The 514,887-nt window shown below is 42.8% G+C and overlaps 4 protein-coding genes across 20 annotated transcripts; 3 read left to right on the top strand and 1 right to left on the bottom strand.

The window, feature by feature from the left end:
* Positions 1 to 40,567: 40,567 nt before the first annotated feature.
* On the top strand, positions 40,568 to 86,524 carry GMPR (guanosine monophosphate reductase). The gene is made up of 9 exons (XM_009564153.2): positions 40,568 to 40,939; positions 47,848 to 47,967; positions 48,657 to 48,740; positions 50,385 to 50,558; positions 57,975 to 58,056; positions 60,449 to 60,555; positions 66,501 to 66,543; positions 72,659 to 72,818; positions 81,389 to 86,524. Exons 1-9 carry the CDS (start codon positions 40,853 to 40,855, stop codon positions 81,567 to 81,569), a joined length of 1,038 nt encoding a protein of 345 aa, XP_009562448.2. The 5' UTR covers positions 40,568 to 40,852; the 3' UTR covers positions 81,570 to 86,524.
* A 353-nt stretch (positions 86,525 to 86,877) lies between these two features.
* ATXN1 (ataxin 1) lies at positions 86,878 to 368,958 on the bottom strand. Of its 16 annotated transcripts, none has more exons than XM_054058377.1 (7): positions 368,859 to 368,958; positions 332,948 to 333,074; positions 309,447 to 309,567; positions 255,946 to 256,071; positions 180,546 to 180,669; positions 101,988 to 104,028; positions 86,878 to 95,551 (listed from the first exon to the last, which is right to left on the bottom strand). In XM_054058377.1, the coding sequence occupies exons 6-7, from the start codon at positions 103,866 to 103,868 to the stop codon at positions 95,021 to 95,023; spliced, it is 2,412 nt and encodes an 803-aa protein (XP_053914352.1). In that variant the 5' UTR covers positions 103,869 to 104,028; positions 180,546 to 180,669; positions 255,946 to 256,071; positions 309,447 to 309,567; positions 332,948 to 333,074; positions 368,859 to 368,958; the 3' UTR covers positions 86,878 to 95,020. The 16 variants fall into 16 exon arrangements, with proteins under 16 accessions (XP_053914352.1, XP_053914350.1, XP_053914359.1 ...); XM_054058375.1 differs by lacking the exons at positions 332,948 to 333,074; positions 368,859 to 368,958 and adding exons at positions 291,065 to 291,136; positions 314,766 to 314,900; XM_054058384.1 differs by lacking the exons at positions 332,948 to 333,074; positions 368,859 to 368,958 and adding exons at positions 236,740 to 236,889; positions 314,766 to 314,900.
* A 72,784-nt stretch (positions 368,959 to 441,742) lies between these two features.
* LOC104062159 (uncharacterized) lies at positions 441,743 to 451,411 on the top strand. The gene is given in 10 exon segments (XM_009564191.1): positions 441,743 to 441,859; positions 442,950 to 443,122; positions 445,684 to 445,781; positions 446,191 to 446,245; positions 446,247 to 446,340; positions 450,579 to 450,684; positions 450,734 to 450,795; positions 451,142 to 451,274; positions 451,277 to 451,373; positions 451,375 to 451,411. Coding segments are annotated over 10 exon segments (972 nt in total).
* Positions 451,412 to 482,782: 31,371 nt separating this feature from the next.
* RBM24 (RNA binding motif protein 24) lies at positions 482,783 to 493,712 on the top strand. 2 transcript variants are annotated; one of them, XM_054058392.1, is made up of 4 exons: positions 482,783 to 483,078; positions 483,587 to 483,710; positions 485,186 to 485,240; positions 491,603 to 493,712. In XM_054058392.1, the coding sequence occupies exons 1-4, from the start codon at positions 482,911 to 482,913 to the stop codon at positions 491,931 to 491,933; spliced, it is 678 nt and encodes a 225-aa protein (XP_053914367.1). In that variant the 5' UTR covers positions 482,783 to 482,910; the 3' UTR covers positions 491,934 to 493,712. The 2 variants fall into 2 exon arrangements, with proteins under 2 accessions (XP_053914367.1, XP_053914368.1); XM_054058393.1 differs by having other exon boundaries at positions 482,807 to 483,055.
* Positions 493,713 to 514,887: the final 21,175 nt, after the last annotated feature.

Genomic DNA, 514,887 nt, shown 5'->3' with positions numbered 1-514,887 from the left:
TCTGAAGAGCTTTCCTGCAGTAAATTGGCCCAAATACACATGGGGTGTGTTCTGGTGAGATGAGTTAAATGAAAAATCACAGCTTGAAAGTAGAGATTTGGAGCTTCAGCAGTCCTGTCTAGGAAAAGTGTTACTTGCAAATGTTTTAGTGTCTTTTCTGACTGAAGCTATTCACATGTACTAACCCTGCTGTCATGTTCTTGAAGAGATGGTGCTTGAGCCCTTCCAGCATGGGGCTCTGTCTTACATCCTTCAGCTTACTCATGGGCTAAGACAGTGCTAGGATCTATGGGTCTCTGCTCTGGTGAGTGTGAACTAAAGTCACCTAACTATAACCTTTTGATGAAAGGTATTGCTATTTAGAACAGGTTATGGCAGAGTCACATGTCCTATTGCCAAGACAAGCCATCAGGGATTGGAGCTTGTAGACATGAACCTTTTCTGTCCACAGAAAAGACACTAAAACATTAGGCTATCTCTGAAAGACTGCTGATCGAGGCCAGGGGAAGCTGGCTGAGGGCTAGGCAACAATTTCTGAGTAGTAGAGCAGTTTGTCTCAATGTTAAGTGCGTTAGGCACAAGATAACTTACACTTTTAAACAGGACAATTTCATGCCTTCATAAGTGGGTCCTACTGAATTCACTTTCAAATATGGCAAGTTCTGAAGGAAAGGTGCATTGTCCCTGTCAGTGATTTACAGAAAGGAGTGAACACACAAGCATGTTCAGAGAAAACTTCAGCTACTGTACCTGTGTAAAAATAGTGCCAACACCAACCCTCCTCTTGCTTCCACAGATTGCTGTGTCCTCTTCTGTCATCCCATGGCAGACATCTGAAATGGATTGTAAATTAATATAAATAGATCTTAATGCAGGCATCTCATTTATAGTGTTCAACAAGATCAAGCTGTTAAAAGCATTAACTCCAGGTCCTTGTAATTAAATTGGCTGTGTAATTAGACATACCTAATAAAAATCATTCTAGTAGTTGGAACTCATCATGGTGAGGTTTAAGAGGTTATGTGCCATAGGGTAGAATACAGGTAAAGTCTATTGTAAACATCACCTGCCTGCTCTTGAGAAACTTGGCATGGGACTGGGCAGAGGTACGGGTCCAGACAAGAGTCGGGTGAGTGCTGGTTGTATCTGAGGCTGCTGGGAGTCTAGTTCTATATTGGCAAAGGGGAGCGTCAAGCACAAGAATGGCTTCTCCTGGTTAGAAAATGAGATCGGTATGCTCCACACCCAGTGTGATTTTAACGGACTGCTATTACCTGCTCTGCGAATTGAGCACCAGGAATCCTGAGTGCTGCGAATCACTAAAAGCCTCACTGCATTTATACACAAGATCTAATAAGATGCAAAGCAATACAAGAATAGCCTTGTTTTGTTCACAGGCAGCTGTCTGCGGAAACATTGTTTGAAATTGAGTTGATCATGCTATGCTAGAAAAGCGTTGCTTAACCACTTGAAACTGCTGGGGTACAAGTTGCTCAATGTTTGCAGTTCCAGTGCACTGTTTCTTATAACAAGTACTGTGAGCTGCCAAGAGCTGTGAAGAGTGTAAAAGAAACAATAGGAAATCTTTATCCCTGCGTGCCACGTAGCCACACTGCAGAAAGAGTCAGGTCTTGTTTGCCAAAGTGCTGTTATTTCTCCTAAGAAGCTTTGTCTCAATGTTGTGATGGATGGCAGTCGGGGGGGGAACAAGATCAAAACAAAAAAACCCCAACAGAACAGTTTGTGGGAACAACTGGAGTTTGTGTCCTTTACATTTCTTCCTCAGGTGTGGGAGGACTGATCACAAAGCTCCATTTGGTGCCTCTCACACCCTACGGTAGGGTATCGGTTCATACCAGCATTTGTAGTGATGTCAGCTCCTATACTGATATTTGCTACCCAAAGCTAGTGTAATTTAGCAAGAAAACTTGGAGAAAAGTCAGTTTTCATTTATCTTCAAAGTTGTAATGCAGCTGTTGTAATCCCGGCAAGTGTGTGCAGTGTCATCTTAAAAGGCTACAGTCCCAGGTTTCTGCAACAAATACTGAAATGGGATAAACTCCCCTTCAGAGGCAGCATGACTTGCTGGGTAAATTCAAGAGCAGGAGCCTTATTGGTTACTTGGACCTCCAGATGGTAGAGCAGCATTCAAAAGCAGCTGTGTGGAGAGTAGGAAAACCATGGGAGAGATGTTCTTACTAAATACTGCTACACTTAAATGGTATAAAAACCAAGATTGAGCTTTAGCAATAACTACACCTGTGCTAGCAGGGCTGGGAACAACCAGCTCTCCACTGACACCAGCCTGGCTTTCATCCTCCCTTCGCTCCATCAAGACCTGTGCTTATGGAGAGCTCAGCCGGTGAGGGAGTAGAAAGGCAGGATGTTGAGATGTTCCAAGTTGCAACAGTTATAGAAGCACAGCTCGATCCTCCAGCATGGAGTCACTCATTTTGAGGTGCAAATGTTAAAATGCTGAAGAACTGTAAAATGAAGGCTTCTGTATTTTGAAATAATTTTGATTCCTTCCCTAAGTGTCATAAAAGCACAAACACAGCAGAGTTCAGATATTTCAAGATTTATATTCTTGCTAAATCAGCACTGTTGAGTTCCTCACGGAATACCCTTGGGGGAAAATTCTCATCCATCAGCCTACGCTATTTCACTTCACAGCAGCACACTGGTGTGTTGATCAAAGACAGGGGAAAATTACAGCTCAGATTTCCCGTTTATGGTTTTTAAACAACAAACTTGCCATGGAGTGTTGAAATTGCGGATTGACAAATCTGAGCTTCAGTAAAGCCTGGCCAAAGATCCCCCAACCCCATTTTCTCCGAGAGGATGCTGTAATGCCAGGTAAGTACTTCCATTGCCTTTGTTTGCATGGATTAGAGCCTGTTAAAACAGCAAGTAGCAACTTATAAATGGGTTTAAAAGTAAGAAATCTCAGTAAAATTGTGGAGGGGTGCAGGGTGGACAACTCTGAAACCAAGGCAGACTGCCAGAAGAGAGGTGGACTTTTCATGGCAGGGCCTGAGCAGAGCTTCGCTGGAGGAAGCCTGGATAGGGAGCTTCTGGGGGGGCTTTGGGTGCGGGGTCTGGGGCTGTGGCTGCCCTTGGGACAGGAGGCCTGGCAGGGAGTGCTGCTGGCCCTCTGTGAGTGCGTTGAAGTGGGAAGCACTACAGGACAAGGCCCAGCAGGAGATGAAATGTATAAGAGCAGGCTAGCCACTGCTGGGCCAATAAGTCCCCAAGGAAACTCCCACCAGAACACACTCTGGGGAGGCCACAGCCAAACCTCCCCATCTGGAAGGAGCTTGTATCAGCACAACTTCCAGGTAAACGGCCAGCTGGAGCCCCTTGGTTCAACACCTGCTTCAACAGTACTGGGTAGTAAAAGCCATCATGGTTTCAGAATCTTCTAGTTCCCTGCAAAGGGTGGCGTGAGCTAGGAAGGCATACCAGGAGTAACGCTGAGGAAGGGCTCACAGAGCCTCAGCTGAAGACATCACTGGCTGGTGCAGCAGTGGCAAAATACAAACTGTGATAACTCAGAAAAAGTCAGTGGAAAGCATGATTCCACTCCATGTGACAGCAAGACGTGAGGGATCCATAAGAGTGAATAGGGCTGGTGCTTCCTTATACTCGCAGATGGCGAGCAAGGTTCAGCGTGACCTCCTTTTCTTGCTGGGACTGGGGACTTGTGGGGGTTGGCCAGCAGCTAGCTGGCCATAGTGCTCATGCTTACACCACATTCCTGGAAGAAAAAGGTCAAGCAAACAAACCATACCAGCTTTCCCAGAGCTTATCAACAGGTCACCTGCTGATTTCTTGCCAATTAAAACACAGAGTTCTTTTCAGCTGCTTGGGGAATGAGGGAGGGTAAGACACGAGGGAGATGGGAATCAATCTGCCTCTGAAAGCTGATGCTTTTCTCTGCCTTCACTTTGGCCCTCTCCTCAGTGACCCGATTTACCCTGTCCGCTATTTGCTGACCCTTCCTTGATTTCTGGGATCCATCACCAGGCTCTGGAGCCAACCTTTCTTCTTCTAGCAGCGGTCCATATAAACACCACTCTGGAAAAGAATCTGAATTTCTACGGTCAACACCACACAAGCTGCCTCCCACCCCCCGACTTCCCTCTTTCTGTGTCTGTGGCAGCAAGAAACAAATCAGTATAAATTAATCTCTCTTCTTACCATGAGGGTGCTTAAACAAAAACGCTTCTCTGTAGCTACCAATGCAGCGTCACTTAGTGGTTACAATGGGGTTAAATAGGTGTGCATATGTGTGAAGGTGTTTGGCATCCTTATTTTTATCCAGTGGTTGGTATCTCACTCTTTGCTCCTTCAAAGCAAACCAATGCAGGTAATGAGCACAGTAACATGGCAACTTTCTACATAAACAGGCTTGCCAGAGCCAGATCTTCCTCTCTCCTGCCAGAAAGCTGTTTGTCTGAGGAATCCATGCATCTGGCACCAAATTCCAATCATAGCACTACAACTGCGGGAATTACAGAGACATTGGCAGCTCATCTGAAGAGACAGTATTTGTTTTCCTTGTTTAGAACTACAAATAGTCAATAGAGGACTCTCATTCAAACAATATTGATGATCGAAGTAATGCAGGCACAGAGACACAGCCAAAAATTGGACTATGCTCCAAAGCAGACCGAACTCTTGCTTCAGATGCTGAAGTTCCAAAGGGTAATGCAGAAAGCACGTGGCTTACAGCAAATTAGCCCTGAAGATACACCAACATGGCACGTGCCCATGTTTGACCTTAAAACTGTTTGCTTATGTCATTGTCTGAACTGGAATTTTTGAAAACACCTTCAGCTCTGCTGTGGTTTGAGCAGCTGAATTCCTCCTCCTCCTCTCACAGATCTGCAAAGTAAAGCAAAACCAAAGCATCCTGAGAACACCCTGTCTGGGCAATGTGCGTTACTCTTGAAGGGCAGTTGCAGGCTCTTTGTATTTAGTACACTGAAAGTGGTGCTTCACTACCTTGTCTCCAGGGCTTTCCTGCACTGGGGGAGACGTGCATTTGAACCTTCTCTTGCAACTAAAGAAGTAAACGAGCACAGTTCTTCTGTTCCCTGGGTCAACAACCCCACTGCTACAACAGGAGCAAAATGATGACTGCCTTTCTTCCCTGATCTTTTTAAAAGGAAGAAAAGAGGGAGAGAGATGATTACTCATTCTTGTCTTCAAGAAAAACTGCCAGACTGGTAGGAATGAGAGGGGTGGAAAAGGTTTCAGAAGGAAAAAAAAAAAAGGCAAATGTCTTGCCACAATGGACACTGTTTCCCAAAAGGCTATGATCTTGGGTAGGTTACTAAGTGCTGGCATTTTGCCCTCAAAACCTGTTCCTACCAGAAGGATTTCCCTCAAAATCAACCGCCAAGTCCTGCAAGCCAAGGCCACTACTGCAAAGAGCATTTACTTTACGTGGCAGGAAGCCCTGTGGTGATGGAAAGGGGCAGAGTAACGCCTGAAACAGAGCGCAGTCTAATGAATATAAATTCAGGAGCATAGCTGTAACTCATACTGAAAATCATGTCCTTGAGCTAGAGAGGAACATGTTCCCGTGGAAAGCAGAACCAACAAGGGTAAGGAACAAGGGACGGGAAGATAAAGGGCAACTCCCCAACAAATACATTGCTGTGGTTTTTAATAACAAATGGTACTATGTCATGTGTTCCTTTTCCCACTCTTGGGTATGCAAACATTAAAATAACAACCCCAGGCTGCCAAAACCTTCTTTACCTAATATCTCTCACAGACACAGAGAAACAACGTTGTTGTTGGTGCTGCAGACACAACCCTGGCAGCTAATCCTCAGCAGAGCGTTGTCTCCCTTGATTTCTTGTGATGAATGAAGTTCTTTACAACTGCACTGGGGTGCATTTTTCCTCAAGCAGTGGAGCCTGTTCTTGCCCAGCCTGTTTGTTGAAGGGATACAGCACTGCCACGTGAAACACCCTGCAGCACCAACACCACGCTACTGGATACCTACCCAGAAGTATCATCCACATGCAAGGTGACATTTCAGTCTCTTAGGACTTTCTCCCCACTCTCCCACACTGTTGCAAACTCCCTTTTCTACCTTCAGTTCAGCCCTATAAAAATACAGATCTCCTAAATAAGGTTAAGTTGCATGTGGAAATTCATTTTGGTAGGGTGTTTTATTGGAGTAAAATGCATGTATTCAAAGCAGAAAAAGCCTGGCATTTAGCGAAAAGATATTTTTCATTTTAGGTCTGGTCAGCTTATGAAAATTGTTGTAGAAATTATGTCTTCAAGTTTTACATATCCTCAAACCAGACTCAATCATTCACACAGGCAAACACAGTTTTTGCTTCAATGCAAACATAAACAGTTTTAGTTGTAGTAAAGGGAATTTTCAGACAGTTGTGTAGGCTGATAAATAAGCAGCTATAAGAGAAACTGTTCTGCAAATTCAGTGATTATTCTATCACCAAACTGCACCTTCACTTCACTGCACCTTCAGTTTCCACATATCACCCAGTGTAAAGCTCTTCTAACCTGAGTTATGGCTGCTGTTATGTGTCTTGTAACCTCTCATACGCTGCACGGCATTGTCTTGATTCTGAAGATGTGATGTTCTCACTTCACATCTGAAAATGTAATGTTCTGGCTTCACCAGGTTCTTCTGCTCTCCATAGCCATTCCTTTCTTTACCTGTAGTCTCCTTGCTCCCTGTTTCCACAAACCCTGCCCTGCTCATCTCTGCTGGCTCAGTGTCATCCTTCAGATTGTTCTTTTCTGCACTCTTGATACCTTGAACCCAGACCCCAGGCGCACAGAATCTCCGTCAACTCTAAATCACCTTCTGTCTGCATGCTGCTATGTTCTTCACTACGTAAGAATATTTTCACTGCTCTTCATTTAAGCCAACCCCCTAAGTCCCTACAGTTACCTATAATCTTTTTCTTCTTCCTAAAAATTGCCTGTTCCTCCTGATCTTTTTTCCTTTTTCACAAAGAAGGTTGTTGCATTTTTTAAAACATGAGAAGCCACAGCGTGGGCACTTGCACCTCTGATGAACTGAGCACCAAAGAAAAAGAGGACAGCTGGCCTTCCAGATGCATAGTCAAAAAACGGTGGTGTTGCTATATGTCTTTCAGGAAAAAGCCAAACAGGGACCTAAACTACTGTCAGTAATTCTGGGATTTTGCTAGTGATGTTCTTGAATCTACAAAAAAAAGAACTCTGAGAGGAAACATGTCTGTAGCTAACTCCTCCTAGACAAGAATTTATAGCAATGTTTCTGGCACATCTTCTAATAAATGAAAGTTGTTAATTGTTTAATCCACTTAAACTTTTGTTTCCCTCTGCTGTAAGTGGCTTAGTCTGCAGCAGACTCCAGTCTAGACTGGAATTTTTGGTTCTTAGCCATCTGCCTGACAGTTTTTTTGTGATACATGTAATTCTTCTTAGTGATCTTCTGATTAGGTATCACTGTTTGCCACAAAAATAGGCACAAACCCAAGGCCAGCATTTGAGCTCCCTATGCATTAGTTCTGGCTCTTATCTGTACGGGATATTGAAGCGAAACCAGATAAATCTCCAGTTTTGGAGTTCAAAGCTGAGATCGCCATCTGGATGAGGATCTCAGATGATCAGGCATGTGGTTCAGGCATGTCTCTTGTTTTTCGTTAAACACCAAGATGTGTTCTTTCCCCACTGACACTCATTCTTTCCCTCTGGTTTGTAGGTTGAAGAATCAGGTAATTACTACCCCAAGGTTTCCATTTTCTGGAAAATGCTGTGCCCTCCTACAAAATATAGGTCTTTCTGTTCAAATAGAAGTGCTCATAGTGGGTGGGTTAGCTTTGCTTCTTGCCTTGTGTTTGTTTCTCTGTAAAACAAACATTTCCTCCAGAGCTCCTCAGGGCTAAGGGAGGTGAGTTATATGTCTTGTTTTACTGTGCAAGTCTTTACACGGACATTAATTAGAATGAGATATCAGTTCTTCTCTGAGCTTCGTTTTTCTTATCCCACCAAAACACACATTGCCATCAATACTGCTATGACCAACTTCCAGTTGGATTCCCAGTTTCTCCAAACTGCTGTTAAACCAGCTTGATTGTGTAAAAGCGGTATGTCTGAGGCCCTGTTTCATGGTGACAGCAGCATAATAGGACCTTCATCTCAAACATAAGGACTGATTCAGTTATGTCTTTGTCTGGACATGGACCCTGCTGGCATTTTCCTTGGCACAAACACAGTGTAATGCCAAACTGGCACAGGGAGGAGCTGGCAGAGACAGAGCATGGCAGCCTCTGCTGCATCACCTGCATAGTCAGGCTTCTTTATCCATACAATGGGATTAGAAAAATAAATGGGTCAGTTTTATGAAAATTAAGCCTCAGGTTGCTCACAGGCTCCTTGCTGGTTGCTAATGTGGCTGACAGTTGGGTAAAATTTGAGTGAGGATCATCATCTCCTCAAGCAGAAAGTCCTGCTTTTCCTCATGACAGGTTTGCAACTGTCAGGAGCACTGGAAACTGCAGGGAAAGGACCTGGAGCCTTTTAGCCAGGGAGAAGCAAAAGCAAAGCAAGGCAGGAAGGCTGGAACTAAATGATCTTTAAGGTCCTTTCCACCCGAACTATTCTATGATTCTATGATTATATGATTCTATGATTTGGAAAAGTCCTACAAGAGACAAGTGCACCAGCTCTGTGCGGGGAATGTGCTGTGGGAGATGTACCATACCATGGTCCCAAGGCTCAGAAAAAAAATTGCCCAGATGAAGAAGTGTTACCTCCCTAAGAAGTTTTAACAGCACATTGGTGAAAGTTGGAGTGATGTGACTACAGAGACTCTGTGTGCACAGGTGCATGTATATATGACTGCTTTGACAGTAATATTTGAGTGGTTTCCTCATCTCTCTTTCCTTTTAACAGCAAATTATTTGAAAATCATAAAATGTATTTGACATCCTTGATTGCATCCCAAATCACCAATATAATGAGTTATGAGTCTGAACAACAGCTTAAGGAAACCAAAGGAAATCTTGTATTAGTTGCAGACAACAAATGCCCAGGAAATGGAATGGGGACTAAGGAATAAGTGAGACGGAAAGAATCTGATCCTCCTCATTAAACTGCTCACCCTTCAACAACAGATGGTGTGTTTGTCATTAAGAAAGTCAGGGCCCTGGATCAAAGAGAAAATATAAGCCACATTTAACCACATGCATATGTCAACTTTTGGAATGATTTCCAGTCAGGTATAATGTCAGTCATCTATATACTGATCCCTTGGTTTTGTTTGCCTGTGCTCTTTCATTTTTTCGCCATTATGTTTGTCCTGTGACCCAACATGACAGCAAAATGTTCAGTATTGTTTTACCATGAAGAATAAACAAGCTCAGACAACTACTTAAAAGAAAGGAGAGCTGCAGCTCGTGGAAGACTTTGTATAGCAGAGACATTTTCATATAGGCAGGAGGGAACAATTATTACGCCTTCTTCTAACTCTATTCAAATAACTACAGCAATTTGCATCACTTAAAATTTATTTTACTCTGTTGCCTGCCTGTTTCAGACTGATGGAAGTTTTTTTAAATCTTAACTAAAATTTTCTAAAGATGATGCTAAGAAAAAATATGTCTGTTTTCCATCATATAAACCCTTGCCTATGCAAATCCCTTGTACGTGTACTATCCAGATTATATAGGCACATGTATTCACAGATAGCTATGTACCTGTGCATGGATATGTATATATACATCACTCACTTGTGGTTATTTTTCTTCCTATCCTGCATTATTCAAATGACTGACTTATTGGGGAGGAAGGAGGAAAACACCTTTATGCTTAAAGCAGCAATTCTCAGCTTTGGAGAGCTGGATTGGAATTCTGCTTTTACATGGAGTTCCCACATGATACCAGCCCTATGATGCAGGATGGTTTTCCCAGCTGGCTGGTAAAACACATTTATGCTGCAGATTGCTGTCCTAAACCTGCAGTGCAACTTCTATACTCTCCTATAGGTACCTGCAGCAGACATCACTGTACTGCCCGGTTCTTCCATCTAGCTACACCCCGAGGTTTTCTTCTGGCCCCAGGTCCTGCTCTGCAGACATGCAGTGCCAAGGAAATTGCCTTTTGTAACTGGATTTTCAGTCAGATCTGACAAAAGACAGTTTATATCTGAATGAGTGCTCTAATCACTGGACTGTTTGATTTAACCACGTATATCAAAATGGATTTTCTCCCTGTTCTGTCGGTACATTTCAACTTATCTTTGCATGACAAATTTCTTCCACATATATTTCTGCTGAGTTCTCTGATTCTGTCTATGCTACAATAGGTTGAAATTGGTCTTGGATGCAAGGAGACATATTCCCCCTTCCACTCCATGCATGCCTTGTACATGTGCCCTCCCCAAAAATGGAGACAACGTGCAAAACAGTTGCTAATTTGCTTCCTCAGGCCCCGCTATGAGCACACAAGTGGCCCCTGTAGCTCCTTTTCCAAGCAAAGCAGCACAGCAGGTTAAAGAGTGTTCCTTCTTCAGAAGTGAGCTGGGACTTTGCTTTGTTGAGCTGGGCTCCCTCTGCCATGCATCACAGCCTGGAACCACCACCAGGGTTAGAGACACTAATGGGCAAATCTGACACACCTGGTTATTTCGATGAGGCCATGCTAATACAATTTACTCTGGAGTTTGGCTCATGTAGCACCTGCAGTCACCATCAAAACACATTCTTTAATGCCATATGGACCTCCAGGGAGGTTATTCTGCCCCTGTACTCAGCACTGGTGAGATCGCACCTCAAATACCGTGTTCAGTTCCGGGCCCCTCGCTACAGGAAGGATGTTGAGGCTCTGGACGGTGTCCAGAGAAGAGCAACAAAACTGGTGAAGGGGCTGGAGAACAAGTCTTATGAGGAGCGACTGAGGGAACTGGGGTTGTTTAGCCTAGACAGAAAGAGGCTGCGGGGAGACCTTATTGTTCTCTACGACTACCTGAAAGGAGGCTGTGGAGAGGAGGGTGCTGGGCTCTTCTCCCAAGTGCCAGTGGACAGGACAAGGGGTAATGGCCTCAAGCTGCACCAGGGGAGGTTCAGACTGGACGTCAGGAAAAAATTTTTCGCAGAAAGGGTCATTGGGCACTGGCAGAGGCTGCCCAGGGGGGTGGTTGAGTCACCATCCCTGTATGTGTTTAAAAGATGGGTAGAGGAGGTGCTCAAGGACATGGTTTAGTGGCAGACAGGAATGGTTGGAGTTGATGATCTAAGAGGTCTTTTTCAACCTAGTGATTCAATGATTCTATAAATCCCAATGGTGTTACTGAAAGAATTAAAAAAACCAGCCATATACTGTCTTTCCTGGAAGCAGTAAAATTATTCCCACTAAAATATAGTATTAACTCTTCTATTCCACTGTGAAACAACAGGAAAATTATCTCATAAGCAGGAATTTTCTAAGATTTTCTGAAACAGCTTGACAGCCTTCCCCCTGTCACTGTTACTGTCAATTTGGCATACTGTATACCTTGAAATGCTGTGCACTGCACAGCCATAAATCCCACATGGATTTATCCAGCAGGCTTAGTGTCAATTAGCCCCTGTTATAGACAGGCTGCAATGCTGAATGAGCACATAACTTGACAGAGGTCATGCAAGGTAGCAAAGATCTCGCAAGAGAGCGCAGGTTTCGTAACAGCCTCTCGTTTTCTGAGCGTTGCTGGGTAAGCAGCCTGGATGCAATGCTCTCTTGCTATCGCTTCCTTTTGCCTCCAACCATTTCTATTGAGAAAGCATCTGCACAACGTTCTGGGAAGCAAAAACATTTATCATCAGGCATTTTGTTATCTGTTTTCTGACCCCCCCCAAAAAGCTACCTGTCATTTTCCAGAGTTATTGCCAAATCTCAGTGTGACTGTTTTTAATATTCATTGCAATAGTGTTAATGTGTTGGCCGAGCGGGCACTCCTAGCCTGTGCTGACCACTTGGAATTCAAAATTAGCACAGTAATTATATTTCACAGCCTACTGGTCGATGGGAAATCTCACCTCACTTGTGAATTTGCATGTTCTGAAATAGGTCAGAGAAGCAGATGGCTTAGAAAAAAAAGAAAAAAAAATAAAAAGAGCTGGGAGTCAGTCTCCTGTTTTGTTTATTAGATTAAGCCCTTTCCAACAGGGTGAGTGCTCACATTCAGTTAGGTGGTTCACTAGCGCTGAGTGAATCATCAAGAGTGTCTTTGGAATTTTTCTGGAGGGTATTTTCTGGGTAGCTTCCAGGAGTATTTATGCACAGTGCATCCGGAAGCACCGGCTTGTTATTCACTGACTCCATCAGGGAGTTGGAAAAGAGCAGCAGATGAGGCTGACATCGAAGAGTCTGAGGGCAGAGGAAAAACAGTTTTCCATTACCATGATGCTGAAGTTGTAATTAAATATAGGTGTTGCCAACTGCAAGATCTGTTAGGTAACTGAGCAAGCACATTTCTGGGGAAGCAACCTTGGCCTGAGGTATTTTTCTCTCTTCTGTGGACACAAGGAAAAGTATCAATATCCCTATTCAAGCCCTTCCTTGATTATCATTTCAATCTCAATAACTAAGGGCAGTCTCAGTAAATTAAAGCCTCTCAAGGAATGCAAACAGGAGCGCACTGTGTTCCTCCAGTGTTTCAGCATGTTGTGAGGCCGATTTTCCCCCATACTATGGCAGGCTCAAAGAGGCATAACACACAACCTACTCCTGTGAATGCTTTCGTCCTCTGTGCTGTATGGATTTGCCTCTCTCTGTCGTTCTGTTTCCTGTTTTACTTGCCTTCCTTCCTGCACACCCAAAAGCATCCAATCTATCTTTAATAACAGCAACAAAAAGAACAGTCGCTTCAATGACCAACAGTATTTTTGCAAGAAGCCACCAGTCACCCATAGCCAACTTGCATGTGGAGTCTCTTGCCCGGTGAAGAGGCAAAACCATATGGAAACCTGTCACTATGCCTCTTTATATTACCTTTTCTCTATGAAATGTATTAAGAACTACCACGTGGCCATGATGTCTGCAAGTAAACCTGCACTGCAAGCCTGGAGACAGCCCGAGGGTTCCTGAGGGAAAGGTGCAAGTCCTTTCTGCATACACTGAAGGAGAAACTCTGCTGACCTTTGGCTGAACACAGGCCATGAGGTGACTGACCATAGAATTCAGATGTACTTAAGGACCAAAATTAAGGTTTTTAGTTTCGTATGTGATGTATTTACGTGGATATGCCATGCTATAATAACGCCCTTTTTCTTTCCTCAAATCCTGCACAAGAAATACACTACATGATTCTTCCCTGATCATTTGCTGTGCTCCTACCTGTATATGACAAACAGAGCTCACCTCAATAACAACATGTATGCAAAGAAGTTCCTGGGAAAAGCCTAATCCAATAACTGAATTTTGTTTGTTAGTCAGAAAACAATCAGTAACACCATCACTTTATTCTCTTAGGAAATAAGCTCCACCACCTAAGTTGACGACCTGAAACAGGTCTGAACGCAATGCTTACAGATCTCTGCCCATCAATAGCACCTCACTCTCACCTAAGTTCAGCCAAAAGCCAGAAGTTTTTGCGTGTGCTGCTTTGTCTGTGGTCTAATTTTATGCTAAGCACTGCAAAAATCAAGAACTGATTATTTATAATTAACGGGTTTATTTTTCCCAACACTAAGCAATGAACTTCTTAATGACATTCAAATCAACTGTACATTGAGATGGAAATGCAGGATTCTTTCCATAAATATATCAATAATCCTTGTTAGTGGCAGCCTAGTGGCTTGCCTTGTCTGCCAGTCTGCTGGCAGTGTATGTTTTCTTGTTTTGTTATTTTGATTCCCATTTGATTTATATATAGAAAATAAAGTGTATTGATGTACAAAGAATGTATCCATGTCAAATGATTAAATCATGAGGTCGATATGAACTGCAGAACAATAGAATGCCTTCAGTAATTCTTCTTATCATCGGCTTTGAAATACAGATAAAAACATCTTACACAATTCACAGCAAAAGTTATCTAGGAAAAATGTGATATAATGCTGTTGGCAAAGCCATGTAAAGAGAAACTAAAAGGAGAGGGGAAAAATGGGAGAAAATAAGCAAAAGTACTTGATGCTGCATCTCAGGTTCTTTTGCCCTCACAATTGTTTGCAATGGACTGTGACTACATTGTTCTTAAACTTTTCAAGGTTCTTTATTCTTCCATACAGCAAAAAGGCAAAGAAGGCTATAACAATTATTTATGCTGTACAATCACTTAACTGTATTTAATGTTGAGGCTAGAACAGATCAGAAAAAAAAAAAAAAAGCTATGATTTTGCCCTTTTCACAGTCTATTTTCATGCATAGCATTCCAGCTCAGTGATTTTTGGAGAGGCCAGGCAGGTTTTGATCTGCCTTCTTACCTACAGAACCAACCTGCAGCAGACAACCCATCACAGCCCCAGCATCACAGGCCCTCGTGGGTGACTGTCATCCCACGAGAACAGAACAAGACTCGAAGTTTTGAAGTCTTATTTACATGCTTGTGAGAACAAACAGAAGAGGTTGAAAATCAGGTTACCCTGAGAGATACCTGGGTGCTTTGGCTGTGTTAAAAATAGATGGGTACCACTGGCAGCCCTTATAAGACATTTCCTTGAGAAAGCAACAAATAGAAGAAGACAGATAATATTAACTTGCAAAAACTTCCTGTTTTAAGGGTTTGTGCAGTCTGGAATGATTACACTCATGGCAGGGTCTGCTGGCAGAGTCACACAGACTTACAGGTTTAGAGGCCTGGCTCAAAACTCATGCTAGTCCCTTATGGACTAGCTACTATGGGTTTCTTTAGGTAGTGAATCAAAAGCAGCTCAACACGGTGCAATCATACCTCTAGCTGTCAGCTGTAGAAACTATCCCACTAGGACATTTTGGCTTGATGTGTCACCAGAGTACAGGATGTGCCTTCTCAGTGTTGTCTTGTTCAGAACAACGATAAGAAGACAGAGTACAGAGAAGCTCTGATGCATGAAGCACAGAGCAATCGTAAAGCATACAAATGCAATTCTTATTGTAAAGAAATCCCCCCCGTCTCCTACGGCAGAGTCAGGGAAACACTGAGCATCTGCAGCATATCCAGCACAACGCTCAACCCATGGGGAGTGTTCTGGCCTCACAAAATATTTGGGGAGTGGAGCACGTGCAAGAGGCAGGACAATAAATATCACTGCTTTTCCAAGAGAAATCCAATGCTTAACACAGGCAAAGTAGCAGCAAATTAGATCTACTCACACTCAACTACTCCCCCAAACTGGAGCTATCCTTACCAAACAAGTTCAGACCACAAAATATTCAAGTGGAGAAATGGCAACGTTAGGGTTTATTGAGGCATGTGAGAAGGCAGGGCCACAATTATGCACCATTGCCTCTACTGGTGAGGCACAGTTGAAGCCACATCAACATCTTCATCACCCAGAGTTCAGCCCAAGAAAGGTTTGTAGTGGTGGTTTTTGAAGGTAAAGGACACAGCTGACCAGGCCTTGTAGACCTACTAGGTTGACCTACTCTTCAGCAGCGTGATTTCTAGAGATCCTAGCCCAGAGTTTACAGGCTTCCCTGCATTTATTTATATAAAATTCTTAATTTATTTATTGGTTTTCAAATGTCACAGGGAAAGAGGGAATCAGTCAGTCAGCAAGACTGACACACAGCAAATATCTCCAGGGAAGACCGTGATCTATACCATTCCTATTGACTTCATTTGTCTGACTTGATTTGAGAGTCTAGGCTGTTTTTTTTCCTGTCTGCATTTTGCACAAGGAACATCTAGAGTTTGAATTAATCTAGTTTCCTGTAGGCTGCCATCTGACCATCCCCAGGCATGTGGTTTGAAGCTCTCTGTTGGTCACAAGTCCCGAGCCTTATAGCCTCATTGAGACCTGGAATATGTTTGTTGCGTATCTGGGGTAGAGCTTTTGGTGCAGTTTCTTTCGAGTCAGCCTAGTTCCCATGTGCCAAGCAATTCTATGTACCAGAAATGGGAATGACCAAGGGTGTCATTTCAACACTACGCTTCTGTGACACATCAAAATGCAAGTCTAGATGCAGACACAGATAAGTCATTTCATATTACTAACTATGCATACTAATTACGTATGTGATCATATTGTTCAACCTTATCTATCTGAAACAAGAGCAAATAAGAAAAAAGGATTCAGATTAAGGACTGTGATCTTTGGAGATATCTTTATTTCTCCATCTGTGACATGGATGATTTGGAAATATTGTGGAGATGCCTGAAGGAATAAATTCTAGAAAAAGCATGGAAATTACCTTGGTAATAAAGCATTCAAGAATCTCTCCAGAGGATCTCGTAATTCATAAATATGAATATAATTTGTGAATTTTATTGAATTTTACAGGCTGAAGCCACTTTGTGAGAAGTCCTTGCTCAGGGAGAAAGAGGCAAGTGAATGGGATATTGCCTTCCTTTGCAAAATCCCTGTCAAGGCATGTCACAGCTGCCTGCTCCCAAACAGCACAGGGGCTTTCCTAAATAGCACGTGGACCTAAGAAGCACATCCAGCCCTGCTTTCTTGAAATAAAGATATTTCTTGCCTCTCACATTACTTCAGAAGAACAAGCAAGTCACCTGCTTGCTTCTGTTTGGGAGAGTCCAGAACCTGTAGGAGCTGATGCACTAAGGAAATGAAAAAGCTTTCAAGGTATTTTTCTGATCAAAGAAGTTGTACAAGGAGGCTCTGAACTGGTTAAAGTAATACTGTACTCTTCAGTAGGTTATCATTCCAAACAGGTCTCATTCAGCAGGTCTAATATCCCATGAATCATTTCTCTAGTTCTTTATTCCCAGGCTGAGGTTTGCAAATAAATATTTCTCCTACTCATCACTCCAAGACAAAAACCCAGGAGCACCTCAGAACTTTCCAGCTACTTCTGCCCACATTTCTGAGAAGTTGTTTCTATGGCAAGGAGCAGTTCTGTTATCCTTTTCTGTTTACTTTTCTCTGTGCTCTCACTACAGCCGGCCATACTCTGAAATGGGTTGGGTTCTGCAGAAATCTTTTTAAAAAAACACAATCCTAGAGATTTCCATGCAGTTTTTCTCTCAAAAAGATTCTCAACCATTTGGTGAAAAGCTGGATAAGAAAAAAAAAAGTAGAAAATAATTTTATCTTCAGGAGGTGAACACAGAATTTCCACTTGACAAATCATTTGCCTTTCAGAGTTTTTACAACCTCTGTACGATATCTGTCAATAATCAGAGTTTTCCTCTTTAAACTGACTTTGCTGGTATTTTAAAAATGTTCATTTGTAATAACACAAATTTTTCTTTTGAATGAGAATGTCGTCTGAGTCTTTCATCACATTTTTACTTGTATCCCATCGCAGAATAGCATTTGGGTGTTACACGATAGATAGTTGGAATCTTATTTATTCTATTCCCCATTGGAATCCAGAAATTCTTGAACACAAAATGTTTGGTTTTTTTGAAGATTGGTTATCAAAATCAAAGTCTTTGCCCAGTCCACTCCTCACTTAAGAGCCCAAGCAGCTGGTTCCTCACCTGAACGTTCACCTGTGCAGCCCACTGGGAAAGAATGGAATCTGCCTGCCTGTAAACAGAGGATACAAGCTTGTATCCAAGATTTTAGTCACGAAAAAGAGGACTCAGATGAGTTTTCAAAATCTCTATCTTTCTCATTGTAGAGAAAATCCTGTTCCTTCTGAGTTGTTTCAGATTCTCCATAAAAATGCCCCCTAATGGCCAACCGATCTGTGAAAAACAACACAATTGATGTTGCAGAGAGACTTTGTCTCTGCTATTTGTGTTAGTTCGGGGTGTCAGTCATGCTATGCCCAAACTCACTGTTAACCATGGTGCCTACCTGCCTGCTTATTGCCTGCATCTAGATTTGAGCGAGCCAGTTGGCTTTCCAGGCAGGAAGATGCATGCAAAAGAGTCTTGCCCATATATTACTGCTGGTCACAAGTGTTGTCCCCCAGGGCTCAAGGCTGGGCCCAGTCCCATTCAGTATCTTTATCCATGACCTGGATGAAGGCATTGAATGCACCCTTGGCAAGTTTGCAGATGACACGAAGCTGGGAGGAAGTGTTGATCTGCTGGAGGGTAGGGAAGCTCTTCAAAGGGATCTGAACAGGCTGGACCGCTGGGCTGAGACCAATGGCATGAGGTTTAACAAGGCCAAATGCCGAGTCCTGCACTTGGGACATAACAACCCTGTGCAGTGCTACAGACTGGGGGAAGAGTGGCTGGAAAGCCGCATGGAGGAAAAGGACCTGGAAGTGCTGGTTGGCAGCCGACTGAACATGAGCCAGCAGTGTGCCCAGGTGGCCAAGAAGGCCAGTGGCTTGTATCAGAAATAGTGTGGTCAGCAGGACCAGGGAAGTGATTGTTCCCCTGTACTTGGCACTGGTGAGGCAGCACCTCGAATACTGTGTTCAGTTTTGGGCCTCTTGCTACAAGAAAGGCATTGAGGTCCTGCAGCGCGTCCAGAGAAGAGTGACAACACTCATGAAGGGCAAGAACAAGACTTATGAGGAGCAGCTGAGGGAACGGGGGTTGTTTAGCCTGGAGAAGAAAGAGGCTGAGGGGAGACCTTATCACTGCCTACAACTACCTGAAAGCAGGTTTTAGAGAGGTAGGTGTTGGTCTCTTCTCCCAAGTGACATGTTGATAGGACAAGGGGTAATGGCCTCAAGCTGCACCAGGGAAGGTTCAGATTGGACATTAGGAAAAGGTTTTTCACAGAAAGGGTTATCAGGCACTGGCAGAGGCTGTCCAGGGGGGTGGTTGAGTCACCATCCCTAGAGGTATTTAAAAGACAGGTAGACTTAAGGATATAGTTTAGTGGCAGATAGGTACGGTTGGACTCAATGATCTCAGAGGTTTTTTCCAACTTAGTGATTCTATGATTCTATGATTCAATGATGCTATTACCTCCTTACAAATCAAGTATTTCCACTAGAAAAAAATAAGCCAGCAATACAGCTGAACAGGCACTATTTGGGGTGAAAGGTCTGAAGGAAATAGGGCAGGCTATGCTGGCACTCAGCAGGAGCTCTGCCACACTACAGCTGCTTATTGAAACGAATGAGAACAGTCAACACTAGCTCATTGCCTTTGATCTGTCTTTGCAGGTAATTTATAAGAGGTTTCCAACTTTTGTGTGCTCTGGAGCATGACACTGCTGGGCAAAGGAGCTCAAGACTGCAGGCTGACATTTTATGTCACAGAAAAGAAAGAAAGCTCTAAAAAAACACGAGGTAAAAACACATGATCCAGCATGTGGAAAACAAGGAAGGATAAATAGCTAAAATCAATGACCTTTAAAACTTATTTGCAATACTCAGCAGTCCCTGCTGTATTTTGTTAAGAATAGATGGTGGCAGGCAGGAGCTTGGGGAGAACTAAGCTCCAGTGAACACCACATTAATCTGTATCCTTGTGCCTCCCCTGGCATGGTCAGGCCCTGGTGCTCATAGCTAGGTCCAGAATCTGCAGACAGCCTCAATTTGATCTCCATTCTTCCACAACAAATTAGTATACTTTCGTAAAATTCTAGAGACCAAAATACCCATTTCAGAACTAAATTCCTGAGTGGTTTTGTCCTCTTTCTTCAGAGGGCCTGACAGGTCACATTGCCTTCCCTTATGAAGGTAATTAGGCTTTGCAAAATGAGTATAAAACACTGGTCCTGATACAGCTGTGGTTCATATCCACTGAGCATCTTTATATGGTTGTTATGGGCATGATGTTGAACATGGAAGTTTTAGCTTTGCCCTAATTTATCCTTTTACTTCAGGGCAATTCCTCCTCTCACCTGGCTTTTTTTCCTTCTTCTTCCATTGTTTATTTGTTTCACCCCATTTGGACTAAAAAGCTTTCAGACAAATGCTGTCTCTTATTATATGGTTTTAAAATGAGGACCTCAGCAGAACTGCTGCCCTTATGAGCTATTAAAGTAGCAATAAGAGTAAAAATCAGAATATTTGCACATCATGGAAACACCGGTAAATCCGGTTCATGAACTCTAGTGCTCCTGATACCTACAGTTCTGTGGTGCTTCTGTTTCATGGAGCTACCTACACCTAGATGGTTTCAGTGTACCCATCCTGGCACAAGCGGTTTTCTTCCAAACTCACTACCCACCAGCTCTTTTCTTGTCAGGACACACCCTACTGGTACTGAGCAACATCTCCAGAGTTGCACTTGACATTGACTGCCTGGGAACTAGCAAAATTGCATCTCCCTGATCCTCAAAGCTTGCTTGAACAGATTTGCTGGCACCGCGCCTGTGCTAGAGGACAGGAACATTTAAAATCACATAATTTTTTTGGCTCATTGAAACCATTCTGTTGCCCTGTTTTTCCATTGCCATTCAGCCTGATTTGCAAGCAATTTTCTCAATGGAGCACTTCACAGAGGTTGGGAGTACACTGTGCTCAATACCGCATTCTAGCCATAAGCCTCATTCTTGTTGGCTTATTTTCTGGCACTGTCATCTTGGAAGTAACGCTTACCTTCCCAGACTTTGGCACAAAATATTTCCTACTTAGTCATCAGATACCCAGTGAAGATTACTTCATTCAGACGGATTCTCTACTTCTTTTTTATAGCTCACTTTCAGGATTCGTTTCTGCTTGTTAATGCAAGCCTCCAAGCATGCTGCTGCTGTGCATTTTTAAACACTTACCCAAATGTCATCTCTATTATTTCCAAACTCTCAGACTCTTTGGGGATAGCTTAGATGCAAATGAGCTGTCAAAGAAAGATTACTTGAACCAACATTCAGAATGACAAAAGGCTTACAGACTGCATGCACAGCACACGGCTTCCAGCTTCCCAATCAGCCACTTTTTGCCAAAATCAAGGGTTTTTTAGACAGTCCAAAAAAACGTTCAGCTTTGTTACAGTAGGGCACAGTTATTCTCCATCAAAAAATTTAAACCTCTTAAATCTAGGAAAATTCTGATTTCCACAGCTTCTAGCTGTTGCTCAGGTATGCGTTCCACTCATGCATTCTTTGTACCTAAAAGTTCACTTTGGAGCCTGCTATCCTCTGCATGGTGGAGTTGTTCCTCCCTCTTACACAATTATTTGGGTTGTTGCACAAGTAGATTAGAAGAATAACTGTACTCCAAACAGTGAGCAAACTTAGACCTCTCTTTCAAAATGAAGGTCCACATGCAAGAGGCTTTCAACATGGTCATTGAAAGCATCATTTTGTGGAGTCCAACTTTCTAACTGCAGATGGCACCCCTGATTCTGCTATGGTGACAGACATTTTGCTGAAGAGATGATTTCTTCAGTTGAGAACAAGAGAGCTCCAGAGGCTGCAGAATTTAAATCAAATCCTGACCTGCTTTAACGCTGTCTCATTGTTACACACAGGCAATACACACACTTACACACTCATTAAAAAGAGCTAGGAAGCCAAATTTGTCTCTTAAAAGATTACTGATGTCAATAGAAGGCCCACTGTGTTTGACCAGCAGTCACAATTTGTTCCCTGAGTAATATCTAGCAAAAATTAAACCTGGATAGAGATAGCTCATATTTTGCAGATATTCTGGTCTTGCAAAGAGCATTGAGCAAGTCCTGGAAAAGCAGGGGTTAGAGGTTGCACAAGATATGCTCTGATTTCCAGTGACCACTGAGAGCTCTTCCCTCCCCACTCTGGCAGAGGTCCAAATGATGACTTTTTCAGCAAGATAGTCAAATACAGTTTTAAAAGTAAATACATACATTGTACTTTTCACCTCAAGAGCTTAAGAAGCACAGCCTGGGCATTGATTAATCAGCACAAAATCCCAGCAAGGTAAAGGAATATTTTTATCCTCTGTGTGGAAACTGAGGCACAAGGAAGTGGAATATCTTATAAAAGGTCAAAAAAAGAAGTTCATCATGAGCAAAAAGATTTTTTTTCTAATTGATGATAACCATGGACTAATAAATACTCATAACTGATGAGGATGTTCTGTGTTTTTCATGGTTAATTCTTGCCAGGAGAAGCTCTTTGCTCACAAACTGCTGCACCAAGACTGAATGTCAATCAGTATGTCATACCCTGTTCGTCCTCAGCCCAAGTCACTGCATTCTGTAACACCTGCCAGTACATTTTTGAGCTTTATGGTGTGAGAGGTTCAGGTTTAAAAACAGCCAAGATTCTGGCACAGTATCTTTAGAGACAACACCAAAGAAATATTGCAGCGTGGTTAAATTTACATGCTATACACTGTTGTCTTGCAGGAAAGTATTATTCAACTGGATAAAAGGAAGTCATGTGTCAAGCGCTGATGCTGTTGTTCACAGCACATGGAAAAGGAAGAGTATTTTTTTCATGTGTGTTACTATTTTTGAATGTGTGTCATGGCAGAACCCTTAGTATTTCCAAGCTTACAGATTCTTTCTCTCATCCTGATACAGGGTTAGGCTGGGGCGCACACCAGTACTGCCCCTCTGCCTGGCGTTTGCTTTGGGATCTGCCTCTCATTTTGAGCAGTGTATTCCCACTGGTTCCTTGTGCTCTTACTCATACACCTCCTGTCTCCTGACTCAGACTGAAATTGCTTTATTCTCTCCTTTTGTTCTGTATTTGTTCAGTGGGATCCCAGGGATGCACTCCTCAGAATCAAAAACATTGTTAGCATTGCTGCCAATAGCAAAGCAGGGGTGTGCAGCACCCTGAGAGGGTGGGTAGAGGATGGGACTGCAGCACCCTGACTACACTGCTCGCCGTGAAAGCACAAATCTCTCCTTGGGCAGTACTAGCTGAGGAAGGGGGAGCGCAGAGTAGTTACAGTCCTCGTAACTTGCCTTGTTAAATTTGCTCCCTTAAGAATGATTCATGCTGACCTAGAAAATGTAGCAGGAATGGATATGTCGGTTACCAGGTTACTGCTGTGCCTTGCAAAATCATGGCAAGCTCTTCATCCTAAGGGATGAACTTTCACTTCCCGCCCCAAGTGATAATGCCCTCTGAACACACAGGGGTATCTGTAGTTTAAGTGGATTTAGTCACAGCACAGCTGAGATTCCCTATAGGGCTGGAAAAGGCAGTAACATCCGTGGAAATAAAAAGACCCTTCTGCATAAAATTCAAAGAAAGATTTCTGCAGGAGCTTAGACTACACCTCTCCAGCTGAGCACTGGAGAAAAGTCACAGTGGGCTCTCAACACCCCTAGAAATATCTGCAGCCACATCGCCAAATTGACAAACAAGGTTTTTATGTGCTGTGTTGAACAGAATAGCATAATTTTATCTCTAAAGAGAGAAGAAATATGTTGGGTCCCATGGTAGTGATTATTACTGACTCTAGTATCAGATTGTCACCAGCGTAGAATGCTCTGCCTGTATTCCCAGGCCATTTAAAACAATAGCAAGGAGGACTGGAAAGCTTGCCCATGTGTTTACAAAGTGGTGCTAACTCTGAGACTCAAAAGGGACACTATGGACCTATAAAAGCTATAATCTGTCGCTTGGTCCACTGCCAGAACTTCTAACCTTTTGTCCTATATCCATCAATTTCTAAGAGGTTGTGTTATTCTGGTTCAAAAGCTCTGCAGCACAGCAGAAATAGAAAATTTGAGAACTAGCAAAAGAGAGAGAAGGATTTTTGATCTCAAATAAGTAGCACTAAAGCTGCAACACTGGAATTATTTTTTTCTTTACACACTTAATTCTAAAGAGAGATTTTCTAACTAATCTGCATTTGTTACAGAACTTGGAGGATTTCTACCATTGTGCTACAGACATAGGAGATCACATGGCAGAATTTAGGCTTCCCTCCCTACAGAGTGTACAAGTTCTCTGTAAAGGATGGTGACAGAAAAAAAGGACAAAAATGCTGAACACAGGCCAGGAAAGGCTATATACTTTGGGGCTGTGGAGAGTCATTTGTGGCATAGGCTTATTTGCCTTTATTCAGCTAAATTGTCAGATCTGCAGGAGGCAGGGTAGCATCCAATTAAGTGACTGACCATACTATTAACTGGACGAAACAAACACTTTTCACCTGAAACAGCATGTATCTCTCCAGTGAGCCTGCAGAGATGGGGAAGAAGAGCTTTAAGGGTTCAACACTTCTGATTTCAGGGTTGATGAGTACAAAAATGACAAAAATCATCTGTGTGTGGGAAACCCAGCAGCAAGGCATTGTACATGTGAGCTCAAAGTCTGGATTGTTATGGGTTTTTTTTCTGGTGTTACTAAAACTAGCATTACACATCCTGAGATCCTAGCCAAAGGGGGAAAACTCTGGAAAAATGTGTACATACAAAACAAAGGGTATTTCACAAAACCGCTGGAAGTTTTTTCTCATAGCTGTTGTTTTGGTTATGACTCAGAAGTTTGACTTGTAAGGCAACTTGGTATTTTGATCACCAGAACACTTCCTAGTGCTTTGGACAATGTCTATACAATGATTTGAGAGCTGATTTAGCAGGAGCAAGTACACCGAGTTCTGCAAACAGCACATTTTCTACCATCACTGGCAGAGTCCCAGCTGCATTCAAAGCATTCACACTGTTGGTAAAAGCCCAAGATATTTTTAAGTATCTTCAAAATATCTTAGGATCATCAGACAGGCAGAATTACACAAGATGGGTCCCAGTCAATGATTATCTTTCATAATTTTTGTAGCTTGGGATTAAAGTTTGTTCAGCTGTATGGTTTTCTACAGATAAGAGAAACTCGGCTTTTGGAAATAATAGTGCAATTTATTAGCATGACTTTTAAATGGGGTATTGGGAACTTAAGTAAATTTAAAAGTTCCAAACCAGCAGTATGTACATATTGAGCCAATAACTAGGAGAAGAATGGGACGAGATTGGGAGAAGTTGACCGATAAGTGAATTTAACAGGTAATTTTTGAGGTGACAACCCCTGAAGACCCCCTTGAAGCATGCACAGAAGGTGTAACAAATGACTTGATGTTTATTATAATTACATGTAAATATGTGATTACATGCATGATGGATAATGTATGGATGTGTGTTACTTCGTGTAGCAATGAAGACACAAACCCCTTGAGGTGTGCTTGATTTGAGGAAAACCTCCCAATCACCCAGGATTTGCGCAAACCTGAATAAAACAACGTCTCTCTCAGTGATGTAGCTATTAGCTTATTGCATCCTGGGTAATGGAGCCAACTTTTGGGGGCAACACCACCATGGTTAAGAAGAGCTGGAATTGGAATATTTGCAAGTGAACTGTCCTGTGACACACATGACCTTGCACATTGCCAGCCTATGCATAGCTCACCCATATGAAGTTGGTCCTGCAAAAGTGATCAGGCTCTTTCATGCAAACAGTATAGTTGAGAGGTAAATCCAGTCATGACCACAGAGTCAGAGTTGCATTTCCTAGCAACACCTACATATTACTTGAAATGTTGTCCTTCGCCAAGAAACAGGTAGTACTCACATTGTCAGTGCTAAAAGACATCTAAGTGATCTCTTCTCTCTTGCAACCACTGATAGGACCTGAGGGAATGGCAGGAAGATGTGCCAGGGAAGGGTTAGGTTGGATATTAGGAGTAGGTTCTGCACCCAGAGGATGGTGAAGCCCTGGAACAGGCTCCCCAGGGACTCAGTCACGGTGCCAAGCCTGACAATATTGAAGAAGCATTTGGCCAATGCCCTCTGAGACACACGGTGTGAATGCTGGTGTTGTCCTATGCAGGGACAGGAGTTGGATTTGATGATCCTTGTTGGGTCCCTTCCAATTCAGGACATTCTATGATTCTATGAAACTCGGGGGTTTGCAGATGCACAGCACATCTGAAAATCAGGCTCTTTATTTTGGTGCTTTTATACAACTGCCTTAGGGGTCTCATTTAAAAAATGTCATTTGCAAATCTAGTTCTAAATATTTTAACATGTCTATTCCCTTCAGAAGGAGCTGCACAGATTAAATACAAAATGCTTGTAGAGTCCTCAGATAAGATGATAAGTCCTCAGATAAATACATTCCTGACACTGAATGTATTGTTAATTCTGACTAATTATTATTATTCTGCTGGCTGACAGGCATCTGACTGATAGATACTTTCTAATCCCTATTCTCTCCCCAGATTTTCTTCCTAATTAGTGTCCTCTGGAACCTTGTAATCACATGCCATGTAAATGAACTGTATGTTATTTAGCCAGATAGATTATAGTCGATTGGGTGACTTCCTCTGTCACAAGCAGGCTAGACAAAAAGAAACAGAAAGAAATTACATGATGTAAACTGTTATTTTCTCTTGTATATTTCTCTCACCGTTCAGAGCAGTGCTGACGACACAAAGCAAGCGCGATGCAAGGGTAAAGCTGCCCTCTGCAGGTCACTGTCACACACAATAAGTCATGTCACTGCATCCGAAGGGAGCAATGAAGTGGTTCAGAGATGCAGGGGCTAAATCGCTTCCTACTATGATGCTAACAGACCATCATTTAACCGGAAAAATAATAATTAAACAACCATCACAGAATCTGACAGATGCTTCATGACTATTTTCCAGTGTGGGAATCTCTCCACACAGTAAAGTGATGGCCAAATGCAGGGCTTGGCTCCTAGCCTGTGTTGCAGGGCGGGTTTCTCTCTCGGACCCCACCGAGCTACACAAACCCTGTGCCCATGAGCAGGGGTCAGCAGGCTGGTGGCAGTGGGCAGACAGCCAGAGCTGCAGGGATCCTCACTGCAAGTGCTCCTTCCCTTCGCATCCCACTGCAAGGTGCCGGATAAGGAGTGTGGAGCCTCCGACACGGAGAGGGCATTTCTCAAATGGCTTGAAAGTGGCTCTTCCCCCTTTCTGGTTTGTGTGTTCCCCAGAATGCTCAGTTGCTCCTGGCTGCAGAAATGATGCTAGTTTTCCCACACCTCAGAAGAGACTGAGCTGTTGCTAATGCCTAAGAGCAATTCGCGTTTCCCCGGCTGAGGGACACACATGTACAGTCCTCTGGCAGTCACCTGTGTAATACCATCTAACTCATCTAGCATTTACAACCACTTCTGAAGCCTTCTGCAATCCCTCTGGCACGCCCATAGTTTCCAGAGATGCTGCCATATGCATTTTGCCAAGGCACTTAGACCTCCACTTGCTTCAGTTCCTGTGTCTTTCTCGCTGAAGCTCTGGCCCCACCATTCGTGTTACCACACATGAAAGCAGGTCATGGGATAAGAAAAACTTCTTTTTGTTGGATTAGCTTTCAAGTTGAGCAGCACTTCTAATGCAGTTATTGGGCAGAGGCACAGGCAGAGGGACTTCTGCAGTGAAAGGGGTCTAGGGAAGCATGGAGGAAGAAGAAGAGATGGAGGTAAAAAGCTGGGGGTATTTAACCTCGTCAGACCAACACTGTAGCCAAACGTGAAACCTGAGCCTGTGAATCACAGACTGCCACAAAGGCATGGAAAAGTAAGGACAGGACTGTTGTGGCCATACTGCATGTAAGCCTGTTCTTACCAACAAGAGCTTCTTACAAGCTCAATGTCACCAGCAACAACATCAACCAGCCAAAATCCCTGAATCCACAGCTGTGGCATCACAGACTTGTTACAAGCTGTGCTGTCCTAGAAGTGGGGATGGCTGCTGTCAATTGTTGCCAGTTTGATGCCCCTACATTATTTTAATGACTCCCATGTGAGCTCTTGGTGAGCTTTCCCTGACGGGTGCTTACTAAATTTCTGTGAAAGGATCAGATGTTCACTCAATATGATAGATTCACAGGTCTTGGTAATGTTTAAAGATCTTTGGTCTTTGTAATGTTTAAAGATCTTTTTCCAGGTCTAGCTTGTCAAGGTATGTAGCCTATTTGCATGCTTACATCACACAGAACGGTTGAGGTTGGCAGCGACCTCTGGAGGTCAATTGGTCCAACTCCCCCTGCTCAAGCGGCATCACCTAGAGCCGTTGTACAAGACCGCGTTCTGATGGCCTTTGAATATCTGAGCCTTCTCTTTGATGCTCCCATACAGCTGCTTAGGCAGTAGAAGCAGTGATATCTCCCTCAAGTTTCCACTTCTCCTGAAGGTCACCTCTTTAGCAACATGTACTACTGTAGCCTGTCAAAAATACGGTATGCACTCCCTCGGCTCTGCTAGTCTTGCTTTACAGAGTCAGCGAGGGCATCTGTCATACCAGCCCCCTGCAGAATGAGGCTGTAAAACTGGGTGACCAAAACAGAATAGCACCAGCTCTGTTAAGTACAAAGACTTCTACCATATTATTTTCATGCTGAACAAATGCTGTCTGACAAATATTTTGTGCGGTAGGAACCAGCTTGTTGTCTGGAATAAAGCATCTCACGTAGCTCCCCTGTCAGGGCAGCTTTGTGTCTCTAGCACCTGAGATTACAGTCCATCACAGGAGAAGAACAGCAGCAGACATCCAAAATGGAATTCAGTTCAACATGTGCATATGCATAAAGAGCTTCCAGTAAAAAATTGAATTTATAAACTATACATAAATAGCTTCCCCAAAGCATTCCATGTGCACAGGTTTTGTAGGAAAGCTACCTAGCTGGCACTCCTGGCACCGAGGTGCAACCTGCTTCATGTAACAAGAGTGGCATGCAGCCATGCACTCCCACCTTTCAAGCCCCCCCCCAGCCCATGCTGAACAAAATACCAGACCTACATCCATCAGAAAGCACATTTTGTACATGCCAGAAACATTGGTTCTGATCACTCAGTCTAGCTGCAAAAATTAGCAAGAATTGAAGAGACGTTTACAAGTAAGAGGCGACAAAATTCTAGACAAGCTATAATTGGCAAACCTGAATGAGAACAAGGAGTGAGCTAAGATCTCCTTCACCTGATTAAGTGATATCTGGCAGCATTTCAACGAAACAGTAGGAATTTCTAAGTACCAGCCATATATACTTGCCAAGATTGCTTCATGACATGCCAAGATTTGTGATTTGCCTGCCACTGAAATAAAGTTTGACTCATTCAAAGGCATAAATTATAAATTGATAAATTATAAATACAAGGTCTATATCCTTCAGAAGAGCTATATCAGCTGAGGTTTAGCCTGTATTTCCCAGGAACAGAAGTCCCACTCTTTGAATACCAAACTATTTCTAATAATTTCCTCAGTCTGTAGGCTTGCCTCAAGAGAACCATTTTGATGTATAGTTTTTCTATGTAGGTACTATGTGCCTATTGTCCTCTAAGACACAAATTTAACCCACATTTCACCAGCACATAAGGGAAGAAGGCTCCATTTGTAGCACAGACAAGTTAGCCAAAGCATTGAATATACTTTGCCTCTGGCCAAGCCCACCACATATCCATCACATCCTCCTATGGTATCATGGGCCACTGCTGGGCAGAAGTCATTATTGGCAAGCCCCTCCCCGGGAAAGGGTTACAGCATGAGATAAAGCAGGGACAGCTGAGCTTTGAGTGTGTCATGGTACCTTCCCCGCCCTCTGGCTTGCACTCCCCATGGTAGCAGCAGCACCGTGCTCCTGTCCAGCATGATAAGTGGAATCTCCATCTTCCCTGCAAAAACATTTGGTACGCAACCCAACATCCCTCCACTACCCTCCTCCTCTGCCACTCAACTCCAAGTCTGACTGATCACCTTGGTTTGATTTTCCTTTTTTCTTTTTTTTTTTTAAACCACATTTAAACCAGCAAATTTAAACTAGGGATTTTTTTCACAATATAGAGTCACCAAGGGGACAAACAAGCTGTGGCCTCCGTATGCCTGTCACTCAAGAGGGAATTAACACTGTAGGCTGTACCTTCCTTCCACCTCACAGCTGTGTGCAGCCCTGCTCAGCTGATTCAGAAAGACACTCCTCTCTATTAAATAAGGAAATTATCATCAACATTTTACCACATTATTTTCTCCAGGCTTCCTGCTAGTAGCCAACTAAAAAAAGAGACAGGGTGGTGTGGAAGGTGTCTTAACAATGCAGAAGTAGAAATCAGCTTTCATAATAACGTCTGGTGACCCAATAATTGATACAATCTCTTCATGCATACACTTGTCATGACAATTACATCTGTAGTCTAAGTGTTTCTGGACTTTTTGCCAGGAAAGAATTGGTAAATTAATGAAGGCAAATTAATTATTTGTCCCCACAGTTTCTAATGTAAGAATACAGCTGTTCTTTATCAGCATAATTCATTATTAACGTCTCCCAAAGCTCAGCTCAATATACGCCCATGTTCTTCACATGCCACATTTCTGTTCTGATTAAATATCAAACGTTTTTTAAAAATCAAAATGGTTCTGCATTTCTGAGATCTGTTCTTAGTTGTGGGAGAAGAAAAACAAGAACTCCTTCACTCTTACACACAAGCATTCTACATGATGACACCATCACTGGCTTCCAGTTTATACCTACGTAACTGAGGGAAGCGAGATTCCATGCTATGAACTGTATCAGTCTGCTACACCACAGCTCAAATGCAGGCTTAGGAAAGTAATTGGGAGAAAAGGAAGACATCTTTTTGCCAAATTGGGGAGCAGACACAGTAATAAAAGTGGGTCATTTTCAAAGATGAGGAAATCAAATATTTGTAGCCATCTATTTATTCCTGTCTTTTCTGCCACATGACAGTGTAGCCCCCATGCACTTCATTTAACAAATTCTACAAAACTTTTTCCCTTGGCTCCAAAGAGACACTGCAGCTCATTGATTTCCCTGACAAGTTCTTGCTCTGGTGACCAATATGTTACCACCTGACAGTCGTGTGACAGGGTGAAAAGGATTAGCCCACAGCTGAATGCAAGAGGGTCCAGAAACATGGGAGCAGAAATAATTGAGCTAAAGTAATGAAGGATGAAAAAGGGAGAATGTGAGGAAATGCCCCGCTATTTTCTGTATTTACCATCTGAACTCTGTAAGGGCCAATTGTGTGGCCCTGGGTGGGTGCCGCAGCAACACATGAGAAGGAGCAGGGAATGTTGATGTGGCCACAGCCAGAAGCAGCTCACCTGCTCAGCTGTATTTACTGTGGGACTGGCTGCAGCTCTAATACAGTGAGGTCAAGTAAGAGAAGCATGAGGCTACTGGCCCCATAGCTTAATGAAGCTAATTATTCCCTTTCCCACAGAGCTGGGCAGAAGGGCTCACAAAAGCAATTGTGTTTTGCCTCTTTCTTTCTGAGAAGAGAATGAGGTGTTGCTTAGGTAGCCTGGAGAAGCTGATTATTGTTTTCCTCACAGTGCTCTGCCTGAAGAGCCTTTGCCATCTAAACACAGTGAAAGGAAGAAAGACAGACACAAGACTCAGAAGTCCAAAGAAATACCCGTAAGGTGTTCCTTTTTGCTTGGGATACAGGATCAGCACAGACTTCACAATGTACTGTAGGTGAACTGACATGGCAAATGGGAAATGGGACCTGAATAAGATCCAGAGGATTAGACGGAGGCAAGGAAACTCAAGGGGAATTGTCAGAGAAGCTACTGAGGACGATAAGAATAAAAAGGCATTTGGTAGTAGAGTCAATTGTGTGCCTGGAGAATAGCCATCCTTTTATAAGGCCAGAGCTAACAGAACAGTGATTATGACTGTGCCTGAAGCAAACCTTCACGGTTATTACTGAGATGTTTGACAATCTAGTCAGGGGAGCTCAAGATGAAAGCAAAACCTATTAGTACTGTGTGTGCTACAGAAAAAAGGGAATGAATGGTATCTTATATTTATATCACACCTTTCATCCTGAAGGATCCCAAAGCTCTCCGCATATGGAAGGGACTTCTGCCTTTACTGAAATCTGGAGGACAGAGGTGAAACATGCCAACCCTTCTAATGTCAGAAACCAGTGCTGATACACAGGAGCTTGGGAAAAAGGAAGAGACAGGTAAGCACAAATCAAAATGCAAACTAATAATTTGCTAGGCAAGGATGAGGAATAACAGACCAAAAATACATCATATTTTTGGAAGTCTTCATTATACTAATGCAAATAGACTGTAATCAGGATCCATGCCTTACTGACTCTGGGTGCTGCATACACACTGCGACAAATAATGTTCTTGCTCCACAGAGCTTCCCAGCAAAGGCACTGCATAGAAGACTAAAATCCAAGTAAAGATGTGATCTTGAATTTAGCCCCTTGGCCCCTTGTTCTCTACCAGAACAAAGTCACTTAAATTGCTTTGAATTTTCTTGACAGAATGCATATATCTAACCACTTCTAAGGACTGTATTTCATTTCAGTTGACCTCTGGATACAGTTTTTTACTGTGTTCACAGGAAGGCGGGAACAGCTAAAGAGGATCCGTTTTCTTCCTAAAAAAGGGAGGAGGGCAATTAATGAGATTTGATCCATCAGTTTCACTTCATATTTGTCCTATTAGATTTCTGAAATATCATGGACACTCAGACTGCATGTTAATATAAGCCAACAGTGACAGATGTGCAGCTACCATGGACTCACATGCTAATAATCTTCAACTTAACAGCCTTGCAAAACTAGTGCATATTTTACAAGCTCAGGCACTAAATTTTCCCTTCCCATTTTTATCATAATGATATATGAGAATATTTAGCAAGGTTTTATTTGCTGTGGGAAAGAAGCAGCATTTTCTAGGTCATTTTAAGAATATCTTTAACTTTAGGCAGTTAAGAATCATGGGTAAAAAAGGCATAGTGGTGACAACTGAGTTGATGTTAATCATAATCCCTATGTAGGTGTCTTTCTGAAAAAAGTGTGACAGCTGATAAATGCAGCAGCTTTTATCTACATCCCATTAAACTCTTAAAAAGCAACAGAAGTCCAAGTTAATCTTGTTTTCTATTTCCCCATGATAAAATGCAAATTAACACAAGTTCTGCTGAAGCAAAACTCCCTGTCCAAAGCATACAAGGTATTTTAAGTTGTGCAAGATGTAATTTTAAACACAAAAGGCATAAAGCCCTCATACTTACTGAGACTAAAACTGGAAAATTCCACTTTCATTTATTAATTGCAATGATTAAAGAAAGCACTTAAAGCAGTTCTAACATTTTGCAATATCACACGGGGGGTTTTTTGCCTGTAGATGGTGCAGTTGGGCAGCAAAGTTATTAAGTTTTTCTTTAAATAAAGATTAAATTGGCTTTGAAAGCTAGTCATTACCAGATGTTCATAGTTTAGAAACATTTCTCCAGTTTAAAATTTGTAGCAAGTTTTCCACCCAACACAAAAATGTCAAGAAAAGCCCAGAGAATAAAGAGAATGCCTTTTGGTTATATAATGTGTTTTTTTTAAAGAATGATGTGCTTTTCATTTCTTTCATACAGCAATGGCAGCATGCTTATTCAAGCAGGCTTTAGGCACCAAACCAAAAAAAACAATTACCAGGGTTAAAAGAGGCAATGTCCTGACCCTTCTCCATAAGCAGGAAATGGACTTTCAGGACCTTTGTCTTACACCCAAGGGACTAAGCAAATCAACAGTGTTAAGCACAAGAGAACTATTTTTTTTTTCTTTTCTTTGTTAACCACCTTGATCCTGAATAACACAAACTCAAGGTTAAACCTACAACTCACTAATTCCACAAGAAATGGGTTAACATGAAGGAAGCAGGATGTTGATGCCGGTACATTAAAAATAAAAATTAGATAATTAAGAGGCAAACAGCAACATTAGTAGTTGTGCTGCCCCAGCAGTGCATTCTATATTGCATTGTGTAAAATTAACTGCTGGTGAGAAAAACACTGGTGTAAAATTGATTCTTGAATCCCATATTATCCTTTCTTTACATGAGTAGGTTGCTTGACAATGGATTCTTGGGAGTTGTTAGGCTAGAAATGATGGGTGAAGTTCAGGTGCAAGCTTGAATCCAAGTTTGACTGCAAACCCTGGGGAAAAGAGGATGCACAGCAAGAACCAGAGGAGTCTGGCTTGTAACATGACAAAATTATCACAACTATCATGACATTAGGTGATCTACTGATAAAAAGTCATTATCTGGAATGCAGGCAACATCATAGGCTCATTTTTGCTGAGTTCTGCTCAGTCCAAAGCATTCTGCAATTTTGCACTACTGCTTTTGTTTATTTATTTGGAAATATAGTTAGTTATCTGCTGAGGCAGTTTTGCTACCTCGCTTGCATTTCTGTTTGGCCCAATACATTTTGGAAAATCTTGGTAAATCAGCTGGTATCTAGTTGAGACAAAAGATCACCAATCCCTCAGTCTGAGATGAAACGGCCAAAGTAGGCAGGGGGTCTAATGATTTTAGAGGCAAAAACATAGGCACACATGAGGCTCCAGGGCCAAAACAAGATTTGGAAGGAGGAAAACACAGAACAGGCCCTAGAAATGCCCACCCCTCCCAAAAGAAATCCAAGGAGCCATGAATGCCACACCAAGGAACTTTGTTTCAGAGATGTAAGGAAAAAGAATAGAGAGTCCGTTGTCAGGGAGCCCCTCCCCTACTGAGCTTTGTGATGTTGTGGATAACCATGCTGGGTGCGGCTAGGAACAGGCTGATGAAGTGACTTTGTGGGCCTGCAGGCAATGTTTATACAACACAGAGATAAAACCTTAAGAGAGCAGAGGAAGAGCTCAAACATAGAGCATGACAAGGAGCTCTGCTGGGCTGACTATAGCCTGGGATGACAGTTGAGAAGTCCTCTTTGGTTTCAGTACGTCCTAAAGACAACCGTGTATGACTTCAGACATGAGGGATTACAACTGAAGGACAAACTTCACCATGCTTTGGTGGTAACAAAACCTAATGATGCTAATTGAGTGAGTCCACTGTACTTGCTGCCTGAAGCAAACTTGCTATAAATGCCAAATCAATGTAGGCTACAGCACTGTGCCACTTCTCTCTGATTAATTTACTCCACAGTCTATTTCTCCTAGTCGTTTTAAGTTGGGACAACTCCACTCAAGTCAGTGTAGTTTTACTGCTATAAAGCTAGTGTGTGATAATAATCAGAGTTCTGATGTGTAGCTTGGATAGGAGTTGGGCAAGCCTCTTGGGTTGCCAGTGGGTACCACCGACTAGAGGCTGGGTCTGTATACAAAGCCCTGTAGCAGCAACAGAATATCTGCTACATCCTGTGAGATGGCTTAAAATATCCACGGAAAGAATCTCACTTTCTTTTACAGTATGTTGGACTTGGATGCAGTTTACAGAAATATCAGTTCACAATGGATAGTATATAACAGGTTTTGTCCCATTTAAATAAAACCTATAGACTTTGTTCATAACAGTAAAGCCTTATAGCAAACCAAACTGGACCAGTGCATGGCTGTAAGCTTTACCACAGTGACCCATAGTCTTTAATTAGTATCACACTCCTTTGGACAACTTGGAGAGCTAGCACTCCACCGGGTAGTCTGAGGACAGTTCCGAGAACAGCATCAGACTGTTTCCACTATGCAGTATGAATGAAACCCCTTGAAGATCACACAGGGCATCTAAACAGATGCTATATGTAAGCCACACTCTGTCTCTTGCCTTGCAGAGACTGTGATTGGGCTGGATTTGTTTTATTTATCAGCACAGACAGACTCTAAATGTATTTCATCAGCCAAGGAAGGTCAGAGTCTCATTAATTATTAACTGCTGTGATTACTTATAATTTGAAACCTGCTGAAATCAAATGAGAATGGATACTGTCACTTACTTATAAGTGAATTGTACCTTGAATGAGAAGTTTCTGCTGAACTCAGTGTGGGCCTGGGAGTCAGCTTATGACTAGTGGTCTAACCTAAGATCTTTGAACTTAATGAAAATACTTAATACCATGTATGTCTCTTCATTTCGTAACAAGTCACCTTCACGCATGTGGCTGAAGTCTGCTTGGCACAGACATGTAAGTCAGGGGTGTCAGTCCCACTCCTCCCATTTTTGGTGGCTATCAAGGCCACCAAAAGCCCTCGTGTAGATGCTGTAATTCTAGTGATAGTTCAGAGAAAGCCCCTTATCTCCACACCAAAAGAAATCTCCCACTTGCATTTGCAGGGGTTGCTGAGTTAGGTCTCTTGATCCATCTACTGGGAAATGCTATTCAGCATAGAAAAGGCCCATATTCAAACAGAATAATAAAAGCGATTTACACTTCTCATTAAAAAAAAAATAAAAAATAAACCCAGGGCTCTTTTCCCAAATGCACTGCTTCTCCTTAACAGTGAAAGATCTTCATCACACATGTCCTGGAGCATGTTGTTCTTTCTAGATATGGGATTTTGCTGGGAAGTTGTGCCACAGTTTGCAGGAGCATTTGCCAGCTGAGCAATGCTTTCACTACTGCTCACCACACTCCTTAAACACGCATGCTAATTATGTTACAGGCTGTCTGTATGGAGCTGTATGAGACTATAGTATTTCCCCAGGAACCACAGCGAAGAACAGCATGTGTGTTCAGTTGTGTCAGCTGTGCATCTGCTGTGACCAGGGTTTCTGTTGATAAATAATGACAACCTCATTACGCATTTACCCTAGAGGTGTTTCTAGTGCTCAGAAGTGCTTGTACTTTAACATTATCAGTGAAGGCCTTTCTCAGTACCAAGGAGCTGGCAAGGAAACCGGTGTTATTTAAATTAGAAGAAAACTGAGCATGGATAAACAGAGGTGGTTTTAACACCATGTACAATTAACACAGTATGCCACCAATGGCTGACCTTGAGCCGGACTTCATGTCGCTGATCACGACGTTTTAAGCCCAGAAGTTTAGTCAAGTTTTCAATACACTTCATTGCCCTTCTAGCTAGTCCGCACTTCATCAGTTTGTTTATGAAGATGTTACCAGAATCTGCTCAAAGCCTCCCCAAAGTCAAAATAAACAACATCCACTGCTCTCCCCTCATCCACCAAACTAGTAATTTCATTGTAGAAAGTAATCAGGTTAGCTGAGCATGATTTTGTCATTGTAAATTCATGCCAACAACTTCCAGTCACCTTCTTGTCCTTCACACGTTTGGAAATGGTTTCCAAGATTATTTGCTCCATTACCTTCCCAGGCATCAAAGTGAGGCTGACTGGCCTGAGGTTCCCCAGATCCTCCCTCCTTCTTGGTCTTCTGAAAGACAGGACTGACATCTGCTTTTTCTAGTCCAAAGGAAGCCTTCCCCACTCCCTCTTTCCCCACCTGATACTGTTGTTCTGTCGGTAAGTCTTCACTGCTCCTGACTTTCCCATGGGTCTCAGAAGCCGGGCATTGCTGAGGCAAACCTCACCAGGGAAGACCAAAGTGAAGATGGCAATAAATACCTTTGACTATTCTGTGTAATTTATCATCAGATACCATTTATGAACTTATTTCTGTTGTGAAATACATTTACAATTACCTTAACAGCATTTACAATTACCTTAACAGGATGAAAATCACAAGGACGACAATAACTCTTAGTAAACCATAGGCTGAAGCCAGGTATTTCTTCTTGAGACATGGTAATAACTGTCTGCATTATTATGACCACTTCTCTCTCTTCTCAAAAACACCAAGTTCAGGAAACTGCCAGAAGACCTACAAAGCTACATTGGCCTTGGTCTTTTCAGCTACAGTGACTTACATGTTCTTTCCTGAGTGCATTGTTCCATCTGTTTTTAAGTATAAATATAAACCAATGAAGAACAGAAAAGAACAGCTCTGAAGGAAAGTAACTGGAATAATTTACATATGCTAATTTCTGAAATCAGTGTTAACTCATTGGCACTTACAGGATAAATACCAAAACTGTATACAGCCTTGCTGAACAGCTCCTTTTTCCATAGCACAAAGGGATAATATGGAATCACTGCAGGTGTAAAGAGGAATAGCAAAGATGCATAATGAGATTATCTTCATTTCTGGCTACAATAGTAATGTGATTACTGATAATACTCTTTCTGGTGTCCATACTTGAGAAAGGACACTGAAAAAGACAGAGGTGGTTCAGCAAGAAAGCACAACTTTAATTACAGAAGATATATCTTGAAGTAAGAAACTGGAGGATTTTGTATATTTTTAAGTCAACCAGAGCTGATCTGAGAGACCTGACTAGTCCATTAGTACATGCACACGAGGAAAATATTGGACATAAGCAGATATGGTAATCTACAGAAACATAGCATGGTGAGATCTGTGAGTGGAAACTAATATTAAAATACTGGAAATGAGAAACAGCAACAGGCAAGGATTTTCTTTGGCTTAAAAGTATCACCGCTAGCCTCCATCTCCTACTCCCCATGACAGTGCTGACCTTTTGAATTCACAGTGCAGTGCAGTGGCTTCTTTCTTTCTTCTCAGAATCACATGCCTGCCATGTGGACAAAGCGAAGGCAAAGTGCCAGGCACAGACAGAAAGCATTTGTTTTTTCTCCATTCTTAATCTTCTGCTCCAGGCGTGCCACTTTCACAGGACCCATTTTCATCACTACTCCCTGCTCCTGAACAAAATGTTAATTTACTTCTGAACAGTAAGCAGTGGAGATGTGGCTATCTGCCTGAAGGATAAATTTTAGTAGTTCTGTTATATTGTTGAATCCAGTGGAGAAACCACCAAGTGAATGGCCTCTGTTATGCAGATGATGCTAATTATAAAAGGTCTTGTTTCACCTGGATATTTCTGTGGGAAACACCCACAGTGGCAAGGCTCTCTTGGAACACCCTACAGAGTCCTGAAGCCTCACGGCCACCTGGGAACCAGATTCAAGGCTTCTCAAATTGGATATTCGAAGCTGCAAGCACTCAAATGCTCTGCCTGTTAGGCCTCACACTTGGTCATATTGAACTATCTGGGACACTTGGGCAAAGAGGTGTAGAAGAGCTCTGCTGGAGGCAGGGTGTTCACCAGACATCTGCAACTTTCAGATAAAAAAAAAAAAAAGAAAAAAGAAAAGCACTACCTCATTCTGCAAAGTGTCTGAAGAATGGAAGCCAACAGTCCTCCCACGCTTCAGTTTCCAGTCACTGGCAAGGTTTAGCTCATGCATCTTCCAAAGAAGTCCAAATCTTGCAACCCACTGACTTCATAATTAAATGGACTTTAAGGCTCAAATCTCCTGCGAAAGTTATCTCGTATGATATCTGGTACCCTTGTACTGATCTCTCCTGTGCCCAGCATCAGTAATACTGTCGCTATGGGGGTTTTGTGACTGTGTGTTAAACAGTGGCTACCCATTGAAAATGGTCACATAAAGTCACAAATCAGGCTCCTCTGTGCTATGGAGGGCCAAAAAAAAGCTCCTTGCTGGTTCTCTATGTGTACTAAAATAGAAAGTTACTGTGCAGAGCAGCTCCAGGTGCTGGTGCTGTGACTGCTCTCCTATGACCAACCAGCTGCACTTTTCTCAACATTTCTAATGCCAAAAACGTGCTAGACCTTTGCTCTGCAGTCAGACAGGGAACCAGATGGAGGATCCCTTTCCTCTGCAGTAGGACAGAGAACCAGCTCAGACGGTCCCTTACCCTGCAGTGGGATGGGGAACCAGTTCGGAGGGTGCCTTTCCTCTGCAGTTGAACAGGGAACTAGCTCGGAGGGTCCCGTTGCTCTGCAGTGGGATGGAGAACCAGCTCAGAGGGTCCCTTTGCTCTGCAGAGGGACAGAGAACCAGCTTGGAGGGTCCCTTTGCTCTGCAGAGGGACAGAGAACCAGCTTGGAGGGTCCCTTTCCTCTGCAGTGGGACGGAGAACCAGCTCGGACAGTTTCTTTGCTCTGCAGTGGGATGCAGAACCAGCTGGGAGGGTCCCTTTCCTCTGCAGCGGGATGTAGAACCAGCGCAGAAGGTCCCTTTGCTCTGCAGTGGGACGGAGAACCAGCTCGAAGGGTCCTTTTCCTCTGCAGAGGATGAGGAACCATCTCAGAGGGTCAGAGGAGCTGCAACATGCTCAGTTTTACAGCAGGATGAGAGGCAGGGAAGGGGCCAGGTGTGGCACCAAGCAGAGCACCCCGGAGAAGCCGTGTTCCCTCCAGAACTGGCCCTTTAAGACAAGCCCAGCTGCAGACGCTCCGATCCTTGCCCGGGAGCGCCCCCAGCTCCCCCCGCCCCCGGCAAGCTCCTCGGCCACAGCCCGGGGCGGCGGAAGGGGAGGGCGGTGAGGGCTTTGCCCGCCCTCCCGGCACCCACAACACCCGGGTGTCACAGTGGGGCGCCATTTCATACAGTCATAGAGCGGTTCAGGCTGGGGGGGGCCCTGAAAGATCATGCAGTTGCACCCCACCCCCTGCCATGGGTAGGGACACCTCCCGCACACCCTGCACAGAGAGTCATAGAGTGGTTTGGGTTGCAAGAGACCCACACACACACCCCGACATGGGAAGGGACACCTTCCACGCATCTTGCATGCTCTGCACAAAGAATGGTTTGGGTTGGAAGGGACTTTAAAGACCATCCAGTTCCCATTCCCCTGCCATGGGCAGGGACACCTCCCACGCATGCTGCACACTCTGCACACAGAATCAGAGTGGTTTGTGTCGCAGGGGACCTTAAAGACCATGCAGTTCCACCTCCCTCACATCGTGCACACGGAATGCGTTTGGGTTGGAAGGGACCTTAAGAATACTCCAGCTCCAATCCCGCTGCCATGGGCAGCGACACTTCCCGCACGCCCTACAAACAGAATGGTTTGGGTTGGAAGGGACCTTAAGGATAATCCGTCTTCAACCACGGGCAGGGACACCTCCCACCAGCTCCAGCCCCATCCACCATCCCTATTCCCTTTGCCCTTGCTCTGCCCTTTAAGCCGAGCGCTCCGCATCCCTCTTCGCCCAGCCCAGCAAGCGAAGCCGGGATAAAGGGCCGGGGCCGGGGCCGGCCGGTTGCTGAGCTGCAAACAGCGCTCTCCTAATAAAGCGATGCCCTATAAATAGGCGGCTCTGCAGGCGGCGGAGCGCAGCGCACCCGGCACAGCCCGCACCCCGGCAAGATGCCCCGCGTCGATGTAGACCTCAAGCTAGACTTTAAAGATGTCCTGCTCAGACCTAAAAGAAGCAGCCTCAAAAGCAGATCAGAGGTGGGGTCATTCAAACCTAGCATGTTTTTGTTTTTTTTTTTTTTTCTCCTCTTCGCGCCCCCCCTCCGTCCTCAGCGCCTTAACTTCCCTTTTAACCCTCCCCCCACTTTATTTTTATTCCCAGGACTAACGTAGCTGTTCTTCCCCCCCACCTCCGATCCAAGCGTCCTATGTGTGGCTGTGGGGGTGGGATGCGGCTTCTGCAGGGAAGAAGGGGTTGGGGAGGAGAGGGGGAGCCCTATTGGAGCTGCCCTCGCCGCTCCCCTGCAGCAAATAGAAGGCGGGGGGGGGGGGGGGTTGGTGGTGGTATTTGCTCCTAACAGGTGCTTCTGTGGGTTATTGTGGCGCTGAGCGAGCGCGGGGTGACCTCCCGTGTCCGAGGGGGTGGGGTGGGGGGCGGCTGCCCGCAACAGGGACGGTGGTGACACGGGAGCCCTTGTAGCCGCGTGTGTGTGTCCGGTTGGGTTCTCTTACAAATAGGGACAAGGGGGTGTCCATTTGGGAGCCCTGTAGCTCTGTGCGTGTTCTCTTGGGCTCCCCTGCAGTTTGGGGGGGCCAAGAGGGTGTCTGGTTAGGAGCCCTGTATTTGTGTGTGTCCTTTTGGGCTCCCCTGCAGCTGGGGGGGGGGGGGGGGCAAGGGGGTGTCAGGTTAGGAGCCCTGTAGCTCTGTTTGTGTATGTGTTGTTGGGCTGCCCTGCAGCTGGGGGGCAAGGGAGTGTCCATATGGGAGACCTGTAGCTCTGTGTTTGTGTGTCCTCTGTTGGGCTCCCCCATAGCTGGGGGAGGGGTGTAGGGGTACCCCTTTGGTCTCTCCCTGCAGCCTGGGGAAGGGGAGGGTTGGTGGAGTGCCCCCTTGGTCTCCCCCTGCAGCCTGTGGGAGGGTGATGGGGTTTCAGGTTGGGTGCCCCACAGCTGAATGTGTGTATATGTGTCCAGTTGTGTGCCCTGTGGCCGGGGAGGGGTTGGGGAGTGTTGGGTAGGGTGCCCCACAGCCATAGGTGCGGTGTCAGTGTCCACTCGGTCTCCCCTGCAGCCAGGGAGGGGGGGCTCCAGTTGGGTGCCCTGCAGCTGGTGAGTGGGTGGGTGGGTGTCCTGTTTGGCTCCCCCGCAGCTAGGGGCAAGGGGATGTCTGCTTGGGAGCCCTGTAGCCATGTGTCTCCATGTCCTGTGGGGCTCCCCTGCAGCTGGGGGAGGGATGGTGGGGTGCCCCCTTGGTCTCCCCCTGCAGCCCAGAGAAGGGTGGTGGTGTTTCAGGTTGGGTGTCCCAAAGCTGATTGAGTGTGTCCGTCCAGTTGGGTGCCCCGCCTCTTGAGGGGGCTGTGTTAGGTTGGGTGCCCTACAGCCATAGGGGGGTGTCCGTGTCAGCTTGGTCTCCCCCTGCAGGTGGGGAGGGGGTGTTCGGCTGGTAGCCCCACAGGCACATGTGTGTGTGCCCAGTTGGGTTCCATCATGGTGGGGTGTATGGTTGGGCTCCTCCCAACAGCCGTGTGTGTGTTCAGTTGGGCAGTCTGCAGACAAGTGAGAGGAATGGGAGTTGTCCATTTGGGTGCCCCGCAGCTGAGTGCGTGTATGCGTCTGTGTCCAGCTGGGCTCCCCTGCAACCATGGAGGGAGCCCCACAAGTGTGTGTGTGTCCCCACTTGGATGCTCCACAGCCAGGAGAATTTGAGGGGTGCCTGGTTGGGCTCCCCTGCAGCCAGGGAGGAGGGGGGGTGTGTGTCTGGTTAGGCTTCCCTGCAGCTGGAGGCAAAGGAGGCGTCTAGTTGCATGCCCCAAAGCTGGGGGGATGTGGGTCCCCAGTTGGATGCTCTGCAGATGGGGAGGGGCGTGCGTGTGTCCGGTTAGTTGCCCTACGGCTTGGGGGGGTGAGGGGTGTATGGTTGGGCACCCTGCAGCCATAGAATCGCAGAATGGTTTGGGTTGGAAGGGACCTTAAAGATCATCCAGTTCCACACACCCTGCCTTGAGCAGGGACACCTCCCACCAGACCAGGCTGCCCAAGGCCCCATCCAACCTGGCCTGGAACACCTCCAGGGATGGGGCATCCACAGCTTCCCTGGGCAACCTGTTCAGTGCCTCACCACTCATTGTGACAAATTTCTTCGTAATGTCTAGTCTAAATCTTCCCCCTTCCAATTTAAAGCCATTAAATTGGGGGGATGCGTTTCACCTTCATGACTGTGTACCCCCAGGACCTGCTGCTGTGTGACCTTTGGGTGTCAAGTTGGGCACTCTGCAGCTGGTGTCCGTGTGCCCATGTCCAGTTGGGCACCCTACAGCTGAGGGGGTGGTGGGGGTGGTGTGTCTGTCTGTCTGGTTGGACACCCCACAGCTAGGGCCTGTAGGCATCTGTCCTCTCTGCCTCGGGGGTCAAGGGCAGTGCTGTTAGCAAAGAGCTGACGTGTCTTTTTTAAAAAATAGTGAAGGTCATAGAATCACTAGGTTGGAAAAGACCTCTTAGGTCGAGTCCAACTGTTCTTATCTGCCACTAAACCATATCTCTGGGCACCTTGTCTACCATCTTTTAAATACCTCTAGGGATGGTGACTCAACCACCCCCCCGGGCATCTTCTGCCAGTGCCTGATGACCCTTTCTGTGAAAATTTTTCTCCTCATGTCCAGTCTGAACCTCCCTTGGTGCAGCTTGAGGCCAATCCCCCTTGTCCTCTGTCACTTGGGAAAAAAGCCCAGCACCCACCTCTTTGCAACCTCCTTTCATGTAGTTGTAGAGAGCAATGAGGTCTCCCCTCAGCCTCTTCTCCAGGCTAAACAACCCTAGTTTCCTCAGCCGCTCCTTGTTAGACTTGTTCTCCAGCCCCCTCACCAGCTTTGTTGCTCTCCTCTGGACATGCTTCAGAGCCTCAACATCCTTCTTGTATTGAGGGGCCCAGAACTGAATGCAGTATTCGAGGTGCAGAGATGCTGGGGAGTGCTTCCCATGGGTGCCCTGGGCTGGGATTCCATCAGCTGGAAGCCCAGGGTGCATGGGGTTTCACCCGCACAACTGTAAACCCCCAGGACCTGCTGCTGTGTGACCTTTGCAGGCAGAGCCCAGCCCTACCCACGCTGCCTGGGCTCTGCGTCCCTGCTGGCCCAGGGCCACTGTTAGCCAAGATACTGCTGTAATTACTTCTCAGGAGGGATCAGGGGAGACCCTAGGGAATCCCCTGAGGATTGCTTTTAACAAGGAGATGGCTGCCTCAAGGATTGAAGGTGCCTTCTTTTTTACCTTGCATAACCCCAAGGTTAGCAAAGGATTTAGCTTGACTAATGAAGGAATTACATTGTATTGCGGGATGGAAAGAGGATTAAGCCTTTCTCTGGGGAAGGTGGAGTTGTGAGAGAGATGGGGACAAATCCTGTGAGGTAGCAAGACAAGACTGGAAAGGAGAGTGGAGTGACCGTGTTTATTGCAACCCCATGGCCAGGGCTTTCAAGGACAACACCCACACAACTTTTTTGCTGTTGTGACCATGTAAGATTGGAGAGGCCCCATCAGTAGAAAGATAATCTCGAGTGTGTCATTTTGTTTTATAAGGAACAGTGTCCTGGCTGAGTAACTCCCCATCATGTGCGGTTGCTGCTTGGGGACCTGTGGTCCCTTTCTGAAATTTACTCTGCTGGTCTGGCAAACAGGTGGAGCTGTGCTCCATCCAGCCACACATGGCTGCTTCAAGTGCTCTCTTTTGCATATTTAGCTGTGTGCAGGCTGCGGAGAGAAGGGCTGCTGGGAAAGGAAAACGATAGGAGGAACATGAGCTGATAGAGCAGGGTTGTAGCTGGTGGCATTGATGACCTGCTAAAGACATGTCACATGAGAAAAAGTGCGTGTCGCGGGGGAGGGGGGGGAAGGGGGGTGTCAGTGAAAACCGATGAAGGTTAAGAAATTGGACACCATCACTGAGGCTGTAGCAACAGGAATAAACAGTGTTTGTGGGAGCCAGATCTGAAATGGACAGCCCCAGTCTGCTTCAAAACAAGAATATAAATAAATAGATCTGGCAGAGGAACAGAGGCAGCATAGTACAGTGCCTGTTACCCAGCAAGCGGCTGCTTTGAAGCTTATATCAGCAAGTATCTGCTTCTCTGGTGTGAATGCCTCATTTTGCACAAGGAGAGCTTTTAATGCAGTAACCAGGATTAAGGCAGCTTCTTAGAGTGGTGTTCGCAGCTCCTCTTGTAGCCTGCTGTGTTGGTGCTTGTTTTTGATTCCTTGCGGTGTCTTCATTTTCCATGGTTGCTTTCTCGTTTTGAGAAGATACCAGAAAATTTGAAACCTGAGTTCACGTGTCAAAATTGGTTAAAGCAGTGATCGGAGTGGGAGCAGCATTATCTGTCTGTGAGGTCTTGGTGCTTATGTAGCCTGCTGTTCTTGCCTTTGCTGGACTTGCCTGTGCAGGCTGTCCTTTTAAGTCCACCAGAGGAGTGCCCCATAGGAAGTTTTGTCATTAATTTAAACTTGTAAGTTCAAATAAGTTCAGGGAGCTTTAACACAACAGCCAATGCTCTTCTGCTTTCATATGTTGAAGGTCTAGGTTGGAGTTATATGTTTCATAATTTTCTTTCTAAAGAAATTCTTATTGTTGTAAGCTGTAAGTTAGCTCTTACCACTCAGGAAGGAGACAAATAGATGGTCACGAGTGCTACTAAGGAAAACCAGTTAGATTTGTGATGCTCCTCTGTGTGTTCATTTTGAGCACACGGTTCTGGTGATCTCTTCACAAGAATGGCATAACGTGTTAAAATATGTACAGAAGATAGCAGTCAGGGTGATCAGCAGTATTGACTGGTTTCCACATGAAGAAAAAAAATAAACATACTAGGACCGTAGAGTATGAGAAGCAGCAGCTGTGGAGGATATGCTAAAAGTCTATGAAGTGAGAAGTGAAATGGAAAAGGTGAAACTGAGAAGTGGCTGTTGATTGTCTCTCCCAAAGCAACAAGTAGGAAGCACTGAATGCAATTATCAGGCAAAGGTCATTTTTATGCAACTTATAATTCATCTTTGGAATTTATTGCTATAGGATATTGGAGAGGCCTCAGGTGTGAAGTATTAAAAAAATTACAAGTTCTTTATGAGTGGCTGTTTAGCACAGTGGCTTGGAGAGACCCATGAAGGTCTCTGAACATCAGCTTCTTGGGACCTGGGAAGGTAAGCTAGGGAGAGTCTTTCAAAAACTTGCCTCATTCTTATGTTCCCTTCCCAGACATCTGGTACTGGCTGTTTGGAGAATTGGGGCATCACGTAAACATCTCCAACCCAGTGTGCCATTTCTCCTCTTTTAATAGAAAAAAAGTTTCATTAGGGGAAGCCCAGCAGTTATCCCTTATAAATGCCTGCTGTTACAGTATTATCAGTTGTGTGGATAATTGCATGAGACCCATCTGGCTGGCTGGCTAGAGGAAGTCACGTGTGAGACATTACAGTAAGTGGAGGTGAGAATCCTTGAGAGTCATGGATTTGTGTTCCCTGCATAGCTTTGCATTTTGCCTCAGTCTTTTCTTAAACATGCTCCTTTTATCTGCTTCTTTCTTAAGTTAAGTTAATTTCCCATTGTAAAACTGTAAGGCTGTTCTGGTACTATTGCCTGTGTAGAACTGGTTGTGTGATACACTCTTTTTCTTGGTTTTGGTTAATAAATTGCATTGGCAGGGAGTAAAATGCCTTCAGCTTTCACACTTATTTCTTGCCTATCTTCATGCTATTTTTGTGTGCTAGCTGCAGCTGTAATTCCTGTCATCGGTGATAGGTGGAGAGCTGGACCTCTCTGTTAGTAAATAAGAAGAATGAGTCTCCAGTAAGATGTATTGTAGCTTGTTCACTAAACTGATCCTTCTTTTATGAACTTAGACAAAATAAGAACCTGTTTTCCAGTATATCACTGAGGAAATAAGTTCTTTCTCTTAGACAAATCAGTAATGAACCCCTCACCACATTAACCAATCAGAGTGTAGCCTGCAATATGACAGTGCTCAAAATATGTTGTAAATAAATAATCAGAGTCTTATATTTTTTATATTGCTTCCTTTCTGGTGGTGGATTTCAATTCAGTTCAGGTCTCTGAATGTCCCTGGATTAAAGTAGAAGTGATAAGTAATGAAAATGACGAAAGAGCCTTCATTCTCATTGATACTACGACTAGCCTAATATCTTACAGTTGTGTATTTCTTAAAGGGTTTTTTTATCCCTTTTGCAAGATGCTAAGTAGACCGCTGGGAACTGATCTAAATGTGATATTACCCCTTGCAAATGTAAGGAACAAAATGCCTGGTGTTACCATAATTATTTGAGGATGCTAAAGAAATAACTTTGAAGGTGAAGAATGAGGCAGTTCTAAGAAATTAACTTAGAAACTATCAACATTGTGGCTTCATAAGCCAGATTATGATTGTTCATATTGTATGGTGAGACCGCTGGTAACTATAGCCAAAAGTAAGAGCTTGCTTTATTGTATTGTCATTTACAGTAAAGACTGGAACAAAGTCCTCTAAGCCCTGGAGACAGAGGGATTTCCAGTTCTGACTTCTGTGGAGTTAGGACTTCAACTGAGGTTTCTCAGGCAGCCAGACGAAAAGCTGAGGTTACATGTAAAATATTCCACAGTCCTCACTGTCCTTTCTTTCCTTTCCAACTTGTTCTGACTTGTTTCTTTTTAGATTTTTGTTATCATTTTCTTCAGCAAGAACTCTCTAACAGATAAAGCATTATTTTATATTCTTTCTTATTTAGAATACAGAGTTGTAACAAAATAAATGAAGTGAGATAATAGTAGAATGAAAGGAGGGAGAACAGGAGACATGAGGAAAATTAAGCAGAAGTGTCCAAAACTGCTGTACCTGAAGTAAGTGGCAAAGCTCTTGTTACATCGCAGTCAATTATTTAAAAGAATTTGTGTCTATTCATTGCAGGTCGACCTCACGCGCACCTTCACTTTCCGCAACTCCAAGCAGACGTACACAGGAATTCCCATTATAGTGGCTAACATGGACACTGTGGGGACATTTGAGATGGCCATGGTTATGGCAAAAGTAGGTCTCGTTTCTCATTTCTGCAACAATGGGGAAGCCACTGGGTGACAGTGAGCAGGCTTTGTTAATTTTTAGCTATGTTTGTTGGAGAACAGGGGGACATGAGTTTAAAAAATCCAGAACAAGGGAGCATGTGTTAAATCCATAACAAGGTGTCGTTTTGTTGCAAAGCAGTTGTGCTTTTACAGCAATACATTTACCAGAAACGGGGCTCCAGATGAAAAAGATTTTCAGTAGAGATGCTCCCTGGGAAGCTTCCATTTTGGGTGGAACTTCTAGAGCTTAGTTTTTGAGGTCTATGTTGTGCTCCTCCCCAGAAAGAAATTATTAGCTAATGATGGTTTTGAAAGTGTAGGTTACTGGATAAAGCTGCAGCAGTCAAGGATCACCAGTTAATTAGCCTCTGGCCTCAGGACTTACCTTAATTTCTTGGAGTGGTTAAGCACATTCAAAGTATTGACCATACCTTCATGGAACACATCAGAAGCCTGATCCTGAAAGGCTGACTAACTATGCTGTTACCTTTGAAGAACAATTTGGAGTTGCCTGGTCTGTTGTTCACTGTTAGCGTTTATTTCAAGTGGGATGAGATTATACTTAAAGTGGGAATTTCTGATATCTTGTTATTCCACAACTGAGGGGAAGATGACTAACTTGGACATTAATATCTGTTTTCTTATTTTTTCTAGCATTCAATGTTCACTGCAATTCACAAGCATTATTCTCTGGAAGAATGGAAACTGTTTGCTGCCAATCACCCAGAATGCCTTGAGGTACAGTTTTTGTACTGTAAATTATTATAGTTTATTGCTTTGTTCTGAACTAACATACACTGGAGTCTCTTGGGAATGCTGTTGTCAGGCAAGGTTTTGGGGAATGAAGATATTTGCTGTTCTTAAATGCATCAAGGGAAGTGGCTTCTCCTGGTTGAAAAAGAATATCGAGTCCATTATGAAAGTGCTTATGTTAAGATGCAAAAAAAAGCCAAGTATGCCTGGAATGGAAATAGAGAAGTATCCTGAACAAAGAAGGAGGAAATGCTGGGGGGAAAGTATTCCTGTGCTGTATATGCTCTGCTTCTGTTGCTGTTGGGAGCTGCGGTAGTGTGGGTGAGGAAGAAGCCTATTGACCACAAATGCAAGTAGTCTTGAGTAAACCAAGCATTAGCTGGCTCTGCATACCCTCACACCCTCGTGCTAGGCAGAGACTTTGCTGTCAGGTGTGCAAGTGGACCCAGAGTCTTCAAGCTGGTGGAGCCTGGGTGCTGGGCCCAAGCAGGGGTGAGCATTGAAAGTTGTCAGAGCATGCATCGTCCATTTAACTCCCTGCACCAGAGCTCATGCTGTGCTGCTGCTAGCTGTGCTTCCCCCTTGTTCACAAGGTCCTAGCCTGAGCCATTACAGTGAAACACCATTTAGTAAATTTAAGCCTTAACTTAACCTCTGGCTTTTTCATATCCAGGTTTCTGTCTTCTTCTGGCAGGCTCCTGTGCCAGGAGAGGCAGTATAAGAGCTTGCCTCACTGTCTTCCCTCCTCCTCAGATTTCAGTGCAGTTTTGAAACTTTTCTGTGTAGCAAAGAATACCACACAGCTGTCACATCTTTACTTGTGGCACATTTTAGAATCATAGTATAAAGACTATTGATTACAGGGTTGTCTGAAAGCAAGCCTATCACTTAATGTTTGTCAGGGTTGCTTATATGTCGCTATAGGATAGAAAGTGGTCCCAGGAATATCCTTTGAACATTTTTGAACTTAGCTCATTTGTGGTTCATAACCACAGAAGGATCTCCTAGTGATTAACTACTGACTTGCTCTGTGACCTTGGATCTCTGCTGAAGTTTTGTGGGCCAACAGCTGTGGAAACTATTTTTCTATTGGAAAGAACTTGCAGGAAGACAAAGGAGGAAGCAATCTGTTTTCAATGGTAGCTGACCCTGCCTGAGCAAGGCGGGTAGATCTCCAAAGCACCCTTCCAAACGCAACTGTTTGTGATTCTGTAGATTGAGGGAGTGTTTGGTGGACTTAGACCCAGATTCCACTCTCTGACAGTGCTTCAGATTTTGCCACTTTGCCTTTCTGGAAGTACAGCAAGTCACATTTTCTTCTGTGTTTGTGTTAATATGGATATGGCTGAGTGTTCATCCATCTGAGGTCATTGTATTTGCCTATGAGGATCCACTTGTGAATTAAGAGCTGGTGAAATGCTAAATTTGCTTTGTTTTAAAGCCTTCAAAAAAACCAGAAACAACACACTGGTGTTCTCAAAGGTATTTATTTCATATTATATAGTATGATTTTTCACTAGTTTCCAGCCCAAGTCTTTTCAAGACTATGCGGAAAAAGACAAGCAAAGTGGAGTGTGTATCCCAGTTTTTAAAAACTACTACTTCGTTTTTTTCTCCCTGTCTTTCTAGCATGTAGCAGCAAGCTCAGGTAGTGGAAAAGCTGATTTCGACAAGTTAACAAGTATTCTAGAGGCCATTCCACCAATCAGATATATCTGCCTAGACGTGGCAAATGGCTATTCAGAGCACTTTGTGGAGTTTGTGAAGTCTGTCCGTGCAAAGTTTCCACATCACACCATTATGGTAAGTGTGTAGGGTATGGAGGAGGGGATGTGTGGGAATTCTATCCAGGAACAGAGCCCAGAGTATGGTTGGTAGGCATTGGAACCTGTGTGGTAGCTCCATCAATTTCTAAGTCCTCATTTAAAAAAAGACAAAGAAAGAAAGGAGGAAAGAGAAGAAAAGAGGTCTAACTCTAACCTCTTGTCTTCCATACAAATACCCTTACGAGAACATAGAGGGCAGCTCTATTCATACACCCTTTCAGTTCAGCAAGATGTTTACTCTGAGCCAAATGATGGCTGTTTAATAACATGTTGACATTGTCAGTCTTCCCTAGCTGATAATTTCTGTGGGAATGTTCAATGTGTGGTTTGATACAGCAGTTTGATGTTGGCACGATAGGCTAGCTTGATCAAGTTTTTGCTACCTGCATCCTTCTCCTTCCCACACCAGATGTGACCTCTAATAAAGTGTATAGGCTTATTTTGGTGATTCTGAGCTGAGATTTGCTGTGGGAATGTGCCAACATTTGTGGCAAATTGAGGCCACTGGCTGTTTTCATCTATTAGATCAGTATGAAGACAGCTGAATGTAGGCTATTCCTTGCCTATGATAAGAATCATAAGTGCTGTGCCATTGTGAATGGGGTCATTGGGGAGCAAACCAGTAAATGCTGGAGGTTTTCAGGCTCTTTCTGTGATGTTACTATCCTTTCTCATAGCACTAATGCCATGCTTCCTCCACCCCTTTTGCACTGAGTAGAGTGTTGGCATCAACCATGGGACTTCTTGCAGCAGAACCCTACTGCTCCCGCTTGTTTCCCAGGGCCCTTGAAGAAATGTCTGAGCTTTTTTCTGTGAGAATAGCAGAAATAAGGCTACCAGCCTTTCTTCAAGCCAGTGCAGCAAAAAATCATGTGTTCAGGCAACACTTCCTCACATTTTTATGCCAGATACAAAGCTACACAGATGTGAAGTCAATGTGAAGTAAAAATGATTGTAAAGGCCCCCTCTGACTTGGTTCAATAGGGAACTGCACACTCAAGCAGCTCAGGAGAGAATACATTCCATCTTCCCATGTCAGATGACGGCAGTGTTCTTATCTCTGAATGATAGTGACATTGAAAATGAAAGTGGGCTGGAATGCCTGTAGGGTACTGGATTGCCATAAACTAATGAATAGGCATCTTTCAACAGGTGCCAGCAGACATAGGAACCTTTTTGTTGTGGTGATATTTTCTATAGCTTTGGGGAGAGCTGTTGGAAATATGAAATGATGGATGTGGGCTTCCCAAGCTTCCTGCTCCTTGTACACTGCAGTAAGGGAAGGAGTTGTTTCCTTGCTTTGGATCTGAGGTATTGTTCCTGGTGACATCATTACTCCAGTGTCTTTGGCTTGATAAGTTGTGGGAGGGAGCTTTAACCACATAGTTAAAAATAAAATCTTCCCTGTCAGGAGAGAAAAGAAAACTGGGTGTCATCCCCTCCTCCACCTCTCCACAGACTGCTGACTTGGCTGACTGAGGAGGGAACTCAACTAAGATTAATTACTCAGAAGGCACAGAAGGTCAATGTCAAAGTTGGGTATCAAGCCCAGGGTTTAGTCCAAGGTCCTTAAGCCAGTCTCATCCACCTCCTGTATCTGTTAAGATACCTGCTTAGTTTCTCTGCTTCTGTCACTAAGGTGGTTGTTACTTCAAGCCTCCTTGTCCTCAGAGCACCACCTGCTTGAGCACATACACACCCCTGACCTGTTCAGTTGCCTTCTCTGGTTGTAGCTCCTTTCTCTGAGCGTGGTTTAGTATGGCTCATGTTTTACATCTCCTGCACAGGGATAGTTTTCATTCCTAAAAGCATGATAACAAACTTGGGATATTCAAAACCCTTCTGTTTTCCATAACCTTTAGAGTGTGTGCAGTCCCTGAAAGTCTGATTCAGCTAGGGACACACACCTCGGGGTAGGTGCTTTGCTTCCAAATGATTTGAGTTTACACTCTGTGACTAAATGGGCTTTTGAAGCTGTTCCTGGCTGAAATACAGGAGCTCCTTTTTATGATATCCTAGAAGACATCTCCTGCTGCTACCTGTTCTGTCTGCTTTGATGTCTCTATACTATACTTGCAATATGCTCTGCTATTGTGGCTTTCAAGCAAAAAAGGTTAGCAGTTAAACAGAATGTATAAAAATAAAGAAGCTTTCTCATAGCTGAAAGTGATCTCCAGGACCTTGCAGGCTGTCTTGTTTGCTTTCCTCAGCTATGACAATCCATTCCATGGTCAGCTGCAGCACAGTACGTAAGAGTAACCCAACCCTGGCTCTCGGAGAATGTGTGTTTGCAGGGACCGTGTAGCAAGTTCAGCTCTGAGGCCAAAAGATGATATGCAAAGTGACTGTGGTTAACGGAGTACTCTGTGGCTGATACTCCAGTGCAGGTGAAGGATGTCTCCTGTGTAACAATCTTACAAATGGATGAGTTTGCCTTTTTAAATACTCGCTTTTATAATCACATTACTTTACTTTCTTTTGATCTGACACAAGCTCTTTTCACAGATGCCTTTCGTTTTAATTTAAAAAGAACGTCAGTTTCTCTGTGGAACACAAAGGGTGGGGAAGACAAACTGGGGTACAAAGATTTGACCTGACTTGCTTTAAATCACTCTTGAGATTGCAGATGGAGGAAGAAAGAGTATTGAAGTCTCCAGAGTATCTCTCAAATGCAGCACTGACCCCCAGAAGCAAGAGTAGAGATCCAGTGGGGTGTTTGGTGGTAGCACAGTGTCATGTGCTTGGGTTGTGCCTACTTGCTGAAGTCTAAAAGCAGAACTTCAGTTGACCTTCATGTTGGAAGGTCAGAGCCTTTATATTACAGTAAGCTTAGTCTTTTATTTATTAGCGTAATTGTAGACATTAGGGTTCTTCTGTTTCACTGGAAGTCTGTTTAGCGAGCTAAGATATCTTTGCCAGCAAGCTCTGCCAAGTTTTTAGCCTGAATTTTTCTTTTTGTAGTGTTCTCTCTTCTTTATATGGAAGAAACCCTGGGGAGGGGAGCAGGGACTGTGGCAGGAAGGAAGAGGCTGGGACAGAAGCATAGCTGGAGATGCAGTAGCACCCACGAGATGTGGACCAGATAGGGAAGCAAGCAGGATTGCAAAGGCGGAATAGAGGGGGAAACAGCAGGGCCCAGAAACTGTTGCTCCGCTTGGAGTAAGTAGCAGAACTTCTCAGGGCCTTCGTGGAGGCAGAATTCAGTCTGAGAAAGCTATGCAGACCGCTTGCAGTTTCTCTGGAATGAGCAGCAGAGTCAATCCAGTTTTGGCATGTCCACCAGCGCTGGGGTCTCAGAGTGGGACCAGCTGGGGTCCCAGGGCAGCAGACAGTGATGCTGCTGAGGGGCTCTTGAGTCAGTCCCAATGCTGAGTGCAAACACTCACCTGCTATGGCTCAGCCTCACAAAGAGCACCATCTCTCCACCTTATGGTAAAGTACCCTTGTTTTAGTGGGTGGCAAATGTCCTTTGGCAGAGTTCCTGATAGCATGGAGGCATAGGCTGTGCTTTCCCTCTAGGATACAAGAAGAAAGTTTGAGAGCTGTTGTCACAGACACTTCTCCCCAGCTTGATCCATTGCCATTTGCCAGCAGCTTTCAATCAATGCAGCAGTGTTCCTGTCTTAGTCAGTGTGAGTCGATATTTATAGCAGGCTATCATGAGGCACGGTATCGAATGCCGGACTGAAATTCAGAGGCACTGCCCTACTGTGTACACTAATTTTGTATCTGTCAGAGAAGCTGTAGCCTTTATAATCCTGTTAGGTGAAGTCTTGATCCCATTAAAGTCAGTAGTGAAACTCCCATTCACTTCTCTGAGGCCAAGATTTCCTTGAGGACTGACCCACAGTTCAGTCATCCTGGGTAGTGCTCAATGAGCCCGGGTGACACTTGAAACCTCTGTGTTGGGTGATGTTGCAGCTCAATGTCGCCCCGAGTGTGTGAGGCCAGGCCTACAGCCAGGGTAATTTGTTCTGGTCCCTAATAACTGATCATACTGAAAACATGGTGGTTTACCTGGCTTTCAGTTGTTAGTGGTGCTGTTATTTTACTGCTGGGTTAGCAAAGTTGAATTAACAGTAAGGTAATTACTTAACCATTTCTCTTTCAAAAAAAGCCAGTTCTGCAGCAGATTAGAAATGTATTTCTAATTCGTTTACATGAGCTTATCATTAAGATGAGCACAGTTTTCACTGCTACAGTATTTCCACTAATTGTGTTCCCTGACTGCTTGCCCAAATACACTGCAAAATGTGTTGCCTGTAGCAGCTTCTTTGTACAATTCCAATTACTTTACTTGCTTCATATTCTTAGTTCATTTTAAGAGGGTTTCATCTCCGTAGTCTCAGTCTTTCTATATGTTCCAGGTTGTTTTTTCAGTTGAAGTATTCTGGCTTTACCTCACAGGTGGAGCTTTCAAAAGCTCTTTTGCTTCAATTTAGTTGTCATTCTGGCATCAATGGTAAAGCAAGCATTGGTTTCAGTGGAAGCAGAGTTCAGCTGGATGTGAGAAAACAGCTTTCTCCACCCTTCAACTGTGATACTAGGGTCTCTTCGTGTACAGAGAGATGTGCCTCTTTTGTAGTGGCTTTTTGTGCTCTGAGGTCTGCAAAAGGTAGAAGGCAAGCCTGTCGTTGGCAAGTTGAAGTCTGCTATGTAGAGCTCCACATCCTCCCTGGAAATTTAAGGATACGCAGATTCAGAAAGGTGGAAAGCACTGATGTGTGTACGTGCATTCCAGGGGGAAAAAAAAAAAAGGAGGCTGGGGAAGTAAGTGCTTTTTCTTGCTACAATGAGCATTTTGAATCAACGTAAGCAGTTCCAAGGTTCTCTAGCAGTATTTTAACATTAAACATCTGGTTAGCATCTCTTAAGAGGCAGTTTGACAACCCAATATGCTCTGTTAATGAGGACGTACCGCTATTTGAGTTAAATATGTATTTGATCCCAAATCTCATAGAGCCACTGACTTTACCCTTTTATTCCTGTTTATGTATCTGTTGCGTGCCCTCCAGCATTTCACCAAGTTGTGATGTGCTGCATGTCATACTGCACAGGTAGCCTCCTGCCTTCCAGGTGTAAACTGCTTCCTTCATGCTGTGAGCAGCATGCTCTTTGTCACCCCACCTTGGAGCGTACAGCACTTAGTGTATCAAAACGCCTTACTGAGCAGAAAGGAAGCAGCACTTAACTAGAAACATGGTACCTATTATATATTCTTTATTTCCTGACTGTTCTATTTTAATTTTAATCAATATTGTGCATTTTTGAGCAAAGTTAAGTGGTCTTGCATCAACGGCTGGAAATTGCTGCCTAACAGTGTCATTGTCTTTGTAAATGCCTCAGGTGATGCCTTGTCAGCTATTTCAGGCTAATAAAGGGGGGAAGTAAAATTCATTAAAAATAAATAAATAAATGGTGAAATAAGAGCCAAAAATCAGTAAGTTGAAAATAGGCCTTGCCCAGCATTTGCTCGGCAGCTCCTGTTGACTTTAGCAGGGGTTTTGTTTCAATAAAAACTAAGAAAACATTAAGTAAGGATTTTGGGATTTCCCTCCTGCTTTGCCTGTATTGGTGCTCCTATAAACACTGGAGTGTCATTACATAAGGGGTTTTATGAACATTTCTAGATCCTAAATTCATATCTCCACAAACAAATAGCCCATCTCAGGACAGGCACAAAACAGGTGATGTGTGCAACTGGACTAGTGTTTCACGCAGGTTTATTTGGTAATAAACTTCCTCTCGTTTCCTCACAAATGTGCTGTGGAAGTTTAACCCTATGGTTTAAGTGTATTTTGTATCCTGGATAAAGATGGCCGATTGATGCGTTAAATAGAGGAGCTGTGCAGCTTGGTTTCAGCAGTAAAAGGGAGTGTGATGGTGACAGTAGCAGTGGGCTATTTTTACAGTTTGAAAGAATTATTTGCCTTGCTGTGCTTTGGGCACAGATTCAAATGTTCTAGGTCTGAAAAATGACCAACTTTTCCATCACACCAGTGTAACCTTTGCTCATTTGTTTTTCAAAGCCTGTGTTATTTCCATGGCAGTCTGTTGGCACCATACATCTCAACCTATGGCTCTGGTTACACTTCAGCTTTCCTCCAGGCTGCATCTGCTCAGAGCACCCCCTGTGAGCCTGCAGAAGAGGATTTGTGTCCAACCAGATTGTGGTTTCCCAGATGTATGAACTCATAGCCCTTAGCTCTGGCATAGAGAGGGAATGGCTAACAGGTGCTTACTGCGTTGTTTTTTGTCTTGGCCTCACAAAAGAGTAACAGCACAAGGTTTGTCCTTGGGACTTGAGTGGCAGAGGATGCATCAGGGATGCTCAGCTGCTGTGCCTAGTGCACAGCTGCCAAGGCGTGGCTGGGACAAGGTTCCTTGCCTCCCTGGGCACAGGGACTGCCTTGGGGCCAGCACCTCAAAGGCCTTCCTCTGAAGGATGCTAGGTAAAGGGGTGTTAAGTGAGCAGGGCTGTGCAGGTGGGGGCCCTGTCGCCCCCATGGCACAGTGCCACCACCCTGAAGTGCAGCAGGCACAATGCCCTAGGGCAGGACAAAAGAGCAAGACAAAGGCTGAGAGGGCTGCCATCACTTTCAAAAAAGGTATCAAGGATGTAGTCTAAAGGAGGAGAGGAGTTCTTGAAGCGCAAGGAAAAATGATGGTAAAGAACACAAAACAATTCAGGACTTCTTTCAGAGAAGATGTCACCACAAACAGCAAGCTCTCTACATCTCTGCAAAGTTCATGCAGAGGGAACCAAACCCCTCTCTTTCACCTGTGGCATCACCACAAATGAATGTATATGGTATAGATGCCCTTATTTACAGTCTAAATGTACATACCAGTTTTGGTACCAACATACAAAATAACAAAAGTAGTACCTTCCTTACTCTTTCAATACTCAGAATTCTAAACCCTAAAGGAAAATGGGGTTTGCTGGGGTTTTAAATAAGTTTTGAATGTCTTCCTATAAAGGCAGATGGGATGGAGGCCTAGAGCCTGTTGAGGTGCAGGAGAGGTAGAATTGTGCTATATGTAAGGGAGAAATTGGACTGTATAGCCCTTACAGTTAGGGGTGATGTGGTTGAAAACTGCTAGCTGAGGATTAGTGGGATGAAACACAAAGCAGATATTCTTATGGGGGGGCGTTGTAAGGATCAGGGTTTACTGGACCAACCGAGAAATTTGTTTGACTTGAGAATGTACCTGTGTGATTTGTTTAATCTCTGTGGTGTGCACCACAGTGAACTATATGGTAAACTGTATTCTTCCTGCCTCTGTGTAGTTCAACTCGGAAAGCTCTGGATAAAACTACATTATCGTCATTAGTCTTTACTGCAGTAGTCTTGAAACCTCCCATATATGTGATATTGTTCCTTCTGTCTAGGCAGGCAATGTGGTGACAGGAGAGATGGTAGAAGAACTTATTCTTTCCGGAGCAGATATTATTAAAGTGGGTATTGGACCAGGTAAGTCAAATCCAGTCAAATAAGGGTGACTTATGGTAATGTTGGTGGAGGAGTTGGCCAGATGGAACCTGGACTTGAGGACGTTGCTGTTTGCTTGCCTGTTAGGATGCCTAGACCCACTCAGGTCAGTAGAGTAACAGTGCCCTTACACATAGTATATTTAAGAAATACATTGACAGGACGCTAGTGTGTCGTATAGTGTTCTTACACATTGCATCTTCTGGCGCTGAAGGTGCCTATTATTGGAAGCACTGAATTGCCCTAGTTGCTTACATTATCACTGGTAGTGTGTTGTGTTTAGGAGCACTTTTTCTAGTCTGTTGGAAAGAGGCTGAATCATCCCAGCTAAAACTCAAAGGCTACTGTGTTCAGGTATCTACTTCTATCAGGGAAAGGGAGGTTCCTAAATAGCTTTGATTTGTGTTCTCTTAAGCTGAGGTTGCCCATCTTGTCAGTGTCTTCAAAGGTGAAATGGCATTCATTGTGATCTCTGGATAGCAGTGCCTTTGCCTGTTACTATTGCCTGGGAGCCAAAACTTACATTAATGCGCTTATGTTACCTATCACTGTAACATTCCCATGGATAAATGGGAGAACCCTCAACTTCTAACATTGTTTTTCCTACCTTCCCTTATGGTGTTGTCTGGCAAATACTGCTGTATTGTCTTCTCTTTTTTAGTTCCCCTTCCTTGTGTGTTTCTTCATGTACTCTGTCCTCTTGAGATTTTCTTCTTGGACTGCAGCTGGGGTCACTGTACATGGACTAAATATTAAACTGTCTTTAACACAAGTGCCACTGACAGTATAGCTGTGATCAGTCAGTGTAGTGCAAGCAAATTGTTTCCTCTGCAATGCAAAATAGTTATGGTCCATTCATGGATAATTTGAGCAGAGCAAATGGTATAATAAAATTTGCAGTTGTGCCTAGGAAAACAGCAAACAGCAATAAATATTGCAAAATATATGAAGAATAACAACTGAGATGTTGTGGTGCAATTGTCACAGGCAAATTCAGATACAAAAGAAAGGTTATTATGTTGGTAGCTTCAAACGGTGAAGATAGTTAGGAGTAAATGCTTCACGACCCTCCCTGGACATCTTCCTGAATGGATCCGTACAGACTGAACACCCAATACCACAAGTAACAAATGTTCCTCACAGAAGATCTGATCTTGAGGCTCTTCTCCAGATAGTGGTTCATCCTGTGGAAAATGGCAGTGTTTCATTATAAAGTGTTACGTACATAAGTACATACTCTGTGAAGAGTGTTTTAAAACTGATTTTTTTTTTTCTTCCTCCTTTGCAGAAGTACTTCTCAGTGCTATCATCTTGTCTTTTCTTTGAAAGATGTTTGGAAACTTTTACTTTACTGGTAGCTTGAGTATACTTGAATATCAGCTGAGTGAATGGATCCAGATTTCACTGTATATGGTTTAGAATCTGTTTTGAAATTCTTGTTATCGTGCAGACCTTTGTGGTCTGTGTCCTAAATTATAAGTCTTGGATTGGCAAAATACGTTTTGATTTCTAATTTGAGGGGAAAAATAGAGCAGGCATTCCAAAAGATCTATAGCCATGTTACCTGGTTGAACTATAATTGAAGTGAGTTTTTCATATATATGTATGTACCTTTATTTTTATGTATACATAGATAGATGTACCATGCATGTGTATAAATTATATAGTTTAATAATCAGATGTAATTGGTATATTTTCCTGTAATATTACACTATACAGCTTTCTGGTGATTACCTATCTTGCTTTTTAAATGATGTGTGTTGATTTTCCTATTTTCCAAACTATTGTGATCAATGAAATATTCCTGCTTGAGGAGTTAGGCAAGAGATGATGGATTTCTCTTCCTTGTGGAAAAATGCCACCAAAAAAAAAAAAAGAAAATTAAACCACAGATTTTCCCTGAGAATTATATTTAAAGCATATGTAGAAAAGAGGTAGAACTATTTATTGGAGGAAATATTGAGCTATTAAATCCTGCTGCTGAGTCTCAGGGGCTGTGACTCTGGTCCTTTTGTCCCCCTTCCCTTCAGGCTTTTCAGTCAGATTTGCTTTCTTGTGATGCAGTGATCGTTCACCAGGAAGCATTACTGATGAGACCTAAACTGGGAATTGTGGCCCTGGAGAAGAAAGGGGGGGTATTAGTCACGTCAATTAGAGCTCCCATGAAGTGATGTGATAGCATTTCAAAACTCAAGTTCTTATGTATTCCTTTCATCCATGAGAAGCCAACATTGGCAACAGGGAACGTTGACTTCCTGAGGGGAAAAATGCTACAGATAGAGACGTGTTTTTTTTCCCCAAGAAAAATAAAATGAGTAGTGTCTTTTCTGTTCATGTAATGGGCTATGTTTTTTTCTCCGATTTGCTTTTGTAGGTTCTGTGTGTACCACTCGGATCAAGACAGGGGTGGGCTATCCACAGCTAAGTGCTGTTATTGAGTGTGCCGACTCAGCACATGGCTTGAAAGGACATATCATCTCTGTAAGTAAATATCATCTGCTCTTAGATTCCCACTGTGCAAATCATTGTGGAATAGGAGAATCAAACAGTCCAGTACTCTGCATGTTAAAGGCTATCTTTCTGTCATCTCCGGTTGACACCTACACTAGCCCCTTAGGGTAGTCAGTGAAATTTAAATGTAAAGAAACCAACTCCCTCTAATGTTTGAAAAGGCTCGGGCACCTCACTCGGGTTGATGCCTTTGGAAAGCTGCTCCTTAATGGAGTAAGCTGCTATGTAAACAGAATAGGAAGCTTGATAGCATTTTGGCATTGAAGCGAACAGTTATTCCTATGAAAGATTTCTGAAAAATGAGTGAAATGTAAACATGGCTTTCCCCGGGGAGTGGGACTGAGGGACAGTTAAGGCAGGAGAGGGATGTACGAGGTAAAATTATATGAACCCATCTGTGCCCTAGTAGCTGGATTGATTCAGATAGCATCCTCCCAGAGCAATCTGTGCAGGGTCAAGAGTGTTTCAGAGGTGGCTCTGTTAAGCTCAGCTGGCATGTAAGCCAAGTATGTTGGAAAGGGAAAGCTCTGGGGAAATAATGAGCCTGTGGAGAAAAAAGGGCATGTATCTGTATTGCCTTCTAATGGCAGCTTCCACTTTACTAGAAAGACTAGATTGATTTCACATAGAAATATTAAATCTGTAAGCATGGCCTCAAACTGAGCTGCTCTGCAGCCGATGGCACCTGAAGGTCCTGCATGCTTAGACAGGCCCAGCCAGGCAGCGTGCCCTTGGCTGTGTCAGGCTTGCACAGACTCTGCAGACTGGCTGGGCTAACCAGTGGGCTGTGCTCACCAGTACCCTTGCAGCCAGCAGTCTCCTTCTGAAGCCCTAGGAGAGACCACATGCAGAAGTTTGATCTACTGCCAGGTGAAACTGCTGGAAGACCCTGAGTCATTTGACCCAGTTGTGGCCACTATCCATATGAGGAAAGGGATGTGTTGCCTTTTTGAGGAAGGAGGGGAGAGAAGAACAAACTGACTGGACTGGCAGAAGGCTTGACTGTATTTCTTGGAGCTGTGGGTATAATGGAGCAGAAGAACAAGTATTTGTTACAGTCAGATCTCTCTTGCTCTCTGTTGTTCATGCATATGCAGTCTCTTTTTGTCTCCCTTATATGAGTTTTGCAAGGAAAAAAGCGGTCTGTGATTTTATGACTTGGATGGTATTACACATGTTTATGTCTATAGTAGACAGCAGAACATATGTGCAATAGAGCATGAAAGACATGACTCTTCACCATGAAGAATGGATAACTATAGGCATCATCCTAGCAGTGGTGCGCAGAGACCCATCCTAGTTTTGCAATCATCATTTTCTGCCAGCAACCCTCAGAAGAACATTATTAGCCTGATTTTTACAAGAAAACACAGGGAGTGTGTTCTATGTGACTGTTGAAAAATGAAATGGTTCTGTACTATTCCATCTCCTTTCCTGCTCTGAGGATGAATCGGTTCCCGACCAGCATAGGTCATGTTGGTTTTAGTGAGCCCACACTATCAACCCCCTAGCCATTACAGGGGGAGTGCAATTTAGTGCCTGTCTGCCACAACATCTGGGCCAGGAGAATTAGGCTGTAGCTGAGGTGTGTAACACCACTGCTGCTTAACTCTGTCACCCAAGCTAAGGAGACTAAAGCAAGGGTGAAGATATTATGCCTGAATTCTGCAGCATTCAGGTAGGTATTGGTGTGTTTATTAGGGAAAGAGAAAGCTGGACTGCATGGTCACTTCCAGAGCTCTGACAAGAGTATCACAAAAGAGAGGTATCCTCCTGAGGGAAAAACACTGTATGGGTGCAATCCTAGGTATGTAATTGGGTCTAGTGGCAACAAGTAAGAAAAAGAAAAAAAAGTCTTAATGAGGAGCAGCTGAGGGAACTGGGGTTGTTTAGCCTGGAGAAGAGGAGGCCGAGGAGTGACCTTATTGCTCTCTACAACTACCTAAAAGGGGGTTGTAGTGAAGTGAATGCTGGTCTCTTCTCCCAAGTAACAAGTAATAGGATGAGAGGAAATGGCCTTAAGTTGCACCAGGGGAGGTTTAGGTTGGATATTAGGAAAAAACTCTTTACTGAGTGATGAAGTGTTGGCGCAGACTGCCCAGGGAAGTTGTGGAGTGAATCACCATCCCTGGAGGTGTTCAAAAACCGTGTAGATGTGGTGCATCAGGACATGGTTTAGTAGGTGTGGTAGTGTTGGACTTAATGATCTTAGAGGTCTTCTCCAGCCTTGATGATTCTTTAAGTATACATGGCATCCCTCATGTCATTAGGTAGAGTCAGGAAGGGATGCACCCTGCCTGAGCTAAAGGAGACCTCTACAGGTGGAGCGTTACCACATATCTGTCAATTGGGCAGGTGAAAACATGTCCAGCATTTTTTTTGTTATATTGATATGGAAGTTGCAGGAAGGATGTGAAGAGATCCCCTATCTTCACATAGGTTATAGCTGATGGTGTGATATGGTTTAGTCTCTTAGGGTGCTTCCTTGCATCTACTTCTGACTTGTCTGGTACTGTCATTGAATTGCTCCTCTTGTTCCGTTGGCTCAACTTATGTATGAAAGGAAAGAAGTCTCACTCATGAATGAGAAGGTGGTGGTGCTGAGCACAGTAGATGCACTGCAAGGAACACAGCACACTTGAAACCCATTCTGCAGTAGCTCTGCTAGGACAGCAGCACAGGCTGGGATTTTAAACACTTGTGTTACTAAAGTGATCATGTATGATTTTTGGAGGTGATACATTGCCAAGGAAGTTGACAATTTTTAGGCAAACGCAATAGTCCAAGCGAACACCTGGTGTCTCTCTACAGTCACTTATGCAGAGGAGGGGAAGGTGAAGTTGCACCAGTTACTTTCCTCATGCTAAATTGTCTTTAAGACTCAGACCTCACCTCAGAAATGAATCTTTTATGACTCTCCGAAAGAAGAGAGGAAACCCTGCGTAAGATACAGGGACTGTTTCTGTCCCGTGCTATTTGTCTGGGAGCCAATAGTCTCAGCTTTCATTCTTGCTAATCAAGAATGAAAGGACAGCAGTGAGTTATAGTGGAGGGGCTCTTTAGCAGGAGACCTCCTTCAGAAATGCCCCACTTGGGATAAAGTTTCTGTTTCTTGTAGGTCAGAGGAATCCCCTGCTGGATAGAGAGGCAGCCACATATTCTAGGAAGCCAGCAATGTGCAGAATGGAAAGCGGCTTTGCTTGTATCCCCTCTCATTTGCTAGAGATCTGTATTTTGCCTTTACCCTGCCTGAGTGAAGGGCCACCAGCATTCAGTGAAAAGGATGACTGAGGGGTTCTTCACCCAGCTACTGCCGTACCATCCCTTCCTCCACGCAGAACACTTTCCATGTAGAAATATGCCCAGCATATGTAGTTCAGAATAAAGCACTATATGTATTGTTTCTACTGATGTGTATGCCACATACTTTATATATCTTCTGTATAATAAACATCTGTTTGCTGATATTGTAGGAAGCGCTGGTTATATAGTTTATTATAAAGGTGTCTTGAAGTGTACAAAGAGTAGTTAAAAACTTATTACAAAATAATATTGAATAAATAACCAGTCCATACTTGTTTTCCATACTGTATTTCTTTTCCTTAGGTTAAATTTTATTGTTATGAAATGGTTCACCTGTTCAGAGAACAAGACTGGGAAAAATAACATTATTTTAGCCATGTTAAAATAACATTCGAAAACTGTTTTACTCTCTTCTTCGGCCTAGCACCCAGTTGTCATGCCCTCTGCATCCCTGTGGCCACTCTTTCCAGTAGGCTTACTTCAGAATAATGTGTATTCTCCTGAATTCACAGGAGGATTTGTACAGATATGTTTTCCCAGGGCTCTGAGGTAGAGGCTGAGCCTGCAACAAGTTATGTGACTGAAGCCCAGCAGTTCTACAAGTCATTTTGAGTCCAGAGCCAGGCTTCTTTTGGGATGAGCTGAACTGCAAGGGGAAGAAGCTTCCCAGGCAATGCAGCAGAAGCACAGTTTTATTTTCCAAATGCAGCACTTGATTTTTGAAGTGGTTTAATGCGTATAGCTTTATTATATTGTATCTTCTTACATAACCACTTAGTGTGTCCCCTTTTTTCTTTCCCTTTCTGTAAATCATAACATTTACCTGCTTATGTGACCTAAGTGGAGACATCTACGGATAAAGAAGTCCTGTGAATCATCATCATTGATTCCTTTTATCTTTAATGGTAACTCATGAGCTTTCGAGAAAGTCTCTTAATCTGCTCAGCATTTTGTAATTTGGTGACATTCAAAGTAATAGTTCTTTTAAGCTAGCGATTGATGATTACATACTAAGGTGCCCATCCCCACGGTACTTCTGAAAGCATAAAGCCTCCATCGCTGCCACTACTGGGTTAATTATGTAAGTCAGACACTGAGCCACTCAGCTGAGCCAGACTGAAGCCCATCTACTAGAGAGTGTTCATAGCCAGCCTGTCTCAGCCAGACAGTGAGAGTCAGACAAATTCCTGACACTGCTCTTTGAAGATTATTAGACCCCTCTTTCTATCTCGGCTCTTCCTCCCCTGACGCGTGCATACACACTCACACTCTCCTCCCGGCTCTGACAGATTTGTCAGAGGGAAAGAATTGCACAAGCAGAGCCCTTAACAGGAGAGAAAAATTCAGCTGTCAGCCCAGCACTTCCTTCTAGAGCTGACAATGGGTGTCTAGCTCAACAAAAGGCATAATGTGCTAGAGGTTATCAGCAAATAGAATAAAAGCCTTTAAAGTTTTACCAGGCACTATTTGCAGTGGGGTACCCTTTGAAAAGCCTCTCACTTTCAGATCCACCTGCTCAGTTTGTGTCTGAATCCTTTTTCTGCACGCAGAGAGGTTGTAACACTCGGCCCCACTGTCAGGTCAGCCAGCAAAAGCCAGCTCTAAAATGGGTGATAGTGGGGACGTCTGGCTGTGCTCAGCAGCAGGTCATACACAGGCATGCCTATCTGCCAACAGGGAGGTGAAACAAAATTAAGTAACCATACAGGCTGAGGAGTAGCTTCAAAAGCAGGAAAGCTGTCAGCAGTCTGCAGCGGACCCTGGCCATGAAAGGATGGGGGAGCCCTATTGGTACGGTGACTCTATAGAGTTGAAGGATTTTTCATCTGATGCTTGGACCTTTACAAAGCCTAAAGAACCATAGCACATGATGAACTCTGCTATGTGCCATTCCTTTTTTTTTTACAGCCCTGTCACACATGCATAATCCCTCCCTGAAACCCCAGCTGAAACCTCCTCATCAGCCACTTCTTTGCTCTGCACTGAAACCGAAACACACAGGTCTAAAATGCTAAAGATCACAAAGTTCTATTTCTTCACCAAACCTATAGCAAACAGCGAGGAGTATTATGAAAGATTCATTTTTTTACTTACCAAAGATTAGATTACCCGGTTTGCTTAGAGATTATCAGATCAAAATACAACATAGCTGATGGTGTATTTCCTCAGCCCTCCCATTGTGACCTTTTAATGTATTGTAAATTGCTGAGAAAGTTATTTTAAATGTCATTGGTGGTTTAAGGTAGAGGTTTGTGATGTCTCTGCATCACATAGCCTTTCATTAAAATGGCAAGGAATGCTTCAGATCGTCAGAGCAGGTTTACTTTTTTTTCACGGTTTCTGGGATTTAGGAAATTGCAGCCTGGAATTTGCGTTGCTGCTGTTAGTATTGTCAGTAGACTGTAGAGTAAATGAGCTTAAAGAAGGAAAACAATCAAAAGGGTAGTATGGATTCCCGAAAAACTCAGGTAGAATGATGTATACCCATGGTGCACAATCATCTCTTGAGCAGGGGCCGTTCTGCTGCAGGGCACAGAGTAGCAGCGCTTGCTGGGTCTGAGTGAGCTCACAGTGTGCTCACTGCTTCTTCCTGTTGTCTTTTCTTTGTGCAGGATGGAGGATGCAGCTGTCCAGGAGATGTCGCCAAAGCGTTTGGTAAGGACAATGTGAAGTGCACCCATTATACCTCGTGTATGGTCAGCACCATCAGCAGTGATGCAGGATTCAATTTGACCCTGAATGTAATGTAATCAGTAGTAGGTTACATTCATCCCTGTGGGTGACTACAGTGAAACTGATGCACCAGACATGAATGTGCTTTTTCGATCAGACTGTCCGAGTTCTGCAGTGCAAAACATACAGTGACCAAAGTCCTATTTAGAAACTGTCCACCAGGTGTGTGTAGGATACAGCTGCCTGTAACGTTGCCAGATCTGGCTGACCTGGGCCTTGAATGGATGAAGAGATAGTAGAATGTGTTGGACAGAAGAGCAAAACAAAAAGGCAGGCCAGATCCCTGGAGATGTTCTTGGGTTCAGCTGTCTGCTTGAGAAGATGAGATTTTATTTATACTGTATTCTCTAGAGCTGAGCAGATGTCTAAAACATCTAAGTTAATAGTTAACAGATTTTACTTTCATGACAATAGCTTCAGCGAATTTCACGGCTCTTACGAATAGAATAGAGAATTTAATCTGTGCTTTCTGTTGGGCAGGAAAGTTACAGTGAGGGGTAAATAAATGGTCAATGTCGGGACTATGCTTACCCGTAACCTTGTTGCAGCAGTGTGTGTGAACCAGGGGCTAAAAACATCCTGGGCTGACAGGACCTTTAAAGACCTTCCTCCACCCCCTGGAATGCCAGACTCTTTGGAGATGTCACAATAGAGCAATACCCGGAATACAGTGGGACAGCGCATTCTCTCATTGGGATTTCAGGGTAGAATGGTACAAAAGAGCACATTACAATACAGCGTATCTGCTTGGCAAGAAGCTTTGCAAGCATGGAAAGCAGAGGCAGGACTAAACTCAGATTACAGACCTGCCAAGAAAAACTCTGGGCTTCCTGGAAAGGTTGAAACCAAAATATGTCTTCCAAGTTTGCAGACAGCTCCTGTTTTTAGACAGGTCAGATGACAAGGAAGACTTAATTAGAGAATTTTAAGCACAGCAAGGAATCTGTTCAGTCACAGGATTTCACATCACCCTTGTGTTTACCCAGTGGGTGATGTGACGTAGGGAATAGGTACTCCCAGTTGGGTGATTCTGACATAGCTGAACAGTGGCATCCACCCTCTTCAACAAGAAGCCTGTATTAAAAACCCTCAGCCCAGCCCACTCTGACATCATGCCGCCTGCAGTGAAGCCTTTGTTCTGCCTGACTTTCTCTGGCTTCGCATCTTGCCCAATTTTTGCTGGTGGTGTTGTCATTGGGAGCTTGTGAACTGAGATTGTGACCTCACTGCATTCCCAGCTGCCTACACAGAAACCTGGTCCATGGAAAAAGTCCTTCTTCAAACAAGAGCGTTTCCAGAAGTTAGTGCTTAGGATGTTTCCCTTAGCAATGTGTATAGCAAGTCTGAAGGGTCCTTGCAGTCTTTCTGCGCTAACTGAGCAGAAATTTGGTTGAAACCTGTGAAAGGGCAGATTCTGGCTTTGCTGATTGTCAGGAGGTGCTGGGATTCACAGTGGTACATGTTTGAAGGCTACCATGGGTTGTCCCTGGGACAAAGGAGCATCAGAAAGCTGAGATTATACAGGCAGTAGTTCTACTCTGACAGTAGGCCAGGCAGATTAGTCTGACCTGTGTGTCACAGGTCTGGGGCTGGAACTGATAGAGATCACCCTGAGGCAATAAACTTACCGTATCTGCTTATTTATAATTGAGGTAGATGCATTGTGGACATCTGACTAGCTGGAACCAGGTGTACATTTGGCAAAGGTGGATGGCCAAATCATTTTCTAGATAGTATTATTACAATTGGTGTTTACTGATTGCTGTTGAGGTGATTGGCCATGTGAGCTGTGTAGAAAGTAGCTTCCATGCCCAGCATTTACAAGCCAGTGCCCTGGTACTGATACTGAATTGTCTTATCACAGACCTTTGTGCTTGCTCAGATCCTCTTAGAGGGGAGGCGTTACATAAATACATTGGATAGCAGAGACTGAATGATAAAACAATTTCAATGATAATTTCAATGATAAATGTACAATTTCATCTGGGGATGGAGACCTGGACAAAGCATGGACATGAGACCCAAAGAGGGCTTTTGGTTAAAGTGATTATACGGCCTTTATTTGGTGGATCATTGTGAAGTGTTCATGAAAGGGATGTTGAGGTGTCTGTTGTAAAGCAGTGACAAAGCAGCTGTTTGAATGAGAAAAAGTGTGAGGAAGTCTCAGATGTGAAGACTAGCATTGACAAATGGCTAAAGATGTGACTGGAGAAGGCAAGCTCATTGAAACAGGAGGAGTAGAGTGGATTGAGTGCAAGTGAAGAACTGTGAAGCACCATGAAGAAGATGCTGAGAAGCTTACAAGTGGAAGTTGACACCATTGACTGGTGTCAGGAGTCAGAGGCAAACTGGGTATTTTCATAGAGGGGGAGGCAAGGTAGAAGGCTATTTAAAGAGGTGAGGAACAGAGAAGCACTGAAGGTGGGGGACAAAAATGGCAGGAGTGACAGCTACTTTGGGAGGGACTGCTGGAATACTGAATCTGCTGGATAGGAACCTCATATGGAAAAGATGTAGGTTGATCAGGAAGAAAAGAGGTGTTCTGATGCAGGAATGAAAGAAAACATGAAAGAACTTTGTGTTGGGCTCTCATATGGTTCACATAACTGAATCCTTGGAAAGGCTGATAACATGAACACATTTCTCAGAATGCCCCAGGGAGGCACTACTGCCTCCTTTTCTAAAGACGAGAAGTCAAAGCACAGAAATACAAAGTTCACTTGCCTGAGGTCACATATTTTTTTGTGACACAGCCAGGAACAGAATGTGCCTCTTTAATCCTATGCCAGCATCTTTAACACAATACTGCTGTTCCTTAGAGCAGTGGTGAGAAGAGATACAGAAGCAGGAAAGGAAAAGGAAGGAAAAATCACATGGAAAAGTCAAGTGGGTACACATATACTGGTTCCAAAATATACCTGACAGATCATACTGGCTTGTTTTCCTGTTTCCAATAGCTGTATGTATATTACCTAACTGTTGCAAAGGCTTGCTGTCTCAGCTGGAGCACAGGTGAATGTTGATTCCAGGGCCATCTGTGGTCTAGGCAAACTCATGCTGCATCTGCCTGGAGCGCTGCCCAGGCTACAAATCCAGGCTGACTCCAGCTGAATTTGTGCAGAGCCAATCTGGTTATCAGTCACTTGTATTATCGGGCATGCAAAAGACATCTGAGGGACTCCATCCAGATCCAGCAGAAGAACTGTGTGAGTGCTGCACGATTGGGCTGGCATCAGCACGCGTGTTCTGTAATGGCTTGAAGGAGAAGGCACTGTGAAATGTGAATGAGCAAAATCAGCCCAGATGCAGCGTAGGCCTCAAGGGGGAAGTGAGTGCATTGAAGCGGCATCGTGTAGAAAAAGAACGAGTCTAGCAAACTCTTGAGTGGGCTACTGAGATGCTTGCGTGCAACATACCTATCACATCCTCTATTATCTAGGGCTTTGTTGCCAGGTGTTCCCAGTCCCTGCAACCTAAAATAATGGCATGCTGTCTATCTGTACTTGAAAATGAAAGACTGCAGCTGGGTGTTGCAAACATCCAGTGCTTCTGGTCATACAAAAAAACCATGCAGAAGTAAAGGAAGGCCATGCTAAAAACTACAGCCCTGTATTTGGACGTTAACTGATACAAAAGTAGTGGAACAGACTTGAAACTTTCAAACATGTTGCAACACTGAAGCAGGCTGGAAAGTTCTGGAGAGCTTTGGGAAAGTATATTTAATTTGGGCTTGTCATTCCTGGCGCTGCAGGGCAGTAAGCATGTGTCATTCCACTGTTTAGACGTGCTGCATCTGCTGTAACATAGCTCCTCTTTTCTGGAAGAGCTTGATGAATTATGTTGTAGTTTGCAAAAGTTACTCACGTTGGATGAGTTTCAATCCTGTAATTCAAACATACTTGCTTTCCTCCTAAAATATGCAGTAAAAAGAAAAGGAATAGACACTTAAGTATCTATGAATCTGAAGTGTAGATTTCATGTGACTGGCTTGCATTAATAATTTGGAGGCTGTGAGACCCACAACCAGAAACAGATCTAGAATTGGAGATCAGAGGATGCTATTGACAAGGCAGAGAGTCCAGACAGACCTTTGGCTTGTTTAGATGCCCTCTTTGAAACCTTGAGCCCAAATCTGTCCCTCCTTCCTGATGTTATTTTCTTTCACCCATGAAGCAGACATGAACTAGATAGATTTCCTAGGGTATTTGTTTTTTTGCAAAGGTGGAGCAAAAGTGTGCCAGGTGACAACAGGAGCTCCCCATCAGTAACTGGGAATGTCTTAAAGGATAAGCATTCTCTTTGGTTTGGGCAGGTTAGTAGTAGCATCGGATGTGAGTGCAACTGAGACTTAAAACTCAGCCATCTGAAACAAGAGAGTTCAGGGAAAAATCTGACTGGTAGCTGGCATAATAGGGCACCTGAATGGGTGCCTGTCTAGAAATATTGCTTGTGATGTGCTCAGCAGTTTTACACAAGCCTTATTTTTAATATCGCTTTTCCATGGACATACTGTTCTTTTCAAGCAACAACCAGACAAAGGGAGGCGAGGTCAGCAGAGCAGTCCAGTGCTCTGCTCCCAGGCATTGGGGCTAGGTCTGCTTTTTGGCACGTGTTGAGGGAGGGAACTGGCATTTATAAATCAGTGCACGCTCCACAGTTGTCATGTACTCTACGATCAAAATATTCCCAAATTCATGTTTGTCTACTGAGCTTTAAAACAGATGGCAGAAGCTGAGCAAATTTGATAACGATTGCACTTACTCTTCAGATCTCAAGGTCCAATCCTATTGTTTGGATAGGAGAGAGAGATCAGAGCAAATTCCTAATGCCAGACTCACCTAGCTGGGGATCTCCCTAGATTTCAGACATGTTCATAACGCGGTGGGGTTAGTTCAGGCTCATCTGCTTTCTATGAAGTGAGGTTTGTAACCTGTTCTTTTGCCAGTTCTGGGAAGAAGCTGGGCAGAGGGGGGGCCTGTTCTGACACAAACGCGTTGAAGAAACGGCGTCTGAACAGGAAAATGCTTTGTTTCAGGGATGGGTCACCACAGGCTCATAAAAAGAGTAAAAGCCAAACTTTTCCAAGCAAAAGTAGATATGCCAAAATATCACAGGAGGAGCTGCTGGTGGAATAGTTCCAGCCCAGCTGGAAATGCTGGAAATCACAGTAGAAAATCAAGAGTGATTCCAAAAACCTTCTTCCTGATCTTACTCCCAGTGGAACTGATTTCATGATTCGCAAAGCCAGGGAAGATGGGACAGACTGAACAGGCATGATTGAGTATTCAGTGTTGTTGTTCAGTATCTGGAACATATTTAGGAGTTGCAGCTATGAGTTAGACCTCCTTTGAGGTGCCTCTTGAGAACCACGAAGCCCAGGGGCAGTGGTCTTTGGCCTAGAGTTTTTAAACAACAGGAACCAACTAGGATCTCTTTGGCAGGGGATCACCCAGACCTACACTGAACACATGGGGCTGGTGGACTTGAAAAATCCATCACTGCGTTTAAAAAAAATGGTTCTTTTATCTCAGTGTTGGGAGGAGTGCATTACGTTCATGGATATGCCTTCCTTCAGGATACATTCCCACTCACAGCTTGCAGCTTAGAAAGGTCTTGAAGTAGGAGCTGTACTCTCCTCTCTACGGCATTGAGCTCAAGAGGTCCCAGCCGGGTGATTAGGGCTTTGGAGTACTGCAGTCACCATAGTAGTAAATAAGAAACTGTGCTCATATACTATTATGAAGTAAAGGGTTAAAACTGAATTTGAAGCTAAAGAGTGTAGAGGGGAGTAAATAACCTGTATCTTTGTCATCACAACAGAAAAGGTTTCTTTCAATTTAAAATACCCGAGAGATACAATGCAGTGTGTGTCACTTCTTCAGTAAAGCATTGCTTCAAAGTTGGCTGCGTGCATTACAGGAGGGGACTCTCTGTACCAAACTATTTAGGGCTATTGTTTCTGGAGGGCACTGTGTTCTTGCTTTGTCTTTCACCCTTTTCTCCCATGTTTTCTTACATGTTGCTTTGCTGATCACAGGAGCTGGTGCTGATTTTGTCATGCTTGGAGGAATGTTTGCAGGCCATGACCAGTGTGCTGGAGAGATTATGGAAAAGAATGGCAAGAAGGTGAAACTCTTCTATGGAATGAGCTCTGATACAGCTATGAAGAAGCACGCAGGAGGGGTTGCTGAATACAGGTATGAATACTACACAGGAGCGATTACAGTGAGCCATCCATCCAGTAATTTTTGGAGTGGACTTGTGCAAAAGGCATTTGTTGGAAACAAGCCCATGCCTCTGCTCCCATTTAGGAAGCTGTTACCAACACTTTGGCAGCAGATCTGAGTGAGGGATGTCATCAAGGAGGAGATGGGGAGAAGGACCTAGGGGTAGTTAGCTGAGAGCAACCACATTCACTTGACTGCAGCCAGTGCGGTGTGCTGTCACTGCAGCTCTAGCTACGTGGTCTGGGAAGTCATTAGGCACTGTAGTGACTTATGGGTCTCTCCAGATATTAAGAGCTGGGACGTGGCATACTAGGCTGCAGTGTCTGGCCTTCTGCTTGTCCTGGTTGGGTGTTCTGTTAGTGTATGGATTCTCAGCTGGCGCACATGCTCCCTTCTGTTTGCAAAAAGTGGGTGCCTAGTGAATCAGCAAAGCCCAGCAGCGTGGAGTTGAGTCACAGGTGTAACACTGATGAGGCCTTAGGACCTCCAAAGCACTCTCAGTCACAGGTGGAACCCCCAGGACTTCCTCCTGCATTTGTTGGGCAGACTCCTCAGGCAGCAGAATCCTGCTGTACAGCTGTCCTACCCCTTTTTCGGTAGCAGAGCACCAGAGTAGCCCTACATCATGCAGCATGCAGGAGCTTGGATTTTGAGCTAAAATCTTGAAGGGAGAGGAAAGGAAGACAGGCTTTGCAAAGGAATCTCTTGTCCATTTTTATTTTATTCCAGAAAGTGCTGAGAATTTTGAACTTTTGAAACAGCAGATGATTCCAGAAAACCTCTGTATCTTCTCTCTTATGAGTGGCAGGTATAGTCACTGCCCTTAGACAACATGGTTCTTGCATACTTTGTTAGAGAATGTTTCCTGTCTTCTAGTATATACTTAAGGAACATCAGTTGAACATAGGGATGAGAGATAACAGTAAAGAGTTTTCCAAAGGTAAAAAAGCTTGTGCTGCATTTCAGCAAGTTCCAAGGGCATTTGTTTTTTTCAGGAAAAAAAAAAGGTATTTCTTAGCAAGGAAAAATATGCAGTGAGTACTGTAGTTTGAGGAGAACATACATATCCTGGCAGATTTGTAAAGCCAGGATTTTTCTGCATTAGTAGATGAGAAGAGGACAGGGATAGCTTTACTTTCTGCCTAAGGAGGACATATGTGTCTTTCTTGAGTGGGGTGTACCCTTCCTACTTTACCTGAGCCCCTGTGCCTCTTTCTGGGGCTAAGATTGGAAGTTAGTGAGCAATGTGCAATAGATTTTGGGGGTTTTAGTCTCACATGGGGCTGCATCTGTACCAGTTAAAAGCTCCGGCATCGGCAGCTCATCTGGCTACCCTGACCTCAGCTTGCAGATTGCTCAGAGTACTCTCTGACTGGCTTTCCACCTGGCTGGCCTGCAAGGCTCTTCTGGCACTCCAGGTTCAATGTGCTTTTGCTTTCAAGCACAACTGCTGATCTGCAGAAGAAAGAGCTGGACAAGAGTCCATCTGCATCTGAGACAAGCTGAAATGATACACCAGAAAGATGTGCTGCTTACTTTGCTCTGAACTTTGATTCATTCTGGGTTCCTATCCTAGTTCCCAGAAGCAGTGTACGGTTTTGAAGCTTTTTCAGTCCTCCACCAAATCTGCTTGTCTTCAAAGCCGCTGAACAAATGGTGTGAGTGGACAGCACTAGTAATTGTCTCATAATTCAAAAGTGGCAGCTGCCAGTTAGACAGAGGTGCTGGCAACCTTTTATCTGAACTATGGTAACTTCCTCTCCTTTGCTGCCCTGTGCTTGTGTCAGTGGGAGTGTGGGGAAGGCCCGATGTAGTTAATGGCAGTTCCCTGAGATATCACAGAGCAGCTGCATGGATCTTCACAGTCGGACTTGATGATCTCAAAGGTCTTTTCCAACCTATTGAGTCTATGATTTAGTGCAGCATAATCATTTAGGTCCTGGCCACCACAGGGCTTGTGGAAGTTGCGGGAGAAGTTTGAGAAAGCTTGCTGTACTAGCAGGCCAAAGGACTGAGACAGCTGCTAAATTTTGCTCCTCCTAGTTAGGTGTGCATGTTATCTGGCAACAGAATTACTTGACGCTGATCCCCCCTAAAAATGAGATAAATTGCAAGTTTTGTGTCTTGTAGGAGTAAAGGATGTACAGAAATGCGCTGTGTTTTATCCAGTCTAGATAGCTTTGGTCTTGGTCTTGCTTGGCCTATCCCAGCATGAGCATCACTGTGATTTAAAAAGAGCAACTGTGAGTAACACAGCACTGCAAATGTGCTGGGCATTGAAGGGACGACTGGAAGCAGAGCAAGGCTTTGCTTTGAATTACTCTTACAGGAGAAATTGCAGGAAGTTTAGTCACTTACTAGCTTACTAGTTTGGCTTATGGCAAGCTTGAACCAAAAGGGTTCTAAGTCAGCATTTTAAATGCTGGGTACCCCAAACAGGTCAAGTTGGTGGGGTTTCTTTATACACATTTTAAAAAGCTCAGCAATAAGTCTGTATCAGTGGCCCCAATGAGCTGGTTTTGTCTTTAAAAGAGCCTGAGCACTCACAGTGTTTTATTCAAGCAGTGGGAAGCTCAGTGTGCTGAGTAGTGCTGATCCCTGCAGGATCAGACTACTTGTCTTGTAACTTCATCTTCTCGAAATTACACATTTTGGCTGGAGAACCTGAGCCTCCAGCAAACAGTTAAATTAAAATTGACAGGTAAGATGAGATGGCTGTAGCAGGGAATAAAGTCATAGGAGTGATTGGTTTTGTAATGAATATGTCAAGTTGATCTCATATAATTTTGTATGAAATCCATGTGCCCGCTTTCATTATTTTTATGTCATTTATATATAGGTTTATTTTTATATTTTTACCTCCTTCCACGGGGAACATGGATCCAAGATGGGAATTTCTGAGAGGCGATTATTAAGTTTCTTTTAGGGGAGAAAAGAAATAGACAAGCAGGAACAAAGACCACACACAGTATTGTTCAGTTAGAGCCAATTTGCTTTTGTTAACCCTCTTGAGATTTCACAGGTTTTATGTGAGCGCTGCAGTCCTGTGGTCACTTAGCAATTCACAGCTGCTCCTAAGATGGATTTTGGCACTTTATTCTAACTGTAAGGTAGAATTTGGGCCACAGAGACAGAATAGCACCAGTAGCTGACTGCTACTTATTGTCGTAGAATCACAGAATAATAGAATGTCCTGAGTTGGAAGTGATCCACGAGGATCAATGACTCCAACTCCCATCCCTGTACAGGACAACCCCAACATCCATACCATGTGTCTGAGGGTGTTGTCCAAATGCTTCTTGAATATTGGCAGATTCAGCACCGTGACTGCTTCCCTGGGAAGCTGTTCCAGTGCTCCACCACTCTCTGAGTGAAGAACCTTTTCCTAATATCCAACCCAAACCTCCCCTGGCACATCTTCCTGCCATTCCTTCAAGTCTTATTGTTGGTCACCAGAGAGAAGAGCTCAGCACCTCCTTCTGCCCTTGTGAGGAAGCAGTGAACTGTGATGAGGTCTCCCCTCAGTCTCCTCCCACACAAGTCACACTGGCTGCCCTTGCTACCCAAACTCTACCGTATTTGCCCAATACAGCACCCATGTGTGAAACAGTTAGGTCCTTGTGTTAATTAACTGGGTGCCTGTGCATTAACAAATTGGGTGCTCGTGTATACACTAACAGGGTGCTTAGGCATAAATTATTTGGGCATGCATGCATGAACTAATTGGATATGTATGCAAAAATTACTTGGACATTCATGCAGAAATTTATTGGGCACTCATGCATTAATTTATTCAGTGCTCATGCATGAACTAATTTGGCACTTGCACAAGAATGCAGGAAGCCCAGCAAATTACAGCCTGTATGGCACTCCTCACCTTTGCAAGGCACATATCAGAGAACTCTGTGGATGTTAATCCATTATGAACCCTTTCAGCATCATCACAATCTTAAGGTACATCAGCTATAAACTCCGCTCTTCCTCCCTTCGGACTGGAGGGATTAATGTTGTAACTGTACGCTTAGTAAAATGTCACTCCTCCATCCTGAGCACATGTTAAAGGGTTAACAACGCAGTTCAGCATTAAATGACCTGTGCATAGGCTTACTAAAATCCCACCCACTCTCCCTTGGGAACCAGATGACAGGACTCACCAGCACAGCCTGGGAAAATGTTATCTCTTACAAACTCTACCTCTTTCGCATAGGGACTGGAGTATTTGGGTTAATATTAATGCAGCCTGAATATCTACTCATCACAATTGTCACCCCCTCACCCCTGTGGGCAAGCCGGAGGTTTATATTAGAGCAATCTGAGTACATCCTTATTACAAACTTCACTCTTTATTTCTGCAGAACACATAACCCAGAAAGCCCCAGCAGTTTGAATATATACCCATTACAAACTCCAGCCTTGCCCCTAGGAATCCCTATCAGGGTTAACAGGATGGGGGACAAAGTGACTGAGAGTGATTTTCCCTGTGGAAAAGGACTTGGGGGTGCTGGTTGGTGAGAAGCTCAATGTGAGCCAACAGTATGTGTTTGCAGACCAGAAAGCCAACCATGTCCTGAGCTGCATCAAAAGAAGGTGGTTCTCCCCCTCTACTCCGCTCTTGTGAGACCCCACTTGGAATGTTGTGTCCAGTTCTGGAATCCCTAACATAAGAATGATATGGAACTGTTGGAATGGGTCCAGAGGAGGCCATGAAGATGATCAGAGGACTAGAGCACCTCTGCTATGAGGACAGGCTGAGAGCTGGGGTTGTTCAGCCTGGAGAAGAGAAGGATCTGGGGAGACCTTAGAGCAGCCTTCCAGTATCTGAAGGGGCTACAGGAAAGCTGGGGAGGGATTTTTACAAGGGAATGGAGCGATAGGATGAGGGTGAGTGGCTTTGAATTGGAAGGGGGAAGATTTAGGTTAGACATTAGGAAGAAATTCTTCACAATGAAGGTGGTGAGGCACCGGCACAGGTTGCCCAGGGAAGTTGTGGCTGCCCCATCCCTGGAGATGTTCAAGACCAGCTTAGATGGGGCCTTGGGCAGCCTGGTCGAGTGGGAGGTGCCCCTGCCCATGGCAAGGGGGTTGGAACTGGATGGGCTTTAAGGTCCCTTCCAACCCAAACCATTCTGATTCTAGGATCGTAATTTGAATACTTGCTATAAATTTTAAGACTTGTCCCTTTAAAAGCAACAACCAAGAACATAACAGCAGTTCAAGTTATTCACTGTGCTTTAGCATAATAGATTGTACAGGCAAAAGCTGACACCACTGCTGAAGGTACCACTAGGTTAATGAGTCCAGCAGGGCTTCATTTACATCCAAAATGGGGTGGGAGGGGTGAACAATGTTCCCATGCAGCAGTGTGGGCATTTCCCCATTTGAGGAGTAAGCAGACACACCAAAAAGCTCTGCTGTCATGGGACTTGCTCCGCAGCCGTTAACAACATTAATTGAGCTCTGACCTTTTTGCTGTGCATACAGTTGCTTAACTTACAGCTCTAGATTTCTGTCCTGCTTCCATCCTTTAGTCCTCCTTTTCCTTTTGGAACAGCATGTGGGGTGGGAGCATGGAGGATTTTCAGTACTTTTTGACACTTATTTCCAAGTATAACCATAAGACTAAGACTCCCAGCATTCTCTGTGGAGCTGATTTCCCTTACAGCATGCTTCTCCCAGTATGGTATCTAGGTAACTACATGTTACTCCTTGATAAAAAGAGCATCCCACCAGCTCATCAGCTGATAGAGGAACAATAGCAACAGTAGCTGGTGAACACGCTGGAGAACATGACTTATGAGAGGTGGCTGAGGGAACTGGGGTTGTTAACCATAGAGAAAAAGGAGGCTGAGGGGAGACCTTATCACTTTCTACAACTACCTGAAAGGAGGTTGTAGCGAGGTGGGTGTTGGTCTCTTCTCCCAGGTGATAGGATGAGAGGGAATGGCCTCAAGCTGCACGAGGGGAAGTTTAGATTGGACATTAGGAAAAATTTCTCCACAGAAGGGGTCATCAGGCACTGGGACGGACTACTCAGGGAGGTGGTTGAGTCACCATCCCTGGAGGTATTTAAAACATGGGTAGATGAGTTGCTCAGGGAGATAGTTTAGTAATGGACAGGTATGGTTGGACTTGATGATCTCAAAGGTCTTTTCCAACCAAACAAAACAAGACAATTCTAACAAGTCCAGCCAAAGCTGAGCCTTGTCTCTCTGAAAGAACAACATCCAGAGTTTATACTCCCAAGCCCCCTTTTCAAAACATGGTTTCTCTCAGCAGCTGACATAGCCATCTGGGGCCTGGGCTAAAACCCCCATGTGCCATCATGTAGCCAACAGAAAGTCCGTGAGACGGATTATTTCTGGATGCTGCTTCCCCCACTGCAGCCAAACTGTTAATCTGTCTTGCTGTCAGAGCTTTGAGGCTGTGACATTAGGCACTACTCTCCAAAGCTAAAATGCATCCCAGAAGCTCCAGCTTCCTAACACTACCATAGCCACTGCAGGGGCATCTCCCAGGGGCAGCAGCTGTAAATGTCCCACATTTCTCTAATTCTGCACTGAGAAAAGGACCGCCAAGCACTGAACCTCTCACGAGCTGTATTCCCTCCTCTGCCGGTCTGTTGAACCACTTTAACTGGGGTTGTGTTTGTTTGCAGTCAGCTTTCTGCTATTGAGCCCCTGCAGCTTACGCCCTACATGATGATCAGGCGTGAATTAGCAGGGCAGTCAGGTTTGAACTAATGGGGCATTCATGTATAAATTAATTGAACTCATGTGTGAGCTGAATGGACAGTCATGCATGAATGCAGTAAACCTTGCACTTCTTGCCCAGTGCAGCATGCGAAGCTCATCAGATGGCAGAATCTGGTACGTAAAATTCGTGCTGGTTTCCCAAAATCACAGACATGCTCTGTCTCTCAAAATCTTTGTGGGAAGCTCCCTAGTGACCTACCTAAACCTCCTGACTTTGACTGGAGGAGGTGTGCATGGCTGCAAAGGAAGCTGCAGAATGGTAACACGACTACTTTTGTGTCATTTTATGGGCCAGGCCTTTTTTTTTTCCTGCTGGCACTGAACCTGAAAATAAAAGCCTTTGGACTCCCAGCCTTACACACCCCTGACCCCCATGCAGAATCTCAATGGCGGCAGGACATACATTTTCCATCGACCACTAACTACAGTGTTTACTTGAGAGTTTCAAGAAAGAGTCAATTACACATCAGATGCAGGGAGATTAATCATGGTTCCTTATTCACATGGCATATTAACCGTTCTCCTTTATTGTCTCCCTAGGGCTTTGACCTCACATTTAAACTAACAGCATGAAATATAGCCAGGCTCACACTGAAGTACCTCCATATAGCCGCTGTTGCTGTTGTTAATGATTTGCAAATGGAGCCTCCAAAGAGGCATGCCCTTTCTTTCTTGCACTATCCCCTAGACAACTGGTTTACGGAGCAGTAAATAAAGCCACATTTACAACAATGACAGAGCCCTGCCGTGATTTCTGGCTCCATTTTGTAGGGGAGAAGGAGAGCAATCCCCTCTCCCCTCAGTATTTCTCTCAGACCCCCATTCCCAAGGCTTACCTTGCCAAAGGAGCTAGTGTGCCCTGCAGAACTGTAAAGGCCACTGAGGTCAGCTGGTGACTGGGGAACTCTGCTGCAGGAAGAATTGCCAAGCATGAGGCTGGAGAAAGAAAGCTGAAGGGGAAGGAGTGAAAGCTACTTGCCTGGATTCTTCCGTGGTGTAACTCTTCAGATGTGTTTTGGGAACAGTGCAGTCTGTGCTGGCATGTGCGCGTACTTGACAGTATTCACAGCTCTGCTGTTTTTTCTGGCCTTTTTTTTGCCTGAACTGTGCTAGCTCAGCATTTAGCTTCAGGGGACAGCTCTGCAGCAGGTTTCCATAACAGGTTTCCCACTCCACCTCTGTGGGCTCTGGAGGATTAGGCTGGTAGGAGACAGTGCGAGCATTTCCATCTGTGTCTGGTCAGTGACATGGGACAGAGCCCAGGGGCAGTGAAGCCTGTGCAGAGCTGTGTTGAGTGGTGTCTGCTGAGAACCAGCTCCACCATTTCTTTAAGTTACCTGAGCTTGGCGATTCCTTATACCTCAAAGCTTGCAGCTCTCAAGGACAAATTTACCTTTCAATAAATCTGGAAGCTTTACTTGCTTGTATGTAGATGGTAAAGGGGAGGAAAAGGGCAGATCTGTAAATACACTCATAGAACCATAGAATGAGTTGGGTTGGAAGGGACCTTAGAGATCATTCAGTTCCAACCCCCGTGCCATGGGTGGTCTTTCATGGGATATTGGGGCATCTACAAGACTTATCTGCTTCTAGTCCCCAGCGTTGGTCATGACTGGAGTTGAGGCATGTCAGCACTCAAGAGCGCCAAGCAGCAACAAGCAATGGAGAAGTAAAGCTGGAGGTCTTTTCTGAACTGCAGCACACAGTATTAAGCTCCATATTGCTTCGGTAAGCACACTATTATGTTTTGCATGTAGACATAAATGCAGTAACTGATCTCTTCCCCAGGGCTTCGGAGGGCAGAACTGTGGAGGTACCGTACAGAGGGGACGTAGAACTCACCATCTTGGACATCCTCGGAGGGCTGCGCTCCACCTGCACCTACGTGGGAGCCGCCAAACTCAAGGAACTGAGCAGGAGAACAACATTCATCCGGGTCACCCAGCAGCACAGCCAGGTCTTCTCTTAGCCCAGGACTAGGGGGATGGAGAGAGTGGGATAGGGGAGAGGAGCAGGAAGGGCTTCTGTTCTGTTTTGCTTTCTCCTCCATGTTGTGTTAGTAGCAAACTCTCCTCTCTCTTAGAAAGGCAGTGTCATAGCCATTGGAGGGGCTATGGCTGGGATTTGGAAGGGGAAGGTCATGCTAGTAACACAGTGCCATTGGTTCAAAATGAAATAGCCTCATCTTTTATTGTTGTGCCTTTTTTAGTTTTTAATCAACATTTCTTCACCTGTTTCCCCCTCCACTCAGATAAATAGCTGCTGAAACCTCAGTTAACAAGGATTTGGCTCATACAGACATGGCTCTTAGGCCTGCACACATATACATATTCCCTTTTTCAAGACTGACCTGTCAGCTACCACCACTTCTGGCAGTGCACCTTCCAGAAACTACAGGCTGTGAGAGGAAAAGATGCAAGGAATTGCATGGGGAAATAAAAAAAAAAAAAAAACCAAATTATCTTAATCTTTGTTCTGGTAAAAGAATGGATGTTTGTGGCTAGGCTGCCGGCCTGTGGAATGTCAGGGGTGGATGAGGCCTGGCTAGCGGTGACTTCTTACTGTGATGATAAAAATGCCAGATCTCTTTCACTCTCGTTCACAGGGCTCTGGCACTGCCATTCTTACTTAGAGCTCCCCATTCAATAGACTTGCTTCTTCAGAGAAGCTGGCCCTGAATGTAGCAAACTCATGCTATCCCCCTACCCCCATCTGTGGAGATCATTCTGGAGAAATTGTCTCAGAGCTTGCCTGCTTTTTCGTGCATGCCATTAGTGAATTACCTGGGTTCCTGGTTTTACCTGCTGGCTGTGAACAGATTTTTAAGGCATTCAGTAACCCCACCGAGGAGGGAGAGGGGCGGTTCTCTGCAGTGCTCCCTATTCCCCTGCTTGCTCATATCCATTTAGCAAAGATGTAAAAATGCTGTGCTTTGCGTTTGTGGCCAGGTGAATGAAGCCAGGGGGATCAAACTCACATTTGGTTATTTGGTGCCACTCCTTGTGCAGTCGTTGACACCATGAAAAGCAAAAGAGAGCTTTCAACAGAACAGCTGGATTGCAAGACACTGGTGGGCTGAGATGGAGTTAAGGCATTTGCTCTAAAATGAGTAATGAATGTTTAAGACTCTGGGTAACACTTTATTAAAGTGTAATGGCCCGCTAGCTAGTTGATAAATCACAATGAAACTTCTTTGGAAATACACATTGCATCCCCATGAATAGCACAGTAGCTCGTTAGGATAAATGATGTAAAAGTGAGCACCAATGAATTAATAATACTTGGCCACTTACTTTAAAGTGCTGCTGAGATTGTAATACAGCTGCTGTTACTTCAGAGTCATACTTCCCCCTCCTGTAGATGCCTGTGGAAAGAGACAGGCTTCCTTTGAAAAGTGAAAGAGTGATCTGCAGGAAGAGGAATAGCAAAGAGAAACTCCAGAATTAAACTCACAGAATTAAGTTTAATTAATCCACACACAAGGATTGGTACAATTTGCCATGCTGAGAAACAAATTGAGGCCACAATCTGATCCCTGGTGGTTTTGACATGTGTTGTGCGCATTAGAAAAAACACAGAATATCTTCTAAATAGCCTGATACTTTAAATGTCTTCCATGTAACATCTAGGACATAATTCTTAATTGTAGTACCACCCCTTCCTCTGCTTTGGAGGTAAATAAGGGCCTTAAGGTGAGCACGGGTTATGCTCGTGCTGGCTTTAAGGACCATTTGTCCTGTCCACGTGTCATAAAGGAACCAGAATGCAGAAGAGAAGCAGGCCCTGCGAGTAGAGGACCTGATCTCTGTTCCCTCCAGCCTGAAAGCATCACATGAAGAAGATGCTGGGCTGTGTCACCACAGACCTTCCCGTGCTTTTACCTGCACTGAGCCCAGAGGACAGGCAGCGTTCCTGCTCTGCATCAGCACGGCTGTAGGTCACTGTTCCTTTATTTACGTGATGTGAAGGGTAGGGGTGCAAAGGCAAATCAACACCTCTGCCAGCAGCGGGGTTGGTCTGTCCCAGCACCAGCCTGACCACAGGGGTGTCTCCACACTCGTGCCTTCATACATGGGAAGGGCAGCAGCCCGCTGGGCTCATGCCTACGCTCGCTAGTGCTTTTCTACTTTTTTTTAGCTACATTTCTAAATGGAATTTAAGAATTACATATACATACCAAAATATATGTATATATATATTTGTAAATTTTTTTTTTTTTTAAAAGATCATACGCACAGTGAACAGAGCAGCTCCGTGACATGAACAGAGCAGCTCCGTGACATGAACAGAGCAGCTTCAGGACATGTCTTCAGAACAGTTTCTTTTCCAAAGAGCAGGTGCTGGGGTCAAAGGAGGGGCTGCCTCTCCACAGGGGTGGCAAGCGTGGCACCTCCTCCCGGGGCAGGCTGTACACTTAGACAGCCAGCCTGGCCTGGGGCAACCTTAAACCTGTGTTCCTTCCCCTTCCGCACATACCTCTGACTGGCCAATAATAGGAAAGGATGGGGATGGGCTAATCTTAAGTTGCTCCCTGAGTTCTCCAGGCTGTGAATGACATTTGCGCTAAGAGTAGTTACTGATAAAGCTTTGATTTGAGGTGTTTGGTTTTTCTCAATAGCAGCTCACCGTCAATTTGGTAAGCAGTGTGTTTTCCTCCTTTAGATTTCGTTTTCTCCTTCTCTCTCTAAAGTGAGCAGGAGAGAGAATGGCTGCAGAAAAGCTGAACCGGTGGCATTTCTGTACCTCACCCAAAGTTATATGAGGGTTTTATTCAGGGATAACCCTCAATTATGTGAGTGCTCACCATCAACGCTGTGCAAGTCCAGCTCTCAGATGGGCTGGAAAATGCAAACAAAGATGAGCTTAAGCTCTCCTTTAACACCAGTCCTGTGCTGTAGGAGTTGTCCTCATCTTTACTTAGCCCCAGGTCCTGTGCCCTGCTCAAGCCTGCTGCCATGCTCATAAGGAACTGGGGCAGAGAGGGAGCTGAGGACACGCTATGCCTGGCAGGATGGTTCAAACAGAGACCACAAGCACTGACAAATGCTGTGTGCCATTTGTGGATCTACCTCACCTGCACATTTAACCAGCTTCTCTGTTCCTTGGTGTTCTTCTGTGGGAAATGATATTTGTAAAAGCTTAGTGTTGAGTGATGCTGCATAAACAGAGCATCTTTAAACCCGCCACCCTAGCCCCGTCCTGTCTAAAGGACCGCTGTGAGCATGATAACCATTGTAGGACAAGGTCACGTATGCTTCCCCCAGCCAGGCAATTGCTGAACACCAGCAGCAGCGCTGAGGTTTGGCCAAGTGGCTCTGCAGACATTTAGTTTAAGGCACCAAAGCCGTACAAGCAAGAATGCTGCAAAATGGCAGCATTACATCATTAAAGTAATCCCTGCTGCATGTGTCCATCTCTGACTTCTTGAAGCATATGGACACACAAGCCACCCCTCCTACCTGCGCAGCCTCTGGCTCACCCAAACTCCCCCTGGGCGAGGGGTCTTGGCACAGCAGCAGCCTTCCTCATGACTGTATGACCATGGGGGGTTTGTGGGGAGAGCCCATGCAGAGCTTCTCATAGGTGAGGAGTGGGCCTTGCACCAGCATCCTGCCGGATGCAAACCAAGTCATGCAGGTCTCCCTTCTCTGAAAGAAACAAGTGCAGACACGCAGGGAGCGTACTCTGCCCCCTGTGCTTGTTGGCACAGCTGGCTCTCCCCCTTTGGCCACTTTCACTGGGCTCTCCTGTGCAGCTCTCTTCTCACCTTAAGGCACTACAGGGTTCAGTGTAGGAAGGGGCCACCCTGTAAATATGAAAAGTGGGAAGTGAGGGCAGGAGGAGCTTCTGCTTACATTTGGAGCTGCTTTCCCCAGGGAATATGTGCCTCCGTCTTCCTTTCACCTAGTTAATAGTGTAGGGGGAGAAAGGGTGGTGGTGGGCAAGAAACTTAGCAGCAATAAGCCAGGCCCTGCACTGTTGGGACAGGGGCTGGTGGTCTTCAGTTACAGATCTGATGAGAGTTGGAAGCCTTTTCCAAAGCAAGTGCTCCCTAGTTTACACCCGCTGAGCTCCCCTCTCTTGAACAGATCTGCTGCTACAGCTTGCTGCCAGTGTACATCCAGTGTCTGTCCATCACTGCCTCCCACCCTTCCACCCCAAGGATGTTGCTTTTTAGTCATCGGTATCAGTTTTTTACCAGAAGTTTCTTTGCTGGAGCCAGGAGGGCTTTTGCAACCAGTGCCAGCTTTGGCCTTGCTTGTGTAGGAGAGAAAAAAATACCTAAAAACCTAAAGAACAGCGGTTTGCCTTCTGCAGCCAGAGCCGGCAGGGACAGGGTGGGAGCTGCTGGGGGTGGAGGGGCTGTAGCACAACTCGGTTAGGGGCTGGCACAGCTCTGCACCCCGGAGCACAGCATGGACCAGCCCCCTGCCACCTTTGCTTGGCTTGGTTTATGGGCACTCAGCTGTTTAAGCTTCCCCAGCATTTACTTGACACAGTGTTTACTGGTTGAAGTTTTCATACGTAAATAAATAATTCAGAGTCCAAAACTCCTTGGTGTTGCCTGCGGTAACTGTGAAGCGCTTCTGCCTCATCAGCCAAAAAAAGCTGATGAGCGTGCGATTTATTCCTGCCCTGCTTGGCTCTCCTGAGGTGGCGATGACAAACGCTGCCTCCTGTCATGCGCAGCAACTGCGAGTGCGCAACGCCTCTGGCGCACGTGGCACAATCATTTCCAGTGTTCAAAAGTTGTAAATGGAAAGTCTTTGTTATGCAATAAAGACCTTCACTCTGAACGTGTCTGGAGAGGGTTTTATGGCCATGGGTGGGCACGCACATGTTTCTGCGTCATCATGAAGAAAAGCAAACACTCTAATACGTGTTGACAGCAAGGTGGGGAGAAATTAAGTCAAATTACGCCCCTAGGAAACCTCTCTTGCCCTAACTTTTTGCATGGGCATGTAGTGACAGGATGAGGGGGAGATGGCTTTAAATTGGAGGGGGGGAAGATTTAGACTAGACATTAGGAAGAAATTCTTCATGATGAGAGTGGTGAGGCACTGGCACAGGTTGCCCAAAGAAGCTGTGGTTGCCCCATTCCTGGAGGTGTTCAAGGCCAGGTTGGATGGGGCCTTGGGCAGCCTGATCTAGTGGGAGGTGTCCCTGCCCATGGCAGGGGGTTGGAACTAGAGGATCTTTAAGGTCCCTTCCAACCCAAACCATTCTATGATTCCACAATTCTAAGATTCTACGAACTCAGAAAGACCAAGCACGCATTTGCAATTGGCACTGTTATTTTATTAGTACGAGTATACTGAAACAATAAACTTGTACTGGTATACAGACAATTTCTTTAAAACAATTTTGTTCAAATTTTGAATCAAACATTGTTTTATTATAATAATGAAATAATTTCTACCTAGAAAACCTGCAAGCACCATCAAAGAAAGGGACCATAAAATTCAATAAACAGACGCGAGTGTATCCTACAAATAGACACACCACCATTAGAAAATAGAATATGAATTCTTCCATTTTTTTTTAATATTTGTTTTAAAAAAGCTAGTGCAAGTACAATATTTTACACTGGAATTACAGAGAGTATGCACGCATATGGAAAAAAGTTCTCCTGTCACAATAAAAGCTCTTAACTATGTCTGTATGCACTTAAAATCTTCTCCTCTTTTCAATAAGGTGCAAAACGTTATTCCCTCCCTATTTCTCCTTTGTACTGGCCATGTCAGCTCGATTCCCCCCCAACACAAAGCTGCGATATCCCTTTTACTGGACCTACACTAAGGAATTACACTGGAAGTGCGATTTGCAACAACCCTCATTAGTAATACCAGATGATTTAAAATAAAATAATTGAAATAAGACCTTAGAAACGGCTGCTGTAGAATGGCTGAACCTCATCCCAGCCCAGCCCCGCCGCCGGCTGCCGGAGCGGTGACATAGCTAGTACAAAATGGTTTTCAGTAGCTCATCCGAACTGAAAAAGGTTGGGAAATACCCCCTTCCCCCCTCCCCCGTTTTGTAACACTGCGAAAAGAACAGTGTTCAACAAGTATTAATATATTATTCCAACAATAATTAAAAAAAAAAAAAAGAGCAAATACATACATTAGTGAGTTTCAACATTAGCTGATGGTCGGGAAGAGTCGTATCTACGCCTTAACACATTAGTAACTCCGCTGCGAGGCCAGCCCGATGGCCAGGCAGAAGACACGGACTCAGCCACCCACAGCTGCCCCAGGCCCGTTTTTGCTCTCAGGTACACAGATCCAAACCCGACTGACCTGGACAGGAGTTCTGCAGAGCGTGTTCAAAGGGAGGGTACGTGGGTCCTGGGTTTTTAAAGCAAATGCCAGGGCAGGAGCCCCTCGCTGGCTGGTTGGGAAGGGGCAGGGCAGCGCTGCCCAGGGAGCCAGAGGTCCCACACCGGCTCCACACCAGCCGAGGGTCTGGACCCTGCAGTTTCTGCTCCTCAGCAATCCCATAGTACAGCCACGACAGCTTCAACGAGTGCCTAACGCTTGCTGCAAACAACACTTCCAAAGCAAACCTACCGTGTGGTCAAGGGAAAGGGCACAGGAGCTTTGACCGCTTAAAACAGAAACAAATAAAAAAGAAACAACCTTGGATGAAGCCTCCATAAAATCCTCAGTGGAAGACTTGAGTCCTTTCAGCTAACGACAAGAAAGAAAAAAACAACTACAGAAACCTTAGAGACTGTTATTGTATAAACACTACCTGTTGGCTGAATGCACTTCGTTACAACACAACCGGGGCTGGTTTTCTGAGAGCCCAGGGGTCACTTGGGCAGGGCGAGTATTTCTGTCCTATGAGCCTGCGGGAGCCGAAGCTTGGGTTACCTTCGGGGAGGGGGACGGGAGCAGCCTGAAACTTCACCCTTATCACCCAGCCGTCAGCTCCCAGCTGCCCAGCTCAAACTTTGGGCAGGAAAAGGACCCTATCCTCAGGACCTTCTTCAGGATCCTCTCCTTTTGGCTTCTAAAATACATCGGCCTCACCATTGGTCAAGACCATCACTGGAAACGTGTTCTGTGTGACTCGCTGCTCTCCGGTGGCTCTGAGAGCAGCGGTGCAGGAGAGGGGGCAGCGACAGGGGCTGGGAGTCTGGGTCGCCTTGGCTATTGCTCTGCTGCTCGCGCTGGGCTAGGATCCCTTGTGCCGAGCACTCATTGCTCAAGGCTGTACTCTTTGGGTTTCATCTGGAACAGGAAATGCTGACAAAATGTGGAACAGCATCCCAGAGAGAGGGGGAAAAAAACGGGACTGAAAGGCTTCAGGCAGGAACTAAGCAGCTTGCGCTCAGCTGGCAGCGGCTCGCAACCTGAGGGGCACGGCCGAGGCCACCCTCAAAACCAGGGGCTCCCTCGGCACAGGCAGGAGAGACTTAAAGCCAAAAGAAAGCTGGAGAGTGAAAGTCTAGTTTTGCACAGTAGACACCCTTTGAAGCGCCCGGTAGCTGCACTCGAGAATTGCTGCTCCAAGGTGTATTTTCAGCACAGGAATAAACAGTGTGAAGCATGATTCCATTCCCCAAAAACGGGACCCATGTAATACGAACAGAAAATTAAGCACAGTTGTTCTTTAAGAGCCTTTTAAGTAATAATTCTTCCTGGCCAAAGCCAATACAAATCAGATCATCTAGACATGACATTTTCTATATACAAAAAACACGTAACTTTCAACCTTTCTCTGCTTTGTATTTAAAAACTTATTTTTTTTTTTACAAACAAGGTATGAAACTCACTGTTCAAACAGAGCCATCTCTTTTTCAAACACTGAATGAATCATTCCAACATTCATTTTTCTGTTGTGCAATTTTTTTTTTTAAAACATTACCTGTACTCCTCAATGTGAGTGCTTCAAAAAAAGTTTCTATTTTTAATAAGCTTCTCAAATTAGGTTTACATCAAAAAATATTCCCACAAGGTATAGTGCTACAAGAAAAGATCCTATCAGTAAAGGTAACACATCTGAAGCGAGGTCGTCTATGTAAAAGAAATTGAACTCTGGAGTAGAGGTGTGCAACGCGTTTGGAATTTCCCTATGGAGACAAAGCAAGGCTGTGCTCAGGACAGGGAATCGAGTGGACACGTAGGCATACGCGTTAAAAAAAAATTCACACATATTTATTCGTGTGCAAACAGACACTTGTGCCTGGGTGTGTGGGGGTGTGTGCACGTATGCGCATCTGCATCAACGGATTCTCATGTCGGGATTTTGGGGAGGTGGGAGAGTTGGGTAAACCAGAGGAAAGGAAATCACTGCCTGCACTCTGGTGGTGCGTTCGATCCCCTTGCTTTTCACATCAGCACTTGCCAGAGCCCAGAGCAGACTCTGCTTTTATCTGTGATGATGGAGAGGGAAGAAATGGAAACTATTTGTATGACTGCATGTCCCAATTTGCCACTTTTCCAGGTTCCTAGGAGAGCAGAAGTGTTTCAATGGGCCAAATCCCCCCTGCCTGCCCACGGCTTCCACCCTGGTGAACCTGGACAAACTGCAAGATTTTTCCAGCTGCCTGATTAAGGTCAGGATCTGGCCCTGACTGAACCAAGCTTCAATTTCACAAAGATCTATACATGTGCGCCACAGTGAGCTCCTGAGCAGCCTTCGGCAGCCAGCCTGGACCTCCCGTAAGCATGTGTAGAACTGGGTCCCAGGACACGCGGAGCACTGCGCCAGGAGCCACCCTCTTTGCAATAACACTATTAGTGTTTAAAAATATTGAGGATTAGCCCTCCTTGATCCAGGCTGGCTTTGTTTGGTTGTTTTTTTCTTTTAGCAGTTGCAAGTATTAACAGAATTTCACCATCTCCTTTTTAGTATTGGCAACACACTTCAAAAGTAAAAATAAATCTCTGCAGAGAGTGAATTTTCATGGTAACCAACAGCTACAGTTCGCACTGAGCCTGCTGCTTTTGTATTGCAATCTAAGTGAGATCTACAGAATTTTAACCATGAGATGCAGGAAATCCAAACTTCGTCTGTAACATTGTACATCCCTACTCCGGAGCAGTAAAAGTGCTGCTTCTGGTCACATCAGTGTACCACACATACGCCAGCCCCATCCCTGAGTAAAAGGTGTGAAAGGTTTCTAAATGTTCCTTGATTTAAGGGAAACGAGAGTAGTGATGTCACTTCCCCATGCCGAGAAAATGACGGGAACGACAGGTCAAATGAAGTGACAGCGGGATGAAGGCATTAAAGGAATATAAAAAAAAAGGAACGCGTGTCCCCCCCACCCCTCCTCCCGAGGTTTGCGTCTTCAAGGGAAAGCGAGCCCAAGGGCAGTGTCCGAAATGGTAAAACAGGTTAACAGCGACTCCGATTTGGGTCTCAACCAGAGGACTCGAGGTAAGTGACATCAAACTCAAATTCCCCATGATGTGGCCCAGACAAACTGAAACAATGCCTAAGTTAAACACTATAAGGAACAGTCATTTTATATATATAGATATATAGATAGATTAGATAGATAGATAGACAGATAGATAGATAGGTTTTTTTTTTTTCTTTAGAAATCCCTATAAAGAGGTTCTTGTTTTATTTTTCTTTGCCCTGACTAATTTCGTGGTGATTGTATGCGTTTCATTGTAAACTAAACAGGTCTGCTACAAAAAGAAAGAAAGAAAACAAAAAGTCAAAAAGAAGAAAACTACTGTCAGTCACTATTGCAAAGCAGATGCTGCGCAGCAGCAGCGGCTAAACCTCCCCCTTCGGCCTCGCCTCGGCACCTCTGTGCCTGCGAGTGGTACTTTTGTGTGGCCCTGGGGACTGATGGCACTTTCCCAGGTACAGGGACTCGCTGCAAGGGATGCTCGGTGCCAGCGGGGAGAGGCAAAGCCCTCCCCTGCCCCCTCTCCTTGCAAAGGACTTGGTCCCAGAGAGGATTTTTCTCTCCCCAGTGGAGCCAGGTCTCACCCATGTGCCATTCAGGAGGAGGGTGGCCACACGGTCAAGTGTCACCCTCTGCCTGGACCGCATGCAGACATGAATACATCTTTTTTTTTTTTTTCCTTTTTTTTTTTTTTTCTTCCTGGATCTTTTTTTAACATCAAATACAAAAGGAGTTGGTATTTCCCAGGCCAAAGGATGCTTGACCCTTACTATGATTTTATTTCAGGGGGGAGGGAGGTGGGTGGGAGGATGGAGAGGGGATTATTAACAGGGAGAAAAAAAGGTAGAAAGAACGAAACAAAGAAGAAAACCAGGGAAAATCAGAAGTGGGTATGAGATCTAGCTAACACCACACGGGTGAGCCTAAGTTGGCACGTAAAGTATTGCACATCCTACAAAAGCCAAAGCATGGAAAGGGACAATGTTTGGAAAGAACCAGTTATTTCAGAATTCCTCAGTCTGAAATACAAGCACAGAACTAATACATTCCTATTGCTCCAAACGTATTTTTATTATTATTATTATTTTTTATTTTTTTTTAGTGTTAGTTGAATAGATCCAGTCAGTTTAACAGCCCCTGCTTCCTTAATTAACCACAAATGCGTATGGTTTAAATTGAGATTCTTTTTTCTTTCCCGAGTATGCGTGAAGTACGGAAATAGTGGTACGACTGTGAACTAAAATCTGTAATTCTTTCTATTCCTTTACCATCAAAGCTTAAAAAAAACAAAACAGGAAACAAAACAAAACAATAAATTGCAAGTGCCCTGAGCAGAGTATATGGAAGATTAAGCGACTTCTCTGAGCAGAAATATTAACAAATAAGCACTAACTAAGCAGTGTGACTGTGAGAAGAAACCCACTCAGCTATTTGGTAGCCCGCCGAGAGGTTAATAAAATTCAAGGAAATTCAAGAAAAGTTTCAAGCTATTTTAAATGTCTTTCAACTTTTTGGTGCACCCCAGAATATGGTATAAAAACAATTAGTTCTGGTGTGAGCTAAATTTCAAGTAACAGATAACAGAGTCAAAGCTGGGGTTTGGGGTTAACATTTCTTCTCTTAAATAAAAACACTGGATTTTGGGGGAGAGGGAAAACAAGATTTTAAATAGATTTGTTCACTTTAGGTTACTGCATTTCTAATGACGGACTTTCATTGCCTTTTCTCCCTATTGGTACAGCTTCTTCAAAACTACCTGAAGGATGTGAACTCATCAACCAAAAACAACGACAGGAACGCTTGCTCGCATAGGGCCCAAGCGCAATCCCACCGAAATCAACGGGATCTTTCTAGTGGCAGCAACAGGCTTTAGCGCTCAGCCCCGAAGTACTTCATCCTTGTGCCTCCCCGAGGCTTGTGCAGGAGGCTGGGTGCCCAGCACCTCAAAGGATCCGGCCCTACCTGGGGAAAGAAAAGACTGAACGGCGTGAATCCCTTCTCCCGTCAGTCCTACTTGGTTTGTACCAAACTCTTGAAATCTCGCCTTTCCAATGGAAAAGGATGCGATTAAAATAACAAAAAATAATAATAATAAAATAACAATAGGTTTGTTTTCAAAACAAACAAACACCTTGCTTACGTATAGAAATGTTTCTTGTGGAAAACTGTCTCAGTAAGTCTGAAGAAAAAATTCTCAGAGCTGTCCCGGTAGGACCTGGTTCTGTGTGGCAGATAGGGTAGAAAGACCAAAAAAATGAACTCTGAAAGGAACGCAACCCTATGAAACGGCCTAGAGCGTAGGCAGGTTAGTGAGTAATTGCTACATTTGTTTATGCTCTTTCAGATCCCCCCCCAACCCACAACATTATTAGGTAAAACTGCAGGAATACCACACAAATGATAAACTCAAGATGTGCAAATTGCAAGATTCTTTAAAGTCCATCTTTTTCAAAAACACTGGACAACGATTTTTTTTTCTCTTTCCTTTTTCCTTTCTCTTATTTTTTTTTCTTATTATCTGTCAGCTCGCATATGCCTTTAACTCTTTCTCAAGCATTAAAGTTTAAAAAGTGCCTCCTATTAAGTAGTCCTTTGTGGACAATGACTGTCACATACTAGTTCAATAATTCACATTCATCCCTTTGAAACCACATTAAAACTTTCAGCATCTTGCTTGTGAGAAAACTTTACATAGTTGCATGTAGTTACAGTGTTGAAGAGATTTGTTTGTTGGTTGGTTGTTGTTGTTGTTGCTTTCCAAGCAGATTAAAGTGAGATACAGTACATACTGAGTGTTAGACCAGGATGCTCAGCATTAAAGTGTGAACAGCATTTTAAGTGCTTAAAGACATTCTAGGTTCATCTTCAACAGCGGATTCCTGTGTCACACCAAAATTTGAAAAAAAGTGGCACCAGTTGTCCATAATCATGAACTAAAAACAGTACTAGAGTTAATGACAAAAGATTTGCAACCTAACTGCAAACAATGGATGCCTGTGATCTCAAAGGGGCAGTATGCGTCTACCTTGTGGAAGCAAATGTCAATGGCATAATCCAGTCGATTTGTCTAACACTGCACAGAAAGAGGAGTGAGCCTAAGCCAGGCGCATCCACGGAGCCAGAGGCCTCCTCGCGCACACCCACGCACACCCACACCACACGCATGCACCCACCTACCCACCCCACCGCCGTGAAGGGAAACCTTGCAGAGCAACTGGTGCAAGAGTCCATACAGCCTCTCCATCTGCTGACTCCGGGCAATGGAACTGCACTAGCAAGCGGAAAGGAAATGTTGGTGTGGCAGTTGCTTCAGGAATAAAAATCAGTGCAGTCAGACCCCATGGGGGAAAAATATATATATATACATATACACACACACAAATATATATATATATATATACTGTAGAGCCTTGAGTAAAAGTTGGCTTGTTGTTGAAAACGTCAGAGACGGTCTGATCCTTTCCAATGACACCCATGGGTTGTGTCCTCAGCATCCAACTGGGGTGAGGAAACTTCTTCAGCAACTCGTCACCAAGCCACAGTCCCTCCTCGGGACTGGCGTACACACACTCTCCCCCCGCACGCACCCCTGCACGCATGCACCCCACGCGTGACATACACCTCTGCTACAGCTCCTTTCTCCTCACCTCCCCCCACAATAACTAGAACAGGAACCAAAACAACAAAACAAAAAGAAAAGAAAACAAACAAACAAAAAAAAAGAAAAAAAAAATCACAGCTGGACCCTGTCCTACACAAGGTTTAGAAAACAGGAGCCATGACAACACATTCATTTCCACTAAGGGTGTGTGAAGCAGATACTGCCCCTTCCGAAGCTTTTGATAAACCTAGTCACTGACAAACACTTGTGGAAAAACATATGCACCAGTCTCCTGCATAATACCAGCTGCAACTATAACAACAAGGTTATAACATAAACCTAAAATAAGATGATAACATGTAAATACTGGGTTATTTAGTCTACAGTACAGTAATCTGGATAAAAATGACAAGGGGTAGCCTAATTTCCTTTCCCCGAACAACTTTTACTTTCCTACGTTGGATCGACCTTCAATGCAAATCTTAACCTCCTGAGGAATAAAAGAAGGCTTGGGAAGAGTCAAAGGTGGTTCCTCTTCTGATTTCTCTAGTTTTCGTGTTTCAGGGGCTGACCACCTCCTCTTCCTTGTTGCCGGGGGCTTGCTGGGTTCTGTTTTGGTGAGCAAAGGTGCTGCAGGCAATCCTATTTTGTCCGGAAACTTCAGTTCACCGTTCTCAGCTAACATCTGAGCACTTCCCTGATTAATCCCATTTTCTTGCTCCACATACCTGTGTTTACTTCCAGCTAGACTGTCATTCTTTGAATGCTTCAGCAAGATACTAGCTGAGTCCATGGGCTGGCCCTTTTTAATAGAGCCGTTCTTCAGGTTCTTGAGCGTTAGCGATATGCAGACGTCCCCCACCGAGAGTTTGGAGCATGGCAAATCAAAGAGCTGGCTGGTTCTCTCGGGGCAGCAGGATGACCAGCCTTGTCCAAATACAAAAAAAGGGTATTCTACCAAGACTTCCACGCTGACCTGCAGAAAGAGAGGGGACAACAGAAAGAGACAGAGGGAGAGAGAGGGGAGAGTGTGAGATCACCCGTGTGCCCTCGCACACGTGTGCAGCAGGTGGCACTTGCTGCGGGGAATAAAGCTCAAATTGCAAAAGCACTGCTCAGTTCCCATAAAATCAGTATGTCAACCACCAGACTACACATGTCATTGTCACATGGGTGTTTCTCTGAGCTCATCATTTCATAGCACAAGACCTCAGCAGGGACCAAACTTTACCCAGCAGCTCAGAGAGCCATAAGAGGTAAAAGAGCTTTGGCATCTGGCAAAGATGTGTTCCCCGCCACCGCCTTGTGGTACCTAGAGCCTGACATCCACATCTGAAGACGCCTTCTGAGAGAAGCTCTTCATTCTGACACACAATTTCCTAAATGACCTTGGGAACATCATCCTTAGGTCTATCTAAACAAGTGTGTACTTACTGACGTGAGGCAGCTGAATGTATGCTGATCTCCAGGGGAAGGCCATGAGTACGTAAAGAGTTGTAGCTGTAAGAGCAGCGAGTGTGAGCCTGCCTTCCCCCAGCAGTCCTGTTAACAGTCCAGTTTCTTCCCTTCTTACACCTACTCTCCCATTCTGCATCTGAGTTCACTCCTGCCCTCCTCTTACTCCTCCTCATTCTCCACCTCCTGCAGCTCCTGCATTGGGTCTCCTTTTCTGCAGTGTCCCCCTTTCCCTCCATTTCATCCCACCTTGAAAACACATCTGGTTATGAATCCTATCTAACCATCCTACAGGGAGCTGCCATAGCCAGGAGAAAAGACCTTGCAAATGCTGGGCCTTGAGGTCCTAAATGTCCACTTCTATTTGCACATGTCAGCAATCCAGCACTCACTGCATGGTGCTGTGTCTGCAGGCTCCAACACTTGCTGTGGGCTCATGTGATTTCTAGCCCATGGGAACAAGACCCCCAGCATGTCACTATAAGGTGATTAACACCTTATAAAAATTTGGCATGTGTTTTTAACTTGCTGTGTGCAACGCCGACGAGGTCTGAAACTGCAAGACGGTGGATTATGCAAAAGTCAGATATCTACTGCTCTCCCAAGATATCTACTCTCCTCCAAGGTCCCGTGTCCTCTAGAGCTCTTCTCAGGCACGGGGCCAGGATCCTGCTCTGTGTAACCACTATTTGGTAGAAGCTAAAAGGCAGGTGAACACCAGAATGCATACGCTCACCTCATTTCTGAGCTATGCAGCAGGCATGGAGCATACCAGCTGTCTGGAAAACTTTCCCTCTCCAGGAACATGGACTCACTTAAAAGGAACAACACAGCAAGCTTGCAAAACCACCTCTCACCTTTGGGAGTGAATAACACTGTCATAGTGAGCATGGCTTTGCAGCATTAAATACACATCATCCACGTGAAGAAGTAGTTTGAGGTGTGCATCGCAGTCCAATGCTCAGCCACCTCTGTTTGTAAATATTAAGTGTGAACCTTGGGATGAAGTTGCATGGCCTGTCTCACAGAGGAGGTGGGACTCAATGACAGTATGGCAACCAGCAGCCCAGACACTTCTCTACTAGTGCTGCTCACCCTCAGAGATGCCCTCCCTGCAAGCAGGGTCCAATGTAGGTCCCCTCACAACCCACTGGCTCCATATCGCTTTGGGGCAGGAAGACTTGGCCAGGGGTTTCCTACAGCTCAGAGACAGAGCCTCCAGAAACCACTGGATGTTAACTCTGTTAACAGTTGATTCTGCTGGAAAAGAACTTACAAAGTCTATAAACACACGCTGTGTACTTGTGCAACTAAGCCAATAAGTAACACTGCATGTATTATCCTGCCCCTCCACCTGGCCAACACAGCAAGCCACTGCACAAGAAATTTCCAAAGGAGCATTTTAGAGGCACAAGATTTGCACACACCCCCCCCCCCACCCCCCAATCAATTTCTATTATATTGAAACTTTTACAATCAGAACTATCTGCCAACAGTCAACTACACTCATGGAAACGCTGGAAACTGAGCAGACCCTAGGCCTGGTTTAGGCTCTGAACTATGGAGACAGTGGGGCGAGGTAAATGTGAAAGCCTCATCCCTCCACATTGTTGAGAAGAAATACTCTAGCACCAGGATTTGCAGAAATATTTGCCCACAGTTTGGAATCCTATTCCACAGATATGCATCTCAGTAAGGGGACTGACTGGGAGAAGTGGTGAATATCCACAATCTCTCATGGACTTAAATGGAAACTGCTGTCTACACAGAGCTAAAGGCTTCTCTCCAGGCATGGATCACCTGGTAGACACAGCTTTCTCCTTTATACTTCTACATCTCTCCTCTTTCTTGCTCCCTTCCTGCCTGCTGTATTTTTTTTTTCTTTCCTTTTCTACTTTCCCACACTTGTCAAAAGCTATTTGTATCTGTGGGCATCAAACATGTTTGTGTGCATCATCCTTACCGATACACAAGTTCCTCTTGATAGAAAGACACTTCCACCTAATGTTATACTTTTTTTTTTTTTTTAACTTGGCATTCAAAACACTTGCCTGAATTGTCAGTCAGTGAAACTAATCCCAGAATTGGTGGTGGTGATCATGAATAACACCAGATAATAAAGATGGTGAAATGCTGGCATTTCCACGATCTGGTCACGGTGTGCATGTACTACTATCAATTTGAATCATAGAATGGTTTGGGTTGGAAGGGAGCTTAAAGATCATTTAGTCCCAACCCCCCTGCCATGGGCAGGGACACCTCCCACTGATGAGGCTGCCCAAGGCCCCATTCAACCTGGCCTTGAACACTTCCAAGGATGGGGCAGCCACAACTTCCCTGGGCAACCTGTGCCAGTGCCTCACAACCCTCAGCATGAAGAAATTCCTCCTTACGTCTAGTTTAAATCTGCCCCCTTCCAATTTAAAGCCATTCCCCCTTGTCCTGTCACTACATGCCTTTATAAAAAGGCCCTCCCCAGGTTTCTCATAGCCCCTTCACGTACTGGAAGGTTGGTATAAGGTCTCCTCAGAGTCTTCTCCAGTTTGAACAACCCCAACTCAGCCTTGTATGGGAGGTGCTCCAGCCCTCTGATGATCCTTGCAGCCCTCCTCTAGACCCATTCCAACAGTTTCATACCCTTCTTATGTTGAGGATTCCAGAACTGGACACAATAATTCCAGGTGAGGTCTCACAAGAGAGGAATAAAGGGGCTGAATCACCTCCCTTGACCTGCTGGCAACAGTTCTTTTGAAATGAGTTCCCTAATGATTACCAGGCCCTGGTTTTGCTGGCCATTTCTGGATTCAGCTAACTTAGGATTTAAGGTAACTACTCTTTACAAGCAATAGCAGTCAAAGACCTTTAAATGTGGAAGTTCAGTAAAAACACCTGCATATTATTTTTTTCGGACCACTGCATTAAAACACAAAAATTAATTTTTTGCTCCCTCCTCAGTATCTTGCCATTATTATCATAGGAGAGGAAGAGATTTGGAACTTGTTCTCCAACTAAGATGATAAAGCAAGAAACCAGAATGTTGGTCCCTCTTCAAGCACACCGGGGCTCTACTGCAATCTACGCTTACATTTGTATTTTTTAAGAAGTAAGTAAGGCGGGCAATTCAGACTGCTCAGGAAACCCTGGCTGGAGCTGGAACACAGATGATAGGTGCTAAAAGGTCCAATGCCCAGAGAATACCCTTCCCATCATTCACAAACACAGCAACTGTAGTCTTGGGGCTCGCTGCTGCAACCAACGTAACAAATAGTAAAGCAAAAGGTGCCTAATAAAAGTGTTTTGTGTGAACAGTATCCTAATAAATGTAAGCATGCATTTCCCAATTAAGTGTTTTACCTTATGATATTATCAAAATGTGATGAAACTAGGGGCGGCAGGCTGGAAACAAAGAGAAGGAAGTGGTTCTGGAAACTATGTGCAGTCAAGCAGCGGGTTAATTTTCCTCCAGGTTTCCACACCTGGAAGAGGGCTGGGTTTGCCAGGTGATTGGAAGACGGAGAAAGGAAGGAGGATGACCTCCTTCTGCCGAAGTGCTGTGCTGGGGAGGGGCAGCTGTGGGCTTGCTGTGATACGATACAATAGCAGCTGCATGGACCCTCCCTACTTACGCTGCGGTTGTATATGCTCAGCTAAAAATAATCTCCTACCTCTGCCCCTCACTTGGTGAGAAAATTACCTAATGTTTGCACAGAGTCTGAAAATACAAATTCATCAATATTATAATGACTTCCCAGAGATCCCTGGGAGGAGTACGTAAGTGAGCCAAAGCTAATGATAACAACGCTATTTTTGTATGGCACTTACCCTTTACAACTTACGCTCCCTTGATAATGCCACTCGAAAAGCTCCCTCCTTCCAGAAGTATGCATGCAACCGAAACTTAATTGTAATAAAATACTTTGCAAAGCTACACTACATACGCAGATATATCCCCGCTGCACTCTGCAGATAAGATATATTTCAGTGCAGCAGCTCCACAGTGCCACTGCTCAAAGCAGCGCGACTAAATACTGTTCTTTCAACGAGAAGACTAAGCCCTCTTCATGCAGGCAATTTTTAATGAGTAATGACCGCCGCATGCCTGCTAGTAAGGCTAAATGCTTTCATACAGCCATGTCAGGTGGAGGGTGAGGTCACCGGAGACTTCAAGCACGTAGAAACGATACCACTCTCTCTCTCTCTCTCTCTCAGCCCAGGCAAGGGAAAACCAGCAGAGCCATTCCTGCTATGAAGGGACACAGCTGATCTGGGAAGAGACCCAAGCCCTGGAACCTGCAGGAAACCTAAATTAAACCCCCGTTTCTAATCATATCTCTACGTGACTCGCTCTCCATTCTGGAAGCATCCCTGGTGGGAAACACAGCTGGGGAGTATTTCGGTGGCGATGATGTCAGCCTGCTGCTGATAGGCTTCTCGGTAAGGTGACACTTTGCTGGGTGAGACCCATGTGTGTGTGTGCCTGGCCTGGATTTTCACATTTTTTCTCGCTTTCTGCCAGAGGATGGCACTCCACCCTCTGCAAAGGCACTCTGCCCGGCACCCAGGACTACAACACATCGCCTGGGTTGACAGATATGCCAACGAGACATGACACAAATGCTACCTGTTAATTTGTACCTCTTCTGCTGGTGCAGAGACCGGTGGCCTGGCTGTAGGCTGAGAAATGAGAGCAAGATGAAAACTGCAGATGGGAGATTGCTGCTTTTGAAACCTCATTATTCAAGGCACCAGGGCAAATTATAGTAACTGATCCTAATCAGTGGTTCCTCTAATCACAAAACCTGAGATGCACCTAAACACAGTTAAGCAGTGGGGAAAAAGATCACGTCTTTATAGTGAAATCACCAGAGGCCTAGCTTCTCTCAGCTGTACAGATGCATACACAGACATGAGCAAAACCACACAGGGAATCTCCATGTTTGACATGAGAAAGCGGACGTGCCATATGTAGTGAAGTACCATCTATGTGTAACTGAGGAAGGACAGGTCACAGACTGCAGCGACTGTAAGAAATTTTTTGTGTAATCTGCTCTTTGGTACCATCACTGTTTTTCTTCTCCAAGCTGTCAGTCTGAAGTGCTTTACTATATGCGTCCACATCCATCTTCTCCCTCTCTCTCACAATCTGGTTCTCCAGTGCTGAGGGTGCAGCATCAGGGTTGCAGATGCTGCAGTTCACAACACTCAAACCAAACTAAAAACATTTGCAACAAGATCATTTAAAATTAACACCTCTAGGTATTCTCCAGTCCACCTGAACTGTTCCAGCCTCAACACAGCAGAATCTACATCACTCAGAAAATGGACAGCATGAGCGTAAAGCTTTATGATCAGTATGTACTCATTCTCAACCTAAAAATACCTTTGGAAAGTTACAGAGTTTCTTCCTACACTGCAAACCAACAAGAAACAAAGGCCAGAAGCACAGCCTGTCCAGCCACCTAGATGAATTTCTTTCCAAATTTCCGTTGAACACAGTGTATATGAGCCGTACAGTGCTTAAACCACCTGCAAACAAAGCCTCAATAAAACTCACTACTGCATTTCAGTAACTTACACGTGTGGTGGAGCCATTCCTAGCCAGCTCCAAGTTTTCAAGCCATGGAAATTCACTGCCTAGTGTCCTACCTATCTCTGGAGGATTCGAGCTGAATCTAACCTGAGCTTGCTTGTGTGGAAGGTGGTTCTCTATCTATAAGAAAGACCCCTTTTATATCCAAGAGTCTACATTTATCATTGGTGTGATTGATGCTGATGGCTCACTGGCACAGTGAGACGGGTGATTTTCGGACTAGAGTTGGTCTCATAGGTGGAAGTGAATGATGAAGAACCCTGTGCGGCCCCAAAACAACTGAAATGCACTGACGAAAGCTGCACCTGGGGGGGCCACAGCGCATGCCCCAGTCCATTCCCCGCACCCCACCATGCACTGCCATTACCTGTGCTCGATGCTCCCCAACTGCAAACTGTATCACAGCAATGCCTGGGCTATGGCTGTCTTCAATCCTCTCCACAGTGCTGGAGTCTATTTTCAGGTCATTGCTTATTTCCGCGCTCTGTATGAAGTCTTCTGTTTTCAAGTCCTCTACTTTCTTAAGCTCCCCATTGGCCAGCTGAATAATCGACCCCTTCATGAAGTAAGGGGGCAGCGTGGGAGGCGCGGCGGCGGGAGAAGCGATGGACTGCACCACAGGCAGGTGGATCTGTGCCTGCACCATGGTGGCTTGGTAGGCCGGCTGGGTGGTGAGGGGCTCCGCACTGAAGTTCTCGCTTTTGGGGACAGCGGTGGTGACGAACGTGTGAGGCACTGCTGCAAACTGGGGAGACGACGTGACGATCGCAGGCGTGACTCCCGACGGCTCGACATCCGCGCCACCGACTGGTATCAGCAGGGACTGGGTGCCAGGGATCACCAGGTGCTGCGGCAGGCTGCTGGGGTACCCGATGGCTGGCTGCTGGCCGCTCAGGTAGCCAATCACCGGTGGCTGGGTCCCGGCATAAAAGGCTGTCGCCGGCAGCCCGACAGGGAGTTGCTCAGAGGCGCTGTGAGTGGTCTGAATGACGGTGTGAGGGGACAGCGTGGCCACTGCCTTCACTCCCTCGTGGCCCAGAGCCTGCTGTGGAGACAAGGCATAGGACCGGTGGGCTGGCTTTCCTAAGTGCAAGCTTCCCTTGTCATTGAGGGCTGAGGGAGAGGTCTCACGGTTGGTGGCCTGCTGCACCTCCATGTCTGCTGTGGGTGTGCTGCTGTTGGGGACCACCATGACGGAGGCTCGGACACCTGAGGAATCCCGTGTGCCGTACTCGGCAGGGTTCGAGTGGACCACCACATGCCTGGTCTCGTAATGATGGGGAACTGGTTTATTGCCTGCTTTGACTAGACCCATGTCGGCAGAGGGTGAAATGCCGTACCTCCGGCTCTTCTCTATCTCACCATTCAGTACCTCCTTGGCCTGCATCACCTGCAGCCGGCTGCTCTCAGGCTTCTTGGGGGGATCCCTGGTGACAAAGTGGCCTCCCGAGTCGGTGTACTGCACCACCACTTGGGAGGAAGGGCCAAGGGTGATGGTGTGCGGGATCACTGTATGATGAGAGTGCAGGGGGACTGGGATGGTTGGAGGAGAGACATTTCTGACAGTGCTCTGGGAAGAGCTGGAAATGTGGACGTACTGGTTCTGCTGGGTGGGTGGAGGAGACCCCGCGGCGATCAGTCCAGGTGTCCTGACCAGGTGCGGTTCAACTTTGTGACCCTGCTGGCTTAAGCCGCTCATGCTGGCCAGCAAAGTGGAATAAGCCTCCAGCTGGGAGCGCTGGGATGGAGTGGTTGCAACGGCTGTGGCCGCTGCCACGGCGCTGGTCGCAGAATTGGCTGTTGGGGAAATCAGCTGTGAGGGGATGAATCCGGTGTATGATCCACTGTACTGTGGCCCGACGAACTGGAAGGTGTGCTGCAGGTGCGTGTACTGCACCGGGGAAACGGAGGTCCCTGACTGGGAGAGGGCGGGCGAGTACACTGTGGGAAGAGTCGTGGAGGCTGGAACGGACCTGGGAGCGCTCGGCGGGGAATAGTCCAGTCCTGCAGACAGTGACTTGTGCAAACCCTGCTGCAAGCCTGCCTCCACCGAGGACGGCCCCCCAGGCCGGTGACGGCCCCCCAGGCTGCCCTGGCCACCGGCTGTGCTGGGGAGCCATGCTAGGTTATCCGCACGGTGGTTTTCATTTGGCAGGACCGGCTTCACTTCTGAAGGCAGGCTGGTGGCAGGGATTTCTCTCTTCTTAGGTGGCAGGCATTCATTGCTCCGCTCTTGGTTGGATTTCATCTTTTGCCGTCCCCCCTCCACTGTGCTTGCTTCACTGTCTGGCTGGCTCTGATTTCAGTCTGATAAATGGAAAGTAAAATTTGATTTCTGCAAGGGGTCCAGTGACTTCATGAGGAATCATCTCCCTGTGAGCACGATTCTCCGACAACTCCTCTGGATTCTGCAACGAGAGGGTGGGCAAGGGAAGGGGGAGTCACACCATCAGCACTGGGAATAAATGAGCAGACATCCTGCAACAGCAAGTGAGTAAAAGAACAACTTTTGGAAAAAAACCCCAAAACTCATCAGGTACTGCCACTCTCATGTCAAGAGGCAGTTGACAGCTGCACCGTAAATGTCAGTGAAAATCCTGGGCACGTCTGCTAATGTATAATTAAAATGATTAAAGATTTAGGCACATCAGAAACTCTCTGGCCCTAACTCAGCACATTTAGCAGTGGTCCCTTATTTCCCAAGGCTCCTTCCTCTGGGAAAGCCTTCCATGTCTCTAAGGTGCCCAGTTCACTCTTCCAGCCTCTCCCTCCCTTGCAAGAACAACATCGCCTTCACTTTGCCGTGTCCTAAAAGGCATGGGAGTGCAGCAGGGAGCCCTGAGTAACAGGAATGCATTAAATATTTACATTAGCAACAAGTAGCTACTAGCAGAAGCTGGTAGGTCACTCCTGAACCCTTGAATCCCAGTATCAACAGCAAGGTGAGCTCACATCGCACTGGGCAGGGCTGTAGAGGCAGAAGCTGCCCCCATCCCCTCCCTGCCACATCAGAGCTCCTTATCAGCACACGTGCCCTTCATCTATCAGTCTGGCAATGAACCTCAGCCATACAATCTGTTTACAGCAGTAGTCCAGAGCCAGAGATAGCTCCGAGCCAGGATTTTAATGTGTGCGGTTTTCTTTCCCCTCAGTACTGTGAATTCTCTTTGCCACTGGCACCTCATGCCCAGGTGCCTGGGCAGGGCTCTGCACCGGGGGGTGGCCCCCACTGCGTGCAGGTTGGGCAGAGCCAGTTGTCGGCAGCAACTCCACCTCTGTCAGGATCCAATTCTCCTCTTTCTTAGCGACTGCCAGACCACATTGCACTTGCAGCCAAGACCACGTGTCCTAACCCTCAGCAAGTTTGGTCCTAGGGATGCCTCACTAGGACCATTTAGAAAAGCAAGTTTGGGCTTCCTGATCCAAATCAGGAGCCCCCTCCACTACTGTAAAAGCTCTCAATTTTACGTTGGGCTGATTTTTGGGCTATTGGAGCAACAGAATTGCTTTCTGTGCTCTGAATCACTTAATTTGGTGACTTCAGCTACGCAAAGGTAAAAAAAGTCAACAAAGTCTTCCTAACTTTCATTATCTGCTAAGGAAAATACCGTAACTAAATTGCATTATGCTCTGAAAGGAACCTGACAGTCTCCCCATGCCTTCCTGAAACCTCCCTTGCCTTGTCCCTTAACAAACTTCATGGAGAGTTAAACTCTTCTGCAGCCCCTGTCCAGCCACCGCTTCTCATCTGCATTTCTGTCTGTTTTGAAAGATACGCAAGAATGGGCACCGAGAAACCAAGCACCTCACACAACTGGCATCCCAACAAGAAAAGTGTGCATTATATGAAAGAAAAATGCAGAGAGAAAGAATAAAGAGAGGATGGGAGATATGAAGTAAATAGGATAAAGCCCACTTTAAAGTGAATGCTGAACAGCAGTAACGACACTTATGGCAAGTAATATTCATTTGGGAGATTTCTCTCCCTGCTGCCTTGCTTCTCATTTTGAAGACATACTAGACCACAATTAAACCTATCTTTAAGAGCACTCTTTATTAATATGTTCCTCCAAGGTGATGCAAGCCTGTAGGAAAATGTCTAAACCTGCTAATGGTTCGATAAAATTAGTCTTAATTATTCCATTGTTTAAATACTGATAAACAGTAATGAAACACCAATAGCCACAGATCTGCCGGAGAGGACATGGTGGTGAAGCACTGTTTCAGGGAGGATGACCTGGCTTTGAGGCGACGGGGAGGATGAAAGGACTCAAGACAGCTTCAAAAGAGCAAGGGCCAGCAACGCCTTGAGCACGGTGGCTCAGGGGCAGAGGCATCCACCAAGCGGCAGCTTGGCGCTGCTACTATGACCCACCAGCACTTGGTGCTGCAACTGCGGCCAGACGAGGACAGTCAGGAGACAGGGTCCCTGCTATTTCAGCAGAGGTCTTCCCCCTCCTCCTAACACTTGCTCAGCGTGTCTTGGCAACAGCTAAAATTATTATATTACACATGACTTACAGATTTTTATTTTTAAGTTTGGCTAAAAATAAAATCGCCGAGCTCACATTTGCACAGTCATCCTTGGTTAACTTTAGCTCACTGTAGCCTTCTGCCCTGGGCAGTTGGCTTTGGTAGGTAAGTCAGCAGCTCCTGGCTGAGGTGGCTGCCTGGGGACACCATGTGGGGACGCCCTTGACGTGAGGCACTCAATCTGCTCGCCTTGCCACAGGGAGCTTGCACAGGGCTGGGAGAGTCCTTTGAACTCTGGGAGATGCACATGAGCTGTAAACACAGAATTTAAATACACTCCTATGGGAAAAACTGGGAGCAGAGGGCTGGCCCCTCTGCCTGCAACAGAGCAGGGAGCTTGTACGTGGTACTGAATAGGTCCAGTCTCTTTTGCAGTGATGGACAAACCAGGCTCCCCCAAACCAATTGTTTCAAAAGCCCAAGGTGTTTGTGTTCAGCTTCTCCACATCAAAAGTACTACTATGAAACTGTATGAAAGCTGGTGAAGTTTCACTGTGCAGGAACTGAAGCAAAGGTTTTTTGTTCTGCTAGACAGCATTGAATCACTGAATTTTGGGTAGCCTCCAAAGTCAAAGCTAACATCCTTCAAAATACCAAATACTAAATCTTCCAGGTTTTTTTTTTTTTTGATGTGTGTAAATCTCTCACACGGCTGACTTCATCATTGCCAGTAACAAAAGAGCTGCCCAAAATCTCCTGGATAGCACAGGAAGAATGAACAAGCTTAACAGAGACAGGGGATGAGACAGCTGTAGAACAGTGAAGACTGCCCCACTTTTCCAAGCCCAAGTACCTCACGGTGAGACTTTGAACTCTTAACAGACACAGGACTGGATTTGCAGAAATGCAAATGTGCCGCATAAAGCAGCCTACTTCTACTTCAAGACTTGAAAGTAAAATGGTAAGTTTTCAGCATACCTCAAGTTCCAGAAACAGCAAAGATAAGACAGGACTGATTTTGCTCAGGAAGCAATGAAAGGGAGACAACCCAAACAAGTACCTCAAAGGCAAGAGGTACAAGACCTGGATAAACTGTTTCTTGCTGGCTGTCCTAGAAAGACGAACGCCTGCCTTCTGCAGTGTGCCGCACAGTTTGTTATTTGCATGCTTTTTTTTTGGATCCAAGTAATTTTTCTGACTCTTGAGATTTCTCTTCTCTTTAACTTCAGGAATGTGGATCGTGACTTGTAAGACATGCAAGCGAACAGCAAACTCCAGGTGATTTTTTTTGCTCCTGCTTTGTACGTGTGTGCATGTGTCAGACGGGTGCATGCGTGCGTGTGTGCACGCCTGTGTAATTATGGCTGGGAAAGTAGAGGGGACAAAGAGATCAGGGACAGCAGCTGGACTTTGGTATCTCTGGCAGCAAGTACACATGGAACATTGCTAAAGTGTCTGGACAGCTAGTGTCCGCTGGCAGCCTGCCCACACTCAAATTCCTGGAAAGGCTTAAGGCAGAAAAATAATCACTTGGAGGAGTCACCATCTGGGCTTGCTCTGGTCCCAAAGGGATTGCTCACTGGAGCTCAGGATGTGCATTTTTTTTCATGCAAAAGTCCAGCGTCTCTGCAAGGCATTTTAAATTTCACTATGTCTTCCAAACCAGTATTTTCCTACTTTTTTATCTAATAAATTTAAAACTCATGAGATACTAGATTGAGGGGTTGATTTTTATTTCTCTGGAGTTCAAAAGGTGAAACTAGCAACATAAGCCTCCATCAACACCATCATGGTACACTGTGTCCCACTATCCAGGACTGAGTCTTGGCGTGCAGAGAAGTTGGGGCCAGACTCACAAACCACCACAGCACCTGGCTGGATAAATGGTGAGATTTTCACTGCCTTCAGAAATCAGGCACTTTTTGCAGTCCCATGATGTAGCTAGCATCACTTTTAGATGTCTAAAACACCTTCTGGTCCTTCCTCCTCCTTTACTTTAGCTGCTTTAACAAATTCACACTGATATTTACCACCAGGAGCAAGGGCTGGGACCACCCGCTAGCCTGTCTTAATGTGTGGAGAAAGTACCCAAGGCGGCTAGTCATCAGCCTCCAACTTCAGGGATATTCATTCAAACCAGCCTCTTATTGTCTAAATGCTCCTTTGATCCTAAACCCTAATTAGATACAGATTATGACTTTTTAACTTTCACCTTCCAGCTCCAGTTGTGATCAGTAATTTCTCACATTTATCCATGCAATAAGAAAAAAATGGATCTCCCTTTGGTCAGGCACCATTGCCGTGCCTGGCCAGTAAACATCAATGCAATATTCAAAGAGTACAACAAAATACTATCCTTTGAATCCAGCCTGAGACACGTCTCTCTCTGTCTGAGGTGTTACCGGGCAGAAGCAGCAGAATGGTCTGATGCTCCTGCCTCTTAATTGCCCGCCCATCCCATCACGATAGGATGAGCAGGTAATTTTGGCAGCGCTGGAAATCAGTGGGAAGGGAGGACACTCTGTCCCTCCTCTCCTCTCCTCTCAGAGGAGACTGGCATCTTGCAGGAACAGATTCAGAGAGATAAAAAGCCAGACATATTGCAGAGGGCTCCACAGCTGCATTTTGGCTCTCAGATCTATATGCCAGCTTCCCCCCGCCACCCCTCCTCCCGCCCCACTCTACACCCTGCCCGCTGCCAGCTACATATTCATAATTGTAACTACTACAGATTCCATTAGCCCTGCCATGTGCAGCTCAGCGCACGCCAACAACAGCTATAGGAGTTCATTGTCCAATCCAACCAATTTCACAGCTCTCTGGCAGATTTCCCAGGAGGGCCAACTGCAGAGATCCATTAATAAGAAACATGAAAACCTCTAATAACATTCGAAATTCTCCTCCTAAAAGTAAAGGATTCCTGATCAGAACTGCATCTGCAAGACAGACTGTCCACTGTAGTGTGAGCTCTTATTATACTGCTGGGAATCTGCCACAGCTACTTGCTACAGGTTTCTGCAGAGCAAGGAGTATTCTACATGTTCCTCCTCTCCCCAGTCAGATCAGACAGCCTCCATGCAATATAAAAAACAAGTGATACATGCAAACCCAGCAAGCACGTCAGTGGGTGTAAGATGCCCAGTGGCTCAACATTCCCATGGAATTTTATGATGCAAGTAAGATGATGCAAGTATGATGATGCAGTGTTGAGAGAGGAATATTCAGGAGAGAAAAAAACAGTGTTAAGATATGCTCCCAAAAGAACAGAAAGATGATGGAGTTCCAGGACAGCCATTCGCTCAATGACACTCATGAATGAAGGTGACAGAAAAAGATTACCAGAGAGCTACTCCACTGGTTAATTCCTCTGCTACTTAGCTCCTTTAATTTTAAAGGAGTTAACAGTTCTGAACAGGGCATGCACTTCCTCTAGTCCTGTTCTACTACAGTTACACTACAGTTACACACAGGTAGCTATATTGTGTGGTGGGTGCTGGTGATCTCCACAAGAAAAGGGCAGAATTAGCCTAAGCTTCAGACAGATCATCTGCTGAATTAATGACACTTCAATTAACTTTCAGAAGTTTGGAGGTTTCTGGCATCAGTTCATCTGGGTGCCATCACCTGGTTCTGCAATAGGAAAGATGCCTGTATTCTTAGCATCTGTGAAAGTCATACCATGCACAGCATACTTTTCCATGCATGTGTACAGCAATGCAGCTACATGTAAGCCTTGTACGACTGCAAGTATCACGGGTGATCTGAATAGATGCACAGCTGCCTACTCATCTATTCCAAGTTTTTTGACAAAAAAAAGTTATTAGCAATGGTGATCGCTCCTCTTCCAGCATGCTTTGCAGAGAGGTGGCATCACAAAGCGCAGCACAAGATGCCAGGCAGGCGGGCTGGAAGAAAGGAAGCATTTGCTCCAAGAGCTACAAGCCGTCCTCCAACAGTGCATGTCAGTCATCTCTCCCCCTTCCCAGCCCACCCCATAGGCAGCAACCTCACTCCCAAAACAGAAATCCCCTGCCTGCCAGTGTCAAACCCAGGCACTCATATCACAAGTCAGGCACCTCTTCATGCCCCTGAAACACATGATACTGATCTACAAATACAGGATGTCTTAAACTGATAACGGTGGAAATGAATGCTTTTTATTATTTTTTCTTTTTAACTTGCCCTTCTGTTGTGTGAGGCCTTTCAGGCTCAAGGTCCTAGCTTTTCCCTGCAACCCACAAGACCAGAAACTTGCTGTTTTAGCTAACAGTGGAATTTCCCATCTCATCATCTGACACTAGGAACTGCAGTTATGTGAAACAGCATCAGATATCTAGAGTGTAGAGACAAAAATGCAAGAGCTGACACCACTGATTACAGCTAAATTTCTTTGAGGATGAAGAGCTGGAATCCAGAGCTTCCTGCCTCTATGGAGGAAGGGGAAAAAGGATTTAACTGTTACAGCCTGACAGAGGTTTGCCAAACTGCGCCAAAGCTGTGCTCCCAAAGCCTCAGAGGCAGCTGTGTCAAGAGCATGAGGACCACCAACTCAAAATCGCAGGAAGGCAGTGTCCCTCTTGACACTCACACAGTACCTTCGGTGGCAGCGGGGAAGCTGTGGTGCCAACATACATATTTTAAAGCACTCCTATGACCCCACAGCAGGATGGAAAGGTGGTTTCCAGCTATGTCGCTCCATAAGGGGCCAGATGCAGCATCTAGCCTTTTATCTCCTGCACCACATCGACTGCAGCCAGCACAGGATGGCAGATTTACAGGACCAGCTTGTCTGGTATTGCACAGTGACATCCTTCCCTCTTATACCCATCCCTCAGAGGTGCTTCTGCAGCTTAAATGAGTCAATAGAGTTCATCTATAAACAAGCATAATACCAAAATTACTTTGTTGATGTTTTTCATTTATCTAAAATGTGCCCAGCTACAATGGGAGCTGCCTACACAATTTTCCATTGAAAATTTCACGAGTGACTATAAACGTAGTGACACCCACTCGCCGCTCATTTTAACTTGTGACAGAAACTGTCATGCCTGTATGAACACATTTGCACTGCAGATATGTCACACAGGTCTCCTTCCATGTGTCTGAAAATGCTCGCTAACGTTCTCTCCTTCTTCAACAACAGCAGTACTGCCAGGAGAGCTGAATAAGACACCCACAAAAAATTACAGAAACCAGGGGTGTTTCACCCCTTTGAAGATCCAACCAGTAACACCAGCAAAAAGCAGCCAATTTGGAGCAGGCATTTTACAGATGAGGACAGGCACTTCTAGGGAGTGATGTACCTTTAAGCCTGGTTGATGTGAAAGCACGGCTTTAGGGTCAGATTTGGAAAGGTCAGATGCATGCTCTATGCCTTTCCTTGGAAGCCCTCCCTGCAGACTTGCTTGTCTGGTATATTCCACATGCTAGCAAATTAGACTATAATTAGCCCATCTGTAAAGTGCAAAACATGAATTGACGTTAAATTCCCATTGAAATGGATTCAAACAACTTGCCTTCTCCCAGGCTTCATTCAGCAAAGCTTTAACTTGAACCAATCTCACATGAGCCCTTGCTTATAGCCCAAGCACACACACAGTGACCTCCCAAATCAGGATCACTGACTGTCATCACTGACAGAAGAAAAACACCAGCAGCAGACCCCAGCTCCAAGGTGCACCACGTGCTCCCCCAGTGCTGCAGAAGGCTGACAGCAAGTTCACCAACCTCCCCCAGCCACCTCTTGGGCCTGTCTTTCTCTAATTCATTCATTTCTTTTTCATTCAGGGACAGCTACATTTGGGTGTGCCCGACAGCACTGCCCACTTGTCCTGCACAGACCCTCAAACTGGGGAAAAAAACCCAGCCAGAACAACTCTTCTGCCCTCCAACTCCCTGTAAAACACCTGCCCTGGCCCTGCAGCCCACAATACCAACCGCCTAGGCACTCTTCCCAACTCAGCGTTGTAGGTAGCCTCTCTCCTGCTTCATAGGGAATGTGGCAGGCAGATAAAACGGTCACAGAGGCCAAATACATTACCAGCACCACTTGACTGAAGCCAGCACGGCAAGGGTGAGATTGCCCCAACTGCTCTATCAGACAAGGCAACACAGAAAACAATCAAAAGAAAATGAAATAATGCAGGTTTATAACAACATAGCAGGCTCCACAGTCACAGGCTCCAGTTGCAATTAAAAAAAACACCCATTCCAACTAAGAATGCAAATCATCAGCGTTCCTCTCAGGCAGGGAATGTTGACAAATGAAGGCGGTGTGCTAACAGGCAGTGCCAGTACTCTTAATTTAACATTGTGAGAAACAAAGGTATATACAGACTGCCAGAAAGAATTCGCTTTAAACAGCAACCAAAAAGAACTGGAAGGGTTTAAAAATTACTTCTCTTATAAAAAAAAAAACAAACCCCAAAAAACGATAGAAGAAAATCTTTTGCCTCTCTTCTCCCAGACAACTGAAGAAGGAATGAGAAAATAAAAATCACACAGCTCCTATAAAGGCTATTTATATAGGAGTTTTGAACTCAGGAACTAACAACATTCCTCCATTGGACATGTGGGTCCAGTGAATCACAGCTTGGAAATCCAAATGGACCTTTTGTAAAAGCCACTGAGCCACAAACATGCTTTCTCACTGCTGCAATCACTTCTGTGAAAGCATCTTACCCATCTGCCACTGGAAATCCACGGCGCAGAGACAAGTGACTCCCCGACACCGGTGAAATGGACAAAAGGATGACTAGCTACCTGCAGCTGGTTTCAATCGAAAAGCCGAATAATTACTGCAACCCTCTCCTGTGGCTCATATGGAGCGCAGCATGGAGCTGTAAAGCGTTATGCAAGTCTAATGTGCTGCCAGATCTCTTAGAGCAGGCAGCAGCCAAGTCACTCCCTCCCACCATTGGCTCAGCTTCATTAACTTAATCAGGTATTCATTCATTCATTCATTCACTCACTCATTCAAAAAAAAATTTTTTTTACACTAAAGCTGGCAAATAGCCAGTGCCATGCATGCAAGGAGCATGCTCACACCAGCCACCGAGGCTGGAAGAAAAAGGGCAATCTAATGTACATCGCGCTTTGAGAGAGGTGTTGGTTTTGCACGCAGCCAGAGTGAGCAGGTACCTTCACCACCAGCCTCCCCAAAAGTACAGAGGGCTCGGGAGCTGCAGTGGGGACAGAAGCTGGCTCTGGAGACTGTGGAATGGAGAGCAGCCCTGTAAGTCAGTGCAGCCAGCAAGCAGCAGAGAAGAGTTCTTCCCCAGAGCAATGGATTGATGAATTAATTTGATTATTTAGGAGGAAAAAAGGAATTGTGGCAGGAATAATTCAACTCATTCTGTTGCAAGGTTCCTACCCTTTCTTTTGCACATACCACATATGTTGCACAGCTTGGTCCACACAGAAGGGAACAAAGCAGAAGAGAAAGAAAGAAAAAAAAAAAGAACAAAAAGGAGAAGCATCACACAGCCATACTGAAGAGCAATTGGTAATGGAAATCTCTGTTTGACCCCTGTATCCATAAATGTAAGACTTCTCACAGGCCTGTAACTTTCAAGCATCACATCAAGTCCCCTCCCTTGCACACCCCTTGCACTTGTATTTCTTAGTCTTTACATGTAAGTTTGCAAAGAGCATTATTTCTTCCCTCTAGCTGTCATCAGAATGACTTTCACTGCATTTTTTTTTTTCCATCAAGCTACAAGAAAGCTGCTGTATGACTGCTCCAAAAAGCAGGCCTTGAGAGTCAGCTCTGATTTTACTGTGAAGAGTTTTGTGCAGTGAGCCAGGCTGGGCTTTAAGGACAGGGGAGAGGTGCTACATTTCCCACAGCGGAAACTGAGCAACAGTGTGAAAGCAGTCAGAATCTCTCCTCCTTATCTCATTCTGCCCTTGTGCAAAAAAATACAAGGTGGCAGGTTACTCTGACCAAGTCCATATGTAAGATGGAAATACAAAGCACTGCAAGTATTGCAAACCGGTTTTTATGGTTAAATGATGACAATTATACACTCAACTGCAAATTCTCAGCCACAAACCTGGCTGACATGCCCCAAGGGCACTTACACTCCCCAGCTTCCTCCAGTGATGCAAATCAGACCTCATAACCCCTTCATCTTCTATTTTCATGGGCAGCACGTGCTCCCTGCAGGAACTTCAACCACTTCTCTAGCTAGGCTGCGAGTCACTGTTTCTCTTCAGACAAAAAAAACACCTCAGATCTTTGAAGTCCACCACCACAAACCACGATATAAATGGCAAGTTAGACAAAGGCTTTCAAAAAGGGCTATTAGTGTAAGGCCAATGTTTAGCTTAAAGTCTGCAGTTCAGATGCACTTAGCAAAAGCATGTAAAAGAGCCCCAACGAACACCCGTTACTCTGCCTCTTCCTCTGACCATGACACTGAAGCCCATGGTTAACTCCTGGATCTCCTCTTGAATTTCTTTGTAGGTGTACATACTGAAGAGCATCTAAGTACCCAGCAGACAAGCAAATGCACAGCTTCTGGGGGAACCAGCTGTTGACATGTGTAAGGGCTATAAGCGAACATTATGTACTGCAGCTCATCAGCAAGTGAACAGTGAAGTATGGCTGAATATTGCTTCTTCAGCTGCTACACGACCACACAGAATTTGCTGAGTAGAAAACAAAAACTACTCAAGATGCTTTTAATGCATTAAAAGAATTAAAAAAAAAAAAAAAGGAAAGAGATGAAAAAGTGTCTGAAGGCAGCACGGTTCTTAGCCCTTGGTCTTCTGCACTCCAAAGTGCATAGGCCATCAGCCAAGCAGCCTCAAAGGACTCTACACTCAAGTTAGTCTCCTTCACCAGAAGTTTAATCTGAAGCTAAAGGCTTTTAAATTACCCAAGCAGTTACACACTGTCTCTTTCATTACCTTGGTCCTCATCTCTAACCTTTCTCTATATGGGGTCTAAAGCTTGGAGATTCCTCCTGTTATTTTCACTTCATCTCCCTTATCTTGCATTCCTGACACAACTACTTCATTCAAGACACAATCTGAGTCCTTCCTCCTCTGCTCATGCCACCAGTCTTGGCTCCCCCTCTCCTGCTTGAACAGCTGCTCAAGCCTTCCTTCTTCACAGCCTCCTTCTTCGCAAGCCTCCTTCTTTCCGAGTATCAGGACAAGCACAACTATCAGATTCCATCTTCTGAGCCTCTCCTCCATACACAGGAGCACCCAGCAAGGTATGATTGCTGACACAAGAAGTAGCTATGTGGGTTTTAAGGCAGGCTATCAGAAGAAGGATAGGATCATAACAGAGCAGGAGAAGAAAAGCAGCCCAGGAACATGATAAGCATTTTATCCCAAACAATCTAGACTTGGGCAGAGATTATAGTTTCGTCTAGATAAATAAAAGGGATGTGGTTTGAGCAATTCTGCTTTTTTATATGAATCATTTCACTTCTCATTCTGAAAGAATCATTAGAAGAATGTGAGGTTTCATGATTCAAGGTAGGAGAATGAGAAGGCAATGTTTCAGCACTGTGAAATGAAGCTTGAGTGTCTAACCGCACTGCCAGCTCAGAGTTCACTTCTCACAAGTGTCAAGTGTATTTTCCCTGCTGTATCTCTGCAAGTCCCAGTTCTGTCTGCTGCCATCACTCATGGGATTTACCTAATCCCTGAAATGGCAGAAAAAAAATCATCTTTTTTTGCTGGAGAGACAGGATCATGTGTCTCAAGCACACACTGAAAAACTCAAAATGTATGTATCATTTATTGTAACACCATTTATCCACCCGGTGTTCACAGTAAATATACAAATGACGACCATAACAAAATCCTGAACTGCAGTCCAATGTATTCAGCGGTATTTCTTAGAGATTTCTACTCGCTTCTGCTGTTTCACTGCTCACATTCCTCACACTTCAGCATATTCAAGCAGCTGCCTGTTTATACAAACACAGCCTGAAACAGAAATGGTGATTACCTTCATCAAAGCTGGTGGCTTTAGCTGTATCCACTGGTCTGAACTAGAAAGTGGGGCAGAGGCAATCAAAAGCTAGTCATTCATTTTAAATACATTATCTTCAGATCCATCTACAAAGGGGGACCTCACAGCTTTCTAAGCACAGAAATTCACCTTTTCAGAGTTTTATTTTTAATGTGAATGGACTGTTATGCTGACCTTTTAAATTTATTATATCACATTATAAAAGGCAGGTACTTTCATACACAAATACATGACGGTGCATTTCTGGATTTTATTGGCAGTCCTTGGGCCCACACCAGCTAATCTGGCTCATGACTGTGCATCTTCTACTGACAAAGCTCTCCAACCAAGTAGGGCAGCCTTTTGCACAGCACCCAGTGAAACTCTGTTAGCCCTTTTGTAGGAACAGACACGTCCAATTGAAGTCCGCCAATGCTTTTCAGTGGGTACTACCTGCAATGCTTTGAAGTGCTCCCTCCAGACTGGGGTTAAGGAAAGGTTTAGTGTGAAAGCTTGTTCTCTAACAAACGGTAACTCACTAATGACAGCATTTCAGTTTCTGCATCAGCTAAGGACCTTTCAGAATCACTCCAACTAAATTAGGGGAAGGGAAACAGATTCAGCCAGGTGTCTGAGTGCTCAAAACCTTTGTGCGTTCCTCTTCAAACCAGTATTTAAGTGCTGTTCTCCCAGAGAACAGTTAAAACAGGTTCAGATTCTCCCATTGCAAAGTAGAACCCAATGGGGAGACTTTCCTGGGAGAAGAAGGGAGTGCCTTGAAAAAAACTGCCTCATCTCACTTAGACATCTGCTCCAACCAGGGCAAACAAGGAACATCAACAGTTAGTCAAGTCTGTTTGCGGAGGCACCCAGTGCCTAACACACAAACTTCGTAAGTGATAGCTACATGATAGACATGATGTATCCCGCTGCCTCACAGCTTCCCTTGTGGCCTCAGAGACATTAGAATCACAGAATCATGGGATCATTTAGGTTGGAAAAGACTTTTAAGATCATTGAGTCCAACTGTAAACCTAACACTGCCAACTCCACCACTAAATCATCTCACTAAATGCCACATCTACAGGTCTTTTAAATACTTCCAAGTATGGTTACTTTCCTGGGCAGCCTGTTCCAATGTTTAATAACCCTTTCATGAAAAAAAATTGTGACCAGCTGCCAATTGGATTTAACTCCATTCACCACAACTTTTTGGGCTTGTCTGTGCAGACAGTTTTTTGCCCAGTGAAGAGTACACCCATCCAAGGTACGAGCAACCAGTTTCTCTAGGAGAATGGTGGGGGAAATGGTGTGAAAGACTTTACTAAAGTCTAGGTAAACAACATTGGTAGCCTTTCCCTTACCCACTAAATGAGTCACCTTGTCATAGACGGAGATCAGGTTAGTCAGGCAAAACCTGCTTTTCCTAAGCCCATGCTAACTTGACCTGATCACCTGGTCATCCTGTATGTGCCGTGTGATGACACTCAGGCTGATCTGCTCCATAACCTTCCCGGGCACCAAGGTCAGACTGATGGGTCTGTAGTTCCTCAGATCCTCCTTCCAGCTATTCTTGTAGACAGGCATCACTTTTGCCAACCTCCGGTCAACTGGGACCTCCCTGGTTAGCCAGGACTGCTGATAAATGATAGGAAGTGGCTTGGTGAGCACTTCTGCCAGCTTCTTCATTCAGGATCCCTTCGGTGGATCTCATCTGGCCCCACAGACTTATGTGTGTCTAACTGGTGCACAAGGTTGCTAACCATTTTCCCTAGGGCTGTGGGGGCTTCATTCTGCTCCCCATGCCCGTGTTCCAGTGCAAGGGGCTGGGTACCCAGAGAACAATTGGCTTTACTACTAAAGACTGAGGTGAAGAAGGCATTAAGTACCTTACCCTTTTCTTTATTTTTTGTCACTATGTTTCCCCTCGCATCCAATAGAGGATGAAGATTCTCCTTAGCTCTCCTTTTGTTGCTAACTACTTGTCACTGCCACTCCTACAGTGAAAAGAAAAAGAGATTTGGTTTTTCCCTGATTTTATTTACACTCATTTAGTCCTGGACTGAGCGATTCTCCAGCATCTGATCTGTTTACCACTCTCTCCCTCTGCCCACTCTGATTTTTTCTTCTGAATGTATAATGACTTTACATCTGTTAATTTGGTTTGGCTTCTTTTTCATATGCGGTTTCTCACTGTCAACTCCTTATGGTAGATGTGGAATATAATGCTGTTTCTTCTGCCTTTTGTTCTCATTATGTTTACAAATAAAAGGTAGATTTTCTTAGAAACGTGAAATAACTACTACAATGGATGATACATAATCTCTTTGGTTCAATGGGCACATTAGAAAAATATAGAATAACCAGAAGAAAATTTTTCACTACGAGAACAGTTAACCATTGGAATAATCTTCCCAGGGAAGTGGTGGATTCCTCTACACTGGACACTTTTAAGGCTCAGCTTGACAGGGTTCTGGGCCACCTCATTTAAACTATATATTACCTGAAAGGTTGGGCCAGATGATCCTGAGGTCCATTTTAACCTGGAATTCTGTGATTCTGTGAACCATGAGATCATATAACCAGGGTGACTAAATCATCATCATCATCACCCGCTACTTATTCAACTCCCAAGGAGGAAAAACTTCATTAATGCTCTGCTATGAGTTTAGTGAAACTGAAACCAAAATAAGCTACGAAGTCACTGTCGCCTCGAGGTCAAAATTAAGTAAGAACTAATGTTTTATAATAGAAGTGGCAGGGATCTTTCAAGGAAAATTCACATTAGGAAATGCTTGTTTTCAAATCTGAATCTGTTGGAGGGAAAAAATGTTTGAATATGTTTACAGCTGGGGAAAACTGTTGGAATTTCTTTGCAAATATTTTCCTGGGAATATTAAAAAAAAATACTCCATTTGCGGGACCCAAACCAAAGATTTGTTTTAAACATTTAATGAATGCTGCATCTGCAAGAGAAATTTAGTTTGAAATGAAGCTATCTTCTAGCTGGAATATAGAACTATAGACTTTTTAGTACAGTTTTATAAAATATTTTTACCTAATATCTGATTTTCACTGTATCTCAGTTTTTTAAGTTTTCCTCCCATTACAGTATGAGACATGGCAGAAATATTATTTCCTCTTAGCTCTGATATTTAATTAGATTTCAGTCTTCTGTATCTGGGGTAAGATCTACCCAAGCATTCTGAAACATCGCCAGGTTGATTACCTATGTATGTTAAAATTCACATCCTTGTTCTCGGCTGGTACAAACCATGAGCTGCACTGGAAAAAGAGTCTTTCTTTTTCTGTGATGGCATCATTCAACTCACTCCCTGAGGCTCCAGTTCTGCCTGCAAAATCTTTCCATTCGGCTCAGACTGCTGCTGAAACAGCATGGTATCTTCTCTGGTGTATAGCTGGGTTGAGATGACAGCTATTGCACTGGTTTAATGAGAGGGAAAAGGAGAAAGAGAGGGAAGTGGACTGCTGGCCTGTATGGTGAACTGGGGCTGAAGGAGCTGCAACATCTCAGCAGAAGCCGTAGTGCTGGTCCATCCCATTCAGTGGGGAAGGAAGGACAGAAAACGCATCTCCTACAAATAGGTTGCCTGAGCTGTTGCTAAAAGTTGCTGGCACGGCGAACAGAACTGGCACCACAAAATTCCTTTGCTGTCAGGATGAGGCTTTTTGGTGTTCAGAGAAGTGGGTTAATGAGATCTTCTGTTGGTCCAAACTGCATTTCTCACATGGACTGCATTGCTACAGCTCTATCAGCTAAACAATTTTAGTTCACTAGTGTGCTGCTGGCAAGGATGGGAATATGCTCATTACACTTATCCACTAAAAACGTTGGAAGAGTTTAAAAAATGGCAGATTTTAGCAAGTGATTTTGACAGCAATGCCCTGTGACACCACTCAGCACAACTGTGCTGAAAACACTCTAGTGAGGAGCTACCAGGTGAGGGTAACAGACCTAGTGACTCAACTGTCTCACCCAGGTCAAGATCTCATCCAGGACCCCCACTGACAGTAACGGTAGCTGCTAGGTGAAGTGTACGACATGTGAGATTCCAAGGGGAGCAAAGCACCCTGAAAACACTGTAAGCTGCAGCACAGCTGCACTGTGCACCAGCACATAATGATTCTTCCATGCAGTTGCATACCTACATTCATCAAAATCCCATATATGTCACAGATAAACTATGAGCTGACAGAAAACCAACCGAAAAACACCTGTGTGCCACTTATTGCACAGACCTAAGGCTCCAATTAGACTAGGTGCCTCCTCGCACAGCTTACTTCATTTACAGAAACACTTCCAGTGGAAGATGCAGACAAATCAGCCCTGGGATCACTAGCAGCAGATGCTGCTTTCTGCACACAGAGTGTTGAGCAAATCAACAGAGACAAGCTTCTGCTCATATCAAAATCTCAAAGATGTGGATGACAACCCTGTTTAATTAAAACAGGACAGACTAGAGCAAAATTGTCACTCAGCAGCTTCAACTCAAAATCAAGCTGGCCTGACAAAAACCAGCAGCTTTCCCAGTTCTCAGTCTGCGGTCAAGTACTCTTTCTACAGTCCTGGTCTAAAATTATTTTCCCCACACGTTCTGTTCTTTTCTGAACTACAGTTTTAGTGCTCTTCTTTATTTTCCTAGTTTCTGTCATTCTTGCTTGCTCTTAAATGTCAATTTCTGTCCTTCCTTCACTATCAGTTAAAATACCGCTATCACTAACAGCATGAGACTGAGTCAGAATTCAGATTTTGCACTCGCTCATTTCTGACTCTAGGAAAAAATTACTAAAAGCAAAAAAAAAGCACTGTGGATAACAGTCCTGCTCACCAATGCCCAGAACAGCATAACTGCACTAGTACAGTCTTTCATTAAAAATACATATGATTGCTATGAAGCGTTTATCATGTCACTCTATAAAAAAGTTTTGCTCTGTCCTATGTGTTCCTACACCCCCAACTTTAAGCCCATGGAAAACATGCTGACAAGACTGGCAGGCTCATATGGGCATTGATTCATGTCTTAAGCATGTTCTTAATGTTGATTTGTTTTGCATTACTCCCATTTTAACTACACAAAACAGTGGCAAAAGAACCTTCCTCAGAGGGCTTTCTTGTACCCTTGCATGGGGCATCACTCTGTTCTTGTTCATTGCAGAGATTCCACACTTCATAGGCAGGTGAGTACAAAATTTCTGAAAAAACTCAAACTGCTGATCTCAAAGGGGGACTAAACAATGTTAAATATGTACGTGAATGGCCATTTGTTTTGGATTAAATGGTATTTAAGTATAATATTTAATGAGAAGACCTGATGCAAGGCAACCTCTCAACTGCCTTCATTTCCTACCTGCAGAATGTGGTCTGGAAGACACTGGATGCAGAGGAGCTAGGATGATTCTGGTCATCTAAGAAAGTGTTTCATTATAAACACTTCCTGAGAGTACTATCTAAAGTCTTGCTCCTTTACTGCTGGATGTTGTTTGTTGCAGTGGGAACAAGATCAGGCCTTCCTTACACCAGGAATTTATTAACAAACCAAATCATAGTCATAGTGCACAATGATGTATGTGCCTACGAAATCAGCTGTAAAAGCAAATCAGACTTTTAGGGATTTCCTTTATAAAATGATACGCTGAAGATTTCAGTAAACACAAGCCTAATTTTGCCTCCACAACATCTCTAAAACGCCCAAGAACCTCAAGTACAAATTTATTTGGATACGGTATTTGTATCAGCTGTTTCTATACTTATCCAAAAGCATGTGCAACACCCCACCTCTATAGGCCATATGTTCTCTTACAAATACCCTTCACATGAAGGTAATTTGAGAGCCTTGCAGTAAAATCAGAATTGGGACGTGATTAAAGCAATTAAACAAGTAGAAACGGATTCCCTCCATGAGCATAGGCTATTTTCATGCAGTGGTAACAGTAGCAGAACAGGGAAGACAAAGTCTGTCCTTTGCCATGAGAAAAGAAAAAGCCAGTGATGAACAACAGTCTTTAAAAATCACAGTTTGGCAGTTGCAGAAGATTATCTAATTACCACCATATTTAATATTATATGGCTTTGATAATTCTCTGTTATCATCAAGCTGCTAGAAAATGGGAAATTTGCTCTGATCTCTTACAGGATAGATAATGGGAAGGAGAGTCTCTGCCCTCTAGGTCCTTGGTTTGGAGCCACCTCGGGTTGCAAGTGAAAGTCATTCCTGCTGGACAGCCTCTCTGAAGTGAGCTGATGTTGTCAGGCTCGGTCCAATTCCAAGTTCAGAGAATAAAAACATCACCAGAGCAATGGGGTGTGCTGGAGGAGGGAGTTTTTGAAAGCGCTTTGTTTCTTGTTTTTTGTTACCATGCATGCAGATCTTGGCCTGGAACAAGGATATTTATACAGGCATATTTACTCCAAAGCAAATCTCTCCAGTGGTGAATGTATGAAACTTGCACGCACTTTATACTGGTTTAAAACTAGAATGTCTTGCCTTGGAATAGCAGGGGCGTTTCTACTACTGTGCAATCCTGTTACTTTGGTGTGGAACTATAAATCTAGAGACCACCAGAGCCGCCAAGCCTTTAGCAACACTTACGGCTGAATGTGCATCTTGGTATTATTGCTGCTGCCCTTGAAATACTTGAGCAATGCATCCTGGGTCAGGCTGACCCCCTCTGGCATAAAAGTTTATCGTGGGTCTCGTTGCCTAGCAGGTCACCTTAAATCCAGCTAAATGAACAGTTAAACCCAGTTGAATTAATGCAGGTGCAGGTTGATAAAAGGCTGAACTCTTTTTTTTTTTTGAGGTTGGACACTGCAAAGTCTAAGCTAACATCACATCCCTCGGGACTGCCCCTTTCTCAGCAAAGGCTGCAGCACATTACCAGGGCAGACCAGCTTGCATTGTAGCTGCTATGTCTGCTTGGTGGATTAATAGAGACTTTGTCCTCTGGGGCTATCAGGCCCAAACCTTTTCAGGAGAAATGAAATCTCTGAGAAAAGAAAAGAAAAGAAAAGAAAAGAAAAGAAAAGAAAAGAAAAGAAAAGAAAAGAAAAGAAAAGAAAAGAAAAGAAAAGAAAAGAAAAGAAAAGAAAAGAAAAGAAAAGAAAAGAAAAGAAAAGAAAAGAAAAGAAAAGAAAAGAAAAGAAAAGAAAAGAAAAGAAAAGAAAAGAAAAGAAAAGAAAAGAAAAGAAAAGAAAAGAAAAGAAAAGAAAAGAAAAGAAAAGAAAAGAAAAGAAAAGCAGTACTGGAATTAAAAATAAGCGTCTTTCTGACTTTCAAATGAGACCTGAAGCATCTTAATTTACAATTTCATATTTTAGTAAGCACTTTATTGGAAGAGACTATGTAATGGGTTAATTTCCAAATGTCATTTATCTTTACTCACTGGGAATGACTTTCTGTAATTCACTTGAGGCTGCAACACTCATGGATTAATACATCATCCTCTAACTTGAGAAGATAAAAGCCTAACAAGCTCTAACCTGCTACTCAGGCTATATTTAAGCAGTACAGGGTAATGATAAGTATCTCCCATAAAATGTGTTCTCTTCACGCTTCCTGTGAAAACTGCTGAGTGAGCCAGCTGGCGAGATGAAGCCAGCAGTCCTTGCTCACAGTCCCACCATCCACATGCTGTGGAACTGGGCTGCTTCCTTCCCTGGTGTCCCCTCTGATCCCAGGCTGCCCACTGGCCTCCATAGGGGAGGCTGGGTTTGTTGAGGGCTGCTGGTATGGGTTGATACTCAGCTCTGCCCATAGCCCATCAGTGCCTCTCCCTCCTGCCCGGCAGGCAGGGAAAGACTGATGGGGGCAGTGCAGTTTGGTTTTCCTTAAACATGCTCCATTTCCTGCATTGGACTAAACATTTTATAGAACAAAATGAAGACAAGACACCTTTCCAGAAGTGCTTATTAAACATGGGGGATGACCACAGCAAGCGGAACAGGGACCATGCAGGAACCAGCTGGAGTGGAGACCACGCAGTTGCACGCACTGCTTGTGGGGCCCGGATGCAAAGTGAATTATTTCTCGCTTCCTTCTTTCATCTATGAGTGGTGGACACTGATAAGCACGCAGGGACCTTACAGTGCTGACATTCAGACTGCATTCCTGGGTCAGGAAGCTAGAAGATGTCCAGGCCAATCCAGACATTGTCTCCTGTTGACCAGATGTTACCCCAGTGCTTTCCAGGACTGCTTTTAACATCACAAAGATTTAACTGCAGCCAAGGACGACAACCTCTGGCTGTAGCTGGCCTTCCTGCCCAGGGCCTGAAGCCTGAGTGACCTAAACACAGCATCAGGATGTTAACTTAGCTTCCTACCCTATATAGGAACAATTTTGAATCTCAAAAAGATGCTGATCCTCAGCACCATTCTGGCACCACCTTCATCAAGTTCTCTCCTACTTCCATCACTGCTTTACACACACTGACCAGTCACATAACTCCCTAGAGGGATAGATGAGCACTACAACCCCCATCTAGTTTGGAAAAACAGAGAGCAAGGCAAACAGCCTGCCTTTCAGACATGCTGAAGAGGAGTCCTTGGCTACAGCTGCACTTCCCAGCCATCAAACCCTGGACATGTGCCACTAGGAACTGCAAGGGTAAACCGTTATGGTTAAAAATTATAGTTACCTTCTACAGATGTAACACATATCTTTCCATAAACTTCCTCATCTAATTAATGCCGGAAAAGAAGACATCCTCCCACCCACCTGGCCACTTTAATGGGCTGAACACATCCACCATATGACTGTTTTCACAACAGCCTCTTAGGATAAAAGGTCATTTATTTAGTTCCAATTAAAAGCTCTCGAGGCCTCCACTAAGCCTGACTGTATGGGTGCTGCCAAAGTCCCACTGTCCTCAATCAGGGCTGTGCCTTCTTGCAAGGCAACCAAGATTAAAGTGTGGTCTAGAAAGAATGAACTCACAGTGGCCTTGCCCTGGACCTCCAGGCTGTAATTAAGTCCTCTCACCGTGGCTGGCTGTGCATAATGCACTCATGTTTATGCTTCTATCTCTCTGAGTTAGGAGAGCATTGCCTCAGAAACAATACAATCAGATTAAGCCAGTTCCATCTTTTCGTGCTAATTCGACCTGCATTTTATTCAAATGGTGCATCTGGATCCCTAAGGATATTTCTTCTCAACATATCCCTGATAACACGCTGTTGACCACGACTTTTTTTCCAAAACTGCTTTGCAGAGATGATGAATTCAATTTCTCAGCAATGGCAAAGACCTGATAAAATACTCGCTGCAATCATGACCTGGTAGCATGATCTACCTTTAGCATTGTTTTATCTGTCTAAATCATAAAACATGAAGAGATGCAATAAGAAATGAATGAACAAAGTGCATATGAATGAATGCAATGCAGAAGAAATCTTCAGTACCTGCCATGTATCTGTTTTCCTTTTCTGATTTTAAACGAAGAACTACTGAAACAAACAGCCTTTAAACTGATTCTATAAATAGCTTTCTATGACGACAGGCGACGACACTGGCCCACAAGTTTATGAACGCAGCATATTTTCCCTGCAACTTCATGCTGTACCAGTTTTGGTTTCCTGTTCTTGTTCTCTCCATTTAGACTGCAAGCATTTGATGAAAAGATGATCTAGCACTTGATCTGCACCACACCTCCAGCAAAACAAAGTGAACACATTCTCCGTCAATTTTTAAGTGCTCCCATGGTAGCACTTCTGACCTCCCAGGCTGCCGGCAGTGGGCAACACTCAGTACCTCCCAGAAAGGCAAAAGCTATGAAAGCAATAATAATGCAACCAGGCAGCCAGTGTAAAGCAACGTAAAAACAGACTTAATCTGACTTCTGCAGTTTCTACTCTTGACTGCTGAATTTTATCGCTGACATGAGAGGCAGCTGCCCCAGCGCACACATGCTACTGAAGATCTGGGCATGAACATGATGGGTGTGTGATGTTTAACTTACTTTCAACTCTTGCTGAGGGAAGCGAACTCATTGCTTACAACATTCTTTTTACATTTGCCATTTTTGGGGAACCACTTGCCTTGCCCCACTGAATCTGTAACACTTGTGAGCAGTGGGATGGAGACCCAAGTGCAGACTCCTCTTCAAGTTATCCCTGTTTGTAGTCAAAACTGGACACAAAGTGGGAGACCAGAAGGTGCACTCATTTCACATAAGCAAGCTCCTGTCCTCCCCAGGGCTGCACAGCTTTGTAGGACTTAGAAACATGGATGACATCACGGCCTCAGGGGAACAAAAGGTAAATCCTCTGTGAAATTGGCCAAGTTCAAGATTTTCCCACATGCCATCTGGCCTATAGCAGTCAATATTCCTAGGCAAACAGAAGTTGTCCAATGATACCCTGGGAGGTCTTACCCCCAGAAAAGCTTTTTTAGGCACAGCATCAAGACACTGCCGACTGCAGAGCCACTAACATGGTTCTCCAGAAAAGCGTACCAATTTTACACATAAACTACATCTCTGTATCTTATGATCAGGATGCTATTTATGTTGGTCTTATGAATAAGCCAGTGTTGAACAGAAGACTGCAGGGAATATGGTATCTTACAGAGAGTTTCTTAGACTTCCGTGTGGGAAACAACTGTATGAGGAGGAAAGGCTGGATGTTAATAGTACATGCAGGGGACAGTAATTTCTGTACAGTTTTGAAACTGTTCAAAACACGGTTATATCCTTTTTTTTCTTAGCACTGGTTAAGCTTGTCCCATGTATATGCATAATGCATAACTACTTCAGCTTTGGTGGAAAAGCAAACACCGTTTTGCACAGCCCTAACACCTCCTAAACTGCTCCACCCTGTCCTTTCCTTTTTTTTCTTTCTTTTTTTTTTTTTTTAATCAGCCCTAAAGAAAACCCTTAGAAATTTTTCTAGGGGAGTTTGCTGGAAGCTGGGTAGATTCCTATGATAAAAATGCAGTTGTCCTCAAAACTTGTATAAACAAATCTATGAATACAAATAACATCCCTCAGAGTATAAACAGAATGATTCTCTGTTTTAATTTTGTGATCTTTTCCTTATCTAGTAATGATATTTTTTTTCCATGTAGAAAACTTTGCCTGTGCCCAAACATCACGTTTCTAATTAGATCGTGACTGGATATCTGTGTGCACAAACCAGCTGCCTAAGTGACTTTAATTCATTTGAGTAGAGATCAAAGCTGGTGTTTCTCCAGATCTGGACCAAGCAAAACAGCCAAGTGCCTGTTAACTTGAAGCTACAGGGAACCAGTGTTCTTCAAGTCCTATCATCAAGAATGTTTAGTGACTTAGCTCGAAGGGCAAGCTTAAGTTCTCTGCTGATCTGGACCACTGGGACTCCAGACCTGCTTGCTACTGTGCCCTGCAGAGCTATTTGACGGAAGGCACAGGCAAAAACCCTCTTTAAGTGGATGGAAACTGTGAGTCCACTGCTTTGCATAGTGAGTAGGTTCGATACAATGCAGTGTTTATTGCATAGTGGAACTATCTTCATGCAACCAAGCAACTATAGACAAGCTTGAGCCCAAGTCACATGCAATGTGCTTTAGTACAACAGCAAAGTGACAGACTCATTTCCTGGGACGCAAGTAAAGTGACTGATGCATGTTGTAGTCTTGCTTGAAAAAGCACACTCTGGTGGTTTCTTCTTTTAAGTGACCAAACATAAGCAATAAATACATCTTTTCTTTAGCATTTCTTCATATGATGCAGTACTAGACACTAGGTTTCCAGAAAACCAGTCTTTCCAGAGAAAGGGCAGAAATGAGCAAAAATGATTACGGAACCTTGACAGCTCTAGAGGATGGCTTTTGCTTTATTTACTAGTGTTTGCTATTTATATTTATCTGGTCATGCACATGTTGTTTTTTAAAATTTAATCCCTGCACTTAAAATATTTTCTTTTTGGAAGGAACAGCTCAGTGCTAAGACTCTGCACTCTTAGATCCTGTTTCCAACTCTCTATTTGCTCATGGGGTAATGATAAGTATCTTTAAATCACAAGGAACTTACTCCAGATTTTAACAGTGTAGTCTCATCACTTCCCAGCAGAGTGAGAACTCTTTTTATTACTTCCACTTCACAGATGGGAACAGACACATGGAGTTCTTCAGGGGATGCTGCAAACTGGCACCGGCAGCAGGTTGCATTAAAAGGTCATGCTGAAAACAGCGGTGTTGAGGAAAAGACCTTTGAAACACCAGCAAAAGGGGGTGAGGGGCGAAGAGGGAGGTGGGATGTGGACAGCTGGAGGCTGCTGCCAGTTCAGTTACCAGCACTGAGTATTAGTCAATACACTCATCACCACTCTACTTAATACTTTTGCAAGCTTTCCAGTGCACTGGCATGAGCCATCCAGGAAAAAAACAAAACAAAAAACAACCACCAAACCACAAAACCTTCCCAAACACACCTTCATAACAGATGGAGTTAAGTTTCATCAATCATCAAAAATCATCATTTATTGAAAAAAAATTGTGCCTTTGTTCATCATTTAATGTCATTTTAAACTGACTTTAGCATGGACTTAAGATATTTTATACCCCTGCAACTGAAAAATAACTGCTGATATTCTGTTTTCTCACAATAATATTGATGATCATGTCACTGAAAACTCACTCAGTAGAAAACTCTACCCAGTTTCTGATCGACTCAGTACTTTCAGGGTAACGCTATCTTTCAGATTCGTTAACGACAAATTTTACTCCTGAACCTTGTCCCCGAATGTTTGTGAAATGACCCTGATTGCATGGGTTATCTTCCCAGTCCTGGAAAATCATCCCCACTTCAGTTTGTTTTAACACTGCGTTTCTCTCATCTTCCACGCCGAGTGCGTTGTCCTCATGTCACCCTGAAGAGCAACCAAAGAATCAAAAGAGATTCTTGGGAAGAACAGAGATAGAACAGGAGGATAAAGGGAAGAAACTATTTGTCTGCAATCCCGTTAGTGGAGAAAATGCTTTACAAGATCACCTTGTGGGGAACATGCCCTGACCAATAGCAAAAAATCCTCCATGCAGCTGCTCAGTAAAATCCCAATATATAAAACACTTATTTGAAGCCAAATTAATGATCCACGGCACATTGGAAAGTATTTCTTCTGACATTTCCATAGACACAACGTTCTTTCACCCTTTTGCTTTTCAGCAGAGCCTCAGCAACAGACTTGCTCAGACTGATAAAGCTCAAGAATAGAAAACACCAGCAGTGATTGCCACAATGGAAACTATACAATGAGGAATACAGGGTGTATATTGTGCACACAACCATTCTTTCTAAGTAACTCTAGACTGAACATTTGGGGATATAAAGGAGATATTTTGCACCCATTCCAATATGAGTTAAGAATAGAAATGACAAAGGACACAATTCTCTTCATCTGGTTTCTTAATGCTTCCTCTTCGCTCTATCTAGTTAATTTCCTTTTTGTTTAGCAGTAAAGTTTTAATTTGTATAATTTGGTCTGTAGAGAACTAAAAGATGTTCTGCATTTATAAACTACTGAACACTATCATCAAAATCTCCTGCAGGACCTGGATGATTACCTTAAAACAATGGAATTTCTGTAGATCAAACCTTGCTCCTTCCAGTAAAATAAAATTATGGAAAACCAAACCAGAAAGGCTATAAAATAAGAGATAACTTATAAGAGAGCCTATCCAGGGACCTGAAGAGGTACAAAAAGCCCTCAGTTCTTTGGCAGAAGCCCCTATTTACCAGTGAAAGCTCAGGCTTCTTGGGCAGTTCTTAGACTCTGGAGACAATTCCCCAGCCCAGTCTGTTGCCTACCCTCCACTGGTCATGATTTTCCCTCCAGATCTGTACATGCTTGCAGAGACTAGGGTGCTGCCAATAGCGATGCCAACAGGATCACCCTTAGTGCCTGCATAAAACTCTCTAAAACTGGGCATGCATAAGCAGGTGGAGCACACCAAAACACCTTCTCCCATTTTCTTCACATCTTACCTGATCCAATATCCTAAATAGACAGAGCTCCAAATATTGCTATCCTGTGGGAAGGAGTTGGTTGCAGAGCCCATTCTCGTTTTCCTACCTACCCACTTACAACTGCTCTGGTCCCTGCAGGGGATGTTTGCGTCTGGGAGGCATGTGTGAGGTTCCTCCTCAGTTATCATCCTTCAGATAGAAATGGCTTTCCAGTTTATAGCTAGTGTTTCTCTGAGTCCCCAGATTAAACAGCTAGGACACTGCTTCTCGTCTTTCCTGCAAGGTCAACCCATAGGAGTTTCTATATGGGACAAAGCACGATGGCTCTAGACTTGGGTCTGTAAAAAGAAAATAATGAAACATCATACACGTGAAATCTCTAAGACCACCTGACCCAAGGGATACTACAGTGCCCAAATGCCACTGAAGGAGGATGTCATTGCTTAGAGTTTCTAGAAGGTGCTTTCAGTTCCTCTTAATGGTGGGCAAAGTTTGGCTCACATTGTTTAACATAATGTACTCAGGGGCAGCCTTCATGCCCTTGAGATACTTGCCCTGTGACTGAGAATCTGATTATTTTCAAACAATCTCGGAGAAGCTTTAATTATGACCCATCTCTGGCCTATAAAATGGGTAAGAGTGACTGCAGTGGTGGCTTCAGACTTGCAGATACACGGAAGCATGGACAAAATGTATTTATCAGTGCACCTCGCAGAGGAGCACCGTACACAGCACAAGACAAATGATAACCTCAGTTGCTAGGAGACTTCTTTTTACCTGGTCCCAAATGCCACATTTAGACCAGAACAGGTAATAACCTCAGCTCCTCCTCCTTAGGCTGAGTGGACTTGAAATGTCTGGATGGTTCCCCAGCCCCTCACCCTCCCGTTGGCCTAATGAAACCAATTCCTTTCCTCCCCAACACATGCGGGAGCCTACAGAAAGCAGCAAAGCATCACTGCAGCACTTGGTGACCCTGAATAACCTCAACAGGTGCACTGCCCTTGCGGAAAACACATGTTGCTCTGTCACTATTAATACACTCGGAGTGTGAATGGCATATGCATGTTTGCATGGGGAGCATAAATTATGGCGTTCCCAGGTCTGCAGGCGTCACCTCTTGCAGCTACAAAGCTGTTTATGGGGACAGCCTAGGCACATGACCACAGGCACTTAGGCTAAGTGAGGAGTGAAACCCCAGGGGCAGGCAGTCATGGGGAGGTGTGCAAGGGCAGACCCAGGATGTCGTACAGCTGAAGGTCTCAATGCTCCAGTGACTGAGAGGGTTCACAGATCAGGGAAGAAAATAAATTAATTGAACTGCCTCCAGACCGCCTGGATGAAGAAATCTCTCCATCGATAGCCTCCTGCACTGCCACATGGACAAGCTGCTCACCCCCTGCACTATCAAGTACAAGGCAGGAGCTGTTCATCATTTCAGATTTAAGAATTCAAAATGGCAAGTCAAACTGATTTCCTGGGAAGTGAAAAGAAGAAAACTAGAGTCAAACAGCACTCCACTCAGCAGTCTGTGTTCATCATTGGAAAGACATACCCCATAGGGCTAACAGCCATGGGGTGACATGTCCCTACAATTGTATTTTTCCTTTGGATAGCTCTGGAGCCACACAGAGCAGAAAAATAAGGTCTACTTTTGTAGCAAGCGAAAAAGGAGTACAGATCAAGAACTTGTGGACAGAAATCAGGTTACCTGCAGAAGGCACAAAACTTCATTCTCTTCCAGCTCTTAGCCTGAACACAGCTGCTGTTTCCAAACCACGCTGAATGAGAAAAGTGAAGACATGATCAAAGTATAGTGGTCTATGCTCATTCATCCAATGATCTCCCAGTTTTCTGTGCTGAAAGAAGAAACGGTGCACCTGGAACCTCTCCTTCATGGCTGGAAGATCTCTAGAAGGTGAGAAGGGCATCAATTCAAACTTCGCTGTGATCTTATCAGCCCCTGTTTTCATGATCAGACTCCGCCTCACCTGCCACTCGAAAGCCTTGGCTGAGCAGTGCACAATGAAAATCGAAAACATGAGGCAGGTACCACTATTGTTTTCCCGATGAATTCACACAGCTGTGCTATAAACCTTTACCTTCTCTAAATTACCGATGCAAGAAGGAGATAGCCAGAAGAAATACATTTGCACCCCACACACAGAGTGTACAGGGACTAGAGTGGAGAAAGCCTGCATCCTCTACATTCATGGAGAAAGCAATTATGAAGGAAACAAAAAAAGAAAAAAACCGCTGCTGACAGCTTAAGGGAACAAAGACTAGCTTTTTATTGCCCCAAAGGGGTCATGCCTGTGCATGGTGAAAACACGGCCATTAGCAACAGAGAATACATGTAGGAAGCGTTACCACCCATGACATCCTTTGCAGCCACGGGGGAGTCCAGACCTCACACAGGAGTGACATTTTTTTTCTGCAAAGCATGCTGGTGAAGAGGGCGTTCCCACACTCCTGCTCATTCCTCCCCCTCCCTTTGGAAAGTGATGTTTCATAGTGCTTCAGGCAAACAAGGCAAGAATCAGCCTTGACCATAACCTCCCACTGGAGACACAATACAAATGCTATTGGCCCTGATGCAAGGCGGAAATGAAATTTGGTCTCTGCAGCCAACTGGTCCTCAGCTGATGAGACCACCTTTGTATTCTCATCTCACTTTTTGTGTTCTCTAGCTAGGTCCTTTTCTCTTGGGCTCATACGTCTCCTGCTGGCCAGTCAGTACTGCAAGGCAGGCTGCATCTGACGTCTGTGCTGGAGATCATGGAAAACCTCTGCTGTCTTCTGCTGTCTTCTGCTGCACCAGACTATCTCCCAAAGTCCCAGGAAAAACAGATCTATGGATATCCCCACCCTGCAGCACAGAGCTGCAATTGCTTAACACTGACCCTCTTGTTGTGGCTCTATGGGCCAAGGTGAGCCTCGGGAGGCACAGTCCAAACCACTCCTCACCCAAGTTGGCACTGAATATTTTTTGTTTTCTAAAGCACAGATAATGAGCAAATATAAAATAGAGCTCGACTTTTCTAGATATAACTATTAGAGCAAACAAGGAAGGAATTTGACGTTGCTTGGGCAGGGCTCCCTGCCTCTCTACCTGCAGGCAGCCTGCCCTGACTCTCCTCCTGTCTTCTCAATGGGGTCTTCCGCAGAAGCGGTATAATCTACACGCTCCAGAGTTACCATCCAACTCGATGTGGCATCCAGATGCATGGTGACTCACGAACAGCAGCTGTACCTGCTTTCCAAAAGAATATCCAGGGTGCAATATGCAGGGAAGGCACAGACCCAACAGGCCCAAACAATACACTACAGCATTGTATTGAAGCCTATCAATCAACCTATCCCCTACAGAGAGCAAAGAAAACATTCTCAAAGTAAACCACCTATAGCAGGCACGACAGCTGTTACACTGCTTTTTGGCAGGAGATGCGGTTCATACCGCCACTCTGTCACTCTCCACTCCTCTCCTGCAGCTCCTTTCCTTCACAGACCACCTCCACCGAGCAAGCAACTCAGGAAGCCCCCCAACATCTTGGGATGTTGCTTCTCTGCTCCATTTTCCTGATGCCTTCTGTCTATTGGTCTCTTTTCTGGGCCACGTTTACGCAAGGGCAATGAAAACAAAGAAAGGATCTAGAAACACTGGACTGGCATATAGTCTTTAACTGCTCACTAATGGCACTGCAATGGAAACAGGTAGCAGCTGTGGCTCTGCAGTCCTCACCATCCAGCTTGCTAAGGCTTACTCCCTGCTTTCACACAATTGATTAGTTTGAAAAAAACTGTTTATCACAAAAGCATTCATTTAATTTAACTATCCACAGAGGCCTCAGATAACATGCTTCACAGGTCCCATTCTCAGAGTCATAATGATCAGCTCAATCCCCTGCAGCCTCAAATCCCTTATTTAACAAGTACCTTTGGATCCCAGCACAGTATTACACAGCTGACAAAGCAGCAATTAAAGAGAAATATTTTTAAAAGTTAGGGATGGTGAGAGAATAATCAGAGATGCATTTGCCAGTTCCTTGTGTTAACTAAGGACACCAGAGAAGTACGGCTTATCCAGCCTCCTCATCACTTAATGTGAATAAACAGCTTACGAGTGGGAGAGGCTGAAAGGGGAGCAGCCTCCTTCCCTGTCACGGGAGAAGGAATGTGATGATCACAAAGTACCAGAAAAGCTCCCGTTTGTGAAACCCGTGAAGGGATGGAGCCTGCTGCTCCTCCCAGCAGCTTCCTAGAGGTTGCAAGTTCCCAGCACAGTATCTCTCATTGTGCCACCTCACATAAGTCTCATGTCATCTCCTCAATGCAGAAACACAACCGGGTTAAAAGACAAAAGCCTTCCATTCCAATAGCCTGTCATTTCATACACTTATATTTCTGGATGTAAGTGTTATTTTTGAGTGTTATCGTGCACCCCCACCACCAGGCTCTCCATGGCACAAACAGAATCATGACCATGGATCTGCAGTATAAAGGTTTGTACCTCACAACTATGAGAAAGAGCTGCATTGCTGTCCTAGATACATAAGAGGTTTCCCTACAAAGGATGGTTTTACAACAGCTAGGTGATAGAGAATGTCTTTTGCCAGTTCAGCAAAGCAACTTCTACTGCCTTGGTTTCACAATTAGTTTTCTCCTCAAAAAAGCCACCTAGTAAACACCTAAATGACCCCAAAGGTTAGTTTTGAGGTAAGCTACTGTCCTAATAAAAACAAACTGAAACATACACACGATGATGTTACAAATACCTCTTGTTTAAATGCCTCCTAAACAGCAAAATCCAAGCTTTTCCAGGAAGGGTTCAATATTGGACCTGGCTCTGGGTTTGAAGTTTGTAATGGCTTCCCTTTCCCTTACTGTGAGCACGGGAGCATCGCGGTCACTCAGCTCAGCCCTTCCCCTATGTTACTTGCCTGTGAAAAAAGCGCCTCTTTAGATTGGCACCAACCGCCCTAACTTCTATAAACAGACTTATCAGATGTTTAAAAGTAAAACAGAAGGAAAATGGGCCAGGAAATTATCCAACATGGTTCTGAATGAGTGTTTCAAGTGGCAGAGACCTCAGGAGTCCCATACCTACCACTGCTGGGAAACGATCCCCAGCTAACAAAGACATAAAAAGACCCACCCAAGCAGGAGAAAGGCTGCAAAGCTAAGGAACTGGGAGAAGCCATGAAAGAAAATACATTATTAAGGAAAGAGTGAAAAAAAAAATCAAAGGAAGAACACCAAAGAGGAAAGAAATAATTCTCTGGAATTAACAGGGAGAAGTACAGATTTAAGAGAGATCCATTGTGTGAGTACAGCTTTATAAAAGCTTACAACACAACGACCTTTAAAAATAGCTTTATTTCTATTGCCAAAGCACTACCACAACCTGCATCAAATCAAGTTACAATCCATCAAGAAGCTGAATGCACTGGCTTTAATGGGATTTCATGGTGCACAGTGACTTGCAGGGTTAGGTCCCTGCTACAAAGCACTAAATTGTCTAGGAAAACACACAGGAGGAAACAACAGTAAAACAATTCTGGAGAATTACAGCATGTACAATCTTTTACATATAACTGAACACTACCAGCTATTGCAATAACGAACGTGTCTGATACGCCAAACTGGAATTGCTATGTTGATGTGGCATACTGAATGCTTTTGAGAAATGCACCGTTTCTCTTAGTTGTTTCATGTGAGCTTATCGCAACCAACAAGGCTCTTACTTATGCGTTTTGGGGTGCACGGTTACCCTTTTTTCAGTGACCTTGCTTCTAAAAGCAGGGAATGGTTAACAATAGCAATGCTTAGTTTACCTCCTATCCCAAACTATCCTTCTTGATCACCATCTTGCAAAGCTTGCAAGTCCAAAGCACCGGTTAATCCAAACTGCTGGGGGATGAGGTTGGTGAGGCAGCAGTTACATCCCTTGCGCCTTAGGCCACTCTCACATTTAAGCACATTTTTAAATCTGGGACTGTCAGCTTCTTAAGACTAAAGGCTTGGCATGGAGTGGGGTGACCATGGCAGGGTTTCTTATTCACCAGTGAGATCTGACCCAGGGAATGGCATGGCTCAATGGCAGTGCCTCCACACAAGAGGATCGCAGCTAGGAAGGGGCAGTTGGCACCATGCTGTGCCAGGCAGCACTGTTGAGCAAACCTGAGATGGATGTTCATGATGCACTGCATTCCTGCATGAACAATGGAGGGACCAAAGTCAAGCATCCATGGGCAGCTGACATTTGACATAACTTGAGGTTTCACAGAACCATGGAATGGTTTGTGTTGGAAGGGACCTTAAGGATCATCCAGTTCGAACCCCCCTGCCATGTGCAGGGACACCTCTCACTTGATCAAGCTGCTCAAAGCCCCATACAACCTGGCCTTGAATACCTCCAGGGATGGGGCAGCCACAACTTCCCTGGGCAACCTGTGCCAGTGCCTTGCCAACCTCATTGCAAAGAATTTCCTCCTTAAGTCTAGTCTAAATCTGCCCCTCTCCAATGTATAGTCCTTGCCCCTGGTCCTATCACTATAAGCCTTTACAAAATCCCTCCCCAGCTTTCCTGTAGCCCCCTCAGGTACTGGAAGGCCACTATAAGGTATCCTCAGAGCCCTCTCTTCTCCAGGCTGGACAATCCGAACTCCCTCAGCCTGTCCTCGTATGGAGGTGCTCCATCTCCCTGATGATCCTTGTAGCCCTCCTCTGGACCCGTTCCAACAGCTCCATATCCTTCTTATGTTGAGGATTCCAGAACAGGACAGAGGAGTTTCTTTTGTTGCCTGGGACAACTTCTAAACCACTTTTGCTAAGAAAATCATGCTGGCACTCCAGGAGCAGGGAGATCCCACCAATTGCATTTTGATGCACTCCCTTATTTCAGGGGTCATCTTAGAGAGGTAATTTACACGTAAGTCATGCCGCACTTTTCATTATTATTGTTTCTTTATGGTGTCTTCAAAGCATAGGGTAACAACCATGAAGGAGAGGACTTATGGTCTAAATATTCACCAGGAAGAGAAGCCAGGAGGAGAACACTCTGGTCACTTGCAAAAAGAGGTGATGCTCTGGGCGTGGGCATCACTGCTGGTGGGGTAGTGGAGTGACAGGAACAGCCGAGAAAGGAAAAAATCCAGGAGTTGCTTGCAATAGAAAAGATGGAGTCCCCTGCAATAGTTAGGGAAGAAAACACCGTGCAAGTCTCTTGCTGATGCTCAGAGGCTGCCCATCTTCAAGTAAGGACTGCAGTCCTAGCAGGACCACGGAGCTGAGCTGAGTTTGAACTCGCCCGTTGTATGGTTGTACAAGCAGATCAGTGAGGTAGCCTTGCCTGCGCGAGAGCTTGTCACAATCCCTGCTCAAGGAACTTGAGACCAGAAGTGAAAGGGATGCTTGCAGGTCAGGTTTAATCCTCAAAAGCCTGTGGGTGGGTGAACAAAGAAGGGGTGGGCGTGTATGTAAAAATAAAAGACCGCAAGACACCTGTTTCTGAGTACTGCTACGAGCCTATACCTTCCAACACCATTAATAGCATGCCAGACTTCACAGAAACAAAAGCAAGCAGCCAAGCTCTTCCTCCCTCTAACAATAAACTAGAATAGTAAAGCAGAAGCAAAGATGGATTCAATTAGCCCAGGATTTTTTTTAATAAAGGTTACTCAAATAAGCTGTGTATGGAGGCTTTTCACATCTACAACATTTCTGCACCATTATTTGTAATAATATGACACCTCAGCTTGCAGAAGGTGCCACAGTGGATACTAATAGCACACTTATTATTAGATTTTCTGCATGGTTACATAAGCCTCCAAAAGGGGAAAAATGTAAATGATTCAAGAAGATATTCTTCTTGTGGTTCTCATGAAGTCTTTAGTATCTGAAGATTGAAGACGATCCCTCCTGGCAAGAAACAATCAATTTTTATGCTTCATTAAAAGAGTTCTTTTAGTACTTTTAAGAAAATGCTCAAAGGCAAGTCAGGCGAAGAATATATATTTTTTTTTAATCTAAACATTCTGGGCTAAATTTTACTCTCAGATCTTCCAAACTCTTCTCCTAAAATAAAATGAAGCTATGCATGCATTTTTGTGTTTATTTCTTCCTCGGAATCTAACTGTGATCTGAGGACATTTCACTCTATCTAAACCCAGCTACTTGAGCAGTCACAAATGTCAAAAAAGGACACAAGTAAGGTATGCACACTCTCTAGTAACACTGAGGCGAGAAGACTCCAGCCATAATGCAAGCTCACAAGTCAATGTCGGCCCAGCCAGAATAACTTACCGTGTTAAAGCACCAGCAGTAGGTGCTCAAGAACCTGCTGTGTGACCAAGAACACACCTCTTCCATCATTCAGAAAGGCTCAGCCCATAGCAGTGATCTCTTAAGCATGTGATGACTGTGTAATTCCCAGAGGACCTTTTTGCTTAAATCACTCGGTACCATACACTCATCCCCAAAGTCCACTTCCACATTCGCTGGATCTAACTCAGCCTGCTGACCTCCCTCTGAAACACTGTCAACATGACAGAAGCCTAAAGGAATGGGGTGCCAAGTCACCGAATTTATCTAGTATGAGTTCACAGGTCACTTAGCCCTATCACAACACAGCGCACAGGATGCTACAAAGGAGCAGATGCAGGAAGGGTTTACTACACACTACAGCATTTGTCATTACCTATCAATGAGCAGAACAGCAATTTAAGCATCACATTGTCTCCAACTTCACTACTGTGCAAATGACATATAAATGCTGCTGTTATTGGTGCAGAGGGTCTGCTCGCAGCTTAGTTCAGTGAGATAAATCCAACACAAGTTTGGAGGGCTGGCTGACAAATAGCTGCAAGCGGGAATCACCATTCTTCTCCCTTTAAAAGTAAATGGTGTTCAGCAAACTTAGTTTTTAGAGGACTCAGCGCTCTTGCCTTCATGCATATGGAACAGTCTTCCAGCCCAGAGCAAGCCTCTGGCAGCTGCATGGAACTTAGGTGGACATCACCAACACAGCAGAAGGTTTTGCCATTGAACTACCAGTTCATCTAACTCGCCTCTAGATCACTAAGGCAGCAGGGCGGCTGGCTCACCTTGCCTCTGGTATTACTTCCACAACTGATATGCAAATACATATAGTGCCTTCTGAGACACCCATTGGATTGCCTGCTTGAGGATAGTTTTAGGGTACTGTAACACTGTACCTTCATCCACTGAAAAAAAAAATTACAGAAAAAATCCAACTATTGCAAAATTGCTAAGCCTTTGCAGACAGAGTGAATTGTGGCAAGAATTTTTTAGATCCTGCAACCAGGTCATGATATGGGAGACCAAATTCAGTCTGGTTTCTTCATCTAAACTACAGCTGGAAGGAGCTATGTTCTGCCTCTAGATCATACCCCTGATAAGATAAGCCACGCTACTGTAGCAAAGCTGGGGTGAAAAAGGATGCTGTTAAGAGGCAATCGTTATGTTCTGGAGAAGCAAAGGTGCTTTCTTTCTTAGCCCTCAATGGCCAGAACTTGTAGCTTCTACCTCATGATCTCTACTTGCAAGAAGCAAAATCATTTGGGGTACTGTAGGTCCTCGAATCCCCTCTTGAACTTCTGTATGTCTGTGAATACAGTATTTTGAAAAAAGCCTTGTCTGTCCCACACTGCTTCATGAAGGGCTTACTGTAACAACAGGTAGCTCTGCACAAACATCAGAGTACATCTGCATCATTGCTCAGTTCACTGCTGAAAATAGACTTTGTGCGGACCAGTATTTTGAACCTCATATTCTTCCTAAGTCAGGCTTCTGAATTCATTTTTAGGAACCTAAAAAAATGCTTGATTTTTAGATGGGCTGAGCAGCTGCATCTTGAGAAGATGCAATTGTTCAGCACCTTTGAGTATGAGTCCAGCTTTATGTAGATGCCTACCTTCAGTCACCCGTAGAAGAGCAAAGTCAAGTGAAATTCACATCCTTTTCAAAGTGTAAAGCTTTTTATACATGCAAGTGATAGAACTGCCTGTATTAGTGAACACAAAACCCCAAACAGCCTGTTTGGAGCCACTTGTACCACCAACATCCCACATCTAAGTAGTTCCATTCAAATGTAAATGAGATGCATTGCAATTTCAGGATTATTTACTACATTCGTTTAGTAAAATCACCTTGCAAGAATTCTGTGTTTTACTTGCAGAGAGCTGCAAAAATTGCCCCTAGGAATGTGGATAAAATGTTGTCTTTGGAAGAAGTAAAATCTGAATAGGAAAACAAAAAAAAAAGACCCAGAAAAACATGCTCGGAAACCTGGAACAGAGGTGTAAGATCCTTTCGAAAACAGCTCTGAAATGAGAAGGAAGAATGCTTACTTGCCCTTCATGCAGGTGGAAGCTACCTGCAATCATGGCAGTATAGGAAGCAAAACAAGATAAAAAAGGACTACTCTGAAATGTCTTCACTAACTTAATATACCCAGATTGAATTTGTAAGCAGGTTATTATATTAATTATTTACAGTATTGCCTTAAGAGGATGTAGTTTTTTGTGTGTGTGTGCACATTTGGATTTTTTATGCTTTATAACTGCTGATATAAAGAATTTTGTTCTTTGCCTCAGAAGAAATGATCTGATTCTGCCTTCATTTACACTGATCTCACTCTTAAATCCAACAGCTACATTGCTGTAAAATTACTATTATCAAGGGGAAGAACATTCTAAAATTATCCCTTCAGCAGAGAGCATGAAGCCTGAAACTCTCAGTGCTTTCAACACCGTTTTATCAGGATTGTGATCTCGGCAGGGCTGGTAATGCAGCCAGCCAAAGCTATGAAAGGGAGCTTTGTGCCTGGCTACACACCAGGCCATGTGAGACTTCCAGCTTTTCGACTGGTCGACAGGGATGTTGCTCTTAGTAACACGGCAAGATTGATTAGGTACAATAAAAAACCAGGCATTTAGAAAGACAGCAGTGGAATAAAATTCCTCCTCTATGAAAGCTGCTACAGTGCATGAGAGCAAAAAATGCCAAGTTGTCAAAAAAAAAAAAAAAGCAAACTGCTCAAATATTTCAGGTAGTAAACTAATAAGGAGATTCAGGGATTTGTTGACAATGTGAGAAATCACAGCCCCTTCTGATTGAGAATGAACACTGTGATATCTCTAGTGCACTACACATGAACCTGCAACCATATCTCCAGCGTTGACCCTGAAATGGCAAAAACGAACTACTCTCACTATTGTTGTGATGTTTACCTTTGAGATCTTATTCTGACTTCTGCTGGTATTTTGCTCCCGTCGGTGGAGGCTGGCCAGCAAAAAGAGAGGGAGCTTCCTTGGAGAGCTGCTCTCCTTCAGAAGGCTCCAGCTGACACATCCCAAGCAGGATTCCAGGGAGTAGAGAGAGAGCTGCAGTGAATCAGCCCCCCTCTAATGAGCCCATGTTCCATCTTTTGCCCTGTGGTGCTGTTTCAGAAGATCTAAGCTTAGAAACCAGCTATTTCCAGAGAAGACAGGTGAAGGGGAGCAGTCCTGCTGGCCAGCTGAGCGCCACAGAGGCAGCTCCTTCACAGGGTGATCCCACAGCTGTAGGAACAGGTGAGGACCAACATTTCTGTTGCATGCTGTGTATGGGAATGCCGCATACTCAAAACCACTTTGTTGACTTTCTCATTGTAGACCTCTGCACCAAGTGATAACTGCACTCAACACCTAACTCAGATCCACAAACAGCTGTAAAATTTAACCCAATACATTACATCATAGCAAAAATTTCACCAATGAACGTGCTGGTTGGAAAAGGCCCCAAACCTATCAGCTAATCTTTTCCCAAGCTGATTAAGAACGAATAAGATAGCATTGATGTTTTATTCATCTGTCAAAAAGTATGGCTCACTATGGGCAGGTGGTGAGCACCCTACACCATGACTGGTGCACAGCAGGGCTTCCTGAGTCCTCTGGGCTGAGCTTACAAGCAAGTAGCTGTCTCCCTTCTACATCCACTCTGCCTCCCCATGCAAAACTCAAGCATGGCACAGTTGGTCCTGGCTTTCTCCTGGCTCCTGTCTGCTCCTCAAACCAGGCAGGTGGTTGCCTGCCACAGGAAGTGAAGATAAAGACACAGGGCCCAAAGAACTGAGGTGGTGATGATTCAGCGTTCCCAGTGCTCCCTTAGCCCATGGGGATGGCTTTTAAATGACCTCTTTCCACACTTAATTGTTCCATGACACCCACATGGGGTTCAAATTAGATTTTTGGCTGGGTTACCCCTTTTGTTCCTTGAACTTTTCCCCTTTATCCGTATTCCTAATCCATGTGCTTCTTTCTTAGGATTTACATAGCTACCCATGAACACATACTCAATTGTATACACAAAGAAATGCAGTTTGGACCAGCTTTACTGCAAGTCCCTGCAGAGACATGCTCAGCTAGTCTCTCCCAGTGCTATAAAGTTTGCAGAGCTGCTTTAAATATCTCTCTTCTTCAGAACACAGATTGGCTCGGCGAGGTGGTATATACACATTACTCTGTATACTGTGTATGTGTGAACATATGTTTGATAGCTAGATCGCTCTATTCCAATACATAAAACCACGTATACACTTGTTCTTTTAAAACCTCACTGCTGCTGACTTTGGTGGCAGCTCCCTCCAGGAATTTCACTCCCCTCTGTCCCCTTGCTTTTCTTCTAGCCATCAGCAGGACTTTGCAGCTGGCTCCAGAGCAGAGAAACGATGCTGAGAGCATCAGCCAGAGGGGGCTGCGAGAGCGTGTTGTGAGATGCAACCGCCTCACAGGGCTGAGCCTGCCGACTGTGCTAGAGGCTTTTCTCGCTTGCGTAAATCATTTCTTGAAATAATAAAGCTTAAAATAGTTGAGCAAGTCTCCAGGTTTCTCACTTTTTTATGCATGTAGAATTAGGCAGCCAGGATTGAATACGTACATCTGCACACCGGCCAGCTATCAGCACTAGATACCTGCATTCAAGACAGTACACAGAATGCAGTTGGAATATGATGCCACCAAACTCATGGAGATGGTGCTATGCATTCATTTGCCAAGCCACCATCACCTACAGTTTCTTAGTGTGGTCTCTGTCATTAAGCGTTTTCTTATCCAGCTAGATGTTAACAGTAAAGAAAGGGGCCAGACTTCTTGGGATAATGCATTTGACAGCGATAAAAATGTTTCCATGGAGCTTTACAGCAAAACAAAAATTGCTGCCCTTTATCTGATGTGCACACATTTCATACTTGCAATATGTCTAAAGTGATTTTATGACTAAATCCTGGGAAAAATGCAAAGAATGCTTGGCTAGAAGCATACTTTTCCAGTAAAAACACAACATGGCTTATTAACTGCGGCACTTGGAGGAGGCTATTCAACATGAAGTGCATTTTTTTTTTTAGCTCAAGACCAAAAACATGTGTTCGGATATATGTTTTCTTTGGCTTCAGGCACCAAATTGACTGACTACATAAGAGGGGTCTCCAAGCCCTTTCAGCATATACTAGCTGCAGTACAAATGAAGTGGTATTCTATTAAACATGCCAGGCTATTGCAGCTGAAGGCAAGGTTAAAACCTCCTGACTTTTTCAGAATATATTAAGCAGAAATAACTGAAAAAAAAAAAGCTCCATTAGTTACCTCGTTAAGATTTTTGTAGTTGCCGATCAGCAACCTTGTTATGGCAACACTTTTCAAAGTCACTGCAAGAAATGTTAATTGTGGTGATGGTGGGGTGGGGACTACGCACAATAAACTGCAGGAGCAGTACTATTAGTGTTACCGTGAGAACAGATTATGCCATTTCCATTCTATCTTTGAATTCTGGTGGGTGTAGGGTGATGTGACTCTGAATGATGTCAGATTACCCAGCCTACATTTTTCTTGGAAAGAAGCTCTTTCCTCCACTTCTCTAGCAGGAGGGCTCGTAAATACTGTGCTTAGGAAATCTGAAACGATCCCCGCGCTGTCTGGAATTTCTTTTAATTGGACAACTGGAAGACATATGCTTCTTGAATACCTGGAAACACCAGAATATGCTCACTAGGGCTTGAAATGGTGAGAACTGATAATAAGGGGTAGCTTTCTGGACTGATCCCCAGGAAACAGGACCTCACTCTCCTGAATGTGGGCTGAAATCCAGACGATCTTGGGCACATTTGTAAGCGGGTCACAATGTCACTCCTCTTCTCTCCCATTAAAGTACTAATTGTAAAAGCTTTTGTCTCTAATCTGCAGCTAACAAACCGGCAATACTGCACAAAGGGGAAGAGTGCAACTCAGTCCAACACGCCTGAAGGGTACACTACCTCCACGGCATGCAACTATGACATATGAAACTGCCCAAGATAGAGCTTGTCAGGAAACGCAATCAAATACTGGGTTTTGCTTTGAAACAGCCGCAGATTTGTACCTCTCTGCTCCCTCCTCCCTTTCCCGTTCTACCACAAAAAGCGATGCAGTAGATGGGTGCGTAGGGCAGTGAAGCCAACCCAGCACACCAGCCAGGGCTGCACACACAGGCACTAACCCTCATCCTGCTCCATGAGGTTGGCACCAAGCAGCTGTCTCCCAAGATGCACCATTAAATGCAGAAAGGGCGAGCCAATTTCCACAATCCTCGCCCCAACACACATGCCCAGGCTGCAGGAAGGGGGACAGGCGGCCAAACCATAAGGATTACTTGGTTTATGTCTGAGCCAAAGATAAAAGATTTTAAAGTCCAGTCAGTGGCAAACCACACTCCCCCATCTCACTCCCGAAGTGCTTTTCCCAACCATGTGGATAGGTCATGATAGTGCTGGCTCTGCTCAACCTGGTAATTTTTTTTTCCTTTCCTATCAGGAAGCTGCAGAATGTGCTCCTCTGCAAAAGCAGATTGGGAAAGACATTTTAATATTCCTTTTTGTTGTTCTGTCATTGGTGTGGAGACAGAGAGATGCTTCATCTGAGATACATGGAAAGACTGATGTTTCTCCCCACTTTGGCAGCGCATGTGAGGGCGAGCATGCTCCTTGCCCTCCTCCTTAGGTATTGAGGTGCTATGCCATTAACATTCAAACCAGAATAAATCATTTGGCAATAGACCCAGCATCAAGCCCAGAAAGAAAAATGAATACTAAACTCTGCTTATTTCTGCTGCTGCTGAATTCACACAGGACAAACTGGCATGAATTACAAAGATTATCTCATTGCATATGAAAATCACTTGCACAATATTACTCTCCTCTTCGTACCATGTCAAGCAAGCTCCCAGTGATACTAAAAGGGGAGTAGAGATCTCCTGATGCCAGGGCTACGAGATGGTGCCTGCACCAGTCATTTCACCTCCAGCTTTTTAAATGCTTAAAAAGCCGCCTCTCACAATTAAAAAAGGAACCACACATGCCACATTCAGAAGCGTTTGTTTCTTTTCTGGAAGTAAACACAGGAACCGAATTATTCTTTTTCCTACAAAGAAACAAGATGCAGTGTTTTGTCCTCTTGGGTTAAGACAAAAAGAAAAAAAAAGCACCCCACAACTGAAATCCAGATAATTTTTTTTTTCACTTTTCTGATGTCTTTCCAATGTGCACTGAAGCTTTAAAAATTAATTCTGAAACTCACTGAAAAAAAAAAAAAAAGAAAAACAGTAATTTTCAGCTTGACAATTCTTTCCGCACACATACACCCTTACATAAGCACACATGTGCAAACTTTTCTAATAGAAAAGTTATGCATACAGTGAAAGAAGTCTGTCCCCAGGTGTGCTAGAAATCCCAGTCACACTGCTGGAAGGTGGAAGGATGAGGAGACTGGTTAATGCAGCCTTCAGGATGCAGCTGTACCAGGAAACAAAGAAGAAATCCTCAGCTCTTCTCAGAAATATGAACCATAGAATCATGGAACCGTTTGGTTTTGAAGGGACCTTAAAGCCCATTCAGTTCCACCCCTGCCCCTGCCATGGGCAGAGACACCTCCCACTGGATCAGGCTGCTCAAAGTTCCATCCAACCCGGCCTTGAACACTTCCTTCAGGGATGGGGCAGCCATGACTTTCCCGGGCAACCTGTTCCAGTGCCTCATCACCCTCATCGTGCAGACTTCTTCCTAACGTCTAGTCTAAAATCTTCCCCCTTCCAATTTAAAGCCTTCCCTCTCGTCCCATCACTCCATGCCCTTGTAAAAAGTCCTTCCCCATACTTCCTGTAGCCCCCTTCATGTACTAGAAGGCTGCTATAAGGTCTCCTTGCAGCCTTCTCTTCTCCAAGCTGAACAACCCCCACTCTCTCAGCCTGACTTAATAGCAGAGGTGCTCCATCCCTCTCATCATCTTTGTAGCCCTTAGATATATTTAAATATGATGGGAAAGTAAGAGTAACACCATCTTCTTTGAGGTGAGTCTGCTGGTAATTACAGGCGTGTTAATGTGTGTACATGTAAAAGGCAAAGACTATTTATGATATACTGAAACGTGTTTTTATTCATCACAAGACCTATGTGTTGGGTTTTCCCTCCGCTGAATAATTCCGTCCCTCACAATCGTCCCTTGACTTCCTACATTTCTCCTTGCTTCTCCTGTAACCTTTTGGTGCTTGCTCTTTACTTTCAAAAATAACGTTACTGCTGAACCATTTATATCTCATCTGAGATGCTTGTCTCACAGCTGAGGAGTCCTAAAGGGAGCTGCTGCCATGTGAGGCTGATTCGCTCTACACTTAGTGCCACCTCATCCATATCAGTGTCCCATTTACCTTTACAGTCACAACCCATACGCCCTGATACGCCACCCGCAAATGTCAGGCCAAGCTCTGAGCTGTCTGTTGCTCACTTCCTCTGCCCCTGAAATCTGTAAGGCGATCTCTAAGAGAATATTCTGCTGACCCACTGCAATTTTTCTGGTGCTTCTTAATTTTGGTGTGCTTACCCTGATCTGCAAAACAGCACTTTGCACATTATGGTTTGATAGCAAAACACAGGCAATTTTTCCCAAGCATCTTCCTCATTCCTTTATTCCTCTCTATTTTAAGCAACTTTTCAGCTGAGAACAATGTCAGACAGGCAGCTCTGGAGACCAGGGTATTTCAGGGAGAGAAGCCAAGCACAACTCCCTTCTTCTATTAAAAGCTAAAGGCGAGCTCTCTGTCCTCTTTGTTGTACTATAAGAAACTGCACCCTCTTTCAGTCTGCCTTAGTCAGATGTGCCGATGTGCCAGGCAGGTACAAGACTAAACCTGCCCACACAAATTCCTTTGTAGGACCAGGACTCAAACCCCTGACCTAGAGAGATGAATTAAACTGGTGAAGGAGTTGATCTCCATTTCTATACAGCCCCATACTTCCACAGACAATGAACAAAGGGAGTCCAAGATAACATGTCTGTGCAGGAAAGCTTCCACAGAGAGCTGAAGGGAGCCTGGAAATACAAAATCCTCTGCTGTTGGCCAGGCTCAGGTGGAGCATTCCCAGCTTTCAGTCCTAGAAGTCACCAGCAGAAGATCCCCAGATTAATACCACCTGCGTATTCAGGATGCCCAGGTGACAGTCCCTGTGAGCACCTTGCTTCTCACTTCCTCTTGTGGGGGCAAGACCCTCTGGTTTTCTCTCAAAGGGGAAAAAATTCGATGTCAACCTTCTAGTTGTGCTGTAGTAGAGCCAAATGCCAAAATCCTTACCCGATTCCTTAGTAGAAGGAGGTGGCACTAAAAGAGAGAGGAGGGCAGCAGTAACAGGAAGCTACCACCCAGAAAGCCTCCAAAGCCACTCTTAGCAGTTAAATGATTTCTCTTCCTCAGAAACAACTTTCACTGAGCAAACAGAAGTATTGCCATATCCTAAAACATTCTCATTTCATTCACAGAAGAACAGCCTGGCTTCTGAAGAGAAAGTTAAGTGTGTGCCACAGCAACATTGTACCATGCTCTCTGCAATGGCTGCTGAGGAAGGCAGCACTGCAGTTGATTCATTAGGTTAAAATTAGTTCACCAAAGGATGGGGGAGAGAGGTATTTCGTAGATTATCCTTTTGAGATCTAACTGTAATGACAGACAGGACCATTTAGAAACTATCTCAGAATCTGAGCCTAGCACTACTGCTTACAGAAACGCTCAAGACAATATAAGGAGTATCACATTTTCTGTTGAATTCTACAGCAATTAGCAGTAACATCGCTCCTGTTTCTATCCGTCTTTACCACTGCTGGAATTCAGCTGTTTCTTGACTGTGCTATTAATTTTAAAAGAAAACAAAAAATGTTGTTTTCTACAAGCATACACTTAGAAAGATACAATGCCATCTGAGAAGTGACCCTGACTACTCCTTTGAAACAGGCTTACAAACAATTAAAACAACAAAAGCATATTAACAAGCAGAAGCAGGGTTCATTATTTGTAGGCATCACTCAGTGTCAATAAATGCTGATACAAAAATGAGTAAATCAGGCAACCAAAGCTCAGCATATTACAAAGTGACAAAACAAACCTTTAAAATCTTGATTTTTGGGCTAAACTCTACTTTTGGGTTGTTGAAAGCAGCCAACCAGACAGCAGAAGAGTAAGATGTGCATGGCGACCAACTGCTATGTTGGTTCACAAACATCCATCACACAAATTGATTAAATGCAGTCTGCATCAGTCATTTAATATAAGAGAAATAAAGCCATTGTAATAGAATATAGTTTGCAGGATCAATACTTCCTGCTAAGGAAATAAATGTTTCGACAACACCTTGATATATATCTCTCCCCTCTTGTGCAATTGTGCAAATTGTGCGCCTGCTCCCCTCTACTCAAAAAGCAACCAAGGATGCACACGCTGAAAGCTTCAGGTGAACATTTGTCCTAGCAGCAGACTTTTCTCTCTAAAATTTCATAGCACAGACTTGATCTGAAACAAGTGAAAAGAAGGAGGTGATAGCTTTAGCTCCTTAGTTTATTCATGGAACAGCAAAGGGAATATAGCATCAGCAATCCAAAGCCCCACCACTGCAGCAGTACAGGAAGGGGAAGGTAAACATTTCCTTTCCACGCCATTCTTTGAAAGAGAACCTAGCAAGAAGGAAAAACTATGGTGGATATAGTGCCACAAACATAAGTAACAACAAAATCTATAGGTTTATTATAAAAATAAACACATTTTCAACACACACGCTGTAGCTTTCTAGCCATGCACTGGAAAATTATCTTTCTGTCCAAACAAAACAAAACAAAAAATGAGGTAACTGTGGAGACCAAGTCCCTACATGAAAAGCGGAATTTAAGAACTTATGACTTGCTTAGATACAGTGGAAAAGTGAATGAGTAAAACAGGCCTGTTCTGCTCAGTCATTCTCACTTGTAATGGCTGTATGCAGCTTGCCAAGAGCTCTTCCTCAGCCTTCAAGAACAGCCAATGAGCCTGTTCCAAGTGAAGTATAAAAAAAGTTTGTCACTAGGTAGTTTTAGAGTAAGTCAACTTCTGCTCTCTTTCATTAGGTTTTGGTTTTGTTTTGGTTTGGTTTTTGTTTTTTAAAAAATATGACAAGTAGAGACAGTTACAAGGAAGAAAACTGAACAGAGAAGGGTTTTTGTATTTCCACAAGGAAATCCCTATTCAAATACATCCTAAAAAACAGTGTTCTCAGAAATCCCAGTGTGATTTCCAGCCAATTCACTGTTGGTACTACCTACAGACAACACAAGGTGGAGGGGGTTGGGGGGCAGGACATGTCAAAGGTGATAGTTGGACCCCACTCCTACACAGGACCTCTTCTGTTCCTTATTCAGGGAGCTCTGCCTTTGATTTAGTTCAAATGGCTCAAGCACTGTGGCTTCTATCCCTCCCCACTGGGAATTATTCCATAGTCCAACAGAACTTACTAGCTAGAAGTGTTTCTGGATTTCAGTCTACATTTTCTACACTGAGTTTTATCTCATTACTCCTTGTCATATTGCTTGGACCATCCAAAACAACTCTTCTCCAAACTCAGATATTTATACTCCTCGAGTGCAGGACTGGCAGTTTTAAGATCCTCTTTCTCTCTCATTCAGACAAACCATACGTATATAATTTTTAATCTTTCTTCTTTTCTGTAGTCCATCAACCACTTTTGTTGCAGCTGTCTGAATTCTCTACAATTTGCCAAAGTCTTTCTGGTAATAAAAGACCTACCCAAATATGAACTTTGTATCTCCTAAAGCTGTGTCTGGTAAAAGACATGGACTAATGAGCATGCACACAGAAACACACCAGACGTTTTCCAAATTCATTCTCTTTAAAGAAAGACGTTAGCCTCTTTCAGGCAGGATGCAAAAGGCATTTGTCTTTTTAAGTCTCCCCCCAGAAGTGGAAAAGTAACACACAGCACTTTTTTTACAGATAAGATACTGCCTGACTCCCAACTGCTTCCCATGATTGCTCATTCTGCCTTACAAAAGCAGAGGAAGCATTTATCGATGCCTTCCTCTTCCAGTTCTTAAGGAAGCTCACGTGGAAACTTCATGTTCTGGTTTTCAGAAACTTTGCCTCGCCTTCAGAAAAGTTTCAGTGAGTGCAGAACAGCACCCTCTACCTGCCCCTCTCCTTTGCTCTCTTTTTGCTCTAAAAGCAGGGCAGGGAGATAGGTTGCAGATAGGAATGGGGAAACCCAATTTGACATTCCTCTGCCCTAGCGTTTTCAGAACTTCAGGTTGCTGCTAGACAATAAAAAAATCGCAGAGAAGGGAAAAAGGGAAAGTCTAGTTCAGATTCCAGGGCAAAACTTCTGCCACCCTGATGTGGAAGTAGGTATTTGTTCCACCTGTGACTCTGCACTGACCTTGGGCAAGTGTAGCACTGATCTCTGTGCTGCTGCTACCTTGTCCTCAAATGGGCTTTTGTATACAATACACACTTTAACACATATAACCTTGAATACTTTAAAGGCTGTTCAGTAATCACCAACCATTGCAGAAGATTCATTTCCTATCTATAGTTCGGTGTCAGATATATAATAAAGACCTTGATTTAGCAGACAGATAAAATACATGTGACTTCAAGATCTACTTCACCAAAGCAAGAATAGCAAAAACAAGGGAAAGGAGTGCCTACAACAACCAAATGCAGTTTAAGCTGAACATTCACTCACTACAGAGGGAGAAGAGCGCCTGATAGAAAGTGACAAGCTGATGCCACTTACCCATATGCAAGTTCCCTCCTCTAGCAAGACAACTGTCAGCATCTAGCATTAGAAGCCATTTTATTCCTTGCAAATGTTCAAATGTTTATGGTATTTGCACAGAAAAAAAAAAAAAAGTAGAAAAAAGAAAAAGGCATGCTCAAATAACCACAAAAAACCTTACTATTTATTTCTGTTTTCTAGTCTATTTGTATGCTTACGATATCCAACACGCATTTTTATTCAGAAGTTAAAAGAAGTCAACCAAAACTCTTCTTCATTTGCTTGTTTCATACCAACAAAACATGCACATGCAAATATCCTGAGCATAAAGAGAAACTCTTAAAGTCATTATGACATTATTTGCACCCTGAAACGAGTCATAATTTGTATGCATCCTGCCTAGTACTTTCTGTTAAAGCTAAGTAATTATTAGGAAGTATGAAAGCAGGTGTCACTTCTGGCAAGTTGTAAAATGGCTTTATATTCTCAGTTGCAATAGGATAAAAATGATCCCTAAAAAGAGCATAGCAGGCTATTACTTTACATCCACTAGATATGTGAAATATAGCAGTTGCTGCCTGTACTTTTTTTTTCCTCTTTGGTATTTTAATTAAAGATTCAAGCTCCTAAAAGACAAAACCTAAAAATATGCGCAAAATCAATCCCATTTTGCATAATTTCTATTTAGTTTCATAACCAACTGTCAAGCCATCTGACCCTCATTTGCATGTGCTATAAGGCAGGCAGCCGAGCCCACTTCCACTGCAGTGAGACACATACTCTGTCCCCGTTCACTCCCACGTATAAACCTCCGGCTTCTCAGATGAATCCCTGTTACAGCACTTCAAGACAGAGGGGACAATGATTATTATGATTACAGGGCCGAAACTCAGCCAATTTAGGTGCCTAAATTTAAATGCCTAACTCCATCTTTAGGCATCTGAACAAACTGCTAGTGTTTCAAAGGTGCTGGGCACCCAGCATCTCCTACTTGTTCCTGTCAAACTTGCCAAAAAGAACATCTGCTTTTAATTAATTTACCAAGAGCTACAGGTACTCAAGACCTTTGAAAGCCATCCCACTTACATCAGTCCCTAAATATAAATCCAGGTGCCTACCTTTAGGCAGTCAACTTTTAAAATGCTGAAAAAGAAAAAAATAGCAGTATTAAATAAACAAATATATATATAAAAGACTTGTAGATGACTTTTGGATTCTTGTTCCACACTTGATATATGAAATGGTGTAAAAGAAAGCAGATCTGATTTTGCCAGAAAAAGTAGCATTTCATGCTGGAACTAGAGTACGCACATTGCTAATAATTAAGATAATTATAGAAAGGAAGTGCATTCAGGGAAAATTTCTTCAAAAGTTGCCCCTCTTCCTTGGATAAGCAACCGAGCAAAGCAGCCCCCAGAAGTGGTTGTATTTATGCTTAGGAGTTTAGGGAAACTGCAGATTTTCTAGTGTATTTATTATGCAAGTTTATTTTATTTTTCTTTCATTCAGCCAGACACCCACGTTCTTGACAGTGTAGATCTCGAAAAGATTTTTTTTTTTTTTATTTAAAAACAGCAAATGGAAGAAAAATACAGGCCAGCACCTGCCTCTGCAAAACTTTCATGTTTGCATTTGTGAGTCTGACCATGATCACAGCATCATAGAATAGTTTGGGTTGGAAGGGACCTCAAAGATCACCTAGTTCCAACTGCCCCTGTGATGGGCAGGGACACGTTCCACTAGACCAGGGTGCCCAGGGCCCCATCTAGCCTGGCCTTGAACACCTCTGGTATGCGGCAGCCACAGCTTCCCTGGGCAACCTGTTCCAGTGCCTCACCACCCTCATTTTCAAGAAATTCCTCCTTAAGTCTAGTCTAAATCTGCCCCTCTCCAGTTTATACCCATTGCCCCTCATCCTGTCACCACAAGCCTTTGTAAACAGTCCCTCCCCAGCTTTCTTGTAGCCCCTTCACATACTGGAAGGTCGCTATAAGATCTCCTCTGAGCCTTCTCCTCTCCAGGCTGAACAACCCCAATTCTCCCAGTCTGTCCTCATATGGGAGGTGCTCCAGCCCTTTGATCATCCTTGTAGCCCTCTGTCTAACAAGAGAGGAACAGAGGGGGAGAATCACCTCCCTCAACTTGCTGGCCACACTTCTCTCAATGCAGCTCAGGATACGGTTGGCCTTCTGGGCTGCGAGCGCACGTTGCCGTCTCATATTGAACTTCTCATCAATCAGCACCCCCAAGTCCTTTTCTGCAGGGCCGCTCTCAATCACATCATCACCCGTCCTGTACTGAAACTGCAGATTGCCCCAATCCAGGTGTAGGACCTTGCACTTGGCCTTGTTGAGCCTCATGATGCAGCTGAATACACCATGAAGAACAGCTGACTACACCATGAAGAACAGCATTCAAACACAGCAGCAATATTCACCCCCCAACAGGGCACAGAAACAAGGGGCAACATGACAACACACGTCTTCATGAACATAAAACTCTGTTCTGCATCAGGGACCAGCGATGCCATGCTGCAAGACCAAGAGATGCTCTCCCTAGGGCTGATCTGAGAAGCTCCTGGTTCTGGAAAGGGGTGCTGCCTACTGGAGTCAACGGAGAGGCTCACTGCCTTGGGGCTGCCCTAATTCTAACTGGGATTTGCCAGGTAAGTGCATGCACAAATGTGCATACATAGTGAGCATGCAGGATCACTGTTATGCTTTGGATAAAAAAAATTTGCATAAACCAGGCCTACAGCTCACACACAACATGCAGGTAGTTTGTACCTGTGTGGGAGAAGGGCTGGTATCGCCACACCTAAACCCACAGAGTTTCGGACACTGTACTATGGCTCCAAATGAGCTACCAGAGCCACAAAAGAAACAAAAAAACAAATAAACAAAAAAAAAACCAGAACAAAAATGGGAGGGGAAATTATTATTAATGTTATTCTTCTTATTTTATTTTCTAAAAAAACCCTCAGAATCCAAGCAGGCCAAATCTCTTGCCAGGAAAAGAAAACAAAAGAAGCCTGGGGAAAATCCAGAAACATAGTTATGGCTCTTCCACATAAGGCTCATGTAACAACATGGGATAGGCCAGCCCTCCACAGAAGTCAGGTTTCTGCCAGGATCAGGAGCAGAACTGTGCCTGGCCCTGCCCTGTCTGCAGCACCTTAAAAGAGTCATAGAATAAAATCATAGAATAGTTTGGGTTGGAAGGGACCTTAAAGATCATCCAGTTCCAACCTCCCTGCCATGGGCAGAGACACGTTCCACCACACCAGGTTGCTCAAAGCCCCATCCAACCTTGGCCTTGAACACCGCCAGGGATGGGGCATCCACAGCTTCTCTGGACAACTTGTGCCAGTGCCTCACCACACTCACAGGAAACAATTTCTTCCTAACATCTATGCTAAATCTCCCCTCTTTCAGCTTAAAACCATTACCCCTCATCCAATCACTGCACTCCCTGATAAAGACCCCCTACACAGCTCTTCTATATCCCCTTTAAGCACTGCTATAAGGTCTTCCCAGAGCCCTCTCTTCTCTAGGCTAAACATGTCAAACTTTCTCAGCATTTCCTCATACAGAAGGTACTCCAGCCCTCTGATCATCGTCATGGCCTTCCTCTGGACTCGCTCTAACAGATCCACGTATCTCCTGTGCTGAGGACTCCAGAACTGAATGCAGTACTCCAGGTGAGGTCTCACAATAGCAGAGCAGAGGAGAATCACCTTACTTGCCCTGATGGTTACTGGTTCTGGTGCCAAGAAGCTGCAATTTACTTCACTGAGAAGCTGTTACCCTTGCTGTCATTTCTAAACTGCTCCTGCTGCGAGCCCTGCTGGCACAGCGAACACATGGGCCGCCACTTTCCTACTGCATGCATCCCTAGAGCTGGCACTATCCCAGGCTTTGGTGTGCAGGCTCTTCATAGCTGGGACAATACTAGAGGACTTGTCTCACTGTTCTTCAGTGTGCAAATGTTGCACTGGGACTTTCAGGCATAGCCCACTCAAGGACATGCAGGGGACCACCACCACCTCCCTGCTCACAGAAACCCCAACAGGCTGTGACCGAGGGCCCCTTCACAGCGATGCCAGAGTAGGCTAATCCCACACCTGTTCCAGATGCACGTTGCAAATGAGTTTTTAATCTTTGCAGACAGGCAGTTGTTCCCTCTATCCACCAGCAGCAGCCATATCTTGCTACTGCTTTAATCAAGGCAGAGAACAAGTGCCGGAGCTGCTGCCTAACCATAGACGCTGAGTGCAGCCGGAGAGAAAACTGTCCTGGTGAAGCAGCCAAGGCCGTCGTGCTCCAGTAGCATAGGGAGAAGATGCTCCTTCTGCTTCTCCTCATGCCGTGTCTTGGTGACTGTCATGGTGCACACAGAAATGGGAGCTGGGTACAAAGTATACCTACCATGTTCCCTCTGCTCACTGCAACAGGATCTGTCTCGTGCATGTGCCCTGCCAGAACCATAAAGCGGCTACAGGCATAGTTTAGGGGAAGAGAGGTTGGTCTTCACTTGATACAACAAGCAACTGCTTGACATGGTGCATGTGCAAAGGCTGTGTGTGGAAGGATGTGTGCTTAAGTGTGGAGGGGTTATCCATCTCACCACTAAGAGACACCTCCTTCCCTTACCTCAGTGTGGATCTATAGTTACAGCTCTTACTTAAACTTCACAGGGGCTGCAGTACAGCACAATCAGATACTCTACAGCCTTATCAAATAACCACTTTATGGGCAGGCACACACGCCGCACACAACAATGAGTGCTGCAGACTGCTCAACTCGCTCAGGAGGACGTGGCTGAGGTGCCAGTCAGATGATCTGCCTTGGCTTATCCACCAAGAGCCAGGTCACTCCTCCTTACACACAGCTCTGTCCAGAGAAACCAGCCAAGGGGCCAATAGTCCCCATCTGGCAGACTGTTGGGGAGACAGCTGCACTCTAGATTCACATAGGAAGGCTGAAGAGCAGCCACCTACCAGCAACCTGCTCCCACCACAGCTCCTCTGGGCTCCAGGAGCTGGCTGAAAACAACAAAGTTGTTTCTTTTCCCTTGACATTCCCACACTAAGCTCAAAAAAAAAAAAAAAAAAAAAGGCACCAGAGCAATAGGGAGAAGCAGGGAATGAATGTCATCATGTATTTATTTGTCAGGAACTATGTTTGGGAGAGCATTAGGTACAACAAGCCATCACTCATCAGATGTTTCTGCTGCGTGTTAGAATGCTGCACTGCACTTCACTAGGAGCATTAACTGGACACTGGCAGGAGATGGGTCTCTGCTGCTCCTCCTCTCCACCCCTGTTCTGATTTAATCAAAACATTCTCCTCACGTTGCTTTGGAAAGGGAAATAGTTTGCTCAGTGCACAGGACAGTGTGATACTTTAGGACTTAATAGGAAAGCCTTCACCCAAAACAAACATGCTTCTGGTTAAGAAACCTCTCTGCTGAATGCTTGGATGAGGCACATGAGACCAAATGCTTGTGTACCTCCTCAGCCCCACATCAGAGAGAAAACACGGCAGTGGTGGGATGTGCTAATACAAAAAAACCCTGTGGCTCTGGGTTCCAGCAGCAGGGACACCTGGCAGGAGGGGACTACAGGCTCAGAGAGGCAGATCCTGGCACTGGCCTCCAATGACCAGGAATTTTGTCTGGGAGGCAGGAGGACTCTGAAGAAGTCTTGCATATTATTCCTGAATGGTTTACTTAAATAAAAGTCTGCACACCATGTGAAGAAACCAGCAAACATTTTTACAAGTATCCCACTAATGGGCTGTAACTGGGAGGATGTGTTGCTCCCGCGAAACCAGGCTGATGGTGAGAGCCCCAGTACACAGGGCAGGGCTGTGCCATTAAAAGCAAGGAGACAGCACTTGGGTTTTATTTACTCCAGGGAAAGTGTTCTCCAGTGAGATTTGGGATGGAAACAGGGCTGCATTTCACAGGTGGAGAGGCAGCAAAACTTTAGGAAGAAGGGTCGATACCTGCAACTGAAATAAACCTAGCTATGAGATGGGGACGGTAATTTGAAAGCCTCAACACTTAAAATGCAGGCATCTAAGTGCACTCTTCTTGGAGCTTCTGCAAGTGCTGCTGCCCCAGTTTCTCACGCCATGGGCTTGAGTCACATAGCCCCCTGACAGAAACCTGTGTGTCTTCTGTTAACAGTGTCCTGTCAAGCAGGGACAGCCACGAGAAACATTCTGCAGGGAGACTGAGGAGCACCACTCACCTTCCCTCTGGTGCCAAGTGGAAACAGCAGAGAGCTGCTGACAGAACAAGGACACTGCCCTCACTAAGGGTATTCCCAAAGATGAGTGCAAAAAATCACAGGTGCAACCCTATTTTCCCTGCACCTTACTACCTCAAAAACATTCAGAGCAGCTGTTTTAAAGGGGCTAATCCACCCACTGCAATATTTCTGGTAATGACTCACAAAATCCCACACAATTCTGATACCATTTTCTTGATAAAACCAGCTGCCAAAATGAAACTATACATTCGGTGCTTAAAAAAAAAAAAAAAAGACAAAACCCTACTAGTTGCTGCTAGTAGTGAAGCGGTGGAACATGAAACCAACAGTGTGAAATGCGAGAACAAAGCTGATGGCTGTGCACAGACCCTCTGCAGACAGGGGTTTGAAAGATGGGCTCTGCAACCTGCCAGCAAGAAACTGCCTTCTTGTATGTTACGACTTACACAGATGTTTGCATAATTTCTTGCATATGGACAGCAAAAGGAGCATTCATTTAAAAAATGATGTGACTGTCTGTGTGGTTAGGATAAGAAGGGAAAACTTTCAACATATATCCAATGATACAGCTAAAAGCAAAGCCAAACTGTTCCCAAATGCACTCAAAAGGTCTTTTCATGAAGTCAAGTACAAAATTCAGGCAAGACTTCATGGGGCTCTTTCTTCTCATTTAAAAACCTGAACTAAATTATACTCAAGCGTCTTACAATGAGATGCAGGAGCACAAAACATATCGGAGCATCACAGTGTTCACTCACCGCCACAAAACATTAATTAAACTTGCTCTGAAAGATGTTTTGACTATTTATAGAGAAGCCAAGGGGAGAGGGGGGAAGATGCTGCTTGCTGTTTTTTTGGCAGACTTCATTTGAAAGCAGCCAAACTTCCTTCTGCTTCTGAAATGCAAACTAACAGAGCACTGGGTGTGCTGAGGTCAGAGGAAGAGAGTATTTAAGCTTGTGCTCAAATTCGGGACAGCCTTGTACCAGACACATTGTCCAAAACCTACCAAACTCCCAGTTAAGCTCTGCCTTAAGGCCAGATGCTGCTTACCTACTGCCTTGTAGCCCCTTGTAGGACTCCAGCCAAAAGCCTGTGTCAGGTTAGTGGCTGACATTTCACTCACTTCAAGGGGTGCAGGATCACAAGCATGGGAAGTGAAAACATCCAGCACTTCTTTCAGGAGCCCAGCACACACAGCACTGATGAACTGGGAAAGGATACTGGAACAAATTCACCTTTCTGACAGGTAAAGCATACACAGAAGTTTTAATTTGGTTCATTTTCATGGAAGTAAAGATAACAAATCTGCATTCAAATAGCTGGCTAGAGAGAATATGCAGCATGTGAAGGCCAATGCAAAAAAAAATCCAAGTTTTCAATTTAACGTAATGAATTCCTGAAATTAAACAAAACATCCATGAGGAAAAAAAGCAAGTAAGGTACTTTCCAGCAATGCTTAAAAATATATAACAGCCCACAAAGGTCTCCAAGAGTGCATTTCCATGTCATCCTCCCTAGAGTAGGATTATTATCACCAGAAACCTCAAGTATGGCCCCATCTTCCTTCTCAGCTGGGCTAAACAACGGGTCTTAAGCACTGCCATTGCTTCAATAAACTCAAAGGTTGTGAAACTGCATTGTCAGCTGCTTGTAACATGTTGCTCTCCCCATACATTGCTGTAATGAGCTGAGCACATAGAGCGAAAGAACTCCAAATCACCTCCTCATCCCGGTGCTTTCTATACCAAAGAGTAGCAGCAAAAAAAAAGTAAGACAGCAAAGAGGAGTCACTTTGTAAAGCTGAGCAGCAGCACCAAACAAAACTGCTAACCTTCTTTTGGCAAAGCAAAAGATTTGTATAACACTTTTTCCTCCCACTAAATGTATTTACTTTTAAAAATCTATTTCCTCTGTCTCTATATATTGCTGCACGTTGCTCAGTGGTTCTGAGAAATTGCATGGAAAATCACACTACACTTGTTAAATTGATGTTACAGGGCCATGCCACCAGTGCATGCATCATCCCAAGAGGCACGCCTGCCAAAGTCCTGCTGTGTGTATCACTAAACCCAAGACAAAATCCAAATTTGGCTGTATCATAGCTGATTTGCATAGCTTTCCATTGGTGTTGTACAACTTTTTTTACAAAATGCCAATTTACTTCACTTTCCTACAGCTTATTACCAGTGTGAGGTACTTACAGCTTTTATGCAAGGCAGATTTAGTAGTTAAAATGTTAAAAGACATAATTAAATGCCTTTTGGAAATAAAACACAGCCTTTGATTTGATGCCATACGACAGGGACTTTGAGCAGGACACAGAAATGTTAATGCCTCTTTGCAAAGGTGCAGACCCCTCTCACATGCTCAGGAGCTGCACAGCTTTTTCTGGTTTTCATCTGATATGCAAAAGCAGAAATATTTGCTTGCAAACTACGAAGGGCCTGAATCCAGTTACTGAGTACACATTTCACTCACATTGATATCAGAATGGATGGCTGCCAGTTTAGTGTCTTGGCTGGCATTCAAATACGCTGATTGCTGAGCCTCCTTGGATTCGGAGTTCATGATTTAGGAAAAAAAAAAAGGGAGTGGGGGTGGAAATCCTCGAACACAAAACAAAAAGCCCTCCCCAAACATTTCTGAGATGCTACTGGGCTAATTTTCCCCCTCTTTTGTAAGCTCAGTTTCTGGAAGCAAACACATACAAGTAGCACTGTCTGTCAAGACAAGCAGCTAGGGAGTTTGGACTTTATCTCCACAGCTACGATACAACAAACATTAGATCTTTCCTAGCCAAGCAATTTTCACACATGTACCAGGGGCCAGTCCTCATTCAAGTCAGCAACTGAGGAAAATATATGTTTATGCTTTCATATCTTCACTTGAAAAAAATAAAAATAAAAAAAAAAAAACAGGAAAAAAAGAAAGAAAAGCTTGAAATGTTCTGAGACATGTCACAGTGGGTAACAAGGAACAGAAAGGCTGTTTGCCTTACACAAACCTGATTTTTCCCTTGCTGCTAACTACTAAAATCTGCCAGGTTGAAAGGCAAAGCCAGAGCTCCTTAAAAATCCCTGCTCCCAAACACCCCACCTCTGACCATGTTCCTCACTGCGGCTGGCACGCTGGGTGAGCCCTGCCTTCCCTGGCACAGCAGCAGACGCTGTAGATCAGGCCACTCAGACATTTCAATTGAACTTGACAGGTGTTTGTTAATAGGGTCTACAATACGTTTGGGAAGGGCTGCCTGGAATTGTAAAACGGTTTATGATGACAGTTTAATAAGCCCGGTGCAGACAGTTCAGTGCATTATTCTCTAAGGCTGTAACTGTTAAGCGACCAAAATCTGAAGTGTATAGCGACACACAGGTAACTAACCCAATTAACGGCAAATGCATCCATATAGTATCTGTACAACCGGACCTGATCCTGCCAGGTCTGTCTGGGAACCTGTCCTCTCTTTGCAGGATCAGCCCTTGATGTATTACCACGATTCACAGAAATCAGGTATATCTATTCAGTAAAACTGCTTAGGTTAATTATTAGAAAATTCAATTTATGCTAATTTGCCTGAGGGGAGGAGAACATAAAATTAACTCGACATGTTTATTTAACTTTTTACAGGTGTTTTATTATTTAAAATTTAAGACAGCATTGTGAGCAGAGGCCCCAGCTAGGAACAGGATTCCACTGTGCTTGGTATCCCACTGCGCATGCGTGAATGTCCCCCCCGGTGTAATTTCAAGGGAAAGGCCTCATGCCTGCGAACTGCTATGGAAGTACCTGCTCAAAGACTGGGAGCAAGGCCATGGAAATTAAAAGTGCATTAGTCTTGCTGAAGTGAAGCAGGTGCATTAAGCCACCACATCTTATCGTGCACTGGAAGCCCACAACAAAAAGGCTCCTATTTTGGAACAAAGTGACATTTGAGTCACTTCTGTTTTTACCATTAAACACATAGACACAAACACCCCCTCCTATCTACTGTTCTCTTGCTTCTATCTTACAAACAAGACCATCATCCAGTGAATGAGAAAAATCATATGTGGGATGAAAGGCTCCAGAAAAGAGAGACGATATAGTGTCAGTAACTGATCTGGGGAACTGTCAAAATCTCATCTTTTATTTTAGATGCACAAAGTGTAACAACACATTTTTTCCTTGCAGTGAACTTTGAAGAATATCACAGAATGATAGGATGGTTTGAGTTGGAAGGGACCTTAAAGATCAGCTAATTCCACCCCTCCCTGCCATGGGCAGGGACACCTCCCACTAGATCAGGCTGTCCAAGGCCCCATCAACCTGGCCTTGAACACCTCCAAGATGGGGCAGTCACAGCTTCCCTGGGCAACCTGTGCCAGTGCTTCGCCACCCTTAGCATTAAGAAATTCCTCCTTATGTCTAGTCTAAATTTGCCCCTCTCCAGTTTATATCCATTGCCCATAGTCCTATCACTCCATGCCTTCATAAAAAGTCCCTTTCCTGCTTTCTTGCAGCGCCTTCAGGTAATGGAAGGCTGCTGTAAGGTCTCCTCGGAGCCTTTTCTTTTCCAGGCTGAACAACCCCAGCTCTCTCCGCCTGTCCTTATAGCAGAGGTGCTCCAGCCCTCTGATCATCCTTGTAGCCCTCCTCTGGACCCGTTCCAACAGTTCCATATCCTTCTTCTGTTGAGGATTCCAGAACTGATTGAGGACTCCTGAACTGAAACGTGCTTAACCTCATCAAACATTGTACTGGTCAATATCAGCAATGTTATCATATTAATCAATATACTATCATTATTTTCATTGAAAAGGATTCAAATATTTTACAATATTTATTCAGAAGTAGGGAAAATGGAAGCTTTTCCTAGTTAGTGCCTAAAAATTAAACTCTAATTTAGAGTACTGGCTGTGCTAAAATAAGGTACACAAAAGAGTGAAGAAGGAATTTCTGGGAAAGGGAATGTGCCTCCAGGAGTCATTAGAAGACCGTCAGAATTAGGAGAATATTAGGATTAGAAGAGCAACTCTTCCTCTGGCTCTGTGATGGTCTTTTAGAAACAAGCCAATCATACTGTATGGCCTTTGCATTTGTTTGAGCTAAAGGGCATCACACAAAAGTCAGCATGAACTAACTTCCAAGAAGCTTCAGAAGTTCCTCAGCTCAGGGGACATGTTAGCAATATGCTCTGCTCCCTGACCTTCCCCATACTCGTAACAGAGATGAAATCAGCCCATGCAAGTAGAGAAAAACTGAAAACATCAGAAAAATATTCACTTGAGTGGGCTGTCCTAACCACATCATTTCAGCACAGCATTTCAGGAGGGGTGAAGGCAGGTAAACTCACCTTTACAGCAGCTCCTCCACAGCTAACTTGCCTCTCTGTGCCCAAACACCACAATGACCTTGGAGCAGATTCAAACCCCAAACTCACACATTGGTGTGTAGCAGGTGAAGTAAGGGCTTTTCCAGAACTGCAGGGGTTTATTTCAAAATGTAAGTTTTGTTAATGTGTCTTCTGCTATCCTTCTGCTTTCCTCTGCTTCTCTTTCTGCTGCAGTTCACTGGAGCTGTTTCAAGGTTCCCTTAAACATGTTAAGCCTTTTACACGCAACTTCAGCCTTGCAGCACAAAGCGAAATGGAGGCAGATGAAAGAAAAAGAAACCATCCTTTAGCCACACACAAATTCTGTATATTTTGCATATCACTCCTAACACGGACTGGCAGCCCACACCAAAAAGACTTCTGTTTGGGAAGAAAGTGACATTTGAGTCACTTCTGTTTTTATCATTAGGTACTAAGACATCAAACACCACCTCCTGCCCAATGCCTCCTTTTCTTGTTTCTGTCTTATGAACAGGGCACATGTTTCAGTAGTCCTTTAGAGCACTGCCTACTTGACTCAGCACCATGACATTTTCTAGTGCGTGCAAATTTTCCTATAACTCATGGAGTGTGCAAGCTGCCACTCATGGCTCTGCGCAGCTGCCATGCTGGCAGGATGCGGCACAAGTCAAGACTCTGGTCTTGATTATGGGGAAGGTACGTAAGGAACAGGTCTACAAAATGCTGTTTCTGCTGCCAACAGAAAGCACCAGCTTTACTTGTTGCTCCCTGCCCCCTTTCACACTACCATTTTCTGCTGAAGAAGAGGCATCCGAACTCTGCCAACTTTCGCCCTGTGGGCCATACTTTGCCCATGCTAGTCCCATGAGTGAGACACCTTTGGTGAGATTATGCAGTGTGATCAACTTCTTGGAAAGGGGAATTTAGTCTTTTTAACCTTTTACTCCTTCTAACGGTTGGCTCCATTCTTTTTAAATCCCAAAATAACAACAACCATTCTCTGACACAAAGCCCTTATCAGGCTTTTGAAGAAAAATAAAATCAAACTAACCTGCTTACTTCAAAGTCACGCTCTCATAATTTTAGCTGGCACATCATGAACAAAATGGTCTAGAACTAACCTCAAACAGTCATCTGGAGAAAAACAACATATTTTCCCATGTCATCACCACTATAGCACATACTAACCACAACTATTCAGCCTGTCAATTTTCAGTTTACATTATGATAACTTTACCTAAAAGCATTTCGTGTTTCAAAAACAGCAAGTGCAACGCCAAGGAAAAATTTGCTGAACTGACAAGCACGGCAGTGCTGGTGTGAGGAATATTTCTTTCTGCAAAATGGGAAGCAGACTAAGAAGAGGTTTGACTGGGGACAGTGGACTTCTCAGAAATGCCCCAAAGCACTGCTTCTGGTTAGCTTAATACCACAGTCTCATCATGGTAGGTTGTGAAGAAGGAGGCTTACTTGGGACCTTGGGTCGTGAATCTTCCACAAAAATCTCCAAGAACTGTGATAAATGGGAAAAGGAGTACAGGAGTATTACTTTATTCGCATAACCATCTCCACTTCCCTATACAGGAAGTTTTTTTCACATTCACTGATCATTTAAGAGTGGTAAAAATGTAGAGAAAGGAATATATGAGAAGCACAAAAGCAATGCATTTTAAAAGGACTTTAGCAAATACACTTTTAGCCATGCAATCCCCATGATTCACAAGCAATCAGGCATTATACAGTCTTCATTTACTTTCTTCATGTTAAGTAGGACAAAGGCAAGCCTTTCATTAATGAAGCACTGTGGTTCAATTTTTATACTAAAATCCCCTCAACTTTGACAATCATGCACCCACACTCAGGCTTCACAAATATTCTCATGCTACAACGCTGCCTGTGTCATGACCCCAGAAACAAGTGAGAAGTCACTGCATCACCCTCCAGTGATCCAGGACAAGCAGAACACGAATGAGACTATAGGAAGTTCAGCTGGACGCTTAGGTAGGGACAGCAAAACAAGTAAAAAAAACCTTAAACGAAACCAAACGAAACCAAACGAAAAACCCTTGAGAAACCTATGAAAATACTTGTCAGCCCATGGCTTTACTGTCTTTTTTTCTAGTGATTTGCCCACAGTCAAGCCACAGCAGCAGCATTCAGGTTTCCATAATGAATTAACTGGTTGCTTTTGTGGGCTACAAGAGCAGTCTGAGCCACTTTGCTTTGACTGCACCTCCCTTGCCCATTGTCCTGAGCAGCACTGTGACTTCCTAAGATGCAGCTTAGACACAACAGGAAAGCTTTACTCTTGGGGAGGAAGTGGAAGGCATTTTCCCTTCTTGGTTTTGGTGGGAGAGATGATGAAGGTGACATGCTGTCCCTGAGAACAGCCGAATTCAGTACTAGCTGAACTTTAAATGAGCCTCCTTCAAAGAGCTGCTCTGAGGACAGACTTGCTCCCTCCTCCTCACTTTTTATGAATTAGGAAGGATATGTGTTCCTATGTGTCTTTTCTGGACAGGTCTTCTGCCTAGAAGAAAGATGGAAATAGCAAGAAAGAGGCATGAATGGGGAGAACGGGTAGGAGCCTTGCAACTGAGCTTGCATTTATTTCAAAAGTGAGTGGTTATCTGGCTGTGGTGTCCCACACCCAGGACATACAGTCTGAGACACAAGTTTGAGCAAATCTTCCATGATTTCACGATGAGTCTGAGATCGACTGCATCCAGTGTCCACAAAATACACAACTGCATTCCTCCATTGCTCTAACAGTGATTTATGTCAATGAATGTACTGCTGCTAACATGCACTGAGCTCTAACTCCAGATGTTAAAGCCATGCTCTGCACAAAGCTGGGACTGTGTGATGTCCTTCAATGCAAACAGGACAAACATGAGAATGAAACAAAAAGAATAATAAAGCATGAGCTATCAGACAAAAATTTGAAACTATTCTAGTCAAATTCTCTTTGATTCAAAGATGGGATTTTTGGCTAGAAATTAGTGGTGATCTTTATGGACTAGTTAGTCCATTCACTGCACAACAGCCCAGGGTCACATCTGCAAAATGACTACAAAGGTAGATTGATTTGGGAGCCAATGCACCTACTCTTCAAAATTTTCATTCTCCTCCATGCGCACATATACAGGCACATTATGACCTTTTTGGTTTGGAGAGACTTTTCATTACCATTTATGTATTCAAATACCTAGTCATAATGGGCTTTGACCAAAGCCTACAAACCTAATGCCATAGTAGTAATAATAACAAGTTTGATTTGAGTGATTCTTCATAAAACAGCAGAGAAGTACACATCACACAAGTATAAATAATCCCTGTTCAGAGACATGTCTTATCTTGACTTTCTGTACCGAAGGCCTAACCTAAACTCTATGAAGACAATAAAAAGACTCAGAGGCTTCAAAGCTGACTTTAGGCTACAGTATTTTTCCATGACTGATGCTTTCCAGTCATGTTCCTTCCCAGTCATGGCTTCTTCATTTCAAAGCAATTGAACTTTAAATCTACCTTAGCTAACAGCTGAAAACAACTGAGCTGAAGGTAGTTCAAGAGCTTTGGTCTTCATATAACTATCTTTGCAGAAGCCACAGAGCCTGCGGTCAGCTGGCTACTTGTTTACCTGCCCCTTCTTCGCAGACAAAGGATGCTTACTTAAATATTCCTTTTCTAAAAAAAAAAAAAAAAAATCAACTTGCAAAACGCTTCTCTCTTGCAAAGTATAAATGTGCTCTTCCGAGACACAAGATGAATATGATTGCTTTGAACTATCTTGGCTTTACCTGGGTACATAAATGAGACCTCTAACTGCTATGGCCATGTACCTCAGCACACCAGACACAGAGTAGTGCTAAAACTCAGGCTGCAACTCTTGCATATCTTCCACGTTTATTCTTTCAGCCTTGAGTATGTTTTCTTGGTTACTCAACTTTAAATCCATCTATCACGTATACAGAACTATTTAAAAACAACACTCAAGTGTACAAGATAAACATGTGCCCCCACTGAGTTATTGAACATGAGATAATAAATTTGCATCCCTGTGAGTATTACTACTACCATGTAGGTGCTGCCTTCAATGTACAAAGCAATACAAAACAAGACCGCTGTGCCAAGTAAGTGAGAGGCCCTGTGCAGAAAAAGGCCAGTGCTCTGGAGACACAAACAGAGCTGTGCAAGGCAAAAATTCAGCAGTCACTGAAAACAGGGCCTGCCAGACATTAAATGTGTATAATGAAGACCAAGAGAGAATTTCTTCATGAGAACAGGAAGGCTCTTCCCCTTGGGATAGATGGGGAGAAGCCACACAGTTATAAGGAAAGAAGGAAGCTCTAAATCTACATTTATTGCAGAAGTAAAATATGAGCACTGTGGAGAGAAAGAAGCACAAGAGCTCTGCCTAAGGTGTTAGGAAAGATTCAGAGCTCCTTGAGGCAAAGGAACCCAGCTCTGCACAACAGAGGAGTGAAAACATCCCAGGAACACGAGGAAGGCATGTTCAGAGCAGCCGGAAAAAAACCCACCACTACGATTTCGAAGAGCAAATTCAGTTGGAGCTCTTCTAGTAACATATCCATTCTACTGAAGAAGAGAATGCTGGACTCACGCTCCGCATCTTTGCCCTCCCTCTTTGTTCACTTACCTCTCCACCATCTTCCCTCTGGCATCCTCCAAGAGCCCAGCCTTGCCCCACATTCTGCTGTGCTGTCCTGGCACCTGGGCAAAGGCTGTCAAGACCTGCCGGACGCAGCAGTGGGGCTTCCTGTTGGCCACTGCCAAACAGATTTAGCAAGCGCAGAGCTTGGTCGTCTCTTCCCTTTTGGTGTCAGCACCAACTCATGCTTCTCACCTTCACTCCCTGCTGAGTTTAGCAACACAAAAAAACCTGTAGGAATTTTATTGCCTTTGAGACTTCTACTTCCTGACAGATTTTGTGGGAATTAGGATGGGAATGGGGACGGACAAACAGGCAGACACCACCACCACCACACACACCTCACTTCCTTGGAATCCAGGCTAAAAACACACAGGTTCTGGAGAAGAAATATTAATGAAAACATTTCATAATGCTTTACCGAGGAGTGATATCAATATTATTATCTCCATTTTATGGCTGCAGCACTGACTGGTCAGGACATGCCTCAAGTCACCCATCAGATAGCTTTTTCTTCTAGCTCTGCCACTACATCTCCTGATTGCAAGCCAGTGCCCTACCAGTGGAATCATCCCAAACCACTGGCTGCAAGAGAGGAAAAGGCTGCAGGAGTGAATATCTAAATGCTGGCTAGTCTCTTTGCAGACAGGAAGGAAAGAGAAGAATTTTAAAGGTATGATAGAAATCAAGAAATGTGATTCTTCTTCCAAATGGCAACACCTGCCTCTACCAAGTTCAGTGCACTAGGTGTTGTAGATGCATATCATGAAAAGGCAGCACAGGACAAGACTGACTGCAACCAGCATCCACTACAGAGATCATTGATTAAATTAAGAAACAAGCCAGAACCAAAAAAGAAACCCAAAGAAGTCTGAAGCATGAAGAAGGTGAGATCTTAACTCCAGCTTTCTGACTGAGCATCTTCTCAAACTCACGGGGGACCCACTATAAGAAACCCATAATGTTTCCACTGCACTTCAAATCTAGCTACGTTTAGCACTATTCAGCCAAACCTTACCAAGGCAAAATTTTTGCTACTTTTCTTTGTACCCTACGCATGTGAAAGCACAAAGTAATTGCTAAGAGGTCACAAATAGTTTACATGACTCCTTATTTATTAAAACAATACAATTTCCCTTATCTCAGGTTTCAAATTTTGCATATCAAAATTACTTCTTACCAAGGGAGGAACGTCCATATCATTATAAGCCAAATCTAAAAAAATCAGAAAATAAGATAGGAATTATTGATTTACTTTTTAATGCAAGAAATGGCATGCAAAAGCAGCGTGAACTGCCATTTTACTTCTGTAACTACATAATCTCCTCTGTAATTGCATAACTCTCCCTCTTTCTTATTGTTTTCATGTAAAGATCAAGGATACAATTTCTCCCTGTGCTCCACCATAAAACACAAGGCAAGTAATGAGCCCAGCAAGACCTGACCTCTGCCAGAAATCTCCTACCTACTGTCAGCCTGTTTGACATCATCAGGGCAGAAATGCCTCAGACTGGATACCACAAGCTCTCCCACACTGCTATTTACTACTCTTAAGACTGATTGTCCACACAGATAATTACATTTGTAGTGACAAACTGCCTGAGATCAAAGTTTCTGCAGTGTTTGTTTTAAGCTGCTGCGTAGCTACCACTACAAGTTATCACCTAGTAATGCAATGTCAAAAGAAGTACCATGTGGTGATGTCAGGACACAGCACTGTCCTCATTTTTAGACTTAGTTCATCAAGATATCAAATTATCCTTCCTGGTATGCCTTTGAACTACAGTAAAATAAATCGAGTGAAAGGGTGTTATCAGAAAGGAAAGACTCTCGTGAGTGCAGTGGTTCAATGCATGGGAATGGTTCTCCAAAGCAGTGCTCCTCTCACTCTGCTGCAAGCATCCGCTCTTATCAGGCAGGCAGGGTGGATGAGAGTCACATGTGGCATCTTCAATTGTCAAATATTGTTTAGATAAGACACTGGTCTGACTAAGAGCCATGAGAAAGCCTCCTACAGTCTCCGTTCCAGTAAGACAGTTTACAGACAAACAATCATCAATCTGCAACTCCTCATCCCCCACATCATCTTTGCCAAAACAAAAATGGAAAGGCAAAAACCCCACAGAACCAAAAAGAGATGCTTTAATATGACAAATCTTTTCTATACTCAATCACTTGGGTTTTCCAACACAATACAAGCACTGAGACTGAATTCACGTGAGAGCAATTTCAGTTTCAGCTACACTGATACCATACCAGCTTTGCACAACCACAATCAGATGGTTTGCTTTGCTTTTTGCAACATTGTGAAGTCCTGAAGGAACGTTTAAAAAGAAATGCCTTCACTGAGCTTAAATGCATTATGCCATAAGCCTTAAAATACCAACCATAACTCAATTAAGGACCATTTATCGCGCTTCATTTACTTTCCCAGAGAAGCAATCACCACTGCTTTCCATTGTTACCTTTAGCACTGGTCTCATAAGACAACAGGCTTTGTGTTGTCATGGCGGTTTCCCTCTTTGACCACAGATAAACACCATTTTCTACTGCTTCAAGGCTCCAGCCCTGACACACCAGACACTCTCAAGGGCCTGCACAGGTACATAAAAAGGCTCAGAGCTCAAGTTTGTAACTGAGAAAACAGCTCTTACAGTCCTGTGGGGGCCATGGGGTGCAAACACTGGGATTTGTTCCCTGCCACTCTCCAGAGTCCAGTGCTCTTTCATCTGCCACTCTCCACTTCCCACACCAAAGCAGTCGCTTCAGTGAAGCAAGCTTTTCTTGCTCTTTCAAACCATTTTATATACATAATGGGTACAGATCCGGGAGTGAACTGGAAACTGCCAGTCCCAACCTGATGAAGAAGCAACATTAAATCTTCAATTCCAACTGAGTTGTCCTGTTAATGTGTTCCTGACAAGATCTTATTAGGCAGCTTGAGTGAAACCAGTAACTAATAGTTGTGATTTAAAACTGGTGAAATACCTGCATCATGGTGAGAAATTATCTTATTGTTTTCATGCATGGTTTATACAAAACAGACTTCCTCTAGAAAATGCAGAGTACATCTCAGTCTGAATCCTGCCTGTCTTATACATGCTTCAAGGGTGCAGAGCCAGCACACAGCCCTTTGCAAGAACAAAACACATCCTTCTAGTACTAGACACACTGAGCCAGTGTTTACACACTGATGTGCTAATAGGCAGACTCGGGAATTCCAGAACACGAGATTTATATTTATTGCTATTTTACATTACCACAGAATGTGCCAAGTTTGGGCACTTTAAATTATGAGGACTGCTATTGCACATTCCCTTATCAGTCTTTCACACAACTGCGTTACTGAAGCATCCCAATAAGAATGTCTAAAATGTCTGCTATGTTTTAAAACAGCAAACTCTTCCTTTTCAGCACTGACCCAGCCGTTTCAGTCAACAAAGCCCTTTCTACTGTTTCAAAACACTTTCTACTCACTTAATGGTTGCAATCACACTGACTGTCTTGGAAACTGCTACTCCCCAAAATAATACAGTGCAGCTATTTATTCATGATAGTGGCTTGACGTGATATTTCAAGAACTACCATTTCTCAATATGGAATGAAACATGGACATCCATCTTTTGACAAAAGAACTAACTATCACACTTTAGGCTTCATGCACAGAACATTAATGCACCTTTTAAGTGAAGAAATCAGGAAACCGTGCAACTAAAACAAACAACTTGCCAAAAACAGCATACGTTTTTGCACTTGCTTTTACGTTGCCAGGCTCACTAAGATCAATGTATATATAGCTAGGCATGTGTGTATATACATATGCATTCATTCTCAAATGCATTTCTCAGGAAAGTGCCAGTCAGAGGAAGAACAGTCAGGAGTGTAAAAAGCCATTTCTACTATGAAGAGCAAAAATAGTTATATTTGTTATCACTTTGGGGTTGTCAGGGGGAAGGGAGGTTCTTCTAAAGTCTGTCTTCTGCAAGCTCAATCAATGTCTTAGAAGCAATACTTGATAGCAAACTTACTTACATTGCAATAGTACAGCTGGAATTGAATATTAAAACACCAAATTATGAAAGTCACCTATCTCTGCACTCATTTCATTCTGCAAGAATCACACTTGGGAAGAAACAAGAAGGGAGAGGTGGAGTAGCGAACGCACAGCTAATTAGTGAGGTTTCACAATCTAATTCACCCAGCCAACCCATTTTTCCGCCAGTCCTGCACACATAAATCTGTTGAAAAGCAGAAAGTCCAAGTTCTTCACACTTTTATTCTTCAATCTCACCATTTCTGATTGTCTGCCTGGGTACTTGTGCCCCCACACTACCCCGCACCCTTGGAGCTCCAGACCACCACCTCCAGAACCAGGGAAGTCATCCACATGCAACCAAATGAACAGAAGACACCAAGCAGCATGTGTTTTTCTGAGAACAAGGAGGACACTGGCAATTAGTTGTTCAAGATCTTCCCTAATGCTTTGTACCTTTGCTGTAGTCCTGCCAAGCCACCCAAGGCTGAGTGATTCTTAATAGCACATACAATAAAACACCAGGAAATACCTGTGCTGCAAGCAATATGGTACAGACTGGTGGGCTCGGGCTGAGCAGGCTCAGGCATTTATAGGGTACACTGCAGTGCAAGGCTGTACACAGACACACTTGTTTGACCCTCACCAGTGTCAAGCAGCACCCTGCTCACTATAATTAGCATAATCAGAGAAGATGTAAGGGGAGAAATAGGGTTAATTAGCCTGAGCAAAGCAGCTTGTCAGCTTGGGAATCTCTGCACGGGGCTCGGATGCACAAATAGATGTACCCACCGTGATGAGCCTTTCTTACTCCTTGCAGTCAGCAGGTATTTCATTATGCCCAAGAACTACTTACTGGTAAAGCAACATGTCTTGTCACCCAAGAGCAGGGTACGGCAATTCCTCAGTTCTTAATGCTGCTTTTTCTGAAGCAAAGAACTGCAGGAGTCTTACAGATCAACGAATGATGCTTTTTCCTATTGCATGTACTTAGGCAGCTACCTCAATAGCCGTCCCTTCCATAATCTTTTTTGAGAGAGGAGGATCCTGTTATGTTTGTCATGTATTTGTTTTTTATATTTCCTTGTATAGCATTCCAGGTAGTTGAAGAGAAAGAGAGGAAGAATGTGGTGCTAACAACAGCTTCACTACTTCACTGTACCTTTCCCATCTCAAAATACTCTCCAGATGGGAAGAGTTTATTTGTAAGTAGGAAAGCAGAAGGCTGACTGAAGAAAAGTGATAATTACATTAGAATAATAATAACAACAAGAAAACCCAGAGCTAATGAAGACCGCCTGTGCTTCATTTAATTTAAGAAGAGACTTCACCCTATAATGAAGACATATAAGGCTCTGCAGCTCACTCACCCTTTTTATGAATGTCATCAGGAGCAGCAGGACTGCTCACTAAGCCAAACCCTTTCAGTTGAACTGGTTTGACTGGTAAACGATAAAAGGAAGGAAGGAAGTGCTTTTACTCGTATATCCTTGATCACTCTGTAGGCTATCCCTCAGGCTGAATAAAGATTGTTATACAAACATTTTAATGGATCTAATAAAAGTAAAAAAATAATCCCGGTAATTTTTGCTGTGGATCTAATGGACATGTCTTAACTCAGAAATTAGTTAAGAGGACCTTCCTGCCTCAAACAGCAGCAGTACATGAACAGACTCAATGACAAAGAGACATAATTTTGCCTTTTCCCCTATAAGAAACTGACTCTTTAACATAAAGTTGCTAGCAGTGCATGTTTTTACAAGAAAATAAATATAATTCCTTTCAAAAAGTGCAAATCAGATCCTAAACATATTAGGATTCTGCAAATCAACTGTAAACATGAGAAGCGTTAGCTCCGCCAGTGCTCTGCCTGTTGCTCCACCACGAGTGTCAAACTCACTTCTACTTCACCAGAGGCTCATGTTACCTCAGGTGTCTTTTCGTGAACAGTTTGTATCAGAAATGCTAAAACAAGCTGTTGACAAGACAGGTATTATCTCCCAGAGAAACAAACTCTCAGCAGCTGAAGCCTTAAAGCACAATTTGCCTGCTGCCTCCATTGCGGACATCCCTCAGTTGCAAGAAATCTCTGCAGCTCTGGTAACAAATGTCCACCCATCAGGGAAGCCAAACCACATTTTCACCAGCTTCTTTGAACTGGCAAAGCTTTTGTAATGCTTTGGCAGGATTCTCTGCAGTTCATTTGTTGGAAGTGAGACAAAGGGAATTTATAAATCACCACCTCAATTCTGACTGAAGGTTGCCTGGCACAGAAACCCATGAATAACCTTCCTCTTTTCATCTAATCCAACCTTTACTCCCCAAACAGATCTCTTCTATTACTAGTGCATTAACTTGGTAATAACTTGCACAGGTGCAATAAACTTGATTTCCCATAGCATGAAGGATTTCTTCATTCTAACAGGTTCTCTGCTGGGAGGACCCATTAAAAATAAAACACTACAGCATCTCAGCTTCCCTTAGCCTGCCTCTAGTTCTCACACCTCAGTAGGGAAAGAAACTAAAAAAAAGCCTGCTGCTTTATCTTCTTCCTCTTGACCTTTGTGCCACCAGATGCCTCTGAAACATTAATCAGTGTCTGCAGCTGGAAACACCAATGCTGATTAACAACCAGAAACATAAAAACACCCTCAGAAGGAACATTGATAGCATCAATACTGCCAGTTTGACTAAGAGCATCTAATATTCCTTCCCAACATAAGCATCCAGGGTCAACATGCCTGGCAGGCTGCAAACAAATCTTGAATAAGTATGAATGAACTAGTGGTTCATAATAGTATTCTGCTCCAAAGGGCTTATGAGCCTTTTAAACCAACCTACCAGCAGCAGCAGCAGCCTTTCCTTTTGAATACACACTCCAAACAGAAAAGACCTCCCCTCTAGAAGAACTTAATTTGTATTCTCTTTCTGCTACTGCTGCCACCAACATTATCAGTTTGGAGAGAAGCATTGACAAGCTATTAGACACCATTAGAGTCATCATGGGCACAGCAAACTAGTCCACCAGTGTTGCTCAGTAACACAGCGGCACAATAAAGCTGCAGTGAAACAAAGGAGAGAGGCACAAGAGCAGCAGCAGAAATATTCTAATAGGCATGGCACATCTGTATTTTGGTCAGCTTCAGCCCAGACACAACTTGCAAATACTAGAGCAGTTTTACCACCGTGCTATCAATCTGTGAAGACTGGACTTGGTTCCCAATGCTTCTTCTTGTTTTCACTGGAAGTCTCTTGGACCAAGGAGTGCTGTAAGCAAGGACCTCAAGTTTCTCCAGCTGACATCGCAGAGTTAAAAATAAGAGCTGCCATAAGCTACACTGTTAACCTACAGGAGATGCTTTTCACTCAAGGACCACACTGCAACCACTTTGCTATTGTAATCATTAACAAATGTATTCACCTGCCTTGCTTGCTTCGTTTATTCGCTCCAATGCACTAGCACTGCCTGGACTACTCCAACAGCAAATCATGAAACAAAGCTGACAGCGAAAAGCTGGGGCAGCAGTTAAAGTGATTGCCAAAGAGAAATCTGTTTGCTCAGGCAAAAGCTGTTCTCAGTCCAAACATGGGAGTCATAATCCTACAGCCATTTGCTTGGAAGACAATGAAGGGAAGGCAGAACAGACTGGGAAACTACAGCTTGCCGCAGTAAGAGAAGAGAACAATCTTTGTGCCCATATTTCTTTGCTTTGCAGGGTAAGTTCTACAAAGCTGACAACCGGTAGCAACATGTAGTGGCCCCAGGCATCATGCCTGCCTATCAAAGACTTGGATTTTAGCCCTGGAGAAATTACAACTTCTCAGTTCTCTGGAAGCTATATTGGCCAAGAAGAAAGCAAGAGAGTAATGAATGACCTAACTAAAAATTATTTTAATACATGCATTGAATACTGCAAGCCATACACTTAGGGGTGCCTGGGGTGTGGGAAGTAGTGGGGAAGACATCTTGCGTTTGACAGGAACAGCATAGCCACAGATTACAAAAGCAACCAACTGAGGCTGCTCCAACAGCAGAGTCATCTACTGGAGTGGCAGGGGCTGGCACACTGAATGGAAAGTACAGATCTAGCAGATAAGCAATGGAGACAAAGGATGAGGAAGCTCAACAGTCCAGGCAGGGAAAGAAAGTGGGGGGGAGGGAGGGAAAAGACTGCATTCAGTTCTAGAGTCTTCAGCACAGGAAGGACATGGATCTGTTAGAGTGAATCCAAAGGAGGGCTATCACAGGGCTAGAGCACCTCATATGTGAGAATAGGCTAAGGAGTTGGGCTTTTTAGCCTAGAGAAGAAAAGGCTCTGGGGAGACCTTAGAGAAGCCTTCCACTACTGAAAGGAGGTCTAAAGGAACGCTGAAGAGGGGAGATTTAGATAAGAAATCAGGAAGAAGTTTTTTTCTGTGAGGTAGTGAGGCACTGGAACAGGTTGCCCAGAGAAGTTGTGGATGCCGCATCCCTGGAGGTGTTCAAGGCTAGCTTTGATCAACCTGGTCTAGTGGAAGGTGTCCCCAGCCCATACCACGGGGGTTGGAACTGGATGATCTTTAAGGTCAAGGAGCCAGCCTGCAGGAATGTGGAGAAGAGAGAGGTAAATCTGGGGAAGATGCATAGACGTGAATAAAAAGGTGTTTGACCCTGCAGAGGTCCCTGAGTGCCAGTGGCTTATAGCCTTACCACTGCAGAATCCTGTGCAGGACTCAAAGCCACCCTGGACACCACTCAAAGCCACCACTCTGCTGGGTGGCAGGGGCAAGCGGACACAGCCCAGCTCTCACACACTGTCTGCAGGTGCCCATACACTGACTGTATGGGGGATACCCCACCAACAAAAAGCTCAGTTGCTGCCTGCCACAAAGGCAGACTCACCCCATGCACGCTCCGAGGACAGTGGCTTCAGGGGCGGGAGAGGGGATGAGCCAACTCGACATGCAGAAACACCTACCGCCGCCCCTTTCCCTTCTGCACAGACACGGTAGCTCTGCTGTATTTCTGCTACGTCCATGCTAATCCAATGTTCAACAGTTAAAACAAACTGCCAAACCAAATGTGTGGAGTTACAGTCGGAGACTTTTTTTGAAGTGCTGAAAGAGATGCAAACTATTTCAGCTTCCCCTCCCAAATGTCAGCCTTGAGCCGTTCTTGTCTGGCCGGCAGAAGCATGTGACATGAAATAAAAGCCAGGAAATAAGACTTTCTGAATAAATATTTATTTGGTGAGAAATACTTCTGATTTTTGGCAGAGAATGTCAGAAACCTGAAGCCCTATGTATAGCATGCCTACAGAGTGCCATTTCTATTTAAAGGGAAGCTGCAGCTGTCTGTTGCTCTTAATGAAGAATAATGCCTGGGAATAAATTACTGCTGTTTCTGAGAGACATTTCTCAAATGACAGCAATTCTTCCCTTCTTCCCTTTCCTTATAAATACCAAGTGGCATGTACTGGGCAGTTGTTTGGAAGAAGAGACACACACAGCGCTCTCTTTTGTCGGCAGCCTGGTAATTTCCGGAGAAAAGCATGAAGTGGTTTAGCATACGAATACTAAAGTGTTTCAAAAGCAAAGGCGTTCAGAAACATTAAGGGTGTCTGTGTCAAAACTTTCCATCACTCTTTCAAGGTGTGCACTGCTCATCACTGTTCGAACAGACACTGGGCATCACGACACAAACCCAGCATTGAGGCTCAAAGTGTGGGAAATGCCTCCTTGCAGAAAACCGCTGCAAAAGGCTCACTAACATTCAATTTTCATAATTTGTATACACCTCCTCTTTGAGGGGCTGCCTCAGCGACAGCGCGGGCAGGCAGAGAAGGTGACGCTCTGGGAAAGGGTGTGCCCAGGCTGCCGCCAGCCTGGCCAGGCGGCTCAGGAAGCAGTACTGACATCAGCTCCAGGAGCTGTCACTCCCAGCCCCACCACAGGTCCAGGTGCCAGGAAAAACAGCCAGCAGCCAGAGGAGGAGTATGGATGAGATAGGACCAGGGTGAAGGGAGAAAGGAGGGCCAAAGAGCAAAGAAAAGAGGCAGTAGCTTAGAAATGGGATGGGACTGGGGGTAAGCCTTGCACAGCTGTAGTCCCCAAGGCCCTCTCCAGGGTCAGCCTTTATGGCAGCAGGTTCCCATGGATGGTGGGCAGGGAAAGCCTGTCAGAGCAAGGAGCAGTGGTGTTTACTATCCTGCCATCTGCAATTTGCTCAAAATAATAGCTATAGATACAAGATCAACTGAAGACATTTCAGTTATTGACACATACTGCTTTAGAGATTTATTTTTCATTTCCCACAAACAGTGCCAGAGGTTTTCACGTAAGTGCAAAAAAGTGAAGAAATTCCTGTGAGTGAGGAACATGAAGAGTTTATTCATTGCTTATGTCAGAATGTGTTTGTACTTGTGTGGCTAGTGCTCCAAAAAAGCTATGGCGCATGTTTTCAGGATGGGAAAAAAAAAAACCCCTCAGGATACCTAACTCCTACCAGAAAATTAGAAAACCGTATGCTGGAAGTCACAAGGTACCACCTGTGAGACCAAAGGAGCCTCACCTTGCTTTGTTTTTACTCCTCACTAAGTGAAATAAACGTTCGCCCTTAATGAATCCCCCTTATACCTCTTTTTCTCTCTGCAAAAGAGGAATATGGACTTGATTTGTACCAGCTTTGCTATTCCAGAAATGTGTTTCGTCCAAATGAGGAGAGCAGGAGAAAGGAAATGAGATATTTGGACTGTTTAGTAAACAGGCAGTTTCTAGGCGGATACAAGACACTGGTCTCAGTTTGCTGCTCCCTCTCCCTCCTCACACTCCCCTTCCTCTCAAATCTGCCTAGGTGGCAGGAGGAGGTGGAAGGGATGAGAACAGCTATCACTCACAGTGGGAAAGGTTGATCATTTTTCCGCACATCTTAACGTGACAACACCCTGTAAACAAACAGGGAAGAGACAAAAGTATTTTTCATTAAAGTCACTGTATGCTGGCATTTCCTTTCAGCAGAAACACCATCCCTCCTCATCTCTCATATTCTTGTCTCTCCAAGAGGATAAAGGAAAGAGTGGAGGAGAGAGGAGGAGCTTTGGCTGACTGCCTCCTCCATTGCAGCACTGTCCTCCAAGCAGAAGCCAGGTGACAAAATACACTCTCCAGGAACTTCTAAAGAGCTCTCCATCACCTACGAATGACTCCCTGAAAGAAACCAGTTCTGGATACCAGGGTGAAAGCCATTCTCAAGAGCACTTTCTTTCCATCTGTATCTGGTGAGAAGAGTGCTGCTCTTTCTGTACAAACTCGAGACTCGTGAGCGTAACTTGGTGTTTTGGCACTGCAATAGTAGACTACCATGCTGCATTTCAAGTGGGCTTGTTTTAAACCATTTAGGACAGGGCAGAATCTAATAATAACACCAAAAGCATCTTTGACAGATAATTCATCCCCTGGCTCATGGCTAATGATTGCTGCCTTCTCTTGTGCAGTTTATCTGGCTGATCTGGCATACCGCATACCTTAAGAGGACCCAGGTAATGCTCTCCTCGGCATGAGATGCTGCTGCTTTTGCAATTAGTGGAGGGTAATTGCAACTTCTTGAATAAACATTGCCTGTTATCCAAATAGCTTTGCACACTAAGACAGTTGTTGTTGTTGTTGTTGTTGTTATTGTTATTCAAGACTGCTCTCCTCTGCTTTAGGATTTCAGCATGCAAAGTAAGCCCTTGTGGTTTCACAGAAGTCTTTCAAAGTGTGGGAATATGCTGATACGGCCACCTCTGCTTGGATACACGGACAGTGAGAAGCTCCAAGTCTCAGAGGCCCCTTTTCCATCTTAATGAGTTACTAGCTTGACAGCTTAGTGGTACTAGTAACTTACAACTCCAAATGTTAGCTTTGTTAACTATTTTACTGTAGGTCGAAATATGCAGGAAAGGGGAGAGAGGATGAAGACTTTTTCCATGTCTTCTCGAGCATTTACCTTGCATGTGGCTCTTGGGAAAGCAGCAACACTTAGATTCTGTCTCAGTTTGCTTCCCAAAGCCTGAATCCAAAGGGAAAAGTGGAGCGAAGGAGGGCATCCAGCTTTCAGGATGGCATGCCAAGCAGTCAGAAAATGTATTTATATTTACTACATCTATGGAAAGAGCAAAAACTAATTTGCTCAAACTTGAAGAATCTGCAGCTATTTTATCACTACTAATATCTTGAAGGACAACTGCATGCTTTGGGCATAAGGATTTAAACACTAACTTACCTAATTTTGAAATTTTCAAGATTCCTTCTTAAGACAAAAATGAGGATTATTCTCCAACCTGGCAGGCATAGAATTGTTGTTTTCCTCTCTTTGTGAGGATGTTCACATTTGATCTGTACATTTGCCCAGAAAAGCAGTGGGCTTCTTGAGAAAAACAATTAGGATAAAAACATTTATGCCTTCTCTTTAGCTGTGCCTTACGGGAACAGTTTCTTTCATTAAATGCCACAGCTGGATCAGGGTCTTAGTTGTCTGTCTTTCCTTCTGAAAGGTATGCTATTCCTATTCCCATGAACACAGATCTCCAAGAGAAGCATTTATATTGAACATATTCATACTAATATAATGAACTGATCAAAGCAATAGGAGCTTGGAACACCAGGTGCAAATAACCACATCTGCATTCCTCTAATTTGAAAGTGGCCAAATAATTACAACCATTGTATAAGCATGAACTCTTGAATCTGAACCTGTAGATTCCTGAACTATTATCCACAATATTTTTCATTCCAGTTAGGCTACGCAGGCACAAGGCCTTCAAATGCAGGCTTATATATTTATCGGAAAAGCACCAGCAATATGTTAAATAATTGTAGCAGTCTCAGGGGAAAGAAACCCAGCATCTTTCCTTATTCTGCTCTTTAAGGCATCACAAGAGAAAAAAAGAGAGGGAGAGAAATTCAAGTCTGGCTTTGCAACCCGACCTGAACACACCCACGTTTGGTTTCAGCAGAGCGAAAAGATGCTCAGTACATCACAGGGATGGGAGCAAACACTACAGTGCAGATATCACCCCCCAAAAGACAGAATTGCAAGTACATGCTGTTGCTGCTAGGAACTCACAACATTCACTATGTTCTTCTTTGGGGAATTCTGGATTATCCTTCAGAATGAAGACTTTTCAGAAGCTGCTGGATTGCCCACAGGTCCGCACTGGCTTTCCTCGTTCAAATAAAGTAAGATAGAGCTGTAAAAGAAAAGCAAAACAAAGTAAGAAAGGAAAGCAAGGAATAAAAGGAGGAAACCCCATGCAGCTGTTTAGAAAATGAACAACTGATTCCCACATCTCCTTGAAGCAAATGCATTTTTAATGAGCTCCCAAGATGAAGATTTCAGTACAAAGTGAGTGTACGTCAAACACTGATCTAGGATAGGAAGAGTCATTTGCTCTGTATTTCTTATCATCAACAATTAAAATCCAGTTCATAGTTGCTGAGGCAGATGAATAATTAAAATACTTCTTGGATACTTCTGTTGCCGTAACAAGATAAGAAAAAATTACTTGGGGTTCTTGTTTTAAAGTGCCTGAAAAGAAAGCCCACAGTGTGCAGAGATCTCCACACAGGAAGATTTTTGTTCTCAACAAACTCCTCTAAGCGGATGCAAACACTTCTCTGTTTCTGTGGCTATCTGTAATATTGCAACAGAGGAGTACTGAAATCAAAAGCGCACACACTTGCTACTTCTCGGTAGGAAATACTTTTCACATCCAAAGTTCTCTCATACTCATTTTTTATGACAGAATTTCCTTGTGGACAAATTAATCATTTTTTTTACTTACTGTACAAGGTATCAGACTATCCTCAGGCTTTTTACTGGGGTCTGGGAAAACTGCTGTGCTACATTGTTATGTGAACCCCACACAGAATACTTAAAATAGAGTGTGCATTTCCACAGGGCCCAAAGTGAATACTTCGTCCTTCAGCTGGGTTTCCACGGTCTACTTGTCGTTCCTAAATTTTAAGTTTCACTTTGTGCCACAAACCTTTCCTATCTCCTGGATGTAAGGCTCCTCAAATATTTCCCATGTAATTTCAGGATTTGTGCATGCAGGCCCCATCTTATCAGCACTATGGCGGAATCCATGCCCCCAAAACAAAAACAGGTACAGGACGGAAGCCCACACCTGAGACGAGTGAAGCTCTCTTTACTTTCAGTGAAGGAAACCAGCAATCTAGAAAATGATTAATTTGACCTATCGTAAGCATCCGCTCTAGGACAGAATGAATCACTCTCTAGAAAGTTCTGCTTCTCTCCCACCATAAAATGAGTCTAGACACTGAGCTCAGACTAGGTGGCTACAGATGAATGCAGATGAATCTCACTCTACATAAAAGCAGGAAACAAGTCAGACAGATGGACAAGAGCAGTTCACAGGTGAAGAGCAGAGGGAAGGCACCACAATGATAGTAGGTAGATGAAACTACGCAAAAAAGTTTATAGCCCTGAGATAGTCTGTTTTAGTTGAGTGTACAAAGTAACAAGTACAAGATCCTCCAAAACCCAAACCAATATTTCCCAGCTGATCCAGCTTTGGTGTAAGACAACTACCGTGTTTACTAGCTAAGGCTAAGCCCTCACAGAGCAGCATCCATGAATGTCTGCCATCTTCAGCTGGTTGCAACTCTCTATAGTGCACTGTCAATGATGATGATGATCAGCCTCTGTAATACACATCTATGTCCAATGGATTGTAGCATTGCAAGACAGCTGCTACAGAAGCCTTTTTGGTTTAAGAAACTCGTGAGTTGGAAGTACAGCTCCTATGTGACAGAGGCACTGCAACCTGAAAATTCTTCAGATACCCGGGCCTTGGCTAAACTTCCGGGACTTCGGTCGACAGCTTCTCTCCTCTACTAAAATGGGACTCTGCTGCTCATATGACAGAGAAGCATACTCAGACATAATCCCACATACTTTTTAACTTTAGAATACAGACCAAAAGAAGGACAACCCCAAACCCTGTTTAAGCCAATCCTCAACATTTTGTTTAACTCAAACCAATTTATTTTCAAGATGTTTATTTTTTTAAACAAGGTGAAACTCAAGATTGAAAAAAACTCTCAAATTACTCATAATATTTTGCTTCTAGGTGTTTAAATGCAACATTTTGGCATTTTCAGAATTACTACTTCTGCTTTTTTTCCCAATAATTTGGCAATCAAAAAACCTAAAAAATTTATTTTTAAATCTCCATGACTTCCCTCCAAAATTCCCCCAACAATTCTCTCTTCTCTTTCAACATTCAGTGAGACCTGAAAATGTACTCCAAAAGACTACAACAAAATAGTTGATATTTCTGCCAAAATCAGATGACTTCCATTTATTTTTAGTAGGACCAGGGAAGTTTACTACATGTGCAACTTGTCTCCTGTACCAGATTTTGCAGCTTCTGCTCCTGCTCTGGGCCTCCCTGGAGTGCGAACTGCATGTTTTCTCAATTTTTATGACAGAATTTCCTTGTGGACAAACTCTTCATTTTTTTTACCTACTTCACAAGGTATCAGGCATAACACTGGGCTGAAACCCCACCCACACTTGAAGACTTTCCATTAGCTTCAACCAGTGGGACTAGGATTTTTATTCTCTTCAGGTTGAACAAGGCTCTCACCTTATACTGGAGCTCCAATCACTGAAAGAGGAGCAGTGTTGTGTGCTTACTATGCAGTTATCTTGCTGGAATTTGACTTGCAGATCCATGCAAGCACTTGGACACAGGAACAAGTCACAAGGTGACATGAAGCAAGGTAGCCTCCCCCTCATTATCATAGGGTGCATTTGCACAACGCATACAGCCAGTTATTATGGAGCAGACATTGCACTGTCAATTCACAAGCTAGTTTAATCTGCTACAACTTGTTCACTCGACCTTACCCATAGGCACTCCTTTCTGCAAGGGACAAGGCAGGCCTGCCTGCATATATTTCCAGACATTTTTATGGTTAAGATTTAAAGACAGCATGGCACAAGCTTCAGGACATCAAGAGAAATACCCTACTTCTTGAAGCACAATCCTCACCTGAAGAGCAAAGCACTCATTTCCTAACTGGAACGACCTTTTTGCAATGCAGATCTGATGGGCAGTGATGATGTGCTCTTCCTGGAACATGCAAAGGAGTCATAACTTGGAGAGACCACTGAGGAAGGCTGGTTTCCAGTACAACTAGGTTTTAACCAGGCTTTGCACCTGAAGTTTCAACATGATCAATGAATCATTATCACATACATTGTTACCCCTCACATCTCAGCTATAAACGCGAGGTGTTACACAAGGGTGCTGCTTCTCATGGTCATTAGGGTTATTCAAATGTCACAGCATAGCGGTACCTTTGAGTGCTCGAAGGGACATTGAGTTGGCAGATTAATTGGCAGTGTGATTGAGAGATGAACAGACCTCAAATCAAAAAGAACACGGAAGTAATTCTTGGGAGTATTTAGGTACTAAAATTGGACCCCAGGGTAATCAACAAATAAGAACCACAGTACAAGCCAGCAACTGCAAATTGGCAAAACTGAAAACCAGAAGTCCACTGTGCAATAGCCTGTATTTCTTCCAAGAAAAGGTCATGCTCTCCATCTTGCTTTGAAGAGTAGGCAGTGAGAGATCATTGTTTTTCCAGTCCTTTCCTGCAGGTTTTTAATTGCCATTCCTTGCTCATGTAATTTGGTTTTCCTAATTCACAAATCAGCATAAGCTAATAAAACGGTTTAAGAGATGGTAACGTTGTTCCCAAGTTGTTTCATTGTTTGTTATTATCCCACAACTAATCCTTCAACTCAAATAAAACTGTAATTCATTTCCTCCTTTATTCTCCCTCTGCATGAAATAAGTTTTAGGCACGTTGAATCCTGTCCCACCACAAATGGGAAAGGCAAGGTTGTATCTTCCTGGAGTGAAGGAAGACTCTTCCTATTTCAATTACCTAATGTGTATATCATCTAACATGTCAGGAAAAAAAAAAAAAAAAACTTCTAAATGATTTTCAACATTCCTAGCTGATTTTACATACAGAGAAAAAATTCTAATCAAAATGAAAAAAAAAAAAACCTAAACAAAACCGAACCAAATCCAAACCAATAAAGAATTAACTCTCTTTTACATTTCAAGTTAATATAAGCTTCTCTAGAGCAGCCATACTGAACTTCACCCATTTGAAAATCTCCTAACATTTTGCCTAGTTGCTCCTGATGGGGCTGCGTTGTCTTTACAATAATTGTTCTGCTAGTGAAAAAAAGGCTTAAATCACGACTAGGCCTACTTGAAGGCTATGGTGAAGGAATATTGCACAAAACGGGTGTCATTCGCATAAAACAGGCAAGCATCACTCTGATTTCTGGTTAGCATCCACTCCTCATCTGAAGCTTGATTTACCACAGCTTTGTCACGTAAACAAGCACTTCCCATGGCTTTGCATGTGGTCCATCGTGAAATGCCCAACTTCACAAAGTGTTACACCGACCCAGCCACCCTGTGCAGGGTGAATAACTGCATCTGGGTGTCGGGGAATAGCAAATGAAGTTGTCAGCACTTTGTTTATCCTGCCAGTCCTAAACCAGAATCATGCAGATCATGGTGCTCAGACAAGGAAGCAATCCATCCTGCCCCCGGAATTTGTAGTAGAGGAAAGACGACACGTTAGCTCCCCCAGGTCTGTGAACACATCCATGGGCTTCCCAAGCCCTGCTCACCTTTGCTGTGTGAATGGCATTTCCAGTGAAGTGCCGAAGGATGGTAACATCTGTCTGCAAACAGCAGACACACAGGACCAGTGCATGGGGCTGAACGGGTAAGGCTACAGCTCACACTCTCTGGTACAGGAGCCACTACTGAAGATGGCCACTGATGCCACATAACCAACGTTAACTGCTGGTCATCTAGAGATCAGTGCCCCATGATTTAATCTAAAAAAATTCATTATTCATCATTGTTTGATCCACAGCAGGTTATTTTTCCCAATTTAAGACAGGTAAATAACCCCTGGTTTTAGCATCAACCTATGCAAGCAGACTGGGAATGAGCTTTCTTGGCCCTACTCACTGTCTATCAGTTCTTCAAAACCTTTTATCTGGAAATGATGGAAGCAATTTTGTTCACAGATCAGAACTCACTGCTCTCATTGCCCATTCCCTCACTCAACACCTTTGAACAAGTGATCAGAAAACAGATCAAGTTTCATCACCACAGAGGCAGTTGTAAATACAACAACATGCACACCAGCTCCAACTTAGACTCTATATTTCCATGATGCCTAATAACAAATCTGAGGAGATACCACCTTTACACAAGCAACAGCAACCACAACCATACTCATTATCTGTGTTCAGTAATACCCCTTTTTTTCCAACAAGTTTAACAAGGTTAAACCGTACTTAGCCCTGTGATTCACTTACTATGCTTAGTTTCTACGTTCCATGAGATCTTCCCCACAAAGAGAGTGCAGCATTAAGGTATTAAAAAAGCAAATAAAGAGGAAGGCAGTGAGTGCAACACACAATACCACTGCATGAAAAGAAAATTAACAGGAGTGTGTCTAGGTTGTTTTGCCTAAGAAGCAACAGTACAGAACTGGAAGATGAAAAATATCTCACAAATACCTCCTATCAGATGTCAATGATGTATTTTTTCTTAAAAAATCCATCACCTCATTAACATCAGCACCCCTATTTGCCACTTTCTCGTGGCTATCAAAGCAGGAATAGCAGGAGGGAGGAGAGGGGATTTCAACACAGATCTACATTTCTCTTAGCATGCTAATCTTCTTCATTCTCACAGAAGTTTTAAGTAAAAACAACTCCATTGCCTGTATTTTTGTAACAGTCATTCCTACAGGTCTTCTAAGCAGAAGAGATTGGAAAAGAATGTAAATGGTCCATAATAATTCAGGCTCAGAGCCAGTAACGTTGAACAGATATAAGCAATGAAAATAACCACTCTGGATGCTTCTGTTACATGACAAAAATATTTCTCTTTTTCTTTTGTGGAAGATATTATGCAAAAAATGCAGCTCAGCCCTGAGTTGAGACAGTGAGCCTCCTGCGTATTTGCAGAACTGCGGCACTCTTGTAACTTGTTACAGATGAGAAGGAGCTCAAAGACTAGGCCTTTGTTAAACACACAGACATCTTGCAGATCATGGCCACAGTTCTCCCGCGAAAATGTTGAAGAGGGAATCCAAACACTGTACCAAAGCACAGCAGCACCAAAACCAAAGGCTGAGGTTGTGTTTATTTGCACTATTTGAACAGGGCAAAGATAAAGCACCTGAGGACAACAGTTCTGTGGGCTGTAGCATTAACAAATGCCAGCAAAAAAGCTTGATCCTTGGCGGCAGCAATATTCCAAACTGGATGCCCACCGTATCGATTCCCTGGTGCCAGTAAGATATGAGCTTGGGCCATGTCTTTTGCTTTACTGGGCTCAGCCACAGGTTCTCACAGCTATTTGTCTGCCTACTTACACAAAGCTTTCAGGGAGCAGCTTCCCTGTAGCCTCCACTCGGGCATCAGGTTGGGTTGAGGAGGACCCAAGTAACACAGGCTGCCAGGCCAGGGACACACACACGGGCGCAGGCACAAACAATGCCACCACGTGAGCCTCGCTTCCTTAGGAAACCAGCCCAGAACCCACCCTTAACCTTCTCCCCGCTTCCAGTGCAGCCACGTCTTGTGTGCTGCTGATGCAACATCAGACACGGTGCTGGAAAACAAAGGCACTATTGACTAATTTTTTTTCAGGATTAAGATGACTACATTAGCTTACAAAAGAGATTTCAATGATTTCAACACTGAACGCTAAGTAACAGCAACACAGCTTGGCAATAAATACAGAGATTACCTGTTGAAACATTAATGGCAAACACCTTTTGATGTGGGTTGCTTTATGTGGTGCAAAAGCCAGCACTGTAATTATGCATTTCCTTTCTATGAATCTAGTATTTACTAAAGTATTACTTGGGGGGATGCGTACGCGTATGTGTGTGTATGTGCGAGCGCGCGCGCGTCTGTGTGTGTGTGTGTGTCAGGAAATACTCTACAGCTGAGCCTGCGATTTACCAGCAGAGCCGCACGTAGTAAATCTGCAACAAGGGATCTCAGCCGTTTCATTCATCATGCATCAAGCAGAGGACTAAAACAATTGCTACACTACATACAAATGCCAATGTGAGTCATACCAGCCAAAGAGCAAACACGTTTGCTGTTGGGTGAGTCAGAATATCACATCCTGAATTCACAAACGTTCCTATAAATAATAATTTCCAAAATAGTTGCATTTCTTTAATGCAATGCGATTGTAAGTGTGATGCTGAATCTATAAAGGCTTTCCTGACTATGAAGAAAATGGTTTTTTCCTCTTCCCTTTTGTTCTTGACTACATGTACCTACTTATAGTAAGTAGTAGGCTGTCTACAGTGACTGAAGTGGTAATTGTGTTGATTCATACTAGCAAAAACCAAATATGGCTCAAGATGTGTGAAAAATAAGTTAACCCTTAAAAAAAAAGAAAAAAAAAGGGAGAGAACTAAACCCAAGCAACAGTGCCTTTCAATTACTGTATATGCTTTCTGTATCAGCATTTCTTTGATGCTCTAACTCTGACATGCTTTAGCATGTTCAGTATTCAGAGAAAAGGAACGTCACGCTGGCATGGGATACAGAGTAGCTGAGAAAAGGGGTGAGAAACGTTGGATAAGTGGCAAGAGAGGCCATGGCAACATGCTGCTTGCGGGCAGCGAGGGACCAGCTAGCACTGTGCTAGACAGCTTATGCACACACAGCAGAAGCACGGTCCCCACTTCAAGAAGCGCTCAGCCTCAGTACAGCAAGTACAGCATATTCTTCTCCAAGAATATGAACATATCTGGTAACAAAATTAAAGAACTGCAATAATTGGTAATGATTATGCACAACCGCCTTTAATTGAGGAAAGTACCTGAATCAGAAGTCACGCAAGTGCCTTTTGAAATAGGGCTGAACTTAAGGATATGACCAAAATTATTCAGGAGAGTGCTGATAAAGACCTGTGATGTCTCTGAGCAAGGAAAAACTAGTGATTTTGTGTAAGTTTGGGGAGGTGTTTCTAACTTGATTTTCGGTTAGGAATGTATTCTTGTCTTACATGAAAGGGAATTCATACACATACACATCTCCTTACATCAAATCAAGACAGTCTCGCTTTCTCCCAACTGTTCTGTGGAATAACTACTCAGAAGTTCATTTCTCAGGCAAAATAAAAGGTCTTTTAGAAAAATTTTATTGCTAAAACAATGAAAATCTCTGGGGAACAACTTCGTTATGGAAATGAAGTGACAGCTTCTTTTATCTAGCCAAGCAGCAAGTCTGCATTTATAAAAGGCATTCAGTGCACAAAGTACAGTGAGTGGGAGGACATGAAAATGCTATTTTTAATCTAGATTTCAGCATTCCTCCCATACAGATCTCCTGGAATAATAACAGCAACAACAATAATGATAATTAATAATACTAAAAAAGGAGTATAATCTTAAAGGTGAGTGGCATGCAAGAAAGGAAATCATAGCTAAGGACTTGTAAGATTTAGGGACAAATGCAAGGTTCTTTCAAATAAACTGGCATCATGTCATGAATTTCACAGGATTTGATATTTGCCCCCTAAATTTTATACTGTAACTCTTAAAAAAGGCAATAAATTATTATTATATGCAACATATGCTACATCTCTACCATTTGTTTTCTGGCAGCAATTGATATTTTCAGAAACACCGCTAAATGGGAACCTGTCTGTGGAATTGATGCTGTCACTATGTTTGGGTAAGCAACCATGACAGCTTTTAGACCTGGGGAAGAAAGCAAAACTTGAGACAGAATCCAGGGCCAAGCAATGTTTTCAAACGCAATGAGAACAAGTGTAGGATGCAGACCTTAGTCCAAAGATTAAAAAAAGACACCGGAAAGTTCCTCTCTTTGCTGACCTTTGGACCTGTTCCTCAGGACACTGTCACAGAGAAAAGATGATGAACTAATGTATAGAAAGAATGTGTAGGCCAAGTCCTCCTACCCTACCAGAAATACACTGGCTCTAGCGAGCCTGATGTGTAATTATATGAGGGCAGAAGTTAGCCCTGATTATTGAAAGACTGCTCAGTTGTGCTATCATCTACTAGCGGTAATTAGGACAAGCCGTTGCATTTCACACATAATAAAAATTAATGAGAACGAACAGGCAGTAACAAAACGTATGGGAGACACACGCGTGGCAAGGTGCGACATGAAACCTTCTGGTGAGATTGCACTTCAAGTTACCCCACCACTGGGAAGCCCCCATTTCACACAAAATTAGAGCAGGCTGGAGAAATCATACACACTGTCTCTCCTTCTCTTACGCTTAGCAACTCTAACACAGAAACACGTTGGAGTCTGGCACTGACTCATGTTTCAAACTCAGGAGCACCCCCTAACAAACGCGCCCGCACTGCCACCCCCATCTCTTGTCTCATGCTACTGCCACAGGGTTACAACCTTGTCTGAGCGATTTCCCTCCAGGTCTTCAGTCCAGTCTGTTGGCAATGCAATCCCCTCATCAGCAATAGCATGAAACATGCAGGCACCAGCACAGCACCCTGGGCTCACCATCTCCCCCAGTGAAAATTCAGCCACCTAACCACTCAGGTATGATGTGTTTCTGAAAGCTATCATTTAAGGGCCATTCAGGGCATGCTTGGAGGCACTTCCAGTCTCTCACCCTCTTACAAGGTGAATTTTCATGCCATTAACCTTTATTTGCCTTTTGTACATATAAATACAGTAAAATGTAAGTCTTTTAAAATACAATTTCGAACTTCGATCACCTCCATCTGCTTCATAGGAAACGTGTGGTGGCAACAGAGAAAAAAATATATATATAGGACTGGAATAAGTTAGCCTCGTTTTCCTTTTTTGTCCATTGCTTGCTGCCAGCCACACTTCCTGCTGGTCACTTGCCTAGCTCACTGCCAGCAAATGCTCAGCTGGGCACGTCACCAATGTTTAACCCTCAATAAAATTAAATCATAATACTACTTAGCACTCATTTAGGGTATTACAGATGCTGTAAAAAAAAAAAAAAAAATGTAACTGTGCACTCCGTAACACTCCTGCAAGGTAAGTTGAGTATTACTATTCATAGCTTATGCAAAGGGGAATTTCACTGGAGAAGAGATAACTGACCTGCCCAAAGCTATGCAACACAGGTGCTCCTGTTTCCTGGTTCTCTCCTTATTCCAAGAAACCAGTTTCAGCCTTTCCTGAAAATTAAAGAGAGTTAGAGTGCTGTCTTCATTTCTGCTTTTTTCTGCTGCTGAAGGAAAGGCAGGAGCAGGTCCCTCTCCCCAGGAGTATGGGTTGAACGTGGGCGGTGTGAGAGCAGTCCCTGGTTGCATTGGCTTGTGGTGTGACTAGAATTGACTGGAGCTGTGGCACTCCTGTTTCTGCCTCCCTGCAGCAAGCAGGGATTGGCTGCAGAGAAGAATTCGGTCTGCGGGAATACTATGAGCCCTTTTTATAAAAGACAATCAAGTTTTAGTCTCTGCGGACACCTTTGAGTACCACAGAGATGACAGCATAGGACTCAGCAGTGTACATATACCACACCCCTCCCCTCATACTTCCCCTTCTTTCCCCTCAACTGCAAAATGCGGTAAGACTGAACAAATAAAGGTTTTCTCCAGGATAAACAGTGGCAGGGCAGGAACAGTGCCCACTGCCTGCTCTTGCAGGCAGCTGCCACCCCTGCCAACAGTTGCGTTGCAGTAAAAGGCACGCTGGGCTTGCCTGCAGCCTCCAGCTGCTGCTGGTATGTCAGATGAACCTGAATTTCTTAACCACCTCTTTAAGGTGAAAACCTCATGTCACAGGCTGGACAACAAAGTCGTGTAGTCAGAGATCCTGTTATACCACCAGTTGTTCATCCTGCACCACCACCACCAGCCACTGTGTAGGCGGGACACAACTGCGCTTACTACCTCAGAAATCAGTCTCTTTCTACCTGTAAACTGCAACCTCATGTGCAGTGACCTGCTTAAAGCAGAAACCTTACCTATTAGCAGTGTGGATATAATTATCCCAATTAAGGACTTTTACTAGCACAGCTCATCCCAATTCAGAAATCAAGCGAACCCTACCTTTGATCAAAGCAGTTAGAATGGAGAAGCACTTGAAGGCATTGATCAGCTCCCAAGCTAAGACAAGGCTTAAGTAGAGGGGTTTATCTCACCTCACCTCTCACTTTCAACCATGTTTGGTTGGGTCAGGGCCAACTTAGTGTAACCAGATTCTCGGCCCTGTCTGCAGGTTTTGATTGCCCTAGCTCAAGCACTAGCTCAAGCCAAAGCCTCTTTAGCTATCCCACGTAAGAGCACCATCAACCCTGCAGATCAGCAGATGAGCTCCACAGTTTAAGTGGATTAGCTGTGCTGAACAGCTCTGCTACATCCAGTTCTCATGTTGGCAGCACTCAAACTACAATCAGCAATGATCTTACATTCAGCTCTTCCAGGAGGTTTTGCTGCAGAGGACAGAGCTGTGCTAAAGACAAATGAGAACTGGCCTGCTGCCCCATGAGAAAGATGGTCTTGCAGCTTGGGCTCAGTGGATATCCCAAAGGGCTCCGTGAGCCACAAGTGTCCATAACGATTGTCCCCTCCTGCACCCTCTCTGGCACCAAGTTTTGGGGTTGGCTTTCCACTACAGCTTGTGAGTAGGATGCAAAGTATCAGCCAGACACGCCACACACTGCCTTGTCTTGACTTCTTACGCAAAATCCTCAGCAGCAGCACACAGTAAAGCAGTGCTTAAACCAATGCAGTAACAGGATGCCCTCCTGATTTCACCCACCCTAGCCACCCATCTTAGTCTGCCAGGAACAGCCTTTGCCATATCTTTGCAGCTACAAAAACTCAGTTCCAGCAAACTTCTCTCTGAAAGCAATGAATCGCTATTTCCCAGGTACACCATATCCTTCTCTCCATCGCTCCTCCCGAAGGCAGCAGGCAGAAGTGCCACATAACATAGCATAATCAGTGTGAAGTTGTAACAGTGTGGGAGAATGTGGCAATTCATGGAAAATGTCATCGACCAAAAGGCAATTAGCAGCGAGTCTAAATGCAGAAGCAGAAGGGAGTGGTTTCCTAACAAAACAAGCCTTGTTAAAAAAGAAAATTTAAAAAAAAAAAAAAAACAGCCGAAAACCTAAAACTTGCTTTCCTCAAAAAAGCAACACTCTCGGGAGACTGAAAGCATGTGAAAAAATACCTCCGTGAAGCTTTCTGTAAAGATTATTCTTCACAGACAGATTTGGCAGCCCTTCCTGCTCTGTGTCCTAATGCTATTGAATATAACTATGTTAAGTCAATAAGCAAAGCCACTCAAGGTTCTTTTTTTTTTTTTTTGAGGTTTTCTAGGCCAAGAGAGGAAGCAGTGCGATAGGAAAGTTTTCAGAAGTGGGAGTTGTGCCTTCCTTGCTTCTAATTGTAGTGAAACTGTCAACCTCTGCGTTGTGTTTCAAGACTTTACACTTCAAAATCATTCCCTCTGTGCTTTGAATTGCTATACTTTTAAGCTAACTACTTCTAAAAGTGCTGTTTAAAAAAATGACATCTTCAAGCACATTAAACATTGAGAATAAATCTAAATTTGCAACATCTCATTGGGTCCCAGCAAAAGTGCAGATTTTTTTTAATCGTCTTTGACAGCCAATCTCTTGGAAATTCTTAGTACAGAAATTTAGTTTAAATTACCTTATATCAAGACATTTAAGAGAAAATTTTTCTTTGTTATAACCTAAAAATAATTATGTTCATTTTACCTTAGATTTAAAAACCCCAACATTCAAGCAGCAAACAACACTGAAACCGATTAGTAATCTTACAACCTAAAGTCTTTCCTACGCATAGCCATGTATTAATTGTATTTCAGAATGAGCTCCAGATGCATGTGGCTAAAAAACTGGAACCAAGCTGACTAGCTTTCTCCCTTGTACACCATCAAAAGAGAAAGCAGGATCACATACTAAGGTGAGAATTATAGGCACTCACTGCCCTTGCAAAGATGTTCTCTGCCTCTGAGCACTAAGGTAGGGAAATCACTCCATCAATGCCAGAACGGTAAATTCACAGACAACCCAGTGTGCTAAATTTCGCTTTAGTGCCCAGACCCAATCAAGGAGACAGACACCTGCCAAACTGCAGGGAGCTGAGAGAGTCTAGCACTTACCAAGTGTCCCTTCATACCTGAACTTCAGGGTAATTATTAGGCCATGCTCCACGATGTCATGAAACAAAAGAATATTTACATTGCTTTGGCTTTAATGATTTCTGTGGATGTCCCTTCCCTGGAAGTGTTCAGGGCCAGGTTGGATGGGGCCTTGGGCAGCCTGATCTAGCTGGACACATCCCTGCCCATCACAGGGGGGCTAGAACTGGATGATCTTCAAGGTCCCTTCCAACCCAAACTATTCTATGATTCTATGATTTTAAAATATGGAAGACCGTTTCAGGAGACTAAAGACAGTTAGGTTCAGTAAGATTCAGGTATACTTACACTCGTTTGCTCAATGTGGTACAACCAATTCAGGGTAAACGTTTACTGCTAAATACTTAGGGAGGTGGAGAACAGGCATGTAACCAGCTCAGAGTGTGTAGGCTCACAGTTAGCTCAGCCAAGACCCATCTGCTAGCTAGTAAGACAGTGCCCAGCACAAGGAAGCCCCCAAACTGACTCCAGTTCCCAAGTAATACTTTCACCAAACAGAAAATTATACTGTATCTTGTGGGGCTGAACAACTTTGAAGTATTACCTCAAGGTCTGCCAAAGTTCGAAGTGTTCCAGATGTCAGGTCTCAATTTAAGCTAATATATGTTTTTAATACCCTTCTCCCAGCCTCTCATCTCTCTGGTATAAAGGAGGACAGCACACTACTTAACCATGGTAAAAAAACTTCCTATGATTTCTCACAAATGATTCCCCCTTGTAGCATTTGGAGACCGCATTAATCACCTTGCAACAAATCCCTACCCCACTTTTTGCTCACCACATGATGGGTGCTTGATTGGACCAGGCTGAGGTGCTACAAACAGGCTCTCACCTTGGCACCAGTTACCTCTCCACTCGGGAAGAAGGGGTAGGTGGCCTTCCCTCTCCACTCCTCTCATCACCGTTCTTCGATACATGGGTATGATTCCTCCCCATCTCTTCCCACTTCAGTGAAAAAAAGCCTTAACCAGGAACAACGCTGGCAAAGTGCCTTCTGCTCCAAACTCCAGCACCAGTTGGGCAAGAAGTGAGGAAACACAGCCATGTCACATGGGAAACAGCTGAGCTATCGCAAACAACAGCCAGCAATCCTTTTGACTAACTAGAAAGTGCCCAATCCAATTTTAGTTTCCAAGTGGAAAGGCTGCCCTCCGCTCCCCCTGCAGACTCCAAGAGAGCTGGAACACCTTCTCAAATATCTCGTGTCCGCTACAGCAGTCCAGCAAATATTATCATCTAATCATTCCCACAGTACACAAATCCCTTCCTGGTTTGGCGCAAAATGAGTACAAAGGTTTTGCTAATCTTGCATTTATTTCCAGTTTTCCCCCTCCTTTGCATGTCATGTGAATCTTCTCTGTTTCCCAGCATCAAAGAGTTAATGGAAGAAAGAACCACCCTAGCATGTGCTTCACGCAAGGGTAAGCGGACTGGCCAGCGACCAAGGCAGATTGTTAAAGACTGCACTGAGCTCCTGATTTTTTCCCTCGACTGCAATAAACTTAAGAATTGAATGTGGACATAAATGTAAACGTAGACCACAGCTGCTGATAAAGCAAAGTCTTTGTACTTGCACAACTGCCGTTAACTGTACACAAAATACTTAAATTTCATGATTTCTCCTACATTCAAAAACTGACCTGCAGTCTGCCTGAAGCAGCCAATATGAACTGCACACTCAGCAGAACTGCACATTAAAGACAGAGGGGAAACAGATTATGCTATAACACAAAATCAGACTGCTAGGAAAGCGAATCATTTGTGCACCTGTTAAATGCTCAGAGTATTTTGGGCACACTTCACCACACCAGATTAAAAAACATCTACTGTGGTTCTCATCTGAAAGGCAGCACAACGTCACAGGTTTGTGTTATTTGACCCTTTCATCACAGGCACAAGCAAAACTGATGCCTTCAGGATCCTGTCATACTCCACTGTTAAACTTGTCTTTTGAATTAATTGAGGCTACTCAGCTATTTGAAGTTTTCCACATTCCCACAATTGCATTAATAGCTCGGAGGAGAGTGTATGTGTGTATGCAGATAATTTCTTCACAAAATCTCCCGGGAAGGTTCATCTGCAGATTTTGGCCACCAGCATGCATGCTTCTTCTCAGAAGATAGCCAAATTCTGATGCAAACTTGTCAGACATGGATTGTGTTTTAGAAGAGTTCCCTTGGTTAATTATTACCAAATTGTTTGAAGGTTTCTCCATCACAAATCATGTATAAGCAGCAAGGATCTACCTAACAGGACTCCATCTCTAGATAACTTCCTTTTCATTGGCATGAATAACCTTGGGCCAGCTCATTTACATGTTAGTTCATGCTCTGCCCTGCTCTGCTGTGAGGAAGACAACTCAGGGACCCAATTGTCCCAACCCCACTTATCTCTTGTTTTAGATTCCTCCTATTTCAAGCCTACCATAACTGACCTAGAGGCACAGAATCCACCCCGGTATGTGACTAGTGACCCTTTCTACAGTCTGTATTATCATTATTATTTACATGACCATTATTAACAACAGCAAAATATTTTAATTTACACTGTGAAAATTCAATTTTCACATTTATAATCAAGAGTATTATTCATACAAATAGACATTTACTCTTACACGTTGGGCTTTGAGACACAAAAAGAGGAAGTTCTTTCATAGTTGGCCCTGGCATCTATACCCACTACTGCAACCTCAAGTTAAGCAGAAGTCTGTGTAACCCAGTCTATTTTTAGTTAACCAGTACTTTCCTAGTTCATTCTCAGATTATTATATATATATATATGTATCAATCAAGAATTTTGGGTGGTTCTGCTCATGTGTGATTAAATTTGTGATTTGCACGGAGGGCTAGCTCCAACAGAAAGAAAACTGCAAAAATCACAAAACAAAAATGTAAAAAATTAAAGCTGGATCTTTGGGTTGAAAAGTACAGTGATTTTGCACAAGAACACACACCCCATCTACTGGCTTTTCAGAAGACTGAGAATTGTAACAGTGGCCTTTACCTTTCATTGAAGTTATTTACTGATCAATGCCTGCAAGCTTTGTGCTTGATGAAGACACAGGAGACAACAACCTATCTCAGGTGAGCCACCAAGCAATCCAGAACTGACAAACCTGGTCAGAGCCTAGCATGGTAAAAATGCAGGTCATAGGCTAAAAAATGGTCACTCAAATCATCACAGCATCTTGCACATTACAGCAGAAACGTAAGAGGACGAAAAAATATTCCAGCTGCCAAAGGCCTTGGTTGTGCTGCGCGCCTTCTGTGGGACCTACCTTGCTGCCCTTAAAGCAGACACAGGGGTGATGTTCAGCAGAACAGATGAAGGCAGCACATGTTTACCCACAGCAGAGACTTTGGTCAGTGTTGCTATTGTACCATCACTGCGGCACTCTGGGAACAGAGCCACTGTAATTTTAATTCAAGAAGGTTGCGCACCAATTCATTAGAAGAATTCATGACAGACCTCAGTCTGAGCCAAAAAAGGGAACCTGAGTAACACTGTGGCAAACAAGATGTTTGATCATGGCAAATCAAAGAATCACCTCAGCTCTTCTGAAAGCTATCCAAAGCCAGTGCAATCTCCCACTCCTCTAGTCATCTACAATGCTTTCATAGCCGACAGCAAAATTGCCTAGATTAAATCCAGTGCTAACAGCAGCTGGGAAACCCAAAGATTTTGCCACAGGAGTGTCAAATTGTGACACCTTTTTTCCTCAGAAATCAGTAAAGTTAATACATCCACATTGCAATGCCAAAGTTATCAGCCAGAGTTTGCCTGTTTGTTTCTAAGGCATGTAGGCTATTGCTGACTGACAACTGTACTGAAATAGAAGGAGGTCCATGATGTAGATTAGGGGAATGTCAATCCCCTTTCACTTGTGACCTACCCTGGATTTCAAATGAGTTTCTTCAGGAAGCACTTGCTTTGTTGCACTGATGCATAATGGATATGATTTCTAACAAATGCTGAAAATACAGAATTTTTATTTGCATATAGGTTCAGAGCTGTTTTGAAAACAGACTTTTCAGTTATCTGTGATGTCTGGAGGAACTCACTGTTGCAGAAAGAAAATATTTTTCCTTCATTTGCTACTGTCTTTTATCACGGACCAAATTCTGGTCTCTCATCCAGTGCAACTTCAGCAGAGCGGCCTGGGGTAAAACTGAGATTGATGTAATGCATTAAATGTCTGATTTTCAAGCAACAGATCAAATTTTTTACAATACTTTTTACAATACTGTCTTTCCTCAGAGCCTTGAAAACCAACTGTTTGATAAGAAGCTACTGTTACTGTTGACCCCTTATTTCCATTTTCTGAGCCAAAGTTGTGAAAGTATAGTACAGTTTTAATCCGTACACCAGCCAAGGAGAGCACGGTGATGTGAAACTGGTATTTGTGTTTTGTCAGTACTGGCAAAGGTGTGTCTGCACAAAGCTGTGATAACTGTCAGCACCTCAAAGCAACTTAGATCTTCGCTTGTCTGTGCGCCAGGCAATCTTAAGAGCTGCAGATCTCTCGCTTCTAAGCGCTGATGTCTCAATAATTTCAGCTATATAAGCTCCCCAAATTAAAATAGCATATTCATCAATTTCTAGGAATACACCACAGTTTGGATGACATGTTATTCCAGTGCTCAGTTTCTTCTGGACACAAAGGCATCCTAGAGGTCTTAAAACTCAGACCTTCTTCAGCTCCAACTGGAACTGGACCAAGTGTCCTCTGCTGGCATCAGACCCACTGCAGTGCCAGAGCATTTCAGAAACTAATCCAATAGCTGGGGAGGTGTTTTTAGGAACCCTTTGCAGAAGGCACCTCTGCCAACAAGCCTCAACGAGGTTTCTGCTGGTGACTTGAGAAGATGTATTGAATGTCAGCTAGTATGTTTATCTTCTTTCAACACTGAACTTCCTTTCAAACAACATTTAATAGGGCAGATGACTGGTTTAATACTAATGGAAACTGATCAAAAGACCCAACACTATTTGGCTGCCTTACCTTAAAACCTTTTCCTGCTTTAGTTTCCACGCTAAATATATCAAAACATTTATTCCTGTCAATGGAGAGCCTACAAACTAAACATTTAAGGAGACGGGGAAAACTACATTTAAAACTGGGTTGTGGATAAAAATGCCACAAACCACCCAGACCAACTTAAGGATCAGCTCCACAGATTTTTATGAGAGCTATTTTGGAAAATAAAACCTAGGGACCCATGCCACATAAGAACATTTGAAAATGCTATTCCTTATCTACAAAAGGCAGTTTCTTCTCAGTTGCCATAACGGTTCACTTGGCTAAGGACAAAAGTGGCTGGCAAAATAGCGTAAAAAAGGAACGAGCAAATACTAGCATTTTAAGCACTTTCTCTAAGCGAAGACAAACAGCAATCGTTAATGACAACCAGCCAGCTTGCTCTCTATGCCTAGCTGAAGGGACAGTGGCTGGGAACCACCTGGATCAAGGCTGGCAAACCATTTAAATGCAGAAACGCTTTCATGATTTCAAGGCAGAACAAATATTCCTCTTTTGCACACATTTTAGAAAACATGAACAGTAACTACAGAGTAGAACATAAGATGCCTATTAACAAAGCCAACAACAATTACTACTATGTCTAAGAATCAACAAAAAACCCACATACCAGTGTATTCCAAAGACATTCGCTCACAAAGCAAACTCACTCCACGCAACCTCAAGCACAGAAACCCGATAGTATCTCATGATTTATGTTCTCTCAGCAGGTTGTACTGGGTCCTCCAGATTCCCGTCTTGCCTTTGAAAGCAATTAAGTTTCTAGCACTTCTGGGAGCTACAAAAGCTCTCACTATGAAAACCTGCATGCTGCACTCTCGCTGAGTCTGCAGCCTGACAGACTGAAACAACGGCACCGAGGGAGGTGTGAACTTCCCCCACTCAACTCATCTGGGAATGTTAGTACATGAAGGGCCATCTCTAAAACTTCGAAGTTATTTTCAAATTATGTCTTTGTGCAGCGCCCAAACAGCCAGCTGCTGCTGTGACTTGCAGAACATTTGCAAAGCCCCTCTCAGTCTGGAAAGAAAAATCCCTTTTCTCACCAGCAGGAAGCTCAGCAAGTTCAGCTAGCGTGAACAATTCTAATTACCCAGCAAAACTGAGTACTCTTACTTACATTACAGTGTGTCCAGAAATCGCAATGAAACCTAGGTCCTGCTGTGCTATGCACTGTACAAACACACATGAGAAGACACCACCTGCTCCATGGAATTTACAATTTGCACAGAGTAAGCAGTACCTAAGGGAGGAAGACAAGGGTGAGAAGCACACCTACACAAGTGAACAATACGTGTTTCACAGAACTAGTGTGTGACTAGTGCTTCTGAATCATTAGAAGAACACTGAATGATGAAAAAATTGATCTGTAATGTGCCCTTGGCTGAATAAACAAACAGAATAGTAGAAAAGTAAAACTACTAAACACCCCAGTCCCAGCAACAAGTCCCAACACTGTTCAAGCATCAGACTGCCTGGACAAATCAGGCACTTTTCCTCCTCAAAAGAATAAAAAAAAGCCAAAGCCATTTCCCATCTCTGTGCTTATTCTAGCTATCCTACAGAAAGAAATGATGTCATGAAGCCAGAGCAAGAGTGCTGAGATGGGCTGACAAACAAGGCAGCCGAGTCCACTGAAGGGCGTACGCTAGTGGTACGCCAACGGGTTCTGCAGGAGCTGCCCAGACAGTGGATCTTAACCCCAGGTAAATGCAGAGGAGCAACTCCTTTCCAGGCAGGGTGGTGAGTGGCCTCTTTTTTCCCACACAGCAGATGGTTTGAGTGCCTTTGTTACCAAGGGGTCGCTCTTACACGGGGAGTTCACACATTGCTTACTCTGCAGCAAATACACTCACTAAAACCAACATTTTTCTCACATGCCAACTTATTTCTGCACCTTAGACTCTGTATGCTTGGTTTTCAGAGTTGCTGAATCCTTGTAACTCCAATTGAAATCAGTGGGAGCAATGCATGCTCAGCACTCTGGGAAATTGCCAACAAGTGTTCTGATCTTTTTAATTTATCAGTGTACCTATCTTCTCTGTTATACACAAAGAGACCCATCTCCCTGAACACTGTGCAAGTAAGAGACATAGATAATTTTAAATAGCGTAATTTTCAAATTATTTAAACTTAGTTATGAGACTTAACCCAGCTTTTGTAAGTGTTCAAGGCCAGGCTGGATGGGGCCTTGGGCAGCCTGGTGTTAGTGGGAGGTGTCCCCGCCCATTGCAGGGGGCTTGGAACTAGATGATCTTTAAAGTACCTTCCTACCCAAACTATGCTATGCTTCTATTTCCTCCCTGACATCTGTGGTTTCATAGCCATATTTTCTTGTATCTCTCATTCAGCTGTTGTTACGCAAGGACTTACAAATACAGGGGAATAAATTGACTTATTAGGGATACCTGCAAAAGAAAAAGGATTATTTTCTATCAGAAAAGAGTAAATCAGAAAACTCATTTCCCCTCTTACCTCCTTCAGTTAAACTTGCAGTCACCTTTAATGAGAAGCAAGCACATTTGGAGACAGAAACATGCTTAAAGAAGCATACTGGTAGAAGTGCTAGACGCCCTCTTTAAAGTGCTTTAACTTCTCTGGACAGAACCTACTAAGCAACTGCCAACTTGGTCACAAACAGTTCATTATACATACAAACATATATAGATATGGCAAAACTGTAACAACTGGATGACAAGGAAATACCAGAAATATGTCCAACTGTGCAACGTTTTGTCTTATTTCTTAGTTTTATAATCACACAGCGTTTTCCTCCCCACAGGAAATGGTGTCATTAATAGTATAGTGGAGCGGTGTTACTGAAAAGGCAACACTCAGCAATTCTGACTATTAAAAATGGTCCTAAAAACCATGATTTAAAGACAGAACAAGCTATTTCCTTATAAGTTATTCTCTGGCTATCACCACATTACCTAACTGCCTGATATACTAAAATTAGTGCATGTTCACAAACACCCATCTGAGAAGGGTTTTTTTCCCCATTGCACAGAATGCATCTCACATTCTCACAAATTCCCCATCTCACAGAAATGAGACTCGGAAAGACTGAGGTTGTGGACAAAAGTCCCTTCCAAATCTAGCTACACTGCTTGATGAGGCTGTCCTCCCACACACGTGCTCAGCACCAGCTGCCCCTCTTCCTGTGATGACCATTTCCCTTCAGAAGTGCTGGCAGTCTGGTGTCAAAGTGTTTTGTAGTCTGTTATGGTGAAAATAAACTGGAATGGCTATAAACTAATCCTTATGCTCTTTTCTGCTAACCCAGTTCTGCCTCTGACCAGCTGGGGAACACTCACTCCACTACAGAGGAGGCCAAAGAGGGTCATTTCCAAAGGGAGGTGCAGTGAGCACATGGAAGCTCGTGCTGACGCAGATAAGACTCAAAAGAGGACATCTGCACATAGCCACAGGTCAAAATCATTACCAGGAATGAAACTTTTAAATGCAAACAAACAGAATTCTACCACTAGAGACAATGAGCTAACTACAAACAGGAGCAGAGGACTGGACCACGTGCGAAACAAAATTGCAGGGTTAAAGACACACAACTTGCCACAGATACCCGCCCACAGCACAAGGACAGCAAGACTAAGGGATAAAAACAAGTGGAAATAGATGTGTTCAGGCATGGTACTACTGCCAGCAAGATACTTTTTGCACCCTTTTGCCACAGATTGCTTCTCCACCACAGAGCCTGTTGAACAAACTGAATGAATGTTCCTCAGCCACTTCAGGATGAAGCTAGACACTCTGAACAGACTTAGCAGAGTTTAAACTATGCTGTCTGGTATCACATCAGGGTTTTTACACAGATGCAGAGGCACAGCACCAGCATAATTCTGCCATCTCAGTGGGGCTACAAGGCTGAATTCAGTACTTGGACTATAACAAACAACCAGAGCTGGAATGGGCACATATCTTCTTACCAGATAGACAAGAAGCATCCAACTGCAGCTGCAGGAATTCCAAACTCCATACCAATGTACAGAACAGATTTCTCTCTGCCCTTCTCTTCTGGGGTTTCAAGCCTGCTGCTTTCTTCCTCAGGCTCCTCACCCCGGTTTCCTCCTGAGTCCTCATCTTAATCCCAATCCCATCATACAATCCATCCCTGACAGTCACATCACCTCCAAAATGCTGTGCCCATATTTGGTGTTTGCAGCCATAGCCTCCCTCATCAAATCGTTCAGACAGTCCCATATTTTCCAACACCCCTTCTGAGAACGTCTCCCGTAGCTTGTGTTCTCTCTCAATCCCTTCCTTCAGCTCCACCCTGTCTGGGCAACCAATAGCTTTGCTGAAAACAAAGGAGGACAATCTCCTTCCTCCTGCTTTCTATACCAGGACCACAACACTCGTCAGGATATGCAGCAATATTAAAGGAAGTCCTTTAGCTTTAAAATACAATATACTCAGTGCAGCACTATCTAATGAGCTCCTGCTGCACAGATGTGAAATGAGACATTTCAGAATTTAGGAACTGACTGATTAAGGACAAATATTCCTGCAAATAAGATGGCAGATTCCTAACACCAGGGTAACTCTACAGCAAAATTTCAAATATCCACCCCCAAATGTGAAGATGCTACACAGCTACTCAATGAAACAACTGGCCTATTTCTTCAAAAGTAACAAAAATGCAGGGGTTTGTATCTTGCTCTCAAGACAACCTGAATCATTCATGCTGAAAGGCAAAAAGAATAAAACATCAACACTAAACTGCCACTGAGTCTGGAAAAATGTCACTTTAAAAGGTTATCCAGGAAAAATAGTAACTGTTGTGCAATGCTGATTGCAGGCAGTTCAGGCAGCTTTTCTTACATTACTTGCTATTTCCTACAGTTATTACTGAGAAAGTCCCTTAAACAAAACCATGATGCAGAAGAAAAATGAAAGGGGATTATAGGCTCCAGTGATGTCTGGATATATCTCAACAGGAGAAACACAGACTGTAATAAAGATGATGCCATTAATGAGGCAATAGATAGTGAATGCAGAATACAAGACATCATTGTCTGCAGAGACTTTTTGATTCAGACATGCAAGAGAGAGGAAAATCCAAGTGTCACAGTCCCAGCCTATTTACAAAAATTAGGAGGAAGTGTTGATTGGTTTCTATAGACACAAACATTGACATTCACACTAGAATCAAGCAATTGCTCTTATGACTGGAAGCAAGGTCGAACTCTGATAATTGTACTTCAGCAGACACAGAAAAACAGCAAGAAAATCCTGTGGATCACCACCTAAGAGTCAGATGATTCAGCTGCAAGAAAGCAAATAAAATTACTTTAAACAAACATTTAGTTCTTTCTTCATCAAAATATGTAGCTTTACAGCAGATGACTCAAATGCGAAAGTTTGTGGTCTCTGCTCCAGCAGCTGGGCGAGCTGGATTCTGATCCGCTATGCAAATGACTCAAGTGTTTTGCATTTTCTACAGTGCCAGTTTCACTCCTGAAACCTCTGCAGAGAGGACCACCACTGCTGCTGAGCCTCAGAAAAAAAGAGCAACAGGGTATGAAACACTTTTTCCACAAAGGTGACTACTACTCAGCTCTGCAGCATGATGGAGGGAGGTGTTGCAAAGTTGCTTTCTCCTCACACCATGCTTCTGAAAAAGAGGCAGAAGGTCTAATTTTCCAATTTTACTGAAAGAGAGATAGGCAGATTCTCCCATGGAACATTCCAAATTTGTGCTTTGCAGCCTCCAAATGCAGGGTTGGAGCAGAGCTACAGACAGACTGATCTCTTAGGCAAACCACCGGAAACCAAGGAGCTCAGAAGAGGTCTTCAAAGGGTCTTAAAGCACTGCTGAGACTTTCTGAAAGCCTAAGATAGACGTCAGGGATCTAAGCCCCATAGTACCGCATGACATAAACTTTGTTTTGTTCAGGTGTCTTCAAACATCATAAATCCCATATTTCTATCAGCAAATATAGAAATACCTTACTTTACTGCCCATCATAGACTTCACCTACAGTGAGCAACTAAGAAGCATTACTGCTCTAGCTGTGTAACCACGATGACAGCTGTAGTATAAAGAAAGCCTGTGGGATTTTTCTATCCCATCTAGAAACAGCTCTAAGTTGTGGACTACTGTATTAAGTTGGACTTCTGGCTCCCACCTATCTGAATCAAACAAACAAGCTCTGCAAACATTATTGTCTTGTTTTCTGCGTTCACCTATTATACAGATCTATTATGTGGACCAAGCTGAACTTTTTGCTCCACTGGACAGGTAAAGATATGTGGGGGAAAAAAAAAAAATGCATGCAGCATAGGATACTAGGTTTTCCTGGTAACCCTAAAGAGTTAGGCAAGACCAAGAAAGCAGCAAGGAAAATGGAAACCTTCCTCCAACTGGAGATGAATTGAAACTAAGTCAAACAAGAGTATTCTACCACAGTGTCTCATGATGAGGTCTCTGGCTGGAGAGCTCCACTCCTCCATCTGGTGAATGTATCTTGACTAGAGAAAGAATAATGCAGTACAAGGGAACGTAGCTGCAACCTGGTGCAAGTGCCAGGCTAAGCAACAGATACACCCCAAACCCTCTCATTTTCATACAGAACTACTGCAAGAAACAGTAAATCAAGTCCAAAGATATGCTTGTTTTCTGAAAAAGAGTAACTGTTCAGATCACGAGACAAGACATAGATGTGCATGGCCTGACTTATTTCATGAGGCATACTGGAGTTAATTCTGACTCACACGTGTTTTAAATACCCTACCTAATAGCATCTACAGCCTTTGATGTCAGGCGGTTAAGTCAATAGTTGAGACAGGTAAGCAATAACAACTCACCCTCCATGTCCTTAAAATCATCCTGATTTTCTTTGAATCTTCCAGAAAAACTGGATATACAGACCTCTCATCCTGATAATTCATCAGGCTCTAGACTACACAGCAAGATCCTGTAACGTTCCACTTTGGCTAGCAGAGCAGTGAGCAGATGTGGACTAGTGAAGAAATTCAGGGCAAGAAAACAACGCAGTACTACCTGGATTGTGTCCAAGCCTCTTTACAGCTTAATGAAGAGGAATGTTAGAAAACAGAGGATACGTGTTTTAATTTGAGAGACTTCCTAAGTGCAGCGTGAAAGAAATGTGGACTACCAAGGGGTGTGAGGAAAATTTCCATCACCATAATTCACAGACAGTGCTTTGGCACTAACCCACATGGGTTTTTCTAGGTTGAGGAGCTACAGCAACTTACATCAGATGAGAATGTGCCTTGTAACTGTAACTTGGCTGAGTAAAGTGCTCTGGATGAAAATCAGGAAAAAGAGGAAAATATAAGAACTCTGGAAGAAGGGGCAGGTGACTCATGAGAACTACAAAGTTAAAGTGAGACCTTGTAGAGATCAGAAGAGCTAAAGATCAATTGGCCCATTCTATGAAAGATAAAAAAATCCTTCTACCAATGTATCAATAACAAAAGGATGGCCAAGGAGAATCTCCATCCTTTACTGGATGCAGGGGGACAAAGGACGAGAATAAGGCTGAGGTGCTCAATGACTTCTTTGCCTCAGTTTTTAATAGTAAGATGAGATGTTCACTGGGAACTCAACTTCACGAGCCAGTAGACAGGGAGGAAGAGCAGAATAAAGCTCCATTCATACAAGAGGAAATGGTTATAGACCCGCTAGGCAAAGTAGATATCCATAAGTCTATGGGAACGGATGGGATTCACCCAAGGGTATTAAGGGAGCTAGTGGAGGTGCTTGCCAAACCTCTTTCCATTATCTACCAGCAGTCCTGGCCGACAGAGGAAGTTCCACTTGACTGGAGGCTGGCAGATGTTACACCCATTTACAAGAAGGGTCAGAGGGAGGATCCAGGAAAGTACAGGCTGCCAGTCCGACTACAGTGTCAGGGAAGGTCATGGAGCTCTTCAGTGCTATCACACAGCACATACAGGACAATCGGGTGATCAGACCCACTCAGCATGAGTTTATGAAAGGCAGGTCCTGCAAAACTGACCTATAGTCTTCTCTGACAAGGTGACCTGCTCTATGGATGAGGGAAAGGCCATGGATATAGTAGACCTAGACTTTAGTGCAGCCTTTGACACAGTATCTCAGTATCCTACCTGAGAAACTGGCTACCACTGGCCTGGACAGGCACACCCTCTGCTGAGTTAAAAACTGGCTGGATGGCCGGGACCAAAGAGTGGTGGTGAATGGAGTTAAATTGGAGGCAGGTAACAAATGGTGTCCTCAGGGCTGTTCAATATCCTGTTCAGTCCTGTTCAATATCTTTATCAACGACCTGAATGAGGGGATCAAATACACCCTTAGCAAGTTTGCAGATGACACTAAACTAGGAGGAAGTGTTGATCTGCTTGAGGGTAGGGAGGCTCAATAGAGGGATCTAGACAGGCTGGATTGATGGGCTGAGGTTTAACAAGAACAAGTGCAGAGTCCTGCACTTGGGACACAACAACCCTGTGCAGCGCTACAGGCATGGGGAAGAGTGGCCAGAAAGCTGCCTGGCAGAAAAAGACCAAGGGGTGTTGATTGACAGCCGACTGAACATGAGCCAGCAGTGTGCCCAGGTGGTCAAGAAGGCCAGTAACATCTTGGCTTGTATCAGAAACGCGTGGTCAGCAGGAGCAACAAAGTGATTGTCCCCCTGTTCTCAGCACTGGTGAGGCTGCACCTCAATTACTGGGTTCAATTTTGGGTCCCTTACAACAAGAAAGACATTGAGGTTCTGGAGCATGAGAAGAATGACAAAACTGGTGAAGGGGCTGGGAAACAAGTCTTACAAGGAGCAGCTGAGGGAACTGGAGTTGTTTAGCCTGCAGAAGAGATGGCTGAGGGGAGACCTTACCGCTGTCTACAACTACTTGAAAGGAGGTTGTAGAGAGGTGGGTGTTGGTCTCTTCTCCCAAGCAACAGGTGATATGACAAGAGGAAATGGCATCAAGCTGCATCAGGGGAAGTTTAGGTTGGACATTATGAAAAATTTCTTCACAGAAAGGGTTATCAAGCAGTGGAACAGGCTGCCCAGGGAGGTGGTAGAGTCACCATGCCTGGAGGTATTTAAAAGGTGGGGAGATGAGGTGCTTGGGGACATGATTTAGTAGTAGGCAGGTATGGTTGGAGTTGATGACCTCTAAGGTGCTTTCCAACCTAGCGATTCTATGATTCTATGATTTATAAAGCACTATTATTTAAGGTTCAGATGCTTATGTACTTGCTACAACAAATACTCTATAACATTAGCAAGTTTGGAACAAGAAATCTCACAGGATAGCCTACTCAACATGACTGAGGCAGGTGCAGGGCAGAAAAGCAAAAGGGTTCTGAAGAAAAGGGAGGTTCCCTGGCATGAGAGTGAGCACCTGGGAAAAGTATCCTTGAGTTTGAGAGCACGCTAAATGCAGTACGGGACAGGTCTGAGCTGTTCTCCTCTCCCAGCTAACTTGAAACAGGCTTGAAGAACAGGGTCACTATTCATAAATGGAACACAGATGAGAAGAGTCATGCATAGCTCCCTTGTCAGGGAAAACAGCTCAGGGTTTAGCCTCTGCTTCCACACTGTAAGTCAGTTTTCAAAAGCTATAGAGAGAGGAGGGAAATTTGGGACAGATGGCTTGTTACTCATACTTTTGTTATAGCCTTGGGTTTTTTTGTCATCTTAGAAAGCAGAGAGAGAGAGAGAGAGAGAAATAGTTAATGTAAAGGGTCATGTGAAGGTCTGAGTCTCCCAACAACTGCTATCTAAATGTGGAAGCAAGGCAGTAGCTGACAGAGAAAGGAGAAAATAAAAAGGAATTTGCATAAATGGAAGCTTCATGGACAAGCACTGTCACTCCATTTTGTTTTGAAACAACAAAGCAAGTCAACTAAGTGCAGAAGTGAAATGCAGAGGGTGCACTACAAGTCAGACCATTGGACTTTAGGAGCTGATACACAAACTGAAGTCTGCTCCACAGCCCCCAGGCAAATTTCAGTCTCTCAAGCAGTAACTGAGAGGCAGAAACTGCTCAGTGACATGCTGCTGTCTCTGAATGCATAACTGCTCCTAGTCAAGGATGCAAGTTAGCTGAGGTAACTGAGCTGTAACCATGCTGGAAAAACAGGAGCAGATAGAGGAACTGAGAGAGCACTGGGGAAGGAGTCAACCAGAATTGTGACCTACAGGATAGAACAGTTGTCCAGGATTTGGGAAAATGAGGAATTCAAACCTCAATATCACTGAGCTTTTATGAGCATGTCCTTCAGCTTTTCTGTAGCTCTTCTACAAGAGAGGGGTAAGAACAGTTGCCTAGCTCATACAAAGCTGTGGGAATGAAAGCATAAAGAAGAGCAGAGCAGAGCACTCAGAAGTTGGGCTCATAGCTCAGTGAAGAATGGTTCCCTATGCAACCAGAGCCTCCAAATGCCAAACAAACTTAATTTTTTTAAGTGGTTGCACCCCGTAACAGAAGCTTGCTTTAAAACGAAGACACTTGCATAATCCTTGGGGCAAGGAGAGTGTGAGAGAGATTTTCTGTTCCCTTTGGCTTTACAGGATTAAAGTAATTTCCTTATTTTCATGATTTTCTCACAATTCCAATTATCCACATCTAGATTTATTGCATACTTAGAAAAGACACTATTGAAGGGACTACATCCATCATAGTTCTTATTTCATCTCCCTGAAACTTGAAATTCCCACTAAGGCAAGGCCCTTTGCACAGAAAGAACTGGACAGACTTTTAACAGACTGTAAGATCTTACACATTAGAAGGCCCCAAGACATTAGGTAACATTATCCATAAGGAAATATTATAGGAAACCAGAAAGCCTGAAAAGTCGATGAAACAGGGAAACGTATTTCAACAATAAAAAGCATATGCAACTCAGAAAAACAATTCTTTGCCCCTAATATTCATTAGTTTCACAAGCTACTGGAGAAACTTCTGCCTCAAAGAAAACTGGAAAATTCAGAATCCAACTGAGCTATGTCTCTATAATTTCTAAGCTCAATTAATTGCAGTAATTAATCAGTCAGATCACTGTTTTATAGTCTTCTTTATAAGGTCACAAATTCATGCAAATGATTAACTTCTTCCACTACTTTCAGTAAGGATCTGCTTGAAGAGAAGTGTTTAGCAAGTTCCTCAGTTTAATACTTATCTTGCAAATGTGCCAGTTTACTAAGGAACAAAAAAATCCCCAAAATTCTGACACGATACAGCAAATGTTAGGCCAAAGATGCACTAGTAGTTAAGAAAATACCAACAGTAGAACCAAAAATAGCTCTTCAACCATTTGTCTTTTTTTGTACCTGGTTTCAAATCTGGTTTTAGTAGTCAGTATCCATGTTTCTCGTAATTGAATATTTCTTATGTTTTCACTGTTGTCTCTCAGAGCCTCTTTCCACTAAGATAAAAGTATGCCTTTTTCTCAGCCATGTTATTTGCCAATCATAGCAAATGGTTTTATATCCTTTTTCTCAATGACCTTTCTCAAGTTCTGCCTACTATTTATCTAAAAGCAAAAGTTAGTTGATGCTTATCACCTTTTTCTTTTATTAAATATTCAAAAGAAAAGTGATGCCACCTCTTATTCAAATGAATATTCAAGCCATCTCTAGTTTTATGGGGCGGGGAGGGGGGAATAGGCTTTCCCTTTGACAAAATTGTGCCATTTATTTTCCTACCATCTACCAGAATTTCTCATATCACATCCACCTCTAATTTTTTTTTTTAGATGTGTGACTTGTTATCAGAAATAAATGTTTTCCTTGGGCTCACAAAAGTCAGCTTTTATGCTCCCCAAACATAAACTGAACTGACAGCCAAAGCAACAAAGCAGCAAACCCATCAACAGTCACCTGTCAAAACAAGAGTATGTAACTGCTGGTAAAAGTCAATAAATGCTGTATCTTTAGGGACACACTGGCATTTTCTTACAGTTATTCCTCCCCAATAATTAACAGATGACAGTTTAGTTTTAAAACAAGTGCATTTTATAATTAGTGACCCATCTATGCTGCTCAACCATCTGATCTGTCTCAAGGTCAGTGTCTTGAGTAACTGGGTGAGAATTACATCATCTGTCCTACTATAGGATGACAATTACATCATCGATCAATAGCTGAGATCTGAGTGTTATCAACAAATTCACGTTAGGGATGAGTTACAACTGGGTAGATACCACAAAATGAAACTCCTGTTTGGTTCAGCCCACATCCCCGTTAAGATTACATTATAAAGCTATCAACTATATTACTATTATTTGTGTTACAGTGAGAGCTAAGCAAGGATGGGGTGGAGAAGGACAGAGAATATGGTCTTTGCTTTGAAGAGCTCACAGCAGTCAGAAGTGACAAGAACAACAGAAGGTGGAGGAGATGGCAGCAGACCATGTCATTTCTGTAAGCTTTTGGTGGCGGGGCATCTGAAGAATATGTTTACCTTCAACAGCAATAAGTGTTTTAAGCTATGATAGTTTCCTCTGCCTTGAAACACAGACAGAGCAAGCAGGCCGCAAGCTACTGTGTCTCAGTGGAAAATGCGCAAATCACAGAATCATAGACTGGTTTGGGCTGGAGGGGACCTTAAAGATCATGCAGTTCCAACTCCCCTGCCATGGGCAGAGACACCTCCCACCAGACCAGGCTGCCCAAGGCCCCATCCAACCTGACCTTGAACACCTCCAGGGACAGGGCAGCCACAACTTCCCTGGGCAACCTGTGCCAGTGCCTCATCACCTTCATTGTGAAGAATTCTTCCCTAATATCTAATCTAATCTAAGTTTTCCCCATTCCAATTTAAAGCCATTCCCCCTCATCCTATTACTCCGTGCCCTTGTAAAAAGTCCCTCCCCAGCTTTCCTGTAGCCCCTACAGGTACTGGAAGATCGCTGTAAGGTTTCCCAGAGCCTTCTTTTCTCCAGGCTGAAAAACCCCAAATCTCCCAGCCTGTCCTCATAGCAGAGGTGCTCCAGCCCTCGGACCATCTTCGTAGCCTCTTCTGGACCCATCCCAACAGCTTCATATCCTTCTTATGTTCCACAGTCTTCAGTTCCACATTCTTCAAATGGACAGTCCTTGAGTGTTCTGCTCCCCTGCAGTCAGTTTGAGTGAAACATGAGACTGTATTCAGTGAGGAAGAGATCAGCTGAATGGAAGGAGAATGAGCCAAGGTCCAAGCAAAAGAGGATAAAGATGAGCCAGTTAAGAGTGAGGTTGAGCAAATAAGGCTCAGGGAAAAGAGGAAAGCTGGACCAAACAACAAATCAGCTTAGGGTAGAGTAGATCTATGTGCAGTTTGGGCCCTCAGTCTGCCTTCTGGCTTAAGTCTTCAGGAAGGAGTAAATCTGCTTCCCCCCACTTTATGGGAAACCATTGAAGAGATGGAACTTTGGTTTGCCCACCTTTGCTTATCCAGATCTCAAGTAATCCTCGGGACTAGGATAGCCTGAGCAGAGCCCCACTCAAATGTTTCAGCAAATACACCTACAGTAAGATTCAAAAGAGTGTGATAACTCCCATGGGGGGATATATCATACACAGCAATACCTAGTGACATACTTGGCTTCTGAACTCCCACCTCAAATACAAAGAGCAATATATGGAACAGGAGTCTCAGGGAGAGATAATACTAAGCCGACATTTTCACCCCCGGATACACTAAATTAGGTACTAATCCGTAGTTTGGCATTTACATAGCTGGCCTCCTCCACATTAGGACTGTGTGCACCTAGAGGCCTACTAAAGTGAAGCGGAGGGTTACAGGCAACTTACCTGCTCTGGAAATCAGGCCAGGGCTAACCAGACTTGATAGCTCTGACCTTGACAGGTATGCTTCTGAAATACAGAGAAGAATCTAGCACCAGCATGGGAATTATATGAGGTTTCTAAAGCACAAATTAAATGTCAAGCCTTACAAATACATACACTGCAGCTGCATGTCCTGAAATGCCTCTAAAGGCAAGAACTGATTTGGCCATATAAAATGCTCGATTTTAAATCATTTGATGTTGCAGGGTGTAACTCCATAACATGGAGGACAGCCAACCTTCTTGACTTAAGCAGAACTCTACTCTCAGACATGCACAGTGGGTATTCGCTTTGTATTGCTCCATCTTCTCCCTATATACACGTGGGCATGGAGTGATCGTGTTTAACAAGAGAAGTCAGTAATAGCATGGCATCAGAGAAGAGACAGCAATGCACTCATCTTGGAGAGGTTTTTAATTTCAGGCTAGGGCAAAGTAATTAATAACAACTATGTTTTCCTGGAGGGTAGGACCTACTCCCATGTGCCTCTCACCAAGAGGCAGGCAAGCCCACTACCTTCGGAGTGAACACCGAGGCAACGTCTACCACTGTGGGGCTCATTACAGGGTAGGGGCATTAGTCTCTTTTTCTTATAATAAATCCTCGGTGTGCTCACAACAACAAAAAATTTCTTTCAAAGTTTTGTGTAAAGTACTTAAAGTTCAAAGTCTTCAATGCCTCAGATCACATTTGCAGCAGATTTAATAGGGCAGTGCTGCTGGCCTCCAGAAGGTACTTTTCACCCTTGCAGACTAGAGAATAATTACACACAGAGAGGCTAACTCTGCTATCCCCTGTGCCAGGTTTATGCTGAAATAGCTCCACTGATAAATGAAATTAAGATGGAATGAGACTGCAGTAATCTAGTACTGAATCAAGTCATAAAAAAAAAAAAATCTGCTTTGTCAAAACCGTCAACTCGAGAGATTTCCTGCCTCACACCCTACGCAGAAAAGCTCCTCTATTTTTTCACATGAGGAATTTTGAAAAAGCAAGGCTTGTAGGATTCTGGGCTCTCTTTTGGACTATAATGTTATGCTCCCTGGGGAAATTCATCACAAAGTGCAAATTCCTCCCAGGTAACAGGAAATTAAAATAGGAAAATAACCCATCCATACAGCTTACCATGCATGTAGCTTATCAAGCAGATAAATATGAAGTTGAATAAAAATTTAAATGCTGCTTCAGTTTCACAACTGCTAGCTCTTTATCCCTGTCTCAGAACCCAACTGTGTTCTGTGGAGGAGGAAACATGTCAGTGCAGCAAATTTCACCTGCAATGAAAAGTAATTTATTGTGCCTAACTGTGAAGAGCAAATTGATATCATCATCTAGGAGTTTGTACCTCACAAGGGTTGTTTCTGTAATTTGCCTTTCTTTTGGAAAGAACTAAGATTAGAACAACAATGCAAAATCTTGCAACTAAAATTAAATTATAGTGAATTTCATGAGAAGTTGCTAGATGAGAAAGGTTGGAAGGAGATATAGGTATGGCAGAACAAGAAATATAATACAGTCGTGAAAAATGCAGCTATTTCTTAATTGTTAGTGAGATACATTAGTCTCAAGATATAATGAAAATTCCAAGAAGAATAATCTTTTCCTCTCAAAACGTGTTTCTAGTAAGCCAGTTTGTTTATTTAAGAAAACAGAAGGAAAGAGCAAAACAACTGGACGTTATTTCTTCTGTGTTATCTAAAAAAGACAATCCACACAAAGTGAAATGAGGAAGAGGAAGAATAAACTAGAAATCTAAACAACCAAACTAAAATGTAAATGTTTATCCTGAAGAACCTCAACACGGGACTCCTTTAAAACACACTAAAAAATACCATTATGTTTTTTAGCAAGGCCTGTTGTGACAGGACAAGGAGTAATACTTTTGAACTAAAGGAGGGGAAATTTAGACTGGATAAAATGAAGGCAATTTTTACAATAAGTGTGGTGAAACACTGGAATATATTACCCAGAGAGGTAAGGAAGGCCCCATCTCTGTAAATATTCAAGGTCAGCTTGGATGGGCTCTGAGCAACCTGATTTAGTTAAAGATGTCCCTGTTCCTGCAGGGGGGTTGGACTAGATGACCTCTAACAGTCCCTTCCAATGCAAAGCCTTCTATGCTTCTATGATTCCCATCAGCAATGATGGTTTGCATTTTGCTGCTGGAGCATTAGCCAGTTAAGGACAAGAAAGTTCAAAAGGATGGGGTGGAACAAGGGCTGGGACAGAAACTGCATACATCTCTGTTCCCATTGCTTTATTACTCCCTTGACTATGTACAAAAGCAGAAGACAAGACCTTTCCAACAACTAGTTTATGTCTTCTGTGGTAAATCTTTTCACTCTGCTTCCAGAGCCTTAGTAGCCCACCAACAAGAATGAATTCCAGTCTTCTACACTGCTAAATCATATCCAACTAAGGAGCCTCCTACTTCTCAATCTGCTGCCAGCACCTTCCAATACACTTACTTTCCTCTCTCACTCCTTCCTGTCCAACATTTTCAACTATCCCCTACACACTTTACTGATGCTCTAGCTCCTATCTCCTGTATCTTCCCAACCCAACTGTCAACCTGTAGCTCCTTCCCACGTTATTTGGCTTTTCTATTGCTCTTCCAGAAACTGATTATCATCTTGCTGCTCCTTCTCCCTCCTGAAAATCTGTTTTTAATAACAGGGCTTTTTTCTTTTTTTTTTTTTTTTGTAACTAACATTAAAAACTCAAAAAAAGTAACAGGAATCTACAGAGCTGATAACAGATTAAAGAGTTGCCTTTGCCTTTACTTCCTTTAGAAGTCAGGACATGAAAAATATCACCAGAGACACAGACCAAAACTTATAAAAGCTAACTGGAATCAATTTTCAGGACAGATAGGCTAACACCTCTTCTTGTGCAGATAAGCACTGGGCTCACAGCACCTCGTTATTATATGATTTAAGAAAGAAGGCACCTTCATCAGCATAAAACTAGGAGATCTTGAGGCTGAAGAATGAAGCACAGAAAACGCCATACAGATGACTCCTGCAAGATGCCTTCTCTTGGAAGGGGATTTAAACCCCACAGCTTAAGAAGAAAAGGAAAAGAAGTGATTAAGCGTAATGCCCCCAAATGAGACTGCAAGTTGGCAGCAACAAAACAACTATAGAGAATCTGGGGCTTCTTGGATCTTGGCTGCATCAAGCTGTTAAGAGGAAAGCTTTTTTCTGTAGTTTTGAGGTATGACAAAGCTGTAAAGACAACTGTCCTTTCTGACTTAACCACAGACCCTGGTTAGACAGAACAGATCACACCAAAGCCAAGTGAATTGTCTTCTGGGGATGCTTTTTCCTATTGAGGTTGAGGAGTTGGGCTCCACTGGCAGTCACTTTTTAATGAGCGTTTCATCCTAGTGCATCTCAACAAATTGCACCTCCTCTCCCAAGTCAACCTTCATCATCAAATGCTGAACACACTGATGAAGATGATGAACTTCAAAGTGGTGTAATAGCTTAACCAATGGCTGATATAACAAGTGCACTGCATTACTCCAGTGACAGCAGCTATTATTTTCAAGCTTTATTTCCCCTCACCCACAAAATAACCATCTTCCACTTCCCGATGTGGCAAGAGTGACTTCCAGAGGGAAGGACCCTAAAGAAAGTAGAGCTGCACCCTGGCAGCCACAAGCAAGAAAGAATTTGCCTTGGAAAATGACCAGGGCCCCAGGGTTCCAACTGTGATGGGGCACAGACAGAAATACTAGAAATGTGTCCGAGAGCACAGAAAGGCACATCATGCAGGCTGCTCCAATGCCAATGCAAAACTCAAATTTATACAAGTAATGCTGTGAAAACCTTTGATGCAACAGGTAGGGGATATTGGAAATGGCCCTTTTTTTTAAGACAGCAGGGAAAAGGACACTCAGCAGAGAAAAGAAGGTGAACAAAGCAGAATCCTCTTTCAAAAAAACACACTTTGATGCTCAGTATTGGTGGGGAAGAAGAGCTGTACCCACATTGTACACACAAGATGTCCCATTTCAGGATCCAGTCTGCTCTCATTGACAGCTCTTTCTCGCTGCCAAGAGCAGACTGCAGCAGAACTACTACTTGCGCTTTCTAGCAGCGAAAGCAGGACCAGGCGTATATTCAAATAAGTATTGATGCTACACACACTCTCAGTTTTACTCTTGAACAGCAGACACTGGTGGTAGTCAGTAAAGGCTTGTTAAGCATATTCAAATGAAGTCAGAGCATTTCTACATGCAATTAATCATGATTTATTTGAAGGCACTCTGTTAGCACTCCCTTTTTCTGCTTCCTGAAACTCCAATTAACAAGGGCCAAGCCTCAATCTGAAACTGTTTTATCTTATGTGTTGAATGAAAATGATGGGAAAAAAGGGTCATTATCCAAATCAATACAGTATCCTGGCAAAAAAAAATATTCTTTGCATCTCCGAGCGGAACAAATATCTTAAAGAGAGAGGCTGGGCAAACTAGATTAAATAACTATAGCAACTTAAGAATTTGGAAGCAAACCAGGTTTTATTTAATAAGAAGCTAAGTGGTGTTTCTGCCATCACTGCTGTTAGTCCTCTCTGCTTTCTGCTGTTCTCTGTTTAGTGCCTACAAGTGTTACAATCTCAGAAAACAAACTTGTTACAGCATCTCTGAAGCAAAGGAGCATGGAAATAAGTATGCCTTGTTTGCAGTAAATTAGATCTACGAATTTTTGAATCTCTAGTTTGCCCATTGAAAAACATTTCCAAGGGCTCTTTCGCATTTAGAAGGGAGAAAATCCATTTTTATTTTCCCTAATATTTCAAGTCAATTGTTTATGTATGAGGAGACCCAGGTTATTTCTTAAAACATTTTTGTTCAAGTTAGTAGGAGATGGGGCTGGTGACCCTGCATGGGTTTCACCCATCATATTGCATCTTCTGAAATCCTTCCCATCTTCCCTAAAGAACTTCACCCAATTACTAAGGGTAGACCCTCCACAGCAAAGGTGGGTGAACAGGCCACATGGCCTGTCCTTTGAATTCCAACATCAGCGCAAGAGTGAAAGCAACTGAACACAGTGACCTTCTGGTCACAGGTATCCCCCTGAAACAGAGTTAGGAGCTGCTTTGATAGAAACAAACTTTCACGGTGAGATTTCTAACCTCTGTGTTTTGACACAGAGTAAAAACCTGTAGATTTTTAAAAATACTTTCCAAAAACACCTTTTCCTTATGTCAGTCAAAGAACACAGGTTGCTATACATAACTTGTGCTTACATAAGCATGTTCCTTTCAAAATACACTAAGCGCTTTGATTTGATGCTGGTTGCCACTTCAGACCCTAAGCCAGGTTTGTTAAAATCTGTCCAAATACCACATACAAAAGCTAAAGGAGCTGCGCTACAAATAGAGCAACTGCAGAGGCTACAGCCCTGCCCGTATACTCTCATGTATTTTTACACCAAACCTAGCACTGTACGATATGGGTGCCAGCTATAGCTTGTGCCACACTGCCAACAAAACACCATCCGAAAACAGAGATCAAGGAAAATTCTAGGGCAGTTTCTGTGTACTACGAGGAATATATTTTGTTGGGTTTTTTTAAGAGTCACCATTGTAACACGATTCATAGGCATCGAAAATATGGATGCAAATGGTACTACAACCACTAGTCATAAATTACTTCAAACTTATCATCTCCTGCTCCAGATGGGAGATTTTTCAAGTAAGGTTCTGCTTCAGCTTCTGCCGCCACTACAGATGGTACCATAGCATAATACAACGATGTCATGACAGGTTTGTAAAGTGAGTTGGACTTGACTGTATGAACAAGGTCATTCTACAGTCACAGACAGGCACTCTGTTCCAGCTCTGCTAGAATGCACCGTCCCAGCATACGCAACCTTAGCACAGTAAATTCAGTAGCACAGAAAAGCTTTCCAGGTTCATGGGCGCTTGGGAAAGGCTTTATGAAGTAATTTTCCAGCAACGTTTTGCAGCAGCAAGTTTGATTTACTTCTTTCCTCTCTCCAGGCTTTCTGATCCTGGAGAAACACTGCCTGGTTGTTCTCCTCATGTTCTCTGCCACTCAGACTTAACCACAGTAAACTTCTACAAACCAGCACGAGAAGACAGAAAATAAATCAAAAAACGCCACACACTGTTGTGGAAAAAAAACATCTAAATTGTTTGCAAAACCTTGACTTTCTATGATATTACACAATAATCAGATTTTATCTTGGAATAGAAATTTACAGCTTGAGCTGCACATCCCTACTGAACCAGCTGCAGACTTGTTCAATCATTTCCTTCTGTATGGGTTTGAAAGAGTCAATGACTTGGCAATCCTACAAACATTTCTGCTTTTTGTTTCCCTTTATTCCTGTTGAATGACAGTGTGCTGTAGTATCTTTCTGCTTGGCAGTGAGACAGAAGACCTAGCAGTCTATCTGTATTGCTCCATGTGCACGCAGAAGACACATCTCAAGAGTAACACGATGTACCTCTCCCACCTTCCCTGTGACTGAGGGTGCCATCCCTGCAGTAGCCAGTGCCCTGCTGAGCTCACAGTGACCTTGGGAGCCTCTGCATGTGACCCACGGGGCTGTGGCAATGGCTGGCACCTGATGAAACATAGGAACATGCGAAATCAAAATGATGGTTTGAGTGAAACATACAATGCTCACAAGGCAGCTGGGTCTGAGGCTGACTCTAAGCAAACCAAGGATCAGAGCATAGGACCACACCAGAAGACCACCTCAGCAGTTAGAAGTCCTTCAGATGCAAAATTCTGGGTTATAAAGAGTGCAGCAGGCCGCTGGAAAGGAGGATGCTCAGGTGAAATACAGATTTTTACCACATTATTTATGTGCATGTTCATTAATTACAAAATTACAAATTACAATGTGTCCAAGACATCATTAAACCCCTCCATAACACAGTGTAATGCCAGAACCCTTCAAATCCTGAAGCACCACGCTGCAGTACTACTTTTGGGGCTTCCACGTTGCAGTACAAAATGGATAGTGGTGAAGGGAAGGGAACATACAGTACTTTTGTACCAGATTTTAATACTTTAGGTTACAAGCCAAAGAAACAGTTGGCAGCTCATACCCTCTGCCCAGTCTACATCCAGAGTGTTCACCAAGGAAACTTGCCCTCTCCCCTCTGCTGTGCTGCCCAGATTGTGCATGTGGTACAGGCTGACACCTTCCTTGCTACAGCACAGCAAACAGCATCAACTTCCAGGCCAACCAGAAAAAGAAAATGACCTCTCAACTGAATCATACAATATATCGACATTTATTATCTAAGATCGTTGCTACAATAGTACTACACTGGGAATTCAGTTAACTCATCCTGCAGACTGGATTTCAGAGATATCCAAGCTGCTGGCTTTCCCATCAAAGGGTTGAAAGACTTGGTGCTTTTTCATTTTTTTTCTGCTATTAACTACACAAGAAATGTCACTTTACAAAATTTATAGCTGGCCCAATGGCAAGTCTGGGGTTGGCTTATAAGAATCCTGACTTCCTTAAAAAAATAAACTGAAAGAAAAATTAAAACAACACAGAGTAAAAACATTCCTAGCAAGAATGAGAAATATCTTTCCTCTCCCCAGAGATCAGGCTTACCACACTTTAATGTTTACTGAATTATTTTTCTTTCAGTTGGAAAGATATCAGACAAGCCTCCTTGGTCCTTTTTCTACTGCTTTCCACTGATTTTTTTTTTTCCTGTTTCTTTTTTTTTTTTTTTTGCTTTCCCCTGTTTTTTAAAGACTATGGCTGATAAATACTATCAATTTCAGTTAGTAACTTAGTCCTAATCAGGTCATATCACAGTTCACTGCTGGGAGCCCTGCCTAGAAAGTAACACTGGCCCAGCAGAGCCATTCTCCATCCCTTGGTTGCCATAGATACTCCTCAGTGACCTCCTGACACATTTACTTGGCTGGCAAACAGAAACTGTCATCACATCAAGTGCTGGTCCTTCTTCTTGTTATTAGTAACACCGCTCTTTTCCTAGTGGCACTGAGGAGATCGTTGCATTCATATTCACTTGGTGAAATCACTGTACAGATTCATGGCAAGGTCTGAACCACTTCAAGCATGCCTCCTGATTCTGCAACTGAAACCACTCATACTAACCCCGAAACACACACCAAACCCCATTACAAGACATCATGCCAGTGGAAGGCTCCAAACTAGAATTCCAGTTTCAATCTCAAACCCCAATCACAAAGAGTTTTATTGTGCTTGGGATTTATTACAGAAGTACCTCAAATTTCTGTTTTAAATTATTCCTCCCAGCCGGCTTTCTTTTTACACTTTTTACACTTCTTTTTACGCTTCTAAGGCATTTTAAGATCTTTATTTTTTACTATAATCTAGAGAATAAATGATGTCACTAATACCTTTATTTGGTTTGTAGAGCTGGAGAACATCTGGATCCCAAAATGACAAGAAAAGAAGAGAAATTTTTAAAAAATTACAATAGTTGTACCAAGAAATCAAGGGTTTACTTTTCCTAAGAATATTCAAATTGCAACAAGGGTAAACTACAGAACATCGGAGTCTTCCATAGAATAAGGGGTTCCATTTTCAATCATGGAGAAAGAACTATATTTAGAAAGGCATAATACGTTACTTTTTCTTCTGGTAAATTCAGCGGAATTAAGAGAACCAGATGGCCAAGTATCTATGGTGTATTCAGATCTATTACATTGATGCAGAAACATTAGAGAGGAAGAAATCCTACACGTCTTGAGAGTAGCCTGTGCAGACCACATAATAACAAATGAGATCATTATGCACAGCCTTGAAGCAAATGGTCTTTTGACTTTCAACAATTTATGTGCAGTGTGGAGTCAAGTCATTATCATATTTTTCTATTAAAAATCTTCCTGAAGCACTATTCTGTCTGATTTAGCACAAAGATTACACAACGAAAAACTTCTACTCCCAAAAAATAATCATTTGGCAACTTCAGGGATCACAGGATTTGAAAACGTTGGTGTTACAAAACATTGGTTTACTACTTAAGCGTAAGTGAAAAATGAAAAGCACAGCTCTGAATTCCAGCCTGAAAAAAGCAACACACCCACTGAAGTGTCACTGATGAACACAGCAAAAAAAATACCCTAGCAAAGGGGAAACATCGCTGCTTTAACAGCCTCCAGCAAAGAAACCTTCCTGGACAAGTTGTGTTAATAAGCTCCACAGCATCCTCTCATGATGGAATGCGTTTCACTTGTGCAAGTCAATGGCACTAAAGAGCACGTCTATGACTGTCGCTCAGTATTAAATCCATCCCAGGTCTTTAAACTGCAGAACTGAGGAAGGATGATACGGTACTGAAAGAGGCTTAGGGTGGGACATGGGAGATCCAGACTAAACCCCCTGACATGCCACCCTTTGGGCCAAGGCATGAGCCTACCTGTGGGTTTGTTTCAGCCAGCCAAGTGGTGGAGGCAGCACAGCTTCCCCATCTCAGGGGAGCGCCATGGGGACGCACTCAGGGAAGCCTGAGATGTTCAGGATATTTGCTGCATTCTACTCTTCACCTAACAGATAACTAAAACTGGAGGAGACGGAAGAAGAAAGGGAGTAACTTTGAATTTAACATACACAGTGAAATTGTCAACTTTTCCACTTGAAAAATCACTGGTTTAGACACATGCCAAAAATAACAGCAGCTCTGTTCTAACTTTATGGCTATAGTTATTTTAACATTTTCAGTACCACCACATTTTCTGAAATACAATCAATGATTACTAAAAAGTTTTGTTGAAATAATTTTGAGGTGAAATTTGATGTTCTGTTTTCTTAGGCTGCAAAAAAATGTGATCAGTGCTGACATGAAAAGGATTTGAACTGCACAAACACCATTTTTTCTATAAACACCAACAAGAAAGCACCTACCAATGCAGCCATGACTCTGTCTAGCTGATTAAAAACTATTTCAAGCTGTGCCCCTATACATTGTGTTAAAAATAATCCCATGCTCTGTTTTATAACAGCGAACTGAAAAACAAGATGACAACTGAAGAACAATATGAAACACAGGCTCTGGTTTTAAGGGATGTTTATGGCACTGAGAATCATGAGAATATTTTCTATGAGAACTTTCCTCAAAACAACCTCCCTCCCCCAAAAAATTTTTTTGTATGAACGTCCTACAGTGACACAACCCTCAAAGGTATTTAGTGGAAGGATTCCCTCCTGCTTACCCACAAGCTGTCCAGCCCCCACAAAACTGAACGGAATGCATGTCAGCCCAACTAATTAAATCAAGCTTACAAATAGCTACCCAATCACTGAAGGTTATGTACCTACACAGTGTGTTCCCACACACATCTTACTTGTGTATTTTATGTTTAGACAGCCTTAAATACTTACTAGTGTGAAAAGGACAAAAAGGCTAAACTAATCAGAAGATTTATACCTGGCTCAAGATCTTTTCGCCTGCCGCAAGAGTGTAAAGTGTCGGAAGATCAAAACTTGAGATTCACACATTTTGTATTACTGGTGGAAAAAGCCTATGCTATACAAGTCAGGTTGATTTCAGTGGTTACAGTCTCCAAGAAAAATCCTATCTGCATCTATATTTACAGTTATATAGTCCCAAAGGCCACAAGTTCTTCAGTCACTAGAAATTTCATTCTAGAAGACATTGAATATTCATGGAACCCTTTAAGCCTTAAAAAACTCTGATTAACCTGAATAACCAAGAACACTACTTGACCAGGCCTTAAACACAGAAACAGCCTGAGGATGACTTAAAAAATGGTCCTTCTGTCTTATCTTCTCTCTTCTTTTTTCATTCTTTTCTCTTCACAGTTCACATATCTTTGCTCAGTTCATTGAATTGAGGTTTACAGCAAAAAAAATATAGTCATGAAACTCAACTGTGATTAACTGGCAGTAACATCACAATTATAGCCAGGAAAAACCACACTGCTTAAAACTCAGTATATTTTTATCTACACATATGTGACTATAAGCGACTTCTTTGACACCAGATATGCCATGCATTCTGTGCACACCGCTGCAGCTTCAACCATTAACTTTTCTCTGCTTAACCCTTTCAAACACAAGCAAAGTGTTATACTAACAAATGAAACAAAACCAAAACCCAGAAATCAACCTTCTTGTGGTTTCCTTAACTAAACTACACCATTTCGCCCCATGCAGGGCAAACCTCAGTGTTTGCCTACCTGTGAATTGCTTTTTATGCTTCTGCAGTCAATTCAAACATTTTCCCCATCCACATCAATCAAGCTGCCACAGATCAAGCATGGCTACGGCTCACGCAGGAGCAGCGTAATGACATCTTGTCTACAAGCCTACACACCCCTACACAAGCCACATGCAGTCAGGCTAATTAAGAGGGGCCTTTGGTATGCATTTGAAGCACCCTTTGAATTCCTGTCTCCAAGACACAGTATGTGAAGTGCTTTATCACATGCACTCTGTACACTTGACACCAAAGCTGGCTGGAAAACAGCTGCCAGCACTACTCTCAGCTGCATGTTCCCATGGTCAGCAACCTCTCGAAGCTGAAGCCACGTGCTCCTTCTCAGCAACACGACACATCACGCAAAATATCAGCCTGTAAGCAGAGGGAACAGCATTAGCAAGACAGGAGGGGTTGGAATTTGGTTGATTGGTTGGTTGGTTTTGAGCCAGTTCTAAAATACTACAATGTAAAAACATCACCGATGTTAGTTAGTCTAACGCAAACTTTTTTTGGTTGGAAAAGACTGCCCCTCTCCAATTTATAACCATTGCCCCTGGTCCTATCACTACAAGCCTTTATAAACAGTCCCTCCCCAGCTTTCTTGTAGCCCCCTTCAGGTACTAGAAGTTTCCTATAAGGTCTCCTCAGAGCTTCTCCTCCAGTTCTTTTTTCTGGCATTCCAATACGCTGCGGCTGAGCACGCCAGAGGGCACTGAGAGAGTGAGGAGCTAAGACTGCCCTCTGCGGCTTCAGTGACCACGACTAAGGAGGACGAAGCTGAGAGGCCCCTAAAACCGTGAAAGCTGAAAGACCAAACAAATTCAGAACACTACTTTGGAGTGAAAAAATAACAACTATATTTATACCCTGAAAATAATGCTTAAAGTAATGAACTTTTCTTCTTGTGTGCCGTCAAGGGAGACGTGGCAGGCAAGTCCATTGAAGCCGCCCCTTGCACTGCACTCTGGGCACCTGACTTGCCCCCTCTGCCCCGGCACTATCGTCTGCCGCCGAGGGCCTGGCTGTGACGGGTGGGGATGCCCCAGCTCCAGTGGTCCTGCTGCGGTCTCTGGCTGTGATGGCTCCAACAGCCCTGGCTTCTCTGGACCCAGCTCATCCGTCTCCTCTTGCTGGAGCATCTCTGAACGTGCCAGCTCCATCTCTTCCGCCTATGAGAGATCCATCTTCTGCCCTGGTGCCTCCGTCTCCGCCTTCACGTCCACCTCCATCATCTCCACCTCCTCCGTCTCCTCCACCTCCATCATCTCCACCTCCTCCGTCTCCTCCACCTCCGTCATCTCCACCTCCTCCGTCTAGTTCACCTCCATCATCTCCACCTCCTCCGTCTCCTCCACCTCCGTCATCTCCACCTCCTCCGTCTAGTCCACCTCCATCATCTCCACCTCCTCCGTCTCCTCCACCTCCATCATCTCCACCTCCTCCGTCTCCTCCACCTCCATCATTTCCACCTCCTCCGTCTCATCCACCTCCATCATCTCCATCTCCACCATCATCTCCTCCCTCTCTGACAGCTCGACCTCTCGCAGCTCAGGCTCGCAGGGCTCAGGCTCTGCCCTCGCACTGCTTCCCCTGTCGCCAGGCAACTGGGTTTGGCCCCGCCCCCAGCATCTAGATTTGGCCCCACCCCCACCCGTGGCCCCGCCCCCTCACCTCTCCTGACCACTCAGCACTGGGGAGTCACTCCCAGTTGCCGCTCCAATTGCCTACCAGGAAGGCGGGCGCGTCCCCCTCGGCCAATCACACCCTTGGTTCCATTACCCCCACCCATCCTCATAGCCTTGCAGGCCATGGCACCCCACCAGCAAGTGGGGTTCAACAAGGCCGAGTGCAAGGTCCTACACCTGTGTCGGGGCAATCCCCAATTTTAGTACAGGCTGGGGGATGACGTGATTGAGAGCAGCCCTAAGGAGAAGGACTTGGAGTGCTGCTCAACAAGAAGCTCGACATCAGCCGCCAATGTGTGCTTGCAGCCCTGAAGGCAAGCCTAACACTGCCAAGTCCACCACTCAACCATGTTCTTAAATGTCACATCTACGTGTCTTTTTAATACCTCCAGGGATGATCATATCATCCTAGAATCACTTGGTTGGAAAAGACCTTTGAGATAATTGTGTCCAACCATAAACCACTACTGTCCACTACTAAGTCATATCTGTGAGCACCTCATCTACCCATCTTTTCAATACTTCCAGGGATGATGACCCAACCGCTTCCCTGGGCAGCCTCTTCAATGCTTGACAACCCTCTCTGCGAAGGAATTTTTCCTGGCAGAATATCTCTGTGCTGACAAACTGAACATTTGCTGGGAGAAAGGATGGGAGCAACACCTCAGCTCTCCTCTCCAAGCCTACAAGGCGCTGCAGTACAACTGCTATGGGCACTGTGAGCTACAGCTGTTTGTCCTGTGCCTGTGATTGAGATACAGAGCTGCTACCTAGGCCTTCTGGTTCAGTGTAATTTTTTAGTGCGTTACTTAAAGCAGATTTAATGTATTAGAGATTAAGTTAAGGAATTTTCCTACTCCTGGAAGGACAACACCAAAGCTAACACACTAGTTGAGAATCATAGGGTTGGAAGGGACCTTAGAGATCATCTAGTTCCAACTAGAGGGAAGGACACCTCCCACTAGATCAGGCTGCCCAAGGACTCATCCTTGAACACCTCCAGGGATGGGGCATCCACAGCTTCCCTGGGCAACCTGTGCCAGTGCCTCACCACCCTCACTGTGAAGAAATTCCTCCTTATGTCTAGTCTAAATCTGCCCCTCCCCAGTTTAGAGCCATCGCCCCTGGTCCTATCACTACCAGCCTTTATAAACAGTCCCTCCCCAGCTTTCTTGTAGCCCCCTTCAGGTACTGGAAGTTTCCTATAAGGTCTCCTCAGAGCTTCTCCTCCAGTTCTTTTTTCTGGCATTCCAATATGCTGCGGCTGAGCACGCCAGAGGGCACTGAGAGAGTGAGGGGCTAAGACTGCCCTCTGCGGCTTCAGTGACCACGACTAAGGAGGACGAAGCTGAGAGGCCCCTAAAACCGTGAAAGCTGAAAGACCAAACAAATTCAGAACACTACTTTGGAGTGAAAAAATAACAACTATATTTATACTCTGAAAATAACTCTTAAAGTAATCAACATTTCTTCTTGTATGCCACCAAGGGAGACGTCGCAGCCAAGTCTATTTCCAGATGGATGAAGGTTCCAGGACTTCTGTGGGATATTGGTTGTGTGCACATCTTGTCAGGTGCTGACAAGAACCTGCTCTCCAGTTGCCAGCCGTACCCAAGGACATCGTCCATCACGATGTGCGCAGTAGGCAGGCGTGGTTGTCGCATGACAAAATCGTTGCATGTGTTTGACATCTTCTTATTGATCTTTGGGATATTGTCGGTGTTTGGGATTTCGTCATTGTTGCTGACAATCCTTTCACTGTTTCCTTCTCTTTCTTCACGGGCTCCAAGTCCATCAAAGTCAGCGCTTGCCCTGCTCTCTGGGTGCCTCACATGTCCCCTCTGCCTCGGCACTACCATCTGCCACTGAGGGCCTAGCTGTGATGGGTGGGGATGTCCCAGCTCCAGTGGTCCTGCTGCAGCCTCTGGCTGTGATGGCTCCAACAGCCTTGGCTTCTCCAGACACAGTTCGTCTGTCTCCTCTTGCTGGGCTTCTCTCAACTTGACAGCTTCATCTCTTCTGCCTATGACAGATCCATCTTCTGCACCCCTGGTGCCTCCGTCTCCGCCTTTACGTCCACCTCCATCATCTCTACCTCCTCTGTCTCCTCCACCTCCATCATCTCTATCTCCTCTGTCTCCTCCACCTCCATCATCTCTACCTCCTCTGTCTCCTCCACCTCCATCATCTCTACCTCCTCTGTCTCCTCCACCTCCATCATTTCCAGCTCCTCCATCTCATCCACCTCCATCATCTCCATCTCCATCATCATCTCCTCCCTCTCTGACAGCTCGACCTCTCGCAGCTCAGGCTCGCAGGGCTCAGGCTCTGCCCTCGCACTGCTTCCCCTGTCGCCAGGCAACTGGGTTTGGCCCCGCCCCCAGCATCTAGATTTGGCCCCACCCCCACCCGTGGCCCCGCCCCCTCACCTCTCCTGACCACTCAGCACTGGGGAGTCACTCCCAGTTGCCGCTCCAATTGCCTACCAGGAAGGCGGGCGCGTCCCCCTCGGCCAATCACACCCTTGGTTCCATTACCCCCACCCATCCTCATAGCCTTGCAGGCCATGGCACCCCACCAGCAAGTGGGGTTCAACAAGGCTGAGTGCAAGGTCCTACACCTGCGTCGGGGCAATCCCCCATTTTAGTACAGGCTGGGGGATGACGTGATTGAGAGCAGCCCTAAGGAGAAGGACTTGGAGTGCTGCTCAACAAGAAGCTCGACACGAGCCGGCAATGTGTGCTTGCAGCCCTGAAGGCAAGCCTAACACTGCCAAGTCCACCACTCAACCATGTTCTTAAATGTCACATCTACGTGTCTTTTTAATACCTCCAGGGATGATCATATCATCCTAGAATCACTTGGTTGGAAAAGACCTTTGAGATAATTGTGTCCAACCATAAACCACTACTGAGCACCTCTCTGTGAAGGAATTGACAACCCTCACTGTGAAGGAATTTTTCCTAGCAAGAATATCAAGTGTTGCTTGACTACAAAATGTTGACAAGCATTGAACAGGCTGGCTAGGGAAGCAGTTGGGTCATCATCCCTGGAAGTATTGAAAAGATGGGTAGATGAGGTGCTCACAGCTGTGATTTAGTAGTGGACAGTAGTGGTTTATGGTTGGACACAATTATCTCAAAGGTCTTTTCCAACCAAGTGATTCTAGGATGATATGATCATCCCTGGAGGTATTGAAAAGACACGTAGATGTGACATTTAAGAACATGGTTGAGTGGTGGACTTGGCAGTGTTAGTTTTATAGCTGGATTCAATGATCTTAAAGATCTTTTCCAACCTAAATGATTCTGTGATTTGGTGAAATTGAGAAACTAACATAGGCAATAGTCCTGGAGCTCAGATATCATAATGCAGTTACAATCCAAAGAGTATGTTTTTAAAGTGGCACAGACGATTGTCCGTTTATTTCATAAGAGGCAGCCAGTCACATCCAATAATACACTTCACAAACCATTAACACAATGGAATTCATTTATGGCTTCTTATTCTCCATATACACACACCAAGACAGAACTAATAATACCAAGTAAAGCCATACCAGCTTGCTGAACAGTGATCCATTTAATTTCAAAATGCTGTTCCTGCTAAAATTCATGAAAAACATTGTTCCTCCTGATCACTTCTTGAAACAGCCCCTCTAACAGCTCAAAGCAGGCAGAGGTAGTTGAAGTGACACAAGTTGCAATCTCTGGCACTCAATGATTTGAGCATTTTGAACTCAGAACCGAAAACAAACAATTTTGAAGCACATTCCACTGAGAAGCTGACAAGAAGAAGGCTGAAACTCTGGACCTCTATAGATGTTTAAACCTGTAGTGCTTCACTTCCACTACTGTTTGAAGTGCTGAATAGACACTGTCCACTCCACACACATGCGCACGCACACATGTGCACATTCACACGCATTCAGTGTCACAGCATGTACTTCACTTCTAATAGTAAACCCAGCAGAAAGGAATTTTATTTTTACACTTTCACACCACCCACTCTTAATTAATGTCAATCAGTGCCTTCTGCATAGTACACACTGCAAATATACATGGCCTTCTCTGTACTGGGGTAAGGGGGCAGGGAAGGAGGTGGCAAAAATTTCCAGTGCTGCTAAAAGCTGAGTGGGCTCCACATGACAGGTTCGTGCAGGAAGAACCTGGAGACACATAATCCTCCTGAGGGTTTATTAAAATGCTCTGAATTTGGGGGAACTTTTCTGTTGGCTGGTTTGCACTTTATCCCTGCAATGAAGATGAACAGGAAGTAATTCTCTGGGTTGGAAGAGCCATTGCAGACTTCCCAAGGTGCAAGACAGAGCAAGGACTTTGCAGTACATCTCAACAGCTGCCAGAACAGCAGCAGCAGTGGGAGGGATGGCAAGGGAATTTTGCTGGTGACTTCAGTGGAGCCTGCATTTCAGTCCACACGGTTTAGAAAACCACGGACCAGAGCCAGACAATTAAAAACAGTCAGCTACTGGGTAAGTGCCTATACTTACACTTCTCAGCTGTCCCGATAACCACCAGAGCAGTAGAAGTGAGAGTGGGAAAATCTTGCCCCCCAAACCCAAAGCAGACAAGCTTGGTTTCCCAGCTCAAACACCACCCGCTTCTTTTTATAGACTGCTTTCTCTCAGATGCAGAAGTAAATCCTGCTCAGATGATTTCCCTGCTTTAACTTTTGTACAAGAGGAAGACAGAAAGCTAAAAAAAGAAAATTAGACACTTCATGAAATCCGTCATTAAGACAGAGAAACTAACAAGACAGATGGGCTGAAACATTCAGGGAGCTTCAGTTCATCAGCCCAAGTTTTTCAAAGATCTACAGTGAACTATTGTCTTCCCCATTTAGAGTTTTCAAATCTTGGTTTTCATTGCAATAATTTAACACCATTTCTAAACTTGGAATCCCCTTGCTGGGCAGTCCAAAATAACCCCCCGATATTTACTCAACTGGCACATGGACCTAGAACCTAGCAATGGGGGTTTCTTCCCATTCCTTTGCTTTTTTTTCACGTGCAGGTAACCGACACTGCTGCTGGCTCAGAGATGGTGAGCTTGAGCTTGCAGGGGAGGCAGAGTGGAGCAGTGGTGAATGGGGGGCAAAGCAAGAGGCTGCTCAGACAGTACCTGTCTGCACCTCACTCTGCTCTGCTGCACGCTTGGCTCCCCTCTGTGCATCTGCAGGAGGAGCCGCTGTCATTGGCATTAGCCGGGTTATTACCATGCAGACAGAAACATGAGGCCTGCCATGCAGCTAACTCCCTCTTACAGATACTCCTCTCTTAGGGGTAAGAAGCAGCAGCCAGTGTTACACACTCCGAACTGAAGGGCAGACTGCATCTAGCAAGGGTGGTCTGACCCTCCACTAGCTTCTTGCTCACAGCAAGGGCACAGACTGGTCGTTCCTCACCCTGCATCCCATCTTCTATCAGAATTTAAGTCCTCTTTTCGACAGGGTGCACAAAGCAGACACTCACCCAGGGAAGGAAAATGGGGTGGGGGAGGGGAGGGGAAAGAGAAGAAGTTAAAAAAAATAGGAAATCCATGACTCCGCGCTTGGCAAAAGCCAGCGACCAGCAACAACTGCCGAATGCTGAGTCACTTCTTTTCCTTCCACCTGGCGAGTGGCTGCCCAGATCCATTCAGCAGAAAGCCTCTTTTCATCAAAACTGGCATGAATCTGGAGTAATTCACTCCGTTTCAATGGAGCTGCTCAGGATTTATGGCAGTGTGACACGACAAGCAGAATCCCGGCTGTTAAGAGCTACAAGCCCAGGTTTTCCTGCAGGAGACCGTGCTGCTCTGCTCTTGTGGGCCGTGAAGCTAACCATGCAACAGCACTGATGCTGTGGCTGGTTCTATTTTTCCTGATGCTGTCACCTCCAGCAGACGTCCTGCGAACAGGACCTTTGCAGAGACCACCCTCTTACACAAACTTCAGGAGAATTTTGACAATCTATGAGCAGAAAGAATGTTTAATAGCTTGAATTAATTATTTTTTCAGATTTAATTTTCCACCCCGATTTCATATAGTGCTCTAATTTAGTTTTGCAAAGATTTATAAAATTATTTTTTTAACATCTCACTGGACTGTGTGAAACAGAGTTCAGACGACAGCAGAAATATCTTCTGTGCAGATGATGTGTGAATAAGCAAGGCATGAGATCAAGATTTAAGGAATACCAATAAGCTTTACCAGACAATTACCTACTCTATTTATGTTCTCAGCTTAAGAAAAAGCATTGCTAGAGGATTTATGCATGTACTGCAAGGTTTCTAAAAGCAGGGAAAGATCCTGAAAAAATGACATATACTCCCTCCCAGTATGCAATGCAATGGCAACCAGAATTACAAGTGGCAAATGAACACAAAAACAACCTTTGAAACAGGACTCTTTCAACAGAAGAGAGTTTCTGCTTTAATATAAATACACAACCTATATAAAAAAAAAAAATGCATTCACATATATACTGAGGGACTGACAGTTTTTTTCTAAACAAATGCAATGAGTGTTGTCTGACCTGGTTAAGTACATTTACAACATTCAAGAATAAGAAGTAGCTGCCCAGAAACAGTGGCTTTCATGTAGTCCTTTCAATATGGGGAACACAGCGTGCTCTACAAATATTAATTTAGCCAGAACAACCAGTGAGGTATGCAAATATTACTCTCAGCTTCAACTGCAGAAGACAGAGCATAGAGGAATGGCAAGGGGGATTTTCAGCAGTGCCTTATGGAGACAGCTCACAGCCAGGGAAAGCTGGACTCTTACATGTCTGCAGGTACTTTTGATAGCCCTGTCCTGAACAATCCCTTAGACATGCTATAAGTCAGAGCCTGAAACTGAAGCTCTGCTTTTTGTCTTCAGGAGACCGAGATGAACAAACATCCTCTGTATCCCATCTGGCTACGCTGCCAAAATCAACAAGGTGGTGTGCAGACATGGGTGCAACCCCATGACACCTCCCAGGTCCTGGCTGTCTGAACCAAGAGGCCCAGCTGGGACGTATTGCCATTCCTTCACCATCCCCATCCTGGAGCTCCTCCCCCAAGGAAACTCAATGGTGAGAGCCAAGCACACCAGTTTTGCTGAGAAGTAGGAGGTGGGATGGAGACAAGCAGAAGTAGGACATTAACTTACAAACTGTAATGCAGGATGCTCACCATTTCTGACATGGTCCAAGAAAAGCCACCGCAGACATTTAGCTGGGCAAGATGAACTGCAAACAGACCCTTTTTGGGTAGTGCTACTTCCACAGTTGTCCAAAAAAGGACTAATGGGGAAAAGCGGAGCAAAGCAGCAGGGGCTTCAGTAGCTGCCAATGACTTCTTTTTCTTTTGAGGAAGGACAATGGGACAATGCTGATGAACCCCTAGGCCTCCAGTAATGAGGACAGGGCAAAGTCCAATGGGCCTTGCTGTGTATTTTGCTTTTTTAAGTTCCACCTCTAATCCAAAAGGAGGAAGGAAACACAATTCTCATAGACACCATGGCACTGAAGATTATTCTGCCTCCTCCCTCAGAAGCCTTGGTTTTAGCTTTTTACAACTCCAGCAAATACTGTAATTAAAATCTTCCATGCTAACATCTGCTTAACACTGATCTTTTGGAGGAAAATTTGAGAAAAAAATGCATCCATCTTGGAGAAAGAGAGCAGGCAAGGAAATATGTAGCTTTGATTGTGTTAATTTACTTCTGCTGCTGTTGTTACTAATTTATTGAGATATAAAAATAGCTTCAGGCTCTGAAGCAAGCCTGAAAAATTGGCAAAAGTTTTATGTTGATCAGAGATGTGGTTTTAGCTATCCCTGTGAAAAATCACCTATATTTGGTTAATATCACCTATATTTGGTTAAAGAGGAAAAAAAAATCAGCAACTAAAGTCTTCAGACCTTTCCTCAGTGCAAATTTTACACCTCAGGCTTCAACTCAGCTCCATACAGGCCATGGCATCTATGAAAGGGTCTGTCCTCATGGGGTTCCCTGCAGAACAAACGACTCAGGTCTGAGCAGCTTTGGGAGTTTAGAAGTCAAGAAACCACTGTTATTAAAGGAAGACACAATTATTTTTATATACTCTTCTTTATCTGAATACATACAGAAAAAAAAGAAGAGATACAAAAAGGCAAAGAAACACTTGCTGCTTCTTGATGGTTTCATACTTTTTTAAGAAAGTAAATCCACACGAGCCAGGAAGTACTAGCACTTCAAATATCCCCAACAGAGAACATACCAGAGTAAATATTTTCTAGCAACCCAGCATGCCTGTATTGAAAACTCATGGTTTGCTGTTCTCTAAAGTATTCTTGTCTTTCAAGAGCAACACTCAGAGAGGGTAACACTGCAATGCCAAGCCGCCCTTCCTGTATTCCAAGACACCTCCACTCAAACGTCCCCAAATGCCATTTCTTCCTTGTCAGAAATCTTTGTTAACAAATTTCCCTTTTTGTTTCTTTCTTTTTTGTCAACTCTGCTTTTCTTTTTGTTTGTAAACAAAGAAACAAACACAACGCCAGAATGTAGAAAGGCTCTGCCAGAACTCAATTAATAAATAATGAGGATCGAGTGGTTTTGATCATTTCCTTCTGTCTGAGACTCACAAACTGACAGTAAAACAGTGTATGACCCTTTACAGAACAATTTTACTATCACATTACATCCTCACTGGAAAACAAGCAACACAAATTTGACGTTTTGAATGGGAATGGCTCATCCAATTTGGTGCAATGTTACCCACTGCGAAATCCAGAGAGAAATACACTGTAAGTCTGCACAGCAGGATTTGCAAAGCATCTATCTAGTCACATAGTAAGCCCTTGTACCACCTGCGCTAACTTTTCCCCCACTCTGCAGTACGGAAATGTAACTTCAACTCTCAGAGCCGTACTCTTTTGCTGGGTTTTTTGCATCAATGAATGAAGACACTACTTGAGCTTGAGTTCAAGCAGTTCCTCAGAATGTGTGAATCCAGAGGAGCAGGTACAGGAGGACAGGAAAGGAGTAAAGACATCCTATCCTGCTGCTAGAACTGGAAATATAGGGATGGGAGAAGTTCCTTTGATATTCAAAATTGGAAAATGGGAAAAATGAAGATAACAGGAGTTTAGAGAAGGGGATGAGGGTAAGATCTGCTGGAAAATCATGTTTGGTCATGTGGAAGAAAAAATAAAAAAGGATTAATAGAGAACACCTTTTGCTACAGAGGCAGCATAACAGAACAGAAGAAACGAGCACAGAGAGACAACCATATAAGCAGTTTCCAGCATTTTCTTTAAAAATAGTGGCCAAGAGGACAGATTCCCATTCCGCTTCTATTGGCATAACTTTACTTGATGGGAATAAGCCAATTTATACCAGCCATACACCTACCCCCTCCATTTATAAGATACAGAGGACAAAACCAGTATTAATACTGTCTTTTTATGTCCTGGTCTTCCTGAGCAGACCATCTGTTTACATTTGGAAACTGCATTGAGTGAGGCGCCCACCATACATGCTAAATTGTCAGGATTCATTAAGTGAGTGAAAAGTCAAGATTTCCATGACTTCAGCCCTAATTTGACTAACACCAGCACCAAGTGATCTCTATCCAAAGCATAAACACATTCCTTATAAACAGCTTAAATGCCAGTACTTTAAAGGCACAACTGTGTGTGTTGTAATCTCTCTAATGAATAAAGTTCAAGCATATCTACAAAGAAGAGAAATCTGTTTGTTGACATATCACTGAAAGGAAGCAAATAATGGCTCATGATACTAAGAAACCTGATGACAAACGTAAGGGAAATTATCCTTTGCATAACTTGTGCATGACCCGTGAGTTTTAGTGGGCTACAAGGAATACAAACTCAACAGTTCCATTTTGCTCTCATAGCAATATGTATGTATGTGTATATATATATATATATATATATGCTTTTTTAAATGCATGCTTACTCTCTTTTTTAAACTGCTTAAACTGCTTTGGGTGCAAGGGAAAGACTGGATTTGACCTCCCAGATGAACGAAATTCATCTTTCTCAAAAATCAAGTGTACAATAAAATAAAAAAAGAGGACAACTTTCCTGACCCGTCTCTTTAAGATACTGCTTCTTTCAGGCAGACAGGGAATGCTGCATTCAAATAACAGACTATAGATTTCTCTTAGTAACTGCAGCTATAAATGTAGCTACTGCTTATACTGCTTCCATCCTATTAGTGTTACAATTGTCCAAAGCATAACACTCAAGAAAATTGCCATAATTTCAGATAAACGTCTAATTTTTTTATGTAACAGAAAAAAACCCCCCACTTTCAGAACGTTACTGCTTTCCTCTATTACATTATGCTGCTTCTTTGGAACAGTGAGCATTAAAAAGCAATACTGCTTCCCATCCCTTCAACGTCTGGCAGCCTTTTCTTAAACCAAACCACACTGATTCAGTGGATGCGCTGCCCACTACTACAGATAGTGTGCCTTTTCTAAATCTGAGTTTCTTAAGGACAATGCAGCGTGGCTTTATTTTTAATCATTCACTAGCTAGTACTCCATTTAGTATCTAGTAAGAATTGGGTTTTAGCCTGTTCCTTCGCTTTATATGGTATTTGAGCACGGTTACTGCACATTATAAAAAATGGTGATGAAAATAAGTGGTCTGTGTTGCATTTACTTATACACAGAGAACGTATCTTAGGCAAGGGCACATTTTGCCTCTCCTGTATTTCCATAATGACTAATAAGGCACAGGCATGAAGAGCATATCCTTCTGCATGGCAACAGCATGTTGGACAAGGTGACAGCAATAAGAAACCTAACTTTTACCGACTTATCTCCCTATACTGACAAGAAGTAAAAAAAAAACCTGCAGTCAAAATGCTAGACAAATTGCATCATTTAATCCAATCAGTTACTCTTCTGAGGTTTCAGTCTGTTTCACTGGAAAGCAACTTTTTTATAGCATTAAGGTAGTACACTATAATTTATACTTACTCATTGTTCTTCAGCTAAAAGTATTTTTGCCTCTTGCATTTCTCCTTTATGCTTAAAGGAAGGATGGCCCAATAAAAATTCAATGATAAAACCCCGCACAAAATACAACAGCTCTGATTTATAGGGTCGGATGAAAAGATCAGAGATGTACATTAAATCCAAATACTAGTTCCAGTCCTCCTTCTTGATCATTTACTATTTTGCATCTTTTCCTTTATACCTTTGCAATAACATACGGATAGGCCAACTATATCATACTTACTTGCTCTCTACACAACAGATTCCTGCTAGATTATCATCCCACAATTCAATAGTTGTGTGCTTTCCTCTTGCCCCATCACAATAAACTGTCAGAACAAGGTAACAGACTTTGGTGTCCAGTTCTGTGGCATTTTGGAAAGTTTAAGAAAAACTGGAAAAGAGAAGCGGGGGAAGGGGGGGGGGGGAAGAAGGAAGAGAACAAGAGAGAAGAATAGCATTTACTCTTTCACATGGGAGGGTACACCAAGAGGACAACCACAGTGCTTCACAGTAAAGCTCAAGAGATCTAAAAGGTCTGCAACAAGCAGGGTACTGTGCATTGATGTGGGGTGCTGAGCACTCCCTGCTCCCACTGCAGGCACAGAAAGCAGACCACTGCCTCACTCAGCATCAAGCTTTCTGAGTCATGGACCATCTCGTTCCCTACAGCACCTAGCACAAGGAGAAATGCACCAGTTACCATCCGCAGGTGCTTCTAAGGCCTTTCCTAACCGGCATCATATGCAGACACCCACATACACAGTGTGACGGGGAGATGACCACACAGACACTGCAGCAAACATCAGCCAGCTCCTGTACCCTGACAGAGAGATTAAACACAGCAGCAAGAGAGAAACTGCTGTTTCAGTGATACAATGCTAAGAAAGTCATAGAAGTATAAACTCACCACCTAACAGAACTAAACCCTAGTAATCTTGTCCCTCTAAGCACTCTGAAAGAGCAATAGCCTAATTGAAACAAGTCCTCTTCCAAGTCACCAAGTTACTTCTCAGTACTTGCAAAATGTTCCTAGAAGCTTTTCCAAGCATCATGGGAACACCTGAGTGCAGGCTGAACCTGCAGCTCTAACAGGCCTGTTCCTTCTCTCATTGAAATCAGCTGCCCTTAATTTGAACACCAGGAGACCCCAGCTTTCCCTACTGCTGTGTTCCTTATCACAGCTCTATAAATGTCACACCTTTATTTTACTAGTGAAAGACTTATTTTATAAATTAACAATAAAAGCATTCTTGGATGTGAGGTTTTTTGGCCCCTGTTGGGTGTCTGAATTCTTGAAGGTCAGATAAAGCCGTCCATAGAAAGGGAGAGAAGAAAATGCTCTGCAATATCCTTTTAAACAGCCTCCACAGTAAAAAGACAATAAATAGCTGATTTGTTACATGGCTTTGAGGGCAGCAAGGAATGCTAAGACCACAGTTAAATGAACCTGGTCATGAAAGGAGCAGCAGCGCGTCCAGTACTGTACCCACATTAGTTAACTCTTTTTGTGATTCAAGTCCAAGACTTCATATTGTTCTATTTCCGCCTGTTCCTCTACTCTAGATTCCCTTTGTGGCACTTTTATCAATGGAAAAATCGAGGGAGGGGTTTCCAGCTGGGAGCTCAACAAAAAAAACAGGAGGTTGAGTCTGGTTTTCTCACTTGCGCTGCAAGAACCATTTTAGCAGCAGTAATAAAAGAAAAACTGCACAAAGAAATAAAAAGACATGACCCGAAATTATTTTATCATAAATGCCGCACCGCTCTTTATTCCATGGTACAGTTAGTCTCACACATTGCCACAATAATTTGGTAGCTTCAACAGAGCTCCTCACAAATAATGTATTTTTATTAAGGGACAATGTCAGCTAGAGATCCAGGGAAATGGTAAGAAAAAGTATAACAGCACCATCGGTCAGATCTACTCTTTGTCATGTCCTTGCAACTTTTACAAATTTATAGCTATGATGTCCTCATTTAAAAAAAAAAAAAGAAATAAAATAGCTTTACTGTGTCTTCTGCAAGGTGGGAAAAACACACAAACAACAAGGGAAAGTAACTAGCATGTTGAGAGCTGCGAAAAATGGATTTTGCACAGGCACATCTATGCAGCTACACCTGGGGGTGTCATTACAGCAGCCGTGGTGCACACAACTGCAGCCAGTTGGATGCTTACATTCAAGTTGTAACCTTAGAAGGAAGTTTTGAAAATGAGATCATTCGCACTAAGAGGATTTTCAAGGTAAGTCAACGGATAGATTTGGTCTCATTTAAGACCAGAAAAGACTATTAATCATACATGGGAACATTAAGGCAGCACACAGCATTCATCTTGGGAGGCACTTTGTATAATGGCAGCAGAGCTCTTATAAATGTCCAGGAGCACCACTCCACACAGATGACAGGCTTCTTGAACGCCAGAGCTATCTACTGTAACTATTTTCATACACCAACAAGAAGCCCCCACCGCCACCATCTTCTCATACAAAAGGACAGATGCCTCAAAACCTTCAACAGACAGTTATCCAGCCATTGCAGGCTCTGCAAGTCTCCCAAAGACAAGGAAAATGTCTTTGTCACCTATATTTTGCCTGAACGAGATGGCAGATCGGGGCACAGTGTCTGTAATGGCTCTGCTGAGAAAAACACCCCTAGATACAACAGAAATTGAGGCTGCTATCACCAGAAGGCAGCAGCTTTTATCCCAATTGCCTACGCTTGGCAAAGCTGCAGTAGGACAAGAGCAGGAAATCTGAAAGCAAAACGCGAAGGTGGAGAATTAAATGCAAAGCTTGTCTGCTTTAGACAGAGAGAACACCTAAAGACATGTCTCATGATGAAAGAAAAGTGGCAGCCATCATCATCAAATAGCCTGAGAGTTTGGAAGTCACCTGAGAGAGGATGCTATGGTATCCTAACTCCCAGAGTATATTTTATTTAGTTGCCCATTAGAAAACTTATAGTAACATTTTCAAAAGGTCATATGAATCTCAGGTACCTAAACCATAAAAAATAGCAAACTAGTAAACCATGCAAACTGACTTCTATCATTCTCCGAACCTGTACCACAGACCTGTTATGAGGAACAAGTGTTTGGGGGACTCAGGTTCCAGACACCTGCCTGGTAAACACCCCTATCAAAGGAACAGGCCAGGCAAGAAGGGATAAAACAGTTGCGCAGTATGTGATGAGACTGGCGGGGAAGTGTCTTCATTCCCAATGCCACTAAAACAAAACTTTTTAAAATATGCTGCTGTAAACCCAGTACCGGCCCCATTTTAGACTGAGCTTTTTTAAAATTGGTTATGTCCTCCCTGAATAAATACATGAACTTCATCAGTGACTATGATACATCCACAGATCTGGGTTATGTCTCCAGCTCCAACCATTTACTTTATTGTCTCCTGCAAAATACAGAGCAATTCTCATTAAGCAGTTGAATGTGAAGCAACTCAGCAGAGAGTTAAAGGAAATCCCTAATCCAAAATTAATCTAAGGAGCAAACTACGTGTGGAAAAAATTAAATCAATTTGCGTGAAGTCATATGAAGTAACTGGAGGAAGCCTATGTGATCCAAGCAGACACGACCTAAATCACGTCACAGACAACAGGGTCAGGAGGAAATATCCTGAAATTATTTCTTCTCAGCTCCAAATTTCAAAATCGGCACATGGGTAGGTCACGTTAACCAAACCCATCAAAGAAATCTTCATATCATTTCTAATCACCACTCTACCCTGACTAGCATCTTATCTTCCATTGTGGCCAATCTCCAAGAAAGACATCAGAAAAGAAAAAAAGAAAACAAAAAAACAGGAAAACCACCACACCCACAACTCAAAAGTAATAATTACAAGCCAAAAAATGAAGTGGAGGAAAAACTGTTTCCTATTCCTGTAGGTAAAGTTGAGGACATGAAGTACTAAGATTTGAAAATAATTAATTAGAGATCAACAAGTTAAACAGCCTAACAGGGTCTTTTTAATTTATTAAATATATTGTGCTTTAATCACATTAATTTTTCAGAAATGTACAATAATCTTTGTGGTTTAAAATGATTGTATTCATTTTTTAATGGAGAGTATTTTTATTCATCTAATACATTATCCTTTCAAGAAAATGATCATACTTGACTACAAGTACTTAATGAGGCACTAATTAATACTCCTGTTTCTCCCTATTTAAAACTCCTTTGAGAAATAAGGTCAGAAACCTGGTTTAATGCACAAGACACTTCTTGGAGGCTGAAGAGGAATGGACCCTAAAGGCATTCTTCACCATTCTCCACAGAGGACATCCCCCTTGAAAACTCAAGCCCAACACAATAGTGATCCCTCCAGTTGAGCCATCAGTTGATGCCAGTCTCCAGCACAGCAGCTATGGGGACACGCTGGCCCAGCAGCAAGCCACTCTTCTCCGCAACGTGTGAATGATGAGAAGTAACCCTCCCACTTATTGTTGAATGGGACAAATTTTACTTTTCCCACTTCCGCCAGCCTGTGGCAGGCAACCTGCCTGCCTCTCCCCAGGAACACAGCTGAAGGGCTTGTCCTCCTACAGCATGTTCCTGAAGTCGCTTATTTCCCTGTCTCGCTTCTGCTGAACACCGTTAACACAATAACGGGCAGCTCCACCTTCCTCCATGCAGAGCCCTGGCTGAGCCATGGCACCCTGCCAGTGGCTTCAGTCGACCCTGTGCCTCACCAGAGGCATGGTACGCAAATTCAGGTTACGAACTCCTCCTGGAGCAGGAGCAGCCATTTCAGACTTTAGGAACTGCTGCAGGTTTAAAGAGCAAAAGCGAAGACCAAGCACTTCTGAAGCCATCGGGAAATGTGCAGACACTCACCCGTGAACTTCACTTCTGAGTTTGCTTCACATTGTATACTAATTGCAATTATCTAAGAGAGGCTCCATGATGGGAGAAGGGGAGGAGAGGAAGGCGTCCTTTTGGCACAGCTTCTTCAGAGTTCAAAGGACACATATGGCCTGCAAACACAGCGCAGGGGATAATGCAATATTAAAGGACGGATGGGAAGAAAATGAGAACACAGCGGGGACAAGCAGCGTTGTTCTGGATCTGCTTGATTGGAATTTTAAATAAAAGAATAGGGGAGGAAACATCTACAAAATAACCCCATTCTTATTTTAATTGCACATCCGAACAGAGGAAGGGATTGCAGAAAGGACTCCATCTGAAGGGAAGACCTTCAGCAAGCAGGACCTGAGCACTTCTGCTGGGGACAGAGACCCCAAGCCCACAGCCTTGACCAGGCAGCGGGATCCAGAGGACTCTGCCCAGGGAGCAGGACTGGAAGCAACCAGAGATACAATGGCTTCAGGAACTGTACCGCCACATCTCCAAAGAGACTGGAGGGGTTTATTTCAGAATAAACACATGTACTGTATTAAACCTGCAGGGAGGGACAGCGTGTCTGTCTGCAGAATAAAGCTAGAATAAAAAAAGTGTGTGAACAGCACAGGTCCCGATTTGCCTTGCAGTGCTTGTGTAGCCACATGAAGGGAGCCACATGAAAGTCAGCAGCCTGCAAGGTGGTACCTGTGGCCACACCAAGTCCTGACATCTGCTTGGGGCCCTGTCTTAGGGTAGACACTAAAGCCTGCTCTTCCCACTGCAGGGCATGTCAAGCACAAAAATTAATAAATAAAACAAAACAACCTTCCGCCCCCAATCCACAACAATCCTCGGTTGTAATTTCTACATAATTATTGCACAACAACCACCCATAATGAGAGAATGAATTTTTAACCACATACAAGCTATATTTACCAGTGGACTGGTTACAAAGCAAAACAGCAGGAAACCACAATGTGTGTCTTCACATTAGCTCCGTGGCAGTGGTGTAGACTGGGGCTGCCCATGCAGCGGGACAGGCTGGGCAGGTGAAACCCAGGCACACTGGACATAGAGGAGTGTAGCCCTTTGGGATTGCACACTAGACCTAGCAGGGCACAAAGATGCCACCAGGTGTTCAAGGGAAACAATGTAGAGGGGAGGCTAGAAAGACCTGTTTGACTTAAGGGTTAAATAGTTGGCCACCCAAACAAAAACTGAAGGGAGTCTCACCTACCAACTTTCCTGGCTTCCAGAAATTTTGATTCCTAGAGAATTTAAAAAAAAACCAACCAAACAAAAAAAACCGAAAAAAACCCAAACAAAAAAAAAACCAAACAAAAAAAAAACCCAAACCAGCACAGAAAACAAATACAACCCCCCCACCCCGACTAGAAGCACAGCCCCAGCCCCTTGGGCAGTCAGGCCCCAGAAGGTGAACCATTTCTGCCCCCTGAAATGAACAGCTGCTCCCAGAAACCACTTTGCGCTCTTGCCCCATTGGCTGTTCAACAGGCAACCCACCTCAACATGGCCACGATTCAGCCCGAACTGGGACAGCGAGAAATTCTTCACTGTGAAGGTGACGAGGCACTGGCACAGGTTGCCCAGGGAAGCTGTGGATGCCCCATCGCTGGAGGTGCTCAAGGCCTGGTTGGACGAGATTTTGAGCAGCCTGGTCCAGTGGGAGATGTCCCTGCCCATGGCAGGGGGATTGGAACTGGATGATCTTTAAGGACCCTTCCAACCCAAACTGTTCTATGATTCTATGACTGGGCTTTCAAGAGGAGGACTGACGGACTGATGAGGTTTAGCAGCTGAGCCCCTGCTGACAACTTTGGGGAGAGTTGATTTGGGGCTGTCCACCAGCCACCATGCATCGCTGAGCTCAGGAGGCCTTCACATCTTCAGATCCTGCTCTTCAGGCAAATTTGGTCAGAACTGCCTCACAACGCTGGAAGTTACTGGAAGCGCCAACAGACCAGAGGAAAGCCAGGCAGCATGCTCACAAAGGCTTCATTTCCTCAGGCCAACATCAAGCAAACAGGCAGTATTCCTGCTGCCAAGAGCACCCCTGACCACTCCACTCCAGCTGCTCATCTCCACCTCCCCCCATGCCAGTACAAACCCTCACACTTTTCAGGCTGGTATAAGAAAGACTGTGTGCTAGATCTAGGAACAGATCCTGCTGAAAACGTATTTTTTTCTTTTTCCCTTTTTTATTTTTGACTTGGATCCTTTCCCAGACCTGGCTCACAGCACAACTACACAACGCTTATGTCAGCACAAGAAAGCCATCTAATGAGCACCCAAGGGGAGGGCAGGACTGCTGCCGTCACCATCTCGGCCACCTTAATGAGCTTGTAAAACAAGAGCCCATGGACAGCTGGTTAAAAAGTCACAGAGCTTCAGTTAACTGAGGAAGGCAAGTGAAAAAAACCAACATGCACACAGGTCAACAAACTGCTGCCATATCACACTGCCGAAACACAGTGAACACACGGGGCCTTTCCTTGAGCAAAAGAAACCCTGTGCTCAGCTTCATCACAGCCCCAGTGCAGAAAGGCTCCTGATAAACACACAGGGACAAATCCTGCCCCTTACTAGTTCCTAAGCAGTATATGCAGGGAAACAAAAAGTACCCTGTAAAACACTGGTATCTCAAAATGACCTGTTTTTCTTATCTCTTTGGCTAGGCATGCTCTCCCTGCCCTGCTCTGTCCCCGGAGAGGCACCAAACAGCTGAGCCCCAACTCAAGGTGGGAGCATAAAATCAAGAGAGAGGGGAAGGTAAATGGGGAAAACAACTCTCTTTCTCTACAGACTATGGGTGCAAACCCACCATAACAAACAGCATAATCCTAAACATATGCTAGGATGGAGAAAAAAATCCACAATCACTACTTCTGATGTTTATGGTGACCAGGACCCTATTCATTCTCTGGTGGCAATCAGTGAAACTGTCATGAAAAGAAAGGATGTGTCGGGCTTGCTATTGATTCTTGTAATTCCTGTCCGAGTACAATTACACCATCTTGAAATGCATCCCAAAAGGCTACTCTTATTCCGGAACTGAGTTGCTTTTGAAAGATGAATCAAAAGCAGTTCCACGTACTTACGTCTGCTCTTGAGGTTGCCGATAATTTTTTCCTGGTTTTACAGCCACATTTTCTGATCCTTAATGTATTTTCTTTCCCCTATTGCTGAGAGAAAGAGCCGTACAAATAAAGAGAAATCTGACTATCCCAGGAAATTATGTAACTGCCTATACACAGAGGCCTGTCAAATATGCACAAAGTAAACCAACTGAAATACTATGATGTTTTTCCCCTCTAATATCCTTCATTTATAGTCATCGTAGGTGTTACAAGCAACAACAGTAAGTGGAACAATTTCATGCAGCACTTTCCATATTGAGACAGCTATTCTACATCCCCTTCCACAGCAGACAATTTCTATAGCTTGCTTTGTATTATGGCAACAGAGCAAGGCACCTCAAATTAAGCCCAGAGCAGAAAGGATTCCCTAGAATCAGGGCTAAAACCTAGCCTAATGAGTGGCTGTGTCTGTAACCAGACTCTCTTTATCTCTTTATCCAGAGCAAAGTTTGGGCATTGCTGATGGCTAGTAGGCAGAAGCGTGTGCCTCTTGATGGCACAACTCCCCTCCCCAATAGAGGCAGCCAACAGCATGAGCAATACATGGGGCCAAGCCGCCCTAGACAAAACATCTCAGGGATGGCACGTGCAGGAGAGCTGCTAGATAGTACAATGCACGAGCTCCTATTTGCAAAGTCTTGGGAAAATGCTAACTAAAAAGTGTGCATTGCTACTAGCACAGAGCTTGTGGGGAATGAGCAGAGGCCTTGACTGACAGCAACTCTCCCCTCTCATTGCTCATCAATGGGAAAGAAAAAACATTTGGCTGGAAAAACCCACAAGAAACACCCAACTCACACAACATCCAAACCAAACAATAAAAGACAAAAAATAAATGCTTCCTGACCAGCCACTGATTTTATGTTCTTTTTGTCATCAGTTGCAATTCCCATGATGTTAATGTGTACAATGACAAATAAAGCTAGAGCAGACAGTGAGATGCACAAGAACATCAATGCTATCATCAGATATGACATGTCACAAACACTCGGAAGATAACCAATCCAATCGATGAAGTATCATTTAGTACCAGTCATCGTATTATTGCATCCGAAACTGGGCTCAAAATACATATGAAAACACGTATTCCAAGAACGGCCAAAACAATAGCAGCAAACAAAACATATGATACTAATTCAAGTGTTAACAACAAATTGTCTATTGTAGCTGGAAAACAGAGAGACATTGCCCCGAAAAAGCAACACTAACCTAACAATTGTTAAATGTTCATATTTAACATACATTCTAGCATATTCATCAATCAGGTACTTCTGAAGGTAAGAAAAAATACAAGCAAATGGGTTAACAAATTCTATATAAGTAATAAGGAAAAATCAAAGGCAAGTGAGAATAAATTTGAGCTAAGAAACATGAAAATATTTTGGGTGCACATGCATGTGAAATTTAATACAATTCCTACTTCAGGCCTCACAGATCACACATTTCTGCATTTTTCAGACCTTACTTTCAGAAGTTTTATTTTTTCACACATGGTTTCAGAAGGACTGCTGTCTCTTTAATGGTGAAGTTCTGCCCTTCGGTTCACACAACATATTCCCACTAACTAACCAGCTTAAGGACTACCATGGAAAATGTGAGGTAGCTTGTTGCCTCTATTTTCCATTTTTTCCCAATGTGCTATTAGGCTATTCATAATGAATATAAAATGATCTTTTTTAAATTAACAATTAGGACAAACAAAGGCTGTAATATTTTACAAACTTATTTGCTGCAAAATACTAGATATGTGTTCAAGGCCTCAAACTTTCAGACGTTTACTACTGAGTTCTGACTTCTTTTCATTCTACTGGCGCTCTCAACAGCTTATGAACATAAAGCAGGGCCTTGCTAAACGTTAGGATACCTACTCTACACAAGAAATCAAGAAATGCATCAATCAACAAAAAAGGAACAGAAAAAATAATAAAAACCACATTCTGTTCTATTACTGTGGCAATGCTAAATGGTGTTTTAATTATTCATATGAGTAACTCTAATGGATTGGTAAATGTGAGGTATAGCATATCTCCGTTTTTTTTTTTTGTTTTTAAGTCTTGTGTCCCAGTTCAGGAATGTGGTTCCTTTGAGGAATACAGAGGGGGTACCTGAATACTTCTTTGCATTTGATTCTACACACTCAAATGCTGTCCTGTTCTGGATCCAGAATGCCACAAGATCAACTTGCTTCTCAGCAAATCCATACAGAAAGTCACGCACTCTCACACAGCCTGTAACAGCCATGGGACACAAGCACCGGGCAGGAGCAGCTCTTGACGGGTCCTGCCATAGCCAGTGATCAAATTCTCAGAGCTGCAACTTGAAAGAGGAGGCAGCCAATATTCCACATCTTGACATCCCACTGAGAAAATGAGGATAAAACAACGAGCTAGTGAATATCTTTGGGAAGAGAAGCTAGGGTCTAAATTCTGTGTCTGCCTTGCAGAACTACTCCTTTTTCATCAACATGCCAAACTGTGCATCTTTTGCAAGCAGCTCTCTGGGCTATGCCATTCTCACTCATTCCAACCATGTTCAGGCTGCCCACCCAGTAGCTACGTGCAGGTAGCAACTATGCCTCTTATCCCAAGAGAAACACTAATAGCACGGAGAAAGCTGCAAAACCCCTGAGTGAAATTCTGGGGAGAGGTGTTTTTCAAACAATAACAGTGAGCTTCACAAAGAAGACCTAAGGGCACAGAGCTCCAAAACTCTGACCTCTTTTCATGTCAGCATGCCACATAAAGGATTAACCAACCACTTCTGCCTATATTATTTATTAATCTCACTCCCCCCTTACTTAGCAGTTTCCTCCTTAAGTCCTGGCATCTCGTTTCCATTTCCCTCACAATTTTGTGTCCTCTTCCTCCTAGATTATCATCTACCAGAAATTCCACCTCCCCATCCACTGCCCACATCCCAGTCTTCATCCTGGCTCCCTACCACGCTCTGTGTCTGGACAAGATCCACACTTACTCCAAGTTTATCGCTTTCCTGCTCTTCCAAACTTATGAAGCAGATTTTCACTCAGCTGCCCTCACCTGCCAGGACAAGAAGCAGTGCATGGAAGCTGGAAAAAAGGGCTCATGGGCTCCAGCCACCAGGAGAGCAGGGCTTTGTCACTAGAAACCCCAGGTGGAAATGCATGCTGTGTGTCTTATTTAGTTCAAAGCTGAAATGTTTTTGTCTAGAATGTCTGTTTGTATCTCAAGTCACAAAGAAGCCATTAGTACCAATAATGTGTCATTACGGGGGCGTTGGCAGAGACTCTGCAGCTAAGGTTAATTTGAGATGCATAATTTAAAGCAGAACTAAAATCCCTTCATTTCACACTTTAATGACTGAATTCAAATCATTCTTCAAATTTGACACAGCAGCTCTTAAGGGGACACCTGCCTTTTTGCCTCTCTCTTTCTCCGCCCCCCCCCCCTCCAATTTTTAAGTAAAATAGAAGCTATTTTACTTCTTCTGTTCCAGAAGAAGAAGGTACAGATTTTCCCTTCACAATCACTTTAAACTGTTTTCCCCTCACATTTCATTTCAGCAGCTTAATTTTTCATACTTCACACATATCATTCTGACATGTCAGAACATGCCTGATACAGGCCACTTCTATCACTTAAAAAAAAAAAAACACTCAGTGTTAAAAATTTCACTCATGGCAACCTCAGTGATTCTGCCAAGAAGAGCTGACAACACTGCTTATCTTAAACATACCACATCACTTAGGTAACAGTAGTATCTGCACAATTCTCTGTCCTTCATATTCCTACTCTCAACATCCTGCTAAAATATAGAAGAGACACAACCCTTGTTTTTCACACTGAAAACTGAGGCAAAGACTCAGGATGCTGTGGTTCAACGAGTGCTTCAAGCTTGTCCAAGTCTCCCAAATCCACTGATAATTTGTTTTGTCAGGCAACTTCCCTGAGCACAGCTGATAAAACACCGAAAATAATTAAGCAAAAACTCATCACAACATAATGAAGCAGCGTGATAGGGAGATCTCCGTGCTGCTGAAGTGGAGTTTTAACAGCTCTCTATCAAATGCCTTCTGACTCTTACTGTGGAGTCTTTAAAAAAGCTCATGTAATGTTACCAAAATGTATAGAAACATTCAGCGATTTTAGTCGTCTGACACTCAATTTGGGGTTTTTTTTTTGAATTTTCAAGAAATCACAGTTCAAGCACACAGACATTCTTTGGAGATCTGCCCTCCATGCTAAAAATGGCAATGGAATTGCACGGGGTGGGGGGGATGTAGGGGAAGAAAATTCCAAGAAATCTTTGAGTCGTCCATTGTTCATCAGGTTTTTGGAGCAGAGAACGGAATGCCATCAAGCTAAAAATGACAGTGCTATTTTCTGATCTCTAAGTGATGTCAATCCTTCATAAAGATGCAAGTGCTGAGAAAATTTTTCTGTACAAAATTCTAAAAATGGCTTTTAAATTTTGTTAGTCGGGGGGGGAAGCCCCCAGAGCTAAAAGAGGCACTTGAGTTTTACCTCCTATTTAGGTGTGCTTTTGAATACTGAGAGTATTAAGCTTCACAGCTTTGTGCTATCTGTGACTCAGACTTGCTGCCACAGGTGTCAAGAGACCTGGGACCTAACTGGAGCTTTGTAGAAACCTGCTGCTTTGGATTTTTTTTTTTTTTTTTTACTATATATTAAAAAAATTCACCCACAAAGGGAGACAAAAAGCAGGCTTTCACACTCAGCACAGACCTAAATCTTTTCAGTCAACAGATTCTACTGTCTAGTTAACTTTCACCTAGCAAAGCAGATTTTCCTCCTGTTTCATTCTTAAGGTTTTCAGAACACACAACATAAGCCCAAAAGCTGAAATGGCTTGAATAATGTTCTGAGAATAACACATCTAATCTGGCACGCCAACACACTATTTTTTAATTGTAGCTCATTAAAGATGTAGTAGAAGAAGAATTATTATATTCACTTCCAGCACTGTTCTGTCAATGCAGTGAGATAATCATGCTGCTGTATCATACATAAAGCAACATTTATGCATAGTGATTTAGGTAATCTAATGGAAAGGCAGAAAGCAGTGATTCACTCCTTGTTCTATCTGTTGCTGCAACATGGATTTTGCCTATCACAAGGCTCAAGCAGGCACAGCGACTGGTTTTAAATGTTAGTAAAACAGAGACCTGGAAAATGAAAAAAAGCCAAGTCAAGTCAGTTGAAATGCTGAAACAAACAAACAAACAAAAAATCTGGATTGCAGACAAGAAGTACTTTACAGAGCAGCGTACAAATACAGGCCTCTGAGGTAATTTAAACCAAATGCAGGCTGAAACTTAAGTAGTTTGGTGAGTCAGCACAGTAAAAGGACACTAAAATTACACGCGAGAATCGTGCAACCCTTTTTTTTTAATCACACATTTTATTTTATTTCAAATTTACCAGAAAACACATTCATTGTCTCCTCTGCATTGTGCCTCCTTCGCCTCCTTTGGGATAACACCTCTACCTTCCAGAAATAAACTGCATGCAGGTTGACTAGCTGTGAACTCTCATGTCTAGGACTTTATTTTCCCTGTCACAAAAATTTCACCTATTGACCATGAAAACGTTAATAAACAATGATTGGCATGAACGCTAACAACTACCTTCCAAGTAACAACTACTTTCCTCTGGAAATAAAACTAAAAAAATAATTAAAACCAAAGCTGTGTAGAATCATTACAAGCTCTGAAAATGGTGAATGCCTCCCAGATTCTGCCATTCCAGAGTTTTCAGCCACCTACCACTTAGTGCAGACCAGAATTTCAAGGCTAAACACGCTTAACATCAGTCAAAGAAAGGCTTTGCTTTATATTTGCCTCAAACATTTTTAAAACCACCATCATTTTTAAACTTACAAAGCAATTTTCATCTTCATTTTCATCTCATTCTTGCCTCATACTTTCACAAGAACGTAATTCTGTGAAAGCCACAACAATTGCTTGTTCAACAGAGACTGCCACTCTCTGAAGTGCTTTCTGAGATAGAATTGTACGGATAGACGTGGGTAGCAATGAATAATCCAAAAATATCCACAATAGATAACGAGCAAAGTCTAGAAAAAAAAAAAAAAAACATACCACGTACTGCAAATGCAGCCTAAATTGGAACGAATGCCTACAGCAGCAATAGCACAGGAAGACCAAAATGTTATTGTATGTTACTGGCATGCAGCCATAATTACAAAAAATACTGCAGTATTCCACAGTAACAGTGTAAAGTATTACCATTACAAACAAAGCAGCTGCAGCACCCTGCCCACAGCAACCACGTTGCAGAGAGTCAGGGGAAAAGAGGGTGGCCAGTTGCTAAAGGACTCCTCACTGCAGAGGGTGGGTGGTCCACGTGCCCGGGGGACCGCTTGGACTCGATGATCCAGTGGGTCCTTTCCAACCTAGTGATTCTACGATTCTCTTCACACTCTGGTTCCTCTCCGTGGGGCCATGAAGGACTGCTGCTGGGTAGCAAAGCGCTCCCACATGAGCTCCAGCAGCAAGCCCTCTAGCAAACAGGAAGCCCACTGTTCACTCTGCGTTTGGGCTCTTGTCATAGCATGCCTTCTACCATATCTGCATTTTTACAGTCTCTCTTATTCAAAAAAAATCTTTCCTATTCCAGCTCCTCTGTGCTAACCTCTGTGTTTACTCTGCCCCTTCTTACACTCTGCCAATAGGTTTTAACAATGGGCTAATGAGAGGCTCCTAAGCATCCGTTGACATATGCTGCCACTACGATGGCTATCATTCTCCTCCATAGATGGCAAGGAGTCACTCCAGTATGTATCAGCAAAGCAGGAGATGGCATGCACAACAGTTTATTGACAATGCTCTTCTCGATAGCTCTACCCAAAGTCCATCAGCACAGTCCCACCAGGGTAAACAGAAAGACATGAAATGTTACAATTAAGTCAGCCTGCTCACTAGCATGCACAACACACAAATCAGTGTTGTAGAAATAGCATCATTTGTAGAAACAGCATTTATCAGATTTGGTTTCTACACAGATCATTAAAAAAGACCAGCTAAGGAGCCACATGTTTTCTCCAAACTTCACACACTTGCAGAACTAACAATAAGAGGAAAATAAATGCAAAACCCTGAACAGCAAGAGTAGTAGAGAAGAAAACACTGTTCAAATCATAGATACTTATTTCCAACTCATCCCTCCTATATGGGCTGCAAACACTACAGAATCTCCAAGTGAAACTGCAAAGCCTGAGCTTTGCCTCAGCTACCAATGCTGTCTCAGGTATTTGGCATCTCCCCATAATTCAAAAACTCTGAAGTTAAGTTCAAAATGCACAACATCAGCTGTTTGGGCAGTATCTTTTGAATACCTTCCCCAATCACCAACTCCTCTTGTCTTTCCCGTACCAGCTTTTCTCTGCCAAACACAAAGGGGACTGTAGTATATATACACAATAAAAATATAAGCAATAAACTGCAGTAATATATGCAATATAGACTGAAATACTGCATTTTTGTACCCTCAAACTATTCACTGGCTTATGGATTCCAAGTCCCACAGGGAGTGCTGCAAATCCACATAAAATCTCTAGGTGCTGGATTTGACTTTCTGACGTACGTAACAGATGTGTAAAGTAACACATAACCAGATGCCTCTCTAGTAAATGCACAGCTTACAGAATGAAAAACCCTAAAAACGTTGTGTCCAAGAGCAAAGTGGAAGAGGAAAAATAAGAACAGAGTCCTGTATACAGAAAGGAAAGAAATGTTTAGGTTTTATGAAATTCTTTTTAAACTGTCATACTTTTTCATGTCTGTAATTCAGCTATGGCATCATGAGAGAGCACTTTTTAGGAGGTGGGGAGCCCAGCCACAGTGGCCTGGTTTGCTTCATGCCAGGCTGATCATCTCTTACTTGGTGTCTGTGAATTTTGCTCCTACCTTCAAAGCTGCCACCATGACTCCAAAGACCTTTTTCCAGAAGGAAGGTCTAACTCGGAAGAAAAACTCCTCTGGAAAAAAAGCATATGGCTGTTGTAAGAGTGGAGAGGCCTCTCTCCACTCCCTGAAGTTGGTGTGTTTTGGCCACAGGGGCTTGGAGAAAATGTCTGGTGTGCTGTCACAGTAGCATTCTAAGGCAAAGGAGAACAGTGGGTCAGAAAAAGGCAAGAACTTATTTAAAAGCCCCAGTTTAGACCTTCTGGCTACTCTCATTCTATGGAGCAAGTTAAAACCACTCTCTACTAGAAACTGTGTGAACCACTGACTTCAGATCTGGATCCTGCCTTTTGCATAGCTGCTGGTAACTTGGATCCAAGAGTTTGGTTCAAGCTCTTATCTATTCCATACTAAAATAACTTATACCATACATCCTTTATAATAAATACCATCACAGTGAGGAAGCACAGTGATGGCATGGTTCACATTTACATGACTCTTTTGAAAGCCAATGCACATGGTTTAAGAAAAGTGTTGGAAATACTGCAGTTTTCCAATATTTTGCCTTATGTGGTTTACAGCCAGCATAGTCAATGGCTGCCCAAGCTTCACTCATCTTCACGTGATGTGCTAAGCAGTGCAAGCTCCAGGTAATGCTCACCAGCACAGAGCAGAGCAGGCACAGCTGTGTCCCACTGCAACGGTGCCCTAGGCTGTGCCATTGCCCTCTCCCAGCTCCCCACAGCAAAGATCTCCATTCTCTGTCCCCACCATCTCCTCTTTACAAAGGCTCACACACACTTACAGAAACAAATGAACAATTCCATTATGTGCCGGGCAGCCTGTGCACTTTCTTTCTGATTCACAATAGAGGCGCTCCATTGAAAAGATCCATATACAGCGGGAAAAAAAATTCAAAAAATCTAAGCAAGTCTCCAGCAAGCACACATATTATCAAAGCCTCATTTGCACTTAACACAAGTTGCTTTGGGAACTATTGCAGCTGACTTGAGGGGAAAACACAAACAAACAAATAACAACCTCTTTTTTCCATTAGCTAGAGGGAAGAAAGAAAAAAAAGAAACAAAAATTCCAAACTGGTGCCATCTTTGTTGAAGAGCTCCACAAAACTAATGGTTTAGGAGAGCTAAGGAGCATGGATGGGGGACAATTTGTGACTGATCACTGCCATCTGAACATGGCATGCTGACAGCTGAAAGAAGAGCAAAGAAAGGCAAAACAAAACAGGCATGTGTTTAATCGGGCAGGCTCAGTTCCCCATATTCACTCCCAGTGAAAAACAAGGCAGGAGAAAGTTGGTCCTTCCGCCTGCTCAGCTCAGCACCCACGTAACTCCCTGGCACACACCACAGGACCTCCAGGCACATGAAAGAGGGCATTATTTCTTCACGTGCTAAAAAATTAATCAAGAAAGAGCAGGACTAGCAATACAATTTAATATCTCTTAAAATGTGTCTCTTGCCACCAAAGAACTTCCCTTTCTTTAATACTCTGCCAATGAGCTCCTGCACTCTCTGATACAAAGACAACTAAACAGGATTCAACAATTTTGTGACTGCAACAGAGAGCCCATCGAATGACTATAAACGTCATTGAGATGTTTCAAAAATACCTTTCCCTGAACTTCAACATGTGCCTCCTCAGAGAGCAACAAGGCAGCAGATACGAACGGAAAATCATGCACATTACCCTGGTGTGACGTCAATGAAAAAAAAAGACAGGAAAAAAGTATTTTGATTTATGCTCTGCAGAGGCTAAGGAGGAATGCTTGCCACCTGGAGAGTGGGACGGAGCGAAAGCGAAGGTGGGCAGAGAGTGAGCACACATGGGTCACTGCAACGCACTACTCCCTCCCTCACCACTTTGGTCAGGACTGTCGCCCTATGCCTGAAACAGGGCTTGCTCCAGAGAGCAAGGCATATCCCCACCTGAGCCACAGGGATAGCAGGAGAGAAGGGAGGGTAAGAACCAGAGCCCCTAAAGGTTGTATGGCAGCGGTTTCAAACTGATTTCCTTTAATACCTCATCTCACAACTACAAAAATCGCTTCAAAGTCCTACTGAAAGAGCCTTATATTCCTGTTCAGGCTTACAGTCCCTAGTCAAGACCTGCACATAAAAAGGAGTTGTCTACACTGATTTGTGAAAGTTTTGAACTTTTTGGATAAATCAGTACAAATGCCTACGGTACTATTACAATTTCCCAAGCAATGGCTCCTGTCCACTGACCAGAAAGGAAATACTTAGCTCCCTGCAGCGAGCCTGTTGATTTCAAAAAGAAACTTAATAGTTCTATTCCTACAAAGCAAACACAGAGCAATCACTAGGGGACGGCTATGCTCTCCTCTCTTCTGAAACCCAGAAAGCAAATGTCTGCAAGTGCCACCAGCCAATGGGTTTTGATATTCTGCACATTTGTGGACTATAGTCCCTTGCTTCTTCCATGTTACATGGGTTCTTCTGATTCTGCAGTTTTCTTACAGTAATTCTGTGTCTTTCAGCACACTTGTGGGTCAGAACAGAGTAAATAACTTGAAATTTTTATTTAAGAAAGAGACTGGTGGTTTTTAGTTTTCATTTATGCAGCGTTTTCAGTGGTTAAGAGTTTCAAAATTGCAATATTTTCTTGTTACTAGACAAAAAAAGTCAGAAGTCATTCTTTTCTAATAAGAAATGAAAATTAAAAAAAAAAAATTAAGACTAGCGGGGAAAAGGTGAGCTTTTCCCTGCAACTCATGATTGCTTTTATTAAAAGAAAGTATTAACTTGGGACAACACAATTCAGCTTCAGTCAGCGAACTCTTAGTTCAGCTGCTATTCAAATATCCAAGTGCAATTTGCAACTCTAGTTATGAAAGGGGACATTATTTTCTTTATACTTTTAACTCCATTTGCTCTAAAACACACAGACGAAGCAATTAAGGCAGACATTATTAAATGTGGTGTAGAATTTAGTCTCTGTCTCTGTTACAAAGATTGGTATTTCAATGAGGTGTTTAGACATAAAAATAAGAACTATGAATTTAATACAAAAATATCACTGAAGAATGCTGTAAAATCAGATTACTCACGACATTATCACCAACAGTAAGAGAACTGCACACACATTTTTCTGGCTATGCACTATATGTTCTTCAATAGCTTTCTGCTACAGCATTCCCATATGATATAGATTCCAAACTCGGAAATATTTAGACACATGCCTAACTTTCCGGGAAGAGAACCATTGATTTAAACACGGCTTAGCCCTTATAAATATTAGAATGATTGCCTCTTTGCAGGACAGGACCTCATGGGGCCCATTTTCAAAGAGGTACGTGCATTACACATTTTTACTGCTGTTTCTGGGTTTGCCATTAAAGTTCTCTCCCTTCCTCTCCCATCTGCTTTTATTGCCATTGACAGAAATATCACAACGCTTCCAGATAAATAACAACCAGTTTAATTACAAACTAGCTGTAACTTATGACAAGAACCTCCAATCACTTACCTCAAATCATATCAGTGTTTCAAGATGCAATTGTAAATCTCCTTTTTCCCCCCTCTCTCACAGGAGATGCTGCAGCCTTTTTTTTCTGTTGTTTTGCATTAAAACTCTTTCCTTGTGCTCCAAGATCTTAAACAAAAACAAAGCAAGAAACACTCAGAATGAAAACGTCATTTTAAGCGATTGGTGGGTGGTTCAGGGGAAATCTCTGACCTTTCTCCAATGTATATTTCAATACCTAAAGCAAGTGTGATAACTCCCCAGCAGAAGCAGCATGAATGCTCTTCTGTGGGCTGTACTTTAACAAAACAAACATGAAAAAAACCCACTATTTTAGACCTCTCAAAAACGTTATTTTTAAAACTTGCAAGACAGCATACTGAAGTATTCATTTAAAGTAAAATCCAGTATATACCAGACTCCATAAATTTGCAAAGGTGAAAAGGGAAGAAAGTCCCGAGACACAAATCAGAAGGAGAATTATTATGTAAAGCATCACACTGTTACACAGGAGAGCAATCATCAGTTTTATTATTACTACAACTACTGTTAGTACCACTAATAACACATACATGGCCATCTCTCTAAATCATCACTGAGTTACTGTAGTATTTCTGTAGTAGCAGCGTGGGGGAAGTAGTAGCCGTGCTTGAGAGGCAGTGCAGCACTAGCACTACAAAACCCAGCGCAGCTGACGAGAGAGGAAGGAAGGGAGGAGGAGCAACGAACCATATGAGTAAGACAAATTGGCAGGTCTCTAATACAATCAATTTTGACATTCTCCACCATCACCAAAAAAGGGCTGAAGGGTTTTGACTTTTCAGCAAGTGCTGCTACCAGAACACTTTCTCACCGCCCCCCTGTTTCACCCTCCTCCCTCTCTCCTACCTGCTGGAAAGGAGGCCAGGAGCCGGCTGGGTATGCAAGCCTCCAGACTTCCCCTGGCCTCAAAAAGCAAAGGCTGCCAGCCAGTGCAGAGTTCACTTTTCCTCTGAGAGCACGGTCTTGCATTTGCATGGCCCCTCCAGATTACAGGCATCCCAGTTATTTCTCTACAAACAACTTTTTAGGACCAACAATTGTATTTCATTCTTGCTTTGTAAAAATAGTGAAAGACAAACATTCCCATGGCTACACCTGTGACTACCCCCATTGAAGCCAACAAACTTTCACAACACAACAAAGAGGAGGACTTGACCTTGCCTGCATGTAAGCCAGACTGCTTTGGTTTTCTTCCTCAGCTAGAGGAGATGAACAGCTAGCTCTGAATATTTTCCCTGGCTTTTAATTAAGAAACTGAGATGTTATCCACAGCCTTCTGTGGCTGTATGTATTTCAGAAAACACAACTTTCCCAGAAGCAGACAGAAATTCAAACAGTACAGCTTTCTACATTGCATTTTATTCCCACCACTCCCTGACCCCCACACTCCCAGAGACAACAACACAAAACTCAGAGCAAAGACCAACATACAAATAAGGAGGTAAAAGGGCTTCTCCTGACACCTGCACAGAAGCTGAGCCTGTCACCACTCCGTGAAGCTGCCTATGGTACGAACAAATTCAAATTACTCCGTTTAAATCACCCAGCTCCCTGACTCCACCCTGCTTGCTCTCGCTTACGTGGTGGTTGCTGCTTGCTTCAAGGAGCCTGCTCTCACTCTACACGAGTAAAGGTTGCAACAGTCAAGCCCACAGAATTGCAGTAATAGGACAAAGCTCTCTAAAGCTGTGACATAAATCCAGAGAAGGCTGGAAGTTCAAAGTGAAATGAGGACACTCTGTCCATGACTCATGCTACTTAGAAACCATTCTTAATTTAAGAAAAAGTGTTAAAGGGATTATTTTATGGAGTGTCACCCTGCTGAATCAATCTCGTTTTTTTTCCCCCGACTCAAATACCAGGTGGCTGGGGATTCTATTTTAAGACCAAAATCAGCATAAAATCCTCCAGTTCTAACTTATGTACGTACATTTTTTAACGCTCTGCTTAAAGAGACAAATAATGTTGTTTGAAGGACAGATTCCCAGCTACCCTCCAGGGTTTTTGCATGACCTATGGGCAAATGCTATGTGACACTTCCTGAAGGGCTGAAATAGCTCTGAATGACACTTGAGCTTCTACAGTGCAACTAAAGTATGAGAGTTTGGCTTCTAATGCACATTATTGCTTCACTTCAGTTTTCCTGTGCCTCAGTTTCCCCTTCCTCTGCAGCAAACGTTATAGTATTCTCCAGTCTCAAAGGGCTGATGCAAGGAACAGAACACTCGTGCTGATTTAGTGGATATCTGATAACGTGGACAAAGTTAAAGCTCTTTCAAACTGAAGTGAGGCTGAAACCTCACGTCCACAGAAAAAGACCCTGTAAACCAAAATGAGGAGTGAGTCATCAGTATGTCGCTCAAACTGTTTTGCTAGATAGTCATTTCACTAGTACAACTCCCTTCTCCTGGGTGCTCCCAGCAAGCGTGGGGGAGACTGAATGGATTCACTGTAGTCACACAACAGCTTTACAGCTGCTGAAAAAAAGGCCTATTGTAGCCCTGCATTTTACTGTCTCGAGTAGCATACATTAATTTGCTGTACAGCTTCCATTACCCATCTGATCCTTACAGAAAAAGGAGCAGCAAAATCAGGGTTTGCCAAATCAAGAGAGATTTAAACTCTGACAGAGGATTATTTTTTTTTTATTTTCTAAAAAAAAAAAAAGTAACAATTTATACAGCAGAGGATGCAACAAGAAAAATTCTGTGTGACTTTAAATTGGTTTTTTGCCCCTTTTTGCTACATCATCATACCGTGAGCCAAAATTCACTATCAGTAAGGGTGCTCTTCCCGCAGACACTGTCTGCTCACGGCTTGTATCTCTGTGAATTTATGATATTTGCCAAATAACCTGAATGGTATCAAAACCAACTGTGGACTCTTAATACCGAACTATTCAATCACACACACAAAGCACCACACAACAGGTATTTCTGCCAAGTCCAGCATATATGTGAGTAGATTTGACAGCCCGTTCGTAAATGTCTTTATTTTTCTCTTTAGTGTGTGGGCATGAATCAGGAAGGAAGGACAGTCTTCAATTAAGTGCATTCCTCCCAGCATTCAACTACTCCACTCTCCCCCTTCTGGAGAAATGAATGCAGCTTCAAACAAATTAAAGGAGTATTTTTTCAGCTCTTTCTTTCTTCCCAATGTAGTAAGTGAGGTGATGCTTGGCTCCTCTAGTCCCTAACAGAGCCAACTGAAGGCTCACTCTGAAGTACAAATCCCCATTCCACCCATACATGCAGCATAAACCCTGCCAGCTACAAAGAAGCCAAATTCTGCCAGGTTCTCCTGTAATCTGCAGCTTATCGTGTGGTACTGCTAGCCCTCAAGAGTAAAATGATAGTCGATCAGCACACATTTCTCCAAAATGCAGTACTTCCCCCAAAAGCTACGAGACTGGATAGAAATAATTCTCTCTGCCTTCTGACTGTGAAGCTGCAGGGACACAATAGGTGCTGTGGCCGTCTGCACTCAGAAGGCAGAAATATTTTGCTTTTCAAAGAAAGGTGAGATAGACAATAGTCCTTGCTTAAGCCTTGGATCTTAAGAAAACCTTAAATATTATGAGAGTAACAGCCTGATAAAATGCCACCAGTGGGACCCCTCTTTTGCCCCAGCTTTCCTTCATTTCGCAGCAGTGCCTCTCTCAGAAGGCCGATACAGCTGAACGGACTGAGCTGATTTTTCCATTCTAGTCAACTTGTACCTTCGCCATGTTAGCATGACTTGACTTTAATCAAAACCCAGGAAAACCTATGGCAGTGGAAACAAAAGGATCTAGTAAAGACAGCAATAAAGTCACAGGACAAACTACAGAGCAAGACTCGGCTCATCTCTTTAGAGTTAGGCAGACTTGTCCACCTCCAAGCCTGGGAGACAGGGAGCTGCCAGCTTCCCCCACTGTCCCTCAGTCCCCGCTGCAAGCAGTTCTGGGGTGGGTCTGGACAAGACAACTGTGGCACTATCATGCATGACAGGACGAGGCCAAGGCTGGATCAGAGCAGAGCAGATTGCTAGAATACGATCTCATTGTGGGACTGGCTCTAACGGATGGAAAAATGGCTGCACCGAGCTCTCGCACATCTCTTGTTGCTGCCCTCCCTTGCCTCTGCCTAGGATCTGGTAGGCTCAGTCCCTGTTCCCAAGTGGTATGTACTCTTTCTCTTGTCTTCAGCTCATCAGCACAAACGCTATAAAGTGCTCTCTTTCCTTAACACTCTGAGAGTGACTTTATCGCATGGTTTTTGGAGTGAGGAGCCACACTCACAGCCCTTGTGCCTTGATGCAGCGTGTTTATCATTAAGAGCTGACGCGCAGTCACACTCTCCTGTTTCCCCAGCAGGGTGTCAGGTCTTTCTAAGTTGTAATCAGCTCAGCCTCACCCAGCACAGACCTCAGGCTCTCCCTAGCATCCTCTTAAGTGCCTCCCTATACCAGCATCTTAGAGCACAGCACTAAGAGACTGACTGCATGACAAGTCGTCATCCTTGTCCTGTGGCAGGTGACCCTGTCATATGATTGTTTGTGCTCACTGAGGCACAACTGAAGACCAAGAGTGTCAGTGGATGAAGAGCTGAACACCACCCAGCCATCATCTCACTGGCCAAGTTGGTCTGGATAGTAACATCCTTTTGTACGCCCATGAAAAGCAACAGGCAAATATGTCTCTCTACTAAAGGGCACTTTTTAGTTCAGAGAGAGATGTTAAGAAAATGAAGTATGGTGTTATTTGCAGTATCCAGATACAGTTTGGGTTCTTCAAATGAAAGGCTCCAGAAAAAAACAAGACATTTCATGTTTCCAGACAGATGAGTCTGGTATTTTTTCCTATTACTTTCTGCTTTACTTAGTCAGTTTACCTACCTTCTAGCTATATGAGGTTGGATTTTGATATGTAGTTGTTTGCTGCTATATAGATAGACTGAACAATCAATATTTCTTATACCTATACTTATCTCCAGTGCCACAGAGTACAAGACGCTTCAGCAGAAACCTGTGGTGACCTTTGTTGCAGGAAACTTTGGAGGCCTGACCATTAGCTTTTTTTAGAAGAGAAATTTGACTAAGCCACAACCAGCTCGGCACCACTGTAGTTTGGTCCTACTTTTTGACATCAGCAAGACTATGCCAGCAGCTTGGCCAGCAGCTAAAATCTTCCAAGCAGAGGAACAAATGCTGTCCTCTGCCTGGATTCAGTGAGTTGGTCAGCTACAAAAGCTTGCTGGCTTTTGCAGCCAAATTCACTCTTTTAATCCAGGAGAGACAGGACACTGAGAAAGACAAAGCTTTTGTTTAAATCCACTTGACCAGATTTTTCTTCTTTTTTAAAAAAAACCCACACTGTACTACTGCTTTGGTTGTCTCTACTCTTACTTCCTTTTCTCTAGCACAAACCATAACATGAGCACTTCTGCAAGTACCTGACCACCCTCTTTAACATAAGGGCCTAAGTACTGTCTTCAGTGGCACATGATCTTGTCAGCAAGTCAGCACCAACTGCAAGACATAGGTTGTTACTGGTTAAGCATATAACCTACATTTGGCATTGTACAAGCTCCTTAAAGAAGACACAATCCTTCTTTCAGTAGATTTCTTCTTCCTAATTTCTGGTAACAGCCTTCCTTCTCTGAGGCCTACCTACACAAACCCTTCCCATTCAGTAATAACTAGGAAGGAAAGAAAGATCACTAAAGAAAGAAAAATAATGAAACATTTTACTAACTGGTACAACTACAAAACCAGATTGCTGAAGCGCACCTTTCTTTCCATCCCTTCATCCCACAAGGCCTCCACAGGGCACAGCTACCCACTGCTTTTGTTCAGATAAGGCATGCAGCTTTTGAAGTAAGTCTCCAGATAACATATCCTGCCCGGATTTTTGGTTGTGTTGTGGGATGGTCCCAAAGTACACAAACTGAATCCTTCCTGTGAGAAACTGAACGAGATGCATCATGTTCTCCACAGCATGCAGATAGCAGCACTGGGCTGCTCAGAAGTAACCCTGAAACGTGCTTGGTGTGAACCTCAGGATCCCAGCACCAAGCTTTTTACCATACAGATAATCTTCAGTTGGTCCATACTACCTGCTAATGTAGGCATAATCATAAAAAACAATTATTCTGTTGTCATTCATCTTTATGCCACCAAATATGATATTATCGTATTCTACAGTAACATTGGAAAGGCATAATAGCGACAGCTGCCGGAGTATCTTGAATGAACAATATAGAGAAAAGAGAGAACAGATCAAAGTAGTTTCAGCTACAATAACTAACCTAATTTCTGTAGTTTTACAAGTTCTTCTACTCTTCAAAATATTTTCTCCTTGTCTTACACTAACATAGCAAAGAATGGTTATAGAAAGGAAAAAGTAAAACAAACAGGTTAAAAGCAAAAATTACTACCTTTCCTCCACTAAACCCTATGAAAAATAATAAACTCTAGGCACTAGTTGTAAAAACAGCCAGCAGAAAACTTCAGGCAGTAGTGCTTTTTTGAACTATATTGTCATCTGAGCTTATGCCAAATATCCTCTGGCATTTTTTTCTCTCAGTGGATCTTATGTTCTCTTTCCAAATGTCATTAAAAAGACCCCCCAAAATCTTTAAATTTCTCACTACTAATTTAAGTAATAAGACAGTCATCACGCTTTTTTTTTTTAGTGCATGAAGGGCTAAGAATCTTATGACATGATGTCTAACTTTCTCCATTACCTTCTGTCACCTACTAAGAAGTACCTGCTGTGCCTATGGGGGTCTGCAGGCCACTGGCTAGAAGCCACACAATCCACCATGTTTGTTGAAAACATTATCAGGAAGGGGAAAAGCATATTTTCCTCATAAATTGTTTGCCTCTGGCCATAATGAGAGCGTAACAGTCAGGAGTTTCACTCGAAGTTGTTAAGAAATACCTGGTGATGGAAACCTTGCTTCCCCAGTGCAGGAAACCAACTAAACCTCATTGCTCCATCTATTCAACTTTTGTTAAACAGTTCTGAACCCAGCAGCAAATTTGTGAGCAGCAGTGACACTAAACACTGTGCCGAGGGCCTGGACAAGGCCAAATGAAATACTTTCCTAGTACTCAAATACTACTGGAAAATTTCTCTTCTCCTTTATGTGCCTTCCACTGGCCCGCCACACAGGAGAGGACTCTGAGCTCTTGAGGAGAAAGCCCAAGCACAGAGGAAGTATGTGTAAAATCCACAGCCCCACTACATCACCACTCTCTCTTTTCACGAATGAAAAGGGGCAAAATCAGCAGGGGAAGGTGGGCCCTGTCACAACTGCTACCATGCTGCTTGTCCTCTCTCTTCAAAACATTGCAGATCTCTGTTTGCTTCCTTCAAAAGTAATTGTTGCTATGTAAGAAACCATGTCCCTGGTTGGTTTATTACCTGGTCAGGTTTTAAGACAGCACAGCTTTGTGCCTAACTCCTCATCTTTCATTTTTGAGAGCCATCCGAGATGGTCTAGGATCTTTAAACTACATGGATTAGTGACCATGTACATGACAGAAACGGTGAGTTGTCCCATGGGCTCTAACCTGCCAGCTCGGCTGCACAGGCCAAGCACCATGTTAAACCCCCCATGAAACAGCCCTGGTCATGTCACTTTGGTTGTCTCTCTTGGGCTCCATTTGCCTCCCACAGAACATGAGAAAAAGGAGGACAGGAAAAGTGTTATCTATAGATTCAGGTACAGACAACACTGAGATTGGTTTCAGATGACACAGGACAAGTAGGCGTTTGGGGTTTTAGGGGAGAGGTGAGATAGAGAAAGGGTTTTTCCCCTAGAGAATCGAAACAAGGTGTTTTTCTTTAACATGATTAATAACATAAGACAGACAACGACACTATCAGGAACAAAGCTAAGTTTATGGAACATTCAAAATGCTCCATACGGCTACATATGTTATCTTAATTTTGGCAAACAGTTTGTAAACAGAAAAAAATCCCCAAACCTCTAATTTATTTAGGATATTGTGCTTCTTTATATACACACATGTACTAACATGGGATGCAGTGCCATTTAATCTCCCCAGCATTTATTCAGACCTACGATGAAAATACTTTCAACTTGCAAATTTTTGTCATGACAAAGCTAGCACTCAACAGTTTCATTTTCCAGTACCAACCACTGTGAATATTAATATTATATTGGTTTTTTCCAACATTCATCAATCTTACACCTTGGGTTTCTCTTCAGTGCCTACAGCTGGTGACTGCTACACCACATCAAAACCTTCTCATGACCACCGTCCTGCAGAAAATGAAAGTAACCCTTCAGCCAGTCTTTGCAGGACGACAAAGATTTGCAAGGAAACCAACTGCATAACTTGCTTTCAAATGAGCAAAATAAACAACATTTCACTTTCAGTAACTTGTAGCTTACTAAGAAAGAAAAAGCCATTGACCATTACATAATTGCTTTGAAAAAAGTAGAGCAATGACTAAAAAGCTACAAACACAGCTCCTTGTACTAGTCCCCAGACTCACGTTTTATGCTAAAACGCACATACCTCGACATATATGTAAATACCTAGACGTAATATAAACTAGATTAAGCAACTTAAGGCTTTAAGCAAAAATTGAGAGATTTTGAAAGCTGGGAAGGACCATCCATATGACAGGTCACACAATTTCAGTGTGGAATCCCCTCTGTAGTAGGAATCACCCTTCCACTGCATATGAGTGAGTAGCACTGAGCCCAAAGACTTGCAGCATAGCATTTTCAGAAAGAAACTCTACAGAAATATTTCATCCACCTGTGAATGTACTACTTTCCTAGGCCTTTTCACAGTTATTACTGAGATCTTCTCATTATCATTATAAACATTTCATTGTGAAAGAGTGAACTCTTCCCCCTTCTCTGCCAAGTTCTAATGAGTATGATTTTCACTGGGCATTGACACGTTCAAATTACATAATAATGTTTAATGTAAAAAAAAAATAATCCTTCACTCTCATTTGGGTATTTTTTCAGAAATGCTTTCCACATATCTTTAAAATCTCCTTAAATTAACATTTACCATTTAAAATGTGCATCTTTGAAAAATAACACAAAAATATGAGATATTTTAATTTGTTACAGGTTTTTTGAACATTGGCAATTACCGTCATACATGAACAAAAAGATGTGAACTCCCTCCACTTGTAATTTGGGGGGGTTCCTGGACTCTCCAGAATAAGCCAATGAGGCTCTTTCAGGCCCCAAACCATTTATGTGCTTAACTTCAGGGCCTTTGGAAAGGACTGCTCAGATTTGCAACTTAAACACCCGCACAGACAGAACTGTAATCCTAGCCAGTCAGCAGTACTGCTGTTAACTGTCTGCAGGAACTGAACACGTCCCCTCCACTCCCCTAGCTCTCCCTCTCTTTGTATTTCCAGGAACAAGAAGGAAAAATGGGCTTTCTACTATTTGTACTAATCACCTGTTAGTCACAGTAGTCTGAAAGGCAGACTGACACATCCACTCATTTTGACTGTTTCCAGTATTTATAATATTATTTCCCCGGGACTGTGAAATAGCTGCCAATTATTACTAGAATTTGGCATGCAGAAGCTCACGTCTATGAAAAAACATGATCAAACAATATGCAGCTCGTTAAAGGAAGTTTGTAACTCTGTTCACTGCCCTAATACTTTGTTTTTATCTCCTGGAAATATTTACCACACCACATGATTAGGTTGAGCTGCTTACGTATTTTGAAAATAGAAATTATACCATCAGTCATTTGTTGTGTGACAGCAAGCTTGCAATTACACAACTCCACAAGCTCACGCAGTGCACCAAGGCAGGCACGACCCAGTCCCAAGTGTCAGCATAGCACAATGAGACTCCTCAATCTTTACTGATCTTAAAAGAAAACTGGGCCAATAAAGCAGCTCATGCTCTGAGGAACAAAGCTTGGAACAGCTCTCACCCTGCGCCAGAGCAAGCACAGCCATGCTGCTCTAGTCTACCTCTGCAGGCAATGTAAGAGGGAAGCGCTTGCAGATGAAGGTGTGGCTGGCACTCTTTCCAATGTGCGCAACGACATTACCTTAAGACACATTTCCCAGAGTTGGGTATCTATGCAAGAAGTTATTGGACGCCAATTCTATGTTAAAACCTGCTGTCATTCTTTGTCTTCTCTCTCCTCCACTTTGTTTTTTGAGCTTATGCTCCTCACAAAGAGGAGCACTGAGGATGTGGTCATTTTCACGCATGCAGAAATGTACATCCAGGGTCTCACCCTTGGCTGCCAGGAGTAGGATCCAACTCTTTGGACTGTGATGGCTCAATATAATTTGCCTTTACAAACACAGGGAGAGACAGACAGCTTAAGGACCTTGTGAAATCTGCCCTTAAACTTTTACATTCATTTTCATTTCTACCTCTCATATCAAACTTGGAATAAAGTCTCTCCCTTCACAAAACTAGCAATACTATTTGCAGCAAATTTTCAGAAAAGAAATTCCAGTGTATACAGAAAATTCATGCTGCTCAGTATTTATTTCCAGTCTCATATAGCTATCATAACACAATTAAACAATTCCCCAAATGCTAAACAGACGGTTTCCTCTCCGTTGATGTGATATACTATCTTGACTCACATGACACTGGATTGGCCCAAGGCTGCAACTCATTCAGAAAGCTAACACAAATGCCATGTCCCATTTAACATCCAAATGAGGCTGTAAAACATTAGCCTAAATCTGCATAAGTCTCATGCCTGACTCCTTCAGAGCAGAATGCATCACCTGAGCAAGTCTTTCTGCCCTCAGAAGGCCCACCCTAACTGGTCAGTATGAGTGGCATGAGATAGGTAGCTGCAGAGGGCTGCTCTTCTGCATCTCCTCGTGATGTAGAATGGAATGGTGATTGGTCCCACACAGATCTGCACAGCGCCAGAGATCTATTTATACAGCTCCAGCAAGCTGAAACTCTCCATAGAAACTGCAGCCATCTCTTCAGCTCTCAAACTGAAGAGGGGTAGATGTCTCTAATTCTGATCCCCACGGTGTTCCCTGCAAAAATGACAATCATTTTAATTTTGTGTGGGGGAGAGCTGCTGGTGTGTCTTCTGAGTCTCTCTACACCAGCTTCAAGATTCGTACACCTCACGGATTATCAGCTTTGTCACTGGGTTTTAGATTCCACATTTGTGATTTATAATATGGCTACCCAAGTTGAATCCAGGATAACACTTCCCCACTATATCCAATTAGTCAGTCAGCATTGTGACTTTCTCTTTTTTTTTTCCCATAAATATACAACAATAATAAAAACAACAAAAAAAAAGTCATTTAGAGTCATACTATATCCAACTGTCATTTTTAAGACTTTACTGTATTATTAGTCAGAGCTTCTGGTGACAATATAACCCACAAGACTGAAACTTGAGTGGTTTATACGTGTCATCAGAGCCTTAGATAAAAATGCCACTTTAGAAAGTGGGAGTATTTAATTTTTTATCACACTTTTGTACTAGTATAAAGCATTCACTTAATTTACATCAGTGACTTCTTTTCTTAAGGTATTTGTATCTGTTTGATCTTTTACTAATATCTAGTTCTTTTCTTCAGATCTAATAGCGCTGAGTACTTTGAAGACATTCTGCTAGAGCTTATTAATTAGAATTCCTGCAAACCTTTAAGGTTTGGGTTGTCTTTAATTTTCTCTTTTTTCTAAACCAGGGCACAGTAGCTGCAAATGCAAAACTGCAAGCCCCCCCATCCCTAAATCCTTTTTATGAAGCGGCACAGATTAGTTACGTTATTTGGTAACAGCGGCTGGTTTTAGTGGCTGGAACTAAGTCTCTGCAAAAACCTATGTCTGTAGGCTGTAAAACAAAAAAGGACAAATTTTCAACTCTGGTATAACACAAAAGCTAAACCCCACTGAAAAATGGCTGTGAAGGAATGCTGTAACTAAAATTCATCACAGCAACACGTGTGCATTGCAACTAGTCACACAGTACTAGTAACTACATACCAGAACTTGATTACTGACTTTCATAGTACTGAAAATGCTTCTAAAATGGAATGTTCTCAGAGCATAACAGACAAAAAAAGTCACTTGAATGAAAACTGGAAGTACATTTTATAGCAGTTTTCTGTTACTTTGCATTGTTCCAGTGCAGCTTTCCTGTATTCATGGATGCATTCATGCACACGTACACACACAATTTTGGGAAGAAAAAGTAAGAAATAAGTTTTATGAACAACCAAAGTAGAAATTAAAGAACTGATTCAGCAAACCAATTAAGCACATGACTAATTTCTGTTATCTTCAGTAGAGCTAGACTAGGGTTAAAATACTCTGTTGAATCAGTGTCCTCACAACACAGTGCTTCTCCATCTGTTTATCTATTCACAGCTTTAGGTGAAATTAAACACTTGAAAGGGACTCAAGGCAAGGAAACGCTCAGGTTTAGCGAACTAAAGCCTTGTAGAAATACTACGAGTTAGGAAAAATCCCATAGTGGCTTCGTAAATTTTCATCACCTCTAGCAGTTTTTGAATAATGCAATGGTCTTTCTGGCAGCTTTGTAAAGCTGTAATCAGCATAAGAAGTTCTACAATGTCTCAGCACTTCCTGGGGACTCAGAGCAGTAGGATAGCCTTGCAACACAAGCAGAGATTAATCATTTTCTAATGCACAGTAATAAATAATGTATCCCCCATAGTACATAAATTAAAGCTGTAATTCCATCCCAGTTCTGTGATGACACCAGAAGCCCAAGATGGAATTTCAGCCTCGTTATGACCAGTCAGGATATGCATTATTCCTTAAATTATGTTGAGAGTTGATAATGAACTGAGAAGTTCGGAAGGCATTACCAAAGTGACGTAATGTGTAATTACAAGCAGAAAGCAAAATTATAAAGTCAGATATTGCTTGCAGAACTTGCTCAATTAAGCAGTAAATCTCATCCCTGCAAAGCTCACTCAGCACATTTGCAGCAAGGCAGGCAAAGACCACTACTACTATAAAAAACTGAAAGTTGTGTTAGTACCACAGAGCAATGCCCCCATCATAGTAAACAGAAAGAAACTGCATGTTAGAGATTAGCTTTGTGCATTACGGAGACCTTAAAACTCTGAATGTAACCTCCTCACACAACCATGTGCAGTATTTCATGCAAAGTCAAACAGACATCCTACAGGTGCACAAGCACAAAATGTCAGGAGAAAGTCATAATATGTCCCAAATCTGCATTCCTATTTGGCCAAGAAATCTACTGAACAAAGCAAAACGCTCATGATGAGAAGCATTTTGTCCTTTTGATGAATGAATATATATAAACTGTGTGCTTATGCACTGTAAATGATGTAAAAAGTTTTCATGAAGAACCTGCTCCTAGTATTTTTCCTACAGATAATTCCAAGAAACTCTATAAAGACCCTTAAAATATTTTAGAAACATTACAACAAGCATTATAATGGAAATAAGTTTAGAAGTATTAAGGCAAAGAGCCAAAACAATCATCTACCTACATTTAACTGCTGTATTCACCCTGGGCTTTTCTTAAAAAATCCCAAGCTCTCTAGCAAATCCCACAAGATTTTGAGTAAGTATGGAGTCCGTTTTCAGAGACAAGAAAAAAATAACCTTCTGACCATTTTATACAAACAAGGTATGAAACTTTACAGGCTCTCCCATGGCCTGGAGTGGTTTCAGGTTCAGACCTTTTGCTCATGGTATTATTCACAAATTTATCTTTCCCCCCATCCCTCCCACCACATTCATGATAATGTGAGACTTAAGTCATGCTCACTCTCTCTTGCTCTCTCCCCTTAGGTTTCGAGCTCACAGAGCTGCAAATGAGAGCAAACAACAGCAAGCCTGAAGACCATGACAAAAAGTCAAATAAAATGGTGCAGGAAGCTGATATTTTTTAAAAGCTGAAAATGTTTAGGCCTAGAGTAACTGATTTTTAATATCTGATCATTCCCCATGAGCCACTGTATTATTTGTTCCTTACCTCCCAACTCTTCCTCTTTCCACTTCCCCTTTTCATAATGTTACATCAAGCGTTCGAATCTGAACACCTGGACTTAACATTTCCTACATTCATATCTGAGCACCTTAACAGGAACAGTTTCATAATTAAGGCCATTCACCAGGAGATACCTAGTAATTTTTCACCCCTTTCAATCACTTCAGTAATAAGCAAAATTTAATATCTAATTATAACTATTAATATTTACGAGCCTACACCTGCATTTAATCAAACACATTTTCCAAAAAGCCATTTTCTCACCTTTTGTCTTCCATGACTACTCATACAAACAAAAATGTATCAAAAATCACGAGAAAAGGACAAAGAGAGCAAGACAATCGATGCCTAAAGCTCCTCGCCTCCGTGGTATCTCCACAAGAAGCAGATCATCACCTCTAAATAGCAACCTGAAACCTACTCAAGATACTTACATAAGTCATGACTCAAGAACTAAAGCAAAAAGAATGTCAAAACATTCAAAGATACAGTACCCTCTGCTCCTAAGTAGTAAAGGAGCAAGGACTGAGAATATGAAAAGGAGGCCCTCGCACTGGAGGAAAACAGCACTAAAAACTCCTTAAGAGATCCATAGAATCACATAATGGTATTTAAATAATTTGGAAGGAACATTGAAAGATCATCTGTTCTAACCCCTTCTCTGCCATGGGTGGGAACATCTTGCACTACACCAGATTGCTCAAAGCCATTCATTCAAAATCATCCACACAAGCCAAGCTACATACACACTTCAGTAACAGCAGTACACTACTAGGAAACCTTCAACCAGGTGTGATCTTGGAGGTTTCTTGTGTCTCAAATAATGATGTAAGCTCCAGAAAAAGTGATAACATAATGTCTGAAGTATGAATCCTTCTGCCTTTTACCAAGGGCACTGCGAAAGGCATTTTTCTATGGGATCCCTTAGCCAGTAGGTTATGTTGGTCAGGAAATATTGTTTATAGGGAATGGGAGTCTAACACAGGCACTAAAAGGTAACCCTGTAAATAAATGTCAGCTGCAAAATTGAATACCTCTCCTGGTCTGAGCTGAATAAACACTGCTACACTGACGATATAAGCAAAACACAGAGAAAAGAAATAAATTCCCAATGAAAAAGAAAGAAGGAAAAAAACCTAGAAGTAAGCAAGGGGAAACGTGAGAGCAAGAGTGTGCATGGTGAGCTTGGGCTAGTGTAAACCTGACCAATGCAGGCTCTTCCTATGCTCATCGCCACACCATCTGTGCTTAAGCATAAATGGAAGGGTTCCCTATCATGTTCTCTTTCTTTGAGCAAATATAATTTTCACTTCCATGTATTTCAAGGATTATGTGACTTATTAATTCAGAAATTAATCTAAAATGATGCTTATATAACACATGCCATATTGATTCACAAAAACATTGCACTGGTCATAAGAATACATACTAGAAATTGTTGTTCAGGACACTTTTCTTCTCATCTGGGCATTACATTACAACACTTGCACTCTACACTTAAAGACACCATGTACACCGAAGCCTGTTAATTGGTTTTCCTTCATTGTTCATTGGCTCAATACACAAAACAAGACACGTGGGTGAGGACTCACGCTAGCAGCAGTGAAAATTTCAGTGCCTGCAACCCAAGGAGAGGAGCAGGACTTCAGAACCATGTAATTACAAGGAAGAAAAAGTACGACTGAAGAATCCCTATTTCTGACACAGCACAACTCAGAAGAAATGCCAGCACTCGTCACAATGAGCTTCATGGTGAGGACTTCCCCACTGATAGCATACTCAGAGATGTGGGCTTTTTACCACAGTGAATTCAAATTTTCCTCCTAGAAAAAGGAAGGAGACGGAAAAAGATGATGTCTTTTTTTCCACAACACTTCTAAATAATTTAACTCTACTAACTTAAAAAGGCTCACTGCCAGTGAGTTATGGTTGTGGCAACATAGGTATTAAGAATGCAAAAGCAGAAGCTTTTGCTACCTATCAGATTATTGGTGCCAATTTGGTCCTGCCACAATACAGGACAAATTAAATACTGCTAATGCATATTATGATACTTATTCTGTGGTGCGATGTAGTAACCATGATGGAAGTTCAAACAAATTGTGAGGGTACAGACAGAAACAGTATTTTATATAGTTTAAATTTGTAGCCTGTCAAGTTTGCAGCGACAGCATGAGAAGACTGCATTGTGAGGCTGCACTACTGCCTAAAATGATCTCACATTATGCTATTAAATACTCCCATGAGCTAAAAAGCTGTAGAGGGGTAAAGTTCAGAAAATCAATTTTTCAACCCTGTTTTGTAAATATCAGCACAGCTCCAATTCTCTGTTACTGATACCAATTCAATGAGGTACCTTTACATCGCAAGCACACACTAGGCTTAAGAAGTCAACTGGTTAGTGCACAGCGCTGAGAGTGCCACAGGGAGGGCTGGCACTTAGAGACAACACGCTGCCAAAACAACACTTTAATTTACGGGAAAAAAAATCTAGCCTCTGGAGTCGTTAAGAACCACCCCAAGATAAGAACTGGGAGTACGTGGACAAACAGAAGCAATGCTATGAGTCTACACAGAGCGATTTCCAAACTGCATCCTCCCACAGCTTTACCAAGAAGCAGCTGGGCAAGCTAAGCAGCAGCAACCACTTGCCATCAGGGACCCCTGCAGTGTCCTGAAACAGGGTGAAACCCCACTCACTGCTCTGTCCAGCCAACTAGGACACCCAAGCCCAGCCTAAAGGGCCACAACACTGACCCTCAAAACGGTGATCCAGCCAACTACTCACACCCACCCACCCTCCAGCATCCTTCGCCCCTGGGGAACCACATCAGAGGCTGCCTCACCCCAGGACACCTCTACCTTGGCTCCTACAAGCCCACAGCAAGTTTCTGAGTGCAGTTCAAGTGGTATCAAACCCCTCTGAACACCGCAGATCCCACAGCAAACCCCACTTGTCAGAGGACAGCCAGGGTCAAGCCACTGACGCTTACCAAGGTGATACCATGCACACGTGAACACAGACACATCTGAACACATAATCTGTACCTATAAGCTCTCTCGATAAAAACATACTTGCATGCATTTTGGAGATTCAAAAATAAGACTTCCTTTTGTAGTTTTGTTGCCTCCCCCATGCTCCTTGAGGAGAAAAAAAAAAAAAAAAAAAGAAGACAGAAAACAATCTCCATTGGTTTTCCTCATTCATTAATCATATTAAACTAATAAACATTCTGGCACCGACACTGTTTAAGCAGCCGTCTCTCCACCCAAAATCCACTGGCAAATATTTTCACATAGAAGACGACCATCCCACAACCTCGCCTTTGAATGCTAATCTAAACTGAGCTCTCCAGGCCAGCATGGTTGAGAGCTACTCTTTGGGAGTGGGAGCACAGGAAAGAAATGAGAGAGGGGCCTTTAAGAAGGAATAAAAATAGACTCCCTTGATCCCACCATGACATGGCCCAGACATTCTCCCTGTGGGGGAAGAAAATGTTTCTTACTGCAGTGAGAGTTTTTATAACATTTTCTTCTTTTTTTTTTTTCCTCTTTCCCCTGTGCAACTTTGCTTCCTGAAGAATGCTTTTTATAAAAGACATGACATTTGGCAACCCAGCTCTGCTGCTTTGTGAAATTCTTTTGGCATGTGCCCTATGTGCTGACTACATTAAGCACATCAGTTTATTTATTTATTTATTTAGACAGCAGTCAGAGGGACCAAGCCATACAATTAACACCAAGCACAGCACTGCTTCATCCCCAAAAACCAGGAGAGGAGCTGGGAAGGGAGGGGCCAGAGCTTCTCCTTTTCCAGAAACCTCATTATGGGAGAGGAGATGGTTCGCCAGCCTCAAAGTGTTGCTGCTGCTCTGGGACATATGCAGTGATTCTTGAATCTCAAGGCATTTAGCGAACATCAATTAATTAACTAATTAAGTCTCAATTCCACTACCAAGGCAGGTATCATTACACATCTATTTTGCATATGGGTAAAATGAGCCACAGAGTAAACCTAAGCCTGTACTGATCTTGCCCAGTGTCCCGAGGCAGGAGGTGCACCACCTTGCTCTTGCTGAGGCGAGAGCCGCCCAGTAGTAACTGGCAGTAGGGCACAGCGCTGATCACCTGCACACCCACACTTCTTCCCTCACGCCTCAAATGAAACCAGAAAATGAAGAAGTTTCCACAAGCCACCATCTTCCCAAAGGTGCAGCCACACCATGTCACTGCAAGGCACACGGACCTCCATTGATAACTACCAATCTCCTTCGTACCATGCTACCATGCCCATGATGTACCTCAGTGCAATTTGCAGCAAGTCAGGGACAGCATCACATATATACACCATCTGTGGTCATGTTCTCACAAAGGCAAAACCTCCAGGGGTCACGGACTCAAAGAAGAAACCCCCATTTCCTACTAAGATGCCAGAAGCTGGGCAGGAGGGTCGTACATTTGCAGTTTCGAGTTATGGAGCACATTACTTTAGGCTCAGAGGAAAAAAAAATGCTTTTCAGAAACAATGGAATATTTTGCTTAAGATCATGATTAGCTCCATTGATTTACACCAGAGACCAACAGAGCTTGGCAGCACACCACCAGGGACACCCAGCAACAGCAATTCACAGAACCACGCAGTTTTCAAGTGAAACAGGAAGGAAAGATGGGAATGGGAAAGGACATGACATACCTATACCCAAAGACCACTACCTGGACACAACCTTGGAAGGGTGAAGCTTCTGCACTCAAGACGTGTCCCCTGATATTTTCAGACCAAGCTGCTAACGCCATCCAAGCCATTGTTCAGCACACACAACACCAGGGAAATGCTGAAACGTGGTCTGGTGCTTTCCACGGGAAAGAGCTTCCAAGTCTCTAACCCATGCGACTCCTTGAAGATTGGGTACAGAAAGGACTTTTCTCCATTTCAGAGAGCTGGCATGGGACTGTAAAGTCTACTCAGTCAGGTGGTGCTGCTTCAAAGCCTACATCTGAGGGCACACGTAAATCTACAATGCACTTACTCTTTGGAAAAGTTTTAAAGCAGCTTGATCCAAGAAAACATTACACGTTTAACATTAGAAAGGGTTTTCTACACACAAATCTAAAAGACAGATGTGCATTCTGATCATTTGTGTGCACCATGACAAAAAAAAAAAAGGCTGATTTTGTTCCTAGAAAAGGAAATTGACACAGTAATCTAAACCCACCTATGGTTTTGTTAGAAGAATATGAAGAAAACTTTTTTTAATTAAAAAATCTTGCATTATTCCCTCCTTCCTGTTCTAAAACTTTCCTAGAATTTCTATTCTTCATTTCTTAGCAAATTTCTGTGATGTCAAAGTAGCTATCACATCAGCATTATACAAACCCAATTCTATAAAGTTTATCCAAGGCAAACAGGTTTCAACCAGACTGCCAGTTTTAGCAGAAGTTTGACATGATCAAGGGCTCGGGAAAGTACGATAGGAACTCAGCATCACTTTCTTTAACTTTACAGCAAGCTTCACCAATCATCCGTCCTCAGTGGAACATATACCAGGCTTTCCTTTGAAAAGGATTTAGGCATCTCAGCACTGAAAAGAGCAAAAGTGGCACAAATCTGTCCACAAAGAAATCTCCAGCAAAACTGCCCTCACCTGAAGGAAGGAAATACCAAGCCTTTAGTAGCACAACTCGACCGTCCTCTTCAACCTGGAAACAATGTGCTATTTGGAAACAACCCCCACTTCAAGTGGGGATTTCAAGCTTGGTGTACTGAGTTACCAACTGCCCACGCAGTATGCATACCTTAGTCTATGAGCTGATTCTGGAAGTACAAGCCAAAAGCCAGCAAGGGAAACCTCACAGTGTAAGTTGTCTGAAGCCGTGATCTCATTAGCCCAACACGCAGGCAACTCTTAAGTCAAAAGGTTTCGGATCTGTGTGCATATACTACATATCAAGATATGCACATGATGTCCCAAAGCAAAATTTCACACCAAAACATTAACAAACATGCTTTTTTTTTCAAACAGAGGAAAAAAAAAAATATACTTCCCACTAAACATAACTGTGAAGGCAAGCAAGACTAATGATCAGATTCAGGACAAGCCTGGCAATCTCACTAGCTTCAGGTGCAGAGATGCTATGAAAGACAAATTTACACAGCTTAAAACTTAGTTACAGGTGATTTACTTGAGGGGAAGGACAAGATAATGACAGAGGGACAAGACTCAGAGGTAAAGGGTAGGTCTGGACAGAACATACGAGAGAGGAACAAGACTGGGTTGTTTTTGGCCTGACACTTGCCAAGTGAAAAAACAAGCGTGAGTCATAGTAAAGGTAACTTGAAGTGTGATGTGACTGTAATGGAGAACTGAGCAGACCACACTGCATGAGTCAGCAGCACAGATAAAAAGGGTGATAAGAAGCAGCAGATGGGACATGTCTTTACTAAAACAGCCCTGCAGGACACAGGCCTCCTTTGCTCTAAAGAAATGGTCGTGCCAACCTGGCTCGTACTCTTGCGATCCTGTGAATCAAAGAACACCGTGCACAGAGGTTAGAAAAGCAGCAGGCAAACAGCTGCGGACAGATCCACATACAAAAAAGGCACAAAAGGGCAAAGCAATAGCACCCCCTGCAACACACCCCCCCTGAGGAGCACCCCGGGGACACCACCCTCCAAAACACTCTGGCAGACGGGTGGGGAGGAAGAGAAGGCGGGAAGGAAGCTGTCGCTGGGATCATGGCATTCAATCTGGCCAAAAGCCAGCTTCTCTGTTCCTGCCAGGCAGATTCTGTCTTCCTGGTGGGTGCCGAGGGCTGCAGAACTGCAGACCACCCAGCCCCCTTCTGCCTGCCCAGCATACGCCTGCAGAGCCAGGAGGCAGCTGCAGAGCTCACACACGTCTCGAGAAACCAAAAGGGCAGCTGGGGATATTTGCAGAGCTATGCTCCGGTATACCTGCAGCTCGAGTGGCTTTGCAGAATTCAGGTTTAAAGCGCCATCTTTTTGTTCAGGATTGCAAAACCCATTTTGCTTCAAGAGCACATCATTTTAGTCCCAAGATACCAAGCACCGCATTCTTGGGTAGCAGAAACCAAACAATCATACCCAAGGCCACATTACCTGCAAAATCCAGCTGCTGCCTTGACCGCATAAACAACCTGCAACGGTGGTTCTTTGCTCCCAGGATCCCTACTGACTGCACCTTTGAACTGGGTCAGGAAAGATGAGGGCCCTCTGTCACCAGCTCAAAAGAGGACAGAGACATAAGGCTAAGCTCAAACCCCTTTCATCTCACTTCTTGACTGAGGTAAAATTACACCCTGCCTGCAAGGGGCAAGATGGAAAGTAAAATGCTCTATTTTTAGACGCGAGATCCCGCTTCATCAGGTTCACTGAATTTCCAAGAAACAAACTTTGGCAAAGGTCTGTATTTGAGGGGGGTGAAAGATTACTTGTTTCATTTTCTTTTAGTGCAGCTCGTAGCATGACTGGCATAAATCTAAGCAAATATCCTTTAGCCACATATACATGCTAGCTGTTCTATTTGGGAAACGCGGTCCCTATATTCTAGCAATGTCCATATATATATATATATTTCATTTTTTCCCCAGTCTGTCCTGCCAAAAAAAGCATATTGTGTCCAAGTATTTCAATGGAGTTAGAAGGTGCATCTATTCCCCCCGCTTCAAACGTTCTTATTTATAGATTTCAAAAGCTGGCAGGTACAGTGAGGAAGAGCAGTTGCTGAGCCTAACACACTCTGCACAGCAACAGATCTGTTGTAACAGATGAACAGGTAGAGAAATAAACAGAGACAGGAAAGAGTCTTACTTTTATTCTTTACACATGTCCTTGCTTTCAAATGCAGCTTTACAGAGATAACGACAGTAGCTTCATGTCTAAACCAAAGCCAGACCAAGAGCTAAGGCTCATACAGCCCCACTGACAGCAGAGCCTGGCTCTGCACTGTGGTCACACTCTTCACTAACCCGATCGTACGACTTCCAAGAAGTAGGTAGAGGAACCACTCTGCTACGGACCTTGCGAGCATTAGCAAAGGGGGAGGAGGGCGGTCAGCCTGTAAGAAAAACTGTGAAGTCAGTTTTCATTTCCTGTCAGTTTTAATCTTGTCTAGAGGCTTAGCTAGCTGCTACTTCCATTTTCTGGCCGGCCTGCAGAGGAAATGCTTTCTTTACTCATTTGTAGAAGGTCTGTTCCTCTTAGCTGCCTGCAGTTAGTGTCTCTGGTGCTCCTGAAATCCACCCCACCCTGCCCACCATTCACTGGCTGCAGCAGCAGCGAATCAGTCTGCAACCACAAATAACTGTTGGCCTCCCCCTTGTAGCTCTACAAACAACCATACCCCTGATTACAGTTTCCACTGGCAATCTGTTTTTTTAAAACAATAAAATGCACAGGGTTCATGGAAGCTAATGCACAACTTTTTTTCACAATCTAATCTTTCCGTTATCCCTTGAAGGCTCTGGCCATGCAGAAATACCCTTATACCCATTTTACTGCCAGTATTCACAGCCCGTGTGCTCCTTGATTTTCTTTGAGCTCATGATGCAAGTCCTTCTATACATTCTACAGGCAATTCCTGAAATGCTATGCACAATTTGCATATGCATACAGAGTGCTTGCTAACCTAAAGCCGTTAGTGACAAATTACGATCAGAATGCAGACACAGGCTCAGTGAGGACTCCCTTGCCTCTGTCCCCGAGAAAGTGCTACACCTATTTAATTCCCAACATGGGGCTCTCAGGCCCTCAGCACTGAGGCTGCTATACGGTGACAAATCAATGACAAACCATTACTGATAGTTCTGCAAAAAGGTTCCTACATCTCTCGGCCACGGGCCCCTGGCAATATACACACTTCGGCACATCCGCTTCTATCAGATGCACTCAACCACCTAACTCAAGATGCAAGACACAGCCAGTCGAGGGTCACACCCTGCATCAAAGGTGGCTGAGGATGGGTGTCGAGCTAGGAGAACAGAAGGCAAAGGTGTAAGCGACAGAACAGAGAGTTCACATTGCTAAGAATTAAGCAGTATGATACATGCAAGGATCAATAACTTCTTCCCCTGTGTGAACTGTGACCCAGAGCAATGTCAGTGAGTCATGGCTGAAAGAGATGGAAGAGAGGGCATTAACTAATCATCGGCCTGTGCACAACTCTGAAGACTTACCTCAGCACCACATCTTTAATTCCTTCCCCGGTTTCCAAGAACTGGCCTTTCATACACACACTAGAGAAAGAAAAGGATTTTGTCTAGTATCTTTACTTCCAGCTCATGTTTGCAGTTTCCCAAGAAGAAAAGCACCAGACTCCAAGAGTGATCAGCGTTATCACACTTGATTCACCCGTGCCTTGAGCCTGCTGCCCCCCATGGGACCAACAGCCATCGCTGCACTCCTGAAGGGACAGTGGCATTAAATGCCGCTTGCCTTTTCCTCAGAGTGATTATGCAGGAGTATAGCACATCTGAAAACAAAATTACTAACTTTATTCCTAAAATCTCTCACAAGTGCTCAGTCTCACTTCCTTGTTTACAACTGGATGAATTTGCAAGAGCCACTTTTGCAAGATCCAAGAATGTGACTGGGAACACAATGACAAAGCCTCAAACCCTGTTCCTCTCCTCGGTCTGCATTGTAACCCCCTTCTCTCCCTCTGGGCACAGTTAAGCTAGGTCACCACCTTCCACATACAGACTAATAAATAAGTGACTTGTCTCTCGTTCATTTATGCACCTAAGTTAAGACATATTCTAGACTAGGTTGTGATGATTCATATTACATTCACATTGAACGAAACTGTCTGAATTCAGGGGGCGGAGGGGTGGTGTTAAGTAACATTTAGAGAAGGATGTGTTTGCTTCTGAAGGCTCAAAGAAAATAAAACCTTGGTTCTGATAGCAGCTACTGACTACACTTCTTAAACCAGGACTGATCGACATCCTACATCAGCTTGCAGTAGCAGTCTATTCTGCCAGGCCAAGGAGGGCATCTTCTTCATTTCAGTGCATTTAGAAAGCCGAGTTCAATACTTAGGTCAAAAAGGAGAAAGGAACTGGAAGTTGTAAAAGAAAGAAAATAGGAGTTCAAGTAATTTCTTAACCAAAGTGATGTGCAAGAGCTTAGGATCTCAGATTCCCCAAACTCTCTAAGATACTGCACCCAAAAAAAAAAAAAATTGACTTAATAATTACAATTAACCATTTCTTTTAAAAACAGCTTAATTTTGCAGCAAAACAAGTTTAATATCTTTTTTCTTTTTTCCCTCCTATTTCCCAGCTCCTATTTTAAAGAAGCGTATAGTTATGTGACAGAAGTGTTCCAAAATCTCCTTTTCGTGCAGTTTTGCTGAACATTTATTTTCATGCAAATGTAGCCTGATAAAAGTCACATGCAAAAATATGATCTAGTAAACAGTGAACTGAAAATGTGCCACTGATTAAAATTAAAAAATAAAAAAAGAGAGAAAAATTAGAGGCCCACAGAAATCTATGTTGGACCAGATTACTGGTGGAACACTCATAGAAAGATAATGTAGTCTAAGTTTAAATAAAGATACATAAATTTATTTCCAGTACGGAAAACATTTCCTTCTTTAAGGACAACTAAAACCAGTAAATGCTAAACAAGATTTAGAAGCTGATTATTTTAACAAAGTTAAACTGAAAAGTCACAACTGAAATCAGCAATTAAAACCCCCTTGAAGAACCCTTCCATGGGAAGAGCAGTGCCGATCCATTTCTCTTGAGATGGGACACGCAAGATCATGAAGGAGAATGTTAATTTGCTGATGCATAGCAGATACGTTGGGACAGAGACAAATGCACGCCAGTATTTCAAAGTTTAAAAAGGTAAGGGGCTAAAATACACGCATGTATGTGCACGTGTGAACACATGCCCTCATTTTGTTATCATGCTCCATCTGGACACAGTCCCGCACTGCAGCAGACTAGAAGGAGAAAGCTTTTGTAAGCAGGTAATGGCCAGCAACTCTTGAGTGCTCAGGGCGGTTCTTCCAGATGCAGAAGCACCAGGACTGGCTCGGCAGGGCGTTTCTTAGCATAACCACAGCACTGTGTGGCCAGAGCTGTAGGGCTGGAAACATGAACGCGTGGTGATGTCTGACTGCTCAGGGTTAGCGTGGATCCTGCCAGGATTACGATAAGCCTTGCTAAATCCGTGCCGGGCACATGGTGACTCTGCACCATCCTCTGCCCGTGCTCCTAGTCCCAGGATGACAGTGACAAAACACGCCTCAGGGCTGTCAAGCCAGGAGCTGCGCTGAGCAAGAGACAAGGAACCTGGCTGCTCTCACTGGGCCCAAACTGCCTGGCCCTACCTAAGAAGGAATCTCTCCTACGGCTGTTCTCCTCCACCACCCAGGTTGTTCCCACAGGCTGCAGCAGCACACACCTGCTCTTCCCTGCCCTGCACAGCAATGATGGTAGGAGAAGTCCTGTTTCAAAAAGAAAAATACTACTTTGTTCTATAGCAGAAACTGAGTTAGAAAGCTTCAGGGGACCTGGAGAAACTTGCAAAGTCACAGAGGCGATCCTTCAGTGAAAAGAAAAGGAGGAGGAAGCTATCCATGGGCCACTGCAAGTTATTTCTCATGGCAGGAGGTTACGCTATGGGGGAAGAACTTCTACTTTTCCCCCCCGACACCAAATGGCAAACACATGCCTGGGAAGATGCAATCACAGTGACTGCAGGAGCTGCTAAAGTGCTTTTTGGCTTAAGAAACAAAGGACAAGTTTGAGGTTTGTTCTTCAATTGCTGCCTCATGCACTTAATGTAATGAGACAATGGAGAAGAATAAGTCATGTATATAGATAGCAATGAGGTAATTAAAGCCTAGTTCTTCTCAGCCTGCTCCCCGGTGCCACATAAAAGAAGTACACAAGTGCACAAACGTCTAGGTTGAAAAGACAACATCACACTCTAGTGTAAAACTCCTGTGCCTCATGGAGCACTGCTGGCTTTACTACGGTCACACTATGTATTAGCAGGTACTGATTGTACTTGCACAGTACTTCAATAAGCAGAGCAAACCAACGTTACTTCCTCTATTTTTGTATAGAGTAATATATTTACAGGAATAGCCTTTTGAAACATTCCAGTAAAATTAGCTTACTCACAGCTTTTTTTTAAAAAAAGAACTAGAACAGAGAGCAGAAGGATAGTATCATAATCAGGTTTTGTGCATAAATCAGCTGTCTATTTACCACTGATATGTTGCAATAATGAATTGCCACCATCTTCTGAGTTATTTGTTGGGTTATTAGAGATTACCAAAGTTCACAGGATCACCAAAACCCAACAACAACGCTTCAATACCTCCCCAGAAGCGACCTTCAGAAGTATGCACTGCACCTCACTCCCCAAAGCAATGCCCAAAATATTCCTGGAGGAAGTCTGTCCATTTTATAAAAACCTCCAGTGACAATGCTTTCACAGTTTTCTCAAAGGCAAATACATGCAGCACCAAAATACTGTTATCACTTGAAAGTCTTGCCATCTTCAAATTAAGTCCATTTTTTCTCGTCCGAACCCCAGCAGTCACGCAGTACAGTTTATTGTCTTCCTCCCCATAGGAACCTTCCACATACTTGAACACTGCTATCATGTCTGCTACTGTTCTTCTCCCCTGTAGACTAAACAATCCCAATTCTTTCATCTTCTTTCCCAGGTCATGTTTTCCAAATCTTTGATCATTTTCATTGCCTCCTCCCTGGATGCCATCCAGCTGGCTCTAGATTATGTTGTGCCCCAAACTAGATGTTGAGCCATTTCCAACACTGAGTGCAGCGGATGCATTATTTCCTGTCTTTTCTTTACACACCCCAAAACAGCGCTTGTTCACGGGGCAGGGATGGTGAAACACTGTTCCTTGCATCTTATGACACCCACAGTTTCAGTCTATGATCGCCTTCACTCTCAGATGCGCTGTCCTGCACACATGGATCAGTTCTAGGAGGAGCTGAGCTGGGGCTCTTCAGGCACTCACAATGGAGCTGGAAGGTCACCAGCTCCAGGGTCAGAGCCAAAGCAGGCAGGGAAGCGAAGGGAAGGATAAGCTGCCCACTCAGGGGAGCACTGGCAGCTCAGCTCCCAGGGGACAGGAGAGGACATGCTGCAGGCTGGTTCTCTCTAGCACTGTGGGAACTAGCTGTGATTTCTAACACTCTATTCAACTAAACCAGGCCAAACTGCCTCCTCCAGCCCAGCCCAGCTCCAGCTCACAGACGTCCTTCTGTAGGACCACTATTGAGTCAGCCATTCCCCATCTTGTCTCATGCAACTGGATACTTCTATCCTGGTACAGTGCTTCTAAGTTTGTATCCTGTTTTTTTTCTTCCCAACATTCCTCCAGTTAGCTAGGGCAGCTCTGAACTTCAATACTCCTCTCCAAGAAGCCCACAGCCCCCCTCCACGCTCCTTATCCTATGTAAATTTAATAACCACTCTCTCCGCTCCATCAATCATTTCAATAATGAAGACAACGAGCATTACCAAAGCCAGGACAGACCCTTGGGGAATCTCACTCACTCCAGTCTTGCAGTTTAACAGCAAACCATGAATAACCACTTCAAATAGTGCCTGTTGAAAGTCCATACACTCACATTACAGACTGGCACACCAGCTTGCTTCAAAGAAAGCCATGTATGAATGCATCCAGAGCCCCCCATTAAAGAGGGAGTAATTTCTATCAGAGAAGTACAAATCCATTGTCATAGGCGCTGCTGGAAGGTCTTTGCTAAACACCGCCATAAAAATGTAATGCACGTTGCTAAGATGAACAGGAGGGCTCATAACCAAGCTTTAGGATAGCAGGAAGAATGTCAGTTGAACTGAGACAGCAGAAGCCTGACTTTGCTTCCAGCGAGAGAGGCCTAGAAGAAGCAACTGAAATACCATATAAAAATGACAGCAATTTTGTACCTACTATCAACTGCTGTCAAATTATCAGTTAAAAAAAAGACATGATCAGAGAGGTATGGGTCTGGTTTTGTGGTTTTTTTTAAATAAAACCAAAACATTTACTTAGCTTTTCCATATGTTTTCTGAGTAGGATTCCTCCCTGTTCCCTAATAGCCTATCCTGCACAGGGATCACAAACAAGCCAACCGGACAGCAAAGACCATGGCTCCCAGAATCCAAATTAAGGGTTTAATCAACCACTGAAAGCATCCCCAACCCCATACCAGCCCTAGGAGAAGCAAGTGGCAGCAGCTGGTGCCTTAAACAGGGAGAAAGGGTAAGTTCCATGGAAAGTGAAAGGTGAGGCAGCTTTCCAATGCTGGCTCCCTCTGCTTGCCAAGACAGCAATGCCCTGCCCATGCCTTACTCCGACTTCTGTGGAAGATGCGCTTGCTTCCCAGGAGAGTTTACTCTCGCAATGCAGATGTGCTTCACTGAGGCAATCACGTTCTGTTGCGTAATGCAACCCGGAATTAAACAGTATATGCTATTTGGTGCATTTTTAAAATGTAAACCAGAAGTTAACGCAGAGCTCCGTGATGCTGCCAAGAATGTTAACACTGTGATTTTAGCAGGGAAGGATAAATTGTACCCTCCATCCTCCCACAACTTACTTCTGAGTCGTAATTTTGCTAAATCCTTTTGTGCTTGTCAGCAAAGTACAAAGTCACACATCTGTGTGACTTTCATTTTGATCTTGGGTGACTGTGGGTATTGTCACCTCAGGAGCTAAAGCAGCTGCACCAGCAGCAGACACCAGGCAACCTGGCAGGTGACTGCAACAAAGTGCACAGAGTTGAACCAGTCACCTCATGTCCTACAGAGCTGAGTTTAAAAAAAAATAAATAATCAGGAACAGAATCCACAGCCAACTGTTTTCAGTCCTCTAGGTGAACCAGGATGAACAACACTGCAGATGCTGAGGCATACTTTGAATGCAAATATACCTACATTTCAATTCTTCTTATAGTTTCCAGAAGTTGCACACTGCCATTCCTCTTTAGGGGAAAACAGGTCTTTTCTAAAATATACTATGCATAACCCAGTTTTCCATAGTGGAAAACTCACCCAGGAAATACTGTTTGCTCATACCAGAAACGTATCCCAAAATTACTGTCATTTATAGCCTCATTTTCAGTCACAAAAGAAATAATATCATTCTATTCTGACAAATATCAGTACACTGGAAAAGTAATGAATAAATGCCTATAAACAGGTATCAAATAAAGCAACTTTCAATCACCGCAACAAAATTAAATCATATGTTAAGTAAAAAATGACTGAAGTAAAAACAAGTCATATAATCTGAAATCAAAACACAATTCTGTCTGTGATGCCAAAGCAGAAAAACATCATTCAGAGCATGAAAATACCACAACCTGTTATATGACTGGTCACGTAATTGTTATTTGTAAAGCTCCAAGTATGCTGCATGAAGTCAAACATAAAGATTCAGCAATGTACTTCAGCATGTGCCAAAATACATCTGTATTTTTAAAACATTTTTTATATGCCAGAAGGCTTAAACTCCTGCAACTTTTCATGCACATCTCTACAACAATTTCTTTTTAAGAGAGAGAAAATACTCAGAAAGCGAACTGCACTGTCCACACTTTAGTATTACAAATCAAATCAGCATTCACCCTATGCTGAATACATACTTCTGGAGACACATCAGAAAGAACCCCAAGGATTACTGCAAACACAAAAGGATAAGACAGTTACCTGCTGTCATCCTGCCAGTTTTGCAGAACAGAAGAGTTAGCAAATGAGGCATAAAAAGATGTGAGCGAAGAAACTCATACCTGTGAAAAATGCAGCAATATCAGGTGTGCTAGAAAATTACACTGAGTAGTATCAGGCCCAGTCACAAGAACTGCTGAGTAGCTGAAAGTCCTTTTGGCCTCAGCTGGAAATACTTAGCACCCCGAAGGCTAGTTAAACTTATAAGCTGTACTAATTTAACGGTATAAATTAAATTTGAATATTCAGCACTTAACTTTTTAAGGCTCTGACCTTCAATCTAAAACAACAGTGAGGCACCAGCAGTAGCTGAAGCTCTAGCTACAGCAAGAAAATCTCCCTAGGTGCCTCCATTTACCTGTGCTTGTTACTGTAAAGGATACAGTTCTCTCTTTTTTAATTCCTTATAGCGCTAGTAATATCAAATATAGCTATTTTATTGATTTAGCGAAACTCCAAAAGCTTCCATTTTGGGCTCTGAGTATCTCTTATTAACGCAGCTGGTGGCTTGCCGAGTGCAATGACAAAGGGAGAGCATTATTCAAGTGTGTGGGTGCACACACAGGTGTGCTGGGAAAGTGAGGCACAAAGAGGCACACACTGCATTGTAACTCTCCAAACCTGAATATGGCAACAAACCACATTCAGCACAGATGGGCATCATGTTACAAAAATACGTTTGACTCAATGCTACCGTGTCCATCAAGCTGGGCTGCCAGGTTTCATATGGCAAAGGCTACTGCTAGGGGAGGGAGAAAGCTGAGGTGGGGATGAGGAGTTCCCCACCTGCCTGGAGATACTTTAAAAGTCACTTTAATTAATCTGATACATGAGATTCAACAGTGTGAAAAATAGGGAAAATAAATTAACTGAAGAACAAAAGGCTTAACTTACTAAATAAGACACCACTTTAAGAAGTTTCCCCACTTTCCCTGCTGTAAAGAACTTCTGAAAAAGTCAGCCACTGAGCTACTGCTTTTCTTGACCTTTTCGCTGAAAGACAGCAAAGTAAAAACAGGAAAGAGCTAAAGCGATACGCAATAAAGATGCATCATGTTAAGAAAATCTTTTGAGTCACTGCTGCAAATTCATTCTGTGTCAGATTTGCCAATATAATGGTTGCTAAAGACTTGTCTATTATCAGCATCAGCAGTCAAAGTGAGTTTATCGTCTCTCAATCGTTGCAGCAACACCGTACACCATGCGATGCAGCTATGCAATATCTGCATCTGTTGCTAGTTTTCCACACCCAAAAGCTCCCTTCATGTCTTATGATTAATTTATAATGCCCTGGGCCCCAGGGAGATTTGCTTTTGTGATTGCCCTTTTCTTAACAATAACACAAATAAACATGGAAATAAATCTATTGTCTGAGGAATCCTTCCACTAATTTTGTTCCTTGATGGTTTGGTTGATTTAGTACAGCTAGGAATCAAAAGTAAAGTGGATCGTAGCTTAATATAGTGTGTGGTTAATCTTCCCTTTGCATAATGCTGGTACACTATGGCCCAAATACCAGAGATTTATTTGATGTGTACATGCTTTCAAGCATTACTAAACAAGTTGCAGCCCATTATGAAAGAAGAGCAGATCCAAACAGTTGTGAAGCTCCTTATGTAGTAGATTGACACTAGGAATGCAATATACTTACATTTTTACGAGACCTAGCTTTATAATTTTGGAGAATATTTTACCAAGAAGTAATATTTTTTTGAACTATGGCTAAAAATATGCCTGAGATCACTTCCCATATCCTAATGCACTATTGTCTGAAGCATGATAGAACTGGCAGAAAGAGAGGCACAGTCTTATCTTTTCTTTCTTTAATTGGCTTTGCTCCTCGTAACACAGCCAAGAAGAGGAAAAACGTATTAGAGTTTCACAAGTGTATAGAAACATTAATTCCCATGAAAAAAAACAAAAAGCTTCTCTCACTTCTCATTTCTTATTCTTCCATTAATGTAAAGAACATGCTACAGAACATTCATAAGTACTCTACTGAATATTACAGATCTTTTTACTTTACTAGACCTACCAAATCATTATCCTGCATTCTGTAATTAAAACATTTTCATTATTGTTCAGCCACTGATTAAAACAAATTGGTCATTTAGAAGCCGGTTATATGAGGAAAATACTAACTTAAATAAAAATTATTTTTAATAATGAAGCTTTAAGAAACAATACAATGGAAGCACTTAAATGCACAGAAGTTACAAGTGGCAGCGACTCCCAGATAAGAGATCCAGTGTGAGTCTGCAGTATTTTAATGGACACAGACAAAACCACCCAAGCTCTACCGTTAGATATCTATATGCGATTCTCATTCTCAATATGCCATACAGCACATTTTTTCTACCTAATGGTAGGAACTTGACCCCACATTCAGGCACCAGCTTTAGAGAACAGTACCTAACTCCTTGCTCTTTCATACCCTTACGTGATTTTCAGCAATTCTCCCGGTGTTTATACTGCACTCACTGACCTACAACTGGACATCATCACTTGCAGTCTCTGCCCTAGATTTCATCCTGTTCCATGCTGAACGCTAACTTGAGATGACTCAGGAGCAGTTGCCTCTGTTTTTCTTCCCAGTAATAAATGAAGAAGCCACAACAGAGGTAGTGAGAAGGTGGGGGCTGGAGGAAGAAAGACCTTTCAGACAGCAGTTAAAAAATCTCAACTACAGAGGTGTATAAAACCTACAGCCCTGGAGCGTGCTCTTCAGACGAAGCCTCTGATCTCAGTGGCGACTATCAAATGGACGTAAAAGTATATGCCTGTGAAGGAGATGCTGTGAGAACAAACACATCACTGACTGAGAGACGCCAGGATAGCACAAAAAAGTAACACAGTAAGGAGAGAGGATGCCAGTGTCTCAGATAAGCAGCTATGGTCATGTTTACTTAAACTGTTCTGCTGAGTTGTTCCCATTTCAGGCTGAAAACTTCGATTTAAGGAAGAGACTTGCAGTTCTGCCTTTATATTTTTTTTCCTTCGAAGCACGAAAGAACTTCCTTTTTCAAAACCAAATTAACAAAGTTTACATCCAAATCCTCTCAGTCTCAAAAATCTTAAATCTGAACTCTATTAAAAGCAGCAGTAAGGGCAGCCAAATTCTCCAACAATGTATTTAATAGCATATAACATTTCTAATGCCCTACTGCCTGAAGTCTATGATCTGGAAAACCAGCTAAAAACAGCCTAGAGCAATGACTGCTACAGCGAAGACTTTTACCTCCCTTGGCTATGGCAGTCTGCCACCACTGGCATGACCAGACCATGGACTCTCCAGCTGCAGAGGACAGGCACTCAGACCACCTCTCTGGCAGGAGGAAGCCTAAAGCAAGGATGGAGATTAAAAATCAAAGTTGTGCCAAGCAGATAAGCACAGAGGTACTCTTTCAAACTTAAGGTCCTGCAATTTCATGAGTGTGTTTTACGATCTGATTTCGTTGGATCCTCCTTCTCCTAGCCTACTTCTTCCCTCGTATCACCTAGGGTTCCTGCCATTTGTTACTACTTCACATCTTTCAGGTTTGAAGATTTCTTAGATCACATCCTCAGTTCAACTACCAAAAAACTCAACAGCATCACTTCCTTGACACCAGTGGGGGCCAGAGTAGGCATTTGCCCCAAGATCAGGTATAAGCATCCTGCACATCCTGCAGTACTTCTCCCTAGTCAGACTAAAGGATGCTTGGGAATGGCATTTTGATGCAGCTTTGCATTGGCTGGTTGTGACACTGGAAAATGCAATTCATGCTGTCTCCTGACAAAAAGCCACACTACACGTTCTTCTATATAAGGCATACATGTAGGAAAGTAAAAATATCTTTTCTACCAAGTTATGCAAAGCAGAAACAACCTCAGAGTACTATTGAAGCTTACTGGAAGTTGAAGTGATACTAGTTATTATACTAGTTCACTAATTCCAGCAAGGATCCATGAGTCCTACGTGTCTGAGCACCAAGAACACTGCCTGTGCAAATGCCCAGTGGGCACCTCCCTGCCACGGCGTGCGGGCACAGCCCACCAAAGCACGAGGGGAACACAGCTAGGAAGTGGGAACACAGTGGTCTCAACCTGCTCCTCCTCCTCTGTCGCTCTGCACGATGGCACCAACGGACATGGGACAGGAGCCAGGCTATCACCATTCAGGCAAGAATTTACTCCCCTGCGCACCACAACTCTGTGCTCTACCTCGGACTTTTCTAAGCATCAAACCTCCCTCTGAAGAGCACTTTCCACTCTCTTGCCACCCTAACCGCTCAAGATTAAGTGAAGCTGCAGGTGACTCTGCAGCTCACTCCATGTTATCGTGCCAGTGGGTCACTGTAAATTTGCAACAAAGCAAGAGACAGCACACTTAGATATGAACCAGATTGAACATTGAGGACTGGTTTCTTCTGTATTGTGCCCATCTACAGGAGTTGCAGTGAAATTTTAAAAAAGCTGCCAGAGAAAGTGTGAAGAAAAGGAAGAAAAAAAAAAAAGTATTATTTGTCTATATGTAAACAATGAAAGGAGGAGATTTTCACTTCCACACTTCAATATCTCAAAAATGGCAAGGGGAGTATTATCATATACTACAAGGTCTGACAAATGGATGGATTCCCACAAACACCAACAGTTACTAGATTATTCCCTGTCATAATATAAACAAGCAGAAAATATTTTCCTCCAAAGCATGTTTTGTGCAGCAAACTCTCAAGTTCTCTGAAAACAGCCATAACTACAACACCGCTCACAGAATGTCTGCTAACTTTACAGAAGATGTTGTATGTCAAACATTAATTTTAAAATAAATTCACCAAGCTACCCTACCCTGTTTTCAATGTTACTCAATTTAATTACTTTCTTAGATCAATAAAGAATTTTGGATATCAAAAAACTGCAATATAATTCAAAGCAAAAGACAGATATGAAAACGTATAGGAAAGAAGCAGGAGAAATGACATGAAAATGAAAAAAAATAAAATTAAAATATACAAAACAATCAGCACATCAAAGAGGTAACTTCATGATCTCACTTCACCTGTGGAAAGGCTGAACAAACTTTCAAACTTTTTCCATTTCCAAGCTCCCTGAAGTCTTCCCAGTAAAAGCGAAACCCTGCACAGAGCGACTGTGTTTTCCCAGCTTGGTTTCCTGAGGGACCACTCTTCAGAGGCAGGCTCTTAGCCAACTGGTTCACAAATCACAGTCACTAGTCACCATTGCAGCCACACAGCACGAACTAAAAACCACCACTACATCAGTTACAACGGTTAATTGGTTTGCAACAACACCGTGCAGCATGCAAAATCCAGCAAAGACTGCAATGGTGAGTACCTTCCCCACAGTTATGCACTGCTATATCCATGACACCATGTTGTAGCCCATTACCTCAGAGAAGCAATGTTCCTAAAGGACAAAAAAAATTGGGTTATAGACAGGTACCACAGTGCAAACAGTTTTTCCAAGACTACATATATCCCCAGTGACACATTAGAATGTAGTTTTAAACAATAATACAAAGATAAAAGCATATTGTGTATATGGCATGCTTTGGAGCAGTTGCCATATGCTCTGTCAATAATCTATGGATTAATAGGGCCCTGATGTACTATAACGTGTTGGCCACTCACAGCTCCACAGGAGATTACTCCATTCATAATGAAAATTAGTTGAGGATTAGGCATATGTCACAATTTTTCATTCATGTTTTTAACTTGGTCAGCTCCAAGATACTGCTGTCGGGGTTTAGGTTTTTTTTTATTAATCTTATTCTTTAAAGGTCTGATTCCAATTCCATTAATTTGCAGTAAAATCAAGAGAGCAGGTTCTCAGGCATGAAATCAGAAGATTAACGTTTACTTCTGTGTCCTTAAGAGCAGCTATACTAAAGCATAGGGAAAAAAAAAAAAAAGAAAGAAAGATTCACCTAACCTATTATCCTACCACTGACAGTGCTGACAGTACTTTGGGAAACAGCTGAAGAAATAGAGCGAGCATAGGATGTAAAAAAAAAAAGGTAATTTGTTTTGGTATGACTTCTCCCAGTTTGTGCAGTGGTTCTGGGCAGCTCAAAATCAATGTGATGGCCGGGCCCAGAGAGTGGTGGTCAACGGAGTTAACTCCAGCTGGAGGCCAGTCACAAGTGGAGTTCCTCAGGGCTCAGTACTGGGTCCAGCTCTGTTCAATGTCTTTATCAATGACCTGGATGAAGGCATTGAGTGCACCCTCAGCAAGTTTGCAGATGACACTAAGCTGGGAGGAAGTGTGGATCTGCTGGAGGGTAGGGAGGCTCTGCGAAGGGATCTGAACAGGCTGGACCGCTGGGCCGAGACCAATGGCATGAGGTTTAACAAGGCCAAATGCCGGGTCCTGCACTTGGGGCACAACAACCCTGTGCAGCGCTACAGACTGGGGGAAGAATGGCTGGAGAGCTGCATGGAAGAGAAGGACCTGGGGGTGCTGGTTGACAGCCGACTGAATATGAGCCAGCAGTGTGCCCAGGTGGCCAAGAAGGCCAATGGCATCTTGGCTTGTATCAGAAATGGGGTCACCAGCAGGTCCAGGGAGGTGATTCTCCCTCTGTACTCGGCACTGGTGAGACCGCACCTTGAATACTGTGTTCAGTTCTGGACCCCTCACCACAAGAAGGATGTTGAGGCTCTGGAGCGTGTCCAGAGAAGAGCAACAAAGCTGGTGAGGGGGCTGGAGAACAAGTCTTATGAGGAGCAGCTGAGAGAGCTGGGGTTGTTTAGCCTGGAGAAGAGGAGGCTGAGGGGAGACCTTATTACTCTCTACAACTACCTGAAAGGAGGTTGTGGAGAGGAGGGAGCTGGCCTCTTCTCCCAAGTGACAGAGGACAGGACAAGAGGGAATGGCCTGAAGCTCCGTCAGGGGAGGTTCAGGTTGGATATCAGAAAAAAATTCTTCACAGTAAGAGTCATTGGGCACTGGAACAGGCTGCCCAGGGAGGTGGTCAAGTCACCTTCCCTGGAGGTGTTTAAGGAACGGGTGGATGAAGTGCTTAGGGACATGGTTTAGGGAGTGTTAGGAATGGTTGGACTCGATGATCCAATGGGTCCTTTCCAACCTTGTGATTCTGTGTGATTCTGTGAAGTCCTGGTGCTAGGAACAGGCAGTAAAACAGATCTATATAATCATCTGCAACAGCAATATATCTCCTAGCAGGCCTTAAGTCTCTTAAGTATTTTATTTCCTTGATTTTTATTTAGAACAGAGGTATGGATAGGTAGCAAATAGCTGACCACAAAATAAAATGTCATTTACTAGTTATGACCTAACCTAAGGTGCAGGAGATTCACCTTCCACTCTTTGTAGCTCTAGAGGCTCCCCATACAATCTTCCGCAAAATGATGTTAAATTAATAACAAACTGGAACATTTCCAGGGCGACATTTTCCATCCACTCTACACACACTGTTCATCACCTCGCAAACAGCACAACCCTGGAGAGTAAGATCTCCACGCATTACTACCTTGTCCATATCTCCTTAGTGAAAATAAGATTGTCCCTAATGAATTCAATAACTCAAGCAGGCTAAATGCCATTGGCATCACCCGGGGATCAGGAATCTGTCTGGTCTGTACACGCAGAGAGGCAGTGGAGGAGATTTGCATTTCTTAATAAAAATGCTGTCATTTTACTCTTTGAACAGCAGTGCTGATGACTGCCAGAGATCTGGGATTCCCCAACATCCCCCTGGCAAAAGGTAATCAGATGGGGTTGTTTCTGTGGGGGTTTTCACCTCTGAGACATAAAGGTACTACAGCAGTTCTAGTGATCTGCCCATACTTAACAGTGGGTAGCACTTGGCTGAAGGGACCTGCTTACACTTGGCAAGCAACCCTGGCACGACTCTGACATAAATACGTTGCAGCACCTACAAATACGAGTATATCAATATTTCAGAAGGTAAGCTGCATTTTGCTGTTGCTTGCTTGGTTTTTAAATACACACATCTTTTTAAATTATCTGGTAAGAGTTTGTGCAGAGAAGAGTATTATAAAGTGCAAAAGTATGCTAAAACTGCATTTGCATTCTAAAGATAAAAATTACCATTAATCATGTCAGAAAATAAGAGAGTCTGAAAATATATTTTTGAAGGGAAAAGTCATAAGTACCAAAACACTTTCAGAAAGGAGGCTGACAAACTCTTCCTTCCTGTCCTGAAAAAAGGAAAACTCCTTTAACTTGCACATAGCCAAACAGCTAGAATCAAATTGGTGCAACCTACACCAGCAGTACAAAGCCAAAAATGTGCTCTACATACTCTGTGACAAGAAAATTTGGAAAGCAACCAGCACTACCCCCAGCTAAGTGACTTACCAAATCATCTACATAACAACATAATTGCCAAAAGCTATCAAGAGATTTATCAACAGTGGGGTACCATCATCAACGACACCGCACTACGCAGCACGACAGAACAGAATTATTCCTATTCCTTGGCTGTGGCTGGCCTCTTCTGTTTGCAAAGTACCATATCGTCAGTGATTTTCACCAGTCTCCATCTCTGAGGTTGAAGTTCTGGAGCGTGTCCAGAGAAGAGCAACAAAGCTGGTGAAGGGGCTGGAGAACAAGCCTTATGAGGAGCAGCTGAGGGAACTGGCATTGTTAAACCTGGAGAACAAGGAGGCTGAGGGCAGACCTTATCACTGCCTACAGCTACCTGAAAGGAGGTTGTAGACAGGCGGTTGCTGGTCTTTTCTCCCACATGATAGGTGATAGGACAAGGGGGAATGGTCTCAAGCTGCACAAGGGGAGGCTCAGATTGGACATTATGAAAAATTTTTCACTGAAAGGGTCATTGTGCACTGGCAGAGGCTGCCCAGGAAGGTGGTTGAGCCATCATCCCTGGATGTATTTAAAAGATTGGTAGACAAGATACTTAAGAATATGGTTTAGTAGCAGATAGGTATGGTTGGACTCGATGACCTCAGTGGTCTTTTCCAACCTAGTGATTCTATTATTCTATTTTGCTTCCTCTTTGGGGGGAAGTCTGTTATACTGTGAATGCAAAGAAGCAACCATCCTCTGGCTCCATCACGTAGGCAGGCTGCACCTTACTGTGTATTTGTATATGAAGTGCTGTATTATCTTTTTGATCTCAATACACATTTTTAAAAAAACTAAGCAAGCCATAATAAGTTTACAGTAAAGGACTGTACACACACCCGTAAGACATGGGGACAGCAAGCTTGCTTGTTAAAAAAGAGGGAAAGTCAGCCCTACTTTATGCTTAGAAAAGAAAGGTCTGTCTTTAACAACTGAAGTAACCCATAGCTAAATATTGACGCTACAGAAGACAACTTGCGACACGCCAAGCAAGTTTGAGAATGGACAAGAAAGACTATCCATCTCCATGCGTCTTTTGTTGAACTCACACACATTCGTATATTTGTACAAGTCAATCTGAAACACTTTGTAGCCCTGTGCTATTAATCTTTTTGAGACAGTCTTCATAAAATAGCAAATGGTGAAGGACAGGGGAAGACAGAAATAACAGAAAAACATCTCTCTGCTTCCAGCTTTACCTGGAATAATGATATTTCCAAATCTGGATATTAGAAGTCCAATCCTGGAGGGAATTTTGCCCTAGTTTTCTGAAGGACTTAAAACTTTTGTGCCTTTAAGTGATCAAAATGCTGTCCTTCTTCCTGCAGTGCTGGCATTCTTTGTGGTGAGACTGTTTCAGTATCAATATTAATATTCAAATGTCAAGTTTGTGACACTACATTTCCTGTGCTATGCAAAGCATTCAGAACAATCATTATCTGAGAAATATAAAACAGTAAATTTTTGTTACCTGCTTACAATTTCAGCAGCCCTAGCTGTTATGGAACAGCACTCACACCAGTCACTTGCAATTTCACAGAGAGATGCATTGTTCAGCTTTTCTAACAGTACTCATACATTCCCCCAAATTGGCTTCTGCTGTTTTTACATTTATTATTTTTCTGGAGCACAACTGCACCCTGAATATTGATTCAATTTACAGTATTTAGTATTTCAGACTTTTGTTCCACATATATTCCCTAATTGATCACAACTTTAACATATAGTGAATCACTGAGCTTTTTTTTTTTTTTTTTAATATTTATGGAACAGTAATTCTTTACCATTCCTACTACTCTTAAAAAAAAAAAAAAGAATCTTTCATTTTTGCTTTCTTTCTTCCTGTTTCAGTACTTAGTTGAGTCTATTTCTTCTGTAATTATCTAGGCTGTGGTTACATCTCTGTGGCTCTGAGGAGTATTTTCATTATAACATGTAGGTGTCTTTAAAAGCAACATACATTACAGCTGTACAGCTGAGAATCCACTGAATTGCCACTCTTCCCTACCAAGCTGCCAAAGTTTGAGAAGCTCTCATAGAATACTTCAAACTGAAAATAATTAATGTCTGTTCTCACATACAGAAAGGTGAATGTTAGGCAGGTAAGTTTTTCTCCTTGTGAAAGAACAGTTCTATGAGGAATACACAAAAACCATGTCAAGCCTTCCATTAACAGACAACACTACAAGCTACAGATCAAAATGAAATATTCCAAATAAACCAAGGAAATCTTTATTTTCAGTCTATAGCTATGGTTTGACCATGTCATGAAGTACTTCAGTACCACTGTACAGGTCAGTTATTTCCACTGCTCTCTCCTCTGAAACCGAAGGCTGATTTCAGAACATGCATGCTTTTCATTCTTAATTAACTTCACCTCAAATTTGAGCCAAACAGGTTTGCTCATAGTCCTCCAAAAGTTAACAGAAGGAATGCCCGTGGAAATAGGGCCACAAACAACATATCTACAGTAGTCAACAACTCTAAATCATAAAAATAGTTGCAAATATCTTTATACTGCCTGGTCATCAACATTTCCATTATAATCCTGAAAAGAATTTTTTTTTTTAGTGATACAAGGCACCGCCCTCTCCTCCAGAGACCTGCAGATAACTAACAGAACCCTCACCCACACGAATCAACAGGATCCTACCACCTCCGGCTGAAACTGGGTTTACCTGCTTTGCTACGATGTGCTTTTGCAGGGTCATAAAAGGAAGCTTTGGTTTTGTTTCAGAAAGTTAAGGGCTACCAGCTTTTTCATGTAGTATGTCATGATGTGAAACAATGAGAGCTAGAAATGCAACAATAAAGTTTCAATAATGTGCCTTACCATTCTTCATCTTTCTGTCTACCCTGCATTGAGAGTTATAAATGAAGTCATAAGCGGCAAAATCCAGTCTTCCAAAATAAGGAGCCTGTCATAAATGCTTTTTTAAAAAAAAGCAGGGGTAATACTAACATCACAACCAGTATTCTTCCCACTCCAGTCAGCAAAACTATCCTTGAATTTGATCTCCTGCTGCACCCAGAAGGGCATCTATGTTTGTCTACAGAGCCACCAGGCCGTTACAGCTGAACATGTTATTTTAAAGTCTTTGAAGTACCTTGAGCATGACAGAAGACAGAGGAAAACAAATTACATTCGACAACGTGCAATTCATACTAATGTTAATGAATTCATATTTACAACATAAGCTGAAGCTGTTCCAAAAAACCCATTATGGTATATTCAGAGAACAAGTACTAGGAGCAAAACACAAAACGTGGCTTAGTTTAACCAACCTACCAACACAAGTTTCTACGTCTTTCCAAAATGAGCCTGAGTCTTCCTTCTCTTTCCTGCTCCTGAAGGGATGCCAGTACTGGGTCCAGCGAACTGCACTGATCAAGAATTAGCTCTAAAAGTGTTTCTCCTTCTTTCTGCAGAAATCAATTGCTTTGGCCAATATCAACAGGTGTTAGGAGCGATGAGGGTAAAATGCGAGTGGAATAGCTTCATGCCTTAGTAGAGAGGTGTAGCTGAAGGAATGGGCAAACACGCTGCCCTGAGCTTTTACAGTAAAATAAGCTTGTTCCTTCTCTCACCCTTCCAGGAATCCTCTGCAACAAGTCGTTCATTTTCAGGCCTCCCTGGGTGCCTGGAAGTCAAACCACGCGATGGAGAGGCATTTGCAAAGTGGTCATACCACTGCCCGCCCCCTACTTGAATTTCAAACTGCTTGCCCATGTAGGATACAATCCCGCTGAGGAAAACTTGCTCTGAAAGCCTGGAACACCTGGGTCTGCAGCAGCTGGACCAGAAACAGCATAACATACACCAGGCACACTGCACAGGCCAGGTGAAGTGAACACTACGTGGAGGCTTTTCTCTGCAGCAGAAGTTTCTCAGTATTTTGTTTGAGGTATGGACACACAGAGTTTAGGAACTTGTGTTGGCAGGTGAAAATCTTTGCCCTCAGTAGTAACCACAATTTCTTTTGAAGTCCTGAACCGAAGTTAAGAGATGACCCAGGTCAGTAGTCACACAGTGCACACCACAGCCCTTCTCAAACACAAGGAAGAAAAAAAAAAACCCAGCAACAAAAAGCCCAGCTACAGAGTAAATCTGACTTACACACGCCACAAAAGCTCTTATTTTCCATGCCCATCCAAGAACACAAATTGTCCAAGGACTGAATACCAGCTTTCCACAAAGGACCTCTGAGCCCAATGGAGTGTCCCAGCCCCCTGCCAGCCTTTCGGCTCTGAACCAGGCACTTGCATGTAACAGAACTGCCCTCAGTCAGCTACAGCAACACACTTAGCATCCAGACATCAGCTTCTTTTCATTGCATACCTACTTGTTCAGGTCTCTAAAACACACACATACAAGAACTTTATGAAAGACATCAGTGGCTACAATTGCAAAGCACCACGTTGCTAGCCAGAAACAAAGAGCACACCATACAACGCTGAATGACTGCCAGTAAGGAGGAGACCCAGCTTAAGGCCTGAAAACCACTTGGAAAGCTGTTGTCAGGCTGATTACATCCCTGCTGAAAGGGTAACGCTTCAGAGCAGTGTGTGCAGCAGATTAGATGCATGGCTCCCATGCACAGACAGCAGAAGCCGCAGATCTGAGCCACCACGTGTATTCTGCAAAAACATCCTGGTCCGTACTCGTGCTGTAACAGGCCTCTGAGCTCCACCGTTAGAAAAACAGTCAGTGAAAACGTAGCCCATGAGCAGTAGCCACAGCTAATTCTGAAATGAACTGGTCCGTAAGAAAGTTTAAAAACCAAGTGAAGGAAGCGGTAAAACTCCTATCAAAAAAAAAAAAAAAAATAGCAAGGGTATTGTCTCTTTGGGAAAAAAAAGGGACAATTTGGCATTTGCAGTGTGTACAAGATGTCTTCATACACTTTCCTGATTCCTTGCCAGTAACTATTCAAAAAAGATCACTTAACAAGCAAACAGGTCTTCAGCACAACAAATAATAAAAAAGAGAGCAAAGCTTGTGCTATTTAAATATCATGAAACATTCTGCTAATCATGCACAGATGGAAGTACAGACGCTTCTGCCAGACGCCTTGTTCAGAAACTTTGCTCTATTTTTAATTATTTGATGCACAGAGGACCTGTTTGCTGATTAAAAGGGCACTGCCTTTAAAGGGACTCCATCAATATGGAGTCTAGTCTTGTTTTTAATGTAGGATTTAAAAAGCAGTAACACACACCTCCAAGCTCCCTCCAACCATATATTATTATCTTACAAGCATGTGGTTGGTTTTTATCAGATGTTTCTCTCACTTAGGGAAACTGTCTACATAAAGGAGGAGCGAAACTAACCATATTCAAGCTATTGTTTAAATACACTATGTGAACCCATTGGGAAAATGTTTATTTTCCTGTGATGTAATAATAACATAATAACCTTTAGTTTATATCTTTTTTGGTGTTACAGGTAACAAGAAGGGTTATCAATTTTCAGATGAAAGCAGCACTTTGGACAATTTTTCTTTCAGTCAAAAGCCTAGTTTTTTGAGAAAATGTACCATCTCCAAAATTATAAAACCAAAATACTTATTGGTGTGGGGTTTTTTTTAATCTAGTGTAACTACATTATCATTTCAACAGTCAGTTCTTGGCAAAAACAGAGTGATCCACAAAGAAGAACACCTTCCCACTTTTTTTTCACTTCATACCTTCTGTGAACTTTACTCATTCAGCTCTACACCGCTTCATTCCTGTACTTCTCCACAGCAGTCCAGGAATTTTTCCCTCACCGAGGAGCCTCACTCAAAATGCATACCATGTTCAATTTCTTTTCTTTTTCTCAATGAAGTGCCTTTCAAAGATTCTTTTTTGGTTTAGCTTACATTTTATCTTGAAATTAACTGCTACTACAGAACTTTGCGCCGCTAGAGCGGAATCATGGTACAAAAACGACCGAAAACCCAAGGAAAACTGCCTAAGCTGTCACTTTTCTCTCACCAACATGACACATGAAAATTACATTACATTTTCAAAGCTTACTAACGTTAACAAGTGCAGCTATTAACACAGAAAAGGAATCCTTTGATTAGCAGACCCTACGATATGATAATAAAGTAACACTAACCACATTATCTTATGAACAAATGACTCAAAGCGGGTGACTCCTGGCTAATACTCAGGTACAGAGAAAACAAATGAATTTTATTTTTTTATTTTTTTAAACACTGCCAACATGTAATATTACACAAATATATGCAACTGATTTGTTAAAGACCAGCTAGTAAGCCTTAAAAGCAACATGCCTGATGAAGAGACACTGCAGCTGGAAGCCAGGGAGGACTGGCAAGGTCACACAGCAATGAAAATCCAATGTTCAGCCAAGGAAATGGGTACCCATAGTGAAGCCGTAGAGCAGAAATACAAGGTTTTTTTCCCATGAGGAGAAGGGGAAGGCTGTGTGGAGTGAAAGGCTTGTCCAGGCAGATCATCAGGGTTGCAAAGCTCAGAATTCAGCTATGACTAATGAGGAAGGAAGAGGTAGATGAAACAACATTCAAATTTGCAGTTCTGCAGAAAATCAGTGAGGTATTGAAACCAGAATCCAGAAATGGACTTTAGACACATAGAAACACACACAATAAATGAGCCAAAGAAAGGGCCAACACACAATCGAAGTATTGTGCAGGTAACAAACCTGGTGAGGGAGCTGTACACGTAGGTCAGATACGCACCAGCGAGAACTGCTGAGCACAGGAGAATCTCAGTAGAGAAGCGGACAAGGAGAAAAATTAACTGGCCAGGAATAAACGAAAGTCTGGAAAAGGTTAAAATGTGACAGATGGATGGCAGAGCAAAACACTGCTTGGAATATACAAAGATTAGTTTAATTCACCAATACATCTACTTGAAGCATAGGAAGAAGACCGGTGACACTTTGACATAATAACAATTCTCATTCCCTTCTCACTTGAAGGAAAAGCCAAGTGAATGCTGCAGGATGAACCAAGCAGTGTCTGATCAGTAATGCTGACCTGCCATCACTAGCTCCAAGTCCAGAGGGCCTCAACAATCCCCAGAGACCTCAGGCCAGATCCCATGCTCTATCACACCACATTTGCACTCACACATCTCCATCTACAGCATAAGTAACGAAGGAGGGAACCAGACCCCTACTCCACTGCTGCCTCTGCCTGACTGCATCTGTGCAACACACAACATGCACAGCTCACGTGAAAGAAGATAAGGAGCATAAAAACCTGGTTGTTGCAGCGCAGGCTGCACAGCACCACTGGTTTCACAGAGACATACTGGCTGAGCTGTATAAACAGCACAAACCACTGCAGCCAGCCAGCTGACAGCTCAGATGAGCGCACTTCATAGCAGAGCTGTACATGTAGCAGAAGTGTGTCTTAGTTTGCATTTCTCCCATTCCACACAGCCAACGTGACATTCAACAAGTTTCATTCCTTAGGTAACATGGGCATACTTGACTGCTGCTGTTTAATGTATTTCAGATGCTTACTATCAAACTTCTACTCACCTGAGTTTTCCTTAGGGGCTTTTCTGGCTGTCCTATAAGAGATAACAACACCTGGGTAGTAGTGTCACACAACAAATGTCATACTTCCACTCAGGAATTACTTTAATTCACTTAGTCACTACACATGGTATTGCCACTGAATCTGCCGCTGAGCTGCAAACGATATAAACTGGCAGTGACCAACAAATAGTAGGATGTACCTATACAGGTTTGTTTCATTCTCATAGCTGAAGACCAGGCACTGGGATTGCGTTGCTCTGTCACCTTGTGCAAATACGGAACAAAATATAGACTTTCACTCCTTCTTTAGTCCTTCTAGTACCATATCATCACATATTTTAAGTAAAAATACAATATACTTGTGTGCTGTCCAAACACACACAGTGAAATTTTAACTATAGATTATTGGTCCGTAAGATCCACCATCAGCCTCTTTCCCCATAATATAGAAGACACCTCAAAACACGTTACTCACATAGAACACAGACCTCAAAACACGTTACAGAGATGGCACTGCCATATCACTTATTCCCCCCACCATTTAATTAATCAACTGTCAAGTTAACAAAGGAAATCACAAGTGATTTCCAAGACTGCCTCATCAACAACAAAAATATTAGGTCAGATCACAGCAGAGATCCAAGAAAATTTAGCAAGGCTGATAAACAGGAAACCTGAAACTCATCCCTGATTCAAAGAGGAGACAGACAAGACCTTAGCAGAGAGGTGAAGCAGCCTCTCAGTTCTGCAGACTAGGAAATGCAAAGGCAAAGCATTTGCCCATATCCACCAGTTCGTTTTTGCCTATTCCATCAGCAAGTGTTGCTCATGGAGGAGTCGCAGGCCAGGGTAGCTGGTGGGGAAAAAGGGAGAGAAAATCCAGAGAAAAGACGGACAAAATCTAGGATGTATTAGTTCCCTCATTTGTAGTAAAGTACCATTTCATTTGGACGTCAGGAATTCAACAGTAGTTCCTTATTTAGTAACCCTATGTTACGGAGTTGGGGTTTGTTTTAAACCAGATGCTCAATTCTTAAGACATCAGTACAGAACCAGAAACTTGTATTCACTGAAAGACTACGTTCATGACATTCATATGGTAGTCTTTTGCTTGCATAAATATTGACAGAACTACCAGTATTGGTGTGTCTGAGGCCAAACATTTTACTTTTGTTTTTTACATTTACCCTAATGACAAGGAACATTGCCTTCCCCTGCTGAGGGAAGAAAATAACTTGAATGAAATTTGTACGTCCTTAGGCAAGATCTCTTCCGATATCATAGGAAATGCTGCCCAAGCAGAGTCTCAGTCTTTGAGAAAATGTTGCTAAGCCCAAAAAGGAAGGTGAAAGGGGGGTTGTTTTGACAGTTCACAAGGCAGAGAACTGCCACTGCAACCTTTCACCTCTGAGCAGGTGGTTAAAGACCAGCCCAAATCACCATCGAAAAAACTCTCTGCTGGTCTCTGTAAAATGAATCTGACATCAGGCTTAGGATGCAGATCCCTACACAACAGCTATATTGGTTTGTAGGAGGGTCTGTCAAGACACAATCCCCAGGAGTGCAAGCAAACCTTCCGGATAGTAGGCAGGGTGTTCAGCTTATGGTCATAGTTTTCTTTCCCAATTCTTATGGAATATTTCTGTTTTCAGCAACGCCTACACAGCACTACCTGAGATACCCATAATCATAAAAAAAAATGTAAATAGAGAGTAAAAAAAATGAAAAAAAAAAAGGTTCGATAATTAGGTTTTACTTGATTGTTTTATTACATTCCTTATGTACTGCATTTTATAAAATGCAAAATTTTATCTATCTTACTCTCTTGCATCTTTGTTTTAAAAATGTGACACATTCTGTAGGGGAAAAAAAATCCAAAAAGAAAAAATGGAATTTGTTTTTGTATTAAATAACTTTTTAAAAGAATCGACCAAGCTAGAGCAAACATATGAACAGATAGAAAGTAATTGTGTTCGTATCTGAATTCCGCACTTCAAGCCACCTTTGATCAACTTGATTAATATTCATTTCAGAAGGTTTTATAGCTGGTACACTTCATGAACACAATTAGATTAAACTGTTCTGAATTCTGTTTCATAAAATTACTGTTCCTCTGATTAAGTTTACAAAAAAAACATGTAACTATGTAGAAATGCGCTTTTCTCATTGATAAAACAAGCCTGTGACACAGCTTCCAGTGCTGGCCAAGAGATATCATTGTGAATATCTAAGAAATCAGCAAGCCCAGTGATGCAATGTCATGTGAGCTAATACGCAAAATACTACATTTCTTAGTCAAGTCAATGAAAAAATAGCCCAATTCTCAGCTTATAGCACTGGATTAGCTAAAATGTAGTTCTTCAGGTATCAGTGTGTGTGGGGTAATACCACCAGCTAGTCAATGTGACTGTAGCTGATCCACAAACCTTCCTCTACTGAAGTCAACAATAAAATTTTAATCAGATTCAGCAGCATGGTTTCACGTGGTTGAATTTCAGAGACACTGGGTCTGAACAGGATCCATCTGACCTCCTGATCTGCAGGAGAGACTCACTTTGACCTTACCAGGACTGCCCTGGGCAGACTTATGTCACTTCACCCCATAAATCCGCTCGCCTGGCGCTGTAGCTAAGCGCTGCTGAACTCAGGTACCCTCTAGGAACACTGCGATGTTGTAATTAGCAGTGAGACTTGTAATGCATTCCCTTGCCAGAAACAAGGGTTGCTGTGGCCACTAGAGTAAAAGAATGTGAAAAGGCATTGGGAAGGAATAAAGACAGATAGGTAACAGCAGAGAAAACAAGAGTGATAATTTATCTAAGTATCTCATATTAAAACAACACAACAATCACTAGTATCCGTCGAACTGTCAAATAACAGTTATTTTTCTTTTTTTTTAAGAAAAAGAAGCATGAAATTTCCTTTAAAATGGATTATTTCACTGGAGGGGAGAAATGATACACAGAACATAGCTCTGACACAACCTTCTCCTTCTTATGTCTATATTCTGTTAGGTTCGGCTTTGATTTTTCAAGGAATTATGTATTTAACATCTTGTCTGCAGTGCAACAGTAACCTAAGCCCCTTTTAATTTTTGGTAAACGCTGCACATCACTCACATCAGGCTTACCGTTAACCAAACTGGTAACATGCCTTAGTGTGGTTTCCCTATTCCTATGGCAAGGCTAAACAGCATTTAGAAAACAATGACATCCCTAGGCCCGCACTGTAGTTTCTGAAGCACGGATTAAGCATGGTATTCTGCTCAACAAGCTCATCACTGTTAAGTAACTCATCAGAAAATAAAGAGGGAATTATCAAATGGGAATTGCCAAGTAATTAGTTCTCTGAAGCAGATGACATACAACTGTTAAAGGGAGGGGCTTCCCTGTTAGTCATATGTCTGAGTAGAGCCTACTAATCTGTAAATAAAAATGCATTACATATGATTAGTGCTATGAGTTTTTAACCACTAGTGGTACATGAAGAATAAACTTAAAACTTCTACTGCAATAATCCACTAGGATTTATTTTTTTTTTTATCTCTTACATACAGTGAATTATCAAACTGTTCTGGATCGACTTGCTTTCAGACTATCTGGGGAAAGCTATGAACACGGCACAGTTCCAGGAAGGGATGTGCTCAGGGACTAAGGAAGAGGAGAAACGCTTTTACTATCATATTAATTTGAAAAATCACTCTCTACTCAGCTACTACACATGGCACTGAAAAGGAAACACGCCAATGAGAAAACAATCACTAGCAGAAAAATTCCAAGCACAGTAAAGGACGATTATGCCTGCTTTTTGTAATTATCCTTCCCCATTAATGCTTAACTTTAAGTAGCTGGCCTCACAGAAATGTTAAATCTACAGAACGACAAGGGCTTTCACGCGTGGGTCCCTGACAACTAAATTTGTTGTAACAGTCAAAACCACACTCCAATACCAGTGATAAACACTACAACATTTGTACTTTTTACAGCGTGAAGAGCAACTCAGTAAATCCTTAAATCAGGTTTTCAGCTAGTCCCAGAATGAGTTGATCACTGCTAAGTAACTGACTTAGAAAATAAAGAAGGAATTACCAGACCTGGGGGTTGCCTCCATCACAGCATCCCACCACGAGAAACCCTTCAGCTAACCCACTCAAATGCAGATGCTGCCACTTGGGTTTTCAACCGAAAGCACACCCCTGGTATCAAGGCACAGCAAAACCCACCAGCACACCCCTGCCCAACGCACAGAGAAAGGGAAAGGGAAGGAGGAGGGTAGCACAGATGCTGAGCCTTATGCACAACTGCACATCCCATCAAGTCATCTCACCACTTCCAGCCTTTGGCACGTAGAAGTTTTTGATCTCTCGCACTTACTCTAACCTCCAAAAACACATATTTTAAAGTTACAGCGAATGGGCAGCAAGTCTCTTACTCCATCCGCAGATATACCTTTTTAAAACAGAAGTTGGAAGGTGAATCAAACCTCAGGTCTTGGCCTATACTGCATTAGGAACATGTACCTCCTGGTTTTTTGCATACAGATCACTACACCCAGCTCCACTGACACTTCAGACTGTGTAACAGAACTTTCAGTCAGACACCAGACCTTTGGTATGTTCTGAAGGAGCAACAAAGCAACACGTGAAAGGTCAGGCCTGAAGGGACGGCAGAGCTTCATTTCTAAGATGACAGTCTGCATTCACATAGCTTCATTTAGCTGACTTTACAGTTATTCACTTTCATACAAAACAAACAATGAAAAAAATAAAATTATTTCTAATTACTATCCAATTATATCTCCATTTCATTTGTGCCCTTAATACGTTCCCCATCACATACCTTATTTTAGCTCTACAGCTACTGCAGGCCTTAGTAAACAGTATGAGAGGGAAGAAATAAGTACAGCTAGGATAAAAGGACACTGATATTGCAGTCAAAAAGCCATCACTCAACACACTAATATAGATGGATTTGCTCGTTTTACGTTCACTACAAATGATTTGAAACAGACAGACAGTTGTCCATTTACAGAGAGCAGAAGCCAGAAGTCTGCATCAAAGAGAAATTGTCTTATAAAAAAAAAAAAAAAAAAAAAAAAAAGCCATATTAGGCAGTATACAGACACAGTTATGGAAAGTTCAGCCGAAAAAAAAAACTCTTACAAACAGGCTGCGGCTGTAAATTCAACCCAATACTATAATATGATTAATACATATCAAGTGACTCCACAGTGGAAAAGATTAAAAAGAACTCTTTAGTTGTTAAAATGTCCAGTGTCTCATGCAAAACCCTCTCAACACAACTGTTTAAAATAAGGCATTGAGTCAGTTGCCTGTATGGAAGGAGGCAGTGCACGCTCTGAACAAATAACAATAACTATGTTTTTTAGAGCAGACTAAAATTAACTGAAGTCATGATTTAAAAAACAAACAAACAAACAAACAACACAAACTTGTATCTATTGATTTATTTTTGTTTTATTTTTATTAATCCTCATGTCCTTATTCAGGCAAGATGCTTAGCAGGCTCTGCAAGAACCCTTGAATTGGAAGAGTAAGCACACCTGGAGCTCACGCACAACAGCAATGTTCCTCCCTGAAGCCAGGTGATTCCTCATGCAAGCGAAGCCATGAACACACATGTAGGGTCATTAGGGCTAAAGTAAGGTTTCTGAAATCTGCTTGTGGATGTATTCAGTCAAAACACACACAATGTTTGGTCAGTCTGACAGACACTGTAGTAATAACCGAGGTCTGCCTAAAACAGAGCAGGAATGTCACCACCTTCACGTCAAGACAAATGTGAAAGCCAGAACGATGATGGGTCTTAGCATGCAACAGGTCTTAAGCAGGCGATGCTCTATCTTGAGATGTGAAACCTTTCTGTGGCTGCTCACTGCTCAGCACCAGGTCATGTTTCTTTCACGTTACTACCACGAGCTCCTGCCTGTTACATCCAGAGACAGATAAGCAGGCAGTCTCTACCCCAATAATTTTTATTTCACTTATTTAGTTACACAGTGGGCCTGATTTTCATTGTTCTCTACAGAAAATGAGAACTAATGAGGCCAACAGAGATACCCCAAACTCAGTGACTAACGTGGATCAACAATGAGAAAGAAGCCAAAACAAATCTGATGTAAGGTCCACAAAACCAACACTATACTTTCCAGTTACACTTAGTACAGAAAAAAAGCAGCACAGTACTCTATTCCTGTCATGCCTCTGCACCCGACTTAACTAGGTTATATTTTCTATCCCAAATGTTTGCCTAACATCTAAAATATTCTTTCTCATGCAATCGCAGGAAATGCCAGATGCTAAAATATTCGAGGTGGCTTAGCAATACATTGTGGGTAACACAATCTGATTATTCACAGGATTTGACCAATGCACTACAAACGATTACTTCTAATTAAGACATAAGCCTTTCCTGTAGTAATCACTTCTGCAAATAAATACAATTTCATACAACCCAAGCAAAAAAAAAAAAAAAAAAAAAGAAAGAAAGAAATGCTTTGTGGAAATGATAATGTCATAAGAAAAATCTTCCTTCTGTTCCATCTCCCAAGTCAATAGCTGCTACCAACTCAGTTTTCTTCCAAAACAGAAAGACAAAATGTGTCAGCGCATGGTCATATTGTCTGGTTTTTTTCACTCTCAAGACATTGGTCCTAAGAAATAGAGTGGTTACAATCCACTCCCACCATTCAAGCTCATCTGTAAACCGTAACATCTTTGCGTGTAACTACTTGCTTAGGCAACTTCCCTTTAAAGTGCAGCACCCTTCCCCGCAGCCACAATAAAATGTAAATTATGTGCTGCATACTTTTCTATGACATGCCGTATACATTGCAGAATAACTTTTTAATGGAGATTTTCTGATCAGCCCCTCATAAAGAAAATGTTATAGTAATTAAGTTTTTTGGCTGTAAATAGAGAAAAAAAAATCCTTTGATTTTCTGCACGTAACCACATTTAATTTTCTTTTATTTAAAGACACGGACAATTTTCTTACGACCCTTTATCTTTTTTTTTTTTTAAGCATTAGCAGTATTGCCAATCCCAAGTAGTCAAAAATCATGTAACAGGTCCAAAAAAAAAAAAAAAGCTGGCTTAATGACAATCAGATTAAAGAAATAAAATAAAATTTTATGTTCTTTTTATTGGCAGTATGATCCTTGAGCCTTAAGACTTGTTTCTTTCAAGGTACTCTCCACAACCATATGGGAAATAGGGAGAGAGGAGTCTGCGAGAGCAGACTGATATACGTGCATTATTACATTCTGTCTGGCTACAGCATTTCAGGGAAAAACATCAGAAGAACTGAAAACATTCCTCAAACCAGAATGAAAGACACCCAGGCATGTCAGTAGTGACTAGTCATCCTGGGAAGTATCCTTATGCCAGACAAAGTACAGTGCACAGGAGGAACATCGAGAAAATCAAGCCAGCTGCAAGCAACAAGAACCACTGAAAACATTTGTAAAATTGCAGGAAGGATTTATACAATTTTACGCATGGCATTTTACACCACAAATAAATCCTGTAAACTTTTCCATTCATACTATCATCTTTTAGTAACTGAATACGCTCTGACCTGAGGTGAGCATAAAATCACTCATCTGGAACCCACTGTCCTGTAAGTCACCAAACTGAGTCACCAGAGTTAATAGAATTTTTCTGACGAGAGTTTCTCAAAAGGACCTCTACTGCCAGGCAAGGGAAGTACAAACTTATCACCGGTAAAATAATCGTACAGACACCAGTAAGGTGCCCACGCTGATTAAAGCCCAGAGCAGACAGCATACACTCACTAGAGGAAATAAAAAGCATTATATTCTCACCTTATAGGCAGTGCATATCTGTACGGTGAAGACAAAAATGAAGGTGTTCACTGTCTTACAGGGGTCAAGAATAAATTCACAGCTTGTATTGCTTGCCCATCTGGCTTGGCCTGCAATATGACTGTTGATCCAGGAGTGGAGGAGACGGAAACCAAAATAAAAAGAAAAAAAAAAACACGGTTAAGAGTCAAACAATTTACAACATGCTAACACATCTCAACCAAGACCGAGTGAGACTGCTTTTGCTATTACTCAAGCACAAATGGAACTATAGATTTAATCCAGCAGACAGAGTACATACAGTAGAGAGCAGAACCTGTTCATTCAAACTGAGTGCTCTTTTCCTAAATGTGATCTTAATGAAGTGAAGAATCGTAAGCGAGTTGTGATGACTGTTTTCACCGCCAACTGAGCATACTTTATTTGCAGAGGGGCATCATCCAGAAAACATAATGCTGCAACTACTACTTGTAAGTGAAAAATAATCAGCTTTAGGAATGGAATATTACCTTATGCATTATTTTGTCATTAATGGTGGCATGCTAGAGTCGATGCATATTACTGCAAATTCCCAAATACTACAGGCAAAGGAAGACTCTATCGATGTGATTTTTTTTCCTATTTCTGTAATTTTTATCAGTAAAATTACAACGAGCCAGCACTGAATTTCTGCTGACATACATATTTAAAAAAAAAAAATCTTGCTTTTTCACTGGGAACCTCACCAACTATTTTTTTTAACTCTAGGGACAATAAAAGGACTTAGTGGGACCATTTCTCCCTCACTGAGAAGCATTTTTTGTTGTTTCAGTTTACAAGCATACTTACTCGTTCCTATTTATGGAAGGATTGACACACACGCTTAACCCCAGATAGGTTCTTTAATCAATCCTCATTCAGCAAAACCCTCGCTGGGACACACACTAAAAGCAACTCTGCAGGCTGGGACCAATGCACACACAGAGATTTGCCCATGTTGTACAACCACCTCAGACTACAGCTTTGAGATCAAAAAAAAAAAAAAGCAAACCGCGAAGCGCTACATTCTCAATACACGCATAGAGATCAAAAACAAATTATGGTCATCAATGCAGTTTTTGTCTTTTTGCAAAAGTCAAGAACCGTCAAAGTTTCTTACAGTTTAAAACATTAGTCATGTAGCAGCTCGGCCAAAACCACGTCAAAATTAACTTCTTTATAGAAAGAATGTGAACCACTGAACAAGGCTCAAAAATACAGTGCCTTTGTCCAAAATACCTATTTACTTATTTATGTACCACACTCATAGTCCTGCATAAAAGTAAAATGAAAGGATGAGGTCAGGTTTTTTCAGAAAGCTCAGGCTGTTGAATTCACTGGAACACAGCACGTCATTTCTTTGCAATGGAATATTTACCTGTGCCAAGCTTGTTGCACTTGTGTTTCTCCTGACAATTATATTTTATTTGCTTAAGTAGAGCAGGTTACAGCAGTCTCAGAAGAGACCTACAACTAAATCTGCTATCCGCTCCCTATGAATGGTACACGCTGTACCTGTTCGGTCCTCCCAAGCAGCCATATCATTCACAACCTGTGCGCTGAGCTAAGGCTGTCACACAGCCTGATTTCTCCCAGGCAGCATCAGCAAGAGCTGCCTCACACGCTGGAGTAGGTTTGCAGCCAGCCAGCGCTTCAGCTCATCTATGCAATTCTGACAGGCATTTCCTTTAGAGCCTGCCATACTTCTTTATTGCATTTCCCCTTCAATTAGTACACCACAACAAAAGCAGCACACTGTACGAACAATGACAATGACAATCCTGACTGCCATCTACTCAGATGTGCCGCTAAACTTCAGCAAGGGGAAACTTGGGCCTTGATTTTGTTTTACTAACTGTGTTACTAAACAATTATTTTTAAATCCTAGTGTTTAAATCCTTAGTTGCTTTTCAGGTGACTGCATTTAAGTGTCTACTTTCTTAATTAAGAGGAAACTAGGCCACTGAATCTATTACATAAAAATTTTTACTAAGTGAAATTCCAGATCTCTTGTAAATATCTTTTAAAACAAGACTATTTTTTGCAGCCTTTATAAATAAATTCAACTGGGCCAGAAGGGCAAGGGAGAAAAGTTGCACTGTTTATTTTCAAAAAGTCTTTTAATTAGGTATATACAGCCTTTTTTGAAAATAATTACTTTCTAATTATCTTAGTCACACAGGTAATTTGTCTTACAATAAAATATGTATAAGCAGCATGCAGCACGCAAAGGATCACTCTACAGGAGTCATCCTGCACACGATTATTCCACTCTCTCCAGCCAGTCCTTCTAACAGGCTCTTCTATTTCAAGCCACCTTCTCAGTATGGAGGCCCAAAACAGAGGTAGCCACGCCGAGCAGAGGACATTCTCTCCTAACAAGAAGGGTGAGTTAGTCAAGGCAATGAGAAGCTGCACTTTGGGTAGAGGAAACTGCCTGTCAACTCCCCTCGCCCCTCCGAGGAGAAACGCCTGTGCGTGGCAGGCAGGCTGAGACCTGCAAACTCATCACACCGAAGCCGAGACCACCAGCTGCCTGGCACTGCAGGAGCTGAACCACCGACGGGCGTTTCTCATTACGTCCTCCAGCTCCGGTGCTTTACCATCAGAGCGATTAAAATATCTGTTTTACTGAGATATTTCTGGATTGCATTATGTTCCTGCCTGGTACTACAAATGCTCACGAGCTGTGCGTGCTCATGATTTCTCATCATCGAGACACAAAATCCTCCAGGCCAAGTTCAGTATTAGTGTAAGTGCACGCAAGATTAGTGACTAGAATAGCAGTGTTAACCACTTCTGCAGATGCTTAATGCAGCTCCTTAATCAGGCAAAAATACTATTTAAGCCCACAGTGCTTTTTGCCCTAAAAAGATACAGAGAAAATAACAGTGATATGTCGCAGAGCACTTTCTGTGCTCTGTTACTCTACTACATGCCTGGATTAAGTCCAATAAATCGAGTTATTCTAGATATACACCCATGTAAGTGGCTCACAATCCCGTCCCCTGGAGTCACTCCAGATTTATGACATTAGAACAGAGTGCCAAATTTGATGCCTTTAAAAAATTATACCTACGTTTGTGAAAAAGTGCCTCAAAAGAGTATTGGGAAATGAAGACAAATATACATTCTTTGGTTGAATAAATTCTTAAGAACAACGTGCAGTTTGAAGCTAATCAGACTGCATATTTTTTCAAGGTATTACTAACTCTGCGGCAGGTCTCCTGCTCCGTGGTTATAATATTTTGATGACCACAAATGCAAAAAAAAAAAAAACAAAAACAATATTGGAAACCAGACAAAACTGGTTTTAATAGTATTTTGTCAAGAGCAAATGATGTCAGCTTTCAACTAAAACACAAAAGGACCTAGATTGTGCTAAGAACTATGAAGAGGCCTAACAAACCTAAGGGACGATAGTGGTATAAGGTAACACCGATTTTAATTTCACTAGCCAGAAGGTGTGAAGTATAGGATAGGAGCAGAGAATAACGAGCTTGTGGCCTAAGATAGGGATGCTGGAATAGGATCTGCCACAAACTTGCAAACAATTACAGCCACCAAACAGTTAAACCAGCCTGCCAGGGGAAAAAAAAAAAAAAAAAAAAAAAGGAAAACTCCAAAGAAACTTTTATGCAAGCTTTTATAAGCCAAAAGCATTTCTACAAAGCTCCATACCTTTGTGGACTGGCTAACAATAAACACAAGTGGACTTGAGGATTTGGCTAACCTGCTAAGCGTGCCACGTACCATCCATCCCGCCTGCCTGACACTACGCTAGGCGAAGAACACCCTTCCCAAGAAGTTCAGCCATTAGGAAACCACCACCGGCATCCTTCAGTTTTCATCAAGCACTGGGCGATGGCCACCAAGAGGGCCACCAAGAGAGCCCGGTGGTAGCCCAGCGGGTCACCAGCCACCCACGCACACACCTGACTGGCCGGTGAACACCGTCTGTTACCATGGCAGCCTGATCTAATTACATGACTGATCAGGGATGGAGTAAGCGTGCTGAAAGCCTACACTGCTGACATGTCGCTGCACGATGAGACAGACAGACAGACGGGCGAGCGAAGAGGAAAAATCTATCGACTTCTGCTTTATGTAAAAAGAGAGGAGATCGCAGCCACCTTTTACGCTGCCCGTAAAACGCCAGGCCGGTTTTACGAAACAAATTAGGTGCCGCAGCGTGCAATTACAACTTACTATTATCTCGCAGCATCGCAAAAATAACCACGGCGTAATATTTTCCCCGGCCATTCTCAATTTCCCCTCTCCCTCATTCATAACCCTTGCTCCGTCTCATCCAGCTGAACCATCCCCATGCCCCGAACAGGAACAGCTGGAGGCAAAGCCGGGGTTTTCCTTCGGGGGAAGGCTTCGTTTGAAACTGAAATTAAAAGTCCTTGACTTCTCCGTGTGCGAGAGGAGTAACTCGCTCCGCCTGACCACATCTGACACGTAAAAGTAACCATTACTGCAGAAAACACATAACCCTGAGCGCTAAAAAAGGTTAAAGTGTAACCCGCGTTACAAAATATGAATTTCTTTACCCTATGGAAAGGGAAAAGGTCCCCGGCAAAGGTCATCTACCTGCACACCGAGCCGTACACAGGAAAAAAAAAAAAAAACATTTGTAAGGAGGAAGGCTTTACCAACCCGGATTTCTCCGTCTGGGAGCATCTCAGGAATGCTTAAATCCCCCCGCACCCCCCGGGTTGGGGCTGACGGGGACGGAGATGCTGCTCGGCGGAGTCCCTATTACACAGCATACGGTAAACAAAATAAAAATAGCCCGTCGCTCTCGTTATCTGCACAGGGCATTATATAACGGGCTTCCGACTTGTTTTCTTTCCTATTATTACTCTCCAGCAATCCCTCCCCTTCCATAACACGCAAATCGCTCCCGATTCCGCCGTTTTCATTATTATTATCGCTATTACTATTGCAGCGGGAGCCGGCGTTTCCCAGCATGCTTTAATTTAGACTTTAATATTCTTAGGAATCGCATTGACGGATTCGGCGGCCCCGCGGAACAGACCGGGGGTCATTGATTCGGGTTTGCTTTCCCCCCCCCTTTCCGCCGCTAAATGACGATGCCTTAGGCAATAAAAAAAACCACCAACAACAAAAACCTCGACCCAACCCCCCCTTCCCCCCCCGACAACAACCCCCGAGCAGACCCGGAGGAGGAGGAGGAGGGGAGGAAGATGAGCGGCCGTGGCTGAGCCCAGGGAACCCCCCTGCCTCCCCGGTCCCCCCCCGGTCCCCGCCGTGTCCCCCCGCTCCCGGCAGTACCGGGTGTTGCCTGCAGCCGGCCTGGGCCCTGAGTGCAGCGGTGCGGGGCTGCTGCCGGGCACATCCCAGCCCCAGCGCCGCCTCCTCCTCCTCTTCCACCGTCGCCGCCGCCGCCGCCACCGCCTCCTCCTCCTCCTCCTCCTCCTCGCTTCATTCACCCCTCCGGCAGCCGCCCAGCCCCGTACTACATACGCCGTGCGGCGGCCGCCCCCCCCCCCCCCGCCGGCCCCCGCGGCACCGCGCCGCGATGCGATTCGATGCGAGTGCGGGGCCCGCCCGGTGCGCGCACACAGGCACGCGCGGCGCGCGCCCGGCCACCCCCCCCCGCACTGCGCGCACCCCGCACCCGCACCGCACCGCACTGCGCGCACCCCGCACCCTCTCCTCCCCGTACCTCGCACCCACCCTGCACCCCGCACCCTTCCCGCACACGCACTGCGCGCACCCCGCACCCTTCCCGCACCAAACTACACGTACCCCCCGCACCCTCCCCGCACCCGCACTGCGCGCACCCTACACCCTGCCCTCGCTGTACCCCGCACCCTCCCCGCACCCCGCACCGTCTCCGCACTCACTGCGCGCACCGCGAACCCCCCTTCACGAACCCCGCAGCCACCCGCACCCCCCCTTTCCGCACACGCACCCCCTTTCCCCGCACCGCGCAACCACAAGCACCTTCACTCGCACTCACGCAGACACCCCGTGTCGCGACACGCACGGCATAAAACACACTCCGCATCCCCCCAGCACACAACACGCAGGCACCGCGTGTCGCGACACACACGCACGCACACCGTATCGCGACACGCACGACACACGCACAGTACAGACACCCCCTCCGTGTCGCGACACGCACGGCACACACAGACCCCTCCCGTGTCGCAACACGTACAGCACACACCCCACACCGCATCCACCCATGTCGCGACAGGCGCACCCCTCCGAGCCGTGGGAAAGGGGGACACAAAGGGGCCGGAGGGGGGTCAGGGCTGTTCGAACTCCCCCCGCGCGGCTGTGTCCCCCATGTCTCCGAGCCCTCGGCCATTTCTCGTGCCCCCCACCCCGAGCCGTGCCGGGCGAGGGGCGACCGCAGCTTTTGGCGAGCGGTGGCCCCGCGGCGAGCAGCAGCCCCGGCGCGCTCCCCTCCCTCCAAGCCCGTGTTTTCCCAGCTGGAAACCGGCGGTTCGCAGCCTAAACAAGGGAAGCGGCCCGGGGGAGGGGGGGGGGGGGAAGCGAGAAAGCATAGGAGGAAGAAAAAGCCACTTACTGTAAAGTATCAGTGGGGGTGGCGGGGACGGGGGGGGGTGGGGGTCACAGAGAGCCTCGCACACAAATGTCTTCCTAACGCTGATCACGGGGCTTGGGGCTGCTTTTTTGTTGTTGTTGTTTTGTTTGGCTTTCTTTTTTTTTGTATGTGTGTGTGCTGTTTTCCTTCCCCCTGCAGTGACACAGGTCCGGGATGTCTCCCCCCCCGGCCGTAGTAGGAATGATGTCTGCGGTAACAGCGCTTCCCTCTCCCTCCTGCTCCAGCGTGTAAATGGGGGAGAGAAGCCAAATATGGAGCAGTTGGCTGCCTCTGCAACAGCTTCAAGGATCCTACTTCATGCGAGAAAAAAAAAAAGAAAAGGGGGGGGGAATAGAAGGGAGGAGGAGGAGGAGGAGGAGGCAACACTGTGGCAGGCGGCCAGGAGAGCCACACAGATTATTGCATACGCACAGCACCGCCGGGCCAAGGCGCCCTTAACCCTTTGCGGGGCCGGCAGCCACGGGACAGGGGGCTGGAAGGGGTCAGGGAAGAGGGGGTCGCCTCGTCACTTACCTCCTCCGTCCCCTTGTCACGTTCCCAGGTTGGGGAATAAATGCCTGCCGAGCGCCCGCTGTTCCACTGAAGTCTCCGCTGCGTCGTGGAGATCTCAAAGCACTTTGCAGGCAGAAAGAAATGAGCTGGGGAGGGAGGGAGGGGGGAAAGAACCAAATCCAAACCTATATTGTTCAAGGGGGAAGGAACAGCCAGCTAGCTAAGCGTGTTGTCCTTCAAAAATGGCAGGGAATGCTGGTTTAAGGGATGCATGAAAATCAGTTGCTCAGTCAAGGCTGGTCTGTCTCTCTAAGGGAGGAAATAAAACTGTGCTGGAAGCCAGGCAATGCTCTCAAGCAGCCTCTGTGAGAGTCAGAAGAGGGTGATTTTAAGATGCCATATTGCATTTTACTGTGAAGAACTGCAAAGTGATTTAGAGCAAGAGCCCACATCCCACTCCCTTTTTCTGAATTAGTTTTATTTACCCGGATCCTTGGCATATGCTTGAGTTGCTTTTGTAGAAAGTACCTTCCACTTCATTCAGACCAGAGAGGCTCTGACTCATACCGTCACTGAGCTACAAGACAGGGAGGGATGAACCACGCATGTTTGGGTACTAACTCCCTCTGGATTCCTTAGCATGCATTTCATCAAAGGTCTCCTCGCATCTCTCCCAGCTGTGTGCAGACCACAGCCAACCTCTCCCAGACTCTCCCCCAAACTAAGGCGACCCACACTTCCCGGGGACTCCAGCGTCAGCTCCTTACTCTCTCACTTGTCTCAACGCAGGTCTCTGCAGTGCCGTAAACTGCAGCGATGGGCAAATAACAAGCATGGATGGAAACCGGAGCAAATACCTGTTTCTGGGGTGGCTCAGTCTGATCTTCAAGTCTTAGAAGAAAAAGATTACCAAACCAGGTACAACTTAGGGAAATAAAGCAAATTGTGGAGGAAATGAATGGGAGGGATACAGCCAAAGGACAGCGAGCTGCTATGCTTGCATGCAACCTGACTGGTCCGTGAGGAGCCATTCACTCTCTGCTTTGCCATCAGGAAGGGAGCTACAGCACAGAGAAAGCATCTCTCCACCCCAAGGACATTGCAAAAAATGTTGCATAAATGCCAAAGGCCGTTGTGTACCAGCTCTGTGGAGCTGGGCCCTGTGAGGTCTCAAGCCTCAGAAAGGCCTCCGATGTGTGCTCCCTGCAGCGTGGCCATCCAGACCAGGCTGTTTACTGCACCTTGTAGCAATGCGCCATGACAATAAGCTCCGAGGTTCCAGGTTTTAGTGCAGGTCTATCTCCTACGTGCCCGTTATATATTAGCATTAAATATTAGCATTAAATCTAGCATTAGAGTCTAGGTGCAAAGTACCCTAGGACTCAGCCTGTCGTTATGCAGATCAGCAAAGTAGTTCCTTCTATAAATGACTGTACTAGTTCACCGTAATTGCTAAAGAACGTAATAATAACACTGCAAGCTGCAGTGCTCTTGATTTAGGGTTGATACTGTAATATAGACTGATACTGTAATATAGACTGGCTTTATGAAACATAAGGCTCTTTCACCACAGCACCTTCTGCATCTTTAGTTCAGGTTCATTATGAAATCCAACATCATTTTCCATTTTAGGAATGGTCTGAGGACAGAAGCGGCAACAGGCCAAGATGTCTGGACAAACATGCACGGTGAATCTACAGCAGCAAAGCAGACAGCAATATTACCTGCACCCAGCTAATGCAAGGTTCATTGATTCAGTGAAAGGAACCAAAGGAGAGAGACAGAGACTGGAGATTACTGAAAATGAAGTGGAGCTGCAACCCCATCGTCGGGGTTCAATTCTGAGTACGCAGCATTCTCCTGTCTGCCACCCTGTTTTATTTCAGTTGGACAGAGTGTTACCTCAGGAGAAAGGAATCTTTCCTTCTCAAACATTCACCTTGCCAAGAGGTGTGGCACGAGCAGAGAAAGAGAAGCCACATTCATGCTGAAGCAAGCTTTGGGCAACTTTCCCTTCTGCAGGAGGCTCATGTAAGAGGCTTGTGTATTCCTCTGCTCTGTGGCTACGGTGTTTGCCACAGGACCCACAATTTTTGCCATGCTCCAGGCTCTAGGCTTTTAAATCTTTGTCTGTGTTTCTGCTTCAGAGTTGAAGAGACCGCTAAAATGTAAGTCCATTGTAGGTCACAGCAATGTTGTTTTCCTGAGCCAGCAGGCAGCCTTAGCCCATGGGTTTGGGAAGCGCCGCAACCACTGATGGCTGTGTCAGGTTCATGAGCTATTCCTCGCCTCTTTTTTGAGTTAATACACGTCGGTTGCATTAACGGATGACAGATGGGGAGGCTATGCCTCCACAGACATTACCTGACACATGGTATATACTACCACGTCCCACAGTGTCCTTGTGCTCCCCTATGGACGCCCTACCTTGGCACTCAGTCTGTTCTCCATGGAGAACACTGCAAATTATGGAAGTACTGGTGAAGGCAGAGCGTGTGGGAAAGAGCACCTCGATCTGACCTTTGCTGAATGGCCAGGAAAAAGGTTCCTTTGTACCTATGAAGTCAGTGCAGCCTATTGACCCCAAAGTGCAGAAGTAAGCCAGATGAAAAAATCATTTGCTGTAGAAAGTAGGCATGGTTTTACCGGCCACCAGAATGGTTCAGGCAACAGGAGTGGTGAGAGGCAACTCAGCAGTGAAGCTGTCATGTCCCACTTGAGGACTAACCCAGATACCTGCAGTACAGTCTTAGAGCAGCTAAGAGCCAACCTAAACCCCATCACGTTGCCCCGTTTGAGGAGGGCATACAGCAAAAGGTCCGTACACAAAAGTGGCAGCAAAATTCCAAAACAGCCACCTTCCTGCCCCTGGGGAGAGAAAGAGAGCAGAGACACATGGCAGAGCCCAGCCAGGTGGCTGAATGCTGTACAAACAGGTGCTCCGACACCACAGTGGTCAGTGGGACGCGAGATCTCAAATCGACTCAAGCGTTTTTATTTACTGCTAGTGATGTGCTGAAATTGCTGACTCCCTACTGAATACAGTCTTGACCAAAAGTTATGAATCAATTTGACATGCAAGATGCACACTGTCTAGAAGAAACTGACTTTCAGTCTGCCAGTTGTACTGTATCGTCTCCACTGCATGTTTTATACAATTAATAGCACCTACGAAAAATGGGAGAATAAGAGGCATAAGAAGTTGGATATTTTTTTTTAAACATTAACACTCCAGGAAATCCAGTGATTGACGATGTATTGAGTGTGAAAAGTAATTTCACAATTATTGATCATTACCGTCTAAGTCTTAAATTTGTCATGAAATGACATTGTTGGTCTCATTACAGCCTCTAGTGGACAGTAGTAATCCACTTCACAGACTTGTCACACAATTTGCTCAAATGACAAGCATTATCAAGGTGGAGGGAACTCTGAGACAGCACGAATATACACTCATTCTTAACCCCTGGCAAAAAGGACTTTTGCATACAATCAAAGGTTTGTTGTCATTGCTCATAAGGTGCCTTGCTTTACATTTCAGGTATTAACAGTGACTTGTAAATAAACAGAGAACTTCTGCTATTCATTTCGGTTTCAGACAGCTTTCATAAAAACTAAATTTATCTCAAATATTTTTATAACAGAAAATAGTCGTTACCGTGCTTTTGGCGTAAGTAAGATGTTTCTATTCCAACTCAGAATCTGCCAACTGTCCAATGCTATCTATTTATAGCCCTCTTGCATTCAGGTAGCTTTGCTAAATGCAGTTATTTTCATTATTATTTCAGTCATACGCAGCTGATTTAAGGTATTCTAACAGCTTTAACAAATAAGAAACTATAATTTGGATTACAGATGTTTAATTAAGGCACACTTTCCTGAGGGAAGTTAAAAATGCACACAGTCTAAATAATAATGTATTTGGATTATATTCTTTTAACTTGAAGTGCCACTTGTGTGAACATAATAAAATATGACTAATGTCTTTATTTTTCATGTGTTCACTTAGAAATAAGTGCATCTCCTGTCAGAACAGGGATGTTTATGATGTTCTCCAGAACTCTTGTGATTATTTTCAGATGGAAGGAAATGAGATCGGTAGACACAAAGAACCAGTGCTGACTCTTTAAAGCCACAAGTATTTCATGCAAATTAACATTTACTGAAATGAGAGCAAAGCATTCATGAAAACTAAGCATGTGTGTAGTACTACACTGTGATTCAAAAAGAAAAATTTTATGGTCTAAAATACTGAGGTCCTTTGCAAGTGAATTCAAAGAAAAGGCTGCCATTAATATTTTACCACATTTTGGGTAGGTTTGGGTTGTAGGGGCCCTGAACAAATCGTTATTTGTCATGCTTTAGTGTAGGTAATGGGATATTTGGGTAAAAAAATGTTTACCTTATCATTGTCTTGACTTTTTTAAAAGAAGCAATCAAGTTCCTCTTTAAATAACAATAGCTTCAATAGCTTTAAAATAACAATAGGTCCTTAGAAAGATGTAGATCTAAAATAAGATACTTTTTTTTTTTTGTGGTTGCTTTTTTCAGACAGGGAAAGCATTTCATCAGGAGATGAAGAAAACTGATGAATCCTCTGAAGTCTTAAAATCAAGACTGATTTAAGCTTTTGAATAAATTGTCAGTCAGTTACAGGTCACTCATCTGAAAGGAAGACCAGCTAACCTACTAGTCACTACACCAGGACGGACTACAGCCACAGCCATTCCCGTAAGCTATTCCCACAGGAACCAGTGGAAAATAAAAGTGCTAAGCCCTTCTCTTGGGGTGCCTAATTGGCCTATCCACGTCTCGCATAATAACTATTAAAATCTGTTAGGTGCTTTATGGGCTGCGGTCTCAAGCTGTCTGATGTCTCCATTCATGTCCCAGTCTCCATAAGCCTAACACTGCATTTACCCCTACAGGTGCTGTGAGCAGAAAGGTCAAGCACAAATGGAAAGTAAACTGCCACCTAGTTCCTAGAAATGATCACTTCATCTTGGGATCAAAGTACACCAGCAGAGCACAGAGGGGAACCTCTACTCTCTGGAAATCACTTGGTTTCCAGGTATGACAAGGCATCACTGTTAACGAGGATTAACATTCAACCAAAATGATGGTGCAGACCTAAGGAGAGCTCACCAGCTGCTTTCTGGGAGAGGGCTCTCGGCTGCTAACAGGGAGCAGTCAGAGGCCACAAGCCCTTGTAGGAGACACATGTTGTCCCTTTAAATCATACCTGGTACAGAGACTTATCTGGGAGTTTACTTGCCAGGGTTTTTTTTTTTTCTGTCTGTTAAGGACGTTATGGTCTAGACAGATTAGATTAGCATCTATCATGTAAACACTTAGGGTTGGGAAATAACTCTTGACCTTTCTTAAAGTGTCTTACCCGCACATAAGGCAGTGGGGTTTCTAAAGCCTGTGACAGTCCCTCTGATCAATGCTGTACGTATTTTGATAACTGGAATGAGTATTGAGGGGAGGAGAGGAATGGGCTAAAATGGGCCACTTACCTGTTTGAACAGACCTAGGAATTGAAAACATGGATGTTTTTTTACCCTTACGGCCTTTAATGGCCCCAGCTGAGCTGTTCTGGTCTATTGAACGAATCCTTCCTACCTCATGGATCAATGACCTACCAGACCTTCAAAGCTGATGTGCCCAATCCTGCTGCCAAGCCTTCACGTTTTGTTCATGTGCCAGAAGTCTTGTCTTTTGTTGAGAAAAGGTGCAACATATGAGTAACAGCTATTTGCTATCCTCACCATCTCTGCCTCTTCACAAAATATGATACACGAGGGCCTTGGCGTCAAAGTTCTCATGCACATTCAGAACTGAAGTTTACCAAATTCATCCAATATTGGTAAATCTGGACTCATGCCTTGGTTTCAAGACAGAGATAAGTGCAAGTTGCTTTATGTTCAAGACCAGACTTATTTTGTATCAATATTTTCACTGTACTGTCAAAAAGAAAACTAGTAACTAATATGGTATTAACCAGAAATACAGTAATAGTCCTGAAATATAGGCATCTTTTACACGGAAAAGAGGTATCTTTCTTTGTTTTCAGAAGGTGTCATATGCACAAAACTGCAGTCACCTGCAGCACAGGAATGGCAACTTTGAATGATGCATAAATATCAAACAAAAATTGAAGTAGGATAATTTTGATATGAAGGAATCACTATATCCCCTTAGATTAGATTCACAGTCATGGTCAATTGGAAAAATCCTCAGGCAGAGATGGACTGCAGGCATGACAGTGAATTGCCTGTGGGGCAAGAAGTCCTCAGCCTGCGAGGCTTTGACCAACAATCTAGCTGAGCATGGTAAACATTTGCCTTCCCTGTGATTACAAGCTGAGGGGATATTTTTTCTGTTTCTTCTGCAAGGTCAAAGGGATATGTCCAAAGAATCCTGAAACTCCGTAGTTAAAAAAAAAAAAATGTCCTGGGAAAAAGTGACAGAAGCCTGAGGATGGATATTACTTTAAATCAAAATTATTTCTGCTTGTGCAGACCATTTCGTAACTGGACTGGCATCACTTTGACTTCTTGCTGCACAGAGGCAGCATCTTTCCCTCAGCGATTTTCCAGGCCCTCATTTTCTCTCTTTACCTTTCAGAAGAGGCCTTTCTACTAAAGGTGATAGTTGTCCCCATCTTGGCTGAAATGTCATATAATGTCTCTCTCTCTTTCTCCCTGCTCACTTCTTCCATGGAGATCTCCCCCTTAAATACCTGTCATCCTACCTTGTATCTGTTCTCATATTGTCCTCATATGATATTATTTATTTATTTATATTTAAGGTAATGAAAAACACCTATTCAAAGCTCTAGAAGCCCTGGCGCATAGTGAGTACAAGAAAAACAACAGCGTGGAAGTGGTGTCCTCAAAAGGGACTTAGCTGGGAATCTAGGCACATCAGAAACACCTGCCCACTGAAAACACATTCTCAGCCTTCTCCCAAGTGTGTCTGTTGCCACAAGGCTTCTCCAAACAGTAAAATTCAAACCTCTGTGAAGCATACATTCTATCCACAAGGACAGACTTGCTGTTGCATGGATTGCTCTGCCATGGGATCAAGCATAGCCAGGAAACTGGATACCTGGAGGAAGGACCATCTCATGGCAAGCTATTCCTGTTCAGAGATGCTAATTCTGAAATGGCTCCTCACTACAGATTTTTCAGTTTATACTCTTATTTTCTTTGTGCAAAAGGACATAAGTATGAACAACAGTCCATCATGTGCAGGCGCTTAAGGAGACGTAGGCGTTACATACTACTTCCTCCACATAGTCTCCAGCCTCCCACTATTTTCAGCTCAATGAACTTCCTGAGCAGGATGTGGCTTCTGCCTATTTAGTAACCCTCAATGGGCTTATCTTCCAAGACTTGCAGTCTCCCCGTCAGCGTGTGTAAATTTTAAGCACCCACAATCTCCTAGTCACACTGTGCAGGTCAAGTCCCTGATGCAAGAAGAATCACCTCATCCTGCCTGCTTCATCCAATGTGCCCAGCTCTTGCACCCAGAGAGAGAATGGCCAGTCCCTACCTGTACTCTCCATCCTACCCAGAAATTTGCAGACACTGATCATATTCTCCCAAAATTATTCTTCATCCAAGCTGCAAAGGTTGTTACGCAAACCATTCTGTTAAAGACTTCACTGCTTCTGCCTCAATTCTAATTTGGTTTTGAGTCCCTCTGTCTTGGTCTTAGTCCTGTTACATCCTTACTCCCTCTGTTCTTCTGCCTGTAGAATAGGGATAGTACCAATTATCCTTTTATCTCATGAAACAGTGCTTATACAGTGAAGCACAAGTATTATTGCTGTTAAAACAATAAAAAAATGCTCTCTTTTCCCAAGGCTTAACCAAGGACTCAGAGAAGAAACTATTCCACATATCAAGGACAAGAGAAAACAGTATTAATATAAACAAAAATAACCCCGTGATTCTATCTACATTTTTTTCATACTTGTTTAGCAACACAGACTGACTAAAACCCTTCCCATTTCATAAACTATCTCTGTCAACCAACCTATTCTAGTGTTAAAAATCTGAAGTGATGGGATACCTCCTATTAACCTCATGAGATTATTTCACACACTTGCATGCATAACAGATCTGTAAAATGTGACATGCTACAAAAGTGGTTTTCCTGCCATTTAATCTGTCTCTCCCTTTCCCATGATACAGCTCCTTCCTTAGAACTTGATATTAAGTAATTTCTTTCCCTTATTTGGCCCATCTTCAACTAGGTGTGTAAACTTCGTGTTTGATTTGAGGTGTACAAGTTGTCCCGTTGTCTTAATGATTCTGAATCATACATTTAAAGCTAGCTATGTGCTTGAGGGTACGCCTTTGTGAACAAGTTACGGTGAGGCACTCAAGGGTGTGGATTTACAGGACACCAGCTACTCTGCAATAACTGCACCGATGAACACCCTTTGCCTGCTGGTAAGTGCAAAGTAGGTTAGCCCAGAGAGAGTCCCAGCCAAGATCACCTCTGCCTCCCACAGTTGCTTCTGCTGCTTTTCACTCCATACCACTCCTTGTGCCAGTTTCTCCCCAGCAGTAACACTACACCTAGAAGTAAACATGATAGCTGCGTACAGAGGAACCACCACCGCCCTTATCTCCAAAGTGACCCACCTCCAGACACCTCTGAAATCATACGCTTATGTTAATATACCCCTATAATCTTGCAAACTGAAGTCATATTTGTGGGATCTTGTCTACCTTGCTGTATTACAGCTTGGACCTTTTTTAAAGTTTATATAGTAGGATATATTCTTTGCAGTTTTCATCAGTTAATAAACACAAGTCCTCTAATTGTTGAGCCCCTCTGTTTCCCTCTGCTGGTTAAAAATGTATAGCGGGGGGAGCAGGGAGGGTGGGAAACAGTAAGCAATTCCTCGAATAGTTCTCATTGTCAAACCTTGTGCCCAGTGTGGGGCGAGGGGGGCAGAGGGGACAGAACCCATAACAGTGGGTTGCAGCTCCAAAGATATCTTCTGAGAGCCTGTAGGTATTGTTACAAAATGTATATACTCCACAGGGTCCTGCATGGAGTTTATCAGCTGTACAGAAATTCCTGCATAGTTTATAATCTGGGCAAGCATCCCAGCCCCAGTGTTGTCTCCTGCTAGAGTCTCTTCAGAGTATCAGAGGTTCCCAGGAATGCTCCCAGAAGCTTTTAGCTCAGCATGAGTCACTGCCAAGTTGAACAGTTTCTTCGAGTCCCTTGGAGCAATCATTCCGAAAACTGCAGAAGTGGAGCTTGCAGGATCTGTAAGAGTCCTCAAAAGGCTCAGCTTGTACAGGAGTCACGGTCTAGCCTCTAAAAACATCTTTCTGAACCTAGACACATTTATCTCAACCTTGCACATATTTAAGGTCTCTCAAATGAGATCACAAAATATGCGTGATGTGGCTTGAAATGAAAGCCTTCTCATGAAAGTTATTCCTTTGGTGATTTCCTAAAATCATTGTTTATATTCTAATAATCCTTCAGATACCTAAATGAGGGTCAACGCCCCTTTCCTGTTTGAACTAGATGCTCAAACCAGTTCTATGAGGCCAAGTTTCCTCCCCAGGCAGTTTACAACATAGGCACATCAGTTATGTTATCCGCAGTAAATGATGTAGTCAAACACTCCATTATTTGACATATCTCTCAGAACAGTTATCTTGAGAAAAAGATTGCGGTTTTGAGACCAGCTGATTTTTCCAAAATAGCAAATGGTCAGTGGAACAAAAAAGTAGATTTCTCCAAAAGTGAAATAACAGTATTTTCTTATTTTAACCTACAAAAAATTATAATTTCCCAAAAACAAAATGAAAAAAAGGAATTCCAACAACCACCAAGCCCCTTTTCTTCTGAAGAAGAATCGTAACCTGATATTCCCTACTTATGCTTCTTTCTGAGAATTCACCTTCTTACACGTAAGCATTTTTAATGTTTCTCATTAGCCAAAATATTTATTTGCTTTCTTAGGTTCCAGTATGTTGCTTCCTCTGAATCTGCTACCCTTGTAGCATTACTTTCCCTTAACAGCATGCAAAATTAATGTAGTTTGTTGTCACCACTTCCTAGAATCCTTATAGTAATCAAGCCTTCAGTGAATGGAAAGATAAGCTACAAGCATTTACCAGCTTAAAATCTCTGCTACTGGGACAACAGACCAAAAATGGGGTTTTACTTTTCTTCAGGACTTCAAACTCTTAATATCTGGCTGTAAAATTAAAATCCAAATTGTTAAAATTTTCTGAAAATACATTTGCCATGAAAATGTTTCACCTATTAGCTATTCCACTTCAAACTGATCAGTTCTGCGGTGTTACTGTTTTGGTTTGATATTTGTTCCTTTCAAGCTAACCCCAAAGAATTTCACTCTTGCCCATTGTGGTTATCAAGCTGTAGTTTGTCAGCATTGTAAGTACTTGTGATACACAACTCTCTTCTGCTCTCCTCACCTTTTCCTTGTACGTGTATAGCCCTTCTATACTGATATTCCTTTTAGGAGAATTAGGAATGCCCCCCAGATAATCATCTCCATCACTTGTTAAGTCTAATCCTGGTACATTGTACAAGTCTTGTATAGGGATTCTTGGTATGTAAATACTCCCCTTAATCTTCATCTTTTGTTTCAAGGATAAATGAAACCAAACCAAAACAACAACAAAACCTCCTTTATTTTGCATGCTGGGAGCACATGCCATTAATATTAATTAATTAATTTATTTAAAGTTGGTAAAAGAATTTGCTCTTAGGCTGGGAATGCGGCTGCCAAGTTTCCTGCCTGCAATTTTTTACGGCTCAGTAGTAAACTCCTGAAAATAGGAATCTGAAATGGAAATAGTGACAGGCCTTTTAACTACACTATAATAAGCAGGGTGTTTTATCCTGCATACTGTATGTCGTTACACAATGGCAGCCTATCATAATGTGCCTGGAAAACAAACAGGGTCTCTTTAGATCACTCTCCTGGCTAAAACTGGGCAGACAGAGGAAGTAAAACAGGCTGAAAAGACAAAAGACTAGAAGGTCAAGAACACCACACCCAGACCTAAGCCCTTCTGTTATGCAGCGAAGCACAGGGATCTTAGAGAACTTGCGCTTGAATAATTTGACTTTGATCAGCTTGCCATAAAAAAAAGATGTGTAGTCTGCTCCATTGCTAAAGGAGGTAAAGAAAGAGACTTTCCTTTAAGCTGTAAATTAATGTACCCAAGCTTGCCCTGCTACACAGAACAAGGCTCCAGAAAGTATTTCTTGCAAATGTTTCTTATCTGCCTATATAATAATACATTCCAGGTAATTCTGCATATATAAAACACATGAACATTAAAGCTAGTTTGCATATTAGCTTTCAAGCATCAGTTGAAAAGTGTTATTTTTTCAGAGTTACTGAACATCCAGAGTCCTAGCAAGTCAGCTGAGTTTCTCCAGATTTACACCTGTGTAAATGGCAGCAGTACTATATCTTCAGGAAAATAAACTACTACTATTGTTTTTTACAAGGTATTTGGCAACCAGGAAAATACCTGAATCATACGTACAAAACAGAGTTTCTGGGACTTGAACCAAGCACTTCTGGTTTGTAGCACGCATGCTTAAATGCCATATATTGAACTGCCACATCGTGTCTATTTTTACTAATTGAGTTTATTTACTTGTATTTGGGCATTGTACCAGCTCCTCGCCATGTCCAGGAGATTAATATAAAAGCCTCCTATCATTTAGAAAGTATAGGCACTCTAGATTTACAGCTGCTTTTTTTGAGGGTGGCTGACTGGTGATCCTGATGTCTTTGAGTAACAGATGTTTTTGTGAGCTGCACTGGTAATGAAAATTATATAATTCACCTCTCAACATTAAAATAAAACAGAGAGGCAGAACAGAAGAAAAAGCGATGCATTCACCTACTACAAATAGCATACCTGAGTATGGAGGGGAGGGGGGAGCCTAGGCAAAACTGAAGGCTATCAATAGTCTTGGAAATTCACATGAGGAAAAACTTGTGTAAAATAACCCAGCCTGATTTAAACTGTGAAAGCATTGGCCCCTGTAATGTTAGAATTTATAGCTTTAATCTTCTTAAGAGCTGCATGGCTCTTCTCACATGCAGGGAAAACAGATTTGATGTTTCTGAGATTAAAACTACTGAGCTGAACTTTGCTTGTTATTGGCCAGAAGCATTTGGAAACCTAATAAAGCATTCCATTAAAATCTTGGCATTTTAGTAACACAAAAGAAACAGGCTTCTCAAAATGTGAGTCTAAGACAAAAGGACACTTTTAGGGGTGGGGGTTGTGGAATTTGGACTTTAACAAAGTTTTCAATAACTTAAAACTAGATCAAAGGAAATGCGAGGTAGAATGGAACAACAAATGCTCAATGTAACTATCAATGTGCAATTCTTTGTTATTTAAACTTTATTACATTTGAAGACATTTCTTCATGTTCTTTTAAACCTCATACTTGTGCAAGTTCATGAGTAGCTGGAAAAAGTACAGCACTCATCATTGTTGAGCTATGTGGTCTCTAGCAGGTAACGTAAGGCCTGATTTCTTAAAATTGTGAGGATCCACAACCACAGATGAGATCAACGTGAGCTACTAGTATTGTGGACTTTATATGATCGGCTTTACTCAAAAAAAAAAAAAAAAATAAAAGCTCAGTTAAGGCTCAATTTTAGCTGCAAAGGAAACCCAAACTGAATGCAATTTTGCACCTATAGTCAGTATAGGATTTGATTTGATCTATGAGGACACAACTGATATTTCTTTAGAAAGAATCTTAATACACATAGTGATGGTATGATCTAGGAGTTCAAAGCTGCAGCATGTCTAAACAAGGGTGATGACCTTGCCCGTAGTACTAAAACCTTGTACAGTACCATTTGGGCAAGTGAGACAAGAGTTGCCTGGTGCCAGCTGCACTGCTGAGAGCTCTTGCTTGCCTTCTCCACCAAGGTATAGTGAAAAGGATTCTCATAAACTACTGTTTTTACTGTGCTCTGCAGGCAAACAAACAAACAAACAGAAATAAAGACTTATAATAAAGTATAAAAGAAGAAAAGCTTGATAACCAAACCTAAATATGTCAGGTCTCTTGTAGGGTTCATTGAAGGGGTTTGGGGTTTTGTCACAAGGTAAACAACATTAATTCCAATGTGCTTTGAAATGGCTTGGTCCTGCCTGTACTGGCAAAGCCAACCATTAAAACCATGCTGGAGTTTGCCTGCACATGATTGTATCTAATTCAGATCTTCTAATTACAGTCTACCTATAAGCTGCCTTATAAAAGCAGAAAGTACACAGGCTATCTTCTGGAAAGCCTGTGGTTAAAACCCTGGGATGCCTGTAGTGATAACCAGGTAACAATTAAATACCTACAAACAAATTTTAGCATGGACTTTACCACCCCCAGCCCCCCCCCAGAGAACCAGGTTGTTGAATCTGGTTCGCATAGCTGGTGTGAGTGAGCCCAACACAGGTAACCCAGGCTCATCCTGCTGTAGATGACCTCACAGAGTACACGAATGCAATTCCATTTTTTGCCCTTTCATGAGAAATCTGCCTCTACACAGTGGAACATTGCAGGGTGCTCATAAACTGACTGCTAACATGGCTGGTATGCTTTAGTTTTTCATGGCGCTAACATATGAAGAGCTATCTACTGTAACAGATGCTCATTGACAGTGCAAAATAACAGCACTCGCACTTAAACTGTAAATTATAAACAATTCCTCTCTAACTACAAAATGAATACACAGAATGGGGAGTCTTGTCAACTAAGATATTAGTAAATCAAATCAAGGAAGACAAATTATTCACCAAAGCTAAAGTATCTACAACTTTATTCAGTTAACACTACTGTTATTAGAGTTCTCTTGTTCTTTGCCATGATTAGTAGATATGAAAGAGGGTAATTATGAGCAACACTCACTAAAATCAGTTATGTGTTTCTTCATTATGTAAAAGCAACATGAAGTGTTTCTATTCTCCCTTTTTAAAATTTCTATTGGTAGAAAAACTGCTATATAAATACTTAGTACTGCTAAGATGCCTGGCCACATCAAGACAGCCCTTTCCCAAGGGATTTCAGAATTTTGTTTTCCCCACCAAACCACAGACAGGGCTGTGAATTAAAAGTGACCTTGTTGGCCCACTGGTGCAGCTGCCATGTATTTGATTACAAACTTACTAGTACTAATGCCAAGCAGGGGAGTTAAAACATAAGCTGAAAATTAGTTCAAGCCCAGCTTTCTGCAAAGAATGTCCCTGGTAACCTGGCTGCAAAAAGCATTCCACACACAAAGATGTTTGGGGTTTTTTTTTAGCCTTTAAAGAAAATGCATTCCTCCTTCCTCTGTATCTCTTCATGAAATCCTGATGCAAAATTCTCCTGAAGAATGTGCTGTGGATGAATACCCTAGATTACAAGGTCTGCAGGAAGCGCTAGAGTACTTGTGCCATCTCGAAACTAAGACTTCTTCAGAAAGGACATGGAGGACTCGGCGAGAAGCACGGGCAAAGGGATGTACAGTGTATTATGTAGTACAGTGGATCCTGCCCCGTAGTGGCAGCCTTTCAGGCTCTCAGGGATTCCTGAGCATCGTGGCAGGGATGGTGAGGACAAAGCCAACCTTACCAAATACGTGTAACTGACCATGCAGCTGCATGAGGGGTAAATTGAGTTAGCAGTTCGTCGTTTTCTTCAACGTGCACTGGGAGACATTTCTGTGTTGCTTAGTTCAGGATCAGGCATGCAAGGCCTGATTCTTACATGTTTTGAAGAAACAGGTATGCTCAAGAAAAGCCTCTGGCAAGTGTCTGCAGGCAGGCTTTAATACCCTTCCATTTCATGGGGCTCCTGGAGGGACTCTCAAACTCTTCTTCATGTCAAATGAAGCCAGGTTTTATCCCGTGCACTTGCACTTCTTTCATCTCCTATAGTACCTGGCGCTAGGTCCAAAATAGCAGAGCTAACAAAAGTACACACGAGTGCAAAGCTGCCTTGACTGCTCATGTTAAGGACTCAGGACTAACCAAATAGCTTCCCTCTGAGAGCTGTTTATCTTCTTTCTCCTTCCTAGATTAAATAGTGAAGCAGGCAGGAATCCCACCATTCCCCCAGAGCTAGTTCAGGGCATGCCCAGAGGCATCCTTTGGGTGCTCAAAGAACCTCAGAGCATGGAAAGGCTTAGCTCAGGAAATGCAAAGGGTCAGGACCTGCCCTCCAGAGCCTGACAAAAGGGTGTATGCATCCACCGAGGAAAGGGACTCCCTCCACCGCACAGAGCCAGTTTCCTGAGATCCAGGGTATTTCTGTGTGAGTTACGAGGAAACCAGCAGATCAGTTAGCCTGCAAGAGGACCTGGTGGTCTCAGTCAAGATTGCTATAGGTAACATGAAAGAACCACACTCTCTGATCCCCCAGACTGCAAATCTCCTTTCTGGTATCTACCCCAGCCATCGGTCGGGTAGTGGGAAGGCCTCTCAATCCCCATTTATTATAGCTGACAAGTGAAATGAATCCATTAGTCTCATTTTAATGCATACAGCATAATTACTGTGCAAATCTGCCACGACGGGCAGTTTGTGCCCATAGTGCAAGGTAAATCCAAAACAGCGGAAGGGTCATAAAATAAGGATTAAAGTTCAACAAGGAAGCTGATAATGAAGAAGCCTGCCCAGACTATGCCCTTTTCGAGCCAGCATTACGTTATCTTCTAATTTTAGAACAGCTGAAAATTTTTCCCAGACCAGAAGTTGACAAGAGGCTGAGCAACGCCAAAGTTGTTAAATCTTTGTTTTCAGGCACAGTGTTGTCTCCATACTGCAAGAAGTTGTTTCAGTATGTGAAATTTTACAGGAAGGCACACACTGTTGGTAGATGCCCATACAGGGAGCTATGTAATATGTTGAAACCATCTGGCATTTTGCGGTTCTGCAGTATCAGTCAGACGCACTGTCTGGAAACACAGGGCTGAAACCCAGAGTCCTTGGTTCAGGTCAGATACCTACAGATGCCTGTGGACGTCTGGCCAGACTAAGAGCTGCAGAATAAAGCACTTAATTAGGCGGCTGAAGTTTATGATTGATTTCAAGGCCAGCTGAGCTAGAAGCCTATTACTGCTTAGGAAGTTTTAGCAACTGTAATTATTATGGCATGTTTGATACAATACACAGTCTTTGTGAAATGCTCCAAAATATCATTTTAAAGACTCGTTCTGTTGCTGTTAATGCTTTGTACTTTCTGACTAAGGAACAGGCCAGATCATGTGAATCCCAGTGTGAAGCTTACTGAAAACTACCACGAAAATTAATAGAGCATAGGTACAGAAGAGTATTTTGTATAGAATTACCTTCTCTGGAGTGTGAAGGATGCTGCTGAAAGCAGGCACTGGGTTACATTATTCCCGTGATCCAAATTTTTGTAACCAGCTGATGTCACTAGGGAGATTCGAAGTCTTTATAATTACTGCTCAGGGCCTAGAGGAAGGGGGGAGGAAAGACAATGAAATTATGTTTCATATGTTGATTCAGCAAGTAACCTGCAGTGGCCTGTTAACTTGTTTTGTCTATCAGGAAAAGCAAATTAATTCTGCAACCAGTTGGTTTTATGAGTGGCAGCTCAATTTGCTTTCCCAGTTAAGCAGGGAAGAAAGTGGCCTTTTGTCACAAACAATTGCTTCCTGCAATGCTGCAGAATAAGATGTAAAATAGGCAAAGAGCTTTGGATACAGCTTCCAACATCCTACTAAGAAGTAAAATTTCTTTCTTTCATCTTCCCTCAGAGAAGGAATTCAGGTTATGTTCTGCACTAAATTAAAGTGTTCTGCTCAGTTATGTACATGTACAGCTTTGAAAACTGTTCCTGCTTCTAGGTCAAGGGCTCTCCCTGTGGCCGGGTGCCAGCTTTATCCCTGGACTCCCATAATCCCTTGAAATAAATCAACTTTCCATTGAAATCCTCTGCCAGATCCACTTCAGACTAAAATGTGCTGTCTGTAGCATGATACTCCTTTATACTTTTTTTTTTTTGGGGGGGGGTTGGGGGGGAAGGAAGAGAAACAATGTGGTCATTGTATTTTGGACAGTTTGACATAACCCATGTTGTGTATATTAAAGGCTATCTTCGTATGCTGCGCTAACCCCAGATTTCAGCGTTTATTATTAGAACTAAGAAAAATATCTTTGACCCAAGGAATAATTCCACTGGTTGAAAAGGATCCCAGCTTGTGCGCACTCTGTGTGTGTGTGTGTGTGCGCGCGCGTGCGTGCATGGGCATGTGTGTCGATGTGTATCTCGCCACCCTGCTCACGTGGACTGAAGTATGTGAATGCATTTTACTACTTCATGGCCTGGGCAGATGAAGCCCTCAAAGATTTTTTTTCTTTTTCATCCTTTTTTTTTTTCCTCCCCCCCTTAATATCAATTTTCTTCTCTGTGTGTTATAAATGAACCTGAATACATTCACACGTTCTTGTGGAAGACTAAAAGCTGTCACTTCATTTCGGGGAACCAGGCGGCTTTAAACTCAGCTGCAAGAAAGCCCAGATGCTACTACATCTCTGGGGGAAACTTATCTATTCAGAAAGAGGGAAACTTCTGAACAATAATAACAAAATATAGCTTAAAGATGCTGCTGCCGTTCTCCTGCCGGTGCTGAGGTCAGTACTTAGGAGAGTGGGTGCCAATCAGAAGCTGCAGTGCTCTCCTTAGAAGACTGACATTTCTGAAAAGCTCTGCTTCTCCCTAGATCTCAGTAACTTTAAATGGTCTGCCAGTTAAATCAGAACAGCCTGCTATAAAGCCTCCAATTTTCTGACAACCTTTATATTCTCTTGGCTCCTGCAAGGCCCTAAAGCTGATCGTGTATAATCCTGAAGTGAATGTAAAATAAATATGAAAACCTGTCATGATTTTACAGTTTTCCAAAGGATATTTCACTAAATAAAAAGAACTGTATTTTTGGCACAAAAAAGCTCCATATAAAAATCACAGTTAGCTTTTAAAATAAAGTTACACAGTGCAGTGCCAGACTCTGCCCCCCGAAGTCCTCCCCCGAGCGCTGAGGAGCAGCTGGCTGCATCCCCAGGAGCCAGCTGGCCCTGAAGCCCCTATGCTCCTTTCCCCCATACAACCCCTGTGCAAACTGGGGTGATGACTCCAGCCTGAGCCCGCCTGGCCTCCGAGGGTCCCTCCAGCATGGGAGCAGGAGGAACAGTACTTGTGTCTCACCCAAGCTTGGACACAGCCCATGGCAGCCAGGTAAATCCAGCGCTGGCAATTGCTTCCGTGCTTATGGTGCAGACACAGCCTGAGCAAACCCAGAGGTCACCTAGCTTTCACGCCCTTGAACTCTGTTGCCTAAAAAAATAACAATTGTTTGCGAAAACCTCTTCCGCTAAGCCTGCGTTATTTAGCTTTCTGCACTGACTGTGTGTCAAGGCGTGGGGTATAAGCTGGTGTCCACAGGACTACAGCAAGGAATAAGTTTAAACCACTGACAAACTACTGCTGATTTCAGGCTTCACCAGCCTTTTGGACCTCAAAATGATCTGCAGGTCCTGAGCACACAAGGCCAGACAGAGACACGTAGATCTAGCAAAGTCCTACTACCACACAGAGTAACCTGGACAACAGACACAAGGTGCATTTCCACCATGGCCATGACCAGACTAACCAAGTATCTATTTGCTACCCAGCAGGAAATCTAAAAGACCAGTCCTGCAAGTCTCGGGGTACCTCACAGTTAAAATCACCACAAGTTTTGTTTGCACTGTACTGTTTGGATGGTTGTGAAGGCGGAAATGGAAGCAAGCAACTAAATTCAAAAAGGGAGAATCTGCATTGTCACTCACAAAGTTTGCAGGTTTGTGTGCAGAGATCTTCCGTCCAAATCATCTTGCAGGTTTTTGATGTTACACACCTGCCTCTCTTATATTCTCCTCCTGGAACAGTGTATGTATGCGTAATTGCACTGAATACAAAAACCACAGCAAACCATACATCTAGGGCTTTAATTTTAAATTGGACTGAGTGAAACTATCTGGATTTCCCCTAGAAGCCCTCAGTGGACAGTTTCTTCAGTTAGCTTCATCACCTTCAGGCCTTCCCTTTAAGTGAGCAGTGCAGCTGAACCCAAAATTCAAAGCAAAACTCAGCTGAAACCATTATGTTTCATCTGTGTACATGTGAAAACCTCAAACCTCATGTATACAGGGCTCAAATTATAAACCCATCAGGCTCAGCCCCAGATCTCGACCCAGGTTTGCCCAGGGAGCCTGTGAATCTTTTAGAGAAGCTGATCTGACTTTCAAGTTCATAATGAATGGCAAACCCAAAATGGCTGGAGGACTTTTCCAAGGTTAAACAGTGTGTTAGAAAGGGAGCTAAGAAGAGAACTGCAGCCTTGGCCATTTTGCACACTCTGCTACCAACTGAGGTAAGAAACTCACTGTGCTTGAACTTCACTCTGTATAGTCTTTGCCAAACCACTCAAAATACTCACTTTTTTTGCCTGTTAATTGTTTTAATAAGTCACATGGCAATGAATGACTAAAAACTACATCATCCCTCTAAGGATTCAGCTGTGGATAAAAGCATCCATTTAGCTGCAGGGTAGTTATTACTGCATAGCTTTGATTTTGCTATACAATGCACACTCTGTTTATTGAAATGCTTACATGCTGCTCCGTGTGAAATCATCATCACTTACATGTATACTTTGAAGCTAAAGGAATGAGCTCAGATCCACCTATCTAAACCCTAAGTGAGCCCCATCCGCTTATTTGGATCTCCTAAGCGTTTTCAGATGTTGGTTAATGCCCCTTTGGACTTAACACTATCCAAATATCTGCATCTAAAAACAGGAAAATAAAATTTCAAGGTGAAAAAACACAGCTGTAGTTCGAATACCCACCCCTTCCGGTACCTCTGCTGACTGCCATGGCACAAGGCTCGCCGGAGAGCACTGGGATGATTTCAAGTTCATGGCATAATATAACCTAGTCCCTTTTGAGTCTAGACCATCATTCAATGGTCCCTTATTTGCCTGTTTCATATCAATAGTACCAAAGCTGTAATCTCTAAGACTTTCGGCAATACAGCAAACAATTGTTCCAGAATCTAAGCTTAATGATGAAATGCCATCAGGGTCTGAGGATTGCTACATATCACTTTCTAACAGTCCCTGCTGTTTGACACCTGGAATGGCATTAAGGAGCTCTGGCACTGTATCCAGGGTTCTCCACCAATAATTGAAAGTGCTTCTACAAGATGAGAAGAAGAGGAGGGGGAATCAGCATTCAAGGACTGAGTTTATTTAAGGTATTGAAAGAATTTTTATGGGGTGAAGGGTCAGCATTCAAAAAGTAAGGCATGGCTTACATATATGCAGTAAAAAAATGACATTCTGATACATACCTTTTTCCCATTCAGCTTAATTAGGAGTTTTCAGTACTCCCAGCTAGTTTTGCTTGCAGGCAAATTTTTTTCGAGCTCAGCAGCCAGGACTGTATCTAGGGCTATGCTTTCCCACCATATCTCTCCAGTATTAAAAGAATTCTTCTGGCTTCCTGTTAAACCATGCACTGATTACAAAATTCTTGTGCTTATTTAGGGCCAGCTTCAATAAAAATTCTATCCAGCTTCCGCATCATGGAAGGCCACAAAAGCCCTGAAATATTTTGGTTTTGAAGCCTGTGTGGGCTTACATGGCTTGGATGCTGGGTAACTATTCCAATGAATGTGGTCCTCATAAAGCTTTTCAAGGTCCCGCTCCATATGGATCTAGTGATTTCTCTTTATTCTCTCCAGTGTGGATTACAATCCACTTCAGAGAATCTCCAATTTATGCCTCTAGCTACAAGCTAAATCCTGGAGGAATAGGTCCCTTTCATATCAGGTCACATCCTCTGCAGAATACTGACAGAGAAATTAGTGTTTCTGAAAAGAAAGCACCACTTACAAAAATCTGGTATGTTTTGCATGGAAAGGGTTCATATGAATGTAAGTGAATGGTAAAATCAAAAAGGAAATTCAATAAACTACTCATTATCTATATTCATATGACTAAGCTACACATGGAACGTAGCTTTTATCCTCCATAAAAAATGTACAGATGTTCTATAGAAAACTGTATGAACAAACTTTAACCTCACGACTGCTATTATTTTGTAATAAAAGGCTTACAGCATAATGTGAGCTTTTTTTAGAATGTAAATTCCATGTGAGTAGTGTGTTGTTAATTTAATATTAATGCAATGCACCAGGAAGAAGTCTGCACAGAATCTCAAAGAGAGAGAATCCGAGTGCTGCAGATAGGAGATTTGTGGCATGGATTTTACTTGTTTCAGCACCCAGCACAAAATTCATTGACCAGGATTCCCATTGCCACAAGGTAGTGGATTCGCCTGCAGATGTTTTCACATGCCTTGGCATGAGGATTTTCCTGCAGCATTCCCATTACTGTTCCTGAATATCATGTAGTTAAGTCACCTTGCACTGCACTGAAAATTTACCTCTCAGTGTCAAGTGCATATGAATGAGCTTCTTTTTTCGGAACAGCAAAAGAAAAAAAGAATCTGAATAAACTTTTGAATTTCTTTTGCTGAACCATCCTTCAGGCAGCAGGTGTGAATGCTTTCACCAAACCTGCAGATTGCAAATGTGGTGCCTACTTTGCTTGTAGCAGAAACAAATTAAAGCGGGGGAGCGGAACAGAAATCCAGTTTCATCCATAGTCTCCCTTTCCCAGTGCCTGAGCCCTCTCCTCTGCAGCATCTGCCATTTAGAATACGTATCCTGTATTTCTCTGAGGAGTCAGTTCACTGTCTCATCCCCAAATGCACTGGTGAAGTAAATTATGACTCCCATTATTATAATCGCTTAGCAGCTCCCAAGCATGTAAAAATAGCAACAATAATCTCTCCCACTTTTCCTTCCCTAGCACCCCATAGGAGAAAGAGCTTGATTAATCCTGTAGGGATTACACATGCACTTGTGTGTTTCTATAATTTACAGAGGGAGTCTGACATTTTCCAAAAGCGATGATGTCTACTGACATCTTATTCATTGCAGAAATACATTTCCTCAGTCTAGGCACAGCTTCTGGGAAAGTCCTGGGTCCAAAAGCTTCCTTCTGTGGCTTGACAGTTTCATTGCTTCTGTAAAATGCACTTGCATGCAATCATGATCGTAAAGGAAGGCCCCATCTCAGAAACAGAGAAGGCCATTTCCTTGGAAGCCTTCCAGGATCAAATTTTAAAACCTACCCAGGACTCCATGCGATGAAGCAGAACTTCTGTGCACAGCAGAGAGAAGAAAATGGGGAGATATTTATGAACAGGAGGCCTATGGCAATGTGTGCATGGTAAACTGATAAGACTGCTCCCATTTGTTCCAGTTTTCTGAGCATGTGATTTCCAATGCAGTTATCATTTTATGTGGACCACCGCGGCTGCACTGCTCCCAACAGAGTGAAGACAACAGTCTGGTCCCTGTGAAATGGAGGTGGAACTTTCCTATTTCTGTGCGTATTCCATGGGCAAGTACTAAAGCCCACAAGTTCACAGAGGTGCAACAAATGTCAAAGGCCCTCAGCACCTGGAATAGTTATGGATTTAATAATTTCAAAGTACTCCGCTGCTTCTACAGTCATCACCTAGTTATAAACTGCTAGGAAAAATTACATTAGTTTCTCTAAAGGTATACTTTAAAATCCATTTTAGTCAAACAGATGGACATTCTCATATTTCAATGTTAAACCATGTCTGGTTTGGTTTAGGTTTACATCCTTTTAAGAGCTGATCTGGCATTCGCAAGTAAGTAAGTCTTAAGATATCACAGTCAATTCAGATTATATGTGATTTTAAGTAACATTGATATAGTTATTTAATACAACTGTAATCTCAGACTTGTCTAGTCCACTTCTGATCAGTTGCTCTGCAGTGCAATGCCAACTTCAGGTAGTCACTAAGATAATTAGGGAAAGGCAGTAATTATGCTTGCAATACAGAATATGAAAACCTAAATAGCATCTACAGAAAAGCAGGCACTTCAGCTCAGCATGTAATCTCCCCCCGTCTCCAATGGTTTCACATGTGCATGGAAGAAGCCTTGTCAGCTGCCAGAGATGAGGGGTTTGGATACAGGAAAAGAGCTAGTGCTTGTGACTTAGGAGAAGGAACAGAATGATTTCCTGGAGCTTCCACTGACATGCACAGCTACTCAACACAGGTTGATGATCAACAGTATCAAATACCAAAGTGACCCAACAAATAATTACACACTACCAGTTTTCACTGACCAAAGTTACAAGGACAGTCTCAGTGCCCTGCGCTACCCTGAAACCTCAGTAACAGGGATCAAGTTACTGGCTGCCTCACAGCTGATGCTAGAGATTAATTTTCATCAGCTTTATTAGCAGAGGACAGTTAAGGTTTGTGTGATAGTTTGTATGATCTCGCTCTTTGAAAGACAGATGCATGAATGAATCTTAGCAGAGCGCACACTGGCTGTGATGGAAGACTCAGATCAAAAGTGGGAGATCATAACCTCCATTTACTTCTGCCAAAAATACACTGTTTCAATACCCATTTGCTCAAACCTGGAAAGACCGTGTTACATTTCTTCTCCTGATTGAGCTTGAATGTCTGGGATGTTTCAGCAGAGGCTGTGAAAGAAGATACCTCATACAAGACACATGACAAGGGGAGCAGCATCAGCTGAGTTTTATAAAACAACATTAGGCTCCTTCTGTAATGTTAGAGAAGTAGATATCTGGCAGTGGCAAGGTATATTGCAGTACTTTGCATCCTTGTCTGTGTCAGGCAACGTTTCTGCCACTACCCACGAGCTGTCTTTTTGTTCTGCTCAAGTCTTCCCTTGTTTTTGGGAAGCACTGGGGGCAGACAGAATAACAGGAGCTGAAAGCTAAGCATGCGTGGCAGCAGTTGCATTTCTGTCTCTCTGATCTGTTCTGTTACTCCAAAATGTTTTCTTAAATCACAGGCAACACAAAAGGAAAAAAGAAACATTATGTTGACCTGGTTTGTATTGCTCCAACCACATTCCCCGTTTGTGGTCTGCTGATCCAACAGACTGGCTGATTGCCAAAAGAGCAAAGCCCCACAAGTTAATGCATCAGATCTTTCAGTCAGACTAACAAGGCTTATCGGGGTTGGGAAGGATTTGCCTCCTCCTTGCATCAGTCACCATTTCTTCTTTTGCAATCAATTGGAAAAACATCTTGAGGGTACATGTGTCCTGTGCAGTTGATGCTCCCATCTGCAAATAACCTGGGCCTGCATATGCATACTGCAGTCCCCTTGGGGTCAGCTGAGAACTCTTCTCCTTTGCCAGCAGCCCTGTAACAGGGACAAGAATTGAACTCCCCTCCTTTGGCTCCACTTCCCTGGGCTGCCATCACACCTCATGTGGTCTCACAGAATGATGCAAGTGACAAGGACACCACATGTTTTTCAGAATCCTTCCCCCACCTTTTAGGTGAGGAGCACTGCCACATCCCCAGAAACCTCCACATATGTTATTAAAAGAAAAGAATAACCACTAAAACCAGCTTTGTGCCTTCTACACTACAAGTAACAACTCATGGGCAAACAATTCATCTATTAACATTTTTCATTAAAACAGTCACTCCCAGCTGAGACTTATGAAAGATGCTGCCAGGCCAAAATATCAGTCTAGTTATGGTATTTGTTATTACAACTGTCAGGCCAGAAGGGTTTGCTGCAGAGGATCCAGCAGGCATGCTCAGACAGCAGCTCCAGCCTATGGGCCAGCTGCCTCACAAACCAAACTGTCAAATGTCAGATGTCAAGTTCTTGTTTCAGGTCCTGCCCTCTTCCCCATTGATCATTTTAGCTGTTTAGCAACCACCAAAGACCACATTGGTCAGGGTAAGCATCTTGCTTTTAGAGCTGATAAAATGTTGTCTCAGTTTTGCCTAGTTTCAAGCTACTATAGCTTGACTTCAAGGGCTCGTGACTGTCAATCAGCAGGGGAGGGACAAGCTGGAGGATGAGGTGTACTTTCCTCGAGGCACTGGCTGCTCCCCATAGCCACGTGTTTGGGAAGAGGTGGCTGAAGGCATCTGTAAGCTGCAGGTCTATGTTCAGGAGTCACGGGCTGATCCTGATGCAAAAGGAGGCCTGCATTTGGGTTTCATAATGGAGTTCATGGAAATCAGCGGAAATTGAACTGCGGCCAAGGTGGAAAGCCATGTAGAACAGATGTCTTTACAGAGAATAAAACAAACAAAAAAGAAATACTCAGAGCCCAAGTTGGAACTCTTGGCCCTTGTAAATCTGTAAAAAGCCCCAAAGTACTCTAGAGGGAGGCTGTCCGGCACACTTAAGTTCCACATGTATAAAGTAAAACACATTTGCATTGCTAATTTAATAAAGGACTTCTTGATCCAAAGTCAAATAGTAGTCTTCTGCATGGAAAAGCTCTGATAAGCACGCTCTTTAACTCTCTGTGAACAGTCAGTAATGCTCCTTTTTAAAAGTACGTATGCTTCTCCTAGTGTCTGATGCTAATTATCTTATCAGATAACAGGCAGCCCTGTTCTGAGTAGGTATGTAATACATTAGCCTTGGGGAGGGGGAAAAAAAAGAGCCTTATCTTTCAAGTAGATTTGAAACTGCATATGATCTTTCTGAGTCTGTGGAAACTTTCCTCTGCAGCACAGAGCTTATATAAGGAAGAGAAAGAAGAAAAAAAAAAAAAAAAAGGAAGGAAAAAAAAAAACCAACCCAAACCCGTACAGCTTTCAGGCTGCAATTCTCCAGGCTGTTTCTTTCTGTTGAATTTTCACCTCTATCAGTATTTTGGAATGACATACAGGTTAAACCATTTATCTGGCATGGAAAGCAGCTTTGGTAATTGCAAGTTTACATTACACTATAAATGAGCAGATTATAGTAAACAGATGAACCGTGTAAATAAAATATCACCGCTTAGCTCTCCTTTGTGACTTGTATTCTGATACCACTACTACTGCTTTTACTACAACTACTACTACTACTACTACTGCTAGGCTTCAGCTGACAGCTCAGCCTGAAACCCTTTATTCATCTTTATTACAACTTCAGCTGTTTTGAGAGCAAAAAGGCATGGAGGACTTATTGGCCAGAGGCTCTCTAACCTAGCAGGCCTGCCTGGGAAATCAATATGCCTCACTCAAGAGCACAAAGATGGATTGTGAAGCCGGGGCTGGCAAAGGAAAGCGCACTGCATCTGGAAGGACATGGAGACAGCCAGTTCTGCTCAGCCAGAAGCCTCCCAGACCGCGCATGTTTGCACACCAACCTCGTGGCATCCTTCCAAGACAATTTGTGAACCTTGCTTCACACCATTTTCAAAGTAGGTCATACGCAGTAATCTCAGCTGAGGAGAGATACACTGTCAGCAGCAGTCGCTGCAAGGAGGGCGATAGCTACAACCAATGAGTGAAGCTGGTGAGAGCACAGAGCCTGAGAGCTATGAAAATGCTCGGTCTGGGGCCAGCTGCAGCAAGGTGCTCGCCTTGCTCAAACAGCTGACAGGCGAGCTCTAAACAGACCCAGCCTCTTACCATTTATAGCTGTAAAAGGACCAACTGTTCTCCTGGACACAACCACCAGCATGGCTTAAATATTAATCTGAATGAAAATACAGTATGAGAAGAAATCTAACCTTTACTTAGCTCTGTGTTCCTGACAGCAGGAATCACAGATCATTCTGAATTATGGGATTTAAATTTACGATGAGCTTTGGATTATTTCTTTCTTATGTACCTCCTTCACCTGTTCCTGCTCTGACAGACAAAACACAGTGATGAAATTTGTTTTTGACAAAGAGGATTCCTAAAGCACTTAAAAGTTTCCTGCATTTCCCTGTATCCCTTGCCTGAGCTGTTTTAGGGGCATGGAATCAGAAACAGGCACACTTAAAGGTATATATTTGAAAGATGGTGTCCAGGAAAATTAATGCAGAAATGAGTATGCATACTTGTTTCCACACTATAACAATATAAAGGCCATCAGAGAATTACCAGTTTAAAGTAACAGCATGAAACTTCACAGGCACAGGAGCTGTTAGGAATGCATTGCCTTTAAACGTAGCCTGCACATCATCAGAGATTACTTGATGCTAGAAAGCTGAAGAATTGCCTGAAGAGAGCTACTGCGTTATGCAATTTTTTTTTTTTTAAAATGGGTTAATTTTTAAACAGGCTTTTAAACCTTGCTTCTGGTCAACAGTTACATGAATCTGAATGAAAATATGCTCTGTGAAGCAATCCACTCTAATATAACAGGTGCGCATAATTTTTAGCCCTGAAATCAACACAGAGACAGCAGAGCTGGGCAAGCATTGCTTTTTTTGAATCTGGCAAGGACAAGGACTGACTTTCCTCCATTTGAAAAGCTATGCTTTTTCCTTCTTTTCTTTCTTACCCTGTGATGTGTCAGGCTGGAAATCTTAAACCGAAAGGAGCAAGTGATTTCTGAAGTTATCATGCTCTATGCAAAGAGAGAGGGGAGACAGCACACTGTAGACTAGCAACAAGGCTTATCTCCCATCCAAGCAAGAGCACACAGAGTGACTTTCTGCTTCCTTGAGAGTGACCTACCTGATCAATAGCTTGTCCAGCAAGTTGTAAGACATGCAGAAACATGCTACAACGTGCTACTGCTATCAGCTAAAAGGGGCTCGTAATGACTTTCTAAGCAAACATATAGAAAAATCCATAAATCCAGAAAGGGTTATCATTTGACACATAACCGAGGGAACAATTTATTCTCTAACAAGCGATGTGATACTTTCCTGCCAAAATCATGTTGCTTGCTCATTATCACTAAGCTCTGAAAGAAAAGTAACCAATAAAAATTCCTTCAGCTGCTGCATCCCCCCCAAAAAAAATCCCTTTGAGAAAAATTGTAACAAAGAAAGCCCCAGACACTCCACTATTTTTTCCAGAATGACAAAGAAATCTAGCTGTGGTTCTAAATGGGATCACATTTGTACAGTTTCAGGTCATGTAAGCTTTATTACTTTCCAGGCTAACTTTTGGTTTTTTTCCCAGCCAGCTGCTGGCAGTTGTCATTTTAGAATTGAGAACAAACTACTTTGAAAACAAATTTGTTTGGAAACCTTTTTTAAAACGATACAGAAAAAAGTCTTTTGTGTTTTTCATTTCAGCTTGGATGTAACCTCTTTTTTTTTCCTCTCCAGTCTTTGAAAGGAATGAGTCTGAAATGCTAAACAGGTCACAGAGTAATTATGCATCCACCTGAAAATTAAACACACATTCAGAGGCTTAACTAACAGCATACACTAATTCATAACAGGTACATGTCACTCATTTCTTCTCATGGTCAATTATTAGGGTGTAAGCAAAACTGGATCTCATCAAACGCAGAGAAATGCTGTAATCTATCTGCAGGGTTAGAAAGAGAGAGACAACAGCAAGGCAATATTGTGTTGATGAAGCTGATCTAATACTGCAGGGCAGCCAGAGCGAGTCTGGTTTGTCCCGACATCCTGGTGTCGAGGTTGGGGGATCTCTCAGGTTACTCAGAGAAAGATCAGTCCTAAGGCCTGGCTAAGCTTCTGGGAAGGTTAGCAGAGTCACTCCTCGTCCAGACCAACCTTAGATCGAACCCTGATGGCTACTTTCAACGTTGTAAACTTCTTTCTCAATTGAAAAGACAGACAAAGATTTTGGCAAATCCTTTTATGTTCAGTCCAAAGCCAAATTTATTTTCTAGGTCATGCACATCATCTTGCTCTGGTATTACTGAATATTTTTTGTTAGCTTACTACTTGTTTTCCCTGACCTTTCACAACACAGGTTTGGCAGCAGCATTTCAGATGCACAAAGGGAATTGAATCTATGCTTCCTTCACAAAGTAGAGGTGTTTGGTATAGTAACTTCTCTCTTACATATTTGTTGGTGGTAAAAAACATTTTTCTTTGCCCTGGGGAGCAGAATGCACAGTGCTGGCAGAGATCAAAGGCCCAATGGAAATGTGCAAAGGACTTCAGCATGGCCTTTACAGAGGTGCATGGTGGCACAGTAGAAGTAGAACTGTAAACTAACATAGCTCGTTTGTACACGACCTGCTTGCCTCCAGCTGAGCACTTGCTGTGAGTGAGTGAGTTTGGGATTTTTTGGAACAACTGCTGCAGTACTCTAATAAACTGGTGCTGGTTAAAGGAGATCTTTGGCCAATGCTGAGACTGAAGACAGATTAAAGGTAGCTTAGATCAACCTTTGCTTCCTTATCCTGGGTTCCTGAAGATCAGCACAGGTAAGAACTGAGGGCTAAGCTATTAATTTATTGCCTTTTGGATCTGCTGCTGCAGTGAATTTGAAGAGTAGCATGACCTGGTTCTTCCCAACTACCTTTGCACTCACTAAAAGCTTCGGCTTCTGTGCACCAGACACACACTGTGTCAGGGACAGGAACCTCACACATCGCTTCCCAGGCAATTTTTAAATGTTTCTCCTTTTTGAAGTCTTTTTTTTTTTTTTTCTTTATGCCATGGTTTCTGGAAGAATGTAGTTAGGCTTGGAGAACCGTGTGGTTTCTTCTGCCTATGATCAGCAGATAGCTAGACAGGAGTAGGGTGGCCATAAAAAATGGGATTGTTACTACTGCATGTTCAGTAGCTTGGACATACTTGCATACTAGAGGTTTTCCATAACGGAATCTCTATTGCACTGATGCTACTGCAGAAGTCTTGGGTGCTACTGGTTGTTCATTGTGGCTTCACAATTTTTGTTGGCCAGAAAGAACAGCCTCCACTAGGCCAAATGGTTGAAACCCATGAAATAGAATATACTACAAGCGTAGTATAATTGCAGACTGCATTTTTGTTCCATTCACCTCTTTCTCCTTCCTTCTGTCCTCTCAGCTCTGCTTGTGGGAGCACTGGAATAAGACTGACGTGGAAACTCTACAGAAGTGATGGATTTATACTGACGTAACTGAAAGCAGAAGGTCGCTAAGAGGCTCAAAGAACTGTGCTTGTGCACTACCCCTGACGTTTCTGACCAAACTGCTTAGCTGATCACCATAGATTAGCAGTCTCAGTTTAGTGTTTCACTCCTTCTACACTCACAACACGAAATCGTGTCAGCACACTTGTGAGCCGAAAGACCCTGCTTCTCCATCCCATTCATTCATGTCAGGCAGCACAATAGCTGCTCAGCCTGAAGTACTCCATACCCCAGGACCATGAACATACCTGGTCTTTTTACACCATGACTGGTATCACCTTAGCTTAGCACCACCCAGGGAAATGTAACCCTTCAGTTTTAAGGCACATAAGGTTTTCTTGTGTTGGCATCAAACATAATTTCTTGTGGTATTAGTCAAATGTGGCTTAAAAATCCACCCAGACGCTTTGCAGTTGCAAGATCTCCCTGGCAAGTGTGGACACTGGTCTCAGTCATGAATTCCCACAGAAACTAAGCTTTTGTTAAGAAAAAGAAATAAAAAAATAAACATCTTGGCAACAAGACCTGCTTTTCCAAGCTCAAACTGAGAGCAAACTGATGTGACATTGGCTTCCTGAATCTGCAAAGGGCTCCAGTGCTTGGGATGCTCCTCAATCCTAGCACTTTCAGCCAAACACACTGAATGGAGATTACCAAGGTCTCAACCTGTTCTCTAGCGGGGCCCCATGCTGTGCAGAGAAACCCAACCACCCCCCTAATTTCATGCTGAAGCTTGCAAAAGCTAGAATCAGGGGCAAGAATGGGCACTGGAATGATTCACAAGAGATAAAGATCCTGAAGGAAGGAGGCTGAAGGAAAAAATGAGTAACAGAAATAGCTTGCTTGCTTCCTCTTCCAGAAAAGCAAGGAGGATGAGGGATGCTGAAATGAGAACACACTTCTTCTCCCCCACCCATGGCTATCAGGAAGTTGGGAGGAAAAGAAAGACTCGCTCTGGTTCAACAGCTGGAAATGGGAGTTTCACACTGAACAAATACTTACTAGCTATAAAATGAACTGAGGAACTGCATCTCCAGGCAGGATCCTGCTGTGACTTCCTTGCAGAAGTCCCCCAAATTCCAAGTGCTGACAGAAGCAAGGGACAGAACTTCTGGTGAAGACAGCAACAGCAGCTTGTGATAGAGTGTGTGTACCCACATCAGCTTTGTTGGTGTAAGTACATTTCTGGAGAACATTTTACTGATCTAAAATTGTACCAATACCTTTATATTTTCTCCAAAGAAATGGCGAGCAGCAGCCTGGTGATTATTTTTAATTTTACCATGCTATGTTTTTTTGATGAGAGTAAATATTATACAAGAACAGATAAATGTTTGCTGGGATGCCTTATTCCATTTTTTTAGGTCATAATCTAAATACTACACATTTTACTAATCCAGGATAGTCTTCCCTCACTATCTTATTCACCTGGCTAAGTCAACAGGAAAGGCACAGTCCTGCTAATATCTCAGTGGTCAGTGGACTCACACAATCACTAAAACAGAGACTTTCCTCAATGTAAATAATGTAATATTTTTTTTCTTTGGCACTCCATTTGATTTGGCTTAAGCTACATAATGCAGAGTTCTGCCCCATCTGTCTCATTTAATTATAATAATTGCAGAATCTAAAGTTGCTTCCAAGCATCATTAATTAATATTATACTAAAGGCTGGGTGGGTAAGGGGAGGAACTCCTCTGTTTCTGATTCCCAAAACTCCCCAGCCAAACCAAAACAAGGTCTGGAAAATTTTACATTATTTTTCAGTGTCAATGCTGAAGATTTAATAACCACAGAATGTGCTCTGTGGTCTTTAATAATGTCATATCATAAGCAAACACTGTTTGCATGCAAACAATTTGTTAAAACTTCTTAAATTCAATTTTTCTCTGCGCTAACATACAAAAGATTTGCTCCATGCAGGAAAATATACATCACAGGATATATGCCCTGTACATAATAAGAATTTTTTGACCAAAGTGTTACCAATATCTGAATTAAGATGCAGGTAATATCATTTTAGATAGGATATATTTAGTTGACTCAGACCACACAATCAAGTTGCAGGTAGTGGGGGAAAGCCATCTAGTGGACAAAAACGTAATCAGAGATCAGAAAATATTTTCAGGCAGGAAGCCTTTACTGGACAACTCTTATTATTTCATTATTCGTCTGTAATACTCTTATCTAAGAATACTCCAGAAGTCTCTGGGAAATTTGGGTGTACTGGAGGGCAGCAGCATACATCTCTAAGCCCAGGTTTTTGGCAGATTCTTTGATTAATCATTGTCATAAAATCTAAGAGCCGCTTCATCCCTCCTATCCCTCACAGAAAATTTATCAGTGTATTTCTTACAACGCTGTGAGAGTCATCAGTCAACCGAATATCTTATCACCAGATTGAGCACTATGTGCCAAGCAGGCTGGCATTGCCACTGGGTTTAAATAGCTGAGCTAATATTTAAACTTTTGTCCCCTCTGATCCCTGAAAAATGATGAGAAGAGACTTTGTGACTTTGTCAACAGACGAGCCAAATGGCATTCAGAACAGCCTTTTACTAAAATTATCTTTGAGGTTCTCTGGGATGCAGGCTCAGGAAGGTCTGGGGAGCAGCAGGACACATCAGCTGAATGCCCTCCCACACCCAAACACGCATGTAGGACTCATTCAGCATCTAACGTAAAAAGTGGGGAGAGGGGAACAAAACATTCTCCTCCTGATGGCATTTACAACACTCGCTGGCCTTTGCTGAAATGCTGACTAGTAGGGTTGCTGTGGCCTGTGCCATGAGTTAAGTAACTGAATATATCCTAGGCAGACAGGCTGAGTTCCGCACTGCTCTCTTCTTCTTTCACTTATGCCAGGCAGCACAGGGGAATAAATACAACATCCTTTTTTTAATGCAATATTTTCAGAGACCCAGCCCCAAATTCATCCTCTTCTACCACAAAGTACAGAGCATTTAGCTAGACGCTTTCAGCTAATCTTGAAGAACAGATAATGATCAGTCATGCCCAGACAGGCCAAATTATTGAAGCCAAAGTATAATTTCTGTGGGATTACAACAACACAAACCACCATCATCAGAGACTATACTGTGATGATGCAAGCAAACATCTGTAACTCTTACTGCTCCAGGCAAAATACTGAAGTGGGATTAACGATCTGCCACATAGACACTGCTCTGATGCTGAAACAACAGGTTTGGTTCCCTTTCCTGTACCTCTTTTGTTTGAGATAATAGGTAACCCCAGGTATTTTGTTCTCCCATTAAAGAAAACCCCAAAACCTCCCAATTAATCTTTCAAAATAGCTGCTTTGAGGGGCATCCCATGCAATAATTTCCACCCAAGTCATCTTTGCAGGGGCATGCATTTACCCGGAGGTCTCAATGGCCTCCCTTTCCCATTAACCCTGCCTATGCATGCTTAGACGTATCACGTAAGCAGCAAGCACCTCCTTACACTGCTCCTCTATTTCCCCCAGCATGATGACTATTTAATGCATCACCTTTGGCAGAGCCACCACTTGCTATGCTCAAATGACCCCTGCATCGCTGGGCTATAAGACAAGGGAACAGAAGCTCCTGAGCTACCTTGCATAGACCTTTTCTGCTGCCTCTAATCCAGCCCTCCCTCCCTTCCCCCCTCCCCCCCCCAAAATGAGTCACAGTCTTTTCTCTCCCTTTTTAAAATAACCAAATAAGGATTTCAGGGTTTGGCCCATTCACTACATTCTGTATTTTAATACAGACAAGAATGGAATACAAAATACTGCCAAAAGTTTAGCAGCAGGGGCAACCTTTTTGCTATTTTCATGTCTACAATTCCTGATTCAACAATGCCGACTTGCTGTTCTGCGTGACCACAAGGCAAGGAATTCACAAACAATAATGACAACTGCCCAACAAGGCTTCAGCCTAGCCATGCATAAGTGCAGGACTGCCATAGAGCAGAAAAATGCTGCTTTGCTCCTTTATGAAGCTTGCAATATAAACTTTGCACTGTCAGTTTAAAACTTTGGCATCTGTATCTGCAAATGGGGAGGAACCCATTTTCAGATACTTGTGAATTATAAACTTCAGCTGTTGCCAAGCTCAGAGATAGATTTGCTCCTCTTTATTTTTAAAAATGTTTCCTGAATATGTGAAGAAACCCAAAAAAAACATTTAAGAGTCATGTAGCTACGAAAAATGTACATGCTTCTGCTTTTTTTAAGAAGCATTCTCAATCATTGTAATTATTCCCTGAGAATGCTTTTTAAAAACAGAACCATGGCTATTTTTCACAGCTACAAACCCCTATAACAGCTCTAGAGGTTTCTGTGAAACTTAAGAAAAAAATTGCCTTTCAGCTAAGAATAGTAAAAATAGATCAAAAACCAATTAGCTGGCCCACATCGCAGAAGACAGGTGTGCTTTGGATGTTGTATTTATACAGAATCGGGATAAGCATTTTTTGCTTTTACACAGACTATAAATATCACAGACCTCTTCTTGCCGATGCCCATCCCATCCATTTAAAACACTGGCCACTCAAAGAATAACCTTAGGATGCAGCCTGAAACATTTAATCTTGCCTCCTACCAAGTTATAAAACTGAATTAACATTAAAAGCAGCAGACTGATGGGTGAATTATGGTAATAACAAGCCTTGAAAAGCAAAACCAAGTAAACTCCTTTGGAAAGTGCAGCCAGAGAGAAGGCTGGGAACACTGAAACCAATTACGACTGCTTTAGTGTTACTCCTGCTTAAACGAATGCCAAATCTAGCACAGAATTATTTACATTATGTTATTGACAAAGGGACATACAAGCAATGCGAAAATAGAAATTGTTTATGCAAAATAGGCTCTACAAAAAACAGCTGAGAACTTCAGGTATTTGTGGTGGAAAGCAAAGGCCGTGGTCAGTCCTACTGCTCTGGCTGCCCCTCAGTTGGGCATAGAGGTTCCCGCTCCCCGGGATCCCTCTAGCTGTTGGTCACTGTCCCCAGACTGCCTGACTTATGCCAGAGTAAATACCCATGTAATTGCCCCTTATGTAATTCAGTCAGAATGATCTTCCCTCTTTTCAATTCTTGTAATAGAGGTTATTTTTAAAATTATACTGCTCAAGCAGAAACAGATTTAGGGACCGATCGTACAAGAAACTGTGCCAGGAGATCCAAAGAAGGGTAGCCCTTTGCAGGCACGTGGAGGGTGACAAGAAGATGGAAAGAGGCTGAGATCATCAACTTCTTTCCCTGGCCATAATCTTACCAAGAAAGGAGAGATCAGGACAGTCTTCTTGAAGCTTACAACTCTTTCCTTCCTAGCTACCTTCCAATTTTTTAGCATTTAGGTACCTACCTACAAAATGGTTCCCAACTGTTTGAGACTTCATGTATTATCATGTATTATCATGTGACAGTCAAGAAAAGAATATGTTTCTAAGCAGACTAAAGCAAGGCTGGGAGCTGGAAGTGACTGAAGGAGCCTTCCAAAGCCGCCCGACGGCAGGGATGCCTGCGGAGCCCAGGTCCTAGCTCCCCTTCCATGGCATTTCTTCTTGAATACTCTGCCTTCCTCTCACATTTAAGACCTTGTCCACTTCCTGATGGTTTAGGCAGGTGGCCATTGATGGAAACAGAAAGATCATCTGCAGAAGTAAGTTTTCAAAACCAAGTCCTCCTCACTAACCTCATCCTCTCATTTAAAAATGCCAGGCCCTCTCAGGCAGATGGCTTTGGTCAGGCTTCCCCAACACTGACTTCAAGCTAAAACCCCTTTTCTCTCTACTTGGCCTTTTATGATGCATCTACTTTAACTAGTTCAGAAATGGTTTCTCAAGCCAGTGGAAAAATCAAGCTGTGTCCTTCACCAGCAAGCACATTTGATGGTTTTGACCTTATGATAACTATTGTCTATTCTTGTGACAGCCAGGATGTGCATAATTCACTGTGATCATTTCTTTAACTCAGAAATATGACAGAAAAAGACATCTCTCTATTTTATTAAAAAAAAACCCAGCACTTTTACAAAAGGATTTATTTTGTACAAAGATAGCATATAAAGAGCAGCGAGTTTTCACAATTCAAGATTTCCTAGAGCAGCAAAATGAAGTGGCTCTCCTTCATTCCCATACCTAACACAAGCACCGTATAGATAAGAAAACAGGTTTTACAGCAAACTGGACAGATTGCTGCACCCCAGCAAACCTCTGGGGAAACTAGGAACAGAAACAAACATTGTATAACAAGCAGCACAGAACAAAAAAAGGCAGAATTCAATGCTATGTTCAATGTACATCTCAGAGGACTTTGCCAGATCCTTGCTGTTTCCTAAAGAAAAGCTCATTCCAAGAGTGGTTGAACACCACAAAGTGACCATGGGCTCCAACAGAAGTCTGTGAATCTGTTCCCAAGAAGCTCCCAACTGTGCTTCAATGCAAGATGACTGCCATTTAAGGTTCCGCAGGGCTGAAAGAGCTTACACATAAGATTTTCCTCTTGCAACCAAGAACACCAGGACCCAGAAAGAGTTCCAGCTGATTTTCCAAGCAGCGAATGACTGTCTTTCTCAAATACAGCTGCTTTCTTCATTAGAAGACTAAAAATAATTCTGCTCCTAGCAGGCTGACTTCCTTTTAAGCATTCTGCCATATCCATGTGTGTATTTCATTCAAGGTTTCTGCCTGTCTACACCACTGTGATTCTATTTCAGCCTTTAAGTACATTCAAGAAATTTTTCATTTCCCTCTCCCATATTCACTCCAGATGTCCTGAACTGTCCAAGACTGTTTCATGTTAGGAGAATTTGTAAGGATATTCTGGCATTCATGCTACTCCCATCTGCTTCAGTGTTTTCAGGAAAGATCAACTTTCTTCCCCAACTGTTAGCAAATATGGACAACGAGTTCACAGTTTTAAAACATCGGTGATTAACGGTAGATGTTTGGCTTGTGCCTTGTGCATTAAGAATAATAAAATACTGCCAAATCAGGCTTTCACTTTTTCCTCTTGAAAAGATGCTGGAGTGAGAAACCTGAGGAATTTAAAGATATCCCATGTCTCAGAGAGCATGCTGCAACAGCAGTAAACACTTCTTCATAATGCTGACAGCATGCAAGAACCTTGTTTTGAAAAGACATACTGAATGTGAAGTGAGGACCATGGGAGCACACGCTGCAGTGGTCCTTTCAGTCCCAGTCACTTTGTTTTCCAGATCAGGAGAAACTGGGGACTTCCACTTTCTTCTAGCTCAGGTGGTGGCTGTGAAAATTAAAGTGCAAGAGGGGACAGAGGAAAAGAAGAGTCAGGAGAGGGATACGCCCTTTGACTCTCCTCAATGTGAAGTTAGCACATGCTTGGATCCATATAGCTCCAGAGCATTCTAGGTGCCCCAGTTTAGATATAAAGTAAAAGTCTGTGGCATATTCAGTCCTGAGTGAAAATGCCCACTGTTGGAAATACAGTGTATTAAAAATTTTACTGACACAATCACCAGAGATCGGCAGTATCAGAGAAACGCATTTCCTTCTACGCCAAGAAAGCTTCAAATTAGAGACATCATACCCAGCCTCTGCCGAGCATCGCCACTGATGTCAATGGAAAAGTCCTTCAGGCTTTGGTAACCATTCCTGCCTTCACAGAAGTTCAAGGATATCCCGTAGATATAAAAAGATGCAGCCCTTCAGACAACAGATAAAAAGTCACATCACTGAGAAAGTGAGCAAAAAGGCCATTAGGGATCAGCTCCATGGCATACATGGAACCAAAGTCCAGCAGAGATGAATTTCGCTGCTTCAGCAAAAGCTAGGCAACTTCAACCCATCCCAGTGCTCCTTCTCTTGACCCCTTCAGCATGATTCTCTGCATCGCCTGACAGATAGGAATACTAGTTGAAACAAATAGTTTAACTCCTAAAATTCTAACCTAAGGTATACTTACTTCTCCAAAGTTTTGTTCATAAATATGTTGTGCTCCAGTGAATCTGTCTGGGATGAAGTTAGGAAGCAATAGGGAACCTAGCACTCAGGATGTTTCTGTCCAAAACCTATTTGCTCAAGCATTATGGAACTTTTGACAGCATTTCTTCCCATCCTTAATCTTCTAGCATGTGTGTTATCTAACAAAACCAAACAACTACAACATTTCTAATACGGATAAGATGGTTGCAAAAAAAGACAACTCCAGATATTTTTTTTTAAAAAAAATCTTGAGTTTCTTGTGAATTGCTAAATGTGTCTAAGAATGCAAAGGTATTAACAAAACTCTTCTAATTCTATCTACTTCCAGAAGAGTCGAGGTTGGTTGTAACCTCACAGTTTCAAGTCAAAAGTTGTTCTGAGGATGGTATCACTTCGATCTTTTTGAAGAGGAAACAGAGAGAGGAAATATACTGCTACTCGGGTAGCGTTACTTCCTCCCTCAAATATATGTAAGGATAGGTCCCTACAGGGTAAAAAGTCTAGGCTATTTTCCACAATGTTATAAAAAAGGTTTCAGCTCTTCCTTCTTTGTAAATAGGAAACAGTAACTGACGAGAAGCTTAATGCAACTAGAAAGCAAATTAATCTGGCCATGTTTTGCTCTGAACTATGCTGCTGCTCTCCGATGGTAACCCCAGCCAAGGACAAAATTTGGCTTGCTGTATCTTTCCCCTTTAAATGTCTCATTCTGAACATACAGCTATTCTATTTCCTGGTTAAACATTACACGGAGTGTGTTAATTTCTGCTTCAGCTAATTTAGCTATACTAAGTGCAAATGCTTCCTGTACTTATGAATACAATCTGTTCATAGTGAATAGTTTTGAAGATTTGGATGCATTAAAACAGCAACAGTATCCATGTGGGACCAATCTTCCCTACATAGCTCTTATGCTTTAATTCATAAATTCTTTCCATAGGAAATATGTGTGGAAAATCTCCAAAACATCCAGAAATGCACAACTCAGTTGCCTGAGTTATTAGGAGTTCTAAATACTTATTGCTTCTCACTTTATTTTGTACTTTTATATAAGCATTGGCTCTTGGATCCACATGAGACCCCTTTATGCTTATTTTCCATTACTATAGAATACGTGTTTTTAATCACAGCAATAACATCCGTCATTAGTCCTACCACATGAACCTATTAAGAAGCAACTTCCAACTCTGAATTATCTTATTTCTGCATCTAATGGGTGTGCTAACGCACCTCTTTATCAGCTGTTACCGTTCTGCATGCTGGACTTTGTGGAATGAAGACCCATTGCTTGATTAAGAAACAAGTACACCATTAAAAGATTTATGCTTCAAGAAATCTTGAAAACATATTCAGCCTTGTGAGATGTGAGGGTGGCAGTAGTGGGAGCATAATGGTAAACCTGCAAGTGAACTTTTGAAACCCATGGCATTCACAATCCAAAAAAAGAGGGCAAGGTGAGGAGGCAGGGCCGGCAGGGCCAAAACCAGTTGCCTGGCGACAGAGGAAGCAGCTAGAAGGCAAAGCTGCAGCCCTGCGAGAGGTGAATCTCTCAGAGAGAAAGGAGATGATGGTGGAGATGGAGATGATGGAGGTGGAGGAGATGGAGGAGGTGGAGATGATGGAAGTGGAAGAGACAGAGGAGGTGGAGATGATGGAGGTGGACGTAAAGGCGGAGACGGAGGCACCAGGGATGCAGAAGATGGATCTCTCATAGGCAGAAGAGATGGAGCTGGCAAGTTCAGAGATGCTCCAGCAAGAGGAGACGGACGAGCTGGGTCCAGAGGAGCCAAGTGAGGTGCCCAGAGAGCAGTGCAAGGGGCGGCTTCAATGGACTTGGCTGCCATGTCTCCCTTGACGGCACACAAGAAGAAAAGTTCGTTACTTTAAGCATTATTTTCAGAGTATAAATATAATTGTTAATTTTTCACTCCAAAGTAGTGTTCTGAATTTGTTTGGTCTTTCAGCTTTCACAGTTTTAGGGGCCCCTCAGCTTCGTCCTCCTTAGTCGTGGTCACTGAAGATGCAGAGGGCAGTCTTAGCCCCTCACTCTCTCAGTGCCCTCTGGCGTGCTCAGCCGCAGCGTATTGGAATGCCAGAAAAAAGAACTGGAGGAGAAGCGCTGAGGAGACCTTATAGGAAACTTCCAGTACCTGAAGGGGGCTACAAGAAAGCTGGGGAGGGACTGTTTATAAAGGCTGGTAGTGATAGGACCAGGATCAATGGCTCTAAACTGGAGAGGGGCAGATTTAGACTAGACATAAGGAGGAATTTCTTCACAGTGAGGGTGGTGAGGCACTGGCACAGGTTGCCCAGGGAAGCTGTGGATGCCCCATCCCTGGAGGTGTTCAAGGATGAGTCCTTGGGCAGCCTGATCTAGTGGGAGGTGTCCTTCCCTCTAGTTGGAACTAGATGATCTCTAAGGTCCCTTCCAACCCTATGATTCTAAACTAGTGTGTTAGCTTTGGTGTTGTCCTTCCAGGAGTAGGAAAATTCCTTAACTTAATCTCTAATACAGTAAACCTACTTGAAGTAACGCACTAAAAAATTACACTGAACGAGAAGGCCTAGGTAGCAGCTCTGTATCTCAATCCCAGGCACAGGACAAAGAGCTGTAGCTCACAGTGCCCATAGCAGTTGTACTGCAGCGCCTTGTAGGCTTGGAGAGGAGAGCTGAGGTGTTGCTCCCATCCTTTCTCCCAGCAAATGTTCAGTTTGTCAGCACAGAGATATTCTGCCAGGAAAAATTCCTTCACAGAGAGGGTTGTCAAGCATTGAAGAGGCTGCCCAGGGAAGCGGTTGGGTCATCATCCCTGGAAGTATTGAAAAGATGGGTAGATGAGGTGCTCACAGACATGATTTAGTAGTGGACAGTAGTGGTTTATGGTTGGACACAATTATCTCAAAGGTCTTTTCCAACCAAGTGATTCTAGGATGATATGATCATCCCTGGAGGTATTGAAAAGACACGTAGATGTGACATTTAAGAACATGGTTGAGTGGTGGACTTGGCAGTGTTAGGCTTGCCTTCAGGGCTGCAAGCACACATTGCCAGCTTGTGTCAAGCTTCTTGTTGAGCAGCACTCCAAGTCCTTCTCCTTAGGGCTGCTCTCAATCACGTCATCCCCCAGCCTGTACTAAAATGGGGGATTGCCCTGACACAGGTATAGGACCTTGCACTCGGCCTTGTTGAACCCCACTTGCTGGTGGGGTGCCATGGCCTGCAAGGCTATGAGGATGGATGGGGGTAATGGAACCAAGGGTGTGATTGGCCGAGGGGGACCCACCCGCCTTCCTCGCAGGCAATTGGAGCGGCAACTGGGAGTGACCCCCCAGTGCTGAGTGGTCAGGAGAGGTGAGGCGGCGGGGCCACGGGTGAGGGGCGGGGCCAAACCCAATTGCTGGGGGCGGGGCCAAACCCAGTTGCCTGGCGACGGGGGAAGCAGTGCGAGGGCAGAGCCTGAGCCCTGTGAGCCTGAGCTGCAAGAGGTTGAGCTGTCAGAGAGGGAGGAGATGATGGTGGAGATGGAGATGATGGAGGTGGATGAGATGGAGGAGGTGGAAATGATGGAGGAGGTGGAGATGATGGAGGTGGAGGAGACAGAGGAGATAGAGATGATGGAGGTGGATGTAAAGGCAGAGACAGAGGCACCAGGGGTGCAGAAGATGGATTTGTCATAGGCAGAAGAGATGGAGCTGGCAAGTTCAGAGATGCTCCAGCAAGAGGAGACGGACGAGCTGGGTCCAGAGAAACCAGGGCTGTTGGAGCCATCACAGCCAGAGACCGCAGCAGGACCACTGGAGCTGGGGCATCCCCACCCGTCACAGCCAGGCCCTCGGAGGCAGACGATAGTGCTGGGGCAGAGGGGGCAAGTGAGGTGCCCAGAGAGCAGTGCAAGGGGTGGCTTCAATGGACTTGGCTGCCACGTCTCCCTTGACGGCACACAAGAAGAAAAGTTCGTTACTTTAAGCATTATTTTCAGAGTATAAATATAATTGTTAATTTTTCACTCCAAAGCAGTGTTCTGAATTTGTTTGGTCTTTCAGCTTTCACGGTTTTAGGGGCCCCTCAGCTTCGTCCTCCTTAGTCGTGGTCACTGAAGATGCAGAGGGCAGTCTTAGCCCCTCACTCTCTCAGTGCCCTCTGGCGTGCTCAGCTGCAGCGTATTGGAATGCCAGAAAAAAAGAACTGGAGGAGAAGCGCTGAGGAGACCTTATAGGAAACTTCCAGTACCTGAAGGGGGCTACAAGAAAGCTGGGGAGGGACTGTTTATAAAGGCTGGTAGTGATAGGACCAGGGTCAATGGCTCTAAACTGGAGAGGGGCAGATTTAGACTAGACATAAGGAGGAATTTCTTCACAGTGAGGGTGGTGAGGCACTGGCACAGGTTGCCCAGGGAAGCTGTGGATGCCCCATCCCTGGAGGTGTTCAAGGATGAGTCCTTGGGCAGCCTGATCTAGTGGGAGGTGTCCCTGCCTATGGGCTACCATCTGCCGCCGAGGGCGTAGATGATCTCTAAGGTCCCTTCCAACCCTATGATTCTAAGCAATTATCTCTAATATCTTTTCCAACCAAAGAGCTGGATGATTACATGATCATCCCTGCAGGTATTTAAAAGACATGTAGATGTGACATTAGGGACATGGTTTAACGGTGGACTTTGCAGTGTCAGGCTTGCCTTCTGGGTGGTGAGTACACATTGTTGGGTCATGTCAAGTTTCTCATCAAGCAGCACTCCGAGTCCTTCTCTGCAGTGCTGCTCTCAATCACATCATCCCCCAGCCTGTACTGAAATCGGGGGTTGCCCCGACACTGGTGTGCAGCAAAGTGGGTGAGTACGGTGACTGGGATGTGAGGATGTGCTCAGTTTGTCACAGATATTGGAGGCTGAAGGATTTTTTCCCATTCCATCACTACAATTTGGATGTGCAAACCCTGTGCTCAACTGCCTAGAGCAGAGAGCTTAGGAATACCTGGATGGTTTTCTGTTTATCTCTGGCAATTTGTCATGGACTGCTACCAGAGAAATTCAGCTCTTCACACTAGATTTTGCAGACTCCTCAGGTAGCCCCCAGCCAGTCAGCCATTGGCGCAGCAATGCCAGGTGTTGCGTTGACATGTGAAGGAGTTCTCCTGCAGCTCAGTTCTGTTCTACCATACTTGCTCGTGACATGGTCCCACCAAAGGAGCCCAAGTCTTTCCTGAATTAAAACTTACATAAACTTCATAAGACCTTTAGGTGCTTCACAGCAAATTGCAGCTAGTCAAGAAGAAATAAGAAGAAACTAGCATTTATGGACCCTGAGTGTCCAGTAATGAAATTTTTAAGTCATGATGGCACCTTATTAAAATCTCTTTTCAGTTAAAGAAAAGAACAACGGCTTAAGACATTTTCACAAAGGTGAAATTTCATTTTGTAGGCTGATATTCACATTTGACAGACTCCAGTTTATTAAGTATTTCTTCTCTCTTTTTTATTTTCTGCCTTCTTCAAATGATATCTCTTCGTTGTGATTCCTCTGCTCAACACTTGGGCAGGTTCAGGGATACAAGTTAATGCCTAGTGGATGTTAAAGCCCCAGTCCCTGAGCAGCATTTGTCTCATGCTTTGTACACCTCTTGACTGGCCATTCCTCTCCAGGTTAGACAAATAATTGCAAATACCATCAGTTTTCTCACCTCCCAGACCAAGACAAGACTGTAGCTCATTCTTCTTCTTAGCAGGAATGTAGCAGCAGCAGAAATCTTTGGGTAAGTGTTCTGTGGGTTTCTTTTAAAAAACAAATAAGTCATATGCAGAGTATGTCTAGAATGGAAAAAAGCCAAAGATAGAAGTCCTTTTTCAGATCTAGCTATACCAGTTGAAGAAGATGATCTTTCCAGCTGCCTCTTGCCCTTGCCAGAGGTTACAGGAAGTTGACCTGCTACTGAGTGACTGTGCTTAAGACAAAATGAGTGAAGCTGACTTAAGATGCTTAAATATTTAGTTTTTGTTTACTTCCTTTATCCTGATGTGAACACATCTACGGAACTTCAGCAGGTTTATGAGGGGGACAGTAATTTCTAGTGAGGGTACTAAGTCTCCAGATAGGAGAGGGATATTGGTAGTAACTCTTTCAGCTGGCAGGGCAGTACACAAGACAGAACATGCTTCTGCAGTTCTGGACTAACACAAATATTCTCTGTCACCAACATAGTTCCTTCCTTTCCCTTGACAGATTATCCTAGCAGTATAAGCAACTTTATACAGTATCATCGCATTTGTAGCCTCTGGTCATTACAGGAGACTTCACTCACTCCAGTATCTGCTGGAGGGAAAACACTGCAGGACAGTAAGCAGTTCAGGAGGTTCCTGGAGAACACGAAGGACAACTTCCTCCTCCAAGGGACAGAAGAGCCAATGAGAAGAGATGTGGTGCTGGACCTCATAGCCATGAACAAGGAGGGGCTCATTGGGGATGTGAAGATCACAGTCTGCCTTGGCTGAAAAGACCATGATATGGTGGAGTCCAGGAACCTGAAGGTAGGGAGGAGGTAAAAAGCAAGCTCACAACACTGGACTTCATGAGAACAGACTCTGGCCCCTTCAAAGATCTGCTCAGAAAAGTCCCATGCCATAAGGCCTTGGAGGGAAGGGAGGCCCAAAAAAGCTGGATAATATTCAAGGATCATCTCCAAGCTCAAGAGTGATCCATCCCAATGATTTCCAAAGGTGTTAGGAGGCCTATGTGGACAAACAAATAGCTCCTAGCCAAGCTCAAACGAAAAAAGAAAGCATGAAGAGGGTGTTGGCATGGATGAGTGTCATGGTATAGCTGTTGGGCACACATTCCAGAGTATTTTGGAGGGGGGCAAATCAATTCGATTTGGCGCAATTCACTGCACCATGCTGGGTGCCAAAAAACTGTTACAGTTTAGCTCCATACTGGCCAATTTGGGGAGCTAAAAGTGAGCAGTTGGGCTCCCAGTTCTCTTCGTTCCACATGCCCAGGGAAAGGGAAAAAGGGAATGAGAGGAAAAGATTTGCGGGTTGGAAACTAAAACAGTTTAAATGAAATAACAATAATAAAGAAAATACTGCTAATAATAAAATAATAAAATATATACAAATATATGAAATTGCACCCTCACCCCACCCTTTGATGACAATACATCACCACAGATGCTGTAGAACAGACATAGTGAGTGGCAGGAGAGAGAGAGGGACTCAGAAACTATTCAGGAATGAACAGATCCAGGATGAGAGGCAAACAGACGGATGAGGTCCTCACTGAATATCAGCCATTGAAGAAGAGAGAGAGACCCTTGCGATCTCTCAGGTTTATACTGAATATGATGTATATGGGATGGAATACTGTGTTGGTCAGCTTGAGATCACCCGTCCTCTCTGCCCCTTCCTCCAGGTGTGACCTTTTTCACTTCTTTGACTTACCGCATCCACCAGCTCGAGGATAGCCTTATAGGAATGAGTATAAGCATTGGCCTTTATTTGTAACAATGCCCCATGTTATCACTTCTAGAGAGAAACACTGTCTGAAAAACATGCAGTTAACTTTCAGACAATGAAGTTACTTAGACAAGACTTAGCTAAAGTCAGAAAAATTATTCTGTTTTAACTCAAACCAGAACAGATGAGTGACCTGGGAGGAACACAAAGATATTTTCTTAGCATCCAGGGACAAGGGTAGGAAAGCCAAAGCCCAAATGTAACTCTATCTGGTGAAGGATGTCAAAGACATAAGTACGTAGGTGACAAAAGGAAGGCTAGGGAAAATGTGGGCATATTGTTCAACAAGACTGGGGACTTGGTGGCACAGGACTTGGAAAAGGCTGAAGTGTTGAATTCCTTCTTTTCCTCAAAGCAAGATCGACCTTCACAATCCCAGGTCCTAGAGACCAGAGGAAAAGGCTGGAACAAGGAAGATATATGCTTCGTGGAAGAGGATCAGGTCAGGGAATACTTAAGCAAACTGGACACAAACAGGTCCATGGGCCATGACAGGATGCACATGAGTGCTAAGAGAGCTGGCAGATGTCATTGCAAAGCCATTTTCAATAATCATCTTTGATCAATCACAGTGACTGGGAGAAGTGCCCAAAGACTAGGGGAAAGCAAATATCAGTTTTGTTTTCAAGAAGGTTGAGAAGGAGGACCCTGTGAACTACTTGAGCCTGGGAAGGTGATGGAACAGTTAATCCTGGAAACCATTTCCAGGCACATTAAAGACAAGAAAATCATCAGGAGTAGTCAGCATGGCTTCACCAAGGGAAATATGTGGAAGAGGGAACTTTAATTTTGTCCAAAGTATTATATGATTTGTAAAAAAAATAAAAAAATCAAAACCCCTTTGTAAGAAATTATTTTTGTGCTTAGTTCACAGAACATTTTTCTCAAACTCTCAATAGATCCCAAGTAGTTTCACACACCAGTAGTAGCTTTGATTTCAGGGGTGAACTGCTAAGAAAGGTCAAAGTTTACCTTCCATTAAGCTTGCCAGTTTGTAAACATGACATATACTTGCTGATCAGTCCAAACATAAAGCAAGTATGACAAGTGTTCTCATTTAAGTTGTAGTCATTACCTCATGCTTCATCCCTTCTGTTGATAGCAACCTTGTCACAGAGCCAAACAAACAACAACCAGCATAAACAAAATCGATCATTCTTGTTCTGATAGTACAGAAATGTACATAATAAACCCCATCAATTCCCACAGAGAGACACTTTAAAACAGTTAAGTTTGCAGCTATGAAAACGAGACATAAAACAAAACCAGGCTAACAGCATCTAAAGCTATTCTGTTGAGATGTCTGCAGCTGTGAATGGGTTAGTTTGGCTTTTTGAGTTACAGTTTGCAGACACATCCATACAAGATTATAGTTATGAGTTACTGTTGTATATGTTTAATGGATTTTCCTGCTCCCTGGTACTGCAAGTTCCTAGTCTAGAGTTTTGTTTCTTGCCAGATCTAATCAGCTAATACCATGTTTTGCAATATTTACTCGCTAGCTACTAAATTTTGGATTCTCAGACCATGTAATGAAGGAGTGAGTGCTACACATTTGATTTGATTATGTGAAAACTGTCTCTATTTTCATCTGTTTGTGCTATAGACATATTTGCCTTGCGAAAGTCAAGAGGCTTACACTTCTCCTGCATCTCAGATAAATATTTTAACGTCCTTATTTAGATGCAATTTAAAGTATAGCTGACTGCGTTGCCTTAACTTTACGTAATATTCCCTTCCTGGTGGCCCTTACACAGCTTCCATCAGCCTGTAGCCAGTTCAGGGCCCTATCTTACAACCCTCTTTCAAGCATATCATTATCAAATGCTAATACATGTGAATCTCTTCCTCACCCAGTGACTACCTTAACTGATAATTACCTTACGAAAAAATCTGAAATGACACCTTTGAATACTGTCTGCTTTTATTATTATTTTTTAATTCTCTGCCTCACCTTGAATATAGGGCTACTGCGTAACAGGATCTATAAAGAGTTTGTTAGAAGGCCCCTTTAATTTTCATCAAATTGGACTTCCAGTGATACCAGAAATCAGACCTAGTAAGGTGTCTTTGCTGACTCACCTCTAAGAGGCAGCTATTGAAACACCACCACTAGCCTGAACTAATATGTAGGAGTGTACAATGATGAACTTAACATCAGACATAGAAATCGCCAGGGTAAGTTCCCTGTACAGAGTTCACAAGATCACGCTTAATTTGAGAAAGATGATCTGTATGGCACCATAAATTTAAATAGATAATACCTCTGTCAGCAAAACAGCACTTACACCATCCCTGTATAAGAACGGCACCACCGGAGAAAACTGAGAGAGTCTCCTTTGGAGTTTATGGGAGGTATAAAATCTATAAGGTCAATAAACAGAGGTTTTGTGAGGCGCAAGAGACTGCTGGAAAAATTACTGTGGAGGTAAAGGATGGAACGCCCAACAGAAATTGAGTAGCTTTTAGCACAGACTGCAGATGAGCAGCACAGTGATAGTTTGATGTGGTTTTAGTAGTCATAACCAAAGACAGGCAAATACTAGCGCTGTGAAAATTTTATCCATCTTACTAACTCAGCTCCTTTTTGTACTGATTGTCACTCAAAAGCATGTATTACAGTACCACAAAACACAACACATGACACCAATCAGCTTCAAACATCTGTTGGGTAGCACATGGAAAAGCACACTACAGGAAAGCTGCCTTGTAAACATGCAGGAAAGCTTTACTGATTCTCTTCTGGGAATTAAATTCAACTAAAATTCACAATTTTTAAAAATTAGCAGAAGTATATATGGAAAGTAGGAAACTGTAACAGCTTCCCTTCTCTCCCCCCATGCCTTCTTAACGTATTTACATTCAACAGCAAGCAGCTGCCTCTTCCATTGCCCCATCACTCACCCTACACAGCCTCATGAGGGTATTTCAGTGACTGCTTTGTAAGCACGGAGCCTGCCAGTGCTTCCCAACTCTCAGATCCAGCTGTCCGGACTATCAGTGGCTGTCAGTGTGTTAAGAAGCATGGTTGTGCACCACCTCCTCCTGCCCAGCCTCGCTCCCCAATTCCTGCGGGAAGGAAATTCAGGCAAGGGGTGCAGAGAGCCCAGCTGAGCTGTGGCTGGCAGCAAGCTGCCACTCTACTATGTGTTCCACCAGTCAGAGAGTCAAGTTACAGCATGATTCAGATGTGTGGGGCAAAGCAAAGCTGTGGTGTGTTGTAAGCTGGCTAAGACTGGAAAGGTGATCAGCCCTGTCACTGCTACAAATTGAAACCATGATGTAAGCAGAGGAGGAGACAACTGCATTAGTAATAAATGATGGGGTAGCATCTGCAGAGTAGACAAATGCTACTAATCAAAGTCGCGCTCTCTCCACTGACCTCAATGGTCGAGGTAAGCAAGCCCAGAGGGTATAATCCCTTATAGCATTACTCACAGCTTCCCTATCCAGATTTCCAAAACAGATGCCTATTCTGGGCAGCCACTGTTTTCCAAAGGTGCTTGATAAGAACATCTGGAAATCCCTTGATCACCTCAGCAATTCAGCAGTCAGTGCAGCGGCAACCTCACCACTCCGTTCAGCCAGTGTCATCGCACCCGACCAGCCATGCAGCTCACTGTTTGCAATCCTCTGAATCCAAAATGGTTTCTCTGATGTTTGAACTAAACTTTTATACCTGTATCGTGTGTAGTGCAACAATTTATTTCACGATAAGCATTTGATATTTATATAACTGTAGATGAGAGAGAGAAAAAAATCTGTCAGAAATAGCTTTACAGATGAGTATTCTCATTGTCTAACAAGCTTTTCATTGTTTTTAATTTTCAGTTCTTTCCATGGTTCAGGGCACTTTGAAAAAGAAATCTATTCAGCAGTTTCCCACTCATAATTCAAGAAAGAGCGTCATGTATTATAATAGAGATAATTAGCTTTGACTGAAAATAATAAGCTTGGCACCAAATATCCCCCACTACTGCACAGAATAACCATTTATCGCCTTATATACTCTCCATCAAGCCTAATTACTGCAACAGTAATTACTAACCTGTTGAAAGAACAAAAGAAAATGCAACCAGCTCTGCACTGAAATAAGGAGAACATTGCTGCTTCTAATAAGGAGCTCTTGGTTGCCCCCTCTTAGAGTATATTTACTTGCCATTTAGAACCTCTCTCAACACATATGTTTGTAACTCCCCAAAAAAGAAAATAATCCACAAATAGTCTGATTACAATGGTTGGGTCCTACCTATTTGGGACAGATGTCTGTTTGATTGGACTGAAGGAATGGTACTGGTTTTCTTGATTTCAGGGAAGTGAAGAAAGCATCACCTGTCCCACACTGTGCGCGGTGACACTGCAGACATCCATATAATGGACAGCTTTGCTTGCCTACACTTCTGACCTGCCAAACCTCTCCCTGGCTGTTATTCTGACTCTTCTCAACAGATATGCTATCAATCATGCTAAAGAAAAATTAAAGAAGAGCAGCCCTCTATCTTCAAAGAATAACGAGTACTTAAACGGTTTGAAGCTATGATCTTTATCTGCAGTAGTGTGCTGTGTTCATAATAGCATTTCTCCCTAGTTCCATCCCTTCCCACCGCTGCTCCCATATAAATTCACTCCTGGAGCTTCACCTTTGACCAAGCCCTTTTGCTGCTCAAGGTATTCTCCAGGCCATAAAAGAACCTGTATTTGGGAGAGCTTGTCCAGCTACCTGAGAAAGCAGTGTCATTGTTTTCCTTATACTCAGTTCTGTCCAAGTACCTGAACAGGACCTATCCCTCTTTCTTTCCAATGCAAGTTGAAGGAGCCTGGTGCCTTCCAGACACCATCAGTACTTTACAAAATCATGACCGCCAAAGTTGTTATGCTCATTGAATCCAGGAACTGGAACAACGCCACACAGCATATGCAAGCATTCACAGCTAATCAGCCCAGCTGAAAGTTTGGATATTGAATATTCTCTGGGAAACTATTCACAATCAATCCACAGCATGTAAACAACACAACCCTCCCATCTCCAAACCCCCAACAAGCTATAAAGTAGTTCATCGCAAAAATACAATCTAGAAAAACTCAAAAGCACTAAATCTGAAGTAGTCAACAAGCATGAGTGATACTGCCTCAAATAATGAGACTGGGTTAAATCAGGAGGGGTTTGGGGCTTTTTAAAGTTCTTGACTTCTTGCCTCCTGGATTTTGAAGCCTTAGGGTCATTATGTCTCAGGGATTTTTCACCAGAAGCATGAGGCCTAGAAACTGGCTTTCCTCCCCTCACTTTTCAAATCACTGCTTTTCTCCTCCAGCCATGCAGTTCCATAGAGTATAAGCTTTAAGAAAAACGCAACAGACTCCAAAAATCACTTCCAATCATTGTATTCTCTTCCTCCAATAGACATGTATTGCTAGAAGGCTTTCATGTAACTAGGAAGGGGTCTTCCGACATTACAAGAATACCAACAAATGCAGAAGCTGTGATATGCCTGATCATCCCATGCACAGAGGAAGGGGTATGAAGTATTTTCAAAATAAAGGGGAAATTTCATAGCCTAATGGCTATGTCATTGGTGAGCTTGGTATAGCAGAACGGGATAAAAGCACCTAAGTCTTCTATGGCCTTTGCTTGGCTACAAACACTGTATCAGCATATTTTTAATAAAAGTAAACATATTTTTCCTCTTCAAAAATCCATTACCTAAAAACAATATGATATTGTGTTTTAACATTTCACCAGTGAATTTAAGAGATGCTTATAGCGGGACTGGAGTCTAGCAGCTATTTAAGTTGTAAATGAAAATTTAGAACATCATAAACCAACAAAATAATATTTTTGTGATGAAACAACTGAGAGGTTCATCTCTATGTAACAATGAAAAGGCCTCCAAAAGGTTTTAATATGGCAGTCACCATTTAGAATAACACAAAATCAGGCCAGGGTTCAGAAGCTAACAGAATGACTTAATTCTCCATTTTGCCCAGCATTAAAATTTTCAGTTATGGGCTCATTCTACACACCACCATAGATTTCCCCTACTCACTGAAAAAAAACCCTTAGAATTGCTTCAATAAGACTGTTTAAAAATTTCCAGGTTTCCCACCTTCCTTATTTATTTTTTGTTTAACCACTGGACTGCGTTTCTCTCGGTTCTTTTCCAACCAGCACTTCTTTGCAACACACAGAATGTATTTGCTAACTGGGCTACAAAAAGAAAAAGAACAGAATCAGTTGGAAGTTGTAGGCATTGCTCCATCCGGAGAATGCCTATGTGGGTTTTCAAAGACAACAGGCCTTTAATATGTCTAGGATTTATATAGTTTGACTTGGTACTCTTCCGGAAGTCTGCTTTCACACACTCCAAACTAGTTTGCTTTATCCTGCATGAATCACAGTGAAAAAGCCCACTCAGGAAAAATATCCAAAGCAAACACTAGCAAACTAGTTAGCTGGAAGTAGGACAGGCTCATGCCAAAACCAGAAACTCAAACATATCCTAACTTTGGGAATATAGACCTTAACTTCAAATGTATTCCCCGTGTCTACAATAGGTCTCAGAAGGCTAATTTGTGTAATTATTTCTACTTGTAATTATGTTGTTTGGTCACTAGTGCCTTCTGGCTGTTTTGGTGCTTTCAGGAAAGGAAGTGGTTTCTGGAGACAAAGAAAAATAGAGCATAACTCATTCCATTTGGAATTGATGCTTTCTTTACTAATAAATCTTCTTTAAAGACTTCAGAGAGTCTTACCATCCCAATTCCCAGACACACTCCAAAGAAGTCACAAAAATTATTCTGACCTACCTCTAGATCTGACTTTTTGTTGAGCAGAAGCTGCACAACTCAGGATGACAAACTTACAAAAAATCTCCAAGTTTGCATGCGTCCAAACTTTTGGTCAAATCTAAAAGACAGAGATACAAAATACAGGTTTTGTTTTCAACACAAGCATTCGGCATCCGACATTCTTTTGCCTGAATTTTCTCTTCAAGACTCCTACCAATATCTCTGTTAAAAATCTCACAGTAACTCTTTTAAGAACAAGTGGATTATCAGATTATCTGATGCAAACAGAGTTTTTACAAAAGTCCTATTTTACAGGATGAGCCACACATGGAGAGTATGTCATTTATTTATTCTTAGAATTATAGAATGGTTTTCTTATACAGAAAAGGCTGTTATATACTTTCAGTCTGAACAGCTTTTTTACTTAATCACAAATTCTTCTTTTCTCTTTTAAAGACTTCATTAAGGATATAAGATGGGCTGCAAAGAGAAATGCATTACAAAGAACTTCTCCAAGTTATAACTGCCTACATATCTCATTTCAAGAGGACATACAGGACTGGATAGAGAATAACGCACACATCCTTATGGAAATGAAAGCTCTTGCATTCACAGTTAACACAGATCTTTTTTCAAAATACTTTTATATCCAGACTCCTTATTCAGTTTGGAATGTCCTAACGATTTCACCCTCCTCTGGCTTTACAACATACCCCACATGAATAATGTGGACACATCTCTAGGATTTTATGTTCATTCTTTTAAAAAACTTTAAATGCGGTCAGAGGTATTGTAAAACTCTCTCTGTGAACAAAGCTGTCAGCTGGTCTGGAACTTCTTAGTCATAATAAAAAAAATAACCAAGTGAATTAATATTTGCCTCTATGAGATTCTCTGCTATGTACAAATAGTGCTCTACAGTCTGCCAGGTAGATCCTTGCTGTGCATAATTCGGCTTTGACAATGCTTGGTGGCTGCTGGTGACGTGATCTATATTCACTCACTCTCTTCCCCTCCTAAAGAAAAGGTCAAATGTTAATGTCTTTGTTCGGGCATTCAGACTGGTGCATCTTTGCAGCCTGGCCAATGCTTTTTGCTTTAAGTGCTGGTAGCTTAAGGCCAAAGCTGAACCTGAATAACTGATGAGTACATAAGGAAACAACACCATCCCATCAGTTTCTCCAAAGAGCAACATATTTTTCTTCCATTCTGCTTTGCTGTACTAACCACAAAGTATAAAAATTTTTGCTGGAAACACAGGAGAAACAACTACTGCTGGAAACACTCAGCCCACATATTTGCCAGATTATTAAAGCCCTACCTCTGCTGGAACCCACACAGGACTCCTATGCACCTTCTTCCTTTTTCAGTCTCTTTGCCTAGACACGTCTATTTAGTCAAAATGTTGAAATCACTGCCTGCTCCTTGGCAATAAAGGCATCTTCCACAGGGGCCACCTCAGAGATTAACATCAAAAGTATACAGATATAACTAAGTCTGTATGTTTCCCTGTTTTAAACAATATCGCAGTGGTCTGACACAGGTATAAGGGTTTCCATTGTCCTCTGTGAAAAGGGGAAAAATTTAATGCTATCCCTTCATTCCTTCAAATGAGAAATCATGTGTTGCTTGAAGTTTGACTAGTAATGCCCTAAAGCAAACATATCTTCCTCGATTCATGCGCCTACATCAGCCAAGAAAGCTTGGCTCCTTTCACTGGCACTCCTTTGCTTCCAAGGGTCCTGAATGAATCATCTTCCTTATTTCAAATCTAAGTAATTATGGATCTGCAGCTCCTTCATCTTTAGCTGTCAGTTGACACATAAGGTTAGCTCTGCACAAAATGACCAAAACTTCTGTGTCCATCAGATCCACTGAAACACTTCAAAACTCATGTATCTGTGTCCTTTTCTTAGTTACCAATTAATTTTACATTTACAACTTTGTTTCATCTGAACCAGATAACCAAAGAAAAAAATCCCCCAAATCACTGTCAATAATGAAACATCTAATTAAAAGCCTGTAAGTTTCCACAGTTCAGTGTACATGGTGTCTTTGTTCAAGGCCTGGGCTGCTGTGGCACAGAAAGGGAACTAACACCCCTTCTCCCATGACGGAGTGGTTGCTTCAGGCTAATACTGACCAACACTAAACACAGTCAAGCAGTGTAGCTTTAATGAGTAAATAGCTGCAGTGCTGCCAGTCCTATAACTTTCCCACATAGGAACATCCAGGAAAACTATTTTCTACTGCCTACAAATACCATTATGAAGGTATGTATCACAGTTGTGCCAGAATATTCCAGTCAGAGAGCAGCAAGTCCAGAGAAAGCTCTGTAAGACTTTTTCACAGCTATATGAAGCGTAGCTGAATTTAGAGTCTTAATAGACATTAAAAATTGACTGCATAAAGGAAGCATAAAGCAGAGAGAAGGATTCTGGGACCTAGAGACGTGCGAGCTACAATTGGTTTGTTACACATGCTGAGTGTGTGTGACTTCACGTGGGGATCCCTAGAGCTGAAGTTACTGGAGCTATTTATTGCATGTACAGTATTCTTGAAAAATCAGATCTGTTGTAACAACAGGGATGAAAATTTTGTCCACATCTCTCTGTCTGTGGCTATTCAGCTCTGGTGTGCCTAAGACTTCTCTGAAAACAGAAATGCTGAGTCCAAGTCACATGAATATGTTGGAAAACTTTTCCATGAGATCACTAAAGAGTTAGATGCAATGATCTAAGATTCCAATGCACAGCTTCTGCTTAGAGTGATGCCCACCCTGCCCTGGCTTTCTTGGCTTTTGTCTGCTTCTGTGACTCAGGTGAAAGGGGAAAAATGCATGCTACAGCCTCCTCTCCCTGTACCTCACAACCTTTTGCATGTTTCTTCCAGTCAGGGGGAACACCGCTGTGCCCAGCAGAAACAGGACTACATGCCTGGAAAGGCAGCAACTGAAAGCATAACCCACCTTCTACTGGCTGTGAGCACGCCTGTGGTGTACTAAGCCAAAGCCCACCCAGAAGGCTCTTGATGGAACTATGTTAATCTCAAACCCTGTCTGTCCCTCTCTAAGCCAAGCACAAACACCACCTCCAAACAGAGCTTGTTCCCCCTGTGAAGTTGAAATAAACAGCATTAGAAAATAGGTCCCTCTGCAACCGAGAGCACTGAAACATTGTTTTTGTACTTTTCTTGATTTCCAGAGTCTCTGGGACTTCTGATACATCAAGTTAGAAACTGGATATTTTAAGCAGCCTTTTAACTCATATTTTAAGCAGCCTTTTAACTCCAGGTCTAGATGGGGTGGGGAGGGAAGGGGGTCAAAATGGAAGCTGCCTAACAACAAAATCTGTAAGCTCTGACCTTCTGTCTGAAGATGAAAGCTGAGTTAGACGATTTTTCTATAGATGTCACGAAGGCAGCTTTTAAGGCTACCCTGTTTGAACTCTCCGTTGCACTTCAGTACTGTAAACAACCATTGGAGGGAGAGTTAAGTGAGTGGAAGTCCAAAAAAGTAAAAAGCGTTTTCAATAGTGGAGAACATTGATCATAGTGAGAAACCATTTATGCCCTGGAGGGCCATCAGCTGTCACTATTTCACTGGCTCCAGAGTAAAATTTAGGTGCCTAATAGGAATTAATTAACATATGCATTAATAGGTAGGTGGAGCTGTGCCAGTCTCAACAGATAGTGACATCAAAATAGACTAATTAACATAACTTGAACCTGTCTAAACTCACGATTGATAGCAAACAGGAATTGCAGCACCATATCAGAGAATCAGCATGAAATTTATTTAAACCAGTGTGCTTCCAACACGTGGTCAGAAACATGTATGTAATATTACCGAAGTGGTCAGCTAAGGACTAACTGGTATGTAGGAACATCAGCTAATCAATGAAAGGCTTATTCCATATTGAAATCACAGTCCTCTGAAACAGTTTGAATCTTATCTAAAGCAGTTCTGAATGATCTTTTTATCCTCAAAAGCATCTGTAGATAGCTTGTGGCAGTGCCTTCCACAGGCTTATTATATAAGACTGCGTCACTTAAATCAACTTCAAGTTTCCTGCACTCAATCTTTTCTTGCATGATTAGGAAATATGAATAGCTGTGTTCAATTCACGCTTTTATACCACTTATTAATTCATCATAAAAAAGATGAAATTGAGTTGTAGAAATGGCTTAAATTCAGAGAGATCCCAAATACTCTGCGCATAGATGGATCCACTTCCTCCCTTCTACTGAGCTCCCAATTGCCTGATAATGCCCCAGAGAACAGCAGGTCTTACTGGAAACATTTTACTACAGCAGATACTGCATAATTTCATCTTCTAAGTCCACTGTTAAGATAAGGACTTTAAAAACAAATATATATAAAAAAAAGAATTCAGTCTGAAAAGAGCAATTGAAACAAAAAAGCTGCTAGTATCAGACACTGGGAGCAGTGGAAAGGAGAAAGAGGAAGGAAAAGGGAGAAAATGGGCCCAAAGTGTCATCCTAGCAAATGGGAATGAAATCTCACTTTGCTGGCATGCACTTCAGTAAACAGGTTGCATACTATTGCTTCTCCACCACACTCAATTCAAACGCTACTCACATACGGAGTGTGAAAGTTCTTGTTCAAATCCCATAAGGTTTTTATTTCCTTTGCTTATTGACAAAACAGTAAAAACACTATGTTGAACAATTTTGCTACAAGAAAACAGCAGTTTGTCAGAACGATCGAATAAAGCATCCCTCAATGGAAAAAAACCACAATGCTATTAGGCAGTGGAATGTAACAGAGAGAGTTCATTATGTGGATACTAAGAGATTGCACTATTTTCTCTTAAAAGGTAGCATTTATACAAGTTACGTAGTACTACAAGCATACGAAAATTACTTGAAAAGGGAATAGAGAATGATGTTGAGAGGTTAAGTGAGATGTTCCCCTTTATCTCCTCAGACAATGCATACTGCTACTCAAGGAAACTGAAAGGCAGTGAATCTACCAACAACAAAAGGAATTCTTTTTTTTATTCAGCGCATGATAAATAAGCAATGAAACTTGCAGTCATGAGATATTATTAAAGCCAAGAGTTTATCGTGATTCAAAATGAGATTTTTGTATATGCACAATAGGAAAACTGGCAGTAGCTCAGAGAGGTAGGTTCTTTTGAAAATTTCCAATGAGACCTAGAAGCATAATTCCACCTTCAAAACTGATTTAAGCACACAGTGATTATGCTTGCATAAATAAACCTCTCTTCTGTAATTGACTTCTTCATTCAAGATTCTGCTGGTACTAAGAACCTCTTAACTGGAACTTATCCTTCTCTTGTCCTGACCCTCCTTAGGCGGTAAATCCAGCTAGCATTCATCTGTCTGCTCCTGGTTTTCTATGGAGACATAATTTGTAGCTCCTACATCTGTTGTAACCTCTCACCCAGAAATAGGAAGTGGTTCCTTGCTGTAACCATTTGTTCCCTCTGAAATGTCAACTGGGTACGGAGGGAAGTGTTCAAGAGCAGTAACAAACAAGCTTCTCCTCCCTTTTCTAGAATAAATACTATGATTTTCACTAAGCAGAGGAAATTACCTTTATTCCTTCATATTCATTAGAGTACGTTCAGAGCCATACAGAAAGTATATCATTGGTTCTTCCATCTACACTTTCACAAAAAGACAGAAGTAGCAGTAAGATGACAGAGATGCTTCTGTAAGAGCATCAGTTTGGGTCATCTTGCCACTAAAAAGGGAACTGTCAGAGCACTTACACAGAGAATTAGTGCACACAGTTAATATACTATCAGCTTTCATCTGAACATCACGTACACTAGCTTTCCTATGTAGACTACATCAATGCAAAGACAGTTCTCTAATCATCTCTTGAACATGCAGAAAAAAAGGAGTTTATTAATAGAATCATAGAATCATAGAATATAGGATCGCTAGGTTGGAAGGGACCCACTGGATCATCGAGTCCAACCATTCCTAATACTCCCTAAACCATGTCCCTCAGCACCTCACCCACCTGTCCCTTAAACACCTCCAGGGAAGGTGACTCGACCACCTCCCTGGGCAGCCTGTTCCAGTGCCCAATAACCCTTTCTGTGAAAAATTTTTTTCTGATGTCCAGCCTGAACCTCCCCTGGCGGAGCTTCAGGCCATTCCCCCTTGTCCTGTCCCCTGTCACTTGGGAGAAAAGGCCAGCTCCCTCCTCTCCACAACCTCCTTTCAGGTAGTTGTAGAGAGCAATAAGGTCTCCCCTCAGACTTCTCTTCTCCAGGCTAAACAACCCCAGCTCTCTCAGCTGCTCCTCATAAGACCTGTTCTCCATCCCCCTCACCAGCTTCGTTGCTCTTCTCTGGACACACTCCAGAGCCTCAACATCCTTCTTGTGGTGAGGGGTCCAGAACTGAACACAGTACTCAAGGTGCAGTCTCACCAGTGCTGAGTACAGAGGGAGTATAACCTCCCTGGACCTGCTGGTCACACCATTTCTGATACAAGCCAAGATGCCATTGGCCTTCTTGGCCACCTGGGCACACTGCTGGCTCATGTTCAGTCGGCTGTCAACCAACACCCCCTGGTCCTCCTCCTCCAGGCAGCTTTCTAGCCAGACTTCTCCTAGTCTGTAGCACTGCATAGGGTTGTTGTGCCCGAAGTGCAGGACCCGGCATTTGGCCTTCTTAAACCTCATGCCATTGGTCTCGGCCCAGCGGTCCAGCCTGTTCAGATCCCTTTGCAGAGCCTCCCTACCCTCCAGCAGATCCACACTTCCTCCCAGCTTAGTGACATCTGCAAACTTGCTGAGGGTGCACTCAATGCCTTCATCCAGGTCATTGATAAAGACACTGAACAGGGCTGGACCCAGTACCGAGCCCTGAGGAACCCCACTTGTGACTGGCCTCCAGCTGGAGTTAACTCCATTGACCACCACTCTCTGGGCCCGGCCATCCAGCCAGTTTTCAACCCAGGAGAGTGTGCGCCCATCCAGGCCAGAGGCTGACAGTTTCTGAAGCAGAATGCTGTGAGAAACTGTGTCAAAGGCTTTACTGAAGTCCAAGAAGACTACATCCACAGCCTTTCCCTCATCCAGTAGTCGAGTCACTTTGTCATAGAAGGCGATCAGGTTAGTTTGGCAAGATCTGCCTTTCATGAACCCATGTTGACTGGGCCTGATCACCCGGTTCTCTTGCATGTGCTTCATGATAGCACTCAAGATCACCTGTTCCATGACTTCCCTCAGCACTGAGGTCAGACTGACAGGCCTGTAGTTCCCTGGATCCTCACTGCAACCCTTCTTGTAAATGTATTCACCCAACTAAGAAACCACTGACCCTGCTAAAGTCAAAGCTGAGAAGTATCTTTTCATATTGAGGCTAAGATCACTGCTTTTTGTCTGTCATTGACCAAAGTAAACAATTTATCACTACTTATGTGTATCCCAGTGCTGCTAATGGGTTTGATCAATTAATGTTCATGCAACGCTTTGAGGATGTAAGTATTCTTCTGAAAGTCTGCATCCATCTCTATTGGCAGACTATTTTCAAGCACTAAGATCACTTCAAAATAGCTACATGAAATTCAGTGCAACAAAGCTGGAAAAAGTGAATGTGATTATCTGCCGCGTATTCATGTAACAAGAGTAAACGGTTTAGATAGAGGTACTCAAGAGACAGATTCCATTTGCTGCTCAGAATTAACACAACATTTTGGAAAAATATGGAGATTTGCCAGAAAGGGCAGCAGCAATGCTGTATTTTTTGGCAGTTTTATAATGTGCCCCCAACTAAACGTGCTTGCTTTGACTGAATAACCTCTAATCTGCATTTATGTTCTCGTATCTTTATCTATTATGCATTACATGCACATGAAGCCAAGTCTCTGATCATACAGAGATGCTATTTAGAGTGCACACAACTTCCCTGGAGGGTTTCGGTTTAGAGAAAGAAGTAGATTACCATAACACTCATGCAATGGGAAAAGAATATAAAAGGCTCAGCTATTTCCACTGCAGAGTATCAATGTCTTTCATATGTCCCTATTTGAATACATTCAAGTACAGCAGCAGTCCTCCACGAAGAACTGGGAACAGGTTTCCAAGAACATCAGGTAGAAAATAGCTTTTGTTCTCCTTCCTGCTGCTGTCCAATTTAAACAGCAAAGAACTACAGACCAAAATCTGCAATAGTCTGTTATTCAACTCACCTGCAGTACTACAATTAGTGACTTTAGAAGGTTACATGCTGCCTTTCATTTTCAGCATGCTTGGTCTGCATTGAGAGATAAAAAAGGGCAATGTAACTAAATGATATGGTAATAATTGTACAGAGCAAAACAAAGAGGTGGAACTCAACTAAAGGAGAAAAAAACACATAAAAAAACATTTTCTCCATGTAAACTTATGCTGCTTACTGATTTGCCTCAGGATAGAACAGGAAGTGGTAACAAAAAGCAGGTAACAGAGTCATGCTGAAGCATTTGTGACTGGATTTTGGCAAGGCATGAGAGGCAGAAGGGAAGTGTGTGGGGAGATTTTCTGAACTCTGCTGGGTCTTATGCTTTGATACGTAATGCTTGGTCATTTATGGGAACATATTTGCATGTCAGGTTCTCCCTGTGGGCCAGGTGAGAACCCCTTCCCAGTGAGTTTGTTCCAGTAAGGAGAACGCTTAGACTAAGTACCTCTTGGAAGCCTATCTCCTGAGACTGCAGGGCTGAAATTCATTCCTCTGGGACTCCATTAGTATCCCTGCAGTGATACCACAGATAACTCTTTTTTTTCCCCAATAAGAAATAACTGATTTGCCTTAATACACTTAAAAGACATACCACATTAACATTCTCTTTTGTATTTTCTTTGGGTTCTGCTTGCTTTTCCTCAAGGAAGTTGCATCCAGTTAGACACAATGTGTTAAACCAATCCACTTCTATCATTGATTTCATAAGATGACTTGCAAATAAGCAGTCTTTATCCATCTCTATTGGTCAGTCTCTTACCAAAATGGGTTACCAGACATGCTTCATTCAAGTGCTGACGTAAAAGCAAGCTTGTTAGTCCAACTGGCAGGGATGAATTCAACGCCTCACAAGAACTTCCAAGTCTGTGACCATATCTGGAGGTCAAAGGCTGATGACACCAAACTGGGACTGTTCAGATAGCATGAGGCTGGCCCAACATAAATTTGCAGATATTATGAACTAAAGTAAATCAAAGATCAGATGGAACTGTCTTCTGACTTTTCCAGTTGATTTGTTCCCAGCTAAAAGCAAAACATGTATGTCTACAGAAAGAATCAGGAAAACTAAAGTGATCGGTTAAAGGTCCTGTGCCCATATGTTTAACAAAAGATCAAATGGTTTATGCCTTTTCTCAACACTGACAAAAGAGGGGAGCAACTAGAAGCCTTATTTCTCCCTGCCCCGTTGAAGTGTCTTGTGCTTTCCTGAGGTAATAGGTATAAGCAAGTAAGAGGGAAGGGTTCTGCACAAAAGGAGTTTTTCACTTCTCTGCATCACCAACCTTGTCCCAACAAGTCCCCTAAGTCAGGAGAGTACATTTTGTAATCACAGCTTCTTTGGACAGTGCAGCCATAATAATTGGTCCAACAATGTACATGTGCCAAAGGATGGGGCTAAATACGTTCTTATATAAAAACAAGAAGGAAAGAAATAAAATAAAGGCATTTTGTGAGGTATGAGGCAGTGCTCAGTGCTGCAATCACATATGCTATGATTGGCTATCAGTAACACAGACGACTGGATTTGTTGTAAGGTGAAGTGACACTGGCTCCTAGTGCTTTTTGCAAACAAAAACGCTCATTACTCTCTCCAGCATCATGGCCACGTTTCACCTTCTGCAATGGTGGAAATTGGGAGCTTCCACAACTACTTCTTTCCCTCAGGACCCAGAAATTAATCAATGCTAAACTTCTGACTGCCAGGTACTACTCACTATATTGTTTGCATTAGAGCCCATTTGCCTTTGCTTCTCTCCAGTCACCCTAACCTCCATCAGGATGAGATAACACCTTAGGACACCCACTAGAGAAGTACTGTTGTGGTATGCTGGAAAGGCAGTCCTTGTTGGTCACACATTTCATGGCTTTTCCATGGTCTGGAAGGAAAGACAGGGAAGGATGCTTTGACCTATGAAGAGGTTCCCCACCATTGGGTCTTTGCCTCTGTCACTGAAGTGACTGAGGACATTTGGCTCCCTGACTGCAGAGAGTCACAGGTCAAAAGAAGCTTGCTGTTTGCCACCCTGCCAGAGGAGTCATGCGGCTGCAGGAAACACTGCCGTGCCTTTTGAGATGGCCCAGCAGGTCAGGTTCTATCTATGTTCTTCATGTACACAGCTTCTGATATTTTAAAAGAATTGAAATAGCACCATGAACCCAGCCCCTTCTAGATTTGCTGGTATCCACTCATATTTCTACTAGGAGTTTCTCCTGGGATGAGAGGCACAGAGCAGGACACAAACAGCACAAATGTGTGAAGACACTGGTCCCCACTAAGCAACGGCTGTATCCTTTTATGCTGATGCCTTGCATGCTAAGTATGTCCTTCTAGAGCATCAGCTCAGTGGCGTGGCTTGGAGATGATTGGTCTGATAAGATAATTCTGGAGGCTGGGGAAGTAGGACCTTGGTGTGACATGGAGGTTATGCTGAAAAAACAGCACAAGAAAACTCTACAGTATTTTGGAAGGGCTTCTTTCCCTCTCCAGAGTAGGATATCATAGGTGCCTGTATGAGGAGGTGGCCAAAATCAGAGGCTGCAAATAACCCCACTATTCCCATGCCAAAGAACATGTGGCAGGATAGTTAGCCATAAAACTTACAAACAATTCCTCTATTTTCTTCTCCCTATTTACCACCATTTCCTTCATTCACCTTTATTTTCCTTCTCTTAGCATCTCTGCAAAATGTAAGTTTTCCCAACATTCCAGACCTAGAAATCACAAATGATTGCTCATGAATCATGCAATTCCCCTTAATCCTGGAAACTACCATATTTTTGGAAAGAGAATCCTGACATTTAGACTTCAGATCCCATACTTTAAACTTACCAAAAAAAATTATCTCCTTCTTAAAAAGCAGAGATAGAACAAACACTAGATATCCAATTCTCTACTGCTCAGCTGTACAAAAAGAGGCTAACGTGTTACTGGTCTAGAATAGTTAGTGTAAAATGGTGGAAAAGGAAACACCTGGTACCTAATGAGATGTTACAAGCTCGTATTTGCAATGAAAGTACACAAACTGAAGAGGAAAATGGATTCATGCAGCCTGAAGCCAGGAAAATCCAACGAGCGATGGATTGATCTTTAGGCCTTCAACATCAATAGGCCTATTCATGCGCTTAAATGTTACATGTGCATTTTAGCACCTGGCTGAATGAGACCTTCAGATAGCAACTCAGGAGAGTGCTGCATGTTTGCAGCCTGCAGAAAAAACAACCCATTTTGAGAACTGCACCAATTACCCTAGTTTATAATCTCCTTAATATGAAAAGTTCCACAAAGATACATTTTGTTCCCTAGAGCTCCCCAGAAATCAGCTAAACATATGGACTGCATGCTTACACCTACTACAGAAGGCTGAGTATTGAGGATTTATATATTTTAGTCTATGTGGTGTAAATATGTATAAATTTATATTGTGTTAATTTATGGCATACACTACAGAAGGTTTTGCGTGAGCTATATTGCATTCCTTCCCACGTTTCTGCTGAAATATTCATCTTCGGGTCTTTTTCTCCATGTTTTCCTTAGTCTCGCCACAGATGTTTGGGCAGCTTGCGTTAGAAGGGAATGTGCCTTAGAACTACATTTAGGAATTTAGGTGATGAGAATACCAAACTCAACTGTGTGGCTACAGCCTGACAGGATTAACAGGCTTGGTGAATGTTCACCAGTGTCTCAGACCTGCCTTCTGATAAACAGGCAAGTATCACAACGTAGCTTGTAAATTAGCACTACCGAGACAGACACTCAGCGCACAGAGAACTTCTGTCTCCAGGACTGCCAAACGAGTGCCTGACAAACATTGTGTTCACACACAAAACACGGATACATAAAGCTGCCATGCCAAAAGGAGGACTGATTCTTGCAAGAACAGGCACCTGTATATCAACAAACTGCACTCAGCATTACCACAAGCAGTCCCTCCCATCTGCCTGCACACGGTGTTCAAGAATGGAAATGTATTAATGCGTCCCACTCACTTTGAAATCAATAGGACTCTTGCTGTTGGCTCAACAAGAGCAAGGTCAAGCCATTGGGTCAAAGCATAACCCTTATCTCCCCCTGAGTCCTTATCACAACTCTATCAACACAGCCTTTGTGTACAAGGACTGGCGGCAACCCAGAAGTCCCAGTGCCAAATCGCAGCAGTATTAAAAACCGGCTGCCTGCCATAACAACCAGCAAGAGATATGAAGACATACAGAAAACTTAATTAAAACATGACCTAATCAACAGAAGTGGGGCCCAACACAATGCTTATTTCCTTACATTTGAGTTGTGCATCAACGTGTTGCATTTCACCAACTTACTGGAATATGAAAATGCATGACTACATAAATAGTACCAGAGGGAGTTACCTAAAATAAAATAAATAAATCATATACAGCTAAATAAATCTTTCAGTTATTACAGAGTCCCAAATGCAACATGTAGTACTAACTGACAGAGAGGAATGAGTAAGAGGATGTGTCTGCAAATATTTTCTCACACACAGCTGTGAATGAATTTCTGACCCTTTTTCCCATTCACTCTCCCAAAGCATTTCTATGTTCTGTGTTTATGGCAACATATTTGGAGATCTGGGTTCAAAGTCCAGCACTGCTTCAGATTCTCTGTCTAATTCCAAGAAATTCTCCTTTGAGGCTCTCTGGGAAAGACACAGTTATGGACGTTGTTCTCCAGCCCTCTGGAGGATCAGAGGCAGATTTTAAAAGGTATTCTGCCAGCTAAAGTTGCAACCAGTGCTCTCAATAATCCCATCAGGCACTTCACTTTACCCTTGAGAATGACAGCAAATATCTCTCCCCAGCTGCCTGCAGACCCTGACCAGATCTGGCCCTATACTCTGGGATGGCGAGTCCCCATCAGTGTGTACATTGTCTAATACACAGGTGGCAATATCTCAAAGGGGAATGCTAGAAGAATAAAACACAGTGGTGAAGAGCCACCAATTGCAGTAGCTTTAAATTTAGTTTGTCTGGATCGCTTCTCCATAAGTACTACTACACCTGCGTTACACAATGGCAGAGGCATGAAAAATGCTGAAAAAGCAGTTTTGCATAGAGAAGGTGAACAATTGTAATTTAGCAGGCAAACCTTACAGTAATTCAATGAAGGTGCAGATTACGTTACCCTGCTGCCTTGCTTTCCATGCATTTTGCTGATTTTGTTTCATAAACAGGCCAACTAAAATCTCACACATAAAATAATCCACAACGAAAAATACAACTCCCAGAACACTGCTGCTTTTCTACCTCAGCCCTGTTTGCACAACTCTTTCGCAACGTGTTGCCCTCGCCCTTCTTGTCTCCCTCGCTGCAAATATCCTACAGTGGAGTCTGAAGTTGCTAAGCCCAGGGAAAAGTCAGCAAGATAGAGCATAGAAATTATGTTTCCGGGTCCCACCATGTGCCGCTACCTGGCTGATCCCCAACCCTCTCAACATGGAACTGCTACACAACACTGGGAAGATGCTGTTTGGCCCTATTTTCCTAGTATTACAGAGCCAGGTTCTTAGCTGGGGTCCTGAAATAGTCCTCAAAGGCGGAATCATAGAATAATTAGGGTTGGAAGGGACCTTAAAGATTACCCAGTACCAAACACCCTGCCATGGGCAGGGACACCTCCCACTAGATCAGGCTGCCCAAGGACTCATCCAACCTGGCCTTGAACACCTCCAGGGATGGGGCAGCCACAACTTCCCTGGGCAACCTGTGCCAATGCCTCACCACTCTCATCGTGAAGAAATTCCTCCTTATGTCTAGTCTAAATCTGCCCTTCTCCAGTTTATACCCACTGCCTCTAGTCCTACCACTACAAGCCTTCGTAAACAGTCCCTCCCCGGCTTTCTCATAGCCTCTTTCAGGTACTGGAAGGTCTCCTCGGAACCTTCTCTTCTCCAGGCTGAACAAGCCCAACTCTCGCAGCCTGTCCTCATATGGGAGGTGCTCCAGCCCTCTGGTCATCCTTGTAGCCCTTCTCTGGACCCATTCCAACAGCTCCATATCCTTCTTGTGTTGAGGATTCCTGAACTGGACACAATACTGTTCAGGGATCCAATGTAGCAGATTTTCTGATTCTCCTACTTTCCTCCCCCTTTCTTTGTTCTCCTAAGATTTAAATAATGACTGAAGGATTAAAAACAACAGAAGATAGCGATCATTCTACTACGCCTTGAAGACAACAGAGCACAGTCAATGGGTGTTGATGGTGTGAATACCTCAGTAGATTGAAATATATGCAGAGAGCATTTCAGTGAATTTAGGAGAATGGTTAAAAAAAAGGCAACAAAAAGTTCCAAAATGCAAAGTCTGATCTTTGATAATTAACAGCAGAAACAGGGCTAAATTCAAATAAATTATTCAGCGCAAGTACTTCAGACAGCTCTTAAGAATAACACATGGATCCGTGGCACTCTTTAGGGGACTTTGTGCCTATAAACTAATTAATAGATCTGACTTCTCCATATGTAGTTTTTCCATCTGTAACAGATAAAGTATGGATAGGTTTCTTCATGTAACAGGAAAAATTAAAACTAAAGTTATTTTTGTAAGTTGTAGAATATTCTCTAACTTATTCAGAACGCAAATGTGTGAAATACCATGACAGAATGGAAATTGATTTTGTAAAATGTGAGAGCGAACAACCGTGCTCTGAAACATGTGGTGCAAAGTCAGAGACACAGCGCTCTGCTTCCTTCCCCTCCAACCACCGACCAAGAATGTCACAACCCCAACGGCAGAGAGCAGCTGAAAGGGCAGCTAATAACCTGCTCCTCACTACAGTGAGCAAGCAAGAAGGCCACATCAAAAGTGTTTTCATCCTAAAGCTGAAAGGCTGCAAGTTCCTGCCACCCCACTTGTTTGTACAGCAAGGTTTTGCTCAAGCCTTTGCAAGCACTAGTCATAAATGTCTTCAGATATATATCCATCATTTCATTGCCTGATCTCCCATGTTGGGGAAGTGCTAGGACCCTTTGCTTTAACCAACATGGGAGCTCCCAGCCTCTTCTTGGGGCAGCCACCGTGCTCTGTGCGTAGGGAAAACACTACAGATTACTAGGCCAAGCAGAGCTGGCACGCACAAGCTCATCCAGCCTTTTCAACTGTTTAGAAATCTGTTTCCAGCCATCTCAACCAGCCCAAGATTTGAGCACAGCTAGGACACGGCTGAGAAATAGCTCACTTCTGTTTTTACAGTTAATATATCACATTTTAGAGGATTAAGCTTGACACTTGGATTTCAGAGGTAGCCAAAGTTTTAGCCAAATTAATGTACCTCTTTCAAGGTTGGCTACATACATTAAGCAAATCTCATCTGTGAGGACCGACAGTCTCTCCAATGCTTCCCTCTCTCTGCCTGGAGATCTGATTAGTGTGGGAAGTTGCCATTCACACAGATGTTAGAATACTTGTTTATTTGTAAAGGCTAGTTATTTCTAAAAGTTACTTAACATAGATGGTATTAGCAGAATGTGACAGTCTTATATTTCAATGTTCAAAAAAGTGAGAATTGTTGTATAGCCAACTCACCAACAACATTCACAAGAAACCCAAACCTATTCGGAGGCTCAGAAATGCGTGGGCAGTTTTTTTCACCTGACATCTCTCCTCTCAAAATGGTTCATGACTCCCATCAACAAACTGTCCATCAATGGTGCCATGCCCATCCAGTACCTGTGCCAAGAATTAACACCTCTTGGTCATCTTCCCTCTTCCCACATCCATCTCCAGTTCACACGTCATCACCTAACAGCCCAAACATCTGGCCACCTCCACTGAAAACTGCCTCTTATCCAGCCTACTCACCACAACCTGATGCCCAGCAACATTCCTGCCCTAGTCTTGAAATGCAACATTTGCTGGAGTGTGTTGACATCAGATCTCATCATTGACTTTAAGGGGAACATTGAGAAGAGTTTCTTTCATTTCATCTTCTGTTACTGAATACATACAAGCCCTGACATCTATCCTTTAATTAGCATGAATGAGGGCAAACTTTGAGAGACAACCTGGAGTTTCACCCGATCTGAAGTCAGGCCTAAACCCAAGCTAAATACAACATTCTTGCAGGCCATACTCAGATGCAGGGGTTTGGTTTCACTTCCTCTGTAAACTGGTTCTGTACACAAGACTGCTGAGATATTTTCCTCTTTTTGTCCTAGCATTTTTTCCTCAGACTTCACTCCTTATTACAGAGCACTCTTCCCAGAATTGCCTTGTTGTCTTATTTGGACTCACAATACTGAAGTGTGAGTACCTAAAAAACCAACCATACACATCTAGATCATTCTTTTGTTTGTGTTGGGGTTTGGTTGTGGGTTTGGGTCTTTTTTTTGGAAAACCTATATGACTTTTTAACATAGCTGGAATTCATTTGCTCCTGCCCCTTCTTTGTAGTTACGTGCGTCTTCCTTTTGTCATTCCCCACACAATTTTCACTTAATTAAGCTAAGAAAATAGTATCATATGCAAGAGATCCAAAAAAATTGCTTCTACTGCTTCATTTACCCTTCTGCTTAAGGAAACCAGCATTTCCCCTGACAGTCTCTCTGATCTGTATTTAGCGTGCTAGTTAAAGATTAAAATACAAGACTGGAATGAAGCTGATGTGTGTGACTTCTCCAGATGCCAGTGCTCCCAATGCTGAGGTGAGGGCAAATGGAAGTAAGCAGCAATCCCTTTTTCTCAGCAGTCTTCCTGTGCTGGCTGCTTTTATCCTGGAGACACTGTGCAGCAAGGTGAATGCTGTTCAACAAAACAAACAGCTTTCCTCACCACCACAGTGATATCTCATCTCCACTACAGCTGTGCACTTAATAAGCACCTTTTTTGATATTGCATACTTTCTTATTTATAAACCTGCAGTCAGGCTGGTCACAATCTACACAAATGCAGCCCAAGAGCCCCTTTCCAGACTCAGCTACTACTCACTGGCCACACTCAAAAGGAAAACAGAAAAAAAAAGGAAAGAAAAAAAAGAAAAACTGCTCTCTAGGGGCTGAGCTGGTCTCCTATGTAGTAGCTTCATATCGGTGAACCTTCCACTAACTTGGTTGGCTGACACAAATTGTACAGGGAACAACAGGAGGCTTGTCAGCACTGCTCCAGCATACAAATGAACATAACAGACGGGTAGCATTAAACTCACCTAAAGATAAAATTATGATCTTCAGGTATTGAGAAAGATGATAACTTAACCACAGGATATATCGCAATTAGCTTCCTCAGCAGCCTACAGAAGCAATATATACAAATTACAAGATAATCTTCTGCAATTTGAAACCATTTAGGATCTTTAGCATCATATACATGGATCAATTTAAATCTTGAAGTTGCTATCCTCTTTCTTTCTTACTGAGATAAATATCTTCTCATTTTCTAGTGAAACACAGTAGATACGTTTTTAATCTGGTCTTACAGTATCGTTTCTTTCTTTTACGTTAGACACTAACTATAACGAACTCCACAGGACTGTGGTTGCAAAGCACAAGCCGCACTGGCCACCTCAATATCTGTATTAGATTGCCCCCAGTGGAAAGGAACTGTAAAAGACGGTAGTGAAGAGAGAGAAATTAAAATTTCCAACTGAGAAATAGGTCTGCTGGGGGAGTGTGGGGGGGGAATAATGCTGCATGTAGAAATCTTGAAGCTTTCATCCATTTCTAGGAAACTGGAATGGGAGGAGCATCCCTCCCACTCCTGAAGACATCTGCACTGTGGGGCTATAGAGAAATTACTGCAGTATAAGCAAGGTTTTGGCAAATTAAAGCCTGTCAGAATCACAGCAAACTTCCCGTTGATCCGGGTCCACTTACACTTTCATTACAATGCTGTGCTTCTTTCTGATGTTTCCCTTTGAGCATATAAGACTTAAAACCTAGCTCAAGAACTTGAGAGGCTTGATCCTCTGCACAGTCTAGGAGTAGCCAAGATATTTCTTTCTATGGCCTTCTCCTTTCCTCCTCCTGCCTTGTTTTCAACTAAGCATCTGGCAAAACTGGAAAAACCCGGGACATAAAAATTCCCTTAACTGTGAGTAAGCCCTCATTACTATGTCTTTCTTTATAAAATGACTTGTTTGATTAATGCCTGTTGCATGGAAAATTCTCTCCTCTCCTTTGCTGTCTCTTGCAATTGCTTTGCATTTTAGTGTCTGCTTTGGCAAGGGAAAAAAGCCGGATGCTGTGTTAAATCATGGTTCCTTTCTGAGATCTGTGGCACCTTCATTGTTTATTTCCATGGCACCAAGAACTGACCCTTACTCTTAACACCTAGAGCCTCCAACAGTGGCCTACTGCACCATTTTAAGTCTCTGCAGCAAACTGAGTCCAACGTTGCTATTTGAAATACTGGTGATTTTTCAAAAGTCAGTTTAATTCATTACGCTTTATCCAACCCCCTCAGCCTTGTTCAGGTTAATCCAGTAAACTGGGTTCTCTTGTGCTCCCCTGCTGTCTAAGTGGCAGCACATCTAACTTTGCACAGTTAGCGTTTACCCCTAACTAAGTTTCTTTTTAAAAAAATCCTTCCTGATTGAAATCTGAGGCTGATATTTGCACATGTAATGATTTTAGAGTGACTGAATCTTTGCTATAGAAAGATGGCTGTTTAAAACCAAACAGGAGACTAACACTTTTCAACAAATCAGTCTCACTTGAGCTTACGGAAACCAATAAACGACCTGCAAACACTTATGTACTTGGCAATTACAGGTAGCTGTCTGGACTCACAGCCAGCGGAATTAAACATTTGAGAGATTGTGAACCATGATATAATCTGGTTTTGAAGCTAATTACACCTCTTGTCATTGTTGACAATGTATGATTATAGACAAAAATCTTGGTTCTGCTAGTTGAATTTCATGGGAGGGTACAGACAGGGGGAAAGAAAGAAAAGAAAACTAAAGAAACCAAAACAAGCTTCTAACTTAAGAAAAGACTACCCGAGTCCAGAAAGAGAAGGCACGGGGGGGTGGGGTGGGGGGGAGGTAAACAATAAAATAATCATACCCAACAAGAACATTGATGTTTCCTTAAAATGCTAAAGGAGATGATACATAGGTAAAAAGGTACACAAGGCTATTTTCAGTGCATCTCTAAGGAACTATGTAAAGACAAACTTGAAACTTCCAGAAAAATAAAATGGAAAAAAACTTATGAAAGAAAATCTTGAACATAACACACAGTTCCAGCTCTGCAAGTAAGGCGATACATTCCAGGACATCATGCAGATGCCAAGGCTTCTCTCAGACAAAAGCACATCTTTTCTGAGAATTAGAAGTCCTCTTTAGAAGCAAGGACTGGATTCACTACCCCTTGTGATCTGCAGTCTCCTAGTTCCATATGTACTGCTAATAGAACTGAAATTTTAAGTCTTTCATATTTTCTTGATGTTGCTTAGTTTGTATACTCATCCCTTAGCTGCTAATTTTAAACTTCCCGTTGCATTAACTTAATGATTAAGTTAATTTTGCAAGTTACATCATAAAATCCTACATGCTCAGAAAGCTGACTTTTTCATAATGATTTTTTTTCCAAAATCTCAATTATTATAGGACATACTCCCCAAACACTAATTGAATTTTAGATTTTATTTTTTTTATGATGGCAGTAGATGCCAAAGTTTAAGGAGCCTGTTTCCCTTGAAACTGAAATTTTGAACAAGTCTAAATTTTCGTAAGATCATAAGTTACCGCACCCATGGGAAAATTTCAGTGATCTTAGTGAAAAGGAAATTTGGGTTGTTTTTGTCTGCAGAGAAAAACAGAGCCAGAAGTAATGAACAAAAACCAAATAAAGTTTATAATGCATACAGTATTTTTTTCATGGTTTTAGAAGTAATATTCTACACCGCTTCTGAAGACCCTGCAAAGAGATGCTACAAAGCTTACCTATTTGCCCACTCTTACAGGTGTTCAAGAGAGTGGCAAGAAGGAGGACTGTGGCATGGCTTGCTTTTACCTTTGGTTAAGTATTGCATGGTTTTGTAAAGAGCAGTAATTCTTCCTATTTTCATTATCACTTTAACTTAGCCACAAGACACCTGGGCCCCCAGCTTCATCCCTACATGCTCTAAAAATGAAAAAGGCACTTTAATTTCTATTGGTACAATTTTCTGTATCATCAATAATTTCTTCAAGCCTGCTGTAGATGGACAGTAGAAGCAGGAAGAAGTAAGGAGCCTAGATTACTCTGTTCTAAACAACAGCATTTCCTTAATTTTTTATATTGATACTGCTGTTAATGTTTTGTTTCCAAATCCACAGGTGAATCTAAGTAGTTAGAAAGATGATAATAAAATAGCATCTAGAAATGGTATCCATCTCTCCTGAACAGAAATCAGGCAGCCCAAATAAATTGTACTTGAACTTTTGAATTTAAAATGTAATTTAAGTCAGCCTCCCAGAAAGCATAATTGAATTTGGGATTCACAAAGCAAAAGGGGGAAAAAAATGGTACATTAACATTCTAACCTCTGTCTATGTTTTAAATCTGGAAACTGCTAGTCTTTTAAGCAAGCCCAGCAGTTTTGGAAGCTCTGTAGACTGTACATTTTTGGTAGACTGAAATTAAATTGTGTATCATTCATATTCTGTTCATTAAGAAAGTTAATGTATATTTTAGAAACTGCAGGGAAAAGAGAGCAGGTAAAACATGTTGAAGTTTGCTTATGGTGATCAGGTTTTGGAAGAGTGAAGTTTATTGCATGCAGACATTAGCCACTTACTTTAATACAGGCAGGACAGCAAAGCTCGACTTGTCAGTGCTGGGAACAAACTTCTAATGACTATTTAAAGTGTGACAGACAATAACTTGATGTTTTTTTTCTAGGAATAAGCTTATATCCTAACCACAGAAATGTGAGCTGCCCACAGCCAGGCACACATACAGCCCTGAAAATGCCATTCCCTTTCATGGTTGTAAACCAAAACAACAAATCATTTCAGTAAGATCATTTTCTGTTTTCTGCTTGTTCCTACAAATAACGAAAGGCATGGGCCCATCCCATTTTAAAACAACAACAAAAAAAAATCATTTGGGAATTTAACAATAATTTAATTTGTATTAACCATTACACAACATAAACATTTTCCTCAAAGCTGAAGAACAAACAGCTTACACACATTTTCCATGTGTGGGGTTTTTTTGTGTCTGTGAGCTGCTGAGACTGTTTTCATTAAAACAAAGAAAAAAAACCACTTCCCGTATGAATCAGAGTTTCATATTTAAACTGCAGGATTCCTCATTTAATGTTTTATTTGTTGATTGAATTATTATGGATGTTTAGCAAAGGTGGACCAACTAGAAAAACAGCGTAATAGGACAGGGAATACTATTACAGAACAGAAACAGGGTAAAATGAGACTCAATTAGCATAGTGCCAGAGCAAACAGATACAACATGAGAGCTTGTACTACACCGCCACTCACCATTAATTTGTGACACGGTTCCATGACTTGTGAAGCAAACACAAGCTTTGAGGCAGGACTGTGAGAACAACCTTGCTTAGAACTAATGTCAGAAAGACATAAAAGATGAAGTATATGAGCTTCTGCTGTGGTAGCCGATCTTGGCACTGTCAATGTACCTCACCCAAAAATCTGCCTTAGGAAATCCAGCTGTTCACTTTAAAGTCCTCACAGTTGATACTGCAGTTTTTTTGTCAGCAAGCTACATGGCAGGCACCCTCCTGGAAAAAAGACAGGATGGGTGGGAAACTGGGTGGCAAGTCTGGTGTCACAGGACAAACCACTTGCTGTAGCTGGGTCATCAGGAGCAAGAGAGTTCCCCATCAGGTGACACTGACCTGTAAAATCCTCAAGAAAGACAACAGGAGGATACAGACAGCAGATCTGGCATCCCTATGCAGAGAGCAGAAGGACTGAACAGCAGCTCGAGATTCCATCCCATCCCAAACCTATAATGAGCTCCACGTGGCAATACCTCACTTGTAGATGTCCAAGGTTTGCTGGACACTTAGGACGTTAAGGCACTTCTGAAAATAGGGCTGTGGTCTCTCAGTTAGTCTGGATCTTCTGGCAGATAATTTTTTTTCTTTGTCTTAGGTGTGGGCTTGGTACAATTGTTTCCTCCTACTGCTTCTCCCATTGCAACAGAAATCATCCTACTGCCTCAAGTTTAATAGGATTTGAACTCACTGCTGTTTTCTGCCAAGAAAGCAGAATCTTTTAGCTTTCTGTGCACAGGAAAGGAGATGTTAAATTAGCCACGAGCAGTATATTGCTCTCTGAGAGCAATATATATAGAGCTCTCTGAGAGCTCTACAAGAGAAAGGTATTGCAATTTACTGCACAAAGGAAATTAGTTAAAACCATCGAGTCTAAAAGTTTAGAAGATTTAAACAAAGTGTTCTCTGGTTTGCCAAGACAACTGCCTTGCACACAAACAAATCACAAAAATAGCAAAATGTGTGCATTTGGGTTTTGTTTGAGCAAACAAGAACCACTGCAGAGTCGCAGAAGATAGCATGGTTACTTATTTCAGCATCTTACAACCAGTGTTGAGATGGTTTTTAAGCCGCAAGGCACAGAGCACATGGAAATCCAGATGCATTTTCTGTGCCTGTTATTGCCTCTGCTGGTAGCATAACCATTTCTGCTGTTAGTACGTCAGTTAATACCTGTAACATTTCCAAGGCCAGAGGAGGATCTGAGGACTTTGCACCAACTCAGATTTTACCATGTTTCTCACATTGTGGCAGGCTCTAGCAATTGTAAAATAACAAGTAAGCAAAGAAAACACTCTCAGAGCTTTTGCCCTGTTGCATTATGTTCAACCTGTGAGCCACACCTGCAGAATCAGGCCCTACTGCAAGCCAAATAGCTTGCTTCTGCTTCCCGTTCCTAGGCTAGCAGAGGGGTCTGAATGAGCATCCAATTCTCTTACTTGGGGTCTGGCTCTGTGAAACTGGGTGTCAGTGAGAAGAGGCCACCTCCTTCCATATCTGTGTGTTGATTCAACTCACCACCCTGCCAGAAAATGAGCCCAGCTAAAAAGGAGAGGTTGGAAAGGTGGTGAGGGCTGGAGCTCACAGAAGGGAAGCACAGTGCATCCAGGGCAGGGGATGATGGAGAGCACCAGAGGGAAGGCACAAGTGAGGACTTTCTATTACAGACAGTGCACTGTTAAAATTGGCTCTGACATTTATAAAACTGTGGCACGGTGTGTGTGAAGTCCTAGGTTTTGTCTCTTTGTCTGAAACAGAAAGCAGTACATATTTTTAAAATGCAAAATTGTTTAGAATCATGAGCAGAAACAGAATTCATCTGGACCCCGGGGTGGTTTTGTCTTCCTTACAGAGAAACTTAACTCCGTGAGTAGCAGAACCCATGAGCACCTGCATCTTGGGGTTTCCTTCTGTCATAGACACTGTGATGACTGATAAGCAGCAAGTCCTGGATCCTGCAGGCCCATAAACTTTCTCGCTGCCTTCTTGCTTCTCCCCAGCCACCTCCTTTCCAGAAATTCATAGATACTTACCACATCCCAGGCCACTGTCAAATTTGGTTGAAACAGATCATGAGTTCCTAAAAGATTGGTCACATCATGTGGAAGGAGAGATTAATAATTGACATGGTCTGTCCTAAAGCATAACGACTATTTTCATTAGGAAGTATATCTAACAAGAAGAGATAAATACATTCCTGCTCTATTAACAACCTGTTACAGGTCAGATTTTGCTCCTGGTTATATAGCTATAAGCCCAGAATTACTGATTCATCACCTAACTTCAGAGACAGCGGAGTATAACCCGAAGTACCTAACTGGACTGACATATACAAACCATCAAACTATTACAGATCTCTACCCAGCAGGTAACAGGGCATGTTTATGATAAATGATGGGGACAGTGTATATTAAATCCTTGAACAACAACTCCTCACTTTTATTTGACAAATTAAAAAATTTGAAATAGCAGGTTAGAATTCAGAGCGCTGTGTGGCAGATTTTAATGTTCTCATTTAATAGTACACAAAAATTAAGAATACTTAAACACATTCTGGAAAAACCTGTACTACCTTGCCTGAGGTGCAGTATTTTCACAGGATGTTGCTAATCCAAAAAAATCACAAAATAAATGAAACAAAATAAGCCTCCTTTGTTAATGACTACTGCTACATTATAATAAAAGAATTATAAATTTGGGTTCATTTTTTCTATCATTGTTTTAAGCCTACTTTTGTATTATATTGGATAAGAACAGATTCATTTGTTTTTTCTTTTTCTAGCTACTTTTCATTACCTGGCTCAGTAGCAAAGCTCTGTTTTTTAAAAAGAACAAAGTCTCAACATCTTCCATAGATTTTCCATTCATGCTACAGTTGCTTAAAAAGAAAATCTTAACAACTTTAATATTTGGATTTAGAATAGCTGGGAAAACAAATTTCTCAGTAAGTGACAACACTTCTTCAGATAGTTGTCTTCAGCCCATTTTTTAACACTTTATACCACTTCATTGCTTCAAGCCCCAGATCATTTTTTCTAGCTAGCTGAATTCTTGCTCTTTCCCCATCATTGACTGCTCTGACAGGAAAACCTCTGCCATTGCCAATGGAAGAATAAGGTGCGGCTTCATGTTTTAAAAAGCAGCTTTATGGGCCTCCCTTCACCTGTCAGACTGCACCTCTATATGCCCTGAAAGCCTCTCTGCTGCTCAAGGTAGTGTTAATGTCACCTGCGGAAAGCAGGGAAGGCAGCCCCAGACATGCTCCCTCTCCTAACTTTGAAATGGGGAACTCGTGCTGTTGCCACCCCAGCAGAGACCCTCCTGCTGCAGCGAGGTAGGGCTCAGCAGCTGTGGCAAATCGGCACCATCTCTCCATCTGACTCAAGGGCTCCTCCAGAAAAAATCCTCCAGGCAGCCTGCCTGCCTTCCATCCTTAACCAGGTGGATTGCTGGCCTTTCGTTTCACCAGATGTAAGTCGGTATTACCTACAGTCACAGGAGGCTTCCTCCCAAACAGGTCTCAGCCTGTGTTTTTCCAGCCCGGACTGGGCTGTGCTGGGCATGGCAGAAGCAGGAAACAGCTGAAACTCTGGGCCTGAAGGAAAAAGAGATCAGTTCCCTTCCATATAATCATAGGCAACCCATCTCTCCTACCTCCTTGCTGCAGACTAGAGAAAAGATGACTGCTTTTATTTGCTGTTTGAATGACCCGTGTTTGTGCAAGACCAGGCACAATGGGGCCAATGCTGTTGTTTGAATCTCCCAGTCCTACCTTCATACAGGCAATAACAACAACGAGAAACAAAGCTATTCTTATGCTGGATCACTTTGAAACCTATGCACCGAACCTGAGTGTTCTCCAATAGATTCAGCTTCATCTTCTACAGCATACACCCTCTATTCCTCTCTTGTGAGATCGCATCTGGAGTATTGTGTCCAGTTCTGGAATCTTCAACACAAGAAGGATATAGAGCTATTGGAACATGTCCAGAGGAGGGCTAAAAGATGGTCAGAGGGCTGGAGCACCTCCCATACAAGGACACGCTGAGAGAGTTGGGCTTGTTCAGCCTGGAGAAGGCTCCGAGGAGACCTTATAGCAACCTTCCAGTACCTGAAGGGGGTTACAAGAAAGCTGGGGAGGGACTGTTTACAAAGGTTTGTAGTGATAGGACGAGGGGAAATTGGTATAAACTGGAGAGGGGCAGATTTAGACTAGATATAAGGAGGAATTTCTTTGTGATGAGGGTGGTGAGGCACCAGCACAGGTTGCCCAGGGAAGCTGTGGCTGCCCCATCCCTGGAGGTGTTCAAGGCCAGGCTGGATGGGCCCTTGTGCAGCCTGATGTAGTGGGAGGTGTCCCTGCCCCTGGCAGGGGGTGGGAACTAGATGACCTTTAAGGTCCCTTCCAACCCAAACTATTTATGATTCTATGATACACAGTGGTGAGCTTTCACCCATGGTAACTGACATTTGCACTAGCCTGGTTTCAATGAAGATCAATCTATTTCCTTCCTGATAACAACAGAGAGTCACCTGGAATGACAGATTTCAGCTGGTAACTTCATTAATCATGCTAATAGAAATTCTGGAAATATTATTCTAGCACAGCAACACAAATCAAATCAGACAAGTGGACTCAGAGAAAGGTGAGCAACTTTCCCCAAAATGTGGTTTTACAGTATTCAAGGGGTTTGAATGTTATTTTGATACAGGGCAATGAAAGAAAATTGCAAGAACTATACAGTAATTCTAGAAAATACAACAGCCAGGTCCTGCTGCCATTGTTTAGACTCATAGGTTCTTTCCCTGTGAAAAGTAACACTGAAAACTCCTCATGCTTTAGGGCAGTAATGGCAGCAGTTCCCTGGCATTTTGTTCACAGATCACTGTCAACTTTCTGAATGCACTTTGGGCTACCAAACTGCCTTGTAACATCAACCTTTTAAAGCGGCATGGCTTTGCAATCTGCTAGTGATGTGTGGATCACTGCTTTTGATAATGGGACTTCCAACAAATCTTGAGTGGACTAATGACAGAGCTACCTCCATCCAAGGTTAAGTTGTTCTGCTGGTCCAAATTTTGCATTTTATGTCTAAAGTTGGGGCAAATGGAACGGTGATGAATCTAGAACCTCTTCACTTAGAGCTCGCTCACTTAAATATCAAACCTCTAAATTCTGCTGTAACTCCTGGGATTTGCCTTGCCATTTCAATCTGGAGTGCCCTGCTTTACCAGCCTCGAGGAAAGCATTGAGTCTTATCCTAAGCCTTCTCCTGGAGTCAGATCGCACAGTAACAACGAATTCCTGGCACTATGGTACAGTAAACAGTACTCCCATGTCCAGGATATAACACCAGAACAGATGATGATAAATAATCCACTTCAACAGGGCTGTGAAAAATGATCCGTGACATATCTGTAGGGAAGCAAATGTCAGCTCAGAACAGGCTTGTCTGGATGCCTACAGGAGAGCACACCAACCGTCTGGCTCAAATTCGCAGCCCGCTACTAGTACGGTACTGTGAGCATATTGGTGACTGACTAATTCTGCACAGCGGTTCTCTACCTACTGAGCGCTCTTTCGAGCTATTAGCATCATAGTGTATCAAACAATCTGTCACAAAACTGTTTATCACCCCTTTTTCAAATTCAGGCAGGTATCCAGCAGCTACTATTCAGTACGGACATATGCACACATAAGTGCTAGCTCTGGTAGGCTGAACCACTGCATCTAATTCAGGGCAGAATTACAGCCCTCATGTATTTTGAGATCAGTACAGTCACATGAGATTAAGAGTGCAGCTCCTTCCATTAAAAGCCTCTCTTCATGTTCACTTGAAGAGCTACTCACAAAAGCTAACTTCAGCCTGGTGACACCACATTTCTTCCTATCATCAGTGGAGAAGCGACTCCGATGGAGAACAAGGTGATCCAGCACAGAAGCCTAACAACTATTCTGGTGGCCCTCTCTCTATTCACTGCTGCCTAGGGAGCCTTTGAAGTACCCCCTCATTTTATGCTGCCAACTCCTAAGTCTGTATTATGAATCTCACATTATTTGACGTTTCTCTTGTAGGCCCCTTTTCTGAAATCTATTTAGTTTTATAGGAATCTTGACCTTTGCTAAATACATACATACATAATTATTATACAATAATATATGCATTGCTGTGGTGGAGAAAACCTGAAAGTGTAAAGTCCCCAGAAAAGGGAGAGAGGAAGGAAGACAAAGTAAAAGTAAACCAGAAATTACCGCGGCTTTATTTTAAAGCCAAACTTACAACATTTCAGGGTTTTACAGTAGTAAATCCCAACTCTGTCTTACTGCATTAGTCTAACAAGTCAACTGAAATTTGCAAAAGGAAACCTACATTTGCCATGTCTTGCTCAGAGGTTTTCATATAACACCTTAAATGTTTGGTTTTCTCAAATTCCCACATATATTTGAATTCTATTCTATTTGTCATTTTAACACAAAATCAACTTTTTACAGTAGTTTGGAGAAAAGTTTGTCTTTTTTCAATATCCGTGCACCTAAGCATTGTAATAAGTTTTCTTAAAATATCACAAGCATTGCTTATGACTAACAGTTGCTTTAAATAAAAAGAACTTATGAAAATCTGTTATTTTTAAAAAAATGTCAAATGACCATGTCAGAAGTAATTTCAATATATGTTTTTAAGATCGTGTTGTTCAGAGAGAGGAGCAGCCCTAAGTACATGCTGCCACTGTTAGCTGATGATTTTCCCAGAATGAAGGCAATATTTTAGGTCAGTTCCTCTTCTTCCTCTGCAAATTTTGGTGGAGTTCCTTTTGTATTATTAGTTATTATCCACAGATGAAAGTAGGGGACCTGTCCCAACAATTTACGGAATTTGCATTTAAATCTTCACAATGGGATCCCTGATACCACACACTGGCATTTAACCAGGAGTAAGAACTTGTGTGGCACCCAGACAGGTCTCCAGCTCTTAATCTGCAGACAAGGAATTAACACTACATGGAATGCCATGTCTTGCCCAAACCTATGGATGGGACTAGCAGCAGGCACATCCTAGACTCTCTTAGCTGTAATCACCTCTCTGTTTGATAGAGCTCCAGGTTGCAACTTCTAGAGTTTTCTGATTTTCTGTATTGTTAGAGGAGGGGAACATAAGGATAATCAGTACACATAAGAGTCCATCATCAGTTTTCCTGACCTTATGAGCCATATACCTTAAAACAAATAATTCATTTTATTTAATATCCTCTATGGACCACAGAAGTCTATTATGCATACCAGTGGATATTTGTCTTAGGAAACTACTCAATATACATTCAGTCTACATTTTCTTACATTAGCTATAGAACATCTCTCAGGTCCAAACTTTGATCCATACTAAACACAGTCTTTTGGCTTTTGGCATTAAAATCTGAGGATGATTAGCAGAGCATTGATATAATTAACTAGCACGTATTTGAGATGCACATAGAAACATTTTATTTTCTGTTCCTTTTTATAGACTCATTGTTATGATGAAGAGCATTCTTTATTTACTCTTGAGAGGAGGATGAAGAGCCTCCCTAAGGGAAGAACTTCCTAATATGAAAAGAAAGTACTAGAGAATACGTCTGGCCTATTTTTAAAGAGATGGCATCTAAGAAACAATGGGAAAATGCTTTTTCCTTGGTAAGTAAAGGTCACAAACTGTGGAGCCTGCTACTGTCTTCCAAGAGGAAAACAGGGGAAGCTTATAGCTGCAGTCAAGTCCCCAGACATATGTACCCTTTGAACTAATTGTATTACTTCACAAGGCTCAGTACTGGGGCCAGTTCCGATACCCTCATCAATGATCTGAACAAGATTGAGCACATCCTCAGTAAGTTTGCAAAGAACACCAAGTTGGGCAGGAGCGTTGAGCTGCTTGAGGGTAGAGAGGCCCTACAGAAGGATCTGGACAGGCTGGATCGATGGGCCAAGGCCAGTTGTATGGAGTTCAAAGCCAAGTGTTGGGTCCTGCACCAGGGTCACAACAACCCCATGCACTGCTGCAGGCTTGGGGAAGGGTGGCTGGAAAGCTGCTTGGTAGAAAAGGACCGAGGAGAGTGGTTGACACTTGGGTGAACACGAGCCAGCAGCGTGCCCAGGTGGCCAAGAAGGCCAATAGGACAAGAGGAAACAGCTTAAAGGTGCACCACAGGAGGTTCAGATTGGATATTAAGAAAAATTTCTTCATAGAAAGGGCTGTCAAGCATTGCAACAGGCTGCCCAGGGATGTCATTGAGTCAGCATCCCTGTAGGTATTTAAAAGACATGTAGATGTGGTGCTTAGTGATATGGTTTAGCAGTGGAGTTGGCAGTGTTAGTTTTACAGTTGCACTCAATGATAATAAAGGTGTTTTCTGACCTAAATGACTCTATGGTTCTATCTGAACCCTTTTGTAATCCGCTTGTGACACATAACACTTTCCTTAAGTACAGACACATGCACTTATACACACTCAGCATATACACTTGACTGACATGTAACTAGTTTATGTGTATGCCATAACTAAAATTGGTATGAAGAATACCACTAGTTAAGACATAAATCAAAGAGAGAGAGATATCAGAAATAATTAGGAAATACTTGGTCTACTTATCCAGTGGGCTCTGGGATGCCCCCAGCCCTACTATGAAAGAAAATAATGGCCATGTCCCCCAGATGGTCAGTGTTACTTAAGTGGCTGGCTGCAAGGATGAGATTTCATTCAAGATTAAAGCACTTAATAAGTGTCTGAATTCCTATTACAGCCAAAGGAAACCAACTCAGTATAGTCCACAAAGGCTACAGAACCATTCTGCTGACATTTAAGAGGTGTCTCCTCCAAGGTAAACTACATAATTTGGTTTCGTTAAGTGCACTGATTCAACTTCATTGACTACAAAGGGAACTGAAATCGAAATATGACTAATTCTATGAATTTATACACAAGTACCTACAGTTACGCTACATCTCTAGAAGCCTCGTTTAGCGAGGCTAACCCAGGGCCACATTCCACTTGAAATGGCAGGAGGAACCCTGCAAAGAAAATGACTTGTGGAGCCATAGACTCTGTTAGGATTACAAGACTGCTAATCATAGAACAGGTTAGGTTGGAAGGGACCTTAAAGATCATCCAGTTTCAATCCCTGGGACACCTCCCACTACATCAGGTTGCAAAAGGCCCCATCCAACCTGGCCTTGAACACCTCCAGGGATGGGGCAGCCACAGCTTCCCTGGACAACCAGTGCCAGTGTCTCACCACCCTCATCACAAAGAAATTCCTCCTTATATCTAGTCTAAATCTGCCCCTCTCCGGTTTATACCGATTTCCCCTCGTCCTATCACTACAAACCTTTGTAAACAGTCCCTCCACAGATTTCTTGTAGCCCCCTTCAGGTACTGGAAGGTTGCTATAAGGAGCCTTCTCCAGGCTGAACAAGCACAACTGTCTCAGCCCATCCTCATATGGGAGGTGCTCCAGACCACCCTTGTAGCCCTCCTCTGGATCCATTCCAACAGCTCTATATCCTTCTTGTGTTGAGGATTCCAGAACTGGACACAATACTACAGATGAGGTCTCACAAGAGAGGAATAGAAGGGCAGAATCCCCTCCCTTGACCTGCTAACCACACTTCTTTTGTTGCAGTCCAGGATACAGTTGGCTTTCTGGGTAGCAAGTGCACGTTGCTAGCTCATATCAAGCTTCTCATGAACCAGCATCCCCAAGTCCTTCTCCACAGGGCGCTCTCAATCACATTACCCTCCATCCTGTATTGAAATCGGGGATTGCCCCAACCCAGATGTAGGACTTTGCACTTGGCCTTGTTGAACCTCATGAGGTTCACACAAGCCCACTTCCCGAGCCGTTTGGACACACACAGTGACCAAAACCTCTGGGCTCACTGGTGAGTGACACGTTTTAAATATTGACTGCACTACTCCAATAGGAATCAATAGTGGAATCTGCTCACCATTGGATTGTACCTTCCAGAAGACACTGGTAAAAACACACTTGCATGAATAACTTTATTTAATGTCAAGTTCTGTAACATTTCCTTAGTTCCTGTGTTTGGCTGTGCCAACTTACAGGCTGACAGCTTGGTCAGAAAAAGGACCAATAGTTGTATAGATCCCTTCAGGTACACGCGGTTGTGGGAACGTGACCCTTGCTACTCAGGTCCAGTGAACTGCTGGGGCGGTCTCAATGACAACATCACTTTTACCTTCATGACAATATACCTCAAAAGGATACATTGTGAGACAGAGTTTGGCAGTACAGCAGCACAAGAATGTGTATGGGCCTGTGATGTGTGAACACACCAGCTCTGCACCTTGCTCACTGCTGCTAACAGACCTCCTGCTCTGTGACAGTAACAGTGGTTCTGACTGGAGGTCCCAGATGCAGAATTCTAGCACAGTGCTACCTGCAGCTGCAGTCCCACTGAAGCGCAAAGACCAGTATCTAAAGTGTCACTTCTCAGAGCAACCCAGACATAACTAGATCTAGAAACATACTAAAAAAGAACAGATGATGTATTTGAATTAACTAGTTCCTCCTGTTCCTTTCCTTACCAATTCTCTTCTTACATGAGAACATGGTAATTACAACACCCACATCCCTATTACCATAAGAAAAAATGCAAGGTGGACGCCCTTTATGTGCCCTTCAGAAGTCCTCTGCACATCTTTTGTTGCCTCCCTGGCCATAACAGGCCAGAGTCAACCTGTTTCCTAACCTGATGGCTCCATGACAGCTCTCCGCAGGCACTGTGTGCAAAAGCATTTTCCCTGCAACACAGCAGAGCCAGCCTGCAGCAGTTCTATTCATAGAGCAAGAAAGCAAAATCTTTTTAGGATTGGAGGCTCCTAGGTGAGCAGCTACAGTAACTGATCCAATGTTTCCCTTGTATTATATGATCAGTCAGAATGAGTGTTTTCATTTGCATTTTCACTCTTTGGTTTTCTGCATTTGGTAAATACTGGCAAAGTAAATGTTAAGATGTCAGCTCTCTCTTCTAGGAGGTGATTGACAGTTTCTAAGTGCTCTAGGCTTTTTATAACCAATGTGACTGACAGCTTTTAAGTGGAAGTAGTTCATGCAAGTTTCAAATGTTAGTTGTCTGCACGAATAACGTGGAATATTGGCTTTTCTTGTATCTATCTAATGGTATTTCCTACTGTGTCAGCAGCCGCTCTAAACCCTCGGTTAGAAGAAAAGAAAAGAAGAAAGAAAAAAAGTCTGTATTCTCTGCTCTGCACATTTCTAAACCTCGCAGTCTAACAAAAGGCAAAGTAAACTGATGCCTGTATTTTAAGTTCTTGCATTTCAAAGCAGTGCAGCAGCAAATAACTCATTTCTCTTCATATAAGGCTTAGCTAAAAGATGACAGCATCTTGTACAGCAGCACTACTATTTAATCATTTTCAAGGATTCTGCACCAAAAACGCTTTCAAGAAATCCACCAGTATTATTATCCCATCAATGCACCCAATCGAAGTAGTTGGTAACCATGCTACTGAGTCCAGTATATCTCTTTGCCCTGCTCCTTTATTAATGAAGGCAAACAGGTAGCATAAATATTGTGCATAAAATTTAAGGTAAGTAACAGACATAGACATGCTACTGCACAAATAAAAGTGACAAAATTAGCATCTCATACAATTCTGCATTTCAAGCAGAGTTGAAAGACAAAATAGTTTATTTAGTGTGTGGACCATTGTTCATCTAAATGCTTCTATTTTTCTTCATAACAGATAAGTAAGCTTGTGCTTTTGGCAAGCACATTTCAACTGTGAGATAGCAACTTGTAAAATGTTGCTGGCCATTCTTCCCAGCAAAGAGTAAAGGATCTAACAATGCTTATTTACTGAAAAAGTTTCCCAGAATGGATTTGAAGTAGAAGCAGTTGAAGGGCAACTTGCTTATTAAGAGTTGCAGAAATATCCTACATTTCATGTATACTTTTACATTGAAGGACTTCAATTTTGTATTTCTTCCATGCTGTGTAACTCTGGAAATGTTTTCAGTGTGTGCACTTCAGTGTGAATCAATCATAAAACGTCTTGTGCTTCCTGAATAAAGCAAGAGGACAGAAGCCCTACAGGCTTATCAAGGAAAAGAAAACCAAAAACATTTCCCATAGAAAAATCAAAGAGCAAGGTCTCTTTGTACTTAGCCACCATGGTGAAGATCAGGTGAAGGCACACTCCCTCGACTCATCCATCCTCCTCATTCCTTGACACCCATCCTCCAAGAGAAGATGTTCAGGTACTGCTCAACAGCAGGGAAGAGATAAGCTGAGCCGCCAGCAAGACGGACACAGACTGTGCACCAAAGCATTGTCTGTCCTCACTGCTCTTCTCCCACAGCTGATGCAGCCCTGTGGCTCAGGTAAATGATACAGGATATATGGCATGGCAGAGAGAGACTTGCTCTTCAGTTCCCCAAGAATTTCTTTTTGTTCAACTGCACATCAGCCTAGAAATAATGTTGGATGCTCAAGAAAGTGAAACTTCAGAGTCAGTGAAAACAGTTGGTGGGGTGCTATTTAGATTTTACAATGCCATCAACATCAAATGATTACCAAATATTTGTTAGGATATGTAACAGACCTTTCCAAACCTGTAAATAATGCATTTCTCTGAGGGGAGACCCTTCGGTTTCCTATGCAAAAGAAACCACTTGTACATTAAGTGATATCCCACCTCACTTTCTCAGATATAGTTCAAGATTTGAGAAAGCAAGGTTGGAAAATTGCCTGGCCAAAAAGGACCTAGGGGTGCTGGTCGACAACCAGCTGAACAAGAGCCAGCAGTGTGCCCAGATGCCCATCCTGGCTTGACCAAAATGGTGGGGCCAGCAGGAGCAAGAGAGTGATTGTGCCCCTGTACTCAGCACTCGTGGGGCTGCACCCAACCACTGTGTTCAGTTTTGGGCCCTCAGTACAAGAAATACACTGAGGGGCTGTAGTGCATCCAAAAGAGGGCAACAAAGCTGTTGGTGAAGGGTCTGAAGCAGAAGTTATGAGAAGTGGCTGAGGCAACTGAGATTGTTTAACATGGAGGAGGCCAAGGGGTGACCTTATCGCTCTCTACAAGTACCTGAAAGGAGGTTGTAACAAGGTAGGATGCTGGTCTCTTCTCCTATGTAACAAATGATAGAACAATGGCCTCGAGTTGCACCAGGGGATGTTTAGCCTGGATATTAGCAAAAATTTCTTTACTGAAAGAGTGGTGAAGCATTGGCACAGGTTGCCCAGGGAAATGGTGCAGTCACTAGCCCTGGAGATGTTAAAAAAACATGTAGATGAGCTGCTTCAGGACATGGTTTAGTTGGCATAGGGATGTTGGGCTGACAGTTGACCTTGACGATCTAGAGGTCTTTTCCGACCTTAACAATTCTATGATTCTCTGAGAAGTGTGTTAAAAAAAGGGGGGTGGGTTAAAAAAATATTTTTTATAGTTGCATTCTGTTGTTCAGTTACATGATGTTAAAAAAAAACCCAAACATTGAAAGAATGTAAGTGACCATCATTTGTTAACTGTACCACATATTCTACTTCAGACAGTAATACGATTTCCTCTTTTCAGCTTCTCATTTTTCTAAACTTTAATGCAGTTGTATAAGATTTTCCCCTCTTCAGAGAGCAGGCAATAATCAGGTTAGGTTGGTATCTTTATGACACAGACCTTAAAGTTCACTTAATTTTCTCTCCCATCTCCCCTCCCGCAAGCCTTTCATTAGCCCTTTCCAATTAATTTTTTCACTGCTCAATATCCCTAAAAAGAGAAACTAGACAGAGATAAATCATTTTACCTTAAAATCTATCAGCGTGAAAAATAAACAAATCACTGCCCAGCAAATATAGAAAGTTACTTTAATCTTTAGGATCAACTGTTGCCATTAATTACCTTTCTTTTCATAAAGAACAAATTTCTTCTTGAAAAGGACTGGCAAAGGGCCAGAATACTAGTTTGGCTTCCCTTAAAGAAAACGAGTGAACTTACTTAATCCAAATAAAGAGATATACAAAGGTAAGTACTTTTCCAAGTTTTGAATATAAGTGCTTAATTTATACTTTATTTAGGTACTATAAACAGTTAAAAAGCTTTGGATTTCTTCCAAGTAATTGATTCAAACATGCACAGCAACATTGAGTAATCTAAGCCACACTTTTTCCTGGAAGTGTTCTCTTTTTATCTGTGTGTGTCTTTAAGGCAGTAAATTGCACCCCAAACAGAGCTACTCAAAGGGCTACACAACTACAAGTAGCTTTCTCAGTTTTTCCAACCTTCATGCTTCTCACAAACAAGTGGCAAGAAAGAGAAGAAGAAATAACATATTCACATATTTTACTTACTATATTATTACAGAACATTCCACTTAGCATCTGCTACACACATTGGATACTGGCAAGGTTAGCTATGCAGCAGTTTTCCCTGATTCCAACCTCCACTATTGTGATGATGAATATATACTTTGTGATTACAATGCAATCAGCAAATAAGATGCTCTTCTGAGATTACTTGGTTATACCCCAAGTATAATTCTTAAAGAAGTCCTGGGAAATACATCTTATGCAAAAGAAAAGATAGTTCTAGAATTTGACAGAATTCTTCAATTTACCATACCAGAACCGCAATTACAGTAAAGTCAGTGAGTAGGTCAGTAACAGAATATGAATTCCTGAGCCATGAGATGGGAGATGGCTGCACTTTTCAAGTTCAGCAATGCTGGTTGATAAAGTTTGAACTTTCACCTGGGCCATTGGCATATAATGAAGCAGGACAAGGTTCTAGCTAATGAATTCAGTAAGAGGATAGCCTCCAAAGAATTGTGGTAGATATAAACATAGAATAAAGGAACTTGTCCCTGTTCTGTAGTGCAGCCACGCACTGCTGTGCAGGATGGTTCCTTACACCCAAAAGTATGTAATTTTGGAGGAAGGTAGGTTTACACAGAAGATACGTCAGGTTGCCTGTATTCTGCGTAGAGCACATTACCATTTAGTTTTGTTCTGTTTTTTAATGATGGCATTTCTTTCATTCTTCAAACTGGGCTTTATCTAGCATAATAAAGCAGGCAGATCAGACCAGTTTCCATATAGGCTGGAGACAAAGCTGATTCTCCATTTTATTATAAGTTTTCTGCATGAAGATCTGTTGACTACAATTTGTCATTGTTCATAGACAGTAATGTTTCCTCATGATAGTGGTGTTCCACAAAGGCTCTGTTCCCTCCCTGACTCAGCTAGGAGTAAGTTGGTGGGACTGGAATGAGTCTGCCTATTCTGAATCGCTCAGGAACCACAAGATTACATGAAGAGTGTTTGTGGTGACACAGAAATGTGCTTGCAGAGGGCATCAGGGCAAACTCTTTGGCAAATGCCTGGTGAGGTGTTTAAGGTGCAGTAGGGGTTGGAGAACGTAATCATACATCAATAGGGAATGATCTGGAAAGTTCAGTCATGGACACTGTTAATTTACAACCTTAAAATGAAAGATGTTTCTTTTGCAGCCAGCTATGTTATGCGAAAGAGAGAGAACATATATATATATATATATAAAATACAAGAGGGTATTAGAAAGCTAGGATTTCAAACCCCTGTTTTTTAAAATGTTCCCACTTCCTTATTGTCTTGTGTTTTACATATCCCAGATCTGTCATATCTGTAAAATGGAAATAAGTGTAAAATATTCCTATCCTTTGGGAAAAATTGAGTTAGCGTAATGTAATATTCTCTAGCTAGCCGTCAACAGCTATAACAACTGCTTAGTTGTAACAGCTTCCTGATCTACTTTTCAAGGGACTCTTTCTTCAGCTGACATATTCTAATGACAATATGTATGCTTAGGGCCTCTAGAACCTAGTTTTTAAGTGGTAGATAACTTAAGCTCTGTTGCATTTTGACAGGTCTATGAATTATATACAATTAAATCCCAGTAACTGAATGTAGTGATTAATACAAGTCCAAACTGTTTCCATAGAGTTACATTTTCTTTACAACATAACTCCATTTGAGACCAAGGGCTTTTTTAAAGGGAAGCTTCTGGGGAGCTCTCAATCTCCAGCTGATATGAACAAGACTAAACACACACCTCCAAGATATAGCACAAGGAGACCTGCAAAAGCCATATGAGTATTACTGCATCCGGCAACACTGAACTCATCCTCAAATTGGTGTTCAAAGCTAGAAAATAAATGAATAAAAGATTGTTCCTATTATTACCTTGCTGCTCAAGCCATGATGTTAATCTAAGGATATGGAAAAATGTCTAGTTTCATAGTAGGATCTGTGTTGCCAGAACATAGTTTACATTTCTTAGGTACCCAAGCTGGTCTAGTAAGAGACATCAGAACCAAAAATAATTGGATTTCTAACAGAAAATTAATCATAGGTGCAAAGAAGGAGGCATATTTTAGCAGAATACCGAAGCAGAATAAGAATAGAGCCAACAGGGTAGGACAGAGTTAACAGACCCCATATAAGACTGCAAGAAGAAACTCACACACTGTTCTAGATTAGCAGAAAGACCACAGTCTCACTAGGCAAAAGGTTAAGGAAAGTCTGGGTCAGAACAAATGTGGTGAATTAGGTAACAGAAAATAGCTCCTTAGCCCAAGTATGGAAGAGAAGAAACATTAACTGAAAATGCCTCCTTTGGTTAGACAGACTAACGTAAGTTTAGAAACCAAGCTAAGGAAGCATTTTGGTCTGAGCTTAACGCTTTCCCTATGGGTAGCCCCATTTGTTTATTTTGCTTGAACCTTCCAACATGGCCTTTGCACAAATCATTTGGCCTTCAAACTCTTGGGTACTGTCCTCTCCTTAACCATGGCTTGCTTGGCTCCTGCACAAAGCTCCAGCCCTACTGGATTTAAGCTTACTTGTCATGAAGGTTAACAAGCTAACTTCATAGCCTCTCACACTCAAGAGTTACTGAGCTTTTAGTGCTTCTTCACCCTTACTTAAAAGGGGCTGTTATTGGAAAACCTAATATATTCAATATGACAGAGCTGGGTTTACAAATCTATTCGTCTGGTTTCTATTGACATTTAAAAACAATGTTAGTGACAAAAATGTAATTATTCCTAAAAGATGGAAACAAGGAGCCAGGCGTACTGAATGAACTTTTTTTGAACCTCTGTTCATTTCATTTCAGATTTTGGCAGAGAGTTCAGCTGGTTTCTATTTTATCCTAACCAGTTTATCCATGTTCCAGACTTCATATGTTCTGCGGCTGTAAAGCTTTCCTGTGGAATTCACCCATTGCCACAGAATCATGCTGGAGAAACCCAGCATGCCTCTAAAAAATGAGAGCGTTTTCTTGCGCTCACATGTACAGATGAGGTGAGAACATTCACTGAGCATATGCTGACATAGCTCACTCGCCATCATTTTTCAGGCAGCCTTAAACTGCAGTTCTGAAAGGTGTGAACTACCTCATCTATCTCAGTTGAGGCTGGAAGGATTCCCCTCTTCCAGTCTGTAGAATTTGCTGATTTGTACTGTGTCACACAAATTTGACGGTTTTGCTACCAAATTCCCTGTCTTATTGCAAGTCTGATACTTTGTTTCCTTTCTCCTAACTTTACTAAAATCCACCTACACAGCTGCCTCTTCCTCTCCAATTGCAATGGGTACAAATTGAAATACAAGGAACTCTATTCAGATGTCCATTGAAGAAAAAACTTTAAGGGTGGTCAGAAACCAGCACAGGTTGCCTAGAGAGGGTGCCTTTGTTTCCACTTCTGTAATTCAGATTACAGTTAACCTGCAATATTTACCCCATAAGGATATAGAAAGGCTTGAAGGTTTTTTGATATCCAAGACGTGGGCTTAGGAAACACAATTATTAAAAACATGAGCATTTAGGAAATTGTCAATAATATCTCTGAACAGTATCTCAAAATCAGGAAAGGCAGTCTCCAGGGACAGGCCCATAGAGCTGGAACTGAAGGAGTTGAATCACTTCACAAAGCCTGGGACCTTTGTTCGCTTCCAGAAGCGTACACAGACTACCTGCAACATTACATTATTAATCAATGTCTTAGTGCAAAACTAATAAAAGAACCCAAAACCAAACTGTATCCAGACTTCACACAGCTTCAGCTTCCTACATCTAAACAACACAGGTCCAATAGTCTCTTTATCTGGTAGGAACAAGTGTTCCAGGAGTAACTGATCCATAGAATAATGAAGTGCAAGAGTGCCACACTGCCCATAAACACTTAGATGACAGCACAGATAGGAATTCAGCCTTAAAGGATGCAGCCTTACTGAGAAATCATGTACTATGAGCAAGACAGTCCCAGAGAACAAACAAGGTAATGCAAGGAAACTCATATTACTGCATGATTAATTTACATTCCCATTGGCTCAAATCTCATCTGTGTAGTGTGAAAAATAAGGTAATTCAGTTACCATAATAAAACACTACCACATGAAACGTTAAACTAGACTAGAAGACTTCTTTCCTTAAAGACTTTGTTGAAGTGCAAGTCTGTCAGTAGCATTAGCATTAACTAATGACAGCAGGAATTTTGGGCTGTACAAACAGGCTGTCATGCTTTCACTATCTGTGAAAAGCTGATGTAGTTAAGCCATGGGAAATATAAGAACTTACTGGAATTAGTGAGGGTGCGTATGTTTCCGGGTTTCTAGGAAGGCTGAAGTATGAGAATTTCACAGATGTGGGAACTTCTGATAGCATTCCAGTTGAAACAAACTTGCAACAAACCCTGTGGAGAGCTTCATTCAACAGCATGAGCTAACCAAGAAAACAGTCATTTCTGGCTAGTAGTATCAATATTAGCAGCAGCTATGAACTCAGTAAACAGCTCTGTTTTCTGTTTGTCAGTGAGCTGCTAAAGCAGATGTGAAACTCATCAAAAATAGGTCACAAACAGAGAACATGCAAGAGAATGTATCAATATCAGAGTGATCTGAAAATAAGTAATGCTGGAGCATCTTGGTAGCGTTTGTAACTCTGAGACGTATCCAACACAAAGCTGCACCCAACAGGCTCTTTCTTATGACAGGACCCTTCCACAGACCATACTGTCTGTGTGAATAAGGGTGCAGTGATTTCAGCAGCCAAAGTGTCAGACAGAAGAAAAAGTACTGAATTGTGCTCTGCTTTCCTTTGAAACTAGGTTTCTGAGAGAGGCTTTCATTCCTGTCTTTTTCCTCAAACTCTATAATTAACCCAGACCAAGGTATTGCAATGAGCCAAACATGGAATTTGCCATTACAAACAGATTACAAGTTTGCTCTGTCTGATAGGCAGTTCTCCTACAATAGCCATTCCTTCAGAGAGAGGAATTGTGTCTAACACGGCAATTACATTCTCTCTCTCTTTTTTTTTTTTCTTTCCCCACTCTCTTCCCTTTTTAAAAGCCCACAGGACTCAAATCCTTGGAATTCCCCCATATGGAGATTCACTTGGATCTACTTCTAGGACTCTTGCAATACTTAAAACAATTTCCTTTATTACCAGGTTTATAAAGGAACATGATTTAACTCCAAAGGGTGCGGGTTAGGAAAAATAATGTACTTGGGCTATAACAGGACTAGACAAAGAACCTACATGTCCTGCCATTCCCCTGGTGAGCCTTCCTGGCTGGCCTTCACAGCCCAGGTGTGAGACTGTCTTCGGCCAAATGCCTTCAACAAGCTGAGTCTAAGCACCACAACCTGAAGCAGGTTTAAATATTTCCCACATCAGTCAGTTGCAAGGCCAAGACTGACACACTATCCTTTGCCTGGTTGCTTCTATTTCCATCATAACAGTAGGTTTTATCTCTCCAGGACCTAATGACATTGTATAATTAAGTATTAATAAAGAGAAGGGACTAGTCTGACAAAAAAAATTTAAAAAGCTGTGGGTATCATGGGTCCATATACGTTAAGATCTGCTCATACATTTAACTGAGAAAACAGGTCTGCGGTTAGTATTCAGCAACTAGATGATCCTTAAGATCCCTTCCAACCCAAACTATTCTATGATTCTATGATTCTATGATATTCCTTTATTTTAGCAGTAGTTGCTCAAAAATAGTGTTTAACACAGAAACATTGAAGAGACTTCACATTATTGATGTTTCAAACCAACAACCAGGCTTCTCTCCTTTAGGGGAGAAGGGGTGGGGAAGATGGGACAGTGGGGGAAATCTTATATCCAACTGAAAAGAAATTTTATGGCTGACATTCATTTGGAATCCTTTGCCGTGACCAATTTGTGTTCATTTTAGCACAGATTTCTTATGGCCCAGAATCAAGAGTGAAACGTGGTAGTTGATTACTACATTAAAACTGGTGAGATAACTATTAATAACAATGATTTTTATATTTAGGTGACAATGCTCAAAGGTATCGTTTTTGTGGATTTTTTTAAGCTAGCGGGCTTTTAAGACTATTGTTCATCTAAGCAATAACTCAAAAATAATCATATTTCCTATGGCTACAGGTGCAAATCTTGAAGGCTGAAGCATGATGCTCCACTATATTCTTTCAAAGAACAGGGTTTTGGAAAAGGCTGCTGCAGAGGGAGAATAGAAAGCTGTTACTTTCCTACGAGGACATGAAAAGACTATTTAATTCTTTCAGAAGAAATCAGACTACATACTTGCACTCAGTTCTTGGCCAGATTGTTCTCTTCCCTCCTCGTGGGGCAGCACATTAAATGCATTTGGCTGCTGTTCTCTGAATGCCGGGGGTGCTTTCATTCCAGCAGTGATGCGAGTTTGCAAAGTAGCATGGGTGGACGGGGACAGGAGCCGACTTAAGCTTCTTCTGACAAACCATTTGAGAAGATATTTTCTTTCCCTAAGGTTGCAGTTCATGGGTAAGCTCTCACTTCCAAAAACAGAGCAACATGCATTTTTACCAAGTAAAAATAATGCAGACAAATTAGATAGTAACTATTTCAGAAAACTTGGCAGAATTTCAGTTTACACAAGGCTTTCCAAATGTTCCATATTTGCAGAATAAAGATGAAAACTCTGATCTTTGTAGTTTGAACTTGTCTATTTGGTTTACTGTTCCTTTTGGGCCTGAATAGACTCATATCTATGAATTCCGATCTAACCCAGCAAACCCAAATAAATTCCAATACAAACATGGGTCAGTCAGCTCTTGAGGTCTGGCTCGGAATCTGGGGCTTCTGACATCTGAACTCTGGTTTCCCAAGTTGCTTTGAGATGCATTTGGGCTGGACTCAAAATGAATTCCATGAACTCCTTCCCTGAGTTTTTATTGACTTAGTGACAGAGAAATCCTTCCTCAAAGACAACTCATCAACTGTTAGTCATCAGATCCTCAGTTGCAGTCAGACACTGAGCTACCTTTTGTACTATAATTTGTTGATAGATTGTTCAAACTGGTGCTTACCCCAAATTTCCACTAGCTGCAGCATGTTTTGAAAATTTGAAATGGCTTACTTCAACTTGCCTGCAATGATCTGTGTATGTCTGGTAGGAAGCATAAGGAAGTGAATGATTAATCACATTCTTCCTAGCAATTTAGAAGCGTTGATGAATGCCAGGAAACATTGTAATGAGCACTGGAAAAAGAAGGCGGCAATACATTGGAAGGCTTACTGCTGCTTTCAATAGAACCATCAAAGTAATTAAGTCTGCTAATTAGACATTACCTTTTAAAAAACAAATAACAATAGATACATTTCATACATTGTTCATATTTCTGTGCAAAAATCATGAGCTGAGCACATATGACTATCGCACACAATCATTGATCATCATAGCAACTCCAGCAGCTTTATCTCAAAAGTGGTAATAAACACAGACATACAGTCAAATCATTTATCTTCAACAGGCATCTTTCAGCCTCTCATTTACTAAGCAGTTCTGTACTTCAAATACTTACTTCAGTGAAATATGCAGAAATTCTATTTCTGTTTTTCACTGTCATCTTGAACTATGAGACCATACAAGGCATTGCTTTTGGTTTGTGATGTGGTTCACAACCTTTCAGACAGATCAGAGGGGAAAGCTGCACCTTTGTACACTAGGGAAAAAGACATGCCACATTTCATTCAATTATTTTGAACGTGTTATAAGCTGATAATTCTGTACAGCAAGAAGCTGTGAATTAAAGTTGAGGATTTTCTCTGAAACAGTTCAGAGATTTTATCGTTCTATGCACACTGTATTAATCTTAACCTTGCATTTTCTAGAACTGCTTGGCTTAGTAGCTGTACAAAGTCTCAAGTCCAACGTAGACTGCAGATTTCCATAAATTTGAATGAACCGAGTTTTGGAGTTCATGCTTTAGAGAGCTAAAAGGAAAACCGGAATGTTAAAGCTTCAAAAGAAAAATACATTTTTTGTTTTCACAAATGCTTAAAGCTAAGTAGGAAACCTCTGCTGTTACCCTCTGTGGTGTCTGCGGCCTTGTATAGAGATAGTATATAAAAAAATAGAGACATAGCAAAACCATTCTTTAAGGTAGTTGTCTATTGTATTCAAATCTTCCACCAAAACCCTTAGGAAATGGTAACAAAATGGTAATATTTCTCTGCCAAAATTCTCACAAACAGGGAAAAAAAAGAATCAGGAGGGAAAATTATTATTATTTTAATTCTGAAGTGTCCCTAATTGAAACTATCACTAAAGTATAGCGATATTTTAGAGAAGTAAGTTCAGCATACTCAACTGTATTGGCTGTAAAATTGAAGACCACTAGGCCTAACGTTGAAACACTAATTTGACAGATGATGACATTCCTCTAGGGCTCATCTTTAGGGGCAGAACAACAAAGGACCATGTAACCACAGTGCTGCAAGACATTCCGCTTGAGATATATTTATCTACCCCCTGTGTAGGCAGTCACATAGCAAGTCAGAAATAGGGTTAGGTATACAACAAGCAACTAATCAATCTGCTATTATTTCAGAAATTAAAAAAAAAAAAAAAGGAAAGGATCAAGGAAATAATATTTTTTATCTGGAAACCACAAATTTGCGTTAAGGGCATTTGAAGTTCTAACTTAAGAAATTTTTCAGAGTTCTATCATCTTTATTTTCCTATCTGAATTAGGTACTAGGACCCCAGGCAAAACCAAAGCTGTTAGTTTCAAACAAATTCTATGTGAAAGCCATAACCATGTCAAGACTAGAGCCAGAATACTGGGCGAATTTTCAGACAAGTATACATTGAGATGAAAAGAAAAAATAAAAGCAAAAGCCAGACTAAGCAACATCAAAAACCACCTCCACCAAGCATCCCACCGAGCCTCCAGCATCATTTGTGGGGTTTTTTTGAGACACGAGTGACGTCTTTTCAGGATGGAAATGTTCACAGGTTGTTAATGTTGATTATAAGAACCTATAAAAATGTTACTGACTAAAGTAAAGAAAAAAAAATGACCAGTAAGCTAGTTTGATATTTGAGATAGCTCCCTGCTCTTCTACAACTCTCCTATATAACTTGTTCAGTCTCTTAGTTTCACTTTCACATCCATAACCTGTGAGTAGCAGGGCTGTCCACACCATGTCAGCCACCACCAGGCTTGTCAGAGCTCACTATCATGGACAGAAGACTACCCAGCATACAATAATGTGTCTGCGCATGTGTCCACCACTGCATGAGATTACATAGAATGAAAGAAAACTCAAAAAGTAATGGGGGAAAGCCCCAACAATCTGAGAACAGCTTTATTATATACACACACAAAGAGATTTTTTTTTTTTTTTTTTAAAAAAAAGTATATATAAAAAAAATCTGCATTTCTCTCACCCCTCTTGATTACTTACTAAAACCTTGTAGCTGAAGAACATGATCAAGTGAAAAGTGAGTGTGATATGAGGAAATAATTCTATTTGGAAGCTACTACAGCAGAAAAACCTATAAAGTATCCATTACTTTTTGCAATGGACCATACACATTTGGCTAGTCAGAAGCAGAGCCAGGACTGTATGCAAACCCAAATCTGCAGTCCGTCCTTCACTTTTAGCCCACAAGGATTCTTCTCAGGCAGGCTCCACTGGGACTCATGGAACACTAAACTCCTCAGCCACTCAGAAACATTAGTGGCCACACAGAGCCTAATGGACTGATGTCCCCATCTTTCCCACCTATCTGTGTAGTTATCGCTCCCCCAGGCTGCCAGACAAACAGAGTGACTGCTGAACAGCATGGACATGGCAGCAACTTGAAAGAGAAAGAGCAGCGGCTTGTAGGAGTACAGCAAAGTTAAAAGGAAAAAAAATAAAATCAAAGGAAAGAAACACCTTCTCTGTCTTCTCCATCCTGCTTCCCTTTGAACCCCAAAACCTTTACTCAGATGGGAAGGTCATGGCAAAGTTCTAGAGGACAGGAAACTAAATAGACAGGTATGAAAAGAGGGGGGAAGGGGGGGGCGGGGGAGGGAAAGAACAACATGAAATACACAAACATTGACAGCAATTGTGCTATGTCCTTTCCTCCCTGCACAGCACTACTGGTCTGAAGCAGTACCTTTACATGGCAAGTTCTAGCTATTTTCCTTTAGTCTAAGCACAAAAAGGTCCAGTTGCAGCATCTGAATAAAATCCAAGAGTAACAACAAGCCATTTCCCCACTGCAGCATCTGTGTTTTCTAAATATATATATACACTACTAAAACCCAGAATAAAGCACAAGGTAAAAGTTATGCTGCGAGAAAGTAGCAGGCAGATGCGTTGCTACTCTAAATGTCTACACAGACAGAAGACTTTTAAGCTGCACACAAAATTAAAGATGGAGTGTTGTTCCTAGTAGGTTACACAGTAATGTGCCAACATGAAAAAGAGAAATCATCATCCAAACATCTAAGATGCAACAAACATCAGTAGAGGGCTTAGCATTTAACAAAAGGACAAGTTAAACAAAATTCCCAGGAAGATGTATATAAATATATCAAGTCTACTTTAAAGAAAGAGTATCTTCATTTTATGTGTGAATAGTTAGCAGTCCAAATAGCATCTCAGGCTCTCCGAGTAAAGAGCGATCAGAGATGCTCTCTGTGCCCTCCTTGGCAAGACCTAGCTCAGGCCCACGACTGCCATACTTCAGTTCCGCTCTGCAGATCCGAATAGCGATGGCAGAGGTGGCACAATTACAGTATATGTGCCTGTTCCTGTGTTATCTCTTAAGTGCATATGGAGGCAACGAAGGGTCAGTTGTGCATGTCACTTCATACTGTGTCTGCTGTAATGCTCTCAAAGCCACAGAGCTGGAGAGGACGGGACAGACACAATTGTACATCGAAGGGATAGACCAGAAAGCACATTTTCAGTTGTTCCATGAAACATTTAACTCACCCTGAGAGCTGTAGGTTGGGCTGCTTACTATCTTCCCATCTCCTCTGGCTCCAGCAACAGACTGTTGCCAACGTCCTTTCATACTGCACACCCTTAAGACCTGCCCAGGGACCAAGGGACTCTGCCTGAGCTGAAGGGAGCAGCTAACAAACAAAGTCCACCTTCCCACAGCAACTAAGGACTGCAGGGCAGCCAGGAGCAGGAAGAACTGAGAAGTGACAGATTATCATTCATAGCCATCACCCTCCGCTTCTCAGCACATGTGCGTAACAGATTTACACAGATTGGTGGTTCTGTCCCGAAAGTGGCAGGTAGTCCTTCAAGGCAGACGCACCAACTTGACATCCACTGACCCTGAGAGAGGGAACTTACTTCCCTTCACAGCATATGGATGCTTCTGTTTCACAGGAGACCCACAATCAATCATATCGACTGACAGATTTGCAAGCAGCATTTTTAACACTCAGCCTGTAACCAGTGGGGGACTAGAACAACCTGAGCATACCTGCTGAGACCTGAGGCTCATATTGCTTACAAGAGAAACAAATTCCAAAGGAAGTGGCACAGAAAAGGTACATACTGTTGTGAGCTTTGCTATGAGAAATCTTGCTGAAACTTATATAAATGCAGAAGAAAAAAAAAATTCAGGATTTCCTTTTTAACGTACTAGAGACTAATTGAACAGACATAGCCTCGTTCAAGCCCTAAGAAACACTTTTTCGCACATTAAAGATATAGATTCACTTTAATTTTATTAGGCAGTTATTTGAAATAAGGTGATTGAGGAAGAGGTTTTATCTAGGTATAAAAGCTCAGATATTTTTTCCTCTAATATAAAATGTTGCTATAAGCATGCCAGCCTGAAAAAACCTACACTACAACAAACATAAAAATACTCCCAGTGATTTCTTAAGTGTGCAGTGCAGGCATTCAGAGCAGACATAATCACTACACGTCACACTGGCAACTATATGGTACTTGCATCCACTTTGGTGCAGCAAACTATGGAACATGTAGGTAAATTAGAGGGAATACAGAAAGGGGCAGCGAGACTGAAAGGGTTTGGAAAAACATTAGTGAAAAGGAAAGGTTAAAACAATTGTTTGTTCAGTCAGAGAAAGAAAAACCACGAGAGATTACAATAGGTTTCCAAAATGTAAAAGGCTGGGATTTTTTAACAATAAAAGACTTTATGTGACCCTTTGTTCATGAGCTACCTTGAATGTAATTTTAAGTAGAGAGGATTTAGAAAGGTTTACCCCTCGCTATTTAACTAAGTGTAGGTTTAATTAAACCAGTACACTCAGCTACTCAGAGGGTCATGACATCCTTCTCAGAAGAGGGTTTAAAGCTACAAATTCATCTCTCAGGAGAGTTTCAGTATAGATCCTGCCTAAAAGCTGGGTGACGTACAAGATGACTTCCTGAAGGGCACTCCAGTCTTGTGTTTCAGCAGTGTTGCATAACTTGGATAGATGTCAAATTGGCAATTATTATCCAGGTCCTTATTGCTCCTGTTAGAGAGCTGGTCTCTTGAGCATTTCAGCTACATTAGCAGGTAACACTCTCAGTGCCCAAGCATCAGAATAAAACAAACTGCTCCACCAAAAAGCTTTACTACTTATTGCAGTCTTTTTCTTTCCTCCGTACTCGGTAGTCCAAGTGACACGGCGAAGCCTCCAGGTCAGAGCCCAGCCATGCCAACCACCAGTTGTCCTTTCCATGGGCACTGATGAAAAGCAGCACAGGGCCAGCGTGGCACCAAGCAGACTTCAGAGCCACCAAGTCCCTGCATGGGGGCAGTAAGAGGGACTACAGAGCACTGCACCAGGTGCTGCATGCATCACGCTGCACCAAGCTACTAAGTCAAGTTGGCAGAAAAGGACAACACCTGGCTGAATGAAAACCAGCAATACATCTAGGTGTCCAGGGAGGCAAATAGCATCCTGGCTTGTATCAAAAATGGTGTGGCCAGCAAGAGCAGGGAAGTGATTGTGCCCCTGTACTCAACATTGGCAAGGCTGAACCTCAAATACTAAGCTCAGTTTTGGGCCCCTCAGTACAAGAAAGACATCGAGGCACTGGAGTGTGTCCAGATGAGGGCGACGAAGCCGGTGAAGGGTCTGTAGCACAAGTCTTATGAGAAGTGGCTGAGGAAACTGGTTGAGAAGAGGAGGCTGAAGGAAGACCTTATTGCTCTCTACAACTACCTGAAAGGAGGATGTAGCCAGGTGGGTGTTGGTCTTTTCTCCCAAGGAACAAGCAATAGAACAAGAGGAAACAGCTTCAAGTTGCACCAGAGGAGGTTTAGACTCAATATTAGAAAAAATTTCTTTACGGAGAAAGTGGTGAAGCATTGGACCAGGCTGCCCAGGGATGTGGTGGAGTCACCATCCCTGGAGGTATTCAAAAAGTGTGTAGATGTGGTGCTGTGGGACAGGGTTTAGTAGGTAGGGTGGTATTGGGCTGATGATTGGACTTGATGATCTTAGAGGTCTTTTCCAATCTTAACGATTCTTTTGAGAGGGAAAAAAAAAAGGCGGTGGGTTTAAAAATATTTTTCAAAGTGAAAAAAAAAATTAGTAAAAAAGTGAAAATCACTTTGAGCTGGCGTTAATCGCGGGGAACCCCTCCCCGTGCTGTCATTCCCGGGGCAGGAAAGCCCAGGAGAGAAGCCCAGGAGAGAAGCCCCGGCGCTCAGCTGGGCACGGGGCGGCGACATTGCGCCCCCTGGCGGCCGTCACCAGGCACGGCGGGAGCGAGCACCGCGCTGAGCTGGATACCGGCGAGGCCTTAGAATCATAGAATCACCAGGTTGGAAAGGACTCACTGGATCATCGAGTCCAACCATTCCTAACACTCCCTAAACCATGTCCTTAAGCACTTCATCCACCCGTTCCTTAAACACCTCCAGGGAAGGTGACTCAACCTCCTCCCTGGGCAGCCTCTGCCAGTGCCCGATGACTCTTTCTGTGAAGAATTTTTTTCTGATATCCAACCTGAACCTCACCTGGCAGAGCTTGAGGCCATTCCCCCTTGTCCTCTCCTCAGTCACTTGGGAGAAGAGGCCAGCTCCCTCCTCTTCACAACCTCCTTTCAGGTAGTTGTAGAGAGCAATAAGGTCTCCCCTCAGCCTCCTCTTCTCCAGGCTAAACAACCCCAGCTCTCTCAGCTGCTCCTCATAAGACCTGTTCTCCATCCCCCTCACCAGCTTCGTTGCTCTTCTCTGGACACACTCCAGAGCCTCAACATCCTTCTTGTGGTGAGGGGCCCAGAACTGAACACAGTACTCAAGGTGCGGTCTCACCAGTGCTGAGTACAGAGGCAGAATCACCTCCCTGGACCTGCTGGTCACACCGTTTCTGATACAAGCCAAGATGCCATTGGCCTTCTTGGCCACCTGGGCACACTGCTGGCTCATGTTCAGTCGGCTGTCAACCAACACCCCCTGGTCCTTCTCCACTGTACAGCTCTCTAGCCACTCTTCCCCCAGTCTGTAGCACTGCATAGGGTTGTTGTGCCCAAAGTGCAGGACCCGGCATTTGGCCTTATTAAACCTCATGCCATTGGCCTCAGCCCAGTGGTCCAGCCTGTTCAGATCCCTCTGCAGAACCTCCCTACCCTCCAGCAGATCCACACTTCCTCCCAGCTTAGTGTCATCCGCAAACTTGCTGAGGGTGCACTCAATGCCTTCATCCAGGTCATTGATAAAGACACTGAACAGGGCTGGACCCAGTACCGAGCCCTGAGGAACCCCACTTGTAACTGGCCTCCAGCTGGAGTTAACCCCATTTACCACCAGTCTCTGGGCCCGGCCATCCAACCAGTTTTCAACCCAGGAGAGTGTGCGCCCATCCAGGCCAGAGGCTGACAGTTTCTAAAGCAGAATGCTGTGAGAAACTGTGTCAAAGGCCTTACTGAAGTCCAAGAAGACTACATCCACAGCCTTTTTCTTATCCAGTAGTTGAGTGATTTTGTCATAGAAGGTGATCAGGTTAGTTTGGCAAGATCTGCCATTTGTAAACCCATGTTGACTGGGCCTGATCACCCAGTTCTCTTGCATATGCTTCATGATAGCACTCAAGATTACCCGTTCCATGACTTTCCCCAGCACTGAGGTCAGACTGACAGGTCTGTAGTTCCCCGGATCCTCCCTGTAACCCTTCTTATAGATGGGCACAACATTAGCCAGCCTCCAGTCTAGCGGAACTTCCCCAGTCAGACAGGACCGCTGGAAGATGATGTATAGGGGTTTGGAAAGGAAATCTGCCAGCTCCTTCAATACTCTTGGGTGGATCCCATCCGGCCCCACAGACCTGTGGGTGTCCAGCTGGGCAAGCAAGTCTCTAACCTCATCCTCTTGGATCATGGGAGCCTCATTCTGCTCCTCTAACTCCTGGGTTTGTACACAGGGGGAACAACTTTCCTCACTATTAAAGACTGAGGCAAAGAAGGCATTAAGTACCTCAGCCTTGTCCTTATCCCCTGTCACTGTTGTTCCTTCTGCATCCAATAGGGACTGAATATTCTCCCTAGTCCTTCTTTTCTTGTTGATGTATTTGTAGAAAGATTTTTTTATTATCTTTCACAGACTTAGCCAATTCGATTTCCAGTTGGGCCTTAGCCCTCCTGATTTTTTTCCTGCAAGATCTCACTTCCTCCCTGTAGTCCACCCAAGACGCCTGCCCTTTCCTCCAAAGCTCATAGACCTTCTTCTTCTTTTTGATGCATCCCAAAATCTCCCTGCTCAACCAACCTGGCTTTTTCCCCTGCAGGCTCCTTTTCTGGAACATGGGGATGGCTTGCTCCTGAGCCGCTAGGATTTCATTTTTTAAGAGCACCCAGCCCTCGTGGGCTCGCTTGCCCTGAAGGACTGTCTGCCATGGGACTTTGCCAACCAACCTTCTGAACAGTCCAAAGTCTGCCCTCTGGAAGTTTAATGTGATGTTTTGCTAATCCCCTTCTTTTCCCACCTAGAACTGAAAACTCTATCATCTCATGATCGCTTAGTCCCAGGCATCCCTCAACCGTCACATCCGCCACAAGACCTTCCCTATTCTCAAACAGCAGGTCAAGGAGGGCACCCTCCCTTGTTGGTTCACTAACCACTTGTGTGAGTAAGTTGTCTTCCATGCACTCCAGGAACCTCCTAGACTGCTTCCTTTCTGCTGTATTGTACTCCCAGCAGATATCCGGAAGATTGAAGTCACCCACAAGGACAAGAGGTAGAGATCTAGAGACCATCCCCAGCTGTTTATAGAAGAGCTCGTCAGCTGCCTCCTCTTGGCTGGGTGGTCTGTAGCAGACTCCCATCACTATGTCTGCCTTCTTGTGGGCTCCCCTGATTTTAACCCATAAGCACTTCCTTACCGTAATCCAGCTCAAGGGTATCGAAGCTCTCCTTAACATAGAGGGCTACCCCACCTCCTTTTCTACCCTTCCTGTCCCGCCTGAAGAGTTTATACCCCCCATAGCTGTAATTCAGTTACATAAGTCATCCCACCACATTTCTGTGATGGCAACGACATCATAGTCACGTTGCCCTACAACAGCTTCCAGCTCCTCCTTCTTATTGCCCATGCTGCGTGCATTGGTGTAAATGCACTTCAGCTGGGCTGACGAACCTTCAGCCCTCATAAAGGGCATAAAGTTCATTCCCAATTGACTGGTCCTTGGAATAACTAACTCCACAGTTCCAGTTTCATTCTTGCGGTCCCCAGTTGTACTCGACCCCTCTTGCTCTGTGGTGGTGTGCTGCTGGTCCACCCCAGCACACCATATCTCAGTCGCTGGACTCCCACTACCAGGCTCATTCCCAACTAGCCTGGTCTCCTCCCCCTCCCCCTTCACATCTAGTTTAAAGCTTTATTTACAAGCCTAACTAGATTTTTAGAAAGTACTTTAGTCCCCCTTGGAGACAAGTGTGTCCCATCCCTAGTAAGAAAGCCTGGGTGTGCGTGGGTCACTCCATGATCAAAGAATCCAAAGCCTCTCTCCTCACACCAGGCTCGGAGCCAGGCATTAAACAGCTGTTTGTCTTTGACCTCCTGTTCCTTATTCCTTAGTGTTGGGATGGAACTAAACACCACTTGTGCTCCAGAGCCCTCCATCATTCTCTCTAGAGCCCTGAAATCTCTTTTGATGGCTTTCAGCTTTCTGCGCTCTAAGTCATCATGGCCTATTTGAAATACTAGCAGGGGGTAATAATCTGTTTCCTTCACCAAGGAAGGAAGTTTTCTAGTGACATCCTTTACTGATGCCCCCGGTAAGCAGCAGACCTCCCTGTGGAGCGGGTCAGGTCTGCAGATGGGTCCCTCCGCTCCTTTTAGAAGGGAATCCCCCAAGACAATCACTCTCCTCTTTTTATTAACAGAGGGTGTTTTTAAGGTCCTCTGAGGATGCCTGAGCCTAGGGAATGTTTCTAGGCTGTGGGAGCCATCTTCTTCTTCCCTGGGGATAGGTTCTACCTGCAGCGCTTCATATTTATTTTTGAGGTTGATACGGGGGTTTGTTGTCTGGGTGGGGGGAGCAGGTTTCCTGTGCCGGACAGAGACTTGCTGCCATTCCCTATCTCTTGATCCCCCAGCCTTACAGTTTGTAGGTGGGAGCTGCTTAGCCACATTGGCCCCAGCAGCCTGCCGAGTTTGGGAGAGGGCGCTGCTCCAAAGATCTATTTCCCTCTCACATTCCCTGATCGTCCTTAACCTATTTACTTCCTCTCCCTCAGCTCTGCCACCATGCGAAGGAGTTCCCCCACGCGAGCACAGCTCCCACAAGTGGAGCCGTTACCAGAGGCGTGAGCTGGTGTGGGAGGGGGGCACTGCTTGCAGCCCAGGGTCTGGGGAGCTGCATGGACCCACTGAGGCTCTGTCTGTGCGGCAACACCCATCCTGTTCGCTGCTGCACTCGGAGCAGTTTTAATCTTCTGGTAGACACCATGGTTCACGGCCCCATCTGACCAGCCACCAGCCTCTTCCTAAGCCCTTCATGCTCAAACCGCCCCTTTATACTAACGTGCCACGCTCCTCTTCGCCGTGCTTACAAGGGACCGTTTTTAAATCTCCCGCGGTATCCGCCGGGACTGCCCCCTCCCGTCAGGCACCGCGCGGGACCGTCTGCTGCCGCGTGTCAGAGCCGAGCGCCGCGTGTCCCGCTTGGGTTTTCGTGGCTTTTCCCGTCTCAGGGAAGTGCCCCACCGCCTCAGATGGCAACACCAACGCAGTACTCGCCGTCCTGCTGCTGGATGCCGTCGAAAAAGCCGAACACCTCCAGGGATGAGGCAGCCACAGCTTCCCTGGGCAACCTGTGCCAGTGCCTCACCACCCTCATTGAGAAGAATTTCTTCCTAACTTCCAATCTAAATCTTCCTCCTCCAATTTAAAGCCATTCCCTCTCATCACTCTATCTTATTATCATCTTACCACCGCGCTTGCAAAAAGTCCCTTGCCAACTTTCTTGTATGCTCCAAGGAGGAGGGCAAGGGGCAAATTATTTGGGAAGCGGATTCCTCTTATCTACCTCTTCCCCAAGTCCAGATGACTAGGGGTGTGGGAGACTAGGCAAGGGCTGGAGAGGAGGGAAGGGAAGCACAACAGGCTGCAAGTGCAGAAGGGCACAGAATTATGGTTTATCAGGGAAAGTTGCTGAAGAGGAATGGGTGGAGGCAAGCCTGGGATGGTTTTAACTCATGCAGCCAGGAAGGGGGGAATTAACTGCTTTTTTGGAAGTTGGAAGTGAACCACTAACAGGACTTTGCTGTCCTGCACTTCTGCTGCAACTCCAAGGACTCACAGAGAACCTGACCCTGAGGCACACAGCAGCTCCCCTTCCCTGCCAGCCTACTGCAGCTATCCTGTTAGCTGCCTGTCCCTTCCCATTAGGAACCAACAAGCCAGCTGCCTCCTCCCTGCTCTGGCTCCTGAAAGAGTAGTTTTCAAACCTTCTCTTTCCACCATAAAGCTTTAATTTAACAGACTAAATATTACAAGATGTTATTATAATCTGCTGGGACCTGTTGTTGTAAAGTGATTTTGACAATATCAAAACAGTAGGAAATTCATGTAACAATGTTAAAACCAGGTAGTCAAAATGAACATTTCAATCTGAAGCTTCAACCCTATTTTTAATTTATATCTTCTGATAATTGAAATTCAGCTCAGGCTGGTTTTTATTTGTCATTTAAAATTTACACACATTTGAAAACCACCAGGTGCTCACTTTCGCTCTGGAAACTTCCCCACAACTACCTGTGCTTTCTCCTCAGCAAGAGCTAGCATTGCTTGGTTTCTTCATTGAAACTCACTGTGTTGAGCTGTCTGCTTCAGTGTGTGAGATGGGAGGAGGTTTGGTCAGTTTGGTGTTGAAGGTGTTTATCCTCTTCAGGTCACATTGCATGCTTGTTGTTTTTTGTCAATGGGGCTGGAGGCATGATTCTACCAATAAAATTTGGACATGATCATCATCCTATTATGCGAGACAGTACAGCTTCCCTGCAATTTAATTTAGCTGTTTAAACAATTACAGGTCTCACAGAATGTTTGTCCTCCAATTGCTCTGAAGATAGCTCAGCAATACCAACTTCCTAAAAGAGATTCAAGGATATCAGAACAAAACAATACAAAAAAGTCTATTGATTTCCAAATTCTAGCCCATAGGAGGTCACTTAACTGAGGCAAAAGTTACTTGTTACCAGCCCTGCACGGAGCGAAAGAAACACACAAAACGCATAAGTCCACTCCAACTGTCAGAGGGAACTGCAAGCACCAAATAGTTTCAGCTTTCTGCTCTGGCAGCATCATCGGCTCTCCAAGCCCAGATTCTCCCCCTTTCCTTGCTCCCATAGGTCCAAGATTCAAGAAAACATATCCGGGATCCTGTTTCCCCACAAAATGGGCACATGAGAACCAGGGAGCATCCTTACAGCTGTGAGGTAGGAGATTTCAGCATGCATTTCATGCTTTAAGCACTGCCACTGCAACCCCCATTCTGCGAAGTTCACTTACAAACACTGCAACAAACCTGCCTCACCTCCCATTTTCAAGGTTTTCTCAAAGAACACATTTGAGAATCTGCCTACATACAACTTAAATATTACAATTTGATTTAACCTGTTTAAGAACATCGGTATCTTCTCATTTCCCAAATCTGATTTACTTTGCATTTACTTTACTTCTGTCAAGTGCTGTCTGCATGCCTACCACAATAAAGGGGTCCTCTCCAATTACAGAACCAGCAAACGGATGTTTACAGACAAACCAATCTAGATAAGATGGCATTCCCTCCATCTTCAGGTTCACCCTCAATCAAACTCCAAAGAGCGCTCAAAAGCGGCAAGAAAGCTAGGATGAGGAAAAACCACCAGATGTTGTATCACATAGCCTGGACCTGTGTATTTTTCATGCTTCCAAGAGACTGGTTCTGACATCTCAGAGCCCGTGGGCTTACTTGCTTTCACTACCATTTGTCTATGAAGACCTGTAAATACAGAGGCCAACTCTTGTGTCTCTGAGAGAAGTTGCCCTTAAACAACTGGGAGTTCTCACTGCATCAACATGACTAATGGAAGTCTAAAAAGCCTAAAAAGTATCCATCCAGGCAAAAAAAAAACAAACCCTAGACCTGCTCAAATGTGGGAAGCTTGATCATCACCCAGGGCAGGAGGAACTCCATCTGGATTTTGAGAGGAAACCACAAGACAACATAAGAATCACCAAGAGATCTCCTTTTACTAACCAAAGTGAAGTCCCACTGATGTCAGCCTGACATAGAGAGGACAGACTGGTCTTGGCACTCAGTGCCAGAGACCTTAAGACATTCCTTCATCTTCAGGTTTTCAATAAAAAAACTCCAGTCACGTAACTATTGACTTATTACAATTTACAAGACCTCAGCATTCTCTAACAGAGGCGCTGACTCCTCCAGAGTAGGTTTAAGTCACATGATAGTCTTGCTTCTCTTATTTGCATACAGCAAATCCTTCAGAAATCATCCCAGCCCTTCAGAAGTCCATGGACAAGTTAAATACTTTCCCAGACGTAAGTATATGCTTCATAGCCTGGAAAACCTAGCACAACAAGGCAGGCAGCCAGAGTCAGTCTTCAGAGTTGGGTTTTTTCAGTGACTGGCATGATTTACCTTTTATTGATTTTATACAGGGTGCTCTTGTGACAGAACAGAGAGGATTTAAACAGAGTTGTTACACGTCTGCTCAGCTCTTTCCCATCATCTGTATCACGCTGGCAGAATGCCCTGCAGAAAGCACTAGAGCCTATGTTGGTTTGTATCCTCTGCTAGCAGTAGATTGTCAGTCAGTGCAGAATACACTCCCAGTGTATTACTTTGATCTTACACAAGTGATGTTCAGGGGGTCTTTTGCTATAAATGAACTGCTGTGATGCCATGGATGCTACTCATTTATGTCTGAATTAGTTATATCAATAATTATGCCTGTATGTCTGAATGTGAAGTGCATGCCCTCATCGTTTTAGCTGAAGTCCAGCCTGTACTTGTTGCTCACCCCAGTGCCCCACAGAACTTCTTTGTTCTCCTGCTCGACAGGCACATACTATTTCCAAACTGTTCATTGCAGGGATTTGTGTGACAAGAGACAGAGAGAAGGAAGGGACAAGCCAGGTTGTTCTACATTCTGCACAATACAGAATTGAAGCTGTCCTTTTTTCCCACACCTCAGACACATAGAATAATTTTTGTGATGGAATTAGAATGAAGACATACCTATGAAGGTCAAACAATGTGAACTGTCACTGGCTTCCTTAGATTACAAGACATTTGGTGTGAGGCATGTCTCAGAAGTAACAACACTTCAAATAGAAAGAAGTTATTCTACTGCTGTAACCATTTGACCATTTGTTTCCATCCTCAGTTCCTATTCTTAGTAGCCAGTCCCTCAAAGACTGGATAACTGGATTTCTTGGGACACCAGTCTGTGCAGTTCACTGCTTTCCTTTGCCCTCTTGGCACAGCATTGTTCCCTCTCTCGGTATTCCCAAAGCAGCCATGTGCTTTCTGTCTGAGCAGCTTGCAGCACTCTTATCACAAAGAGGGCAGCCAGACAGAACATGTCTCTCCTTCCCTCTATAAGGGCATATGATTCAGCAATATCCCTTGGCTGAAGACAGTAGCCTTGCAGCCAAACACTGATTTATGTAAGACTTGGCTAATAGTTTGAAAATGCTTTTTTTCCCTTGAGAAGTTCCATTAAAAGTTCACATTTGTTATATCTCAGGCCCTACCTGTTCAGCAGAACAACACCAAAATACAAATTCTGTTCAGGAACTGGATGTTTTGCTGCTGCCGACATAGAATCATCTTGTAAGAAAAGGTAGCCAGTCTTCACAAAGGGAATGCTGTTCCTGGATAATACACTGGAGCAGGGACTTCACACCCACAGGTCCCCCACATACACACAGCTCAGCTGGGAGACTGGAAAAAGGCCCAGAGAAATAGCCCTGACAACCCATGAAGTAACAGAGTCATGTTTTCTAAAGCACAGGGTGAACTACTGCCAGCTTTTAATTTGGTTGGTCATCTTAAGTGTTGGAGAATTAAGTCATTTTGAGTTGGGCAAGCAAAGTACACTTGCGCATTTACTAATTACCCAGCTAATTTGTACCTCAGTCACAAACAAAGGCACATGTCTCCCACTACACAAATCACTCATGCGATTAGAGATAAAATACAAGAAATAACCTGCTAATTCAGGCCCACAAATCACAAACTCTATCACTCCAATGAAAGAAAAATTCTCCCAGAATCTGCCTCCAGCAGCATCAGACACTTCAAGGCTGCACCAAAGAACTCTTTCAGTCTCCTTGGTTTCTCCATTCAGAACCTGGTCCCTGAAGATTTGTCAATATAGGGCAATGCAATTGAACACAGTGCTCCCTGTTTAGTAAGTGCTGATCAGGTATCAGAAAGAACCTGTAAAAGTGGCATAAGACATGATAAAAGCTCTCTAAATGCCAAACATCCAGATTGTATTGTGATTTCTTTAGCAACAATCCCATGGCTACATCTGTAGTGTAGCTTGGAGTGATACTGAGCTGTTGGGCCTGTTCGTGCATGCTAGTCATGACAGGCTATGATCCAGATCTATTCCTACCCTCCTATACACTTAATTTCTTAGATAGAAAACTCTTTGCACAAGTGGGAGAGAAGCTATGCTTGTCCCAGTTGCTGGCCATGCATCAGAGAACAATTCTTACAGTGCAGAAACTGATATACAGAAGCCAGAGACATGACATGGGGTAAGATTTATGGTCAACAAATGTTTCATTCAGCCTGGGATTCCTATAAAATGCTGAACTACTCTCTGAAAATATTGTGACCAGCAGTGTAGAAAGTGCTGAATAAAGAATATAGCATGACTACAAAAGCAGAGAAGCTCCCAGGGCCAGGAGCAAGGGAGATATCACTTCCTACATGCAGAAAAAAGTAACAGCATGAGACAGCAAGAGAGCAGAGAAGAAAGATGGTGTGATCGGGGGAATTCCTTCCTGAAGAAAAGGAGAGAAAAGCAGCCCAGAGGTATGCGAATCCTGGAAGAAGCAAGTGGATAGTGGGAGAGATCCAGTTTCCCTCTCCTCTAGAACTCCTTATAATCCCTAAAAAATAGTAGGGAGATTGAAGCTACTAAGAAAAGCACCACTGCTATTTTACATAATCTGAAGTTGTGCTGTACTCATTTTTCTCTTCAACTTTGTTTTCAATTTTGTAACTAAGCACTTAATTGTGTGCTATGCTAGAAACACAGCATTTTCATTTTAAGCATGATAGTGTTAAGAGTGACTCAGGCAATCGGCACCTTTAAATAGCAGAGTGTCACAGACAAAATCCTCGGGTGCTTAGAGGCATTAGGCCATACTCTCCATCTCACTGATGGTGTCAAGTGTGCAGATGCAGATAGGTTTTCCTCTGCTGGGTGTTAGCCCAGCCGTTGAGCAGGAATGAGACAGCTCCCAGCCTCCTATCATCACAGACACTTTGCCTGACATCTAAGTTTGAAGAAGAAAAAAACCCAAAATGAATTCTAACTCTGCTGTCCTCTGGGTACAGAATGGGGTGTGATGCACACACACCAAATACCTTCTTTAAAATCAGATCTTTTCCCACAAGAATGTTTCTTGATGCCATTTTACATCAGACGCCACCACAACAGATCACTTCTGTATCCTGGAAGAAACCATCTATGAGGGAAACATTTTCCCCCAGAGACAAGCAGCCTGTCTCTGTGCTATCAGTCTGTTCCAAAGCTTCAAGATAGTGATGGAAAAAGGGGAAAAAAAACATGAACTCTTAAGACTCTCCCGCACTAATTTGAATACACAGTATGCTAGCAGGTAGGCTAGGTTTTATTACCAGAAGAGATCAACCAGGATCTGCAGCAGCACAGACAAGGATGCGCACATGTTCTGCCACCTATAAATAGGCTCTCTACTTAAAAACACAACTCAAACCAGCCAGCTGTTAACAACTAGACCACAGAGTTTAAGCAGCAATTGTTGCTTGCTGAATAAATCTGTGCAACCTACTCATGCATCAGCTTGCAAATTATGTACAGATTAATGTTTGATGAGAGGTGATAATATTAACGTGATCTCCAAAGAAGCAGAAGTGAAACATGCTAAACATGAAAACACACTCTGAACTGATGTTCAATAGGGTTGTGAGTAGAGCTTTCTGAATGCGAGCATTTTTTCCGTCACTGGCGGTTGTGGCAAGAACAGCAAGGACTGGACAAGAGAAGACGGATACCTCCATGCCTGGGGGCTTGTCTTTGGCTTTGAGAAATGTAGGTTTGGGTCTTATCTCTGTCACAGATTTCCTCTGGGATTAGTCACCCAACACTGGGCTATAGATACAGTATTTCCCTACTACAGGGGTATTCCAAAGATGAATGTATTGAAGACGGGACAAGCCAAACTCTTCTCCTAGCCCTAGATACAGTCATTGCAGAGCAAACTTGAGTCAAGGAAAAAGAATGCAGACAGAAGTTTGCATTATGCTAAGCTCAGCTGAGTCTGCCAATTTTTAAAGGATCAGCCCCAAGAAAGTCACACTTCAGATACTCTGCAACACAAAAAGGTTGGGTCACGGAAGAGTCAGTGCTTCTGGAAAACACTGTTTCTGCTTAGTGCAGACCATTGCTAGGTCCCCACTAGCAGTCCAGTAACTTTGTGCCATTCTAAGCCCCCTGTGTTTGACCTGACTGTTTACAAGGCAGGACAGGGACTCACAAGGCCAATCTGGTTTGGTTTCCCAATAAAAACAAACAAGCAAGAAAATCCACCCCACAAATAAAAAACCCCAAACACAGCCAAAACAAACAATAACAAAAATCACACAAAAAACGCACATCAAAAATAAACCCCCAAAACTTTCCTTCAGTGAAACGTCTGAAACCTGTCTTAGGGACAATTTCATTGAACATTTGGTCCAACAAGCTAAGCAAGATTGCCCCGCACCACTGGGCTGCAAAGTACCTTACATGATGGAGCTCCCCCCCTCAAACAAAACACGCCCTTCTGCCAAGACCACACCATGTCTTGTGCCCTGTGACAAACAGGTGGCTGACACCTGCTGACTTGATTTCAGATCTGCGGTTAAGCTGGAGCTGAAGCTGCCGTTTCATCTGGTTTGTAACACTTGTTCCAAAATGCTTGCACCCCAGCAGGCAAGTTAAAAGCGTTTGAACCAGCTATACAACATAGCTTCATTACTTGAAAGAACAGCTTCGACACCAGAATACCCATGTAAGTAAAATAAAGCATAATTTCCCCAACTTCTCACTTTTCATCCTTTTTTTTCTTTTTAAATTAGGGTGGGTAACAAAAAAAGATAGATCTTTACAGTTATTAAAGCCCTGGGATATTTCCCATTATGGATGTCAGTATGGATCCCAGTCTCTCATCAGTCAGACTGCAACAACTTCCCAGGGTTCAGAAGAAAGACTCTGCTTTAAGTAAGCAAAAGCAGAATCAGGCTGAGAATTTGGCAACAGCAGCTATTACGGAAATGAAAAAAAATTCACCCACATCCAGAATGATCCAACAAGAAACTTGACTGTCAAACAGGCACTGCTGAGTTCAGCCATAGTAAATCCATATTGTTGTTCTTCCTTCCCCCCACCTTCCTTTCAGCCAGAGGCAACTGTTCTTATAATACAAACGGCAAAATATTCTCATATGTATTCTTCACAAGCAGTTTATGGCAAGATGTTGGCTGTATGCAAGAATGTAATGTTGTAAAAGATCACAGCAAAACCTGCCAGATCTTACCTGTCCGATCTCTTAGAGAAAACTACTAAGGCCACACTTTGAAATTCATTCTAGCACTATCATTTTAAAGGCTGTCATAAATTTTATGAAGGAGAGAGTTCTCACTCTCCCACCACCCAGCACATATGCCCTGTAACTAAGGGTGAATTGTGTTGTAAAGGCTTGCATAAAACAAGCTGCATTAAATGCTTGAAATTCCTTTTAGACTAAGCTAAATATAAGTCAGTATGACTTGGAAGAAGAGCACAGGGGCAGGGGAGGTAATTGATAGTTGAAGGCCAGAGTGCACTTATTACTCCTTCTGGCTGTGAGGCTTTCAACTGCTTTTGACATCTAAAGATATTTTTCTTTCTCAGTGCTTCAGAGTGCATGTCAGATACCCATCAGCTCTAGAACAGGCACAGTGTGAAATACTTTGAGAAGCTGACGTCTCAACAAGCCATATGTTCTTCTTTAATGGCTACAATGGGAGTCCCTTGTAAATAACAGGAGAAATAATCGTGGATATTTAAAGACTGAACATTTGCTTAATTTACTCTAAAGAGAGCTATTACTAGTACCATTATGCAGGTCATATGTTAATCTATACATGGCGTTAAAGATATATGATGACAGATATACAAACCAAATCACAGTCCTGATTAGACTGGAATCCATTTGCAGTATTCCTTTACAGGAATGCAAAGCTCGTAACATGACTGAATGATTTCATCAATATATTTTTCATATTTATATTGCGATTACAACTGAAGGTTGCTGTTCACAAATGCACAGCGAAACATTATTTCCTCTCCCAATATCAGCACCATACAGTGTTATAAATGTAACCAGGACCGACTACTAAAAACATTCATAAAAGGCTTCATAAAAGCCAGAAAGACTAGATCTTCACTAGTTCTTTGAACTGCATTGAAATCCCTCATTTTTTAAACATGATTTTGTCTGCATATTTCAGTTTTCTTGAAGAAAATCATCTAAACAGAGCAACCTATAATTATGCTCCGTTTTTACAATAATTCTAGCTCTTCTGCTAATCAGGAAAATGCAGATTCTGTATGCACTTGACAAATGTAGACAGCTCTACAGTTTTGCATTTTACATACCTATTCTCTGGCAACTGCTGAAATACTGTATTTTAGTAACTAACTCACCAAATTCCATGTTATCACCCTCAACAACAACAGGCACTTAGCCACATAATTTGTTTTATGTAATAATGAAGATAGTCTGAAGTGGGAAAAATACACAGACACTAAGAAAAAGCACAGAATAACTGCACCAAACACCGGCCATACCAGTTTTAAAAGCGAGCAATCAGAATACAAGAGGTGAGATTTCTACTGTGTTTGCATTTTCCTTCTTCTATTTACTGCAGAACAGACTGCACTCACAGAGCTCTTCACCAGTTACACTTGCAAAACCCAAAGTCATTTGCAGAGGGAAATCTGCAGAGCAGCTGCCACTAGATAAATAAATGTGATGGTCCTGGTATTTTGGGACAAGCGAAACACTGACTTAGGAATTTCAGCAACCTGGCAAGGCTCACCAAAAGTTCCACAAGCCCATCACAAACTTTTATTTTAAAAGGTTTCATGTTAGGACTTCACCTCTGATTAATCACACATCAGAAAAGCATGAGATTGTTGTTCTCTCTTAGGAATGCAGAACCTCACGTATACATGGAGGGCACTATCTAGTCTAAGAATCAGTTAAATCTTCAGGAATGGGGTTAAAACAGGACTTGAATAAGATGCAAGTCTGCTGTGGCTTTACACCAGGGACATGTTCCATTCTGACACAAGACCAGCCAGCCTCTTACATGTCAGTGACCACTGCTCTGAGCACCTGACAGAAACTGCCTAGGCTCTGCACTGTAATGTTTACGTCTAAAAGCTGGTATTTCCAGTGCTTACAATTCCTGGGCATAGCTTAAAGAGCTCTTCTCCGATGCAGTATTTTTTTGCTGTTGGTTTTAGACTGTTCCCCAGCACAGTCTTGCTTGACTTCTTTCCAAGATGCATGAAGCTGTGTTCGTGCCTATCTGGTTGCACTGGTTTGTCAACAATCATTCCTTAGTAAATTAGAAATGTCCATCCATGAAGTGAGCTGGGGAAACAGCATCATCCTGTGCCTTCCCGTGTAATGTTGCGGCACACTACTAAAAATAGCTGCTGCCTTCCACTCTAGAGATGAAGGCTTCCTGAGAACACGGCATTTCTATACTCGGCATTTACACACAGCACTCTAACTTATCACCACTTGTCCATATGTAAAGTGAATAGATTTATAATATTTTCCCAACCTAAAAGCTATGCCAGCCACATAGCTCGTATGCTTCTAGTAAACACTCTTCAGCCCGCACTCCCCTCACCCCAGCTTGAGCAGTTGTATTTTAACTCATTTTTTTTTAATTCCATCGCCACAACTGCTGAAGCAGCATTCTGCTAATCTTTTTTGAAATATAAGAAATTGCAAAATGTTTCAGGAGAAATTTTGGAACCTCTTTGGATGTTGTTTTTTAACATATTTTGTTTAAATAGAAGCAAACAACAAGTTTTTGATCTCAGCTCTCACATACAAATCTGGACCATTCCCCATTTAGACAGAAAAATTGAATCAATCTATTTCTGAACAGCTTTTCCGTTAGGACTTAAAACACTCTGTGTAAAAGTACAGCAGAGGACTTAAGGAACTTGAGTGTGAACAATAGCTAAATATTTAGTGGATTCTTAGACTACACAGATAGGACGTTTGCTCCCACATACTACTTTGCACCACAAGAATATCTAAAACTCTTAGCAGGATGACCTCAATTCTATGCAGGTTATACAAAAAAATTCACAGCCCCTGTCCCACAACAAAATAAGGCAACAGGTGAAACTGGGTTTGGGCAACAATAGGCAAAGCATGGAATGAAGGTCCCTCACTCAGAAAGAAGCAGAGTCTGAATGGATGCTTCCTGACAAGGGAAAGGACCCAAAGAATCAAGGGAGGGAAGAAGTGGTCAGAAAAGGTTAAAGTATGACTATGAACCAGCACAGATAAAAGACTGAAGTAAGTTGCCATTGAGCAGAAGAACAAAGCTGTGGCACAGTTTCCTTTAAACATCATCTAAAAAGGTATCAGGTCACTATTCAAGAAGCACATTTACAATGTGTTGCTCACAGTAATGATGGACTGCATTCAGCAATGCAGTAAGCCTCTCCACGCTCCCAAGAGACCTAGGTGAGATGAACAGTGCTGGCTCCACCTCATTGCATGGCCGGTCTCCCAGCAGCACAGAAATGCCACCAGAAACAAGTAGCTCCTCACCTCACTTCACCTCTGCAGCCTGCTCAGGAAACATGAGGCCAGTGCTTTGCCTGTTCAAATACAGGGAAACGGTGCTTGAAGAGCTTTGCTCAGCACAGCCAACATTCTGTGAGCAACAGCAGAGCTCTAATTAACAGCACAGACTTCATCTCAGCAAACTGTTTTAAGAGAAATTTAAAAGTACATGAATACTCCAAGTCTAATCCATAAGGCAAAGAGCTGAATCACAGACTCTGACAAGGCAGTCCCTGGAAAGCAGCTATATGATACGCTCTGTTTCTCATTCCAGGAGCATCTGAAGTCCAATGTGTAGCAGCTCTGTGTAGCAGCTCTATATGCAAATAAGCTGAAAGGAGAACACCAGTCTCACCCACGAGGAAAGTTCAAATCTGGAGTTTAATTAACTTCTCAAATCTCCCTTATCTCTAGCATGGGAAAATTACAGTTAAGCCAGGCAGTGTCTCTCTATATTTCTGCCAGACATCTAGATTTCAGACAATGACATTTCTCCTGAGCCTTTCCGCAAAGCCCAGACTGCAGTCAGGAGCAAGTGAGGAAGCCAGCCAACCCAGGCTGGAGGGCTGGCCACCCAGCTCACTTCAGAACCAGGTGGTTCTCTCTCAGGACAACACTCTTTGAGGAGCAGACATGTCCTCCTCTGCAAAAAGAACTCTAGCATCACTTCACAACAGAGTGAGGCTGATACCTGGGTTATTCCCAGCCTGTTCCAGCAAGCAGAATTGCGTGGGATTACAGGCCTATTTCATCCCCCACAAAAAACCTCATCCCTAACTGCAGTTTTATGCCAGTGGTAAGCAGAAGCTCAGTGTAGGGCCGTCTATACATCTGCACTTCCTTCTCCATTAGCACAGCATCTCGCGTAGCTTGTTCCCAGTGCTGGAGAAATATTGCCAAGAGATCCTCATTTACGTATACCCTTCCAATGACACATACAGTTTTCTCTGTTCTGGTAGAGCTTTAGTTTGCCCCGCTACAATAGTTTGCACTTCCACGTACCTGTTTTCCCTTGGAAAAGTGTATTTCAGCTTAGCTCAAAAACTTAAGAGAATCCCTTGCAATTTCCACTGTATCTTTGAGAACTTAGTCATTAGTATCATTAGCTTCACATCTACAGCCATACCCAGCATTAAGTATTCAAAGTAAAATGGTACAAGTCTGAAAAGGCCTGAGAAAAAGCCAAGCTCAGCCCAACAAACTGATACAAGACTTCTGAACTATTCCTGATCCACCTGATACAGAAGCTGCCTTTGGCTGCATTGAATATTTTTGGAGAGCAAATGTCACTGTGAGACACCATGCAGAGCACAAAACTCTTTCATACCACGCACTCTGCAGGGACTCTTCAGTGGCAGAAACATAAGCTTTCTCAGAAGACCAAAACATTCACTAATTCAAATAGGGGTGACAACACAGATCCCAACACTCATAGGCAGTTTCAGCAGAGGTGGAAAGGGCTGGTATATTTGGGCTGAGAGCAAAGTATCTCAGATGGAAACACGAGTAGTTTTCATAGAGATAAATTTAAAAGAGGAGCAAGAAGGTTTTGCTGTTGCTTGGGATGGGAAAAAGAAGAAAGAGGAATGCAGGCAGAAGATATACTTCAGATAAGCACCATCCTTCAATTTTCAGAAGTTATTCTGGTTGGATAGGGAAAGGAAAGCTCTTGTGTCTCTCAGGCAAGCTGTGTTTTGCACAGAATTGGATGCAGATAGGGGACACAATACAGAGTTTCTGACCACCATCTGTCCTTTAAAACCATAAGGGCAGTCTTACAGTTGGGTACCTGTACCCTCAACCTACAAACACCTAGTCACTATCTCACTATACTGCAACTAAAATCATGAAAGGCCTGAATCCTTTTTTAAGGAAGCACTGTGCAAAAGCTGCTATGAACATTGCAATAAGAGAAAAACGTAATAGCACATCCTGCTCTCAACTAAGAAGCACAGTACCTGACTCTTCTAGTAATTGTAACTAGTAGAGTTCCTTTGCTCTTACTGGAGAGGAAGACATGGAGTTTTGTCAAAAAATCCCATTTCCTACTTGTCAGACTTTCTTTAAACTAGCCTATGTTCATGAGAAACTTGCAACCCCAAAGAGAGCCTTTAAGGCACTCCAGCTCCCAAAACTGATTCAAGCAGGAATTCAGTGCTATTCATCTGAAGAGCATTCAGCCGGGGAAACTGAAACAATAACATATGCGAAACAGCTTGAGGATGTGAACTATATAGAATTAGTTAACAGATTTTTTTTTTCTTTCAAACCCACACACTCACCATAACATTCATTTAGTAAATCTGAATAAGAACCGTATTCAATAGCAACACAATCTGCATGTGAACATTCTGCATAGAGAAAGACTAAATTCCATGAATCAATAATTTCTTTCAATTGTCTTGGTTCTGTTTACTATCTACACCACATGAGATGAGTCTTAATGTTGGACAACCTCCGTTTTAAATTTCTGTATAAGGCTCTGAGTGAATAAGGCCTTTGCTTACTTTGACTTCAAAGAAAGTTAAGCACCTGTAGAAGTGTTTTCCAGACTGAGTTGGTCTTTATTAGCTGGAGTATTACATTCAGGGGAAAATAAATAAATAACAAAATCACCACACATCTCAGTTTGAGACTTTTTTTCATTTAATACATCTCATATTTTGCAAAACAATACTATTTATATAACATTGGTATCTTAAGTAATGTTGTAGTTAACATCAGCCTAATAACTATTAAATATTTATTATCAGTACAACATTGATTTTTAATACTGACAAAACTGCCTGAAACATCTACTGTTTACAACATTTGTTCTAGCTAAAGAGATTTGATAGAACTTGCTAATCAACTGCAACCACCTCCCACCCATAAAACTGATTGCAAAGAAGAGAAAAACAGCTAGTGGGATCCAAACACAAACACTTTTACTTATAACTCTGTAAAGAGAAATTCCTCTCTCTCCATATGGTTTTCTCTTGGCTCTTAATCATCTTTTCATTGGCTTCCAGCTGGCTGTCTCACTATCATCTAGCAGTATCACTAGCAAGACCAACTTGTTATGCCAAAGCCAAGCACAGAAAGATGAGAGCTGCAGAGAAGCACGATTGGATGCAGCTCTCTGCTAGGGGCAAATCTAGCATAAATGATGTATGGCAGGGTCACTTCACTTGCCACAGCAGAGCAACCACTGCTGCATTCCCAAAACACAGCAGCAGGTCTGTGTATGCACTTTTCAGGAGGGGGAGTGAAGAAAGACTACTACAATTGAAGCTATGGGGAAATTCTGCAGGCTGAAGTGTAATTACCTGAGTGGGAATTCTGGCAGAAAAAAACTCAGACCTCTTTCAATCCTTAAATAGAAACAAATGCTGTGCAGTCACCATGGAGAGATTACGTACAGCATTTGGATCACATGCAGCACTGAAATTCAACACACACACACACAGAAGAGCCAGCCACAGAGAGCTACTTCAGCACTGTGCAGCCAGCTGTCGCTTCTCCATTGACTACAGCCACCTAGTCAGTGGCTCCCCTTCCAATCATCTTCCCCTTCTCAGTCTTAGAAATATAAAGCTGTATGTCAAAACTCCAGCTCCACATTAAGGGCCAGCTCTGCAAGCTGCTTAGCCCATCTGGGAGATACCTAGAGCCTGACATACAAGAGTCTGAGATGGAAGTCCTGACAAATCCACCACCACCCAGGTAAAATTTCAAATTGGAAACAAGAAAACCACAGGGAAAGAATCGTCATACAATGCCTGCCTGTGAAAATGTACTTTGAATTAGCTAAGCAATCAGTCTTCGAAGCGCAGCATTTCTCACATGGTCTGCAGAGCCTTTGACTTCAGTTGCAAAATTTCTCATTTTCAGTCAGCATGCAGCATTTCTGGTTTCTAGTCACCTTATGCAACCAGGCCCCCCTCCTGATCTCCCTTCCTGTCCTTTCCTTCTGCCTACCCCACAACTCAGCTCACTACTTGTCTTCCATGCCCACCGGCCTCAATCCCAGCTGCCACCTCCGTCTCCTGGGGTGGATTTTTACCCTCCATTCCATCACTCGTTTGTAGCAGACAGCTTCCTCTTTGAGACTGCAGCAGCATGTTGGGGGAGAGTCAGAGTACAGGGAAAACGGGCACCCTTTTCCCCTCTTCAGACACTGCATGGGCCACAGCCTGAATTCCGTAGTCCTTTTGGCCTCAAACTCTCTCCCAAACAGCCACTTGTACTCACTAACAGTCAGGGCACTTCCCCTGTAGCTGCCCAACTATTCTGTCCTATTTTCAAAGGGAAATGTGGCTGCTCAGAGTCCCCCCCAAAATCTACCCTGTAGCTTTCTATTGTTGTATGAATGTTGTCAGGCTAAAAACATCAGAAATTTGCCTTTCTCCTTGAAATCAGCCAAGCTTTGTTTAGTTAATAACTTCAGGCAGCCTCTAAGCCTTAGGAGAGTGCTTTTAATCTGCATACATGTCAGGCTGGTGATACTACGTGGGAATCTTTCAGTTACTGAGAGCAGCAAAGTGTTGCTGCGTATCAGGAATGCCATTCCACAGATAGTCCTTTTCTCACCTCTCTGCAGTAGCTCACTAATCTAGGAACACAAATCAGAGATAGCCGATAATGTTGTAGACACTGAGATGTCCTGCCTCCCATTTAGTTTTCGTAATTATCCTGCAAGCCACCAAAAGGCTTTGGATTTGGGAGTTTTGAAAACACACATTTCAGTTTTCTCCACATAACACCAGCAATTATAGAAACAGTTGTTTCTGATTTTGTAGTGATTTTTCCCAACCATGTACGTTCCTGTGACTGGCTTTTGTTTTCTTTCTCATAAGATGAGGCAAGAAGAGACTCGTCCTTTTTTCCCCTTCCCACCATTACTAGCCTTCTCATAGCTCCTCTTCCTCTCCAGTTTCAATGTTGTGCTTCATCTAGGCTCTGTTCCCTAGGTTATCTTGAAGGGAAATAATAATTCATAAATACAAATAGAGGTTATCCTCTATTTTTCAACCAACATCACACATCCTGCTGCCTTTACTGCATTGAAAATTGCTCATTTTTAGTTTTACAGACTGATCAAAACCTGCTAAAATGAGAGGAAGATTTTCAGTTGTCAGTCAGCATCAGCACAAGAGCACTTGCTTTCTGCTCTTGAAAGCCTGCAGTTCCGATTATTCAAAAACATACAGTTCGCCATGTCCATTTAATCACGTGTGTAATACAGTAAAAGACCAGACTAAGTGTACAAACCCTGTTGAGATCCAAGACAATTCTTCTCATAAATATCAGTGAGGGTCAATTTCATGTCACTTGTTACAGCCCATGTATTCTCACTGCTTCAAACTATTACTTGTCTTTCTTTTTATGTTCAAATAATCAGTCGGTAAAGCACAATTCACAAAGCTTATCTGGTTTTTGATTATGCTACAGCCTATGATTTTAATCTATTTTCTTACTTTGATAACTGACATTGTTTCAATTTTATCACCTTATGTGTGTTTGAAGGAACAAATACAAACCACCTTTCTGCAGGGATTAAAATTTCACCTATTATTCGTTTATGAACAAGTTTTGGAACTGCACCATCACAGCAAGCGTTCAATCATAAATGCAAACAAGAGGCTCAGCCCATACATCACGTCCTGTCACATGTTAAGCAGTAATCACATTTCAGCATTATCACACACAACTTGTAAACATCTGCTAAAGAGAGAAAAAATGAAACAGCAACAGCAACAACACACACCAAGACATTATTTGACTTGCATTCTGTGTGAATCCAAACTGGACACAAGCATTGGGGCTCTATTGATTAGGGATGGAAAAAGAACAAAATTTCCTGGAAGGCACTCAAGAGACAGTAGATGCATGTTTGAGACTTCCTTGCAGCTCTAGGATGCCAGGACAGGTAGGTGTAATACAAACAGTCACACACATGCACTATGAGCTGAGTAGAGACGCTAGCTACAACCTGGAAGCCATACAGTAACCTTAGTGCAGTGCTTTGCGCAGTCAAACAAGGCACACAGAGACAGGGAAAATCATTTTAGGCTCGCTGCCATGCAAGTGAGTTTATTCAGCTTTCCAACCTGACCAGCTGAGAGTTTGGATTGCAGACAAGAGGAACACAGAGGGCTCCCTGCAGCCATCCCTCCAGAGTGATTTCTTAGGCTGGAGTCACCCTGTCTCAGTGGTGGGGTTCATTTGATCCTGGAAGTTCACCAGCTCTACTACTTGAAAGACACATTAGTCATGTAAACATCTCTGATTCACGTATATGGAAAAGAAATTTGGCAAGTTTTATGGTAAGTTTTCCATTACAAATCGGGATAAGGTCACAAGCTGATATTCATCTGTTACCAGGATCTCAGGAAGTTAAAAAAAACAATTCCCCATAAGTATTAGTAATTACTTGGGGTTTTTTTAATCTTTATGTTTCATACAAAGAGTCTGTTTCATATGAATATCTGAGGGGAAAAAATAAGAATTTATTTCTTCCAACTATAACAGCTGATGATCCCAGCACAAGTGACCCAAGATGTGACCAGTTATGATCTTCAGCTGACAGCACTGCTTTAACAACTTTTTTCTTTTATAACAACTTCTTGGAAGCATAAAGTACGTTCGTTTGTTTGTTTATTTGTTTTTAAGTCTCCTACAGACATCTACTTCCAAGACTGTGAACAGACTCAAACAGTAATCAAGAAATTGTACAATGATTTCAAAAGACACTTCCCTAACCACAGCCTGTCCTTGTCTCCTGAGCACATTTTCTCCCATTTAAAAGCTTGTCTTTCTGCTTGGAATTCCAGATTCAGTACTGATCTTTTCCAATTGCTAGTGGTGCTGAAGACTACTTAAGAAATCAGAACCAGAGACTGAAATTTGTGTCTGTAGCTTCTATCTAAAAAAAAAAATATATATATAAAGGTGGCAGGAGATACTTAAGTGTCTTAGCTTGAGTTCCCAAAGGAGACTCATTAAATGACCTGCAGAGATTTGCTGTGCTCAGACCAACATCCCAGCTGCACAGAAGCAGCAAATTCCCTCTTCACTTTAGATGAGGGTGCCTGGACAAAAATGATGTCTGTATGCCAGGACATAAGAAGAAAGCCTTCTGTGGTGTTATTTATTGTAGCAACAGGCCCTGGTAACAGGTAGACTCCATGGTGATAACGAATAACCAAGCTCCAGAGGAAGAGACTACAGCATTCCTACTCCCTTGGACTTGCAGCAGGGAAAAGAAGATTGTCACATTTTCAACATGGGCTGCAATGTTTCTAACAGGGTCACTGTCATACAGCTGTCTTCTGAGGAGCTACAGAACAACTATGAAGCCAAAAGCCAAGTAGTGACTTCTTCCAAACAAGCCCTGTATAAAGTATGTTAGGAGACATCTTACCACACCAGTGTACAAGGACATACACATAAGAGAGAAATGGGTTTGATGATGTTAATAGTAGCTCTGACTCTGTCAGGGAACTCTTTAAGAGACAGACTATCACTCTCTCAGTTTAATACAACCTTTATGCTACAGGGGAAGTAGAATCTCCATTTGGCCATGACCTGATTTTCCAGCATCTGAAAAGTGGCTTCTCACAGTCCGTCTCACTTGCCTCATTAAAGATACAAATAGAGGCATTTAGCTCCCACATCAGCAATAAACTACAACACAGCAGCACAGTGGGTTTTGCCTCAAAAAGTTGAAAAAAAATGAGGCAGGGGGCTTTTATATAAGCAAATATTATAGGATACACGTGTGCAGCCACTTTGTGAAGTTTGCAGACTTAGAATGAAACAATCATAGAATCATTAGGTTGGAAAAGACCTTAGAAATCATCAACTCCAGCCGTACCTGCCTACTACTAACTCATGACCCCAAGAACCTCATCTACCTGCCTTTTAAACACCTCCAGGGGTGGGGACTCAACCACCTTGATCGGCAGCCTCTGCCAGTGCTTGATAACCCTTTTGGTGAAGAAATTTTTCCTAATGTCCAATCAAAACTTCCCCTCGTGCAGCTTGATGCCTCTTGTCCTATCCAGAGGTGGCTCAAGACCAAACATAGAGAAAAAAAATACATCTAGGTTCTAATCCTGCATTCTTCGTAGGTTCAAAGCTATTGTTAAGAAGGTGCCCAGGTTAACACCTTACCAAGTGCTGATTTAAAACTCTTTTAAATTTCTAACCAATGATTTACATACAGAAGGCACTTAAAGTACTGAAAAAATACTCCAGTATAATCAGCTGGATCATGGTCGCATTTAGACTTAAGATTATTGCTTGCTTTCAAAAATGCTCCAAGAGACCTTTCCTCACCATCAACATCCACCTGTGACAGAATACAGACAAGTATCAGGCACATCACTCCACTCCAAACCTGCTGATTCTGTGGGGCTATCCTAGACACCACCTTCGATGTTTAGAAGCCCAAGGAGCTTTTCTAGTTTGAGTCTCCCATTTCCTTGCAGACTAAAAATGACAGTATTGCTAGAACTGAGCCTATCCTCTCATTGAACGGAGCAGCCTGGCCAACAGACACTTCAAAGGATGGAGCCAAACTCAGAGATGAGACCACTGAGGGGAACTCCCCTGGGGAACTACCGGAAAGATTTACAACTTCTCAGAAAAACACAAAGCACAGGTAAACAGTAACTAAAGTTTATTCCAGTTCCAGAAATGGAGCAACCCAGGAGCAAAGGGATTGAACTCTTAGTGTTGGTTTAAAGCCATGCAATAGTAGCAGAAAGTATTTCCCAGCTCATGATTATGTTCTGATAATCACATGAACTCAATCGTCACTACCAGAACAGGCAACAGGGTTGATACTTTTCTTGGCAGATGGCTGGAACAGACCAATACAACAAACTCAGCCTTGTCCCCAGGTGTAGCTTTCTTTATCTGGGTTCACAGCACACTGAGAAGATGCATTGCCCAAACAAGGGCCATCAGTCTGCTGTGACAGTGAGTCAGTTTTAAAAACAGAATGATCAATACTGAGGAGAGGAGGGAGCTGGCCTCTTCTCCCAAGTGACAGGGGACAGGACAAGAGGGAATGGCCTGAAGCTCCGTCAGGGGAGGTTCAGGTTGGATATTAGAAAAAAATTCTTCACAGTAAGAGTCATTGGGCACTGGAACAGGCTGCCCAGGGAGGTGGTCGAGTTGCCTTCCCTGGAGGTGTTTAAGGAACGGGTGGATGAAGTGCTTAGGGACATGGTTTAGGGAGTGTTAGGAATGGTTGGACTCAATGATCCAATGGGTCCTTTCCAACCTTGTGATTCTGTGATTCTGTAATACGACGCCCCCAACTAGCATCAGGTAGAGACAGGAAGTAAATACCACATTATTTCCTTAAGTTTGCAACTGAAAGTTGCAGGGCCAGTTATTGCATAGAGAAAAGTATAAAAATGCTTAAAGTTGTCATGACATAAGCAACAGTCTTCAAAGAAAAATCTTTCATATTTGAAGTACAGGTGAACACTTAAACCCAAACCTTTCTATAAGTTTAGGATATCGTTGTAGTAAGAGTTGCTAATGGAAAAGCAGCACCATCTTTGGCACATTTAACCCCCTACTTTTGTAACCTAACTTATGTGATTTTCAAGTGTCATAAACAGCTTAAATTTCACACACACACTCTAAATGGAAAATCTACAGTAGTTGTTTACTCTTTCTGATAAGGAAGGGCTGTAATAAAATATTTCAAATTGAACACAAAAGGAGTAATTACCGGTGCTTACTATTCATTAAAGATGACTTAACTCCCAATGCCACAGAAGGACGTGATGTAAAGATTTAATTTCAGAATGAATAAAATTATTTGCTTGCTCTGAAATAAAGCTTTTCATTTAATTCAAGCTCTTTTTCCTCCCACTTGCTACAAAATAACTTCACAGGAAATTTCTAAACAAAGTTTTTGTAATCATGCTTCAATCTTCTGTTTCAAGACAAAAAAAAAAAAACCATTCCATACCAAAATATTTCAACTACATTTTTCTTCTGAATTAATAGATTAGTAAAACCAATACAAATCCATACCACTTGTGTCACATCCTGGATTACGGCCCACGACTAAGTCCCCACATCAGTTCTAGGTCAAAGTGATCAGTGGCGGGTAAGAGGGAGAGGTGAATCAGATTTGTGGATCCCCTCAGTGAGGACCAAGGTGATTAACACACAAGGCCCATACACAACCAACCAACTTTAATAGGAAATGTAAACGGAACAAATGGGTTCTTGAGCGACAACTGATTTAAATGCAAGATAAACTGTACTCATTGACCAACCTCACCTATATCTACAAGAGCTATGAGGTTTTATGGGAGCCAAGGCAACTCTTGTATTACTTAACAACTTTAAGAGAGAGAGCGCATGAGCACCAGTCCTGGATCCAGAGTCGGACCTACCAACGGGTATGTTTGGTGTAGAGTACCCACAAGGCTTGCCCATGGCCCTAATTATAGCCCCCAGCCCTAGGACTTCTCAACCTTGCTCCCCCCTGGCTTCAGGAGTGGCTGAGACCTGTCACATCAAAAGAAGTGGCACCAGGCCTCTCCCAGTAACATTCTGGAACTCTCTTCCTCCCGCAACAGAAGCGATTAAGACATCCCTTGAGACAGAGTCTCTGAGCCCATCATACCGTTGCTTGAGGCTTGTCCCTTATAACTTGTTAACATTGCCCACTCATCATGTTTCTGGTTTTTGCCAGATATATTTTGCTGTATACTAGCTTCTGACACTTACGTGTGCTGACTGACAGCTGAATCCCAGTGCTTTTGGGGTGACTGGTTCAGTTATATGAGGAGAGGTATGGAGTCAGCTTTCACAACATGGTGGATGATGTGTATTTTTGTTTTACAACTCAAAAAACAAGCCAATGTTGTCATATCCACTCTGCTTATAAAGACCAGCAGATGTCAAATAATTGCGATTTTGTTTTGGTCCAAGCATTATTCATACAAAAGCTCTAACTTCTGCCAATAGAGGTTGGGCAGATGGTAGAACTGTCAACTGAGGGTTGAAAAACCTGATGGGTCTTGGCAATATAAAGTTGTTCGTTGTTTATTCATGTCTAATATGTAGAAACTAAACAGTCACTCAGAATGGTTAGGAAAATAATTTGGGTTTTATTCTTAATTTCTGTTTATAAATATATAATTAAGTGTTGGAATGCTTATGATGAAATTGCTTATTGCTGAAATGTAGCAATGCTGTTACAACAAAATTGATAGACCATGAAAGCATAGGAAAGTTTGGGTTCATTCAACAGAAGAGCGCAGCGTTCTTTACAAGACAGCCTTTTAGTAAGCTTCTACTATCCTATCCCAGCCTGGCTTTCTCTGATCAGATCACAGAACGCTTGTGAACTTGAATCTCAAAAAGCTTCCTGAAGACCCTGTTAGGGAATACGCTCAAAAATCGGCTTCACAGGCCTTCAGCATATGGTGCCACACTTTCCTGACTGTCCCTCACCTGGATGTACCTGACAACAGTGAGAAACTGAACCAGATGCCTGCACAGTTTGTCAAGCCACTGAAAAGCTTGCTGCAAATTTTAAACAGTGAAGAGAGCCTCAAGCAGGCATTCTCCATTCGACCTTCTTAGTATGTAACCTCTTAAATAAAAACTCTGGCATTGGACATATATCATGATGTTTTGTTGAATGCCAAGTGGTCTACAAGTATTAAGTTTAAATGTTTTCATCTTTTGAAGATGCACTGCTCACCAATGAGTTCTCCTGTAAATCATGGCCCTTACAGAAAACAGAGGCAAAAATCAGACATTCCTGAGGTACTGAGGATGCAGAGAATAATCAAGAGCCAAAACACCTTCCTTTCATATACTTCTCCAGTCCTGGCAGTGGCAAGTGTCATTATATGAGGTAGGACCCTGCTATAAGCACCCCAAGGTTCAGTTTCTGCCCACAAACCATCCAGGCATACTTCCCCCAAGACTTTAGAGGCAAGGTTTTAAGCAGAGAACTGTATTATGAGGATGTTAAAATAACGCAAGTTGGCAGCAGTTTCCAGTTATTTACAGCTTCTAGGCTTGTTCCAAGTGGGGACAAAAGAGACAACAACAGTACTAAGAACTTGCTCTTTGAAAGACTCACTGGAAGTTATGTGCCATGAACCGGTTTTTCAAGTGCATGGAACTAAAAGAAATACTGCTGTCAGGGCTTATAATTACCTTTCAATTAAGGACTCAGAAATCCTAAATATTCTAATTCTATTCATAGAATTCTATGATTCACACTTCTGAGAAATTTACAATTTACATTTGATTTCAGACTAAGAAATCATTACAAAATGGATTTTTTAAAAAAACATAGAACTAATATTTGACTAAGCAGTTAGTGTTCATTTTGTTTTCATTCCAAATGATAACCTGAAGTTTATTTTGGCTTCTGAATTCAAGTTTATTCTTTGCTGTATAGCACTGTGTTAAGTATCAGATGCCTTTTCCAGACAGGGTTGCTAGCAGAATCATAGAAACATTCGGTTGGAAAAGGCCTTCGAGTCCAACCATACCTGTCCACTATCAAATCACATCTCTGAGCACCTCATCTACCCGTCTTTTAAATACTTCCAGAGATGATGACTCAACCACTTCCCTGGGTAGCATCTGCCCATCCTTGACAACCCCTTCTGTGAAGAAATATTTCCCAATATCTAATCTAAACTTCTCCTGGTACAACTTGAGGCCATTTCTTCTTGTCCTGTCACTTATTACTTGGGAGAAAAGACCAATAATCACTTCCGTACAACCCCCTTTTCAGGTAGTTGTAGGCAATGATAAGGTCTCCCCTCAGCCTCCATTTTCTGCAGGCTAAACAACCCCAGTTTCCTCAGCTGATCCTCGTAACACTTATTCTCCAGCCCCCTCACCAGCTTCATTACCCTTCTCTTGACATACTCCAGCAACTCAATGTCCCTCTTGTAGCGAGGGGCTCAAAACTGAACACAAGATTCAAGGTGCAGATATCAGGAGGGAGGTCTGTAAGGCATTTACAGGTTTAGTGCATTTATGGATGTGTTGTCTGAAGCACAATCCCACCACTGCTTGGGCACAGGAACAACTCAAGATCAAACCATGGATGATTCTGAGTAGCTTTGTCATTTGAGGAAAGCCATTCACACATTTTCAGCCTTGGCCACTTATATTATTGAGGATCAAATGGAAACTTTCATAAGGAGTAAACGAGCAAGTGCCACTGTACAGTCTGGCCACTGGTGTTGCCTAATATATTTCCTATTCCCAGCACTTTGGAAAATAGTGCTGGAGGGTCTCCGAGTGCAGCTTCTTCATAGCCTTTTCTTCCTTCCTTCCCAGAGGTGTTTTAGTATCTGAGAGGATTATCCCCTTTGTGGCTAAATTTAGGTATTATTTAGGTAACATACCTAAATTTAGGGGGGTTTTCATGTTTTTCCCCTTCATAAGGCGAGCAAGTGTCTGGGTTGTTTTTTTTTTTCCTCTTGTATTAAAAAGCTGTCTGCTATGAAATTACACATATTATTTTATTGACAGAAACCCAGTTTGTGCTCTTTCTCATTAGAGAATTGCTATCCTCCCAACAACAGGAAGCCGCTTCTTTTTTCCTTTTGAAATCAGTACAGCTTTTAAAAGTGAACCTTGTATTTGTCACTAACAAAGCCCATCTTTCCAAATGATATTTTACATTTGAACTAGGCCAGCTGCTGGGCAACCTACAAGTGGAAACATAAATCTATCACCAGATGTTAACTATTAGCTTTCCCTTTGCAGCTATAGAAAATCTGGCCCATGCTAACTCCTGAAAGAATAAAGTATTCCATTAGAGCTCAAATCCAGCAGATTACCTGTGAATAGAGGGACTAAATGCACTGAACACAAATGCAGTACAAGTTATTACAGAGATATATTCCACATTACAATATACAGCTCTGGATTTTGAGCATTAACACACAGGTAAAGTCACACCTGAAATTTTGGAACTGACCAGGAATTCTAGCTTCTTCCTCTCTGCTTTTTACAGTTAGACTTGATGATCTTAAAGATCTTTTCCAACCTAAAAAATTCTGTGAGTCTGTAATAAGCATGAATGGCTTTATGCTGAGTGTCAGTCCAGCAACAGCTTCAACAAGGGAACAAGCTCACAGACCTCACCACTATGAAAGACTAATACAACCAGGTTCGAGATTATTTTCACAATAATATTGGAGATGAGATATCCTTGCAAGAGCTTTCCCTTCCTACGCATAGTTCTGCTTCTTATAACTACCTGCACCTCTTAAACCTTGGCAGTATTACCCGCCTTCTAAGGATTTTCTGCCATTGCCAACACTGTGAAACAGCTGCATTAGAAGCCTTCAGTCTTTTGACCATTCGTCGCTATCCTGAACAAAGGAACTTCAAACAGTATAGGTTAAGATGGCTTGCTATACCTGTTTCTAAGCATTAGAGAGCAACTTTTTATGGGTCTGGTGTAACAAAGCCAAGGAAGAGCCATGCATGACACAAGGTAGGCCAGCCACTACAATTTTAACAGCAGCTTTTACTAAAAATGCCAGCAGAGCCAGAGCTTCCACCTAAGATACCTGTACCTAGGCTTCTTTGCACTAACAGGCTTACGCGTTGGCGGGGTGGCAGGGTGTAACTCCTATTCTCCCCCTCCAGTGCTTCAAAAATATTTGAGCTTATGCCAAACATGAAAAAGGCAGAAAAGATTAATCCTCATGTCATCAAGCTCTTAACACTCCTACTCCCAAGAAGCAGCAGGAGTTGCATTATAGGCAACACTGGACACTTGGCTTTATTAGTGCACAAGCAGCTGTAATACATACACTATTGGGTACCTTTTCTCCAAGTCTTCCTTTAAAGGCACTCCTATGTGTGTGAGCTAGAGGGTAAACAAAAGGACCAAAAGCTGTAGTTTCAAATAGAGTGATATATGACAATTTGACCCATTTGCCATGGGTTATCATTTACAAGGGATGCATGCAGGTTATTTTATTTTAGCGTTTCCATTGCTGTTAGCTTTCAGTTTGGGCTTCTTGAAGCTTTGAGGACTCTCGATCTCCCAAAACCATTTAGCTCGAAGCTAAGTTCTTTTCTCAGCTTATATAGACACAGAACAATCTGGAAAGCAACCTGCTTGCTGAACACTCTGTTTAGCTTGGACATACTGGGAAGAATTTTCCATTCATCTCTTCCTAAGCACCCCACAGTTTATTTTGGGTAAAGAATGACATAATCAGTCATACCTTCTCACTTCAGGCTTTTGCTAGAATGGCCTTTGTTATTAGAAAGAGTAGTGAGTTTCTTTTTTTCTTTTGAAAAACTCTTTTGTTTCATTTATGTCATGATTGAACACTGCTTTGTTCAGATTTTTTGTGTCATCTGCATTCAAAATGTCTCCTTTGTATATCAGTTTTCTTCCTACTGAATCATGCTCCACCTTCATCTCACTGAATGAGTCACCCTCAATACTATTTGCAGCACTTAACAGTTCTGGCAGTGAGGCCTGACTTCTAGAGTTATTTATGGCAATAAGTCTGGGGAGCAGATAACTCGGGAAACTTGAAACAAGATAGTGATTATTTCAACTGTAGGTCCTTGGTTTGGGTTTAACACTGCTAAAACCGCTTATCCCACAGAAGAATTCAGCCTCTTAGCTGATCAAACAACCACCACATCTTTCCAGGAGTAAGCGCTACTCTCAGCAGTGGAGGTCTAGGATTGAGCTGCTCATTTGTATGCAGCAGAGGGCCAGCAGTATCAAGCTCTAACCAAACCATTCTTAAATCTTTTCAGCAGTAATAAAGTAACTTCCCTAAATACTTAGGGCCTCATTACAGAGTCCCCACATCTGCTGGGTGTACAGCAACGTTGCATGTTTCACAGACACATCACTCAGCAGAAAATGGAATTCTCACTGCGCACAACACTCACTTAGGAGTGAGTACTGAGGTTATTAGCACATCATTATTTCTGGGTTTTCACTGGTATCAGAGTCCATCACCTCTATCCTTGGGAAAAAAAAAAAAAAGCAGAAGGCAAGCAGCAAAGTGTCACCCCAACATCAAAATATACTTTGCTGAAAGCTTTTAATGTCTCTACAGAGAGATGCCCTGGAAGGGACACTGAAGGAACCACTAGCTAGGCTGGAAAATATTAAGTTTTTAAACAAAGAAGTCGGCGATTTTACAGTGAAGGACAAAGACTTCTGCTGAAAAAAAAGAAACAGGTCATCTAACTCTCCTGTGAATTTTCCCAGTGCTTGTTTCATCACCTAAAACCATCTCGTTTTCAAAAATTGAGCTAATGCAGACAATTCATGTACAACCTACTACCAAAACCTGATTAATGGCAGCACAGTGGCTCCTATTTTCATATCATAGATGTTGGAAGTCCAGATTTATTTTTGCCAAAAGCCTGGAAGATTCTAAAAATATGCACAGGAGATGAAACTTCTGGAGCAGGTTTTAGGGAATTTTCTTATTCCTACAGCAAAAGATACATCTTCCATGGACTCCAGAATAAGTTGCTTAAATTCAGTGCTAAAGGGAGTAGCATTCCGATTACATTTGCGTAGAAAGATACAAAGAACTGCTACATATGTTTGACACATACCTACTTCCATCCATCATCACAAAGCATTGATGGTTTTGTTGTTTTGTTCTAGGTTAGGAAAGAGGAACTGAACAAAATGCCACAATACATCACATTTTTCCCAGCAACTGCCCACCAGACTGTGGGTAAACAGACTGAGAAGAACTGCCCAAGTTTTGGAAGTCAAGTAGGTACAGACACCCCACAGTCTCACCGTTAAATGGAGAGCCAGAGGTACTGCTGAAGGCAATAACTGCAGCAGAAGCCATAAAAAATTATACCAAGGACTCTGTCATCGAGTCTGATAACTTACAACTGCATCAATGAAATAATCTGGATCTAAGCTGCCTTGCAAAAATGCTCCCTGCAGCTGTCATTTTTTTGGGGCATAAATAAATTATTTATCATGGGGCACAGCTGAGTCTTGCTGCTACCTATCTCACCAAGGAAAACAGCATCTCATCTTAATTGTTACACACTAATTGAAAGTAGCAAAGCGAATTAGAAGAGCCAGGAAGACACAAATTAGTAACTAGATAATCACCAAGTTCAAGCATGCACACATTATCATGAGTTTATCAAAATTTACTTTGTTACTATTAAATTTAGCTCACTTCTTAGATGGCTCCACAAAAAGATTCCTTTTCCCTAGGGAGAAAGGAATGCAAGGTATTGGAAATGCAATGTATACACACGGGAAGATGGGAACGCAGGCGTGCACAGGGGAAAAGCTGTGACCAGCAGGGATTTGGGGCAGTAGGATGTGGTGGGACCCCAAGAGTAAGAATAAAGGCATTTAACTTATTCTGCAGAGCAACTTGCAAAGAGGCAAGAGGTCCAGATAGTAAGGTGACAACAGTCCCTAAGAACACCTATTTGACAAGCATTGAGCATAGGAGGGAAAGACAGAACAAGCACTGAAATTACAATGGAGAAAACAACTAACAGGCTGAGGTATACAAAGTGCAAGTGAGTTGTCCATATGGGAGGAGATGACTGGTCCTGTTATAGAGTGATGTGTTTGGTCAGTCTTTTGACCCTGGAACCCCCCATGCCCTGCCTCCAACGCACACGCAGTATTTACTACAGCCAGCTCTTCCAAGAGCAAGAAGTAAAGCAATTGTGCCATTCACATTCTCCCTGCTATCAGCCCTGCCACCCCCTTCTGGTCTACCTCTAAGCACGTCCATCCCCACTTCCATTTAGATCACCAGCTCTACCCACTCCCCTCCTCCCTCAACCCCACACCACATTCACTTCTGCTGCTACCCTAGCTTTTTTACTTTCTTACCTCCAACTACAGGTGACACATTCTTCCTTTCCGCACCAAAGAAATTCAGCCGCAGCACTGCAGAACAAATGAAAAGATAGTCCTTATTTTTACAGTGTCAGGGTAGATCTCTCTATCATTCTCAGGGAAAAAAAAGAAGCTTTCCTGCTTTCTCTTTTCTTGCCAGACTTGTACTAAATCACTAAGGGGAGGAGCAAGAGCTCATCTCGTTTCCTGAGCAGCTGGGATTCCACCTGAGGAGCTGAGTGAGGCAGCCCATCAGAAAGAGCCTACTCTTTCAGCCCAGCTCTAGGCCTGGCCAAATTAGCGGGTTTCATAGCGGGAGGGGGAAAATCTATTAGGAATACAGAAGTAAACCCGAAAAACACCCTGTGTTGTCCACAAAGAACAGGAAAATGAAAACTAAAAAAAGCCATAAGAAACAGAGAAATTTACTAAGTTGGTTCAAAATTATCCTACAACCTGACAAAAAGGAGAAGCAATAGATCTGAGGGTAGATTCTCAACACACAGTCAACCCAGGCTGTTTACTGAATTTTATCTCTTAGGTAGGTCAAGCTAAGACTGGAATTAGCCACTGGTCAGGCTTGGAATAAAAACTAATGTGTGTAGGAGTATATATATCCATACAGAGAGTTTTACCAAGCTAGAGTAATTTGCCTCCCCTTGCAGTGAAGTTACTCAAGTGCTAATGGTCTCCCAGTGCCTTCCCATAGTTTCAGAAAGACAAACGATGGTCTGTTCCCAGCTGATACCTTTTCTTCCCCTGTTTTCCTAGGTGAGGATCTTAGCTCCCTGCAACACAAAGCCCTTTAAGCCCGTGTGATAGAGAGAGAGAAGCAGAGCATCAGGAAAAGTGCCTTTTTGTAATAGGACCACTCATGTGGTTCTGCCTTGCTCATCTGTTTGTCAGACATGATTGCTAGTCTCTCAAATGCAGCAAAGACATCCTGAAAAATGCAACAAGAAACAAGACGGCCTTTGCAAGTGTCATTAGTAATAGTAATCTATTTAGAAAAAAAATGTGGAATCAAAAAATCAAGAGGAAGCTGCAGCGCAGTGTAATTCTGCTGGTGGGATGAGAAGTGATTCTGTCCAGCTTGTCAGCTATACCTGGGGAGGGCACAGACCTATTTCAGAAGTGAAACATTCAATTCCTCCTCCTGAGCACATCTGAGAGTATAAGCCCAGAGCAGGTAATTTTATTTCATGTCCACCTCATGCAGCAGTGTGGTCATGAATGGTAGGTAGCCTGGTACATGCTTTATCAAGAGGCTGTTGTGTTACCAGCAGGAGTAACATGCAAAGTCTTCCTAGGACACTTGTTAGAAGAGGCTGAACACCGTGCAAGCAGCGGAAGGCAATCTCAGAAAACATACATGGATTTCTTCTTATATAATGTTGACAACAACTTTAATTATTGCCTCTGTTAAGAGGATCTGCTGAAACAGTTTGATACGTTTTGGCATAGTGAGTTACTCAGCCTTTTCCTGCAACAGAAGATACAAACCCTTGGTTGGGCAAACAGTTTAAATCTTTTCTGAACTTGGAAATAATTTAAAAATAAAGATCAAATCTTTCTGTTGAGTAAACTAACGTTTGCATTGCTAATAAGAGAAGCAGCTTAAGCCTGCCTTACTGACTTGTGTATTTACCTGAACACTGATCTAACTCCCATTGAAAACCAACCACGTCTTTCCATTACCTTCAGTGGATGTTGGACTTCTCTCTTTTGATGCAGTAAGAGAATAGCTAAGCGAGGAGAACAAAGCTACATTTCTGAGCAAAGGAACAGCCTGCTGTTTCTACTGAGTTCAAAGGAACAGGACGTTGTGAATATTCCTGTGTATAAAATTGTACTGAGTTATAGCTGACAACTGCAGGGCTCCCACCCGTGGCTTACTGCTTGTACAAAAAAGCAGGGCAGTGAGTAGGTGCTAGGGGTCTGCTTTTAAAATGCCTTCAAGTATTTAATGTTCTCCTGTTTGACTGGTAGGTCTCTTACCAAAGACCTTGGTGAACAGTTCAGCAGTGCCCACGACCAAGCACCACTGACTTGTGTCACAGCCACACTTGCACTAAACCCCGTCCCTTGACAGATCTGGAAAAGGCAACAGGTAGGCAGTAGGAGCCTGCAGCACCATAGCAACTGTGCAAGAGAGCGGTAGTCTCCCTGTCAGCATAATCTCTTTCTGCTAGCCGTGAATGGAGGGAGACACACAAGCCTAAGCAAGGGTGACTTGAGCAAAGACGCCTTTTCTTTCATGCTAGAGCAGAGAGAGGAGGGAAGGCAGAAGTATCTCAGCAGGCCAGGCCAACCAGGGCTGTTCTCCTCAGACACTTACAACCATCATGGACCTATTAATATCTCCATAGGAGCAGTTTGCCCGAATTTGCTCCCTTGAACTTCAGTGGAGGACAGCTACTTTCTGAAATTGAACTTGCTGAGCAACTGGGCGGTGAACAGAAACAGAGCTACAGATGTTTGAGCGTGACAGGCACTGCGATCAGCAGCATCAAGAGGATTCCCACCCTTGGCACTTAGGGACTACTTATCCTCTCTGCTTTAAACCCCTCAGATGTCTTTGTGAGAGCCCTTGTTGCATCTAAGATGTGGGGGAAGTGTTTTTGGAGTCTGCTGCTCACACAATGAAGAAATAGCCAGGGTACTACACCTAGACAAACTCCTGTGAGTAGATGGCTTTTTGCAACACACCTGCTGCTCCTGCCGCTGCCTGTCACAGGGATTTTCTTTGGGTTTTACTGACTTCCAGCATGAAGTATGTCGGGGCTGTGTGCAGCCTGATGGAGGGAGCCACACGGATAGCTTGCCAGTGGCAAGCCAAGGTGAGCAGGTTGGTGGCCTCACCAGGGCCCTTGGTATCTCCCCATCCTTCTCAAGTGTAATTCACCCAGCTGTTCCCAGGCACAGCTTCTGCGTCTTAGAATCATAGAATCATAGAATGGGTTGGAAGGGACCTTAAAGCTCATCCAGTTCCAGCCCCCTTGTCATGGGCAGGGACACCTTCCCACTGGACCAGGCTGCTCAAAGCCTATTCCAGCCTTGCCCTGAATACTTCCAGGGATGGGGCATCTATGGCTTCTCTGTGCAACCTGTTTCAGTGCCCTCACAGGAAAACATTTCTTCTTACTATGTCATCTAAATCTCCCCTCTTTCAGCTTAAAACCATTACCCCTTATCCTAGCCCTGCATTCCTGATAAAGAGCCCCTCCCCAGCTTTCCTGTAGCCTCCTTTCAGTACTGGAAGGCTGCTATAAGGTCTTTCCCTGGCTGAATGAGCCGAGGGGCAGAGCCCCAAGCTAGACTCTCCTCCTTGCAAAGCTCCGGGCTCGCCCCTTCTCTCTCCAACCCCAGCAGGTGTCACCCTGCCCCGCGGAATGCCCTGCAGCTCCTCTCCTTCCCAGTCCCCTCCTCTTCTGGTCGAGAGAGCATCCTCCTCTCCAAGAGGGAAGGAGACCCAGCAGAGCCTATGCCCGACAAGGCTGGCCCGACTGTGGCTGAGAGGACCGGTCATTCCAGACTCCCCACTCCCTGCTCGGACACTGCCGGAGGAGAGGGCAGCCATCTCTTTCTGCCTTGTGTTTCTTTTTCCCCACGAGTTTTTGAACAGGAAGGCAGAATGCACACAATACCGATGCTACCGTTCTTTTCAGCCACAGTTTCCTATGATACTTAAGATGTGAAGAGCTATTTGTTCACTCTGTCACTAGGAAGAAGAGCAAGGAGGAAAAAATAGAGTTCCAAGAATATAGAAGGGCAAGCTAAAGGGAAGTAAAATTATGCCTATGCTGTCAGTTCACTTTATCTCTTACCACAAAGGCAACTCTACCACCTGAAGCAATACCAGCATCTGCCTACCAGATTTTTCCTGCACAAACCACCTCTATTGAAGGACAATGTTCCATGTGAGATGAAGAGTTCAAATGAAGGGAAAGAAATACTCAATATAATCAATGGATCGGGGCCAAATTTTGCTGGGATGGGAGCTTGTGTCTGTCCGAAGGAAAAGCAGTAGCACAGATCTTGTGCTGGTGTGAGTGTGCAGGGCCAGATCCCTCTGCCTGAGGCTAACACCCATGTTTGTCTGTAGAGTTCATTCCTGGGCAGGTAAGGGCACTGCTGGAGCACCCTGTGCGACATGGTCAGAGTTGCTCCTTTCACGAGCCCATGTTTCTTTTCCCCTCACATCTGATTTCGTATCCTTCTCTTGCCTTCCTCGTCTTGTTCATCTGTTCCTCTGATGTTGTTATTCATTCACACCCAGTTTGTCTTCCCTCCAGCATGCAGGGGAGTCACTAGTTTTTACCCTGTCCCTGCTGCACTGCAGTTCTCTATACATCGAAGAAGAATGTTCCATTTAAAATGTCAGTCCTTGCCGCTGGACCACCAACATTTTCCCTTTTCAAGGCACTGTGTGAACACCTGGGGCAAACAGCCCCATAAAAAACAAGACCCAGTTGACCGCTATGCCCTACATTTCTGGGGAGAAATTAAATACACACCTAGACCAAGAGGAGCATTCCCAAATAAGCCCCTTATATTCAATAAACATCTGGCAGGAACAGAGATCTCTCTCTGATTCTGAGGTGTTTGAACTCAACATCCAAATGGTTCTACCTTGCGTAAGTCTCTTTCATAAACAGCCTGTACTGCTGAGCTAGTGTGCTGCAGCATCTCTTGGGAGCTCTCGCTTGTGAAGCTGCCTTGCCTCCTAACTTGCTCGGTGCACACTTAATATTATCTGGAAGGATGAAACCAAGTTCAGTCCTTAGAGCTTTGTTTTAGTAGTCCTTCTTTTTGTTAGTCCTTTATTTAAGCTTTGCCTTAGCCACCTGCCTCTATCAATGTATCTCAAAGCAAGTCAAATTACTAAGTGTTGGAGGTATAATTGCGCTACACAATGTGGTACTTCGGCATAAGTGCAGGAAGCTTAATGACAGGAAGGGCCAGTAAATTATGTCATCTGACCTCCACTATATGCAGAATATTACATTGAATTACTGACTGTAGTACTAAGGGTACAGAGGGATCTTAAACGAAAAAACTGAACCAGGGGCTTTACACCTCCCTTCATTTTTCTAAGTTAATTTAATATTTCCAAACATTTCAGAACAACTCAGCTGTTTTTCAACTGCTGTCAGAAGTGCTGGTTTCTTTTGAGAAGACAGTACATTCTTATTCCAGACAGCACATCAAGAGAAACCATAATTTCTCTTCCCTATCAACAAGTACTGAAAAGAGACATTAGTGATTGTGTAAGCAACTACTGAAGAAAACCCAACTGGCAGAAGATTCCCAGGTCTTCATGTGCAAAGGAAAGTTTAGGGGCAGAGGACACAGGGAGAGGGCACAATTAATGAGGAGGGAGGGATGGATACTGGGATGCTTTAGGACAGAAAAGTCTCTGCTGTGCAACTCCTCTCAGAATGGTAATAACAATATTTCCATTCCTTCTTTTTTTAAAAAAATAACTACAACCTTCAAAACATGAAGCATTTGATAAAAACACAACCTTTACAAAGTAAAACCAGTACCAATCACACATAGCAGGGACTCAGCACAATGAATTCCCTTTTTCCTGTCATCTTGCAGATTAGGAAGGCGTAGGATAAAGGGATATTATCCTCTATCATCTTATGATCATCTTATCAGGGATATTAATGGAGTTCTCCTGCCAAGATACCAAGGTATCGTACATAAGCTCTGGTCACAGCCTCTCCTTACCACGAAGCAGCCATGTCTGTAGATGTGTTTCCAGCTGACAGGCACTATCTCAGTGAGGGTGAGGACAGCAGAGTTAGAATATCCCTCTCGGGTGTGTGACCCCTGCATGCACTCACTCAGTTACTCCATTAAACCTTCTGCCTGGAATTTTATTCTGTGGAGTGATTTGTTCTGAAATAAAATCCTGACTGATATATAAATAGCAGAATAAACTTGCTCTTTACCAGCAGCTTCCCAGTCCACTGATATACTGTCTTCTCTTGTTCCTTCTGGGTTTAACAGGCCATCCCTTATTTTTAATGTTTTAACATCTCTGGCAGGTGCTAGATCTGTTCTTCCTCTCTGGCAGTTTTAGCAAAAGAATTGCTTTGTTTTGGAGGAGAGGAAAGTGGGAGAAAGAAAATCAGTAAGATAAGCATAAACAAATTAAGAAAAAGATTTACAAAGACAGCACTGGGAAAATTTTCTCTCCTCCACATGAGAGCATTTAGTGTATTGTGGCAATATGTAGTGCCTGGCTACTACAGTATAATGATATGACTGCTTCCATTATTTTAAGCCAATTTATATTCTGGAAGGTACTAAAGCCGGCTAGTGATATGGAAGTCAATGATTATCAGCATTGGCATCTCTGAGAGCTGCTTAGATTAGAGTCATTCTTAAAAATCAATTGAGCGAGATCCTGCTGCAGAATTGCAAACTGTAGAAAGTCCTGCTAGGTGCTAAAATCTTCCTCCTGAAGTTGTACTTTCATCTAGCTTTGAGAGCCATTACCTTTTCTGTTGCATTCCTTGGATGCTTAGAGGTAGAAACATGAGCAATGACAGTTGAAGTTACAGAGCCAGTTCTCTCAGCCTAGGACTACAAGGGATCAACATTCTCAGTAACACACTGTGTTACACTGTGACTTCCTTTACATTGGGAAATTAATCATGCCTGGGGTCAAGTGGTGTGGACTGCCAACATCCATCCTATTAAGTGCTCCTTGATCCAGAGTATCTTCTGAGTTGTGCCTGGGAGCTGCCTGGGAAGAGGCTAGCTGGCCAATGTAACAACTGCCAGAGATTGTTCTGACAACTGAACTTATCACAACTTCGTTTATATGCAGAAACCTTCCCTGACACTGTTTAAACTGCTACAGTGGACACAAGTCTGTCTGAAATTATGTTTTCATAGAATCATAGAATAGTTTGGGTTGGAATGGACCTTAAAGATCATCCAGTTCCACCCCCTTGCCATGGGCAGGGACATCTCCCACTCGATCAGGCTGCCCAAGGCCCCATCCAACCTGGCCTTGAACACCTCCAGGGATGTGCCAGTGCCTCACCACTTTCACGGTGAAGAAATTCCTCCTTATATCTAGTCTAAATCTACCCCTGTCCAGTTTATACCCATTTTCTCACCTTTCTGAACAGTGTAATAATATTCCATCTTCTATCCTCTGTATTATGTGCCTTTGAGTACACTGCCAAAATACTTCATTATCCCATGATTTGATACTAACCTGATAGAAATTATCTATTTTAGTTAATAAACATATTAAATACAAAATTCACTAAACTGGATCCAGTCTGTTTGACTTTATCACAATGGTTATTGAGACTGATAAGACTCACACTTTTCTAAATCTATTCCTGTAAAGAGTTCCTGGAAGATTATGCTTTTGAAAAGGCAGTTCAGTCATTCTTCGAGAATAATTATTCACTATGGCAGGCTGATAGACAAAAAAAATTGAGGCAAGTGAAAGAGAAGACTTTCTAATAGATAGTCTTGATAAGCTAGGAAGTCAGTGGACTACAAGTGCTCTCCAGCAATTAAGCTGCTCCTTGGCATATCCATGCCTCTCTAGGATATCAGCAATCAGAAGATACTTCACGATCCTATAGGATACTAAACACAAGCACTAGATGGAGCAGCGGGCAAACTTCTGGGCTCTTCCCCTGCTTATATTCAATCTATGAAGTTACCAAATAGCCCACTTGGAATCTGAGCTGCCAAGTTGACTCCAGGGCAGTACTTTGTAAAGACACAGGTGTGCCTTGTGTAGAGCTGAAACATTAGACTATATTACACAACATTTTGGATTCAGTACAGTTAATGCTGATATATAACTGGTGACCACATTCTTAGATGTTTGTACATACTTCTTTTTTAACAGTTTTAACCAATATATACTCTGTTTGAAGATTTCCACTGTGGATCTATAATTCCACAGTATCCCACTAGTCATTAGCCTGCTGAGGGCTTCAGTCAACATAAGACAAAAGAAGATTTTTCTATGATATTTCACTAAGGATGGTGCATTGCACATTGTCTGCCTTACAGGAATACCACAGCTTTGTCACAGCTGGCAGTCCACAAAGATTCTGGGCTTCCTTGGTGCTTGAAAATTTCCAATGTAAAGGGCCCCGGCCTTTAGAAAACTCAATATTTATACATAGGGGGAGAAGTATTCTCAAGGCATCTGTTTTGGGTTCCAGGCATTTCCCTAGTTGGAGAAAAGTTATCTTGTTGGAGAAGAAAAAGCACATCATTAAAAAACATCTTCATGATGCGTAAAGGAGAGCAGGGCACTGACATGCATAGCTTTTAAGCACTCAGGAATGCCATTGTGAACTTCAGCTTTCTTTAAAGAACCAAAAATAGAAAAGGAGAGAGGATATTTCTACCTCTTCCTTTGACAAAAACAATCTTTGTAATGTCAACCAGCAGCTAGTGCTGTGCTTATCAGTCCCTCCACTCTGCCCTACTCTCCCACCTTAGTTCCCTGCTCTGGCTTCTGAAACTCACACCCTTTGGAGCTGATTGAATAATGGACTTTTCACTTTAGACTCTGCATCAAATAAATGAAAAAAAAAAATCCCGTGGGTTGGATATAGAGTTATTCAATCTAGCTTGAAGATTTTACATTTTAAACCTCATCACAAAATGAAGGAGAATCACTTTTAAAATGAAAAGTTAAACTAGATTGTTTAAAAAAACTACACTTATTCTAAGGTCTTATCCTTCTCTCTTTTTTAACCTCTGGACTAAATATCAAAATCCACCCCAGTTTGCCAGTTTCTTGGCAAATGGCTGCAGTTTTTTGGAAACTGGAGATGTCCCTCACCACATTACTAAGAAAATAAGAGTAGAGTGTAACACAATTACCTGGGAGCTATTTGAAGAATTACTTGTGTCAGCATAAATGTTTATACAAAAATCTACATCATCAGAAAGCTGATGGTACCCCCAATTTCTACTCTTAGTTCCCCCCACACACACACTCTCCCTTTTCCAAAGTGCTTCCTGAATTTGTCTAATGATTTGCCCAGAATTCATTGGTTTGACTTTACACCTACCAAATGCACCAAAGAAGTAGCTTACAGCTTGGTTAGAAGGACTCAAATAAAAGTTTCCTCTGCCCACGTAAAACTGTTAAGTAGCCGAACTCAACCATCAGTAGGCTAACTGTTGTTGTCTAGCTGCAAAACTGATTTATTTTACATTTTAAGACTCAAGGTAGTATCATTCTACATCTCTCAAAAGCCCTAGTAGCATCTCTCAACAGATGCATCAGTGACTTGGGCTGCAAAGGAGACTCATTCCCAGCCCTCACAACAGTAATTATTGCTTCACCTTGCTCCCCTTCTTGCTCTGACACCTTCAGTCACTGGTAACAAGGACTGATGCTCAAGCAGCATATAGTGGTCAAATAGCTCATTCTCATGTCCTCCAGCTCAGATACCATAGGCAATCACTGAGGAGGACAGACTACTGGGACATAGGAGATTGCCTTCTTTTTCTGTGCCTGAAGGTGGCTCTGATTCAAGGGGTGATAAGCAGTACATAATACCATGCAACAGCAGACATGCTTTCAAAGTGTATGCAAGATGCCTGCATTAAAACCTAGGCCAGGAAAAGTTTAAAAACATGCAAAGAAATGCTAATATCACACCTTAAATCCTACTCCAGAGAAATGCAAAAAGGTGCTATTAACCTGAGCCAAAAGTGCTTGGTGTTAGAAGGAAATCCCACGCAAGAGTGGCTAAATTCACAGAAAAACCCCTCAAGTTATGCAAATCAGAATAACAATGTTAATCAAGAATAAAAACATCACTGTCACATAATGGTGAGAAATAACTTGCAGATGGCAATATCTGCTGGTAGTATTCTTGAGAATAATTACTTTCAGGTTCAGTTCAGTAGTCATTATCACTGAGACCATTCTAAAAAAGAGAGTATAAGAGGTTAGCAGAGAAAAGTTTAAAGTCTGTTATTTTATAATTAATGATTTGTAGAATACCTAATTAATAATAATTTGCACTTTTGTAGAGACTTTTATTAAGAAGTCTCCCTACAGAGAGTCCTAATTGCTTCTACAGAGAGAACTACACTAATTCTGAGGACAAGCATAATAAATATTTCACTAGTTTCACATGCTTTTCCATTGCCTACACAGAAGACAAATCCTATTTCAATGATACATCATCTGTGCAAAATTGCAGACCCAGATGTAAACACGACTATGCTAACACAGTCACTACACCATATTCTGTGTTTGCTTAATATACATATAATATTGTAGTGTACTCCTATTTCAGATTGCAATTGTTCTGGATTATTATAAGGAACTTTAACAAAAGATATTTTATATGGAAAGCAAATTTAACATTTCTTGAACTTGAAAGTCATGCACATATTTAGCAGCATGTTATTTCACTTAATGCAATAGTAAAGAGTAGAAGCAAAACCATGCTACTTGCACTTTTTGGCATCCTATGTAGCATTGTTATCAAAGTGACAATGTGGCAAGGAGAATGGCTCAAGTGCATCACCAAGCCCCAGTGACTGTTACATTATTGAATGTGAACCTCTTGAAAATGCAATATTTCCAATAGTGCTTGGTACCCCCAAGCACTATTTCAGTCTTTTGCAAAAGACTGAAATTTTGTTCACTACTAGGATGTCCCACGCAATAATAAAACCAAAGCATGAAATCTCCATCCATCTGCAAATGAAAGAAAGACATGAAAGTATAAAGTATTACTGAACAATAAAATTAAGTATAACCTTGTATTAAAAGTTTGTATTTGGTGTATCCAGAAAAAAGAAATCCTACAATAAGAACCTATGGATTCATCTTCTGTTAGCATGAACTGTAACTCATTTCACCATGTTTCACTATGGCCACCTGTTCAACGTAGTCCAAATAATTTGGCTCATTCCTGTGGGCTCAGTTCTATTGTTGACTTCTTTTCTGTCAAGGGGCTGTGATATGTGCAAAGCAGGAGGACTTTGAGCTTTGCTCCTTCTTTTCCCTTCCTCCCATCCCCTACTTTGTCCTCCTCTCCTTTTACTCTCGCCTTTCCTTTCTTCTCCTTCCCTCTTCTTCCTTCTCCTTCCCTGTTCTTTCTTCTCCTCTCCTTTTTAAACTGTATTTCTGTATTTTGCTTCGGGACAGCAAAAAAACTGACTTGTTACTGTGATCCTGCCAGAAGGCTGTGATGCTGGAGAACTCAGACTGAAGCTCTGTCAGTTTAGACCTCGCAACAGGTATATTCTGCATTTCATATTAGCCAGTTTAATATACTTACAGGACTTTGTTTTCTCACCAGTAGAGTATATCTTTTATTTAAGAGGAGAAGCATAGGTATTGCTGTTATGCCTAGATGCCTCTTGGGAACTTTCTTTAACGTCTAAAGCCTTTTTCTGGCAACAAATTTGTTCTCTAACAACAACAGGCTGGGACTTGTGATAGATCCCATTTAGTCTTTTGAGAAACAACAAAATTCTGTGAGTTAACTTGTCTTCTTTTACCATCTAAGGAATATTGGCAGGCTGCAACCATTTTCCTCTGTTAGCCCTTGAAATGATTCTTCATGCTTTTGTCACATAATTAAAATTAGATGATTGCAACTCCTTGCTGGCTGGCCTTTCAGCTTTGTAAACACTCCAGCTGGCCCATAGGTTCATAGTGAAAGGGATGCTCTAAGCATATTCTTTCTTTGTCCTCTCTTCTCTCATCTGTGATGAAATCACTGCACTTGCTAACTGCCAGCAGAATGTATTTGGTTATTGCTTTCTAAGGGCAGTGAACATAATGTTAGAGACATATGTGTCAAAGTCTCTCTCAAGATTTGCTTGAAGGAGTCTGGATGCAAGAGCTTTCAATTTATTATGTCTTTGTTGGTAGGGTCTCTTTTTGCTGAAAAGGAAAGAAGAAAGAAAGGGGAGAGAATGGAGGAGCACAGACTCCTCTAATACAGCATCCAAAAGGAAAATGCATACAAATACATGATTTCAAAACTAAGGACTGACTTTCATCGACCAGTATGTTAATGCCACAGACATTATACAGTTGCTTCTCCTCCTATGACAAAATTAATCCCTTCTACCTCAAAAGGGGAAAGCCATTCTGAAATAATAGCATCTCCCACTACAGCTAAGCTTTCTGAGTTCAGTCGGCCGCTTTCCTGGCTGACTTCTTTTTCTGTCACATTTGCTTATGGACCATTACTCCCTCATTCACATCCAGCCAGTTCTGTCTTATAAATCTTGTATGCAGCACTGCGACTGTGTGAGGTTTGCTTGATGCGCTTGTAGAGGTTATTGTATTAAAGTTCTCAAGGGCCTGAATGACTAATTGTTAATGAGAGAGAAGAATGGAGGGATAATGATGCTTTAGCAGTAAGTAATACTAATGGCATAGTTTGTGTTTCGATGTGATTGCTCATCTTACTGTCACATGTACAGATATCTCTTAGTGTCCTCTGGTTCTATGGGCCTATAACCTCTCAGCTAGTTAATAAGCACTTATTTTGCTGAAGAAGAATTATAATGGTGAAGGAGCACAAACAGGCAGTAAAGCTGGATGTATTGAATTCTCCATAACTATCAGAAACTCATCAACTTCACTGAGCCAAGAGTACGTTTGTTAGGGCCGAGTTTTTACACAGTCTTGGCCAGCCAGTGTTACTATGGATGCAGAATCACAGTAGTAATACTGTAGAATAGGAATGTTCCCCTTACATGTGCTTTGTCTTATCACTTGTATTAATGATTTATGTTCCAGCATAGTCACTTCTCTGCACAGTCACTTTTACTGTGCTTTTTCTGTGCTATCTACTTTGTTGGCACCAATATTTAGTTGTACAGTACTGCTAGTAGCCAGGGGCTTGATTTTAAATCCCTTGGACAGATTTCCCTGCAGGTATTTAAAAGATATGTAGATGCGGCACTTAGGGACAAGTTTTAGTGGTGGAGTTGGCAGTGTCAAGTTTATGGTTGTACTTGACCTTAAAGGTCTTTTTCAACATAAGCAATTCTGTGATTCTGTGATTCTGCGACTACTCCCCCTTCCAGCTGAATGTATGAGCACTGCAGGTCTTTGGCAGCTCTGCAAATCAAGACTGCAGCTCCTAGAAGTCTGAAAACACAGTTGATTCTTACACTCAGCTTCCTGCCACAGAGCAGTTTGTGACTGCTGGCAGCCACAACATAACATAAGCTCTGTTTCTTTTTCAGCCTGTCCCATCGGGGCTTTTGCTAAGATAAATACATTACTACGTGTGAGCAAGTGCACAAAGCCATGGCTAATGCAAAGAACATCATCTCCTATGACAGAGATGATATTTGCTGCCTTCCCAGTGCAAACATCTCCACTGGGGACCTCACCGCTGTGGTGCTGGCACGCTGCTGCCTTTGAACAAGGACAGTGCCAACCTCCCAGACAGCCCTAAGTATGCACAGCCAAGACACCATGTATCAGAGCCTGTGCATGTGTCAAGGACAGGTTTCCCAGACTGAAATGTCAAAGCAACTGTTTTTCCCTCAGGAGGTGCATTTGTCTCTATGGTGAAGAAAATGTATTATCACAAGTGTTGCCTTTGAGCTCAGAGCTGGATAAAGACCAAACAGACACTGAATCCAGCAAAGTTTCAGCATCCCTCCTCTTGAGTAACATTCACATCCTTTGATGATTTTTTTCTTCCAAGAATCACTCCACTTCGAAAAGGAACGAGCTGAATACTGACCAACGCTGTCCTCGCTTTGAGACTTCACAGAACAACTGCTTGGAAAACAACACTTGAAGTTTGTTCCTCTGAGGACGACTCTCAAACTAGTGTCCTTGTTAGCCATCTCAGGTGTTTTCTGTCATGACCCCATTGCAAGTTAGAACTCCACTTCTGGTAAGCACTCGACCCCAAATATTGGCATAAATAAATGGCCTGTAACTGGGCTCTCTACTTTGCTCCTGATGTTATAGACCCCACACAGAGACACATGCCCTAGACCTACAGCCGTAGAGTACTTCAGCTTGCTTCAGCCAGCTGCTAGGGGCTTGCAGAGGGCGGTGCAGTGATGCTGCTGCTGCCAACTCATGAAGTCATGAAGGGGGCCAACTGATTTCAGCATGCCAAGAAGCCAGTTAAGAGCCCTGCTCCTGACCACACACCAGCTTCATTCTAGGTCTGAGCTGTTGACTCAGATTGAGTTAGTTACTGCTGCAAGCCAGGACTTGCAGGGTATTTAACACTTCAAACGTTGCGGTGCTGCAGAAATGCAGGCTTGTGAATAAAACAGGCAGTTAACCAGAAGGAGGTGGATACTTTATCACTTGGCTAAAATGGGCAAGAGGAAAATCTCTAGCTGTCTCTCACAAGTAATTTAATGTTAGTTCTCTTGTGTTGCTGTGATGATGTTTTCCTCTTTGAATGTAAGAGGAGGGAGAGTGGTATGTGGGGTTTGTTTCTTTTTTTTTTTTTTTTTAAATTAGGACATCTAGGCAGTGACCAACCAAAGCCTCATCTCCTAATCAACATCTGTTTCACCATAACTTGCTTATTCCAATTTTCATTCACAGGCAAAGACTATCTATTGTTCAAGTATTTTTACTCTGTCATAATCAAAATACAAATTCTAGCTTAACTAAAAATAGACATGTCAGAAGCACTTGATGTGACCTGCATGCCTGTCAACAAGTGATAATCAAATTTCCTTGCCATACCAAAGTTGGTCAGGAGACATTTCTTTTTTAAAAAATCCACAAACAACCTATCTGTTTTCCATATCATATTGAATTTCTGAGACACAATGGGAGTTTTTCTTTCATGCAAAGGAGTTAAAAAGGAGTATGAGCAGTTCAAGGGATGTCTGCCGAAGCTGGGATGGGGGTAGGAGGCACACTTCTCTTTGAAACTGCCTACATGCAGTGTTACTGAAACTTAAAGAGCAGAGGGGGGGATTATTTCTCTGCTTTTTCTGTTTATTTATTATGTAAATGCAGTTTCCCTTGTATAAATATTTAACTTCTCCCTTTCCCTCTGAAAATCAAACAGCAGCAGGGGCAGAAAAGCAGGGAATGCCATTGTAAAATTGGTGTTACAGTGGATTTGCGCAAGTTTGAGAACAATAACAAATTAGTGCATTTGTTACGAAGGTAAAAGCCAAACTGACACTCTCCCTTACAAAATTACTGGAAAAGAAGTAACATGGTGCCAAAAAGAAACTTCAGACAGAGAAGTTTCTTTTAAAATAATACTGTGATAATGTAGCAATGTTCTGCAGAAGAAAGAGAGAAGATAAAGGTGTAAGGAAAGAGAAGTTATTCCAGCCACTATCTGTATAGGCTTCCTCTGGAAGTGTTGCCAGAATCACAGAGCACGTCCCAGCAATATAAACAAATAGGCCTGTGCAGTGCACGGTTAAAATTATCAATGTCTCACTAACTTGTGATCCAGACTAAGCAGGGCATTAAAAAAATCCAAAAGAGCACAGTATCTTCTATTCCTGAAGAGACCAAAAGGGTACACTGACATAACAGTTTCCAACAGCTGTCATAACAGCATGCACAGGGTCACACCGGAGCTGATGGACAACAGCCTCTTGCACACAGAGCACCGGAGCCGTGATTTGTGGGGCTGCGTGTTGCCAGGTTCAGCTCTCATTACCGTGTACAGTATATCACAGCTTAATCCTTCTGGGATTGTCTGGGTCCTCCTCTGAGGGATTCTCTAGCATGTCCTTTTCTGGCTTTGCCACGGCAGAGGAATGCCTGCCCCTGCCCCTTCATTTGATTTTGCCTGTTTCAGCTTCTGACACAAAATGGCATTCCTCACCCAGAGGTGTGACGAGATGTGTAGAAGAGGACTTTTCATTTCCGCACTAATTGCATTGTTTGGGTGTGTAAATGTTCCCAGTCTCTGATAAAAACCACACTGAGAACAAAAGCATCTGGTTGTCACGACATCACTGCTCTAAGACATGAGCTTCTGGGTTCCAAATGGAGACACGTCTTATTTATTTGAATACCGTCCCACTAAGTTCAGTGCAATCACACTGACAGAAAACTAGGGAGGACTTCAGAACAGAAAAGTTTACAATTATCAAATAATTGTCCCATAAAGGCTCCTGCTGTGGGAGAGGCTATTGACCCCATTCCTGTAAGACAAGAGAGAGAACAGGACAGAGACAGCTTTGGCACCCCTCCTTGACAAGCATTCACCTCAGTTCTGGGCAGACTGCTGTTCCACAGAAAAGCCCATCCATTGAAGAGAGCCGTTGCAACCCATCCCAGAATACTTCAGCAGGGTGAAACAGAGGGCAAGCTGCCAGCAAACATGCATGGTAAAATAAGGAAAGCAGATACTAGGCATCCAGACCTGATGGATTTTCCAAAATAAATGCTGCAGGAAAAGACCTTGTGTCTGTAGAGCAGCACAGCTCCAAGAGGGACATTTTGCACCACAAAATTCTCCGACCCAGTGTTGCCTTGTTGAAAAAAGTAAGGGGGCACCACGGGGTAGATTTTGGCTATGGAACATTTGCAGATACAATCTTAAGATGTCTTAACTGTTTCCTGTGCATTCACAGCGCAGGTGAAAGAGTGAGTTCTGAAGTTCAGTTCACCCACCCTCTCTGTGTGCAGTCTGGAGGACCTGGAGCCTAGGTCTCCATAAGTCTAATAAAACAACGAAGACCGTGCAATATCTGGGTGGAGAAAGTGAGAACCACACCTCAGGGAAGGTGAGGTGCATAAAATCCCCCAGCTTTTTTAGTAGAGATGCCACCTGGATTTTGACTGTTAGTTAAAAACAAATTCACAATGCAAAAGCCAGATTTTAGAAAAGACTGAGTGCAGGAGGCTAGGCAAAGAGTCAAATGTCTGATACAAACTATAGTCTGAAAATACGTGAAAGAGGTCATTGTAAGCTTTAAGTTCTTTCTGGACTTTTCCCTTTCTGTTCCTCCAGTCTCATCTGTCCCTCGCTACCCTGATCCTAGACAACAGACTAATGCCCCCCTGATGGGCCAAATGCAGAGAGAATTATTTGCATGTGCCATGTTTTACTGGAGGGGATAAAAATGTCTGAAAAGCAGCAGGAATAGTAAGTCTTTTAAACTTTTCCTCATGCCTCTCTCTCCCAAACTGTGTGATTGCATTTACAAGGCAGAACAAGCATCTGGGAGAGCACAGAGTCAATGGATGTGGACTTCATATTCTAAGCAAATAATGCAGAGTAGCTGCAAGACTTTTGGCATTTGTCTGTGATGAAGCTTTCAAGAGAATTGCCTTTTAAAGGACCTCAACTACTGGATATTACACATACTACATGCTTAATTTGCACACTTCCAGAAAAATTCCCTTTTGGTCAATTGTAAAATGTATATGTTTCAGCCATTTCCCTAGCACTAGGGAAATAAAAACAAAAATCAGGAGAAAAGGACTGTAGAGAACAACTCACAGAGGCTGTGGATTAATGTAAGGAATGCGAAACTATGAAAGGTGTATATGCCTGTATTTTCTGTAATGCTCACAGCAACTGCTGAGTAAGTGACTGGTCACTCCTAGTATGACTAATGGTGTAACTACTTAAGGACTTATTTCCACTGGAGCTTATGAAAGTCAGATCAAAACAAACCACACAGTTTAAAAGAGAAATGCTCACTTTCTGTTGGCAACAGCAGCAGCCTATTTCAGCACATGTATGAGTTGAAGCACACATACAATTCTGTTGAATGAGATGTAACACTTAAAACTGTGTGCTCACATTAACTACTTTGCTAAAGTGGGGTCTCCATCTGTCCATACAGAGCTGCACATCCAAAGTCTTTACAACTTTACTTTGCAGCTATCAGTTGTGGCCCCATGGGGAGCTATTTATAAATATCTGTATTAATTAAATCAGATCTGTACAGCAGAAAAAGGAATCAACTAAATATAGTCACTATGGCAACAAATATTTCCTGGATGTACTTTTGCTTCTAATCGGTTATGGCCTCCCCATGTTACTAACAATGGTAAAAGCTGTTGGGGTTTTCTTGGTTCTTTGTTTGTTTGTATTGAACATGTTTTTACAGAAGACGACAATAAATGTAACATCCAAGTATTTTAGACAAAAGTCCCTTTTCAGTAATATTCTACATTAATTTAAAAATGAAGAAATTGAAATGGGGATCCATTGTTTCCCTTTCTTCCCTCCCTCCTGCCTCCCCAGCAGAGTGAGAGCCTCTGCCGCACTGAGAAATTCCATGGGCTCTGACTTTGAATTTGGATATTAAAGTGACTCCTTCAGCACTAGCACCAGCTGAAAGCAAGGCTAGAAAAATGATGGCACAAAACAACCTGATGTTTTCAACAGACAGTCTTGGCTGACCCTTGTGTTCACACTAAGCAAAAATTAAAAATAAAAGGTGCTGAAGTTTTCCCAGACTCCATCAGTAAATATGTTCCTGGGCATGCCAATCACAAAAAATGAGGCCCTACGTGTAGCACATAGTGAAAATGTCCAAGCCATGTCCGTGCACAGTCTCTGAACTCACCCAGTTGGGACACAACCCCCATGGAGTTTTGCAAATGCCATGCTTTGTGGATTGAGTCTTTGGTAGGTTGTAGATATCTCAGAGGGTTTCATGAGCTCGTCTGTACACCAGTCTTGCCCATTGCCAAATGAGAGGGTATTTCTAGGACAGATCTATGTTTTCCCTTTGTGTTTCATTCCCTGTTTTTTCTTAAAACAGTGTCTTTAAAGGTATGCAGTCACAGTATATGTCTGTTCAGATATTTCCTTCCCTTAATGGCTAGCAAATCCATTGGCAGTGTCAACCAAATGCAGCAAAGGAGGTCCGTTCTCAGAAACAGTTAAGTTTGTACAAGTTTCATGAAAACAGTTCTCTGGCAGAGAAAAAAGATCCTTTCTATGCCTTGACTGTGAAAAATTAGTTCACTGTCTTGTTAGCTGTGCGAGAACCCACATTAGCATTGGGGCAAAAGGTGTGAAAGTACACACACATATGATTGTCCCAGTCATGGGAGATGTTTGGTAGGAGCTGGAACCCTTTTTAGACACTGATATCAATCAGGGCTCTGTATGAAATCAGCCTTCATAAACCCCAATGTTCCTGACCTTGCCAGTCTTACATGAACAAGTAAATAGTTAATATTGATCCTTCAGTGTCTCTTACAGTTACCAGTGCCTATTCAGACGTGTGGCTTTAGACTGAGATCACATTGCAATGCAGATTCATTTACTTATTATAATTACCATGTGATAATTTGGAGAATAGAAATCTGTGTATGCAAGAGAAGTGTCAGGTTTGCAAAGCTCAAGCCACACCCTCCACACAACCAAAACTTCAGCAGAGCCATACCGAGATCCCCAGAGCAAAGAAAATGCATGGTTAGCCTCTGATTAGCAACCTTTGCGGGATTCGTTGGTGGTTTTTTTTCTTGGCATTGATGCAAGTAATTCATGCTAGCAAAAGAGCTATAGCTGAAATAAGATATTTAGAAAAATCAGTATCAAAATACTGGAGCTGACATGACTACTCTTTCATCTTTAGCTTTCAAGCTCCTCCTGACACAAGTCACCTTTTGGGGACAGCAGAAAGAGCAAAGGAAACTACTGACCTCTCACCCACATCAGCACCCACATCAGCAGCGCCAGCACATTAGCCCAGGCTGCTCTGGGAGCATTCAGCTGAGCTTTTGGCTTTATATTATCTTATTTACTAGCACTGTTTTTAAAAAGCAAATATTTCTAGTAAAAGTAAATGCTAAAAGATTTGTCCTATTTTAAAGAATAAGCTCACTTTCCCCTATGAGTAAGTAGTTCATAAAAATTTGAAGTCCTTTATGGTTGAATTCAGAAGGTACCCCACCCTCAGTGAGGCTGTTTGTTAATGGAGTAATGTAGGATTGTCTGACATTTGTTTTCTAACGCACGTGCCCTTTAAAAAAAGAATAAGGGACATGTAAATAAATACCAAAAAATCCTGGGGACAGAAGATCTACAAAGAAACTACTTAATGAAAAACACCCATTGCTCTGTATTGTGTCACTGACCATATATATATGTTAATTCTTCTAAGCCTCATTTGCCTAACAGCATGGAAACTGCCACCATTTTAAGAACTGCTATCAGATAACTTGAAACGACATTAGACAGACCATACAGACAGCCAACACGCTCTAGTGACCGTATTCTTGAATCCAATCCTGTGAGGTGCAGCGTGGCTTTGCTACGCATAGACTCTAAGATAATACAATCTGAGTTCCTAAACTTTTGTGGTAAGAGAAGTTACGAGGCATATTGCAAAGATGAAGGTCTGAGAAACTTCACTGGAGGAGGCTTGATCTGACATTTTAATTTGTAACCTTGGCGGGGGGGGGGGGGGGGGCGAGAGAGTAGGGGGTGCCCCTGCTTCTATCTTCCTGTACTTTGCAGTCAACTCTCAATCAGACAGATAAGAAAGCTGTTGAATAACACCTGGATTTCTCTTTTAGGCCTGTTTTCCTGACACTTCCAGGGTCACAGCGGTAGAGAAAAACCCCAAGCTAGAATTCTCTGTGCTACTTGCTAACACAAAACAGGGACAGAGAGGGAGACAGGTGGTATGGACTGAAACTGCAGATACTCTGAAATCTTTAAAGCATTTATGCATGTACTGAACTCCTCATAAGGAATTTCATTATTTTCAAGGGGCCTTCTCCCATGTTTATGAAGATGCCTAGGAGATAGGATGACAGCACATATGAAACTACTAAAACCTATACAGGACGCTTTTACAGTATAGCTAAGAGAACAGAACAAACCTCCCAGAACAAACTCTGTACTTCCACTATGCAAACATGCATCCTTTCACAAAGATTTCCTCCCCTTGAATAAGATTATGAAAATATTTTCCCATCCCCCTGCATATAGTAGCAACTTTAAACAATTCCTCTTACTCGTTAGTATCTCACATGAACTTCTAATCTGGCTGCATTTAACTTTTCTAGTATTTTTATGTGAACTGTCCTCCACTTCCATTTTCATAAAATCTGATTAACACGCTTGAGAGTCAAACATGAACAAAAATCTCCCATTCCCTCCAAAGTATGGCATTCATGAACATATCATGAATTAGTAAACATTCCCTAGTGTTCTGTTTCTTTTGTTTAGCTTACTGGTGTTGAGAAACCTTCTTCTTAATTTATTTATGTTGGTATTTTATTTCCTTATTGAGTTTCAAAGATGAACAGAGAAAAATAAATACCAAGGAAATAGCTTATGGACTGAAATGACCAAGGTTTTATTCCAGAGAGCTTAAAATTATTATGCTTGATTACGAAGGTTTTGTTGTCTCCTTGTATCATTTAATACACCTGCCTGCTTTGAATATGGAATGCCTGACAGTCTGAGAGTAGCGAGCAAGCAAGTATAGCAAAATCCAGTTTATCAACATGCAGGAATCCAATTTCTTCTCATAATTCTGATTTAATCATATTGCATTCTAGGCCCCTAAATTACCATTGCGCTTTGAAGTGAGGCAATCCTGCCTAGTCTAAGCTCATTCAAATGGCAGAATATATACAGATCAAACAGCAAGTTAGTTTTGCACAGACTTCACCAAAGTCCCAGACACACTCCTGCAGCAGATCCAGTATTTGCTACCTTTTTCCAAAATCCCTAGGGCGTCAGCTCACTGCGAAACACTTGTGGTTCCCAGTAGGAAGGCAATGTGCGAGATCACGTCAGCAAGTGGACTGGTTCTTGCTTACCTGGCCCTGCTAAACCCCTTGACAGATCTTGGTGAAATGGTCACACCTCAGAAAAATTATTGCTCAGACTCTAATTTTTAGAAGTCACGAATTGGTAAATCTCACTGAAAGTTAACAGACCTTGACAAAAGCTAACTGGGTAGACAGGATGCTTATCTTAGGACTGAAGAGACAGGCTGCATTTTGTGTCTTAGAAAATCCAACCACTGTACCTGAGCTTTATAAGCAATTATACAAAATTTTAATTATTTCATGTTGACAGGGTCCATTTTTCAAAGCCATGAGAATTCTTCAGTAGGATTAAATCTGATTTGATCCTTGCACATAGCTAACCAAAGGGCAATGTGATATCTTTCCCACAGCACTGTTAACATACTCACAACTGTAGTGTCTTAGCAAAGGTCCTTTCCAGAGGTGAAAATGGAGGCATTAGAGCATGACATGTTTTCTGTGTCCTACTTCATAACCTCACACCTTAGATGAACTGTGAAACTTAAGACTAAGGGACAAACACCACAAACCAGCCAAACAGTACTATTTTTATTCCCATGACAAAGTCAGAAGGGTTTTTTACTTCTTTTTAAAGACAGAAGTCATGTATTTTCCAACTGAGGACAATAAAGCCTATAAGAATTGCTTGAAAACTTCACATTACCTTAATGGGTTGCAGCAGTGAGTGTGCAGATGCTACACTGATGAAACTCCCACTGCTCAAGCAGTAACATGCTCAAATTTCCACTTGCACTGCAAAACAAACAAAAATACCCCCTACAGCTTGCTGCGCTGTTTTGAAGCTGTAGCTCTCAGGACTAGGATCTTACAGGTTAAACAGATTTTTTTTGACAGAATTTGACTTTTAAATTGGTAGCATAAACATAGAAGGCGATGGTAAAGGTGATTCAGTGCAGGCAGAGCTCCTCCCTTCTGAGTCACTTCTGTTCAGGTATCACAGGAAGATGGTAGAAATACTATATACCTGCAGGTGTCACCTTACCAAGAGAATGTACTACAGAGGTCCCGACCTTTTGGAGGGGTGTGAAAGAAGCCTCCATGATGTTTCTCAGCTGGCAATATATTCCACTTTAGAGTTTTGGCCAAATTCTAACCTAGCTCATTCTACCAACCGAAAAAAAAAGAAAGAAATTCCAGACAGAGAAAAAAAATCTCTGAACTCGAAAAGATAATCTGCTCTGGCAGTTCTTGAAGAAGAGGAATGCTTTGTCACAGAGGAGAGCTAGCTGTGCCACAGCAGCAGGTGGTGAGGCTAGGCACAGGCTAGGAAATCTCTCCACAATCCTTCTAGAAGGAAGGCACCAAACTACCATCACATGTTGCTACTTTATTTAAAAAAAAAAAAATTAGAATAGTGTGTAAAGCAAAAAGTGGAACCACCTAAAAGCTATTGTTGTCTTGCAGCTATTTTTATTTGCAGAAAACAAGACTGTAAAGTAAACTGGGTATTAAGGAGTTCAGACTAAAAATACTTGACAGCAACATATGATATCTTTGGATCAGCAAACATAGATGAACTAGTAAAGGAGCTACATACTCCTACAACACAACCGACCAGCACATTATACATGAGACTGCCAATATCCTAAGAGAAGACTACATGTAAATGGGATGACCTCTGGCTACAGTCCATCTTCCCTCCTAAAGTCTTCCAGCACTTGCAAAGGCAGTCTCAAGCTCCAGTCTTGAGTGTCCAAGTGACAACATGAGTGACTTCTCCACAGCCTAAGCAAAAGACTCCGGGTGAAGAAGACAGAGCACAGATTTATTCCATCCTCTCTTCCTCCACGTGCCTTTGTGCCCCAGATACCTTCAAGGGAAAGGAGAGGACACTTCTGTGGAGCCGTTCTCCTTCTCCTTCTCTGTTCACGCTGGTATTAGCAGGTACACCCTTGGGTGAGGACTGAGGAACACTGAAACCTCCCTTTCTATCTTTATGGAAAGTAGACAAGGGAACATTTTGGACTCTGTTTTCATTGCCTCAGAGGTTAGATGAAAGCTAAGTTGCTTGCAGACTCAGTTTCCCCAGTACAAGAACAAAGTCCCCTAAAAAAAGAGGTGTTGGTTTGAACTTGGCAAATGAGGATGTGGTATCTCCTGGCCATAAATTAGAGACTTTCAACTCTCAGACAGGAATGTGCAAGTCACTTCTCCGGAGCTGTGAGAGTGCACGAGGCCACAGAGAAGGCAGCTCTCAAATCCAGAGCTGCAGTACTAGGATAATCATGTGACAGGTAATTAGTTGCTCGCAATGGACTTTCCCCAGTAGTATTTTTCCAACGTGGCTTAAGAACTGGAGGAGCTGAAGTGTGTTTGAATGAGTTGTTCTCAGTATTTATCCACCTAGCTGCTTTTTTTTTTCTTTTCTACTAACCTACTTCTGCTAACAGATGTGCACTGTGCTGTGAGGCCAATGTCTAGCGTACAGATTGTCAACTGTCAGTTTAATCCCATGTAAGAACAACTGACTAGGGTTTAGTGGCCTCTGTCTCTCACCAGCATCCCCGTATTTCTGTTTCTTTTTTAACTGTTTATCCTGACTGAAGGCCAGATGTAATCTGATGTAATTCGGTTTAGTTTCTTTGCCTTTAGCAGAACTCACCTAATTTACTCTGGCAGAGAAATTTTTCTCAAAAATATTCCTTGTACTAGGACTTCTGGTTTTGCATACAAACTACAAGCAAGCAATGAGCTATGTGGTTGTATCAGTCCAGGCAACACGTGTACTGCTCAGCAGGCGGCTCCAAGTACTCTTTTTTCCATAAGGTATCACAATGGGGGTGGGCGTACAACATTTTAAGGATGCACAGGAGTTGGGCAGAGAGGGCTGTGCCTAGCCTAGAGTCATCCAGATATTATGTCACACAAATCAACATCAATGGGATTTGCAGAGTTGTTAGATGTCTGCCTCTTAGTTGCCTGTGACCAGGCCAGGTAAGTGTGAAAGTCCAATGTTTCACGCTCCAATTTCCAAGCTTCAGACTGTCTGCAAATCCACATTTATTCTTTCCCCTGTACAACTGCCTTGGTTGTTGTTGACATTAAGAATCATTGTTCTCATGACTCTCAGTGTGTCACACGGTGGATGTGGGAGCTTTGTGATTTTGCAGGTTTGGCCTCTGGTATGAGAGCCCTCTTCATTACAGCATCATAGGACAACTTCAGTTCATGCCAGGCGCTAGCCTCATTCTGCCTTCTGATCTTTTCTAGCACTGGGAAGCACTATTCAGTATAGGACTCATGATTTGGTATTCATAAACCTTTTCCCTTTTTTTTCTTTTTCTACCATTCCTTTCCATGTGTTCCCTTACCAATAGCACATACTCATTGTAACCTTTGTGAACACATTCAACTTTCTGGGTACACTTACCGTTCACCCCTGCTTAATCTGACATGCCCATTACTTTCTTCTATGTAGGCGATATGTCTTGCATCCACAGTTTCACATGCTTTGGAGTTTGTTTGCTGAATCACTGAAATTCTGAATCACCGAAAAAGGAAGAATATTGCCATCAGATAGAAACAACCCTTGGTGGTCTACATGTGGTGATGTAATTCGGCATAGGGAGGTTACAATAGTCAAGATCATGCAGATTAGTGCTCAAATACTACAGCAGAAGGAACTTTGGAGACTATTAAGATTCATAGATTTCAGGAAAAAAAAAGACTGATGAAATCTGTCATAATGGGGCCATACTACCTGAAGAGAGGTAGCGGAACCTTCCCCAGTCAGGAAATTTTTAGCAGAAAATGACAATTCATGAACTAATAATAAAGACTGTGCAACAGCAAGAAACATGAGAAGACAATGAGGTTTCTAAGCTTCTCACATTGTGACCTGTTTAAGAACATGAGTGTATATACTATGTATACTACTGTAGTTCATGCCTCCTTAGACAAAGTCAAACCTCTGGCCATGTAACATACGCTGAGCAGAGCAGAGGTTAGACATTCTGCTCCTCTCTATAATGGGATGTGGTTGGTGAAAATGCAGAGATTAGCAGACAAAGGTGTGCCTAATGTTATTACCTGTACGCTTTCATGGAGTTATGGTGTCATGGAACTTCAGCAGAAATGTCTCACTGACCAAACTGGTGGTGTTACTAGGTTATCAGAAAAATAATTACTTTTATTTTCAGCCCTATCTAAAAAACATGGAGTTTCAGGCCCTAGGCATTTTAATAATCATGTTAGCAAATAAAATCTGTATGTATATGTATATGTATATGTATATACAACCATATAGAGAAATTCCACCTGTGTTTAATTGATGGTGTACTGAATGTTCTGAAGACCACTATTATTTACTGAAATAAAGCACCAGGGGGAATGAACGCTGTGCAACATAATCAAGGGTCTTTGTTGTTTTCAGAAACCCAATGAATGAACACATGACATCCACTGGTTTCTGACATGACAGGCATATGGTGCTCATAAATAAATAAAAAGCATGATGATACAGTTATGCTGATACTAGTGAGTGGTAACATTTGGGAAGCTGGCAAATTGTCTACTCTATCTTACCTTGACAGTAAAACCACAAAATCTCTGAGTAAATTCAATTAATTGCAACTGAGAGCTTTTGGGGCTTCCTCCAGTTAAACCACGCTACTAGGTTCCAAAAGAAACATTAGACCACTTTTTAATGCATAGCTTCAGGTATATTTTTTTAAATCATTTAAAGTACACAGTAGGTGATTGTCAGCCTTCAGCCACAATGACAACATACCTGGGAGAGACTCACAGTGATATAAATGAGTGAAGAAGGACCTAGGCGCTTACATTCTACTTTGATTCAAAGCTGAGATCCTGAAAATGCCACCTACGAGACCGATACTTTTCTCAGGTTGTCTACCATTTGTGGTACTTAGCAGGACGTGGGTCACTCAAGTTCAATTTCCAAATCTCTTTATCAGTTTAAGAACCGCAGGTTCACATTTGTCCCAAGGAATACCCTGCCTATGCATCCCTCTTTCCACATGTTCTCACATCTTGCCTGAACTGTCACGCTTTCACCAGTGTCATCATCAGTGTGATGACCAGTGTCATCATTACTGCAAAATTTGCAGGATATAGGAATAAATTTCTTTCTTCCACGCTTGCATTCCAAAGCCACAACCAGATTCCTAGCAGTAAGTCATCCCAGTGACCCATCCCAAAACACAAAATACATATTATCTCAAGCAATTAGGATGATTATGCTGGTGAACTTGTCCACCAACCAGCCTGCAGCATAATAGATGTTTTACAGTCCATGCTTTTCAATTTTCAAACCCATTAATCTGACTGCAAAGCTAGTCAGATATTCAGCACACACAAGTACACACCACCTCACCATCCAAGAGCTAACTCTAGATTCATCCTCATCTCAAAATTCACCCAGCTTATCAGTTTCCCATGGTACCTAGGGGTTCCGTAGATGAACCTTGCTCTTCAAGCTTCACTGTACTGACCCCTCATCCTAGCACAACGACACAAGCCCTAATCAGACCAGAACATACCTGAGATGGGTGTAATATGAAAAAACTACCCTTCTGGTGTGCTTGTGGTCACCTCCTTTGGGTTAAGACTAGTCTAAAATTTCAGGTTAACATACATTTTAGGAAAGAAGTATACAATACATTCCCAAATGCCGAAGTGTTCAAATGGTCTTTAATTCATTTTCATATGATAGAGGTAATCTCTCTTCGGATAAAGCTAGAGTTAAAGTGATTATTAACACTGATGAAGACTACCAGAATGCAAGAAGTTTGTCCTCTGTTGAAATTTAGATGTGGAAAATTAGGTTTCATTTCTGGATCCCGGAAGACCTGCTACTGCTGTTAGACCAAAAGGCTAGGTTTGGGGTTTGAGTCTGTCAACTCCTGTCTTCCACTTGAACTAAAATTTTGTTGGGACGTAGGCCTGGGATGAAAGAGGCAAACTCCTAAATACAGCTGCAATTAGTTCTGAGATAGCCAAGTGTTGCTTTTCTGGCCTTAATAATGGAGTTTGTGTAACGACTGAAAAAACAGGCTAATTCACTGCTCCTGCAGATGCCAAAAGGCATGCAGGAGTGCTGGGCTCAACAAGGGAAAGCGAATGGGATGGGCTATGTTTGCTTTTAGGTGAAGTTCATCTTTCATATCCGCAAGGGGCTGAGAAGTTAAACACACTCTGGAGCAGTGTGTATGCTGTAGTCCTCCAGCGAGTGCTGACTAGTCAGGCTAGTATTTAAGTTCAAGTCACCGAGCCAGAGTTTAAGGTTACAATGAGCCCCTGGAACAGAAGTGGCTGGAGTGTCAGGTTTAAAACAATGTTCCAGACCAACATGACAGCCGTGCTGGGAGAAATTTTGGGGCAGAGTTAGCTGTCGTAACCGGATTCAGGCCAAGGTTAAGGGCTTGTCATAGCTTCAGCTGAAAAGCAACATTTGCACATGGCTCCTGCTAGGGCTGCTAGGCTTCAACTTGAGTTAGTCCTAACATATTAAACCAAATGATTTAATCTGGAGAGTCTGAAGGATCAAGTAGGTTTGGGGTGAATTTTAGTGACAGCATGACCTGGTATTGTACAGACCATTAGAACTAGGATAATGACTGCTGAATAGATCAAATGGGGCCAGTCACTCCCGCAAACTGATGCATCGCTCCTTTTTCTAAGGGAGAGAGGGACTTCACAGGAAAAAGTCTAACAGACAGGGGAAATTGGGAGAGAGAGGAACAAAGTGACATCACGACTTACCAAGACTTTGGGACCACAAAAGAATGGTTTAGAAGTCTATACACATGTGCACATCTGTTTTATGCAATCTTTAGCCTTCCTCCCATCCTTCCTGTCTCCCTTCACCCGAACTCCCACAGTCCTCTGCCTCTGCATCTCACACAGACATTCCTTTCTTTTTTGTTCCTCTGTGTCCTTCCCAGTCCCAGAACACAGCAGAGGCAGCAAGAGAAAAACAAGAGAAGCAACTCTACCATTTTTTGTCATCCCCCGTCCAAGTCAATAACAAGAACCACAACCACAGTAATAATATGGAAGTGCTGCGGCAACAAGGCTTTGGGGAGAGAGGTAGGTGAGGGTGACAGGAGTTTCACCACAAGCTTTCGGGGAGAGATCGAAACATTTGCCTGACAGAGAAGGACCTGGGGACGTTGGTTGACAGCAAGCTGAACATGAGCCAGCAGTGTGCCCAGGTGGCCAAAATGTCCAGTGGCATCTTCACTTGTATCAGAAACAGTGTGACCAGCAGGTCCAGGGACGTTATTCTGCCCCTGTGCTTGGCACTGGTAAAGCCACACCTTGAATACTGTGTTCAGCTTTGGGCACCTCACTGTAAGAAAGACATTGGGGTCCTGTAGTGTGTCCAGAGGGCAATGAAGCTGGTGAAGGGGCTGGAGAACAAGCTTTATGAGGAGCACCTGAGGGAACTGGAAGAAAAGCACGGAACTGGAACTGGGAGAAAATGAGGCTGAGGGGAGACGTTATCACTGTCTACAACTACCTGAAAGGAGTTTGTAGCAAGGTGTGTGTTGGCCTCTTCTTTGGTTTGTAGCAAGGTGTGTGACAGGTGATGAGAGGGAATGGCCTCAAGCTGCACCAGAAGAAGTTCATATTAGGAAAAATTTTTTCACTGAAAGGGTTATGAAGCACTGGAAGAGGCTGCCCAGGGAGATGGTTGAGTCCCCATCCCTGGAAGTATTATAAAGATGAGTAGAATCGTAGAATAGTTTGGGTTGGAAGGGACCTTAAAGATCATCCAGCTCTAACCCCCCTGCCATGGGCAGGGACACCTCCCACTGGATCAGGCTGCCCAAGGCCCCATCCAGCCTGGCCTTGAGGATCTCCAGAGATGGGGCATCCACAGCTTCCCTGGGCAACCTGTGCCAGTGCCTCACCACTCTCATAGTGAAGAAATTCCTCCTTATGTCTAGTTATTGTTGTCCTTATTATCTGCCCGTCTCCAGTTTATACCCAACACCCCTCATGGTATCTCTACAAGCCTTTGTAAACAGTCCCTCCTCAGCTTTCTTAAGCAGATGAAGTGCTGGGGGATATGATCTAGTAGTGGTCAGGTCTGGTTGACCTGGATGATCTCAAACGTCTTTTCCAACTACATATTCTACGATTCCATGACTGGAGAACCGCCAGCTCCCGGTGATCCAGCTATGCCCGCAGCCTGTGCGTCCCTCCTGGCAGCGGTGCCCCTGCAATTCCCTGCTGTTGGCACAAGCCGGGTCCCGCTGCAGCCGAACGGCGGGGAGCATCCAGCTGTTGCCAACAGCTGGATGTCAGCGGCCGAGCGCGGGGTCCGCCCCATCCCCGCCCCTGCCAGCAGCAGCAGCAGGAGGAGGAGGAACCGAGAGTGCCCGACCCGGTGGCTTTTAGGGGGGGAGGAGGGCACTCAGTTCTCAGCGCCCCGGCCCTGCGCTGCTCTCCCGGCTGCCGCTGCTGCTCGTTGCCGGTGCTGCGGCCGCCAGGCTGGCTGCTGCCCGCCCTCCCCTCCTCCTTGCGCCGGTACCTACCTCAAAACCTCGGGAGGCTGCGGGGCGCCGCTCTTGAAGGAGGAGGAGAGCTGTGTTCGCACAGGCAAAAGGGAATCGCGTTGTGACTGGGTGGCGGGAGGGAAAGCGGGGAGGGGGGGACAGAGAGAAAAAAAAACATAAAATAAGCAATTAACTAAAAAAAAAAAAAGGGGGAAAACAAAAAGGCTCGGGGCTGAGCCTGGAAGCGGGTCTCGCCGCCCAGGACCCGCACGCCCCGGCGGCCACGCGTGGGTGCAGAGCAGAAGATGCACACGACGCAGAAGGACACGACCTACACCAAGATCTTCGTCGGGGGCTTGCCCTACCACACCACCGACTCCAGCCTGCGCAAGTACTTCGAGGTGTTCGGGGACATCGAGGAGGCGGTGGTCATCACCGACCGGCAGACGGGCAAGTCCCGGGGATACGGCTTTGTAAGTGCCCCGGGATGGGGCATCGCGGGGGAGTCTCGGGGGTCGCTGGAAGGAGACCGGGGGGGATGGGGCGAGAAGGGGGGGCGAGCGTTTAGCTTTTTCCTTTTCCTCTTTTTTTTTTTCATTTGGTTTAGTTTCCTTTGGTTTGGTTTGGTTTTTTGTTCCCACCCCCTCTTCTTTCCCTGCTGGGGACTCTGGAAGAGAGGCGGGGGATGGGATGGGGAAAGCAATTACTGAAAAAGGAGATTGAGGGGAGGGTGGGGGGAATTGCCTACTTTCTCGGCAGCCGCCTGTTGCTCCCTGATACGGGTTTATCTCCCTGCGGCGGAGCTCAACCCGCACCCCCCGCCCTGCACCGCTCCCGGAGCCCCGCTCCGCTCGGGAGGGGTCGGGGCGAGCATCCCTCGCTGTCCCCAAAAGCCTTACGGGTTTAGGGGACACACAGGTGGGCGAGAGGGTTCTCCTTCCCCCGCGGAGAGGGCTCTGATCCTCAGCGTGGTCCCTGCAGGTCACCATGGCTGACAGAGCCGCTGCTGAACGCGCTTGCAAGGACCCCAACCCCATCATCGACGGCAGGAAAGCAAACGTCAACCTGGCGTACCTGGGTGCCAAGCCGCGGATCATGCAGCCAGGTGAGCAGGCGGCCCCCAAAGGGCTTCTTTTCTTATTTTTAATAAGGGGGGCAGGTTGCGGAGTGCTGAGCCTGCATAGCAACTTAGTAGGGGTGCCACAATGCACTCTTTCTCCCCCTGCTCCCCAAGAACACCTCAATAAAGCCAGGGTTCAACCATTTACCAGGGTGCCAAGCCACGGGTAATGCAGCCAGGTGAGCAGGCGACCCCCAAAGTGCTTCTTATTTTTAATAAGGGTGACAGGTTGCAGAGTTCTGAGTCTGCATAGCAACTTAAAATAGGGGTGCCACAATACACTCTTTCTCCCGCTGCTCCCCAAGAACGCTTCAGATAAATTTAGGGTTCACCCATTTACCTGGGTGCCAAGCTGCGGGTGATGCAGCCAGCTGAGGAGGTGGCCCACAAATGGCTTTTCCTTTCTGTACCTCAGGTTTCCAAAGGGAGTAAAACTTTAAAAAAAAAAAAAAAAAAAAAAAAAGGTGGTGCTGCCCTGCACTTCCCTGAAACTCGCTCACTGTTTGGGTGTGCTTTGGGTTTGGTTGTTAAATGCAGCGTGTGGTAACTTTCTGGCTGTTTCATGCATGTGCCTTACTGAAAAACAAAAACCAATCAGAGATAAATTATCTGCAGTTTCCCAGGAAGGCTTCCACAGCTCGGGCACTTCATTGGTTATTCCTTCTGCTGGGAGTGTGTGACGCTGACCATTTACAGTATCCTTGCAGGGAAAGATTGGCCTAGGAATGAATCGTTTCCAATGTGTGCGGTCTTATTAATACAAACAATATCTTAATGCAAACTCCTCAAACAGATGGGAGCTATTATTCAGACTTTAAAACGAAACTGCTCTTCCTAAGACCACATCTGAGCCAATCTCATGTCCTAGCCACTTCCCAAGCGGCTGCTTTGCAGCAGGAGTGACAGGAGCGTAGAGTGTGTGCACATTTGTCCTCCAAAGGAGACTGCTCTGAATTCCTGAGTGCTTAGCCTGGGGAACACTTGTGTGAGCAATTAAGTACCCACCAAAGAAAGAAGGGGTTTACACTTAAGTGCTTGAAGAACAGAAATGAGGTTAGGATTTGACCCTCATGCCAAGTCCTTGTGAGTAGAGGTGACTCAAATTTAAGTCTGTAGAAAGTACGCAATACACTGATGAACAGAAAGTACCATATAATCCTTCAGAGGCTGCAGCTAGGGACCAGAATGGAGCACAAAATGAAACGTGAATGAAAACATTGTGCTTCCTGTTTTTTTAAAAAGTTGTTTTACACATCTCTAGGAAAGCTTGTGCTTTACTGTTTTAAGTTCTGCATGTATGTATGGACTGATATACTTTGCTCTCTAATTTGTGGTTCTGCAGCCTTTCACACATCATCACTGGAGGTTGTTAGTGAAGGCTGTTACTCCCTATTTATGTGCATATGTATATATAGCATATATAAGCGTCCAAAAGAACACCCGTGTGTTTTTCTTGGTAGGTTTTGCCTTTGGTGTCCAGCAGCTTCATCCTGCTCTCATACAGAGGCCTTTTGGGTAAGTCTGTTCAATGGGACCTCAAATAGGGGAGGAAAAAGGAAAGGAAAAGTATGGTCCTTGAAGGCCTTTCACAGTAGCAGTCTTATAAATTCACCAGCAATGCTGAAGTTCTCAGATTTATAAATGCATACCCGTAAATGCACTCACCTTGTCGGTCATGTTCTAAATGCCGCAGCTGAGTCAAGTTGTGTGGGACGTGTCCCTTCCACCTAAGCTGTCCAGTCCCGTATGACCCTATGATAAAACAAGGAGGTATGACTTGCTGCAAGATTGCTGTGCCCCATTTCTCTTTTTTCAGCTTGACTCAATGTTATTTATCTCTTTCTAATCTGACAGGGATCGTTTACAGTTAAGATAACTGATCAGAAGGATATGATGATAAGAGGTGGAATAGTTCTGTTTGGAATTAAACTCTGTAACCAGTAGACTCAAACACAAACAACCTAAAATGGTGATTAACGATGCATGTATGTTTTTTTCATATAGTCAATAGACCTCCGTGTGCTTTATTTATTTATTTATTTATTACAGTAATGAAGTGGTGTTGATAGCTAAACTGTGTGCTTTTATTTAATTGAAAGAGCTGTAGTGAAAATTTTTTTGGGGGGGGGGTCTTTTTAATTTGAGTTTTGTCGTTGAGGAGTGACTTTGCCATGGGGAGCAAAGGGCCTTTTTTTTTTCCTTGCTTTCAAGCTGTAGCCTGTGACTTTTTTAACCATATTTTGTAGTGAGTGCTAAATTGTGTGACTTCTTGATTTTTAAGAAAATCAACGTATTGCTTGCATGTTCATAATTTCTTGGGGGTTTTGTTCTTGGGAGGGGTGTGGAGCTCCTTATTAACAATGTGCGTCCATTTGGGCTTTCTAATTTGAGATTTTTTTTCTTCAATCTATCTTTAATATGTAGCGCATTTCTCCTTTACTTGATATACTGTGCCTAAGTAGATCTAACTCTCGCTTCTTATAGGCATATGATTAGGAGGTGAAGTCTGCTTTAAACTTTCCATACAGTGTCAATTCACTAATGCACACTGACTGAGAAACTCATTGTAAAATAATGCATTTTGATAATTAATAAGTAGCCTAACAATAATGTAGGGGAATTGCGTCACAAATGTATCTTGTTTATTTGACTGAGTTAGCTTTAGAATATTCTATCTAGCTGTTATTAAGCAATGATAGCATCTTGGTAGTTTGATTCATAAAAATGGTAGGAAACAGTTTCTGTCCTCAAAACTGTAGGAAAAACTTTTCCTAGAAACTTTACATGCTTTTAAACATTTATTCTTCTGAAACACATAGGGATGTTGTGGAAAACTTTTTGTCTTTTATTTTTTCTTCTTCATATGATTATCCTCTACTGTATTTTGTTTGGCTTCTTTGAAGTGTGAGAAGAAGACAGTGTATATGCAGTGATCAGTTTATGATGCTTGCGATAAGGTAGGCAGGAGGAGGAGGAGCATGTTGTCTCCAGAGCTGTAAAAGCACTTGTTGCAAAGAGGACGGCCTGGGGATCATCTATGGAGAGAATGAGTTTTGCTGAGCACAAGAGAAAAGGGGAACCTGTGGCAATCCCTTGCTTAAAGGACTGTGCAAATGTAGGGCTCTTTCTTGCTTTCCTTACCCGGAGCCAACAATAGATCATGTAAATCGTGTTTAGGTTAGGGAAATTCTCCCAGCAGGCTGAATAAAGTTTTATTTCTAATGCAATATACATAAACCTGAAGAAAAGGAATGTTAGTTGCAGGGTCATCTGTATATGAAATTGGTCATTTTCAATCCTTGGCTTTTGCCTATTTTTTGCTATGTGCAAACAAAGGAGATTACTAATCCTGATTCTTCCTCAAAATTTCCAGTGACCTGTACCTTTTCTAAAAAATGTAGTTCGGATTAAAAAGAACAGCATTCATTAAGATGAATGAACATCTTCATTTGCTATATTCCTTGACAATTAGAGAGATTGTTTCAGTGCTTACTTGAATCTATCTTTATTGAAGAGTTCACTTTTGCAGGATGTTACATGGACTGCACTGAAATATACGGTCACCTTAAAGTCTTTCTTTCTCCTGTGCAGTTATACTTTTTAAAAGTACACTTTAGTCATATGTTGGGTAAAATGGGTCATAGTGGCAATTCACTACCAGTACCCTGCTAATCCATACACGAAAGTTCCAAATGCTTGATGTTGGGTTTTTTTTCCAACCAGAGTGCAAATGAGTGAGATGCTGCTGTATTCTGGTATGGTCAGCAGTGTTTTGATATGGTTCCCTACCTATCAAATGAGAAACTGGAAATAACTGGATTATGTTACATTACTTTTACTGAGAAGATGCAGAAGTACAATATTCTGAATTAAGTAGAATGTTATTGTGGAGGGAGCCAGAAACTAGATTAGCTTCAATGCGTGGAGCATTTAAAATGTTAGGAATTTTTCTTTATTCGGTGCTGCAGAAATCAGTCCATCCACCAAATAACATTTCTCCCTTCTCTTTACATTCAATATCTATCTTACTGTTGGTGTGTTCCCTAGAAAGCTGGTTTTTTTCCACAGGACTGGTTATCTATACAGCTCTGTTTTCAGGATTGTTTATTAAAATACTATCTTTGAATTCAATAGGAATTTATGGAGCGGTAACATGACTTTGCCTTCTAAGACAACTTTTCTCATTTTACTTATGCAATTTTTACTTTCAAATTGGCAGGAAAATACAGGGTTGTACAGGAGTACTGATGTAGAATATGACTTGTCTGTTGGAGAGGTTTTTTTTTCCTTTAATTTCTGTCTAAAACTTGTACAGCAATCAAAATGAGAACTTTCCCACTGTTTTTAGTAAGAAAGACCAGAGTTAAATCCAAAGTTACTAAGTTATTATCAAATGGTTAGTTGATACTACCTGCTTGGTATTAACTTCCAAGGGTAAGGCAGTTTCTTAAGAGAAACTTTCTTAAGAGAGAAGGAAGAGCCCTTCTGAGTTTATGATCAAAAGACTTCTATAATTCTAGACTACGGATAATCTGGAAAGAGGGAATGAAGCTGGAACAGGCAGAAGTTAACCTGCGGAATGCTACATGTCCTTTTAATGGTATCAGGCGCAAATTTAAAAGGAAGCATTTTAAGGGTCTCGTATGTCTTGATGTTTACGTAACCTATTTCTGCTACAAGGAAAGTTGGTGAAAATGTACTCTTTAATTATGCTTACAAAACCAGATTATGCCATACAGGGGCCAAAGCAAAACATCTGGTTCGAGGTTAAATAGACATTAACATTAAATTCACAGGAATTTAATGTTGAGAGTCAATGTTGTGCTGCTACTGCTGACTTTCTATATGCCACAGCTATTTGCATTAGCCTACAAAGTGCTTTCTTTCATTTGAAACAATTAGCTTTCACTTCATTATTGCTTATAGGATTATTTTTGAGGTCTTAGTTAAACACAAATCTTCTGTTAGAACAACAATGAAGGTCTTACGGCACATGGCAGGAGTGTATGTCATTCAATTTTTAATATCCCAAAGCTACACTTACTGCTACAGTTAATTGTGGCTTCCCTTTTTCTTTATCGCAAAAGCATAAAACAATAAATATGTTCTAAAATAAAAACTACTGCCAGGAATGCTGTATAATTCTCACACTCTTACTCTCAACAGTAAAGCAGCAACTTTTATTAAAAATTAAGGATATCCAGCATAACTGGGAATAGCTTTTTCAGCTTATGACCTGGCAGAGCGTTACAAGCAGTTGGGTTCTGAATGGCTGAGACCTACATGTGCTGGCCTCTGCAGTAGGTAGAAACGTACTCTGGCCATATAAAGCCATTTTACTCTACTCAAAACAGTTGTAGCATGACAGATGATCAAAAATAGCCCCACTGCAGCTTCTGCTGTCAATCACCATGTGTGAAATGGCACAGTGGTGAGGAGCCTGCACAGGTTTTATGTTTATTGTAGGGTAAGATGTGGCAAAGAGATAACATTTCATAACTGCACCACCTGTTAGCTTCTTGGCTTAAATAAAACAAGTCACAAGAGTTTAAGCCGGAGCACATGCATCTTTCTGTCTTGCTCAAGGGTATGGCTGTGTCCTAATGTCTTCAGAAGATCTTAGTAACATCAGCTCAAGTCAACACAAGCTTGCTTACTATCTCTTCTGTTAGAATTACTGTCTTTCATAAACGCTGTATGTAAAGATTCCTTTGATGTGGTGTTAAATGGACTCTTAATGATTAAGAAGAGGCTTTCAGTGACTTCAAATTTAGTTTTAGACTTTTCCCTTAATACTTAAAAATCATGGTGTTATATTTATTAGGATTGTACTTGATTGGTGACCAACACAAAATGCTTGTTTATACTCATCCCTTTTGTATGGGGAGCTCAGGTAATGATGTGTATTTAAATGCACAGAGCCAGCTTAAGTATGCTTCAAATGCAGTTCTGGCTAATCACTTCATAAATTAGGTGAGTGTTAAAAACCCAACTTATGGCTTTGTTTTATGTTTTCTTTTTCTTCCCAATCCCTACTTGTCACTTTTCTTATTTTGTCATTTCTCCCTGCACACATTAGGAAATTAATTTCATTGATATGTTGGGTTTTTATGATTGTGGTGTTCATGTTTTAAAAACAGCAGTTGAACATTTCTCTCTGCTAATATTCCTATTCAATCTACTGAGCTCTTCTTTTCTTAAGAGGAAAACTAGGCTGTCCTAAAGCCAGACTATCACTTATTTTAACCTATGTTTTGCTATGAATCTAGTTGACAGTGTCCCTTCCGATTGAAATGTTTCCTTGTTGACTACTTAAGTAAATCTTGAAATGATTTTAAAAATGAAACAAACAAACAAAAAAGCCTTTCCATTAAATCTTGAATTTGACCCCTTTCCATTAAAGCTTGAATTTGCAGAAAAGAGGACAGTTTTTACCATTGCAGTTTGTATCTGTGCTTATAGTGCGCCTCAATGTTGGTGCAGTCTTTAGAGTTGTCTGAAAAGGTAAAGTTCAGTATGACATAGTAGTAAATCTGCATAAGCAGTTTTTCCTGGATTTATAAAGATTGACGGACTGGAAAGTAGCTGTACATATGAAGAACTTCATTGTGGGAATCCAGATGCAAGACAGGGTTATGAATGTAAAATGATAATTATATTGAGTATATGATTTAAAAAAAAATGACAAAATACAACTATGAGATGAACTTGTAAATACACTTGTTTGCTAAGACAACGATATGACCAGTTTTCAAAACTGAAGGGCTAAGTAAACAAGCCAAGGAAGCAATTATTGTGGCTTGGAGAAGATTGGAAAAGGTGTACAGATCTGTTTAGAATGGTTATTTTTTTAAGCTGTAAACTTGGAGGGGGGTTGTTTTTGTTAAACACCAGATCTATTTAGAATTAATCCTATGCCCATCTCCCAAAAAACTCTATGCTGTGTCTTGCATAGAGATAAACAAGCTGGCACAAAACAGGACATCAGTGGCCTGATAATCAAACAGGTTTGACCCTTGTGTCCTTACAAACTTTTATAGAAGTGTGATGCACATGTACTTAGGAGTCACTGTTATGGATTTTAATAGCATCTGTGTAGCTTCCCCTCAATGGCCTCTTGTGACGGAGTGACCTGCACTATCGTTCGTTTGGAAAGTGTGATTCTTGCTGTGTTTACCACACTTGTGAACTTTATTTAAACTCCTTTGTCGCCTGTGTTGTTTTTTTCTTATTTTTAATAAGGGTGACTGAGGTTGCAGAGAAATTAATGTGTGCTGAGTCTGCATAGCAACTTAAGTAGGGTTGCCACAATACACTCTTTTCTCCCCGCCGCTCCCCAAGAACACTTCACATAAAGTCAGGGTTCAGTCATTTTGTTGCCTTATTGGCTATTGTCAAACTCATAGTAGTGATGCTGTCAAACTGCTCTGTTACTAATAATAAAAGTATTGCAGGAAATCATTTTACTAAGAGTTGAGTAGTTAAGTGAGAAGCAGGGTAATAAAAATGACTTGCAGGTGTTTTGAAAAAAAGAATACTGCAATTTTCCAGATGGAGTAATCAAGCTTACTCCTTTAGACTTGTCTTAAAACTGACATCAGTAATCCTGGCCCTTCTAAAGATTTTAATAGCATTAAACATAATATCCCCAAGCAACATTACGTACTCCTAATTAAGTCAGCTATAATGCTGTGCTTTGGAGCAATGCTTCTCTTCGGGCCAGTGAACTGATAATTGGTCCATTCAGTCTAGTTATTGTGGCAACCCTATGCACATAACAACAACTAAATTGAGTTTGTTTTAGTTCGGAGTATGGATATGACTCTTAGGCACCGATTCACGTACCAACTCTAATTCCTTCTCCCATCTTTCAACAGGATACCTGCTCACTATGTCTATCCACAGGCTTTTGTGCAGCCCGGAGTGGTAATTCCCCACGTTCAGCCCGCAGCAGCTGCTGCTTCTACTACGCCCTACATCGATTACACCGGAGCGGCGTACGCCCAGTACTCGGCTGCTGCAGCTGCCTATGAGCAGTACCCATACGCGGCCTCGCCGGCTGCCGCTGCCGGGTATGTGGCAGCGGGGGGCTATGGCTATGCGGTGCAGCAGCCCATCGCCGCAGCAGCGCCCGGGACAGCAGCTGCGGCTGCTGCGGCTTTTGGCCAGTACCAGCCCCAACAGCTGCAGACAGACCGTATGCAATAGCAGATGGACTCCTGAAGGAAGCTCGCTCTTTCTCTTCCTCTTTTCAGCCTTCCAGTTTAAGTAGTTAATCAGAGACAATCGATATTAACTAAGGAGCTTTAAGGAAAGCGATGTTCTTGCGAAACTAAAGATTTTTATTCCACTGTCTTCATACAGTATGCATCCAAATCGTGTTGTTAGAGGGGAGGGGTAGTGCGCCATGTCTAGTTTCAAGTATTGAGCCAGAAGAAAATGGGAGAAAAAAATACTGTACTGTCATGAAAGAGTGGCAGGAGTAGCAATGGGACTTAATATTCAAACAAACAAGAACCAAAAAAAAACCCACAAAGGTGTACTTTTTACAGTATCAGGGAAGCAAAACTGCCTTTGATAAGTAAGAAAATGGTATGTGAAAAGTTTAAACAGGGAAAAAACCTGAGTCAGCAATATGTAATCATTATCCATTTTAAGAGGAAACAAGCTTAAAGCACTGATTGTCCTTTCTAGCTTTCAGAAGTTGTCTTCATGAGACAGTACCTTCTCACTGTCTCGTTCAGGGCATCGAACAACCCAAGGAAGATGGCTGGCTAGTAAGATGGTGGACAGGCACCAAAGTTATTTTCTTCTCTGTCCTCTGGATGAGTGGAACTATGGAGCAAGTGATGTGGAAGTAAGGGGTGCAACAGCTGTAGAGACAATCAATAACACAGACAGTTCTGGACAGAACACATCACTCGTGCTCATGTGATGAGCTTGTCACATCCTAATCCCTCGCCCCATCCTGTTTCACTTTTGGGAAACTTTAACTGCTGGTGTCAGCTATTCTGATTCTAAAATAGGATCAGCCCTTTACTACAACAGCCTTCTCTTTCTATTTATTGCATCTATTCGTAACTTGTGAATAAAGGCAGGAAGAAGCTTAACGAATTAAAACCTTTAAGAACTGTTTTAAGGGAATGTTCTTTTCTGAAACCATTTGTACAATTTTAATATCTACTTCAGGATTATATTTAAAATATTTATTCACAAACATACAGTACACGAGGCGACTTTTGTTACCAAGACTGCAGTTCTTGAAGGGTTAATGGTATGTGATTTATACTGTGCCTTAATTGTTATGCTATTTAAAAAGAAATATTTATTTTGAAAGTTTTACTATGCTGCGCTCTAAAGAAAGCGACTTTAGATGTGACACTGTAAAATTATGTATTCATCTCATGGCATAAATTATTTAGTAGGCTTAGATGTAGCATATTAAATATTAACCTAATTAACTAAGGATGTTGACTTGGATTTATTTAAATTCAGTATGTGCACTGTATGAGGGTACTCTTAAATTAACACTTTTTTTTAGGTTTTTACAGAAAATATTGCTAGTTCATTCTTTTTCCCTCTACTAGTTTTTCATGTAGACCTCTCAAATACATTAGTACTGTTTTTTCACTCATCTGTATGTAGCCTATTTTTCCCTTTGCTAGAAAATGCTGCTTTACATTGTCCTGTGAAACTACAATACTTGCAATTTTTACTCTTGACCGAAATGGAATTTAATATTTTACACTGTATTGGATTTTTTTATACTTGAACAATTTCATACAAGGGAAGACAGGATAGCATTTTTATGGACTTTATCCAATATCACTGGATTTATTTTAAGTATTCTGAATACTAGCCAGTGTTACAATGTAGACATGACTCTCCTGTGCGTATTATTTATTCAGTATGTATATTGCTTTACAACATTTCAGATCTCTTAATCTATTCACTTGTATTAAAACAATAAAAAAATGTTGTCGCATCCCGTCTAGTGATGTTCTTGCTCAAAATGCCTTAAACCTTGTTTAGTTAAAACTAAAGGGGCAACTTTTATGTAATTTTCCTGGTCTGCGGGGTGAATTAACACATATGCGCTGACTTTAAATACATAGATTGATATAATTGTATTACATGGAGGAAATTCTACACAGAAGATGAAGAATACCCATCCTGAGGGTGGAAGTGACTTTGGGAGGTTTCAGGCTCTTATAGTTTTGTCTGGTCAGGTCTTAAAATCCTCCAAAGGGAGACTGCACAGCCCCTCTGGGTAATTTATTCCACTACCTAATAACCCCGATAGCGTCATTTTTTTTTTTCCTTCTATCTAGCCAGAGTATCCCCTGTTTGTTTATAAACTTTGTCTCTCATTCTTTGGCAGAAATCCCATCCCTGTCTTCTCAGTAACCTCTTCTTAGGAACTGTAAAGTTGCTGTTGTCTTCTGTAGGCAGAACAAACCCTGATGCCTCAGCCTTTCCTTGCAAGTCTCATTCTTCATGACCAGCCATCCTGTTGGCCCTACAATGCAGTAGCTGAAGTTTATCAACATCTTTCATGTACTGGGAGACTCAAGACTGAGCCCACTATGCCAGCTGTGGTCTAATGAGTGCTGAGTAAAAGGGAACAATCAGTTCCCTCGATCTGCCGTCTGTGCTCCTGTTGATACAGTCTGATGTACTTTCACTGCTGCCAGCATCTACTACTGACTGCTCGCCTGCCCCAAGCCTCTCATGTCCTTTTCAGCAGAGTTGCTACCAAGCCACTCATGCCCTGGGGCATGCAGGGGGTTAGTACATCTGAGAGGTGAAGGACTCTGTTTTTCCTCAGTGAATTTCATGAGGTTCCTGTTGGCCTAGTCTTTCAGCAAATATAAATTCTTCCAAATGGTGGGCCAGGCCATATCAACTATACCTTCCATTTAGCATCATCAGGCTACAGATGTGATAGTACTGCATCCTGTCTTTTCCTCTAGGTCATTGTTAATCATACTGGACAGCACAGACCCCTGAGGAACTCCACTGTAGCCAGCCTCCAGACAGAGCATGAGCCCTTTTGACCAACAATCCAGTCATTTTTCTGCCTATCTAGACTCGACTATCTGAAATTGGATCCAAGGACTCTGTGGGAAACTACATTGAAAGCCCCTCTGAAAGCAGACAACATTCTCTGTTTACCTTTTATCTGAGGAGGCAATTAGCTTGGTGTGGCATGATCTACCCTGGTAAGTCCGTGCTAGCTATTCCCCATCACCACCTTCTCCTTCATGTGCCCAGAAATTACCTCCAAGATGGCTCAGTCCATGATGGTTCTGTAGCTCCTTACATTGTCCTTGCTCTTTCCTTCAGAAAAAAAAGTGCATCATCTGCCTTTCTGTGGTCCTTCCCAGTCTCCATGACCTTTCAAAGACGACAGTGAGTAGCCTCACAATAACAGCCAGCTTTCTTAGTACCCTTGAGAGCAGCCCATCTGGTCCTACAGACTTACATGGATTGAGATTCCTCAAGAGGTCACTGAATCAACCCCCTTTCACACCAGTAAGTTTCTTCTGTCCTTGAACCCCTCCTGTGAGTACAAACTGTTATGAAAAACCTAAAGGCCAGAGCACCTTTTTACATATAGTACTTGAACTGGGAAGCATTAAAGTAGCTGCTCAGATCCAGTTGATGATGCGTTTGTAATCTCTAGGAATATTTAACAGTTCAATATCAGACTGAGCCACTAATAACCAAAAGCAGTTGCCACCTGATGCCTGAAAGAAGCCTGTGTGAAATGCATGACAGTCTTGGCCAGTCCTCTGAGGAATGGGGAGGATGTTCATGTAATCTTCATACTGAAATTTATTACTGCAGCTGTCACTTTCACAGTGACTTTAGCAGAAGCACAGGCTTGACTCCAGGATTTGAGCTTTTCTTTCATCCACAAAAGTGGTCTTTTTCATCAGCAAAAGAAGGCAGAAGTTAAACTGAAGTGATAGAAAAGACTTTTCCTGGTCTTGGGGGTCAGACTTCATTTCACCGCAGAGCATTATGAGACACAGTTGTCCAGAACTCACTAACTAGGCTGATGCTGTCATGTCCTGAATGAGTGCTTAAAGTCTGGCTGGCAAGAGGTGTTGCTGTGCTGCCTTTTGCAATCTGACCTTAAGATCTGTGACCTTGAAGAGCCCAATTGTTGGATCATTATTTTAATCCTAATATAATCCTTTCATGTGTTTGAAAAATCCAATAAAAATTAGATACAACAAACTCTAGTAATGCCAAGTTCTGTTCTCTAGTGAACAGGAAAATACGAATATTAGGAAAAGCTACAATTCTAAGAGCTGAGTCATCAATGTAAGCTTTTAAGGTCTTACACCCTTTTAAATCTACACATTCCTCAGCCATGGTCCCTAGTTTTGACTTATCCCTCCTCTCCTCTCTCTGTAAGTAGCTCAGCACTGGTCTCTTTTCAGTGTAAAATGTTTTTTGAATGTTGTATACATCCTTGACAATGTCCTTGGGATGTCCATCTGGAGGTGACAGACACTCCAGGCTGGGATGTGAAGGGGACTGCTTGCTACCCTGGCAGGGGCACTGTGTTGTGGTAAGCTACAAGAGGAATGGAATAGAAGTTTATGATTCAGTTTATAAAGGTCAATCGCATGCTGGGTCTATAACTTGACAGAGTAAATAACCTCAGCAAAACTGAGGTAGAAGTTCCACTAGCAAACTTAGCTTTGGGCATACAACATGAACACTAACTCTTGTTAAATAATTGTGAAATATGTGAATAGTCAGCAGAAATGTTAGTATTTTACTTGAGAGATGACATACACATAAGCAGCAAGAAATTGCTCACGAGACAATTTCCAGTTGTGTTTCCAAACCTTCAAGAGAGATTTTACACTGAAAAGTGACCAGTGCTGGGCTCCTTAAAGAGAGAGGGGAGGAGGGAGAAGTCAAAATTAGGCGCCATTGCTAAGGAATGTGTAGATTAAAAAGGGTGTAAGTCCTTGAAAGCTTACATTTATGACCTGGCTGCTAGAACTGTAGTTTTCCTAATATTTGTATTTTCCTGTTCACTAGAGGACATAACTTGGCATTACTACAGTTCGTTGCATCTAATTTTTATGGGACTTTTCAAACACATGAAAGGATTATATTAGGATTAAAATAATGATGCAACCATTCAAAGCGCCTCTTGGTCTTGTTCATCAGATGCTGAGCCAATTAAAACCAAGCAATTTTCAAGTTATGCTCAAAACTTTTTTTCCGAAAAATCATAGAAGCATAGAATCATAGAATGGTTTGGGTTGGAAGGGACCTTAAAGATCATCCAGTTCCAACCCCTCTGCCATAGGCAGGGACCCCTCCCACTAGATCAGGCTGCCCAAGCTCCTATCCAACCTGGCCTTGAACACCCTCATGGATGGGGCAGCCAGAACTTCCCTGGGCAACCTGTGCCAGTGCCTCACCACCCTCATCATGAAGAAATTCTTCCTATGTCTAGCCTAAATCTGCCCCTTTCCAGTTTATACCCATCGGCCTTCTTCCTATGACTACAAGCCTTTGTAAACAGTCCCTCCCCGGCTTTCTTGTAGCCCCTTCAGATACTGGAAGGTCACTATAAGGTCTCCTTGGAGATCTCATTCTATTCTGAACCTATGTTTCAGTTCTGAAGATCCTGCACATATGATTTGAATTGCCTTCAGTTCAATTTCAATTTGTATTCCAGGGTTTAAATAAACATGTAAGCAGTATATTCAGATTGCAAAGTATGTAACATTTGTTTTGTGTTTTCCCATGTGTTTGAACTTCAAACTATTAGATTATACTTTTCCAAACTAGCAATAAAGCAGGCTTTAGGCACAGTCTAAAAAGACTGTGTAAAAATCTCTGGCCTTTAGGAAATTTTTTATGAAAAATTTATGAGCAACTAGAAACTGAGGACTATGATGGAATTTGCCCTTCTAACTATCACCAAAACACACAATGATGTGCTGTGAATGGGATACAGTAAGAAGAATGGGAAGAATGGGGTAATGCAAGAATAGGAAAACCAGTCAGCCTTATGCTACATTTAATATTACCACATATTACATTCTATTGGCTAGCAAGACTGTTCCACAACATGCATGTGAGAAGTTTACATCCAGCTGTTCTTTGTATATCCCTGAAAACAATGGGGAAATGCTCTTTTAAGATAGTTTACCACATTCATGCTACCATATTACTGGACATATGAATCCCAAGGAACGGATTCATTATATTGTTTCACACTACATTTAGCAAATCCAAGAAAACACCAGCCAATAGCAGCAAATAAAGCATTTTGAAAACAGCATGGTATGAATTTACAGAATGTTTACAACCACAGATGATTGGGCTTTGGAGGCTTGTTTGAAGATTCTTTTTTTCCTCCAAAGCCCAGTCTAAAATTATGAGAAAAAAACAATCCTGACAGAGTATCAAAGAATAAGGAGAAAAGTAGAACTACAACCATGTTCAACCATGCAAATGTGCACATAGAACAATTATCAGCTTTTCTCAACATAAAGAAAATTAGCTCTGGAGTGTTACCCACCACCATGTGCCAACGTTGCTGAGATAAGCCATGAATTTGGGCTAATTTATAGTATCATTATTTTTGACCTAAACAATCTGGGACTAGGGATTAACCCAGCAGTCTGTTTCATCACCAAGCATCTGAAAGTCAAAAGACGTTATCCAAATTAATTGGTGACAGGTCTCTGATATATATACACACATATTTATACACTCTTTATCTCACTAGCCGCATATTAACCTTTGGATCAGACTTCACTGTGCTTGCTGCTTCTTCTCCCACCTCTAGATGTGGCTACTGTGGGTGATATGCTCCCCAGCTCTGTACCGGTCAAGGGCTCTTGCAGGTCCCCACTCACTTCCTATTAAGACTTAAACTGGGTAAAATGTTTCAGCGACATTAAGAAAACCCCACAGTCTTTCCTCTCAAACTTCATGAAATCTGGAAAAATATCCACAAAGAAGCTCTTCCCAGCCACAGCTCACCTTCTTCTGAGTTCACTGATTCCGTTTGAACCAGAGCAAAACATGCTGAAATACCAAAACTGACAGAGGTAGATCATAAGCAAAGCTCGATGCATCCATCATCTATCATTTAACTCCTAAGAGTTTTGTCACAGCGCTTGCCAAGGACATGAATCAATCTTTACCACACACTTGAACAAAATACATTTTTATCCAGCACTGCAGATAAGGGATTTTGCCACCCTGTGGAAAACTTTTACCATTTCTTTATTTTTTTGTCTGGACTTGTAGTGATGACAAAAACAAGCTGCAGTTTAAAACACTGCAGTAAACAAAATACCTTCTCAGAAAAAAAAAATCAGGTAGTTTTTTAAACATTTTATGTTCTGATAATTAAAAAACCCTATTTTTAAAAAACTATAAATTGTTTAAAACCAAAATATCCCTGCACTTAGAAAGTACCAGAGTAGAATGTTCTGATTTTTCCTGACAAGAACCACTACAACTGAATGGTTTTCAACAGAAACACATCAGTGTATTTTCGAGCTGCTTCAAAAGGAGGACATGGATACCATACTGTTGCTAAAAATCGGAATTCCCTGGCTATTTGTTCAAACCACTGGAATTCTCCTTATTTACTCACTAGTAATATTTCTGAATGAAGTTAGAAATAATGAAAATCTAGAGGCAAATCTTGTTTTCACTGAGTGCAGTCAGGCAATTTAGGAATTATTTATGCAGACAAGTAAATATGGGCAAGAGGAAAAACCCAAACAAAATCAAGTTGAAGCACTTCTTTCAAGGTATGTCCAAAGCTCTTTTAAGTGATAGTCAGTCTGAATTGTAATGTAATTTCTTCATCACACTAGCACTGAAGGACCTTAAAAGCGGGCTGCTCTCTTTGCCCAGTAACTCTCTTCCTATCCTTGGAAGACGTTAAGTAGCATATTAATGCAATAAGGAATGTCCACAATTTCTTTTTCAATATATGGTTATGGAGTGGTGAGTATTTCCTTGGCATGAATATACATTATGAACACTAAGGAAATTCTGTTCTTCATAAGCCAAGTTTTAGCTATCATTGAATGCAAGCTTATGCATTATTTTTTTCTAATTTTCATCAATATTAGTTTTTTTCTGTCGGAGAACTACTTCATCAAGTAAACTCTCTTCTCATTTTCTGTAAAGTGCATCCTTTCACTAACCTGAGTGCCATCGTGATTTATGCAGTTTTTCGTGTAAGAGAGAGTACAAAGATCTCCAGACTTTCTTCTTCTGTAAAAGTCACCAGTTCCACATACACTACTGTATCTTGAAACTGGTTTTCCTCTGACTTCATCAGGAACTGCAATTTTCCTGTCTACTCTAACAACACTTGAGATCTTGTCAAAAGAAATAAGAATCTCATGTAAAGCTCCAAGAGCAGCAGGTGAGTGTGAAAACAGACGTGTGCCCATCAGCCTTCACAGGGCTTGTGTCAGAAGGGAGCTGCCTCCAGCATGGCTGCAGTAGCTCACCTGAGTGAGCACATGAGAAGGGCACACCACAGTTGAAAGGCTTTCTTTTCTGAACGCATTGGTTTAGCTTAAAAATAAGGGAAAACAAAGCAGTGCTGCAGTGCCTTTCTAGGGAAGAAAGTCTTGGTGCCCACCGGAACTTCATAGAACAAAGTTTGCTTCAAAGATCTATGTTGCTTTTGTTATCGTTCTGGAAAGTGTACCTGGACTTGTTTAACATAAATACCTGGGCTGCTCATCTACCTTTGATATTTCTCCAAAGTTTTTTCCCTCCTACAGGCAGTTAGTAAGATCTGTTTAAGGCCAGTTTTGCTACAGGCACAAAAATTTTCCTTGCTATAGTGAATTCAGAGTACCTACACCATCTTAAATACAGAAGTTTTGGGAAAAGCTTTTACAGAAGGGTTGTATTTAGTGGCAATTTCTAGGTGTGAGAGGGGGATTTATGTTATTTTGAGTCTTCTAAAGTTCTGGACCTCTTCTACTGAAGAGGACTGACTGTTGGACTTGATGATCCTACAGGTTTTTTTTCCAATCTGCTTCTATGATTCTGTGATCTTGTCTTCAATATAACGCAACCCCTCTGGAGTGCCTTTGCCTGATCTGGACAGTGGCAGCAGTGCTTGCCAACAGTTCTTGAAGAACACGAGTTGGCAGAGATACAAACACTGTGTGGAGGAGCCCCAAGGAATCTGGCTTTCCTAAACTCAGCGAATGGTGGTTAATAGAGAGGAGCAGGCACTACTCTGTCTCTATTCTATCTTCTATTGCATTTAAGATTATTTGAAATGTGGCTGCATAGTATTAATGACATTTTGTCCCAGCAGGACAGCTTGAACAGAATAGCAAGCTTTGGGCACAATCAAGATGAGCTTGATACTCAGGGACTGAAGCCAAGGCCCAGACTGAAAACAGAAGACCTGCATGAATATACCCTGAGAGAACTGCTGGTAGCCAGAGACGTTTGCTCTAAAGGAGTGGGAAGTACAGTCTGCTTGGTAGTGGTGAAGGTGCAATTAATTGCAAAAATCAAAAGATTTTAATGGGTTCTTGATAATTACTGTGGTATTTAATGTGCTTATGAGAATGGTACAACACTTTGGAGTTAAAAAACTAAGAGCAGTTCTTCCAGGTGTTAACTTACTTAGAACGAGGGTAGTCATTGCCCATTTGGTGACAAATAGATTCATAGAATGGTGTGGGTTGGATTACCTTAAGGATTACCTAGTTCTAACCCCTCTGCCATGGGCAGGGACACCACCCACTGAACCAGGTTGCTCAAAGCCTCATCCAACCTGGTCTTCAACACCTCCAGGGAGGGAGCATCCACAGCTTTTCTGGGCAACCTGTTCCAATCTCACCACCCTCACAGTAAAACAATTCATCCTAATACCTAATCTAAACCAGTTCTCTCTCATCTTAAAACCATCACCCCTTGTCCTTCACTATATGATCTTGTAAAAAGTCCCTCTCCAGCTTTCTTGCAGTCCAATTTAGGTACTGGAAGGCTGCTATAAGGTCTCCCCAGAGCCTTCTCTTCTCCAGGCTGAACAAACCCAACTCCCTCAGCCTTTCTTTATAGGAGAGGTGATCCAGCCCTCAGATCATCTTCATTTCCCTCCTCTGGACTTGCTCCAACAGGTCCATTGCCTTCTTACATTGGGAGCTGCAGAGCTGGATGCTCCAGGTAGGGGCTCTGATCAGAGCAGAGTAGAGCAGCAGAATCATCTTCCTTGACCTACTATTCATTTTGATGCAGCCCAGGATACAACTGGCTGTCTGGGCTGCAAGCACATATTGACAACTCATGTTGAGCTTCTCATCCACCAGTGTCCGCAAGTCCTTCAAGGGTTGCCCTTGATCCATTCTAGAAAGCTGCCTGACAGAGAAGGACCCGGGAGTGCTGGTCAACAGCTGACTGAATATGAGTCAGCAGTGTGCCCAGGTGGCCAAGAAGGCCAATGGCATCTTGGCTTGTGTCAGAAACAGTGTGACCAGCAGGAACAGGGAAGTGATTGTCCCCCTATGCTCAACACTGGTGAGTCTGCACCTCCCCCTCACTATAGGAACGATATTGGAGTCCTGGAACATGTCCAGAGAAGGGCAACAAAACTGGTGAAGGGGCTGGAGAACAAGTCTTATAAGGAGCGGCTGAGGGAACTGGAGTGGTTTAGCCGGAAGAAGAGGAGGCTGAGGGGAGACCTTATTGCTCTCTACAACTACCTGAAAGGAGGTTGTAGAGAGGTGGGCGTTCTCATTCTTGAGAAGTGGTAGAAAGCACTACATCTTAGGATTTTTTTAAGAAACAATATGGAGTAAGATCACTCAAAGACCAGCATGTGGGGGGTCATGCCAACTACAAAAACAAGGTACTGCATTTCATTAAAATAGAACCACTTAGGCACGTCTCTAGTTTATAGACTTGCAGCTTGGTCTAAATTTATAGGTTCATGGTCCTACTGTAGGAGGTCCCACAAATCCAGTCCCTCCACCACTGCCTCATTTTAATTAAAAATATAACTTACTAAACCATTCTTCCTTCTGCAACTGAAATCCTACTCCTTTCTCAAGGTCTACAGCTACATGAACTGGGATAGCTTTCCTGGGGGAAATTCTCCTAAGTCACAAACTGGTGCAAAGCCACTGGCAAGGATCTTCTTCACCTACAGGCTGGGAAGCAGGACACCTAGAAGACGGAGCTACTTCAAGTATGAAAGGCAATGCATTGAAAAAAACAGCGGGATAGTGCCTCCTCCATTATTTCTCAAATCCACTATCTCACTTATTTTCAGATAAGTGCACCTGCACTCATTTCTCATACACTAATTCAAAAAGAAAAAGAAAAACAAAAACAAAGAAAACTAAAAACAGGGCCCATCTATATTTATACCCAAATACAGAATAATATATTGCCTAGTCTGCTGCTAATCATGGAGACAATCAGGAAAGGAAGTTGAAATTCCTTATTCCAACGGAGAAATTTACTTAAGCATAGGAAGAGCAACTCTAAGATCTTACATGTAAAATTTCTTGCAAGTTTATGCTTTTGGTTAATTATTCTTTTTAGGGGAATATAATGTTAAGGGCTTCCAAAACAGAAGATCTTCTTTTAAAATATACAGTCATAGCCTTTCAGGTGTCCGAAAAGTTAATTTAAATGCTTTCTTTAAAAACAATTGATTTGCACCATGAACATATCTTCTCATTCAGTCCAAGTATTTTTCCCCTATGCCAGATATGCATAACCTTCCCTGGCAAATGTTCTAGCTCTCTATGACTCATTTGGTATTTTATCAGATTGGACTGTAAATCTTTTGACCTGACCCTATTATTTTCTTTATTTAAAATATTTACTGTATAATACATAATGAGTTACATGTCACCAATAATAAGTGGTGAGCATTCAGATGTCTTTCATAAAATGTTCAGTCTAATATATTTTAATCTTCATTTTCATACCCTCTCCCTCTTTTAATTTGCTCTACTATTTTATAATTCTGTGAGTCTACTTCATGCCCTCCAAAACTGCTGCTGTTTCTCCTCTTGGACATAGCAAGATAGGTCAAGCAGCATGAGAGCTGTAAAAAATGTGCTGCCCGATTAGAGTTTTGTAGTGGTTTAAAAATAATTATTTATTATCTCTGTTCTCTCTTTTCCTTTTTTGCATCCTTTTCTCTGCCTGCTATTTTTTCTTCTCTCAGGCTTCAAGCTGAGACTACGCTCTCTAACATTTTCTAGTTCATTGGAGGTCATTAGCAAACAGCTTCAGAGAAGCTAGACAACGTGTTTGCTCTTTCCATGTTGCTGTATTTCAGTTTTTGATAGGACGGAATCTATTAAGATCTTCTCCTGTACTTTTCGCATAAGCTTTTTATTCCTTATTATCTATGGAAAAAAAATGTACACATATACTACCTCTTGCATTCACAGCTGAAAAAGAGCAGAGCCACCATTTCAAAGGTAAGGAACATACAACTGTATACAGATATTGGCAGATGTCTTTACATCACTGATGCACACATCCAGACTAGACTCAAATATGTGATCAGATGCAAGTGAATTATAATCTGTGTGTATAACAAAATACATGCAAAGATACAGGTGCAGTTGTAATGCCTAAAGCCTTGAAAATCTGCCCCACTGCATTTTTACTGTTTACTTTCCAAAGTCACCATGCTCTTATAACAAAGCTTGGTTTATACCCTGCCAAATTCTAGAGACCGTTCATCAGACCGTTCAAGCCTGCCAACTCCTCTAGCTAGCCCTCTAGAATATAAAGGCATCTAAATCTTATAGGTTCTACCCAGAATGAGATTTGGAACTATTAAAATCAACTGCTACCAGCGCATTTTCTTCACAGAGAATGGTATTCCACTGAGAGGTTTTCACATTCAGAATGAGAAGCAGGAAAAGCCTTGATAAGGTCAGGAAATAGAAAAATAAATAGTTAAAATACTGGCTTAAGAGACTACTGATTATTCAGAAATACCTATTTTCTATGGAGGAAACAATCAAAACCCTAGAGATCAAGAGGAGGAGGAGACAGCAGAAAGGACTCTTGCAGTCTCTGTAGAAAGAGGTCATTTGTGAAAACAAGAGGAATTTATGAAAGCAGAGAGGAAAAAAAAGTAATTAATTTACTCATACAATACTGTTAGCAGAATTTGCATACCCATCCCTGTCTCAGAGGCTTTGAAATTTTGTTTTTCTCCAGCTGTTTTTCTTATCATTGTGGCATGTTTTCTCATCACACACAGCCACTTAGCTCTCAGATGCTCTCGCTAGCAGACTGCTGGCATCTTTCAGCTGCTCTCAGGCCTTTCCTTTTAAATCCCCCAGCTGCCTGTCTTACCCCTCATAACACGGCTGGCCTACCCAGCTTGTGTACTTTATAATTGTCTCCAGCTGCTGCATTTGGTGCTCTAGATACTTTCCATTCTCTCCCCCAGAATATGGTATTTTGGAGTCTTCTGGGGGGCTGATGGGATGACAGCAGATTTCCAAAGCCTCTCACTAACCTAATAGGAATCCCATTTGAAAGTACTTCGAAGATTTTCATGCACCAAACTGAAAATTTCTTTGGGCTGTTGGCTTTTGCTGGGAAGCTGAGAGGAAGAGAGATCATGGTGCTAAATCACCAAGGTGGTAAAAATACGATACATGATCAGATACGCAAATCTCACCTTGTGCTGTTTCACAGATCTCATGTATCTCGTTCTCCGTTCTCTAAGCACTGTCCAATCTCCCTCATTGTGTGCAAAAGCTCTGAAATTCAGAACTAATTTCAGCTGAAGAATTTGGAATCACTAGCCTAGCAGGGCTCCGGTCCTTACAATACTCTTGCAGACTGCAGCCTCTGGAACTGACATGGAAGAAGCTCTATTTATGTTTAAGAAACTTATTTTGTTACATGTGAATCCTTTGACCTTAGTGGTCAAAAAAAAAAAAATAATTTTATACACAAATTCCTCTTAACTGTGTGACAGTTTAGACACACATCTGGTAGTTATTCTCATGCATTCTTTTACACTTTAAGAGCAGGTACTGCCTTCATGTTATGTTGGCTTTGTAAAATGGCTGTAGGGAAATCTAACTGTCACCTACTGAAATGTATTCAAAATTAAATTTCAAAGCTATTTGCCTTACTTTTCTCCATATCTGGCAAAAGTAAAATGAAATCTGGCCATCTGAGGTACGTAAAAGTTCTTACATCTTAACTGGTTTTCTACAAGCTCCCTTTTAATGATGTCACTTGAATATAAATTCTTGAACGTTCAGAAAAGAATAATAATTTAAAAAAAACCCCCAAAGATCTTATTTGTGCATCATCTCAGTTTCTGTCTGATTCACCCAGAACTACTCCTTTTTATCCAAGATCATTTCTTATCCAGATAGAACCTTAAATTTACCCACTGGAGTGGCCTGGGCAAAGAACTTTCTCTGCAGCAGCTGCTCACTGTCTATAGCTGAGCCAGAACAAAATGTGTTGGCATTCAGCACTTGCTTTGAAATAGGTTATGAACTCAGAAAACCCATTTATAAATGTCATGCCAGGCTGCAGAAAGGGGCACGTGTTTGGAAGTGCCCAAGAAAGGAACCCTCCTCTCCCCCTGTGGATGAAGGCACCTCTGCTCACCCTCTTTCCTTTTCCTCTCTGATATTCCTGGCACCGGTATAGGAAAAAGGACTTCTGGATCTGCCTGCTCATTCTCAAATTGTGAGAAGGAGAAAAGAACTGTATTTTGAGGCTTTTGAAAACACCAAGGTGAGCTTGCAGTTTGAATTAAAAAACTAGTTTGGTGACTACAGTGATCAGGAGAGAGGTGAGCATAGAATTGATAGGATAAAGTAGAGGAAAGGCTGGAACAGACGTTTTAAACAGAATCACAGACATTTTCAAACTCCCTGAAAACAGTTTCCTTCTCAAAGGTCTAGTGGCCTTCTCGATAGTACAGTGAAATCATTGAAAGCTCTCCAAATACCTTCAGAGAACACTAGATCAGGTCTTATGGTCTTGCCTTCAGACTACATGGTTTTAATAAAGTGCATTAACAGATGTTTTTAAACGCTTCTAAAGTGCAACACTCGAGATTGTTACTGGAACTGAGAAAAAAAAAACCAGGTTCCTCCCCAGTTTGGTTTCTGCTGCTTCCAAAAAGCACCATAAAAAGCTTTCTCTGATAAAAAGAGGAAGAATTTGCAAGTCAGCTCATAAATAGAAGAGAATCAAATTCCACAATTAACTAGGCCATCATCTAGCACACTCAGTTCTCCATACCTGCCAAGTACTATCAATACTCTAAAAAGAACCCTATTAATAAGAAATGTTGTTGTTTGGAATAGACTAAGCTGGGGTTGCCTAGTTCCAAAGAAACTAAATATGCTGATCATGACACAGCACACTGAACTTTCCACATGAGATCACCAGATATCTTTGACAGTGAGAAATGAGAATGGGATTATATATTCAGCATACAAAATACAGAATCACTTTCTACATCTAGGGTTGCATCAAGTTAAATGGCAAGAATGGGTTCAAGTACTTTCCCTCTTAAATTTAAAAAAAAAAAAAAAAAGACTATAGGCTATATACCCTCTCCTTCCTGCAATGAATTAGATGAGCACTGTCTGATGATGCCAAACCCTATCATTCTGTACCCTGAATTTTACCAGCCCTGATATACTGTAGTCTGATGCAAAGCCAAACTTGTTTCTAATAGAGAAATTTGAAAGTAATTTCCACAGGCTTAACTTTGCTCTAGGAAAATTAATCTCCCTGGTCTTGCTTTGTGGTCAAGTGACATCTAGATCCACTGAATTACTGTCAGAAGGAGCCTCTTTCTGCTGCTTGTAAAAGGATGCAAGGGGGACTAACTCACCTAAGGTAAAACTTGCTTTTGCAGATTCTTCACACAATTTTATTTTCTACTATGTAAAATGCTTTCTGCTGATTTTGTTTTTCAAACAGCAATATAAGACAGGGATTGCGTAGCTTTGCCCCTCTGATTAAAACTGAACTAAACCCTGCAGATCATTCATAGACACAATCATAAAAGCATCATCAGCTTGAAAGATACAACCTTAACTATGATATGAATAATTGGCAGTAAGGAACAATATTGAGCATTGAAAGAAAATGTTCATGATGTAGTTCAACCATTTTCCATTTCAGAAAAATCAAGATGATTTTGTGAAAATTTGTATTTGACATTACTAAAATGTCTATTGTAAAAAGTAGCATGTGGGGTAAATAGTTCATTAAAGAAGAAAAAAATGTCCCTAAAGAAATTAAAAAATGGAAGGAACATATTTCACCACATTTTTCATTGTTTAAAACAAAGTTTTCACTGGAAAAAATCATTATACCAAAATTCCATAAGTACATAGTCCGTTTAAATGTTCTTTTATGAGGGCTAATGAAGGTGCACAAGAACCTCTTCAGTGCTTGGAGAGAAGGACTATATTTTTGTTTTGGTTAACTTTTAAGTCCCACCTTCTAATAAATCTAGTGTCAGCCTCTAGTTAACAGAGCTGACACAGAGTGGATGCTGTTCGATGTTTATATTACATGTGATACATATTTCCATGTAGCTTTTGCAATTGAACATTTGTAACTCTCTAAAAGCCACAGACTGTAAGTCAAGAACAGATGTCACAGACTTGAATCCCTATCATGGAACACTAATGTATGAAAGAATGGGGAGAATTAACCCAATATACTGCACAATTTTACACAACTGCATGTTGAATTTTATCTCACATATGCTATGGAATACCAAACACACATGTAACACATCATTTTATGCATACAACGTGTATTCTTTGCACATTGGTTATCTTCTTTTAATCAACAAATTCTTTCAGTGCTGAGACAAAGTTGCCAATTTTCACTTACACAGGAATAGATGAACACAGTTGTCTAAAAGTCTTTTCTACGTAACCTTTTCCTCAACATTTGTACTGTGTTTTATTGCACAGACTATCAATTCTGCTTGATGACTTTGGGTCACTGCAGTGTGCAGATACCTGCACGCGTCCACCTGTGTGTGCGCTGAGAGCCAGACGACACGTGGAATGTAAAAGATGCCTTTGCTGGGTAACTCACAGAGGTATGGCAGCACAAAGCCTGGGATGACTGCGTGCAGGAGGGGAGTTTCAAATAAATTCAGTATCAGTGAGCCAGGTTTTATTCTTCTGTAGCTTTCAGTGAGTTTGTCCTGCGACATGCTGTTGTGGCTGTTCTTAAGAAAAAATAAAAGCTTGCTAGAATATTACAGGTATTTTTTCACATTAAAAGGAGATGAGTGGATTAAACAGTTCTTTCAACATACTTGAGCTGGAATTATTGCCATTCTAACAGCCATCTTTACCTGGCCAAGACAGTGGATCAATACAGAATGTCAGTTACATGAATTCTCTCCAGACAAAAGATTGTAGCAAGCTTCTTTTGCAGTCACAGCAAATCCAGATTTTGAAAGACGAGGTATTTAAGAACTTGTGAAAAAGTATAAAAAGTTGTGGCAGATCAGCAAAATGATTGCTAGAAAGTTTCCATTCTTCATAAAGCTGCTCTAGAATTTTATAGCTGATCAGAGATCATGCTGTGGAATCCAACATTCCCTCAATTACTGAAACAAAGCAACTGTATAAATCTGAGCACTGTGTTATGCACCACCACTAGCCTCCCTCCTCTTTTTTGGACAGCATCGTAAGTGTCCTGTCGGTAGATACAACTCATAAAGACAATTAAATGCTTCCTGCTACAACACACACATGCAGCTAGTAATGGCCAATCTCATTTCATCCTACACAACACCAGCCAAATAGCCAGCGGTGCTGCCAGACTCAAAGTATCTCACTATGTCCTTCTGATAATAACAAAGGACAGGAATCCCACAAATTCAGCTCTGTCACCCTTCTGAAACAGATGGAACTTGATGGGAAGAGTATCATAAAACAACTGAAGACCCACTTATATCACAAAACTGGATTTGAGTCAATTGAGCCAACTGAATAATGAAACAACTGAACAGCCAAGTGACGTGTAGTCCTCTGCTTTTTTTATCACGGACAAGAACAATCAGTCCTTATTCACTATAGCTACTGATACGCAAGTTTGATAACAAGTTATTTCTTAGAGCACATAACAAATTCTAAGCAAATATATTTGTGCTAGGCTGCAACACCGCAGAGCTTTCTGGACACAGAACCCACCACAGTGACAAGTATCACTTGTACTCTCAAGTGCAGGTTATTCTTATAAAGCCCAGCGCAAAGTTCAGCCACTCAGCTTTTGATCCACAGCACTTGGTCTGTAACTCACATAGGAATTCAACGTATTCCAACTTTACTCTGCTCTAGGTACCTTGATTGAGGCTCATGAGGTTAATAAAAATTAAGAGTAACATCTTTTACTCAGATCAGTCCATGATTCATTGATTCCTGTCAGCAAAAACTCAGAGTTCCCACTTCCCAGTGCCATTCCTGTGTCCAGCCTCTGAATTCTATGTCTGCTAGGGAGTCTGTGTGGGCATGACTGGACAATGACCTGACAATATTCAATATAGAAGCTTCTGTCTATTGGCATGTACTTTTGCTACCAGTCATATAAATAAAGTTTTAAGTCATTAGCAGCATACACATTCCTAGTTTCAGATTATACTTCAGTGAAATAACTGCATGAACTCTGGGTCAGACGTGCAGCGGCTATAAATCAGCAGATCCCTGCAGCTTTCAGCATAGGTCTGGAGACCTTAAAGAATTGAGAATCTGACCTGAAACTTTTAATGGGTAAAAGTAAACGTTACAGGGAAGAGCCTACTTCTAAAATATTAACAGAAAAATTCACATAGTAGTCTCCAAAGACACATTAGCTGAATAATACTACCCAAAGACACAGTTCTTGCCCTAAACAGATACCCTTGTCTAAGATGTAAATGAACAGAGATAAAGGAAAGTAGGGTAAAATATGACATCAGAGAGGTTTTATACAATAAAATCTTCAGCTTCTGCAGTCTTTTCAGTATTAATGTCTATTTGTCTCACAAAGATAAGTGTGAAGGAAGAGGATGAGAAGAGCATGTATTTGTTCTGACCCAAATTTAATCTATGCTTCAAACCAAAAAGCCCCAAGCCACTGTTAAAGCAAAACTGCTACCCCAAGCCACTCCCAACTGTCAAAACATTTCTATGACTGTGTTTAAAATAACTGGTAATGGCCTGTATCCCCTAAAATGCTCCCTTAAAAAATAAGAAATAAAACCCTGTGCTTAAAAGCTCTTTGGCGTAGGAAATAATGAAGTGGCATTAATGAGGTTATTTTTTGATCCTAAGCTAATTCAAACCATTGAAAGATCATTCCTTAATGCACCAAATAAGCACCACTCCCCCTCAACTTTGAGAGAACAAAAGAAGAACAAGCATGAAAATGGGAGAGTGAGATTTGTACAGAGCCAAATCCTATGAAAGAATCTAGGAAATCTGCATTAAAATTGTAAAAATCTGTAGATAATGTAGAGAGAGCCACAGGATGAATTTTAAGCACTTTCAATGCTAAGTTTACTTCCATTGTACTGAAATCACTCTCACTTAGTATGAAACTCCATTCAACACACAAATTGTGCCTGAAACAACAAAAAGCAGTAGCTTGGCTGAGGTTCCTAAGGGATCTGCAGATAAGACCACAAAGCTTTAGTCTGCAGGGAAAAGCAGTTGACTTGGCAAGTCTGCCTGTGGCACGCTGACCTTTTTTTTCAGAGAAGGTCACCGTGGAGTCAGGTTCCTGAATTTCTCAGGGATTCTGCAGCTCTAAAGCTAAGGGTCTTTTAGACTGTAGCATCATGATAGCCTAAAGCAACATGAATTACGAAGCCTTTTTTTTTTTTTTTTTTTTTTTTTTTCAGTTCCCACAAAACCTTTTCAGAAGCCTAGAAGCAATCAGGGGTGGTACTGATCCAGTTCTTAGTAACCAGCAACAGTGAACATTGCTGAAAACCTCAGCAAGAGGACATAAAATCAGCTGCACAAAGGTGAAAGGCTGAAGGTTTCGAGGTTCATGCGTGGAGGTCTGATAGTCTGTTGTCTGCTCTGAGCACAATTATGAGAATTTAGTTTATAGTGCTATCAAGCTGGCTCTTTTTGTTACATTCAATGCACTGGAAAATAAAAAGAAATCAGTGATTTTTTTCCCCACCTATTTTTAGCGGAAGAAAAGCACACTATACTATATATCTTGGACTGCAGGAATCAAGTTCTAACCCATGGCAGACTATAATAAATTTGTTTGCTAAACAAGCAAATAAAACCCTTGAGTCCCACAGTATTTTAAGCAAGCAAATGACAGACTTAAAACAGCTTTAACACTGATACTAGTTTCAATTTTAAATTAGGTGTGCAAAGCCTTTCAGTTTTTCAGAGTGTGCCTCATACACAAATGATCAAACCAGTTTTTTAAAGTGATAAAAAAACATAATTATGGTGATTATTTTAAAGAATCATAGGATAACTCAGATAGAGAGTTGTGGATGCTATAAATCATATTATTATTATTAATTCTAAAGGACCAATAGCTGCTTATGCTGTTGAACTTTGTGATCATTCTTTTATATTAAGTGATTTAACATTTTCTAAAAAAGTACATTTATTTTATATATATATATATACACACAGATATATCTCTTTCATTTCATTTTCTTAGGGTACATCAAATAAGGGAGAAGAAACTGCATGAAAGGACCACCTTGCTGAAATGGAAAAACAATTTTAGAAAAAAAAATTGGGGCAAGGGTGGACCAGATGACCTCAAGAGGTCCCTTCCAACATGACAAATTTTGTGGTTCTCTGATGGATATTTATATTTATTACATGCTATATATTATATACCATATGATATATACCACACATTATAAAATATATACTACACATTATATAATTATTATACAGGGTGTATCACATATTCTATGTACCATGTAAATATAAGAAAATTAAAGAAAATATGATCTGATTATTTCCTTTAAATAAAGTTAAAACGTATTAGCAAAGAATAATAGTAAGAGAGAAAAAGAAATACTTCTATGTTCTTGCTCAGATATTTCAGTGGCACATTTTCCAATTCCATGTGTACTACTATGACAACACAGAAGAAACTACTATGACCAGTAGTACTTGGAATTCCTTCTACAAAAGAGATCACTCATATGTGTATATACCTACACATGACAAACTAGCAGTAAGACAGCACTGATTCATTTGTACTTAGGATTCTGCATGCAATTACACCTTTCCAGCTACTCTGAAGTTCATGAATACTGCATAAGGGGGGCTGTATTGCATCAAAATCGTTGCTAGCATCCAATGATTTTAAAGAAAGAAAGACTGCAGTTACTTTTCAACCAAGTATTAGCAGCAAGCAGAATCGATGGCTGCTGTATAGAAACTGAGTAATCATGCTCTGTGCAGGTGGAGCGTGGGAGGTGAAATCCAGAGTCAGTGAATGAGGTTGCCGGGCAAGACATACGCACACCCACACAGCAGCTGCCACTGCTGTTCCTGTCAATAGCCCCAACATGTGAAGGAGACAAGCTTTCTTCAAAGGTGAGCTAATTCAGCTAGACAAAGGTTTGAGGACATTTTTACTTACATATTTGCTAATTATTTGCTGAATTACAGCTATCTCCTATTAAACAAAGGTAAAGACTCAGTTGACTTCAGCTGGAACAGGAGCGGACCCCTAAGGACAACCACCTGCTCTTTCAAATCAATGGCTTAAACTTGTGTTGGCTTCAATCATCCTGGAACAAACAGACCTTTAAACCTGAGGCTCTCCCACAAACAAAACTGGACTAAAATCAGCAGGCGTTTTGCTCAAAAAGACTCCTAGATGAACTTCCAGTTGCTAAGAACAGCCCCAGGACACACATGGATTCATACTAGCATTGCCCATCTTCTATTTTGTGTCTGTACCAAAATGTATTTTTGCAAGAGGAAACATGAAAATATATATATACACACACACGCATATTTTTACTCATACACAAAACTAATTGCTTTAATGCTTGTTATTTGCTGGCATCCAGCCAAAGGTCAGAAATGTGACATAGTAACTCTGAATTGAGGTTTTAATTGTACTCCTAAATATGAATGTTTGCATTTCAGAAAACGAAGATGTTAAAAAGGTTGTGGTTAACATCCTAGAACTGACATCCAAAATTACAACAGGAGAGTGGAAAAAGGTAGTAATAAACATCAAAATAACTAGTAAAAGCAAACAAATAATTGTCCCTTCTGTTCTGCTTTTATTAATTGAACCGTAAGTGACCATAAAGGGCTACAATCTCTTGGCTAGGGACCTGTATTACACAAAAATCAGGACAACCAATGAACAACTCAACCTTGAACAATTCCCATATGTGGAGCACATCCGGTTCTCTACCAAATTTATTTAATAACATTAACAAAGGGTTTAAGGAAGATCTGCTGTGAACACCATGAGGATTCCTGGGAAACCTACACTTCAGACATATTTCAACTTCTTAAACTTTTTCACATTAACACTGGTGAACCATTATAAATACTGATGGATGAGTGGCAAAGTATGCATTGCCTACCACAACTTATAACATAGATCAGCCTGTGGTTCCAAGAGTGTTAATGTGGGGACCTTCTTCTCTTTCGTGTCCACAAAATATTTCATTCTGTTGTTCCTGCAACACATTTTATTTTCCTTGTATTAAGTGCTCCACAAAAGAATCCTCAACAATTTGTTCTCTGCTGATGAAATGCAACCCCTGATGTGTCCCGATGTAGACCATCACTTTGCTTATTGCTAAGGTATGTACACAGGAGAACACAGAAGCCATAGGCAAACCACTCAACCATGTTGAGGCAACCTACAACATATAAGAAACACGAGTTTAGCTGTTTATTATGGGCTTAATGAAGCTGGTGGCTGGAAGAGGCTGGCTTTTCAGGATTGGTCAGTCCAGCTATAAGCAACAGCCCTTATATGCTGTGACATAGATGTGCACCTTTAATACTGGTTTGACTTCGTAAATATGTTCTTCATGGAAACACACAACTATTTTAGTTATTACCATTTACATTTTTATAGCAAACACAAGATACACACCTTTGAAACC

The sequence above is a fragment of the Cuculus canorus genome, chromosome 2 (genome assembly GCF_017976375.1).
Source record: "Cuculus canorus isolate bCucCan1 chromosome 2, bCucCan1.pri, whole genome shotgun sequence".
NCBI lineage: Eukaryota > Metazoa > Chordata > Aves > Cuculiformes > Cuculidae > Cuculus > Cuculus canorus.
The sequence above is the reverse complement of the archived record's forward strand: the minus strand, read 5'-3'. Positions and strand labels throughout refer to the sequence as shown.

Bases quoted from the DNA above. Each gene is read 5' to 3' on its own strand.
- ATXN1 (XM_054058377.1), bottom strand. From the start codon at position 103,868: ATGAAATCCAACCAAGAGCGGAGCAATGAATGCCTGCCACCTAAGAAG. The intron at 95,552-101,987 runs GTAATGGCAGTG...CTCTTTCTGCAG, and splicing joins TTGGGGAGCATCGAGCACAG to GTCAGCGTGGAAGTCTTGGT.
- GMPR (XM_009564153.2), top strand. From the start codon at position 40,853: ATGCCCCGCGTCGATGTAGACCTCAAGCTAGACTTTAAAGATGTCCTG. The intron at 40,940-47,847 runs GTGGGGTCATTC...TATTCATTGCAG, and splicing joins GCCTCAAAAGCAGATCAGAG to GTCGACCTCACGCGCACCTT. The intron at 48,741-50,384 runs GTACAGTTTTTG...CTGTCTTTCTAG, and splicing joins ATCACCCAGAATGCCTTGAG to CATGTAGCAGCAAGCTCAGG.
- RBM24 (XM_054058392.1), top strand. From the start codon at position 482,911: ATGCACACGACGCAGAAGGACACGACCTACACCAAGATCTTCGTCGGG. The intron at 483,079-483,586 runs GTAAGTGCCCCG...TGGTCCCTGCAG, and splicing joins AGTCCCGGGGATACGGCTTT to GTCACCATGGCTGACAGAGC. The intron at 483,711-485,185 runs GTGAGCAGGCGG...TTTTCTTGGTAG, and splicing joins GCCGCGGATCATGCAGCCAG to GTTTTGCCTTTGGTGTCCAG.